Source organism: Stegostoma tigrinum, chromosome 6, assembly GCF_030684315.1.
Source record: "Stegostoma tigrinum isolate sSteTig4 chromosome 6, sSteTig4.hap1, whole genome shotgun sequence".
Lineage (NCBI taxonomy): Eukaryota > Metazoa > Chordata > Chondrichthyes > Orectolobiformes > Stegostomatidae > Stegostoma > Stegostoma tigrinum.
The window spans coordinates 97,850,135-98,426,850 of NC_081359.1; the positions used below are offsets into that span (position 1 = coordinate 97,850,135).

The window sequence follows — 576,716 nt, forward strand, 5'->3', positions numbered from 1 at the left end:
ACCTCCTTGACCTGTCCGTCTTCCCTGGACTGACCTATCCCCTCCCTACCTCCCCACCTACACTCTCTCCACCTATCTTCTTTACTCTCCATCTTCGGTCCGCCTCCCCCTCTCTCCCTATTTATTCCAGTTCCCTCCCCCCATCCCCCTCTCTGATGAAGGGTCTAGGCCCGAAACGTCAGCTTTTGTGCTCCTGAGATGCTGCTTGGCCTGCTGTGTTCATCCAGCCTCACATTTTATTAACATAAAAAGATGCTTTTGTTTTTTTGGAAATCAGATGTATGAGCTCCAGGACATCTTTACAAGTTCCTCAGGGTAGTGTCCTAGGTTCAACAATCTTCAGCTACTTCATCAATGACCTTCTGTTCATTATAAAGTCAAAGGTGGGATGCTCACCAATGAATGTACAATGTTCAGCACCATTTGCGACTCCTTGGATTCCGAAGCAGTCCATGTTCAAATACACCTGGACAATATCTGGGCTGACAAATGGCAAACAACATTTGTACCAGGCAACTGCCAAACAATGACCTTCTCTAATTACAGACAATTTAAATGTTGTACCTTGACATTCAATATCATACCATCACTGAATCTCCCAGTATCAACGTCCTGGGGTTACCATTGACGAGAAACTCAACTGCACTGGCCAGAATAAGTACATAGAAGTAGCTATAACAGCAGGCCAGACAGCAAGTATTCTGCAGCAGGCAACTCAGTTCCTGACTGCCCAAAGCCTGTCCACCAACTACAAAGCTTATGTCAGAAGTGTAATTGAATACTCCCCATTTGCCTAGATGAGTGCAAGTCCAGAACAAAGCAGAGTGCTTAATTGGCACCCACAAAAATCCACTCTTTCCGTTACCAAAATTCAGTAGTGGCTGTATATTATCTAAAAGATGCACTCTGAAAATTCACCAAGGCTCCTGAGACAACACCTTCTAAATCCACAACCAATACCATCTAGAAAGACAGGAGCAGTAGACATATGGGAACACTGCTACCTGCAAGCTCCCCTCCAAGACATTTATCATCCTGATCTGGAAATATATTGTTGTTCCTTCACTGTGACTGGTTCAAAATCCTGGAATTCCATCTGGAACAGCGTTGTGGGTCAACCTATGGTACGTGGACTGCAGCGGTTCAAGAAGCAGCTCATCACTGCCTTCTCAATGGCAACTTGGGACGATCAATAAATGCTGGCCTAGCCAGTGATAGCCATACCCTGTGATTGAATAAAATAAATAATTAAAGCCATATTTGCCAAATAAACTTTTGAATTTGTTATTGAATTGATAAATGTTTCACTAACTTCACTGTTACGTTCCATACTTCAAATTGCAATCATGATACGTATTCTTGGTTTTTTTCTTACTTTCCGCTTTGCATTCTTTAGGTGGGCACAAAAGAAGCATCTCCTGCTGTTAAATTTGTTACCAAGTATGTGGTTCGGAAACTTATGAATTCATGCTCAGAAGACTTAACTACACTCTTCATCCTGGTTTCTCAGCTGCGTGCAAAACACTTTTGTCTGTGCATTTTAGGGATAAAATCTGTTTTGGTGTCTGATAATCAGTCTCTTTTTTTACACAGTGACTTGATTCAGAATTCCCTCCTTAGCTGCTAGTGGCGTGTTACTGTTCTCACTGCTTCTTTAAAGCCTCAATTCCCCTACTAATATTAATGTCTTTTTTGCATCATAGTGATTAACCAGTTTCTCTTGGGGAATTTTCCTTCACAGTAGCTGTTCAACTCCGTGGAATTTCAGGATGCTAGGTGGTCTTGCAGACTGGGAGGAGTGTGCTGCTACTCAACATTACTGCGAAACAAACTTGGACAAGCGTGCAGTAAGTTATCATCATGGTGAAGCAAACTGGGAAAGTGAACATGTGAGAAGGGCAGCAGCAGTGAAAGATAAAAACCAGCAGCAGACAGCCCTCAGGCTGTTTCTACACTGCATCAAGCAGCAAGTTTTCCTTGAGTGTCACCTAGTAATATTGTTGCTGAGGTATTACAGTACTTTGATGATAATTTAAAGTGGACTGATGGATAGTATTTGGCTGGATTTGATTTATCCTGCTTTTTGTGGACATTACTGAAAAGCTGAGGGAAGTGGCAGACAGAGAGACTCCCTTGAGCCACGAGGCCTTTCAATCTTGATCAGATTTAAGATCCACAGTACTGCCAAATCCAGACAAGTGCTGGACAATTCAATAACTAATTTCTGGAGGAAGCTCCACAAATGCCCATATCCTCGAAGATGGAGGAGCATAGAACTTAAGTTAAAAAGCATTTGCATCCTTCTTCAGTCACAAGTGACGAGTGTGTAATCTATCTCAGACTCTACAAATGGTGTCTTCAGCCAATTCAGTTCACTCTACATGATATCAAAAAACAGCTGAGGACATTGGATACTACAGCTGTGGGCCATGACAAAAGGTCTTCTTCATGGAATGAGGGCTGGCTTAGCAGCATTTTTTGCCCATCCAGAGTCAACCACATTGCTGTGGGTCTGGAGTCACAAGTAGGTCAGACCAGTTAAGGATGGCATATTTCATTCCCCAAAGAACATTAGAGAACTGGATTTTTTAAAAAAAATGTAATCAACAACAGCTTTTTCGTTGCCTTTAGGCGAACCATTAATTCCAGAATTTTATTGAATTGAATTTCATCATTTGCCATGGTGGTATTTGAACGCATTTATCCAGAAAATTAGCTGACATGAGATTACTATCCAATGAATGACATTTCACAATCTCCTCTGAAGACATGCACTCCAGAACTAGCTGCGCATCTGGTCAAGATATTCCAGTGTCGTTTCAATATTGGCATCTGTCTGACAAGGTGGAATATCACTCATTGATGTCTAGTCCCCAAATCTAACTGGGCAGTTATCACCCCAATAGTCTATTCTCAATCATCAAACTGATGGAAGAGGTTGCCAACAGTGTTATCAACTGACACTTATTCAACAACAATCAGCTCGAAGATGCCTTGTTTGGGTTCTACAAGGCCTATGCAGCTCCTGACCTTGGTCTTGGTCTAAGCATGGATGACAGAACTGAACTCCAGAGGTGGGAGGTGAGTGTGACTACCCTTGACAAACAAGTCTGCATTTGACCGAGTATGGCAAAAAGAAGCCCTAGAGAAACAAGACTGAATGGGAATCAGCGGGAAAGCTCTCCATTGGTTGGCATCATTCCTAGAACTAAAAAAGATAGTTCCAGTCAATCATCTCAGCTCATGGTCATCACTGCAGGAGTTCCTCAGGATAACCTTTTAAATCTCTTAGACTGTTCCTCAGGCTAGTTCCTGGCCCAAATGTTTTTAGCTGACAATTGCTGTGGCAATGACAATGGCCTGCCTCAATGGAGAGCGTGCCTGATTGTTAAATATTATTGGCTACAAAGTATCCAGAAAAGATAAGAAAGGAAGAGCGGTGGTGTTTTTGGTTCGGGAGAGCATTGCAGTATTTGCTGGAGAGAATGATTCAGAGGATTCCAGGTCAGAATTGATATGGCTATTGGTATGGAGTAAGTATACTATTGCATTTCTTGATGTAATCTGTAGAGGACTAACTAGTGGGGAGGATATGGAGAAACAAAGTCTGCAAAGAAATTACGGAGAGGTGTCAACAGAATAGAGTAGTTATTATTGGGGACATTAATAACCAAACATCAAATGGGATAGTGGTTGTGTATGGGGCAGAAAGGGGTAAGCATTCCTGGATTGTATTTAGGAGGACTTCCCACAGTGTGTCAGTCCCATGTGTCTGTCCAGTGAAAACGCTGCCATACCTTGCTTCTTGGGAATGAGGTGGGTCAAAAATAGCACATGACACCAGAGGAAAATTTAGGACATGGTGATCATTGTATCATAAGAAACTAGAGCTGTGTCAGATAGATTGTAACCAAAGTAGCTGAACAATGAGCAACCTTCAGAGAAAAGATGGTTCCGAAACAGTCAAAGTTTCTTCCCTCAAGAACGATGGGTGGGATAAACACATTTCTAGTTTCCTTGATGACAAGTTGATGTTAAGTTGAAGAAATAGTGTGCTTATAACAGGTGCCGGTTAGTACTTGCAGTTGAGAACCAAGCTGAATAAATAAGGATCAGGAGGGAGGTGATAAGACAAAGAAGAGAAGCAAAGACGGATTCTGATAAAAATTGACCTATATAAAATTATGAGGGGTACAGACAAGTTGGATGGGCAGAAACATTTCCCCTTGGTGGAGGGATAAATGACCAGGGGGCATAGATTTAAGGTAGGGGAGGCAGGAAGTTTAGAAGCGATAGGAGGATTTTTATTTTAACCAGAGGATGTTGGGAATCCAAAACTCACAACCTGTATGGGTGGTAGACGCAGAATTCCTTATAATATTTAAGAAGTATCGAAATGTACACTTGTGATGCCAAGGCATAGAAGACTAAGGGTCAAGAGCTGGAAAATGAGATTAAAATAGTTAGTTAATTGTTTTTGACCTCTTTTCCTGGCTGCTGAGGGAAATCCCAAATCTTCTATCAACACATTGATTGTAACACAGTGGTATAAGGAGTAGGGCCAATTAAGGATCAAAAAGAGGATTTACACATGGAGGCCAAAGGCATGGTAAAGGCATTAAATGAATACTTTGCAGCTCCCTTTCCCTAAAAGGCAGATGATGCACAGGCCATGATGACAAAAGAGAAAATCCAATGATGAGAAAGTCTTAAAATTGATAATTGTTACAATCCATTGGGGTAGCTTATCATAAATCAAGCTTCAAAATTCCAGGAATCATGCCAAATGTTAAATGTTATTCTTTAGAGAGTGTGCTTAGTACCCTGATTTACCAGATTTCCAGACCAAGGTTAATAGAAAGCATAGGAAATTATTTTTGGCATGTACTGCATGGAAGTGTGGTGGAGGCAGATTTTATTAAGACATCCAAGAGGGCATTTTTTCTGTTCATAAAACCATGTAACATATAGGTTAACGGGGAAAAGACAGGAGTTTGATCCGAAGTCAAAATTCTCAGACAGCCAATGGAAACAAGATGGGCCAAATGACCACCATCTACACTGCAACAAGTCTGTCATTTTGTGACTTTCCTGCCATCGCGAGTTCAGAAATGGGGATTCATGGCATGTGAGTGTCATTGGCAAAACCTGCACTTTATTTATTTATTGTTTCAGGAGATGTGTGTTCAGAAAAATTACCTAAAAGGAAAAAATGCAAATGCTGGAAATAAATAATTTAGGTTTTATACTGAAATCTTGATCGAAGGATAACAAAAATTATGAATTAGTTTGAGTGTTTGGATTCTGTGCTTGAATCAGGATAGTACCGTGCAATCTACATGAATAAAATCAGATCACATGCATGAGTATTTTGTAAAAAAATCTTGTGAATAATGTGTATCCATCAATAAAATTCAGATAATAGTACTGAGGAATCAATATTTTAATTTTGTAATCAGAATCCAGGAAACTGGGGAGTATTCAAACACATTCATGACTTGTAGGTAGTGGACAGGCTTTGGGAGTCGAGGGTGAGTTACTTGTTACAAGATTCCAGTTTGGGTTCTGGTCAACAATAATTCCCCAGATGTTGATAGTGAGAAATGCAGTGATGGTAACACCACTGAATGTCAAGGGATGTTGGTTAGATCTTTACTTGTTGGAGATGGTCATTGCCTAGCATTTGTCGGGCACGAATGTTACTTGCCACTTTTTAAATCACATACCTGGGTATTATCCAGGTCTTGCTGCATTTGGTCATGGACTGCTTCAGTATCTGAGGAGGCACAAAAGATACAGAGCATTTTGCAATCCTCAGCGAATATTCCATCTTCTGACTTAATGATGGACAGAAGGTCATTATTGAAGCAGCTGAAAATGTTTGGGCCCAGGACACTATACTAAGGAATTCATGCAGTTCTGGAACTGGAATGACTGACCTTCAACAGCCACAACCATCTTCCTTTGTGCCAGATATGATACCAACCAGCAAAGAGTTTTCAGTGTTTTCCATTGACTCCAGTTTTCCGACGGTTTCTTGCTGTCAGAGTCAAATACGACCTTGATGTCAAGGGCTGTCACACTCACCTCTGGAATTCAGCTCTTTCGTCCATGTTTGAATGAAGGCTGTAATGAGGTCAAGGGCCGAGTGGTCTTGTCAGAACCCATATTGGGCATCAATGAGCAGGTTATTGCTGAGGATGTCCAGCTTTTTTGGGCACAGGATATAACTAGGATAGTCAGCACGGTTTGGTGAAAGGCAGGTCGTGCCTCACAAAACTTATTGAGTTCTTTGAGAAGGTGACCAAACAGGCAGATGAGAGTAAACCGGTTGATGTGGTGTATATGGATTTCAGCAAGGCATTTGATAAGTTTCCCCACGTAGGCCATTGTACAAAATGTGGAGGAATGGGATTGTGGGAGATATAGCAGTTTGGATCAGAAATTGGCTTGCTGAAAGAAGACAGAGGGTGGTGGTTGATGAGAAATGTTCATCCTGGAGACCAGTTACGAGTGGTGTACCGCAAGGGTCGGTGTTGGGTCCACTGCTGTTTGTCATTTTTATAAATGACCTGGATGAGGGCATAGAAGAATGGGTTAGAAAATTTGCAGACGACACTAAGGTCAGTGGAGTTGTGGATAGTGACGAAGGATGCTGTAGGTTACAGAGAGACATAGATAAGCTGCAGAGCTGGGCTGAAAGGTGGCAAATGGAGTTTAATGCGGACAAGTATGAGGTGATGCACTTTGGTGGGAGGAACTGGAATGCAAAGTACCAGGCTAATGGTAAGATTCTTAGTAGTGTAGATGAGCAGAGAGATCTCAGTGTCCATGTACACAGATCCTTGAAAGTTGCCACCCAGGTTGACAGGGCTGTTAAGAAGGCATACAGTGTTTTAGCTTTTATTAATAGAGGGATCGAGTTCCCCAACCAAGAGGTTATGCTGTAGCTGTACAAAACTCTGGTGCGGCTGCACTTGGAGTATTGTGTACGGTTCTGGTCACCGCATTATAAGAAGGATGTGGAAGCTTTGGAAAGGGTGCAGAGGAGATTTACTAGGATGTTGCCTGGTATGGAGGGAAGGTCTTACGAGGAAAGGCTGAGGGACTTGAGGCTGTTTTCATTAGAGAGAAGAAGGTTGAGAGGTGACTTAATTGAAACAGATAAAATAATCAGAGGGTTAGATAGGGTGGATAGGGAGAGCCTTTTTCCTAGGATGGTGACGGCGAGCACGAGGGGGCATAGCTTTAAATTGAGGGGTGAAAGATAGGACAGATGTCAGAAGTGGTTTCTTTACTCAGAGAGTAGTAAGGGAATGGAACGCTTTGCCTGCAATGGTAGTAGATTTGCCAACTTTAGGTACATTTAAGTCATCATTGGATAAGCATATGGGCGTACATGGAATAGTGTAGGTTAGATGGGCTTCAGATTGGAATGACAGGTCGGCACAACATCAAGGGCTGAAGGGTCTGTACTGTGCTGTAATGTTCTATCTTTCACTTGTTTGGTAGAAATTGTTGCTGCACTGGACCAGATGTTCAGAGGTGCAGGAAGTTCTGCAGCACATGTTTTCAGTACGATTGCTGAAATGTTGTCAGGGCCCACAACCTGTGCAATACTCAATGCCTACAACTGTTTCTTTATATTATGTGGAGTGAATTGCAGTGGGTGAAGATTGGCATATGTAATGCTGGGGAATCTGGAGGCGGCCAAGATGGATCATCCATTTGGCACATCTGGCTGAAAACTGTTAAAAACGCCTCAGCCTTAAGACCATAAGATGTTGAAGCAGAAGTAGGCCATTTAGCACATCGCGTCTGCTCCACCATTCATTGAGATCATTGGGAACAAAAATAGTCACATTCTTGTATCTCGTTACAAATCTCTTAGATTATTTAAAGTGTACTTAATTTAAGGTGGCGGGCTGAGGGATATAACAGTATATTTATTCGTTATTCTCTCGGGAGATAACCAGTTCCACTTCCTTTTAGGTTTAAAAAGAAGTTTGTCCTTGTGCAAGTACAAACAACTAAAAAGGCACCTGTGCTAGTGAAGTGCCAAGTTTTGGTCAATTTGTATGTAGCGTCAGGTCATTCAACTTCTTCTGTTCACAAGGTGAAAAATACAAGAGATATAAACTGTTTACTATTATTTTTAACTTTCTGAACTGTGTAATCTGAACACTGAATGCAAAGAGAAATAGCATCTTGTGCCCAAAATATGTAAATAAATTATTGGTTAAGTATTAGCTATGGAGTTAATTATACACTGAATCATTCTCACTGGTTCTGAGAAATAAAGAAGATACACTGCAGAGTTTTGTGCTTGAATCACAACAAAACTTTAGTAATTCAATCAATTCCTGGTAAGACAGTTTTACGATCAACTTTATATATTTTCATTTTTTAGACCCAAATAGCTTTTATCATCAATTAGCTTACAGACGATGAAGGGTTAAAAAAAAGATACCTGTCTCACTGAGACTACAGGATTCTTACTGAAAACAACAGAATGATCAGCATCTTCAGTTTTTAAAATTTACTTCTAAAACAAATAATGTCAGCAATAACAGCCATCCATCCTATTAACTGAAACAAACATTCTGTTCATTGTCTGTTCATTGTAGTTCAATTTTTAAGTTCTGCAACAAAGTAAACACCTTTTGATTTATGAAATTATTTGGACAAACTGTTTTGAATAGTTTTTGGCCAGCGCTAGAGCTGGTGAAGACTTTTGTGTAACCATCTACCACTGAAAATTACAATTTGCTAGTCTTGATGAGTTGAAAAAAGTGGGTTCTATGATGCAAGCTTATTATTTTCAGTCATATATTCCGAATGCAAACGTTCTGATCAAGTGATTTATCCAGGTGTCTTCATGATGTTCAATGTTAGGTCTGTTCCATTCCTGCCATTAAGGATGATGCCAAGGATTCCACTGTGACATTAAAACATACACAGCAATTAAAGTTGCACCTGATTGTTAATATGAATAATTCAGCTACACTTCAAAATGTTTCGATGAAATTTATTAACTAAGTAAATTCATGTACAAAGTCACACATTCTATCACTAACTATTCTTTAAACATCATAGATAACTATCCTTTCCATGTTTTTGGTTGTGTAATGCAAGCCACTAGAATGTTGTCGAGACATTACAGAATTGTATTCTGTATTGTATTCTATTCATTAGAGTTTAGAAGGTTGAGGGGAGATCTAATAGAAACTTACAAGATAATGTATGGCTTAGAAAAGGGTGGACGCTGGGAAGTTGTTTCCGTTAGGCGGGGAGACTAGGACCCGTGGGCACAGCCTTAGAATTAGAGGGGGTAAATTTAAAACGGAAATGAGGAGACATTTCTTCAGCCAGAGAGTGGTTGGCTTGTGGAATTCATTGCCATGGAGTGCAGTGGAGGCCGGGACATTAGATACCTTAAAGGCAGAGACTGTTTCATTCTTGATCTCACAAGGAATCAAGGGCTATGGGGAGAGTGCAGGGAAGTGGAGTTGAAATGCCCATCAGCCATGATTTAAATGGCGGAGTGGACTCAATGGGATGAATGGCCTTACTTACACTCCTATGTCTTACGGTCTTAATTGTACAACATATATTTACAGAGAACATAAGAAATTGGAGATGCAGGCCATTGGGCCCCTAAAGCCTGCCCTTCCATTCATGGCTGATCAACCTTGGTTCTCAATCCTTTTTCATGTCAACTCATCATAGCCCTAAACTTCCCAATACTTCTAAAATCTGCTAACCTCCTCCTCAGATACTTGCTGCAATCTGGCCTCACCACTTTGGGGGTAGACAATTCCAGACATTCATTATCCTCTGGGAGAAGAAATTCCTTTTCATCTCAGTTTTAAATGAATGCCCCCATATTTTGTAACTATGTTGCCTATTTCAAGATTCCCCCATTCAAGGAAACATTTTCTCAATATCTAACCTGTCAGGCCCCTTCAGAATTTTATACCTTTTAACAAGATCACCCCTCATTCTTCTAACATGAATGAATAAAGACCTAACTTGTTGAGCTTTTCTTGGTAAGTCAACTACTTCATCGCAGGAAACAGCCTGGTGAATCATTTTTGAACTGCCTATAATGCCAGTACATCTTTCTGAAATACAAAACAGTAAACCAAAGCTGTGTTCAGTACCCCAGGGTGTAGTGTCATCAACTGCCCCTAAAGCTACAACAAGATTTTGCTATTTTTAAAAACTCAATCTTGAGCAATAAAGGCAGATTCTCCAGCAGTGGCAGTTCCTATTAACACTACAGATTAATTTCTTCACTGGAGTGTTTTAAACCAAAACTAGTTCCTTCAGATTTTCTTTCAAATATGTTGAAGAACTGATGTTCCAATATGGCAATGTAGTGAGTAAATAAATTTCTGTCATACATATTTTGCTTGCTCCCTTTTTTTTGGTCATTCCATATTTCCCTCGTCCTTTTATGAAATCATTAGATCCTTGCCAAATCCTCTCCTTTAACACAAAGCCAAACTATTTAAAAAAAGTAGGTACACTTACAGTGAGGAAATGATCCTCTACAAACAGCTTTGTTTAGTACTGTTACCAAAAACATGTGGCAGTTTTTGAAATCAGATTCCATCTTCTCAATAGTCTCAATTCTGATAAAACAAAAGTCATGAATATGAAATTATCAAGTTTAAAATCTGTCAGTCAGTTTCCAGCTCATCCATTTTAATGAAAATGTTTCTGGAATAACACGATTCTAGGTATATTTATTTCTTTAGACTGGAATGCCATATAATTTCTTACTACTCAGTGCAAAAACTGCAATGCTTTCAGTATGACTTTTCTGTCTTCCAACAAACCTGAAAATACCCAGTTATTTCTGTTGTTCAGCTATGAAATGAGATCTATAACAAATAAGTAACAGATGACTGATAAAATTTTACTGGGATCAAATTAACCCTGACAAAATAACCAAGAAAATGAGAATGTTAAACTCAGACAGCCTCTTAAAAACACGAAAGCCATCACCAAACTTTTTACGATTTGGATCCTAAACATCAATAACTGGATACCAGAATTTTTTTTAGGTAGAGAGAAAAGAAAATATTTCAATGGCCATCAATTCATGTATTTTAAAATTAAGCTGGAAATTTTGATGCAAAAACAGCCAATACAGTCTGAATCTATCACTGCAGCATTCATATTAACCACAAAAAAAATCAAATTAGGAAAAATACATAGGAATTAAATGAAAAAATTAAGTAATGGATTAAAAGACTTTTCATCTGCCTGTGCAACCAACAAAAAAGTCACCCAAGTATTTCAATGCAATTACAGTCAATATTAAAAGACAATAAAAAGGAAAATAGCTTTACGCACTTTGAAACTCCTAAGCCAGTCTGCCAACGATCTGCAAACATAAGCACCAAATTCAAAACTTTCATGATTGCTTCTTTCACAAAGCTTATCTGAAAAAAATTACACAACACAGACATTAACGTTTACACATAGTACTATAGCTGGTTCAGGTTATAGAAGCTAAAATACAACAGCCAGATTTGAAAGAAGCAGTTGTTATTTTGATAAAATAATTACTCATTGTACATGTTTGTGAACAGAGAAGCAACCGGTCGTTAATTCAGTGTGTGAAATTAAAAATGAACGATATTTGCTATATAAGTGGTATCTACATTTAAAACTTGTTAAGCTAAGTTCAAAGCAAACACACCTTTTCCCGAAGTAAACAACGGTCATAGATTGTAGACAGGTACCGATAATGAATTTTTATTAGCTGATCCAAATCCTTAGCTTCCTCAATTTGGTGCTGAAACTCCAGACCTGTGCTATGCAATATCTGAAAAATATTAAATAGCAATTGGTTCCAGCCACAGCTACTTGGTGGCCACATACTTACAAGAAAATATAGAAACACACAACTTCATAGCCACAATTATGAAACAAAAATATCTGGATTTTACTTCAAATGTAGAACCTAAAAGCGTTAAACATAAAGCAAATTATTTTTTGAAGTAAAATCCATTTTCTAATGTACTAATTCTACAAGATGTGTTTCATAAAATTGAAACACTAGCTGACAATATTAATTTGGTCTATTTGCATTTACTATACTACAGAAGGCTTGTTGGATTACTATGAAAAAACAATTAGGAAATTCTATGGGATTTCTCAACTTTGACCACAATTGTCAATATATGATTCCCACCTACTGCACACATTCATCCAAAACCAACATATAGGCAGGGAGCAGGAGAAGGCCATTTTGGCCTGCTTACCATTCAATAAGTCGATCTAGCTGTAATCTCATATACTCATTACCACCTATCCCAAATAATTTATCTCCTTCTTACTGACGAAGAATCTATCTACCTCTGCCTTAAAAAAACACTGAAAAACTCTGAGTACACCTTTTGAGAAAGAGAATTCCAAAAACTAAACACAGGGGGAAAAAAAACTCATTTATGTCTTAACGCTGTGATACCTTGTTTTTAAACAATGATCCTTGGTTCTAGCTTCTCTCACAAGCATTCTTTCCCAATCATCCCATCAAGATCCCTCAGGATTTTATATGCTTCAATAAGGTTATTCTTACTCTTCTAAACTTCAGCAGATACAAGTCTAGACTGTCCAACCTTTTGCCCCATTCCACATATTAGTCTAGTAAACCTTTTAGAACTGATTCCAATGTATTTACATCATTCATTAAATAGGCTGATTTATACTGCAAACTGCCGATGCCGACACATGTCCGCCCAACGCTGACGCAACTCCACCCACCGCCGACAGAACCCTGCCCACAGCCGATGCCGACATCGCTCCGCCCTCAACCTCCACAGCCAGCAACCCCAAAGGAGACAGCCACACTGAGACCTGCCGAATTTTCACCAGACCTCCCGCTGATGGAAGACAAAAGGTCAGTCCTCAGCAAGGGGCTCACCTTTGTCCCCCTCCACTCACACATCAACAAATACCAGTCACGTCTGGACACTGAGCAGTTGTTCCACCGCCTCCACCTCCACGCTTACTTCTCTAACCGTGAGCCTAACCCTCCCTCCACCAACCCCTTCACCCGCCTCCAACACAAGTCCTCCTCCTGGACACCACCCCCAGGCCTCCTACCCTCCCTCGACCTCTTCATCTCCAACTGCCGTCGAGACATCAACCACTTCAACCTCTCCACCCCTCTAACCCACTCCAACCTCTCCCCTGCAGAACGTGCAGCCCTCCATTCCAATCCCAACCTCACCATCAAACCCGCAGACAAGGGAGGCACAATTGGAGTATGGCGCACTGACCTTTACATTGCTGAGGCCAGACGCCAACTTTCCGGCACCTCCTCCTACCTCCCCCTTGATCATGACCCCACCCCCGAGCACCAAACCATCATCTCTCAAACCATCCATGACCTCATCACCTCAGGTGACCTCCCACCCACAGCCTCCAACCTCACTGTTCCCCAAACCTGCACAGCCTGCTTCTATCTCCTTCCCAACATCCACAAACCCGCCTGCCCTGTTCGACCTATTGTCTCCACCTACTCCTGCCCCACCGAACTCATCTCCACCTATCTGGTAATACCACCCTCTCAGATGAAGGGTCTAAGCCCAAAACGTCAGCTTTTGTGCTCCTGAGATGCTGCTTGGCCTGATAGGTTCATCCAGCTTCACACTTTGTTATCCACCTATCTGGACTCCATTTTCTCCCCCTTGGTCCAGGAAATCCCTACCTACGTCCGCAACATCATCCACGCCCTCCACCTCCTTAGGAATTACCAATTCCCCGGTCCCCAACACCTCATTTTCACCATGGACGTCCAGTCCCTATACACCTGCATTCTCCATGCAGATGGCCTAAAGGCCCTCCGCTTCTTCCTGTCCCACAGACCTGACCAGTCTCCCTCCACCAACACCCTCATCTGCCTAGCAGTACTCGTCCTCACCCTCAACAACTTCTCTTTTGATTCCTCCCATTTCCAACAGACAAAGGGGGTGGCCATGGGTACGCGCACGGGCCCAAGCTATGCCTGCCTCTTTGTAGATTATGTGGAACAGTCCCTCTTTCGCACCTACACTGGCCCTAAACCCCACCTCTTCCTCCATCACATTGATGACTGTATCGGCGCCGCCTCATGGTCCCAAGAGGAGCTCGAACAGTTCATCCACTTCACTGACACCTTCCACCCCAACCTTAAGTTCACCTGGACCATCTCCAACACATCCCTCACGTTCCTGGACCTTTCTGTCTCCATCTCAACCACCTACAAACCAATGTCCATTTCAAGCCCACCGACTCACACAGCTACCTGGAATACACCTGCTCGCACCCACCTTCCTGCAAAAATTCCATCCCCTATTCCCAATTCCTTGGCCTCTGCCGCATCTGCTCCCAGGATGAGGCATTCCACTCTCGTACATCCCAGATGTCCTCGTTCTTCAACGACCGCAACTTGCCCCCCAAGTGGTCGAGAACGCCCTCAACCGTGTCTCCCGCATTTCCCATACCTCATCCCTCACACCTCCCCTTGCAATATCCGCCAAAAGAGAAACCTCCTCGTCCCCACATATCACCCCACTAACCTCCGGATACAATGCATCATCCTCCAACACTTCCGCCATCCACAATCCGACACCACCACCCAAGACATTTTTCCAACCCCACCCTTGCCTGCTTTCAGGAAAGACCACTCTCTCCGCAACTTCTTTGTCCACTCCACACTCCTCGCCAACCCCACCACACCCAGCACTTTCCCCTGCAACCGCAGGAAGTGCTACACCTGCCCCCACACCTCCTCCCACACCCCCATCCCAGGCCCCAAGAAGACTTTCCACATCAAGCAGATGTTCACCTGCACATCCGCCAATGTGGTATACTGCATCCACTGTACCCGATGTGGCTTCCTCTACATTGGGGAAACCAAGCAGAGGCTTGGGGACCATTTTGCAGAACACCTAGGCTCAGTTCACAATAAACAACTACACCTCCCAGTCGTGAACCATTTTAACTCCCCTTCCCATTCCTTAGACGACATGTTCATCCTGGGCCTCCTGCAGTGCTGTAATGATGCCACCTGTAGGTTGCAGGAACAGCAACTCATATTCCACTTGGGAACCCTGCAGCCCAACGGTATCAATGTGGATTTCACAAGCTGCAAAATCTCCCCTCCCCCCACTGCATCACAAAACTAGCCCAGCTCGTCCCCGCCTCCCTAACCCTGTTCTTCCTCTCAGCTATCCCCTCCTCCCACCTCAAGCCGCACCTCCACTTACTACTTACTAACCTCATTCCACCCCCTTGACCTGTCCGTCCTCCCCGGACTGACCCGCGATAGGGTTAGGGTTAGGGGTATCCCCTCCCTACCTCCCCACCCATACATTCCGCTCCATCTATCTTCTCCTCTATCCATCTTCGGTCCTTCTCCCCCTCCCTCCATATTTATTTCAGAATCATCTCCCCATCCCCCTTTTCTGATGAAGGGCCTCGGCCTGAAATGTCAGCTTTTGTGGTCCTAAGATGCTGCTTGGCCTGCTGTGTTCATCCAGCTCCACACTTGGTTATCTTGGGTTCTCTAGCAACTGCAGTTCCAATTAGCTCTGATTTATACTGTACACAGTATATCAGATGAGATTTCATCACAATCCTTTATAACTGACATAACCTCTGATTTGGTGTACAATTCCCTTTGCAAAAAATGGTAGCTTTCCTCATTACTTACTGTGTCTACAAACTTAATGTTCTACAATGCATTAACCCGGAGTCTTCAATCTGTCACCATTCTTATTGAAAACAAAGAAAGCCTTGATATAGTGGAGTTTTTTTTGGTTTGCCAAGGTTCCTCAGCCATACATGATTTCAGTGCTACAAGTTGAACATCCCTGTTCCAGCATACCCTACAGAAACGAATGCATGCAAATTGCAAATAGAGTTTGCATATTGTGAGGCACAGTTGAGGGTTGGTGGATGGGTGATCAAAGGTGCAGCCTAAAACCGTTTTTTACAATGCAACTCATCTATATAATACTCGATGCATAATTGCAACAAAATAAGTGGAAATACTCCTTGAACAAAACTGGCAAGCCAGCAGGTAGCATTCTTACCGAGTTAGTACAGGAAGAGATGTACAAAGTGAGAAAAAGTTGAAAGAAACTGTTCAAAGTAATATTTTATGGAAAGGAAATAGTGGAAATACATTTTAGCTACAAGGCAAGTTTCCAAAATACTGCTAAAGCTTTACAGACTATTCCAGTATATACTGTAGAAATCAAAAAATTAAAACAGTTGTTATCAGTTTGACTTTTCACTTGTTACCAAAGGAAGCCTTACCCTAGTCATTATATAGTTATGCAAGCTGTTGACAAAGTGCATGAGTTTAACTCTAAGCAGAAACATCCTATGGATTTGCTGTCTGACGGGTGTCTTCAATGCTTTAAATGACCAACTGGAATTCTCAAATAGAGTTGTTTGTGGTTTTTCATAAGCTTCAATAGGTTCTGTAAGGACACATTTTAAAAAACTGATAAATAATAATTACTACACATTTTACTATAATACAGTACTGCAACTGAATTATAAATGCCTATGGCCCAGAATATGCTGAAGCAATGCCTCTCATGGTGTGTTACCATTAGTCGGAGTGTAGTATGAATTTTTTTGCTGCAAATTGCTAGAAATGAGGGCAAAGCAGCCAATAGTCTATCTCTTCAATAAATTTAAATGAAAGTAAACAGAAAAGAACAAAGTTGGTGAATTAGACTCAAAATACATGCAGAAAGAAACAAAGAGAGTGAGAAGAGGATTGGATTAACAAGTGAAATAACAAGATGGATAGACAACAAAAATATTGCATTTAACAAAAACCTCTAGCAACAATTTACTATCTGCAGGAAATGATTTAATCATTTCAGCTGTTTATTCTGGAACCTCTGATGTTGCAGAAATACAAACCTCATAATTAACAAGATAATTCTGTACTCAAATACCAGCCCTAACCTTCTGTGATGAATTTAATTCATGTTTACACAGTGTAAATACAGCAATTTGTTGAACCTCATGGGGAGATGGATGGTAAGCAACTGGGTGAGGCTAACAAAGCATCCTGCAATTTGTGATAATATGCAACTCACTTGCTTGCCACAACCTCTTGATGTGAAAAAAGGAGTATACTAATAAGGATAAATACTGTGAAACCATGAAATTCTGGACCTATATATAATATATATATATCTGACATTCCTTCTTCCACCCACTTCTGTTTCCTGTGCCTAATAGTGGAACTCATCTTGAGTTTCAATTGTTTAGTCAAGTGTGCCATTAATCATCCAGCAGACAGAGTAGCAGATACTTATTTGAATTTGGGTGGGGTTCACAGGAATGTCGTCAGGAATGGGATTATTGATCAACTTTCTTCTCAGTAATCCACAATTCATATCATACAGTTCTAGCTGAGATCAACTAACTTGATATAGATCAAGCATGCAAGTTTGTATTCTTCTTTGTCTGCATGACTTAGTACTAATCAAATGAAACAATGACCACCGTGCGACTGAAGATACATCCAAATTTGACAAGGGCTTTTTTCATAACTCTTATCAAATCTTTGTCAAATGGGTTAACAGCTGAACAGACAGGACAAGACACTTATCAGAATATTGGCCATTAGAAGGTAGATTAGAGCTCAATGTGGAACAAATTGTCCCTTTCCAGTTGACTACAGCTAAAACAAACTACTGGACTGGTTTTACGATTAGAAATGATTCAAAGGAAATGTAAATCTTCTCCAGGCATGAAACGACACACAGTATAAAGCTGTAAGTGTGCTTAAGGTTCTTCAAAAAATGCAAAATATTTTTGAAGCAGCTTCACTCAATTATAGAATTCAGCTGGGCACCATTACAATGCAGCATGCCACAAAAGAATGAAACTGGGAAAAGTAAAGATGTAGTTACCACAAAGCTGTTGGAAACAGCTGTATCAGTTCAAAAAGAAAGTATTTGCATCGGGAAATGCCAAAACGTTTGAAGCATCCCCACACACACACACGATTGTAGGGAGGACAAATATCATTTTCTCTCCTCAATTAGCACAGGCCACTCCAGTCATGTGTCTTTCTCTTCTCAGCCAGAAATAAATTTATGAATTGCTGCAGTCAAAAATCTATACAAGCAACCACGCCTTTGATGTGTGGATTCCACTTTTAAGTTACTAGATTTCACAGGAGCAACATCATAAGATATTAGCTTCTTCTTGAAGAGAACATTTCAATTAAATCAATGACATTAATAATGCAGTCCTGCGAATCTGCATTTTTATATTAAATCAATTTCCAATGCAAATTCTGCTCATTCAAATATATATTACTGTCAATAATATTTTCAAATGAACACTGAAACCTAATCCTACCATCAAATCGCAGAACATCTAGGCTGTACTTGGCCCATTTAATTTGCAAGAGAAGTATAAACACTTGATTATAAATCTTCTGACACTCAGAGCTGATTACAATATCAACAGGCCACGGAACCTGTTTTAAAAATTCAGAAAATAGGATGAGATAAGAAAATGCAACGTTATGAGCATCGATCAGCAAAACTGTCAAATCTGGGAGAAAGCAGGGTAAAGAAATCTTAAGCATACCTTGTAACACAATGTAAGACCATCGATGGAATGAACCGGAAGTCTCTTTTTCACTATATCTATGTTCTCCAAATACACAGACAACCTATTGTTAAAACCACAAGTCCAAAAAAAATGAAAATAATCAACAGGAATAATGACAACAGTTTTTCCAAGGCAGAAATGTGCAGATTTAATTTTTGGATAAACAAATAATTGACAAAAGCTCAAATGCATGATAGTGGGCAAATGTTACCGTCTGTTCAGAATATTTCACTCTTCTAAGAGACGTGCAAGCACACAACAAAAGCTAAGCCTAATACTGTCTGCAAAATATGATAGCAACCTTTTCAGTTTTCATTCCAAGTTTCTAAACCACTACAAAAAGCACACTCTCACCTCTTGATTTTCAATAGACTTTGGGCAAGGAGAAAATAACATGATAGTTGATAAGGTTTCCCTCTGTAGTCTTCAGTTAAGGAATTTTCACAGGATGTGCACAATGAGTGTCAACTATGGTCCCAACGATTAGAGTTAGAGTCATAGCAACATACAGCATGTCGTACCTGAGGACTGGAGAGAGGCAAATGTAATTCCTCTCTTCAAGAAAGGAAATAGGGAAATCCCTGGAAATTACAGACCAGTAAGTCTCACGTCTGTCGTCTGCAAGGTGTTAGAAAGGATTCTGAGGGATAGGATTTATGACCATCTGGAAGAGCATGGCTTGATTAAATGCAGTCAACACGGCTTTGAGAGGGGCAGGTCATGCCTCACAAACCTTAGAGTTCTTTGAGGATGTGACTAGAAAAGTTGATGAGGGTCGAGCTGTGGATGTGGTGTATATGGACTTCAGTAAGGCATCTGATAAGGTTCCCCATGGTAGGCTCATTCAGAAGGTCAGGAGGAATGGGATACAGGGGAACTTAGCTGTCTGGATACAGAATTGCCTGGCCAACAGAAGACAGCAAGTGGTAGTAGAAGGAAAATATTCTGCCTGGAAGTCACTGGTGAGTGGTGTTCCACAGGGCTCTGTCCTTGGGCCTTTACTGTTTGTAATTTTTATTAATGACTTGGATGAGGGGATTGAAGGATGGGTCAGTAAGTTTGCAGACGACACAAAGGTCGGAGGTGTCGTTGACAGTATAGAGAGCTGTTGTAGGCTGCAGCGGGACATTGACAGGATGCAGAGATAGGCTGAGAGGTGGCAGATGGAGTTCAACCTGGACAAATGCGAGGTGATGCATTTTGGAAGGTCGAATTTGAAAGCTGAGTACAGGATTAAGGATAGGATTCTTGGCAGTGTGGAGGAACAGAGGGATCTTGGTGTGCAGATACATAGATCCCTTAAAATGGCCACCCAAGTGGACAGGGTTGTTAAGAAAGCATATGGTGTTTTGGCTTTCATTAACAGGGGGATTGAGTTTAAGAGTCGTGAGATCTTGTTGCAGCTCTATAAAACTTTGGTTAGACCGCACTTGGAATACTGCGTCCAGTTCTGGTCACCCTATTATAGGAAAGATGTGGATGCTTTGGAGTGGGTTCAGAGGAGGTTTACCAGGATGCTGCCTGGACTGGAGGGCTTATCTTATGAAGAGAGGTTGACCGAGCTCGGACTTTTTTCATTGGAGAAAAGGAGGAGGAGTGGGGACCTAATTGAGGTATACAAGATAATGAGAGGCATAGATAGAGTTGATAACCAGAGACTATTTCCCAGGGCAGAAATGGCTAACACAAGGGGTCATAGTTTTAAGCTGGTTGGAGGAAAGTATAGAGGGGATGTCAGAGGCAGGTTCTTTACACAGAGAGTTGTGAGAGCATGGAATGCGTTGCCAGCAGCAGTTGTGGAAGCAAGGTCATTGGGGTCATTTAAGAAACTACTGGACAAGCATACGGTCACAGAAATTTGAGGGTGCATACATGAAGATCAATGGTCGGCACAACATCGTGGGCTGAAGGGCCTGTTCTGTGCTGTACTGTTCTATGTTCTATGTTCTAAACCCTCCAATGCAACTTGCCCATGCCGACCAGATATCAGATATCCTGAAAAAATCTAGTTCCATTTGCCACCATTTGGCTCATATCCCTCTAAATGCTACCTATTCATATACCCATCCAGATGCCTTTTAAATGTTGTAATTGTACCGGCACTTTCACTGGCAGCTCATTCCATACATGCAACACCCTCTGAGTGAAAAAGTTGCCCCTTCGGTCCATTTTAAATCTTTTCCCCTCTCACCTTAAACCTATGTCTTCTAGGTTCAGAATCCCCCACCCTTGGGAAGAGACCATGTCTATTTACTCTTATATACACCTTACGATTTTTAAAAAAAGATTTTTTCGTAAATGAATGCTTAGAAGCACGGTGGTTAAAGTTTGTGAAGTATTTCTCCAGACTTATAATTTTCATGTATGTGTGTGTGTGTGTGTGTGTGTGTGTGTGTGTGTGTGTGTTGGTCTGTAGGGGGGGGGGGGGGGGGGGTGGAGGGTGGGGTTTAAATCGCCCATTCAAAACCTTACAGGGGAAAGCCAACCCCTGGCTTCCTTCAGTTCCGGAAACCCTGCTTGTCTTAACAGCTTAATCAATTAGAATGCATTGGTATCTCGCAAGTAATTATTTGCAATGAAGCCAGGTCCTAAACCAAGGAGGGTTTTTATTTTAAGCAATATTTGGGTTGCATAAATTTAACCAGGAAAGCGTCATTTATCAAAGTGGATATGGTAGATGAGCAGAACAGCATTTTTGGCAACATTTAAACTGCAGAATAATTTATTCAAATTGGTGCTACAGTGGCTGATGTGTCATTGTTCAGACAAGGAATTAAGCTGGGCTCCATCTGTTCAGATGGGCATATCAGACCCTGTAGAGCTAGTTAAAGAGCATAGAACTCTCTCTGAGGCCCAGTAATTATCCCTCAACTGGTGTTCAGAATAGATTAACGGGCCCTTCATCTCATTTGCAATTTTTGTTTTAAAAGAACTTGGGTAATAACCAGTACAGTATTCACCTCTGCAACATTACTGATTGAGATTGGCAGTGCACTGTTTTAATGAGTTGGAATTTGTCAAAAGTTTTGGATAAATGCAAATTCTATCTTACCATGTGGAACATTTTCCAAAAAAGTAGTAAAAGGGTGGCTGAATGTATGGTTAACAACTGTGTAAAAATAAATCCCAGTGAAAACACAAACAGAAATACTCAAACAGTCCATGGAATCCAAGTATTCCTAAATTCCCGCAACCAAAAAAGTCATTAAAAAAAATGATTAGAATGTTGAAATATTGTAGGTGTTTACTGCTTATCATTCCTTGTCCAGAGGGCAGGTAACAATCAACCACAATGCTGTGGATCTGAAGTCACATGAGGGTGAGGCCAGACAAGTTACAGATGGCAGACCTCCTTCCCTAAAGGGCAGTGAACCATATTTGGTTTTTGTTCCAATCTACAGTGATTACATGGGTTGCAATAAGACTAGGTTTTTTTCTAAAATTCCAGATATTTTATTGAACTCAATTTTCACCATTTGCCATGATGAGCTTTGAACCTATGTGACAGAATATTAACCTTGGGCTCAGGATTTTCTTTTGAAGAAAGTCATACTGGACTATTTCTCCTTCACTGATGCTGCCATACTGCTGAATTTCTCCAGCATTGTGTGTGTTAATTTTGGGTTCTATTTGACTCTAGCCTCAAAGCAATGTAATTGGCTCCTGAAATGGCTTAGCAAACTCTCAGTTCAAGAGAATATTAGGGATGTGCAATACAATAAATAAAAATAGTAGTGAGGTTCAAGTACAATGGAGATTCTCTCAATATCTTTTTGCAGGGATTAGGGTTAGGATCTTAAATTTGAACACTGACATTTGAAAAAGTTGAGTACAGGTTATTGATTGAGTAACTTAGGAAAATATACTTAGAGAAATCTTACTGATTCATGTTTTCCTATATTCTTTATATATATTATGTTTACAGCATAGAAACTGATCCAACAGGTACCTGCCTAGTGTTCATGGTCAACATATGTTTCATTCTACCCTTCTTTATCTCTCTCAATCAGCATGTTTCTTTCCATCTCATGAGCTTTTCTGGCATCTCCATATCTACATTGCTTGTCTCAACCATTCTTCATGATCACAAATTCCACATTCATTCCGGGGGCACAGTGTTGTGGTAATGTCACCAGACTAGAATCCTCACCTGGTCTCGCCTACATGTGAATACAGACCTACAATAATCTTACTGAATTTTAACTGCCCTCCAGACAGTTAGGGCGGGACAATAAATGGAGGCCTAGCCAGCAAAACTCACATCCCATGAACGAATATAAAAACATTCTAATCATACTCTCCAAAAGAGGTTTCTCCTGAATTCTTGATTGGATTTAGTTGTAACTATCTTATACTTATGGACTCTAGTTTTGGTCATATATCTTTGTACAAATACATTCCAGAAACAAAATTAACATCAGCCTACCGAGAACTATCTTCAGGATAGCGCTGTGCCACAGCCTCTTGTAATCGGGCATTTAAAAATGACAAGCGCTGCCATGATTCTTTCTCCTTCATTTTATCAAAGATAGCTACATAAAAATCATACACGGTCTCTCCAGCTTCCAGCAAGAAGAAATTCCTCATAGCTTGAAGATATTCCACCAGTCTAAAGGAAAAAATAGAAATTAATTTATTATATTTAAGTACATAAATCATCTTTCCCATTTGTTCAAAGGATTGATTAGGGCAAAGTGGGTTAATTCTCAATTTAAACCTATTAAGATGACACTCGAAAATGGTGAGAGGGTTAGAGTTTTAACTAGCTGCTTTCTCATATTAGGAGAGAAAAGATTCAAAAGGGCAAAACACTTGTTGTCGAATCTTTCACTAACTTCAAGGACATGGTCAAAAATGTATGAGCTGGTAATCTGCCTTTCACACAGCAAAATAGGGTAGATAAAGTGGAACCAGTATGTATAATATACTCGGATTTCCAAAAGGTATTCAACAAGGTTTGGCACATAAGGAAACTTAATAAGCATGGAAGAAGGATTGGTCAACTAATACAAGACAGAATTTGAATAAAAAGTGATATTTTCAGGACGGTAACCCGTAACTAATGGAAAGCCATAAGGATCAGTGCTTGGATTACAATTATGCACAGTATATACTAATGACTTGGATGACAGAATTGAATGTATAATCACCAGATTTGAAAATAATGTAAAAATAGGTGGGAAGGCAAGTAGTGAGTAAGTTACAAAATTCTACAGAGGGATATGGAGAGGTTACAAAAGTGGACAAAACTGGCAGATGAAACATAATGCAGGAAAATGTGAGGTTCTGCACATTGGCATAAAGAATAGAAGAACAAAATACTATTTACATGTGGAAAGACTGCAGAAAGCTATAGCATAGAGGAATTTGGGGGTCCTAGCCCATGAATCAGCATCCACGTTCAATGGTAATAGAGGGGCAAATAACATTTTGGCTTTATTTCAAGAGAATGGAGTATAAAAAAGGATGGAGACTTCACCAAAACTACACAAGGCAGTAGTAAGATCATAACTAAAACACTGTGAAAGGTTTTAGGCCTTTATGCAAAGAAACATATATACCATGGGAGGCTGTCCAGGGAACATTCACGAGGTTGGTCCCATATTTGAAAGGCTTTTCTTGTGAGGAAAGGTTGAGTAAGATAGGCATGTACTTATTGGCACTTAAAAAGAATGAGAGGCGACTTATTGAAATATGCAGGATTCTCAGGGGACTTGACAGGGGCGATATCAAAAGATTGCTTCCCCATTTAGGACAGTATAGGTCCAGAGTGCATAACGTCAAAACAAAGGGTGGCTCATTTAAAACAGAGAAAGTAGAAAGGGGTACTTCTCTCAGAAGGTAGTAATTCTTCGCAATTCTTTTCTACAGCAGATGTAGAGGTCAGGTCAATATGTATATTCAAGGCTGAGACCGATAAAATTTAATGGTTTGGGGAAAAGGAAGGAAAGTGGAGTTGATAATTATCAGATCAGCCCTGATCTCATTGAATGGCAGAGCAGAATCCATGATCCAAACAGCTATTGCTGCTTTTACGTCTTGATGTCTGCCATATTAGCTGCACAGCACGGAGTACTGACAAAAACTGCCCCTGAAGCAAGCAACTCCAAATGCTAGTGAATTCTGGAGGTGCAACTCAAGTTCTTCGTACAGGAATAATAAACTGGTTGAGTAGCAGAGACCTGATACCGTGAAGGACACCAGCATGGTCAGAACAGAATTCTGATCGATCAAGAACAGACTCTCCCAAAAATTGGATTATAAACATTTGTAAACTTGTGGAAGAATGAAACAAACTGACCTAAGTATAAGAACTCATTTTCAGGTCTACTTTTTTCAAAATCAAAGCCTATGTGGTGAATATTTAAGGATTTATTCAGTAAATACTTCCAAAGTTGTACCTTATTCACCTAACTTCTAGCAAAAAATCCAATTAAACTGCAATTTGCTTAAATCGATATACCAGACTGCTAAAGTTTGCTTTATCTTTATGAGTGAGGCAAATGTGTTCACTTTTCCCTTACTTGTAATCTGTCTTTAGAGTTTGCATTAATTTTCCACAACACTCTAGGTAACGTTTCTCAATGTGAGGATACAAACATGACCGAAGTGTAAGTTCAAACGTCTGGCAGGTCACTGATTCAGAAGACCTATCCATGTTAACATCTCCATTGATGAATCTTTCATAGAAATCACTTTGCTCCATGTATAACCTGAAAGAATTGAATCACCAGTCATTAATCCAACATTCTGTACGTCAATGACTATATTACAATTTTATTTTGAAAAAAAAACTTGCATTTTTACTGTTTGACATTGATGCTCAAGTTCTGGAGTGGAATTTGAACTCACAACCTTCCATCTCAGAGGTTAAAATGCTTCCAACTAAATCATGCTAGCACACTTAAATTAATTATTTTTAAGGGTTCTAAAATCACAAGTAAAGTTTTGTGCATTTTAAAAATTAGAAAAATCAGAGCATTGAAACTAAACATCAGCCAACGTTATTATAAAGATCTCTCAGATGCAGTAATATCAAAGTCAGATGATGGGTGAGAACACCTCATATACTGATGGAACATCATCTCTAGACTGCAACGTCCACTGCACATATTTTCATTTATCACATCCTTGACTACACAAGTATTACCTAAGATATAAAGCACGAAACAGGCTAATCCCAATCAATCTATGTCGTACTGATGCTCTATCTGAGCCACCTATTTACTATCTCATCTAATCTGACCCATGTGACCATCCATTCCTTTCTCCCTCAAATGTATCTATGCTATTTACTTCAATCATTTCCTGTCTTCTTGTGGTAGTGAGATCTACATTCATATGATAATTTTAAGTAAATATGTTTCCTCCAAATTTCCTTTTGCACTTCTTGACAATTATCTTATGTTGATAACCTTTAGTTATGATCATTCTAATAAGAGGAAACACTATCTGCCTCCACTCTTCCAAAACATTTCAAAATTCTAAATACTTCTGTCACGTTGCCTCTAAGCTTTCTTTTTTCAAAGATAGGAGACCCAGCCTGGCAGTCCTTTCCTCTCAAGTATACCTACACATTGCATTTTGCAAAAACACTGTTGCCCACATTACTGGTGTTACTTCCTTGACAACAGAAGTGTCAATATAAGAGCTTGTGCAGAATGAGTTGAAAATTCAATAAATCAATAATTCAATAAGGATTTGAAAGAAACCCTCTAAATTTAACCTCACTAACTATTGGTTCAAAAATCAGGTGTGGATACTAATATTTGTACTCATATCAACTTCATATCAGCATTATCGCAAATGAATTAACACTTACGCACAACTTAGTTGATTCCAAGAACTAGTGTTTTAAAGATATTGTTTTACTGAGTCAGTACTGAGGAGATACCCATTGCCCTTTTTAATGCCTTTAAAGTTCACCCTAACTATAGGTTGCTGATAGCAGTCAAAATACAAACTGAAATGATCTTACTGTCAACAATTCCTCACATTAAATTTTCACCATTAAAACCTATATGTTGCAGAACAGGAGGTGATTTCACTTCTAGGCCACAGACTTAAGTCAGAGCCAGATAAGTGGGTTGAACATCTCTAGTGCCCATGGTTAGAAAGGAAGCTTGATAAAACTAAGACTACAGAACAACGCAGCAGCTAAGCCACATGGCAGCACAGCATCTGGGAAGGTACCATGCACGTCTTGCTCTGGAATAAATAACATGTATTTATAGTTGCACAAAAAAAAGTGTAAAAGTGCGGCATGCTGAAAGGGAAAATTGCTATGCTACTTCAGTTCAGTTATGGGAAGATAGAAACAGTAGACAATTTAGCCCCTTAAGCTTATTCCACCATTTAGTGGGATAATAACTGATCTTATTTACATTTTTAATGAAATATTTTATTGGGACATGAGCATCGCCATCGAGACCAGCATTAATTTCCCTTTGCTAATTGCCCTTGAGCAGGTTAAGAGCTATCTACAAACTGTGGAGCTTGCTAGAGCATTTAAGAACCAGCTACTTTGCCATGGATCTGCAGTCACAAACACATTTCCTTGTCCAAAGACATCAGTAAATTTACATTCCTCTGACTGTCTTAGTGACACTTGAACTTGTGCCTCTGCAACATTAATCTAGGTCCATGGATTATTAGTCCATTATTATTATTATGCTACCAATCCCTTACATTCACACCTCTTCTTTAGATCTTTTTATTCCTTTGGCTAACAAAAATCTATTAGTTTTAATTTTATAACTAACAACGATTTAAAATTGGTTGCCATCTGTGGTAAAGAATTCTAAATTTCTAGCATACTTTGCAGGAGGAATGGAGGGCTGTTAAATGAATATTTTGTGTCAGTTTTTACTGTGGAGAAAAGGAATGGAGTTTACAGAACCTGGGGAAATAAATATTGATGTTTTGAAAACAGTTCCCAATACAGAACAGGGAATGCTGGAGGTTTTAGAAAACATAAAGGTGGACAAATCTCGGGGACCTGATCAAGTGTATACCGGGACATTGTAGGAAGTTAGAGAATAGATTGTGGGGCCCCTAGCAGAGATATCTGTATGATCTATAATCACAAGTGAGGTGACGGAGGACTGAAAGTTGGCTAACGTTGTGCCTTTATTTAAGAAAGGCTGTAAGGAGAAGCCTGGGAACTATAAACCAGTGAGTTTGGCATTGGTGGTGGGTAAGTTGTTGGAGGTGATTCTGTAAGATTGGATTTACATGCATTGAGAGAGGCAAGAACTGAATAAGGATAGTCAGCATGGCTTTGTGAGAGGGAAATCATGTCTCACAAACTTGATTGAGTTTTTTGAAAAAATGTATCCAAAAAGATTGATGAGGGCAGAGTGGTAGAATGTTGATTACATGGATTCCAGTAAAGTATTTGACAAGGTTCCACGGAGTAGACTAATTAGTAATGTTAGATCACACTGGATTCAGGGAGGGCTTGCCAACTGGATACAAAATTGGTTTGACAGTAGGAGACAGAGGCTGGTGGTGGAGGGTTCCAGAGACTACAACCCTACTTGTGTGCTCTCTCCTTGCCATTTAAACTTTGGAGTCGAAGTATCATTCTCTTATGATAATCCATGCTGCTCTCCCTTCAAGGTTAATATATCCAAGATGTGGGGCCCGCAATCACACATGGTACCCCAGGAATGGTCCAAAATCTAGCTTGTGTGTGACTGACACACAACATATTTCAGAGTACAACAGGTCATTGACAAAATGGGCCAATGGTCTGAGGTGTGACAGATAGAGTTTAATTTAGATAAATTTGAGGTTTTATTTTTGTTAAGGCAAACCAGGGCAGGATTAATACAATTAATAGTAGGGCCCTGGGGACTGTTGCCGAACAAAGGGGAGTAGATGTGGGTGTGTAGGTCCATAATTCCTTGAAAGTGCAATCACTAGTAGACAGGGTGGTGAAGGAGGCATTTGGCAGGCTTGCCTTCATTGGTCAGAACACTGAGTACAGGAGTTGCAATATCATGTTGTAGCCCTACAAGACATTGGTGAGGCCATTTCTAGAATACTGCATACAATTCCAGTTGCCCTTGTCTTTAAGGGATATTGTTCAACTTGAGAGAGTGCAGAAAAAATTTCTAAGGATGTTGCTTGGACTGGAGAGTTTGAGTGAGGGAGGGACTGATTAGGCAGGGGCTTTTCTCTGGAGAATTGCAGGCCGAGGGTTTTTTAAAATTCATTCATGGGATGAATTGCTGGCCAAGCAGCATTTATTGCTCATCCCCAATTGCCCAGAGGGCAGTTCAAAGTCAACCACGTTGTTGTGGGTCTGCAGTCACACGTAGGCCAAACCAAAGGATGGCAATTTCCTTCCCTGAAGGACATTAGTGAACCAGATAGGTTTTTCTAACAATCAATAATGGATTCATTGTCATCATTAGCCTCTTAATTCCAGATATCTATTGAATTCAAATTCCATCATCTGCTGTGGCAGGGCGGGGTTTGAACGTGGGTCTCTAGATGAACAGTCCAGTGATAATACCACTAAGTCATCGCCTCGCTAATGGGGACTTTATCGAGGTTTATAAAATCACGAGGGGCACGTATTGGGTAAATCACAAAGGTCTTTTTCCTAGGGTGGGGAAATCCAAAACTACAGGGCACAGATTTAAGGTGAGACAGGAAACATTTAAAAAAGACCTGAGAGGTAACTTTTTCCACACAGAGGGTGGTGTGTATATGGAACAAACTGCCTGGGGAAGTGATAGAGGCAGGTACAACATTTAAATGGAATCTGGATGTGTATACGAGTAGGAAAGGTTTAGAGGGATATGGGCCATATGCTGGGAAATGGGACCAGGTCAGATTGGGATATCTGGTTGCCGCAGAGGAGTTGGGCTGAAGGGTCTGTGAACTGTCAACAATAAAATTCTTAAACATTATAGTGACGGAATAGAAGATGGGCTTTGGAGCACTGCTAAGGCACAGTGGAGGATGTTTTACTCTTGTTCCAATTATGCTACAACAGACTTAGGAGGAGTTGATGCTCACAATGAATGCCCAAACACAATGTGTCCCATTCCTGAATACCATTGTCCATAAACAATAAGTATAACATTTCATTGAAACAAAATCCCAAAAAACATTTGATTAGTCTGTGGTCAGAAATCTACACTAGTACTCAGTAATATTATAAAAACTGAACATATTTTCATTTCATTTCAGTCACCTTGCAAAATTTATAGCTAATAAAGGATCATGAATATCTTCGAGTTCAAGATGCCGAGCCACTATAGACTGCACTTTTATCAGGCTTTCTTTAGTTGCTTGTTGCTCCGGAACAGTATGTTCACAGGACTCAGTCTCCTCTCTGTACCGAAGACAGGACTGAAGTGACTCAAGGAATAGTGCATATAAGCTCTTTCTTTCTGCATCTGTAGTCAAATCCAGAATAATAACAATGTCAAATGATCAGCCTTTATGAAGAAAAACAATTCAGAGTTTTGGTGCAATAGATCTACATCTTAGTGCTGCTAGGAACATAGAGGAAGGCTGGAAAATGCAGAAGAATGGACTTCTCGTGGGTTCTAGAGAATTTAATGGCAGGGGTAGTATTAAATCTTTTTGAACATATTACCTGGCTGACTGCCAGCTAGATTAGAAACAGTCAACAAGAGATGTTAGGCAAGTCAGAAATTATTACTAGGGTTGTATGAGATATTTTATGGATAATTGGAGCCTTATATTGTTAGACGTGGCAAGTGTTTAGTGGAGTAATGTCATTCTGAGTTTGCAGCAGGTAAGTGTGGCATCAAACATGAAGGAAGAATTGGCCTATGGTGTGGGTTCTGTTGTGGTGTGATTGAAAAGATAAGCTTGGTGGGCTGGGGCAGAACTCCTGGTTCATCTATGTGCAAGCAATGCAATAAAATCACTTCTCTCATCAGTCCAATCCTGCTTTTCCTCCTTTTATTGTCCAGGATTCAAAAGAGTTGGGAATTCAAGACAATAATTGATAAAAATAAAACTGAAATTAAAATGAAGACACGCAGCCTTTTAAAAAATATTTCAGTGAGAGACCCCGAAAGTGAGTCAGTCACCAGCCTCCATTAAAAAGTGGGCAAGTTGTTGGAGCATCTCCTGGTTTTTATTTTTAACTCCTACCTGCCCCAACAAGTTAATGTTAATAATTAACTCAGGATGAATTTGCAAGTCCAAAATTAGCCCAAGCACATATGCTAAAAATGTCTACAGTTTCAATATTTTCCATCTTTATAAACTTTATTTGGAAAGTTGGCCACCAATTTAAAAGACAGAGAGGGAGATTTTATAGACAAAAAGGGAACAGGCACATTGGTGGCATCTAGTTCTTTCGCTTGGTCCTTAAATTGCCACTTCAAAGCCTATAAAAAATGAAGTGAATTATTTTTATTTATTCATTTGTGGGGTGTGGTTGTCGCTGGCTGGCCAGCATTTATTGTCCATCCTTAGTTGCCCTTGAGAAGGTGGTGGTGAGCTGCCTTTTTGAACCACTACAGTCCATATGCTGTAGGCTGACCCACAATGCTGTGAAAGAAGGAATTCCAGGATTTTGACCCAGCGACAGTGAAGGGACGACAATATTATTATTTCCAAGTCAGTATGACAAGGGGCTCGAAGGGCAACATGAAGGTGGCGGTATTCCCATGAATCTGCTGCCCTTGTCTTTCTGGATGGAAGTGGTCATGGGTTTGGAAGCTGCTGAGGATCTTCGGTGAATTTCTGCAGTGTATCTTGTAGACAGTACACACTGCTGCTACTGAGCATTAGTGGTGAAGGGTGTGGATGTAGTGCCAATCAAGGGGACTGCTTTCTCCTGGATGGTGTCAAGCCTCTTGAGTGTTGTGGAGCTGCATCATCAAGGCAAGTGGAGAGTATTCCATCACACTTCTGACTTATGCCTTGTATATGGTGACAGGCTTTGGGGGCTCATGAGGTGTACTGGAAGAGCTTGGCTCAAGGCATGGCAAGTTCTGGAGGACAAGTCTTCAGTACTATTGCCAGAATGTTGTCAAGGCCCATAACCTTTGCAGAATCCAATGCGTCCAACTGTTGCTTAATATCACGTAGAGTGAATCGAATTGGCTGACTGGTATCTGTAATGCTGGGGGCTGCTGGAGGAGGCCGAGATGGATCATAAACTTGGCACTTCTGGCTGAAGTTGACTGCAAATGCTGCAGCGTTACCTTTGGCAACGATGTACTGGGCTCTTCCATCATTGTGGATTGAGATATTTGTGGAGACTTCTCCTCCAGTCAGTTGTTTAATCGGGCACCACAATTCACAACTGGATGTAGCAGGTCTGCAGAGTTGTGATCTGATCCGTTAGTTGTGGGATTGCTTAGATCTGTCTATCACTTGCTGTTTCTGCTTTTTGGCTTGCAAGTAGTCCTGTTTGATGGCTTCACCAGGTTGACACCTCATCTTCAGGTATGCTTGGTGTTGCTCCATGTCTTCCTGCACTCTCCATTGAACTAGGGTTAATCCCCTGGCTTGATGGTAATGGTTGTGTGGGGGGTATGCTAGGCCACGATGTTACAGATTTTGCTGGATAAATTCTGCTGCTGTTGATGGCTCACAGCGCCTCATAGACGCCCAGTGTTGATTTTCTAGATCTGTTTGAAGTCTATCTCATTTAACACAGTGATAGGGCCGCACAACACAATGGAGGTTATTCTCAAATGTGAAGGTGGGACTTCGTCTACACAAGGACTGTGTGGTGGTCACTCCTACTGATACTGTCACAAATAGCTGCATCTACAGGTTGCAGGTTGGTAAGGATGAGGTCACAAATGTTTTTTCCTCTTCTAGGTTCTCTCACTACCTTCCACAGATCTAGTCTATCAGCTATGTCCTCTAGGACCCAGCCAGCTCGATTTGTAGTACTAGACATTGAAATCCCCCCAGCCAGAGCATATTTTGTGCTCTTGCCATCTTCAGTGCTTCTTTCAAGTGTTATTTAACATGGAGGAGTACCAATTCATCAACCGAGGGAGGACAGTATGTGGTAATCAGCAGGTGGTTTTGTTGGCCATGTTTAACCTGTAGCCATGAGACTTCATGAGGTCCAGAGTCAATGCTGAGGTCTCTCAGGGCTACTCCGTCCTGACTGTATACTACTCTGCCACCACCTCTGCTGGGTCTGTCCTGCCAGTGGGGCAGGACATTCAGGGATGGTAATGGTGGTGGCTGGGACATTGTCTGCAAGCTATAATTCGGTGAGTATGACTATGTCAGGCTGTTGCTTGACTAGTCCGTGAGACAGCTCTCCCAGTTTTGGAACTAGCTCCCAGATATTAGTGAGGAGGATGTTGCAGGATTGACAGGGCTGTTTTTGAAGTCTTTTCTGGGGATGTCGAGGTCGATGCCAGGTGATTCATCTGGTTTCATTTCTTTGAGACTTTGTAGTGATTGGTACATGGCTTGCGAGGCTATTTTAGAGGACAACCACAATGCTGTGGTTCTGGAGTCACACATAGGACAGACCAGGTGTGAATAGCAGATTTCTTTCCCTGAAGACATAAGTGGACTAGAAGGGTTTTTCTGACAATTGGCAATGATTTTGTGGTCATCAGAAAATTCTTAATTCCACATTTTTAAAACTGAATTCAAATTCCACAATCTGCCATGGCAGGATTTGAACTCGGGTCCCCAGAACATTGCCTGGGATTATCTGGATTAATAGTCTAGCGATGATATCACTAGGCCATCACTTTCACTGAATTGCCTGACCCATTGGTTCAGCATTGAACTGGGCACATTGGGCACTGTGACCATTTTTAACTTTTTATTTGAGGTTACAATGGCTCTTCTGCCTTTGATCACTCAAATGAATGGATCCCAACTGTTTAAACCTTAAGAGTCCATCATCAAGAAGATGAATACAAACCCATTTTTACTTGCTTTTAAGTAGGAATGAAGCTCTTGTTGCATAAAATCTTACTTCAGTCTTCAAAAGTGGCAGACTTTATACTCAGACCTCAACTTTAGATTTATAATGCTAAGTTAATACATGAAACCATGAACAGGGGAATCATTGGATGTTTTCACGTTTTCGTGGTGCAGTTTTTAACAGAAGTATCCAGAATAATAAATCACAAATTAATAACGTCAGCTTTTGTGCTCTTGAGATGCTGCTTGGCCTGCTGTGTTCATCCAGCCTCACATTTTATTATCTTAATAATTTATAAACTGTTTTTAAGCAGAGTAGCAGATTACCAACTTGCCTTCAGGATATAAAGCTAGGACTGAAAATTAGCCACACATCAAATAAATTGCTGATATTAATTATAGATACTAGATTAATTATAGATCTGATCTCCAGTTCTCTGAGACTACAAATGGTGGAGCATTCCATTCCTATCAGACAGAAGTACACTGCTGGAATGGTAACCCAGTAGACAGTGTCTTGCATCCTCTCGCCATGGTTTGAAGTGTTACTTGAACTAAATATCTCCCTAATCAAAGACAAATATTATTTTGCTGCAGTAATGCAGACCCAAGCAATGGTATGTGTGTGATCCAATTAACAGATCACCAAAGTATAAGGCTAATCTCAACTGTGAAGCTTTATGCTAATAATATTTTTAAACATTTCAATTTTTGTCTTGTGCAACAGGGGCAAAAGGCATTTTTTACTGTATACTGTGCAAGGGATGGTACTTAGCAGCTAACAAAGGATTTAAGTGATGCATGATCAGACAATAAGAACAAAACTGCTGATGGCTAGCATTCTAATTAGTACTGCCCTGTGCTGCAACAGACAGCAAAAAAAGCATAAAATTTAGATAGCTCTGTGCACTATTCACAGTAACAACCTCCTACTACAGAATCGTTAGTAAGTGTTATTTGTCATGAGGGAAGCAGCTAAGGAGGAGTGAAAATCAAAACTGAGATGTGAAGGTCTGTTTAAAGAATTGTAACTTATTCTTGAAGTGTTATTAATGGACAACAAGAGAAGAAATTAATGCTTAGGAGTACACAATACATTGTATTTGTGAATAGGATTCTAATTAATCTAATTTGGAAAGAGAAGAACAACTTGTATTATTAAAGAAACAAATTATTAATGACAGGCCACTACAGTAATTTCAATTTCCCCTGATACTCCGTGCAGGAACTGCATCATTTTTAAAAGCAGAAACAGTATCAAATACGTCAAGGCGAGGTTGAGGTTCTGATAATTTTATGCATCAGGCGTGATTCAATGTTAACACACTCAGCTCTGACAGAAGTGACTGCACTTCAAAAGTACCTCGTTGGCTGTAGAATGCTGTCAAACATCCTGTGGAAAACATTTTTAGAAGTTGGTGCATTTTCCTTGATCTTAACCCTAATTTTAAACCACCCAATTTTGGGTCAAGCACAAGATAGATTTTGCTTATTATACAGAGTTTAGAAGGTAAATTGTTTCTGTACATTGATCAATTGCTGCCCAACAGATTATGTCAGAATGCAGAGATTCACAGCCAAAATCTATGCAGTAACCATGTGTGATTTCAATTGCAGTAACATTTTTTAAGAGGCAACATTACAATATTGGTTAATGTAATATGTAGCATTATTTAAAAAGTTGAATTTCATAAGTTCTCCAAATGGTTAACTGAAATTCTGAAATGATTGTAAATGAAACCTAGGCAAAAAATTTATTCACAGGATCACTATTACATCAATACAGTTATTTTCTTTACCTCGGTGAGTGTTTTGCACTGGATGGCCTGGGTTGTCTTTGCTTTCCAAATTCTGAAGCAGCTGCATTGATTTGCCAGCCATAATAATTTGCTTTAGCACTGGTTTCAGAAAGGAGACCATTGTGTGCTGTTTACTGGAATTTTCCTGATCCAAGCTGCAACTGCTGCCTGCACCGTCACCTACATTTTCATCAATTCCAGTTTTTTCAGATATGCTGTATAATGTACATGTAGAATGCCAGAAATCCCGGTGATTCACTGGGACATCCTTGTTCCTAGCACACAAAACAACAACATGAATAAAGTAGAAAATCACTGACTTAGTGTTTTACAGGCATAGCTCCAGTGCTGAACTGGCTCTTTATATTTGTAATTAGTATAAATACTTAAAATCTCCTGCAATATTATTTGAATCCTGTTGCCTACCCAATCTGTCAAATAATAACAGGCAATAATCCTGCCCCCATCTATTTATCGCTCATTATATTGCCATCATCTTTCATTCAACATTCTGTAATTGGCCGTAGCACTACTTAATATGTAATTTCCCAGCAAGAATTGACACACTGGTCAAATGCCAATAACTGCAATTGCATTCTCAATGCTTCAGATGACTTTAATTTAGAACTACAAAAATTACAGAAAACAATAAGCTGTTAAATCCAGCAAATCTGGCTTACCCAAAATTAATGTAATGCTTAGTATTATTTAAATAGAAAATGAACTGCAGAAAGCTACAGAACAGAGATGTTTTGGAGTTCTCATCGATAAATCACAAAATCCTAGCATCCAAATTCAGTGGGTGACAGGCAAGGGAAATGGAATATTAGTCATCATTTCAAAGGGAATGGAGTATAAAAGTAGGGCGGTTTTGCTAAAGCTGTCGAGTCATGTGTCAGCCCACATCTAAAATACTGTGAACAATTTTCGGTCTCTTATCCTAAGCAAGATATTCTAGCATTGGAGGCAGCCAATAGAAATTAATCAGGCTGATACCAGAAATTTGACAATCATGATGCTATTATTCCTTTCAACTTCTTTCCAATCCATTTTCAAATCCTCACTTTTCTTTTCAAAGTACATTACCTTATCCGTCAGTCTACTGTCCAGTCTATGTCTTTTACAATCTTCAATGTCTGCCAATCTCTCTACGTTTATGCCTGCCTATCACAAACCAATTTCAACACAGTGTTTAAATTCAAATCATCTAGATACATTGTGAAACTATCGAATCCTGGCTGAAATGTAATTTGCGAATAGACAGTCACCTTCCAATATCTTGGCCAAATAGATATTATGTAAGTCTCAATCACAATAAGTCGTCAATGAATGATTTGACAACAATTCAGTTGAAGGAGTTATCAAAAACTTGTTTGGACCTGATAAATTAGAGATAAGAAGAGCTGCCGATGCTGGAGTCTGAGATAACTCAATGTAGAGCTGGAGGAACACAGCAAACCAACAAGCATCAGAGGAAGAGGAAAGCTGCATTTCAAGTCAGGACCTTTCTTCAGATATGAGGGAGGGGTAGGGGGCTCTGAAATAAATAGAGAGGAGGGGTGGGGCTGGGGAAAGTAGCTGGGGTGGTGATAGGTGAGTTCAGGGAGGCAATGGTGAGGTGGGAGGAGCGGAAAGGTGGGAGAGAAGACGGACAGGTCAAGGAGGCAGGGATGGCGATAGGTGAGTGCAGGTAGGCAATGGTGGGGGTTGGTCAGTGAGGTGGGAGGAGCGGATAAATGGGAGAGAAGGCGGACGGGTCAAGGAGGCGGGGTTGAGTGGGAGGGTTAGTCATGGGATACTCCTCCAGTATCCAGAAACTGGAGGAGAACCTCATATTCCACCTTGGGAGCCTACAACCTGATGGTCTCAATGTAGACTTTACCAGTTTCAAAATCTCCCCATCCCCAATCTCATACCATAATCCAACCCTCCCTCTCAACCCTGCCTCCTTGACCTGTTCGTCTTCTCTCCCACCTATCCGCACCCCCCGCCTCACTGATCAACCTCCACCATTGCCTACCTGCGCTCACCTATCACCACCCCACCTACCTTCCCCAGCCCCACCCCTCCTCTGTCTATTTATTTCAGAGCCTCCTACCCCTCCCCCATTTCTGAAGAAAGGTCCTGACCTGAAACATCATCTTCCCTGTTCCTCTGATGCTGGTTGGCCTGCAATGGACCGGATAAATTCACTTTTCAGATAAAGGTGTGGCAGAGGAAACAATGTAATGAAAAATGATCAGAGGTGTCAATTCTGATAAAATATGTTTCACCACCCAAATCCTCTTCACTGCCACTACATCAATCAATGGTGGATCCTGGAGTCCAAGAGTAATCCGAGAAAGAGCAGGCTGTCTTGAGGTATGTTGGACAGGCTGGGACTGGATCTTAGAAGAGTGAGGGGTGACATGGCGGAAATGAACAAGATGTTGAATTATCTTGACAAGGTGAACATGTAAAAGATATTTTCTCTTGTGGGTGAGTCCAGAACTAGAGGCAACTGTTGCAAAATTAAGGGCTGTCCAAATATTTTTCTCTCAGAGTTGTGAATTTGAAACACTCTGCCACAGAAGGCAGTGTCATTGAATATCTTGAATGCAGAGGTGGATAAATTCTTATGAGGCAAGGTAATCGAGGATTATTGGAGTAAATGGGAATTAAGAATTGGAAACACAACCAGTACAGCCATGATCTTATTGAATAGTGCGGCAGGCTTGAGGGGCTGAATAGTCTACTTCTGCTCCTATTTTGTATGTTCATGAGAAGGTCTCCTTGATCAATTGATGCAACTACTCACCAAGCTATCAAAAGAAACAGCTATCTGAAAGCTATAAACTGGAGTAGGGGCAATTTACATCAACCTAATACAGAATCAATTTCTTGCTGGAGTCATTACCAAGATGCAAAGGTTCCTAACAGGCTAATTTAAAAGCATGAGTTCTGTCAACTATTCAACTGTGTGATACTCATAGTAAGACCCAACGTTATCTTCAGCTGATATCCGCATATACTTCTAATAAAGTTTACCAGGCAACGACCAGAAGCACAAATTCTGGAAGACTTTTCTGTTCTAAACCATTTTGCGGAGAAAAATGTAGCAATTTCATCATCTACCCGTATTGAGATACACTATTTTACCATTACAGGTCTGCTCGACAATTTTTTTAAAACAGACTTTTCCCTTCCCTTATACAAATATGGATACCGAGATTAGCTATGAGATAAAGTTTGGAGCTGGATGAACACAGCAGGATCATAGGAGCACAAAAGTTGACGTCTTTTCTGATGAAGGGTCTAGGCCTGAAACATCAGCTTTTGTGCTCCTGAGATGCTGCTTGGCCTGCTGTGTTCATCCAGATTCACACTTTGTTATCTTGAATTCTCCAGCATCTGCAGTTCCCCCTAGCACTGAGATTAGCCAGCTCAGCACTGACTGGGAACTAATCAAAATTCCCATTTAATTTAGTAGCACACTTGATAGCATAATTATTAGTCTACAAAGCTAAGCCATTCACCTTCACTAGCAACATATCACAAAGCATCTTAAGAACAGTCAAGTAATCAAAAGCAATTCATACTTTTGACAGTATACCACCTTTGAATAATGAATTCTTTCGCAGGGTCAGATAAATTTCCATGTACTATCCACTCATCCACAATTTCTAGATATGGCCTTACAGTTTCTACCCATAGAGAAAAGAGAAGTGATACCTGTAGAGAGAGGGAAATAAAGATACTTTAATCGGAAAGTACAAACTGTCAGCCTCACAATTAATTATCATGGCCATCACTCTATTCCCATCAAAATGGAATTCAACCTTCTTTTTCCCCCCAGTCACTTGGCCAAGGTATCTTATGAAGATTTTTACCACTCAATGACACCATTTCATATCACCATCTTTTCCAGCATTTCTGTCTAATAAACAACAGAACACATCAGTCTTCCTGCCAAAAATCACTCAACATTAAACCCTTGTAACTGCCCATGAGGCGGCATTACTAATTCAATCTTAAGTTTAAATTTGCTACTGTTCACTAATGCCTCAACTGAAACTGAAATGTACCGATAAACCGGTGTACATCTCACAAGTTACCTGACCACTCTAGAGCATTAAATTTCATCAACGTGTGTTTGTGTAACCTTACGTTAACATTTTTATTTGTAACATTATTAACATTACAAAACAAAATGAAACATGTTAAAAATAGTCACACACAGTGAAATAAATCAGGAACTGCTGCAGGACCTGTGGCAAGAAAAGAGTTCGTGTTGAATCTGATCAGACTTCTTCAGAACTGATAAATTCAGAAGAACGGTCGTGTCAGACACAATGTTAACTGTCTCTTTCAATATAGATGCTTCCAGACATGTTCAGCTTTGCAAGCATTTTCTGTTTTAATTTCAGTTCTCTAACATGCACAATATTTTGCTTTTATCTGACCATAAACAAAGTTTTGAATTAATTTAATAAACTGAACTGTTAAAATACATGTATTGTGTTCTCTTGTGGAATGTGGGGGTTTTCTGGCAAGACCAGCATTTGTTGCCCATCTTTAAACTGACTCGCTTGCGAGGCAATTTCACAGAGTAGTCAATAGCTAGCCATGTTGATATGGGTCTCGAGTCACATCTAAGGCAGACAAGACAAGGATGACAGACTTCCTTCCCTAAAAGGATATTCATTTTACAATAATATTATCATGATCATTATTAAGGAGACTAGCTTTCAAATCCAGGTTTTATTTATTGAATTCAAATTCCCAGGTCATGTTACCAGAACAAAAGGTCAGCCCTCTGCCAGTTTCATAATCACATGCCATGACCCTTACGATTTTTAATGTCATAAGATATCCCAAAGTTCTTCACAGGAGCAGGCACCGAGTCGTATAAAGAGATACTGGAACATGAAACCAAAATGTTAATCAAAGGGCAAGTGTTAAGAAATGTTTTATAGGCAGAGAGGGGTGAAGAGGCAGAAAGGTTTAGGAAGGGAAGCTTAGAAATCATCTCATTGTTATTTTGTTGCAATTTTTCACAAAGACAACATCCTCATTATAAATAAGATGCCACGCAAATTAGCAAAACAAGTTTCCTGATGTTAAGGTGGTACAAAGGATTCCTTATCAGAAGTGAGGGGGCAGGCAGGAAAAAAGAAGTGAGCCAAGTGATGCACTAAATCACCATCTTTTCATCACTTGAAGTCTTTTGGAAATGCAATTCTGTGCATGGGGAAAGGTAATTCAGATAATCTGCTGCATTAGCTCATTAACAGTATAGCAAATACACTTCTTTGTAGTACTGTCCAAGTCATTTAAGTGTGTAGGGCCTTTAAATTCTTTTGTGCAGCCATTCACGTTTTGCAACTTAGATGGGGACTGCACAGAAACTAACCACATAGCAAAGAAAATCAACTTGTAGATGTGCTGTAAAAACCATGCTCTAACCCCAGCTACTTAATGAGTGAAACACTTTTAAAAAAGGACACAAACACAATTATGCAAACATTTAGCCTTTCAATAGAAATAGCAGAAAATAGATTTTCACTCAATACGTCAGTCCTACACACAGAAATTTGATTCTTAGCATTGATATATAAAAGATGTACTCACTGTCTGCTCAGAAGCTTCTCCCACACTGTCATACTCAATAATAGCTTTATACAGAGTATTCAAGAGGTGAGATGCCCTGATTACATTTGGAGTGTCAGGTGGAACCTCTGCTATTCCTGTACTGAATACTTTGTGAAGTATCTTAAGTTGAGACAATCGAGGAGCCAGTTTCTCAAGTACTGCAGCCAGGGTCACTGTCTCATCTTAAAATTTAAAAAAAAGTTGTCAGTAACAAATGTAAGGAAATATTGTAGAAACTTTTAGTTATTGAAGTTAGTAAACCAAACCCAACCAAGCAAGAAATGAATACTTACTTGCAGTATTTACTACAAAACACAAATAATCTGCAGAAAAAGATTTGGACACCCCGATATGTTAATACTCAACACTAAGCGATATTAGTGATGCATTTTTGTACCAGACACAAATGACTGATAGACACATGTATGAAAGCATTATGCACAGCCCAGGCAGTGCATGCATAAGCAACTTGCCACAGAGCACTATTGAATAACCATGCTGAAATCTTCATTGATAAAGCAATCATTTAGTCAGCTCCCTTACACAGGAAAATGTAGAAATGCCACAAGTCCAAAAATTGAACTACAATTTTTCTATTTTCAACCTCCTTAATATTAGCTAGACTGGTAAGATGTGCAGTCCCAGAACACCTAGCATCCTTGTTCTCCCTCATAATACTTGTTTGCCAAATGAAATAACACAGAAGTGTCAAAGCGTTGTGTGGAAAGGAAAAGAAATTGGTTGTTAAATTTTGTAGCTGTGTGTAAAACAGCATCAACAATACTGGAGTCATCAGAAAACCACTGCCAAAATTCACACATAGAATTTGACATTACGGAAATTTAATTTCCTGGATCTGTGCAACTTGCACATTGTAGTGTGAGTGTAAATTGTCACCCACCAAAGCAAGACAGCTGATGCTTACATTAGATTGTGGGAAATCAGTCACGTTTTTATACAATAAAGCACAATTGGTCTAACATTTTTCCTGCTCTTGAGTCTCTACTGAGGAATGTTTGTTGAGCTCCGACATCTCCAGTGTTGTCATCTCCGACAGTCCTTTCAATTCTGATACAAGTGCGTTACAAAACAGAAACAAAATCCCATATACACGATTATTGTGCCTTTCACAAAAATGCTCAGAATATGTTAGGATAATAATGTAACAACATAAATTCGTAAAAAAGAAATTAGACAGAGGAAGTCTTAACAGAATGTCAACACACCAAATACCTTTAGTTATCATACACTTTTCAATGTTGACAAGTTCCTCCTTGAAGCTTAGAAAGTATTTATGCAGGGCCCACACAAAAGACTGGTATGTCCGAAAAGGGGGTTCATTAAACTTTTTAGAAGCAGTTAAGGTTCCAACTGAGATACTTTCAGAGCTGTGTCCAATAACCTCATCCATGAATTTTTGCAGTCTGAACACAACTTGCCCATATGCTGCTATCTGCTCCAATACTGCTCTCAGGCAACTCTACAAAAAAAAAGGAAAATAGTTCAGACCACTGACTGGAGGAAGTACATAACCTCAACCACCATACCTGCCGATCACAGTTTCAATTTGCTAATGCATCAGCAGCAAACTCAAGACAGGAATATCATATTTAAGCAGACTTCCACCACTCCATCTATTTGGCTAAATGAACGCTTAGGCAACTTGAGCTATTGGAACAAATACGTATTCAGAAAAATCTCAAAATTAAGCAATTATCTGTTGTCATAAGTAAACAGAAGATTAATGTAACCAGAGAAAGTACATATTATAGTGAAAACATCCTACCAACACAAAGACACAAAAACATAAAAATTGTTCCGTCAATCTATTAGATGGGGGTAACCAGATACAAACAAATGAATATGGAGTAGTAGGCCATTTTCTCCTTGAACTTGCTCTGCTTTTTGACAAGATCATGCCTGGTCAATTAAAAGTAATTGGAAGGGAGACAAAATCAACACAAAAAGCCTCAGACATCAGCAAAATGCTGGAATATTTCTTTCAATCCCACAAGGTTAAACAAACAATTTCCAGGAGGCTACTACCGACACACAATACATCGTTACACATCATTATACATCGATACCCAGTTATCCAAAATCCGTAGGGTAACAAAATTAAACTACAGCAAATGAGAAATGAAACCAGAAATATGATGGAGTTGATTGGACTTTGTATTTTGGAGTTGACTGTCAACTAAATAAACGAATGTTAGTCCTAATATCTTTAACTCTTTGGTGTTGCTGTGTTAAAATCCTGGAATTTCCTTCCTAACAGTAATTTTGGAGTCCCTATAGTAAAGGGGACTGCAGCGGTTTAAGAATATAGCTCACCACTACTTTCTCAAGGGCACTTAGGGAAAGGCCTTAAATGCTGACCCAACGAAGTTACATCCTATGAATGAATTAATAACATGTTAGAATGCATTTCCACCAAATAATAGCATTTGTTCTTCACTCTTCAATAAATGCAAAAATAATAAGATACTAAGTCTAAATGGTTCACACAGGACATTTACCTTATAATTCACTGCATTTCAAAAGCTTTGGAGATGCATTGACATGATGAGGCATTGAAAATGCAAACATTATAAAATTAGACACTCACTTAATCATATAGACAAATATGACAAAGTTTGAGTTTATTCTTCAATATAGTGGTGGACTCTGATATTTATGACTGGAAGAGCAACAACGATTACAGGAAGTTATATTTGTATCGTGCCTTTACCGTAATAAAAAGCTTGGTCGAGTCAGTAGGTTCTTAAAAGAGAAAAATGAGGTGCAGAGTTGGAGAATTGGCGTCATAGTATTCTAATGCAATGGGCTAGGGTAGCTGAATGTGGAGCTCTCAATGGTGGATTGATTACAATTGGGGATGTTCAAGGGACCAGACTGAACGGAGGTCAGATATCTTTAGGGCTGTGGGCCTGGAGGACAGTACAGCAATGAGGAAGTGCAAGGCCTGGGAGAGATCTGGAAAGTCAGATAAGAATTTTAAAAATCGGGATGCTGTCTGACCAGGAACCATTTAGTCCCTGAGACCAGCAATGACAGGTGAGTGTGTCTTGGGTGGCAATTACAACTTAAGATCGTCCAACTGCTTAAGTTTATGGAAAGTGGTTGATAAAGTTAACTTTTCAAAGCAAATTTTCTTTCTGAGAACTTGAGAACTGTTCTAGATTAGAGCTTTTGTCAGGCTGAATTAAGGCTGGCTTGTTATTTTGTTGCCACAGTCAACATAAAGAGGATTGGAAATGTAGACATAGTGGTTAAATGGCAAAACTGAAAAATCAATTCTCTCATCACTCACTGAAAGATTCCAAAACAAGGAAACAACTATCATGGTTGGCCTATCAGCTGTTGACATGGCGTAAGGAACAATGACATCATGGGGATGAAAACAGGAAGTGGTAAAGAAACAATGCCGGTCTGACAGCATATTTATGGAGAAACAGAGTCACACCAGACCTGAAACATTGACTCTGTTTCTCTGTCCCCAGACCTGTTGACTATCTCCACCACTTTCTGCTTTGATTTCAGATTTCCAGCTTGTACAGAAGTTTGCTTTTATTTGAGCAAAATAATCACATTTGGATATAAAGATGGCTTTGCATTTAGATAATGCCTCACTCATCATTTCAAAGGGCCTTATGGCCAAAGAAATATTTTGAAGTATATTAATTTTTGCACTGTGGAAATGGAACCACCGATTTGCATACAGATAGTTACCACAAAAAGCAATGTGAAAATGACCAAAATTGTTTGTTTAAGTGACTTTGACTCTCACTGAGAGATAAATAATGCCCAAGGCACCACAGAAAACTTCGCTGTTTTTTTTAAGTCCATCTGAGTAAATACAGCCTCAATTTAATATTTTACCTGCCCTTCAAACAGAACAGCTTTCGCTCAGGACATTCCACTCAAGCGTCAGCCTACAACTGAATGAGGGGTCATAGTTTTAAGCTGGTTGGTGGAAAGTATAGAGGGGATGTCAGAGGCAGGTTCTTTACGCAGAGAGTTGTGAGAGCATGGAATGCGTTGCCAGCAGCAGTTGTGGAAGCAAGGTCATTGGGGTCATTTAAGAGACTGCTGGACATGTATATGGTCACAGAAATTTGAGGGTGCATACATGAGGATCAATGGTCGGCACAACATTGTGGGCTGAAGGGCCTGTTCTGTGCTGTACTGTTCTATGTTCTATGAAGGATTTGAAATACAATCTTCTGAATCAATGAATAACCAGCAAGATTCCTTTTAAGGGAATTACATACCTGGGTCAGGTGAGCAACCATGATGTCAGTTCTCACCGATATCTTTCCATCATGCAATGTATACATAAAAAGTTTATTAACTCCAGACAACAACCTACATGCAAAAAAAAACATTCCACATTAAAATTTGCACACTCCAATGATAGTTCATGGTGAAAAGTTCAAATAAATTAGATTCTCTAAACTAGGTACGTGAAAATTCAGCTGTTACAAAGCTGTACACACTTTCTCTTGTGCTTATGCAAATTTACTATATTTTTTGCTCTCCGTGTGCTAAACATAGAAAACAGGAAGGGCCATTGAGCCCAGCAAGCCTGCTGTGCTATGGGAATGATCCTCTATTTCGATGCCATTCTCATGCTCTCTTCCCATGTTCACAGGCATCCTTAGAGCTTAGAAATCTATTTATTTCTTAAAGATATGTTCAGTAATTTCTGCACCACGGCCTTCTGTAGTAAAGAGTTCCACAGTGATCGGCCACCCTCTAAGCGAAGATATGCTTTGTCACCTCAAACCGATACTGCTGACTACATATCCCACCCCCACGCCATGCCCCCAAAGGGGTGTGGGGTGGGAAAGACAGTGTTGATGGTGGAGGGGGCATCAAACCTGCTTTCACTTTGTCTGGACAGAATTCTGTCATCATTTTATATGTTCCAATGAGACACCTTCTCACTTTTCTAAATTCCAATAAACACAAGCCCAAATAACCTAATTTCTCCTAATACAATAAATCTGACATCTCAGGAATCAGCTTGGTGAAAATTCGCTGTACTTTCTCCATGCCAAATAGATCTTTATTTGTTAAGGAGGTCAAAACTGCAAAGCATACTCCAGACGTGGTCTCACTAAGGCACTGTACGGCTGCAGTAAGAATCCATGGTTCCTGCAATCAAACCCTCTTGCAAAGAAAGCCAACATACCATTTGCCTTTCTAACTGCTTTGCAGTAACGACATGCTTGCTTTCAGTGGTTGGCATACAAGGACACCATAGTCCCTTGGTACAACACCTTTCCCGATCTATCACCATTCAAATAATACTCCATTCTGTTCTTTCTACCGAAATGGACAAATTCACTCTTACCGATACCATAATGCAGCTGCTGTGCATTTGCCCACTCACTCAACTTGTGTAAATAGCCTTGAAGGCTTTTACATCTTCTTCACGATTCAAAATCCCATCTAAATTTTGCGTCATCACAACAAAATTGGAAATATTAGATTTCATTTCCTCATCCAAATCATTGATATATACTGTGAATAGCTGAAGCTGAAAGACTGATCATTGCGGTACCCAACTTGTCACGACCTTCCATTCCGAGAACAATCCATTTTTTTTCTCATTAATTCTCAATCCACACCAAAAATCACATTCTTTGCTTCCTGCACATTAACCTCTTATGTAGGACTTCATTGAAAGCAAATAATATAATATATATTCTAAAATTCCAAAATACACCTTATCCACAGGTTCTGCCCCAATAATCTACTAGTTACATCCTTAAAAGCCTCCAATAGGTTTGTAAAATATAATTTCTCTATCATAAATCCATGCTGACTTTGTGCAACCACACTGCTCTTTTCTAACTGTCCCTTTATCACATCTTTTGTAGATTCTAGCATCTACCCTACTACTTATATTAAGCTAACCAATCTGTATTTCCCACATTCCTCCCTCCCTCATTTATTGAAACAGTGAGATTACAATTGCAAAGTTACAACCTGTTGCAAGTCTTTCAGAATCTACAGAATTTTGGGTGATGACAACAATGCATCTTTGGTACCCAAGGATGTAGATTATCAGGGCCAAGGTATTTATTAGCTTCAGCTCCATTAACTTCTCTGGCACTTCTTTCACCAAATAGTGTTAACCTCCTTCACAGTAACCCTGCTTCCCTTCCATTTCTGGGAAGTTATTCAAATCTTCTTCTGTGCAGAGAGAACCAAATTTCTTGTTTCATTGCTCTGCCATTTCCATGTTCCCCATTTTCAGTTCTCCCATTTCAGAGAGTAAAAGGTCTACATTTTTTGTCATTAATCTTTTCCTTTTTACAAACATATAGAAGCTTTTACAGTTTTTAAAAATGTTTTTGAATGTTTACTTTCTTACTCTATTTCTTCCCCATCAAGAAACTCTTGGCCCTTATTTGCTAAATTCTAAACTGTTGCCAGTCCTCAAGCTGCCACTTTTTCTAGCAATTTACATGACTTCTCTTTGGATCAAATACTTTCCTTAATTTCTTAATTGACAGCCATGGTTGAACTATTTTTCCTGCTCTTTCTTTTAATCAGAAGAAATGCATAACTGTTGTAATGCACATAGAGCACAGAACAGAGCAAAGTACAGCACAGTACAGGCCCTTCGACCCACGATGTTGTGCCGTGGAATATTCCTAATCCAAAAATAAATTAATCTAACCTACATTCCCCTCAATTCACTGCTGTCCATGTGTATGTCCAGCAGTTGCTTAAATGTCACTATTGACACCGCTTCCACGATTACCACTGGGAAACTATTCCATGCGCTCACAACTCTCTGGGTGAAGAACCTCCCTCTGACGTCTCCTCTGTACCTTCCTCCTAACACCTTAAAACTATGACCCCTCATGGCAGTCAATCCTGCCCTTGGGGAAAAGTCTCTGGCTATGTTTGGTCCTGAAATATTAATCCTTGTCTGTCCAATACCACGCTTTTTAAACAGTTACCCAGTCTATCACAGACCACTGACCAATAGAGTCATATAGCACAGAAACAGCCCTTCAGTCCAAATCATCCATGCTAACCAGGTTTCCTGGCTCATATCCCTCAAAACCTCTTATCCATGGACTTGTTTAAATGTCTTTTAGACGTTGTAATTGTACTTGCTTCTACCGCTTCCTCTGGCACCTCATTCTACATAATGCACCAAGCTCTGTGTGGAAAAAGTTGCCACACAGGTCCCTTCTAAATCTTTCCCCCTCAGCTTAAACCTATACCCTCTGGTTTTGGATTCCCCTATTCTGGGCATGGCACTTCTGTTGTGTGACTGTCATTTGTTCATTATAAGCCCAAGCCTGAATGTTGTCCAGATCTTGCTGCGCATGGAAATGGATTGCTTCAGTATCTGAGGATTACACAAAACAAAACAAGAACTAGCTCAGCTTTCTTTGCATTAGGTCAATCATTGCTATTTGTGCAACTTTGCAGTACTTCCCTACACTACAGCAATGACTATACTTCAAAAATACTTTGAGTGGAAAATACATTGCGTTATTCTGGGGCTGTTAAAAAAAAGCGAGACAAACATAAGATGTGACAAAGTGTGGAGCTGGAGGAACACTACAGGCCAGGCAGCGTCAGAGAACAGGAATGTTGACGTTTTGGGTTGGGACCGGTCCTGATACAAAACATCAGCTTCCTGCTCCACTGATGCTGCCTGGCCTGCTGTGTTCCTCTAGCTCCACACTTTGTTATCTCTGACTCCAGCATCTGCAGTTCTTGCTAGCCCACATAAATATAAGATTGTTCAAGTTCTTTCCACTAATGAAACTTACTTAACATTTTGTTACGCAGCACTACCTTCTATCTTCATGGCTTAGATTTAGGGCCATGGTTTCAGACTGGAGTATGGAGACGGGTCAGGCCCTTTTTCAAGGAAGAAGCTGACAGGGATGGACATGTGAGGGACTGCTTATCCATGATGAAGAGGAGGCAGCTGGTGCCCACAAACTGGAAATTTTGAAACCAATATAAAGCATAAGATATAAATGGGGAGGAAATACAAAAGTCAAGAGGAGATAGGATTAATCCCTGCTCCCTGTACAAAATCAAACCTGGCCTATTTCCTAACTTAGTTCTTCACCTTCTGAAATTCATTCACAATAGTATCATCATTAATGTGCATTAAATAAAAACAAAAGAACTGCAGATGCTGCAAATCAGGAACAAAAACAAAGTGCTGGAAAAGCTCAGGTCTGGCAGTATTTGTGAAGGAGAAAACACAGTTAACATTTCGGGTCCGGTGATCCTTCCTCAGAACTCATTATTAACCGTTATTAATGTGGTTTGCCCAACCTACATGTAGGTTAAAAATCACCCATGATTACAATAGCACCCTTGTTGCACCAACCCCAGTGTGGAGGTGAGCCACTTCTGGTGCCATGGGCTTGGCACTCACTGCAATGCCCTGAGAAACTAGGGTGTTTTGTTGGTAACCCACTTTCTCCACACTCCATAATTTCTGTTTGTTCTTTTCTGGGTTTTATTATGAGAGTCTTGCATTTGTATACCTCAGTATGTTTAGTTCTTGCTATTTTATTTTCTCCGCTATTCATTCATTCTAAGTGCTCGCAACTTCAATCTCCTTTGCCATAGAGATCAGCTTGAGCTCAGTGATCACACCTGTGGTTCTGAAACAGAAGATTATCCTATTTCCAATAGTCCAGGATGAGCACAGCTACCTAATTACCTGGTTCTACACATAAACAACCTCATTACATTACACAATCACAATTAATTGTACCATGTTGTTACATAACATTTATTTCAATTCAAGTAACAACATTCTTCTAACCCCTGTTGTACCAGCTAGATGGCGATAACATACTGGTCTTAACCAGTTCTAGCAGCTTGTTATTTGAACTGTTCATGAATTTTATTGTATTTTACACCCTTTATTTTCACCTGACCTACAGCAGCATGTTGCCAGTATCAAAATAGTTTTAGAGCTATAAAGTCACTTAGGAAATTTCAACTTTAGAGTGCCTGTGCCAACATCCCTGGAGAGCAATCCAACGAGTCGCACTCCAACACTTGGTGTTTGTAGTCCACAGGTTACTTCCTTCAAGGGCACAATCAAAATCTTTTCAAAATCATTGATTATTTCTGCGTCCAATACCAGCATGGGCAGTGGGTTCCAGGTTTTTAACAAAAGCTGCAGAAAAAAATTCTTCCCCACATTTCCCCTGCATCTCTTGCCCAAAATGTTAAGTCTGATTCTGCTAGTTTATTCAGCATATGGCAAAGTTTTTTTAAAAATCCTTGTCTACATGATCTAAGCCAGAGATCATCATGTATACCTTTATCAAAATTCTGCTCAATCTTCTTTGCTAAAGGAAAACTCCAGCCTTTTCAAGTTAACCTCATAAATAAATCCCCCATACCTTGAGTCTTTCTGATAAATCTCCCGTATACCCCCTCTCAGGATTTCATATTTTTCCTGAAGTGCAGTGAACAATACTCTAGTTGGAGTTTAACTAGAGCTTTGTATAGATTCAGCAAAACCTCCTGCCTTTGTACTCAATTTTTCTACTAATGAAGCCCAAGCTCCCTACATTTTATAATCGCTCATTCAATATGTCCTGCCAACTACACCAGGCTTAGCCATAGATGTGAAACACAGAAGGGCACCATGGGTAGTCACAGTAACCGAGACATTGTGGCTACCTGTTTAACAGCAATAAGGGACTCAATCACAGCTTTTCACTGCAAGAGTTGTATTTGGAGAAAGCATTTGGCTACCCTAAAAATATGAAGAAACCAACCAAATTCTCAATTAATCTGTGTTTATTTACATTGATCTTTCCAAACAAAGATGGAACAGAGCAATCAGGTTGGTCATGTGCTTACAAAATAAACAAAGAAACTAGCAAAAAGTAAAAACATCTAAAATGGGACTGTTACTGAAAAGTTATCTACAAGCTGAACCCAAATTATCTGCATATAGATAAAGTCTTGCATTCAAGATGAATAAACTTATAACCCTTAGCAAGAATTCAAAGTTTAAAACATTTGTAAAATCCTATCAAATGACTGGTACTTACCACAACATTTCTCGTATCACTTGGGTTTCTGTAACAAGCATTCGTTCATCTGAGTAATATAGTGGATCAGTATTGTACAAGTGCTGTTCCCTAGACAGCAAAGTTATGCCACAATCAGACAGGAAAAGTATTTATATTTTCAAAACAAAACCAAAAAGTTGCATATCAAACTACTCCATTTAATAAATGTTATTTCCTTGTTAAATAGAGCAAAACATTTGCTGTTCTGTAGACCTCAGCTAGGATGTTAGCAGTTTAACAATTAACGAGTCAAACTGGCCATTCTTTACATGAACCTGGATAGCAAGTCTCACAGAAAACTATGGAGGCCATGCAGACGTGCAAAGAGCCTGCACATAAGAATCAGTAGTGGGAGATGGCAATTCCCTCTGCCCCAGTGTTCAAGATCATGGTTTATCTGATTATGGCTCCACTTTCCTGTGCATTTTCCATACCCTCAATTCCCCCCATAGATCAAAGATCTAAGCCTTGAACATATTCAATTTTCAATAAATCGACAATAGGAAACATTTTTTAAAACATGTGCCCTATCAAGCCCCTTCAGAATCTTAAATGTTTCATTAAGATCATCTCTTATTTTCCTAAATTTCTAAGACTATAGTCCCAACCTTTCTTCATAAGACGATCCCCATTTGAAAAATCAGTTCAGTGAGCCTTTGCTGAATTGCTTCCAATTCGGGTACATTCTGCCTGAAATAAGATGACCAAAATTGTCCATAGTACTCTAGATGCATTCTTATCAATATTCCATAGAATTACTACAGGAATGTCACTTATGCCTGAAAGGTTAAAATCTCAACTCAAAAAAATAAATATATTCAATGATTGTAGACTCACAGAAATAGAGTTTGAATTGTCTGAAACTCACGCCTAGTCACCAGGCCCATGGCCCACAGCAGAGCACATAACAAGAAGGACTATAAAGATGAACACTTTTGTTTCTAATATTCTATGTTATAAGGTGGCATCGGAGAGTGGCAACACTATACAACACTTGCCATTGTATTTTGTAATAAAATATGAAATACAACACACAAATCAAATCAAAATTACAGGTTCTAATCCACTCAAAGAAATTACGACCCTACGCATCACGTGTGGCTGCAAATCAGCATTCTTTTATGATGTAGGAAATTGCTGCCCAAGGTAATTATTAAAAAACATTGGTAACTATTTTCTTACCAGACAGCAGCTAAGTTGGAGTGCAGGTGAAAGCTGTGATTAAATTTAGACGCTTTTGTTGTCCAATACTGAGTAACCACACGCTGCTCCAGCCACAAACGTGCTTCTGGTTCATCAACTAGATCAAGACAAAAAAAAAACAGTAATACACATTGCTGAGTCACTACTTTGGGTTTCAAGATTTGTGCTAAAATAATTGTTTGAAACAGTCTGCAAATGGAAGACTTCACAAAATAGTTCTGTTTTACAACATTTCCTAGAATCGAAAATGAGACAGAATACCCTGAATAGTGGAATGGAGATTCATATATCCCTGACAGGAGACAGAACCATGTGTTTTGAATGTAATAACGAAAGCGTTGCAGGCCAAAACCTATGGAAAATTAAATGGCAGTTTTACATATTAAAAAAATTACAACTGATTTAATGGTTAGAAACGGACACATTGCATTAGAGATAGAAAGGGACACAGAAGCAGTTGTTGTTGTGAAACAAAGGGAAGGACTATTTACATGCTAGCTACAAGTGGAATACTACTAAGATATGTTGGTGTGGAGCTGGATGAACACGGCAGGCCAAGCAGCATCTTCGAAATTTCTGATGAAGGGCCTAGGCCCGAAACGTCAGCTTTCCTGCTCCTGAGATGCTGCTTGGCCTGCTGTGTTCATCCAGCTCCACACCTTGTTATCTAGGATTCTCCAGCAACTGCAGTTCCTATTATCACAAGTAAGATATGTTCCCTGTTGTAGAGATGAATCTTAAGGAGGTTGAAGTACCAAGGAATCAGCATAGGGAGTTAGGAGACTGAGCAGAGCAAATTGCAAAGGCATATTGGAATCTTCACACTTATGTGGCAAGCCAAAGGAAGAAGGGAGGCTATTGAAAAGCCAGTGGAGCGTGAAACTGAATATGGAAACCTAGGTGTCTGCTGTGTAGGTGGCACAAACAATCTTTCCTTTACTTTGAAGTATTAGTCATTTTATGTTATTTTCAGCCATTGTTGATTTTAGTTTGTTTGTTACTAGGAAAATCTTAAATCCTAAATTCTTGTGTTGCTCTTCTTACCATCGGTCAATGGAAAATTCATTTCCCCTTTTAAAGTTATCAGTTCATGAAGATTGTAATAACATAAATTCCAGTGTTTTTCAATCTCATAACCATTTTTTCTATCTACAGTTTGGATAAGACAAGCAAATGACACACAACTAGAGTATTTGTTGGCTTTCATTCTGAAACAATTAGTTGGATGCTTGAAGAACTCCAACTTATTGACTCTAAACCTCCAACAGTATACAAACATTCAAGTGCTCATATATATTTGCAGCCATATACACAGTTCAAAATTCTCTCTGAATAACCCTTCTTTTCCACACTAATGATGTAAAACTGACTAAAGTAGTTTCCTCTAGGGACAAGGTTTCTAACTACCTGACTCCTTGAAAGGCAAATCAGGATCTTGTGGAGCCCAAGAAAACAGAAAAGATGAGCCAGAAATGGTGCTAGCTTAGTCAAATTGCTTCTAAACCTGGGCTTCTCAAAGTAGGGTTTGGGACCTAAAGCGCAATCATGATCTCTGAGAAAGAAATGCCTGACCACCCCGACACTCCAAACTTCTAGATGTTCTGCTCCACCATCTCCATCAACTGTGAGAATTCTCAAAGTTCAAAATAAAGTCACAACAGAAAAATGTTCTGGAGACTGTTCTAACCACAGGTGAAAAATGAAATGCTCATGTGTCATAAAAGGTTTTACGTTAAATTCATATCTATGTTCAGTAGAATATTATACATTAATATGCAGCATATAAACATGGCTATAACTACAAATACTTGATGAGTCCAGTTAATTTACATCTATGTTACAGATGGCTTTTTATGGTCCCCCCCCCAAGTAATCTCCCCTTCTGTTGTAGAAAGACATCACAAATCTCTGGGGCTCTCTAACGTTTCAGATGTAGCCATTTTTCACATAGACTGAAACAGTGACAACCAGTGAGATCATAGATCATAGAATCCAGTGGTTCTTCACTAGCCGTAACATAAATTTTTAAACTTTTTAATTTTTTCTAACACCCTAGTCTTGGATTCACTGCTCAGATTTAACCAGCACAACACAGATTCGGGATCACACCGAGGTTCTTCTGGATCTATGTGACCCAGTTCTGCACTGGACTGTGCATTTACGTAGTAAGCCACTGCTCAAAATCTAACTTTCTACATGTACTCAGACCAATAGGATTGGCACATGGCCTGAAGACTAGATTTTTATAAAACATACCCTTGGAAGAGGCATGTGTTGCGACTTTCTTAATTTGTGCTTGTTCTTCTGGTGATGTTTTGTCAACCTGAATTCCAGAATCTTCTCTACTGAGGGTCTCTTGGAGCTCCTCTTCACTTTCTTCTTCAGACCACTCCTAAATAATAAAATATTTACATTGCAGTTCAAAGTGTCATTTTACAGAGATAGTGGCTAGGGAGGAAAATGAGAAGAACAATGTTGAATGGGAAAAATATGCAGAAATGACCAGAAGCTTAATTGAAAAGGTGGCTTTCATAAAAGAATGCACAGCGTGTGAAAGAAATAGGTTTAAAGAGTGAGTCTTATAGAGAGTAGAACTGAGATTGTTCAAAATTCTGCAACTAAAGTAGGTGAACACTTAGAGGATTAGAATCGGCAGGTCCAATTGTGACAATGGAAACATATAGCTATAGACTCTTGCAGACATGGAATTGACAAAGACATGAAGAATTTAAAATTGACAAAGGACTTTAAGTTAAATGTGCCAGGGACAAGGAAGGGGTTGTACGGTTATACATGTGTTTTCCTAAGTGTAGGACACAATCCAGCCAGCATACCTTCTGACAAATTGTAATTGAGAACAGGTGGAGGATGATAGAAAAAATGGCTACCTTTGTGACTGAGAAAGCAGTTGTAAGTAACATAATGACAGCATCTTTGGGCATGGACAACAGTAAAGCTGAGCAATGTTGCAGAGAAGGACCTCGATATGGATAGGATGTGATGTTTCAAGGTAGATAGGTTGGTCTTGTACTCACAGGAGCTTAGAAGAATAAAGGAAACCACATATATTTGAGATAGATTTCTAATCTTTAAGGGTGTGACAATGTAAACTTCACAACTTTAATAACTTCACGGGTTGAAAGAATCAGCAATAACTTTTTCTGGAATAAGCTGTTTCTCAAGATGAATGGGACAAAGACGAGCTGATGCACAGAGGCAAAGCAACATCTGAATTAACCATCCCTGGGAAGAATCAACATAAACAAACAACCAAACAAACAAATATTTCCTGGGAGAAAGGAAATAACAATAGCTTTGACACCTGTTTGATAAACAAGATGCTTTATTACCACAAAGGACAACTGACTGCCTTGCTAAAGAATTTAAGGAGATAACTACGGGAAAAGCTGTGTTTTAAACAGACAGTTAACCCCAAGAGTAACATTGAACAAAGGAGCTATTTCTGATAAGGCAACAAACTTGGTCTCCAGGAAATGTAATTAATGTTGGGAGATGAAAGAATCTTTTGAATCATCAATAATGTCACACTACAAACTTGAATCAGAACCCAACACCAGAACAAATTAGTAGCAGAACTTTGAAGAACAACACGGTACATTGTTCAAACCTTGGCAACTTCCAGGGACAGACACTGATGGTGAAATCCTGGTCAGATTCCATCATTAATCAGTTAATAGCCAAGTTGGGTTGTGAGGCTTAACTTGCTTGGTTGAGGGGTCTTATTTTCATTGCTACATGCAATAAAGTTGAAATCACTGTTTCAATACCAAACTGCCTCTGGGATTTCTTAATAAGTAGCCAAATTAAAAGTAGCTTGTGGTAATTTAGCTGCAACTAGGGTATCAATAGTTATGGGGAATAGGCAAGAAGGTGGAGTTGAGGATTATCAGGTCAGGCATGATCTCCTTGAATGGCAGAGCAGATACACTCAGCTGAATACAAGATTACAAAGTGTGAATCTGGATGAACACAGCAGGCCAAGCAGCATCTCAGGAGCATAAAAGCTGACGTTTCAGGCCTAGACCCTTCATCAGAGAGGGGGATGGGGTGAGGGTTCTGGAATAAATAGGGAGAGAGGGGGAGGCGGACCGAAGATGGAGAGAAAGGAAGATAGGTGGAGAGGAGAGTATAGGTGGGGAGGGAGGGAGGGGATAGGTCAGTCCAGGGAAGACAGACAGGTCAAGGAGGTGGGATGAGGTTAGTAGGTAGGAAATAGAGGTGCGGCTTGAGGTGGGAGGAGGGGGCAGGTGAGAGGAAGAACAGGTTAGGGAGGCAGAGACAGGCTGGGCTGGTTTTGGGATGCAGTGGGGGGAGTGGGTAAGCTGGGCTGGTTGTGTGATGCAGTGCGGGGAGGGGACGAACTGGGCTGGTTTTGGGATGCGGTGGGGGAAGGGGAGATTTTGAAGCTGGTGAAGTCCACATTGATACCATTGGGCTGCGGGGTTCCCAAGCTGAATATGAGTTGCTGTTCCTGCAACCTTCCGGTGGCATCATTGTGGCACCGCAGGAGGCCCATGATGGTCATGTTGTCTAAAGAATGGGAGGGGGGGGGGGAAGTTAAAATGGTTCAAGACTGGGAGGTGCAGTTGTTTATTGCGAACTGAGCGGAGGTGTTCTGCAAAGCAGTCCCCAAGCCTCCGCTTGGTTTCCCCAATGTAGAGGATGCCACACCGGGTACAATGGATACAGTTTACCACATTGGCAGATGTGCAGGTGAACCTCTGCTTAATATGGGAAGTCATCTTGGGGCCTGGAATGGTGGTGAGGGAGGAGGTGTGGGGGCAAGTGTAGCACTTCCTGTGGTTGCCGGGGAAGGTGCCGGGTGTGGTGGGGTTGGAGGGGAGTGTGGAATGAACAAGGGAGTCACGGAGAGAGTGGTCTCTCCGGAAGGCAGACAAGGGTGGGGATGGAAAAATGTCTTGGGTGGTGGGGTTGGATTGTACATGACGGAAGTGTCGGAGAATGATGCGTTGTATCTGGAGGTTGGTGGGGTGGTGTGTGAGAACGAGGGGGATCCTCTTTGGGCGGTTGTGGCGGGGGCAGGGTGTGAGGGAGGTGTTGCGGGAAGTGCGGGAGACGCGGTCAAGGGCGTTCTCCGCCACTGCGTGGAGGCGAAGGCGGCGGAAAAACTGCTCTATGTCCAAACGTGACTGGTATTCGTTGATGTGTGGTTGTAGGGGGACAAAGGTGAGCGCCTTGCTTAGGACTGACTGTTCGTCCTCAGTCAGTGGGAGGTCTGGGGTGATGGTGAAGATTCGGCAGGGCTCAGTGTGGCTGTCTCCTCTGGGGTTGCTGGCAGTGGAGGTTGTGGGCGGAGCGATGACCGCCGCCTTCACCTCCACGCTTACTTCTTGAACCGGGAACCTAACCCTCCCTCCACTGACCCCTTCACCCGCTTCCAACACAAGTCCTCCTCCTGGACACCACCCCCAGGCCTCCTACACTCCCTCGACCTCTTCATCTCCAACTGCCGTCGAGACATTAATCGCCTCAACCTCTCCACCCCTCTCACCCACTCCAACCTCTCCCCTGCAGAACGGGCTGCCCTCCGCTCCCTCCCTCAACCTCACCATCAAACCCGCAGACAAGGGTGGCACAGTGGTAGTATGGCGCACTGACCTCTACATTGCTGAGGCCAAACGCCAACTCTCCGACACCTCCTCCTACCGCCCCCTTGATCATGACCCCACCCCCGAGCACCAAACCATCATCTCCAACACCATTCATGACCTCATCACCTCAAGGGACATCCCACCCACAGCCTCCAACCTTATTATTCCCCAAACTCGCACGGCCCGTTCCTATCTCCTTCCCAAAATCCACAAACCTGCCTGCCCTGGTCGACCCATTGTCTCAGCCTGTTTCTGCCCCGCCGAACTCATCTCCACCTATCTGGACTCCATTTTCTCTCCTTTGGTCCAGTCCCTATACACCTGTATTCCACATGCAGATGGCCTCAAAGCCCTCCGCTTCTTCCTGTCCCGCAGGCACGACCAGTCCCCCTCCACCGACACCCTCATCCGCCTATCCGAACTCGTCCTCACCTTCAACAGCTTCTCTTTCGATTCCTCCCACTTCCTACAGACAAAGGGGGTGGCCATGGGCAACCGCATGGGCCCCAGCTATGCCTGCCTCTTTGTAGGTTATGTGGAACAGTCCCTCTTCCGCACCTACAGAGGCCCCAAACCCCACCTCTTCCTCCGTTACATTGATGACTGTATCAGCGCCGCCTCTTGCACCCCAGAGGAGCTCGAACAGTTCATCCACTTCACCAACACCTTCCACCCCAACCTCAAGTTCACCTGGGCCATCTCCAACACATCCCTCACCTTCCTGGACCTCTCAGTCTCCATCTCAGGCAACCAGCTTGTAATTGATGTCCATTTCAAGCCCACTGACTCCCACAGCTACCTAGAATACACCTCCTCCCACCCACCCTCCTGCAAAAATTCCATCCCCTATACCCAATTCCTCCGCCTCCACCGCATCTGCTCCCACAATGCGGCATTCCACTCCCACACATCCCAGATGTCCAAGTTCTTCAAGGACCGCAACTCTCCCCCCACAGTGGTCGAGAATGCCCTTGACCGCGTCTCCCGCATTTCCCGCAACACATCCCTCACACCCCGCCCCCGCCACAACCGCCCAAAGAGGATCCCCCTCGTTCTCACACACCACCCCACCAACCTCCAGATACAACGCATCATCCTCCGACACTTCCGCCATCTACAATCTGAGCCCACCACCCAAGACATTTTTCCATCCCCACTCTTGTCTGCCTTCCAGAGAGACCACTCTCTCCGTGACACGCTTGTTCGCTCCACACTGCCCTCCAACCCCACCACACCCGGCACCTTCCCCTGCAACCACAGGAAGTGCTACACTTGCCCCCACACCTCCTCCCTCACCCCTATCCCAGGCCCCAAGATGATTTTCCATACTAAGCAGAGGTTCACCTGCACATCTGCCAATGAGGTATACTGTATCCATTGTACCCGGTGTGGCTTCCTCTACATTGGGGAAACCAAGCGGAGGCTTGGGGACCGCTTTGCAGAACACCTCCGCTCGGTTCGCAATAAACAACTGCACCTCCCAGTCGCGAACCATTTCAACTCCCCCTCCCATTCTTTAGATGACATGTCCATCATGGGCCTCCTGCAGTGCCACAATGATGCCACCCAAAGGTTGCAGGAACAGCAACTCATATTCAGCTTGGGAACCCTGCAGCCCAATGGTATCAATGTGGACTTCACCAGCTTCAAAATCTCCCCTTCCCCCACCGCATCCCAAAACCAACCCAGTTCGTCCCCTCCCCGCACTGCATCACACAACCAGCCCAGCTCTTCCCCTCCACCCACTGCATCCCAAAACCAGTCCAACCTGTCTCTGCCTCCCTAACCTGTTCTTCCTCTCATCCATCCCTTCCTCCCACCCCAAGCCGCACCTCCATCTCCTACCTACTAACCTCATCCCACCTCCTTGACCTGTCCGTCTTCCCTGGACTGACCTATCCCCTCCCTACCTCCCCACCTATACTCTCCTCTCCACCTATCTTCTTTTCTCTCCATCTTCGGTCCGCCTCCCCCTCTCTCCCTATTTATTCCAGAGCCCTCACCCCATCCCCCTCTCTGAAGAAGGATCTAGGCCCGAAACGTCAGCTTTTGTGCGCCTGAGATGCTGCTTGGCCTGCTGTGTTCATCCAGCTTCACACATTATTATCTTGGATTCCCCAGCATCTGCAGTTCCCATTATCTCTCACATTCAGTTGAATGGCTTACTTCTAAGACTTATTTTCTTTTGAAACAAATGGATGAAAGGTTATCACAGCTAGGCAAGAGTTTAGATTTAGGGTTATAATCATATCAAGCAAAGCAGGCTTTTGTGAGCGAATGGCCGACTCCTATTCCTCATTTGTACGTTTCTAAATTAATAAAACTAAAACTAAAAGCTCTTAATCTGAATGTACAGCATGTTCAGAACAAAGCAGATGAACCAAAAGCACAAAAAGATTGAAATAATTATGATCTAATAGCCATTAACTACAGAAACATGGCTGCAAGGTGACACAGTTTGAGATGTGAATATTGGAGGGTATAGGATATTTCGATTGGACAAGAAACCAGAAAAAGTCGAAGGGGTGACTATGTTAACTGATGGTATTTGCAAAATAGAGGATGACTAAAGTCCGTGAAACCAGGATGTAGAAACAATTTTAGGGGAGAGATGCAGAATAATGAAAGGCAAGAACTCAATTGGAGGAATAGTATACATCTGTTGTATCTGCTCGACTTTAGGAGCGTAAGAGGTGACTTGATTAAAGCATATAAAGATCCTGAAGTGTCGTAATAGTTTGGATATCGACAGAATGCTTCCTTCTGTCTAGAATCCAGAACTGGAGATCACCATCTGAAAATAAGGGGAGAGGTGCTATTTAAGATAGAGATGAGGCAATTTTATTGCTCTAAGGTGCCAAGTGTCATTCTCAAAAGACACCGGAAGTAAAGGGAGATGGATAGAGTACATTGTTAAGAGCTGTTACAGCTTTGAGTCAAGAGGCTCAGGTTCAAGTCCCACCTGCTTCAGAGGTGTGTCTTAACATGTCTGAACAGATGGATTAGAAACTATCTTTAGTCCACAGTTATATATTAACAGAATTTTATGAGAAGACCAAGTATTTCAATGAGAACAGACTCAGCACTCTTCTGATCAGCTCATTATAAATATGAGCATATAGAAGTCATATTGAAAATAACCCCAAATTTAAAATGCAACAAACAATAAAATGTAGTAGGCAGGGTCAGACAGGAAAGTATGTGACTGGTTAAATTCCTCAAATTGTATAGTGGTAAGTTAAGCATGAGCTTGTACATTTAGGCAAGGGGCACAAATATTCAACACATACAAAAAGTGGTCAAAATGTCTGTTTTCAGGTAACACGTTGGACATTAATGCAACATTCTGGAGTAGACCATTTGGCTCTTCAAGATTGCTCCACCATTGAATAAGAAAGTAAAATGCAAGTTGCTGTCAGTAGCTTTAGACAGTGTTGACTTGTTAGATACACAAACAGGTGCAAATTGCCTCCCAGCTTGATTAGCATAGCAAGAGCCAAAGGGCAATGAAAGAACAAAATTCAAGTATATTACTCACTGGACTGTCCGGATATGGGCCAATGTCAATTTCTTCACCTTCCATCAGGTATTTCCCCCAGTCAAAATCATCATGTTGCACTAGAGAAAAACAATACACCTCAGGCAGTGGTTCAATGGGTTACATTTCATCTAGATTTAAAGTTCTTGTTCTTGATTGGATTTCTTAAAGGCTTCATTTTTTGTCACACACAATGCCATACCTTGACTTATTGTCTTCCTAACTGCAGCCTTTTTTTGCAAATTCACCTTTCGCTTACTGATCGCAGCCCTCAATTCAGCAGCTTAGTCTCACTCTTCAATTTTCCCAACACAAACATTCATTAAGACCTGCCTTAAAACCCATCTTTTTGTTCAAGCTTTCTTCTACCAATCATGAAACAAGCATTCCCCTGACACCCTCCAGTGCACCATCTGGTGCAGTCCTTCCAGCTTGAAATTTGTAATTTCCTTCCTTTCCTTGAACCACTGTCTTGCATCACTACCCTTGTCTACTTCCAATATATTTTTAAAAAGCCAACGTTTTGGCTATGTCTGGTTTCATTTTACTCTGTAGCTTGCTTCACCTTGGTGTCTATATACTTCCCCTTGAAATGTATTCAGATGGAAGTTGTATAATTGCAAGTAGCTAAGTTAGTCAGTTTTTAGCTAGTAGCTAAAAAAAACTAAGCAAACTACTTTCCTGCTTTCATAATGGATCCCATTGAAATTTAATTATGCACTTGTGATTTAACATTATCTAACACTTGGCAATTGTCATCAGCAATTATAATGGAAATGTTAATATGAATTATACTCCATTGCCCATGTACGTATTTTTCTGCAAGACTGTAAAAGCTCATCCACAAAGAAAAGAACTACAAAATCTACAAACAAAAACCACAAAATGAAGACAAATAATGAAAACATTTAAAATAATGAACAAGAAAGGAAACACTCCTTCAAAAAACCAAACCAGGAAAAAATGTGATTCTAGAGGCAATGTTTAAGGAATGCATGAATCCATCCCCAAAGCAGGGGATGCCTTGGGGCAGCACAGTGGTTCAGTAGTTAGCACTGCAGCCTCACAGTGCCAGGGACATGGGTTCGATTCCAGCCTCGGGTAACCGTCTGTGCGGAGTTTGCACGTTCTCACTGTGTCTGCGTCGGTTTCCTCCGGGTGCTCCGGTTTCCTCCCACAGTCCAAAGATGTGCAGGCTAGGTGGATCGGCCATGCTAAATTGCCCACATTGTTCAGGGGTGTGTGGGTTATAGGGGGATGAGTCTGGGTGGGTTGCTCCAAGGGACGGTGTGGACTTGTTGGGCTGAAGGGCATGTTTCTACACTGTGGGGAATTTAATCTAATAATTGACACACTAGAGCAAAGTATTTAGCTGTTTAAAAAAAATCAGCTAAAGAATTCAAATTCAACATATAATTTGATTGTGATGTGGTAATACTATGGTTTTAAGAGGTGTATTTTGTCATTTTGTTTTCTGAAAAGCGCCTTTGAGCCACAGGTTCCGAGATGTCTCTTCCAAGCCAATAAAGTATACAGCTTTTGAAGCTTTGGGGTGTTTTTTGTTAAAATAGGAACAATAGAAGCATCAGTAGTGGGTGGAGTCAGGCCCCCTGAATTAAGGTTTTAGTTTGACTTTCATATTTGTTGGTGTTTTTGAAACTGGTTGTGGAAGTTGCCATACAGCTCTCCCTTTCTGTGCTAGAAAATCTCTTGGTGTTCTTTTCTCCTGGACTGGAGAAACACTGCATGTGAGACAATCTATTTTAACGAATTTGCCTTTGCCAATGGCGTGTTTATGAGAAATTATGTTCGGACAGTTGCTATTTAGTAGTTAAATAATTTACTATTGTTAAATTTTGCAGTAATTAAAGTTTCAATTCTTCTTCCTTTTCTTCTATTTTAACTGTCATGTAAGAATAAAATGTGTTTTGCTTAAAGCTGAGTAATGCAACCAACTAAATTACATCTGGAACACTGCACTTTTCTTTTAATACTATAAAAGATATGTTCTAGGCTATCTTCTGCACTTCTACATTTTAAGTATTTCGTTTATAATCAACATTGCCCCAGCCTACTTCAGATCCATCCAAAGGAATAAGGCTGCTTCATAACAGGAGAGAAAAAAAGGGAGATGAAGCTGAATCTCTTCAAGATTACATCATTACTGCAATGTTCTCACACAGGGTGGTTATATAACAACTAACAGTTAGGTGTCAAGGAAATCATCCTTAACTCAATAGAAGCTGGTTGAAGGACTTTTGACCAATTTGAGCATGGCAGGTGGGACCTGAGCCCATAACTACCATTGTGCCACAAGACCCTCAAATCAGAAATATTTACAACTATCGTTGGCAAAAATTCAAAACCAAATGGGGAAACCCCAATGGATTTCAAATCTATCGTTTGGCCACACTACACCACTAGATATTTTTAATCAATCCATTCAGATATGTTATGACACACTTTGCGCATGTGAAATATAAATCCAGTAGTGGCGCAACCGTCACAGGTACCATTGGGGGTCAATTTAGGCTCCTAATTGATTAGGCAAGTTCAGGATTGTGTGACAAAATTGATCACAAAGCTGTGTAATTTTCAGGACCAATTTCTTGCTGCAGTTTTTCCTTCAGATAAAGCAGAAAGTGAAATTCTGTAATAAGTGTTTACATGAAACAAAATAAAGCACAAAGCAAAATTTCACAGATTGCAGGAACATTTGACAGATGCTTTAAATATAATGTCAAGTTGTAAATATTAGAACTTTAACTTTCTGTTCCTTCTTCCAATTCCTTCCTAACATTTAGTAGTTTTATTCCTTTTTTAAAAAAGTGAATTTAAAATTATAAATAATAGCAACATCTGCTCATGCTAAAAACAGAGGCCATATAATAAATGGACAGTTGCGTTTGAGGAACATAAAATTTAACTCTCTGAACAGGTGCACGCTGAATAAAATGAGCCCAAGCTTCTCAAAGACATTTTCAATTGCTTCAATTACAGCCACGATTTTATTAACCAGTACCAATGGGACAAGTAATGTGCCAGTTGATCAAATATTCCAGTTGACCAAGAGATCCACGTAATCAGTGAAAAACCACACACTAAGTATAAAAACATAATGCAGGGCCATCCACATTGTCATACTTCATTTACAGCATAAATCATTTAAATAACAATGCTACTTTCTTTGAAAAAAAGCTTAACAGCAAAGAGCCTTCTCACTGGCACATTCAACTGACTACTCAGACATCATGGGAATCTATTAATACAGTCAACGTCTGGTCTTTCAGAAACATAATCTTTGCGAGTTTATTGAGAGTGCTGGTTCATAAGTATCACTTAAAACAAAGTTTGCTGTATTTTAAGGACTGACATTTGCTGTAAATGCAAAAATCACAAAATGGATAAAAGGAATGACACAATGACTCACCCTCTTCCTTCTGTCTTGCCTTCTCAGTGTACTGACAATTAGATGGTGAATCAGAAAGGGCCAATAAAAAGGACAGTATTGCATAGTGTTCCTTCGTCTGCAACAATTTGAAAGGAAGGCACTTCATTTTAGTGTTACAGGAATATGTCCCATAAAAATAAACTTCTGAGATAAAGATTGCAATTCATCAGTGCATATTGCAAGGGATTAAGAACAAAGAATGTATTCAAGAGGCAACTAGATATAGCACTTGAGGCGAATGGCATCAAAGGTTATGGGGAGAAAGCAGGATTAGGCTATTGAGTTGGACGATCAGCCATGATTGTGAAGAATGGCAGAGCAGGCTCAAAGGGCCAAATGGGCTCCTCCTGCTCCTATCTTCTATGTTGCTATGTAAATGCTGGCACTAAATATAAAATCCTCAACGTTTATTAAAATAAATAACTTCATCCCTAATTCCCTCATCTAAAAACGGCTGAAAACAGTATTACTCTAAGGGAATCAGCTGACTATCAAACCAAGGGCTTTCTTGTTCTGTATTATTCCAAAATTCATTTGCCTTTCCAATGTTTTTCCCTATCTTAAAAGGGACTGACTTCTTTATTAAATATGTTTAACCCAGTGAGCACTGCTCAGGCATGAGCCTCAACAAGTGCATGTTTTCATCCAGTTTCATAGGGACCAGGTACATTATCCATTTACGTCACTGGGCAAAATCCTGTACCCATGTGTGGTGAGTTTGGTGGTAATGTGGCATTTAATAAAGCAAGAGTGGTTGGTGAATTAATGCTGCTGTACCACATTGAGGGATTGGTATCCAAATGAAGGCTCAATAATAAACATCCATTGCCAAACTCATTCATCTCTGGCCTGGGATCCATTAATAGTCCTGGGTCTCAGGTAAGTATCGTGTCAACTGCAGTCACTAATGCCCCATTGGCTTGCCATTCGCTGCAGCTACCAGTCTCCAGAAACATTCTTGACCAGCAGCTCTGGGGGTCCAACACTGGCTTGTCAAGAATCCAAGTGGAACAACGTGCAGGGGGCCCTCCAAGAAAATAGTGAACGCAGGGCTTACACCAGCAGACACCATCGCCTCCACAGGGTTACATCCTATGTGATGTGGTTTATGCCATTGTAATCCCTGCCTTATCCTGGCTGCTAACAGTCAACCTGGAACCTTCTATGCCAGTTTTGAAACCAGCAGCATTAGCATCCCTTACCCTTTTCCACCCTTGATTTAACAAAATCTGTGTGCATACAAGAAAAAAAAAAGCAATGCTCAATTACAGAAGTTATTTAGTGAAGAATTTGAACAAATTATGGTTAGGCTACAGTTTCACAAGCTTGTAAGCACAACTCTTTCAAGCATTAAATACCTCTCTGAATGCAACATTGTAAGGATGATCAAAACTAGAAGGTATAGGTTTAATAAGTGAGGGGAAAGATTTAAAAGGGATCTGAAAGGCAACTTTTTCAAACAGAGAGTGCTGTTTGTATGGAACATGCTGCTAGAGGATGTAGTAAACGTAGGTACAATTACAACATTTAAAAGATGTTTGGAAGGTATACGGATAGAAACAGTTTAGACAGATAGGATCCAAAATGCAGGAAACCAAATCAGCATGGACAAATTGGACCAAAGGGTCCATTTCCTTGCTGTACGTCCCTATGACTCTAAAATGTGCAGAGGAGGAAAGGTGTCACTCCACATAATTCATACTTATCAAGTTCTTTAAGGCAACGGATGTCAGGAACAAAACATTTCATTATTTATGACAATTAAAGACTGCTGATTGACTGCAACTCAAACACAAAAGAACGCTTTGCCGAATCTTCTTCACAGTAAAAAAAAAATCAGGGATAATTGCACTCCCATAGGCTTCAAATTAGTGAGTTACTTAGAACATTGTGTTCCATCTCTACATCGAGTGAAATTAGTTGTTTGCCAGTATTCATGTAGGTGACGGTAAAGAAAAGCTCTCCTGATTGCTAACCAGAAAATCCTGCTGGGCATACATATCAGAGATAATGGGAACTGCAGATGCTGGAGAATCCAAGATAACAAAGCGTGAAGTTGGATGAACACAGCAGGCTAGGAGCACAAAAGCTGACGTTTCAGGCCTAGACCCTTCATCAGAGAGGGGGATGGGGAGAGGGTTCTGAAATAAATAGGGAGAGAGGGGGAGGCGGACCGAAGATGGATAGAGGAGAAGATAGATGGAGAGAAGAGTACAGGTGGGGAGACGGGGAGGGGATTGGTAGGTCCGTGGAGGATGGACAGGTCAAGGAGATGGGATGACGTTAGTAGGTGGGAAATGGAGGTGCGGCTTGAGGTGGGAGGAGGGGATAGGTGAGAGGAAGGGCAGGTTAGGGAGGCACGGACGAGCTGGGCTGTTTTTTGGATGCAGTGGAGGGAGAGGATGAGCTGGGCTGGTTTTGGGATGCAGCGGGGGGAAGGGCAGATTTTGAAGCTTGTGAAGCTTGTATCCACTGTACCCAGTGTGGCTTCCTCTACGTTGGGGGAACCAGGCAGAGGCTTGGGGACCGCTCTGCAGAACACCTACGCTCGGTTCGCAATAAACAACTTCACCTCCCAGTCACGAACCATTTTAACTTCCCCTCCCATTCCTTAGGCGACATGTCCATCATGGGCCTCCTGCAGTGCCACAACGATGCCACCCGAAGGTTGCAGGAACAGCAACTCATATTCCCCCTGGGAAACCTGCAGCCCAATGGTATCAATGTGGACTTCACAAGCTTCAAAATCTCCCCTTCCCCCACTGCATCCCAAAACCAGCCCAGCTCGTCCTCACCTCCCTAACCTGTCCTTCCTGTCACCTAACCCCTCCTCCCACCTCAAGCCGCACCTCCATTTTCCACCTACCAACCTCATCCTGCCTCCTTGACCTGTCCATCCTCCCCAGACTGATCTATCTCCTCCCTACCTCCCCACTTACACTCTCCTCTCCACCTACGTTCTCTATCCATCTTCGGTCCACCTCCCCCTCTCTCCCTATTTATTTCAGAACCCTCTCCCCATCCCCCTCTCTGATGAAGGGTCTAGTCCCGAAACATCAGCTTTTGTGCTCCTAAGGTACTGCTTGGCCTGCTGTGTTCATCCAGCTTCACACTTTGTTATCTGGGCATACATATGCATGGGGACTGGTTGCGATAATGACCAAACGCAGCTATAGCACCACGCTGTCATAAAGATGCACAGCAAGGAAGCAGACCCTTCAGTCTCACTTGTTCATGCCTAACAGACATCCCAATCTGACCTGGTCCCATTTGCCAGCATTTAGCCCACAGCCCTTGAAACCCCTCTTATTCATGTACCCATCCAGAAGTCTTTCAAATGTAGTAATTGTACCAGCCTCCATCACTTCCTCTGGCAGCTGATTCCATACATACACTGCCCTCTGCATGAAAAAGTTGCCTCATAGGTCCCTATTAAATCTTTTCTCTCTCACCTTAAACCTATGCTGTCTACTTCTGGACTCCCCTAACCTGGAAAAAGGACCTTGACTATTCCCCCTATCCATGCCTCTCATGATTTTATAAGCCTCTTTAAGGTCATCCCTCATTTCCAACGCTGCAGGAAAAATAGCCCAACCTATTCGGTCTCTCCTTTTGGCTCAAACCCTCCAACCCCAGCAACATTTTTGTAAATCTTTGCTGAATCCTTTCAAGTTTAAAACAAATTTTCCTACAGCAGGGAGACCAGAATTGAATGCAGTATTCTAAAAGAGACCTGAACAATGTCCTGTACAGCTGCAACATGACATCCCAACCTCTATACTCAATGCACTGACCAATAAAGGCAAGCTTACCAAACGCCTTCTTCACTACGAACCTGCACCACAAGGTCTAAATTAAACTTCATCTGCCAATCCTCAGCCCATTGGCCCATCTGATTAATGTCCCACTTCACTCTAAGTTAACCTGCCTCACCATCCACTACACCAATTTTGGTGTCATCTGCAAACTTACCAACTATACCTCCTATGTTCACTGCCAAATCATTTAGATAAATAACAAAAGCAGTGGACTCAGCACTGATCCTGCAGCACACCACTGATCACAAGCTTCCAGTTTGAAAGATCACCACCCTTTGACTCCTACCTTCATGCAAATCCTGTTTCCAAATAGCTAGCTCTCCCTGGATTCCATGTGATTCCTCACACAATAATAGCTCACATGTTTGTAACATTCTAAATTTTGAAAAGCCCGAGCTGATTTGTTTTTAAATCATTATTTGCTGAGATTTTAGAGGGTATACAGCTTTCATGAAATATCATTTGAGCATGGCGTAAATGAATTCAGAAGAAGTTTGAGAGTGAAAACAATGTGAAAGTACAAGCAACGCCAAGCAGCATCTCAGGAGCACAAAAGCTGACGTTTCGGGCCTAGACCCTTCAACAGAGAGCATCCTCTCTGATGCTGCTTGGCCTGCTGTGTTCATCCAGCTACACACTTTGTTATCTTGGATTCTCCAGCATCTGCAGTTCTCGTTATCTCTGAAAGTACAAACAATTTTTTTTAAAAACAAATATGAATACATTGATCAATTCTTAAGATTACACAAAATTGTAGAAACAGTGAAGTTCAGTTCGATTTAACAAGACTGAGATGAAAACCTTTGTTCCTTCGACAGTCTCAAGGGGCAAATCCAGAAATTCATCCGTTAACCTCCGCCAGCTTACAGCTTTCGGGAGTTCTGAATGAATAATCAGTTTTTCGTGGATTCTGAAAAACAAAAGTTAAGTCAGTTGACAACATTTCATTACTTCTGTACAATAAGGACCACATATAAGTGTATGAAGAACCTCACCCATCAATCACACGTGTTATTTTCTGACTGTCAACGTCAAGAAATCGATGGAATCTGAAAGAATTAAAAAGTCGAAGCCAAATATCATGCAACAGGAAATAGAAATAGAATAAAACAGACAAACCAGTTATACAATATTACTTCTTACAAAGCTAGCAACGATCTATTGGTGGTGGAATATTCACAAATGTTTCTTTCTACTAGCAGAATTAATTATTCTTTTAAAATAAAAGATCATTTTTGTCACATTTACATGGTTCTAACTACTATACTTTAGCCAAGTTGAAGAGTCATGCTGTTCCTAATTTTTCAGAATCTAAATTGACCATCAAAAATATGCAAAAAGCAGAACACAGAATAATTTGATCACAGTTATGTCTGCTTGCAGCCTCCAATGTAGGGAAGGGAAGATGGACAGGTCAAGGAGGCTGGGAGATAGGAGGTGGAGGTTGAGATGGGAGCAGTGAATAGGTGGTAGGGATAGACGGAAGTGGCGGAAAATGATGCGTTGGATCCTCCGCCACTTCCACCAACTGCAATCTGACCCCACTACCAGGGGCATTTCCCCCATCCGACCCGACCCGACCCGACCCCCTTATCCCCCTTTCATCCCTGCCTGCCTGACCTGTCCGTCTTTTCCCTTACCTATCCGGTCCTCCCACCTCAAACCCCACCCGCTATGTACCAGCCTCATCCCCGCCTCCTTGACCTGTCAGTCTTCCCTTGACTGACCAACCCCCATCCTAACTCCCCCTCCCCACCTACAATAACCTTTACTGGCTCCATCCCCGCCTCCTTAACCTGTCCGTCTCCTCTTCACCTAATTGCTCCTTTATCCACCTTCCATCCGCCTGCCCCTCCCTCTCTATTTATTTCAGAAACCCCTTCCCCTCCCCCATTTCTGAAGAAGGGTCCAGGCCCGAAACATCAGCTTTCCTGCTCGGCGTGCTGTGTTCATCCAGCTCTAAACCTTGTTATCTCAGATTGTCCAGCATCGGCAGTTCCTACTATCTCCTAAACGCTATTTACTTTGTTCAAGCTATTGACTGTCTGGCCCCACGTCCCCACACCCCGGCCATATGTGGCTCAAATGGCGTCAAAAGTTGTCCATCCCAAGCATCTGAAACACAAACAGAAAGGTCTGCAGAAACTCAGCAGATCTGGCAGCATCGGGGAAAAAGAGCTAACGTTTCCAGTCCAATAAACTGCGTGGGATGAGGATCACATTATTTATTTAAAGGCACACAAGTTATTGTTATAACATCTACTGAATGCACATTTTCCAAACTAAAACGAACCCTCAATGTTATGAGGGATAATGGGAACCGCAGATGCTGGAGAATCAGAGATAACAAAGTGTGGAGCTGGATGAACACAGCAGCATCTTAGGAGCGACGCCGCTTGGCCTGCTGTGTTCATCCAGCTTCCCACTTTGTTACCTCAATGTTATGAGGCTTCGGTTACCTGACGTTAGACCACGTGAACTGCAGCGCCAACTGGAAATCAGGGTCCTCCTCCGGGACCCCGCTAATGTACTGTATCAACTTCTTCAAATCCTTCTCGAACTTATTCCAATGCGCCATGTCGATAAATTAAAAAGGCGTGAACGGCTCCTTTCCAAACAAATCACCCGCACATTCTGCTTACAGCCACCGCCGGAAGTGACTCTTCCCCCGGAACCACTGTCGGGTCAGCTCGTTGGGACGCTCGCGGACCTGGTGAAGTGGTAGTTTAATTTCGAATTTTAACGTCATTTCAAGTGGATTCGCCGTCTAGATCCTGCGGGGTACCTCTGGGGTGGTAGGTTGTGGGTGTTGAGATCGGTTCCGTGTTGTAGATGCTGCAGTCTCCTCTGTTTAAGAGGCCTGCAGGCGATAACATACTTGCGTGCTTAAATGTTCATTTTTTAAATTTTATTGCACGTCGGTGGTGGTCTGAATGATATTCCGAATTATGGTGACTTGTTTATTTAAAGAACGGGCTGGCGTAGTGACAATGGACCAGAGCACAGGTTAATGATCTGTTGTTATTTTTCTTATTTAACGTATTTTTTTAAAATCAGTCTGTTCAGGGATGTTATTGCATCTCTGTGGAACGGGTGGACCATGAAGAAAGGTCTCCTGCTTCGAAGGTGGGGACATTATAACTATGCCACAAGAGTCCTAGTGGATGTTTTGTTTTTTTTAAACTTATGCAGATGGAACTTGAAGTTGATCCTCTGTGGTGCAGAGTTATGGACACTGCGACAAGAGGGTCCTCTGACTTGCTTTGTTTAAAAAAAAAGTAGCCTATTTTTCCTACTCAACCTGTTCAGACACATTATTACACACCTTTGGAGCAGGTGGGCCTTGAAACTGGGTGTCCTGGACCAGTGGTTAGGACACTACCATTTTGCCACAAGAGGGCTCTCATCTGAAAGCTGAAGTAATTCATTTTAAAAATGAGATTGGTGTTGCATGTCGATTGTTTTAATTTGTAACATGGTGATGTAATGATGGTTTAAAAAAAGACATCAAGGCTCTTGTGACACAGTGCTCGTGTCCCTACTTCTTGGCCAGGAGGCCTCTGTTCAAGTTGAACCAGCTGCAGAGATGTGTAATAGCATTTTTGAACAGGCTGTTTAGGAAGCTTAGGTTAAATCATCTTTAAAAAGCCATGGCAGGGAACCCTCTTGGGGTGCAGAGGTAGAATCCCTATGCCTGGAGCAATAGGCCCAGGTTCAAGTACCAGCTGCTCCAGAGGTGTATAATAATGTCTAAACAGATTGATTAGGGGAAAGAAAAGTTATTTTGAAAAAAATTTTAAAAATAAAGACATCTAGGGCTGTTGTGCCATAGGCATAGGCCCCTACTTCTAAGCCAGGACACTTTGGTTCCAGTCCCGCTTACTGCAGAGGTGTGTAATAGTATCTCTGAACAAGAAGACAAAACCTTGAAAGTGCTAATGGGAACTGCAGATGCTGGAGAATCCAAGATAACAAAGTGTGGAGCTGGATGAACACAGCAGGCTAAGCAACATCTTAGGAGCAGAAAAGCTGATGTTTCAGGCCTTGACCCTTCATCAGAAAAGGGGGATGGGGAGAGGGTTCTGAAATAAATAGGGAGAGTGGGGAGGTGCTTTGGTCCGCCCTGCCTCCCTAACCTGTTCTTCCTCTCACCTATCCCCTCCTCCCACCTCAAGCCGCACCTCCATTTCCTACCTACTAACCTCATCCTGCCCCTTGACCTGTCCATCCTCCCCGGACTGACCTAACGCTTCCTACCTCCCTACCTATATTCTCCTCTCCACCTGTCTTCTCCTCTATTCATCTTCGATCCGCCTGCCCCTCTCTTCCTATTTATTTCAGAACCCTCTCCCCATCCCCCTTTTCTGATGAAGGCTCTAGGCCCGAAACGTCAGCTTTTGTGCTCCTAAGATGCTGCTTGGCCTGCTGTGTTCATCCAGGTCCACACTTTGTTACCTTGAAAGAGCTCTTGTGGTCCAGTGATAGTGTCCCTACCTCTGGGGTTGAATGGCAGTGTTCAAGTCACGCCTGCCTCAGACATTCCCTTGAGCAAGTTGATTTAAAAACAAACTTGGAATTGAAACCTACTTGCATTAATGGAGACCAACGTAGCTATTATCCATTATCAGCATTTGTATTTGCTTTAAGACCTCTTTTCTAGTGTTTCTGCTTTCGTGTTCATATATAATCGACAACTGCTCAAAGTGTATCAAGCTTGAGGTGGCAGGAGGGGATAGGTGAGAGGAGTTAGGCTAGTTAGGGAGGAGCTGCAGCCCAATGGTATCAATGTGGACTTCACAAGCTTCAAAATCTCCCCCTGCCCCACTGCATCCCAAAACCAGCCCAGTTCGTCCCCTCCCCCCACTGCGTCGCAAAACCAGCCCAGCTTGTCCCTGCCTCCCTAACCTGTTCCTCCTCTCACCTATCCCCTCCTGCCACCTCAAGCCACACCTCCATTTCCCACCTACCAACCTCATCCTGCCTCATTGACCTGTCCATCCTCCCCGAACTGACCTATCCCCTCCCCACCTATACTCTCCTCTCCACCTATCTTCTCCTCTATCCATCTTCGGTCCGCCTCCCCCTCTCTCTCTTTATTTCAGAACCTTCTCCCCATCCCCCTCTCTGATGGGTCTCAGTTCAAAATGTCAGTTTTTGTGCTCCTGAGATGCTGCTTTGCCTGCTGTGTTCATCCAGCTTCACACTTTATGATCTATACCGAGTTGCTTTAATACATTTGGATAAGCACATGGATGTACATGGAATAGTGTAGGTTAGATGGGCTTGAGATCAGTATGACAGGTCGGCACAACATCGAGGGTCGAAGGGCCTGAAATGTGCTGTAATGTTCTATGTTCATTTCCAATAGTGTTTGATTTACAACAGACATTCTTTATAAGGGATACGGATTGGAGTGCACAGTTTCTAGACTCTCAATGTAATATAACTGACAAATTGCAGGCAGAGGAGGTCATTACAGCCAGCTGCCTGCCCCTCTGCTGTGGTTACATTTGAGCCTGGGTGAGGAAGAGAGGAAGCATGCCATGTCTACCAACATTCTTGATGCCTCTAGGGAGAGGTGCGTGCCATGGGGTGGAATGCTTTATTTTGTCCTCTAACTAACTCTTTTGATTTTGGTCCTTACCCTCCGCCTCGCTTTTTTTGTCATAAGGATTGCTTGTTCCACGCTTTGCTTGTTATTGGTGCACTGGCTACATGTGTGTTCTTCCTGGTCGTGGAAAATATTGAATAAAATTATCTTCCATGTTGTATTTTTACTGACTCCTGCACTTGCACACATGCATGCAACACAGCTGCTGTGGGGAAATGTAAACACTACTGCTTTAAGGCAGTAGTGTAGGGTATAAAATGTAAAGAGAAAAAAAGACCTGGAGATTAGAATATAACTGATAAGTCCAAGGCAGCAATCGCTCCCATTGCACCTCTGCAGCAATTGCCCCAAACTGTAGTGTGATCCTCACTCTTGTGTTTGCAACATCTAGTTGAGGACAACACCCCACACTGGAAGATTAGCAAGTTTTGGACAGACCAAAGAGTTGATAGAGTTAAATATTGTGTAGGTCCCTGGGAACAGTCCTGTATTAGAGAGCTTCTTAGGGTAAATCTCCAGACATGTAGGCAGGATTTAAGAGGAAGGTGGGTTTTCACTGTCAGCCAAACTACATTTTATGCTTATTTATCATGTCTGATGATGAGGCATTTCACAAAATGATTTGAGCAGCCTGCTCAGGGAACCATCTGACATGATCTGTTATCTACGCATCTTTTGTAATATCTGGGATAATAGAACCTTAGCATGTGTTAACACTTGATGTTTGTGTACTAATGATCTTTGCACAGTTTAGTGCGGATGCACACAAATGTGAGGACAATGTTTGGGGCGCTCAAGGAAATTTTATTAGTCCAATCTCCTGAATACTGAAGCTGCAAGAACAGGAAACAAAATAAATCATTCCACCCCTATGGCCCCCACCTCTCCCTAAAGGCACAAAAATAACAAGGTGTGGAGCTGGACGAACACAGCAGGGCAAGCAGCATCAGAGGAGCAGGAAAGCTGACGTCTCGGGTCTGGACCCATCTTCGGAAATGGGGGAGGGGAAGGTGGCTCTGAAATTAATAGACAGAGGGGGAGACGATGATAGACGGTGGATAAAGGAGCATATAGGTAGAGAGAAGACAGACAGGTCAAGGAGGCGGGATTGGGGCTGGTAGGTAGGAAGTGGGGGTGGGGGTTGGTCAGTGAGATGGGAGGAGCAGATAGGTGGGAGAAAAGATGGAGAGGTCAAGGAGACAGGGATGAGGGGGGCTGGTCTTGGAATGAGGTTGGGGGAGGGGAGATTTTGAGCTTGTAAAGTCCACATCGAGACCATTATGTTGCAGGGTTCCCAGGGGTGCTGTTGCTCCAGCCTTTGGGTGGCATCATTGTGGTATCGGTCAAGGCCCTGGGATGGACATGTCGTCCAGGGAGCGGGAGCAGGGGTTGAAGTGGTTCGCAACTGGGAAGTGTTGTTCATTGTCACAAACCGAGCGTAAGTGGTCCACAAAGCGGTCTCCAAGCCTCTGCTTGGTTTTCCTGATGTAAAGGAGGCCACATCGGGAAGAGCGGATACGAGATACCACATTAACAGATATGCAGGTGAACGTCTGTTTAATGTGTAAGGTTTTCTTGGGGCCTGGGTTGGAGGTGAGGTGGGAGGTGTAGGGGCATGTGTAGCACCTCCTGCGTTTGCAGGGAAAGGTGCCAGGGGTGGTGGGGCTAGTGAGGAGTGTGGAGCAGACAATGGAGTGGTGAAGAGAGTGGTCCTTCCAGAAGGCAGTTAAGGGTGGGGAGGGAAATATATCCTTGGTAGTGGGGTCAGATTGCACGTGGCGGAAAATGACATGTTGAATCCGGAGGTTGATGGGGTGATATGTGAGGACAAGGGGAATTCTGTCTTTGTTGATATTGCGGGGAGGGGATGTGAGGGCTGAGATGCAAGAGATGTGGCCAAGGACATTTTGGAGAAGGAGAAAGGACAAGGAGAAATTGCAGTCCTTGAAAAATGAGGACATGTGGGAGTGTAACACCTCATCTTGGGAGCAGATGTGCTGGAGGCGAAAGAATTGGGAATAGCGGAATGGCATTCTTGCAGGAAGGTGGGTGAGAGGAGGTGTATTCTTGGTAGCTGTGGGAGTCGGCGGGCTTAAAATAGATATCAGTTTCTGGGTGGTTACCAGAGATGGAGACAGAGAGGTCCAGGAAGGAGAAAGAAGTATCAGAGATGGTCCAGGTGAACTTGGGGTTAGGGTGGAAGTTGTTAGTAAAATGGATGAATTGTTCGAGCTCATCGACGTAACGGAGGAAGAGCTGAGGAATAGTGCCAGTGTAGCTGTGGAAGAGGGACTGGTCCATGTATCCTACAAAGAGTCCATGTATCCTACAAAGAGGCAGGCATAGCTTGGGCCCGTTCAAGTACATATGGCGGAGATAATGGGAACTGCAGATGCTGGAGATTCCAAGATAATAAAATGTGAGGCTGGATGAACACAGCAGGCCAAGCAGCATCTCAGGAGCACAAAAGCTGACGTTTCGGGCCTAGACCCTTCATCAGAGAGGGGGATGGGGGGAGGGAACTGGAATAAATAGGGAGAGAGGGGGAGGCGGACCGAAGATGGAGAGTAAAGAAGGTAGGTGGAGAGAGTGTAGGTGGGGAGGTAGGGAGGGGATAGGTCAGTCCAGGGAAGACGGACAGGTCAAGGAGGTGGGATGAGGTTAGTAGGTAGCGGGAGGTGCGGCTTGGGGTGGGAGGAAGGGATGGGTGAGAGGAAGAACCGGTTAGGGAGGCAGAGACAGGTTGGACTGGTTTTGGGATGCAGTGGGTGGGCCACTCCTTTCAGCTATAGGAAGGGGAACAAGAAAGAGGCTGGAATCCTGTTATGAATAACTCCTCTCCCGATTCCATGAGGCCTGGCCACATCCAAAAGGCATATCTAGTGATGAAGAGTGCAGTTGAGTACTCCACAGTTGACTAAATGAGTGCAGCTTCAACAACATTTAAGAAACTTTAACCATCTAAAATAAAACATCCAGCTTGACTGGCACATAATCTAGCACCTTAAACCATCGTTCTGATGCATACCAACATATGTAGAAGTAGTAGAACCATGGCTGATCTGATAGTTTCCTCCGCTCCACATCCTTGCCTATCCCAGATGCCTTCTTAATCAAGAATCTACCTTAAGAGCATTCAATATATCTGTCTCCTCTACTCTCATTGGAAAAGCAGTCAAAAGACCCAAGATTCCCAGAAAGAGAAAAGGTTTACTCACCTCCATCCTAATTGGGAAACCCCTTATTTTTAAACTGTGTTCAAGATGCCCAGAGATTTTACATCCGCTAAAAGTCAAGTCATAAACAACTACGGTCTCCACTCTGTTGAAATCTAACCTCAAGAACTCAGAAGACTTTTATCTGTCTGGCATTTATTCTTCCTATCCGTACAGGACACGGATTCCATTCTTAAATTTTATACCTGTGTGTGTGTTCGGCGTAGTGTTTTATTATTTTTGTCGGGATCAGTAAGTAATAAATTCCTCTTTTACTCAAGGAAACCTTGTAATCAGTTCCCTAATTTCGGTAAGTATGTTTTATTTGAAGTCTAATACCTGGGTGCAAAAAAAAAATAAAAATGTTTATTGCAGTCAACTGAAAAGGGGTTAAAAAGCAGGGAGCCAAATTATCCAACCCCTCTCCTGTCATAATAACGTGAAAGTCAATCATATTGTAATTCGTTCTGTCTCATTGTATATTACCAGAACTGGTGTGGTCTCCTGGTTAGCTCCAGGATGTGCTGCTATAAGAAACTATCCCAAAAACACTAACATGAAGTCATCATCCTGTCTATCTTTGTTGTTCTGCAGTTCTATACATACATTATAATTACTCATGACCCGTGCACTTTCTGGCAACCCCCATTATTCTTGTATAATCCGTCCTACTGTGTAATTATTGTTAGGGGGTCAATAAACCAGTCCCATAAGTAGCTTCTGACCTTTATTATTTTTAATCTGTACACAAACTGACTTTGAATCTTGATCTCCAGAACTAAGGCCACATTTATTGAGCCAATATCATTCTTAGTTAACAGATTTACCTCTCTACCTCTTCTTAACTTTCTGACCTTCCTAAATGTCTCCCTTAAATATGCAGACACAATCTTTATCTTCTTTCAGCCAGGCCACTGTAACGGTAGATCATGTGTATTTATTGTTATCAATAACAATTATTTGTTGATATATTGTTATATATCGTTAATTCATTTATTAGCTATAAATGTTATGTTCATGAGGAGACTGCTGAGAAAACCCTTTTGGAGGACCACTGTGGTAATGAAATATAAAATCACAAAATGATTATAATGCAGAATGTGGCCACATTGCTCATCAATCATGCTATCTTCCTGCAAAGTCCTTACAGAGACCATACTATCAGAATTACTGCCATCTGGGAGTGTCAGGATTTCAGAGCTTGATCAGCTAAGTGCTTGTATTTAAGACTTACAAAAATTATAAAATCTTAATTTTTTTTTAATAGTTCTACAATAGTGAGTGGGGTGAGGTTTTTTTTCAGTTTTACTGACATCTGTCTTTTGATATGTTTTATTTTAAAATCAAAGACATAGGTGTTAAGTTATCCTAGAGCAGTGCTTTTTTAACAGTAAGATTGGACTCCTTTCTGGATCTTCAGATTGTTTAAGGAGCAACGATGGCCTTTAATAGAGTGATGAGCTCTTTGTGTTGGATATGGGAGATTAGGGAGTATTTCATTGTTCGGGGAGATTATGTCTGTAGGAAGTGTGTGTTTGCGAGTACTATTAGATTGCATGGATTGTTTGAAGTGGCAGTTAGAGGCAATGAGAAATTTACAGGAGTCAGGGTTTGTGATGGGTAGTAGTTTCAGGAAGGTAGGAAATGCGTTGATACAGTCAGGCAGATGTGTTACCTCCTAGGAGAGGTAGGCAGGTAGTGCAGGAGTCTCCTGTAGCTATCCCCATCTCAAACATGGATGTAGTTTTGGAAAATGTAGGGGGTGATGGACTGTCAGGAGAATGCAGCAGTCACACCCACATTTCTTGTACCAACACTGGCTCTGCTGTAAGAGGGGTATGCCAGTTGATTGAATGTGATGGGGAACTCTCCAGTCAGGGGCACATACTGACATTTCTGCAGCCGATGCTGAGACATCAGAATGGTGTGTTGCCTCCCTGGCACCAGGGTCAAGGATGTCTTGGAGAAGTGCAGCATATTCTCAAAGGGGAAAATGACCTGCAGGTGGATTTTGTATACCTTGGTACCAATGACATATGAAGAAAAAGAGACAAGGTTCTGAAGAGAGAATAAAGTAAATTGGGTAGGAATTTAGAATGTATGTCCTTGTGAGTACACATATCTGGATTGCTGCTGGTACCATGTGCTATTGAGAGGAGGAATAGGAGAACAGAGAAGCTGAATGCATGACTGAGGAGATAGCGCAGGGGGCAGGGATTCCAATTTTTGGATCATTGGAATCTCTCCTGCGTTAGGAGTGACCTGTATAAGAAGGATGGGTTGCACCTGAATTGGAAGGGAACCAAAGTCCTGGCAGGGAGATTTGCTAGTGCTGCTCAGGTGGCTTTAAATGGATTTGGCGGTGGAGGGTGTTTTTGCAGAGGATACCAAAATTGGAAGTGTAATGGGCAGTGAATAAAGTTATCTCCTGCGTACATTGGGACTTTCCTCATATGGACAGAAGAGTGGTAGATGGAGCTTAAATTAAATAATTGTGAGGTGTTGCGTGTTGGTCATGTAAATCAAGCCAGGACTTAAGCTAAATGCTAGGGTCCTGGGGAGTATAGTCAAACAAAGAGGCATTGGAGTGTAGGTTCATAGCTCCTTGAAAATAGAGCTGCAGGTGTAGTGAGAAAGCATTTGGTATGTTTGTCATTATTGGACAATGCATTGAGTGTAGGAGTTGGGATGTCATGTTGTGGCTATACTGGACAATGATTAGGCCACTTTTGTAATATTGCATTCAATTCTGGCCTCCCTGCTGTAGGAAAGACATTGCTAAACTTGAAAGGGTGCTGGAAAGATTTACAAGGATGTCTGGGGTTGGAGGGTTTGAGCAATGGGAAGAGATTAAATAGGCTGCGGCTGAATCCCTGGAGCGTCAGAGGCTGAGAGGTGACCTTATAGAGGTTTGTAAAATCTGAGGGATATGGATAGGATCTATAGCCAAGGTCTTTTTCCCCAAGATTTAAGAGGGATCTAAGAGGCAACTTTTTATGCAGTGGGTGGTGCATTTATGGAAATGGTCTTCCAGAGGAAATGGAGGAGGCTGGTACAATTACAACATGTAAAAGGCATCTGGATGGTTACATGAATAGGAGGGGTTTAGAGGAATATGGATTAAATGCTGGCAAATGGGACTAGGTCTGACTGAGATGTCTGGTTGACATGCTTAAGACTCTACAACTAATAATTATTACCAAAGTGTGTTTCGTTTCTAACTAATCTCTGCAGATGAGATTATAGATTTTTTTATCTCTTCAATTAGAGTGTTTGTGCATGTGTGTGGTGAGGTTTATCCTGGCTACCAGCATAAGCAGCATCTGTGGAAAGAAAGCAGAATTAATATTTTGAGTCCAGTGACCTCATTCAGAACACATTCAGAACATTGTTGTTAAAGGAAGCTAGTAACATCCTTTTAAGAATCTAGACTGCTTAAAAAATCTGGCATTATCAGCTTTATTAATACAAATTAACTCAATTAATATTAATCTTCCAAGTGAAGAATTCACCAGGAGTCTGCCCTTGTTTCTGCATTGACTTTTCTGTCGACCATTCAAAATATGGTCGAACAATCGGGCTTAGACACTAATGCAACTGGATAATTCTGGCTGCTTTGACTGAGCTCAATTGAGTTTTCTTTCAACATGTACAGGGTTTCTGCTTTCACCTGAGCCTGTTAATCTGGACTTAAAGTGATAAGGTTTCTAATTTATGAGAGAAGATTCTCATAAGTAATTTCTTGGCAGTACAGAACTTAAACATTGCTAAAAGGAGACAAAAAGTCAAAGCATTTGATCTGCAGTTGTTATCTGGATTAGAATGCTTGGAAAAGGGGACACCAATTTCTACAGCAGGAGAAAAGGCTGTTCTTTTGTTGAGTGACTGTTGTCACAGATGCAGCTGAAACAGTTAACACTCATTCTCAGACCAGGCAGGTAGACTCAGATAGGTGAAGTGTTTCCATGGAAATGTAGAAGAAATTGACTGTTTCCATGATCCTTTATTACTACATTTAGAAATGCAATTTATGAATTATTTTTGCCTACACAACTTTGTTAATGAATGTAGCTTCCAGCATGTGCAAATGCATCATACAGTGAATCTCTCACACAATCTTAAATTGATTTCTAGTGTAATTTTGAAGAGCATCTAAATTACTTAAATAATCTGATAGTAGAATCATTAATTGATGGACATAATGTAGTTAGGTTTGGCATGGTGCCCACTGTAATGATCAAAGGGACACATTTGATGTGATTTTCCAGTAATATTCTCCTGCATCTATATTGTGTATGGCTAAAGTCGTACATCATGATCTGTAACTGCAGACTCCTTCAAACTCTGAGTAGCCTTATTTGGTCTCCTTATTGTTTTTCCTCTAACTAAGAGACCATAGTGTCTAAATTTCCCCAAATATTCAGCATTATTTAACTGAAAAGTAAGAGATTCAACTTGGGAATTGTCTCATCCTTACTATTTCTTTTACCCTCCACTCTCTTTACTACCTGACACCTTGTGCTTGCTTATCGTTAAGCTGGCAGTAGTATTGCTTCAGTATATTTACATGACATAGCTGATCCTTTGTCTCGTGTTCTCAGCTGTCAGTTATTTATTTTCCCATTTGTTTTGGCTCCCCTATGTGGACCACTGACCAGCATCCCATCTGAAATGTCCAGGTTTTGGCATACTCGGCCTATTTCTTCATGGTTGTTTATAAAGCTCTATGGTGTTCCTGAACCACTTTGCTTGCTCCCAGAAGATGGATACCTAATTTAGGAAGGAAGACTCAGCCCTCTATTTTAAAAACTTGTATTTCATTAGTTTCAGGGGACTTCTTGTCTCATGTCCATTAAACTAATGCAAAAGGACTAAAATCTTGTAGATTCATTAGATATATCCTGGGAGGTAAACTAAAAAAATTTCAGTCCTTTGTCCTAAACATGGGCATATTCATGACACTATGGCCTGATCATCACTTGGAAGGTGAGTGATACGTTTTCTAAAGCCTCTTGTGTCTGTGGGTAATATGCCAAGGACTTTAACTATATAACATCCAGAGTCTTAGTAATGTCCTGGAACATTATAGACACAAAATTTAATCTCCATCAGTAATCCTTATCAAGTGAAGAACTAGGTTAATATCTCTACCACTACTCTGGCAGAGAATGTTCAAGAGAATGGCCTGTGGGAACCTGGTAGTCACATCTAGATTAGTCAGGATATCCTATTGACCATATTTTTTGGCAAAGGTCCTACACAGTCCATCTGTGCCCTAACAAAATGGTTCCTCACAAACAGATATGGAGAATTAGACATTTATTGCAAGCTGTGGTTTTCCCCACTGCCTGTATATTTGGCAAATTCCAGAAAAACTGTCATATCCTTGTGAAGTCCAGGTCATCAAAAATAGTCAACTGATATGCACTCTGGTCTTTTGGATCCCAATGACAATCCTGAATGTTATTTGGACAGTAGCCCGGTCTGTTGAACCACTTCATTCAAAAGTCTGTGGAGGTCCCTCGTCTCCTATTTTTAGGATAGTAAGATTCTGGACCTCCCTCAGCTTTAACTTCAATTTAAACCAACTGGGCTACTTAATTCTGAGACTCAGCAAGCAGATACAATCAAGGAAGATTTATTGAATTTCTGTCAGATTATCCCAATTCTGGAGGAAAATGTCAGACAATTGATTATCTGTGCTGCCATTATTGCCCAAGTCACTAGACAAGTGAAATGCTGAGCTAGGAGATTTTCTTTTATCACATTGGACTCTTCAAAGTTCTCAGAAGGACAAATAATGAGCTTTTCTTTCAGCATTCTGTATGCTGATGAATTCCAAACAATATCCAAAAGAAAGCCATAAATCCAGGCATATGATTTTCAGTAAATGAGTCCAAGCAATTAGATAAAGCCATATGACCACAAAGAAATGCTTATTAAAAAACATCACAAACAGTACATTGTGCCTTTTAAAAATAAATCCAGATATCTCCTCTTGGTCTTTGCAAATGAACCAGTGTTTGCAGTGCTTTGAACACAATTCCTCAAAAAAAATTATGAACGATGAACTGTCTTCATAACTCTTGCCAGATCAATGGTCCCAGAGTGGTACATGAAGTTTGTCTCAGTGGTATATTTTAGCTTGTATTTTCCCTATCATGGTGCCAGCAATCATTCAATCAAAATACATTTCTCCAACACTAATCTCTAACTAGAGATTTGACGCTGCAGTCTTATTTGCCTTGTACTAATTTTCTGTCACTCAAGTATTAATCTAAACATTTATTCTCTTTGAGCTTCTGCTTTTTAAACTTAGCTCCTAACTCCTCATGCTCCCACTTTCCTAGTTCTACCTGTGTTATTAGTACTGACAGATCATGGGAACTAGACCCTTCCTTCTCACTGCAGGTTGTTCTCCACCCATGTCGCAGCCCGTAGCACTAGACAGTTAAAGTGGATTTCTGAATTCTTGCTCCCAGTACAAAGAATGATACCTTAAAATCCCTCTCTAAGTTCTGCTATAATCACTGCATTCTTAAATACCACCACCCATCTTCACACACACAAACCACTTCTTACACCCTGGTGCCAGAGACAGTTTGCACATCTATCCTGCAGACACAACTGTCGACAATTCAGTTTAGAAGCATCGCAAACTGGTTGGACAGTTGAAAATACCAAGACTCTTCCGCTTCTACTTTTTGGTTTCTGTACCTCCTTCATAGATTTTTATAACTGCCTGACAATTGACCAATTTAGAAGACTCAATTCTAGGGGTTTTGATTGGAACAAAGTGTCCCAGGTGATCTTTCTTCTTAATGAGGGACTGCAGTGTCCTGTGATCCATATTGTGTCTTAATTATTTTCATAATTAATTAAATCAACATCTCTTCTCATTGCTTACCACAGTAAGTTACATCTCAGAAATACAATGGACCCTGCCACTTAAAAATGAAGAAATGGCTGCAGTAATTTGTTACAACCTTGATCGGCTGGACAAATGGGTGAAGGAGTTGCAGAATTTATTTTAGATAAATTTAATTTAGATAAATGTGAGGTGCTGCATTTTTGGAATGGCAAATCAGGCCAGGACTTATGCACTCAATGGTAAGGTTCTGGGGAGTGTTGCTGAACCTTAAGAGTGCAGATTCATAGTTCCTTGAAAGTTGAGTTGCAGTTAGACAGAGCAGTGAAGAAGGCATTTGGTATGCTTGCTTTAATTGGTCAGTGCATTGAGTATAGGAGTCAGGAGGTTCTGTTGCGGCTGTATCGGATGTTGGTTGGCCACTTTTGGAATACCGATTGCAATTCTCGACCCCCTGTTACAGGAAGGATATTGTGAAACTTGAAAAGGATAGGAAAAGATTTACAACCATGTTGCCAGGGATTGAATTATAGGGAGAAACTAAATAGGCTGGGGCTATTTTCCATGGAGTATTGAAGGCTGAGGGGTGACGTCAGAGATGTTTATAGGGACATGGATAGGGTGAATAGCCAAGGTCTTTTCCCAACTTTTTCACATAGGAAGGCGCATGTATTCAATGAGCTGTCAGAGGAAGTGGTTGAGGCTGGTACAATTACAACATTTTAAAAGGCATCTGGGTGAGTATATGAATAGGAAGGGTTTAGTGGGATATGGTCTAAAAATGCTGGCAAATAGGACTAGATGAATTTAGGATACCTGTTTGCCATGGATGAGTTGGATTGAAGGGTCTGTTTCCATGCTGTACGCTCTACGATTCTATGACCTCATTCTGCTGGTGTCCATAATTAATTATGAAAAAAAATTTTTAAAAAGTTACATTTTCAAAATTTCAGCCCTTTACACATGCTCCCTAACAAAAATTGCCAACATTTCATGCACTGTTCCTTACCGTGGTGTCGGTAGATGTACTGCTCCTTCAACAAACTGAACAGACACAACCTCCAGTTTTGAGCCCCCTTCTGCTTTTACTTCCTCTTCGAGACATCTGTTTTGCTCTGTGTCACTAATGCTTATTATCCCTGTTTTGCCTAATCGATGAAGAGTGAATTATACTGAACTTAAGTCTGGTACCAAATGATTTGTTTAGAATCCTGAAGTTATGAAAAAAATATGTACCTTACCTCTTCCTAAACCTAAAAGGAATCCAGAAACTCAAACATTTCTATGAAAGCAGCAACAGCAAAAATAATTAGGAACTAACCTGTAACTTTAGCCTTTTAAATAGTGTTGGTACTGTGTCCTTCCTATAGCTCAACACATGGTTAAGGTACCAACTAGAACAGAGCTTCAAAATGACTGCTGTTTTGTTTTGGTGTTAATCTGCACCCAAACAACATTCAATGCTGTTACACCAGCCGCTAAGTAGACGGATTTTGCTGTAAATGTGTATAGACACGAGGCTTTTGGAGCAACATTTCCAAAAACACTTATACGTTGCCTGAATTCAACTGAGTATGTGACCAGCCATCTCATGTTGTGTATCAGGTCATTTTCATGATATGCCTTTGCAGTGTCAGAATGGACTTAACATTATTGCATGTACTGACTTCATATGGTCACTGGAAGCATAAGTAACATGCTTCTGAAAAGTAGGTCATTTCTAATTTTAGTAAATCCACGACAATCTTTGTAGATCTGTTAATAAGATATAATACTTGTCAGATATAGTAGGAACTGCAGAATCTGAAATAACAAGGTGTAGAGCTGGATGAACACAGCAGGCCAGGCAGCATCAGAGGAGCAGGAAAGTTGACGTTTCGGGTCTAGACCCAAAACGTCAGCTTTCCTGCTCCTGTGATGCTGCTTGGCCTGCTGTGTTCATCCAGCTCTACACCTTGTTATCTCTAATACCTGTCAGTTGGAGTTTGAAAACCACAATTGATCTGCTTAGATTACTGTGTGAAATTATAAGAAAAACATGTAAAATGATACAAAATGTCCATCAGTACTCATCCATGTCGAATTATATTGGAATTATTCTGGGTTTATAGAGAAGTAACAGTAAGATTTTCAAGTTTCTCACCAAGTCTGGCAACATCTGCAGATAAACAGTTCCTTACCAGACTCAATAATATTTCAGTTCTTCGCTCTCTCTCCACAAATGCTGCCAGACCTGTTGGATTTATTCAGCATTTTCTGTTTTTATTTCAGTTTTTTTTCTTATATAAACCAGGTATTGACTGAGTCCTGTGCCGGCTGTGAAGCAATGGGAGGTGAAATTTCCACTTTATGCAGACTCAGCTTTGCTCATTCCGTATGAAAGGGGTTCACACATTCTAACTGCTGCTTTGGTGTGAAACTGAAATATTTCATGCCCTACACCACAGTTGGCGTGCAGCTGCATCCTGAAATGTATGTAATTTCACAAACTTGTCACTGTTTCATCTTACAGTTCCCGAAGGCTGAGTGCTGTGTTAGTTACCTGATTTTAAAGGGGTTGAATACTTTAACTCTTTAATCTCTCAAAATGCAATAGAGAGAGGCGCAAGGGATGACAAATTGCTGCTAGGTTTGAAGACAGCGAGGACACCAGATGCTGGAGTCAGCGAATACATAGCGTAGAATTGGAGGAACACAGCAGGCCAGACAGCATCAGAGGAGCCGGAAAGTTGACCGTTTCAGGGCAGAGGAGATTACCAGTGGGTTGCAGTGGGAGAGAGACCCATTGAGGTCTTCCGGGAGAGGTGAGTACAACTTCTTAAGCTGTGCATCCTTGGAAGAGTATATGGGGTATAAGTCACTTGGAGATAGCAAGAACTGCAGATGCTAGAGTCACAGAAAACACACATGGAGCTGGAGGAACACTGCATGGCAGGCAGCATCAGCGGAGCAGAAAAGTTGACTTTCCTGCTCTTTTGATGCTGCCTGGCCTGCTGTGTTCCTCCAGCTCTAGGCTTGAATCAACTTTACATGGGGTGGGGGGTGCGTGGCATCACTAGTTAAACTTCAAATAACCTTTTACAATTTACTAATGATATTGAAAGTCAGAGCGACTTTCCGGAAGATTTCATTATCAGGTGGCATTCTAATTTCACCACTAAACCACGAATTTTGCAACATTATGACTCAATGACAATGACCCCCTGTTGTTTAGCTACATTGTTGCCCGGGCGACGGTGCTGTTGGCAAGCAGTTTGGTCCAGTCTTTAAAAAACATTTAATTAATAACTTAGTGCAGTGTTTGCACTAAAATGGTCTGCACTTCAAACACAATCTTGTGTGCACGCTCAGTCTCTCTCTCACTCTCACAATTTCCTCACAGTCGCAAACGTTCCTCAATCTCTCCTAAAAGTAAATCCCCGCTCGTGTTGGCAATCTGAAATGAAAACAAAGTGCTGCGGAAACTCAGTGGGTTTGGCTGTTCTGCAGCACTTTACGTTTTTGCCTCAATCATCTTCACTCGTGCAGATCAATTATATATAGACAGACTTGTGTCAATATCCTTTCTCATAAATTCAAATCACTCGTATACAACCCCTCAATGTCTGCCCCTCACTCAACATTAATAAACAGTCCACTCATCTGCAGATTCTAAGGAAGGATCACTCAACCTGAAGCGCTAAAATTCTGATTTCTTTCCACAGAAACTGCCGAACCTGCTAGCCTTTTCATGCAATTTCTGTTTTTGTTACACATCTATGGGGTCCTGTTAATCTCTTTCCCTCAACATTCACCGATACTGTCATTCACTGACACTTCCTTTCACGCAGTAATCTCAATCTGTCTCATGCACAGAGATAATGGGAACTGCAGATGCTGGAGAATCCGAGATAACAAAGTGTAGAACTGGATGAACACAGCAGGTCAAGCAGCATCTTAGGAGCAGAAAAGCTGATGTTTCGGGCCAAGACCCTTCATCAGAAATGGGGGAGGGGGAGAGGGTTCTGAAATAAATAGGGAGATGGGGGAGGCGGATCGAAGATGGACAGAGGAGTAGGTAGATGGAGAGGAGACAGACAAGTTACAAGGGCAGGGATGGAACCAGTAGAGGTGAGTGTAGGTGGGAAGGTCGGGAGGGGTTAGGTCAGTCCAGGGAGGACGGACAGGTCAAGGGGGTGGGATGAGGTTAGTAGAAAGGAAATGGGGGTGCGGCTTGAGGTGGGAAGAGGGGATAGGCAAGAGGAAGAACAGGTTAGGGAGGCGGGGACGAGCTGGGCTTGTTCCCCAACCCCGCACCGCCCGCTTCTATCTCCTTCCCAAAATCCACAAACGTGCCTGCCCTGGTCAACCCATTGCCTCCGCCTGCTTCTGCCTCACGGAATTAATCTTCACCTATCTGGACTCCATTTTCTCCCCACTGGTCCAGAAACTCCCTACCTATGTCTGTGACAGCACCTACACCCTCTACCTCCTCCAGAACGTCTAATTCCCCGGTCCCCAACACCTCATTTTTACTATGGATGTCCAGTCCCTTATACACCTGCATTCCCCATGCAGATGGCCTAAAGGCACTCAGTTTCTTCCTGTCCCGCGGGCCCGACCAGTCCCCTTCCACCGACACCCTCATCTGCCTAGCGGTACTCGTCCTCACCCTCAACAACTTATCTTTAGATTCTTCCCACTTACTACAGATTAAGGGAGTGGCCATGGGCATCTGCATGGGCCCAAGCTGTGCCTGCCTCTTTGTAAGTTACATGGAGCAATCCCTCTTCCATACCTACACTGACCCTAAACCCCACCTCTTCCTCCATTATATTGATGACTGTATTGCTGCCACCTCATGCTCCCAGAGGAGCTCGAACAGTTCATCCACTCCACCAATACCTTCCACCCCAACCTCAATTATCTATCTCTAACACCTCCCTCACCTTACTGGACCACTCTGTGTCCATCTCAGGCAACCAACGAGAATCCGATATGTATTTGAAGCCCACCAACTACCACAGCTACCGAAAATACACCACCTCCCACCCACCTTCCTGCAAAAATGCCATCCCCTATTCCCAATTCCTTCGCCTCCGCCGCATCTGCTCCCAGGATGAGGCATTCCACTCCCGTACAGCTCAGATGTCCTTGTCCTTCAAGGACCCCAACCTCACCCCCCTCCCCCGCAGTGGTTGAGAATGCCCTTAACCGTGTCTCCCACAACTCATCCCTCACACCCCATCCCCACGATAACCACCAAAAGAGAATCCCCCTCATCCTCACATACCATACCACCAACCTCCCAGATCCAACGTATCATTCTATGACACTTCCGCCAACTGCAATCCGACCTCACCACCAAAGGCATTTTTCCCACCTCACGCTTGTCTGCTTTCTGCAGGGACCACTCTCTCCGTGCCTCCCTTGTCCACTCCACACTCCCCTCCAACCCCACCACACCCGGCACTTTCCCCTGCAACCGCAGTAAGTGCTACACCTGCCCCCACACCTCCTCCCTCACCCCCATCCCAGGCCCCAATAAGACTTTCCACATCAAGCAGATGTTCACCTGCACATCTGCCAATGGTTATACTGCGTCTGCTGTACACGGTGTGGCCTCTTCTACATGGGGAAAAGCCAAGTGGAGGCTTGGGGAACACTTTGCAGAACACCTACGCTCGGTTCGCAATAAATAACTTCACCTCCCAGTTGCGCACTATTTCCACTCCCCCTCCCATTCCTTACCCACCATGTCCATCCTGGGCCTCCTGCAGTGCCACAACGATGCCACCCGAAGGCTGTAGGAACTGCACCTCATATTCTGCTTGGCAACCCTGCAGCCCAAGGGTATCAATGTGGATTTCACCAGCTTCAAAATCTCCCCTCCCCCCAGTGCATCCCAAAATCAGCCCAGCTGGTCCCTGCCTCCCTAACCTGCTCTTCTTCTCAACCATTCCCTCCTCCTACCTCAAGCCGCACCCCCATTTCCTACCAACTAACCTCATCCCACCCGCTTGACCTATCCCCTCCCTAACTTCCCACCTACCTCACCTTTACTGGCTCCATCCCCGCCCCTTTAGCTTGTCTGTGTCCTCTCCACCTAGCTTCTCCTCTATCCATCTTCGATCCGCCTCCCCCTTCCCCATTTCGGATGAGGGGTCTCGGCCTGAAACGTCAGCTTGCTGTGTTCATCCAGCTCCACGCTGTTTCATGCACACACTAACGTTTTCCTCACACGCTCACACCATCCTTCTCTCAATTGCCATCGTCCCACCCAGCATACGCTGTTTCTATGGTGAAGCCTCTGGGCGGTTTCTGAGTTGTATTTATTCGAACGACCGACGCCAGAATGAAATGGGCTTTCCTTTGCGCCCTTCTGACAAAAGCAGCTCGCGGCCTTGGAAACTGGGTGTAAAAAACAAGGGCGCCCGCTCACTCACTCATATATAAACAGAGAGAGAGGATAAAAAGCAAGGCAGGGAGGAGAACCAAAAGAAAGGATATATTTGGCAGTGAGAATCGGCGGATGCCATGAAGCTGTTCCGCACCAGATGCCTGACCTTCATCGCCATTTATTCGCTCTTGCTGCTGAGCATTTCGTATCTTTTAGACTGCCGCAACAAGCCGCGGGCTCCGGGCGAGCAGCCGCTCTTTCCCAGGGAGTGCCCGGACGCTTCATCCCCGGAGGTTTGGACGGATTGGGGCAACGCGACCGGGACAGAGGCGGCCAGCGGGAACGGCAAGCAGCACATCTACTTGCACGCCACCTGGAGGACCGGCTCGTCGTTTGCCGGCGAGCTCTTCAACCAGCACCCGGCCGTCTTCTACCTGTACGAGCCTATGTGGCTCATGTGGCAGGCTCTGTACCCGGGCGACGCCGAGAGCCTGCACGGCGCGGTACGGGACATGCTGCGCTCGCTGTTCCGCTGCGACTTCTCGGTGCTGGGGCTGTATGTGGCGGCGGCAGGCCCGCTCACTACCCGCTCCATCTTCGGCTGGAGGAACAACAAAGTGATCTGCTCAGCCCCGCTGTGCGGCGCCTACAGCAAAGAGCGGGTCGAGCTGGTGGACGGCAGCGTGTGCGAGCGGCAGTGCGAGGCCCGCCACATCCAGGAGCTGGAGAGGGAGTGCAGGAGGTACCAGGCGGTGGTCATCAAGGACGTCCGGGTGCTGGACGCCGGGGTCCTGTTCGCCCTCATGCGGGACCCCTCGCTGAACTTCAAGGTGGTGCAGCTGGTGAGGGACCCCAGGGCTGTGCACAATTCCCGCATGAAGTCCAAGCAGTCCCTGGTTAAGGAGAGCATTCAGGTGCTGAGGAGCAAGAGCAAGAGGTCCCAAAGGGACAACAAGGGCTCCTGGCTCGCTAACAGAGCCCAACGGACCGAAGCGTACGTCTCCAAAGCCCTGGAGGTGATCTGTGAGGCTTGGAGCAGGGACCAGGCGCTGGTGAAGCGGTCTCCAGACTGGGTGCGGGCTCGGTACCTCACCGTCCGCTACGAGGACCTGGTGTTGGACCCCCTGAGCAGCCTGAGGACGCTCTACACCTTCGCCAATCTGACGGTCACGCCGGCCACCGAGAGCTACGTGTGGAACATGACGCGTGGCGTGGGCTACTCCTCCGACCGGCCCTTCCTCATCTCGTCCAGGGATGCAAAGGAAGCTGTCAACGCTTGGAAGAAGAGACTGAGCTTGTGGCAGATCCAGCAGGTGGAAGAGAGCTGTCGAACGGCGATGAAAATGCTGGGCTACAGCCCGAGCAGTGTGGACAACAGGTAGAGCCCTGCCCTAGTTGCACTCAAAGAGACTGAGCCAAGGTAAACACTCACAAAGTGGAAATGGGTGCTGTGTAGCGGAGGCTTCATGTGCTGTGGCTTTTAAAATAAAACAAAAAGCCCAGAAAATTAGATTAGAAAATAAATGCCTTTGCTTGATGCAGTGATGGTTATAAGTAATGGACTTTCTGGTTCTCATGTCGTCAGAACACATCCATACTTCACTTGTACTGCATTTATTTGAGTCAAACTCACTTGAGCACATCATCTAAGTTGACAGCTGAGTCAGAGATACTCTTTTTGGAATGAAAGATTTATGCTGGGGCATCGACACCCACCTGTGCAGGTAGATCTGAATATCACATGGCATTTCTTTTCCCAGAAAGACCAGGGTGCCCTCTGGGAAAAACAAAAGAAGCAAAACCCTACCAGCAGTGGAAATCAGAACTGGGAACACCCAGCAGGTCAGCAGTATCTGTGGAAATAGAAACAGAGTTAACGTTTCGGGTTGGTAACCATTTGTCTACTGTCAGATCGGTCAATATTAAGTTCTTGCACAATGGCAAAACAGACATGTTATTGTATATATAACAAATATTCCGTATAAACACAAAACACTAGTCCTCAGATGGTCATAAAGATCGCACAGCGCTGTTTTAAAGAACATGGAGACCGCCAACATTTATCCCTTTAGTTATTTTAATCAACCTATTATTACACAGCTCTGGAGCAGGTAGAACTTGAACCTAGGCTTCCTGGTGCAGAAACATTTATCCCTCCATCAGTTTCACTAAGGCAAACGATCTGGTCTTTTCATAAGGCCTTACTGTGCATAAATTGGTTGTGATTCTCAACGTCAGCTGTGCTTTGGAGTGTCGTGAGAAGTGAAAGATGTTGCATAAAGAGAACTTTTTTTTTCCCAGTGACTGCCCTTGGAAAAACGTATTAACTGCTTGTCTGTTTTGAGGATTATGATTGGTACTTTATGAAACTACTTTGTTCATTTTCAATTGTCAAGATAATCTAGTGGTAGGTGAAGTTTAATGAACTTGATGATCTGCTGATTAATTGGTTTCCTGTGTGAAGAAACTCTGGTTTAGTATGGACATGAACCTGATAATTTAGAGTTCAGCTTTTCGTTACCAGTTTTCTCATATTTTCAATACACTTGTCATCTAAAAACAACTATTTAATTAAAAATGTAAAGAAAAAGATGTTAAAAATTAAAGTATTTACCCACTTGTGTATTATTTTTCTTAAGTTGAGTACACACACACATATTTTGCAATGCTTCTATTTTTGTACAAACACTATATTGATTGTAAATATGTAAAAGCATATCCATGCATTACAATTATCAACTAGCTTGAGTTGTGGAAACATTGTTTGATGTTTGTGATCACATGTTTCTTAAAGAGGCAGCTCCCTCCCCAAATCCCTCACTCTCCGACTGTACTTCAATCATATTTAGTTTCATCTCTGTCATTGTTGACTGGTCAAGGCTTGATGTAACATTTCACTTTTGTAATTCTTATAAAGTCGTATGATACGGAAACAGATCTTTGGTGCAACCAGTCCATGCCGACCATAATTCCAAACTAAACTAGTACCATCTGCCATATAGATAATAGGAACTGCAGATGCTGAAGAATCCGAGATAACGAGGTGTAGAGCTGGATGAAACAGCAGGCCACGCAGCATCCTAGGAGCAGGAAAGCTGATGTTTTGGGGCTGAAGGGTCTAGGCCCGAAACATCAGCTTTCCTGCTCCTAAGATGCTGCTTGGTCTGCTGTGTTCATCCTGCTCTACACCTTGTGGTCCCATCTGCCTACGCTTTGCCTGTATCCCTTCAAATACTTCTTTAAACGTAACTATACCTGCATCCACCACTTCCTCTAGAAGTTCATTCCACTCACGAGCCACTCTCGTGTGAAAAATTTACCTGTCATGTCTTTTTAAAATCTTACTCCTCTCACTTTAAAAATATACCCTTTAACCTTGCAATCTCCCACCCTATGGAAAAGACACCTGCCATTCACCTTATCTATATCCCTTATGATTTTATAAACCGCTGTAAGGTCACCTCTCAACCTCCTACGTTCCAGTGAAAAAAATCCCAGCCTATCCAGCCTCACTGTATAATTCAAACCCTCTTCCTTGCAACATCCTGGTCAATCTTTTCGGAACCCGCTTAATAATATCCTTCCTATAACAGGGTGACCAGAACTGCACATGGTACTCCAGAAGAGGTCTCACCAATGTCATGTGCAACCTCAACATGGTGTACCAAATCCTTTACTCAAAGCTCTGAACAATGAAGCAAGCATGCTAAATGCCTTACCTTGCAGTTTCTGTAAGTTTGGCAATTAATATTGAATTACAGGTAAATTTTTCTGCTCTTGTGCAAGTGAGGATTGGGAATTGATTTGAAATGACCTAAACCCCACCCCTCTACTGTTGTGCACAGGATTGTTGTTGGTACAAAAGTTTAAATCTAAATTGAAATTTATAAAGTTTAAATACCACAGCAGAACAGGCACGGCAGACCAAGTAAGTTCAGCACCAATAAGGTAATTATTCTTGCTTTTTGACATCTAGTATTGGAATGTTTTACAACGTGAATGGGACAAATTTCCACTCTTCATTTCTGCTGTTGCTCGTCACAGTGCCTTTAATAAAGATGTTGCTCCGATATCTACCCATTAATATGGAAAATTGCCTTGACATGCTCTGTCCATACAATTTATGACATATCCAACCTCATTACTGCCCCATCAGCTCCTTTTGATCATCATAAGCAACATTTACACATAATAATCTGTTCACTGACCATCAGCTAGGTATCCACTAGGGCCACTTAGCTCCTGACCCATTACAGCTTTGGTCCAAACATGTAGAAAACAGCTGAATCCCAAAGGTGGAGGTGAGAGTAATTGCCCTTGATATCAAGGCAGCATTTGATCCATTGTGGTATCAAAATTAGTCAATGGCAGTCATGGAGAACACTTCACTGGCTGGAGTCATACTCAACATAAAGAAAGATGTTGGTTGTTGGAGATTTATCATCTCAGTCCTAGGACAGCAATACTCAGCATAGATTCTAAGTTCAACCATCTTCAGCTGCTTCTTCAATGACCTTCGCTCAATCATAAGGTCAGAGGTGGGATGTTTGCTGATTACACAATATTCAGTACCATTCACACTTCATAAGAAACTGAAGCAGTAATGGTATATGTGGCAAGACCTGGATAATATTTAGTCTTGGGCTTATAAGTGGCAAGAGATATTCATGCTCCTCAAGGTCCAGGCCACGACCATCTCCAACTTTGGCCATTTCTACTTTGTATTAATACTATAGGCCAGTTAGCTTAACATCTGTCATTGGGAAAATCCTCGAGAATATTATTAAGGATGTAATAATAGAGCATATATAGATTCATAATACAAATCAAGTAAAGACAACTTGGTATATTGAAGAGGAACTCATGCCTTACAGTGAAACCATTAAATAAAGTTTTGAAAAAGCATTCCTGCTTCACTTCACCCGACACACCATTAGCCAAAGCTAGTCTGCTCTAATGAGTCCAGTCTTTTGCAAGCAGATACTCAGACTGGAACAACCACCAATCCACTTACAGTTTGCTGTGATGCCTCTGCTTTTTGTTTCAAAATCTTGTATATGTTGATTCCTATTCTGTGAGATTGATTCCCCAACTCCTAAGTAAAGGTCCCGGTGTGTAACATCCCCTTCGCAGTGTTTCCAGGCAGCCCTGCCATCATCCCGACTTGCAGGTGAGGAAAATAATATCAAAGATTAATTTTTATTTATTCTTACATGGAATGTGGACATCACTTGATAGGTCTGCATTTATTCCCCTTCCCTAATTACTTTCGAGAAGGTGTTTCTGAGCTGCCATTTTGAACCACTGCAATCCACAGAGGGATTAGGCACATCCGTAATGCTGTTAAGAAATGAGTTCCAAGATTTTAACCCAGCCACAGTGAAGGAACAGTGATATAGTTCCAAATCAAGATCACGTGCGACTTGGAGAGGAATCTGCAGGTGATGGTGTTTTGATGCATCTGCTGCCCTTGTCTTTCTAGATGTGAGAGAGTTGAATGTTTGGAAAATGCTGTTGTAGGAGCTTTAATGATATCCTGGCACAAAATTGTGACTACAGATTTAGAAAACCTTTGGCCGTCTACGCTTTAGCATGGTGGAGAAATAAATTACAAGTGACAGAAAAAATGTTGAGAAGTACATTTTGAAAGTAAAACAGGGAAAGGAAATTCACCTCAATGGTAAGATGTTGAATGGGGTAGAGTAGCACAAGAGTTCATTAAAAGTGACAACACATGCTGATATGGCCATAAAAAGATGCAAACACAATTCTTGGCATTTTGTTGAACTTGTGCATGATCATGGTTAGTTGAAGCTCCATTGTACAGTTTATGACATCCCATTACAAGGAGACTTTGAAAACAATGGAAAAAGTGAGGTATAGAATGACTAGGAACGTAAGGTTATAATTATGAAGAGACTTGGAAGGTATTGCTTTTCCACTGCGCTGAATGCTAAGGGTAATTAAATAGAGGTGAAACATCGGTAATGATAAATGGTTCCTCATGGTTGCCTGGAGGTTAACAAGAGAACCATAATTTAGCAGATCGCATTAAGGATGAAGAAAAAGTAGGAAAGTGGAAATTTATACCATAAACAAATGTGGTAGTGCAAGTCTGTAATAAATTCTTTGATAAAATAATTAGGTAGCTGCTGTAAAAGGTTGATAATTAAAGGGTTTTGGAGATATCAGAAACTGCTGATGCTGGAGAATCTGAGACAACAAGGTGCAGAGCTGGATGAACACAGCATGGCAAGCAGCAACAGAAGAGCAGGAAGGCTGACTTCTGAAGAAGGGTCTAGGCCCGAAACGTCAGCCTGATAATTAAAGGGTAATTGGACCTAAGAAGAGGGGAGGTTGGGCTTAGTGATTAAAGGAGAAAATCCTCAGTGTTTCCTGATGGGGTGAATAACTATTATTCCTGCTATGAAATGTCTTGATTCTATTTCTGCCTTGATTCAATTTTTAATTCTTTCTGAATCAATTAATCCAACTTTCCTATTCTATAGTTTACATGCCTCATAAAGAGAGACTTCACCTCTAAATCGTATGACGGTTGATACTCTAAGTTCATAATGTTGCTTAATATACCTAATGGTATTAATTTATGCCTGGTTACCATTCTGCATTCCTTAAGTATTCAACACAAGTGACCATTTTCCCTTACGTGAGCCAAACATTGACAGGCAGTACAGCAAGATGGTGAGAAGGGCAAGCATATCACCATCAAACTGCTAATAAGTCTCACAAAACAACAACCAAAATCAGGAATATCTACTGATATAACAAAGTGTGAAGCTGGATGAACACAGCAGGCTAAGCAGCATCTTAGGAACACAAAAGCTGACGTTTCGGGCCTAGACACTTCATCAGAAAAAGGGCGATGGGGAGAGGGTTCTGAAATAAATAGGGAGAGTGCGGGAGGCGGATCGAAGATGGACAGAGGAGAAGACAGGTGGAGAGGAGACAGACAAGTTAAAGGGGCGGGGATGGAGCCAGGAGAGGTGAGTGTAGGTGGAGAGGTAGGGAGGGGATAGGTCAGTCCGGGGAGGATGGACAGGTGAAGGGGGCAGGATGACGTTAGTAGGCAGAGAATGGAGGTGCGGCTTGAGGTGGGAGGAGGGGATAGGTGAGAGGAAGAGCAGGTTAAGGAGGCGGGGATGAGTGGGCTGGTTTTCGGGATGCAGTGGTAGGAGGGGAGATGTTGAAGCTTGTGAAATCTACATTGATACCATTGGGCTGCAGCTTTCCCAAGCGGCATATGAGTTGCTGTTCCTGCAACGTTCGGGTGGCATTGTTGTGGCACTGCAGGAGGCCCAGGATGGACATGTCGTCTAAGGGGGGAGGGTCACGATGGGGGATTTCACAAGCTTCAAAATCTCTCCTCCCAGCACTGCATCCCAAAACCAGCCCAGCTCGTCCCCGCCTCCCTAACCTGTTCTTCCTCTCACCTATCCACTCCTCCCATCTCAAGACCCACCCCCATCTCCTACCTACTAGCCTCATCCCACCTCCTTGACCAGTCCATCCTCCCTGGACTGACCTATCCCCTCCCTACCTCCCCACCTACACTCACCTCTACTGGCTCCATCCCTGCCCCTTTAACTTGTCTGTCTCCTCCCCACCTGTCTTCTCCTCTATGCATCTTCGATCCGCCTCCCCCTCTCTCCCTATTTATTTCAGAACCTTCTCCCCATCCCCCTTTTCTGATGAAGGGTCTAGGAAACATCAGCTTTTGTGCTCCTACGATGCTGCTTGGCCTGCTGTGTTCATCCAGCTCCACACTTTGTTATCCCAGATTCTCCAGCATCTGCAGTTCCAATTATCTCTGGGGTGTGGAATTGCTACAATGTGTAACATCTCTGGGAATCCTTTCCATTTTTATGCATTTCAGCATGGTGAACTCCTAATACTGTACAGGTATGGATCAGAAACAGGTATGGTGTATTTAAAGTGACACTGAGGGCACTGTAAATAGTGAGTAATTGGTGCCCACCCAGACAGTTAAGATGGTCTGCTGCACTGCCTTCAGGCTGAGGCTGTACTTTAGCGATTGTAGCCATTCTCTTAGAACAGACAGGCACTGCCTACCTGCAAAATGGGAGTGATTGGCCTCTGTTCACTTTCTAAAATAGAAGGAAGGAGGGGACCAGCAACAGAAACAGCTGATCAGCATTTAGCCTCATCAAGTTCAGGCTCCTTAATGACATACTTGGTCAAACAGTGTCATGATATCAAGGACAGACGATCTCATCTCACCTTGAAATTCAGCTCTTTTATCCTACTTGGAATAAGGCTGTAATGAGATTAGGTGTTAAGTATTTCATGATTCATTGGGGTAGTGCACTGGGAATTAAACTATTCCTGCAGTCACCACATAATTTAAGGTTTTTAAAAGAAGTAATTCAAATCTCCAAAATACTGAGGTGGATAGAAAGCACAAGTTTCTGTACTTGACAAGAATCTTTATTTACAGCAGGTAGTTAGATTATAGCTACAGATAAATGATTAAACTTAATTAAATAAATTCTACAAATTAAAACTATAATCCCCCTATAAACTCTTGCTTACGTACATACAGCCTGACAAACATAAACACAGGGGAAAAGCAGACGGGTGGGGTGAAAACTGATAAAACAGATGCATCGCCTTCGTTCACAAGATATGTTAAGTTGCTTCTCATTGATAAGAAGATTCTTCCTTGACCTTCAGTTTTCCCAAATTGTTACATTGGTTTATAAGAGGCACAGGACGGTTAGTTGGCTGATGGAACGTGTCTTACTTCTCTAGTTCAAAGCCACAATTTGCAGTGACTTGGACACAGTAAGGACTGGAGGTGCTGGAAGCTAGAGTCAATAAATGTTGAGCTGAAAAAGCGCAGCAGGTCAGACAGCATCCGAGGAGCAGAAAAGGAGGAGCCAACTCTGACACCTCCTCCTACCATCCCGTCAGTCATGACCCACCTTTGATCATCAGGCCATCATCTCCCAGATCATCAAAAACCTCAGCACTTTGGGAGATCTCCTGTCCACAGCCTCAAATCTGATTGTTCCCTGGCCCACAACACCCCTCTCTATCTCCTACCCAAGATCCATAAACCCAACCACCCCGGTCAACCCACTGTCTCTGCCTGCTCCTGCCCCACCGAACTCATCTCATCCCACCTCGATTCCCTTCTTCCCCCCCCAGTCCAAGAACTACATTTGGGACACAACCCACACCCTCCATCTTTTCCAATCTTTTACTATCCTGGTTCCCAACACCTTATCTTCACCATGGACATACAGACCCTTTACACCTGCATCCCCCACCAGGATGGCCTTAAAGCCCTTCCCTTCCTCTTCTCCCGTAGACCCACACAGTTCCTCTCCACCAACAATCTCATTTGCAGGTCTCAAACTAGTCCTCATCCTCAACAATTTTTGCTTTGAGTCCTCTCATCCTACAAATCAAAGGGGTGGCTAGGGGCACCCACATGGGCCCTAAGATATGCCTGCCTCTTTGTAGGATTTATGGAACAATCCCTCTTCGACAAGTACAGAGAAACCATTCCCCACCTCTTTCTGTGCTACATTGATGACTACTGGTACTGCCTCATGCTCCCGCAAAGAGCTTGAATAGTTCAACCACTTCAACACCTTCCACCATGTCCTCAAAGCCACCTGGACCATTTCTGACCGCTCCCTCCCCTTCCTGGACCTCTCCGCCTCCATCTCCGGTAATCAACTCACCACTGACATCCAATTCAAACCCACTGACTCCCACACTTACCACAACTACACCTCCCCTTACCCATGCTCCTGCAAAGATTCTATTCCATACTCTTAATTGCTACACCTCTGTCCCCAGGGTGAGGTATTCTACTCTAGGACTTCCCAGATATCTTCCTACTTTAGAGATCATAGTTTCCCCTCCTCTGGTATTAAGCATGCCCTCAACCGCATCTCCCTCATTTCCTGTGCTTCTGCTCTCAAACCCACTCCCCCTAACAACAATGAGGATACAGACCATTTGTTCCTCACATACCACCCCACCAACCTCCAAATACAACACATTAGCCACTGGCGATTCCACCGCCTACAATCAGACCTGACCACCAAAAAGGTATTTCCTTCCCCATTCCTGTCCGATTTCCGCAGGAACCATTGACTCCACCACTCCCTTATCAGCTCCACACTCCCCACCAACCCCTCCACCACACTCAGTACCTTTCCCTGCAACTGCAGGAGGGTGGTACATCTGCCCCTACACCTCCCTTCTTGCCTCCATCGAAGGCCTTAAACAATCTATCCAAATCCAGCAGAGATTCATGTGCACTTCGTCTAACATCATGTATCATATCTGTTGCTCCCGATGTGGTCTCCTCTATATCAGGAAGACCAAACGCAGACTCGGGCCAGTGTATGGAGCATCTGAGCTCTGAACGCAAGAACCAACTTGACCTTTTAGTGGTCATCCACTTTAACTCCCCCTCCCACTCCCTTGGTGACATGTCCATCATTGACAGTGGAGGAGGCCAGACTAAGGCCAAATGTAAACTGGATGAACGACACCTCATATTTCACCTTGGGAGCTTACAGCCCAATGGCCTGAATATTGACTTCACCAGCTTCAAAAATCTCTCCAGCCCTAAAATGAGCATCTTCTGACTCACCTATCTGCTTCACCTTTCTCACTGTCCAACCATAATAACCATCTACCTGCATCCACCTATTTCCATCTCACCCACCCTCCACTAGCTCCATCTCCTTTCCCCTTCTATTTATTTCTGGGCTCCCCTTCCCCTCACTAGAGCTACCGAAGGGTTTCAGCCGAAACATTGACTTTCCAGCTCCTCAGGTGCTGTCTGACTCTGTGCTTTTCCAGCTCACAACTTGCAGCATTTGCTGAAGGAAAGGTAAGCTGATATTCTTCAGACATGAAGGATTTGCTACAGAGAACAAAAGAGTTTTTAGCTGCTGCAGTGCAGCTGGCTTCTCTTCTGATCTGAGCTAGCTTCTCTCCATTTTGTTCACAGTCCAAGTTGTACCTGACAATCAATCATATTGCTGGTTGAGGGCAGAAGACCTTTGTCATTGATCATTGGCTCAAGGGCAAGGGGCCAATTGGCTTCACTCGTAAACAGCCTCTCGGCTCCGGTTCAGCTACCTTTTGTTTGTGTAACTGAGAGTATCAAATTCCTTACTTCCAAAACTCGCTGCCTTCCTTGTAAATCATGGTTTTCAAAACAGTTTCTGTTTGCAATTTTAAACAAGCACAAAAATAAAAAGCTGCCTCTTTACACGTGGCCGTGACAAAATCCAAACTGTCAGCAAACAGGTTGTCACTGAGCAAATGCCACTTGATAACACTTGGCAATACATTCCATCACTTATTGATGATTGACAGTAGATTACTAAGGGGTTAAATTGACAGGGTTGGAATTTCTGCTTTTGTTTCAGATTTCCAGCATCTGCAGTTCTTCGTTTCATGATAGATTTTGCTTGCAGAAAAGCAAACTAATTCTAAGACTGACACAATCTATTTGGCCATGAAGGAAGACTTATAGGAACTATTGGAATTTTTTGTCGAATATTAAGTCCAGTTATCCGTACAGTAAATTTATAATTGAGACTGTCTTCTCCAATCAACCACCCTGCGATCAATCCATTTAGATATGGACAACAATTGCCACAGTAGGAAAGGCAATTTGGCCTATGAACATTGTCCCTGGTTAATAGCTGGTTGGTACTTTTAATTAAGCTGAGAGGACTTGTGAAAAATTGCAGTTTAAAAGGGAAATGCTTTACATCTGAACAACACATGGAAGATGATCTTTTCCATTTGATCATCTTGATTGGTACCATAGAATCCCTACAGTGTGGAAACAGGCCCTTTAGCCCAACAACTCCACACCGACCCTTGGAGCACCCAAACCCGTCTCCCTGTAACCCACCTAAGCTACATATCCTTGAACACTACGGGCAATTTTGCTTGGCCAATCCACCAATCCTGCACATCTTTGGACCATGGGAGAAAACCACAGCCCTCAGAGGAAACCCACACAGACATGGGGAGAATGTGCAAACTCCACAGTCACCCAAGTGTGGAATCAAACCTAGGTCCTTGCCGCTGTGAGGCAGCAGTGCTAACCACTGAGCCACCGTGCCGCCCCACATGAGCAGTAATCAAAATAGATTTGAGTCTGAGCAATAGTAAACAATGCAACTCTGAGCTCTTGTGGTGTAGTGTAGCATCTCTAATTGTCACAGCAGGAACTACTTTTCCAAAATAAATTCACATCTTTTACGTGAATTAAATGATTCGTCAATCAGATTAATACACCTGACCAATTTCATTGCATTTAAAAGTATTCTTTTCTTTACCAAATTCTGTTAAATAAATTAGTTTTGAAAGGTTTTGAGATGAAAGTGCTAAAATTTGCCTTTATCAGATTTTGACTTGCATCAGGAGAATAATTGAATACTCGGAACTATCTCTTCCGATTGCTTGAAAATGGGGTTGAGAAACATATCAGCCATGATCAAATGGTGCAGCAAACCCAATGGATTAAATGGCCTAATTATGCTGCAATATCTTATGGTCTAAGTCTTCATAAAGATATAGTGCAGCTCTGCAAAGCATGCTGCATGTCACATGCTAAGAAAACCTCAACACAAAAATCAAATGATACCCGTACCAGTTTTTGAAGAACCATTTCCCACTGGACTAGATGTTCAGAAATACAGATTAATGCTGTTGTGGCATCATGATCAGAGTTCGAATCCTGATGGTAAAATTTTAATTCATAAAAATCTGGAATTAATAGGTAGACTAACAGCGACCACATGACAGTCAATTGTTGGAAAAACCCATCTTGTTCATTAATGTGCTTTTGGAACAAAATCTCATTCTTACATGGTCTGGCCGACACGTGACTTCAGAGCACAGCTATGTAGCTCAATCATAACTACGCTCTGAAATGGACCTAGCAAGCCGGCCAGTGCAAATGGCAATAAGGGATGAGCAGTCAATGCTGGTGAAGCCACTAACACACATATCCCCTGAATAAATTTTTAAAAATTATATTCGCTCAAGTGTTAGTAGATGGTTTAGGATAATTATTGAAAACAAAAACAGAACATCAGTATATGCTTAGAATTACAGATGTGAAAATCCAATTCCCAGCAACTATTTAAGGCCAACTATAACAAGAGTACAAGCAGAAAAGTTAACTCAATCTTTTTGTTGTTACAGACTACCATTTCAGATACAATCTGATTAGGCTTCCAACTTCATGTTTAAGATTTTCCAGGAGATCATTAGCAATTTGAGTATAAAATAATTGAAGTCAATTGTACATCATTCACAAACATAGGTAGCTTTGAAGCGATACCATCTCTAAAAGTGATGCTTGAGGCATTCTGTCACAAATACCCACAGGACTTGGGCAAAGGATTAGATTTCTTACTAGTCGCTATCATGAATTTCCCAAGTAACCTGATGAAATGCTGAGCGGGTTTGAGGGCCTAAACTGCTCCTAATTCATATGTTTGTATATCTAAGTATAGAGAAGTTTGGATGATTTCCTTCCTCCATCCTAATACATGACACTGATGTCCAGTTGGTCCTACAAGCATAGTTGATACCAACCAACAAAAAAAAATGACAGATTAAATGGGGCCAATCTTGGAATGTATAGCTTAAAATCATCCCATGTCATGTACTTATCTCAAGCATTCAAAAGGAGATACTTCCAACTACTTAGTTAGTTGTTCTCTTGATTCAAGTCAAAATTTGATGACGACACTGTTAGCACTTTTGTCTCAAAAACCTTTCTAAACTATCTCATTTAACAGAGTTTAAGAAGGAAACAACACTTTAAATGCAATGACATTGGTCAGTACTATTAATCTGATTACCTCATCATTTAATTCACATAAAGGATATAATTTTCGAAGAGTAGTTCCGGCTGTGTCAAATAAAAGTTTTGACTTTGCAAGTTTACCTCACTGATTAAATATCAGTTATTAGGTGGTTGTGTGAGTGCAGCTTAATTTCTCGACACAAATGTGGAGAAAGAATTAACTTCAAGCCAGGAGACTTGCTAAAAACTACAGCAACTCTAAGAATTATATGCCATTCTTAGAAATGGTCCAGCTAGCTAAATGAAGCCAATCATTTTCCTCCAAAATCCTGCTAATTGTTCCTTCCGGAAAAGATCCATTCTCATTATTTGGTGAGCTTAATATGAGCAATTAAATTATTTGAGCAACAACTACATTTTAAATCTAATTTTAAGGGATTTCTCAGTCAAATTTGGGCATTGGATAGAGAAAGGGAGACTGTGGAGGAAGGCGAAATGGAAAATAGAGAAAAAAATGTAGTGTTTCCATGAAAAAAATCAGAAATATATTAAAAAATCAAATTTCATTTTGTGACAAGTCATATTAGAGAAATTGGGCTTATTCTTCATGGAGCAGAGAAGATCAAAAGCTGGCCTTATTGAAGTTTTGAAACTTATAAACAGTTTTGACAGGATAAAGTAGGAAATCCTGTTTCCACTAGCTGGTACATCAGTAGTGAAAGGTCACTATTTCAAAATTGTCAGCAAGACACCAAGGAGTAGGATGAGGAGAAACTTCCTTAAGAGCGTTGTTAGGATTTGGAATGCACTATTTGGGAGAGTAGATGGATTCCAGTTGAAATTTGAAAATGATGAATTTGGAGCATTAGAGATAGGGACCAGCTGTAAAACAGGATTCGAATGATTCCGTAAGAAAACATTTGAAGTAGGTTTCATCTCTATATCAGCCAGGCTGATACAAATGACCACAGAATGTGAAGACTTGGTTTATATTCAATTTTATTTTTATGACAACATATACACTTGAATCTTTCTGTACCATGCATGATGAAACATGATTACATCACTACATTAACCTGTACAGTGGTACACTAAATAGGAAAACTACTTAACTCACATTTGTATTAGAAACACAGGGTCAAGTTAGCTACCATTCGACAAATGGATGCTAGTTACTTCAGTGTCATCTCAGGTCCAGATGATCTAGGTAATGAAACTGTTCAAAAGACATCATATGGGACTAAAAGAAAAATCATTATATTTATGGCACAAGCATATGAACAAGCTCCAAAGTCAACAAACAGCAACCATTTCAACAGTGAATGATAATTTGCCAACATGACTGACCTTTGCCATACTGACTACTGTTGACAGATAAATTTTCATTTTCATAGCAAACATGTACTTTTCCCCTCCCTCACTACAATTTACAATTCACATACTAATCAGTGTATTAAATAATATTTTCTCCCCTTTCCTTTCAGGTAAAATCAAAGCAGATCCAAGACATACAGGTGTTTGTATGGAATGAACAATCAAACCTGACGCAAAGGACTGCAAAACACAAAGTCAACAATAGCGTCACCTGGTGTAGATGACTTTCTAAAGAGCTTTACAACTTATAATCATCAAATCTCTTGCACAGTTCTGCATAGCAGAAAAATATATATTAATTTGTCTTCAAAAATCCAAGAACTACACTGCAATAATTACGAAGATGCAATGGGATTAGCTCTGGAGTGCTTGGATTGACTACCACCCGCCTCAAACCCTCATGTTGGGGATGCCATTGGCAGGGGTAGGTGGCTAAGACTTCCTTCAGAATGACTTGGACAGATTCAAATGAAGACAGAAAAAGCAAAAGCATATCTGAACAGATGTATTCAGTATGACCGTAAATGCTTCCAGTTTCCTCGTCCCTGCTCATTTCCCCTCCATGTGCATTGGGGGTTGGGCAAGAGACAAAAATATTGAACACAAAAGTCATTTAGACCGTGCACTGTTGTTGCTGCTTGTGATGAGACACACCCCTTCTCACAGTAATAAACAGGACAGAATAAAAATCATGAATCATTTCAATTGCTCAAGCTCTTCATGAACTTTCAATACTAATAGTCTTGAGAAACCACCACAGGTTCTTGAGGACGGAAGACTGGAAAACATTAGGAGCACTCTTTACTCAGGATTTACTTTCATGCTTATTTTTAAAGTGTCCCCTTTTTCTCAGATCGCTTCCTACTGGCTGCAGAGAGAGGCTTAAAACAGAAGGAAAATGGGTAGCAAAGGTGGAATATTAAACAAGAGTAGAAACCAGAGGAAAAGAATACAGATTGTTATTATTTCCCTCCTCTTCTCCCTCCCCATAGTTTTCAACTCATGGGCTTAAGTACAAAACACATTGGGAACTTGACAAGCCTTTTCTGCATCAACTCTCATACACAAGGGCTATTTGTTTACCACTGGCTTGATCTTCACACAAAGATCATAGATTTCATCGCAATGCACGGCCAACCACAAAGTGCACAAAGAACACACTGAAAACAGTTACCTACTTGTAATTTAAATAGGAGCTTTACACATAGTAAAAGTTCATTTCAGCTTGGACATTTCCTTGCAAAATGTAATAGAGAAACAAATGGACGGTTGGTTGCTAAAGTGCTGATTTTGTTTAAACTCAAAAGAGCTTTAATTATTTGACATCTGAAATCCTTGTACTCAATTTCTCTCAAGACTTAATTAGCACACACCACACTATTGTGCCAAAAGATCATCTGCCACACCCTCAACTGCAAGAGATGCTTCCCAATGAAAAATGGTTGCATCTGTAGGATTTCAGAGAGCTATTACTGCAGAGGGTATGCCATAGGATCTCAGATTATTTCTAACATTTGCATTTAGTTGCTCCACAAAGCATATCAGCAACAGAAATGGTAACAGTATGCAGCTAATGCTTCTTAAAAATGTAAAATGTTCAAAAGAAAGTCAGAATTCTGCCTTTCACAAGATAAACCATCTTGATTTCATGACATATGAACAATGTAACAATGACAACAAGAGCCATAAAGATTTGCAAGAAATTGCCGATAACATTCCTCCCCTCCCCAATCACTTGGTGTTGGCAACAGTACAGCAAATAAGAATGCACTGGAAAGCATCATGTGATTTGCTCATGATTATGTAAAAGGTGACAGAATCTTTCTTATTCAGCATAAAGTAAACTGCAAAGCACGTTTTCATTAAAAAGCATTAACATGACGGAGAGAGGAAGGAGCACAGGAAATAATCTGTTACATTAGCAAAACAAAAATAGCCTGCTAATATGGAGGAAACAAGTCCAGTGCATCCAATGTGGAAGTTAGTTTCTACCTGTTATGTATATTTGGAGATGTGTCAGTTTGTCTTTTTAAAATGCAGGAAAGCCTACTTACTAGATTTACTTGTTATTGATTAATGATGCAGGATAAGCAGCCAAGTGAAATTCTGCATTTAACTCACACAGGCCCAGGTATCTGAGTAAATTGGCACATTCTGGCCACTTCAGAGAAGGTTTCTTAAGAAGAAAAACAGTCCCAAGAAGAACAGGTTCTGTTAGAAGATGAACTAGCAGTTTCTCTCCAAGCACTACAATTAAAGGAGAACTATCAGTATTCATTTCATCCCTATCCCTGGTCAATATCTCAGGTTCAACTAGATAGTTTGCAATCTCAATGACCCCAAACTAAGCTTTTGATGCTATTTTCTCAAAGTCCTTCCAAGGATCCTTCCACTTTCATAATGTCTCTATCACCATCCACTATCACATGTCTCCACTGTTGCCTGTATCCACTGCTGACATCTCAGTCGTGTACTTGTCACTCTGGGCTTCACTGTTTCAATTCTCTCCTTACAAATTTTCCATCCTCCATAAACCAACCAACGAACCTCCCTCCTCACAATACCCGAACTCATACAACTCCCACTCACCCATCACCCCTGTACTCACTGACCTATACTGGTTCATGGTCCTCAGGGGCTTCCATTTTAACATGCGCATCCTCTTGTTCAATTCCCTTTTGATCTAACCATTCTGCCTCTGTACCTCTTCCAGCTCTAAATTTCCAAGAACTTCACTCCACCACTGACAGCAATGTTTTTGCCTGTCGAGGTTTTAAACCTCTTCAATATCCTTCCCATCTTGAAGAGGTTCCCTAAAATGTGCCCCTTGGATCAAAATTTCAGACACTTATTAGTAGTCCTTCTTTGGCCCACTGTGAATCTTTGCCCAATTAAATTCACAGTAAGCACTTTTGGAACTCGTCCTATATTAAAAGGAAGCTAAAAGCAAGCCTTCCTGTCAATACTAATAATGTAGGACATGAAGTTAAAAGATATTGTGTACATTTTTAAAGAAGGCTTTTATGTTCTATTTTGTTCTGTTTTCAAAGCAAGAGTTAAATCATGATTGACTGTGTGCGGATGGCATTTTTGCAGATCAAATTCTAACAATTAGGAACAAAAAAAAAGGCTCTGGAATCATAATTCAATCAGGGAAAGTATGTATAAAAGTTAGAAATCCCAGCAGATACAGTCATTAAGAGAACCTGCTATTGACAAAAAAAATTCAATTTGTTTTGAGTATTCTGCTCAAACACGAGCATCCCTGAAAATTAGTGACCCAGCCAAGTTTCAAGGCATCAGAATGCTTTTTAGAACCTGTGCATCACAGAAGAATAATAACATTGTCTGAAAAAAGAGAAATGACTTTTTTCATTATTGTTATTAGTTACAGAGGCAAGCAAAATTGGAAAAATGATTTCTTTAACAGCTGACACTTGTTCATTTCCACCTTCACCTGTGGTCTTCAAGTACTTGGGGCAGGAAACCAAACAAAAACACTTCCAGTGCCATCTGGTACATTGGCGGAATTCCCTGCAGCTTTCAGGGCATTTTGGCAAAGTTTCCCTTTGCTACTTCAAATCTTTTCAAATCCCCCCCTGCCCTTACCTGAACTGAAGCAAATTGCTCTAAAATATTAAGGTTTTGGTTTTAGCATTCCTGAAAAGGCTGTGTCTTGACCTTCTAAACTGCCATGGTTATTAAGGATCCCAAAAGCAAGGTGTTGCTTTTGGTAACAATTTCTGCACTTGCTTTCTGTGACTCCATGGTTAAATTTCCAACTCAACAATGTTCAAGCACGTCACAGAAGCCTCTAAAACCTCATTTCAGTGAAACTGACTTTCAAAATGAAACGTTCACTGTCACTCAGACGAACAAACTAATTACCCAAACTTACAAGAATGAAGACTTGGCAACACTAATTTTTAGTAATATGGCATCTGTAAGGTTAACTTTTGATTCCCAAAGTCCAGTTTCCTGATAAATTTCTGCTTGAAATGCAATTCTTACGTAAAATTGAAGCTTTTACAAAAAACCCTTTGCATTTTCAAATTACCATGACTTTCATTAAACTGGGCATGAAATTCTTAGGAACGCTTTGCTGGAATGTCCTATGTAGATCAACACAGCAGATTTTTAAGTTAGGAACAATTTAATCAGTGGACTCAGCTGATCTCTGTCTCATTATTCCCTCTGCATAATAAACACTCATCTTGATTAAACAAAATACACAGTGCAAACACAAATTCTTGACAAAACAAAGTGAGCTCAAGTAACAATTAGTTCTGGGTAACTACTCAACATTAAAACAAAATCTGATAATTTCTGGACGTTAGAAAAAGGGTTCTCACATTCTTGCAAACTAACAGTTGTTTTTGTATCATTAAGTGGAATCTCCAACTGCTCATTGTAATATTGCATAAAGATATACAATGATAAATAGAAACATTACGCGGTCTAATTAAATGCTGTCAATGTGTTAGTCACATGAGGAATGGTCAAATCAGGTTGTTATAATGTTAGTAATGAATTGTACAGAGAGGCCTTTACTTTGTGGAACAGTCTGTAACAACTCTGAACCACCTGCTTTTGTAAAGGCAAACTACCTCCTGTGAACAATTGTTACATTTTCTCCGCTAATTGATGAAGTTGGCAGTATAAATGTTTGGGATGCCTACAGTCAAGTAAAACTGCATCTCTCACTCAAATGCCATTCCAACTTGATATAAAATGGTGGTGATCAGGTAATGTGATGTGAAATTCTTTCATTAACTGAATTCAGCAAAAAAACGTTTAATTTGAAAAGCCTTCGTTTTTTGCAGAGGGCTTTTTAGGATAACTTGCCTGAGGGATTCAAGAGAATGCTTTTATTCAAAAAAAAAGGACAACACTTGCAACATAAACGGTAGTGTAACAATTAATATCGGAATGAAAAAAACATGAATCACACAATTTAGTTTTGATAATTTGGAAAGTTCCAAAGAGGAGTCAGACTGGACTCAAAACCTTAAGTACTCCACAAATACTGCCAGACCTGCCAAGTTTATCCAGTATTTTCTCTGTTATTCATTTCAGATCCCCAGCATCTGCAATATATCGCTTTTAAGGGATGACTGCATTTTCAGATCAATGGCTGAACTTTGAAGCAAAAGTGGCTTGAACGCCAGCCAGTCTAGACTTTTGTCTTCTAAATTTCAAAAAAAAAGAGGATGAGAGATTTCAAATGGGTTTACCTCATTCCCCTGTAAAAAACCTGCAGTCTCCTGATGTCAGCTTCCTACTAACTTTTCCATGGATTAACCTCTTCCAAAAGCAAAAAGAAATTTGGAACAGAGTTCCTTCAAATGATATGAATGGAAACAAGGATGTATAAGACAGTATGTCATCTCCATTTAGACATACAAAATATGCAAGGAACAAATGATTTTTACAACTATCTTTCAATTTACTGTGTTCTAATTTACCAGCATCATTAACAGGCGTTAGTGCAATGCTGTTTTGCACTAGTTAGATTTGACCAAGGAAGAGAAGAATCTGACTTAGGAGAACCCTAAGGAGCCCTTAGGAGAGATGGATATTATTTGCCTATCACTCAAACAACATCAAGAAATGTTCGGCTATCACGTGACAAAATCCAAAAATAATCTCTTCAGCCGACTTCTCCAAATGTATTACATGGGGTTTACAGTTTTCTTTATAAAGTACTTGTCCGCTAGTAGATAGCAGTTCAGGACAAAACCGAATGCCTTAAACTGACATAGAAAATGTGTAGAATAAAAGGGATACAACAGCTATACAAAGGATGTGAACACACAGGTAAGTTTTGCAACAGCAAAACGACTCAAAAGAAAATAATGTGCCTTCAGTTTGTGGAGCGAGCTTACTGTCCCTTCTCCATATCATGCAGAGGCCATAATTAAAATTCACAGTTCGCTGAAATTTTTATGGTCATTCTTGTCTCCCCAACCCCATTCATCCCAAACATCCCATCACAAGCCTTTCCTCATCCTATGCCAAGATTTCAGACTGACACAGTCAGTTCTGTTGTACCTGTGTGTTCAGAAGAACTGCTCACATCATTGGAAGGGGGTAGAAGGTCCAAGCGCATTTGTGTTGAAATATGTACATGGAACTCTGCTCACCAATCAACTCCAGTGTCATTCCTAGGAGCAGCAAAGAGATAACTTCCTTTTTGCCACTATCGAAAATGCAATGACAATACAGCAGCTACAGATGTTGCCTGCATTGTGTGGTTTTGAATGTTATAAAGGTAGAAATTAGCTGCACACTCACTGTAGCAAGTGCACAATGCTGATGGCAGCAACTTCCGAGGCTACCAGCATCATACTGCAGATTTGACTTCAGTGCAGCCACTTTGCACCAGGACAGTTCATGCAGTGTAAGTGGGACTTTAGGAGAAGCATCAGTGTTGAGACTAACCAGTCAGTCGACAAGATAATTACAACAGCAATGGCACTAGTAGTACACTAAAGGGTCATGGCAATTTCATACTCAAGTAAAAGTTTAGTGAAATGCCACACGTTTTCACATTCTCACTTTAAACAGCTGAACCAAGAGATTTTTGGGGAGAGCAAGGGGGAAAAAAAAAATCATTACACAAGTAAGCAGTTCAGTCTCACTTCCAAGAACAAAATAGGCTTTGATCCTTCTTGGGCTATTCTGTGGCTCACTCATATCACTGCAGTCATGCATGATCGTCCAAGGGAAAAACTAATCTGGTGCCTCGAGTAATGAGTTCATGATCATCTGTTCCCAAATCACGTTCCAGTACATCTTCGGAGATGCTCTTGGTTCTCTTGCCATCCACACTGTTGGACGCAGTACCTGAGCTGGAAGAGCCATTGGCGGTTAGAGTACTTCCGCCATAGGTCAAATTCAGGTCGCCATCATTAAGGATGAGATCTGAATCATCGTCTCTGAGCTGTTCTTGATTCTGGAAGATGAAAAGTAGCAAGTTAGAATTATTACAGGATATTGTCAATAATCTCAATGCAACAGATATAAATACTGTCCTAGCCCCACCAAGAATAACCCTTTCAGTATTTTCTAGCAATTTGATGCATTTAATCTTCCTGAACAGAAAAAGCTCAAAAGTTGGGCTTTGGCCATCATTTTGATGTGATTTATTGTTGTCCCAAAATACAGTGAAAAGTAACTTTTTCCATGGTAACCAGACAAATCAGTACATCAGGGTAATGGAACAGAATACAGAATATAGTGTAACAGCTACAGAGGTAAGTTGCAAAGCAAAATCAACACCAATATGAGAGGGCCGTTCGTAAGTCTGATAATAGCAGGGAAGTACCTGTTCTTGAATCTGAAACCATCAACTAGATTAGTTAAGATCAGTCCTGTTTATAATGGGCCAGAGTTTGCTATAATAGAGCAACCAAAAGCAACTGGCTGGGTAGACCTGCCCCTTACAAAATTTTGCAGGGCAAGTTGCTGAAAGGGCGAGCTGTTAACAGTGCAGCAAAGGAAGTCAGCACCTGGGATCAGAGAAATAAATTGTTTATTTCCTTAAATAATCACATTGAATAACTGAAATTGATAACACATGGACAGAGAAGGAAGTGTAAGGTAGAATTGGTGAATTCAATGCTTGATCAGGTACAGAACAAAGGAGGGAACGAAAGATTGGATTAAAAGAGTACAGAAGAGTTAAAAAACAAACTCATAAAGCAAATAAATGTGAAGGAATGGTGCTACACACTTGCACACTTTTCAGTACCAGATAGTTTGTTTGGCAGTAATTAGCATTTTTAGAACTGAGTTTTCAAGACTTATAAACTGTTCGCTTCATAGTTATTTTGACAGCAAGATATGGGCGAACATATCATGCAGATCTCTGCCATGAGGCAAAGAAAAGATGAATATGATGCATTTAGCTGCAAGTTACATACAATCTCCAACAAAAATTAGGAAATAAGGAGCAGCTCCATTTAGGCATGTCAAGACAGTAAACAGCCAGCACCTTACTGGATGGAAACCAAGGATACGTGTCACATCAGACATACCGACACTGTCTTCATTCACTCCAATGGTCAATTGCGCCTGCTGGGCAAAACACCCTTGAAACTGTTCTAAGGATGCGTTTTATAAATTCATGTCTGAATTTAATACCAGAGAGATAAAAAAGCCCTCAAATCGCCAGTATCTGCAGTTCATTGCTTTATTTTCTACAATTACCTGAATCGTGTGCAAAGTATTTTCAACAAAAATAGCTGCAGCTAATCAGTGATTTCTATCCCACAGCACTGCAGTGGAATAAATGTTGAAAGATATCCAGCACTTGCAGAAATCAAGTCATAGCCAGCAAGTGTTTGTTTTCCCACCAATTTTGCTAGCACCTCAGGAGACTTGCATTTTGTAGCCACTTTCTAAACGGAAATGAACCTAGCATTTATTTTTGAAGAAGAAACAACATGTACTCCAAAATGAGCTAGTTTAAATCTTAATAGCCAGACTTACTTCATAAGCCAGTGGACTCGTCAAGCACCGTGCTATAGGACCACACCAACCAGGCAATGTGGCAGTGAGCGGGGGGCCACTGTGTGTTAATATTGGCTTCAGATAACTGCGGGTTTCTCCGTTAAGGAAGAGTTCTAAAAGCGCCAAAGAAGAAAAGGAACCTTTTGAAAATTAGTCATCAATAAACCTAAACTTTCTCCAGGTACAAATAAATGCAGTACCTTATCTGGCAAGTTGTGATATTCCCAAATCTAAAATCTAATTTTATCAACGAGTTATATACATATTTTCTTTCTCCTCTTACTCTCCTTTTTGAGTATTTCTGTAACAGGTACCATGTTCTTTACTGAATGAAAGGAAAATATGTAGATCGTGGCTGACTATGTTACAGAAGGGATCTGCCCAAGACTCCCTGCAGAATTCCAGCAATTCACCAAGTCTCTGTACACAGCACTTTCCAAACCCACAACCACTTCCATTCAGAAGAACAAGGGCAGCAGACACACTGGTACACCACCACTAAAGTTCCCCTCAAAGCCACTCACCATCCTGACTTGGAAATATGTCGCTGTTCCTTCACTGTCAAAATCCCTTTGCATCAACATTGTGGGTCTACCTACAGCACATGGATTGCAGCAGTTCAAGAAAGCAGATCACCACCACCTTCTTAGTTCCAAAAAAGAGACACATCATATTGCAGTCATTAACTTGGTTTCTCTCTCTATAGAGACTACCAGAACTGCTGAGTTTCTCCAGCACTTGGTTTTCACTTCAGATTTCCACCACCCACATATTTTGCTTTCAATCTGGCGATAATTGCTGGCCTTGTCAGAGATGCTCATATCTCAAATGAATTTAAAAAAGACAACGACACCAGAAATTAGTCGATTTGATATCTTGTTTAGGTAATGTTAAATCCAACAGTGGCCTAGCTGCCTACCCCCACTGCCACAGCTATTAGACCCACTTAAGTGCCATAGCCAGACACCACTGCATCTAACCAGCAGCAAAGAGGCTCATACCAGCTACATACACATGGCAATGGGTATGCAGCATAGTGCCACCTTAAATGCCCATGAGAGGGTACCCACCCAATGGCAAAGGCAGTGAGAGATACACCAGGCATCATCTGGGGGAGCACAGAGATCTGTGAATGTTGTAGAGGGACAGGAAGTTACAGATTTAGGAAAAATAAAAATTGTAAAATCAAGCCACTGGTGGCCTGGGAGTCAATGTAGCTCAATAAGTCGCAACGATTGAGAAAATTAAACCCAGACAGTCTTTTAACAGATCAACGACAATATTTGATTATGAGCTTTGCGCAAACATGTTTGCCAGCAGAAATGAAACCCTATAGTTTTAACACCAACTACTCTTTTTCAAAAGACACAGGACAACAGTTATCCCATCCAGGCAGCAATAACCACTTTTACACTGCTTTTCTAACTTCAAGTAAAGCTAGAAACAAAATCCTGCATGTAAAACTGCAGCATGTTTAATAATCCAGATGATCATGTTAGTTAACGCTCCAAGAACAAAATGATGCTTCTGTTGAAAATAATCCAAAAAAATTACACCACCCTTCAATTCAACATCTGTCATGCAGCTGTTCTGGTGGGAGACTCCAATATAAACAGCAAAGTAATTGGTTTCAAAAACAGGCCAAGTTTTACCCTCTTTGAAGCTTAGTATGGGGGCAAGCATGTTGGAGGATGACTCAAATTCTGCCTCTTATATATTGAGGCCTCCATAAGAGCCATGCCAGGTTCCCAGATGGGTCCTGAAGGCAGCTAGTTGTGGCCTACTCCTCAACATGATCCAATGGCAAGGAAGCAGATCTCTCTTGCTTTTCATGGTGGGGGCTTTTGGAGACCAGCCTCTTGGTGTCACCGTGCCTTGGACTGGCCCTGGATTACGGCAAATAGAGACTCCCCACCACCCCAAATCAGGAATTCAGCCATCTTTCTCGTCTACTGGGGGTTACAGATAATTAGGGAAGTGAGGTGTCGTGATCCTCAGTTGACCACACAAGAACCTTTACTGCTGGTGTCAAAAAAAAAGTCCTCAATGGATCGTCTTGCTCAGCACTTAATTAGGAGGGGTTGAGAGACTGGAGGGGGAGGGATAGAAAGAATCTCTCTCCAAGGTTATTTCCACTTCTCACCAAATCCAGGTCAAGGAAAATTGCACCCTCAACTTATTTTGTAAATTTCAAACAGTCCAAAGTCAACTATATTGCTGGGGGTCTCAAGTGGCATACAGACCAGACCAGGTAAGGATGGCAGATTTCTTTCGCTGAAGGTCATTAGGTGAACCCCCGTGATTATATGGTGACCAGAACTGCATGGAGTGCCCTAAATGCGGTTCTACTAAGATTCAACGTTGGTTCAGCATAATTTCACCTTCCCCTTTTAAGACACTCTTTATGGCCAACAGCTTGGTAGGTTTTATGATCTAAAATATATGCTTAGTGTCATACTGGGTTTTATAGCACTCCTGTCAAGCAACATGGGGATATCAACAGCATTTAAAAAAAAGGTGTAAATCTTGCATATACAAATTCTGTGAATTAACATGTTTCATTTTGATTGCAAACTATTCTGCCACTACACTATCTTATTATTTGGGTCACTTCTGCAAGTTCTGTAACATACTGATACATAAACAGTACAGAGATAACAAAGTATGGAGCTAGAGGAACACAGCAGGCTAGGGAGCATCAGAGGAGCAGGAAAGCTGACGTTTCGGGTCAGGACCCTTCTTCAGAATGCCCCCCCACCACCCCGAGAAATATTTCTGAAGAAGGGTCCTGACCCGAAGCTTTTCTGCTCCTCTGATACTGCCTGGCCTGTTGTGTTCCTCCAGCTCCACACTGTTATCTCAGACTCAAGCATCGGCAGTTCTTACTTTCTCTGAGTGAAATAAAACAGTACAGAGTAATTTCCAAAGTAAAAGGGAGCAGAAGCAGTCAAGAGGAGACAAGTAACATCTTACTCTATTCCTGAATATTAGCCAAAGGACCAAAACTAATTACACAAATTTCTGTGGAAGTGCAGTTTTCAGAAAGTCAATTTATATTAACAACGTTGCTGCCCTAACCCTGTAAACTAACTTGAGCAGAGATGTTATTTTAATTGGAAATGGTTTGTGCTCAAGTCACACCACATGCAAATATCTATGACTGCAAAATTACAGCCTCAACAAAAACAAGAAAAAAGGAAGGAACTGCTTGTTTTTACGACATTTAAAGTTACAGTCCCTAACACAGCCAAAAAAAATGCAGAAGCAGGCCCTTCACAAAAACAAGAAAATTAAAATCTAAGCAAAGCAATTTTGCATGAGTTCATAGTGAAGTCTTACTCCAACTGTATGGGAGCTTTGTTAGGCCATACTTGGAGTATTGTGAGCAACTTTAGTCTCCTAATCTCAGGAAAGGAATTATTGCCATTGAGGGAATGCAACGAAGGTTTAGCAGACTTCTTTCCAGGAAGACAGGATCGTCCTGTGAAGAGAGATTGGGCAAATTGGGCTTGTATTCTCATTCATGCACAAATCCCTCTGTGCTAGAGGTCTGAAATATTTCTCCTTTTAAATACTATTCAGCTCTCCTATTCTTCCAGCTAAAGTGCATTACCTCATTTCTCCACATTCTATTCCATCTGCAAAGGTGTAAAACTTTGAAGTGGTTTCTGAATGGCTGAGCCCTTAGCCTGATCCCTAGTTCTTCACTAGCTTGCCAGCCTCTTTGTATCTGTCCTGCCATTTTGGGGTTACTACCTCTCCATCTTCTAAACTGCAGAGGATGAAAGGATCAACCCTGGCTATTTCCCACATGGAAGAAGGATGAACATTTCTTAATGAGAGATTTAGGCATGATACGCCACCATAAGGTCCACATTGCTTTTATTTCCTCCTAAGGATATGGGACGAGTGCAGGAGATTAAAAGTTACCTGATTATTTTACTAAAATACTTAAATGGATAGAGATAGGATAGATGCTGCTAAAATGTTTCACCTGGTTGGGGTGTCTAGAATCAGGGGACAGTTTTAAAAATAAGGAGAGTACCATTTTAGGGCAGATGCTGAGAATAGTTTTTACTAAGCAAGTGGTGAATCTTTGAAAGTCTTTATTCCAGGAGGCTGAGGGTTTGAACATTTAAAAAGGTATTTAAGGTAGAGATTGATCATTTCTTTTATTACTGGTGGCAGAAAGGGCTTTGGCAATTCAATATGTAAAAGGCTTTGATGTGTCCAATTAGCCATGATGGTATTAAATGGTAGGACAGGCTCAATGGCCTACACATGTCTCTAAAAGCTGGTTACACATCAGTCATTATACATTCCTTTGGATTACAGCTGTTTTACTTGAGGTTTCAGTTGAGTGTCTTAGACTTGTTACATGTGAGACAGAGAGAAATGACTAAATATTAATGTAAGGAGGAGTATAACTGCACTGAATACTAGAACATATTGCACAGTATGCAATGTTTCTATTAAGATATATGGTCACTCAGCAGCCTTACAGGGACTGTGCTGTGAAACAAACAGGTTCTGCACAGCAAGGAAAAATTAGAGAAAACATCAGTTAAAAGTAGGAAGTGGTTCAGGGATATAGACTCGAACTAAAGCCAGATCTTCACAGTTAAAGTGTACAAGAATGGCAGTGGTTTAGTTTCAATACGGTGGCACACACAAACACATCAGGGATCCAATCCACTCCCACAAAAGTAGTTGATAAAACACAATACTCAGATGGACTGGTCAATGTCACAGAAACTTACTTTCTTCTTGCAATACACAGGTACTTTCAACTGGAAAATAATATTCGGCTGAAAGATTTTACTTCCAAACTAGTCATTCTAAAATTAGACACAAGTTGGCACAAGAGTCAGCCATTGTAATATTGAACACATTCTCAGGCTTGCCTCTTCTAAACTGGCTGTGAAATCTGATAAATGCAATTTCTGGTTTGCAAGCAGCTCTCCGTCCTGCTCAACATAATTTGTAGCAGCATGTCAACTTGAAATGGGTGTAAATAAAAACTATCATTTGGGGTCTAGCTCCGGTAGAAGCTTGAGGTCAAGGAGAGTGACCAGAGATGCTGTTATTACAGAATTCAAGAACAAAATAAACTCATAGGTTCATAGATCCATACAGAGCAGAAAAGACCCTTCAGCTCACCGGGTCTGCAACAACATAATTACCACTAAAAGTGCACTAATCCCAATTTCCTGCACTTGTCCCATATCCTTGAAAACAAAACTGCAATGCAGACCTGCCGATGGGGTTTCATGCCTAAATTGCTCATTAAGAAGTGTTCATCTTCTTTCCCTGGGGGAAATAGCCTAGGTTGATCCTTTCAGCCTTGCAGTTCAGAAGATGGAGAGAAATGATAACCTTGAAATGACAGGACAGATACTAAGAGGTTGGCTACCTAGTTAAGAACTACAGATCAGGGTAAGGACTCAGCCATTCAGAAACCACTTCAGAGTTGTACATCTTTGCAGATAGAATACAACGTGGGGAAATGTGACTTAATGTACTTTGGCAAGAAGAATAGAAGAGCTGAATATTATTTAAATGGAGAAATATTGCAGAAAGCTCAAGCACAGAGGTATTTGGGGGGTCCTCTTGCATGAATCACAAAAATACCAGCATACAAGTTCAAGGTTGATACGGAAGGCAAATGGAACATTTAACTTTATTTCAAAGGAAATTTAGTATATAAATATGGAAGTCTAGCTATAACTACACAAGGCATTAGTCAGACCACCTATTGTGAACACATTAGTCCCCTTATCTAAACGAAGACACACGGCATTGGAGGCAGTCCAGAGAAGGCTGATCCTAGATATAGATGAAATTATTTACGAGAAGAAGTTGAGTAGATTGGGCCTATACTCATTAGAATTTAGAAGATTGAGACACAAACTTATTGAAACATACAAGATTTTTAGGGGACTTCGATGCAGCAAAGTTGCTTCCCTTTGTGGCAGAGTCTAGGACCAGGGGCATTGTCTCCGAGTAAGGGGGTCATCTACTTGAGACAGACTGAAAAGGAACTTTTTCCTCAGAGGGTAGTAAACTTGTGGAACTCTTGACCATTCCCATGGCTGTCGAGTTATGCTGTTGTTAAGTACAATCAAAAAGGGAATCAGAAATCACTCAGGGTTTGGGGTTAAGGCTGCAAAGTGGAATTGAGGATTATCAGATCAGCCACGATCTCACTGAATGGCAGAGCAGACTCTTTCAGTTGTATGGCCTATTTCTGCTCCTATGTCTTACAGTAGAAACATTTCCGATCATTGTGCACAGTATGGCAGAATTTGCAACTCTGCAGATACTGAAAAAGTCTTCATCCATATGCAGCAAGGCCTGGATGACATTCGGATAAGTTGCAAGTAACAATCGTGCCACATAAATGCCAGGCAACGGTCATCTCCAATTGGAGAGAATCTAACCATCGCTGCTTGATGGTTATAAGGCATTAACATTGCAGAATTCCCCACTATTAACATCCTGGGCCTTACCATTGATCAGAAGCTGAACTGAATCAGCCACACAAATTCTGTGGATACAGGAGCAAGTTAGAGGCTGCTCTGATTAACCATTCTCCTGACTCCCAAAGCCGATCAGCATCTACAAGTTGGAAGTGTAATGTAAGCCCAAAACATGATACAGCTTGTCAAAAAGAACAACAGCTTGGACAAGCACAATTGAAACATTATATCTCAACTAAATTTCACTGCTAATAAACTTAAAAAAGTAATGTGTGATGATTGCTAACAGGACTGCAACGCTGAACCTGACAGTCATGATTAAAGGTAGCTACTACTGGATGGACCAACTCTTCAAAAGATTAGCTGTGCAAATTTGGTTGGTAGTGCCTTTAGTAAGGAAGTCAGAAAACCTAAAAAACAAAAACGGCGCTAGCAACAAAGTCAATGTTATCCATGGAGTACTTCAGGGAACACATGGTGTGTCATGGCTGGGAACATTTTCTTTGATCAATTATCTGTAGACATTAGACAGAAATTCGAACGCATACTTTTCAAAACTCTTTGCTGCAATTTATTGGCCATGAGGACAACAGGCAAGCCTAAGGGAAAGAATCTGAAAATGCCTTCTGAAGCTAGAACTTGAGATCAAATACAAACAGGCAGAAATGGGAAAAAAAATTAACATTAATATGTTTGCATAACTGTTTGTTTTAAAAATGTTGCGGAAGATTACAGATAGGGCGTGGCACACAGACTACAGGATGGCGATCAGAGCAAAGTTTAGTGCAGTGTTACTGTTTCTGTAGGTTCTCTTATCACTGACTTCCTTAGTACTCAGTTTCTAACAAGCCCAGATATTTCTGAAGAGGGTGCATCACTCCAGAACACATCTCCAACTGATTATAAAGAACATGCATGGACACATGGAAAATTGACACAGATCTTGCTTTTTCAAGTTAACAATGCTAACTGTGCAAATGGATTTGTCAAAGCAAGGTCGAAAGAATTTAAACTTCTGCATGGAACTCAAGATTTTGCTGTACATAATCAAAAATAAAGAGTTCAATGCTGGAGCTAAAGCAGCAATTGAAATGTCTGACACTTAGTCCAGTAAATCAATGAGCTTACATCTCGTGTGAGAAAAACAGACATTTATAGATCTGAAGTACAGGAAATTACTCATAACCTGGCATGTTCTGAGTCACAATCTGCCTGTGGAAAAATTAATTCCAGACAATTAAAAATGCTTAATCTACTGCAGAAAATAACTGCCTTAGTTCCCTAGTGTCCTTTCCAGGGACAAAAAGCTATCTGCTGGGGACAACAACAACATTCTGCGTTTATATGGCATCTTTAACATAATAAAATGCCCCCAAGGCAATTGAAAGGAACATTACGAAACAAAATCTGATCCAGAGTCAAAGAAAAAGGAGAAAAGGTCAGTTGGTTTAAAAGAAACTGACCAATTGGCAGCGTTTTTGGGAGCACTCTAAAGGAAGAAAGAGAGAGGAAGAGAAGCAGAGTAATGCAGGGACGGAGCTCTGGAACTTTGGGAGAATTGAGGCACTGAAAGTATGGCCACCAATGCTGAGTGAATGGCGAATGGCAAATTAGCCAGAATTAGAGACGTGAACACATCTAGGGATTTGTAGGGCTAAGGGAGATCAGAGAGATAGGTGAGGGGTGAAGCCAGGAAGCGGTTTTGAAAACAGAGATGAGAATTACACAAACAAATGAAAAAAAAGACCAGAAACTAATGAAGACTGAAGAGTGCAGAAGGAGGTGGGTTAACTGGCCTTGGTGCTACCTAAAACAAGGGTAGCAAAACTTTGAAATAACCTTACGTTTACAGAGGTTAGAGGCCAGGAACCGGGAGTGGGTTACTATAATCAAATCCAGATACCAAAGATAAAAGAATGGTAGTTTCAGCAGAGAAGCTGAGGCAAGGTGAGGGTCAGGCAGTGAGATGTGGTGGTTGGGGAGGGGTGGGGGGGTGGAAGTGGAGGAGGTGGGTGTGGTGTTTGGTGGTGGAGAGACAAACACAGATGATGCAGTCAGAAGCTTGTATCAGGGTCAAACACCATGCTCATAACCAATTTGATGGAACCTCAGCAGGTGGAACGGAATCACTCAATAGGGAACATAATTTGTTTGGGGAACTGAAACAATGGCTTCCTGTCTTCCTAATAGTTAGCTGAAGGAACTTTCTGCTCATTTAATATTGGATATTTTAGCATCGAGATACACTGCTCTAGATTTGTTCAAGCACTGATGAATGATTATGACACTGATATTAGTTTGATTGCTTAAAGTTAAATGTCCACAGCGCACTTAATTACATTTCAGGTGTTTCTATAAAAGCGATAAATACTACAGAAGCAGGAAATCTGAAACAAATACAGAGTGCTGTAGAAACACAGCAGGGCAGCATCATTCCGGAACATAGACAACAGCTGAATTCTGAAGAAGTCATATCAGAATCAAAACATGAACTCTGTTTTTCCCTCTGCAGATACTGCCAGACCTGCTAAATTTCTCCTGCATTCTCTGGGTCAGTTTGATTTCATTTCTGTGTGGCTCCATTGTGAAATCTCCAACAGATTCTACAGGGTTGTGGAAAGTATGCAGAGCGCAAGAGAAATTGCACCAAGGCGCAGACAGAAAGAGGTGTGTGTTTATAAACGACTAGCAAGAGCTAGCCTATCCATACATATGGTCAGGATTTGGTTTCACCTTGTGGTTCAGACTTTTGTTTTCTTCATTACTTTTAAAAGGCCTGTGCATTCATACAGTGGTGAGAAATAATAAGATGGTTAGGGTTGTTCATCCCCAAGCTGCTTTGTGCACCAAGGTATAATTTCGCTGACTGCACTGTTCGTTTCTGTTGCGAGTACAGGATGTGGGTTTTGAATCTGCAGACTAACTTTGTCACCTTGTCTAAGGAGTTGCACTAAGTAGTAATTACAGCAACAGACCAAGATGGTCAATATTTTGGCACTTAGTGATTGTACGAAGTCCCTCAGCCCAACATCGTGGGCTGAAGGGCCTGTTCTGGGCTGTACTGTTCTATGTTCTATGTTCTATTTCTGGATATCTTGTTCCCATTAATACTTGCCAAGCCAAAATGAATCCGCAAGGACAACATGTGAGAATTGTAGAATCCCTACAGTGTGGAAGCAGGCTATTTGGCCCATCAAGTCTGCACCAACCCTCTAAAGAGCATCCCATGCTACGCCTGTGACCCTGAAATTAGTGTGGCAAATCCACCCAGCCAGCACATTCTTGGATACTAAAGGCAACTTAGCATGGCCAATCTACCTAACCTGCACATCTTTGGACTGTGGGAGGAAACTAGAGCATCTGGAGGGAACCCACGCAGACAGGGGGAAAAACACGTAAACTCCACACAAACAGTCACTCGAGACTGGAATTGAACTGGGATCCCTGGCACTGTGAGGCAGTAGTGCAAACCACTGAACTGACATGCCGCCCCATAAGTGGAGACCTAGAAAGGCTTTGCTTTCTGATTCTATGACTCAAAGAAACAGACCCTTCAGTCCAACTCGTCCACACTGACCAAGCTTACCAAAACAAACAAGTCCCATTTGCCTGAATTTGGCTCTTGAGTTTTCCTTCACATTATTTAGAGACAGGTGGATTGATCGAAGTTACTTTTATTCTTGAAAGAACTTGGCACTTGTGCTAGTCAGGAGTTGATTCTTCTCTGAAAATCAGAGTAGAGGATAGAAAACAGGATAGTTACATTTATTTCCCTGCAGTTCTAATGTCAAAAGTCATAAGGCTGGATTATGCAGATCTGAAATGAGGCCAAAGAGAACCAAGATGGTCAAAGTAGTGGCTGCTGAGGGGCACAGGCAGAAGTCCTGCAGGTATTAGAGCTCCCTGTCAATTTGCAGTGCATGGAAAAGGGCTTGAGGCAGGAGGTCCACTCAGTCCTAGGTCAGACCTTGCAGGACTCTCACTGGCACAGGTGGGCATCAGAAGTCCTTCATGACTGTAGGTGGAAAGGGCCATGTCAGTAGGACCAAAGACAACAAAACATTTTTAAAGTCAAGTTAAAGGAGTTTATGGGGCTTAAGGGTGCTACTGGAAACAGGTTAATGTTAAGGAACAAAAACAGCGAACACTAGAGAAACTTCAGGTCTGAAGAAGTCATTACCAATCTCAAAACGTTAACTCTCTGTCTTTCTTTCTCCAAAGATGCTGCCAGACATGGCAAATTTCTCCAGAAATCTTTGTTTATTTCAGACTTCCAGCATGCACACCATTTTGCTTTTAGCAATGTTATTTAATTTTGTGGAGGTGAGGTGCGGGTTAGATGGTGAATCCATAATGGATAAATTTTAGGCAAGTGCTGCCTTCTGTCAGCAGTTCCAAAAAGCTCATAGTCACACGGTTAAGAACCTGGCAACGGAGGCTCAGACCTGTTGGTTGAAATCCGTTGATTCATTGAATCATAAGTACAGAAGAGGCTTTTCTGCCCATCAAGTCTGTACTGCCAGTCATGTGCTGCTTCCCAATTATGAGGGATCATCAGAATTCTTTTAAAAAGAGGCAGCTGGTGCTCTTGCTCTCTCTCAGCTTCTGCCATGTGATATGGCAAACATCACTCTTTCACAAATGGCCATCCCATTTCCCAGTAGCCTGGCAACAGACTGGGGATTGCAATGGCCAGTCTAATCATGCCTTGGAAATCCAAGGGCCAAAGCAAAAAATCCAGGCCATTGTGCTTGCCTGGGTCTCGGGTGAATTTACAATCACCTTTGGTTGGGCAGATGTGAATTCTGTTGTGTGTCTTTGACAATAAGCCCATCCAATTCCAATTCCACAAAAAGAAAAACAGAAAACCATGGACACTGGAGATCTGAAATTAACAAGTCAATGTTTCAATCGCTTTCAGCAGAATTTGGAAACGTTAGAAATGGAACAGGTTTTAAGGAGGTCAGCGTGGAAAAAGAACAACAGAGAAAGTCTGTGGATGGAGCAGAAGACAGGAGGCTTTCACGGTTAAAAGAAATACAGAGGCAAAAAAAAGGGACATGGCAATGGAACAAGAGAAGAGAGAGAAGTGCTGTGAATGGCAAAATAATGAACATCCAAAACTAACAATGAGACGAACAAGATTAAGACCAAACAATGAAACAAAAAGGAAACAAAAATGAAAGCAGAGATTGAAATTATCGCGTTCAGAGGCTATTTAGGGTAATAATTAGATGACATGGTGCTGTTCCTTGAATTTGCAATGAGCTTCAGCGGAACACTGAACCGAGAACAGAAAGGTCAGTGTGAGAACATGGTTATGAAACTAAATTAGAGAGTGAGCTAGAAACAAGCATATGTTTAAGTGAAGGAAGGAAGGAGAGTATGCACATGGACAGAAGAGAGAGTGTGCACGTGACGGAATGAGACGCAATGAGAGTTGGAGTAAGCAAGAGCATAGCAACAGGAAGGCAAGACAGATAGAAAAAGAATGCAGGTAAGACAACGACCAAGGTTGGAACAATAGAAGCATGGGAAGACAACGGGGAATGCAAGGAGAAGCGAGGAAAAGGAGCATTAAGAGAGTGGGAGAGGGAGCACGAGAAGAAGAGGAGGAGGAGGAGGAGGACAGAGCACGTGAGAGAGGGGGAGAGTGAAAGGGCAGGCTTCTTAGAGAAATCATAACATACAGAGAGCACGTAAGCCAAAAAGAAAGAGTGATTTTAAGAAAAAAAAAAGAGAGGACCAAAAGAAATTCAAGCCTCAAATAAAGCTGTATCTATATTGTTGACCGTTACCACCAAGCAATTGTGATGTTAATGCTGTGAATTGATTTTCGGCCGATGCTTCAAGATTCTGTTACAGGCAAAACAGGGTGTCCCATCCACAAAGAAAAATATTTATTGAACAGGACAGAGGTAGAACAATATCTAGCCTCAAATTCACCTCCTCCAAAGGGGATAAGAAATCGCTCTCACAGAGGGAAAGTGCTTCATAAATACTCCAAAACATCATGAAATAAATAAACACTCCAGTCTACTGGCTCCTCCCTTCTCCCCAACAAACATTTCCCCAAATCCTTACCAGAAGCAAAAGAAAGTATTCTTCTTTCATTCAGGACACCTTAACCATACTGCATGTGAGCAGACTTTGGCCACAAGGACACTTGGTAATTAGGTCAGCAGTCTCAAATTTTCAAGCTGTTCTACACAACAGATAATAATGAACCATTATTCAAATCTACCTCCCAAACCCACACATCGTGGAGTAGAAGTAGGTCAATATTGTCTTAAACCGTGATGCACTGAGCACTCCAATTGAAACCCAGACAGGGCCTTGAAACTCTGACAAAGGAACCATTTCATTGCCAGTGAAAAGGATACTTGTGGTCAAAGCTGTACCACAGCCTGAACAGCCAGGCACTCTCCTGCTTTGTTCTGCTGGTCCTTTCAGGGTGCGCGCCATCCTAGGCGGACAGAACAGAAACACATTTTCACAGAAGTTAAACACTGATGTAAAAAGCGATACAGTTACACTTGTACAGTATATACAAGATAGAAAAACATCTTCATGAACTCAATAGAGTTGCAATTTAATAATAACTTGGATGGCAAACCAAATGTATTGTGAAGATAATTGAGAGCATGTAAAACTGATGACAGCATGGTTCCAGTGCTTGGGCTAAGCAGTAGCAGGGAGTGGGAAGGTGGGGGCAAAGGAATGCATATAAGACCAGAAGACTTAGAAGCAGAAGTAGGCCATTCAGCCCATTGAATTCACTTTGCATTCCAATGAGATCAAAGCTGATCTAAAATTCCTCAACTCCACTTTTCTGCCTTTTCTTCCTAATTTTTGATTCTTTTACTGATTAAAATTGGTCTTTCTCAGCCTTCAATACACTTAATTACACACCCTTGACAGCCATCTGTGGTAAAGAATTCCACAGATTCACCTCCCTCCAAGAAGAAATTGTTCCTGATCTGTGTCTTAATTGGGTAACCTCTTATTCTGAGGTAGTGTTCTCTGGTCCTAGACTCTCCTGCAAGGAGAAACAACTTTTCCCTTCTACCTGGTCAAATCCCCCAAGAATCTTGTACGTTTCAATGAGGTCTCCTCTCATTCTTACAAAACTCCTTTGGAGTACTGGTCCTATGTATGTAATGTCTCCTCATAAGAAAATGCCTCCATACCTGCAAATCAAACAAGTGAACCTTCTCTGGACTGCATCCTACGCCAGAATGTATTTCCTTAAATAAGGTAACACAAACTGTTCACAGAATCACAGAATTCCTACAATGTGGGAGCAAGCCATTCAGCTTATCGAATCCAACCAACCCTTCAAACAGCATCCCATCCACTTGCAGTGCCCATACTATTCCTGTAACCCTGTATTTCCCACAGCTAAACCACCTAGCCTGCACACCCCTGGACGTTTTGGGCAATTTAGCACGGGCAGCCCACCAAACCTGCACTTCTTTGGACTGTGGGAGGAAACCCACACAAACACAGGGAGTGTGCAATCTTCACACAGACAATTGCCCAAGTGTGGAATCGAAGCAGTGTCACTGGGGCTGCGAGGTGGCAGTACTAGCCATTGAGGCAGCCATTCATAATATTCCAGGTGTGATCTGACGAGTGCCTTATACAGCTTTAGCAAAACCTCCCCAGCTTGGTATTTCATTTTCTTTGAAATAATTGTCATCGGTCCATTTGGCTTCTTTGCTACCCGCTGCACCTGGATGTTAACAACATGTGAAGCTGTGATGGGGTTACTGGTATATGGCCCTGTAGAACCTTTGATAAATCAGACGTTGACCAGTAGGGAACTGGAATAACCAAGGTTGGAGGAGTCAAGGACATGGGTGAGAGTTTCAGAAAATGATGGCTTGAAACAGGTGATGTTACGGAGGTTGCTGTTGGGGTGGGGAGGACATGAATTCAAAAATCCAACTCCACTGCCAAACAGACACTGAGAACACGAGCAACCAGAGGAGGTGGTAATCAGAGGGTGAAACTGGATCAGCGTCAAGGATAGGGAAATTGTGATGGGGGAGAAAAACAATGGTTCTGGCTTTTCAGAAGTTCAGCTGAGGGAGAAAATTGCAGTTGACACAAGATTGGACATTGCACAAGACAATGCACAAGTAACAGGAAGATTCAGGAGGTGCTGAGCTGTGTGTTGTCAGTGTAAATATGGAGCTGACCCCCTCAATTTCCCCCACTCCCACCAACCTAACACATTGTATGCAGTGATTAAGAGATAGCAGATCCTACAATTGTTTTAGAATTTTAATCTTCTGCGAATATCCTGCCATTTTCCCAGTAACACTGTGTTTTCCCTATTTAAATAATTGTCCAATACCTTCCTGAATGCGTCAACTTAAACCGCTTCCATCACATTTCCTTTAGGTCTTTAAGAGTTGGCAGAACAGGTAGAGACAGCGGTTAATAAAACAGTCAGTATTCCAAGCTTAGGTTCTAAGAAGGGTCATGCGACCTGAACCATTAACTCTAATTTCTCTGCATAGATGCTGCTAGATCTGCTGAGCTTCTCCAGCAATTTCTATTTTTGTTTCTGATTTACAGCTTCCGAAGTTCTTTCAGTTTTGATTTAACATTCCAAGCTTCATTAAAAAGGGTCAGAAAGTACACAAGCAGAGGAGGTGACACTGAATGGGATGCTGGTTAGACCTCAGCTGCAGTATTGTGCACAATTCTGGGTGCCACACTGTAGGAAGGATTTAAGTGCATTGGAGGGATTGCAGAAGATATTTACAAGAATGGTCTCAGGGAACAGGCACTACAGTTTTGGAGACTGATTGGTGAAACTGGGGCTGTTTGGTGAAACTGGGACTGTTCTCCTTGCAGGCTAAGATGTGGATGACTAGTTGTGTTACAATCATGGCGGGGTCTCAACTTAGTAGATAGGGAGAAATTGTCCGCACTTGTAAAAGGATTAAGAGACAGATAGCAAAGTTTGAAGTCCTTTGCAAAGATGAATTTAAATTTAATGATTGAAATCTGGAATTGAAAGTCAGCTTTAGTTAACAGGAAGCTACTGTTGATTGTTGTAAAAACCCATTTGGTTTAACCATGTTCTCTAGGGAAGGAAATCTTTGTCTTATGACTCCAAAACCACAACAACGTGATTAAATGTTCTCTGAAATGGCAAAGGAAGCCAAGGACAATGAGGGACTGGAAACAAATACTGATCATGCCTGGTGCACCCACATCCCATGAAAGAATAAAACAAAACATTTTTGAAATTCTCGAGTACAAAGGTTGTCGATGTTCAGTTGACGAGTCTATTCAAGATTGAGATCTGTAAAGTGTGAAGGGAATCTGGAATTGTGGGGATATTACTATACTACTGAAACTGCCAATTTTTAAATTTGTCTTTCTCTCATATCCGAAAGCGTTCTTACAGAAAACTGAATGTTTTCCTTGTTCTTGTTTAAATTTAACTTATTTTTCTAAATCAGCCTGTTCAAAAATGTTATTACATACTTGTGGAGAAGGTAGGACTTGAACCTGGGTTTCCTGGTCCAGAGATAGGTGCAGTACCACTGCATTGTAAGTTTGAGAATCCCAGATTCCCTTAGTGGTTTACAAATCTCAATCTTGAGCTGAGTATTTTTCCTTCATCACTACATCACGCATGGTAATTTTTCCCAACTACTAAGCCCCACTAGCAAATCACCTGTGCTTTTCTATTAAATTACATAAAAAGCCTGTTCAGGACTGAATGGGTCATTGGGCAATTTCACAAATTCAGAAATTGTGGTGGGTCTGGGGTCACCTTTAGGCCAGACCAGAAAAAGATGGAAGATTTCTTTCCTCAAAAATAAAGATAGCGAACCAGATTCCTTTATCTAAAAAAAACGGTTTCATGGCTGCCATTTGGCTTAATTGAATTTTAATTTGATTTGAAACTTCACCTGCTCCTGTGGAGAGATTTGAACATCTGTCCCCCTTACTATATTGCCACCACATCCCTCTCACCCATGATCATAAAAAAATAGCTTAGCATGATTATAGGGTCAACTCCTAAATCATTTCTCTTCATCCTTAAGAATGAAGGTTATGTGCCAAAGTTTTAAGGGGAAATCATTTAAGGTTGTGATTAGAGCCAGTTGAGTGTTGTTGAATGGGAACTACAGAACAAGGGATTAGGTCTGACTATGAGATACTTAGGAGACAGTTCACATCACCAGAAATGACATAATGTCACATGCTCTTGCTCTCTCTTCTGTAGCCAAACGGCAATATGGAGCCACAAGCTATTTCTCCATAAGGTTTGTGTTTTCCTTACCACAGGAAGGTGTTAACATTCAGTATGGGCACAATGAGACAAAGAGTATCTCCTGCAGGTTTCAAAATGCAAAGTCACTGAAAAACTGAGCCTGGATTGGAAGGGGTCAAACTTATCCGTTGGAGAGGAAATAGAAGCTGAAGATGTTACAATAGTCTGCAAGGAGAGAGGTCAAACTTATTTTTCTATTGGGGAGCTGACAATAGTGGCCAATGTAGAAGCAAGGGATAATACCTGAGCAGTACCAGAAACTGTACTCAGGGTAGATTTCAATCTGAGTGAAACAGTTAACCCTCTGCACGTGATGTCATTCCAAATCCCCAAACTTGCACTTAATACTTGATATTACAGAGCTGATTCAAGCGGCACATTGTCCCCCTCCAAATTCTGGGACCATCTTTCCTAAAATAGCCAAGTTTAAACTTGGCTATCAGTTTTCCATCCTAACCAAACACTAAATTGGCTGTAACCAAAGGCTCAAAAGACATCATAGAATCAGGATCCCCACAGTATGGAACCAGGCCATTTGGCCCAAAAAGCTCACACCGCCCCTCCGAAGACCATTCCACCTAGACCCAAATCCCTACCCCTGTATTTCCCATGTCTAGCCCACCTAACCTAAATATCCCTGAACACTGAGCAATTTAGCATGGCCAATCCACCTATGCTGCACATCTTTGGACTGTGGGAGGAGACACAAAGACACAGGGAAAATGTGCAAACTCCACACAGACAGTCACCCAAAGCTGGGACCGACCTGGGTCCCTGGCACTGAGAGGCAACAGTGCTAACCACTGAGTCACTGTACCACCCCATACATTCCTCTACCACATCCTTCTCGGAAACATACTCTTGCATCACACACCATCCTGACTCGGAAACATATTGGCTTTTCCTTCATCATTGGGTCAAAATCTTGGAGCCCCCACATTAATTGCATTATATCTCCACCACATCGGCTCTGCAGTTCAAGGAGCTATCTCACCACTACCAATTCAGGATGGACAATATGGCCTTACTAGCAACACTTACATTCTGTGCATGGAAGAAAAATGCACTGATTGCCTAATAACAGAGTTAGCTTAAAGCTCTAACTTAGCAACACATCCAAATGTATAAAGTAATAAAAACATGTTTCAAATTGTTTATAAAATCAATCAACTGGCAAAGATTCCTCCTCCATTTCCTGACACAGTATATCTTCAAACTGTAACTACAGAATGAAATGACTTCAATTGCTGTCTCCTATTTCGTACTGTCTCAAGGGCATATTTGTAATGCTTGCAGCAAAGAGATTCAGAGCTAGAATTTTAAACTAGCTTCAACCTACGTTATTAAAGTTGATTTCTTTCGAAGTTGCATCTGAGGGCAGAATACAAACAATTCCTGATTCTGACATGGGAATAAGTCATGTAAGTGTCACGAGCCGAACCAAAATCACATCAAAATTTGTTTTCCCACATGATTGGTGGATTTTGAGAGAAAACCAGAGGTAGACTAAAGTGAAATTTGGTTTGAACTATTTGAATTGAACTAACTATGGTTTCTTTCATGGCAGCGGGGGAATGTACTTGGAACAAGAGGATAAAGAACAGCACATTGCTAGGGGGGTGTGCCTGAAGCATTAGTGGCATATTCCTTTAATTTCAACTTGCTATCAAAAAACAAATAGCTTTTCTGTATTTAAATATTCTGAGGGGGCAGCGAGGTGGCAATTGGTTCAAAAGGCTCAGCCATCATTTGGTGATGATCATAAAAGTTCAGAAACAGATATACTCTCACTTAGTCTGTGGAGAGCTATGCATGCATATCACTCAAACATTCTTTCCTACCGATGTAAAAGTATATCTTGTATAAAAAGTTAACATAGTGGCTACCAGCTTTAAAAAAAACTTTTCATGTCTCATGTAAACCTCTAATTCCTCAGGGACCAAACTATGCTGTAGTTATCCATACTTACAAGCAATTAAGATTACGACCCCCACCCCTCCCCATTCATTCCTGAGATACGAATGTCTCTCTATAAGCAAAAATCCTTCCATCCCTTTCTTGAAAATTTTAGTTAACTGACCATTTTGAATCAAACCTTTTCACATTTCATCGAAGAACAGTTATTCCCTGGGAATGAGCTAGGATCTAATTCTGGGATTGTGGTCTCCTTGTCCTGGACACCCCAGCAGAGGAAATAGTTTCTCTGCATCAACTTTACCCAATCCCCTCATAATTTTAATCCTTGGAGTAGACCATTCTTCAATTGTTGAACTTGAATGTTCCAACTTGATAATTATTCTATGTAAATCAGTCACATCCTTCAGGGAAAGAAACTAGCTATTCTTACTGGTCTGGCTAATACTGTTGTGAGTGACTCATTAGCCACCCCAGCAAGCAAGGGAAATGTGGATAGACAAAATAAGTCAACTTGGTCAAGGATATACATATTGTGAGAATGAATGGAGTGAATGAGAAAATAAGAAGCAACTATACCTCCAATGCTTTCCCCACTCACTGCTGATACAATACACACAGGAACAGGCCCACCAAGCCTGCACCGAATCCTAATCCTTATTTAAACCTGCTACTTATTGCCCATGTGCAGTTTCTATCCCTCTGTTCACGTATCTATCAAGATATCCTTTAAATGTTGCTAACTTGCCTGCTTCCACCACCTACAAGCGCAGCCCATTCCAGGCACCCCCCACCTTCTCTGTGAAAAATCTTCCCTGCACTTCTTCCATAAACTTGCCATCTCTTGCCCTGAACCTGTGTCCTCTTGTAGTTGACCTCTCTGTCCTTGCGGGGGGAGGGGAGAAGAGAGACTCTGACTATCCACCCAATCTATGCCTCACATAATTTGTGGATCTCTATCAGGTTCCCGCACCCCCCCCACCCCTTGTCCCCAAGCCTCCACCTTTCCAGTAAAAACAGAGTTTATCCAATCTCGCCTCACAATTAAAACCTTCCAGATTACACAACATCCTGGTAAAACTTCTCCGCACCGTCTCAAATCCTTCTGGCAGGATTGCATGCAATGTTCCAAATGAGCCCTAACTAAAGTTATGTTATAACTACACAAAACTTGCTGACGTCTATATTTGATGCCTCACCTGAGGAAGGCAAGCGTGCTATATGCCTTCTTGACCACCTTATCCACCTGCATTGCCACTTTCGGGGTGAAATGATGTGACACAATGGGCCAATGATCTACTTGCCAGCACACTTTAGTGCACCATTTTGTAACATAGACTGCTGGGTTTCAGGAAAACAGGGCGTGAATTTATGATGTTCGAAAGAACATTCAAGAGCAAATGCTGCTCTACTGGAAAGATCGGACAGGAAACGGAGCTGAATCTTAAGGTTCAAATCCAAGCCAAGCTGAATCATCATTGTGGCAAAGTGGGCCTTGATTCCTTTGTTTCAGATTTCTTACAGAAGTATTCAAATAAAATGAAAGTGCCCACACATTGTACTGTCACATACAGCTGTGACTTGCAACACCAGATGAAAACTGCTTTGAAAGCAGTTTACAAAAAAAAAATCTATTGTTCTACCATCTAGTTCTTTGTAAATCATGGCCAAAATAAAAGTAAATGTTGCCCTTTAGAGCATTCTGTTAGTACAGTGCCGCTGATTGCTGAGTGCTAAAATTAAACGAAGCTCCAGTAAAAACAAAAGGGTCACTGTAAAATATGACTGTCCAAATTTTCAAACCTCAGCAGATATTCTTTTACTTTTGTTTGCATCACAGAAGAAGAAGTGGGCTCCATCACAGGTCAAAATAAATATTCTGCAAATACAACATTAAGCTGACAAGACAGACTTAACATCTATAGCAAGCCATTTTTAAATTGTTCCAACATTACTTACACCTTGCATCACTTGGAAACTGTCAGCGTTGGGAGCTGGATCCTGATCTGGATCAACTCCGACTCTGGAAGAGAAAGAGGGTAGTTAAGTAAGTAAGGAGGTAAACAGTAAATCGAATTAAAAGACTAGGTTAGCAATATCTCCGTCTCGATCATTTTACAAGCGTTGAATAGGTCCAGTCTCTAATAACAGAAAGGTTGCCATTTGCTGACTTTCATAAGGCAGACCCCAAGTTTCTTTTTTGGAAGCTGTGTGAGATTGTGATTGGTAAAAGGGGAGGGAAACTGTGCCAATCACATTCAGTGACATTTTCAGTAAGTATTCAAGATGAATAAAATCATTTTGTACTTGATTTGAATTAAGCATGTGTTACAAAATGGATTTCTGCGGCTTGCAGTATATAGCAAGACTTTTGAAACATCTGGTTCCCAATTATAGGCACTCACACTGACACTACTATATCACTGAAGATTAAGGAAAAATAATTTATCCTTTCTGTAATTAGACCAAAGGCTGCACGTAGTGGCTAGTACGTAAGTGTGTACATGCACATGTCGCACTGTGTGGTCTGAGCTGCAAGTTCACTGCTAAGTATAACAACAAACCTAATGGAGGTAGAGACTGTGGTAAGGTAGATTATCAGGCTCAGACAGACATAAAGCAATATGCAAGTAAAGTTGAGTGACAAAAGCACATGCAGCTTTCTTCCTAATTGCTCCAAATTTCCTGTTGCATGGAATCAGGCAGTCCCTTTAATCTGTTGTGGCTCCTCGAGCAAAGCTGGTTCATTAGCACACCCTACAATTTTCCCGTACCCATGTAATTTGGAATAGCCTGTAGAATGGAAGGAGATAAAGCGTCATCAAGGCCAAGTCTGTGTTTCAATCACAAATAAATCTCACGACAGCGCAAGGCAGCTGCGGGAGGAAACAAGAGCGTCTTCAAGAACCACGCAGACATGGGGAGAATGAGGAAATTCCCCATAACCACCACGCCACCCCTTATCACTGCCATTAGCTTTCATTGCCCAAACTGCTTGTAGTTACTGAAGGTGAAAGAATGTCAGTCCAGATGAATGGATCACTTTCCATTTCAGACACTCATTTTTTAACCTCTCCCACATCAATCGATGATATAGTTGGAAAAAGAGCAGAGCGACCTCCTACTCTGTCCCAATGTCATTTGGACCACAGCAGGTGGTTTATATACCACTTCTCCTGAAGCCTGATCTCTAACACTGCCAAATTAAGGATCATTTACTGACTACCAATAAGCACAATAACAGGAGGCCCAAGATCATTTCCATAGGATTCTTCCAGGCTGAGAAAAATGTTAACCCATCAATCAAGCATGGGTTTGAGAACAGGTTCCCAGAGGGGAAAGCCCTGTATCTACTATCCTGCAACACCATCTGCTGCTGCCATTCCTCAGAAAAGCATTTATATCACGGAGCTTACGATGCCAATTGCAGCTCAGTGCAGTGCTCTAGCCACTGACTCAACAAGGCTGAAGCATAAGAATCCAGGCAGACACTCCATCACTGCAAGGTGAAGTATTGCACTGTTGAAGGTGCTGTCTATTGGATGACACAGCAAACCTTCTGTAAAAGGATCACACCACACTATTTTGAAGAAGAACAGAGTTATCCCTGTTGCCCTGCGCAATATCTGTTTTTCTATCAACATCAGAAAGACAGATTACTTGACTATTGCATCTTATGCTGTATATATTACATTTCTGAAATCTGAATGGTTTTTGAAATAAAGGCAAGTGGTGATGGGTTAGTGCTGCAAGAAGTTTGTCTGTCTTTCTTAAAAATGATCAGGATGTTATTCTGGAACAGTGACGTAAACATATCCATTTCAACAACACGCATGACTATACAAGAGCCCAGCAGACTCCTGTGATGTTAATGAAATGAAATATTTATATTCGGAGTTTATGACAAGCATTGTAAACACATTTAGGCTAAAACTAGTTGTTTTGACTTCAGAAGGAAGTGGAATTTGGTTCAAAAAAAAGGAAAAAAAAGTTCTCTCATAGGAGATTTTTCAGTTCAGTGGAAAGGATCATTGCAACAGCAGTATTTTACTGGTTGATGAAGCTTCCAAACCAGTAGAGTTCAGGATAGACGCTGAGTCAAATCTCTGTAATGGTAGAGTTGGAAAACAGTTTAAAGCTTGGTTTTTGATGTTTGCTTCAAGAACTTTATACTACAGCTTACTTATAAGGATGGTTTGTTTTCTTTTCATAAGAAAACTTAAACTTTTTCCACAAAGAACATCTTTAGCTATGTGATCTATTTCAAAATGTTTTAATGATTAATGCTACAGTTATCAATTAAACAAATTAAAAGTAGGATCAAACAAGCCAGATGCATTCTGGGATCAATCTTGTCTGGTATTAAGATGAATTGGAATCAGAACAAACAAATAAAAATAAATTCTATTTAGATTGAAACAGTATCTGTAATTTTGCCTCATGGGTCTTGACTGTTTAGAATCCACAATATTCCAGCAGTCACCACAACTGGTAAAGAGACAGAAGATGAACGTGCAGTTGCTTGATTGGCTCAATTTTCTGTCTTTTAGAGGCTGGACATTCACTACCAAATGGTTTGGAAAGATTTGCACAGGCCAGACCATCCACCTCTTGGATGGAGGCACCAACGTCACAGGGATTGTGGTGGAACCATCACTCTCTTGCGACCACTCTTCTCCACAGGGAATAGACACAGCATCCACATCACAGAGAAGGATAAGGGGGAACTGGTACACGAGAACACCATCACCTCCAAATCACTGGCCACCCAACTCAAAGACGTATCACCATTCCTTCATGGTCAGTCAATCCACAGTAACTGCACAGCCCTCATCATATGGGAGGACAATGGTGTAAAGCAGTGGTCCAAAACCACCACCACCTTGAGGGATGCACAATTACCAGACTTGCTGCTGACACCTCAGAGTGAACTTTCAAAAGAATAACAATTCAGAATGCTAGCCTGCAAACCTCCTTTTACAATGATTAAACATTTCTTTTTCTTGGAGACATGCTACACCCCAAATGTCAACAGTCTGGCTGGCAAGTGTCAACCTGTCCAAAACAGCATTTACTTTTCCTTCATGAAAAAGGCTTATTTAACTAACCATTCAATAGCCTCTTGTTGCATCTGTCTCCATAACACCTTCGGGTAGTGCATTCCACACCTGAATCTAGCTGTGATTTTTCTCCCATCACATTCTCGTCTTTTGAAAAAACACATTATAGCAGCATCGTTTGGATCTTGTTCCTTTCGTGAGCAGGAACAGTTTTTCTGTTTCTCCATCCAGCCCCACATGATTTTGGAAACCTTTATCAAATCTCCTTCTTCTCTGCAAGGAGAAGAGTCTCAATTTCTTCAAACTATCCTCACAGCTGAAGTTCCTCATCCCTGGAACCACTCCTGTAAATCACTTCTGCACTCCCTCCAATGCATTCAGATTGCTTCTGAAGTGTGGTACAAGTATGATACTCCTCTTCAAGTGTTCAACATCACCTCCTTTGTCTTGTACTCTATGCTGCTATTAATAAAGCCAAGTTGTTGCTTTATTTACCACGATCTCCACCAATGCTGCCACCTTCACTGATGTATGCATGTATACCCCTAGGTCCCTATGCCCCTCTCCCTTCACTCTACATGTGACTGTTGAATATGAACTGAATGAATTGAATGTTGTTTGCTCCTCTCCTATCACCAGTTTCCCAAATGTTGTGTTTCTCAGCCAACAAATGCAGAATGATACCAGAGTGCTTGCATGTGTCTCTATCTGCAGAAGAGAACAAGAAAATTTGGGAGTTCATGGGGGTTGGGCAGAAATACGGGACAAAACAGGACAGCAGAAGGAAAAGTGCACAAGTTTAATAGTTCACAACAAACCAATAGTTATTGCCTACTTCATCGGACAGCAAGGTCTCTCCTCACAGGCTTTTGACCTAGCTTGTTGGATCAAAGAATCCCTGCAGTGTGGAAGCAAGCCACTTGGCCCATTGAGTCCATACCGGCCTTCCAAAGAGCATCCCACCCAGGCCCACCCTCTACCCTATCCCTGCTTTTTCAAACCCTAGACACTATGGGCAATTTAGCACGGCTGATCCACCTAACCTGCACATCTTTGGGCTGTGGGAGGGAAGCAGAGCACCTGGAGGAAACCCACGCAGACACAGGGAGAATATGCAAACTTCACACAGACCGAGCCTGAGCCTGGAATGGAACCCGGGTCCCTGGCACTGCAAGGCAGCAGTGCTAACCACTGAAGCACTGTGCTCCTCCACCATACCACTGAAGCACTGTGCTCCTCCACCATACCACTGAAGCACTGTGCTCCTCCACCATACCACTGAAGCACTGTGCTCCTCCACCATACCACTGAAGCACTGTGCTCCTCCACCATACCACTGAAGCACTGTGCTCCTCCACCATACCACTGAAGCACTGTGCTCCTCCACCATACCACTCCTTTCACATGAACACTTCATGTCAGCTCTTTGGCTTCTTCAATAATGCAGAAAAACACTGATGAAATGATAGCACGTCGCAGGCAGCTACACTCTATATTTCACATTGATCTTCCCTTTTACTGCATTTATCTATCCTGTACTTTTCCCCTGTGGTTGTGGGTGTTGCTATGGAAACACAGTCACCGACTGGAATTTGGGGAGTGGGGTGGGAAGAGGTGAAAGAGATGAAAATCCGAAAGCGCCTAGGGTTCGATTTGTAACATGGATCCCTGCTCCCCCAGGGAGCAGCCTCACTCTTACAGGAAAAAAAAACAGCTAAATACATCAGAAGTCGAAGCTACACGCAAGAAAAGCGAAGACACAAAGAAAGAGTACGTAAGACACACTGCACAATTATTGCCAGGCAGTTGGGAAAGAATTTTTGCACTAGGTCAGAGGAGAATGACACAGAGCCTGCTCCACACAGGCCTAAAAAAGTAGAGATTTGATTATGTTACATGCCTTCTTTTTAAAGAAGCAAACCATTGGCATTCAGGAAAAGCCAGAAATGCGAGAAGCAGGCTGAATCAGATTTCAGGATGTTCAAGGATTAGCTGGCACTCGAGAAAAAAAAAAGTGGTGTTAATTTCACAGCACACTGTAGTCAGCTCTGTGCGTCACCTGAAGTAGCTCCAGTGATCATCAGCCAGATCCTCTGCTGAAGAAACCCGATCACCAACTCTGGGGGCAGCATAGCACAAGAACACAATGTCAGAATTACCTCGGCACTAACTTGATAAGCACCTACCTCGTAGAACCTAGCAACCTGCTCAGAAACAGGCTCAAGTGTCCAATAAACAAATCAACTCTGAAAAACAAACTTGACCTTCCATAATGCCTTTCCAGCAATGCTCACATCCCATGGAAGGCTTTGTTTTAAAAAAGAAACATCGATGAGAATAAATAAAAGGTTGCGTACAGGGTGGTGAAACTGTCTTTGGCTCTATAGCTCGAGGATGGTCCCTGGTTTTTGCTTCTTCACCCATAGTATGACGGCATCTCTGGTTTGGCCATCATTTATTGCCCATCCCTGGTAAGGGCGGAGTCCTTGTGTACATTTAAGGCTAGGATTGACAGACTGTTGATGAGTTGGGGAATCATGGCTTATGGTGAAAACAGAGGAAGGAGGATATGAGAAATGGCAGGTCAATCAGGATCCTATTTAATGGGGGAGCAGACTCGAGGGACTGAACAGTTCCTAGTTCTTATGATCTTCTGATCTAAGTATTTCAGCACAAAGGAAGCCATTTGCCTCATTGTGACAGCATCAGCTCACTAAACAAACATCATTACCTCAAGCCAATCTCATGCTTCTTCATACATCCCTTGAATGTGTCAAGTGTGTGTGGTAATTTCTGCCGTTTCTACTTTTCCATTGCCCCTGTGGTTTTTAAGAAGGATCTCATTTCTTCCCCAAGCATCTGACAATGCCATACCGGTGGTGACTTCCAGGAAGTACACAGCTGAAGACACAACAACATATAATCTTGGAATCACACAATGTTGAAAAGGGCCATTTGAGCTGAATCTGCCTCTCCAAAACAGGTACTTAATTTATCATTCGCTTTAACTCCAGACCTACAAATTTTATTCTATTTTTAATTATTTGGTAATTCCTAAATTGGGGGTGTTTAGCTCAGTTGGTTTAGCTGACTAGCATGTAGTTCAGAATGATGTCAAGAGGAGGAGTTCAATCCTCATTCCAGCTGAAGTAGATGTGGGATCTGCATCTGAACCTTGACAGTGGAAGACACTGGCAAACACCGAGCGTGGGGGAGAAGACCTACGATGGAAATATCTTGTGTGACACATCAGCAGTCAATGAACAGAGCCCTTTAAAAGAAACAAGACGACACACGATGTGCCGTTTTGGGGAATTGGTCATACTAAAACTTCCCCATAGTGTCCAGAGATGTGCAGGCTTGGTGGATTAGCCATGGTAAATGTGGGGGTTATGGGGTTAGGGTGGGGGCCCTCTATGGGCTGAACAGCCTCTATGAAGACTATTTTTGATTGCTCAAGTTAAGAAATGTCAGAATAGGACAATAGAATATCTGGGGCACCCAACATTATCAAATCCTCCCACACCAGACCAGTTAGAACAGAGAGAGTGTGTTAGCCTGTACCTGCTAATCTGTGGGACTTTAGATGACAATTTTTCTGCCGTGGCTCTAGAAATTGGATTGAGAGATTGTCAAATCTCTTTTTAAATGCAAGACTTCAAGTAGCCTCCAGCATAGAGAAACTTGCAGGTGGTCAGGCCAGATAATTTTAGTCCCAGAGGCTGGACTACCATCTTCCGAAGTTCCTCAGCCATTGCACATGTGGCATGACACACTGGATTCCTTCAATGATCAATCACCATTCTCAGTTCCAAAAGGAATTGCCTAAACTCCAAATGCTGGTTTTAGAGAGCAGTTAATAAAACAGTCACAGATAATCATTCAATGTGACTCCTATTAGACTGACTGCCTTTAAGCACAATAAATAGAAAAGTCTCCATTCTCTCAATGTGCCTAGGTCAGTGAAACCTCTTCAGCCAACGACAGTTGCTTTTCTGCAGAGTTCCGAGAGGTTCCAGCACCACAGACCTCCTCTCGCAAACAAGCTAAAGCTGAACAGATTGAACATGAATTCTTCTGAACTTGCAGCTGCTAAACCTGAGACTCTGGAATTTTTGCAGTAAAATGCCAAGCTCTGCTCTACAAAGTGAGATCTTAGCAAACTCATGAGGCTCCGTTGCAAATCTTGTTCAACAAACCTCCTGTGAAGCACTTATGGGACACAGGAAATTAGACTACTCACGTGAAGTCCTTTAGAAATGGTCTGGACATAAAACAGGTTGTTTATCCCACCTTCAACAATGGACTGCCTACTCCATGAATAGGATAGTCCTGTTTCAAAGGCAACGCGTCAACTTATTTGTGATCTCAGGGTGAAGTTACACCTAATTTGTAGATGTTGTCAAAACTATGCTGGATTGTAAGGCAGATTTAGCATGTGAACTAGCAGATGAAGATTGCTCCCCACCGGTCTCCTTCACCCCTCGTGGCTCAGCAACTGAACTCCCTTCATATTGAGAAGCCAAATGCAGACCAAAATGCTCCACAGTAAAATAAAGAGCACACTTAAACGGCCAAAAATGAAAGTTTAATGGTGAAGTGGGAAGGAGACCTATTAAGGGAAGTGAAAAGGACCACACAGGTTACACTTCAATAACCTAGTTTACAGATCATTTGAAGGTTGTTCAACTAAAGAACCATTTAAAATTTGCCACTAGGACAAATACTGGAATTAAGAATCAATTGACAGCTGAATTTTTAATTAACATCCATAAAACAAGGAATTCACCCACAACAAGGGAAGAAGATTATCACAGAGTACAATGGTACTTTGATTAGATGGGCCAATGGGCTGAAGAGTGGCAGATGGGGAGTTTAATTTAGATAACTAGGAAGTGTTGCATATGTCTGTGGGTCATGAAGTGCATCGATAGGGCAAATAGTCAAGGACTTTTTCCCAGGCTTGGGGAGTCCAAAACTGGAAGGGCATAGATTTAAGGTGAGGGGGGGAAAGATTAAAAAGGGCCTATAGGGCAATATCTTTGCGCAGAGGGTAGTGAGTGTATGAAACGAGCTACCACAGCAAATAGTGGAGATGGGTAAAATTACAACATTTAAAAGGCATCAGGATGGGTATGTGAAAGGGAAGGATTTAGAGGGATATGTGCCAAATGCTGGCAAGTGGGACCAGGTCAGATTGGGTTGTCTGGTCAGCACAGATGAGTTGGACCGAAGGGTCTGTTTCAGTGCTGTGAGACTCAATGGCTTTATGATTCATAGAATATAGTTATTCTAAACAAATTCTCAGGTCTGGATGAGATGTATCTCAGGATGTTGTGGGGTTGAGGAAGGAAATTACAGGGGTTCTGACCCAAAACCAAAATTTCTCTCTGCTCATAGGGGAGGGTGCCAGAGGAGCAGAGCGTGATGGTTGTAAAGGTGGTTTCTCAGACTGGAGGCCTATGACCAGTGGTGTGCCACAGCAGTCAATGCTGGGACCTTTGTTAATTATGTAAGTGTCTTGTACATTCACGTCCAGATCATGATTAGTCAGTTTGTGAATGATACAAAATTAGGAGGTATCACAGATAGCAAAGAAGGCTATCAAAAATTAGAGGGATCTTGATCAGATGGGGAAGTGGGCTGAGGATTGGCAAATGCAATTTCAATACAGATAAATGTGAAGTGTTGCACTTTGGAAAATCAAACCAGGACGGGACTAATACAGTGAACGGTCACGTCCAGGGGAATGCTGTGGACCTAGGAGTACAAGTACACAGTTCGTTGAAAGCGGCGTCACAGGTAGACAGGGCGGTGAAGAAAGCATTTAGCATGCTGGCTTTCATTGGTTGAGGCATTGAGTATAGGAGTTTGGGACATTACCTTACAGTTATGCAAGTCATTGGTGAGGCCACACTTGAGTATTGTGTACAGTTTTGGTTACCCTGTTATAGCCAAGACAGTTAAACTGGAAACTGTCAAAGAAGATTTACGAGGATGTTACCAGGACTAGTAGGTCTGAGTGAAAGGGAGAAGTTGGCTAGGATAGGACTTCATTCCTTGGAACATAGGAGAATGATGACCATATTGAAGGTGTAGAAAATCATGCGGGGCTTAGTTAGGATGAATGCATATAGTCTTCCCGGGGATGGGAAATTGAAAACTATAGGGTATAGGTTTAAGGAGAGGGGAAAGATTTGAGGACAACCTGAGGGGGAACTTCTTCACACAGACAGTGATGGGTATATGGAATGGGCTGCTGGGAAAGTGGTTGAGGCAGGCACAATAGCAACATTTTAAAACATCTGGACAGGTACATGGATGAGAAGGTTTTTTTTCCTCCCCTATTCATGTGTGGAATGTGGGCATCGCTGGCTGGGCCAGCATTTATTACCCGTCCCTACATACCCTTGAGAAGGTGGTGGTGAGCTGCCTCCTTGAACCGCTGCAGTCCACCATCTGCAGGTCGACCCACAATGCCATTATCGAGGGAATTCCAGGATTTTGATCCAGCAACAATGAAGGAACAGCGATAAATTTCCAAGTCAGGATGGTGAGTGGCTTGGAGGGGAACTTGTAGGTGGTGGCGTTCCTATATGTCTGTTGCCCTTGACCTTAGACATTGATGTGGTCATGGGTTTGGAAGCTGCTGTTTGAGGATCTTAGGTGAATTTTTGCAGTGCATCTTGTAGATAGCACACACTGCTGCTACAGAGCATGGATGATGGAGGGAGTGGATGCAATGCCAATCAAACGGGCTGCTTTGTCCTGAATGGGGTCGAGCTTCGAGTGTTGTTGGGACTGCACTCATCCAGGCAAGTGGGGAGTATTCATCACACTCTTCACTTGTACTCTTGTAGCCACTGTGTTCATGTGGTGAGTCCAGTTGAGTTTCAAGTCAATGATAACCCCCAGGATGTTGACAGTTGGGTATTCAGTGATGGTAACACTGTTGAACGCCAAAGGGTGGTCATTAAATAGCCTCTTGTTGGTGATGGTCATAGCCTGGCATTTATGTGGCACGAACGTCATTTGCCACTTGTCAGTCCAAGCCTGGATATTGTCCAGACCTTGTTGCATTTGAACATGGGCTGCTTCAGTATCTGAAGAACCGTGAATGCTGCTGAACATGGTGCAATCATGAGCGAACACCCCTACTTCCGACCTTATGATGGAGGGAAGGTCAATGAAGCAATTGAAGATGAGGACACTACCCTGAGGAACTCCTGCAGAGATGTCCTGAAGCTGAGATGATCGACTGTCCTCAAACACAACCATCTTCCAATGTGTCAGGAATGCCTCCAATCACTGGGGAGTTTGCCCCCAATACCTTTTGATTTAAGTTTTGCCAGGGCTCCTTGATGCCACACTCAGTTGAATGCAGTCTTGATGTCAAGGGCTGTCACTCTCACCTCACCTCAGGAAATTCAGGTCCTTTGTCCATGTTTGAACCAAGGCTGTAATGAGGTCTGGAGCTGAGTGGTCCTGGTGGAACCCAGACTGTGTCACTGAGCAGGTTATTGCTGAACAGGTGCTGCTTGATAGCGCTGTTACTGACACCTTCCATCACTTTACTGATGATCGCGAGTAGACTGATGGGGCGGTATTTAGCAGAGTTGGATTTGTCCTGCTTTTACGTACTGGACATAGCTGGGCAATTTCCACATTGCTGGGTCGACACCAGTGTTGTAACTGTACTGGAACAGCTTGGTTCGGGGAGCAGCAAGTTCTGGAGCACAAGTCTTGAGTACCATTACCCGAATATTGTCAGGCCCTTTTAGAGGAATATGGACCAAATGCAGGCAATTGAAACTAGCCGAGTGGGCACCATGGTCAGCATAGATCAGTTTGGGCCAAGGGGCCTGTTTCCATGCTGTATGACTCTACGGCTGGAGGGCAGCTAATGTGGTCCCACTTTACAAGAAGGGTGGTAGCGATAAACTAGGGAATTCCAGACCAGTGATTCATAGCTGGGAAACCACTGGAGAAAATTCTGTGGGGGTGATTTAATTGCCACTAAGAGAGGCAAGGCTTGATGAATGATAGTCCACATGGTTTTATCAGAGGAAGGTCATGCGAAGCAAACTTTACTGAATTGTTTTGAGGTGGTGATCAGGTGTGAGGGAGGAGATTAGTGCAATTGATCTAGTTTAAGCGGATTTCATCAAAATCTTTTCTAAGGTCCCACATGACAGACTGACTAAAAACGGTAAAATCACACAGGATCCAGGGCAAGTTGGATCCAAAATTGTCCTTAATGGTAGGAAACGGCATGGTGGTGGTAGGAGGATTTGACAGACTATAGGTCAGTGTCCAATGATGTACCACAGGGATCAGAGATAGATCCCTTTTTGTTGTGACATGTATGTAAATAATTTAGACAAAAACGTTGAGGCGTTGTTGGCTGCGGGGGGGGGGGGGGGGGGGGTAGTGTAGGATGAAAACTAAGTTTGTGAATGACACAAAGAATGGTCGATTAGTTGACAATGAGGAGGAAGGTCCTGAGTTATGGGAGGATTTAGACACGTTGGTCACATGGATAGATCTGTGGCAGATGGAGTTTAAACCCGATAAAAAGTGTCAGATGATGCTCTCTGGAAGTGGTAACAGGCCAAGGGAGTATCAAATTAATGGCAGAACACTAGGAAGCTCAGGGGAACACAGGGATCTTGGAATGCCTGTCCATAGATCCCTCAAGGTAGCAGGACAGGTTAGAGTAATAAAGGCAACATATGGGACAGTTGACTTTTATCATTTGAAGCATAGATTATAAGAATAGGGAAGTTATGTTGGAACTGTACGAACTTTTGTTAGGCCATGGCTGGAATGCTGTATACCATATGGTGGGAAGGACGTGATTGTATTGGAGATGGTGCAGAGGAGATTCACCAGGATATTGCCTAGGATGGAGTATTTGAAATATGAAGAAAGGCTGGATAAGTTTGTGTTGTTTTCTTGAGAGCTGCAAAGGCTGAGGGGGTACCTGATTGAGGTGTATATGATTACAAAGGGCATGGAGAAAGTGAATAGAAAGCAGCTGTTCCCCTTAGTTGAAGGGTCAATAACAAGGGGGCATGATTTTAAAGGTGAAAGGCAGGAGGCTAATGGGGATATCAGAAATGTTCTTTGCCCAGAGAGTGATTGGGTCTGGAACATGCTGCCTGGGACGGTACTGGAGATACAGCCTTTCAAATGTACTTGGACGAGCCCTTGGAACCAGAACATTCGAAGAGAAAAACAGAAATTGCTGGAAAAGTTCAGCTGGTCTGGCAGCATCTGTGGAGAAAAATCAGAGTTACCGTTTCAGGTCCAATGACTCTTCCTCAGAACTGTCACCGGATCCACACATTAACTTAGATTTCTCTCCGACAGACTTTCCCGACCTGCTGAGCCTTTCCAGCAACTTCTGCTGTTGCTTCTGATTTGCAGCATCCGCAGTTCTTTCGGTTTTTAATAGCGTTCAAGGCAATGGGCCAAGTGCAGCAAAGTAGGAAAAGTGTAGATAGAGTAATTTTGTCAGTGCAGTCTCAATTAGACTCTCCTGTACTGTCTGATTCTTATGAATGTTTGAACATGTTATGACATATGGGACTGGTGAGACTTAAACCCAGTTGTCCAGGTTCAAAAGATAGGGACACCACCACAACGCAGTAACAGTTCTAGAGTGCAGGCAGTCAAAAATTGCTAAATAGTAGTCTAAGCTATTTTGCACTTCAGTGGAACAGGACAACCTGACAGAATGTACTGCAGTTTCCGCTGGAATGGCTTAGGCACTTATCACCATCTACTGTTCAGTTAAGGAACTGCACTGAAGCCTTTCCCTAGTGAGGTTACACCATTGCATCATCCAGTAGCTGATACCTTTAACACATACAATTCACTGCGAGACAGAATTCTTTTAACAACAGTGCGCGTGCTAGTCCCCCAGAACAGGTCCGATGGTTTCTCATGGCAAGAATGCATGTGGAGTCTTTTGACATTGAGGAGATGTTACACTGTAGACACCACATGGATCTGGCTGACCAGGAACCTCTCCCACACTTGCCACCTGCCTCAGGTGCATCGGCAAGATTTACCGGTTGACAATCAACCTTTGAGGCCATTTGTGGCAAGTCCTGAGCTGGAACTCTAACTCAGCGCTTCTGGTCTGTGGGTGGGGATGCCACAAAGCCTTCTTAATAAGATGGTGGGTAACGGGCAACTGAGTGGCACTAAATAACACTTCAAAAGACCCAGCACTGGCATGATGGGCCAAATGGCCTGCTCATGGGCTTGATTAATCAAATTTCCCAGGCTTGCAAGTTATCCCTGGGACTGGACGATGTGGTGTTTGCCTAATAGAGGAAAAAATCTGGAAAGCAAACAGCTTTAATGGCTGTGTTAGATCTAGGAAGGTGAACCCCTGTTCGGATGAACCGTCTGCAGCTCAAAAGGCACAGAGCAGCACACTGGAAAACAAATCATAGAGTGATAAACCATCCAAGGTGGCCATTGACAATGGTGTTCAATACTGACCTAATACGTAACCATGACAATGTTGGCGTGGTGCCTCCACCGAAGACCCAGACAGTGAAAAAGACAATAAGGAGAGTGGTGGTGAACATCATTTGCCTGGCGTAGGTGGCGGTGTCTCGGATGGCGAGGGCAAAGGCCATGGCTCCTCTCAGACCTGCGGGAAGAACAAGGATTGAGCACTGAGGTAGCCAAGTAGCTGGGCCCTTCGGTAATTGTGCGATAGACACAGGACAAATTGAGAAGCTGCTTTGTGATCAGCTCTGGGCCCAACAGGTACCACTTCTGCCCTGTGAATTAGAGCTCCGTGAAATTCAAGACCCACCACAGGGAGTTGACCAGATATGACAGTAACATCACTTGACCTGTAATCCACAAACCTGACAAATGCTTCCAGATTCAAGTCCCACCCTGGCACCTGGGGGGCACTGAAATTCGACAAATGCATAAAATGCTAGTCTCGAGTGTGTCTGGTGTTCTTACCCGGTCTGGCCAACATGGGACTCTACCTGCAATCATCATCATATGTTGGAAGTTCCAGCCAATCTTGTGCTTTCTGGCCAGGTTCAGGAAAACGGATAGTGGGTAAATGTTGGCAGCTCTTCCCAGCAAAATAGCAATCTGATTAGCAATGGTAGTTAAGGAACTTGAATAGCTGATGGTGGCAGAAATCACATGGTAAGTGACGTTGAACAAAAACCAAGAAATTGTTTTTTAAACCAGCACAGAAATACGCTATTCAGCCCAACAGGTCCATGGTGATGCAGACCTGTTCATGAAGAGTCTGGATGGAATAGATAGTTTTGTCCCTATCAGCGTGCCACAACAAAAGACCAGAACAAAGAAAAGAATAGCCCTAAACAACAACTGTCCAAAAATCACCGACAATGACAACACTGTGCACTCAGATTCATGGCTAAAAACACTTTGGACCCAACACCTACAGACACGAAGAAGAACATCCTAGTTCACAGACTGAATTAGAACTACAGAGAAACCTGCGCTGGAATCAACACTAAAGAACAACAGACTCGTGGAAGAGGTACAACAGCCCAAACAGATTATGGTCCCAACACTGAGCAAAAAAGGTAAAATGGAACACATTCAAACACAGAACAGAGGAAAGCCCTGGAAAGACTCAAGAAAGAGCATTAATCTTACCAGCAGACAAAAGACGCATGACAGGAATCCTTAATAGAGCCCAATACATTGAGAAAGCTAACACACTACTAGCAGATACCGACACCCACCAACAGATGGCGATAGACCTGACACCACTGTTAGGGAACCAGATTACAATGATCCTGAAGAAATTACACAACTCAGGCGATATCAGCACAATAGACTACCAAAACACGAAGCTGGAGGGATCCAATATACCGGATTCTACGGACTCCCCCAAAAGGTACACAAATTGGGGGGCCCCCTCACACCCACTGTCTCACTGCCAGGCATGCCAACATATAGACTTGCCAAAGAGCTACAACAGAAACTGAAATACTTAGGTGACAACATTACCCACTCCATCCACTCGTCCCAAGAATTCCTCAACATCATCAAGGGCACCAGGATAGAAGAGGATGAGGTGATGATATCTTTCGACGTAACAGCACTATTTATATCCATAAACATTGACCTAACCAAACAGACAGTTGCCACACCACTACTGGAGCAATCAAATAGGCAGGAAACCCAGGATATCAACATCATCAATAGGGACATCACCATGAAACTATTAGATCCATGCCTCACAACCCACTTCACCTTCAAAGACGGCAGATACAAACAAATCAACGTAACACCAATGGGATCACCAATATCAGGCTGATTGCAGAAGCGGTCATGCAAAAGGTTACACTGGACAGCGCTGCCCTCCCACATAACCTAAACTTTGGGTCCGATGTGTAGACGACACTCTGGTGATCATCAAAAGCACCAAACTAGAAGAAACCCACTGACACAAACATCATCCTCATTGGGACAAAATTTGAAAAAAAAAGAGCAAAAGAACAACCAGCTATCCTTCCTGGACAAAACAGTAGAACGCAAAAACAACAGGGAACTCCAGACGAGCGTATACAGAAAGACCACCCATGCAGACCAGGAACTCAATTGCACTTGCAACCACCCCAAAGCCCACAAAAGGAGCTGCATCAGGACACTGTTTAAATGAGCTGCAACTTATTGCAACAACACAGAACTATGCAAAGCAGAACAGAAACTCTTATTCGGAGTCTTCAAAAAGAATGGATACCCGAAAATCACAATCCGCTATAACCTCCGAAACAGACCACAAACAGGAAGACACAACGAGGCCAGGCTCACTGAACACCCTATCATACATCAGGGACACAGATGACCACAAGACTACTCCGACCCCTCGGTATCTGGGTAGCCCACAAACCGACAGACACCCGACGACAGCTACAGATGAACATAGAGCATCTCATACCCAAAACCAGTGTAATATACAAAATACCATGCAGGGACTGCGAGAAATGCTACATAGGCCAAACTGGAAGGAAACTTACAATATGGATACACGAACACCAAACTAGCCACCAAGAGACTCAGCCAATTCTCACTTGTCTCACTACACATTGACAACGAGGGACACAAATTTGTCTGGGAGAACACATCCATAATCACGCAAGCCAAATGGAGATACACCAAGGAATTCCCGGAGGGCTGGTATTCTAACTGGAACTCCATCAACAAACACATTGAATTAGACCCTGTGTACAAACCACTGAGAAACAGAACTGGAAGTGGTATCAAACATCCCAGCAAACCGAGGCATATAAATAACAAACAGGACAGAACACCAACACTTCACCAGAGGTAACATGGTCAGCACACCTAGCAGGGTGACGAAGCATCTGCCAACAAACCCATCGACTCAGCAAGCAACTCTACAACCTCATCCACAACCAGAGCTACAAGTCTTGTCAAAAAGTATAAACTCTCTCATTGGTGGGAGTGTTGTGAACTGAAGGACATTGATTTATAGTTATTGACAGAGAGTGATATGAGGCAGACATTTTTAAAAAAATATATAGAGAGTTTTTGCGATCTGGATTACATTGAAGCTGCTTCCACGACAGTTAATCTCAGCTTTCCACAGGGAAATTGTTAAGCATCTAAAAAAGGAAAATAAATATTGTAGGGTTACGGGCAAAAGACAATGGACTGGGTCCAGAGACAAGATGCTCCAAGAGAGCTGGCATAATTGGATCAAATGGCTGCACTGTGTGCTGTAACTCTCAAAAGTCAAATGATGCTCTTCATATTCCTTTCTCCCTCAGGCACTTACCCAGGTTTCTGAAATATAACATGCTGTTTGGCTCAGTTACACCTTGAGGTAGTGAGTTCCAATTTCTTGCTACTCTCCGATGAAGAGGTTTCTCCTGAGCTCCCTGAGGTTATTTGTTACAGATATTTATGGCCCTTAGTTTTAGGCTCCCCACAACCAAAGTAAACACCCTCGCCATGTCTACCCTCTTAAATCCTTCCGGAATTTTAATGGCTTCCATCCTTTTGCTCCCAGAAGAACGAGAGATGATCATTGGAGCTCCGTCCCCAAAAAGTACCTACACCCCAATGTTTCAAGAAGGTAACTCACCAGCATTTTCTCCAAAGAATTTAGGCATGGGTAAGAAATGGTGACCGTCACAATGACACCCATATTCCAAGAACAAATTAATAAAAACAAATTCTTGCATAATTAATATGGAGATAATCTTAAATGCATTACAATTATCCTCCATCATAACCGTTGCAGGAATTTTTAAAGGATACAAAGGCCCCCAGAATGAAGATGGGGTTAAAGATGTGATTCTGAAACGTAAATAGTGCCAACCCCATGTAGGAAAATATGAAGTTTTCAGCCAAGAAATTCAGAACTTCGAACAACTGAAAAAGATGACATTAATGTACATGATAACATATTTCAGTGAACTTAGCATTGCATATGATGTACATCTTGTAACTGTCATGAACTCCATTTCATTTATACAATTGTAATATAGAAGCCAGAAATCTCTGAATATTGTAACATTCATGGAACTCTATATTCCAACAGTTGCGAGATGGCTACATTCAAAACATCCTCAGGAATAAAGGTGGGACTGGGGGACAAAACAATTCAAGGATCATTGAAGGACAATTCAAAAGGTTACAGGCAGGTGGAGTCAGAGACAGTAAAAGCATGAAAAACAGACAGAACCAGGCTCAGTCATACACTGCAAGACAACAAAATGTGAGGCTGGATGAACACAGCAGGCCAAGCAGCATCTCAGGAGCACAAAAGCTGACGTTTCGGGCCTAGACCCTTCATCAGAGCTCTGATGAAGGGTCTAGGCGCGAAACGTCAGCTTTTGTGCTCCTGAGATGCTGCTTGGCCTGCTGTGTTCATCCAGCCTCACATTTTGTTGTCTTGGATTCTCCAGCATCTGCAGTTCCCATTATCTCAGTCATACACTGCTGCTATTTAGCTGAACGGTTGAGAATCATATAATCCCTACAGTGCAGAAAGAGGACATTCCACCCACTGAGTTCACAGTGACCCTTGGAAGAGCATCCCACCCAGACCGACACCCCTACCCTCTCCTTATAACCCTGGATGACCCATAGCCAATCCACCTAGCTTGCACATCTCTATACACTACAGATAATTTAGCATCTATCAATCTACCTAACCTGCATATCTTTGGACTGTTGGAACAAAGTAGAGCAATAGGGAGGAAACCCACACAGACACTGAAAGACTGTGCAAAGTCAACACAATTACTCGAGGATGGAATCAAACCTGGGTCCCTGGCACTGAGGCAGCATCGTTAACCAGTGAGCTACCGTGCGGCCAAGGCTAAACAGGGTTAACACTGAGTTCAGTGATCTTTTGCCAGAATGTCAGATGCTGCCAGACACGCTAAGCTTGCCCAGCTCTTTATTTTGTTTCAGATTTCCAGCATCTCCTCTTGTTTGAGGCAACTGAACTACTCTGGTGCTGTTCAATTTGCATTTGGGGAGACGTTCTTGTTCCAGTTGGGCAGCTAAAGAAAATTAGAGCTCAAGAGGGGGGAAAAAAACACTGGGGCAGCACCAGCTTGGTGAAGTTAGCTATCCAAAAGGTGGAGCTGTGCTGCAATAAGTTCTGGAATGCAGTTTCCAGAATCCAGGGTAGCACAGAGCCAGCAACGGAAGGTATACGCTTTGGAGAGGGTGCAAAGGAGGTTTACCAGGATGCTGCCTGGACTGGAGGGCTTGTCTTACGAGGAGAGGTTGACTGAGCTCGGACTTTTCTCTCTGGAAAGGAGGAAGAGAGGTGGCCTGATCGAGGTGTACAAGGTAATGAGAGGATGGATAGAGTCAATAGCCAGAGACTTTTCCCCAGGGCAGGATAGACTGCCACGAGGGGTCATAGTTTTAAAGGTGTTGGGCGGAAGGTATAGAGGAGACGTCACAGGGAGGTTCTTCACCCAGAGAGTTGTGAGCGCATGGAATAGTTTACCAGTGGTAGTCGTGGAAGCGGAGTCATTAGTGACATTTAAGCGACTGCTGGACATGCACATGGACAGCAGTGAATTGAGGGGAATGCAGGTTAGGTTATTTTATTTTTGGATTAGGATTATTCCACGGCACAACATCGTGGGCCGAAGGGCCTGTACTGTGCTGTACTTTTCTACGTTCTGTGTTCTATGTTAACTGACAGAATGGGAGCCATTGCGGAGGCAGTCCATGATGCTGTCTTTTCAGAGAGTCCTGCACTTAGGTTTGGCAGCACTGAAATTATTTCCAAGATTTAATGAGATTGGATGTCATGCCATTAATGTCCAGGGGATTGCTTAAAACTCCATGTGGTCTGTCTTGATTTGATTTGCAACTTGATGTGGTCTATGGATGTTCAACCACTGTTTGTTAGTTACCCAGACTTACCACAGTTAATTCTGGATGTTGGGAGTAAGCCTAGACACACACATACAACATTACTAACAAATTAGATCTGTAATGCATGCTGTAATGTTGATCATTGTTTGTTCAAAACTGTGGAATCTTGGGGATTTATTCTCTTGCGATCTCAAACTTTGACTACTTACCAAAAAAAAACTTTACTGGTCCCTAATCAGATTGTGACAATTTTCAGATTACTGGATCAGTAAGGAAATGGATTTCATTACCCAATGCAAGGGGTACAGGCCAAAAAAGGAGGAGAGAAAACAGAAGGCAATTGCCTGACCTGCAAGAAAGCAAGTCTCCCCACAGTGACTACAGTGTACCACTGTCAGAGTTATGGGAATGGGTATTGTCACTTGCCCTCTCGTGGTAGAGAATTAGCTGCAAGCAGAGGGTTAGGAGGGACATGGGTAACATGAAGTATTTCAGCGGCAGATTAATTCAATAATTTCATATGCATTGTTTTAGCACCATGTCAATAACACTCCTTCTGCACAAACATTGTGCGAACGGTAGCATCGTAGTACTATTACTGGGCGATACGTTGGGAGGATTGGACCTTTTGCCAGGAAGCACGAGTTGAAATTGTAGCTGGCAGAATTCATATTATGTCAATGAATAAACCTGAATGAACTAAATGCTGGTCTGATTGATAATTCTGGAATTAAGAGTTGATCATAGAAATCTAGTTGGTTCTCTGCTGTGAGTCCTTGCAGCAGTGATTCACACATACACATGGCTTATTCAGGTCTCCAGTTCCACAACCACGTGGTTGACTCTTGGTTGCCCAACGAAACACTCAGTCGCATCAAACCACTGGAAAAGCAATGTAGGTTTGTCCCCTGTGGGACTGCCACAGCACCTTTCTTTCAAAAGGCAGTTAGGAAGGGGCAATAAATGCTGGCTCTTCTGCATTACTCACATCCTGAGAATGGACGTAAAATGAGTGGTGAAACAGCAAAAGTCTGCGTCTTCACCACTGTCTCCTGTCCTGCAAGCTCTGGTTCATTCCAGGGGGCAAGAGTCAACCATGTGGTTGTGGAACCAAAGACCCGAATAAGCCATGATGGCTCTCAATAGGAGTGAGAGAGACAGGGTAGTTGTCATGGGGGACTTCAACTTCCCAAATATTGACTGGGAACACTATAGTTCGAGTACTATAGATGGGTCAGTTTTTGTCTAGTGTGTGCAGGAGGGCTTCCTGACACAGTAGGTAGATAGGCCAACAAGGGGCGAAGCCACATTAGATTTGGTACTGGGTAATGAGCCCGGCCAGGTGTTAGATTTGGAAGTAGGTGAGCACTTTGGTGATAGCGATCACAATTCTGTTATGTTTACTTTAGTGATGGAAAGGGATAGGTGTAAAACCACTGGGCAAGAGTTACAGTTGGGGGAAAGGCAATTACGATGAGATTAGGCAAGATTTAGTGAGCATAGGATGGGGAAGGAAATTGCAGGGGATGGGCACATCAGAAATGTGGAGCTTATTCAAGGAAAAGTTCCTCTGTGTCCTAGATAAGTATGTACCTGTCAGGCAGGGAGGAAGCTGTGGTGTACGGGAGCCATGGTTTACGAAGGAGGTGGAATCTCTGGTCAAGAGGAAGAAGGCGGCTTATGTTAGGATAAGATGTGAAGGCTCAGTTAGGGTGCTTGAGGGCTACGAGGTAGCCAGGAAAGACCTAAAGAGAGAGCTCAGAAGAGCCAGGAGGAGACATGAGAAGTTGTTGGCGGATAGGATCAGGGTAAACCCTAAGGCTTTCTATAGGTATTTAAGGAATAAAAGAATGACAAAAGTAAGATTAGGGCCAATCAAGGATAGTAGTGGTAAGTTGTGTGTGGAGTCAGATGAGATAGGGGAAGGACTAAGTGAATATTTTTCGACAGTATTCACTCTAGAAAACAACAATGTTGTCGAGGAGAATACTGAGATACAGGCTACTAGACTAGGTGGGTTTGAGGTTCACAAGGAAGAGGTATTAGAAATCCTACAGAGTGTGAAGGTAGTTAAGTCCCCTGGGCCGGATGGGATTAATCCTAGGATTCTCTAGGAAGCCAGGGAGGAGATTGCCGAGCCTTTGGCATTGATCTTTAACTCGTCATTGTCTACAGGAATAGTGCCAGACGACTGGAGGATAGAAAATGTAGTTCCCCTGTTCAAGAAGGGGAGTAGAGACAACCCTGGTGATTATAGACCAGTGAGCCTTACCTCAGTTGTTGGTAAAGTATTGGAAAAGGTTATAAGAGATAGGTTTTATAATCATCTAGAAAAGAATAAATTGATTAGGGGTAGTCAGCACGGTTTTGTGAAGGGAAGGGCGTGCCTCACAAAACTTATTGAGTTCTTTGAGAAGGTGACCAAACAGGTAGATGAGAGTAAACCGGTTGATGTGGTGTATATGGATTTCAGCAAGGCGTTCGATAAGGTTCCCCACAGTAGGCCATTGTACAAAATGCGGAGGAATGGGATTGTGGGAAATATAGCAGTTTGGATCGGAAATTGGCTTGCTGAAAGAAGACAGACAGTGGTAGTTGATGGGAAATGTTCATCCTGGAGACCAGTTACTAGTGGTGTACCTCAAGGGTCAGTGTTGGGTCCACTGCTGTTTGTCATTTTTATAAATGACCTGGATGAGGGCGTAGAAGGATGGGTTAGCAAATTTGCAGACGACACTAAGGTCGGCGGAGTTGTGGACAGTGACAAAGGATGCTGTAGGTTGCAGACAGACAAAGATAAGCTGCAGAGCTGGGCTGAGAGGTGGCAAATGGAGTTTAATGCAGACAAGTGTGAGGTGATGCACTTCGGTAGGAGTAACCGGGAGGCAAAGTACCGGGCTAATGGTAAGATTCTTAGTAGTGTAAATGAGCAGAGAGATCTTGGTGTCCATGTACACAGATCATTGAAAGTTGTCACCCAGGTTGACAGGGCTGTTAAGAAGGCATGCAGTGTTTTAGCTTTTATTAATAGAGGGATCGAGTTCCGGAACCAAGAGGTTATGGTGAAGCTGTACAAAACTCTGGTGTGGCCGCACTTGGAGTATTGTGTACAGTTCTGGTCACCGCATTATAAGAAGGATGTGGAAGCTTTGGAAAGGGTGCAGAGGAGATTTACTAGCATGTTGCCTGGTATGGAGGGAAGGTCTTACGAGCAAAGGCTGAGGGACTTGAGGCTGTTTTCATTAGAGAGAAGGTGGTTGAAAGGTTACTTAATTGAAACACAAAATAATCAGAGAGTTAGTTAGGGTGGATAGGGAGAGCCTTTTTCCTAGGATGGTGACGGCGAGCATGAGGGGGCATAGCTTTAAATTGAGGGGTGAAAGATATAGGACAGGTGTCAGAGTTAGTTTCTTTACTCAGAGAGTAGTAAGGGAATGGAACGCTTGGCCTGCAACGGTAGTAGATTCGCCAACTTTAGGTACATTTAAGTTGTCATTGGACAAGCATATGGACATACATGGAATTTTGCAGGTTAGATGGGCTTCAGATCGGTATGACAAATCAGCACAACGTTGCAGGCCGAAGGGCCTGTACTGTGCTGTGATGTTCTATGTTCAGGGGGCAGTTTTGAGAGCTTCACGCAACATTTTAAACACATGTATCAAGTGTGCCAGGGCACATTGTTTGGAAAATGTAACCTTAAACATTTTCTACCAGTTATCTCAGTAAACCAGTCTTAACTCCTTCTTCCTTCAAGACATTATTTAAAGCCTACCTCTGACCCAATTTTTGGGTATCTGTCCTAACATTCTGAGGCTTAGTGTCAAAACTTTTTTTTTTAAAATCAAAACAAAAAAAGGTGGCAGAGAAGTGCAAGCTGTTGTCGCAGGACACTAAATATGGGTTAGAATTCTGCCCAAACTGTGTTGTTCATCATTTAAGGGCATTAAGGCTAATTGTTCTTCCTGCCGTCCTGCTGTGACCATCCAAAACAAACAGGAGAACAAAACAGGAATGTTTCTAACACCAACCCGCGTTAGACACAGGCTTTCTGTACCTGCTTTGTTCTGTCTCTTGATTCTGCAGACAGGTTGTTGTATGTATAATGAGCTTGCGTGATTCCACAAAAGAGCACTGCAACCACACCTGCATGGAAAATAAGAAAGTGCATTACAATAGGAAGGCGGGTCAAGCTGTTTATCTTTTTTGCTAAGAGGCAAGTTACATTCCTGGCACCAGAGTGTCAGGCAGTGGGCATTGCCAACAAGACAACTTAAAGATCTCCCCCGGAGGGAGCATTACCATTGCTGAACTCCCCCCGACACCTAACACCAGCATCCTGAAAATTAGCACTGTAAAGGTCTGTTTCTGTGTTGTATGACTGTGACCAGAAACTGAACTGGACCAGCCATAAGTCCAGGCTAGAGGCTGGGAATTCTGTGGGAAAGAACACAAATCTTGACACCCTGGAGTTTGTTTACCATCTGTGAGGCACAAAGCTGGAGTGCGGTAGAATGCTCTACTAAAGACACCATCTGTGACAAAGTGGCTTGCTTTATCAACACCCCATCCATCACCTTTAATATTCACTCCCCCCAGCACCAGGTCACAATGGTAGGAATGTATTTCATACACAAGATGTCCTGCACCACATTGGTTCCTTCAACAACACTTTCCAAATCTACATATGACGACGGAACAGACATATGAAAACACCACCATTTTCACATTTCCCTCCCATCCACATAGCAACCCAACTACAAACTCCCTCACTGTCCCTTCACTGTCATTCAGCCCAAATCCTGGACCTTGCTAACATCACAAAATAAAAATTGAAGGAACTGCGGAGGCTTTAAATCAGAAACAAAAATAGAAATTGCTGGAAAAGCTCAGCAGGCCTGGCAGCACCTCCAGCAAGAAATCAGAGCTAACATTTCAGGTCAAGTGAGCCTTCGTCAGAACAGACCCTTGAGGAAAGGTCACTCAACACAAAACTCTGATTTCTGTCTACAGATGCTGCCAGACCTGCTGAGCTTTTCCAGCAATTTCTATTTTTCTTCTAACACCATTGTGGGTAAACCTTCACCCCAAGGACTGTAGTGGTTCAAGATGGTTCATCACTACTTTCTCAAGAGTTGAGCTATAAATGGCAGCCCAGCCACACGATAGTCATAAGCCATGAAATAATTTTTAAAATCTTGACAGCCAGCGAAAAGTCAGGCTGAACCAAGGAAATACATGAGCTGGCAGTCTCAGTTAATGGAGACAATTCCATACTCATGGGTGGCAGAGTGTTCCTGACACAAAATTGAGGCAAAGGGCATAAATTAAAAGCCCAAAATGCAGTAATAATAAAAAAAAATCACCAAACCTGGTCCATTCTACTGCAGATAATATAAACAGTGGATTTATTACATCCACGAAAGTGAAACACTAAGCAAATTATAGATGAGCAGCATCTGGAGTTAGACACAGAAACCGACATGCATAATAAATTACAGCTTCTCATCATACTGACTGGCCAAGCTTTTTCATGGTTGACACATAGAATCAACCAAAGTTGTAGACAGGGAAGCAACCATCCATTGAAGGATTTCACCATTCATCAAATCACCTTTCCTTGACGTCATGGCAAAATAATGAGAACCTTTGCGAGGAAGAGAAAAACACTAACAATCTTCTCCACCTGTAGGACAGCAGCAACAACCTGATCAAGCATCATCCCAAAAGCCTTGCTATTTCAGACTACACGTAGGTTCCAACTAGACACAAACCATCACAACATTGTGAACCTCAGAATCTAATTGATTGTATACAATTGTGGGATGCAAACATACAGAGCCCTCCTCTTCTACTTCATTGTCCTTTTCATGTTAAAACAAATGGAATTTTAACTACAAACTTGAGTATTGTCAAGTGCCTATCAAGGCTCTGCATCTTCTCCTAATTTGGTTTTAAAATATACAAATTCTTGTACTCCTCGTGGGTCCTCAAAAATGGTATTTAGTGCCTGTGACCTCAGATGAGACATGGGACATTGTGAAGTAAATCTTCCTCTGCTCAACCCCAGCACTGTATCTTAATCTAAAGCTGTTCAATAGCGAATAGCACCCCCATGGCTTCTGTACATCTTCTATACCAGACATCTGTTGTGATAATGGATCGTAACCTCAGATCACATACGCATATACTGAACTTTCAGTTACGATTGTGCTTTTCATTTTAAGCAACAAAAAAAGGACTTACAGCCAAAGAAATGACAAAAAAATTGTAAAAGATGAGAACTGTAATTCAGTGGCCATGTAGAGGACCCATGAAGATTATCTTTATCCACAAGGGAACCTAGGACTATCACACCTAACGGGTGTCAAGGAAACTTCGAAGAGAAGGATTTGAAAGTAGCAATGCACCACAAACTAAACTCTAAATTACCACTAAGTTATCTCAGATTGTGAAAACTAGGATAGAAAAGATAGAAGTCTGAGTGAGTAACATGTTCTGCATTTTTTCCTTTCAAGATACATCAGAACAGGGGTTCAATTGCTGGTCTGTGTGCACTGTATGGGTACAGCTGAGGAAACTAAGCCGTGTCTAAGCTGCAGGCAAGGAGAACAGGAAGTCTTTCTACCTTCTTGCAGCAAAGAAACCACTGCCAGACAAAACGAAAAAAAAAAATCAGGACAGAAGCCTCTTAGCTGACCTGCAAAGGCAGGTATCTTGGAAACCTCACACATGTTTCTGGTATTAGGAAAAGTAACAACCACAACATTCCATCACCTACTCTTCACTGAACTCAGATTGATCCTTCTACATTTTCAAACAAAAAACCTTTATGGGATTCACGTTCATTTCTAGTCTGTCTTATACAGATACAGATTTTATTGTCGCATGCACTCAAATAAAGTAGTACAGGAGTACAGTAAGAAGTGTATAATGTTGCCACACACGACACCATCTTAGGTACAAAGATACCTAGGTGCAAAAAAAGCTTGTTTCTTTTACTACCTCCTATCTACGTTAAAAAAGTTAAATCTTTTAAAAACTTATTTTACGACGAGCAAGAAATAGGTCATACTTAACATTATGAACACCTACCTATGTTCTGCTCACAAAAAAGACCCTGAACTACCTGTTGCCTGCCACTTCAACACACCACCCTGCTCCCTGGCCAACATCTGTGTCTCTGGCTTGTTAGTGTTCCAGTGAAGCCCAGCACAAGCTGGAGGAACAACACCTCATTTTCCACCTGGGGACCCTACAGCCCTCCAGACTCAATATTGAGTTCAACAATTTTAGGGCCTAAGCTCTCCCATGTCCCAGCCCCCCAACCCACACACCAGGCCTCGTTATCACATAGCCTGCCACTACACACCTGCTGTTGTTAGTCACAAACAGTCCCCATTAACAACTACTCATCCTCCCAGTCTGATTGTTAATAACTCCTTTGTCTGTCCAACTGGCGCTCTCTCTCTCTGACTTTAGGCTCTATCATATCGTTTACTCCCTACCCGACCCACCTCCCTGTTTTCTGCATATAAAGTGACGTGTTCACAGCCACCATCAGTTCTGAGGAAGGGTCACTGGACCCGAAACGTTAACTGTTTTCTCCGTCATAGATGCTGCCAGACCTGCTGAGCTTTTCCAGCAACTTTGTTTTTGTTCCTGATTTATAGCATCCGCAGTTCTGTTTTTTCAAAGTTTAACATTACGAGTGTTGTCTTGTTGCAGCTGGTGTTTACTAAGTAATAAATTCACTCGTCAACATGAAAAAGCCTGGTTAAATTGGCTTCTTTTAAAACTTTAATTCATTTGGTCTACAAGAGAACCAAGGGAAGAATCATTTTAAAATTAATGTTGTTCAGACAAATGTAGTTGTGATAAAGCAGAGGAACCATAGTAGGAGCTTTACATTTCAGGTTATTCCTTCTGGAACCGTAACATTCCACAGAACCTTGCCAGGTACTGTTCGGAACAATTTTTAGTGGTAGCTCTGATTGCAATACATGGACAACTTAATGCCACATTAAAAGAAACAGAAGTTGGCTATTCAGTCCTTTGGCCTACTTCAATCATTCCTTACTAAGTGCTAATTTATGTTTCCATTCAGTTTAGCTGCTAATGTTCCATAACTCTCAATACAGCATCCTCATCGAATAACAAAATCGAAGAAAAAGTTTTGAATGAATGAAAAGTAAAATAAATATGTGGCTCAAAGACCAGCGTGCAAGAACTGACTTGCAGTTCTTGACACATTGACATCAAAACTAGGGAAAGTGGGGGCTGTGTATCGCTGAGATGGTGTGCACCTGAACCTTGTCAGGGCTAGTGTTCTAACAATCAAATAACAAGGAAGGTAGAGGGGGCTTTGAACTAAACAATAGGAGTCAGGGGTCGAGCTTAAGTCAGTGCACCAAATCAAGCTGTAGAGAGTCAAAGCAGTAAAGCAAAATGACAATTGCCAAAAATTCTGATCTGCAGTGGGATCTGGGTGTCTTGGTGCACAAAGTTGGTACGTAGGTACAGCAAGTAATTAAGGTGGTTAATGGAATGCATTCCTTTTTACCAGGGGTATTGAATATAAAAGGAAGAATATGATGTTTCTGTTGCACTGAGCATTTTAATTCAAAAGACAAACACAACAGGTTTTATTGAAAAGCAGAGCGGGACTGAGGGGCCAAATGGCCTACATTTGTCCCTAATTTGTATTTAAGAATGCAAATTTTAACCTCAACCCCAATTTCAACAACTGTTGGAAGAGGATTACAAATTTCCAAAACCCTTTGAGAGAAGAAAATTTCACAATGTTACTTAAATAGTCTCGCTCTAACTTTAAGGTTATGTTACCCTTGTTTTGGATTCCACGTTATTTGTGAAAATAGTTTGCTCCAATTCTATCAAATATTTTGATCAAACGCTTTGGATGGACTTGACATCTAAGTCCTGGCTGCATGGAATATGCCTAAATTCTGAGAGTCTGCCTGTGTTAGGAAAACCTCCTGTTCTAAGTTGGAGACAGGGAAGGCCATTAAGAAATTTACCTGCTTACAATGGGATGTCACTTCAGCTTATTAATGAGACAATCGATGCCAATTATCCCTGACCACACCGGAATTTGAATACTTCAGTTAAAATCCTGGAACTCCCTTCTGAGCAGTACTGTGGCTGTGTTAACAGCAAATGGACAGCAGTGGTCCAAGAAGGTAGCTCACCACCACCTTCAAAAAGGTAACCAGGGGTTAACAATGCACACTCCAGCAATGCTGTACACTGTGGACTATTTTTTGTAAAAAAAAATCAGTGGTGTCTCCGGACGAGAACAGGAATCATACAGCTTTTGAGCTTTCAAAAGGGCTCGCAAAAAACCAGTTTACTAGCGTATTGCCTGGTGACGTGGTTAACATTGTTACAAAAACGGAAATTGCTGGAAAAGTTCAACATCAGTTAACGCTTCAAGTCTAGTGACCCTTCCTCAGAACTGATGTAGAGGATAGAGTGGAAGGAGGGGTTAAGGAGTAGACAATAGGTGGAGATAGAACCCAGAGACACAGAAGCCAGTTGGACAGACGAAGGAATGGATAATGATCAGCCTGGGTGAATGAATAGCTGCCAATTGGGACTAATAGTGGCTAACAATGGGTTGTGTGTAACAGCAGAATATATGATAACAAGCCTGGTGTGTGGGGGTTGGGGGGTAAAGACATTGGAGAAGGTGCCACAAGCCCTAACATTGCTGAACTTTATATAGAGTCCAGAAGGCTGCAGAATTCCCAAGCCCTGAGCATTACTGGAGCTCCGGCTTGCTGCAGTGACAGAAATGTTGACCATGGAACAAGGTGGCCATTGCCAGGCTGTCAGCAGATTGAGAAGGAAAATGGAGATGCTGTTAGCCACCTCCCCTTTAAAGCCTTATCTCTGCTCGTGTCTGGAGCATTACTAGAAACCGCTACTACTCCCAGTTTCCAACTGGGCCAACATCACCCAAATTAAATCCCAATCCTCAAAGAGATGACCTCATGATCTCCTATCCTCACAGAGATTATGACCAATTAATTAAACCCATCCTTATGTCGTAGGGAGCTTTGTCTTCAGATTTGTACCAAAAAGGACCAGGTTTGAGGCTTCGTTTCACTTTATTGCTGTGGGTTAGGTTCCAGAGATCAGCACATTGTGGCAATTCTAACACCTAGTGTCAATACAGGACAGTACACTCAAACATTCAATAGCAGCAAGATTTCGTCATACTTTTACTTGTAATGGTTTCCTACCCTCACTTTGTCACTTATTTGCTTGAAGTGTATATCTCACTTGATTAATGGTAATTCTGTTCAGATGGGATGCTGGGGATACACTGAACTTTAGCAGTTGAGGGAGTTAAACTGATATCAGTGATCGCACAGACTAACCTGGGGGTGCTCCACTGATCTCACCTTCAAAACCCTGCACATCAACTCAGTATTTCCTCCTCACCACAGTCAGTTGTCTTCAGTAGTCATTCTAAAGAAATTGAACAGACCTCAAAATGGATGACCAAAACAAGTGTCTGATTGGAAGTTTCTTCCAAATATTGGATGACATACTAACAGGGAAACCTTAAAGTTCATGGTTAGGCTCATTTGGGTTAATCCAGCTCCAAACTGTACGTGAATTGGGATTACAGCAGGAGGATGAAAGACAATTGCCTTGGAAAATTATAAACATTCTTTGTACTCAAATTTACGATATTGCTATAAAACAGACAACAGAGAAAGTCTCGCCTTAGATTCTTGTTTAATCAAAGGAAAGTTTGTTATTAGACCCAAAACATTTCCATGCAATTTAGGTATCCTGCAAGATCATTTTCAGATGTCAGCTAAATGCAGCTATGCAGTGAATAACCCAGGGATTATATATTGCAGTGATATTTATATTGGCTATACCATCATAAAGACTCCCATGATCAGAACTGGCCAGCCACATACAGATTTGGAACAGAAACCACTTGGCTATTTATTTCAATACCAAACCAGCATTAATTTAACTAACAGCCACGTCCAAGCCAATGGAGCCAACAATTGACTAGCATTCCATTTTATCTTTGACACATTTGGTAAACTTACGACATTCCCAAAGCAGAATTTTGCAGAGTAACAGTACTAGGATAGGAACTGGTCAAGTCTGTAGCATCCTTCTAAGGAACGGACTTGAATCTTTGTCTGACTCTTATTCCTAGGTCACTAACTTACCAGTGAAGCCACATGCTTCTGCAAGGAGGAAGGTGCTCCAAGACATCAAGAAAAACAGTGCAGTCTCCAGGAGAGGGAAACAGTGCAGTTTGGTAAATTTGGTGACGTGGGACAGCAGCAGTTAAGGCAATAGCTGAAGATCAGAATCCAAAAAGAGTCTCATTCAAAAGACAAATCAGCTTTTCTAGAGAAAACACCGGTCCTGTTGTTGACTGGGAGCATTGCTCAGTCACGAGTCATTTAGGATCTAGGGATTCTTTTTCACTGATCAGTTAGAACATGTGTTTTACCTTGTCTGTCCTTGAGGGAAGGAATAATTGAGAAAGGCATGTAACATGCTGAGGTCAACTAGAAGCTAATGGATATTACTCAGGGAGCCTTCTGTCTCCTATGTTCTCTTGAGGGTTTCATTATGATTATTTTCTGGTTTCTGCATATATTTAAACCAAGGTCTGGGAGAAGGGGACACATTTATGGTGTTGGGCAAGAAATGTGGGAGGGAGGGTGAAGAAAGAATTTAAAAAAACATAGCCAGTGGTAATGACTTAGAATTTGCTATTTATTAGTGCAGCAGCCTAGACTCACTGCTCCGAATGAGTTGCTGTCGTGATCTTATCTGTCACAATCAAACATAGCCATGACCTACAGTTTTAATATATGACTGTAAAAAAGACAAATCATTTGTATAAAACAAAGTGCCCAGTCAACTAGCAGAATTAAATTTATAAAGATGTGAATTTACAACTATGAAACCTGTGAATGTTCTTCTACAACATCTGCATATCATGATCTCCATTAGGGAGTCACCAATAATGACATGTTCTAAGTTATTCTTCAGCCAACGCTTGATCTGAATTGTATCAGTGATAATGGGAACTGCAGATGCTGGAGAATCCAAGATAATAAAATGTGAGGCTGGATGAACACAGCAGGCCCAGCAGCATCTCAGGAGCACAAATGCTGACATTTCGGGCCTAGACCCTTCTTCAGAGAGGGGGATGGGGTGGGGGTTCTGGAATAAATAGGGAGAGAGGGGGAGGCGGACCGAAGATGGAGAGAAAAGAAGATAAAGTGGAGAGGAGAGTATAGATGAGTAGGTAGGGAGGGGATAGGTCAGTCCAGGGAAGATGGACAGGTCAAGGAGTTGGGATGAGGTTAGTAGGTAGGAGATGGAGGTGCAGCTTGGGGTGGGAGGAAGGGATGGGTGAGAGGAAGAACAGGTTAGGGAGGCAGAGACAGGTTGGACTGGTTTTGGGATGCAGTGGGTGGAGGGGAAGAGCTGGGCTGGTTGTGTGGTGCAGTGCGGGGAGGGGACGAACTGGGGTGGTTTTGGGATGCGGTGGGGGAAGGGGAGATTTTGAAGCTGGTGAAGTCCACGTTGATACCATTGGGCTGCAGTTCATCCACTTCACTAACACCTTCCACCCGAGCCTTCAGTTTACCTGGGCCATCTCCAGCACATCCCTCACCTTCCTGGACCTCTCAGTATCCATCTCAGGCAACCAGCTTGTAACGGATGTCCATTTCAAGCCCACCGACTCACACAGCTACCTACAATACACCGACTCCCACCCACCCTCCTGCAAAATTTCCATCTCCTATTCCCAATTCCTCCGCCTCCGCCGCATCTGCTCCCACGATGAGGCATTCCACTCCCACACATCCCAGATGTCCAAGTTCTTCAAGGACCGCAACTTTCCCCCCACAGTGGTCGAGAACGCCCTTGACCACGTCTCCCACATTTCCCGCAAAACATCCCTCACACCCCACCCCCGCCACAACCGCCCAAAGAGGATCCCCTTTGTTCTCACACACCACCCCGCCCCTGCCACAACCGCCCAAAGAGGATCCCCCTCGTTCTCACACACCACCCCAACCAACCTCCGGATACAACGCTTCATCCTCCGACACTTCCGCCATCTACAATCCGACTGCACCACCCAAGACATTTTTCCATCCCCACCCTTGTCTGCTTTCCGGAGAGACCACTCTCTGTGACTCCCTTGTTCGCTCCACACTGCCCTCCAACCCACCACACCCGGCACTTTCCCCTGCAACCGCAGGAAATGCTACACTTGCCCCCACACCTCCTCCCTCACTCCTATCCAAGGCCCCAAGATGACTTTCCATATTAAGCAGAGGTTCACCTGCACATCTGCCAATGTGGTATACTGTATCCATTGTACCTGGTGTGGCTTCCTCTACATTGGGGAAACCAAGTGGAGGCTTGGGGACCGCTTTGCAGAACACCTCCGCTCAGTTCGCAACAAACAACTGCACCTCCCAGTCGCAAACCATTTCCACTCCCCCTCGCATTCTTTAGATGACATGTCCATCATGGGCCTCCTGCAGTGCCACACAATGATGCCACCCGAAGGTTGCAGGAACAGCAACTCATATTCCGCTTGGGAACCCTGCAGCCCAATGGTATCAATGTGGACTTCACCAGCTTCAAAATCTCCCCTTCCCCCACTGCATCCCAAAACCAGCCCAGTTCGTCCCCTCCACCCACTGCATCCCAAAACCAGTCCAACCTGTCTCTGCCTCCCTAACCTGTTCTTCCTCTCACCCATCCCTTCCTTCCACCCCAAGCCGCACCTCCATCTCCTACCTACTAACTTCATCCCACCTCCTTGACCTGTCTGTCTTCCCTGGACTGACCTATCCCCTCCCTACCTCCCCACCTATACTCTCCTCTCCACCTATCTTCTTTTCTCTCCATCTTCGGTCCGCCTCCCCCTCTCTCCCTATTTATTTCAGAACCCTCTCCCCATCCCCCTCTCTGATGAAGGGTCTAGGCCCAAAACGTCAGCTTTTGTGCTCCCGAGATGCTGCTGGGCCTGTTGTGTTCATCCAGCCTCACATTTTGTTATCCATGATCTGAATTGTAGTCTTCCCTGAAATCAATCATGGGATGTGGGTATCACTTGCTAGACCAGTATTTATTGCCCATCCCTAATCGCCCAAAAGGCAGTTGAGAATCAACCATGTTGCTGTGGGTCTGGAGTCACGGAGGGCAGACCCAGGTAAGGATGGCAGTTTCTTCCCTATAAAGGACATTGGTGAACCAGTTGGGTTTTTATAACAGTGGTTTCACAGTCATATTAGACTCTTAAAATCGGATGTTTATGGCGTTCCAATTCCACCATCTGCCATGGTAGAATTTAAATCCCAGTCCCCAGGACATCTCTAGATTATTAAGCTAATGATAATACCACTAGGCCATCCCCTCCCCTCATTTGCCTTCAGAATATAGCCACCGTTGGCAGGGTTGCATTTACTGTCAACCATTGTTGCTGCCAAAGTGATTGTGGTTGCCTATTGTTCTCGAAGAGCTTGGGGTGGCACAGTGGCTCAGTGGCTAGTGCTGCTGCTTCACAGCACCAGAGACCCAGGTTGGATTCTACCCCTCGGGCGACACTCTCTCCGTGTCTGTGTCGGTTTCCTCCAGTGCAAAGATTTGCAAGCTAGATAGATTGGTCATGCTAAATTGCCTGTAGTGCCCTGGGATGTGTAGACTTGTTGGGTTATTGGGGGGAGTGGGGGGGTGGGGTCTAAGCGGGATGCTCTGGAGGGTCGGTGTGGACTTGTGGGGCAAAAAGGGACTGTTTCCACACTGTAGGGATTCTATGATTCAGCTTACCCTGAGGCCTGCACTGGTCACTGACTGTGTAGTTAACCACACAGGGTGGCACAAACCATAACGGTGACAGTGGATTTTCAACTAGCTCAATACTGACCAGACCGATCAAATTAAATTTCCTACCCTGCTTTGGTGGGATGTGGGCAGTTAGACTCTTGACTAGTTAGAGAATAACTGTGCAATGGGTAATACAGTTTGCACCAAGAACTTGGAATTTTTAAAAAATATAATCCACAAGTTGGTGGTCCAATTAATGCCGTTCGATTGCGATCTTCATACCTGCAGGTACATTAATAAACCTGGACAACTACTGTCCAGTAATTGTCCAGAAAATCTATTTCTGTGAATGAAACTCTGCTGGGCTGGTCTTCATCAATACTTGAAGTAAATCTGTAATATCACTCCTGAACTACTGCTGTGGTTACACACAATGAAACATCAGCCTGGCTAAACTCAACAGTCCAACAAGCTCCCGTTTCAGTGGCATAATGTGATGTTTTGACTGCATTAAAAATGTAGCAAGTTCTCCATTTTTAGCTGCAGGTGAAAGCCACAGATTTGGAAGGAGGAGATTCCTCCAGTGACACTACATTCAGATAGCAGCAGCTCTCCATCCTCAAAGGCGGAACAGGCTTTTTGTTCAAGCTCTAATTCAGATACAAACTACACTATCCAGGTTTCAGTGTGTAACTGTGTTGAACTGTCACAGGCAACGGCCTTGTGGTATTATCACTAAACTATTTATCCAGAAATTGTTCTGGGGACGCAGGTACGAATGATGGATTTTTAAAATTCAATTGCAACAAATTCTGGAATTAAGAATCTACTGATGACTGAGAAACCAGTGCCAATTGTTGGAAAAATCCACCTGGCTCATTAAAGTCCTTCAGGGAAGGGAACCTGCCATCCTCAACCGCTACATTTGACTCCAGTCCCACAGCGATGTGGTTGACTCTCAAATGCTCTCTGAAGTGGCCTAGTAAGCCACTCAGTCCAAGGGCAGCTAGGAACATGCCATAATGCCCATGTCTCACAAATATTTGAGGAAAAGTGCCAACTGGGTGTAGTTGCTGGTGCACATAAAAAGATCCTGGGGCACTACCTGAAGCAGCGCAGGGAAACTATTGCAGCGACTTGGATAGCTTTATTCTCCGAGCCACCATTTAATAAACAAACAAATCATTAGGTTATCCATAGTACTGCTGTTTGGGAGGCCTCCTAGATGTGCAAATTTGTTGAAATTTTAGCAAATTTATAGCTGGTTTCATTAGATGCAAGACACTTTGACTAATCCATATGAGGATGTGAAAGGTGTCACATAAATGCAAGCACTTTAATTATTCCGTTGTCCAAAAAAAAAGAATGCCTTTGCTAACACTACAATGCAAATTTGCTTTAACACAGTCGTCAAGCTCCAAAAAAAAAACAAATGAGACTGTGTTGTAATGGAAAAGCAAATAGGAAGCTGGGTCAGGCTGTGAAGAAAGTCAGGCAGGGGGATGTTGGGGATGAGGCCAAGAATGGGAAAAGGGGTCAGATCAGAAGGGGAGTAGGTGGGGCGGCAATGCTGAATTGGGGTTTGTCTAGTCCAGACGGAGGAGGGAGTCAGAAGACCCTTCGCTGCCCGCAGGATTTTGATCACCATTATAACCAGAATCTGGTGTATTTGGATTAACCACCACAATCACAGTAAAAGGATATCAGAGCAGTGAGCACTCCAGTTACTGCCCCCATGGCAAAGGAGCCACTGAATATTCCGAGGAAGACACCCACACACTTGAAGAAAGCAGCTGCATCAAAGGTGTGGCTGTTCTCACCTGCTGGCTGGTAAGCAACAATTGACCTTCATAGAAACAAAAACAAAAATCTTTTATATACAGACAGGTAGAAAGACACATTCAAACATACTCCAATTCACTTTCCTCATTGTATGAGCATATTATTCAAAAATGGCTTTCCCACCCTCCTCTGTTCGGAGTTCAAGTTATTTATTTTATGACGGACTCCAGCCACTATTCACTGTCACCACAAGTTCCAATGTTCCACTAGTGATGGATGCAATTTACTCTGCTGTGAGTCATCACAGAAAACATGAGAAACAATTGTCTTTTTCAATATCTGAAGTAAAATGTCAACTTACGATGACAGCACAATGGCCACAGCATCATTCAACACACTTTCCCCAAACAGTAGAGCATACAGGTCAACATCCACTTGAAGCTCATTAAATATGGCAAGAACAGTCACTGTCAAAACAAAAAAGAAAAAACAAAATAAGGCTGGGGACATGAAATAAAACCAGAAATTGCTGGAGTCAAAGTAGAAGTAACTCAGCAGGTCTGGCAGCATTTGTTTTTAATCACGAGAACGTGGGCATCACTGGCTAGGCCAGCTCTTATTGTTCAGCCCCAACGGCCCAAAGAGTTAGCCATATTGCTGTGGATCTGGAGTCCCATGTAGGCCAGACCGGCTAGGGACAGCACATTTCCTTTCCTAAAAAAACATTGCCGAGCCAGATAAGTTTTTGCAACAATTGACACGATTGCTATTAGCTTTACTCTTCTCCCACATTTTTGTTGAATTTAAAAATTTTACCATCTGCCAAAGGAATCAAACTATGTGCCCCAGAGCATTAGCTTGGGGTTCTGGGGACATTAGCACCACACTGTTCACTCCCCTTCAGAATTGAACCTCGAAAGAGGAGCCGTATTGGATTTTAAATGCTAACTCTGATTCTCTCTCCACAGGTGATACCAGACCAACCGAGGTCATCCAGAAAGTGAAATGGGACTTGGAAAACATTCACTCAATTCGTGAACATTCAAGGCTTCAAAAGCTAAAGAAAAGAAAGAATCAGCAATGGTTTCAGTGGCCAACTTTGGGGACATGGGTGTAACACTAGATTTGGAAACTAAGTCTCAACTACCCTCTTGAGTGGCCTTTCAAGTTCCAAGCCCCCTTAACTTCAACACATCCAAAACAGTGCTGGTCATACACTAATTCTCTCAGTATTGGTATAATCTTCCAGAGTTGGAAGACATGTTAATTAGCTGAGGGCTCCCACTACCCCCTCCAAATTCAGTGCTGATACCGCATTGATGAGCTTGGGCCACCTGTTTTGTTATCAAGTGAGGCCCTTAGGTGGACAATTAATAACTAATAATTACAGGTCAATTCCTGTCTGTGCGGCAACTATGGGACAAAAACATGAATGGACAGTGAGGGCTGACTCTCTGTTAAGGGAAAGGGGTGAAGTCCCTCAATCTGTGGTAATTAGTAGAAAATTTTAATAAAAAAAGGACCCAATATAGGGCAGGGGTTCGGCCACTGAACAACCCCTAAACATCAGTTCAACCCCATGAAACCCTTCTCTCCCTCCACCGATAAAGGATTTACCTGCCCAACTGGAAGAAAGTGTGGGGTTGATGGTGGGGGTGTGCCTTGCTGTGAGAAGTTGGCTGTCTTGATTAGAATCCCTACAATGAGGGGACAGGCCACTTGGCCCATTGAGTCCACACAAGGGCCTCTGAAGAGTATCCCACCCGCTTCCATAACCCTGTAAACCTGCATTTCCCAGGGCTAACCTGCTCAGCTTGAACATCCCTGGACACTATGAGCAATTTAGCTTGGCCAGTCCTCCTAAACTGCACATCTTTGGGCTGTGGAAGGAATCCTGTGGAAGGAAACCCATGCAGACACACAGAGAATGTGCAAACTCCACACAGAATATCACCCAAGGGTGCAATCGAACCAGGATCCCTGGTGCTATGAGACAGCAGTGCTAACCACTGAGCCACCATGCTATCTAGCCAGTTACTCAGCAAGTGAGCCAGAGCTGTGACAGAAATTGAAGATTCTGACCCATGTCCCAATAATGCAGCACAATTTCCAAATCAGTAGATGAGTTAAAACTTGCAATGGTTATAAACATGGTGGGAAAAGGACCAGGTAAATTTCTGAAGGATAAAGCAGGCTGCTGTAACGGATGAGCCCTAGACATTCTGTACTGAATAAATTAAAACAAAACAGAACATGTGAGACATGCTAAATGATCTGGTTTTGAAGGGGATGAGAAGAGAAGAGAGCGCAAGCATGAGTGAGACTGAAGCTTGGGAACACTAGCACAAAAATTTTCGAAGGCAGCAGCCAGGTTAACAAAGCAGTTAATAAACACACATGAGAAGCTGAAGTATACAAACAGAGAATACAGTAGTGGAAACTTATGCTATTCTGATACAAAACACCAGGTGGCCCCAGTTGATGTACAGTAGTGTATCCCAACGTGGGCACTGCACTTTAGGAAAGGCTTTGAAGATTATATAGAACAGATGAATTAGAGTAATGGTGAAAAATAAGAATAGGGCATAGTGAGTTGAAACAGATTTCTTTTAAGAATTTTGAAGAACTCCTACATTTTCTTCTTTGCACGCTAAAATTTCACCTTCACAAGATCTCAAGACAAAAACAGAGAACAAAAGACATTTCAAAAGATAAAGATTTGATACTATTAAGATGCACAAAAACATGCTTCAATCAGCTTCACAACTTTAAACTCATCTACAACAACACTTTTCCTCATTACCCAGTACCCTTTCAATGAGTGATCAGTCTTGTTGCCTTTTTTTAACATTATTTAAAGCAAATTTCCTTCTGTCGTAGAACCCAAAACTGAAAAGAATATTTGAGGTATTCTCTGATCAGAGCAGTTTATAGTCTTAGCATGGATCAGGGCCTGTCACTAACTCATATTTTACAGTGTGGATTTGATGAGCTTGAGTTAGGCCAAAGCACTGAATTAAATAGCTTGAAGATAGCAAGAACTACCGATGCAGGAGTCTGAGATAACAAGGTGTGGAGCTGGATGAACATAGCAGGCCAGACAGCATCAAAAGGAGCAGGAAAGCTGACATTTCGGTTCTGGCCCCTCCTTCAGAAAAAAGTAATTAAGTAGCTTCCCTTTTCCACCACATCCAAAACCGTTCCTCATCATTTCATGGCACGTCCAAGAACATGGATTTAATTTTTCACCATTAACGCAGTTCTTACGTTTGCGCAGTGATGACACTCAAGAAATAAGTTAATCTGTCCTTCGATCCTATGAGTTTTGCAGAGTCAATCTGTAATGACCAATTCTACACTCAAGGCTGAAATAATAACCGTGAGAACATTGAAAACCTACTGACATGGACATTTCACAATGTGTCACTGGCGAAAGGCAGAGTGGGTCACACCCAGTCAGCTAGAAACGTTACAAAAAGCACACAGGAACTTATGAGGATGTTGGAAGAGGAAAGATTATGGCTGAGTATCAGAAGATGACAGGGAAGCGATTGAACCTTCTAAAATTCTAACATCCCTCTGATCTACACATCTCTGAACACTCTGGGTAATTTAGCATGGCTAATTCACGTAACCTGCATATCTTTGGACTGTGGGAGGAAACCTATGCAGACATGGGGAGAATGTGCAAACTCCACACAGACACAGTTGCCCAAGGGTGGAATCGAACTCAGGTCCCCGGCGCTGTGAGGCAGCAGTGCTAACCACCGAGGCACCGTGCCGCCTAGCAGAAGACGTGGGATTGTGGAAATCACAAACCTAACATCCATTTATCCCTCAACACGTCTGTGTTGATACATACCTGGATCAGTAGCAGATATGATGGCACCAAAAAACAGGCAGTCTGTATAGTAAAATCCATCTTCAAGTTGTCCTACAGCATACATTAGCTTCACAATTCCATACATGAAGTTTCTGGAACAAGCACAAAAACTTAGGTTTTTCTTTCAAAATAATCATTGGGAAAGGCAACAGAATAATACAGGGGAAGTAGTATGATGGAGATTCTCCTAAACTCTTATCGTATCTCAAAAGAAATAGTCTAGACACCAAATCACTGGAGTTTTAACAAATATTCCATCACGTGGAAGACTAGAAAATCTGCCTCCCAAAATACACAGTGTTTCTTCTGGAATACCATTAACTAGTATTCAACTCCAGATGAACTGAACTTGGACAGAGAGAAAGATTGCGATTTCTACAGCATTTTTTTTGAGGTTTACAGTGCATTATATCAAGGAAGCACTTTTGCAGTGTAGCCACTGCTGTAAAATAGGAAACATGATGGCTAATTTGCACATAGCAAGCTCCCAATATCAGATAAATCGGACTTTTGTGAATTCAACGAGGGATACATATTGGTCAGGACACTGGGGAAAAACTACCCAGTTTTTTAAATTCAAAATACAGTCTGTGAGCATCCGTCAGAGTAGGCAGATGGAGCCTCAATTTAACAGCATGTCTGAAAGCTGGTGTCTCTGACAGTGTAACACTCGCCCAGGAGTGCGTCAGCTTTGGTTTATTTTTGTGCCTAAAGCTTGGAAAAAGATTTTGGTGATTTGGGGGGAGGCGGGTGGTGCGGTTTGTGGGAAAGGGTGTAGAACCAACTGAGCCATGGCTATCACAGCTTGGGTCTCTTCCTACGTTTTTTAAAACCACGAGAGAACAAAAAGAAAAAAAACTACATGAATGTCACAGTGATCTTGTAAATAACGTACGAGTAGCAAATAATTCTGTAAGCACCACTGTAATAAGTGAGATTTCAATGCGTTAATGAAATGTTTTGAAGTGCAAATCATATTTGGAATCTCAAATACAGTAGTCGCACTGTCATTTAAAAGGTTCTAATGGACTGGCTTTCCTTATGCTACTTGATCTCATCTGAAGCAAACCCAGGGATCCCCAAATCTCAATGACAGTCCAGATTAAGCAGAGTATCCTTGAACCCCAGTCTGTTTGACTCGTGATGACGTAATCATTTTTCATGAAACACATTGACATTATCGATTAAAATAGAGCTCTTAACATCTTGAAACACTTCTATGAATAGTTTACATTTCAAAGTATTGGGCAATTTTTCCTCACAAACATTAGCCAAACGTTTAAAAATCAGGGTTTGATGCAGTGCAGCTGGTGTTTTGTATTCTAGCCTGGCTTTTGCGGTGATAACGGCATTTAACTGTGCCAGGGCAGTGCTTCCCAAAACCTTTCCTCCCCCACTGCAAACCCAATATGGAGGCTTGAGAGGTGGTATGTGCACACGCACTCATGTATGAATAAGTGCGTGTGTGCACAGCATGCATTTGGGCACATGTACATACATTCAGGCGTGCACACATATATTCATGTCTGTGCACATATTTCCACAAGTGTTTGTGTGCATGCATATAAGCATGTGCACATGTGTATGCATAGATAGACAACAGACAATAGGTGCTGGAGTAGGCCATTCAGCCCTTCGAGCTAGCACCACCATTCATTCTGATCATGGCTGACCATCCACAATCAGTATCCTGTTCCTGCCTTATCCCCATAACCCTTGATTCCACTATCTTTAAGAGCTCTATCTATCTCTTTCTTGAAAGCATCCAGACAGTTGGCCTCCACTGCCTTCTGGGGCAGAGCATTCCATATATCCACCACTCTCTGGGTGAAGAGTTTTTTCCTCAACCCTGTTCTAAATGGCCTACCGCTTATTTTTAAACTGTGTCCTCTGGTCCTGGTCTCACCCATCAGCGGAAACATGCTTCCTGCCTCCACAGTGTCCAATCCCTTAATAATCTGATACATCTCAATCAGATCCCCTCTCATCCTTCTAAACTCAAGTAGTATACAAGCCCAGTCGCTCCAATCTTTCAACATAAGATAGTCCCGCCATTCCGGGAATTGACCTCAAGAACCTATGCTGCACTCCCTCAATAGCAAGAATGTCCTTCCTCAAATTGGGAGACCAAAACTGCACACAGCACTCCAGGTGCAGTCTCACCAGGACCCGGTACAGCTGCAGAAGGACCTCTTTGCTCCTATACTCAATTCCACTTGTGATGAAGGCCAGCATGCCATTAGCTTTCTTCACTACCTGCTGTACCTGCATGCTTGCTTTCATTGACTGATGTACAAGAACACCTAGATCTCATTGTACTTTACCAAACTTGACTCCATTGAGATAGTAATCTGCCTTCCTCTTCTTGCCACCAAAGTGTATAACCACACATTTATCCACATTAAATTGCATCTGCCATGCATCCGTCCACTCACCTAGTCTGTCCAAGACACCCTGTATGCTAATAACATCCTCCTCACATTTCACACTGCCACCCAACTTTGTGTCATCAGCAAATTTGCTAATATTACTTCTAATGCCTTCGTCTATATCATTAATATATATTGTAAACAGCTGCGGTCCCAGCACCGAACTTTGTGGTACCCCACTGGTCATGGCTGGCCATTCCGAAAGGGACCCGTTTATCACTACTCTTTGCTTCCTGTCAGCAGCCAATTTTCAATCCAACTCACTATTTTGCCCCCAATACCATGTGCCCTCATTTTGTTCACCAATCTCCTATGCGGGACTTTATCAAAGGCTTTCTGAAAGTCCAGGTACACTACATCCACTGGCCCTCCCTGTCCATCTTCTTAGAAGGATCCTCAAAATATTCCAGAAGATTAGTCAAGCACAATTTCCCCCTTCGTAAATCCATGCTGACTCTGACCTATCCTGTTACTGCTATCCAAATGAGTCATAATTTCATCTTTTATAATTGACTCCAGCATCTTTCCCACCACTGACGTCAGGCTAACCGGTCTGTGATTTCCTGTTTTCTCTCTCCCTCCTTTCTTGAAAAGTGGTACAACATTTGCCACTCTCCAATCCGCAGGAACTGATCCTGAATCTATAGAAACTTGGAAAATAATTACCAACGCGTCCACAATTTCTAGAGCCACCTCCTTAAGTACCCTGGGATGCAGACCATCAGGTCCCGGGGACCTATCAGCCTTCAGACCTAACAGTCTATCCAACACCATTTCCTGTCTAACATAAATACCCTTCAGTTCGTCCATTGCCCTCGGTCCTTCAGCCACTACTGCATCTGGGAGATTGCTTGTGTCTTCCCTCGTGAGGACAGATCCAAAGTACCTATTCAACTCATCTGTCATTTCCTTGTTCCCCATAATAAATTCACCCGTTTCTGACTTCAAGGGCCCAATTTTAGTCGTAACCATTTTTTTTCTTTTCACATAACTAAAAAAGCTTTCACTATCCTCCTTTATATTTTTGGCCAGTTGTCCTTCACAGCTCATTTTTTCTCTGTATTGCCTTTTTAGTTATCCGCTGTTGCTCTTTAAAAGCTTCCCAGTCCTCCGGCTTCCCGCTCATCTTTGCTATGTTATACTTATTTTTATACAGTCCTAAACTTCCCTCGTCAGCCACGGCTGCCCCGCCTCCCCTTAGGATCTTTCTTCCTCTTTGGTATGAGCTGATCCTGCGCCTTCTGCATTATGTCCAGAAATACCTGCCATTGTTGTTCCACTGCCACCCCTGCCAGGGTATTGTACCACTGAACTGCGGCCAGCTCCTCCCTCATAGCTCCATAGTTCCCTTTGTTCAACTGCAATACTGACACTTCCGATTCTCCCTTCTCCCTCTCAAACTGCAGGTTGAAAAACTTATCATATTATGGTCACTACCTCCTAATGGATCCTTTAACTTTGAGGTCCCGGATCAAATCCGGTTCATTGCACAACACCGCATCCAGAATTGCCTCCTCCCTGGTAGGCTCCAGTACAAGCTGTTCTAAGAATCCATCTCGGAGGCACTCTACAGACTCCCTTTCTTGGGGTCCAGTACCATCCTGATTCTCCCAGTCTACCCGCATGTTGAAATCTCCCATAACAACTGTAGTGATACCTTTGTGACAGGCCAATTTCAACTCTTGATTCAACCTGCACCCTACCTCCTGACTACTGTTTGGGGACCTGCAGATAACTCCCATTAGGGTCTTTCTACCCTTAGAATTTCTCAGGGCTACCCCACCCCCTCTGCCCACCAGTCTATCCTTTCGATTGCCTTGAATATATATGTGGCATGTTGGTCGAGATGGGGTGGGGGTTCAAGAGAGTTGAGAAGGCATGAGGCCATTAGAATAGGAGCAAAGCCTTTATAACTTGGTTGCAGATATGGGTGGGGTATTGTTGATTCGCAGTCAGCCTGTTAAATGAGTATTGCCAAAAAGGGATGATGCGGTGCCTCAATCAGCTCTTCAGTAAGGCACCCACAGTGTGGATTAAATTCTATCCCATGCTTGTAAAGGACTAGTTTAGACTCTTCTAATGCAGCTACAGTATTGCAAGTAAGCTTCCTTTATTTAATAGTTTTGTGAAAAATTTGATAATATCATGGAATAGTTCACCACAAAAGGGGGCTATTCAGCCTATTGAGCCCATTCCGGTCCTTCCAAATAGCAATCCAGTTAACCCACTCTCCCATCACAGAAACAAACTATCTACTCGAGCCTCCTCCCAGCTCCTCTTTATTTCACGTGACCAACAATCCTGTAAATCTTTCCTACCTCTTCTATTTCCCTCAATTTGTTATTAGCCGACATTGACAAAGTGGTCACAGGAAAGGGAACACACAGTTAGACAAACAATGTTGCAAAAGGGATCACTACTACGGTATCCAATCATTTAGCGTTGAGTGATGACACTGAGGAGCAGCAGTGGAGAACTTGGATAACCCTCACCTCACCAAGCAGCAACTAAGTGAAATGGCACTGGCTGAGGAGTCTTTCAGTTATTCACGATGAGCAGATACTCACCCTATGACAAAACACGACACTGCAGTTCCAATAAACGCATATGCTAGGATAGAGCCAAGGTTCCTGAAGAAATGCCTCTGCAATGGAAAAGCAAAATAAAAGTTATCACATGTAATAGTCCAGGGTCACAGGGCAATCGTTCAGTATAGGTGGCAGCAAGTGGGCTCATCTTTGCTGTGCCAAGCCGTTATGTTATCCAGATGGACTCAGTTCACTTTGTCTCCGCCTCTCATCAGAGCAAAGATCATACTGGGAAGGCAGAAAGTATCTAGAGTTGAACTGGGCATTCTACAATCAGAAGAATTATGAGGCTGTTCTTTTTTGCCTCTAGCGTCAATTACAGACTTCTCTCACACCAGCATCCATTAGGGTTGCAGTGCATTTATATGGAAATAAATTACTGGACCAAAAAATACGACATTTGTGAAGGAAGTTGGCTTTTTTCCAGAAAATTTATCAACCTGATCGAAATATTTTATAGCACCACTCAATTCCATTTGAGGAGAGGAGACTATTCCCTGAAAATCACAGTATTTTAGAAACCTTATGTAGTTGATTACAGATTCAACCTTCAGCTTCTAAATTGCTCAAATATGGCCTTGTTGGTAGGATACCATATTGTGGCAAGCGTAATTCGTTTTTTATGCAGCTGGTTAAAAAGATCACCTTCCTTTCTGGCAGCTTTAGAAACAGAAAAGGCTAGAAATAATCAGCAGGTCTGGTAGCATCCATAGAGAGAGTGTAGGGAGTTAATGACATAACTGGGAAAGATACTTGCTTAAAATCTACGACATTTAAATAAGCGAAACTGGCAAAAGGTGGGCAAAAGAACTACAGAGGAAATACAAAAGTGCAGGAGAGTTCAAATGACAAGAGAGTTATCAAGTGTTAACTCATTTTTAGAGTGATTAGGATCTGGAAAGTGCTGATTTGGATGTGGTGAAGACAGAAACAAACTGTAATTCAAAAGAGAACTGGATCATTAACTAAACAAAACCGTACAGGGCGAGAGGGTGCGGCTGGGGTTTGGAGGGCGTTAGGTGCACTGCAGACACAGGCATGATAGGCACATTGTCCTTTTGTCTGCCTGGGTTTCCTCCAAGTACTCTGGTTTCCTCCCACAGTCCAAAAGATGGGCAATTTAGGGGGATTGGCCATGCTAAATTGACCATTGTGTCCAGGGATATGCTAGCTAGGTAGATTAGCTTTGAGAAATGCAAGGTTACAGGGATAGGATAGTGGGATGGGTCTGGGGAGGATGCTGTTCAGAGGGGTCAGTATAGACTCGATGGGCTGAATGGCCTGTTTCCACACCGTAGGAATTCTATGATTCTACTATGTTTCATGTCTGATATTCTCCAGAATATATTATACTATGAGAATCTTAAAAGCAACCACTTTCAAGTGATATTTGCAATACTTCATACAGCAGATTTTTTGCAAAGGATCTCTTCCATGAAACTAACTGCATTACCATTGTATATTTACACTTTATGGAAAATGGACCTGCATGTCATGAGACCAAGGAGCACCACATCACTACACACCAGAAAAGGTGAGCTGACTACACAGGCTGAGAAACTATCATATGGGCCCAGGAATTATATTAAATGTTTTCAAACAATCTGGAGAGGTATGGTGTTGGAGTGGGGTGGACAAATTCAGAACTTACATGACACCAGGTTATAGTCTAATAATCATTCTCCCAGTTCCTCCATCTGTCTTATATGTTCTGACGATGCCAACTTTGACAAGGGAGTCTCTGAAATGTCCACTGTCTTCCTCAACTCAGGATTCCCAACACCGTTGTCGACAGGACCTTCAACCAGGTCCTGAACCCATCTCCTGCACTCCTGCCGTTATCTCCTCTCGTACCTCCTGCTACAGCAATAGGGTTCCCCTTGTTCTTACCTACCGTCTCACCAGTATCCATATCCAGAAGATCATCAGATGCCATTTCCACCACCTCCAGCAAGATGCCACCACCATACACATATTCTCCCTCCCCTCCCTTCACACAGGGACTGTTCCCTCCGGGACACTCTTCCTTCATTCCTAACACACCATCCCACATCCCCACTGCAACTTCTGCATTCGCTGCTCACCATTGGTTTTCTCTACAATGGCGAAACAGAGCGTAGACTGGGTGAATGCCTCACAGAACACATACTTTCTTCCTGCAAAATAGACCCCGAGTTTCCAGTTACCTGCCACTTTAACACAACAGCCTGGCCAACATCGGTCTCAGGCCTGTTGGAGTGCTCCAGTGAATCTCAGCGCAAGCTGGAATGACAACTGAGATAGTAGGAACTGCAGATGCTAAAGAATTGGACATTACAAAGGTGTAGAGCTGGATGAACACAGCAGGCCAAGCGGCATCAGAGGAGCAGGAAAGCTGATGTTTTGGGCCTAGACCCATCATCAGAAATGGGGGAGGGGGTTCTGAAGAAAATAGGGGGGGGGGGAAAGAGGCGGATAGAAGATGCATAGAGGAGAAGATAGGTGGAGAGGGGACAGACAGGTCAAAGAGGCAGGGATGAGGCCAGTAAAGGTGAGTGTAAGTGGGGAGGTAGGGAGGAGATAGGTCAGTCCAGGGAGGATGGACAGGTCAAAGGGGGTGGGATGAAGTTAGTAGGTAGAAGATGGGGGTGGGGCTTGAAGTGGGAGGGGAGGACAGGTGGAAGGACGGATTAGGGAGGCAGGGACGAACTGGGCTGATTTTGGATTGCGGCAGGGGGAGGGGAGGACAACACCTCATTTTCTGGTTGGGAACCCTGCAGCCTTCTGGAGTCAATATGGAATTCAATAATTGTAGGGCTTGAATTCTCTCATGTCCTAGCCCCCAGCCCCACACAGTCTGTTATTATACACAACCCATTGTTAGCCACTAATAGTCTCCATTATCAGCTATTGACCTTCCAAGATCTCCTTTGTCTGTACAACTGCTCTTGTTTCTTTAGGCTCTACCCCACCTATTGCATACTCCTTACCCCCTTTCCTCCACCCTACCTTCCGCATAAAAAAAAACAATTTTCCAACATCAGGAGATGAAGGAGCAATGCTCCAAAAATTTGTGATTTCAAATAAACCTGTCAGATAATACAAAAACAGAAGCTGCTGAAAAAGCAAAGCAGGTTTGGCAGCACCTGTGAGGAGAAGTCAGAATTGACATTTTGTGTCCAGTGACACTTCCTTGGAACTGATGGTATCTAGGAAAAAAAATTTTTATGCACAACAAAGAGTGGGAGAGAGGAGTGAGAGGTAAACAATAGGTGGGGATGGGACAGAGCCCAAAAAGACAGAGAAGCAGTTGGAGAGACAAAAGAACTCTCTGATGAAGGGTCTAGGCCTGAAACGTCAGCTTTTATGCTCCTGAGATGCTGCTTGTCCTGCTGTGTTCATCCAGTTCCACACTTGGTTATCTTGGATTCTCCAGCATCTGCAGTTCCCATTATCACTATTAGTGGCTAACAATGGGTTGTGTGTAATAGCAGGCGGACGTGTAGGGGCTGGGGCTAAGACATAGGAGAGGCCAAGCAGTCTAGGCCCGAAAGTCAGCTTTCCTGCTCCTAAGATGCTGCTTGGCCTGCTGTGTTCATCCAGTTCTACACCTTGTTATCTCAAAATTATTGCACTCGATATGGAGTCTAGAAGGCTACAGATTTCCCAACTGGAAAGTGAGGCATTGTTCTTCCAGCCTGTGCTGAGTTTCGCTGGTACACTTCAGGTGACAAAGGAGTAGCATTCTAAAAGCTTGTGAATAAACCTGTTGGACCATAAACTGGTCCTGTGACTTCTGATGTTTTCATGGATTCAAACAGTGCAGAAAAGGCCAAATCGGCCCATCAGGTCTGCACTACCACAAAGTGCACCTATCCCAATTTACTCTATTTGTCCCATATCCTTGAACGTTATGATATTAATCCAAATTTTTTTTTTTAAAAAAAGGTTGTAAGGTTTCCAGCCTCCACTACCTTCCTAGGTGTTTCATTCCAGATTCCCACCACCTGCACAAAATAGTTTTCCTTTAAATCCTCTCTGAATCTCTGCCCCTTAGCCTAAAAGGCCGTCTAGGGGTTGATCCTTCAACCAAGGGGAACTGCTGCTCTCTACACATCTTGTCCTTACCCCTCAATTATATTCCCACTCAGCCTTCTCAACTCTAAAAATAATCCATGTCTTTCTAATCTCGCCTCATAGCTCAATTTCTCCATTTCAGACAATGTCCGGGTGTATCTCCTCTGTAAACCCTCTATTGCTATCACTTCCTTCCTGTAATGAGGTGACAAAAACTGCACACAGTACTCCAGCTATAGCCTACCGACGATCTGTACAACCCCAACATGTCCTCCTTGCTCTTATACTCTATGCCATGACTGATGCAAGCATGTTCCATATGCCTTCTTAATCATGCTATTCATGTACTCTGCCAACTTCAGGGATCTGTGAATAATTACGCCAAGATCCCTCCATTCCTCTTAGCCCAACGTCCTGCTCATTAAATACTCCCTCATCATCCAAGCTTCAAAATCTCCCCTCCCCCAATTGCATCCCAAAACCAGCCCAGCTCGTCCTTGCCTCCCTAACCTGTCCTTCCTCCCATCTATCCACCCCTACGTCAAGCCCCACCCCCATCTCCTGCCTATTAGCCTTAGCCCACCTTCATGACCGGTCCGTCCTCCCTGGACTGACCTAGCCCCTCCCTAACTCGCCACCTACACTCACCTTTACTGACTCTATCCTGCCTCTTTGACCTGTATGTCTCGTCTCCACCTATCTGCGCCTTTATCCATCTTCTACCCACCTCCCCCTATTTATTTCAGCATCCCTTGAAAAAGACAAACAAAAATTATCACACTTAACATTTTGGGTCCACTGTTCTGACAAAGGGTCACTGGACCCAAAATGTTAACTGATTTTTTTTTTTCTTCACAGATGCTGCCCAAGACCTGCTGAGCTTTTCCAGCAACTTCTGTTTTTGGCCTCTATTTAAATGTTTCATTCAAAACCAGATCAATCTGAAAGCACGGCACTATCCGAGTTCTATTCCCTTCTGAGGGGGAGGGTTTAAACTAATGTGGCAAGGGGATGGGAACCAAATATTGGACAGAAAAGAGATAGAAGCGAAAGCCTGTAGGGAACTAGATAAAAGCAGACTATGAACACAAAGGGACAGGTGGTCTGAGGTGCATTTGTTTTAATGCAACAAGTGTAGTAGACAAGGCAGATGAGCTTCGGGCTTGGATTGGTAGCTGGAGGTATGATGTTATTGCTATTACTGAGACTTGGTTGAGGGAAGGGCATGACTGGCAACTAGTTGTCCCAGGATAGCTATGCTTCAGGCGGGATAGAGAGGGAGGTAAAAGGGGTGGAGGAGTTGCAGTAATGGTCAAAGACGATATCACAGCCACACTGAAGGAGGGGCCCATGGAGGACTCAAGCAGTGAGGCAATAATGGGTAGAACTCAGAAATAGGAAGGATGCAGTAACAATGCTGGGGCTGTACTACAGGCCTCCCAACAGCGAGCGTGAGATAGAGGTACAAATATGTAAACAGATAATGGAAAGGTGTAGGAGAAACAGGGTGGTGGTGATGGGAAATTTTAATTTTCCCAACATTGACTGGGGTTCACTCAGTGTTAGGGGTCAAGATGGAGCAGAATTTAAGGTGTGTCCAGGAGGGTTTTCTAGAGCAATATGTATGTAGTCCAACTCAGGAAGGGGCCATACTGGACCTGGTATTGGGGAATGAACCCGGCCAGGTGGTTGAAATTACAGTAGGGGACTACTTGGCAAATAGCAACCACAATTCCCTAAGTTTTACAATACTCATGGACAAGGATAGGAGTGGTCCTAAAGGAGGAGTACTAAACTGGGGGAAGGCCAACTATACCAAGATTCGGCAGGATCTGAGGAATGTAGATTGGGAGAAACTGTTTGAAGGTAAATCCACATTTGATATGTGGGAGGCTTTTAAAGAGCGGTTGATTAGCGTGTAGGAGAGACATATTCCCGTGAAAATGAGGAATAGAAAAGGCAAGATTAGGGAGCCATGGATGACAAGTGAAATTGAGAGACTAGCCAAGAAAAAAAAGGAAGCATGCATGAGGTCTAGGCGACTGAAGATAGACAAAGCTTTGCAAGAATATCTGGAATGTAGAGCGAATCTGAAAAAAGGGATTAAGAGCGCTAAGAGAGAGGACATGAGATATTGCTGGCAAACATGGTTAAGGAAAATCCCAAAGCCTTTATTCATATATAAAGATCAAGAGGGTAACTAGAGAAAGGATTGGCCCACTTGAGGACAAAAGAAGGAAAGTTAAGCGTTGAGTCAGAGAAAATGGGTGACATTCTTAACGAGTACTTCGCATCGGTATTCACCAAGGAAAGGAACATGACGGATGTTGAGGTTAGGGATAGATGTTTGCTTAGTCTAGGTCAAGTTGACATAAGGAAGGAGGAAGTGTTGGGTATCCTAAAAGACATTAAGGTGGGCAAGTCCTGAGGTCCAGATGGGATCTATCCCAGGTTGCTGAGGGAAGCGAGAGAGGAAATAGCTGGGTCCCTAACAGATATCTTTGCAGTGTCCTTAGACACGGGTGAGGTCCCAAAGGACTGGAGACTTGCTAATGTTGTCCCCTGGTTTAAAAAGGGCAGCAAGGATAATCCAGGTAATTATCAAACAGTGAGCCTGACGTCAGTGGTAGGGAATCTACTGGGGAAGATACTGAGGGATAGGATCTAAGCCCATTTTCTTCCAAATGGGAATATCAGTGATAGGCAACATGGTTTTGTACGGGGAAGGACATGTCTTATCAAGGGAAATGCTGTAGATGTCATATACATTGACTTCAGTAAGGCATTTGATAAGGTTCCCCATGGCAGGCTGATGGAGAAAGTGAAGTCACATGGGGTCCAGAGTATGCTCGCTAGATGGATAAAAAAACTGACTGGGCAACAGGAGGCAGAGGGTAGTAGTAGGAGGGAGTTTCTCAAATTGGAGGCCTGTAACCAGTGGTGTTTCACAGGGATCTGTGCTGGGACCACTGTTGTTTGTTATATATGTAAAAGATCTGGAGGAGGGTGTAGGTGGTCTGATCAGCAAGTTTGCTGAAGATACTAAGATTGGTGGAGTAGCTGATAGTGAAGGGGACTGTCATAAATTACAGCAGAATATAGATAGGCTGGAGAGTTGGGCAGATAAATGGCAGATGGAGTTCAAACCGGGCAAATGCGAGGTGATGCATTTTGGAAGATCTAATTCAAGGGCGAACTATACAGTAAATGGAAAAGTCCCAGAGAAAATTGATGAACAGAGAGATCTGGATGTTCAGGTCCATTGTTCCTGAAGGTGACAACGCAGGTCAATAGGGTGGTCAAAAAGGCATATGGCATGCTTTCCTTCATTGGGCGGGATATTGAGTACAAGAGTTGGCAGGTCATGTTGCAGTTGTATAGGACTTCGGTTTGGCCACATTTGGAATACTGTGTACAGTTCTGGTCACCACATTACAAAAAGGACGTGGATGCTTTGGAGAGAGTGCAGAGGAAGTTCACCAGGATGTTGCCTGGTACGGAGGGTGCTAGCTATGGAGAGAGGTTGAATAGATTAGGATTATTTTCATTCGAAAGACGGAGATTGAGGGGGGACCTGATTGAGGTCTACAAAATCATGAGGGGTATAGACAGGGTGGATAGCAAGAAGCTTTTCCCCAGAGTGGGGGTCTCAATTACTAGGGGTCATGAGTTCAAAGTGAGAGGAGGAAAGTTTAAGGGAGATATGCGTGGAAAGTTCTTTACACAGAGGGTGGTGGGCGCCTGCAACGCGTTGCCAGCGGAGGTGGTAGACGCAGACACGTTAGCACCTTTTAGGATATATCTGGACAGGTACACGGATGGGCAGGGAGCAAATGGACACAGACCGTTAGAAAATAGATGACAGGTCAGACAGAGGATCTTGATCGGCGCAGGTTTGGAGAGCCGAAGGGCCTGTTCCTGTGCTGTATGTTTCTTTGTTTCGATAATATAACATGAAATATCTTTGGAAGACAGGATATGCTTAAAAGAACATGTGGATAACTAAGGGGGGGGGAAAAAAAAGAAAGGCCAGGAACGAGTCAGACTAATCGAGAGACCCAAAACAGTAACTTAGGTGTGAAAGCAGAAGCTGTGGGCAGAATTTTTAATTAATATTCTGTATTTGTTTTCCAACGAGAAGCAAGTATGAAGGAGGAGTGTGAAGTATTGTGTAGGACAAGCAGCGAGGGAGGGAATATTAGATGTTTTGAATTCATTAAAGCGCAAGAACACCCAGAGAGTCAGCTGAAGAGTATGCCATAAATCTAAAGGAAGAGATGAAACATGGGAGGCTCTGGTCAGTTTTCTAATCCTCTCCAGCTACAGATGTGGTTTTACAGGATTGCTAATGTTGTTCCATTGTTTAAAAAGGAAGGAAGGGATAAACTAATCTGATCAATCAGCTTAACCTTGATGGAGGAATAATTACTGAAACATTGAGTGTCAGTATAAATCATCATTTTGGATTAATCAAAGGCAGTCAGCAGGGATTTGCGAAGGGAAGATCATATGTGACCATCAAATTTTTTGAAGGAGGTAACAAAGATGGGCAGAGTGCATTTAATGTGGTCAATATGGATTTTAGAAACATCTATTGAACAGGGGTTGGCAAGGTTTCACATGGCAATCTGGTCAGAACATGAAAATCTCACAGGTACCTGGAGAAACAGTATGATTCATAGCATAATGCAGGAATGGTGGGACCTTGGAGTGCATATCCACCGGCAGAGATAGACAGAGAAAAACGGTGAAGTGGGCACAAGGTATAATTGCTTTGATTAACTAAGGCAAAGAACACAGGATCAGGGAGGCTCTGCTCAAACCTTATAAAACACTTGTTAGATCACAGCTAAGGTACAGTGCCAAGCTCTGGTCACTGCATGGCAGAAGGGTGTTATCACTTTTAATAGAATATAGAGAGGATGCACGTGGATGTTGCCAGGAACGGAGAATTTTAGCTCTGAAGGAAGTCTGAAGAGGCTGCGTTTGTTTTCACTGCAACAACGGAGACTGATTCAATTAGTGTATAAATATTACGAGGGGCCTAATTAAAATGGATAGGAAGTTCCAAATGTCCATTACCAGAGATGTCAACCACTGGCGGACATAGATTTTGAGTAATTAGTGGAAACTGGTGCGTTCTGAAGACGGGTCACTGGACCTCAGATGTTAGCTGATGTTTCTGGACAGATGCTGCCAGGCCTGCTGAGTTTCTCCAGCAATTTCCATTTTGGTTTCACACAAGTTCTATTGAGGAGTAGTGAGGTAACAGCCACAACGAACAAACACTGTCGTCAGTTCAGGATGAGTCAGGGATGTAGACTGGTATTTGAGATCTCCATGAATTTTCAACCTCCATGCAAGGTTGAAACTCACCCTTCTATTGGTTGAGATTAAAAAGTCAAAGATTTTAGCAGCTCAGCAGAAACAAGTCATACCCCAGCCAAAGTTGAGGCTGCTTTTCTCACCCAACCAATAAGACCGGCAAGAGTTTTGTGCAACAGTGTTTCTTCCACACTATTACCTTTTTGAGGCTATATCCTGCGTAGAATATGATGGGAGGTAGCAAAATGTTGAAGAAAACATCAGGGTCAAAGGTTACCTGCAAAGAATACAAAAAGGGTATTTTGGAGTTAAATGTCATACAGATCCAAACAAGATCAACACCCAAGATTATAGAAAGCCTGTTCTGCTATTCGAAAAAGTCAGAACTGATCTGACTCACTTCAAATCCTCCCTCCCACCTTACCCAAAAGTGGTAACTTTTCACCCCAGTACTATTTGTACTGAAACAATGAAAAGTTACAATGAAACGTAATTCAATTAACTGACACTCCATCATCCCCTTCAACATTCGCCTCATCCATCTCCAACACATGCCAGCAGAGAGTGTACCATCTACAAGATGTATCGCAGCAACTCACCTAGGGTCCTGAGGCAGCACCTTCCAAACCCAAGACTTCTTCCAATTGGAAGGAAAAGGCAAACAGATGTATATGGATGTTCCTGCAAGTTCCCCTCCAAGATACTAAAATATCCTGATTGGAGCTAAATCAATGCTTCTTCAAGGACATTGCACTGATTTCATGGAACTCCCTCCCTAAAGGCATTGTGGGTCTACGTACACCACACGGATTGCAGCAGTTCAAAATGGCAGCTCCACACCACCTTTAGCCAGCAATACCCAAATACCACTAATGAATAAATCAATTTAAAGGAGCATACCAAAAGAACCAGAGATGACAACAGAAGACACAGCACTTGGTTAGCATCTGGAATACACTGCATGAAAATGCAGGTGGACACAGACTCAACTGTGGCCTTCATAGAAACACATTAAAAAGGAGAAGTTGGCCATTCAGCCATTTGTGCCAACTCCACTAAATCAATACAGTCACAGCTCAGTACTCTGTTCCTGTTTTTGTCCCAAACCCTTTAATCCCTTTAACCCTAACAAATATATGCATAATACATTATATATTTCATCTTGAAAACAGTCAATGTTCTGACCTCAAGCATTCAATGTCAGAAGAATCTACAGGTTGACTACCGTCTGGGTGAAGAAAATTCTCATCTTATTCTTGAATGGTCTTTTAGAATTCTGTAGGTTTCTATGAGCTCCCCCCACCATTAAAACGAACTCCAGTGAAGACAGCCATAACTGATGCAGTCTTTCTTCATATGTCAATCCTGTCATCCCAGGAATCAGTCTGGTAATCTTTCATTGCACTCCCTCCATAGCCAGAACATCCTTCTTCAGATTAGGGGGCCAATAGGAATCCAGGTGTGCTCTCAATAAAGGCCTTGCACAATTGCAGCAAGACATCCCTGCTCCTGTACGCAAATCAACTCGCCAGGAAAGCCAATGCGGTATTTACCTCTGCACTAGTGTTGCTTACTTCCAAGACAGAATTGGCCAATCAGAGGAGGCAAACAATTGCAGATTTTCAGAAAAGCTGCATGGAACTAGACATGCAGTTTGTACGAGAGAGTGTATGAACACAATAGGCTGATTGGCTCTCTTCTGCACTCAAACTATTCTATGATTCTGGTCCATTATCAAAGTATCACATTGTTGAAGCCTCTTCTGGAGCACTGTGTCCAGTTCTGGTCACCTAGTTAAAGGAAGGATATCATTAATACTAGGAGAGGTTTCAGAACTGACTTACCAGGATGTTGTTGGGTATGGAAGGCTAGAGTTATAACGAAGGCTGGATAAGCTGAGACTTTTTCCTTGGGGCATAGGAGGTTGACAGGTCACCTGACAGCTGTTTATAAAATGATGAGGGGTACAGATAGGAAAAAGACACTGACCACTAACCCTAAGTTGGAAGAGTTCAAGACTAGGGGGCACATTTTTGTTGAAAAAGTGAAGGGAGAGAGATTTAAAACAAAAGACATGGTGGGCAACTTTTTAAAAAAAAAACTTAGAGTGTAGTTTGCATATGAATTGAGTTCCTGAGGAAGTGGTGGGCGTGGGCACAGTTACAATGTTTAAAATACACTTATATCAGTACATGAATAGGAAAGGTTTAGAGGGAAATGGACCAGGAGTCGACATGTGGGACTAGTTAGTTTGGGATTACGTTTGGCTTGGGCCAAAAGGTCTGTTTTCTCGCTCCATAACTCTATCACTAAAATGACATTCCTCAACTTGTCGAGCAAGTAGATTGGGGTATTAACCGTGATAACACAGGAATGTCTAACTAGCTCCCCTAAGGATCATGATCCCACTTGGGTAAATATGCAAGTGATAACCTTGGTTGTGGGGAGGAGAATGGTGTGGGCAGTAGGAAACTTGTTAGCATGTTTTGCTCTTAAACAAGGAACCAGTAGGGGTTGCCTCTCTGGGGCAATGGAAATATCAAAGTCAAATTGCCCAGTCCTCGTCACTCCCTTCCAAATCAAGCTGGGATCCAAGCAAGGGTGGATTTCAAATGAAACTCAGAACTCAGTTCAGCTATGAAACCACTCTTCTGTTATCCATTATCAAAAGCTCCCATTAGTTAGTGTATGTGCTCATTTGGGTCAAGTGCTAGGCAGGGACCAGAATTTATGGAATTGGCGCCACAGTAGGAATCAGCATCTCTGAAAGGAAACATGTTGGGGTGAGGATTGGGTCAAAAAAAAAGGGTCAAATAACAAAAGCTGAAAAAAAACCAAGTTGTACTCAATATTATTGTTCTGATTAAGTAGGAAGTTTTCCAAAAGCACAAAAAAAAGTTAGTTTACTTTGAGAAGCAGCCACCACAATAATGCTTAACAGTGGGGAATTTTCACTGTCCTGTTTGGTAGCTTCATGGTTCAAACTGGACTGCTAGGGGAGATCCACTGCATTGCAGATTTAGCCAGATGATTATTTAGGGGCTTTTCTTAAGACAACATCACTTAAACTTTGTGGCAACAAGAGGAATAATGCAAGCAAAAAGAGAATTCTACCTTCCTAGGTTATTGTTACATTGCTCCACAACAGATTCCGCCTACTGTCCCTTTGCCTCACATATTATTGTATCGCACCAAGATGTGGTTTTCCTTTTGTCTGCTGTCTTCGATGCTGACTCTCAAATGATTGTTCTTCACATGTCAATGTGCTACTCAACCTCAGGAATATCACAGCTGATCTCAAGATGTCACAAGCTCAGATACTGCCCCCTCCCACCATTTCCAAACTCTGAATCGCTGAAGTGAAAACTTGGGCTGACTTTTCCTCCTGCGTATCTCCAGGATTTTGAAGCAAATTGTCTAGATGGTAGAGGCCAAGGGTTTGGAAGGTGCAGTTGAAGGAAGAACCATGGTGAATTTCTACAGTGCATCTACATATGAAACTCATTGCTGCTACTGTGCATCAGTATTGGAGAGAATGAACATGATAGGAGCGGGAGTTTGCAGGGTAAATGAACATTTGCAGCACTGAGAAAGTATAAATCCAGTGGCCATGGGAGCAGCATGGGGATTGTGCATTAATTCAATTTCTGTTACCTCAAAGTCTGTCCATCATCCACAAGTCAGGAGTGTGATGGAAAACTATCCACGTGCCTGGATGAGTGTGGCTCCAACAGCACTCGAGGTTCATCATCCAGGGCAATGCAGGCCTGGATTAGATTGACATCCAATCTATCACACTGAACATTCATTCCCTTCATGCACACAGTGGCAGCAATGAGTACCATCTGCAGATACAGTGCAGAAATTCACCATGGCTCCTTCAATAGCACCTACCAAACACATGATCTCTACCATCTAGACAGTCAAGGGCAGATGCCTGGGGGCGTAACCACCTGCAAGATCCCCTATAAGCCATTGGCCATCCTGGAAAGAACTAGATTATTGCTTCTTCAGTGGTGTTTGGTCCAAATTGAACTCCCTGCCTAAAGTCACTGTGGACTAGATGTTCACAAGCTCACCATCACCTTCTGAAGGACAGTTAGGGATAGACAATTAATGTTGGCCTTGTAGTTAGTGTTCACAACATAGTAACAAAATTTAAAAAAGCACATAAATTAAGCTAACAAAGTGTGGAGCTGGATGAACACAGCAGGCCAAGCAGCGTCTCGGGAGCACAAAAACTGACGTTTTGTGCCTAAGCCCTTCATCAGAGAGGGGGATGGGGAGAGGGAACTGGAATAAATAGGGAGTGAGGGGGAGGCGGACCAAAGATGGAGAAAAAAGAAGATAGGTAGAGAGGAGAGTATAGGTGAGGAGGTAGGGAGGGGATAGGTCAGTCCAGGGAAGACAGACAGGTCAAGGAGGAGGGATTAGGTGGTCGGTAGGAAATGGAGGTGCGAGGAAGGGATAGGTGAGAGGAAGAACAGGTTAGAGAAGCAGAGACAGGCTGGGCTGGTTTTGGGATGCAGTGGGGGAAGGGGTGGAGCTGAGCTGGTTTTGTGATGCAGTGGGGGAGGGGGAAAGAACTGGGCTGGTTGTGGGGCGCAGGGAGGGAAGGGGAGATTTTGAAGCTGGTGACGTCCACATTGATTCCATTGGACTGCAGGTTTCCCAGGCAGAATATGAGTTGCTGTTCTTGCAACCTTTGGGTGGCATCATTGTGGCACTGCAGGAGGCCCATGATGGACAAGTCATCTGAGGAATGGGAGGGGTGAGTTAAAATGGTTCACAACTGGGAGGTGCAACCTTCCCCTGCAACTGCAGGAAGTGCTACACTTAATCTCACACCTCCTCCCCCACCCCTATCCCAGGCCCCAAGATGATTTTCCATATCAAGCAGAGGTTCACCTGCACATCTGCCAATGTGGTATATTGTATCCATTGCACCCGGTGTGGCTTCCTCTGCACTGGGGAAACCAAGCGGAGGCTTGGGGACCGCTTTACAGAACACCTCCGCTCGGTTGGCAACAAACAACTGCACCTCCCAATCGCGAACCATTTTAACTTCCCCTCCCATTCCTCAGACGACATGTCCATCATGGGCCTCCTGCAGTGCCACAATGATGCCACCCAAAGGTTGCAGGAACAGCAACTCATATTCCGCTTCGGAACCCTGCAGCCCAAATGGTATCAATGTGGATTTCACAAGCTTCAAAATCTCCCGTTCCCCCACTGCATCCCAAAACCAGCCCAGCCTGTGTCTGCTTCTCTAACCTGTTCTTCCTCTCACTCATCCCTTCCTCCCACCTCAAGCCGCACCTCCATTTCCTACCTACCACCTCATCCCGCCTCCTTGACCTGTCCGTCTTCCCTGGACTGACCTATCCCCTCCCTACCTCGTCACCTATACTGTCCTCTCTACCTATCATCTTTTCTCTCCATCTTTGGTCCGCCTGCCCCTCTCTCCCTATTTATTCCAGTTCCCTCTCCCCATCCCCCTCTCTGATGAAGGGTCTAGGCCCGAAACATCAGCTTTTGTGCTCCTGAGATGCTGCTTGGCCTGTTGTGTTCATCCTGCTCCACACTTTGTTATCTTAGATTCTACAGTATCTGCAGTTCCCATTATCACTCATAAATTAAGCTGACTAGTTTCAGTATTTCTCACAACATATTTTGGGAGCATGATTAAACATGTTTGTTCATAAGTACAAATTACAAAAATTTGAGGCTCTTTACTTAATGTATTTAATTGGACAGCCATGTAAAAATATATTGGCTGCTGTTCTTTGAAGTTTTACACAAGCTATAATTCTTGTTTGCATATTCAATAGGTGGAAAAGGACAGAAAATACAAGCGAAAGGAAAGCGAAAACAGTGTTGCCTCCGGCTTGGGAAGGGTTTGAAATAGGTTTTGGAAATAGTTGCATGGGAGTGGTGAAGGATGAAGGAGGAGGAATTGAAGCAATTTGTTACAAACTAACTCCAAAACCCCAAAGACAACAAGAATGCAGTCTGAGCTGTGAAGTTCCACTTATCAGATTACAACAATTGAGATGAACTAAACACATTGCTATCACCTGTTTGTGAACGCCTGCTGAGGGACAGTGTGACTGGTGGATTGGTTGCCTAGATCACTGCTACTACAATTAAAGCAATTTATTCTACATGAGCCATCTTGGGATGCTACTGACATTTGTGATAGATTGTGTCAAAAAAAAATGCAGGTTCATCCACTTGAAATGTTGTCCTGGCAAAGTAGAAACTCGACTTACTGCTGCAATTTTTCAGGAGAGAAATAAACAGAAACTAGGGACAGGAATAAGCCATGCAGCCAGTCAAGCCCCTTCCACCATTCAGTAACATATCATGACCACCAGATGTCTTACAGCACCTTAAAGCCAATGAAATGCTTTAGAAGGTATGGTCACTGTTGGACTTTGGATTCAGACTTCACAGTTCTCGGGAGGGAGAGAACTCCAAAAACTAATGATTTTAGTGGCAAACTAAAGACGAAATTCCCCCTCAGTGTTAAATAGGAGGGTACCTAGTTGAAGAATCCTGCAACTAAAAGGGAAATCATCTGTTCAGCTCCTATCCAGTGAAACTTGCTGGAAATTCCACCTGTTCAACATGGTCACATTTTCTTCAAATCTTCAATAAATGTATAATCTAATTTGTCAACCATTCTCACAAGATAATCCAAATTCAAATGACATCTACCAGTTCTCCTCTCAAAGGGTTCCAATAATTTGCCAAGAACACAATTTCCTGTTTCACTAAACTACATTGAGGCTGCCTAATTCTGTTTTCTACATGTCCAGTCACTACCTTCCGAACCTTTTCAAAATGATAGATGCAAGACTAACTGGCCTGGAGTTTCTTATTTTCTGTCTCTCTGCTTTGTTAAATAGGTGCATTATATTTGCAGTCTACAGTTCTGCTGGGACCTTTGAATGTAAATCTTCAAAAACTCCTTATCAATTCATTCACCGTTTCTGCAGCAACTTCGGTTTTAGGACCCTATGGTGCAGGTCAGGAGGGGAACCTGTCAGTTTTAATGTTATTAGTTTTCTCTGTACTAGTTTTTCAGCAATAACAATTACTTTAAGTTTCCAGGATTTCAACTATCCTTGGGAAACAAATGGTTGCTTAACAGTTTCGACCTTATGTACTACTGAACAAAGACACATGGAAATGAGGTTTTTCAGCTTGTATTCATTGGGACAATTAACAAGAAATACCAAACTGAAGTTAAAGCAACATTTATATTGTAGGAGAGGACAGTGTTGATGGGTTGCCAAGTGGACTCTAATTGGCAGAGGCATTGTCATAGAGAATGTGCCAATTGATAGGTGACAGTCAACTGGCATTATTAGAAGTCTATTGAATAAGGCCTGAGCCATTTCTTCACAGTGCAACCTTGCTGCAGAAATGGTGTGCATCAAAGCCAACTTGCAAGATAATAACTACCCTGCTAAGATAATTCCACACTGCACAATGTACAAATTTATGAATAGAATTAACGTTGTCACTCTTGAGACTTAAAAGTTCCCAGACTAACTTAGACCATCCTGGAAGGGTAAGGTATCTCAAAGTTTTGAACATTATATGACACCAGCTGTTTCACATTGCTATGTGGACGTAACACAAATGGTGCTCACCACTGACAAGAAACTGCCAGTAAAGAGGCATTCATACAAATAACTAAGGTGGTTTATGTAGCTCCAGTATGGGTATGATGCTTAGTCTAAAGACTGTGTAAAGGCTGTACATCCCAAAGACTGGCAGATCAAATGAAAGAGAATATCATTCTTCACAGCAAATTACCAACTGAGCCCTACCAGCCTACGCTTACAATACATTCTGTCTGCATATACTGCATTTGTTTCAACTCAACAAAAGCAGGTAATAATTTTTGGCTCAATTTTCAGAGCAATAACTTATCAAAACGGAGTCAATCTGCTTGGATTAAAATTTAACTGAAGCTTGACAATTAACCATCAGTTGTCATCAGCTGGAACATTTTCCACTGCAATGACTCTACCAGAGCCCACTTACCAACTACTCAGCACTCTCCTTGCACTGTAAAAATGTTGCCTTTCCTTTAGCTTAGTACTTCTTATAAATTAGTCTGGTGAGTGCAAAACGAAAAGCTGTGTCAAAATTGTGTCATTTTTCAGTAATATTCTTGTAATGATTATAATGCATTCTAACATAAAAAGGAAACTCTAAAAAATTTAAATTGGGTGCCTATTCCTTGTTCTCCACTACAAGTTCTCTAGTCTCATTCTTTTAAGACGCAAATGTTTCCTTCAGTTATTTCCTTCCTTTTTATTTGCTTGGTAGAAGCTTTTATTATCTGGCTGTACACTCGAACCAATTATTTCTTCACTCTCCACTAATTCTTGTTCATCTTTTACTGGTTCCATCTACTCCAAATTGTGGTGACATTGCATTGCTCTTTGTTTCCTTGTTTGAAACCATTCTTAACATCTTTCATTAAGCACAGATGATTCTTCATTCTTGTGGAGCCTTTTATCCTTAATGGAATACACCTACATTGAGAATTTTTGAATACGTCCTTAAACATCTGCCATTGTTCATCAGCCATTTTACCTTTTCATCTGTTTTCTAGTCCACTTTAACCAGCACTGTCTTTATATCTTAATAATAGCCTTTCATGTTTAAAACTCTAGATTTACACCCAGGTTTCTTACTCTCAAAATGAAAGTGAAATTCCACGTTATGATCACTTTTTTTTCCTACATTTGTTACCATGAGACCATTCATTAAGTCTCATAGTGCATAACCAGATCTGAAACAGCATGTCCAGTGATTCCTGAACGTATTGTTCCAAACAAAAACTGTCCTATATGTACTCTATGAATTTGTCCTGAAATCCATCTTTGCCAATTTGATTTGTCCAATGTATAAAAAGGCAAGTTTGAATTGCCATTATTATAGATACTTTTCTTACAAATTCCAGTATTTCACGATTTATACTCTGCACTATGGCATAGGTAGTGACTTCCTCCTCCTGCTATTTCTCAGCTCCACACAAACTGGTTGTACATCCTGATCCTCTGAGCCAAGATCACTTCTCCTTACTGCACACAGGCCATCTTTCATTAATAGATGCCACCTAATTTTCAACTTTCTACCTACCCTTAATGATTCTCAAACAAAAAGAAAATCAATTAAACAAGTAAGAAAAATGCAAATGCCAGAGATATTAAAAAAAATACATCTGGAAATTCACAGGCCAGTCAATATCTGACAACAGAAGGACAAGGAGGATCACTTGAGGAATGAAGGCTAACCAAGCCAGATTCTGCTGTCAGTTTGGATTTCTGGGATCTTTGCTGCTATCTTTGAGAATCAAAGCCCTCAATGTGGCCATGGAAGTCTATTTTCTTAACAGAAGTCTTGTAGGCAACTCTTTATTCAAACAAACGATGTGAGCAGGTTCATTAAATTTTGCAGTCAAACTGAAGACTGCAGTACAGAAGATTAAGAAGGTCTCTTACCTTTCTCAACATGTCGTCTTGTGCCACATTGTTTATTTCCCTGGAATTGATCTCTCCTTTCAGGGAATATTCATAAAACTTTCCACTGACGTTTACCAGTATTGTGGTCGCTACCCTGTTTTCCAGTGCACAACCAATAGGAACCTTGCCATGACCATTCGTGGATGGGATGCCATACCTGAGGATCACTCCCACCAGGAGTCCTAAAAAAAAAACACACAGTTGGAAAGGAACACACACTCATTACACAACGTATTTATAACAGTTTTTTTTCCAACTCAGGTTAGCTCCAGGGTTGTTAGAACTCGGGAGGTTTATGAATCTGTAGAATTGTTTACTGCAAAGTGCTGAGCCATTGACGATACACAAGACTGAGAAAAACACATGTTTTAATCAGTAAGGGAACCCAGAGGGTGGCAGGAACCTGGAACTCACTGCCTGAAAGGGCAGTAGAAACAGAAACCTTTGAAGGCAGCGTTGGTGACTCTGTTGGGACTGTAGTATAGGCCCCAAATTGCCAGCGGGCACTAGAGGAGCAAGATGTGTTGAGAGATTACAGATGCCTGAAGGAATAACAGAGTAACTGGTTGGAGATTTTACTTTGGCCTGTATTGACTAGGCCACTCAGAGTGTAAAAGGTCCAGACAGGATAGAAATTGTCAAACATGTCCAAGAAAATTTCCTGAATCAATATGTAGCGGACCCTACTCGGGAGGGTGCAACATTGGACCTCCTTTTAGGAAACAAAGTCAGGCAAGTGACTGAAGTGTCTGTCCAAGAGTACTTTGGGTCCAGTAACCATAATTTCCTTAGTTTTAACATAATTATGGGAAAAGCCCACAGGTGAAGGTGCTAAACTGGAGCAGAGCCGATAGGCAGGATCTAGCATAGGTCAAATGGGTGAATCAGCTCAAAGGGAAAGGAATGACTGGCAAGTCGGAGACTTTTAAAAGTGTGATATCAAGAATCTACGAATAGTATGACCCCGTGACAGTGAAGGGAAAAGCTGGCAGGTACAGGGATTGCTGGCTGATGAGGGATATTGAGGCTCTGGTTGGGAAAAAGAAGGCAGCATACGTTGGGTTTAAGCTAAAGCTAAAATCGGGCTCAGGTGAATCCCTAGATGACTATAGAGTGTAGGGGCACACACAAGAGGGGAAAAAAAGGTTGGATGTGCAAAACGAGGATATGAGATGGATCTGGCAGATAAGGTTAAAGCTAAATCCAAGAGGTTCTATAGCTATAAGAGAACAAGGGTGGCTAGGGAGAGAATAGGTCCCATTAAAGTTCAGCATGGCCGTCTATGTGTGCAGCCACAGGAGGTGGAGGAGATTTTTAATGAAGGTGTTTCCTCAGTTCTGAAGAAGGGTCACCGGACGTGAAACGTTAAATCTGTTTTCTCCTCCACAGATGCTGCCAGACCTGCTGAGCTTTTCCAGCAACTTTTTGTTCCCGATTTACAGCGTCTGCAGTTCTTTTCGTTCTTATAGGTTTTTCTGCCTTTAGGATTAAGTTACCAGGACATTAAAAACAGGGGCCTTCAGATTCATGACTGGCATGCAACTGGTGAGCTCATTTTCCTTGTGGATTTGCCAGTGAGTCACAGCTACTTTTCGAATTTGGGAACCTGTTCAATGAGGGGAGAGAAGGCTTAGCTGCTGTGTTGAGTTTAGTTGGTGACTGTCCTGCAAAAGTTGGGGAAGGGAGGTTGGATCATGCACTGACGAAGGCAGCATAAACATAAAACAGGGAATACCGGGGGTAATGGGATCAGGTCAAAAAAGTAAAAATTGGGAGAGAGTCAAGAGGATAACCAAGGACAGGTCAATGGCAGCAGTGGGGAGGGTTGAGCTTGATGTTGGGAGTGAGCTTGACAATGACAGGGTTGAAGATGTTTGGAACACACCACCGCAGGAAGGTTCCACTCATTGTCTGGTCATTTATTTCACCGCTGTTTGTTGGAGCTCATTGTATGCAAATTAGCTGCATTGTTTTCTATGTAACAACAGCGACTATAGTGCAAACAAATAATGTGCTTCACTGGCTGCCAAGCACTTTGGGGCATCATGAGCTCCTGCAAGATACTACAAGACATACAAGCTCTTTCTTTACAGTAGGGTGCAGGTGTGCATTAAGAACCTAAGATGCAGGAGCAAAAGCAGGCCATTCAGCCTATTGATAGAGACAGTAGGAACTGCCGATGCTGGAGAATCTGAGATAACATGGTGTGAAGCTGGATGAACGCAGCAGGCCAAGCAGCAGAGGAACAGGAAAGCTTGACGTTCCGGGCATTCATCCAGCTTCACACCGTGTTATCTCATCCGGCCTAATGACTCTGCTCAGTCATTCAATAAGTGTGGTTGATCTGAAAACGTTCACCTTGACTTTCCAATCTTTTCCTGACAATCCCTGAATCTCTTACCAATTAAGAATCTCAGCATCGTAGACTAAATGACCTTGTCAATTCCCCCAACAATGTTGTACGTTTCAATAGGGGTGCGTTCCATTCTTCTATATTACTATCAGTACATGCCTAATCTACTCAAGCTCTCCTCATATGACTGCTTTTATACCTGACGTTAGCCTAGTGAACCTTCTCTGGATTGTCTCCAATGCCAGTATTTCTTTTCTTAGATGATGAGTCGACAGAATACCAGCTGTGGTCTTGTATAGCTTTAGCAAGACCTTCCATATCTTTATATTCCATTCCCTTCAAACTAAAGGTCAACATTCCACATGCCTTCCTTTATTAACTGCCGAACTGGAGGATTCTAGTTCATTGTGTGATTCATGGATGGGGACTCCCAAATTCCACTGTCCAATGGCTTTCTGCAGCCTTTCTCTATTCTTCCTGCCAAAGTGCATAACCATATCTACCCACTCACATAGCTTGTTCATATTCCTCTTCTTACCGATACAGATCTGAGATTCCCCATTTGAGAGTTTGTGGTATAAGCTTCTCTTACGGAGAAAGGCCACCGAGCAGAAGGATATGTGGGAAGGAGATGGAACTGGAAACTACAACAGCAGGGCTCCCATTCACCACATGCCTCTTTGCTTTCTTGCACTGCCACTTCAAAAAGGCGGCGTTGGTATGAATCGCGCAGTCTGTAGACGACAAAGAGTGCACACATGCAGAGGGAAAGCCAGCGTGATTGGTAAGCAATAGATTGGAGCAGCTGGTCTCAGACATGGAATATGCATTTAGAAAAGTGCTCGAGATTAAGATTTTTGAATAAATCTAATGCATTTAATTCCAAGTCATTATTACCGTGGAGCAAAAATAAGGAGGCTGACTTCTTATTGTTAAGCACACCCCTGCCCACCCCATCAGACCGGGTGATGACACTATCCCATGCCTGTTCCCCATGCCAGCATTCCCTTTCCTGACTCTCGGCACAGGCCTGCTCTGCTCCCACTCTTAGTAACATCCTTTTCTTCCTGGCTTCTGCAGGGGTGGGGGTTGCGTCGGGAAGTTGCATTCGTCAGCTGCTGGCCCCCTCCCACCCCAGTCTCTGTCACTGGTGGAAATGCAGATGTGTCCTCAGCTGATGTCATGAAGAGAGTTAGGGCAGGTGTGGGTTACATTTTGGTATCACGCATAATCCCTCCATTTCAGTGAAGCTAAAATCAGCGTATACGAGGACCGGTTCGTCTGCCCAGCTTAGGTTAATCAAGGAGTGAGCTAATCACAGGGTCGTGAGGGTGGGGATTGTTAATTAAGCAACAAGCCATTTTAGGAGGAGTAGGATTTCTCACAGTCACCAGTGACTTCTTATGGGACCATGTACCAAGCCTTTGACTCGATTCCGATGTTATTTGGCCAGACTTCTGGGCCCAATTCCTTTGGTTGAAAGTACTAAGGGTTATGAAGTATCTTCTATTTAAACAGCCTCAGCAACAAAATGCCCCACAATTAGTAAAAGGAGCAGAGTCTGGGTATCATGAACAGCAATGTCCATCCCCACAACTGTGCTAACTTCATATGGAATAAAAGTTTCATATACCATTTGTACACTACTCATGCTACATTAGCTGCACTGATGTAAACCAGTTAAAATTAGAATGTTGAAAATATTCTACTGTGGTCTAGCTGGCCATTTCCAGTGAGGGGAAGAGGAGGTGACGGTGGAAATTAGGTAGAAGCTGCAATTAACCACATGATGCAGTGCAGAAAGGGAAACTATTTGCAGCTTCAAGCCCACGAGAATGACTCATCCCAGACTGGGAATGGGCAATCAACATCATGGGTATGCTCAGGCTCTCTGCTAACCTTAAAAAGGACCTTTATAACCTCCTGGTCACAGGCATAGTGGTGTGTGGTCCTTACGACTATTAACATGCTTCACGTACAACTGGTTATAAAACAACTCCAAGTCACATTTTCCATCCATATGCTGATTGCAGTTGAGAGCAGTGAGCTGCTGTTTGCTTTAATCAAGGACCAAAACCTAGTTCAATCATGCAAATGCAAATCCTATTACAGGATTACTAAAAATATATGTTCAATGAAAACACTGCAAAAATGTTCACCGTCTTTAGTTGATGACTTGGCTGACTCATGGCCAAAAGATTGAAGTTGGTTGTAAATTTCACGGTTTCGTATCAATGTGGATGGTAACTCTTGAATATGGAAATATAATTCTTATCTTGCCGGACTAGTAATCCAGAGGTTAGCCAAACGAACCAGAAACACAAGTGCAAATCCAACCATAGCATCTGGGAAATTTAAAGTTAATCAATTATGGTGAACATAAAACCACCAGTTTGCCAGGAGGCAATGACCAAGCAGAATTATCGTTAGACTATGAATCCAAAAACTCCACTGATCCTCTGAGGATCTGGGTTCAAATCCCAACATGGCAGATAGTGGAAGCCGTATCCAAATAAAAAGAGGGATTTGAAATTTGGAGTCTAATCATGACCATGAAACTGCTGTCAATTGTCAGAAAAAGCCATCCGGTTCAGTAAGGCCCTTCAGTTAGCTGTGCTTTTCCTAATCTGGCCTACTCGTAACTCCAGAGCCACAGCAACATAGTTGACTCCAAGCTGTCCTCTGTGCACTTCGGGATAGGCAGTAAACGCTGGACTACCCAGTGATACCCACATCCTGTGAACGAATAACCAAAAAAGAGCCAGGTAGTTCATTAAATGTACTTACACATGGTTCTTCAACGCAAATTGGCTTCAACGTGTTTGAAGAATGTCGGCCGATATTTATACAGCGTAAACTTTTCGTACTGGTATTGGCTATAAACGTGATTCCGGCCCCATTCATTTAAATGGCGCAGATATTGCATGGTTTTCTTAGAACGCGAGAATGGAACTATCCCATTATATCAAAACCAACTGTACATTGTGCAGAATAACAGCACAGAAATAAGCTATTAAAATTAAAAGAACTAGTTTTCATACTCCTGCCTGTAAATGATAATTTATTTAGTGTGGATCGTAAAAACATAAGAAATCGACACAGGAAGTAGGCCTCTCAGCCCCGAAAGCCAATGGTCACCATTCTACAAAATCAGGGCTATCTGCCCCACACCAACTCCTCATAGCCATTAACCCCAATATTTCCAAAAATCTCTCCCCTCTAAATACAGTTACAGTGATCTCTGGGGTACAGAATTCCAGACACTCCCTAACCTCGAGGAGAAGAAATTGCTTTGCTGTCTCCTTATTCCCTAAATAGTTGGAGATCCTGCCACGAGAGAAAACGTCTGAATATAGTGTTCTGTCAGAATCTTGTCTGCTTCAATAAGATCACTGCTAATTCTTCTAAACTATCATGAATAAAGGCCAAACTTGTTCAACTATAATTGATAAGTCAATGCCTTCAGCTCAGCGATCAGCAGTCAGAGTCGGTCAATCTCTTTCTAATAGCCTCCAATGCCATTAAATCTTTGTTTAAGCACAGGAACAAAAAAAAAATGGTCTCACCAACACTCTGTACAATTGTAGCAAGATATCCCTATTTTCAAACTCCAATAAACTTCGCAAGCCCAAAAAAAACACTTAATTTGCCTTCTTAATTACTTGCTGCATCTACATGCTCCTTGTCTTTAAATGCATATCATTTTGGAGTCTCTCTCCATTTAAATACTGGTCTGCTACTTCAAAATAATTTAAACCAGGAAGGAATTTGTTTTGCTTTTTCTTTTGTAAAAGGTTGCTAAGTTGAAGTCTCTTGCTCCAAACAACATTAAACAAATCTGTCCTTTCAATTCACTGTCGGTGCCTTGAAGTCAGTTATCCTTACCAGGTCTCCTGATTACAGCCATGTGCGGGATTCTGTTCACTGCTCTGATCTTGCAAGACCTCACATTTATGAGAATGGGCTGAACCAGTTCAAGAGAACAGTCCATCGCCTTCAAGTGGGAAGGGCAACAAATATCAGCTTTGCCACCAACACCCACATTTAGTGAACGAATTCAAAACAATACTCAGGTTTACAATTATTTTGAAAGATTAAATTGTATTATACCTCGGCTTTACAACGTTTGAAATGTTTCACAGCAACCAATTTACACACAAGATAAAATGGAAGTTCTGGATAAATCATATCAGACTTGAAATGTTATCTATTTTTCAGGTTGGGTGAGTTTCTCCAGTATTCTCTGTTGTTGTTTCAGATTTCCAGCATTTTTTCTTTATAAGAGCAACAAGTTCATTGGCTGTAGGACAGACGTTGAGAGAGCTACCAACAGGGATACTGCTGCTCACATTCAAATAGGGCTGTGAACACTTTGCATCCATCTGGTGTGGGTTGCAAACTGGTTTAAAATGCCTTCTCCAGACAATGTCAGCTTGGTATTATCGTCCTCAAGTTTCAAACTAGATTTTACGCCCAAGGTTGGAACCCAAAAGTTTGGCAAGGACTCCAGTTGGCTGAAGGTTTGTTCGATTCTTCACCTGAGAGATTTATTATGGCCTTTCTAACTCATTAAAAAGAGATAGACAACAACTGTGGTGGGAAATAATACAGTATTTTAGATCCTTAGGCACTTCTTCAGTCTTTGTTGGGTGTCAATATCCACAGTTATGAAATTAGACTGATATTTCAAAGGGAATACCTTTTTGATGAAATTGTTGCCATTCAATTTCTCAGTGGAATAAACTCAAATGTATCTTAAGATATACAGAAACATTAAAGTTTTTGGAATTGCCTGGGTCTCCTTGTGCTCTCCCCACCATTGAGTCATCCTGTACTGAAGGCCACATCCATCTTTGGTATATGCCATAATTTATGTGACAGTGATCAGCCAGTCAAACTGGACTTGCTCAGTTCTTCACAGAGATGCACACAATCAGCTTTCGAGACAACATTCGGGAAAACCAGGCTCATGGCTCATCTGAGCTGGCAGTGTCACATCACTTGATGTGACGTAGTATCATGTGCAATGCCTCCATTTTTTCTGCAGGTGAAACCGTAGCAGATCCACATTTGCAGTCATACAGTCATGCAGTATGGAAACAGGCCCTTTGGTCCAACTAGTCCACGCTGACCATGTTCCCAAACTGAACTAGTCCCTGTTGGTTGCATTTGGCTCACGTCACAAGTCGAGCAGAGAATGCTACTGAATCATGGATTTTCAGATGACCCATCAAGCCAAAGCCAAACATTTCAATGCTATGCAGGTGAAAGACTTAAAAAAAAATCACTCAGCATTACAACTAACCATTTCTAACATTGATAGCTGCTACAGATTGCCAGCGAATGCAGAGTTTCGCTGATGTTGCTGACCCAACTATGGGGCAAAATTGAAATTAGAGGTTTTTGAGTGCCTCAAGTAGTGTACTGGAAATTAAGTTGAAGATCAATAGAGCAACAGTGGCATCAAATCTCGGAAAGTCATACAATGCTGATATGTTCAAGGTGCTACAGGGTTGGTGTGATTGGGGCATATCTAGAAAATTTCATGTGTTAACCAAAGAATGTGGACTCAAATTTTCATCTTAGAGGCAAGGAGTCACACTGAGCAACTTCCCAGTATTTGGGCCACATTAAAAATTGCCAATGATGGAAAATGGGGATGGGTAAACTGTAGCTGGGGTCTGCATGCCATACGCACACGCATATGCATTCATTTAACATACATGCAAACTGTGAAATCATGGCTCATGTCAAAATCTTGTTGAGGGTTGGTACAATTCGCATCAACAAACAAATTGTAACTGGGGGTAGACCATTCTATCTCTCTAGCCAGCTCCACTCAGGATGTTCAACAAAGCACAGCTTTGAGTCACATCAACAGAACTGAAAATAGGCAAGTGTCCCTGGATCAAGCACATTGAAGAAAGGGAGGCAAAGACTCAAAGTCTGGAATGCACGGCCACGGGTGGTGGTGGAGGAAGAAGAAACAATAAAGGACACTTAAAAAGGGACTATAAAATGTGAGGCTGGATGAACACAGCAGGACAAGCAGCATCTCAGGAGCACAAAAGCTGACGTTTCGGGCCTAGACCCTTCATCAGAGAGAGCTCTCTGATGAAGGGTCTAGGCCCGAAACGTCAGCTTTTGTGCTCCTGAGATGCTGCTTGGCCTGCTGTGTTCATCCAGCCTCACATTTTATTATCTTGGAATTCTCCAGCATCTGCAGTTCCCATTATCTCTTAAAAAGGGACTAATGGATAAACACATGAACATGCAAGGAACTGAGGGATATGAACCAAGGGCAGGCAAAAGGGATCAGTTTCATTTGGCATCATGTTTGGCACAACATCAAGGGCCAAAGGACCCGTTCTTGTGCTGTACAGTTCTGTGTTCCACGTTTAATGAAAAAAAACCTTGTGACATTTAACGTGCCTGCTAAAACTGGATGAGAAGGATGTTTAAATTGCCATCGCTCACTTTGAAAACACACACCAAAACAGCCTTTATTGTCATGTGCACTCGAATAAGTGCAGTGAAAAGTTTATAATTGCACCACTTTGGTGCCATCTTAAGGACTGGGTACCTATAGACAGGCACTAAGTGTTTGCTACAGAATTGAAGGAATAGGCTAAAAAATAGTTTAGCATAGGATCAAGGTTTTACAAAGTACTCGACTTACTCAAAGCCCAGAAGAATAAAAGTATCTTTAATATGTACTCAAATTATAGTCTATTTCATTAAGTCTGTGCCTGCCAGGCTTCAGAATGTGAGGCCTCACTGTCTCCATGTGCTGGCCTCTGGTCCACTCTCCTCCAGGACTCATCTCTCAGGCTGGCCCAGGCTCAGACTGCCTCCCACTCCAGACTGCAGGAATTTATATTTGAAAAAAACTCAAAAAGCCACGTGAAGACTTCAATGAATAACTGACTGTTCAAGGAGCCCAGCCAGTGATAAGTGAGAAGAGAGAAGAATGGTGATCTGCACATCGGATTCAGTCAGTTGTAAACACCCAGCAGCAACAAAGATTATTTCTGATGACTCAATCATACTTGAAACAAAGGGACAACCACACACAGTGTGAACAGCATAATCTATTTAGCCTCCAGGTCATCCAGAGATTGAAAATAATTCAACTGTCCTCACTGCAAAACTCTTGCACCAGCTGACTCTGGGGTAGCATGGCAGAGGAAGATGGAAAATAGAAAATAGAACAGAAAGGCTTATAGCCATTGATCCTTTGGTTAGTGGTTTTTTAAAAACAGAATGATTTTGTTGCATGTTTGTTGGGGTTTTGATAATGTAATGGCTCAAGTAGCCTTAAAGCACAATCTGCATGTTCTATTTGCACCTCTGCCCAAAATAGAGTTGAGATGAACAAGTAATTGAAATCTGTAAGCTACATTGATGTTAACAACTGAATGTAAAAGATCAATAATGAATATAATGGTAAGTGAATACTATACTGACTGAAGCAGCTGACAAGAATGTCATCTACTGGATGTGGACAATGGTAACCGGGCCAATAAAAATCAGCTAACTTTAAACAATGCATTCTGACTGGATGTCTGGAGTCAAATGGTCAGCGATGACCCGTGATTTGAGACACAAGGGAAAAATGGTGTTTGGTCTGTTGCTGATGTTGAGAAGATGAGGTTGTCTGCCTAGAGTATATTTACCTAAATGCTGATGAGAAGAGACTTGACAGCTGCTTGGTCAAGGTGACTTGCAGCCTAAGCATCTGACATCATATGGGCACTGAAACTCAAAAACGAATCTGTTCATGTTTCTATGAACTGCCCTGCAGCTCGGGAGACAAGAGCTCCCTGTTGCTTTCTCCATGATAACCCCACCAATGAGAGTCAACTGCCAACAAAGTATCCATTTACTCTGTAATCTATTTTGTTGCACATTTGAAATTTGATTTTCTTGCAATTTGTCCTGAAAGAAACTTTAAACTGTATCGCTTTACAACAATGTTCAAGTGCTGTGCTACCAAGTGATTGTAATGATCACTGCTTCTTCACTATCAACGGATCAAAATTCTAAATTCCGACATTCCTCCTTCACAGCATTGTAGGTGTACCTACACAACCTGGACTGCAGCAGTTCACCACTACCTTGGAGAAGAATAGATGCTGGTCTTGCCAATTGCACTCCCACCCCTTTAATAAATTTTTAAAAAGGCATAATTCATTAATTTGTACTTTATCATTGGGACACTGTATACAGTGCGTATGGATTAGTGGTTTCCATGACTCAAACATGGAAGGGCTTCAATGACGGGTCCATAAAGGCATTCAGTCCATCGAGTCTGCTCCATAATTCAATGATATGACGGTAGATCTAATAACCCTTAACTTCACTTTCCTGTTATTTTAAAAATCACAATCCTCGATTCCCAGTCAGATTGAACATTCGTCTATCTCAGCCTTAAATACGAGACCATAAAGTGCAACAACAGAAGTAGGCCTTTCAAAAAGTCCCCTCCCCTGCTATTTCCTTCTTACACACACGTAGATACCTTGTTGTCCCAGCTTACATTAGCCTTCTCTGCTACTAATGTCAGAGATTATGTCTGCACTATTGCGCTGAATGCACCATTATCTCCTTGAGGGCAATTCGCAATAGCAATAAAAGCTGGCTCAACTAGCAAATCCTAAATCTTAAAGAAAAATTAAAAAGACAAGTTCAGCTAAGTTACCCAGCTCATTATAGGCCTCTTCTATTCTTCGTTGCGTTTCACTGTCAAGTCCAACAGATGTTGTCCCACTTTAATTGCCCCGGAACCAAGTGGCTTGCTAGGCCTTTTCAGAGGACAGTTAAGAGACAGCCATATGGCTGTTGGGTCTAGACTCTCATGATGAGACAGCAAGAACCCTTTCCCTAAAGAGGGCATTTAGTGAACCTTCACAAGCTTCAAAATCTCCCCTCCCCCACCGCATCCCAGGACCAGCCCAACTCATCCCCGCCTCCCTAACCTATCCTTCCTCCCACCTCAAACCCCACCCCTATCTCCTACCTACTAACTTCATCCCACGCCCTTTGACCTGTATGTCTTCCCTGGACTGACCTAGCTCCCCACCTACACTCACCTTTACTGGCTCCATCCCTGCCTCTTGGACCTGTCTCCTCTCCACCAATCTTCTCTGCTATCCATCTCCCCCTCTCTCCCTATTTATTTCAGAACCCCCTTCCGCTCTCTCTCCATTTCTGAAGAAGGGTCTAGGCCCCAAACGTCATCCTTCCTGCTCCTCTGAAGGTGCTTGGTCTGCTGTGTTCATCCAGCTCTATACCTTGTTATCTGATTTAATGAACCAGATGGGTTTCTATGACAATCAATGACAGTTTTCTTGCCACCAATTTCAGATTTTATGAACCGAATCTAAATTTCCACCAGCTGCCTTGGCTATTGATGTTTTAGTTCAGCTCACTGTTTCATATTTCACTAATTTCCTTTTACAAAAACTGTGTGTAAGGCCAGGTAGGGAAGACCAGAAATCTGTACTGTTGGGTCTAGGTGACCCTTTAAACAGCAGCATCTTAAACTCAAGGTGGTTCATAGATTTGCACTTTCTATTGTTTTTCTATGGGCCTTCACAATGATTTGTCGCAGTCAGTTCCAACATTCCCTCCTCACTCAACAGTAACAATAAACTTTGGTCCCATGTGGCTAATTTCAACCAATTTGAAATATTATCCAATGCAACGTTTTAGAGCTTCTTCATGAACACAAGCCTTTTTTCAAGTATACCAAGGCAGTGTTTGATTGCTTTGTGGAAGAAGGCCAATTTCTGCCACATTCCACCCTTTTTGATAGACGAGATAAACTGACGGATATTAGGAAATCAACTATAGCAACCAAGCTCAATTGAACTATTCCCAAGACAGCTTTAGTTGTCAAACAATAGCTTGACCAGCAAGATAGAGACTCAGTCATGCCTTTTAAGTACATGTGTTATCTGCATTTACATTCAGACCCTATTATTTTTTAATGCCAAAAATAAAAGCAACTGTTTAGTCCAAAGGGAAGTAGGTGGCCATGCTCACAAATCATGAAAAAAGTTAGCCTGTAAACAATCCAGAAGATGAGTGGCACATTGTCCTGTTAACTCAAGGACATTGAATTAGGAATAGGTCATGTTTCCATTGTATGCCCATGTTATATTCGGTGTGAAAGAAAAACAGAAATTGCAGGCAAGCTGAGCAGGTCTGGCAGCCATCTGTGGACAGAAATCACAGCTAACATTTTGGATTGAGTGACCCTTCCTCAAAATTCACAGCAACTAGGAAAATGTCGGTTTATATGCAGAGGATAGTGTGGGGGCTGGGGTTAATGAGTAAATGATAGGTTAAAAATGTACAGCCCAAAGGAGAGAGAAGAACTGTTGGACAAACAAGAGAGTGGATAATGATCCGACTGGGAGGGTTAATAGCTATTAATGGGGAGCATATCTGCTAACCAGGCCTGGAGTGTGGGCGTTGGAGTAAGGACACAGCCCTAAAGTTGAACTCTCAATGCTGACGCCAGAAGGCTGCAGGACCTCCAAGCAAAGAATGAGGTTACAGCAGGATTTTTTTTTCCTGAAGGAGGGTCTAGGCCTGAAACATCTGCTTTCCTGCTCCTCTAATGCTGCTTGGCCCGCTGTGTTCTTCCAGCTCTACACCTTGTTATCTTACATCACGTGTGTTGTGTTCATTTTAGGACGTTGCTCCTGAGGAAACAGAGGCTGCCCTGGAGGAAATACAGAGTAAAGTCACAAGAACAGCTTGCACAAAGCAGGTTTCAATGCCCACAAGTTTATAAGGCTCAGTGGTACTCTGATCAAGGTCTCTAAAACGACAAAGACATTGTCAAGGAACAGAAACTATTCCCTTTTACACAGACATTCAGGTCATGGAGGATTTATTATTAAATAATGGCCATGCCAGTTAGGAAGTTATATTAGAAAATTGAAATATTTCTTCAATTATTCAAGGATTGTATAATTCATGGCTGGGCCAGCATTTATTGCCCATAGCTAATTGCTCTGGAGAGGTCTGTACTGAGCTGACTTCTTGAACGGCTGCAGTCCATTTAGTGCAGATACAGCAACAAATGCAGTTGAGGGGGGGTGGGGGGGAGAAAGAGTTCCTGGATTGTGATCTAGCAACTGGGAAACAATGGCAATATATTTCAAAGTCAGGATGATGAGTGGCTTGGAATTTGCAGGGGTGGTGTCTCAATGTATTTTTTTACCCCTGAAAAAAGTCCTTTGTGGATGCAGTTTAAATTTTTAGTTTAACCAAACCATTTTTGAGAGCTAAGAATGTGAAGGCATACATATTAGAAAACAGATTTAAATAAGAGACCAAAACTATAAGTAATACTGTAGAAGTGCATACTTTTAGACTCTATTCCCCTTTCTAATCACTTGGCGTACCTGCATACTGAACATTTAAGATTTATGTAGCAGCACACTTGCAGCATAATGAAAAGAGTATAATATGACTCTGACAGAGGCCATTCAGCCCACTGAATCTGCACTGACCCTCTGAACAGCATCCTATTGCCCCCACCCAATCCCTGTAACCACCACTCACCCCCAACTTACCTTGGCCAACCCACCCAGCCTGCACATCCCTGGACACTATGGTCAATTTTTAAAAAAAACTAATCCACCTAACCTGCACACGTTTGGGCTATGCGAGGAAATCTGAACACCTGGGAGGAAACCCTCACAAACACAGGGAGGCTGTGCAAACTCCACACTGAAAGATGGACACCCAAGACAGGAGTTGAACTTGGGTCCCTGATGCCGAGGCAGCAGTGCTAACCACTGTGCTGCCCATGACCAAAACAAGTGTTTAATCAAACTCCTGAGATCGGATGATATTTGCTCTTTAATAAGGGTACAGACAGATGCAGCAAATTCAGAATAGGGGTCTTCTTGCCAAGTAGAACATCCTCAACAGTGGCCATACATTCAGTTCCTTAATCCAACTCATTAGCATTGACTGTAAATAATTGAGGCCCCTGTAGCTCTAGTGGTTTTCTTGGTGCTCTTTCCCTTATGATGGTAGTTGTTTATATTCCTCCCGCATTAACACTTGATTTACAAGTATTTCTGGGATATTATTTGTGCTTTCTACAGTGAAGATAAGCACAAAATATCTATTCTGCTGGAATCCTCATTTGGGAACCATCCAGCCTTCATGACTCAACATTACGTTTAATAATTTTAAGAGTACAAACACCTATTTTCATGTATATTACTCAGCCCCTCATTCCAGGTCATGTCATGAAATTGGCTCTTTTCATCACAGCCAAACAATTTTCAAATATTCATTGTCCCCACTATCACCTATCTAGCTTTTCTTCCCTGACTTACTGTCAACAATCGTCTCGTCTGCCTACCCCTTTTTTCCTGTCTCCGTCTGGGCTCTGTTTCAACTCACTCCTTTCCCTCTACGCCTTGTAATAAAATAAATAGCACCTTTTCCTAGCTGTTATTTGTTCTGAAGGATCATTTGACTAGAATGCTAAAACTCTTTCTGTCTCTACAAATGCTCAAACTACTGAGTTTCTCCAGTAATTTCTATTTTTGTTTGTTAAAAGTAAACATTCCATACTTCTCTCACTTCCTTACTTCCCACCAACATTTCCCCAGATTCACTCTGCAGAACCAATAGTTACTTTTGTTACTGCTCCCTTTGTTAAATACTTGTAGAGACTTGTGATCTGATTTTATATTTTTAGTTAGAGTTTTCTCTTTTAAAAAAGAAACTCTTTGTTTGTGCATCATTCTAGAATTTTTCTCCCATTAGAATCTGTCTTTGCTACGACTTATGAAATATCACTGTTGGCCACCACATCTCCACAGCCCTACACTTCAAATTAATTAAAGTTAATTTTAGCTCGCTGTTTTCATAGCCTTCTAACTGCATTTAATTAAGTTTTAACGCTAGTCTTCGACCTCAATTTCTCAATCTCAGATGTGAAATTCTTTTATGGTATGATCACTGCTGCCCAGAGTCTCTTCTACCAGGAGCTCATTAATTAATTCTGTCTCATTACACGTTACCTGGTCTGCTGAAAAATGTGCTGATCTAAGCAAATATCCCAAAGGCACTCCATAAAACCTACATTAATCTGATTATTAAATCAATATGCAGATTTAAATCATTTCTTTAAAAATGTACTTTAATGGCTGTGGAAATTGCAGCCAAGGCTAGCATTTGTTGCCCAACCATAATTACCCACTGCAGAAGGTAGTTAAGAGTTAAATCTACATTACTCTGGGTTTGAAGTCACACAGATTTCCTTCCAGAAGTGCATTAGTGAATCTCAGATTTTTACAACAACCAGTGCTAGTATCCGTGTCAGTACTATGGAAAAGAGCTTTAAATTACAGATTAATTAATTAAATTAAAATTCTACCTAGAACATATTTATCTCTCAACCAATTATCACTAGAAAAACAAAAAAAAATTACTTACTCATTGCAGAGAAGCTTGAGACAGCCTACAGTGCTTAAATTGCCTATCATATTTCTTACAATTTAACAGGGCGTCATTGGCTGAAATGTGTTCAGAGGTATCTAGTAGTTGACAAAATTATTAATTACAAATGTAAAGTTTTTTTCCATATTAAACTGGTAAAAATGACACCAGATAACTATTTGTTTTCATGTCACAATATACAAGGTCTAAACAAACACAGTAGGGTTTCTTCTGCCAGCATCTCCAAAACTAGCCACTGAAATGGGCAAATGTAGCATATTGCAGGAAACGCCATTTTCAAACTCCTTCATTGTCACTGGGCCAAAATTTGTTGAATTCCCTCCTTAACAGCACTGTGGGAGCACCTTAAACATGTGACTTTGGGAGTTTGATCTAGATGTGTGTGACGTGCTGCATTTTGGAAAAGCAAATAAGGGTAGGGCTTAAACACTTGATGGTAAGATCCTGGGATGTGTTGTCGAACTGAGAGACTTTGGAGTGTAGGTTCATAGTTTCTTGAAAGTGGAGTCGCAGGTAGACAGGATAGTGACGAAGGCATTTGGTATGCTTGCCTTAATTGGTCAATTTTGGAATACCGTGTGCAATTCTGGTCTCCCTGAATTCACAAAAGATTTACAAGGATGTTGTTAGGGTTGGAGGATTTGAACTATAGGGTGAGGCTGAATAGGCGGGGGGTCTTTTCCCTGGAGCATCCATGGCTGAGGATGACCTTATAAAATAATGACGGGCGTGGATAGGGTGAACAGTCAAGGCATTTTCTCCAGGGTAGAGGGTATACTTTAAAAGGTGAGACAGGAAAAACTTAAGGACATGAGGGGCAACTTTTCATGCAGAGGGTGGTGCATGTCTGGAATGAGCTGCCACAGGTGGAGGAGCAGCTGGGTATAAAAACAAACAACATTTAAAAAGGCATTTGGACGGGTTTAAGAATACAAAGGGTTTAGAGGGACATGGGCTAAATGATGGGCGGGACCAGATTAATTTAGGATATCTGGTCGGCATGGACGAGTTGGACTGAAGGGTCAGTTTCCTTACTGTACATCTCTACGATTATATCTTCAAGGAAATGGCTCAGCACCACCTATTCAAGGGTAATTAGAAAGTAAAGAATGGCCTTGACAGTGATGCCAAAGTCCAACCTAAAAATCAAGTTATTTTTTTAAAAAGGTATTGATTCTAAAAGCTGATGGAAATCTGGGAATAGTTTACACACAGAATCTAACTTGAGTTACTAAAGTATTCAATTATTATTGAATGCTATTTTTTTTTCCATAATACTGACATGGATACTAGCACTGGTTGTTATAAAAATCTGAGATTCACAAATGCACTTCTGGAAGGAGATCTACCATTATCTCATCTGAACTGTGTGTGACTTCAAACCCAGAGTAATGTAGATTTAACTCTTAACTGCCTTCTGCAGTGGGCAATTATGGTTGTGCAACAAATGCTAGCCTTGGCAGCAATTTCCACAGCCATTAAAGTACTTTTTTTAAAGAAATGACGTAAATCTGCATATTGATTTAATAAATCACATTAACATTCAGCTTCAGTGGCTGATTTAGTTCTTAGCTTTTGTCAGTGTTATACCAGCTTGTGGAGCTGTCTGGCAGTCTTTGAAAGTTGATCATATAGGGATATAAATAATGACATTTGCCAAAAAACTGAACTAGAAACAGAAGTGCACACAGTCACCAACTTCAAAAGCTCGTGGGGCTAGAGGAATCGAATAGGGAGTGAAATCCACTGGATCATTCTGTGGAGAGCCAGGACTGACTTGACGGGCCAACAAACCTCCTAAGCTATAAGCGATTTTGTAAAATGTTGGAGATTTTCTAAAAATGTTGATGATTTGGTGAAGGTTCTTGTGTTATGCTGCCAGGTAAAAGTTAAATTATTCATTCATGAGTTGTGGGCATCCCTGGCAAGGCCAGAATTTACTGTCCATCCCTAATTGGCTTTGAGAAGAGGGGATTGTGAGTTGCTTTCTTGAACCACCAGAGTCCTTTTAGGTGTAGGGTCATACACAAAGTTCTGTTAGGAAAGGAGTTGCAGGATTTTTGACTTGCAAGTGAACGAATGGTGATATATTTCCAAATCAAGCCAGTGAGATACTTGGAGGGGTCCTTGCAGGTGGCGGTGTGCATCTGCTTCCCTATCTGGGTAGCAGTCGTGCAAATAAAAAGGTTCTGTCGAAAGGGGTTGCCGCAACACATCGAGTAAATGTGACCTCCTGCTCCCCTGTCCATCGGTAGTGGGGGAAATAAATGTTTCAAGTTGATGGGGTATCAATCAAGCAGGCTGCATTGTCCCAGATGGTATCAAGGTTTCAGCCTATTTGAAGGTGCACTCACCCTGGCAAGAAGAGAGTATCCCACCACACTCCTGTCTTGTGCGGGGCCATTGCTGGCCAGACTTGAGTCAGGAGGGGAATTACTGAAAGCAGAATTCCCAACCTCTGACCAGCTGTTGCAGTCAGTCACAGTATTTACGTAACTGGTCCGGTTCAGGTTCTGATCAATGGTAATCCCCAGGTTTTTAATAGCTGGGGATTTAGTGACAGCAATGCCAGTAAATATCGTGGGCAGATGGTTAGATTCTCTTGCTGCTAGTCCCTGCCGGGCACATACTGTAATATTAGGGCTATACATGAGCTTAAGTGTGACGTTATTAAGATGTTGCTGCACATATGGACACAGACTGCTCCAGTATCTACGAGTTGCAAATGGTGCTCAACATTAACTTTGCCATTTCTGACCTTTTGATGCAGGAAAAGCCATTGATTAAGCAACTGAACACAAAGGAACTCCTGCAATGATACCCTGGCACTGGTATGATGTTCAACAGCTACAACCATCTTCCTCTGTTGCCATTGGGGGAGTTTTACCCCCAATTCTCACTGACTCCAGTTTTTACCAGGATTTCTTGATGCCACACTTTGTCAAATGCTACCTAAAGTGAAGGATCCATGGCATTAGGGCTTATAGCTTTTATGGTATCCAATACCTTGACTTTTACAGAGAATTGCTACACCTGGCTATCACTGAGGGTGGGGCCATTTGAAACCTTATTCTTCTTCTGTTATCTGTTTAAAATCAACCACAACCATTCGTGGCAGGACTGCAGAGCTTAGATTGGATCAGTTTGTTAACGGATCACTTAGCAGTGTCATGTCCTGCTTATACTGTTTAGTGTCCCATCCACAAAAACACCTCGGTCAGACAACATTCACTTATCAACTATTCAGTACCCTCTTCTCATCCAGTATAAACTATCGCTTACCATGAGATTTGTTATTCCTGTAATTATGTCTTGATGGCTGCAAGAGGTAAAGTTTCAACCACATGTCCCTCTTTTTTAGCAATATTATAACCTGTGCTGCAAAGCTGCTGCTCACAAGTGAGCATAGGACAACGCCCACCAAAATAACTTTGGCTGTGTTTCAGAAACCCCAGAGGTATAAAAAAACAAAGAAAATGATCAGATAAGCCCACCATCTCAATGACAGTCTAAGAACACACAGACAGCCATTTATGGCTGAGATGAAAAGAACACTTTTCAATGACAAAACATCAATGCTCATCTTTTTCTCATTCCAGAGGTATTCTCCGCTCTTGTACTTGATTTCAGATTTCTCATGTTTGACTCTCCATGTTTAATTTGGCCTGTGGCAAGTAGTCAAATTGAAGGGGTGGTGCAAGTTGAGATCACGAAGAAAGAAAACATGCAGATGTTGTAAACCTCACACTTAATCGTTGCATTAACAATTAAATCTTGGGGAGATTTTGAACTCTTAAATTTTATCCCAGATGTTTTGATTTATTTCAATATTGATGACTGAATGGGAGAGCTACATAGAGATTTAAGAGTTCTGTGCCTTTCAATATATTTTATTGAATTCACAAACAGTGATTTGGGCAAGCTGACTGGGTGGGAAAATCACGGCAATAGCACTAAGTGAATAAATTTGAGGTTATCCATTCAGGAAGACAGGTTATTCTCTGAATGACTATAAATTGAGAGGGGGATGGGCAGTGTGCCTTTGTACACCAGTCACAAATACAAGGATGCAGGTGCAGCAGGCGGTGAAAAAGGCAAATGGTATGTCAGCCTTCACGAGATGACGTAAACACAGGAGCAGGAAGCCTTGCTGCAAATTGGTGGGACCACATGTTGAGTGCTGCATGCAGTTTTGGCCTCCTTATCTGAGAAATGATGTTCTTGCAAGAGAGGATGCAGGGAAGGTCTACCAGACTGATGCCTAGAATGGTGGGACTGAAGGATGGGGCACGGTGGCATCGGTTACAATTAAATTCATTGGAATGCAGAGGAAGTAGGTGGGTAGAATCTGTCTGAAACCTATAAAACTCTAACAGGACTACACAGGGTCAATGCTGGAAGGTTGTTCCAGAAGGACGGAATCCAGGGCTAGTGGTCACAGTCTCAGAACACACAGACAGACATTTATGACCGAGATGAAAAGAACATTTTTCAACCAGTCCGAAATTCCACAGACTCACCACACGAATCACACAAAACAATTGAGGCCAAAATATTGCATGATTTAAAGAAGATGTTAGATACAACACTGAGGGCTAAAGGGATCAAGGTTTATGGGGAAAATAAGCAATTGAATTGGATGATCAGTTCTATCATAACGAATGGCAGAGCTGGTTCGAAGGGCTGAATGGCCTTCTATTTCCTATGGCTCTACATTACCTGACTAATATTAATGCACCTGCTTTTTTGGTTCTGTCACTAATAACAGTGTTGTTTACAGCTCCTTTGGAGAGTATACAGTGTATTCCCACATTTAGTTATTGATTACTGATTTCTTGGGTGGTAAAGATGGGGGCAGGTGAGGTTATTTGGAATTTGAATGAGTTAGCATTCGCCAACCCAGTAGTTGAAGATTAATCTCTTGGATTGCTGGACACTGGGGTGGCGAGGGTTGTGGGGGGGAGGGGGGGGGGGTAGTGCGGGTAGAGAAGGTCAGACAGAGAGAAAAGTGACTTGCTTCATTTACTATTTACCCTTTCCTGTATTAACAATGGTTTTAAAAATTCGAGATGGAAAAATGCATTATTTAACCAGGTGCTCGAAAATCTTAAGTAACATTAAAGTAGACATTAAAGGCTGAAAATTAGTAATAATAAAACACAAAACTCACTAACACCTGTTTTATTGGACACTGCACTTTAGGGAGAAAAAAAAAGTGAAAAAATTTGAAGGTGAAGAAAAGATTCATGTAAATGGTTCTAGAAACTGAGAGCTTCAGGGGGAGAGGTAGCCTAAAAAGTTGTCCACCATCTACAGGGCACAAGTCAGAAGTGTGGTGGAATACTCGCCACTTGCTTAGATGAGTGCAGTTCCAACAACACAAGAAGCTTGACTTTTTCCAGGCCAAAACAGCCCGTCTGATTGGTACCAGATCCACAAACATGCATTCACCCCATCACTTCCATTCAGGAGCAGCAGTGTGTACCATCTACAAGCTACACTGCAGAAATTTACTAAAGTTCCTCAGACAGCACCTTCCAAACCCATAACCACTGCATCTAGATGCATAAAGGTAGCAGATACACAAAAACAGCCCACCACCTACAAGAAACAGAAAAATATCTCCTTTCCTTCAGTATCACTGGATCAAAGTCTTGGAACTTCCTCCCTATTGGGTCGACCTGCAGTTCAGGACAGCAGCTCACCACCATTTTCAAAGCCAATTAAGGATGGGCATTAAATGCTGACCCATGAATAAATTTTTTACAAAGTAGGTCACAGAAGAGTTAGGAATGTTTCCCTTAGCAAGGGAAGCTAAGAGGAGATTAATACAATCATACAGCATGGAAACAGATCTTTCAGTCCAATTAGTCCATGCTAACCATGGTCACCCAACCTTCAACAGCTATCTTGGGTCAAGGAACATTGTACATGAACTTGGTATTCAGCTTCTGCTACACTACCATTTACACTAAATCTAAATACTCTTTTGATAGAGGTTTTCAAAATTTTGTATGGTTAGTGATTGAGTATACAGGGTGAAACTATTCCCACACTTGACAAGGATCAAGACTAAGTGGGCACAAAAGGAGCTGGCATAAGAAACAAAAATGACATTGGAAAATTTCCTTCAGTGAGCTGACAGGGTATGGAATGCACTGTGAACAGGCTTTGTACTGCAAAATTGCCAGGACAGGAGAAGTGCATAAATGGGCTCATGGTGAATCAGTAACCAGTCTTAAAGTGTACATGACGTTCCACAGTCTGCCCCATGGATTGGTTTTTTTGGGACTACTTATTATTTCATTCTACGTATCACAAAAAAATTGTAAAAGATCATGATAAAAGTTGTGTTGCATAGAAGAGATCAGAAATGTAGCAAGTAGTGGCTAATCAGCCGATATGCTGATCTAGGAAACAAGGATACAAATATGAACCAGTCTGTGTCCTCTGGACTCCGAGAAGTTTTATCACACAGAGACAAAGTGCTCAGACAGTGATGACCTAGGTTGATTAAACACATCATTTTGCTGCTCAGGACTTAATTGGTCTTTCAACCGTGTGAGAATATTGATACGAAGGTTTCAGTTTTGAGAAGTCATTACATCTTGGTGCCATGCAGGAAAATTTCTTCAACATCTCATGCAGTTTATCTGGGTTGCAAGCACCAGTGCTAAATTTCCCCCCAATATGAATTTACAGATTACACACATGGTGCATGTTAACAGTGCGTTAATGAGGTGGTCAACAAAAACAAAAACATTTATCCTCAGTGTTAAAAATCAAAGGGGCATTTTTCCTGTCAAATTAATAACATCATGTAATATTGTAAAAAGTAAAATTTGTCCTATGTAGTTTGTTCACTAATTGTAGGTAGGATCATCGACAAAAGTCCACAAACTAATATTGCATTATAGTGCTGCTCTTAATACTGAGGACACATTGCACACATCAGGTTATATTGTTTTCTCAGAATGCTAACAATGGCTGTTATCACTTTATCTTGACCTTCCTGGAACAATTTCATGAATTGTTGGGTAAACCTTGAAAGAGGAAAACGCAATATGCATCTTAAGGGTGAGGGCTTGTGGGCAGTGAATAAGGCAGCCTAGACACAGGAAAAAGGACCATGATTGTTCCCTGGGCCCTGATCAAAACTGCGTAGGAAACAAGGGGAGAGTAGAATCGTGGAAACAAGTTGTCAGTATTAACACGAAGTTCATCACCTTGTTAACTTGCACTCCAGATAATCAGTAAATCGCTGCAGCAATTAATTCCAGCAGTTTATTGTCAAACTGCAATTACTTATGTTAGAGGTAGATTTCTGCTACGGTTTTATTACAGGTCCTCAAACTTAGTACCTGCTCATATCAGAAAAGGCCTTGAAATGATTAACATATGCATACCTTGTTACTCAAATAGCAAATGTACAATTAGCAATGTGAGAAACTCGTAGAAATTAAACCAATATCATTTTGTTTACTTCTTCCCTGTAACCAAAAGTGCAAAATCAAAGGACAATTACAGATTAGAAAAACACATTCATTGTGCCTTTATTTACATACACAGGATAAGTTCTCCTCCAAATCATACACCACACTGGCTCAGAAACAATCATCGTTCCTTCATGGTTACTGGGTCAAAATTCTGGAATTCCCCTCCTAACATTATGAACATCGAAGACTACACCAGTTTAAAGCAGTAGCTCACCAAGACTTTCTCAAGGGCCGTTAGGAACGGACTAGCTTTGTTTCCCCATGATGTGCACATCCCACAATTGAATAAAAAGCCGTATCAGGGGATTCTGTTAATTGAAAGGCACGATTGAAATTCAAGAGATTGTTAATATTAAAGATAATTGACTGCATTTACTCAAACTTAACACGTTCAGGTTTCTGGTAGAATGCATTAAGCTATTTTTGTGAACGAAATTATTTGGTAGGTAGGACTTCTTCTGAAGAGGAAGTGTTACTAACCTACTACTGAAGAGGAACTTTGACGTTTTAAAAAGAACATGGCATTTATCAGAGGTTGTTCACTATTTAAGTGACATTTAAATATGTACATAAATGCGTGTCATGGCAATCATTTTGCATCTATTTGCACCAGTGTATAAGCCATTAACAAAATGATGGGTAGTGCTGCTAAGGTAAAAGTCAGCACAAAAAAGGCAAATAAAAAAGCAGAAGATTCAGAAAAGACAGAAAGAGACACAGGAGGCAGAGACAGAGAGATAAGGGAGGGGAAGGGGTAAATGGGAAAGTGGCCAAAGGGATGGGGAATAAGAGAGGCATAAGAGGTGCTATATGGGCATACCAACTCATGTTTGCCTGCTGCCACTGTCCTCTTTAAAAGTGGAGTGAAACTCCTAAGGTCTGCTTGGTCTAGTAGAGGAAAACCATTTCTTGGTTATTAGACAAGTCCCTTGAAGATAACAAGGTATTCAAAATTTACTGCGTCTTTGCAAATAGTTAGTTACAGGATATATTGATGTGGCAAACATCGTTAGAGCCTTTGAAGAGGGTCTGATGTTAGCTCTCATTCCTTCCATACCTTAAGATGTTCTGTTCACAAGTCCATCTCACATCATACTGTCAATGATGGTGCTATTATTTGAGAAGGAGGAGGGAGGAAGGAGGAAGGAAGGGGGGGGGGGGAGGGAGGAGGGAGGAACGAAGGAAGGAAGAGGGAGGAAGGAGGAGGAGGATTTAGTTTTTGTTTATCCCCTCCCGACAGTCTGAGGTCTGCAGGTTCCTTGGAATTGGGGACTCTTTAAATCACTTCAATTTTCTTTGCACAGAACAATTCAGCAGGGAAGACAGACAATTTCTTCCTTGCAGTGTTTTGTATTGGTGAACTTTAGTCATCCTTTCTCAGTGTTGGCTTCCATGGAGTTGTGTACACCACATCTTCAATTTACACCAGCACATTGCTACTGCAATCCACCCATATATTTGTGCTGTAGAGCATCCACTTTTCACTTCTGCATTTTGATTGACTTGGATGCTCTCATTTCCCCATGACAATTGCATTATTGATGAAACTAACATGTTCACCTCAGCTGCTATTTGGGGATGCACTTGACTTTGCACAAACTGCCACAGTTCATGAGGATTCTTCAGCACCTAACATCAGACTTTTACTCCTAGTTGAGCTGTAACATTAATGTACATATACATGTATAGCAGCTAAAAGTCATTAACATACACAGTTCCTGATTCAATCTACAATTTGGAAAGGATTCTGTATCTTAGAATTAGGAGTAGGCCATATGGCCCTTTGAGCAGGCTCAATCACCTAACTGTTCCTGCTTTCTCCCTATTTTGATCCCTTCAGCCCAAGAACTGTATCCAACTCTTTCCTGAGTGCATTCACGTTTTGGCGCTGATCACTTTCTATGGCAGACAACTCCACAGGCTCACCGAGAGAATGAAGTGTGGAGCTGGATGAACAAAGCAGGCCAAGCAGCATCTCAGGAGCACAAAAGCTGACGTTTCGGGCCTAGACCCTTCATCAGAGAGGGGGATGGGGAGAGGGTTCTGAAATAAATAGGGAGAGAGGGAGAGGTGAACCGAAAACGGATAGGGAAGATAGTTGGATGAGATGAGACGGACAAGTTAAAAGGGGTGGGGATGGAGCCAGCAGAGGTGAGTATAGGTGGGGAGGTAGGGAGGGGATACGTCAGTCTGGGGAGGAAGGACAGGTCAAGGGGGCGGGATGACATTCGTAGGTAGGAAACGGAGGTTTCGGGGGGAGGTCACGGAGAGAGCAGTCTCTTCGGAAAGCAGACGAGGGTGGAGTTGGAAAACTCTGTCTTTAGTGGTGGGGTCGGATGGTAGATAGCAGAAGTGTCGGAGGATGATGCATTGTATCTGGAGGTTGGTGGGGTGGTATGTGAAGACGAGGGGGATTCTCTTTTGTTGGTAATTGCGTGGGCGGGGTGTGACGGATGAGATGCGGGAAATGCGGGAAACATGGAAGGCTTTCTCGACCACGGGGTGGGGGGTGGGGTGGGGGGGGGGGCGGTGTGGTGGTGGTGGTGGTGATGGAGTTACCCTTGGCTCCAATCCCAACCTCACAAATCAAACCCGCAGACAAAGGGAGGCGCAGTCGTAGTACGGCGCACTGACCTTTACATTGCTGAGGCCAGACGCCAACTTTCCAACACCACCTTCTACCGCCGCCTTGATCACGATTCCACCCCCGAGCATCAAACCATCATCTCCCAAACCATCCATGACCTCATCACCTCAGGTGACCTTCCACCCACAGCCTCCAACCTCACTGCTCCCCAATCCCACATCGCCTGTTTCTATCTCCTTCCCGAAATCCACAAACCCGCCTGCCCTGGTCGACCCATTGTTTCTGCCTGTTCCTGCCCCACCGAACTCATCTCCACTATCTGGACTCCATTTTCTCCCCCATGGTCCAGGAACCCCCTCCCTACGTCTGTTACACCATCCATGCCCTCCGCCTCCTCCAGAACTTCCAATTTCCTGGTCCCCAACACCTCATTTTCACCATGGACATCCAGTCCCTATACAGCTGCATTCCCCGTGCAGACGGCCTAAAGGCCCTCCACCTCTTCCTGTCTCGCAGACCCCACTAGTCCCCCTCCACCAACACCCTCATCCGCCTAGCCGGACTCATCCTCACCCTCAAAAATTTATCTTTCAATTCCTCCCACTTCCTACAAAGGGGGTGGCCATGGGCACCCGCATGGACCCAAGCTGTGCCTGCCTCTTTGTAGGTTACGTGGAACAGTCCCTCTTCCATACCTACACTGGCCCCAAACCCCACCTCTTCGTCCGTTACATAGATGACTGAGGCGGCGTCACCTCATGCTCCTAAGAGGAGCTTGAACAGTGCATCCACTTCAACACCTTCCCAACCTCAAGTTCACCTGGACCATCTCCAACACATCCCTCACCTTCCAGGACCTTTGTCTCCATCTCACACTACAACCTACAAACCGATGTCCATTTCAAGCCCACCGACTCCCACAGCTACTTGGAGTACTCCTCCTCCCACCCAGCTTCCTGCAAAAATTCCAACCCCTATTTCCAATTCCTTCGCCTCCGCCCGCATCTGCTCCCAGGATGAGGCATTTCACTCCCATACATCCCAGTTGTCCTTGTTCTTCAAGGACCGCAACATCCCCCCAGCAATGGTTGAGAACACCCTCGACCGTGTCTCCCGCATTTCCCACACCTCATCCCTCACAATAACCACCAAAAGAGAATCCCCCTAGTCCTCACATACCACCCCACCAACCTCCGGATACAACGCATCATCCTCCGACACTTCCGCCATCTACAATCCGCACCCACCACCAAAGACAATTTTCCATCCCCACCCTTGTCTGCCTTCTGGAGAGACCGCTCTCTGTGCAACTCCTTTGTCCGCTCCACACTCCTCTCCAACCCCACCACACCCGCACGTTCCCCTGCAACCGCAGGAAGTGCTACACCAGCCCCCACACCACCTCCCTCACCCTCATCCCAGGCCCCAAGATGACTTTCCACAATCAAGCAGATGTTCACCTGCACATCCACCAATGTGGTATACTGAATCCACTGTACCCGGTGTGGCTTCCTCTACATTCTAGAAACCAAGTGGAGGCCTGGGGCCCACTTTGCAGAACACCTACGCTTGGTTCGCAATAAATAACTGCATGCACCTCCCAGTCCAACCATTTCAGTTCCCCCTCCCATTCCTTAGACAACATGTCCGTCCTGGGCCTCCTGCAGTGCCATAATGATGCCACCCGTAGGTTGCAGGAACAGCAACTCATTCCGCTTGGGAACCCTGCAGACCAATGGCATCAATGTGAATTTCACCAGCTTCAAAATCTCCCCTCCCTTCACTGCATCCCAAAACCAACGCAGCTCGTCCCCGCCTGCCTAACCTGTTCTTCCCCTCACCTATCCCTTCCTCCCACCTCAAGCCGCACCTCCATTTCCTACCTAGTAATGGCATCCCGCCTCCTTGACCTGTCCATCCTCCCTGGACTGACCTATCCCCTCCCTACCATCCCACCCATACCCTCCTCCCCACCTATTTTCTCCTCTATCCATCGTTGGCCCGCCTCCCCCTCTCTCCCTATTTATTTCAGAATCCTCTCCCCATCCCCGTTTTTTGATGAAGGGTCTAGGCCTGAAACGTCAGCTTTTGTGCTCCTAAGATGCTGCTTGGCCGGCTGTGGCAGTTCCCATTATCTCCATCCACACAGGGTCACCACTCTCTTACTGGAGAGATTTCTCCTCATCTATCCTCAATGCCCTGCCTTGTATCATTCGACCGAGACCTCTGGCTCTGCGTTCCCAGTCTTTGGGAACATTCTACCCGCACTTTTCTGTTTTGCAAAAGAGAATTTGACAGGTTTCTGAAACTCCCGGTGATTCTTCTCAACTTCAGTGAATATCATTGAGTAATTCAGTCTCTCTATACATACCAGTTCTGCCATTCCAGGAATCAGGCTGGTAAAACTTTGCTGGATTCCCTCCATTATCAGGTATCCTTCCTCAGATAAGGAGGCCAAAACAACACAGCACTCCAAGTGTATGCTCCCTTAAGGCTGTGTACAACTGCTGCAAGACATCCTTGCTCCCACACACAAATTCTTTTGCTATGAAGACCAACATCATTTGCCTTGTTGTCACATCAGAAAATGTTTTCTCCAAGATGTCTAATTCTATATTCCACTTAAAAGACTTGCAATTACAATTCTGTTGCTCGTGGTCACCAAATCGGAGGGTTTTCATGCTTTGTGGCTAAGCGGATGCTTCAAAATAAAAAAGGCAGGAAGTGTCATTGTATAAATTAGGAAACAAAAACAGAAATTGCTGCAAAAGCTCAGCAGGTCTGGCAGCATCTGTAAAGGAAAAAACTGCAGAGTTACCGTTTCAGGTCCACCGAGTTGAGCAAGGGTCATTGGACCTGAAACATTATCCGTTTTTTCCCTTCACAGATGTTGCCAGACTTGCTAAGCTTTCCCGGCAATTTGTTTTGTTTCTTGATCTATAACATCTGCAGTTCTTTCATTTTTTTAATTGTATAAATCCTGCTGTTTGGAGAATTAATTCAGTTTGATTGAATGATGCCCACTCCTTGCAGTTTAAAGGCATGTTTCTCAGCTTTTTCACAGCATTTATGAAAGATCATCAACATTTTCCAAGGCACAGAGTCTGCTAAATTTACAGTTCCTGTTAGACCAGATCTGCTTAGTCTTTGAATCTGCTGAATGTTGTTATCACTAATTGCTGGCTGCGTAATGTTGCTGGGTGAGCATATTAACCTGAAGTAAAAGGCATGAAAAAAAATCTTCAATCTCTGTGCCCTGTGGTGTCCGCTCACTCTGCCAGTTCAGATCGAGCATCAGTGGAAGCAATTATTTTAAACTTCTTCTCTTACAGCTTGGATTAGTGTGTGGTTTTAAAGTTTCCCTCGCACACCAGGGATTTTGAGCTTCATTTGTGCAGTTTCTGAGTGGAGCTCAGTGAGCTCCAATTTGGGGCCACTCCCACAGATTACTGCCTCAAAACAGAGCCAGAGTCTGCTTTGGAATTACTGATTCATTGTCTCCAGAGAGCAGCTAACTCTGCTGTTGCAGCACATCTCTTTCAAGCTCTGAAGTCATAGAATCAGAAGTGTAGAAGGCATCTATGGAGATTATAATGCCTGCACCAGCTCTAGCAACAGTGCTCGTGAAATGCTTTCACTTCCTTGCTAAGAATTGCCACAAAAAAAAAGTTTCTTCCGTCGGGTTCTTAGATCTTCAGCTCTTCCCTCATGTTGACGAGACTGTATGGATAGGACAGGGGATTTCAAGAATAGGAAGCGCATTTTTACAGTGAGAGGATTAAGTTTTAAAAAGAAAAAGACAGGAGGGGCAATTTTTGGGCGGTTCGCATGTGGAATGAACTTCCTGACGAAGTGGTGGATGTGAGGACAATTACAACATTTAAAAGACATTTGGCTAAGTACATGAGATAACAAGGTGAAGAGTCGGATGAACAGAGCAACAGAATAATAAAGGCCCTTTCGAAATAAGGGTCTCGTCCCAAAACGTCAGCCTTCCTGCTCCTCTGATGTTGCTTGGCCTGCTGAGTTCATCTGGCTCTACACCTTGTTCTATCAGATTCTGCAGTTCCTACTATCTCTGGATAAGTACACGAGTAGGCAAGGACTATAAAACCCTTGTTAAGCCACATTTGGAGTAACTGTATGCAGTTTTGCTCACCACACTACCATAACGATGAGGAAGCTGTGGAGAAAGTACAAGACCAGGATGTTGCCTGGTCTTGGAGGGCATTCGTTATGAGGAGAAAAAGGCTAGCATTTCTTTCACTGGAAAGATGGTGGCTCAGAGGAGACCTGATAGAAGTCTACAAAATTATGAAAGGCATACCATAGGGTGGGTAGTCAGAGGCTTTTTCCCCGTCAGGTTGAATTTCAGTTATGAGGGGGCACAGGTTCAAAGTGAGAGGGGGAAAATTTTAAGGGAGATGTACGAGAGAAGTTTTCCCACACAGAGAGTGGTCGGGGCCTGAAATGCAGTGCTAAAAGAGCTGGTGAAAGCCAGCACACAGGCAACATTTAAGAGGCATCTGATGGACAGATGAATAAGGAGGGAATAGACAGACATAGGCTGAATAAAGGGCAGAAGGTTCTTTTTATGAGGTTAGTTAGGGAATGATGATCAGCACAGGCTTGGAAAGCCGAAGCCTCTGTTCCTGTGCTGTACTCGTCTTTTGTTCTTATTCTCTACAGTTCTCATTGTTCTTTTCTTTGGAGGGATACGGACCAGGAGCAGCCAGGTGGGACTAGTCTAGTTTGTGATTATGTTTGGCGTGGATGTGTTGGTCTGAAGGGTCTGTCTGTGTTGCATGACAGGTTGCTTTGAGTTAGCTTTGACAACCTCACAACACGGCTCATAGCCTGTTATACAAGCGGTCATATTAAATCTTCACAGTCGTCTACCATGTTCTATGAGTGTGTGTCAGCTCACTACACTCCGAGTTGCTGTCACCAACTTCTTTATCTGAAGCAAACTCCAGGGCCTGCTTAGTCTAGGGTAGAAGAAGAAAAATCTAAGATCAGTCAGAGTGTCTAACCAGACATGTCTTTTGCAGCAAACATGATATCGTTCATTGCATTCGAGCAATGACACTCTTATCGACGGATTTGCTGGGAAGACTGCATCATTCCTTCCTCATTGTCCACAGTGAACTAATTGCACAGTCCTTCACTGTACACAGGAGTGGTATCCACGTTCTTTGTTGTTAATTGGTGGAAAGTCTGTGCCATAATCTCTTGTGGCTAATAAAGGACACAGTGTAGTCAGAAGGAAAAGATACTGTTAGAGCCTTGGAGGAGAACCCAATGTCAATTCTCACTCTTTCATGATCAAAGCTGCTTTGTGAACCAATGGGCACAACATCACCATGGGTCATGTTTATGACTCATTCTTGATCTTCACCCTTTCACAGCCATAGACAACAACAGGAAAACAGGTCGTGAGAATGAGATGCAGGGGTGTTGAAGTCTGGTGCTGGAGGGGACAGAGAGCACCACAGCTGGTAATGGAGAGGGTCAAGCGGTTTTGGGAGTGGGTGCACAGGTAGGAAGAGGGCCAAGAGAAGGGGAGATTGAGGGTTAGAGAGAGAAGGTCGAATGTTGGGTGGAGCAAAACAGCTGAGTAGAGAATGCTGGGAAGGGGTGCTGACAGAAAAAGAGTCAGGAGATAAGAGAAAGCATGAAGCCATGTAAAGTGGAGTCAGAGGATGGAGAGAACCCAGATAAGGAGATAGGGAGGGGCTGGAAAAAAGGGCAGTGGATAAGAGACAGAAGGTGGTGGAAGGGCGCATAAAAAAATGCAAGAAAAGAGCTGGAGAGGGGAAACAGTAAGAAAAATCCATTTTTGCGGCCTCCATTAATGGAAGGTGACAGAAATGGTGATAATCATGAGATTTGAAAATGCCTCTCATGACTCAGAAAACTAAAATTGTTTTTGGTGAAAAAGAAAATGAGAAACTAAAAAGTTTAGTAACTGCATCCCCTCCTCCACTCCCACAATACCAGTTTTGTAGCATATTTAGTGACAGGCAAAGAAAGGTTTTTAGAGAGGACGTGCCCATCGTTACCTGGGAGAACAACAGAAGAATAAAGGATTATCTAAGTCACATGATCTGAGCAAAATGATGCAAACTCTTTGTTGTATTAATTGGTAAGGTCATTCAATTTACACAGAACGACTGATGCAGGTAATGCAATCTGGATAATGGGAAACATTGCAGTGTGCAGAAACCAAACGGATATACCAGCATGGTGCTTATATTATTGTACGGTACTGAAAATGCATGCTTTGATAGACATTCTAGTCAATGAGAATATGAAATGCTCCAAGAGTTCAAGAATGTGAACTCGCTACCTTAAGGAGAACACAAGAATTCAAAGAAGATTTTTTTAAAAAGTGATTATGAAAGGACATTTGAATTGGTACACAAACAGGAAAAGGTTCAGAGGGCTATGCAGACAAGTGAGACTAGTTTGTATTGGGAAACTTGGTCAGTATAGACTAATTGGACTGAAGGTCTGTTTCTGTGCTGTATGACTCTAGCCTGTATGTGGCTCCAGTCCCACATGGCAGATTCTCACTTTGCCCTCTGATGTGATTGAACAAGCCAGTGAGTTGCATTACCAGCTTCTCAGGGGAGATGTTGGCCCTACCAGCAACACGCGCATGCCAAGAATGAGTTTTAAACATGCTCAGAACACAGCTGGAAGGCAAGGGATTCACTGGCATTTAATCCAGTGTTTTGCTGAAATTGATAGTTGAGAGATTTCAGAAAGCTAGGAGGTCTCGCATTAGGGTCCAATTACTGGGGCCTGGATCTCCGGTCGAGTCTCTTTACACTCAGGTCAGGGACCGGGACCGGGACCCTGGGCCAGAAACAGCACCTAGGGCCATGATTTCTATCTCAGGGGCCTGGTTTCAACTTTTCTAGCAAAATGTGTTTTCTTCAAGAACTCATTGCACTTCTCCACACCACAGGGAATGCATGAATACAATGCATCACAACTGATAACTAAAAATTACATCAGCACATGAAATTTATTTAACTCCATGATCATGTTATAAAGCAAAAAGTGGACTGCTACACTAACACAAGAGAGTGACATCTGATGTAGAATCAGCCCTTTAATATTCATTTCAAGTAAATAGAAAGACTACAAATCAAGGGATAGAGGTACCATACTTCTATTGGATGCAGTCTCCAAGACACACAGACACATTCCTTCAGTTTCGTCCCAGTGGCCAAGGATGCGCATGTTAGTTGGCCTGGCCACAGGAAATTGCCCATAGTGTCCGGGGATGTGCAGGCTGCATGGATTTATGGCAGATGCAGGATTACAGCAGGTAAGCAGGTCTTCCTGGAATGCTCAGTCAGTCAGTGTGGACTCAATGGGCCAAAGTGCCTGTCTCTATGCTGTATGGGATTCTATGATTCTTAGACACAGGGAGACAGAGAGAGGCCAAGGTGTAGGAATCCTGCAATGAGTAACTCACCTCCTGACTCCCCAAAGCCTATCCACCATCCACTAGGCACAAGTCAGAAGTGTGATGAAATGTTTCCCACTTGCCTGGATGGATGCAGCCCTAACACCACAAGAAACTTGACACAATCCAGGACAAAGCAACCCACTTGATTGGCACCACATCCACAAGCATCCACTCCCTCCACCACCAATATTCCGTACCAGCAGTTAATGTAACATCTTCAAGATAAATTGCAGAACCCCACCAAGGCTCCTGAAACACCTCCCAAACCGACAACCACTAGCACTGAAATAGGGCAAGGACAGTAGGATCTATGGCAACATCACCGACCATAAGTTTCAAGTCATCATCCTGACTTGAAAGAAACCCTAGAGATAATGGGAACTGCAGATGCTGGAGAATCCAAGACAACAAAATGTGAGGCTGGATGAACACAGCAGGCCCAGCAGCATCTCAGGAGCACAAAAGCTGACGTTTCGGGCCTAGACCCTTCATCAGAGAGGGGGATGGGGTGAGGGTTCTGGAATAAATAGGGAGAGAGGGGGAGGCGGACCGAAGATGGAGAGAAAAGAAGATAGGTGGAGAGAGTGTAGGTGGGGAGGTAGGGAGGGGATAGGTCAGTCCAGGGAAGACGGACAGGTCAAGGAGGTGGGATGAGGTTAGTAGGTAGATGGGGGTGTGGCTTGGGGTGGGAGGAAGGGATGGGTGAGAGGAAGAACAGCTTAGGGAGGCGGAGACAGGTTGGACTGGTTTTGGGATGCAGTGGGTGGAGTGGAGGAGCTGGGCTGGTTGTGTGGTGCAGTGGGGGGAGGGGACAAACTGGGCTGGTTTAGGGATGCAGTTGGGGAAGGGGAGATTTTGAAACTGGTGAAGTCCACATTGATACCATTAGGCTGCAGGGTTCCCAGGCGGAATATGAGTTGCTGTTCCTGCAACCTTCGGGTGGCATCATTGTGGCACTGCAGGAGGCCCATGATGGACATGTCATCTAAAGAATGGGAGGGGGAGTGGAAATGGTTTGCGACTGGGAGGTGAAGTAGTTTGTTGCGGACTGAGCGGAGGTGTTCTGCAAAGCGGTCTCCAAGCCTCCGCTTGGTTTCCCCAATGTAGAGGAAGCCACACCGGGTACAGTGGATGCAGTATACCACATTGGCAGATGTGCAGGTGAACCTCTGTTTAATGTGGAATGTCATCTTGGGGCCTGGGATAGGGGTGAGGGGGGAGGTGTGGGGGCAAGTGTAGCATTTCCTGCGGTTGCAGGGGAAGGTGCCGGGTGTGGTGGGGTTGGAGGGCAGTGTGGAGCGACCAAGGGACTCACGGAAAGAGTGGTCCGGAAAGCAGACAGGGGTGGGGATGGAAAAATGTCTTGGGTGGTGGGGTTGGATTGTAAATGGCGGAAGTGTCGGAGGAGGATGCGTTGAAAGAAACCCTGTTCCTTCAGTGTCAGAGTCAAAATCCTCGATCTGTCTCTATGATGGTTTTAATGAGCCCAATTGCACCTAATAGTTCCGTGGTTCAAGAAGGCAGCTCATCACCACCTTCTCAAAGGCAATTATGGGTGGGCCTAAACACCGCTGAATACATTATCACTTAAAATAAATTCAATTTGTCTGAGCCACAGAGGAAGTAAGTGATTCGCTCTCCAAAAGCATGAAGTAATTGCCAAGGAATGTAGTCAGTGCACCAAAACAATGAATTGCTCTGAAGGTCCAGTTAATTATAATAGAACCAGGTTCTAAACTGAAAGTTCAAAAGCAACAGCAAGTGAGTGGGGAGAATTGCGCATGCTGACAGAGTCCTAAATTGTGCCCATTTGCAAGGGAGATCCATGATGCAGCAAGATGGCATTAGAAAGCTTCGAGTTATAAATCTAAGTATTGTTTATCTGATTTTCTTCCACGACACAACCACAGAGATGGTCGAGTGAGGTGAAGTCTGAAATCTTAATGCAAAAATTGCTCACGCATAACTAAAGATCATAAAGGTGGAGCACAATAAAAATTAGAAGGAGTGTGGTACAGTGAGTGGGAAAGGACTTGTGCAAGTTGATAAACTTCCTTCTCCCAATGAATCTCCGTGGACAAGTTTCCAACTTGGCCCAAAGGCAAATCCTGAAAACCCTGGACATTCCAATTCAACATTTTATACTACGAACTCCTTAACATACTGGTTCTTTTAAGCTTGTGGCACGACTAGTGTCAGTGTTCACTCCAGGCTGTGAAGCTGCTCAGAAGATCCGTACATAAGTGGCATGCCAACACTGTTCCCAGCAATAGCTTCCAATTTTGGTAGTGGCTACAGCACACAGACTGGAGGCCACGGCAAAGAAAACAAAATGAATAGGAACATGAATAGAAGCCAACATGGTTCATGCTGTGTTTAAAGAATACTTATCTGTATTAATCGTTCAACTCCAAAACTAATCGGATTTTGAAACAGAAAAACAAACAAAATGCAGACTAATACACGACTTATGGGGGGAATTGGTGCTATAGTGACACAGAGACCCCAGTTCAAACTCTGGGGCATGGGTTCAAAGCCCACCATGGCTGCTGGTGACATCTAAAAATCAAAAATTCATAAAAATCTTGAACCGAAAATAGTGGTGACCAGTAAATCATCGTCAGAGTCATGCAGAGAAAGAGACCCTTCAGTCCTATTCATCCATGCCGACCAGACATCCCAATCTGACCTAGTCCCATTTGCCACCATCTGGCCCATATTCCTCTGAACACTTCCATCCAGATGCCTTTTAAAGTGTTGTATTTGCACCCACCTCCACCACCACCTCTGGCAGCTCATTTGATACACGCACGAACCAACATGAAAAAGTTGCCCCTTCGGTCCCTTTGAAATCTTATCCCTCTCACTTTAAACCTATGCCCTCTAGTTTGAGACTCCCCCACCCTAGGAAAAAGGCCTTGGCTATTCATCCTATCCATGCTACTCATGATTTTATAAACCTCTGAGGTCACTTCTCAACGTCCAATGCTCCACGGAAAAATGCCCCAGCCTATTCAGCGTCTCCCTACAGTTCAAACCCTCCAATTGCATCAACATCCTTTTCTGAACCCTTTCAAGTTTAACAGCCTCCTTCCCATAGAAGGTCAACCAGAATTGTATGCAGTATTGTAAAAGTCACCTCACCAATGTCCTGCACAGCTGCAACATGACATCCCAACTCCTATACGCAATGTTCTGACCAACAAAGGCAAGCATACCGACGCCTTCTTTACCACTGTCTACCAGTGACTCTGCTTTCAAGAAACCATGTGCCTGCATCCCAGGTCTCTGTTTCGCAACTCTTCCTGCGACCCTACCATTAAGTGTATAGGTCCTGCCCTGATTGCCTTACCAAAATGCAACACCTCACATCTATGTCAATTGAGCTCCCACCTGCCACTCCTTGGCTCATCTGATCAAGGTCCCGTGGTACTCTGAGGTAACGTTTTTGGCTGACCACTACACCAATTTTGATGTCGTCTGTGAACTCATGAACCACATCTCCTTTGTTACATCCAAATCATTTATATAAATAGTGAAAAGCAGTGAACCAAGCACTGATCCTCATGGCATGCTGCTGGTCACAGGCCTCCAATCTGAAAAGCAATCCTCTACTACCATCCTCTGTCTCCTATCTTCAAGCTAATATTGTATCCAATTGGGTAACTCTCCTTGGATTCCATGTGATCTAATCTTGCTAACCAGTCTAACACGCAGAGCCTTGTCACTGCAGCTAGAGTACTGCTTGCAATTGTAGTCACCACATTACAGGAAGGATGTGATTCCACTCGAGGGTGTGCAGAGAAGACTCACCAGGATGTTGCCTGGGATGGACCATTTCAGAGAAACTGGATAAACTTATGTTGTTTACTTCACAGCAAAGAAAGTTGAGAGAGGACTTGATCGAGACACTTATGATTATGAGGGTCATTGAAGGGTAGATAGAAAGCAGTTGTTCCCCTAGTTAAAAGGGGTGAATGAGAAAATGGCATAATTTTAACGGTGAAAGGCAGGAGATTTAGGCTGTCTTCAAGGAAGATTTATTTTACCAAGTATGGTGGCAAAGTGGAATGTGCTGCCTGGGAGAATAGTTAAAGGGGAGAAACCTCAAATCTTGAGCAAGTGCTTGAATGAGTACATGAAATGTCATTACTTTCAATGCTATGGGCCTCGTGTAGATTTAGAGTACAGACTTGAAGGGCTGAATTCTATGATAATTTCAAGAGACTACCTCTGAAAGCAGACATTCTCACCTCAGCTGTGCAAGGAAATCAGAGAGCAAATTTCAGAATTTCCCTTCCTCAAACTTTTGTTTTATTCTTTGTCTAATGTTAACTGATGTGTCCCTGAGGTAGGAACACTACCACTTGGGGTTGACTCAACTAAATTAATAAACAAGGGATAATCAATGGGTAACTATCACAAATCTGCTAAAGGACAGCAGGGCTTACAAATTACCAAATCTTGCTCACTCCCTCCTCTCTGACACAATGGATACACTGGATGGGAAGAAGAGGTGAAAGTCTAAAAAGGTGCTATACATGAAGCCTACTCATTGTTTGCTTGGTCAGCAAAAATACCAGTGAAGGGAATCAGAATGTAAATTCCACTTGGATGTTGTAACCCTGGGGTAAAATATGCTGAATGGTGGAGAGCAGAATTTGGGGCTCCTGATAGCAAGGTCAAATAAAGAGGGAGCACCTAAGATCTGGAAGGGGAAACTATAAAGGGAGATGCATCATTACCCTAACCAACCTCTTCCACGTGAAGCTCAAGCAGGTTGTCCTACTGAGCTTCACCCACTCCACTACCCGCCCCCCCCCCCCCCGACCCCACCACACACCCCCCACCCCCCGACCCCACCACACACACCCCCCCCCCCATCTGTGAACTCTTCCAGCCAGCCTCAAAATGCAGGATGGAGTAGGAAGAGGTCCTTCGAGCACCAATCAATTGCCCGCCTAATGGCATTAAGAAGTACAAAGTTGGTTGAGCTTCCCTAAGCTTCAATTGCCCTCAGAACATCTACAGAATTGTCAGATGGGCACTGTTGGAGGGAAATGTGGTTGAAAAACGGGGGCAAAGTTATCTGGACAATTTTAATTGGACAATTTCTCCCCTCCAATCCGCCCAACTTGTGTCTTACCTCTGGCTTCCCAAAACGTAAAATCTCCCTCAGTTTGATGTTCAGACATATTAATCAAAGTAGCCAAATTTGAACTGGTGAGTTCAGCAAAGACACTGGAGGAGAAAAAAAATTTGAACATATTGGACTTAGCAGTGCTGACTTGACCGAAGGAGGACAAATTTGCATTCAGCTGCAATTCAAATGCTGGGGTCGAGACTAACCAGAGGGCTGGCACAAGCAAGTCAGGCTCAGTGGCCTCTTGCTATGTTGTAAATGTCCTTTAACTCTATATACAAAGTATACAGAATTTTTAGACTGTGACTATCACTTAAATTGTCAACATGATGCAACTGGTAGAAAGTCAATTCCTGATAGCTACAAGAATTAGTTCTCTCTGGGTAAATGTCAGTTCTGTACTGCCTTTTCCTTTTACACCAAATAAAGTGTTCCTTTGTCCTCTGTTGTTACTAAAGCTTCTTAAACCCTGGTTTGAAGTCATTCACAGAATCAGAGAACCCCTGCAGTGTGCAAAGAGGCCAGCCATTGAGTTTGCACTGACCTCCAAAGAGCACTCCACTGAAATCCAGTCCTCGGTCCAATTCCCCTAACCTTGCACTTCCCCGTGGCCAATCCACCTAGCCTGCACGTCGGACTGTGGGAGAAAACCAGAGCACCTGGTAGAAACCCACACAGACACAGGGTGAATGTCTGTTTTTGTGGAGTTTGCCCAGTCACCCAAGGCTGGAATCAAACCCGGGTCCCTGGTGCTATGAGGTAGCAGTGCTAACTACTGTGCTACGAAGCTGCCATGGCAGGGAGAAATTAGGTGGTCACCTTAGAATGGCTGTGCTGATCACCAGCCATGATGTGATCTTAAGGTAGACAATATCTCTTCTGAACCTTTATTCAATTGCGGCTGATCTGATTTTAAACTCAAATCTACATTCCTGCTTCATAATAATCATTCATCCCCTTGATAATCAAGAATCGACCTTGGCCTTCAAAGATTCTGCATCCACTGCCTTTTGGAGTAAGGGAATGCCAAAGACTCTCAACCCTCAAAAAGAAAATAAGAAAAGAAGTTCTCAGCTCAGTCTTAAATGGGCACAACAACCTTAAAAGGTATGATGCCTAGTTCTAGATTCTCCATCAAAAAGGAAAACCATCTTTTGTACAGCTGCCAGTCAAAGTCACCTCCGACTTTTCCAAACACAAGAGTACACAAGCCTAGGCCATCAACCATTCCTCATTAGTCCAGCAAACCTTCTGAATAGCTTCCAACACATTAAATATCCTTCCATAAAGGTGACCAGAGCTGTATACATTATGCCAGATGCAGTCTCACCAACGTCCTGTAAAACTGAAGCACTGAATGCAAGGGTAGGGAGGCAATCTGCCTCATACTAAAACATATCCTTTTAGCTTTTCTGATTACTTGCTGTATCTGCTCACTGAACTTCCATGGCTCACGCAACAGCACTCTCTGCATCTCACCATTTAGATAAATGCTTCTTTTTCATTCTTTCTGCCATAATGGACGACTGCACACTTTCCCAAACTATATTCCATCTGTCAGATCTTTACCCAGTCACTTAGACTTATCTGCATCCCTTTGTAGGCTCCTTACATCCTCTGCACAAAGCGCTTTCTTACCTTGGTGTTATCAGCAAATTTACCTATCATAGCTTCAGTTCCCCCTCCCCCATTCAAATGGTACAGGTAGTCCCAGGCATTTACTGCTCATTTTTTTAGTTTATGGTTTGGAAGATGCTGAATGAGAGCTTTGATGAGTTACTGCACTGTGTACGTGGCATACCTTGCTACCAAAATGCATTGGTAGGGATGGGAGTTAGATGGAGCAAATCAGATGGTCTGCTTTACCCTGGATGACAAAGAGCCTCTTGTCTGATTAGACCTGTGCTATGCAGGTATATGGGGAGTATACTATCACATTCCTGACTTTCTGCTTTGTAGACGGTGGATAGGCTTTCAGGGTCAGGAGGTGCATTACTCATTATATACTTTCCAGCCTCTGAACTGCTCTTACAGCTACTATATTTAAACAGCCAGTCCAGTTCGGATTCTGGTCAACACTAACCTCAGGCTGCCAACACTTGTGGTGGCAGCTTTCACATCCTGGCCACTTTCTGAAGAAATTCCTCATGAAACAAGAAAGCCACCTGTATTAGACCTCTCTACTAAATTTGAAGTAGTAATCAAAACTTTATAACATGTATACGTTGAACCATGGAAGAAGCAAAAGATTATAGTGTTTTTTTCTGTACTTTTCAATGTCAGAAGCAATCTACATATTTACTGTGACGTGACCTAGCACTGTTGAAACCACTTAAATAAAATATTTTAACCATCTCCAACTGGCTCAGAGGCCTTCAAAGCAACAAACTGTAAACAAAAATGCAGTCCAACCACATTGGGTCATCTAGCTTATCAGCTTCCATGTCTTGATAAAGTCAGATTTCAAGGCCCACATTTTTTCCTCTATCCTCAATGTGTTATTAGAGGAGGAGGACGACGAGGACGCGGGAGAAAAGCCTGAAAAATTTCCAGAAAGCATACTCATCTCAAAACATGAGCCCTAATCACTCAACACAGAGGCTGCCAGACCTGCTGAGCAATTCCAGTATTTTTTGTGTTTCCATCCCCCACAACTGCAATGAATTATGGCTCAGTGAGCAAAGGCAACCCTCTAATATTTTACCTTGAAGCCATCGGTCACACACACACACACACGTTGCCAGGATAGTCAACCAAGGCCCAACTTCATTCATTCAATATCCACGCATCAAGCTAGTTTTCACTTGCTGAAAGGTATGCGCATTATGGAACAAGGTGGAAAATTGCCCAAGCATGTCCTGTATGGAGGAAGCAGGGCAAATCCAACCCAGACAATTACTGTCCCACTAGTCTACTGCTGATCAAAGTGATGGAAGGGGTCAACAGTGCTATCAAGCAGCACCTGTTCAGCAAAGCAGTTTGGGTTCGCCAGGGCCACTCCGCTCCAGACCTTATTACAGCCTTGGTTCAAACATGGACAAAGGAGCTGAATTCCAGGGGTGAAGGGAGAGTGACAGCCCTTGACATCAAGACTGCATTCAACTGAGTGTGGCATCATGAAGTCCTAGCAAAACTGGAATCAATGGATATAACTATTAGAGTCATACCTGACACAAAAGGAAGATGGTCGTGGTTGCTTTAAGTCAATCATCTCAGGTCCAGGACATCTCTGCAGAAATTCCTCATGGTAGTGTTCTAGACCCAACCATGTTTAGCTGATTCATCAATGATCTTCCAAGCACCATAAGGTCGGAAGTAGGGGTGTTCGCCAAATGATTGCACCATGTTCAGCAGCATTCACGGTTCTTCAGATACTGAAGCAGTCCATGTTCAAATGCAACAAGGTCTGGACAATATCCAGGCTGGGCTGACAAGTGGCAAATGACATTCGTGCCACACAAATGCCAGGCTATGACCATCACCAACAAGAGGATATCTAAGCACCACCCCTTGGCTTTCAACAGTTTTACCATCACAGAATACCCAACTGTCAACATCTTGAGGGTTATCATTGGCTTGAAACTCACCACATGAACACAGTGGCTACAAGAGCAGGTCAGAAACTAGGAACACTAGGAACTCACCTCCTGACTCCCCAAAGCCTGTCCACCATCTACAAGGCGCAAGTCAGGAGTGTGATGGAATACTCCCCATTTGCCGGGATGAGTGCATCACCAACACTCAAGGAGCTTGACACCATTCAGGACAAAGCAGCCCGTTTGATTGGCATTACATGCACAAGCATCCACTCCCTCCATCATCCATGCTCAGTAGCAGCAATGTGTACTATCAACAAGATGCACTGCAGAAATGCAAAGATCCTCAAACAGCAGCTTCCGAACTCATGACCACTACCATCTCGAAGGATAAGGGCAACAGACATATACGAACACCACCACCTACGAGTTCCCCTCCAAGCCACTCACCATCCTGGCTTGGAAATTTATCGCTGTTCCTTCACTGTTGCTGGATCAAAATCCTGGAATTCCCTCGCTAATAGCGGTGTGGATCAACCTACTGCAGGGGGACTGCACTGGTTCAAGAAAGCGGCTCCTAACACTTTCTCAAAAGTTAAGTAGGGACAGGCAAGAAAGGCTGGGTAGTCAGCAATTCCCACATCCCACAAAATTGAATAATTTTTTTTAAGTTCACAAACAGGAGAATGCCTTCTGCAAACAAAAGCAATTTGTACAGGCATTAGTGATAATGGGAACTGCAGATGCTGGAGAATCCAAGATAATGAAGGGTCTAGGCCCGAAATGTCAGCTTTTGTGCTCCAGAGATGCTGCTGGGCCTGCTGTGTTCATCCAGCCTCGCATTTCATCATCTTGAACAGGCATTATGCCTTTTTTGAGTTAAGCCAAAGCAAGGCAGCCACACACTGCCCGGGGCTTCCTTTATAATAATGATCTAACCAGTCAGGACCATTTATTCCTGCAGCATAAAGTGCCAAATTTCCCAGGGAATAACATTCTTGCAGTCCGAATGTATCCAAGTTAAAAAAAATTCAATAGCATGTCTCTGATCAACAATACTCAAGTGTACAAAACAATATGTAAATTATGTTTGTACAGTGCTCAATGCAATTGTCAAGTAAAAAACTTGCAGGTCGAGGAACATAATGGGCCAGGCTGCATAGAGGAGCTAGGTGTCTAATCCTACTGTGCTTCTCAAAACCTTAAGTAGCCTGCAATTTAAGTGTTGAAGATGGATTCTCTTAAAAGATCATGGAAAAGGCCTCAAGAAACAAAGGCCTGACTGAGAATCTCACTCGTCATACAGGAAAATGCAAGTAATACAGCCAGACAACTAAATGGATGAAATAGCATGGAGGGATTTGTGGTTAATGCACTAGTGGTAATTGAATAAAAATATATAGAGTAGAACACAGAGGGTAGTTTTGTCTAAATTGAAATTGAAGTAAAATTTTGGATTTTCAGCAAGGCTTATTCTAAGACATCCTTTACTGCACATTTTGTCCCGTTTCTACAGAACTGAATGACGATAAATAGAACATAAAAATAATTCCCAGAGGTTGAAAGGAAAGCTGCAAAAAGAGAGAGTGTTCCAGGAACAAAATGCTCATGTCATTTTTAACATTTACTTAATCTTATTAGTTCAATACACAATATGTCAATGCTAATTGAGATCATGAAGTTTTAACTGAATTGCATGTAATGCAGCTTTTGCAAAATATCATTTTGAATTCAGATCACATGCTCCTGTTCTGACAAGCTCCCCTATCTGGAAGATGGTAAAGCGCCAGGACTTGACTACAGAAACAGAACCCATGCTTCAATCTATCATTCTGCCATTGACAACATAGATTTATAAATGTAGCTTAACTAGAATAGATGGCACAAAATAAAAAAACTTCAGTGAATAATAGAGTTTTTGTATTCACGGCACTGACAATAGCCTCTGGACAAAAATTCAATGGTCAAGATGGAATTCTCTTGATTGGTTTAGCTAGAAGTACGGCTTATTGTTAAAGCTGAATTACAGATTCAAATTTCACTCAGCTGAGATTGCAACTGAGCAACTGCTATGCATGCTAAAGTTGCCAAGTTGCAGACAAGATAGTAAACAAAGGCCAAATCTTTCATTAGAACTGGACAGCTGCAAGAGATCTCATTTCTTGATCTGAGGAAAAACAGATGATTTCTCCGTGTGTCTGTGTTTACTGGTAAACGGTTTGTGGATCCTTGCTGTATCAGTGTAGATTGTTGCATTTAATCATACTGCCAAAAGTAATTCATTAGCTCCAATACATGTCAAAACTTACATGACAGGAAATACTCTTATTCTACTTGTACACACTCTTAGAAGTGGGACTGTTCTTTGTTCCCTGACAGGGAATGAAGTGAAGTTTTACAGTGGAAATAAAGTAAAGTAAAGTAAGGGCTAAGTCAGGACAAGAAAACCTTTTCCCCAAGCGAGTAGTTAGGGTATGGAATACACTGCCAGGAAATGTGGTGGAGGTAGGTTCAAGGTACAGGCATTCAAGAGAACATTGGACTATTTGGGCCAAATGGCCTCCTTCTGCACCATAAAAAGGAAAATAAAAATAACATCTAGTGTATGCTAAACCGACCTCCCCATGTAACTGCTTGCAAAAACCTAACAATATGCAATGCTGACTGCACATTACGGTTTATCTTTTGTGTTTGATTGCTTTTTGACTTGTTGTTGGTACTTGGGAATCACTGGCTTGACTAGCATTTGTTATCCAATACCAAATGTTAGTGTTGGCTGCCTTCTTGAAGCACTGCACTGTAGAAAAACCCAGGCTAAGGAGATAGTTCAGTTAGTTTACCAGTGGACATTTGTAACCTGTGCAGAACAGCAAGATGTGTGACGGTGCAAGACAGCAAGAAAGATAGAGACACAGAGAAATTATTAGGCGAGGTGCTACAGTGCTTCTACAAGTGACAATTCCATTATAATGTACAGCTTACCATGAAGCAACATGAACATAATGGCATTTTTTTTCTAATAAAGAAATCCCTGCTGCCTTTAAGAAAGTGAAAATTTGGTTCTGTTCATACAAAAGCTGAAAATAGGCTTCACGTAATGAAGTTAGATTAAGTTAAACATTTCCTGACCTCAGCTGACTCATTATTTAATAGCAGCAGTCATGAAACCAATGATAGATCATACCCAGACTACATGGATGCCATTAGCAGAAGAACTACCCCTCAGGCTGGCCAGGCATCGAATGAAAGATGGTTAATGATTTAGAATGACAGATTTGCCCTTTATATTTTCCCTTTCGGTAGGAAAGGATCCTTACAGCAGAGCCCAGACTGGGAAACAGATGGTGAATAACCACAATTTTAAGCCAGGTCACTCCAGCAGCATCACTTGTGGTTTCACAAATTTCAGAGTTGGGAATCCCCCAGGTACCTTATTTAAGGAGGGAGAAATGGAGGTCCAGGAAGCAGGCTGCTACCAAGCCAAACATCAAATCAGCAGAACAAAGGAAACAAACTGAATCAAGTAGCTGTGATTAGATGATAAGAAGCTTACCTCCATGATGTAGATTGAAAAATGTATTTCCTTGCTGGACAGTGAAAAGAATTATCTGCCAACAAAGTAGGTAATCCATTCAATAAAGTTCTGTCTCAGATACTGAGAGGCCTATATGTAAAGATGGTGCCAGGCAATGTCCAATCAGATATGCACCTATCTTCCACTTCTTTTAAAACAAAACTGATTTTAAAATATATATCAGTTAACATGCATGCACTTTTAAAAAGGTTTTATATTAAAATAAAGCAGACATTTCATAAAATTCCACTCTTACTCATTCCATTTGCAGCTCCAGAACAGTACAGTGATCTGCTTGCGAGTAGGATTTAGCTATAGATAATTTTAAAAAAAGGCTATCGTGATTCGTCACCCTTGTCCTTCATCATCTCCCTGGCAAAACTCACCATTATGAAGTTTGATTGAGTACCAGTAATACGATTTTGATTGCATTCCAAAACAATACAGATTTAGAATTCTGGGCAAAATAATCTACTTTGTGCAGAATGCAACACCAGAACATGGGAGTTTTAAAGTTACTTGCAAAGCCTTGGGCAAAGCCTTATTCAATAGCTTGCCATACTATGGATTTTTCCTGTGTGTTTTATTTGTTGATTTCCCAATTTATCTGAAGCGTCACTAACAGGCCCGAGCTCGGATTTCAGTTCATCTGCTGCTGAAGCTGTAATCCAAGCCTTGGATACCTCTGGACCTCATTAATCCAATGAACTTCCAGCCAGCCTCCCACTTACCACCCTACATGAACTTTGAGGTCATCCAAAATCTGTATCCAACTCACGCCAAGTCTCATTCGTGTATCATCCCTGAGCTCACTGACTCCCGGTGAAGCAAAATGATGATTAATTTCATCCTCATCTTCAAAATCATCCTATGACTTTGTAAGAATGGTAGAGTCACAACTTTCAGGTACCTGCACTCCCCCAATTCAGAGTCTTTTAGTAGGTTCGCTTTCAACCACTTCAGCAGCAGCCTTGCCGCAAGCTCTGGCATTCCTTCCCTAAATTTCTGCTCTGCCCACCTCCTTTTTCCTTCTTATAATGCTCTTTAACATAGAGCGCAGAAGAATTTTAGGAAGATAAAATGCAGGATGAAAAAGTACGTCTCATTGCACAGTTGCACCCCTTTGTAAATTCTAGGATGATGTGGAAATTCTGCTTGAGAATAATCTTGTCTCCTCGATGCTTTCAACCAACCACATTCGGCAGTGTGAAATCCATCCACAGCAGTATTACAGAAAAACATCAGTGCTTCAAGTCTCCCCTGAATCAAAGGGCAATTCTGCTGAGGCAACTCTTCAGTTTAATTAGTGACTCAGTGGAATCATGTGGAGGAGCAGCAAAGGCGACGTGAGTCTTGAAGCAACACAACCTGTAGCAGGTATTGAGCCCAAGGCTAAATTCAGCTCAAGACTTGGAAGCAAGTTATTTTCTCCCTTTAACTAGGTTCCAAAGATGTAATCCAAGTGACAAACAAGTACAATTGATTCTATTTTAAAACCTTTCTATCTTATTGCATTTGCTGCTGCATAATATCTGTTTGCCATCGCAAGCTGTTGGCTCATGAGCAGCCAATCACAGCAGTTGGAAGCTTGGAAACCCAAAGTGATAAAGTTGGCCATTGGTAAGGCACAAGTCAGAAGTGTGATGGAGAGCCCTCACTTGCCTGGATAAGTGCAGCTTCAATAAACTTGACCCATCCAGGACACCACATGCACAAACATTCACTCCCTCTACGACAGCGCTCAGTGGCAGTGTATACGGTCTACAAGACGCATTGCAGCAATTCAAAGCTTCTTAGACAGCACGTTCTAAACCCATGATCACTGCCATCTACAAGTGCAAAGTCAGCAGATACAAGGGAACACCAACCTGTGTAAATTTCCCTCCAAGCCACTCACCACCTTCACTGGGAAATATGTTGGTGTTTCTTCATTATTGCTGGTTCAAAATCCTGAAAGCCCCTCTCTAATGAGATTGTGGATCTTCCTGCAAACATGGAACGCAGCAGCTCAATGCTGAAGATCACCACCACCTTCTCAAGAGTAACTAGGGATGGGTAATACATGCTGGCCAGCCAAGGGGACCCAAAGAATTTTTTTTGAAGAGGGGGATGGAGAGCTGCTAAAATAATACTAATGAAAACTGCTGATCCTGATTGGATCTCATTGGCCCAAGAAAAATGTCAGACTGAGAATGAAATCAAATTTACAGAAGAATACACCTGTACCTTCTTTTCAAAACTGCAAGTTCCTGTTTACAATACAAAAGTTAAGGTATTTTTAATTGACTTAACAGAGCTAAACTATCAAGTTGTTTCTTGTTTCTTCAATTAACCCTGTATTAACTTGAATGCCTTCGTTTCTCCCCTAGAAAGCTCTACATGATATTTTTGCTTACTGTTGCAGCTCAGATGAATGAGGGGAAAGTCCTGCAATCAGAACATTTGGTGTTAACAAAATAACTTGCAGGATACACAAATACAATTTCTTACAGCCTAAGATGGAAAGATGGTCTCTCACCAAAAATTTTTTTTAAAAACTTACTTGAAGTAAGGCAAAGTAATCACTTTTTACAAGTTCTATTCAACATTAACATTTGCCTGGAAGATTCTTTTCAAATGAACAGTGGCTTTGAAATTTATCTTCAATGATGATACAAAACAGGTGTTGTTGACATGGTTGCCCACGATGTGCAACGAAGATTTAATTTAATTGACTACAATGCTAGAGTATGTAAGAGAGACTCTCATAAAAACAATTAATTAAAAATGATTGATTACAGAACAGTGGCAGCTTTTACTCATTTAAATTTAGAAGTTATTTCTCCAGGGAACACATAACTGATATTACCCAATGCTTTCATTTGTCTGTACTTGAAATTAATTTGGCTACAAATATATTTACGCAAGTTTCCAGAATCTTTAAAAATAAGAGAAAAATCACAGAATCCTAGAACTCTACAGCATGGAAGTAGGAAATGCAGCCAACGTAGTCCACACCAACCCTCCGAAGAGCATCCTTCCCAGACCCACCCCTGAATCCTATCCCTCTCACTCTGCATTTACCATGACTAATCCACCTAACCTACACTTTCCTGGACATTATGGGCAATTTAGCATGGCCATACCACCTCACATGCACTTTTTTTTGCACAGTGCAGAGGAACTGCAGTACCTGGAGGAAACCAACATCGACATGGTGAGAACATGCCAACTCCACAGACAGACTCAAGTCGTCCATGACTGGAACTGATGCCAGGTCTCTGGTGCTGCGATGCTACAGTGCTAGCCACTGAGCCACCGTCCTGCCAAAAATTCTTTTTTATTAAATATGAAAGTATCTAGAGATATATGTTGACATCGCAGGAACTGCTGATGCTGGAGTCTGAGCTGTAGAGCTGGATGAACACTACAGGCAGCATCAGAGGAGCAGGAAAGCTGATGTTTTGGGTCAGAAATGGGGGAGGGGAAGGGGACTCTGGAATAAATAGAGAGGGGGATACATTGATGGAAGGTGGATAAAAGGAGCAGATAGATAGAGAGAAGATGATCAAGTCAAGGAGGCAGGGTTGGAGCCAGTAAAGGTCAGCGTACGTAGGGAGTTGCGATGGGCGTTGGTCAGTTGGGAGGGAGGGAAGGCAGTCAGGTCAAGGGAGGTGGGGATGAGGCTCCTAAGTAGGAAGTGGGCGTGGGAAATTGGTCAGTGAGGGGGGAGAAAAGACGGACAGCTCAAAAGAGGCGGGGACAAGCTGGGCTAGTCTTAGGAGGCTGTCGAGGGTGGGGAGATTTTGAAGCTTGTGAAGTCCACATTGAGACCATTGGGGCTGCAGGGTTCCCAAGCGGAATAGGAGGTGCTGTTCCTGCAACCTTCGGGTGGCATCATTGTGGCACTGCAGGAGGCCTAGATTGGACATGTCGTCCAAGGAGTAGAAGGGGGAGTTGAAGTGCTTCGCGACGGGGAGGTGTCGTTTGTCATGAATTAAGCGTAGGTGTTCCACAGATATAGAAAGGCCGCCTGATTAGATGACAACTTAAAAAGTTTAGTTTCATATCATTTTGATTATACAGTCACTGTGGATGAGTGAAATTCCAATTATTTATTCTTGACTAGAAAATAATCAGAAGTTGGGTACAATTGCTTGAAGACATGACAAATATTTCAATCTAATATTTTTATCCAGAAATTCAACTATGTCAATGTCCTCAAATCCTCCACTCTTGCAATATTTTCTAAACATACAACTCTGGAGGGATCTCTGCACTCCAATTCTGAATCTCCAAGCACCATTGCCCAGCTGCTTGGGCATTAAATTTTGGAATTGTTCTCATGCCTATTCTCCACCTTGGCCAAACATTTGGTCATCTATCATAATATCCCCTGTGCTAAGTATTAAGCTTAGTCTTAATTGCCCTCTTACGATGTTTCTTGGGTACATTTCATCATACTAAAAGTAGTTTGTCAATACAAGTTGATGTCCCTAATCCAATGTTGTTCAACTAACAGACTGCAATATCTTGGGGAAGTTTATCCCCTCCTCCATCTCTACAATGCCACCCCACCCGAAGTAATTCTGAAACTGATTTTAGTTGACAAAAACTAGCCATTTCCAGGAGATCTAAAAAAAGTTTACTAGGACCACAGCTGGCTTGTGTAATGCAGTCAGATAGACGATCTCTGCTTTTTCATTGCATGCAGAATTAAGAAATTCACAAGTTAAAAAGGAAACCCAAGTATTTCTCCCACCGCCATGCTCAGATTCTCTAAATGCTAGTGTTAGTAAAACATAAGAACATCTTTTGGCATACCCCTCAGCTCCAAGAATCCACATCCTGACCTGACCGAATGACAGAGCTCCTAAGGTCCGGTACCAGGACCCCTCACTAGTTCTAATAAAACCTCACAAAAGCCACTATCCCTTACTACTGTTAAACATCACATTTTCTGTATGTCCTCAGGTTTTCATAAGTGTTAAGAAAAAGGCTAAAAACATGAATACTTCAGAAGGGAGGTATATATGATGCAATGGCTATTAATTTTTGAATAAGCCACCAATTGGTTTTTATGTAAGAAGCATTATCGTTTCCATGTAACTCACTGCCCCCATAATAAAGAAATCCACAGAATATCCCTCAATACAATATGATATGGTTTACTATGACCCAGATCAGGACATCATGTTGTTTACTACCAATTTCAACCTGTAATTAAATAGCACCTTTCATGTCCCAAATTACTTCACAGAAGTACAACCAGACTAAAAACAAGACACAAACCATGTCATACTTTGGACAAAGGTAACAAGGTGTGGAGCTGGATGAACACAGCAAGCCAAGCAGCAGCAGCAGAGGAGCAGGAAAGCCGACATTTTGTGTCTGGACCCTTCTTCAGAAATGGGGGAGGGGAAGGAGTCTCTGAAATAAATAGAGTGGGAGGAGGCAGTGATAGAAGGTGGATAGTGGAGCAGATGTACAGGTCAAGGAGGTGGTGACGAGATGGGTGGGGGTGGGGGGGGGGGGGAAGGGGGGTGATGGTTTTAGGAATGAGGTCCGGGGTGGGGAGATTTTGAATGTGTCAAGTCCACATTGAGGCCATTGGGTTGTAGGGTTCTAAGGCAGAATAGGAGGTGCTGTTCCTCTGGTTTTCAGGTGGCATTGTTGTGACACTGGAGGAGGCCCAGGCTGGACATGTCATCCAGGGAGTGGGAGAGGGGAGTTGAAGTGGTTCATGACTGGAAGAAGGTGTTGTCGTTTGTCGCAAACCGAGCGTAGGTTCTGCGAGCTTGGTCTCCCGATGTAGAAGAGGCCACATCAAGAACTGTAGACACAATAGACCACATTAGACAAAATGTTCACCTGCACATCAGCTAATGTGGAAGGTTTTCATTGGGGGCCTGGGATGGAGGTGACCGGGGGGTGGGGGAAGTTGTAGGGGGGTGGTGGGGCTAGTTGGGGGAGTGAGGAGTGTGGACCGGGGGAGTTGTGAAGAGCGTGGTCCCTCTGGAAGGCAGTTAAAAGGGTCAGGAGGAAAATATATCCTTCATAGTGGGGTCAGATTGCAGGTGGTGGAAGTGGTGGAGAATGATGCATTGAATCCAGAGGTTAGTGGGGTGATATTTGAGGATGAGGGAATTCGGTCTTTGTTTTCATTGCGGGGAGTGGGTGTGAGGGTTGAGGTGTGGGAAACACGAGGGATGCAATTGAGGGCATTTTCGACCACTGTTGGGGAGGGGGAGGGGGCGGAGACGAGGACAGGGGAGAATTGTGGCCCTTGAAAAACAAAGACAGCTGGATGTCCAGAAGGGGCATGCCTCATCTTGGCAGCAGACTCGAAGGAATCAGGAATCGCACCCTTGCGGGAAGGTGGGGGAAGAGGAGGTGTATTCTTGGTAGCTGTGGGTGTCAGTGGACTTGAAATAGATATCAGTTTCCAGGTGGTTACCAGAGATGGAGAGGTCCAGGAAGGAGACAGAGGTCAGAAGTTATTAGTAAAATGGATGAACTGTTAAGAGTTCCTCATGGAAGCACGAGGCAGTGCTTAAACAATCATCATTATAACAGGGGATGCAGTGGGGGGATAGCGTCAGTGTAGCCGCGGAACAGGGACTGTTCCACATATCCTACAAAGAGGGAACATAGCTTGGGACCATGTGGGTGCCCTGGCCACCCCCTTCAACTGGAGGAAGTGGGAGGAGTTGAAGGAGAAGGTGTTAAGGATCAGGGCGAGCTCGGTTAGGTGGATAAAGGTGTTGGTGGAGGGGGGCTGGTCGAACCTGCAGGTGAAGAAAGCAGAGGGCTTTTAGGCCATCACATGGGGAATGCAAGTATACTGGGACTGGATGTTCGTAGTGAAGATTAGGTGTTAAGGGCAAGGGAATCTGAAGTTTGAGATGGAGGGGTGGGTGGTGTCCCAGATCTAAGTGGGGAGTTCCTGGACCGGGGGAAAAAGTGGAATTGAGATAAGTTTGGTGGGGCAGGAGCAGGCAGAGATAGAGACAATGGGTCAACCAGAGCAGTGGGGTTTATGGATTTTGGGAAGGAGATAGAAGTGGGGGGTGTAGAGTTGGGGAACAATGAGGTTGGACGCAGTGAGTGGGAGGTCTCTTTCAAGGGGGCAGTAGGAGGTGGCATCAGATAGTTGGTGCCTGGCCTCGGCGACGTAAAAGGTCAGTGTGCCATACCACAGCTGTGCCTCCCTCGTCCAAGGGTTCTATGCTGAGGGTAGGATTGGAGTGGGGGGAGCAGAAGGCTGCACATTCTGTGGGGAAGAGGTTGGAGTGAGACGGAGGGGTGGAGAGGTTGATGCAATTGATGTTGTGACGACACTTAGAGATGAAGAGGTCCAGGGAGGTCTTTCAAGAGAGCGGTAGGAGGAGATTACTGTGAATGCCACCTGTGACAGTCTGCTCTCAATATATTACAAAGCTCCATTGATCATAATAATTCAAAACTGAAATCTAATGCACAGACAATTTTATCCTACTATGAGCCAATTACCCTCAACAAGCTAGTTTTCCATAGGAAAAAGTGCAAGTCAAGTCAACAGCTGCAACAGACCACGCTACACAATCAAAAGCTACAAGAACTTCACATTGCCAGCTTAAGAATTAAAGACCACACTTTTAAAATTATTTTTACAATTACCTGAACTTCATCTTTCTCACTCCTGGCTTTCCACAAAAATTGGGCAAGCATTTATTTTCTGAAGAAGAGTCTCGACCTTAAAAAAAAAACTTTCTTGCTCGGCCTGCCGTGTTCATCCAGCTTCACAGTGTTATCTCAAGTATGTAAATGCATCATTTTCCCTCCCTCCAAAAACATGATGGTTCCACACATTTTCGTCTTGTTGGCACATCTGTCAAACCATGTTTAAAACGGGTCCATGATTAAACCCAGATTTAATAGCCACAATACATACATTTTCCATCCACAGGAAAGAAAAGGGACATATGCTTCCAATCAGCTTTACATGGTATTGTGTTTAATTACCTAAAAAGGCAATTTGAGTACAAGGCATATTTGACATTAACAAGTAACCTTTTGCTGAGGAAAAAGAAGAAGTTTTTAAAACAAAAAAAAAATCAGAACAGCACCATTCTCCAACTCCCCACGAGCAAGGCCAAGGGAGATCAGAGAATCAGTAAATCATATAGAACTGAAGCAGCCAGCCATTCAGCCCAACAAAAGCCCACACAGCCAAGAGCTGTACTAAATCTACACTGAACCCACCTCCAGCATGAGGCTCATAGCCTTAAAATATTAATACACACAAGTATTTTTGAATACTGAGGTTTTCTGCCTCAACTCCGCTCCCAGGTGTTACGTAGGTCTCCTATTTCTAACTAATCACAGCTAACTCATTGTTCATCAGCTAGAAAACTATTTTCCAGAGAGTTAATGGCACAGTGACAATGCATAACAGGTCAACACATCAAACACTAACTAGTTAAAGCAGTATATATAAAAGTACACCATTTATTTCCAATTCTTGCAACAGGAATTATGCCAAAGGAAAAAAAATGCATTCTCAGGATAACATTAAGAAAATAAAAAAGGTACAAATGGCAGTCAATGAATCACTCTTAATGCAGTAAAATCATTCAAAATCGAGCAGAACAATAAATAGGCATTTTTCCAGCTCAACAGCACTATACTGAGTAATTGTCTGGTTTGTTTGCTGCAGAGGAACATCACATGCACCTGTTATGCCGTTGTACACTGGAGTAGTATATCCTCCGAGATTAAATAGTGTAACTTTTATGAAATACAAAAACTGCTGTATGACACCAGTTCCTCTGTAAGAGAATACGTAGACATCCCAAATTGTGTAGAGTGACAGCCGTTCTCTACGAACAGATTACCACATCTCACTGTATACTTAAAAATAGTGTTATTAGATCCGGGTATAAACCTCAAAGTATGGAAGCCTGGAGCTTTGCAGTACAGAAAGTAGCTTTTCAATCCACCACATCACTTGAGAAATCCCAGAAAAAAAAAGTAGCAATTTACCCATCATTTTCACTTTGTGAAAATGGTCATGGTCTCATTTGTCTGATTCCAAACAAATGTTCATTTATTAAAACAGTTTTAAATAGACATTTGTTTACTTCCTTAAATGCTGCTTACAAAATAAAACAAACAGAATACCGCACATCAGCATTCCTACTATGTACCCAAATCATGCAAATTTGGCACATGAGGCTGGCTGGTGACCTGCTACTTCCCAAATGATGGACTTAAGATACGACTGAACTTCACAACAAAATAAAATAACCTTCCTCAGAGTTTCATCACGTTTAACCATCTCAACACACTTCACAATCATGTTTTTTGGAGTGCAGATGTTGTTCGGTCAGAAAATACTGCAGCTATTCGGTGCCACACATAATATGACGACTGGCTGGTCCATGTGTTTTGTTGGTGGTAGAGATTGAAGGAGGGATGTTGGCCAAGTAACTGTAACAACTCTCGATTTTCTTGCAATCCTCAACATGAAATCTTTCAAGGCTAGAAATGATTTAATACCAACTTAAAAAAAACAGTCCCTCTGATAATGCCTCACTCTGTTTGTGCACTGGAGTAACAGCCAGGATCACGTATGGTTGTAGCTCCCCAGCCTATAACCCTCCCACTCAAATGCCACCAACAGGTCCAAGCTGATCTGCTCTATGAAAGGTCTCCGTCTGATGTTGGTGGCTCTGCTTTTATTCCTAGATTTATTTTGCACTGTCCAGTATTTCACTAAAACAGTAAAGGGGAGGGGGTGGAAGGACACACATTCGAAGAAACTGGAAGAATCGAACTCTTCCTTCACAATTCCATTAATCTTGGTGTTTCTGTTTCAACATGCAGCATCACTAGAAATCCCACACTCATTAAGTCGGGCCTACTTGTCTGATACTCCTCCACTGAGGTCTGGCTCAGCCAGGCAGGAGATGTTTTTGGCTCCACATGAAGTGGCGTTTTCTTGCCAAAGACAATTTGCTAACATTGATACGTATATAGCCCAATACAACAGGAGACATTTTCGTGAAAATAAATAGGTAAAAGGGAAATACGTGGAAACCAAAGACGTGTCAAGTTTCTTAATCCCGTGATGATGTGTGTAATGTTAAGTCTTTTAAAAATAACCCGACAGGACAAGCTTCATCCTTGATGTTGAGTCTGTGGTACAAAACCTACCAAGCGTTTCGTGGTTGAATGTAAAAAAAATGCTCAGTTATCTAGTGAAAAAAAACAACGCGCAGTTACCACACCGTTTATTTTTTGAAACGATCTATGAATAATCAGAAGTAAAGAGGGTTGCAGCAGCTCTGGGCAACACCGCGATGCAGCAACTGAGGCAACCGAACTTGGAACCTGGAACCGGCTAGGCACGCGAAAATGAGTGAGGTTGGATCAGCGGCGAATCAGAGCGGGCGGCTGTGACCCAATACACCAATCGTGAGCCGTAAAGGGAAATAGACGCGGGGTTCGCCACACCTCCTCGGGCTGCTCAGGTTCGGGCTCCCGTCAGTTTCAGTCATACCAGGCAAAAAAAGACAATTGAAATGGCAACATGACATTCCAGCCTGAGTCGAAATCAACACGTTCGAATGTTCAGACAAATACATTGTATGCGCAAGGTTCTAAGTTGTTACCACACGCGTGTTGTAACAATGAACGACTTCACATTCCAAATACAGAAGCATTTCTTTTTATACACAAAAAAGGATCAAATTAATGTGTCCTTACCGTATATCATTGCCAACCCAGTCTCGTGGAGAAACCGAAAGCGCCGATGTTTGAAGAGCCAGATGGTGAGGATGGTGAGGGTCAGGAGCAGGATGAAGAGCAGCAGGTTAGCGCTGTCTTGCCGGTGGCTTTCTTCCGCCTCTTTCTCCGTTGCGATCTCCTCCATGGCGCTATCTGCCCGGCACTGCCGAGCCCACACGCTCAGCAGCCAAACGATGGCGTACAGAGGTCTCTTAACGGAACAGGCCGCAGCCCCCAAGCCCCGGCGGCGGCGGCTGCTGCTACTGCTGGTGCTTGCGATCTCCATTGCCGCCGGAGCTTATCCTGTTTGTGTCTGTATAACCTCTTGTGATTTGATTCGAGGACTTGTCAATACTGCACAGATCGGCGGGAAGAGGCGGGACTTGCCGAGTGCACACTCCGCCTCTTACTTAAAGGCATAATGCTTTTCCTGTTGCACATTTTAATTAAATCTCTTCTGGTTTATTTTTGCCGCACGAATATCATCACCCTGTCCATAACGTTATTTCAAAGAAGTGGAGGGTGTTTTGGCTAATACTTTTCGCTGAATCGACATTGCAAAAAAAATTGCACATTATCACATGATTGCGTGCGGGACCTTGCAGTCCACATACTGGCTGACGCGTTTCCTATATTGCAATAACAGTGAGCAACGTTAATGAAGTTCTCAGAGATAGCTGACCCGAAACGTCAACTTTCATGCTTCTCTGATGCTGCCTCGCCGGCTGTGTTTCTCCAGCTCCACACCTTGTTATCTCAGACTCCAGCATCGGCAGTTCCTACTATGTCTAATTTCTTTTTTAGGTTGCGTTAGACTTAATGACTCCAAATTACAATTCCTTGCGTCGCTTTTTTTTGAAAAAATCTTCATCTAAGGGAACATTTGCAGTACAGCAGACTATAGATAGACTGGAGAGTTGGGCAGATAAATGACAGATGGAGTTCAATCCGGGCAAATGCGAGGTGATGCATTTTGGAAGATCTAATTCAAGGGCAAACTATACAGTAAATAGAAAAGTCCTGGGGAAAATTAATGAACAGAGAGATCTGGGTGTTCAGGTCCATTGTTCCCTGAAGGTGACAACGCAGGTCAATAGGGTGGTCAAAAAGGCATATGGCATGCTTTCCTTCATTGGGCGGGGTATTGAGTACAAGAATTGGCAGGTCATGTTGCAGTTGTATAGGACTTTGGTTTGGCCACATTTGGAGTACTGTGTGCAGTTCTGGTCGCCACATTACAAAAAGGATGTGGATGCTTTGGAGAAGGTGCAGAGGAGGTTCACCAAGATGTTGCCTGGTATGGAGGGTGCTAGCTATGAAGAGAGGTTGAGTAGATTAGGATCATTTTCATTAGAAAGATGGAGATTGATGGGGGGACCTGATTGAGGTCTACAAAATCATGAGGGGTATAGACAGGGTGAATAGCAAAAAGCTTTTTCCCAGAGTGAGGGACTCAATTACTAGGGGTCATGCGTTCAAAGTGAGAGGAGGAAAGTTTAAGGGAGATATGCGTGGAAAGTTCTTTACACAGAGGGTGGTGGGTGCCTGGAACGCGTTGCCAGCGGAGGTGTTAGACGCAGACACATTAGCGTCTTTTAAGATATATTTGGACAGGTACATGGATAGACAGGGAGCAAATGGACACAGACCGTTAGAAAATAGATGACAGGTTAGACAGAGGATCTTGATCGGCACAGGCTTGGAGGGCTGAAGGGCCAGTTCCTGTGCTGTACGTTTCTTTGTTCTCTTTGTTCTTTGTGTCTGACAGGGCCAGTGATCCTCTTGAACAATTGTCATCAATCCAGATTTGAATACTACAGTTTTGTTTTTGCAAAGCAAGAGCAAAGTATTGCAGAAGCTTAAAATCTGAAATAAAGGCACATCATACCCAGCAGGTTGAGCAGTGTGAGGGGAGAGAGAGATCAGTGAAAGTTTCCATTTGACAGCTGTTCATCACAACTTGTTTGTAAACAAGTTGGTAATTCTAGGATGTAAATTAAGTGCCAAACAATCCAGCATCCCAAATTTTCACTTAGATAATTCCTGCATCATTGCTATAGTTTCTGATCCAAGAAAATTTTGCATTATTCACAGGCAGGGACAGGTGAAAAGGTGCCAAAGACAAAGGAAAATAAGGAAGATGACAAAACTGCTCAAAATGATTGATGTTAAGGAGTGTTAAAGGTGGAGATGCAAAAAGGCTTCTATGGGGGACCTGCTCTTGTACTGAGGGAGGAGATGATAATAACACAGGTGTCAATCTAGTCGACATAAATAGATAATGTTTAAAAGGCAGGAATAGGAGATTTCAGAGGGTTGAAAATTGGTGTGGTGGATTACAGGTTAAAGGACAGGACAGGTCTTTCAGGCATTCAAACAGGAAATTGAATTGTTGCTGCTGCTATTGTTGCTTGCCAGTGCCTCTTAATGTTCAATAGTGTCATTGTTGCTGAATCCATCACTATCAGGATTATCAGAAAATGCAGCAAAGTGGATCTGAAGATTATTAGATTAACTACAATCTCATTAAAAATTGGAGCAGACTTATGATCTGTATGGGCCATTTCTGCTCCTGTGTCTTATGGTCTAATTAATATTAGAAATCAAAATAACTCAATATCTGGATGAAGAGAAAGTAGATGGAAGTCACCAATATTGATTTCAGGAAGGAAGATCACGCTGGACTAACCTGAGAAAAATTCTATGAGAAGCGACAGATATGGTAAGTGTGAGAAATCCAGTGGCTATAGTTTATTGAAACTTCAGAAAACCTTTGAAAAGGTGCCATACAGGAGACTATTGCAAAAGTTTAACAGATAGTTGAGTAGCAAGCATTGGAACAGAGAGGGCGACAAATTACCTTCATATCAAATACTGAGTAGGAATTGAAGGCTATATCTTAGACTGGTTATAAATGGGTCTCCAACTAAAGATTCTTGTTCTGGGACCACTTCTATTCACTGCAGTGACCCACAACCCCAACTACATACATTAGGATAGCACCTCTTTAATGTAAGAAGGCATCCCAATACCACATATGACACTGAGCCATGTAAGAAATATTGGGCGGATGGCCAAAAAATTTCTCAAAAACTTAAGTCTAAGGAAATATTTTAAGACAATAAAAAAGTGTTGGGTGTGAATTCCAGAGCGTAGGGGCTGGACCACTTCAAGCACAGCCACCAGTGCTGAAGCAATTAAAATCAGGGTGCTCGAGAAATCAGAATTAAATGAATGCAATTACCTCAGAGGGTTATAGCATGGCGGAGATGACAGAGGTAGAGTAGGATGAGACAATAGAGGAAACAGAAAACAAGATGAAAATTTTAATGTAAGATAACAAGGTGTAGAGCTGGATGAACACAGCAGGCCAAGCAGCATCAGAGAAGCAGGAAAGCTGACGTTTCGGATCTGGGCCCTTCTTCAGGTCAGCTTTTCTGCTCCTCTGCTGCTGATTAGCCTGCTGTGTTCATCTAGCTCTACACCTTGTTACCTCAGATTCTCCAGCATTGTCAGCTCCTATTATCTATGAAAATTTTACTGTCAAGATTGAGCTTGACTGGGAACCAACTTAATTCAGAACACATTTGTATTATAGGTAAATGGAATTCTGTGAAGGATACGTCTTGTTGTGAGGAGCAGATTTTTAAATGACCTCTAATTTGCAGAGGATAGAATGTGGGAGGCCTATTAGAAGTATCTAAGATAGTCAAGTCTAGAGATAACAAAGGCAAGAGTGGATGTTTCAATAGGAGATGAGCTTAGACAAGGGCTAAGTTGAGGATGTTAGACAGCGATGGAAATATACAATAGTAGAGCTGCCATGGATATACAAATGGAAGGTCACCTTGGGGTCAAATGTGACACCAAGGTTACAAGCAGACAGGTTTAGTCTCAGACTGTTGCCAGACAGAAGGGTGGAGTCAATAGCCTTCAATCTTCATAAGAATTGATGGGAATATGCATTTGTGATGGGACTCACAGACTGTCTATGTTAATGCATTGGAATAGTTTTTGAAACATTTTAATCAAAGTTAGACTCTGAGATTTGGTCATTTTCTTTTGAAAATTTTATTATTCATTTACATGCAATTCTTGGACAAACAATCAATGTAAATAATTTCTGTTTGGATAATAAAGTGGAATTTTAAAAATTCCTAATATTTAACAGGAGGAAATCTCACATCCAATACAGGATGTCAGATAAGCAGTCTGATAATTTAGCAATAATACAGGAAGTAAGAGAGATGGCAGTGAACTACGTTTAGAACTAATATTGTGCCTTTGGATACTGTCATGGAGGGCAATCTAGAAGAGAGACTTAGATGAGAAATAACAGAGATCCATGATTGAGTCTTGAGGACTACCAAAGTAACTGTGTGTAAGTGGGAGAGGAGGAATTGCAAGTAATAGGCTACAATTAGATTAATATGAAAGAAAATTAGATGACAGTAGTCCCAACCACCTGGATAATAGGGGACAGGAGTTGGTAAAGGATGGCATGGTCACGTGTGTAAAACATTGCCGGTAGGTTGAGAAGAATGAAAAGGGATAGTTTACCTTTGTCACAGTCTCACAGGATATCATTTGTGACTTTGATTCAACATTGACTCAATCCCTCTCTCTGGATACAGCCTGAGACCAAACCTGTCTGCTTGTAACCATTGCAATTCTGTGACAAAGAGATAATCTGATGGCAGGGATTCAAACATGGAATGCTGACAAAACTGGGAACAGGTTTGAGAGGTGACAGCACATTCAAGGACATTAGACAGGAAAGGGAGATTGGAGATGGGGTGGCAGTTTGTAAATTCAGTGGGATTAAAGGTTTCTCTGTGAGGAGAAAGCTGATGGTGGCAGATTTCAAGGAAGGGCAATAGCTGAAAGAAGAGAACTGTTAACCTTATTGGCCGCCATGATAAAGGGATACAGAGTGGGAGAGTGTATTGGAGCAGCTGCAGTAATGTTCTGTTGAACAGACAGCAGAAGATTCAACGACTAAAATTGTAGATGCAACTGAAATGAATTGGGGGATAGTCTTTTCCACTAGTGGAAATCAATGGAAGTAGGATTTGGACATGGAAGGGTTGTCAGTAGAGAGTGTTGCAAGAAGTGATTGGGGCTGTCCTTACATCTGATTGATAATAATAAAACAAAGAAGACCATATGAGAGAGCAGTGTCAAGGGAGTTGATTGTGAATATGGACTGGAAAGTTTACATGAGGGAGAGATTTAGGAAGGATAGAAGGTAGTGAAAGTGGTGGAAAAAGAGCTTGATTCGTGAGTTGGAGCTTGAAATGATCAAAAATGAGAAATTATTCCACACATACACTGAAGGATGAAGAAAATGAAGATCTTTCAGTAATAGCATTTTTTGCATACTTGGGAAGGGAGTACAAAACTATGATTTTGAAAGAGAGATGAGGGGTTGGACCAAGATGAGATGTTCAAAGGAGGAAAAATTCCCAGAGGAGTAGTAGGTTAGATCAAGGTCTGATCTGTTGATAAGTGCTCCAGTGCCACCCCAAAGTCTTCACTGGGTAAATGGTGGAAGATAAAGCCAGGCATGTAGACATCATTAAGGGGAATGGTATCTTCACTCTCAACCAGGTTTCCATTAAAGAAATGAATGATATTGATGCGATAATCTTGAGTACATGCATGGATAATAAAGACTTTATTTAAATGTGAATGGACATCCTATAGGGAGATACATTGTGGGCTGGTGAGAGCAGAGTCAATAGGCCCAGTAGTGGGAGCTGTGTGTTAGACAGGAAAGAGTTTGGCAAAATTGACTCTCAGCGCTTACATTATACAGGAAGGTAGGCGATCAAGGGTTGCTGCCACCTCTTGCCTTAATGAATACTTTGGAGGATGCACAGAGGACTTTATGTAGCCATAAAGTCATACAGCATAGAAACAAGTCCTTCAGCCCACCATGTCTATGCCAACCTACAAACACCAGACTGCATTCAACCCACTTATCTGCACTTGGTCCATAGCCTTACCTAGGAGGGAAATAAGCCTGGAACAAAAACAACAGAGAAGGTAACGTGAGGAATACTGAAGAACTGTGAAGGGAATTGCAAAGGCAGGGTATTGAGTGTGGGCAAGAGAAAGAGAAAGGCCTTAGAAAAAAAGAAAATAGGAGCGGGAGTAGGCTATTTGCCCCTTCAAGCTTGCTCTTCCATTCAATATGATAGTGGCTGATTATCCAATTCAGTAACATTTCCCCGTTCTCCTTCTTTCCTTAATTCCTTTAGTTCTAAGGAGGATGTCTAATTACTTCATGTAAACATTTAATGTTTTAGTCTCAATTGCTTTCTGTGACAGAGAATTGTACAGGCTCACCATCCAATGTTTATCTGTCTTGGAGGGGTAAAGGGGAAAGAAGTAATGCAAAATAAAAACAAAAGTATGACTCAAGAGAAGAGGGTTCCCAAAATTTCAGACAAATCCTGGACTTAAAAAAAAATGATTCTTCACATCAAGGATGGGATGTTGTGGAGAAGAAAGAATGCTCCATCATTGAGCGCAAGATGGACATTCTGTTAAAAGTTATGGAACTCTGCCATAAATAGAGATACGTTCAGTGATGTGAAACAGCACACAACATTTTAGGATTCACCTTTACAACATGTGAACAGTGCACTTCAATTAGATGAAGCTATGAGTAAATTATCGAGTTTTGGAAGAATTGATACTGAAGTTAAAAGTCAAAATATAATCTTAGTAAGGGCGCAGTTGGAGTAATGTGTGCGGCTTTTTGGGTCGACAATAGAAAGGATATTGAAACATTAGAGTGGGTTGACAGTACAACTTCATAGTGGTACAATTGCACAGAAAGACTGCAAAAATTGTGGGGTTTTTTCGTTCAAGCATCACTTAAGGATGTCTAATAGGATAGGGTACCTGGTAAATGAGGGGCTTCAATGAGGAAGTTAAAGTTTAATGTAAGAGATTTAGGTAGAGGGCAGGAGACATTTCAAATACACCAGTGTTAGAATCTACACTTCCCAGCAGGTATGGGCTAACTCTTAAATTCCAGTGGGTGTCAGCCCATCATCTATCAGGATCTGTCCAAAATATAACAGAGGGATGGCAGAAGTGAAGGATACTTCACCTGTCCTTGGGCCTATTGAGTTCCTCGAATCGTGAATTAATGGTCAGTTAAGGGTCTCATTCCATGTCTACCACTATTTCACTCTCTCACCCAAGCAGGTAGCCCCTTAGATTTAGTTGTGTAGGTTGTCAGGGAAGAGAAAAGAGGGGAACAGATTTGCAGCCCTTCTGGGAGGATTGGAGGCATTTCCCCGCAGGTTCACTCTCATTACCCCCCACACCCTTTCTCTTTATCCTCTTTGTTCAGCCTGTCATTTGACACCCAACACCCCCTTGCTGGTTCCTGGCTCCTCTTTGTTGGGACTCCATGTAGACCATCATTCTCTCTTGGTGTTGCTAGGACTATACGACCGCTGGCTAATCTGTACAGAATCACAGAATTGTTACTGCGCTGAAGGAAGTCATTCAGTTCATCATATCTGCACCAGCTGTCTGATTGATAAATTTACTTAGAATGTGATTCTCTAGCCTTCTGTCCACAATACTTCACATGTTTCCTTTCCAGATAACAGTCAAATTATTTTTTTAAATATTTCATTTGAAGTCTCAGGCACTGCATTCCAGACCTCGCTGCATGATAAGGTTTATTGGCGTATCACTTTGCTTCTTCTTGTCAATAACTTTAAAACTGTGTCCCCGATTTACAGGCGAAAATAGTTTCTCTTTAGTTGCTCTGTCCAGACCCGTCATAAGTTTGAATACTTAAATCAGAACTCCTCTGAGCCTTCTTTTCTCCAAGGAAAACTGCCCTAATTTTTTTCAATTTGTCTTCCTAGCTGAAGTTCCTCACCCTGGATATCTTCATGTGATTCCATCCTGCACTCTCTCAGTGCCTTCATATCCATCCTAAAAGGTGGTGCTCAGAACTGGATGAATTATTCCAACTGGGGCTGACCAAGTGTCCGATATAAAGTTCAACATTATTTCATTGCTCTTGTGCCTTGCGCACCTATTAATAAAATTGAATAATTAAGACTTGAAACTTTAAGTCTTTCTCTCTCCACAGATGCTGCCAGACCTGCTGATTTCCTCCATCAGTTTATGTTTTTAGACCATAAGAACTAGGAGCAGAAGTAGGCCATCTGGCCTCTCGAGCCTGCCCCGCCATTTAATAAGATCATTGCTGATCTTTTTGGGACTCAGCTCCACTTACCCGCCCGCTCACCGTAACCCTTAACCATAACACTTTTGTCCCAGAATATTGAATGCTTTATCAGCTGCACTCTCAATTTGTATTACACACATATCCCTCTACTCCTGGGACCCTTCATGAGTGTTAAAATGTACCTGATATAGGGGAAGAACTCCTGTGATAGGGGAATTAACACAGTTCCCACTGTTGAATTACTGATGCAGTCGTCAGTACGGTGGGCAGGCTTACTAGTGACTTTCACTAGTTCATTGGGAACCATGGTATCCTGTAAAATTCAGCTCATTGTGTTTGGGGCTAGTGAATGGACAACCACAGCTAATGAGAGAAGAAGACCACATTACCTTTTAATGGCTCTTATGACACAGTACAGAGTGTCTACATCTGGCCAGAAGATCTGGGTTCAGATCTCACCTGCCAATGAAAATGGGTCATAACATGTCTGAAAAGGTTGATTAAAAATAACTTTTAAAATAGCGTGGACAAGAAATAGAACAAAAACAAGAAAAAATACTGATATGGAAATGTGAATAGTTTTGGTCTCCTTCTGTAATGAACGACATACTAATATTGCTGGCAATCCAGAGAAGATTCATAAGTGGGTCATGATACGGATGGATTTTCTGATGACAAGAGATTAAGTAAGTTGGCCTGTATTCATTAAATGTAGAAGAATTTGAGGTGACCTGTTGAAATACATATGATTGTTTGGGGTCTTGGCAGTGTAGGTGAGCAATGGATGCTTCCCTTGTTTTCCCTTGTGGGAAAGTTTAGAGCCAGAGGGCATCATCCCAGAGTGAGGGGTTGTCCATTAAAGATAGACGTGATGAGGAATTTCTTTCCAAGGAGTAATGAATTTGTGGAATTCTTCACTGCAGAGAGCTGTTGAGGCTGGATCATTAAGATAGCAAAGGCTGAAATAGGCCAGTAAGGAAATCAAGAGACATGGGGAGAGGGCAGGATAGTGGACTCGTGGGTTTTTCGGTCAGCCATGATCTCATTAAAAGATCTACTTATACTCTTATGTTCTATGGTCTGTTATCGAGATTAAGATATATTATGTATGGGATAATCCCACATTGTTAATTACATTCTCAAATTTGCCTTACAGCTCACAAGAATAGCAAGTGTCATTTTCATTACAGTTACTGATTAAATGAGAGTCAAAAGCAAACATAAATATTTCTAAAGAGCAAAAAGATTAAATAAAAATAAAAGAAATTTATGAGATTAAGTTATGATATGCAATTTTATTATACAGTATGGCATGTTGTATTAAAATTTAAGTTTTGTAAAGCTTAATTTGGGGAAAGAGCTGATGGGTTGTTGGTGATGTTAGGTGCCTCTTTTCTATTCTGTGATTGGCGAATATTAATATTTTGTCTCTCATTGGTTCCCCAATTTCTGTACCTTGATTGGAGAATATTGATATCTTGTCTCTGATTGGTCCTTATGTCTTTATTGTGATTGGTGATTATTGACAACTTGCTTCTGATTGGTTCCTGTTTTCAGTACTGCAATTGGGGAATATTGATACCTTGCCTGTGACTGGTCTTTGCCTTCTGTACCATGATTGGAGATTATTGATTTCTTATCTCTGATTGGTTCATATTCTCAGTTGAAGAATATTGATAACTTGTCACGAGTTTCAACCGTCTGTATAATGATTGGAGAATTTTGACATCATGCTTCTGATTGGTTCCTATCCTCTATACAATGAGTGGAGAGGTATTGGCACCGTGTCTCCTGTACCATGATTTGGTGAATATTGATTTCTAATCTTGATTGGTCCCTTCCCTCTATACTGCGATTGGTGGTTCTTCTGGGGTTAGTTTTTACCTGATTGGCCAAATGCTGTTGGATCCTCGCCAGCGATTGGTTAAATCGGCGGGAAGGATGTTAAACTACGTTTTTTCACCGATCAGCCTGGAGATTGATGCCTTTGTTTGAAGGCTGTTGCTATTGGTTTGGATAGGAACTGAGGAGAACTACACTTGGTGTTGGTTATCCCTAGAATTAAATCTACCTTTGAGATGGGCACGGTCCGCAGCTGGAGTTCGTGACAGTCACCACTCTCAAATACCTACGAGGATTGATTGAACGTCAAGGTCATGGTGATTTGCGGAGACCAGAACCTCTGCGATCTGATTGATCAGTAATAGGATTCCTGCAAGTGATTGGAGTAACAAAAAGTCAACTCGGGTCTGTGATAGGCGGAGGCCAAGTTACTCCAGGGTGTAATTCTCCAACCTTACCTGAGATCCGATTGGTAGAGATGGAGCAGGTCCTCGTTCTGATTGGTGGAGACTGCGCAGTTCCCCCCGCGTTCTAATTGGTGGAAATGGAGTATCGCCACGCTCTGATTGGTGGAGCCATTGGCAAACACGCAGCGGCCCCGCGTTCCGATTGGTGATTTGGTCGGCAGGGCGAGGGGAAGCGGTTGTCAGGGGTCGGGACCGAGGAACAGGGAGTGTTAGAGGGAGAGGGCGAAATGGGTTGCCTGTTTTCCCGGAAATGTAAGGAGAAAGACCAAGAGACGAAGAAGAAAAAGAAGGAACCTGATGCTGAGGAGGAGCCCAAGCAATACAGCTGGGATCAGCGGGAGAAGGTGAGTCCCTGGGAGGAGCGAGGGTTAAGGTTAGGGCCGGGGCCGATGGATGCAGCCGTACCGAAGCTGACTGGTCACCGTAGGCTCCAAACCCATCTGAACATCCTCCGTTCCTGCCCCCCGAATAGTCCCTTGTTTTTCCCCCTCAACTCCAACCCCCGACAACCCGAACTCTGCCCCGCATCCGCCGCGATTAACTCCTAGTCTCCTGTCTGCTGCCCCCACTCCCTTTACCCTGCCCCGACTCCGTTACCCTGCCCCCCGACTCCTTTTTCCTTAGCCCCGCCTCTCTTTCCCCTTCCCCGTTGATGTTGAGCGATGAAGCCACTGTTAACAAACTGCAGGAGGAATGCCTACTCAATTTAGATTAAAGCAGGAGACTAATTAAATGTTATGCTTGTGTACATGTAACCACGCAGATATGAGGTGTATTAGAACAACCCTAAATAATGTGTATTTAAGCCATGTCTTTAATATTTTTGGGGAAATATACTTCCGTTGATATTTGCTTCATAATTATCCATTCCAGCTCAGTCTCCTCAGTTTACTGAGTACTTCTCACGCCAGTTTTTTTAATGAAAGACTTAGGATTCCACTTGTGAAAATGATGGCATTGCTTTTTTTAAATATTTGTGGCTGAAGTGGTTGTTTTCTGTGGCAATAGGTCATATTTGTAGACTTCCATAATGTAGAGCAAGGTTTCCGGTACGAGTGTTGTATTTCCCTCCTGCCATATAACCTTTTTAATTTTTTTTTTCCCAATTACGTTGTATACTCTGGCTGACATTAGGGAAACTTATGGCATTAACAAGATCTGAACTTGTGTTGTTTTAAGTATTTTTTGTCCTGCCGTCCTGCGATATTCTGTGCTGAAGGTGGTTTCAGGTCTCATTGCTAAATCTCTCCATTCAAAATTATGTGGAAGGGCAACATGCAACTTTGATAATTGTACTCTTCGTCGTTATAACTTGACTGGAGACACTTGGAGTTACAGTGGTCTTTTACTATGAGACAAGTAGCTAAGAACTAGTCAAACCACAGGATGGGATGACCTTTTTTATTTCTGCGATTCTGTTGAGATGTGGTGTGTGGTGAATTGTAGTTTGTGCAGTATAGCAATACAACTCAATCTGTGTAGATCAGAATGTGTGCTCACTCCTTGAGACTTTCCATTAGGGCAGATGACCAAAAGCTTTGTCAAAGAGGTAGAGGTTGGCCTGCTGAGTATTTTGAGCAACTTTTTGTTTCTGTTTCAGATTTCCACCATCAACAATTTTGCTTGCGTTGGCTATATAGTTTCAGTGAAGTAGAATCTGGCATCTTTGCTGTCAGAAGTCAGAAGAATCTACTCCCCATTTTAAGGGCACTGCACTCATTGGGGCACTAGTTTGACATTTGATTAGAAACTATTGATATTTATGTTCATAATGATTTTTTGTGGTTTCCTTCACTTCAGATGCAGTAACTCAAGACAGTTTTCTAACATCCACACCTGTAAACACTGATTACTGTGAGCTGGCCTCTCATCAGCTCATCGTGTTTAAGCTGGGTGGCAGTGTGAAATGTGTGGAGGATGTTGTGAGAATACAGGGTGACGTGGACGGATGCATGGCAGATGCAGTTTCATGTGGATAAATGTGTGGTTATACACTTTGGCAAGAACAAGAAGGCAGATTATTATCTAAATGGAGTAAGTTAGGTAAAGGGGGAAGTGCAATGAGATCTAGGTGTTCTTGTACATCAGTCAATGGAAGCCAGCATGCAGGTACAGCAGCTAGTGAAGAAAGCTAATGGCATGCTGGCTTTCATAACCAAAGGAATTGAGTATAGGAGCAAAGAGGTCCTTCTGCAGCTGTACAGTGCCCTGGTGAGACCGCACCTGGAGTGCTGTGTGCAGTTTTGGTCTCCAAATTTGAAGAAGGACATTCTGGCTATTGAGCGAATGCAGCGTAGATTCACAAGGTCAATTCCCGGAATGGCGGGACTCTCATATGTTGAAAGATTGGAGCGACTGGGCTTGTATACAGTTGAGTTTAGAAGGATGAGAGGGGAACTGATTGAGATGTACAAGATTGTTAAGGGATTGGACACTGTGGAGGCAGGAAGCATGTTTCTGCTGATGGGTGAGTCCAGAAACAGAGGACACAGTTTAAAAATAAGGGGTAGGCCATTTAGAACAGAGTTGAGGAAAAACTTCTTCAACCCAGTGAGTGGGGGATATATGGAATGCTGTGCCCCTGAAGGCAGTGGAGGCCAAGTCTTTGGATACTTGCAAGAAAGAGATGGATCGGGCTCTTAAAGATAGTGGAATCAAGGATTATGGGGATAAGGCAGGAACAGGATACTGATTGTGGAGGATCAGCCGTGATCATAATGAATGGTGGTGCTGGCTCGAAGGGCGGCATGGCCTACTCCTGCACCTATTTAACTGTGCAGACTATTTTTTGAGTCTGGGTGATAGAGTGACAGCCGTTTGTAAGTGGAGATCTTCACAGAAATCGGAACCCTATTCTCATCTGAAATCTTACTATTTGTGATTACTCACCAATAACCTCACTTTGGTTCAATTTGAATTCCATCAGGTCCACTTAACTCCAAGCCTCATTGTGCCTTGGAGTAAATGTGGTCAAGAGACAACAATTTCTAAATTGAGAGTAACTGCCTGGAAATCAATGCGGCATTTGACAGTTTGACATGGAGCCCGAGCATGGGAATCAAGGGGAGGGAAGAGTTTCTCCAAAAGTTGATTTCATATGAACACAAAGAGATGGCTGTGGTTGACAGAGGCCCATTTTCTAAGTGCCAGGACATTGTTGCAAGACATCCTCAGAATATTTCTGTAGGTCAAATCATTTTCAGTTGCATCATTAATGACATTCCCTCCATCGTATGGTCATTATAATGTAATTAGATAGTGTAATGACATTAAGTAGTGGTTGAATTTCCCATGCTGGTGGGGGCTTACCAGGAACTGAATTGTACCAGCCATATAAAGACTGTGGTTACAAGAACAGGCTTTGTGACTCACCATCTGACTTCCCAAAACCCCTGCCTGTGTTTATAACAAAACAATTTGTGGTGTTTTGTTTGTATGTAATTTAATAGTTTGAATATTAGATTCCAGTCATGTTTTACTTCCAAAGCAGGTGTTAACCAATGAATGAAGTGAAACATGTTTGATGGAATTGTTCATCATGTACATTTTTCTTATAGAAAACTTCTTTACTTCAAGCTCCAGTATTTAGTTTTGGGCTGTGCTCAGATATTTGCCTCAACTAAATTAGTTAATTGCCGTACAAGCTTGTTAAATATTTCTTGCTCGATTTCTTATTCTGGTTCCTGTAATCTGCAACCAAGGCTGAACTGTTAATCTACTTTACGTCAGAATATAAAGCCTTTGGAATGAGCTATTGATTGTTTGTTTTCCACAAAAATAAATGCCTTGCTAACTGTTAAAATTTGAAGTCTTCAACTGACGGTTCTTGTATCTGTTTCCTCTTGCTTCTAAATGGCAAACGGACTTAAATGTATTCAACTTGATACAAATGACACAGCTGATGTTACTGAAGGATGTGTTAGCTCAGTGATGATTTTGTTGGTCTCCAGTAAATCTTAGTTGTTGTGCCCCTTCTGTAGAATTAATTGGGAAGGCAATTTAATAGATGGAGCATGTGCAAATAGTTAATTGAAGAGCTTGTGTATTTCACAATCTTGGCTACTGTGCCCCACTCAAGACCTTTTTTTTTGACAACCATAACTGAACCAGGTTATGTATTGCTGGAAACTTAAATATACTTCTGTACAACTTAGTGTGATGTGTTATCCACAGGTTGTTTTGAAAATCATGTCATGTCCAAGACTGATGTGTTGTAGCCTTGCCTAGACTCTTCTTTAATGGTGCACTTCACATTCTTTCAATCATCTCTTTGGTCTGCAGTTTAACAATCTTGATGTCAACCCGTGATTAATGTTTTCCCCATTCTTGCATTTTCTACAATGATCTTGGTCTTTTACTTCAAACAAGTATTGAAGTGAATTAAATTTCAAAGACCCTAACCACAAATGTCCCCGAAACTTGCAAAATGATTATCCCTTTAGAGTTTTGCTTTATAGCAATATACTTGATTTGAGTTTTCTGAAATCAATTCTGATTAATCCCCTAGGTTCATATGATAGATTAGCTTTGCCCACAAAGTTACTGCAATGTTTAAAAATTAGTCTTGGGCTCACTGTTTTTCTCTTTATCAAATTTGATGTAAAAATTCAGTCATATTTTGGTTACTGCTACAGAGGGGTATGTAAATCTGAGGTCATTAATTCACCACAGCCTATTACACAATGTTACAGGTAATAAACATTGCTCATTGGTTAATTTCTTAGATCATGAGAATTTTGGAACTATCTCCAAGACTTTTAACAAAATCCTCATCTAAACTAATGCTAATTCTATTCTTCTAGTTTATATAGATTGAAACCATCCATGAGTATAACCCTGTGTTACACATAGCTTGTATATCTTATTGAATAGCCAGTGTGGGCACTGTTGGTACTGTTTAGGGGGCCTGTAGACCACTAACCCCAATCCTTCTGTTCTTCATCTCTAATCAAACTGATTCTACATCCCAATCTCCTGAATGAAGTCGTCTTTAACTGTTGCACAAATGGAATAATTATCCTTGATTAACAGCAATACCCCTGCACCTTTACTTAGCTTCCTATTTTTCTTTAGTGTCATATGCCCCTCAACATTCAGGACCCAATCTAAGTCATCCTAAAGCCAGAGCTGTCAGATTGAAGTAAATAAACACAATGTGTGCTATCGGTTTTTTTCATTATAAATGCTACATACATTCAAATACAGAACCTTAAGTTTTGTATTGTTTGTCACCTTTTTGTAACATGAAGTTTTTTTTTGGTGTCTTCTTAAGATTTTTCTCTGCTCTCTCCTGTTTTTGAACCATTGTTATTTCAGATCCTTGATTTTAAAAAAACTTTATTCCTAATTTGTAAAATTGGGAAGAAAAATTATGGAAAGCTTAGTATTTATTAAAATGCAGGAAGATTGATTTTCACTGTGAAATCGTTGTTCAGCATGTAGTTCCAAGGGTGAGATTTTAAATATGTTCTGATTTATCCTAGGTGGAATACAGTATTGCGTGAAAGTTCTATTTCTAGGCTGTTACTTTGATGTTTGACCATTATTGTCGTATGATTAAAGTAAGCTGCTCCCAGTAGTAAAGGATTGATCAGAGATAATGGGAACTGCAGATGCTGGAGAACCCAAGATAAAGTGTGGAGCTGGATGAACACAGCAGGCCAAGCAGCATCTTAGGAGCACAAAAGCTGACGTTTCGGGCGTAGATCCTTCATCAGAGGTCGAGGCCCAAAACGTCAGCTTTTGTGCTCTTAAGATGCTGCTTGGCCTGCTGTGTTCGTCCAGCTCCACACTTTGTTATCTTACTCCAGTAGTAAAGGTGCCTGTGTGATAGTTACAGATTCACAGTTGGTCTCTGGAGGCTTGCTTCTGGTATTCAATAGCAAGGATGTTAACATAATTCCTTTTTTGGGCATTCATTGTATGCATCAGATATACAGGAATCATGTTTAGCACAACCCGTTTCTTGTACTCTGCCCCAGTCAAGTATTTTAGCACAAACTGTCTGAACTCCCAAGCCCAATTAGTGCAACGTTTCTATTTATCTTGTGATACCTGCTTTGATTCCTCTGTTTGAGATTCCTGTGTATCTTTATTTTTTAACATATAAATTGGTTACGGTGGTGTATAGTCAGTTAGCACAGTTTCTCCTCTAGTCCTAGTCATGGATTTGAAGTGCAATTCAAAGGAAAAAAGATACATTTCTCCTTATGATTTAAGTTTGCCCCCCAAAAATAAGTAGCCAGTTTGAAATCATCTGCAGTGGATGATGTGCAGGTTTGAAAAAAAACTTAAGTCTGTAATGGAAAATTATTTTGCTTGTGATTTGCGTTTACTCTGTCATTGCTACAAGTTTCAATGGAACTGATCTAGGAAGAATATTGTGTGGGCATCGGTGGCCTCGTTTATGCTGTGTAATGAATTCATAATCTTTTTTAGTTTTAATGAGGAAAATTGAATCTACACAATACCTCTCCAGTTCAGAGATAATGGGAACTGCAGATGCTGGAGAATCCAAGACAACAAAATGTGAGGCTGGATGAACACAGCAGGCCAAGCAGCATCTCGGGAGCACAAAAGCTGATGTTTCGGGCCTAGACCCTTCTTTTTCATGGTTTCACCTGTGAATGCAAAGGGTTATGGGGGTAAGGCAGGAACAGGATACTGATTGTGGAGGATCAGCCATGATCATAATGAATGGTGGTGCTGGCTTGAAGGGCCGAATGGCCTACTCCTGCACCTATTTAACTGTGCGGACTATTTTTTTTGAGTCTCCTCCTCGCTCATTCTCTGGTGAGCCTCTGTGTTCTTCTTTCTCCTCCTTTCTCTCTGGTATCCCTGAAGAAATATGTACAACATGGCAGCCATTACAGAAAATGACTGCACGATGACATAGATAACGAGGTCATTGGGGCAGGAATGCTGCTTTGCTGTGTTCATTCAGCTCTACACATTGTTATCTTGGATGCTCCAGCATCTGCAGTTCCTATTAACTCTGCACGATGACATAGTTTAGGATCTGCCAGTAAATCCACGTGACATTTGGGAATGACAGGATGCTATAAAAATGTGGAAGGTTGGCTGTTCTCATGAATGATGCTATATATTAGCACAATAGATTGGCATAATCTCAGTTCTAAAAACCATTGTGTTCAAATGGTTTAGGTAGAGATGAGAAATGATAAAGGCAAGAAATGACTTGTGGGAATGATTTCATAGGTAGCAAAGTGCTGGAATGGAGTATGAAGAATAATATGAGCTTAACAGAAAGGTAAGGTTATAACGATAGGATATTTTAATCTGTATGTAGACTGGAAGACTCAGATGGACAAAGGTAGCTTCGAAGAGGTCAGATTGAATGAATGTTTTTGTCGTCTTTAAAAAAAACTGTTCACGAGCCAGTCAGAGAAGAGGCTATACTTGATGTTGTTTTCTACAATGAGCCAGGATTAATTAATTTGAACAATTACAGTGCCTTAAGTTTAAAATACTAGTCATGTACCTCAATTGATTGTAAAGTTCAACCACATTAATGACCTCAGTGAAGGCATCCCTAGGTGGTTGATTACAAAGTGTTGGGCTGGATGAACACAGCAGGCCAAGCAGCATCAGAGGAGCAGGAAGGCTGATGTTTCAGGCCTAGACCCTTCATCAGAAAATGGGGGGTGGGGGGGGGGGGGCGGGGGAAGCGCAGAGGGTTCTGAAATAAATAGGGAGCGAAGGGGAGGCGGATTGAAGATGGATAGAGGGGAAGATTGGTGGAGAGGAGGCAGACGGGTCAAAGAGGGAGGGGATAGGTCAGTCCAGGGAGGACGGACAGGTCAAGGGGGCGGGATGACATTAATAGGTAGGAAATGGTGGTGCGGCTTGAGGTGGGAGCAGGGGACAGGTGAGAGGAAGAACAGGCCAGGGAGGCGGGGAGGGGAGATTTTGAAGCTTGTGAACTCACTCCCTCACCCCACTGCATCCCAAAACAGCCCAGCTCTCCCCGCCTCCCTAACCTGTTATTCCTCTCACCTACCTCCCCACCTACACTCACCGCTACTGGCTCCATCCCCGCCTCTCTGACCTGTCTGTCTCTTCACCTATCTTCTTCTCTATCCATCTTTGATCTGCCTCTGCCCCTCCCCCCTTTCTGATGCAGGGTCTCGGACCGAAACGTCAGCTTTTCTGCTCCTCTGCTGCTTGGATGGCTGTGTTCATCCAGCTCTACACTTTGTAATCTTCATTTACATCTACTGGCTCTGTTTAACTACTCTACATGTTTTCTCCTCAAGCAATTCTAATAAATCTTTCAGGCATGATTTTTCACACACACTCAAACAGAGCTAGCCAATGTGAGGCAGCAAATCAATTTGAGAGAGGTCAATAGAGATGCAGTGGCAGACATTTTAAGTGGAGAATTCAGAATCAATCATTACAATGAGGAAGAAAAAAATTCCAATCTATAACTCAAGATTTAAAGAAAAAGTATATGATTGCCTGGCAGACTAGACAGAGTATAGCAAATATCTGAACAATGAAACAATTACTAAGGGGGGAATCTTTAATATGAGAAAGCTAGCCATAAATTCAAAAACATGAAAGTTTCTGTAGCTATTTTCAAGAGTTAATATAGTGTTGATTATGTGGAAAATAAGAAGATTGCAGGTGAATTGAAAAAGTATTTTGCATCAGCCTTTATTGTAGAGGATATGACTGACACTGGAAATGGCAGTGAAACAGGAAATGGAATGGAGGAACTTGAGAATATTGTAATCATCAAGAAGTATTTTCGTCCAAATTGTTGAAGCTGTGGACTGTGAACTTTCAAGTCCAAGTTCCTCATGAACTTTATCCAGTTTAACCTAGGATGTTAACCTGTCTAGCTAGGTGGTTGTTGTATTTGTTTTAATTTCCCAAAATTCCCCAGATTCAAGGAAGAATTTTAGAGTGGAAATTGAGAATCTATCTTCTTTATTCATAAAGCAGGAGGCTACATTCTGCTTAGCTGAATGTCTGTCAAAAGAAAGGCATGGAAGCTACTATTAAAAACATGGCTCTTAGAAAAATTCACAATCATCAAACAGATTAAAAATATGGGGTCACCCATTTAAGACAGATGTGGGGGCAACATTTTCTTGGGTCATGAGTCTCTTGCACTCTCCACCTCAATAAGCACCTCAGTCAAGCAGAATCTTTGAAAAGAATTCTCTTGCCTTTTTAAGGCAGAGATACATAGGTTCTTGATAACTTTTCATCCATACGTTTATCAGGAATAACTAGGAATGTGGAGTTGATGCCGTAGCCTGATTAGCTGTGATCTTATTAAATGACAGAACTGGTTTGTGCAGCTGAGTGGTCGACTCCTTTTCGTCTTTTGTATGTTTTTAAAGTTTTCCATGTCTGATTGCCATGCTGTCTTCCATCTTCTTTCCTTCTCTAAGTCACCAATGTTACCAACACATTCTGCATTTTACCACTTAGGTCAGTTCCTCCACCTTTTTAAATTTCATGGGTGTTAGCTATTCAGCTATTTATTAAAATCCAATTTAAGAATGTGTTCAGATTATGAAACTAAAATTAGTATGTAAACTGTAAATTTTTAAACTGCAATAATTAGCATGTAAATGATATGTTCTGTGTCAAGAGCAATCTGTCATAGGGAAAATGTTTATCACCGCTTAACATATGTAATAGAGCATTAAGAAGTGCAAAATCTAATCCAACAGAGTCAGCATAATTTCATGAAGGAGAAAATCATGCCTGAAAAATTTTAGAATTGCTTGAGGAGAAAACATGTAGGGTAGTTAAACAGAGCCAATAGATGTAAATTAAGATTAAAAAGTGTAGAGCTGGATGAACACAGCCATCCGAGCAGAAAAGCTGACGTTTCAGTCCGAGACCCTGCATCAGAAATGGGGGAGGGGCAGAGGGGTCTGAAATAAATAGGGGGAGGCGGATCAAAGATGGATAGAGGAGAAGATAGGTGGAGAGGAGACAGACGGGTCAGCGAGGCGGGGATGGAGCCAATTGAGGTGAGTGTAGGTGGGGAGGTAGGTGAGAGGAATAACAGGTTAGGGAGGTGGGGAGAGCTGGGCTGTTTTGGGATGCAGTGGGGTGAGGGAGTGAGTTCACAAGCTTCAAAATCTCCCCTCCCCGCCTCCCTGGCCTGTTCTTCCTCTCACCTGTCCCCTGCTCCCACCTCAAGCCGCACCACCATTTCCTATCTACTAATGTCATCCCGCCCCCTTGACCTGTCCGTCCTCCCTGGACTGACCTATCCCCTCCCTCTGCCTCTTTGACCCGTCTGCTTCCTCTCCACCAATCTTCCCCTCTAACTATCTTCAATCCGCCTTCCCCCTCACCCCCTATTTATTTCAGAACCCTTTGCCCCTCCCCCATTTTCTGATGAAGGGTCTAGGCCTGAAACATCAGCCTTCCTGCTCCTCTGATGCTGCTTGGCCTGCTGTGTTCATCCAGCTCCACACTTTTTGTAATCTTGGTTTCTCCAGCATCTGCAGTTCCTTTTATCTCAGTAGATCTAAACTGTCTAGATTTCCAAAAGGTGCATGACAAGGCGCCATATATATGGCTACTTAATAAATAAAAGCTAATGAAGTTGAGGTTAGTATATTAACATGGATAGAAGACAGAGGTTTGGGATAAGGGGGACATTTTTTTAGGATGGCACCATGCAACAAATTGAGTGCCACAGGGATCAGTGTTGGGGCCACAATTAGTTACAATATATATTAGTGTCTTGGATGAGGGAAGTGAATGTACTATTTCCAAGTTTATGAATGGCACACAATTAAATGGTATGGCAAAATGAATATCTTAGGGTGACAGAGTCAGCAGAGGGATGTAGAATGGTTAGGTGAGTGGAAGACAAGTTTGTAGCTGGAATAAAGTATGGGTAAATGTGTTACGCATTATGGCAGGAGGCATAACATAACTGAATGTTATTTAAGTGGAAGTAGACTGTAGAAAGCCACAATTATTTGGGAGTCCCAATGCGCACGTTGCAAAAAGCTAGCTTCCAAGTGCAGCAGATCTTGGGAAGATGAATGGAATGTTGGCCTTCTTCTTTCAAAGGGAATGGAGTATAAAAGTCTGGGAAGCCTTGCTAAAACTATGCAAGGCACTTTTCAGACCACAGCTGGGGTATTGTCAACAGTTTTGGCCCTCTGTATTGAAGGAATGGTATACTTGCATTTGAGACTGTCAGAAGGTTCACAAGATTGAGTTCTGGTATGGAGGGATTTTCTTATGAAGATGGTTGAGCTACTTTGGCTTGTACTTTAGAATTTCGTAATTTAAGAATCTAGATGTTTGACTTGTGGCAGCGTGAGGGGGGTGGTGGCGCTTGACAAAGCGAAGGTTGAGCTGTTGATTCCCTTCTTAGTAGATCAAGGACCACAGCCCATAATCTCAGAGTAAGGGGTTACCCATTTTAAGACTAATCAGGAGGAATTTGTTTTGAGGGTAGTGAATCTTTGGAGTTCTTTACCTTTTTAGAGGGCTGCAGAAACTGGGTCATTTAGGTATATTGAAGGCTGACATTTGGTTGCTTAATCAATAAGAGATCACAATGCATGGGAAATGATAGGAAAGTGGAGTTAAGAATGACCAGATCTGCCATGATCTCTTTGAATGGCAGAACAGACTCAATGGGTCAAATGACTTAAATCTTAGGGAAAGTAATCTTTCTAGGACTTCTGCAGTCTGTCTTTAACCTGGTTCTCAAGCTAATGGATTGCAGGATGAAATCTTATTGTTCTTTGGGATTGTGTTACCTGAGAACTACAATTCCTTAAAGTTTTCAAGTCCCTGTCCTCAGCAAAATATTTAATTCTTTGTTGATGTACAGTAGAATGGGGAATGTGTTTGCCTTCAGTATCTGACCCAAAAGTATTCATTAATGAGCTGTGATGCTCAATACCTGTTAGACCAGTAAGACATTGGTAACTTGACAAATGCTTTTGTACTTCCGTTCATTGTCATCATTTTATGGCTGATTGACATTAGGCAATAAGTGCTGATCTTCCTGTCCTCGCCTTTTTATTGTGAGAACTTTAAAAAAAACTTGTCTGCTCAAGTTGGAAGGCAACTGGTGTGAACAGAACCTTTACTATGTCTGCAGCCTCAATAGTTTTTAATTAGATTATATTTGTATATGAGAACTACCAAGGTAAAATATGCCTTAATTGTAAAGGTAACAGACTTTTTGATTGTGCCTATGCAAATCTAATTGCTTTTTATACATGAATTGTGCAGGAAGAGTGATGTGGAGCATGTATCCTTTGGGAAAATTGTAGTTGATTTTCAGATAACAAAGAAATGCACGTGAATCATGGGATCATATAGTACACATGAGACCTTTTGGCCTATCAAGTCTGTACCACCAAAAAATGTAAATTGCTGTTATTTTAACAAAAACTTCTGTTTGCTAAATTTCACTTTTTTTTCAAATACTTTGCTTTATGGTCAGTCATACAGTGCAGAAACAGAGCCTTCAGTCTGACTAGTCCATGCCAAACATGATCCCAAAACTAATTAGTCCCACCTGTCTGCTCCTGGCCAATACCCCTCCAAACTTTCCTATTCGTTTACTTATCCAAATGTCTTTTAAACATTTGTAATAGTTCTTGTTTGTGCATCCAGTAGACCACACTGGGAGGGATGAAGGCAAGGTCAAACCTGATGTTAGAGGCTCATAGTCCAATACTGTTTTTTTAATACTTGCATTGTATTTCAGTTCCTAATTGTCCTTCAAGTTGAATGGCTGGCTAGGCAATTTCAGAGAGATTTATGAGGCAACCACATTGCTGTGGATCTGGTGGTACATTTCCTTACTGAGGACACTGTAAAAACTCAGATTGGAGTTTATTAATGAGCAATGATAATTTCACAGTCAAACTAGCTTTCAATTTTGGATTTTATATAACTAATTTAAATTCTGGCAGAATTTGAGAGTTTCTTCTATAAGGAACCTTGAATCTCTATGTCCAGGACGAATATCTCTGACTACTTCATTTATTATGATGTCTGTAGGGAGCCATAACCAAACTAATTGAATTTACTGAATTGCACCAAATCAAATAAGTATCAATGCAATTTCACAAGTAGTTTTTCACAAATCATAATTCATAGATAATTTGCATTGCCTAACACGTAAATGATGCTGCAAATTTAAAAAAAATTCACTTGAATAATTGATACAATAGAAGTACATCTTGTGGAACCACAAGCATTTGCATCACTCTCTCCACAAATGTGGAATTGTGCCATTGCACAGTTCTATGACATGTTCCTAATTCATAAAGGACAGATCAGAAGTCCAATCTGACAATAGCTCGCACCTTTTGAGTTTAATAAATGTGATCATCATCAATAACAAGATACATTTCTATAAAGCCTGTTTGTCTTCAGTGCTAATGTTGTGGATTTTCTTTTTAAACGACTATTTTTAAACAATATTGTGGTTCACTATTTCGTCCACTCTCTCAAGACCTCCAGAAGCTAACATTTCATTTTTTTGATGTCACATAGAAGAACAGAACTCTTCCTGACAATGATATCATAATCATGACAGGAGTTTGGTTTCTTCCTCTTTCCATCTCCGTGTGCTTTCCATTTGGGGCTTAAGCCTTCAAATTCTCCACTTGCAGCACTTAACTGTATCTGCCAGTCACATGGCATTTTTTCTTTAATTACTACTGTTTCTGGGTTAAAGACTCAGGTTACATGGACCAGTTTGTCTTTTCCAAGTAAATTTCAATTGCTCCCTTTACAATTAATGCAAGCTCTTGAAAATCCAGTGATAGATTCCACAGATGTTTTGAAGAAATTACATGTTTTTTCTAGCCAGAACCAAGATAGGATGTTACCATGCCAAACACTAAAGAATCCCTATCAAGACCTACAGAGTTTGAATTGGGGAATGTAAATTAAAATATATCATTCAGTGCAAGATCATGTAGGTAACAATTTTGAAGTTATCATTTTCTAATTTTTAAATGTTCACTAATTTAAAATATGGGGGAATCAGAGCCCACGTAGAAGTAAGGTTTCAGTGCTGGCAAGGCAGTTTGGTAGGCATTTAAACTTATCACTCCATTTAAAAATCCACTTATACGACAATGCCCAAGTCCTAACTTGTGGCATGTTCACTGGTAGTTATCAGAATTTTGTTCTCTGTTCCAATACCATATCTTGGAGCAAAAGCAAGCTATGCTGTTGATTTTACTATAAATTCCTGATCTCTGTTAAGCTGACGCACTGAATGTTCAGCAACTTGTTGGTTTAAAAAAAGTTGTGTCGCACCTAAACTTTGCACCCATTGGGGCTATTCACACTTTTCTGAACTGCTGAATTTCTCGCAGTTGATGAGGTTTACAGTGGGGCTTTTCTTGTGCCTTTGAACTTTAATTACAGCATGTATTTGTTTTGGTTCCCCAAAACTTAAATTGTCGTTCTAGCCAATTTATTGGCATTGAAATAAATGCTGTAATCTAAATATCAATTCTGCCTCTCAGGTTTTAGAGTGGATTTGGAGCTTGGGTTGTGGATGTTGTGGTTGGTTGGCTTGCTGAGCTGGTTCATTCTGTGGCAGACATTTTGTTACCCTGCTGGGTAACGTCACTGTAGCCTGTGATGAAGGGTTGTGGTGTTTTCCTGCCTGTTGTTATACTCTGGTGTCCATTGAGCTGATTACCTCCTTTTTTGGTTTTCCTTTGCAATGGAGTGATTCTGGGGTCTAGCTGTGTTTATTGATGGCTTAGTGGCGAGCCAGTCCTGTCAGAATTCCCATGCTTGTCTCTGTTTCTCCTGTCCCAGGATTCTGGTGTTGGCCCAACTGAATTGGTGGTTTTCCTTTATCCATGTGGATGGAGGTGAATGAGTATTGGACATGTCTTTTTGTTGCCACATGATGTTCGTGTACTCTTGTGGTTACTTTCCTTCCTGTTTGTCCATCTAAAGACCCACTACCCACTATGGACAGGACCAATGTCATATACGAGATTCCCAGCAAAGACTATGAAAAACATTACATTGGACAAACAGGAAGGAAATTAACCATAAGGGGGACACTAACATCAACTGGCAACAAAAAGACATGACCAATACTCATTCATCTTAATCCAAATGGACAAGGAAAACCACCAATTCGATTGGATGAACACCAGGATCATGGGACAGATGAAGCAGAAACAAGCATGGCAATTACTACAGTGATAATGGGAACTGGAGAATCTGAGATAACGAAGTGTGGAGCTGGATGAACACAGCAGGCCAAGCAGCATTTCGGGCCGAGACCCTTCACCAGAAAAGGGGGGATGGGGACAGCGTTCTGAAATAAATAGGCAAAGAGGGGAAGGCGGACCGAAGATGGATAGAGGAAAAGATAGGTGTGGAGGTAGGGAGGGGATAGGTCAGTCTGGGGAGGATGGACAGGTCAAGGGGGCGAGATGAGGTTAGAGGTAGGAAATGGAGGTGCAGCTTGAGGTGGGAGGAGGGGATAGGTGAGAGGAAGAACAGGTTAGGGTGGAGGGGATGAGCTGGGCTGGTTTTGGGATGCAGTGGGGGAGGGGAGATTTTGAAGCTTGTGAAATCCACATTGATACCCTTGGGCTGCAGGATTCCCAAGTGGAATGTGAGTTGCTGTTCCTGCAACCTTTTGGGTGGCATTGTTGTGGTGCTGCAGGAGGCCCAGGATGGTCATGTCGTCTAAGGAATGGGAGCGGGAGTTGAAGTGGTTCGTGACGGGAAGTGCAGTTGCTTATTGCGAACAGTGTAGGTGTTCTGCAAAGCAGTCCCCGAGCCTCCACTTGGTTTCCCCAATGTAGAGGAAGCCACAACAACTACAGCGGATGTAGTATACCACATTGGCGGATGTGCAGGTGACCATCTGCTTGATGTGAAAAGTCATCTAGGGGCCTGGGATGTGGGTGAAGGAGGTGGTCTGGGGGCAAGTGTAGCACTTCCTGCGGTTGCAGGGGAAAGTACTGGTGTGGTGGGGTTGAAGGGGAATGTGGAGCCAACAAGGGAGTCCCAGAGAGAGAGAGAGAGAGGTCTCTCTGGAAGGCAGACAAGGGTTGGGATGGAAAAATGTCTTTAGCAGTGGGGTTGGATTGTTGATGGCGCAAGTGTCGGAGGATGATACGTTGTATCCGGAGGTTGATGGGGTGGTATGTGAGGATGAGGGGATTCTCTTTTTTTTTTTGGCGGTTATCGCAGGTGCGGGATGTGAGGGATGAGGTGTGGAAATTGCCGGAGACATGGTCGAGGGTGTTCTTGACCACTGCAGGGTGGCGGGAGGGAGGGGAGAGACAGAGTTGTAGTCCTTGAAGAACGTGGACATCTGGGATGTGCGGGAGTGGAATGCCTCATCCTGGGAGCAGATGCGGAGGCAAAGGAACTGGGAATGGGGGATGGAATTTTGGCAGGAAGGTGGGTGGGAGGAGGTGTATTCTAGGTAGCTGTGGGAGTCAGTGAGCTTGAAATGGTAATCAGTTTCTAGGTGGTTGCCTGAGTTGGAGACAGGTCCAGGAAGATGAGGGATGTGTTGGAGATGGTCCAGGTGAACTTGAGGTTGGGGTGGAAAGTGTTGGTGAAGTGGATGAACTGTTCAAGCTCCTCTTAGGAGCATGGGGTGGCGCTGATACAGTCATCAATGTAATGGAGGAAGAGGTGGGGGTTTAGGGCCAGTGTAGGTGCAGAAGAGGGACTGTTCTACGTAAACTACAAAGAGGCAGGCATAGCTTGGGCCCATACGGGTACCCATAGCCACCCCCTTTGTCTGTAGGAAGTGGGAGGAATTGAAAGTGGAAGTTGTTGAGGGTGAGGACGAGTTCGGCTAGGCGGATGAGGGTGTCGGTGGAGGAGGACTGGTTGGTTCTGCAGGACAGGAAGAAGCGGAGGGCCTTTAGGCCATCTGCATGGGGAATGCAGCTGTCTAGGGACTGGATGTCCATGGTGACAATGAGGTGTTGGGGGCCGGGGAATTGGGAGTTCTGAAGGAGGTGGAGGGTGTGGGTGGTGTCACGGACGTAGGTGGGGAGCTCCTGGACCACGGGGGAGAAAATGGAGTCCAGATAGGTGGAGATGAGTTTGGTGGGGCAGGAGCAGGCGCAGACAATGGGTCGACCAGGGCAGGCGGGTTTGTGGATTTTGGGAAGGAGATAGAAGTGGGCGGTGCGGGGCTGGGGAACAGTGAGGTTGGAGGCTGTGGGTGGGAGATCACCTGAGGTGATGAGGTTGTGAAGGGTTTGGGAAATGATGGTTTGGTGCTCGGGGTTGGGGGCGGTGGGGGGGGGGGGGGGGGGGGGGGGGTGTGGTCATGATCCCGGGAGTGGTAGGTGGAGGTGTCAGAGTTGGCATCTGGCTTCAGCAATGTAGAGGCCAGTGTGCCGTTTTACAACTGCACCTCCCTTGCCTGTGGGTTTAATAATGAGGATGGGATGGGAGCGGAGAGCTGCACGTTCTGCAGGGGAGAGGTTGGAGTGGTGGAGAGGTTGAGGCGATTGATATCTCAACGGCACTTGGAGATGAAGAGGTTGAGGGCGGGTAGAAGGCCTAGGGGTGGTGTCCGGGAGGAGGACTTGTGTTGGTGGCGGGTGATGGGGTCCTGGTTCTCCACTAAGAATGCCATCAATAAACACAGCGAGACTCTATTGTGAAGGAAAACCGGAAGTGAGGTAATCCAACTCAATGGACACTAGAGATTTTAAATGACACTTGGGAAAACACAATTGCACTTCATTGGAGGCTGCACTGATGTTCCCCAGCAAGGTAATGAAACGTCTGCCAAACAACCAGCCCAGCGAGCCAACTAACGACCACATCAATTCTAGCTACGCATCGAAACAGGCCATTTTGCTTCTTGATTATCACAGCTGATTTGTATTTTAACAGCATTTATCTTTCTTTGCTCAATATTCCTTTTGTTATTCTTGCTTAACAAACATCTGTGCATTTTCTCTCTTGAAAATTGACTGGCCTTTTCAGCAAACATGTTTCAGATTTTTACAATCCTTGGGTGAAGAATAGCTTCTACAAATCACAAGGGCTTTGTTGTAATCTTAAAGTTATGCCATACCCAGCCCCAGTTGATACCGTCGGACCAATGGAAATTGTTTCTCTGTCTATCCTACTAAGTTCTTTAATCATATGCCTCAATTAGATCATACCTTAATTTTCTGCACCCTGTGGAGTACAAGCTCTATTTCTGCAACCTGTTCTTAAAATTCAATTTTTATTTTCAAGTCCTGGTATCTTTTTCTGGCAAATCTGTATGACAATACTGCCTGTAGTGCAGCACCTAGAACTGAATGTAGTAATCCAGGTTCCTAACTCCACTAACAAAAATAAATCGCAAAAGAAAGCTGCTTGACTACTACTAGCAATATGTTGAAATGTATGTACAAGCTACTGTTTATTCAAAATGTCATTGTGATAACCCACAAGTTTTGATATTAGCTTATCTGGTACTGGTCTAACTGTTGTGCTCAACTTAGCAACTCTTGTGGTAAAACCACTTTCATTTGAGAAGTGGAAATGGAGGAGAACATGAATTTGAAGGCATAGAGAGGAGGACAGGAATGCTGGCTGTTTCCTGCCACACATCCTCTTTTAAGGTGGGATTTTGTTTCCATGATTGCTCCTTAACCGGGTATTGTAAATCATGAGGCTTTCAACATCAATCTATTTTTAAACAATGCCAATAATGTAAGAAAATGTTATGTGGAACTTTGCAGAAGTATTGTAGAAGAATAGATGATATCAAGCTGCAAGTGGAGATACAAAGGAGATGACCAAATGCTTGGTCAACAAGCTAGGTTTTAAGGAGTTATTTAAAGGATAAAAGTGAGCTCAAGAAGCAGAGCCATTTCAGCAAGAAATTGCTTAGCTTGGGGTCTCTTGAGGTAGTCATCAATACCAGAGTGGTTAAAATCAGTGATATTTTGAGTAGAGTAACATCATTGTTTTAGGTAGAACTTTTCTGCTAATGGTTGTAATCATACAGCTAACATTCTTCTCTTTGCAGATTTTTTTTTTTTCTCTATTTTATTTGCTCACAACATGTGGGCACCTCTGGTGAGAACCAGCAATTAATGCCCAATCCACGTTGCCCAATCAGCCTTGTGGAAGGCAACAGTGACTGCTGCCTTGCACTGTTGAAGTCCTTGAGCTACAAGGGCACCAGCAGCCCTGTTATGAAGGGGATTGCAGGATGGTGATTCTGCATGGTCTATTAAGTGTTTATTATGTGAGCTTTGTTTAAACTGTGAAGAAAATATTACAAAGATGGCTAATACCAAAGAGCTAAAAGATAATGCAAAGTGTTGAAAGGTAAATTTACATATTTAGAGGGAAAAACCCCATGCTCTCTTCTGAGCAGTGCAGTAGAATTTTTTGTTTCAGCAATCTGTACAGGCAGTTAGTGTCTTTGTTTAATATCTCTTCCAAAAGGTGATCGCTGTCGGAATTCAGCACTTTCTTTCTTTGAATAATAGAACCCCTACAGTATCAAAGGAGGCCATTTAGCCTATCAAGTCTGCATCCCACCCTCTCTCTCCCCATAACCTTAGATTTACCATGGCGAGTGCACTTAACCTGCAGGTCACTGGATTGTGGCAGGAAACTGGACCACCCAGAAGAGACCCGCACATATACTGGACGAATGCACAAACTCCACACAGGCAGTCACCCAAGGCTGGAGTCAAACCTGACACCCTGGTGCTGTGAGGCAGCAGTGCTAATCACTGTCCCACTGTCTGCCTGGATTGTAACTTTTTTTATTACTGATCTTAAGTTGCGTAGTTTGAAATTTCAGCCTTCTGGCTCAACAGAGCCAAACTGGTATTTGAAACAAATCTATTTATGTATTTACTCAAGGCTTATTGAATGACTTGTGAATGAAAAATTCATCATTTTCGTCGTGTTTAGTAATAACAATAAAGTAATGTGCTGATATATTATTGAACTTGCACTGAGAGATCATCTGAACTACATGCGTGGTCCTCACTCCAACCACATAGAATGACTATAAACTACAGCATATAACCTTTGAAGCCTTAAAATCGCCCAAAAATCAGGATCAACTTTTATGTTGCTCATAAGTTAACAGCTGGTGTGGATGTCACCATTTTGCAATGTCATCCTCTTCTGCAAAGAGTAAGCATCTCCCAAATTCCTGTGCACCTTCACATCACAGCCTGTATTGTTTGCTTGATCCCTTCTGCCTAGTTACAAGTTAGTGCAAAGTAAAACACAATTGAAATTTACAACTAATGTGAGTATAGCATGTTGTGTCCAAAAGGAAGGATTGAATAATTTGCAGAGTGTTCTGCTACAAAAATTGTACATGCATTTTTCTATATTGTTATAGACAACTGTTATTTATAATTATGCATTTGCAATAAGATTTGCTTCTGTTCAGTAGATTGGAACAGATTTTTGTGTATGTTTGATTAAATTTGTTTTGCTTTTTATTCCTTTAGATTGATGTTAAAGACTATATGCTGGCTCAATTAAAGGATGAAACAGTGGGCCGATTGCCTGGTAAAGTTGCGGGTGAGCAATTTGTGATCCAAGAATGTGAAAACTGCAACATTTATGTTTTTGACCACTCTGCCACCATCACCATCGACGACTGTTCCAACTGCAGGTTATTTCTGGGACCCATCAAGGGCAGTGTCTTTTTCCGTGACTGTACAGACTGCAAATGTGTTGTTGCTTGTCAGCAATTCCGCACTCGTGATTGCAAAAAAATGGACATCTTCTTATGTTGTGCCACACAGCCTATCATCGAATCATCCACGGGCATGAAATTTGGTTGTTTCCAGTATTATTATCCTGAGTTGGGCTACCAGTTCAAAGATGCAGGTTTGAGCATCTTCAACAACAACTGGAGCAACATCCATGACTTCACCCCTGTTGCAGATGAAAACAACTGGACGTTATTGCCTGAAGATGCAATACCCTGGGATTTCGTTCCTCTTCCTGATTTGGAAGAGTTCAAATCAGTTCGGATCTCCACCGAGCTGAATAGGAGCATTGTTCCAGTCACGCGGGGGCACAGGCAGAAGAACAGCGATGAATTGTGCTTGGTAGTGTTCTTTGCTGGAGATTACACAACAGCCAATGCAAGGAAGCTAATTGATGAGGTGAGGAAAATTGTATAACTGCACTCAGTGTTTTAGTAATTTTGCAGTTTGTGAGTTGCTTGAAGCTGCTTTGTGATTCTGCAGTGTTCCTGAAGAGCCTGTCATGCTTTCACTTGCTTCCAGGAATCAAGCTATGGAATACATTGTCAATGTACTGAGTCTGTCCTGCATTTGGCCCCGTTAGCTAAAATAAGAAGGCTAGATAAACTTGCCAAAGCGAAAGAAATGGAACAAGCAGATGTTTTTCAAACTAAAACATTAAATGCACAGGAAGATGTTTCTCTAGTGTCTCAATGTAATAAGATCAGTATTTGAACAGTTTAATGAACTAACGTAGGTATGATTGGTTGATTTGTTTCCTGTGTGGGGAACTTGGTGTAACATTCGGTTCTTGAAGGTACACCTTAAGATGTCACCCAGCTCCATTTTAGTCTGATCTCTGTTTGAACCTCCAAATGAACCACAAAAACCATGATGGTATAAGTGTTGCCATTGATTTGATGTCCTTGAATTACTGCATGGGGTGTGTTGGTAAGCTGGGCTAGTTTTCTTGTTCCTGGTTACAAGTGAACAACCTCTGTATGATAGATAATGGGAACTGCAGATGCTGGAGATTCCAAGATAATAAAATGTGAGGCTGGATGAACACAGCAGGCCAAGCAGCATCTCAGGAGCACAAAAGCTGACGTTTCGGGCCTAGACCCTTCATCAGAGAGGGGGATGGGGGGAGGGAACTGGAATAAATAGGGAGAGGGGGAGGCGGACCGAAGATGGAGAGTAAAGAAGATAGGTAGGGAGGGGATAGGTCAGTCCAGGGAAGACGGACAGGTCAAGGAGGTGGGATGAGGTTAGTAGGTAGCTGGGGGTGCGGCTTGGGGTGGGAGGAAGGGATGGGTGAGAGGAAGAACCGGTTAGGGAGGCAGAGACAGGTTGGACTGGTTTTGGGATGCAGTGGCTGTGGGGGGGAAGAGCTGGGCTGGTTGTGTGGTGCAGTGGGGGGAGGGGATGCACTGGGCTGGTTTAGGGATGCAGTAGGGGAAGGGGAGGTTTTGAAACTGGTGAAGTCCGCCTAGCTGAACTCGTCCTCACACTCAACAACTTCTCTTTTGACTCCTCCCACTTCCTACAGACTAAGGGGGTGGCCATGGGCACCCGCATGGGCCCCAGCTATGCCTGCCTCTTTGTAGGTTATGTGGAACAGTCCCTCTTCCGCACCTACACAGGCCCCAAACCCCACCTCTTCCTCCGGTACATTGATGACTGTATCGGCGCCACCTCTTGCTCCCCAGAGGAGCTCGAACAGTTCATCCACTTCACCAACACCCAACCTTCAGTTCACCTGGGCCATCTCCAGCATATCCCTCACCTTCCTGGACCCCTCAGTCTCCATCTCAGGCAACCAGCTTGTAACTGATGTCCATTTCAAGCCCACCGACTCCCACAGCTACCTAGAATACACCTCCTCCCACCCACCCTCCTGCAAAAATTCCATCCCCTATTCCCAATTCCTCCGCCTCCGCCGCATCTGCTCCCACGATAAGACATTCCACTCCCGCACACCAGATGTCCAAGTTCTTTAAGGACCGCAACTTTCCCCCCACGGTGATTGAGAACACCATTGACCGCGTCTCCCGCATTTCCCGCGACACATCCCTCACACCCCGCCCCCGCCACAACCGCCCCAAGAGGATCCCCCTCGTTCTCACACACCACCCTACCAACCTCCGGATACAACGCATTATCCTCCGACACTTCCGCCATTTACAATCCGACCCCACCACCCAAGACATTTTTCCATCCCCTCCCCTGTCTGCTTTCCGGAGAGACCACTCTCTCCGTGACTCCCTTGTTCGCTCCACACTGCCCTGCAACCGCAGGAAATGCTACACTTGTCCCCACACCTCCTCCCTCACCCCCATCCCAGGCCCCAAGATGACATTCCACATTAAGCAGAGGTTCACCTGCACATCTGCCAATGTGGTATACTGCATCCACTGTACCCGGTGCGGCTTCCTCTACATTGGGGAAACCAAGCGGAGGCTTGGGGACCGCTTTGCAGAACACCTCCGCTCAGTTCGCAACAAACAACTGCACCTCCCAGTCGCAAACCATTTCCACTCCCCCTCCCATTCTCTTGATGACATGTCCATCATGGGCCTCCTGCACTGCCACAATGATGCCACCCGAAGGTTGCAGGAACAGCAACTCATATTCCACCTGGGAACCCTGCAGCCATATGGTATCAATGTGGACTTCACCAGTTTCAAAATCTCCCCTTCCCCTACTGCATCCCTAAACCAGCCCAGTGCATCCCCCTCCCCCCACTGCACCACACAACCAGCCCAGCTCTTCTCCCCCCCCCCCCCCCCCCCCCCCCCCCCCCCACCACTGCATCCCAAAACCAGTCCAACCTGTCTCTGCCTCCCTAACCGGTTCTTCCTCTCACCCATCCCTTCCTCCCACCCCAAGCCGCACCCCCAGCTACCTACTAACCTCATCCCACCTCCTTGACCTGTCCGTCTTCCCTGGACTGACCTATCCCCTCCCTACCTCCCCACCTACACCCTCTCCACCTATCTTCTTTACTCTCCATCTTCGGTCCGCCTCCCCCTCTCTCCCTATTTATTCCAGTTCCCTCCCCCCATCCCCCTCTCTGATGAAGGGTCTAGGCCCGAAACGTCAGCTTTTGTGCTCCTGAGATGCTGCTTGGCCTGCTGTGTTCATCCAGCCTCACATTTTATTATCTTGGAACCTCTGTATGATTCTCATTTGTGTGAATAGGAAGTCATTGTCAAAGCCTGCATGTGAGAATTAGTCACCGGAGTCAAATACTGCGTAGATTGACATCCTCGTGAAAAACCTTCTGGTGCAAAGCTATTTGGCAAGAAATGTGAACAGGAAAAATACGTCTCAACCAAGTAGTTATACAATTATCAATTGGGTACTTTGAGTTCTTGTTACCATTTGAGTCAGTATACATGACATAATAAATATGTAGTCAGAGACTTTACTGGTGATCTTACAGGCCATGATTGAAGACCAGCTGCTTTCCCCTAAAAGGGGAAGAGTTGCTTTCCTCTACTCCTGCAAATGTTTGTTAATTCTCCAGCAACATACCTTTCTGCTGGAACTGATGTCTCCGCACCCTTGAAACAAATTGATCTGGAGCTTTTAACAAGCTATGTATCTGTCAACAATGCAATGTACTGTTGTCAGTATATTGCAAAATAGAGTTCCTTCAGTTCACTATCTCCATGTGAGTAATCAAGAGCCTGTCTATTCTGAGATAACAAGGCGTAGAGCTGGATGAACACAGCAGGTCAGGCAGCATCAGAGGAGCAGAAAGGCTGACGTCTTGGGCGTAGAACCTTTTCTAGAAATCTATTCTGATCAAGTTTTCCAGCACTTAGCTCGTAATCTTGTATGCTAATGGTGTTTCAAGTGTTTGTCTAAATACTACTAAAATGTTGTGATGGTTCCCACCTCTAGCAGCCTTTTGGCAGTGTTTTTCCAGATAACCAAGGTATTTCCTTGAACCTCTCTAAAGTGCCTAATCCTTACCTTTACATCTATGCCCTTGGTAATTGATCCTTAAGGGGGAAAAGCTTATTCCTATTGACCCTATCTCGGCCCCCATCATTTTGTAGACCTCCAATCAGCCACATCCACCCTCCACCCTGACCCCCACAATCCCCAGCCTTCTCTGCTGTAAGGAAAACTTCAGTAGCTTATGTAGTCTGTCTTAGTAGCTGATATGCTCCAGACATTGGGCAACACCATAGTCAATATCCTCTGTACCCTCTCCAGTGCAGTCACTTGCTTCCTGTAGCATGGCAACCAGAACTGCACACAGTCCTCTACTTGTAACCTAATCAGATGTCCAAGACAGGAACTTATGAAGAAACTAACTGTTATAGAAAGTTTCTAACTAACGTATTCAGAAATAGTATTATACACGTCTGGAGCAGTAGGGAACTACCACTGCACTATAAATGCTGTAATCCTAACTCTTTGTTTTGTGTGTTTCAACTAATAAAGGCCAGCCAACTTGTATGCCATTTTAACTGCCCTATATCACAGGTCCTGTTACTTTCAAGGATCTATGTACATTAAGGTCCTGCTGATCTTGCCATTTAGCATGTACTCCCATGCCTTGATAGAAGACTGTGCATCAAGTTACACTTTTCAAGACTGAACTCTGTTAGCCCTTACATTGTTTTTAAAAAAAAGTCCTTCCACGTTTTACTATCTAGCAGTATTGAAATAGTTTGTTTTAGCCCCAACATAATGTGCTGCGTGGAAAGGTATCACAATGTTTACTCATTAACAGATAGTGAAAAACGAAAAAAAAATCTAGTATTTTTGTACTTCCTTCTCTTGCTGTGTCAGCTGCAGAGGTTTCCGTGTAGCCACAAAAGAATTTAAGATTAATTTGCATTTCATACCTCTCATGACCTCCCAACAATCCATGTGCTTTATAGCCAATGAAGTTCTTGTGCAGTGTAAGAGCTGCACCAACCAGTTTATGCACAACACAATGCCATGAACAGCAATGAGTATTAATTTGACAATTCTATTTGTGTTATAGATTGGGGAATAAATATTGCCCAACACCCTGGGGATTATTTCCCCTAAGGTTCAAAATTGTGCTAAGCGATTTTGTTTTTAAATATCCACCTTAAGGCAGATCCTATTTCAATTTCATGTCTCATCTGATAGCGCTTGCCCTGACAGAGCACTGCTCTCTCGAGACCCCCTCAAAATCTTCAATATTACACTTGAAGCTGGAACAATGTTTGAATGGAAGAAAATGGATGTTTCAAAGTTGGATGATTTCCCCCCCCCCCCCCCCCACAGAGATAGTATGGTCAAAATTAGAGATCTTTGATAGGTCACAATGCAAGTTAGGGAAATTAAGGTAGATTTAGAAGATTATTCAATTCCTTCATGCCTAGAGTTGATGCTTTTAGCAGGAACTGGATAAAATGGATTTATTTTTCCTGTTGCTCAATTAAAGAGTCTTGTCTCATTTGTAACTTGATATCCTGGAAGCAGTATGGCAAAACAGATCATGAAATTTAAAATAACTTGGAGTTACAGCTGCACCTTGTTAGCTGCTGTGAGGTTAGTTTTTCCTCTGATATTCTCTGGGGTACCAATTTTTGTCATACCCCAAAATAGGTGGGAATTTGCAGTGAGATACAAAGGCTAAGTGATTTTGGAAAATTGAAATCCTATGACTAACTTTTTAAAAATTCACTCATACAATATGGGCAATGCTATCCCCTATCCCTGGTTGCCCTTGGGTATGAGAGATTGGCTTCTAGGTAATTTCAATAGTAACCAAGTTTGAGAGTTTGGAGTCACAGGCCAGAACAAGTAAAGATGGCTGTTTCCTAAAAGGAGAACATTAAAGTAGATGGGTTTTATGACAATCTACAACGGTCATCAGACTTTTTAAAATTACAAATGTTTTATTGAATTTCAATTCCTGCATCCACTGTGATAGGAATTGAACCTGAGTCAGTGGATTTACTAGTATAGGCTTTTGCCTATGGCACTAACTAAACATAAATTCAGATTTGCAGTGCAAATATCCTGATGATTAACTCTGCATGTTAGTAGAGAATATGCTTAACTGTGCTAAGTCCTCTCATGATGAAAGAAGCAGCATAGAGACCTGCATTCAGCATGATGAAGATAAGACAGGTGCAGATATTCTTGACAAGGGCATGGATAATGGTTTGGGCAAATGCAGCTGTGGAAAAATTGACAAAGTAGAAAGTCTTTGAGATGGGGAATTTTTTTGTGGTATTGTAGCAGACTTATCCTAACATTCCAGATTTTCAGGCAGATTTAAATAAAACTTGTATTGTCTCTAATTTTGGTATTGAGTGCTTCTGACATTAAATCTTAATATCTTGATTTTACTTTTCAAAAGATGACTGCAAAGGATATTGCTCTTGTTCAAACAAAAGAAATTTCAATGCGGCCAGATGATGCCAACAGAGTATTTAAGGAGAAAGCAGCAGATTTTATTCCACTGCTTCAACAAGGTAAAGTTTTTATATGTTTGGGGAGAGGACATGAATTTTATTCAAAATGAATCAATCCATTTCCTAAATCTATGCAATTTTCTACCTCTTCCTGATCTTGCACACATCCTGGCTTCAGTTCTGTGTCTCGGTCTGTTGGACAGTCAGATGTCATGTTTGCAACCATCAATGTGTCACAAAGTAAATTCAGAATTCGCCCTATGCTGTGTAATACATGTTTCGGAGATGGTATGAACTGCAGATGCTGGAGAATCTGAGATAACAAGGTGTAGAGCTGGATGAACACAGCAGGCCAAGCAGTGTCAGAGGGGCAGGAAGGCTGACGTTTCGGGCCTAGACCCTTCTTCAGAAAAATGCTGCTTGGACTGCTGTGTTCATCCAGCTCTACATCTTGTTAAGTCTGTGCAATACGTACTTGCCGTATTGCTGTACTGGCACCATTCCTTTAATGGGTCATTGATTTCCACCTCAACTGTTGGGAAGACTAAAGTCATTGTCTTTTGTTTGTTTGTCCCAACCCCACTCCCCGCAACAACATGCCTGTACGTGCACAGACGCTCCCTTGTCAAGTGTTTCTATTCATGTCAGTTTTTGTAGCTGAGTAAGATTGTGTTTTACATGAGTTGAATTGCAATCCACTATTGCATTGCCACTAAAATTGTCTGCACCCTCCCGTACGCTGCACAACTCCTGACTTGCACTTGGTTCATCTGCCGCAAGTCTGGTTTATGTCTGTGTTACCTTTCCTGCATAATTCTCTGCTCTCCAGGTTGGTCATCTGTCTTCCATCTTAGACAAACTTGGAATCATCCAAAACTCTATAACTTTTTACTACTTTGTAAATCCCATCCATATATCATCCTTAGGCAACCACTGCAGGTCAGCAAGCACATGTGATAGATTTTAAGATTTTTTTTTCAATACCTCTGCAGCTTTATTGATCCCAATCTGTGTTTTCTCTTGCAGCACTATGAGTGAGATCTTTGCACTCCTCTAATTTCTGACCTCCTGCACATCATTATTTTAATGGCTCCACCACTGGAGACCATGCTTTCAACTGCCCTAGCCCTAAATATTTTCACCCTCCTCTGAGGAAAAGCAATCTGTTTGGTAAAGTCATCTTTTTCCAGATTTCTCCTTGTGGCTTTGTGTCAAAGTCTTTTTTTTTGTGCTTTGGGATGTTTTACTTGCATTAAAATGCTTGATAAATGTAAGTTACTGTAAATTCAGCATTTCGACAATTTTTTTTTGCTCCAACTTGGAACATTGTCAATGTAAAAGTACAGTCATCTAAGGTTTTTGCAACCAGTTAGAAGGCTCCTAATAGATCAGATATTGAGACTATAGACAACATAGTTCAGTGTCCAACACTCTTAATTTGAACTTACAGAACACTCTCCATGTTTCACAGTGCCCATCACAAGATACAACGTGCAACCTCATGAGATGCTGTAGAAGGGTCGGTGACCAAAAGCTTAGTCAAAGATATGGTAGATTTCAAGACCGTCTTAAAGGAGGGCAGTAATATAGGAGAGTTTAGGAAGGTTATTCAAGAGATGAGTGTATGGAAAGCTAAAGGGAAGATGGTCTAATTAAAATAAGGGATGCTCAAGAGGTGACAATTCAGCGCAAGTCAAAGTTTAATGTGCTGGACAGGGGGGTTAGTACTGCTGATGAATAAAGACAATGAGGAGAGAGCCCATGGATGGAATCTGAAAATGGCAAGGAGCAATTTAAAATTAGAGGATTATTGAGTCAAGAGTCAGTGTAAGTTAGAACATGGGCAGCAGAGTACAAGCAAACAGGCTGATAATCAGAATTCAAGGTTGCTTTTTTTTGTACAGTGTATCGTGTAGACACTAGTGTGAAGTGGACTTGCACTTTGCATAAGATGTAGATTGAAATGGGAAGAATGCAATTGCCACTTAGTACTTCACTATATTAACTGGAAAGAACAAATTACCAGGAGGATAACGCAATCTTCAGAAATAAAGGCTCTGGATTTAGTATCATCTTTCACTTAAGACATCCCAACTAAATGAAGCATATTTCACATTTTCTTCCATCTGTTGAGGACAAACTGGGTCTGTAAGGTCTGAATACTTTAGGGAGAACTTGTGTGCTCTTCTTCATGAGGTAAATGTATTACTGATTTATCCCTTCAGTACGAGATTTTTCTGCCGTCTTCTGAAACTTACTTCTGTTTTATGGTTATGCTATTTTTAGTATTTAAAAATTGAGATTATGTAGACTGGGCAGGGAGACATTCAAAATAGGAAGGTTTTTCTGAGGCGTGGCACTGGAGAGGGAGTGAGCATGGCTGCATTCCTGACACACTCTAATGTTTTATTTATGGAGTATTGAATAGAGAAATAACATTTTAGGGAATGAAATGACTGCATGAGAAATGGGCACATCTGAGTTTTATGCTTGTAATGTTTGCAGCTATAATATGAACCTTTCTAATTCTGTCTTGTCTCAGGCCCAGTTGTTGCTTTGGAATTTAATGGTGATGGTGCAGTGGAGGCGTGTCAGAATACAGTCAGTTCTGTGTTCATTGCTTCAAAGGTAAAGTAATAAAGGACATATTGCCGCATTGCACTGTGGATTGTACCATTTGATGACTATGCGATGCTCTTTGTTAGAAGTTGGGATGAAATTGACAACAAAATAAGTTTAAAATGTGCCAACGCTTCTGAAAATCTAGCTTTTATTCAAAATATGATACTTGTACTAAAAGCTGTTTTGAACATAAGGTCATGATTTGAACTGAGCGTATCAAAGATCTAGTGGCTGACAACGTGTAGCGTTGTTTAAACTTGCGCTGCACTGTTAAAAGGAACAGAATAGAGGAGCAAAATTCACCTTTTTAGATCAAATCAATTCACCTGTAACTCATAATGTTAATTCATATTTCTAGAATGCATTTGTTTGGCTCTTAATTCCATTTATCTTCGTTACAGTGTATTGGCCTCCTGTCAAGACTGTTGGTTAAGTAGAGCTGCACAGTGAGTTCAGCTTATTACCATGAAAGAGCTCTGCATCATTTTTCTTATTCTCAGCTTCTTCATTTCACTTTGCATCCTTACATTACTGTCTGCTCATCAGACAACTATGAGCTGTGGGTTTGAATACTCTCTACAGATGAATAACAAGTCAACAAGCAGTTCATGTCAGACAGCTCAACTTGCTGTAACTGATGAGGATACATGCAATGATGAAGATTAATTTCTACACGCAAAGGATGGAGGAAGGTTATAACACTCCTCTGCAAATGACAGTCTATGTTTAGTCAGTTGATAATTTGCATTCTGAGATTGGTCTAGAAAGTAAAGGTATTAAGAGATAATGGGACAAGGATGTTCAATTTATGGAGTTAGTCACAGTTCAGTTGTGATTGCCTTGTATGGCAGAATGATGTGCAGCTGTTCCTGTATTGTAGAATCCTAGCAGCAACTGCGTGTGATGTCTGTTTTAACCACCAGCTACTGTCCTAAGCCTTGAGTTTGCTCAACAGTTGATAACTGGAGTCAGAGATGTACAGCACAGAAACAGACCCTTTGGTCCAACTCATCCATGCCAACCAGTTATCCTAAATAAATTTAGTTCCGTTTCAGTGTTTGGACCATATTCCCCCTATTCCTAGATCCTTCCAGATGCCTCTTAAATGTTGTAATTGTACCAAGCTCCACCACTTCCTCTGGCAGATGATTCCATACATGTGCCACCCTCTGCACAAAAAAGTTGCCCCTTGCGTCCCTCTTTAGATCTTTCCTCTCTCTCACCTTAAACCTATTACATCTAGTTTTTGGCTTGCCTATCCCGAAGACCTTTGCTTATTCACCCTATACATTGCCCTCATGATTTTATAAACCTTATTAAGGTCACCCCTCAGCCTTCAATGCTCCAAGAAAAATAGCCTTAGCCTATTCAGCCTCTCCCTAGATCTTAAGCCTTCCAATCTTGGCAACATCCTTGTTAATCTTTTCTGAACCCTTTCAAGTTTGATTACATCCCTTCTAAAGCAGGGAGACCAAAATTGAAAACACTATTCCAAAAGTGGCCTAACCAGTGTCCTGTACAGCCTCAACCTGATCTCCCAACTCCTATACTCAATGCACTGTGATTAAAGGCAAGCACAGCATATGCCGCCATCACTATCCTATCTACCTGCAATTCTACTTTTTTGAGGAACTATGAACCTGCACTCCAAGGTCTCCTTATTCAAAAACACTCCACAGGACCTTACCGTTAAGTGTATAAATCCTGCCCTGATTTACTTTTCCGAAATGCATCAGCTCACAAATGTGCTCCGCCTAATGAAAAGGTGTGCATTTCCACGGACATGGAAGACAGTCAGTACCAGTCCTGTGACCTGAGTCACCGAGTGTTGACTTCGGTATTCCCTGCAGTTGTTTTTCCTCTTGAGGTGTAGGTGTCCATGGCTGACCAGCATTTATTGCCTATCCCTAGTACCTGTAGGTGTTGGTAAGCTACCTGCTTTAACTGCTGCAATTCATTTGCTATAGATAGACCCACAATGCCCTTTGAGAAAGAATTTCAGGATTGTGACTCTTAAGGAATGGTAATGTATTTTGAAGTCAGCACGGTGAGTGGCTTGGAGGGGATCTTGAAGGTGGTGTACCCATAAATCTGCTGCCCTTGTTTTTCCATTTGGGAGCGGTTCTCGATTTGGAAGGTGCTAGGTAAGGATCTTTGGTGAATTTCTGCAGTGTGTTAATGTTGCCGATCGTCATTTAACAGAGGGAATGGATGTCGTGCTAATCAAGTGGGCAGCTTTGTCCTGGATGGCCTCAAGTTTCTTAAATATTGTTGGAGCTTCACCCATCTGAGGGAGACAGGATTCCATCACACTACTAATGTGTGGCTTGACAATGATGGACAGAATTACACGAGTCAGGAGTTGAATTACTTGAAGTATTTCCAGCCTCTAACCTGCTCCTGTAGCCACTGTATTTATATGTTGAGTTGAGTTTCTGGCCAGTAGTAACCTCCCTGGATGTTGAAAGTGGGAATCCGGTGATGTCATGCCATTGAATGTCAAGGGCTGGTATTTGGATCATCTCTTACAGATGGTCATTATCTGGCATTTGTGTAAGTGTGAATATAGTTTACCATTTGTCAGTCCAAACCGGGATATTGTCCAGGTCATGTTGTATTTGAGCATGGACTGCTTTAGTATCTGAGGAATCGTAAATTGTGCCGAACTTTGTGCAATCTTCGGTGCATATCCCCACTATGACCAGGGGAATAGATTTAAGGCAAGTGGCAGAAGAATTAGAGGGGATGTGAGACAACCCTTTCATTCATTCGAGGGTGGTGGGAATCTGAAAGTCACTGCCTTTGAGGGTGGTTGAGACAAAGAAATCTCAACATGGCTTACAAGACAAATATTTCCACTTCTGACCTTAGATGCATCGTCCTAAAGCATGGAAACTGGCCCTTCAGTCCAATCAATCCATGCTGAACACAGTCCCAAACTAAATTAGTTCCCATCTGCCTGCTCCTGGCCCATATCCCTCCAAACCTTTCCTATTCATGTACTTATCCAAATGTCTTGTAATTGTTGTAATTGTACCCACATCTACCACCACCTCAGGAAGCTCATTCCGCACGTGAACCATCGCTTGCTTTCAAAAAAAGTTGCCCTTCAGGTCTTTTTTGTTAAATCTCCGTCTTCTCTTTTCTTTAAAAATGTGCTCCCTAGTATTGAATTTCCCCATCCTTGGGAAAAGACAACTACCATGAACCCTACCTATACCCCTCATGATTTTCTAAAATTCTCCAAGGTCACCTCTCAACGTCTTGCATTCCAGGGAAAGCAGTCCCAACCTATCCAGCCTTTCTTTATCACTCAAAGCTTCCATACCGAGCAACGTTCTAGTAAATCTCTTCTGAATCCTCTCCGGCTTAGTAATATCCTTCCTGCAACCAGAACTGGACACAGTATTCCAGCAGAGGCATCACCAAAGTCCTGTGCAACCTCAACATGACTTCCTGACTCGTATACTCAAAAAGGACTAAGCAACAAAGGCAAGTGTGCCAAATGCCTTTTGAACCACGCTGTCTGTGTGTTGCAAACTTCAAGAATTATGTATCTGAATCTCTAAGTCCCCTCTGTTCTACAAAACTACCTAAAGCGCTACCATTAATTGTATAAGTCCTACCCCTGTTTTTGTACCAAAATGGAATACCTTGCATTTATCCAGATTGAACTTCATTTGCCATATTTCAGCCATTGACTCATTTCATCAAGATCCGTTTGTAATCTGAGAAAACCTTCTTCACTGTTTACTATGCCACCAACTTTTATGATGGCGGGAATGTCATTAATGAAGCAGCTGAAGATGGTTGAACCTCGGACACTATTCTGGGGAACTCCTGCAGAGATGTCCTAGAGATGAGAACTGAGCTCCAACAGCCACAACCATCTTTCTATGTGCCAAGTATGACTCGGGCCAGCAGAGAGTTGCCTCCCAATTCCCACTGATTACAGTTTTTCTGAGGAAGGGTCTAGGCCCAAAACGTCAGCTTTCCTCTACCTCTGTTGCTTGGCCTGCTGTGTTCATCCAGCTTTACACCTTGTTATCACAGTTTTGCTAGGGCTTGTTTACTTGCCATCATTCCGCCTCCGGTTCTGTGCAATGTAGAAGTCGCCTTTAACTGACATAAAATATAGTGTGCCATGAGTTTCGTTCACTTTAGGCTTTCATCAATAAATGTGAAGATTAAACGTTCCCTTTCTTCCATCGTCCTGGAGCTGCCATCAGAATGATATTGGCCATTGATGTAAATCAATTTCCAGTTAACATGTTTTCAGATGCCCTGTTGAGTATGTGTGTTGCTGTGTCATAGTCATGGAGATTTACAGCACAGAAAAAGGCCTGTTGGTCTATCATGTCCCCACTAGATAAAACAACCACCTAACTATTTTAATCCCAATCTTCAGCATTTGGCCCATAGCCTTGCAGGTCCTTGTACTGCAAGTGTACATCTAAATACTACTTAAATGTTATGAAGTTTTCTGTCTTTACTACTCTCAGGCAGTGAGTTCCAAATTCCCACCACCCCTGGGTGAAAAACTTTTTCCTCACATCTTCTATAAATTTGCTGTTGCTTTAAATCTATGCCCCTCGCCCCTGCCCCAAGTCATTGATCCCTTGGTCAAGGGGAAAAGCTTCTGCCTGTCAACCCATCTATACTCCTCAATTTTATACATCTCAATTATGTCCCTTCTCAATCTGCTGTGTTCTAAGGAAAACAACTCCATCTGTAGAATCTCTCCTCATGACTGAGTATCCAGCCCAGGCAATATCCTTATCAATCTCCTCTGCAACCTCTATAGTGCTATCATATCTTTTCCATAATGAGGAGGAATCCAGAACTGCATACAGTACTGTCACTAGCCTAAAGTTTCGTCTTTTTTTGCCTTAAAAGTCATACTCTATTTTTATCAATGTGAGGGATAGGAGCATCTATCACTGTATTTCACCAGTTAGCCCTTTGTGTATCCTGGTAGACCTGGGATTTCACATTAAATCCCAATAGAGTAATAAAACTGTCTCGTCGGGGAATAACCTTCTTGGCAAAAAGGACAATCACTAAGTTGAAAGCCAAAAGAACAAGGTTTATTGGGCCAAAATTAATTGTCTAATCGTGGAACAACACGACTCCAGTTCAGTGTTTTGGCCTTTCTTTCCCATGGATCCCAGTACTTGGATCCTTTTTGCCTGGTCTCTTGAGTCACCATGTCTTTCAATATTTTATCTTAAATATGACTTTAGTGTGTGTACAAGGTTTTTTTACATATTTAAGACTTCCAACTTTCATTTCCCATTAACCATTAAGACGTCTAAGATGGTTTCCTAACAAATACTTTTCACTTTATCCTAAGGCCCAGTACGGAATTCAAATACTGATTTGGATTTCTTTTGGGAAACACCAGCATGCAACAATTTCTTACAAATTACCTGTAACTAGCAACATCCTCCTTGTGCAAATGCTTACTCATTTAGTAAGTGTTTTACTCCTAACTAATTCTTCTTTGGCCAAAATGATCACCTTTGGCAAATGTGAAAATCTAAGTAACATATGTGTAGAGCTGAATGAACACAGCAGGCCAGGCAGCATCAGAGGAGCAGGAAAGCTAACGTTTTGGGCCTAGACACTCTTCAGAAATGAGCGAGGTGGGTAGGGGGTGGAGGTGGTGATAGAAGGTGGATAGAGGAGCATTTATGTGGTGAGAAGACTGACATCCCTGCCTCCATAACCTGGCCATCTTCTCTCCACCTATCTGCTCCTCTATCCACCTTCTATTACCACCCCTCCCTCTCTCCCTATTTATTTCGGAATCCCCTTCCCCCTCCCCCATTGCTAAAGAAGGATCCAGACCCAAAACATCAGCTTTCCTGCGCTGATGCTGCCTGGCCTGGTGTGTTCATCCACCTCCACACCTTGTTATATCAGACTCCAGCACTGGCAGTTCCGACTATCTCTTAGTAACATATGGCTGTTTTCATCTGTAATGAAGGAAACTTCGTAACAGCACTCAATAGTCACCAGTTGTGCTAGTGCAATTAAGAATCTCAAATCAGTGTCAATTACACTTAACCAATGGGGGAAATATTGTTCACTTTTCAGGAATACAATACTCTAACAATCAGCTTGTCTACCTCCTGAATACTAACAGTAATTTTGTATCTAAAATGGGTATCCTGGAACATCTGGTACTCTGTCCCCTTACTAACCGTAACTTCAGCTTTTACTTCATAAAGTCACGTATCGAAGCTGGTACCCAAACATTGCGAAAAGGAGACAAGAAGTCAAAACACTTCATCTTACAGGGCTAAATGTAAGCAACAGTCTTGGAAAAAAAATAACTATTTTTATATATCCTGAGAAGAGGGTGCTGATTAGTTGAGTTGTCGTTAATCTGTAGATGTAGCAAGTACAATTAACTTTCAATCTTGGTTCTCACACCAGTCGGTAAACTCTGATTTTGTCAGGGTAGTTGTTGAGAATGTGGCAGAGATTCACAGTCTTCCTGACTCTCTCCATATTTCCCCCATTGCAAAAGTTGCAATCTATGTAAAAATTCCTTTGTGCTACATAAAACAGAGTCCTGTGTCTTAAAATATTCAGCTTCTAATATGCAAATATGCCAATATGCAAATCTTAAACTGGTTTTCACTAATTCTTGGCACAGTCCTGATTACTTAATAAATGTTGTCAAACAGCAGAATAACATCTAATAGTGGACACAATGTTCTGAACCTTGCAACACTGACAAGTTTAGCATGATTTATGTTGTCCAATGCAAATTGTCAATAGGATGTGTTGTTTGACAGACCTTCAAATTACAACTTTGCACCCCTAAAATAACACACAACTTGATAATCTTAAACCACCTTAATTACACTAACAGAAGTGATATCTAACAGACCTGTCAACATAATTTTTTGAACTTCCGGTGTTAATTCAGTTTAATCCAACTAAAACTTCCAGTAGAACGAATAATAGTGGACAGCTTCGCTTCTCAAGAAAGTTCGTCTCATTGATCCAATTTATGACTTAGGATTGTATACCTGCCCAGAAAAATCATATATGCAGACTTGCTTCCATACCTGGCTCCTCCTTCACAAATGTAAGGTCAAAATTATTACAGAAATCAATGAAAGCTGAATATATAGTGCATTTTGGAAAATATCAATGTGCTCTCTGCGTAGATGCACGACCTGGTGAGGAGCCAAAAGGGATAAGCTATTGAGCTTGATCTTAGACAAATGCTCAGTCATCGTACCTTGTTCAGCAGTGAATACATTATATTTAGCACTGGTCTCTAGATGAAGGAGGTAACATGTTAACCAGTATATGTCCTCCTGCTTGCTATCCCTGCTGGAAATTATGGCACGAGTATGTGACAAATTGAAACTTAAACCATGCACAATATTTGAATATCTTGCCAATTCTCAATCCTCTTCATTTGTGAAAGGAAATTGTTCAATTTTGAAAGTAGCTATTCTTCAGTTTGTTGCTGATCGTGTTCTACCATTGCACCTTAAGCATGTAAACTTACTTTTTCTTTTGTTTCTGTTTGTTAAATAGGTCTTTGTTTCTGAAAGCAAGTCTTCAGCATCTCAAGATGTGGACAATTTCTATAACTATGCTGATATGCAGATGGGAATGTGAAAATGAATAATGGCAATATGTGAATATCTAATCTACTATGGTTATGTTTCCAAATGAGTAGAACTTTTGAGATTGGACTATTGGAAATGGGCAGTATTTTGAAGCATGATTTGGTTCTAGTTAAGCTTAAACATCTTGAATGTAACATTGTTCCAACTGTCTTTTTGAAGTAATGTTAGTCTAATATATAACCAAAGCATTTTCAGCAGTTTTGTACAACTTTTTAAAAATCTTTGTTTATTCTTTTGGTCTGTTCCACTGAAAATAATTTTAAAAAGCAAAGAATCCTTTGAAAGGAAGCAACAAGTTCCTGCCGAACTTTTTATTTGACATTAATCACAGAATACTACAACCGAGAACTTGGCCAAATTATTGGTTTAATGATTCTGACCTTCATAACGCTACCTATTAACTCCTGCTTTTTGTTTTCTCATTTTGGCTATCTTTTCCATGCAACCAAAAACCTGAGTTTCCTGCACCACTGCCAGCCCCCCCTCGCACCCCAAAAAAAAGTATAGATGTCAATTGAATGAGTCATGTTAGTCTCTCCCTTTTTTATAGGTCACTACAGTTTTAGCAACAGTTTGCACATATCTAGGGTTTTAAAATAAATGAAAACACTGATAAGTGTTTTCCCCTAGGTCAGCATGTATGAAGTCATCTTTGAGTCAGAAAGGAATGATCAGGCCAGGTGACCAAATATTTGATTAAACTGGAAACCTGAGGCACTTTGAAATGGCCCAATTGCTGGGAAATTTATTAACTGGTTAAATAAATGTCATTGCTTGCAGAACCAATTAAAAGATTCATACAGTTTAGGAAATGGATTATTTTTAAAACTAAAATTCCCCAGTTTCCATCAAAGTGTACTCCATGTGAACATGGCTTTCTCCCTGAAGTATGTTTTAAATATTTTTCATCTTTTACTGGGTTAATAATATTTGTGGAACTATCACATTGAGACCAACTTAACAGATTTTTTATGGTAATCAACAGTTATAATAGATTAAAAGCCAATTTAGGCATTTTTTGTATTTGATGTAAATCTTTTAATGGTATGCTAGATTTTAATTTCTTTTTAATGCTGTATGTTGCTTTGAGAACGGGGTAGTAAATGAGAAAACGAGATTGATTTACTTCAGATCTATCTGCACATAGGCTCTTTAACTTGCATACATGACAATGGGTTGATAAATATGAAGACATTTGAGAGATCAGAGGATGGAGTGAGGTGAGCTTGAGGCAGAAAATCAACTAGAATTATTTGTATCACAGAACAGGCTTAAAATGCCAAATGGCTTAGATCTTCTCTTTCTTGTGTTATTATGTATTAAATATTTTTGTGATAAATGGTGGTTTTGGAATTTTCTCACTGCTGGAACCTCCTGAAGGTTTTACATGTAATCAATATCGTAGCAATTGTATATAAAATTGCTTTTAGTAAACCTTTTTAAATGTTTATTATCAGTAAATGCTCATTCTGTCAGTGTGAAATTCTGAAATGTTTTAGGGATTGATTCAAGGAATCAAAGGTTAGAAAACAAAGAAAAATTGTTTACAATTTAACTGAACAAAATTGAACATACAAACCAGGTTTGAATCTCATGTTAGAGGTAGTGGAATTGTAATGAAGGGCTGGACAAACACATTGTAATTGTGGTTATTGTTGCTTCCCCTTCACCTACTTGGAAGTAAGCGTATGACAGAAAGGTTTCTCCCTTGTTTTGATGCACTTGAGTTGAACTTGTTGGTCATACTGATGATAATGCGGCTGAAATTGGCAACTTGCAGTCTCAAACTAGGTTAGCTGCCCGAAACAATATATTGAGACCAAAAGATTTGGCCTTGCTGATTTCTTTTTAGTTAAATTGATATGTGTTAATGCTCTGGGTAAAATAATCCCCTGCACATTTTTTTTTGGTGTATTGGCATTGCTTTGAATACAGCATAGAATCTTGAATGTGGTTACAGCACAAAAGGAGACCCTTTAATCCATCATGTCTGAGCTGTGGTCTTCTGCAATTGCAACCCACTTAACACTGCTGTCCTGCCTTTTATTTTTTTTAAAAAATGTAGTCCTGTCAATATTTTCTTTTTGAATAATTAGCTTTCACTTTAGAGAATACAATTTAAAATATACCTACACTACAGTCTCAGGAAGTGTCCGACCCCCTCATTTTTTTTTATATAAGCCACTTCTGGGATGTGGGCATTGCTTTCTGGCCAGCATTTATTGCCCATCCCTTGTGCCCTAGAGAAGGTAGTAGCAAGGTGTCTTTTTGAATTTCTGCAGTCCATGTTCTGTATGTTGACCCATGATGCCCTTAGGATTTTAACCTAGTAATGCTGACATATTTCCAAGTCAGGATTGTGAGTGGCTTGATGGGAAACATGCAAGTAGTGGTGTTTCCATGTATTTGCTGCCCTTCCTCTTCTATATGGGGGTGGTCATGGATTTGGAAGGTGAAATATAGGTTTTGAAAATAATTCATTTCTCCCATTCATCCCTACTTTCGGCAGTCACAATAGTGTTTTCTGATTGTATAGTCTTCTACTGGTGGGAATAGTTTCTGTCTATCTGTCCGGATCCCTATTGATGTCTTGTTTGCTCAATACATTATTCAATAGGTCTTTCTTCATGCTGTTTTAAACAAAACCAGTGCATTACCAACAATTGAGGTGTGCTAGCCACCTGATTTTATAACGTTGTCTTTCATTCTGTGACTGTGAAAATTGTGTTTTCCTGTTACTATCTCATAATAGACTGGCAGCAGTCTTCATAATGTTAAATAACCATCTGTATTGGGTCTCCCTTCAGTTTTCTGTGCTCTAGCAGTAAAACAAACAGCCACGCTAATGGAATGTGGGCAAATACTTGAACATTTTGGAATTTTCTGGGTTTGGATAATGCAAGAAGGCCAAGAATGGAAACAGGCTGTTTACCATAACTTCGCCTGCAATCCTTATCTTCAGAAGCTACCTTTCCCAGTTAGTCTCCTGAAGAATATGTTCAAGTTTTTTTTATCAATCCCAAATGTAACTGTGTTACGGAAACAATATATTTATCTTCCATCGCTCTCTCTCCATTATTCAACTATAATACTTGTGGTTCTGGATAAACTGAAGTCCTTTCAATCTGCTGAGATTTGAATACCTCTGATTTTACTCCATTATCTGACAGAATGTGATCATTAATTTGCTCCTGGAATGCATAGATAACAATATACTAGTGTCGTTTGAATTTGGTTCCCAACCTTCTTGAATCAGCTATTAGGAAAAACCAGAATGTAGGAGGTTCAAACCCCACTAATCCAGAGAAATGGACATATTTTGTCTAATTACTTAGACAGCTTCACCAAACATTATGAAATGTACATTTTTATTACATTTTTTGAGTTTTGATTTTTCTCCATCCTTTCCTAAACGGTCACTACATGCAAGAATTTAATTCCGCAGATTCTAACAGGTCTTAGTAACTTGCCCTTTGGTCATTCTTCATCTCTGAGCAGAGATTATTCAATCATCAGTGATGAGCTAGAACCTGTCCTCTTGTATGCAACCATTTGTTGAGCTAATTGGTTGGAAATTGGGAGAGGGCTTTCTGGAAATATTTTCTCTATTCTACTGAACTACGAAATCAACAGCAATAGTGATTCTTCTGAAGTTGAAATGCTTGAAATCAGTGCTCCTTACGAATTTAACCGATTTGGTTTATTCATGTGACACTTAAATGTCTAGTTTGCCTCCAATGTTGCTATTGATTACATAATTAAATTGTTTAATAAGAAACATTAGATGGGCTTTCCAATGCAAAGAAGTTTAAAATTAAATTTCTGTTTTGAAAAACAATTTGAATTGCAAAGATGGGTTGGCTTTTGAAAAGGGAACTCGTTTCAACATTGGCTGTGACTTCCTCAAAAATAAAAAATTAGAATTAAAACCTAGCAAAGCCTTCTTATTCAAATGGCAGGAAAATTCAGATATTCCATGATGATCTAAATTACATGAACCTCTTTCCATTCAGAAACAAGACATAGTACTCTCTAGCATAATAAAACAATAGTCATAAGAGGAGACCTCTTCTGTTCATTTGAATCTTCTCTTTTTAAGAACCATTTATTTATTTCCATACCACCAGTCACTCTTAATGTTGCATGTTGGCTGTAAAAATACAAAATTTACATAAAACACGCATTCTGTAAGAGTCATTTTGGTTTATGGCCTAAAGAACCTACCGTTTCAAGAATTTAAGTGGAGGCCCGATCACGAAAACTGTATTAATTTTAGTTGGAACATGTACCCTCCAGGCAGTAGAGATATTTTATTGAAAAAAAATTTTTCCAGTATTTAGCCTACATTTTTGTCAGCAATTAATTGTGTTGCTTGTAATTAATTTTGTAAATGAGATTATATGTATGCTAACTATTTTTGCTGGTATTTGTTGTAAACTTTTTATTAAACACTACTATATAATTTATGGTGGCTTTGGAAAGTTTGCTTTTAATTTAATTGAATGTGTCTTTAAAACCTCTCTGTCTTGCCCTTCCCTGCCCTCAACCTTTGCGTATTTCCATACAGATCTAAGAGCCTACCATCAATGGTCCACAAATTCTATGCCCCTTTATCTGCCCTTAAACTCCATTCCAACCTATGTCTCCATATCCCATGGCCCATTAGTCCCTGTGCCAGCTCATACTCCACCTTTTGCCCTTGTCTCCATGCGAACTTCCCCAGTATACACCACAGGCTGACCTCAGGAGCTATTTTATTTTAAATGTCTACTACTAACTTGGTCTATAAAATTAAAACACTAAAGCAAAATACAGAAAATGCTGGTTAAGCTCAGGATGTCTGGCAGCATCATTTGGAGTTAGAGTCTGAGATTATTTCTTCAAAACCATCTCACGGAGAGAAGTCCATTAAACACATTAATTTTGAAAATCAAGATCAAATGGGCTTTTGCTCTTCTGTGCCGCAGGAGGTTCTTCAATCATCCCTGAGCTCACCTTAGGATACCTGTGTTATGGTGTGACAGGTGTACCTCCTCAGGCAGACTCTCCACCTGCCACTGGGCCCAGGGCAGGTTCTGCCTCAGGACTGTGCTTCTTCATGAAGATGATGGTTTCTCAATGTTGTAAAATTTAAAAAAAAAACACTTTTTAAGCAAAATTGTTGCAGGTATCTCTTACGTTTCTAGTCCGGTTTTCTTAGACTGCCTGGGAATCACCCACTTCTCTGCCTGGGAGTTGGAGAAAAAAATGAGAAATGTTGGCCTCATGGGATTATCGTTAGACTATTGATCCCCACACTTAGGTAATATCCTAGTTTGATTCCACCATGGCAGATGAAGTCTTAATTCAATTAAAATTCTGGAATTAAGAGTCTAATGATCACCATGAAACCATTGTCTGTCCATTGTGTGGAAAACCCCATCTGGTTCGCCAATGTTCTTTAGGAAAGAAAACTACCGTCCTTATTTGGTCTGGTTTGGTTTTGCCCTTAGCAATGTGATTGACTTTTAACTACTCTCTGGACAAAAAATGCTGGACAGAGATGCCCACTAACCATGAACAAATATGTATTTTAAAGCATTTCTTCAGGTCCCTAATCCACTCAAAACCCAAGTTTGTGTTCATAGACCCACATCAAAAATAGCCAATCCTTTTATAGTCTCTTCAGATTGTTACTCAAACTGTGGACCAGTTCCCTCCCACTCCGTATGTTGTGGATGCACTAAGCAGTGATACAATTAGTGTTTTTGGTAATATCAGTAAATTGGTACCAAAATTGCATGCACTGAGTATTTTGAAATGCTGACACAGCAGATTTTAGATTCCACTTTTCCCCTATGTGCTGAATCCCAGCTTGCTCCCCAGAAGCGAAAATAAGATCTACAGGTATGGTAGGAAGCTTCTAGATCCACAATGCCGGTGCTGTTGTTGTGAGGAATGGAATCTCAAAACCTCTGTGAAAATCCCAATTTATGGACTATAAAGCAGTGATAACAAAGTGTGGGGCTGGATGAACACAGCAGGTCAAACAGCATCTTAAGAGCACAAAAGTTGACATTTTTGGCCTAGACCCTTCATCAGAAAAGGGGGGATGGGGAGAGGATTTTGAAATAAATAGGGAAAGGGGGGGAGGTGGACTGAAGATTGATAGAGGAGAAGATAGACGCAGAGTATGGGTGGGGAGGTAGGTAAGGGATAAGTCAGTCTGGGGAGGATGGACAGGTCAAGGGGGCGGGATCAGGTTAGTAGGTAGAAGATGGAGATGCGAGATAATGAAATGTGAGGCTGGATGAACACAGCAGGGCCAGCAGCTTCTCAGGAGCACAAAAGCTGATGTTTTGGGCCTAGACCTTTCATCTCTAGGCCCGAAACGTCAGCTTTTGTGCTCCTGAGATGCTGCTGGGCCTGCTGTGTTCATCCAGCCTCACATTTCATTATCTTGGATTCTCCAGTATCTGCAGTTCCCATTATCACAGATGGAGATGCGGCTTGAGGTGGGAGGAGGGGATAGGTGAGAGGAAGAACAGGTTAGGCAGGCTGGGACGGGCTGGGCTGGGCTGGTTTTGGGATGCAGTGGGGGGAGGGGAGATTTTGAAGCAAGTGAAATCCACATTGATACCATGGGGCTGCAGGGTTTCCAAGCAGAATATGAGTTGCTGTTCCTGCAACCTACGGGTGGCTTCATTATGGCACGGCGGGAGACCCAGGATGGACATGTCGTATAAGGAATGCAAGGGGGAGTTGAAATGGTTCGCGACTGGGAGGCGCAATTGTTTATTGCGAACCGAGCGTAGGTGTTCTGCAAAGTGGTCCCCAAGCTTCCACTTAGTTTCCCCAATGTGGAGGTAGGCACGCTGGGTACAGCGGATGCAGTATACCACATTGGGGGATGTGCAGGTGAACATCTGCTTGATGTAGAAAGTCATCTTGGGGTTTGGGATTTCTAAGGAATGGGTGGGGGAGTTGAAATGGTTCGCGACTGGGAGGTGCAGTTGTTTATTGTGAACCAAGTGTAGATGTTCTGCAAAGCAGTCCCCAAACCTCTGCTGCAGTTGTTTATTGCGAACCAAGCATAGGTGTTCTGCAAAGCCCATCCTGGGCCTCCCACAGTGCCATAATGATGCCACCCGTAGGTCGCAGGAACAGCAACTCATATTCCGCTTGGGAACCCTGCAGCCCAATGGTATCAATGTGGATTTCACCAGCTTCAAAATCTCCCCTCCCCCACTGCATCCCAAAACCAGCCCAGCTCGTCCCAGCCTGCCTTACCTGTTCTTCCTCTCACCTATCCCCTCCCACCTCAAGCCGCATCTCTATTTCCCACCTACTAACCTCATCCCGCCCCCTTGACTTGTTCCTTCCTTACCTCCCCACCCATACTCTCCTCGCCACCTATCTTCTCCTCTATCTTTGGTCCCCCACTCCCTATTTGTTTCAGAATCCTATTCCCATCCCCCTTTTCTGATGAAGGGTCTCATCCCAAAACGTCAGCTTTTGTGCTCCTAAGATGCTGCTTGGCCTGCTGTGTTCATTCAGCCGCAGAGTTTGTTATCTTGAATTCTCCAGCATCTGCAGTTCCCATTATCAATGACTATAAAGCAGTGCTTTTATTTAGTAATAAACTGCTTGTACTGCTTGGGGCTATGTCTCCTGATTTCAATACAAACCAAGTATAATGGCAGAACAGCTGAACTCCAGAGGTGAGGTGAGAATGATTGCTGCCTTGATGTCAGAGGCACTTTAACAATAATAGTATAAAGTAGCCTTGCAAAACTACTCAATGGGTATCAAAGGATAATTCTGCTGGTTGTATTGAGAGCTAGAACAAAGGTAGATGGTTGGGTATCAGTCAGCTTAGGTCCAAAAATCTCTGCAAAAGTTCTTCAGGGTAGTGTCTTAGGCCCAGCCATCTTCAGTTGCTCCTTCATGTTTCTCCCCCAGCTCCTCAAAAGAAATCTTCCGCAATGACTTCAGAGTTGGAGATGTTTGCTGATGAATATACATCTTCAGTATTGTTTGCAACTTAGACATTGAAGTAACTTGTGTCCACAGGCGAATTACCAGCCTGGAACCAAGGACGCCAATCACAGCCACAGAAATGCTTGTCTCTTCCCCTTATTTTCAAATCCAATATCATGGTTGCCTTCCTATTGCTATCACTCCCCTCCTGTGCAGGTGAGCCACTCATGGTGCCACAGACCTGGCTTTGGCTGCATTTCTCTGAGAGCCATCAGCCTCACTATCAAAAAATAAAATTTGTTTGTCAGTGAGATTGACTTAGGTGTCTCGTACATTACCAGCTTTGTTCTCTTAGACTGGCTGGCAGCCACCCACCCAATCCCCCTCTGTCTGTGTGCTCCTAACTTGCAGGTTGATCACCCCTCTAAATGTGCTATCCACATATTTCTTTGACTCATGGGTGCAACACACTGATTCCAGATATCATTCTGAGTTTTGAAACCTCGGGCTAAGACTCTAAAAATATTGTTTATGGTGTCCAGGGAGTCCAGAACTATGGATCATAGTCTCGGGATATAAGGTAGGCCATTTAGGACTGAGACAAGGAAAATTTTATTCACTCAGACAGTGGCAAATCTCAAGAATTTTCTGCCAGAGAAAGTGATTGAGGCCAAACATTGAATTGTTTTCAGTATCAAGATATAGTTCTGAGGGCTAAAGGGATCAAAGGGTATGAGAAGAAAGTGGCAACAAGGTATGGTATTTGATTATCAGCCATGATTATACTGAAAATGGATTAGGCTTGAAGGGCAAAATGGCCTAACTCTGCTCCTATTTTGTATGTTTCTATATTTATAATGTATAAGACAGGAAAACATAGGCCAAATAATCTTTCCTGAGCTGTGGTTAAGTTTAGTATCCACATAAGGGAAATGTGATAGATTATATGTGAATTTACAGAATTTGTTTTCTGCCTTGTTAATATTTCTCTATTTTCTTTTCCCATTCAAGGATTTCTATAATCTGGCGATTTTCATTTGTAATTTTGAAAATACACTGTATTTTCCTGACTTTTTTTGCTTTAACACATCAGATATCTGATTTAATCTTTCTTGCTCACATCTGATTGCTTCCACCATTTTTGAAAATGGAATAACATAGACAGAATCCTTTCTCTCCATAGTGGAGTATCATGGTTTTCTGTGATTTTATTTTGCTGATCTGCTTACACCATTTGCAGCATAAGTCAATACTCAAGGCTGCAAACCTTAATTCTTGAATCCATCGAGATCAGATTCCTACTTTAGGTTATCTATGGTGGAGGTTTTGTTTTTGTACTGATTTGCCATTCAGATCATTTTAAGTTCTACACTTGAATATCTTTGTATTATTTCTACAGCATGTGAACATTATTTTCATGTCATCAAACATCATTGGCACAAGGATGAATACTCAAGAGTTGCAAATGGGTTGTTGATGTGAAATCCCACATGACCAAAAATTTCTAGCCATTTGGGAGAACAGCTGAGAGATACATGTTGACATCAGCCATTTGCTGTAATTTTATGGATGATGTATTTGGTAGCAGAAAAAGAAAGAGACAATGGCAGCTGGAAGTAATTTTGAGAACAAAGAAAATAGAAGGATTTTTTTAAGGGATGGGATGTTGTCAGATGGGCTGTTACTGGGTAGGATGTGTGCACAAGCAGGCACATGAGGTGTGGAAGTCAGTGTGCTGTGGTTGGTCTGGTTAGGCATGGAAATTAAAAACATGATCTTTCAATGCAAAGTTTACTACCAATTATAAATATAAACAAAATGCAGCTCTCAAGTTCTTACTGAAGGTTAGTACTACACAGAATGCAGACGAAGATACATTCTTCAGAAAAGTAGCTTTCTTGTAGAATCAATTGGTCCGTTTTCGACTGAAAAGTTGGAAATGTCATGCCAGATTTGACCACAGGATGAGGTTGACTGAAAGACAGTGTTTGTGAATCTGATGTTTGTACAAAAACTTGAGGAAATTTAGGACATAATTATCTTGCTTCTCCTAAAAGACTGGTTATGGAGCAAATTTAAAAAATGACCAGGATTTTATAAATTTTCCTTGTGCAATTGGGGTAGAGGAAAGTAGGATCTTTGGGGAATTTGCCAACTTTTCAAAAGCATCAGTCATTTTATATTTTGTTCCAGTGAGACTCCATTAGCAGTCTACAGATTAATTTTTGCATTATCAACGTATTGTGTTTTCTCCTCAGACAAACAATTTTTCCTGTATTGTGTGGTACGATCAATCCAATTACAATACCATTGTAACTTCTGAATTACAGATATTAAAAACGGTTTAATATGTCTGCGATGGAAGTCAATAGGTCAAATTTTCATTTGCTGTCTAATAATTTTGTATTTGTGAAATCGACTATAACATGTAGGAGCAGAAATAGGCTATTTAACTCATTACATCTGCTCTGCCATTCAGTAAAATTGTGGCTGATCTGATAATCCTCAACTCCACTTTCCTGGACAACGTGACCAACTTAGCTCAAGCCAACTACAGACATGCACAGGAATTGCTAGAGGAATGGTTTTTAACCCGTAATGCACCCAAAAAAACTGTGGAATTAGATTCCACATATAAACCCATGCAGAATGGAACCGGAAATGACACACCCAACTTAACGGACTGGATGAAATAAATACCAAGCGGAGTAGAACAACATCACTTCATCAGAGGCCACACTGATGATGTTACCTAACATGGTGACAAAACATCTGTACGATAACCAGCCAGCTCAGCAAGCAAGCCAACAACCTCATCCAGTTTCTAGCCTTATCCACATAAACCATGATTCTCTTACTGATTAAAAATGTCTAACTCAACCTTGAATAAACTTATTGACAAAACCTTGAAAGTTATCTGTGGTAAAGAATTCCACAGAGTGACTACACTTCGACAGAAAATCTTCTTCATCCGAGTTTAATGAGCAACCCCTTATTCTGAGATTATGCCCGCTGGTCCCAGTCTCTTCTATAATGGGAAACAATTTCTCCACAAGTACCCTGCCAAGCCCCCTAATAATTTTATGTTTCAATAAGGTCTCATCTCATTCTCCTAAACTTTAATGAGTACAGGGCCAACTGACTCAACTCCTCCTCATAAGAGAAATCCCTCCATACCCACAGTCAACCTAGTGAACCTTCACTGGATTACCTCCTATTTGCTTTCTTTAGTGTACCTTTCCTTCGATAAGAGGTCTAAAACTGCATTTTCTTTGTTTCTACTTGATTCAGTATTCCACATGTGGTCTGACTAATGCCTTATACTTTTTAACTGGGGGGTCAGTTAGCTGGATAGATGGGTTCCATTCACACATGAGCTGAGGCTACCAAGGATTCGCCTTCTTGACCTCTCCCTTTTCCTTAGGCGTGGTCACCCTCAGGTTAAACCACAACCAGACATCTATCTCTCTAATAAGAGTACAGCCCTATGGTCCAGTAGGACCATGAGTGTACCTACAGTTTTAACTAGGCCTTCCTATTTCTCTACTTTGCTCCTTGATATGTGACTTGTAGGAAAATTTAAGTCAAAAGCCCAAGATTGGTGCACAGATAGGATGCAGACAGCAGAGTTTTATATGACCTCTGATTTTGAATTGTCAAAGATTGGAGGCTATAAATGCATGATTATTAAAACTCCCTATTTCCACCACTATTACATAACCTGACTCCTTCCCACTTCAGCTCACCACTGTTCAAACCCTCATTTATACCTGTGTTACCTTTAGACCTGATAACCTAAGTACTCCTGATCAGCCTGTCACATTATATCTTCTGTAAACTTGAGACCATCCAAAACCCCAGATGATAAAATGTGAGGCTGGATGAACACAGCAGGCCCAGCAGCATCTCAGGAGCACAAAAGCTGACGTCAGGGGCCTGCTGTGTACATCCAGCCTCACATTTTATTACTTGGATTCTCCAGCATCTGCAGTTCCCATTATCACCATCCAAAACCCTGCTGCCTTTGTCATTGTTTAGACGCCGTGCTCACAGACTGACATGGTCTCCTGTGAAGCAATGCCATGATTTCAAATTTTTATCCTTGTTTTTAAATTACTACATGCTCAAAATCCTCCATACTTAACATCCTCTAGGCCAAAACCTTCCAATTCTGACCTGTTGAGAGTTTCCAACTTTAATTGCTCCTCCTTTAACGTCATTCGGTGAAGGAAAACTGCCGTCCTTACCTGGACTGGCCTACATGTTGGCTCCAGAACCACAGCAATGTGGCTGACTCAACTGGGATTAAGTACGGGCAACAAATGCTGACCCAGCCATTGATGCCCACATCCTGCGAAGAAATTTAAGAATAGACTCTTTAATGTTCCTGTAATTCTACTGGCATAAACTTTCAGCTCCGTCGGGGAGATTAGTCCTTAATTTATGCAAGAGGTTCTAGAATAATCCAGGAGGGTTGGCAATCCTAAATTCTGAACGTTGCGTGAAAGGATAAGAAATAAGCCCGCAAGGAAAATTAAACCTAGTTAACAAACATTTTTTTAAAATAAATGAAAGCTTTTAGGTGAATGCAAATCACTCAGACTGTTCTAAGCTTCCTCTTTGCTGCCTTCGCTTGAATAACTAGACCAGTTGACAGTTGGCCGCTCACCCATCCCACAATGCCTCGCGGAGCAGTGCCGGGGTCGGCGCATGCTCAGTGGCGTCTGTCAACAGCAGGCGGCGAGAGAAAAGCGGCGACGTCGCCCGAGCCGCATAATAGGCGAGTCTTCCCCTTTTCCCATTCACCGCTTCAAGGCCTAGGAGCTGGGGGCCCCCTGATGGAGCGGCGGATCACCGCGTCTGGTGGCCTGGTTGGTTTCAAGCCGGAGCAATTGGTGAGAGAGAGGCCTGGGCTTTGACCCTGTTTCTCTTTGTGTGTGTTGTTGTCGGGGGGGAGGGGGGTAAGGTCTTTGACTCGAGGCCGTGGTCGGTCCATCGGCCTTTCCGTCCTGGTGCTGTATCTGCCCTCTGTTTTGAATGCAAAGCGGTGGACCAATCTCCTCTCTCGTTTTATTTCCCATCACGAGGTATTTTTTCATTTTAAAAAACAAAACTATTTAAAGAAACTATTAAAAGTCGTGAAAATAGGTGTGTGCATCTATACATTATTTGCGGTGCCACACGGCGGCGGTGCGTGCTGGACGGATTGGCGTGTCTGTGCCGTACCCTTTCAGTATTTTGCTATTATGAGGGAGGACTGCTTCACTGTGAGCTTTGGCGCCAAGGCCGGCCGACCTTCTTTACCTTCCAACTAACCAACCCCCGCAAAAGTCACCCTTGAATCTCGACCAGTCTTAGCTACATCGTCCCCTGTTGCAAGATTGGAGATCATTTTCAGTAGAAGTCCCAAAGCCTTTATTTTAATTGTTTTGCATTGCATTTCAACGTGATTTATTGAGCTATGGTTCACATAGCGGTTCGAATTTTAACTTGCAGTTTATCGGCTATTTCAACGCACCATTCCTTGTGTTGAATATTTCCTCAACTTTTTTTTTTCAAAGCAGGACTTTAAAATAGTGGAAGTAATTCATTATAACTTTTATTAAGATCCAATTTTATTTTGAAAGAAAACTTAATTGCCCTCCTTTTGGTTGAAAAGAAATTATTTCCACGAACCATAATGAAAGAAAGAATGGGCATTCGTAACAGTGATAATGGGAACTGCAGATGCTGGAGAATCCAGGATAAAGTGGGAAGCTGCATTAACACAGCAGGCCAAGCAGCATCTCAGGAGCACAATGTTGGCTTCTGGATGACTCGATGTTTCACAGTCGGTCAAGCATTTTTGAAGTGCAGTCATATTTAAGATATAAAACAGAACAAGAGAAGTGATTGTAATGGCCAGATAACATGATTTAATGATGTTGAATAAGAAATTTAATATTGACTAAATCTCTTCCAAGTACGGTAGTTGCATGGTTTGTTTTCCATCATTCATGTATTGGTGAGGCCAACATTTATTGCCTATGTATAACTGTCCTGCAACAAGTGGTGGCAAGGTGTTTATTTGAACAGTTGCAGTTTGTGGTGAAGATACTCCCACAATTAGTTAGGAAATTCCAGGCTTTCCCTGTAATGAAAGAGTGACAGTATATTTCCAAACCAGGATAGAACACTACAGTACAGCACAGCACAGTACTGGCCCTTCGGCCCACGATGTTGTACTGAACTTTTACCTTAAACCTAAGGTCTATCTAAACTCCACCCCAACCTTATACTGGCATCCATATGCAAGTCTAATTGCTGCTTAAGTGCCCCTAATGAGGCCAACTTCACTACCCTCTCCGGCAATGCATTCCACACCCCGATCACTGTCTGAGTAAAGAACCTACTTCTGACATATCTGTGCCTACCTCCACTCACCTTAAAACTGTGCCCCCTCGTAATAGCTGCCTCCACCTTAGGAAAAAGTCTCTGGCTGTCCATTGTATATAACTCGGATCATTTTGTACACGTCTATCAAGTCACCTCTCATCCTCCTTCATTCTGAAGAGAAAAACCCTAGCTCTCTCAACCTTTCCTCATAAGACCTTCCCTCCATTCCAGGCAACATCCTGGTAAATCTCCTCTGCACCTTTTCCACTGCTTCCACATCTTCCCTGTAGTGAGGCGACCAGAACTGGACACATACTCCGGATGTGACCGAACCAGGCTTTTGTATAGCTGGAACATAACTTCACAGCTCTCGAACTCAGACTCTCTATTAATGAAAGCTAACACACCACACCCTTTCTTAACATCTCTATCCACCTGGTGGCAGATTGTGGACATGAACCCTGAGATCCCTCTGCTCCTTCATACCACCAAGAATCTTTCCATTAACCCTGTGTTCTGCTTTCAAGTTTGTCCTTGCAAAATGAATCAGCTCACACTTTTCGGGGTTAAATGTCATCTGTCACTTATCAGCTCTGCATCCTGTCAATGACCCTTTGTAACCTAGCACAGCCCTCCGTACTATCCACAACTTGACTCACCTTCATATCGTGCACAAACTTACTAATCCGCCCTTCCCCTCCTATATCCAAATCATTTACAAAAATCACAAATAGAAGAGCACCCAGAACAGATTGTTGTGGTACACCATTTGTAACTGAGTACCATGTTGACTATTTTCTGTCTGCTTCCACCCTTTGTTTTCTGAAGGTCAGCCAATTCTGAATCCAGACTGACATGCCACTGTGGGAGTGGAGCGAAATGTGGGTCTGGTAGTACCCTCGTGCACTTGCTTTCTGCATTCATTTTGGTGGTAAAGGTTGAGAGTTTGGATGGTCATGTGGAATAACTTGATTTGCTATAGGACAGCTTGTGAAAGGTGCACACTGCAGCAAATGTGCTAGTGCGAGATGGAGTCAATGTTTAGTAGGTAGGGAAGTTTTACCATAGCTCAATAGACCACACTTGGAGTACTGTGTGTAGTTTTGGTCTCCCTTGTTTGAAAAAGCATGTAATTTGTTTGAACTGCTTTGAAAATTGCTCCTGGCCAAAAAGGCTTATTTTATGTTAGGAGCACGATATGATGTTATTGTAATATATAAAATCTTGAGACTGGTTGGGACAAATTTCAAACTCACCTCAATTAAGGGAGGTAGGTTAAGAAGCAGAAATCTTTCCTTTTTTAAATTTTTTTTTGTTTTTAGTAAGTTGAATTTTCTACCCTGGGAAGCAGTGAAAGCTGGGTCACTAAATTTATTCCAAATATAGTCAGGTGTATGAAGGATTATAGCGGCACATAGGAAAGTAGACTTGAGATCACAGATGGAGCAGTCATATTCTTATAGAATGTTGGGGCGGCAGCCTCCGTGCTGAATAACCTATGGCTTTTCCTATAAATGTTGTTGGGTTTCAGTACCACCAAACCAAAGCTAGGAATTATCAGCCACATTTTAGTTAAGATGAGTCTCTTGCCAGACATCCCAATTTGACCTTGTCCCATTTTGGCTCCTAACCCTTTTCAACTCTTGATATTCGTATATCTATCCAGGTGCCTTTTAAATGTTGTAATTGTACCCACCTGCACCACTCCCTCTGGTAGCTCATTCCATACATGCATCACCCACTGTTTGGAAAATGTTGTCTGAGGTTCTTTACTTAAAATCATTCCCCTCTGACTTTAAACCTGTGCCCTCTAATTTTGGACTCCCCTACATTAGGAAAAATGCCTTTTCACGCAATCCATGCCCCTCATGATTTTATACACTTCCGTAAGGTCATTCCTCAGGCTCTGATACTTGGGGGTGGGAGGGTGGAAAGTACCAGCCTCTCCAGCTTCTCCACATCGCTCAAACCCTCCAACCTGCCAACATCATTGAACATCTCTTCTGCATCCTCAAATTTCACAACCTCCTTCCTTTTGAAGGCGGTCTAGAATTGTACACAGTATTCTAACTCACCAATGTCCTATATAGCCACATGACGTTCCAGCTCCTATACTCTGTGCAATGACCAAAGGGTCTGTTTCTGTGCTGTATGGCTGAATGTATCCTGTTGGAAAATAGGCATGTGGGGATTTTGGGCACATGGGAGATTTTTGTTCCAACATGTCAAGTTAATATATTCATTATCTTGGGCGTTTATGTACAGCTTGATTTTACTTCTGCTAAAAATTGTACAGCAAAACCACCTTTTGACTGAGTACTGCGCCACAAAATTTTCGTAAAACTCTTCTTGGCAGGAGGTGGGTAAGCACAAACACAAAGGAAGAGATAGTGAGATAACAGTGTGGGGCTGGATGAACACAGCAGGCCAAGCAGCATCTCAGAAGCACAAAAGCTGACGCTTCGGGCCTAGACCGTTCATCAGAGAGATAGTAAGAACTGCCGATGCTGGAGTCTGAGATAACAGTGTGGAGCTGGAGGAACACAGCAGGCCAGGCAGCATCAGAGGAGCAGGAAAGCTGGCATTTTGGGTGGGGACTCTTCTTCAGAAGTCTGCTCCACATTGTGTTAACACAAAGGAAAACTATGCTTTTCATTAGAGGCCAATCATCGCTGCCTCAAAGCTTCAGTAGAACAGCCCCGAGGGCCCAATTAGCTTAACTTTTGACATCAATGTCTTTCTTCTAATTTCAAATCATAAATGAGGATGTTGATTACACAATGTTCAACTCTCATGCTTCCTTGGTAATAATGTAATGTAGTTTATGTGCTGTAAGCCTTAAATAACACTCAGACCTGGTCTGATATGTTTCAAGGAACATTTTGTACCCTCTGAATGAATGTGAAGCATTGGTGCTCTCCACCAAGAGAACAAAATTATTGTGTCTCTGTCAATGCTCGGTAACGTTCACCACCCGAGTCTCTAACCATCAATATTGGTTGACCAAGGACAGAACCGAACCAGCCACACAAATGTTGTGGTTACTGTTGCCACTGGCTCACACCCTGATTCTCCAAAGCGCACCTCTATTACTTGCATGGCACAAATTAGGAGTGTAATGGAGCACGTTCCCCATGGATGGGTGCTGTCTCTGACAACGAGCAAGAAACCTGACACCATCTAAGAATTATATGGAAATTATGACCTCTGTTAGCTTTTCTAAAAAAAACATAGGTTATCCTTGCTCTGCTTGGCACCAGCCTCAATCACTTTGGACAATAGAATGCGCAGCTGCATTTTGTTGGGTAGCAAGTTAGTACACGAATGCATTATTAACTGAGTTTCCTCGACACCCTTGCCTGTTTTAGGAAGTTGAGCAAATGTTTTACTAGCAACAGAGAAGATGTCACTAATGAGGTGGGAAATACATCCTCTTAGCTGTTACAAAAGCCCATTTACATCAGAGTTGTGAGGAACACAAATCAGTGTGACATTAGATCGTGAAGGGAATTGACAGTGTTTTCCTTTTTGGGAACAACTGGCACTAAGGGTGGGGTGCAGTCGAAAAATAACCCATTTAAGATGGAGATGAGAAATATTTTTCAATTGACTGTTCTGTAGGGTGTAGCTAAGGAAGTCATTAAGTACCTTCAAGGCAAAGATAGCTGCTTACTAACAAAAAATTATTATGTACAGGTGAGAATGCATGAATAACTGTTCTACTCCAGTTCTTTCTTTACTGTGTTCAGATATTCACAGTACAAATTAAATATATTTAATTCTGTCTGGCCAACTCTTCCCTTCACCACCCAAAATTGACAATTGTGGGTTCAGGAACCCTGGCCACTGAAATTTCTTCTGATCATCTCTCCATTTCCCTCTCCTCCCTTCGGGAACAAATTTGATAAACCCTTCTTCTTTGACGAATGCAGTGCATGTCGTAATGTGTTTGTACATTGGTGTTGTGTAAGTGAGTTTTTGTCAAGTGTTGCCATGGTCCTTTCCATGCTGAGAAAGCTGCTGCGTACTATTTGTTAACCATTACATGTGATAAAATGAGTACTGTGTTGATGTTAGACAAAAATCAGGAATTCCTTACGTAAGTGACAGTGGTCAGTGACTTGGTGGCTTTTGCACCAGTGTCCCTATCCACCTGATGCTTTTTCGTTCCAGATTGGAGGGTGTTTCCAAAGAAGATTTGGCAAAGAAGAAATTGAGCAATTTCCAAATTGCTGAAATGCATTCTGTAGGTAGTTTCCCTCAAGGTACATTCTGTCTGTCGGTACTTTTTCTAAACAGATCCACGCTTTGCCAAATCGTTTGTGCATGCATTCATTTGTATTAATTTTCATGTCTGCTTTTTGGTCTTGGAATTTTCAATTTTTCAGTGCCTATTTTTTAAATCTTCTGAATAATTAAAATTTTTTTGCATTATTAAGACCAAATCTAATAGGGGAACAGGAATAAGGCATTTGGCTAGGTTTCATGTAGAGGAAATCCCAGGTTTGATCAGTTTTATTAGAATTCTCCTGAGTTAACAGGCAGAGGAGATAAGAGAGTTAGTACGTCTAAAATAACTTGATTTTCAGAAGGCACCACATGACATTAATTAAATGTAAGACCTCATTGTGTTAGAAATAATGTATTAGCGTGGGTCAAGAATTAACTAGCCAAAGACGGAGTTGGGATAAGGGGGCATTTTTGGATTGGCAACCTATAATTCATGGTGTGCACCAAGGATTTGTGCTGGAGCCATAATCCTTTACAATATTAATTAATAAGGAAAGTAAATGTCCTGTAGCCAAGTTCGTAGATAACATAACATAAAAATAGAAAGACAAGTGTTTAGGACAACAAACTGAGGAGGGATATGGACATGTTAAGCAAGTATGCAGGGGAATATAATGTGGGAGTAATGTGAGGTTCTGCAATTTGATAGGAAGAATAGAGAAGCTGAATATTGTTTGGGTGGAGGAAGACTGCAGAAGGCCGTGGCACAGAGCCTTTTGGGACTGTGCCTCGTCCATTCGCCGCGAACAGTCTAGCACCCAAATTCAGTGGTTAGTAGGGGAGGCAAATAGATTATTTATCCTTATTTTGAAGTCAAAGGAATATAAAGTATGGAGTAATTGCTAGAACTACGCAATGCACTAAATAAACCACAGCTCCAATACAATGAATGGTTTTGGGCTCCTTTTTATGTGATGGAAGATTTACTGGCATTGGAGGCAGTCCAGTTCAAGTTCACTAGGCTGATTCCAGGTGTGGAGGGACTGTCCCGTGGAGAGTGATTGTGCACAGGCCAACTTACTCAATGGAATGTAGAGAATGATCGGTGATCTTATCGGAGCATAGAAGATTCTTCGGTATTTGACAGGGTAGATGCAGAAAAATTGTTTATCCTTGTGGGAGAATGTAGGCTGTAATGTCACAATAAACAGTCATACGTTTAAAACAGAGATTAGGATGAACCTTTTCAGACAGTGGTGAGTTGGTGGTGAGTATGTGGAATTCTTGACCATAGAGAACTGACACTGGCTCATTTTACAGTATAGCTTCTAACCTGCTTGGCTGAGTATGCTTTGTGCCTGGATTCAGGTGTCAGTATGCTGATCTTAGCATTGACTTCCAATTCTGTATTTTGCTGCTGGGCACAAGCCTTGGAGGCACATGCAGCTGGTAAGAAAATTAGAGGGAATGCTGGTCAGTAAGACTACTCCTGGCTAAGATCTTTAAATAATTAAGGGTGTTGGGGTTTAGGATGGTGTGGGGTTGGGGGTTGGGGGGGTGGTGCGGCATGTAGGGTGGAGCTGGTGTAAAGAGTACAGAGTAGAAGGTAGGAAAGGAGGTTTGAACATGATCAGATTAGCTTTGATATCATTAAATGATGGAGCAGAATTGATTGGCTGAAGCCACCTTCAACTACATCTTGGGGTCTTTTGGCCATTCAAGCTTTTTATGCCATTGAGTGAGGTCACAGCAAATCTCGCTGTAAAGCAGGTGGCTCTTTTCCATATCCTTTTAATACCTTTGCTTTGGAAAAATGCATTGAATTCAATTTTGGGTAAATGTTGGCAGGAGAGGCAATTGCTGGGAAGGGGAACGGGACTGGGACTGGGACTGATTTGGATAGCTCTTTCAAAGACCTGACAGGCAGGATGGACGCAATCACCTCCTTAAGATTCTATGATCCTAATTGTTGACAGTTGTTAAGCATGTAGGCAGTCAAATTAGCCTTTTTTTTTAGTTTTTTTACACACATGAGCCCTCTTAAATTTTTACTTGAGCTTTTGGAATCAGATCTGATGGCAGTGGACTTTGATTTTTTTTATTAGAATCAGAACTTCTATAGTACCTTTATGTTCCAAGGTGCTTTGTAGGAATGTCATAAAAGAACATGTTATGAATAAGCTGAATCCAAGAGGAGCCTGTTTTATCCAGATTCTTCTTGCAGCAGTGTGTTGTGCTGGGGAAGCAATGTTATCGAGCTTTCATTAAAACGGGGGGGAAAAAAAATGCATCCGTTTTGATATATCCACTTGAACTGTGAAAAGTGGTCAAGAATGCAATCATGGATTTTCTCCAAAAATCAGGACCCACTTTCGATTCCAGCCTCGGGTAACTGTCTGTGCAAACTCTGCACGTTCTCCCTCTGTCTGTGTGGGCTTCTTCCTGGTGCTCCGGTTTCCTCCCACAGTCCAAAGATGTGCAGGCTAGGTGGATCGGCCGTGCTAAATTTCCCATAGTGTTCAAGGGTGTGTGGGTTATAGGGGGATGGGTCTGGGTGGGATGCTTCAAGGGCAGTGTGGACTAGTTGGACCAAAGGGCCTGTTTCCACACTGTAGGGAAACTAAGCTAATCTGATCTAATCATTGGGCTGCCTGAGGAGAGCATTTTTAGCTGTTTTTGTACTACGGTGAAAAATTGATTTTGAGTTAGTTACTTGGATATCACTTGTCAGTGGAATTTGAAGTAATCCAGTTTTGTAATGTTATGCTTAAATGCTATTGCACTGCTAAATGTGTTACTGTTAACTGCTAAATAATTAACTTTGATTTGGAAGAAGGCATAAGCATGTTTGAAAAATCATTTCTGTAGTCAGTTCTGGAATGTAGATGCAAAGGAGGTACTTCAGGGATAGTTTTTCCAAAAAATACATCAACCTGGTGAGGTAATAACAAGGGTTAAGTGTGAGTGACGTGGTGGAATTAGCATACTATTGACAGAACTAAGCAATCCTGCAACCAACAGATCAGATCAGAACTGTACAGACACCACCTCCTGGGCTTGAATAGTGGATAATTCAATAACTAAGGGGAGGATGCTGCGCAACATCCTCATCATTAATGATGGTGGAGCTCAGCAAAAGATTAGGCTGATGTATTTTGACTTCTCTTTAGCCAAACTGCTGAACGGTTGCTCTCTCTTGCCTTCCCGAGACCCCAGCGTGAAATCAAGAAACGGTGAAGTGTGCTGATGCAGCAAAAACGTTGCTAGCCAGAGTGCCAAAAATACATTCTCGCTCCAGCAATGCTATGCCGTACTATGTCAATTCAGCTACTATGCCATCTTCTACCTGCAGTAGAAATTACCCAGGTATATCCTCTTCACAAAAGAACAGGATAGTTAAAGCCAGGTACTGAAGCTAAATTCAGTATCCAGTCAGACTCATGAGGCTTCAAATCTTATAGATCAGCACACAAAAAAACTGAATTCCAGAGTTAATGTGATAGTGATACCACACGTGCTGAAAGAAATGATTGACAATCATAAAAGCAGTTGAAAGTCAATACGAATCTTGACCCCTCTCCAGTACCTGGTGTCCTGCCCCATACAAAGTCATGTACTTGGAGATAGCAAGACCTGCAGATGCTGGAGTCAGAGACAACATGGTTTGGAGCTGGAGGAACACAGCAGGTCAGGCAGCACTGGAGGAACAGGAATGTCGAAGTTTCAGGTCAGGACCCATTTCTGAAGAAGGCTCCCAACTCTATGTCAACTTTCCTGTTCCCCCGATGCTGCCTGACCTGCTGTGCTCCTCCAGCTCCATACTTGTTGTCAATGTTAACGTGCTTGTGTGAGACCAATTGTCTTGGCCCTAGAGTATTGCTGCAGGAATTATTCAGTGTTTCCCTAGGCCCAACCGACTGCTTCATCGATAACTTGCCAGTTCCAACATCTCCTTGTGGTATGTCTAGGACCCAAAGCTCAAACTCTCAACGGGTCACCCTAATTTAAGAAAGCTAAGGGATTTCTTCTGCCAGAGGGTCATGAATCTGTGAAATTCTTTACTGCAGGGAATTGTAGGAATTGGGCCACTTAGTATATTCAAGGCTGACAGATTTTGAATCTCTGAAGGAATTGTGGGCTATGGTAAAAAAGCATGAAAATGAGTTGAAGATATTCAGGTTTACCACTATTTTATTAAAGGCAGAGCAGATTTGATGGGCTAAATTGGCTGACTTCTCCTATGTTTTATGATCTTATCAGATCTTTGCATATGCTTAGTATTCACTGTGCCCTTAGCTGCATACAGCATGAAATGCTATCACCCAAATCAGCAAAATAATCAAAGTAGAAAGTCGACTCTGACCCTCTGATCAAATAGACGTGCTTGGGTGAGTAGTGATTCCCGAGTTGCTATATGCTGCAGAGATTTGAGACCTGCCACAAGCACGAGAAAGTGCTTGAGAAGTGTGATCAACAGTCCCTTCAGTAGATCTTCCAATTTGGTCAGAAGAAAAGCAGCCTGATTGTAGTATCTTCTTGTAGGCCTCCTTTCCCAGCTTTGAGATACTAGTTACTTAAAACCAACTTAACCAGGTGGGACATGTGCATAAACCTGATACCAGACTTCCAAAGCAGAGAGTAAGAACTGCCAATGTGTTCTTACTATCTGAGTTATAACCCCACTGTAAAGGCACTTCTAGGGATGCCCACCATGAAGTTATCCTCCTCCCTCCAGACTCCCAAAGTGGTTGCTTTGATCTAAACTCATTTGTGGCAGGACTCTTCCCAGGAATACAATATAAATGCCTCACCACTTGCTCCTGATAATGGAAGAACCTGTCATGATCAACCTAAACATGAAAACGCATTTAACAAGGAACCAAGCATTGCAAGAGAATTGATTAAAAAGAGGCATGGTATCAAAATTGAGGGATCAGAGCGAGCACACAAATTTGCAAACACATGTTTGAAACTCTTGAAGTTCGAGGGCTGTGAAGAGTTGGACTAGCTGGGTAGGTCTTTTAGGAGCGGATACAGACAAGAAGGGGTGAAGGTCTCCTTCTGTACTGTAAAATTCTGTGATTCTATAATCTGGCTTGGGGTACTATGCTGCAAGTGTTTGTGTCCGGGGTGTGCTAGAAATAACCATTTTGAATATGAGGGAATCTGGTTACCTTCCTTTTTGCTCACTGACTTTAACATCCTGGTGGCAACTATAAGCATGGCTGTATCACAAATCTAAATACCGTGGCTATGAGAACTTCTTAGAGGCTGGGAATGCTTTCTTTTAACTTTCAAAGACTATCCACCATCTACAACGTGCGAATTGTGTGGTGGAAGACAGTCTGGATGAATGCAACTCCAAGATATAATGCAAACCTTGACACCATCCAGAAACAAAGCGTTTTGTTTGGCACCCCAATTGCCACCTTTTTAAACTTTTACTCCCTTGCATTACAGTATTTACTATCTGCAAGGCGTACTGCAGCAAACTGCCAAAGTGTTTTAAAGCACCCTCCAAATCTGTGACCTCTACTGCCTACATCACACCAGCAGGTACCACCACAAGCATGTCACCATATTAACTTGGGCAATCTATCACTGTTTCTTTGTCACTGTGTCAAATCCTGAATTTCTGTACCTAACAACATTGCGTGGATCTGTCACGTGGACTGAAGTGGTGAAAGTCATCACCAACTTGGGTAATTAGAGACGAACATTAAATACTCTCATTGTCAGGAAGAGACCATATTTCTGTTAACTGTGTGTGCAAGCATAAAATGTTTTATTTGCCGTTCTCCTCAGAAAAATTGCTAGCTTGGTGCCCACTTTGATTTATGCCTACCTAATCAAAACACATGCATGCAGGATTATATTTCTAGATAAACATATGAATGTTAGTGGTTAGTTTGTACTATGCCTGCAAGGTTCAAAATAACTAACCACTCTGGTGTACTTCATTGTAAAATACTTCCATCTGTGTAATTTGAGTTTGAATTGCTGTTTCTGATTTTGCATCAAACTGATTGTGACATTGTTGTGGAATCGATCCATTGTACTTAGTCGTTGATGTCGGTTGCTTGTGATATGCTTCAAATTCATGTTCTGTAAATTACCTCGATGGAGTGGTTGGAAGGAGGTAGGATGGATCTTCTGTACATTCACATTTGAAATGTTGTTTTGTGTAGAACCAATCTTAACCAAATTTATATATACTGGAAAATTTTCAAACTAGTAAAGAAAATATTACCTGGATAAGTGCACTTTTTTGCATTGGATCAGATGCAACACTTAAGCACATGGAATGAAACTGAGATTATTCGGCAAGGAGGAAAGTATCTTAGTGTTGTCATTCATAATTCTTTAAAGGTTTACAACTGATGCCCAGAAATTGTGGCCAAAGTAAATAAGATGTTGGGTTATGTTAATAAGACCATTGAATATAAAACGGTGCTTCATTTTGTTCTGTGCAGTCTTGATTAGACTGCATTTAGAATACTGTGACTAGTTTTGGTGGTCTCCAAGTGGGTGATACACACAGGCTATGCAAAAGGTTTGGCAGGGATGACAGACCAAAATACTGCTTCTCCATTTTAAAAACGCAGTTTTTAGTGTTTTTTTTAAAAAGGTCTACTTTCGAAGATGTATTAGATGTTTTAGAGTTTTTGATTTTGAGGTACATAAAATAAAAGGCTAGGTATTTTCAATGAACCTGGTCGGATGTGTTGTGACCTACTTGTGGAGTAGGTGGGACTTGAACCCAGACGTTTTCTGACCCAAATGTCAAGATACTGCCACAAAACTACAAGATTCCCAAAAGGTTAGATTGTTCTTGTGGAGTTCACTAAATGGCTAACTGCTGGTGCAGATTGACCTTGAAAGTATATAATTAGATTGCTGTACCAGCTGTGAATAGTTCATAAAGGCCTCCCCTCCTTGTCCTGTCCCATGTTCCCTGTGTGCTGGTGCCTCTCAAGCTACACAGGAGCAAGTCTTCAGAGTTGAAACACCTATCAACATACTTATTTCTAAGTAACTTTCAACTATCTAAGGGAGTGAGATGTATACTCCTTAATAAAACCCCAATTTTTGATGTTTGTTTGTTTGCACATGATTTATAGTTTGGATGTAGCATTTTTGTATTTTGTTGTTTGGCAATGTTTGTGTTTTAGTTTACTGGGAAAGCCAGCTCCACATGCTTGCACTACGTAGCTGTGTTATTGATTTACGCAGCCCATTATTAGGGTGGCTTTCCTGTTTTTTTTCGTACATTCTTTCGTCTGTTTCTTTTGATTTACTCAAATTGAGGTGAAGTTTACATGTTATGTTACTGGAGGCATACTTTCAGCAGACCTGAAGCCTTATAAATGGTTGCAGTGAAATTCCTTGTACATTGATTTTTAAAATCAGAGTTAGTAACTGGATCATCTTGTACCATTCAGGAATACAGATTCCAAACTAAAGACAAAATTTTCACCGTATGAGAGAAAAACATAGCTCGGTTGGCAAGAAATATATACTCATGAGTGTGCCATACATTGAGGTCTGTGGTATTCCTAAAGTTGTCTGTACCAGAAGCTGTATTTATTAGCATATAGGACCATTTTTGTTTTTGCCTTGACGCATAGACTATGTTCTTGCACAGTACCTGTTTCAACTTAAAATTGATGACAGTCATTTGGTTCATTTCTCAGGGCAATGTCTTGACCCAACAGAGTTGACCTCCCTGCCTTAAAACTTAAACCCCTTCTATTTACTGTTGTTCGAGATTAATCGAAGCATTTTCTATGGCAAAATGTCTACCAAGCCCCACTTGCCAACCAAATTGCACTCTCCTCTCACGTTCCAGAAATGTTGGTTTTCCCCTTCAATTGATGTTCTGAGTGCAAGATGAAAAGCTTTTGCTAGATTTTCTTTAACAGTACTCCAAGCTTTTGTACTGCCTACTGATTATTAGTAATGTTTTGGTTTAATCCTGTTTTGAGCAAAAACGGATCATGACCAGAAAATGTACCTTGTTTTGAGGTGTTAATTGAGACACACCAGAGAATTACACCTCTGCTCTTCTCAAATAAAACGATGGATTGTCATACATGCAAGATGGCAGATGGAGTGCATTTCTTCTGAAGAAATTTATCTTATGCCAACGTACAAATCAGAGTTTCAACTTGTCTTTTCAACGAGAAAGCGAAGTGATGAACTGGCCTCATTTTAATTGAGCATTTCAGCCCAGTAAAATGTTTCTCTCAACTTCTACAGATCTGTGAAGAATTTTTTCTTCATTGTTGGAATGTGGATGTTAGTGGCTGACCCACATTCATTGCTCAACTCTAATTACCCTTGAGAATGTGGTGGTAAGCTGTTGCCTTGAACGACTGCAGCTCACCTGCTGCAAGATGACCCACAATGCCCTGAGGTAGGTTATTCTATGATTCTGACTCAGCAACACTGAAGGAATGGCAATTTTATATTTCCTTGTCAGGATGTTGAGTAGCTTGAAGGGAAACTTGCAGGTGGTGGTGTTATCTGTGTCTGCTGTCCTTGTCCTTCTAGATGGAAGTGGCCATGGGTTTGAAAGGTGCCCTCTGAGGATCTCTGAAGAATCTCTGCAGTATACGTGGTTGCCTCATGAGCCTCGCAGGTAGAGGGAGTAGATGCTTATTGATTTAGTGCAAGTGAAATGGGCTACTTTGTCCTGGATGGTGTCAAGCTTTCTGATTGTACCTGAGCGGCGCCTATCCAGGAAAGTGGGGAGTATTCCATCACGTTTCTGACTTGTGCCTTGTAGATGGACAAGGGAGAGATGGGAAGACAGATGTGGAGTTACTTGCCACAGTCTTCCTTGCCTCTGATCTGTTCTTGGAGCCACTGTTTATTTGGCAAGTCCAGTGGAATGCCTTAAAAAGAGAAATTCAAGATACCAGACAGAAGCTGTGAAAGCCCACAGAGTAGATGGAGTATTTTTCCCCTTTATATTAACTAAGACTCATAGTTTTAAGCTGGTTGGTGGAAAGTATAGAGGGGATGTCAGAGGCAGGTTCTTTACGCAGAGAGTTGTGAGAGCGTGGAATGCGTTGCCAGCAGCAGTTGTGGAAGCAAGGTCATTTAAGAGACTGCTGGACATGTATATGGTCACAGAAATTTGAGGGTGCATACATGAGGATCAATGGTCGGCACAACATTGTGGGCTGAAGGGCCTGTTCTGTGCTGTACCGTTCTATGTCCTATGTTCTATAACTTGTAATAGTCAAGATGCCAGTGGAGATTCAATGAAAAACAAGCATCTTCAAGGCAGGATTTATACAGTTCACAAAATGGTCCATGAGAAATGTGCTTCCCTGCATTTTATGTAAAGAAAACACTTAAAAGCAGTTTTTTGAAAGCGCAGGTAAGAAAGTCTTTACAGAGCTGACTCATGTACCAGAAATGTTCCCAGTTCAAATTGGTCAATATCAAGCCAATTTTATCTCTAGAGTAGCATTTGCAATCAGTCAGTTGGCCCCCACATTTCTATACAAAAAAACCGTTTCCCGCAACACATCCCTCACACCCTGCTCCCGCACCAACCGCCCCCAGAGGATCCCCCTCGTTCTCACATACCACCCCACCAACCTCTGGATACAATGTATTATCTTCCGACACTTCTGCCATCTACAATCCGATCCCACCACCTAGGGCAATTGTCCATCTCCATCCTTGCTTGCCATCCGGAGAGACCACTCTCTCCGTGATTCCCTTGTCTGCTCCACAGTCCCCTCCAACCCCACCACACCCGACACCTTCCCCTGCAACCGCAGGAAGCACTACACTTGCCCCCACACTTCCTCCCTCACTCCTATCCCAGGCCCCAGGATGACCTTCCCTATCAAGCAGATGTTCACCTGCACATGTGCTAATTTCATATATTGTATCCATTGTACCTGGTGTGGCTTCCTCGACATCGGGGAAACCAAGCGGAGGCTTGGGGACCGCTTTGCAGAACACCTCTGCTCGGTTCGCAACAGACAACTGCACCTCCCAGTCGTGAACCATTTCAGCTCCCCCTCCCATTCCTCAGACGACTTGTCCATCATGGGCCTCCTGCGGTGCCACAATGATGCCACCCGATGGTTGCAGGAACAGCAACTCATATTCCGCTTGGGAACCCTGCAGCCCAATGGTATCAATGTGGACTTCACAAGCTTCAAAATCTCCCCTTTCCCCCACTGCATCCCAAAACCAGCCCAGCTCCTCCCCTCCCCCCTACTTGCATCCCAAAACCAGCCCAGCCTGTCTCCACTTTCCTAACCTGTTCTTCCTCTCACCCATCCCTTCCTCCCACCTCAAGCCGCACCTCCATTTCCTACCTACCACCTCATCCCGCCTCCTTGACCTGTCCGTCTTCCCTGGACTGACCTATCCCCTCCCTACCTCCTGACCTATACTCTCCTCTCTACCTATCTTCTTTTCTTTCCATCTTCGGTCCGCCTCCCCCCCTCTCCCTATTTATTCCAGTTCCCTCTCCCCATCCCCCTCTCTGATGAAGGGTCTAGGCCTAAAACGTCAGCTTTTGTGCTCCTGAGATGCTGCTTGGCCTGCTGTGTTCATCCAGCTCCACACTTTGTCATCTGCCAATGTGGTATACTGCATCCACTGTACCCAGTGTGGCTACCTCTACATTGGGAAAACCAAGCGCAGGCTAGGGGACTGCTTTGCAGAACACCTACACTCAGTTCACAATAAACAACTGCACCTCCCAGTCATGAACCATTTTAACTCCCCCTCCCATTCCTTAGACGACATGTCCATCATGGGCCTCCTGCAGTGCCACAATGATGCCACCCCAGGTTGCAGGAACAGCAACTCACTTTCCGCTTGGGAACCCTGCACCCCAATGGCATCAATGTGGACTTCACAAGCTTCAAAATCTCTTTCCCCCCCCCCCCCCCCCACTGCATCCCAAAACCAGCTTGCCCCCGCCTCCCTAACCAGTTCTTCCTCTCACCTACCCCCTCCTCCCACCTCTAGCCGCACTTCCATATACCACCTCCTCACCTTCTAACCTCCTCCCGCCTCCTTGAGCTGTCCGTCCTCCCTGGACTGACCTATCCCTTCCCTACCTTCCCACCTATACTCTCCTCTCCAGCTATCTTCTATCCATCTTTGGCCCGCCTTCTCCCCCACCCCCCCTATTTATTTCAGAACCCTCTCCCCATCCCCCTCTCTGATGAAGGGTCAAGGCCTGAAACGTCATCTTTTGTGCTCTTGAGATGCTGCTTGGCCTGCTGTGTCCATCCAGCTTCACCATTTGTTATCCCAGTAGATTTTCTGTCTTTCAGTGACTCCCTGCTGTAAAATTGTCAAGTGAGTATCGTCAACGCAGTCAGTAACCACACTTGAAAAGAATATGGAAATGCGTGTGGGTGAAGCAGGGAAAATGGAGTTTCCTTTTCTCTCAATTTAAATGAAAATTGTATAGTAGCCAAGGCTCCTTGAATACCCTACGTCGGGGCATTATAGGTCAACTTGGAGCAAGTGGACTGCAGCTGTTCAAGGCAGCAGCTCACCACCACATTCTCAAGGGTAATTGAGGATGAGCAATGAATGTGGGTCAGCCAATGACACCCACGTCCCATCAATGAAGAGAAAATTCTTCATAGCTCTGTAGAAGTTGAGAGAAAACACTTTACTGGGTTGAAATGCTCAATCAGAATGAGGCCAGTTCATCACTTCACGTTTTCGTTGAAAAGACAAGACAAGTTGATACTCCGATTTGCACTTTGGCATGAAATAATTTCTTCAGAAGAAATGCACTCCTGCCATCTTGTGTGTATGGCAGTCTATCTTATTTGAGAAGAGCAGGGGTATAACTCTCTGGTATGTCTCAATTAACATCTCAAAACAAAATACACATTCTGCTCATGATCCCAGCATTTTTTTTGGAGATTGTGTGCAAGTTAAGTGTTATTTTCCCTGTATTCTAACAGTGCTTACACTGCAAAATTAATTCATGTATTAAACTGAGACATTCTGTGGGGTTCTTTTGTTTGCAACTCATTATCCTGCCATTGCAATGTAACTTCAGATTTCTTTTGATTTTTGTTTGCCTGTCCTAGGTTTCTGTCACTGCAATGCATCATTTGAATGCTTAGGCCTTTTTCTCCTTTTTATCTTGAGGATCAACCACATACACTTCATTGAACAACAAACAGCTCTAGCACTTGACTACACGGCATGTTGAAATATTACAGTATGAGTATATTTTGCTTTCTTTGGGTGAGATCATTTCAATCAGAATCATGTTTCTTTCCTGTTCCATGCCTTTCTTCACTTGAGAAGTGGTGTAGAAATTCTGTTGTGAAGGCAGGCATCCTAATAAATTTTCCGCAATATTTCTTCTAAATCAGTCTTTTTATCACATTGAGTGATCTGTATGTATTTCTGGCTACATCTATCTTAAGACCAGTGATAATGCTTTAACAAATAAGATTAATGATTTTAATCTTGATTGGAGCATCTAGACAGACCTCTGTCTCATTTTATTAAGTCAAGTTTAATTACTGCTTTAAATGTCAGGTTTTTTTCTGTACAATACCTGAAAGTCCATTTCATTACGTGCGGCAATGACTCTTTATCGCTGCTTTTGAGCCTGTGGTTTGTACTGTTGAATCCCTAATAATTATGTAATTTGTATTTATCTTGGCCATACCCTTTAAACTGTCTTTTGTACACATGACACAGGTCATTTGAGACACCATTTTTTAAAAATTGCTGTAAATGGCAAATGATGCTCATCTCCAATCATCTGTTCTTAATTTAAAGATGTATGTACAAGATCAGTTGTGTGGTTGTTATTTGTATTTCCTTCAGTGCGAGATTTTTGATTGGCATGATCTATCTTCTGTTTGTTTACTTGATGTGTATGTAGTGGATGCTGTTGTGCATTGGATGTACATGTTGAGGCTGAAGTTTTACTAAGATTTAAGGAGCCCTGTCAGTTTCTTCTCTAAGAATTTTAAACACAGTTTTATGGAGCAATTTGTTTTTTTTCTAAAGTGGCATTGTTCTATCAAGTACTACTGAATTTTCTGCTGTACTAATCATAAATATTTATCCCAATGCTAAAATTTATAACAAAATCTTTTGGTTCCGCATGTTAGTTTGCATTAAGTTTCTGAATTCCAGTCATCAATATAAAATTAGAAACTGTAATGGCCCCAAAATTTAACTCACGGGCATGTCGCACACCACTCCAACAGTAGTAACAGTTATTTGGTGAGCATTTCGTTTTCGTCCCATTGCCTTCACAATAGTTTTATGCCATTTTGAGGCAAATGACTTCTTAAATTTGTGCGCTGGCAGGAAAAGAAATTGGAATCATTCCAGCTAAGGTGAGCTAGCCATAGGAAAAGGGGAACACTGTGACAAATTAACAAGTTTTCTTTTCAGGGTTCTGTGTAAATTCTGTTCTGGTAGAAAAATAAAATATTTAAGAACAACTGTTGATTGCTAACCTGAAACAAAATTGAAAATGTGGCTGAAGAAAATCTCGTGAAAATTGCCTCTCTTGTTCTTGACCAGTCAGATTTTAAACATGACTAGTGTCTTCTCTTGATTTTCACATTTGTGTAAATTGGACAGCGTAGTTCAAGTCTGCATGATTGTGCATCCTGCAACTGTCAAGTGAAATATGCAGTTTAATAATGTGGTTGAGTTAGTTCTGTGGAACATGGTATCCTGTAAGCACATTCTTCATGATTTTCCATTTTTCTGTATTTGAAGTATCAGTATTTTTTCCCTGGACATCTAACTTTTTTTACTAGTTTTTGTTTTGAAGTAGTTATTCTCATGAGAGCCAGCGCAGTTAGTGTATCCATGTTAGCATTTAAGTGTACTGTAATCCATAAAATGCAGATGGTGCAGGAAACCTTTTATGACGTGAATCTAGTTTAAAATAGCACCGTTGCCTTTCTATACGTGACCTATTTAAAAATATTAGGTTTCAGAGGGGATGAACATAAAATTTGGACAGAAACCACATCGTGTTACACCTGATTGTCGCTCCGTTATAGCTAATAGTGTGTAGCAAACCAAACCAAATTAAAAATTGTTCTGGTGAAATAAAGGCTGTCATGTAAAGTAGAATCATGCGACTACTGTTCAGCTCTGGCATCACTTAAGTGGTTTACCTCTCTCAGAGAAAGCAGGAACTGCAGATGCTGGAGAATCTTGGGATAACCAGCTGTAGAAAACTTTCTGAAGAAGGGTCCAGACCTGAAACGTAGGCCTCTGCTGCTTGGCCTGCTGTGTTCATTCAGCTCTACACCTTGTTATCTCTTACACACACTCGAACAGAGTCTGTGGGAGGTAAGGCATGCTCAATACAGAGCCAAGACCCAATGAAGCACAAAGTGAAACAGAGGGGCAGGCCCTTATGGAACTATAATTTTATGGCTTTATTTAACTTTTCAGCCTTTGCTGCCAACTTAGTTATGCTGAACAGAAATATTTAATAAAATGGTGCATGATTTACCATCTTTTTAAATAGTTTTGTTGAGTTTTTTTCTTTTGGAGCATCATTTAAGTGTTAAGAAAAACTAACTTCCATGTGTGCAGTAACCTATTTTTTATGAATTTTGACACTTTCCCAGAATGGCACCTTGACACATAAATTACAGTTTGCTATTTATAGGCCCAAAATACCAAAAAAGGATTTGATGCGATTGTATGCTGTTAAATTGATTTTTAAAAATAAACGAAATCAGACTTTTATGGACTTTGCAGCACAGAGAGGCTATTCAGTCTGTCATTCCTGTACTGACTCTTCCTTTTAGCGAAAGCTTTCAGGCTTTGCATTTTTTTCCCCATTTTTCAATCTGAGATTGTGTTGAAGTTGCTTCTCCAGCTGTACGTTTTCAGATTACGCCAACTCTGTAAAACCATTCTTCTTCATGTGAAGAGTTTTGGTCGCCTTATTTAGGAAAATATAACTTGGAGACAGCTGTAAGAAGGTTTACTCGGATGATCCCTGGCACGGAGAAATTGCTTTATAGGAGCAAAGGCCGAACAGGTTGGGACTGTACTTTTAGGAAAATGAGATGATCTCATTGAAACATTATAGGATTCATCAGGGGCTTGACAGGATAGATATTCTCCCTTCATGGGCAGGACTTGGACTAGAAGGCATAGTCTCAGGATAAAGATTGAGGTGAGGAGGAATTTCTTCTGAGGGTTAAGTATCTTTGGAACTCCTTGTCACAGAGAAATGTGGGGCATAATGCTTGTCTATATTTCAGGCTGATCTGTTGGGAAATCAAGGGTTCTAGGGGAAAAAGTCAGAAAAGTAGATATGAGGAGTGTGGGTTCAGCCGTGATCCTATTAAATGGTGGGGCAAGCTTGAGGAGCTGAATGGCCTCCATTCCATGTGGTCTTTGCTCTGGTTCTTCTACATCTTTCTTGTGCCATTGCCCTCAAATGAACAGAAATTGAGGGATCTGGTAAGCGTTTTGCTGGATTTTTGTAGAGTCTATCTAACTTGTACAGTGATTCAAAATTTTATGCATTTTTAAAATTAAATAATCCCCGTTGTTTAACTTATTTTGGAGTTCATAACATGGAATATCAAGGTTCAAATATAATTGGGCAGTTTGACGTTTAGTTGTCTTCGCCATGGGTAAATCAATAGTGAGAATATTGACCTTTCCTGTTTCCAACTTGACAATGCATTCCTTGCCTCTTTCACTGCAAAATGAGCGGTCTCCAATTCACTAATGATGCATGTTTGTGTAAATTTGCCAATAAATGGATAAACTCTGTTCCGTTTGCAGGAAGTCTTGCCTTTGGTTGGTTAAGCCCTACTTTATTGCCTACTGCGAAGAAATGTCGCCTTTTGTCTTGTACTCATCAGGGCAATGCACAAGTATACCTTTTTTAAGAGGAAAGCTAATCTTTTCACTGAAAGAAGTGAGGGTACTTGTGGCACGGTAGTGGTGAGCCTACCTCTAGGCCAAGAGGCCTGGATTCAAATCCCACCTGATCTAGAGACATGTCATAACATCTCCTGAACAAGTTGATTTTAGCTAGAACTCGCATCTCATGCAGTGTAAGTACTAATTGGTTAGCAAATGAACTGTCTGTAAGTGTGTTTCCATGGAGAATGCGCCCACTAATTCTGGCAGTTAACAGCAAGATTTTGTTAAAATTTTTAAACCAGAGAAATAGAATCTGATTTGACTGGAAAAATGAACCAGCTAATGGCTGTTGTCTACTTTTATTGTGTTGAAAAAGGCACAGTATGCGCACATATTTTGTCTGCAAAGGATGGGATCCTGTCTAATTAATACTGTAATTTCCAGTGCGCACAAATGTATTGCAATACAAGTCAGAATGTCAGTTCTAAATTTGGTTGTTAGTATAATGCTTTGCACACTCAGGATTTATTCAAAAATTGTCGTTCAATTGCAGAATTGAATCTAATGTTGGTTACTTGTAAGTTTTTTTTTTTCCCCTCAAGTGTGGGTTGGCTGGGTACAGCCAGTAACTTGCTTTCTGTGACGGCCAAAGGGTTATGCTGTTTGGTATGCCCCAGAAACTTGCCTATGGTATCACCTACGTAACATAGCATCACTCTGGCACTGAGATTTGAATGTCTCACACACACATTTTATGTGACAGGTGGAATGTCATTTTATACTTTCATGCATTAGCAGTACAACAGCTAGCTTCACCCATTGCTCAAACCTTTAACATATCTTCTCTGTCATCTGAGGAAGACGGGACAGTTTTCAGGACCAACTGACTGCCTGTCTGTAGACCCTTCACATGTTTGCATGATATATAGTCAGCAATGATATGATTAGAATAGCTGTCATTGTACATGATGACACTACCCTGTTTCATTACCGCATTTATTTATATCCTCAACAAAATAGACAACAGGCATTCACTGGTTCATTTCTTGGGACAAAACCCAGACGAGTCTAAGTCAAACTACCTAGTTTAAAATTTAAGCAAAATTGGCTGTTAATTGCCAATTAGCATTAATGGCTGCGTTCTCCACAATATCCCTGCACTTGCTAACTAACACACTTTTTATGCACTGTAAGTGTTGGTTTTCCCCTTTTTTTGAATTGATACTGAAGATTTTCCTGATAAATGAGAAGTTGCTTCAACAAAACTCCCTCCTTTTTCCCTCAGCAATATTGAAATTAGTACACAAACAAATGACTGCTTGTATGTCTGTTGTATTGTTGAGACAGTTCAGATGTGCGAGATTTATCTTGTATATTTCATGAATATCTGGTGGCAAAATCATTTGTGTACCAATTTCCAGTAATTATTTTAAATCTGGACGTTCACAGTTGTTTAGAGATCACGACATTAGAGTTCCCAGATAAACTTTCCTCTTATTAATTCTCTTAACATCCTAATAGTGATGTAGTGGTAGAGTTGTTTACGTAGCCTTCAACAGACCTGCGCATGTCGGAAAAACCTCCAATGGTAGAAAACTTCAGAGACTGTCTATTGTCTGCGTCTAACGTTCATTTGAATTGCACAGTTTTTGTGGAGTTAATTGGAAAACTTTTGTCATGATTTGCGTTACCTAATCCCTTTAGAATTCTAAAAGCAGCAACCTTTGTGAATAAGTTGCTGATTTAAGATCTGATCCCTCCACCCCTCAAGCACTTTGGTCACCAGTTCTGCACTATTTTTATACTGTGGTTACATGAATTACATCCAGTATTCCAAATGTGGTCATACCAATGATTTTACCAAATGACATCTGTCCTAGTTTATCAGCTAAATATTTACCTCGTATCCCAATTATTTGAATTTTGCTTTACTCAATATGATCTGAGCTTTGTTTCAGTAGCTTCAATTTATTTTTTATTTTTCACTAATCCTGACTCTCTTTTTTAATGTCATGAACATTATCTTTCTTGTCTTCTAACTCAACATGAAGCACTTCGCATTTTTATTTGTAATTATCCCACTGACCTGTTTGCCCACTTCCCACATATATTCAAATACTCCAGTAAGTTTAGCCTTTTCAGCTTTGGGATTTGCCACCTTCATTAACTTTCATTGTTATACTTAATCACTGTTTTGTCTCACTTTCATATGTCCTTTATGAAGCTCCTAAACAAAAGAGGTCCTGATGCAGCCTGTGTGACTCTGCCTATTGAGGTTGACATACCAATCTCCTCAAACTCTTGATCATAGTGCATCTGTGTGGTATTTCAGCTGTTTCCAACTTTTTTCCGAAAGCAATTATATCAGTCATTACTTTAAATCTAATTACTGCCCACCTACTCTGTTCCTTTTCGAGGTCCTTTTTTTGTCCTGCATTTAAAGGAACTTGAAAGTTGGGGTGGCAAGAAACAAAAACAAAAATTGCTGGAAAAGCTTAGCAGTTCTGCCAGCACCTGTGGAGAGAAATCAGAGTTCGTGTTACGGGTCCAGTGACCCTTCTTCAGAACCCTTCTGAGGACTGGCCATCTGACCCAAAACATTAACTCTGATTCCTCTCCCCAGGTTCTGGCAGACCTGCTAAGCTTTTCCAGCAATTTTTGTTTTTGTTTGATTTACAGCATCTGCAGTTCTCCTTTCTTTTATTTTAAATTGGCAAGATCTTGTTTACATGACTGAATCAAAATAAAAGATAGCAAATGCTCCAACTTTGTTTCCATAATGTCCTTGTACTCCTTATTAACTCTCTCCATCCATACGGATGCTGCCAGATCTGAGTTTTCTTTTCAGTGCTTTGGTTTTTGTACTATGCTCATGTAGCAGCATTACTGCTATGGCTCCTACTTCAGATTTGACTCTTTTTAGAATAGTGCAAATAAAATTGAGTGCCACAATAAAATGGGGTTGTCTTAAAATATTCAACCACCATTTGAAAGTGTTCAGCTAGCACAGTTGGCTGGATGGCTGGTATGTGATGCAGGCTGACGCCAACAGCATGAGTTCAATCTTTGCATCAGCTAAGGTCACTGTGAATGACTCTGACTCTGCTTCTCAACCTCTTCCCTTTCCTTTTTGGTGAGGTGATGCTCAGATTAAACTACAACCACTTGTGTATCTCTGAGAGACAGCCCAGAGTCTGGTAAATCTGACCACTTTACTTTTTAATGTTAGAAAAGTGGAACCTGAGTGAATCAAGCTGTTCGTCTAATGTGAATAATTTTTGCTGCACCTTCCTTTTAAAAGTAATATCTGCTACTTGCAAGCCCTCCAACCTCTTCAATGGCTGGTGATTCTTGGGCGTTTTATTTGAACTAACCAGTTAAAATATAACTACTGAGATATAAACAGTATTATCTTTGAAACAAAAGCATTGTGCTGGGGAAAGTCATCAGGTCTGGTAGCGCTTCTGGAGAGAAACAGTTAACATTTCAAGTCTTGCACAAGCTTCCCCAATTCAGTCAACTGGACTTGAAACATTAACTTTGGCAGCACTCAAACAGTAGTCAGGAGGTAGGGTGCAGGTTGAATCAAGAGTTGAAATTGGCCTGTCACAAAGGTATCACTACAGTTGTTATGGGAGATTTCAACATGCGGGTAGACTGGGAGAATCAAGATGGTACTGGACCCCAAGAAAGGGAGTTTGTGGAGTGCCTCCGAGATGGATTCTTAGAACAGCTTGTACTGGAGCCTACCAGGGAGGAGACAATTCTGGATGTGGTGTTGTGCAATGAGCCGGATTTGATCAGGGACTTCAAAGTAAAGGAGCCATTAGGAGGTAGTGACCATAACATAAGTTTTTTTTTAGTTTGCAGTTTGAGAGGGAGAAGGGAGAATCGGAAGTGTCAGTATTGCAGTTGAACAAAGGGAACTATGGAGCTATGAGGGAGGAGCTGGCCACAGTTCAGTGGTACAATACCCTGGCAGGGGTGGCAGTGGAACAACAATGGCAGGTATTTCTGGACATAATGCAGAAGGCGCAGGATCAGTTCATACCAAAGAGGAAGAAAGATCCTAAGGGGAGGCGGGGGCAGCCGTGGCTGACGAGGGAAGTTAAGGACTGTATAAAAATAAAAGAGAAGTATAACATAGCAAAGATGAGCAGGAAGCCGGAGGACTGGGAAGCTTTTAAAGAGCAACAGCGGATAACTAAAAAGGCAATACAGAGAGAAAAAATGAGCTGTGAAGGAAAACTGGCCAAAAATGTGAAAGAGGATAGTAAAAGCTTTTTTAGGTATGTCAAAAGAAAATAAATGGTTACGACTAAAATTGGGCCCTTGAAGTCAGAAACGGGTGAATTTATTATGGGGAACAAGGAAATGACAGATGAGTTGAATAGGTACTTGGGATCTGCCCTCACGAGGGAAGACACAAGCAATCTCCCAGATGCAGTAGTGGCTGAAGGACCGAGCATAATGGACGAACTGGAGGGTATTTATGTTAGGCAGGAAATGGCTTTGGATAGACTGTTAGGTCTGAAGGCTGATAGGCCCCCGGGACCTGATGGTCTGCATCCCAGGGTACTTAAGGAGGTGGCTCTAGAAATTGTGGACGCGTTGGTAATTATTTTCCAAGTTTCTATAGATTCAGGATCAGTTCCTGCGGATTGGAGAGTGGCAAATGTTGTACCACTTTTCAAGAAAGGAGGGAGAGAGAAAACAGGAAATCACAGACCGGTTAGCCTGACGTCAGTGGTGGGAAAGATGCTGGAGTCAATTATAAAAGATGAAATTATGACTCATTTGGATAGCAGTAACAGAATAGGTCAGAGTCAGCATGGATTTACGAAGGGGGAAATCGTGCTTGACTAATCTTCTGGAATTTTTTGAGGATGCATCTATGAAGATGGATAAGGGAGAGCCAGTGGATGTAGTGTACCTGGACTTTGAGAAAGCCTTTGATAAAGTCCCGCATAGGAGATTGGTGAACAAAATGAGGGCACATGGTATTGGGGGCAAAATAGTGAGTTGGATTGAAAATTGGCTGCTGACAGGAAGCAAAGAGCAGTGATAAACGGGTCCCTTTCGGAATGGCCAGCCATGACCAGTGGGGTACCACAATGTTCGGTGCTGGGACCGCAGCTGTTTACGATTTATATTAATGACATAGACGAAGGCATTAGAAGTAATATTAGCGAATTTGCTGATGACACAAAGTTGGGTGGCAGTGTGAAATGTGAGGAGGATGTTAGTAGAATACAGGGTGACTTGGACAGGCTAGGTGAGTGGACGGATGCATGGCAGATGCAATTTAATGTGGATAAATGTGTGGTTATACACTTTGGCAAGAAGAGGAAGGCAGATTACTATCTCAATGGAGTCTTTTTAGGTAAAGGGGAAGCACAAAGAGATCTAGGTGTTCTTGTACATCAGTCAATGAAAGCAAGCATGCAGGTACAGCAGGTAGTGAAGAAAGCTAATGGCATGCTGGCCTTCATCACAAGTGGAATTGAGTATAGGAGCAAAGAGGTCCTTCTGCAGCTGTACCGGGTCCTGGTGAGACTGCACCTGGAGTGCTGTGTGCAGTTTTGGTCTCCCAATTTGAGGAAGGACATTCTTGCTATTGAGGGAGTGCAGCGTAGGTTCTTGAGGTCAATTCCCGGAATGGCGGGACTATCATATGTTGAAAAATTGGAGCGACTGGGCTTGTATACTGTTGAGTTTAGAAGGATGAGAGGGGAACGGATTGAGAAGAATAAGATTATTAAGGGATTGGACACTGTGTGGAGGCAGGAAGCATGTTTCTGCTGATGGGTGAGTCCAAGACCAGAGGACACAGTTTTAAAAATAAGCGGTAGGCCATTTAGAACAGGGTTGAGGACAAACCTCTTCACCCAGAGAGTGGTGGATATATGGAATGCTCTGCCCCAGAAGCAGTGGAGGCCAACTGTCTGGATGCTTTCAAGAAAGAGATAGAGCTCTTAAAGATAGTGGAATCAAGGGTTATGGGGATAAGGCAGGAACAGGATACTGATTGTGGATGATCAGCCATGATCATAACGAATGGTGGTGCTGGCTCGACGGGCTGAATGGCCTCCTCGAGCACCTATTGTCTATTTTACACCCAACTGTTTGTCCAGCTGAGTGTCAACTAAGTGCAGACTTAGATGTTGAACCAGAGATATTGTGATAAGTGCTGGGTGATAAATTTTTTTCCTGTAGCCTATCAAATGAGTTAAGGCACTGTCTCTCTATATTGTGTGGTATAAAATATTTTGGCGATGTTGACCTGAGTTGAAACAATCCATGAAGTACATGTGTTAATCTTGAAACCTTGAGGATGTAAAATGGTTACTGCATTTAATTGGTGGAACGTTTTTCTCTTTTTTTTGTAGAGCTAACTTGCATCGGTGATGGATTCAGCATTTGATTGAATTGGTATGTACAAATACTTAAAATTTATGGTAAGTCAAATTTGTACATTTGAAGACGAGAGATAATGGGAACTGCAGATGCTAGAGAATCCGCGGTAACAAATTGTGGAGCTGGATGAAGACAGCAGGCCAAGCACCATCTTGACGCACAAAAGCTGATGTTTTGGGCCTCGACCCTTCATCAGAAAAGGGGGATGGGGAGAGGGTTCTGAAATAAAAAGGGGGAGGCGGACTGAAGATGGATGGAGGAGAAGATAGGTAGAGAGGAGAGTAAGGGTGGGCAGGTAGGGAGGGAATAGGTCAGTCCGGGGAGGACAGACAGGTCAAGGGAGTGGGAGGGGATCTCTTCCTCCCACCTCAAGCCACACTCCATTTCCCACCTACTAACCACCTCCTGCCCCCTTGACCTGTCCATCCTCCCCAGACTGACCTATCCCCTCCCTACCTCCCCACCCATACTCTTCTCTCCACCTATTTTCTCCACTATCCATCTTCAGTTCGCCTCTTCTCTCCCCTGCGCCTGCGCCCCCCCCCCCCCCCAACCACTTATTTCAGAACGTTCTCTCCCTCCCCCATTTCTGATGAAGGGTCTTGGCCCCAAAATGTCAGCTTTTCTGCTCCTAAGATGCTGCTTGGCCTGCAGTATTCATCCAGCTCCACACTTTGATATCTTTGCACGTTTCAAGATCTAATTATGGGATTAATTTAACACTGATTGGATGCATGTACTTGAAAAGCTGAACTTCTTCCTTTCCTTCAGGGCATGACAGGATGAAACGCAACAGACATTTGAGCAGCAGTGACAGTTCAGACAATGAGAGTAAGTAGTAGGATAACAATTTTCATTATTGTCCAAATATTTATCCTTGTGTTGGGTTTTTTGCCAAAGACCATCTAGGTGTTTAAATCTGTTTTTTGCTGTGCTGAAGGCCGAATAGGGAGAGTTGAGGGATAGGGTTTTCACTTTGATTCATCTTGCAAATGACTCCTCTAGTGACGCACTTGAAGGGGAGGAAAGCATCCTGTCAGCACTTTTCCTGCAGATGGTATGTATATGTTAGTGTTGCTCCTGTGCTGAATGTTTAGATTACTGTATTCATAGGTTCACTTAGACGTTTTTATGCAGTTGTAATTAGTTGCATGAAACTGCTATAATATTGTTTATGTAATGTGTTTCACTCAGACATTGGATTGTCTGATCTCTGGAGTCATCACCTTGCTTTGATACCTTTTATTTTCCTGTACCTTCCTGCGCAGGCCCTTCAACATCATTGTCCTCTCATTCAAAGTACACGAGTGACCGGCATGCCTTGTCGCGTGGGAAGAAGAAGCCTGCTGAGGTTAGTGCGTTGCAAACAAAAAGACATCAACTCAAATTTAGGTTTTAAAGTCTGGTTTTTTTACCCACGTGGAAAGTACTGCGTATTTTTTTTTTTAATTCTGTGCGCTAGCCTGAGTTTGTAGGCTTTCTCTTTAGAAGTAACTGCATGTGCTATTCTTGTATTCCTAGGACACTAGCTTTTCAAGAACAACTCCAGTAAACCTAAAATAATTATTCTGTCACGGAAGTCTTCTACAACTTGCCAAATATTTTACTATCTCTCAAAATGCCAAAAACCAGAGATTAAACTGCTGTAAATATAAGCATCTGATTCTAATGATTCTTGTTTGGACTAGAACTTGTCAGCACTTTCACGAGAATGTTACCATGATATAGTGGGCTGCATTGTGACCTTTTTCATAAACTTGACTTGAATTCAATTGAATTCATGAGTGCTTAAAAATGATCAAAGGATTTCCAAGTGGAGATGCAGGAATAACCTTTTCCTTGATGGGAGTCAAAACGAGGGAACGTTATTTTTCAAATTAAAACCAGACAATTTAGCCATGAAGGATTTTCTCATGCACAGTGCGTAGTAATTTGGAGAATTATTTGGTGAAAGATAAGACCTCTTGGACTGTATATTGACTTCACATCTTTCTCCACAGATCCGTCTCTCCTGCACGTTATTTAATTTCAGATTTCCAGCAACTGCAGTATTTTGCTTTCTTTTGACAGATTTTGCTAGCTAAGGACATACGAGGTTATAGAGAAAATAACATTTCAATTGTGTATCAGTGTTCTAATTCCATGGCAGTGCAGCCAATGGGAATCTCTGGCCTTCCCCTTTGCCAACAGTATGACTTTGTGAGCAGAATGGGCTCAATTGCACCTAAACCTTAACTTTTTTTGTTGTTGTGCATGTTAACAATATTGGATTCTAATTCTGATCTTAGTATTTGTCACACTGACTTTATCTTGTCATTCTCAATACAAGATTAAGTTAGGACAAGCCAAAATTTTCAGTAAATGAAATTCTGTCCGGCTTCTGCATCTGGATTTTTGATATTGGCAAAGTTGATGTTAAACACGTTGGGGGGAACAAAGAATACTGCTGAAAAATTTTTGACAAGCTGTGTCTTGCACTCGTTGGAACATTGTGCAAGAATACAAATTCAAGGAGTAAATCGACATTTACGTGGGATTAGGGGGGAGTGCAGTTTGGTTGGCAAGTGGACTTGGACAGAGGTGTTATGATGGAAAATTGCCTATGTACAGTTTCTGTACATGTTCTTTCAGTCTAGAAAGAACATGGTCCTGTGTATTAATAGGTAGCTTTCAGAACTTGCAGGTGTGCCACACTGAGGCTGACTGCGTTAAATTGGTTGTCAGCATAATTCCTCTCATAGAACATAGAACATTACAGCACAGTACAGACGCTTCAGCCCTCGATGTTGTGCCGACCCGTCATACCGATCTCAAGCCCATCTAACCTACACTATTCCATGTATGTTCATATGCTTGTCCAATGACGACTTAAATGTACCTAAAGTTGGCGAATCAACTACCGTTACAGGCAAAGCGTTCCATTCCCAATAAACTACCTCTGACACCTGTCCTATATCTTTCACCCCTCAATTTAAAGCTATGCCCCCTCGTGCTCGCTGTCACCATCCTAGGAAAAAGGCCCTCCCCATCCACCCTATCCTAACCCTCTGATTATTTTATATGTCTCAATTAAGTCACCTCTCAACCACCTTCTCTCTAACGAAAACAGCCTCGAGTCCCTCAGCCTTTCCTCGTAAGACCTTCCCTCCATACCAGGCAACATCCTAGTAAATCTCCTCTGCACCCTTTCCAAAGCTTCCACATCCTTCTTATAATGTGGTGACCAGAACTGTACACAATACTCCAAGTGCGGCTGCACCAGAGTTTTGTACAGCTGCAGCATAACCTCTTGGTTCGGGAACTCGATCCCTCTATTAATAAAAGCTAAAACACTGTATGCCTTCTTAACAGCCCTGTCAACCTGGGTGACAACTTTCAAGGATCTGTGTACATGGACACCGAGATCTCTCTGCTCATTTACACTATTAAGAATCTTACCATTAGCCCTGTACTTTGCATTCCAGTTACTCCTACCAAAGTGCATCACCTCACACTTGTCGGCATTAAACTCCATTTGCCACCTCTCAGCCCATCTCTGCAGCTTATCTATGTCTCTCTGCAACCTACAGCGTCCTTTGTCGCTATCCACAACTCCACCGACCTTTGTGTCATCTGCAAATTTACTAACTCATCCTTCTACGCCCTCATCCAGGTCATTTATAAAAATGACAAACAGCAGTGGACCCAACACCGACCCTTGCGGTACACCACTAGTAACTGGTCTCCAGGATGAACATTTCCCATCAACTATCACCCTCTGTCTTCTTTCAGCAAGCCAATTTCTGATCCAAACTGCTATGTCTCCCACAATTCCATTCCTCCACATTTTGTACAATAGCCTATTGTGGGGAACCTGATCGAACGCCTTGCTGATATCCATATACATCACATCAACCGGTTTACTCTTATCTACCTGTTTGGTCACCTTCTCAAAGAACTTAAGGTTTGTGAGGCACGATCTCCCTTCACAAAACCGTGCTGACTATCCCTAATCAATTTATTCTTTTCTAGGTGATTATAAATCCTATCCCTTATAACCTTTTCCAACACTTTACCAACAACTGAGGTAAGGCTCGCAGGTCTATAATTACCCGGGTTGTCTCTACTCCCCTTCTTGAACAGGGGAACTACATTTTCTATCCTCCAGTCATCTGGCACTGTTCCTGTAGACAATGACGAGTTAAAGATCAATGCGAAAGACTCGGCAGTCTCCTCCCTGGCTTCCCAGAGGATCCTAGGATAAATCCCATCCGACCCAGGGGACTTATCTATCTTCACCCTCTGTAGGATTTGTAATACCTCTTCCTTGTGAACCTCAATCCCACCTAATCTAGTAGCCTGTATCTCAGTATTCTCCTTGACAACATTGTTGTTTGCTAGAGTGAATACTGTTGAAAAATATTCATTTAGCGCTTCCCCTATCTCATCTGACTCCCCACACAACCTCCCACTACTATCCTTGATTGGGCCTCATCTTATTTTTCATTCTAATTCAGAAAACTTTGAGCTGAGCATTTGAGTTCAATCATTGAGCTTTAAAATGTATTTGCAGAGGGTTTCCATTTATTCTGGGTTTTGTTTTCAGGGCAAGCGTGCACATTTGTCTTTCCTTTCATTCTTGTGTTCTTCTCCTGGCTGAGATCATGAGTGATCTATTACAATAAACCTCGGTTTATCCTGCTGTATTTAATCACTAGATTGTTTGTCCCGCTCTCTCTCTTGTCTGTGTGAAAATCTATGACTTTGAACCAGATTATTAAACATGGTACAGCAAATTACAACCCTAACGATTTTTGTGACAACCTGTTTTAATTTTTGTTTGAATTATATATTTTTGCTTCAATTATATATTTTTGCTTTGGCTAGGTATTTAGGAAGGACCTCATCAGTGCCATGAAGATTCCAGACTCCCACCATGTGAACCAGGATGAATATTATCTCTTGGCTGATCAGTGGAAGCAGGAATGGGAGAAAGGAGTTCAGGTTCCAGCTAGTCCAGAAACCATTCCAAATCCATCTGTTAGGTATCAGCTGGCTTTTTTTTCTTTGCCCAATAAGAATATGTTCTTCTTTCCATTCAATTGTAACGTGTCTGGCAACTAATCTAATCTATCAAAATTACAAACCATTTCATGCTTAAAGTTGAATCGGCATTTTGCAGTGTTGAATTCCCTTTTTAGTTTCTATATTTTATTCCCTCAAGTTTTAGGGTATTTTTTTGTTTGCTTGTTGCAAGGCACCAGCTCAGCAATAGGTGTGTATATCAGCTATTGGTCAGGAAATATATGTAGCACATGAATATCTGAAGTGCAAAAAGAAAATGTGTTTTTGTAATATTAACCACAACATTTGAAGTTTAGACCTATAGCAGTAGTTGTTACTTGTTCAAGGCGTTACTTTTATGATAGAACATAGAACATTACAGTGCAGCACAGGCCTTTCAGCCCTTGATGTTGCATCAACCTGTGAAACCATTCTGAAGCCCATCTAACCTACACTGTTCCGTTCTCATCCATATGTTTATCCAACGACCATTTAAATGTCCTTAAAGTTTTCGCGTTTACTACTGTTGCAGGCAGGGCATCCCATGCCCTTGCTACTCTGAGTAAAGAACCTACCTCGGACAACTGTCCTATATCTATCACCCCTCAATTTAAAGCTATGCCCCCCATGCTAGCCGTCACCATCCGAGGGGAAAAAGGCTCTCATTTTCCACCCTATCTAATCCGCTGATCATCTTGTATGTCTCTATTAAGTCACCTCTCAACCTCCTTCTCTCTAACAAAGACAGCCTCAAGTCCCTCAGCCATTCCTCCATAAGACCTTCCCTCCACCCCAGGCAACATTCTGGTAAATCTCCTCTGCAGCCTTTCCGATGCTTCCACATCCTTCCCGTAATGCGGCGACCAGAACTGTACACAATACTCCAAGTGTGGCCGCACCAGAGTTTTGTACGGCTGCAACATGAGCTCATGGCTCTGAAACTCAATCCCTCTCCCAATAAAAGCTACCACACCATAAGCCTTCTGAACAACCCTGGGTGGCACCTTGCAGAGATCTGCGCACATGGACAATGAGATCTCTGCTCATCCACACTGCTAAGAATCTTACCATTAGCCCAGTACTTTGCCTTCCGGTTACTCCTACCAAAGTGCATCACCTCACACTTGTCTGCATTAAACTCCAATTGCCACCTCTCATCCCATCTCTGCAGCTTATCTATGTCCCTCTGTGTAACCTGCAACATCCTTCCGCACTATCCACAGCTCCACCGACCTTAGTGCTATCTGCAAATTTACTAACCCCTCCTTCTACGCCCTCATCCAAGTCATTTATGAAAATGACAAACAGCAGTGGGCCCCAAAACAGATCCCTGCAGTACAGCACTCGTAACTGAACTCCAGGATGACCACTTCCCATGAACTACCACAGTCTGTCGTCTTACAGCTAGCTGATTTCTGATCTAAACTGCTAAATCACCCTCAGTCCCATGCTTCCATATTTTTTGCAATAGCTTACCGTGTGGAACCTTATCAAACGCTTTTCTGAAGTTCATATACACCACCTCAACCGCTTTACCCTCATCTACTTGTTTGGTCACCTTCTCAAAGAACTCAATCAGGTTTGTGAGGCATGACTTTCCCTTCACAAAACCATGCTGACTATCCCGAATCAAATTATTCCTTTCTAGATGATAGGATTTATAATCTCTTATAATCCTTTTCAACACTTGACCCACAACCAAAGTAAAGGAGGAAGGTGATGGAAGGAAATACTAGGTGGTGTGCCAGTATTTGGCTGATTTTTTTTTTCTAAATTTTAAGTCAGTAGGTCTAATTCAAACCCAATGTAATTATAATGATTCCTAGTTTAAAGCAAAATGGTATGAATACAGAAATTATACAGGTGAGGAATTACTGAATGACCTGAAGTTGTAAAATATCCTAGTTAATGCTTGTCTTCTCCTCTTCTGTCTTCTAATTTTGCTTGCTGCTGTTTTCTGTTCCCAGATTTCTCTTCAATTTGAGCTTCCTTTCTGGTTCTTGTCGCCCTGCCAATCTAGTTTAAACCCATCCCAACAGCATGTTCAAGTCTCTCTGTGAGACCTAGTCCTGCTATGGTGCAACTTGTCTGGCTTGTACAGTTCCACATACCCAGAATAAGTCTGAAATGCTTTAAACCTGATGCTCTCTTTACCACAACAGTGCTCCCACCATGTGTTCAATTGCTCACTCCCTCTGTACTTATTAGCATGTGGAACAGTGATTTAATCCTGAGATTCCAGATCTCAGGTCCTGCTATTTAATCTGTTCCCTGGGTGCCCAAAATTTGCTTTCAGCACCTCCTATCCCTTTCGTTTGTCATTGATACCAATGTCGAACGTGATCTCTCATTATTCACACTCCTTCAAAAGAAAGCCCTGCAGCTGCTCAGTGACATGCTAGATCCTGGTGCCGGGGAGGCAACATGCAATCCAGGGCTAGCATCTATCGCTACAAAGACTCTCTTGCTTGTTCCCCTGTTGCTATTCTTCTTCATTGTTCTTCCTGTCCTTGTGTGCAGCTGAGCCTTGGCTTTGTCTCCAAGAAGCCATTGCCTATACTAGCATCATCAATTGAAAGCCAGTTAGTGACTGAGGTCTTTTCAGGATACCCATGCACTCAGCCCTGTTCTCTTAGGCTGACATGCAGTTTTCTGACGGTGTGCCCCTAACCACTGGTGTGGCAGTGTCTCTAAACATTATTCAAGTAGTCCTCTGCTTTGTGGATGTGAGTTCTGAAACTTGGAACTCCAGTTTCTGCACTGATGACACTCTTTGCAGGGATGTTTGTCAAGGTGCATGGTTTATCCACAATACCTTGTGCCATGGGGTGCACATACCGCTTAGCACTGCCAAATCTTAACTTTTCAAACTGTTTATTCGAAGTTGTGTTGGGTGAAAAAGTATCACATTTTCCTCCTGTACTGCCGATTCACGCATTCTGCATGATCCATACGAAGGAAGCTAAATCAATATGCTGTCTACAGTACTTTGTAAGGCTTTAACCCAAGGCCAAAGTAGGTTTCCTTGTATCGTGGACTTAGTCAACAGTAGCAAATGTTGTTATCTTGAAGTCTTTCAGCCCCCTTTTGTGCTTTTCATATAGAGCTGTTTCCATGGAAGCTGGGGTGTCAGCCTCCTTGAGAGGGAGAGAGAGTTTCCTTTCAGTAATCTCCCAAGAGCGTTCAGAACTGCAGTTGTTCTTGTGTTTTTAACAGCTTTCTTTTTTTCTTTGAGTCCCTCTAACCATGGCTATCATAATTTCCAGTACTTTGCACTTGTTAATATCCTCCAGAGACCGTCACATTCAGCATCTGGATTTGTACGTGCTGTCTGTCTGTTGTGTTCTTCTGATGCATTTGTAATTATTTTAGTTTGACAGTGTTCCAGTATAAAGGTTCAAATAGATTTCTATACTCTTCAGACTATCTTGGGGAATGTGCTTCTGAAGAGGGAAGATACAAATTAAAATTCTTATTTGGAATGCAATCCTCTGCTTTTCCACTTCTACATAAATCCCATCGTTCCATCTCTGTTGCCATAAATATCCCTTCTGTAACAAATTTTGGCTAATACTGCTTTCCTCTAGCAAAAGGAAAACTGATTCAAAAATTTGTTTTCATGAAAGTGTATTTGAAAACTCCCTAAATGTAAGTTTGATATCAAGTAACCATATGTGCAATTTGTTCGTGCCAGGTTTTGTATTGGAATGGTTACATCTCAGAGTGAACTGAAATAGTGTAAATATTCTGGTGGGACAAATCCATTGGAGGTTAAATTCCTGGCCTATGTTTAATTAGGAGCTTGCACCTGAATTTTAACTGAGTGCTATATTAAATTTTTTTTAATTCATGGTATCGAAAGGGAAAACTGCTCCTAGTTCTTGGTTAGAGGAATTCGGTTACACTTGAGCTTTTTGTCTTTGCTTTCTGTGAAGTTTAAACATTCATTCTTTTGGCTATTTTTAGGGTCATTGTGGACAAGGTTAAAGAGACTTTGTTCACTAAACCACGGAAATATATCCGCTGCTCCATCACTGAACCCTCAGACCCTGGATACTTCAACATCCTGGAACTGGCAGACACTGTGTGCCGTTATGACTTGGATGACGTGGACATTTATTGGTTACATGCTGCGAATGAAGAACTGAAAGAAATGGGTGAGCCCGGGTTTGTTCAGTAATGTGTGTATTTGTTTACCCCCGTGTCTGTGTTTCTGCCCACGCCACACAGGTGTGCAGATTAGGTGGACTGGCCATGCTAACTTGTCCATTGTGTCCTGGTATGTGCAGGCTAGGTGGGTTAACCATGGTAAATGTGGGGCTAGGGTGTAGTGCTGTGTCTAGTTGGGATGTACTTTGCAGAGTTGGTGCAGATCTGATAGGCCAAATGGTCTGTTCTGCAATGTAGGGAATCTATGGAAGATTTCTGGCAAATCCACTCTGAACTGAAGTGTTTGACAACTCAGGATATTTATTTGTTCCAAATTACAGGCTATTGTGGATTTTTTTTATATAAAAGAGAAAATGTCTTGCATCTTAGTTTCTAAACTTTGTATTTATCATTGAGTGTCATTTATCATAAAAGCCTACTGTCCATGGTAAAGATTAGAGTACAAATTATTTAAATAGTGTTGTTAACGGTATCTGGATGTGAGTTTGCTCGCTGAACTGGAAGGTTAGTTTTCAGACATTTCGTCACCATTCTAGGTAACATCATAAGTGAGCCTCCGGTGAAGCGCCGGTGTTATGTCCTGCTTACTATTTATCTATTTAGGTTTCCTTCGGTTGGTGATGTCATTTCCTGTTCTTTTTCTCAGAGGATGGTAGATTGACTTGGAGCCAATCTACCATCCTCCGAGAAAAAGAACAGGAAATGACATCACCAATGCAGGAAATGACACCAACCCAAGGAAACATAAATAGAAAGCGGGACATAATACCAGCACTTCACCGGAGGCTCAATGATGATGTTGCCTAGAATGGTGATGAAACGTCTGAAAACTAACCTTCCACCTCAGCGAGCAAACTCACGTCCGGAAACACAACCTGAGCTACAAATCTTCTCTCAACTCGCTTGTTAATGGTATTTTTTTGAGACATGTAATGACTTTCTACTAATTTTAATTTGTGGTATTTTGGATTGGAAAATTAGATGGTAACATTAGGTGGAGGAACTTGTTGGAAGAATGGGTATTTTGTTTTTCCTGGATTAAATTATGAACTTTGTGTTGGCTCACAGAGCCAAATTAAAAGTTAGAGTTGTAATTTTCTGCTGCAAATATTGCTAGTACTGTCATGCTCATTTTGCTTTTGTGGAATTATTTTACTGATCAATGGGTTACTGCAAACTACAATATCGAATTACTAACTTTTTTAAATCGAACAGGCTTGCTCACTATTTGCATACACTGTGCTAAAACTAAGCATGCCTATTTCCACCACCATAACATTAGCAGATTTCTTTTTTGTCTCTGACTTGGCTCATCCCTTCATTACTTCCAGACTTGATTATTTCAACTCCTGCTTAGTTTCCCCACACAATCCATTCTTTTAATGTCATCCTGCGCTCTGCTGTCCAAGTCTTAACTTGCAGCCAGTCCTTTCTTTCTTCCTCATGACTCGTGTTTACTGACTGACTTTGACTTTGACTTTGACTTTGACTTTGACTTTGACTTTGGCTCTCTATCAAGCAATGCTTTTGATTTTTAAAAAATTTCTTCCTTATTTCAAAATCCATTGAAGAATTTGTCCTCTCTCTGCCTCCAGCCCCATAAGCCTCCAAGACGGGTATACTCCTTTTAATTCTGTCTTCTGTTAAACCATAATTGCCTAGAGTCTAAGCTTTGAAATCTTTGTCGCACGCGCTTGCTCACTCTCATTGTTCACCTATTGTAAAATGCTATAACTTGACACTGAAAGCTCAGTTAAAGAGTTGTTTTATAATACTGCTGTCGAGCACTTTGAGACATTAAAGGTATTATATAAAATTTCCTTAAACTTTTTTAAACAGAAAATCAAATATAATAATGGAACACCTCCTGGGGTACTGTAAATTTATAGTACTATAAAACACAAATTAACATTTGAACAGAACCTTATTTAACAGCACAAACTTGCTAAAATAAAATGTCCGGACTAATGATGCATCCTAGTCCCTGCAATGCCCACTGGTCTCTGAAAGGCCGTTAATGTGCTGGCGCGCACTGCACGCTCCCTCTTTTGGGACACCAGAGTGCAGATGTAACTGCAAGAGGGGCAGACAGTGTGGAATGAGCAACTCTCTGCATCCCGGTCCTGAAGCTGTTAATGATCACGCCTATGAGCAGATCTGTGAGAAGACCCTCAAACATGTCTGCTCCCTCTCTGCACTGGGTGTTGTAGGTCAGGAGCCTGCAGCTGAAATCAACCAGAATTAAAGGGACAGCCCCTTTAAAACACTAAAAAGGGGCAGCAAATGGAAGCTTTCTGTATGAAAAACAGTTTCTTCCAGGTCCCGCAAATGTGCCCTGTTAATTTATTCATTCTGTGATTGCATGGGATTGTTGCATGCAGCACTTCCATTCCAGATCTTCAATGGAAAAGGGGTGGGACCCTTTGTATGGGACCCTCCAATGGGGGTCTCTGCTACCAAGGACAGAACATCACATCAAGTCATATCTGAACAGCAGGTAAAAGTATTGTGTGTGCAAGAGTAGCCTGTACAGGAAATTTGTCTGTGCTACTCAAACGAGTCGAGAGAGGATTTCCCTGATGTGGCTCACGTTGTCGGGTGCCATGTCCTGGGGAGGATCTGCTTTGCAGGGCCAATGTCCAATTTGGGACGGACACAGGACAGTTCATGTAAAATCCTACCTCATGCCTGAGCCACCTCGATTTCACGTGAGGTGTAAGGGGCAGAGTACCTCATCATCCATTGGACTCTGCATGCTTTGTTTTGTGAATCGGATTTTGACTGCCCTCTTGGCCAGCTTTGCTGGCACCATCTAATGCATCCACTGCTCTGGTCAGTCCAGCATCCCAAGCCCTCCCCTTTGTAAACCAGCAGAAACCATGCGAATCAGCTCCTGACCAGCAGCTCCCCTACGACAGCTGTAACTCCTGTAGACAGTGCTCGTAGTGAGCCAACTGTATTCCAGCCTGTGATTTAGGCCCAGGTAAAAGGCAGGAAATTCCCAGATGATCGGAGGGCAGGACCCACTGCATGTGTTATTGAGGCAGCATGCCTGACAGAAGAAAAGTGTCTACAGGGTGCACCATGTTGGAGGAGGCTTAATATAAAGGTATTGCTGTATGGTCTGAAGGTGGAAAGTTGCTATCCAGGTGCAGAGGCACACCAATGCCTGACCTGCCACCACTCAAGCAGGAGACTCCAATCCTTAGCAGCAACCTTTTTTTGTTCCAGCTGGCTGAGTTTTTGTGATACCACTAGCAGCTGGAGCAGGGACCATATTCGCACAAACGGTTGCACTGCAACATCATTGACCACTAACTGAGCAGTACTGTTCCAAGACATTTTGTTAATATGTCAAGCATGAGTGTGTAAATTAATTTGATTATTTACAAACTTCATTTTCACAAACTAACAACTATTAAATGAAGATGAAATGGTCTCTGTGTGTGCACTAGCACTGATGTCACTGCACATGGATGCGTTGACATTAACCACACATTTACAGACTAATTCTGAAGCCAGTCATGATTAGCTGATACCACCAGCCCCTTCTACGATGTGCTCTGGCTATTTTGGCATTTAGAATAATGACAGTTTTTAATTTATGCTATATGGGATTGTAGGGCTTCAAAAAATTTTAAAACTTTAATTGGAGTAATATCTTAGTGGCTTCCTGTTGCTTGATGAATGGTACACAAAGATTTAAATGACATTAAAATCAATGTTTTCTTTTAAATTGCCTTCATTTAGGATGTGGTTTGATCCATGAATGTACTATGGAGAAAACTATAGAAGCACTGGAGCGTCACTGCTATGAAAACATGAACCATGCCATAGAAACTGAGGAAGGGCTAGGAATTGAGTATGATGAAGATGTTATCTGTGATGTATGTCGCTCCCCTGATAGTGAAGAAGGCAATGAGATGGTCTTCTGTGATAGGTGTAATATCTGTGTCCATCAAGTGAGTTAAAATGTTAATTACATAGAAAAATATATAAATAACTCAATATTTATAATATTTTGCATTTTGGTTATCTTTATTGCTGAATTACCAAGTTGTTACCATCTGCATTGTTTAGGACTTTGCAATGTATATGTTACAGTGAAACACATCTAAGATTTCTCACTTGCATAGGTTCTATTTGGTCAATGGATTCCTGATTTGTTGTGAACACTGTTAGCTAAGTGGCATTAGTTAAGTGGTTCATGGGAGTTAGAGATTGTTTTCATGTGGAATACGGGGAAGCTGGTTCACTTTCAATAGCTAAATTACATATAATTGTTTTCAAGTTAAGGCTTTTTATTTGGAATCCAAGAAGTGGATTTATAAACCCTTTTTTTTTCTATAATTTTAATTATTGGGTTGTAAGCATTGTTGAAAAGGTCAACTTATAAATTATTCATTAGTTACCTGAGGCAGTTTTAAGTGGTATAGAATTACCAACGTTCGACTGAGCTTAAACGCTAGTGAAAGGTCTGACCGTGTAAGTTGCTGTGTTACAGCATCCCAAAGGCGTTTACTGAAATTTTAATGCTTATCTTTTTTTTTCCTAAGTGGTAAAGTGATTTCTTTTTTCAACTGAGGTAATAGTTCTGTCCTTTTGCTGGATGATGAAACAATAGAAAATAGGATATGTAAGAAGCAGAATTTGGAGGTGCATAGAATTGTGGAATTATGTAGGGCTGGTGGAAAAAGGAAGTCATAGGAGCATTTGAACATGTGAATAAAAACTATTAAAATTGTGGCTAATTGGTGCCATTGCAGGTTAGAATTATTTAGTGATCTTTTATTTGGGGTTCACCTGTTTGGCATGTTTGCTCATCGTGGTCCCATGAGAAGAAACCATACACAGGTGTGTTTTCACTCATTCATGGGAAATTTGGTAGCAAGTCTAATTGTATTTGCTCTTCAAAGTGCTGGTTTCAATTTGTTTATGGCATTTGAGTGTTGCTGGCTAAGCCAGCATATGTTGCACATACCTCGTTGCCCAGAGAAGACAGTAGTGGGATGCCACCTTGAACTATTGCAGTGCTTGGGTGTAGGGGTACCCACAGAGCAATTAAGAAGCAGCTGCCAAGATTTTGATCCAGTAACAATGAAGAAATTGGGATAAATCTCCCATTCATGCTGTACATCTTAAAGGGGAATGTAGTGGTGTTTCCATTGGTGCATTTTTTGAAGTATGGAGTTACACAGCTCAAACATATCCTTGTGTACAATTTGTCCACACTGACCAGATATCCTAAACTGATCTAGTCCATTTGGCTAATTTCCCTCTTAAACCCCTCCTATTTATATACCAACCCAGATGCTTTTTACGTGTTGGAGTTGTACCAGCCTCCTCCACTTTCTCTGGCAGCTTGATCCATACATGCACAGCCCTCTGTTTGGAAAAGTTACCTCTTGGGTCCCTTCCTTTTTCCCTCTCATCTTAAAGCCTTTGGTTTTGGACATCCCTACCCTAGGAAGAAGACAGTGAAGCTTCATGCTATCCATGCCCCTCATGATTCTATAAATCTCTATATAGTCAGCCTTCAGCCTCTAATGCTCCAGAGGGGGAGAAAACAACTCAGCCTATTCAGCCTCTCTCCACACATCAAATCCCCTAATCTCAGCAACATCTTTGTAAATCTTTTCTGCACCCTTTCAAGATTAACAACTAACCTACAGCAGGGAGACGAAAAGTGAACACACTTGTCTAAAAGTGGCTGAATTACTAGTTTGATATCTCACCCACATGTGGTTCCACACGCAGATGACTATGCTGGCCTTTTAAGGGACCCTAATCTCTCCCTAGCTACTCTTTTTGTCATTTTTAATATATTCGTAGAATCTCTCTGGATTCTTCTTAACCCTATTTGGTCAAGATATCTCGTGTCCTGTTTTTTTGCCCACATGATTTCCCTCCAGTATACTTCTACTGCCCTTTACTCACCTGGGCACTTGTTCAATGCCAGTTGCCTAAATTTGACATTTGTCTCCTTTTTCTTGACCAGGCCCCTAATTTCATGTCATCCTTTATTTCCTATACCTACCAGCCTTGCTCTTCACACCAACAGAAATATACTATCTCTAAACCCATTATCTCATTCTTAAAAACCTCCCACTTCCCAACTATTCCTTCACCTGAAAAAGCCTTTCCCAATCAACTTTTGAAAGTTTTTGCCTAATATCATCAAAATTGGCCTCAGTCTGATTTGAACTTTAACTTTTAGATCAGCCTATAACTCTTCTGAAAACAATTTTGTATATTACATTATATATTAAATCTATTATTGATGTGGTTCTAGCTTGAGTCCCAAATATAAACATTACTGCTTACTTGTTCATTGAATTTTATTTGAAGAAAATATATTGATCAATTTTCTTTCGCATTCAGGCATGTTACGGGATTTTGAAAGTACCTGAAGGTAGCTGGTTGTGTCGCACTTGTGTGCTTGGAATTTATCCTCAGTGTCTTCTATGTCCAAAGCAAGGTGGAGCAATGAAAGCTACACGTGCTGGGACCAACTGGGCACATGTAAGCTGTGCCTTGTGGATACCTGAGGTAAACAGTGCATTTATGGATTTGTTTTTTTTCCCCCATCAATCCATGTCCTTGATTCCTCCGTTTTATCTATTGCTTGCGCATCTGAATTTAGGTTAGGCTAAAATGTATTATTTAAAAATTCTTTTTCAATTAAATAGACTTTGTGTGAAAATAAAGCCCTATTTTATGTTTTTTAAAAATTCAGCATGTTAGTTAGTTTGGGATCCGATTCAACTAATTTTGTCCTGAGATGAGAAATAACTTTCTTCATTTTTAATGTAAGAACTATGTCTCCACCTTCAATTAGGAAGTTGCACTGGCATGAGTAGCCTGTTTGACGCTTGAGTTTTAACATGTTCGTGATTCAAATTCTATTCTGGGACACGTGCTCAAAATTCAAGGCTGCACCAATATTTTCAGATGAGATGTTTCACCAAGGCACCAGCTGTCTGTGTTTGTAAAAGATCGCATGCACTTTGAGAAAGAATCTGGGGAGTTACAAGATCATAAGTTGGTCACTCCTAAGGCTCAGGACAAGGATAGATGGGGTACAGTTAGGGGGAGGAAAGGGGACAGACAGACAGTGCAGAGATCCCCTGTGGGCATTCCCCTCAGCAATAAGTATACCGTTTTGGATACTGCTGTGGGGGGATGACCTACCAGAGGAAAGCCATAGTAGTCAGTTCTCTGGCACTGAGCCTGACACTGTGACAAAGAAGGGAAGGGGGCAGAATAGAAAAGTACTCGTGGTAGGGGACTCGATAGTTAGGGGAATCGACAGGAGATTTTGTGGTCAGGATCGGGATCCCCGGAAGGTATGTTGCCTCCCTGGTGCCAGGGTCCGGGACGTCTCCGATCGGGTGTATAAGGTTCTAAAAGGGGAGGGCGAACAGCCAGAAATCGTGTTACATATTGGCACTAATGATATAGCCAGAAAAAAGATTGAGGATATAAAAAGTGATTTCAGGGAGTTACGATGGAAGCTGCAAAGCAGGACGAACAGAGTAGTGTTCTCTAGTTTACTACCAGTGCCACGAGATAGCGAGGCGAGGAACAGGGAGCGGGCGCAGCTTAACACGTGGCTGCGCAGCTGGTGTAGGAGGGAGGGCTTCAAATATGTAGACAATTGGGATGCCTTCTGGGGAAGGTGGGACCTGTACAAGAAGGACGGGTTGCATCTGAACTGGAAGGGCACCAATGTCCTGGGTGGAAGGTTTGCTCGAGTAGTTGGAGAGGGTTTAAACTAGTATGGCAGGGGGGTGGGAACCTGAGCTGTATACCGGAGGCGAGAGTTGATGCAGGTGAGGCAATAGCAAGAGGTAGACCAGCCAGTGGGAAAGATTTTCCTGGGAAGGAACCAAGGGATCAGTTAAAGTGTGTTTGCTTTAACGCAAGGAGTATCAGGAATAAAAGTGATGAACTTAGAGCAAGGATCAGTACCTGGTGCTATGATGTTGTGGCCATAACAGAGACATGGGTTTCTCAGGGGCAGGAATGGTTGCTGGATGTTCCAGGGTTTAGAGCATTTAAAAAGAATAGGGAGGGGGGGAAAAGAGGAGGGGGTGTAGCACTACTAATCAGAGAGGGTATCACAGCAACAGAAGGTTCTGTTGTCGAGGAAGATCTGCCTACCGAGTCAGTGTGGGTGGAAAGTAGGAACAGCAAGGGAGTAGTCACCTCGTTAGGGGTTTACTACAGGCCCCCCCAATAGCAGCTGGGAGATTGACGAAAGCATAGGTCGGCAGATTTTGGAAAAGTGCGGATGTAGTAGGGTTGTTGTAATGGGTGACTTTAACTTTCCCAATATTGATTGGAACCTCCTTCGAGCAGAAGATTTGAATGGAGCTGTTTTTGTAAGGTGTGTCCAGGAGGGTTTCCTAACTCAGTACGTTGACAGGCCGAGGAGGGGAGAGGCCATTCTAGACTTGGTGCTCGGAAACAAGCCGGGGCAGGTATCAGATCTTCTGGTGGGAGAGCATTTTGGTGATAGTGACCATAACTGCCTCACATTCTACGTAGCTATGGAGAAGGAGAGGATTAGGCAAAGATGGAGGATATTTAATTGGGGAAGAGGAAACTATGATGCGATTAGACATGAATTAGGAAGCATGGACTGGGAGCAATTGTTCCATGGTAAAGGCACTATAGCCATGTGGAGACTGTTTGTTTAAGGAACAGTTGTTGCGAGTGATGAATAAATATGTCCCTCTGAGACAAGAAAGAAAGGGTAGATAAAGGAACCTTGGATGACGAGAGCGGTGGAGCTTCTCGTCAAAAGGAAGAAGGTAGCTTACATAAGGTGGAGGAAGATAGGGTCAAGCTCAGCTCTAGAGGATTACAGGCAGGTAAGGAAGGAGCTCAAAAATGGTCCGAGGAGAGCCAGGAGGGGGCACGAGAACGGCTTGGCAGAACAGATTAGGGAGAACACAAAGGCATTTTACACTTATGTGAGGAATAAGAGAATGGTCAAAGAAAGAGTAGGGCCGATCAGGTATAGCATAGGGAACTTGTGTGTGGAGTCTGAGGAGGTAAGGGAAGCCCAAAATGAGTTTTTTGCTTCTGTCTTTATGAAAGAAATGAACTTTTTAGTGAATGAAACCTTTGAAGTGCAGGTGCGCATACTGGAATGGATAGAGATAGAGGAAGCTGATGTGCTGAAAATTTTGTCGAACATTAAGATTGACAAGTCGCCAGGCCCGGACCATATTTGTCCTCGGCTGCTTTGGGAAATGGGAAATGAGAAATGAGAAATGCAATTGCTTTGCCACTTGCGAAGATCTTTGCATCCTCGCTCTCCACTGGAGTCGTACCTGAGGACTGGAGAGAGGCAAATGTAATTCCTCTCCAAGAAAGGAAATAGGGAAATCCCCGGCAATTACAGACCAGTAAGTCTCACGTCTGTCGTCTGCAAGGTGTTAGAAAGGATTCTGAGGGATAGGATTTATGACCATCTGGAAGAGCATGACTAGATTAAATGCAGTTAGCACAGCTTTGTGAGCGGCAGGTCATGCCTCACAAACCTTATCGAGTTCTTTGAGGATGTGATTAGAAAAGTTGATGAGGGTCAAGCTGTGGATGTGGTGTATGTGGACTTCAGCAAGGCATTTGATAACGCTCCCCATGGTAGGCTCATTCAGAAGGTCAGGAGGAATGGGATACAGGGGAACGTTGCTGTCTGGATACAGAATTGGCTGGTCAACAGAAGACAGCAAGTGGTAGTAGAAGGAAAATATTCTGCCTGGAAGTCAGTGGTGAGTGGTGTTCCACAGGGCTCTGTCCTTGGGCCTCTACTGTTTGTAAGTTGGGCTTGGATGAGGGGATTGAAGGATGGGTCAGCAAGTTTGCAGACGACACGAAGGTCGGGGGTGTCGTTGACAGTATAGAGGGCTGTTGTAGACTGCAGTGGGACATTGACAGGATGCAGAGATGGGCTGAGAGGTGGCAGATGGAGTTCAACCTGGATAAATGCGAGGTGATGCATTTTGGAAGGTCGAATTTGAAACCTGAGTACAGGATTAAGTATAGGATTCTCGGCAGTGTGGAGGAACAGAGGGATCTTGGTGTGCAGATACATAGATCCCTTAAAATGGCCACCCAAGTGGACAGCGTTGTTAATGAAAGCCAAAACACCATATGCTTTCTTAACAGGGAGATTGAGTTTAAGAATTGTGAGATCTTGTTGCAGCTGTATAAAACTTTGGTTAGACCGCCCTTGGAATACTGCGTCCAGTATTCCAAGAGGAGGAGGTTTACCAGGATACTGCCTGGACTGGAGGGCTTATCTTATGAAGAGAGGTTGACTGAGCTCAGACTATTTTCATTGGCGAAAAGGAGGAGGAGAGGGGACCTAATTGAGGTATACAAGATAATGAGAGGCATAGATAGAGTTGATAGCCAGAGACTATTTCCCAGGGCAGAAAAGGCTAACACGAGGGGTCATAGTTTTAAGCTGGTTGGAGGAAAGTATAGAGGGGATGTCAGAGGTGGGTTCTTTACACAGTTGAGAGCATGGAATGCGTTGCCAGCAGTAGTTGTGGAAGCAAGGTCATTGGGGACATATAAGAGACTGCTGGACATGCATGTGGTCGCAGAGAAATTTGAGGGTGCATACATGAGGATCAATGGTCGGCACAACATCGCGGGCTGAAGGGCCTGTTCTGTGCTGTACTGTTGTATGTTCTAAGATGCAGGCTGCGTGGCCCATTGACTCTGCTGGGTCATTTAATGAGATCGTGGCAGATTTGATAATCTTGGAATTCCATTTTCTTGCATTTTTCATTTGTCCTTTGACTTCCGAACATAATTTTAATGTGGCTATCTCTGTTTTGAATACAGTCTGTTCTCGTATAATGTGTGTTTCTTCAATGTGAATCAGCTTTAAAGTAATTTAGAGAAGGTCATAGATCATAGATCATAGAATCCCTACAGTGTGGAAACAAACAGGCCCTTCAGCGCAACAAATCCATACTGCCCCTCAGAACATCCCACTCATAACCCACCTAATCTACACATCACTGTGCAGTGGGCAATTTAGCATGGCCAATCCACCTAGCCTGCACATCTTTGGACTGTGGGAAGAAACCTGAGCACCCGGAGGAAACTCCCCAGACTATTATTTGTAGAGTGTGACCTTTCCGTAACCTGTATTGGCTGTAATGTGTTTCTGGCCCCATTTTCTTAGAACGTGAAATCGCATGAGAATGGAACTATCATGTTATATCAGAACCAACTGTACTCTTAATAACCCAGCCCCACTAACTCTCTGCAGTAATGAATGAGCAAAACTTGAGATGGGCAGTAAATACTGGCCTAGCCAGCAATACCCTCATCCCATGAATTTTTTTAACAATCTCACAGATTTAGCACCCTGTCTGGGAGAAGTAATGCCTCCAACACCACTATCTTAAATGGGCAACTCCTCACTCTGAAATTTATGCCCTCTGACCCTACACTTCACGACAAGGGGAAACAATCTTTCAGCACCCCCCCCCCCACCCCCTGCATACCTTGCATGTTTTAATGAGATTACCTCTCATTCTTCTAAACCTCAAACGAGTATAGACCCAAAGTACTTAACTTTTCATTTTTAAAAAACCCTTCATGTCCAGGACCGTCCTAGTGAACCTTCTCTGGATTGCCTCCAATGTCACTTTATCTTCCCTCAAATCAAAACTGTTCATGGTATTTAAGGCATGGTGCAGTGCATTGTATAGTTTATTAAGACCTTCCTATTTTTATGTTGAATTCCCTTTCCATATAAAGGCCTTTCATAATAGTTGTAGGCGTGTTGGGTTGTAGCCCAGAAGAATTTTGACTAAGCTGAAAACACGCAGTGGTGTGCTGACCAGGAGGGAATTCAAATAACTAGTCTGGAAGAATAAAGGACATGTTGTTCGTGATGTCTCACCCAAAATATATGTCCTAATCACATCTTAAAAAACATTTATTATGTAGCTGCTTGCAGAAGTTTGCTATGTGCAAATTGGCTCTGTGACACTTCTGATGTTACAACAATGATTACTGTTATGGACCTTCCATGACAATATATTAAGATGACGGGGTCCAGACCCTAACTTTTTTTTCTTACTTTAAAATTAAGTGTAAGGTGTTCCAGGTGCAACTTAATTGGTCAAACTATTTGACGTCAAGCAAAACGCTTTTTTTTATTTTAACGGTAGTACAGAATGACTGACAAAATAAAACAAAAGAATTAGCTTAACTGTACTCTGTTGAAATGCTTAACAAAATAATCTAGTTATTAACTGCTAATTAACTGTTCCAATTTAATAATATCCTATGAACACCCCCTTGGCAAAGACAAATCCTGTAAAGTAGATTGTCTCATGAAATTCAAGCAGCAGGAAGAGATTCTCAGGCTTTAGTTGTAACAGAGGAATAATTGCTTCTGCATCCAGGTTCGAGAGCCAGCAACTGCTGCTAAAGGCTTAAACTAATAATCCTGGTTGTGTGGGAGCTTGGCCCTACTAAGACTGCTTCTATTGTTCCAACTTTTAAAAAAGAACCCAAGGCCCCTCAATCTGTTTACTTCATTGGCTTTGAGCAGACTGCTCGGCATCTGTCTTAACGTTCCTTCGTTTGTTTTGACAAAATGCCCCACTTAAATCCATAGTAATGTTACTGCATTTCAGAAAGCATTTTGTTGCCTGCAAAGTGCTTTGACTGTCTGGTAGTAAAAAGCTCTGTCTAACTGCAGGTCAAACAATTTTTTTTCTACTGAGTTCGCTGTCTTGGGCTAGAGTCACTCATTATTTCTTTGGAAATTCTGTAATTTTGGGACTTGATGCCTCTAAATGCTGTCTGTTTTGATCTGATGAGATACTTCATGAATTTTATTTTACTGATGATCTAATTTGCTAATATTGTGGAGAGGAATAGATTGAACAGGCTGCCATTGTGAGGCTTAGAATTGAGATGTGTAATAGTGAGACTTGGTTGTATTTTGATGGATGAGATTAATTGAGTTTAATTTCTACAGTAATAATTCAGCTGTGGAAATGAAAACATTATAGGCCAACAAGTTTTTGTTTTTTTTACAACTTTGATAAAATACTTGGTAGCATGTTTCCACTCAATAAAACTTAATGTTAGAATTTCCTTTTCACAGCAGAATTATTATAATAGAAGTTTAGTTTCTTGAAAGTTTTTCTAGTAATTGACCCCAAATTCTATTTTGTAGATTCCAGTTCAAAAGTAGCAGTTAGAAAAATCTAATAGTTAGAACCCTGCTGATGGTTGATACAATTGGTTGGTCTGAATGCATACCTCTTCCTGGAAAAAGATCAAATTGTTGTGCTTTGAAAAAAGCCAACATCCTAGAACTACCCATAAATCAAGTCTAATCAGAGTTAAACTTTTGACTCTGGTCTTTTTTGCTCGTTGGGAAATGTTTGACTATATATTTATATGTAATCGCAGGTCAGCATTGCCTGCCCTGAAAGAATGGAGCCAATTACAAAAGTGTCTCACATTCCACCAAGCCGATGGTCATTAGTCTGCAGCCTCTGCAAATTGAAGACTGGTGCCTGCATTCAGGTATGTCTCTCCTGCAAGACTCTGGTTAAGGGCTTGATAAATGGTTGAGTTGTATTCCTTCTCTACAGGAAGTCGTTAATGGTCCTCTCTACACTTTTCATATGTATGTATTCAACTGCTGTGCCACTGACTCTGGCAACGAATGATGTGTTGTCTAAGCTGAATTTTCAGAAATGAACCAGGTACTTGTCAGGGACCTGATCATTGTTATTGCCGAAGTGTGATCAAATATGCTTTCAGTTGAAAAGTGATTTCAGGTAAGGAACCTATTTACAAAAGGCTACTGGCATTGAAAGTGCTTACAAGCAGGAGCCTGGATTCTTTATAGTTAGCTGCTATTTGCAACTGGAATTTAATTCCCTCTTTCCAAATCATTCATTAATTGGCTTTCATTGCAACCCTGTATTATACTTTTTTTTACAAGTTGGTGTCACAAATTGGAAGTTATTTTTCATTCATCTTTGAGCTTTGGACTTGGCTGGCAAGGCGAGCATTTGATGCCTATCCCTAATTGCTCTTGAACTCAGCAACTTGCTAGACCATATTGTTGTGGGTCTAGAGTGAGTCTAAGCCAGACCAGGTAACAACAGCAGTCTTCCTTTCCCAAAAGGCATAAATGAACCAAATGGTTTTTAACAACTATCGTTTACTAATACGATGAAGTTGGGTTTCAGTTATAGATTTTATTAATCAAATGTCAGTTAGACCACAGCAGTGAGTAGAATTTAACTCCCATCCCAGATCATTAGTCTGGGCCTCCAGATTACAAGGCCAGTGACGCTACCACTGGACCATTATCTTTCTGTACTATGTACTCAGTTGACAAACCTTTTTTGTTTTGCATCCAAGATCTCTCACAGTTAAATTAATGAATCCATTTACCATTTCTATTGTTGACAGTTGTCATAGTCATTGAGCTTTGTATTCCAGATTCATTCCTGAGTTTAGATTCCACCGACTGTTATGGTGGGATTTGAACCTATGCTTCCCACGATGTTGACCTGTGTCTTTAGGATTTCTAGATTTGTGATGTTATCACTTTGTCTCCCTATAAAAGCTGTGTCCTGCAACAAAATTAGGTATGAACTTCTCGGGACCTTTTTGGTGTAGAGAGGAGAATGTAACACATTTTATTTTCACCATGGCAGTTCTGTTTCATTCGTAAAGCATGGCTGTTGCAGTAATAATGATTCTGCAAGGTAGATTTGTTTGGTCTAACTCTTCCCCACTGGGATTTGAAGATGAGGGAGATCAAGTCTGTACTGACACATGGTAACCTTTTTAAATATGAGCATTTTGAACCTTTCTTTGTTAGCAGATTCCTTTCAAATTTAGGACCGTTCCTGGATCCCCTCTTCATAATTCAAGATTTTTCCAATTGTGCAATTGGTGTGTTTGTATTCTTAAATTAAAGAGCCTTGTCATGATAAAAGTGCTTAGAATTAAAACACCCAAACTCACTTTTATATACTAGTGTCTGTCTGTGTATGTTTATTGGTGAACGTTATGACAACTGGCTGAATAATGGCCTCCTGTGCTGTAACCATTCATTCTAACTAGCTGTTGAATGGTGTTATTTTCATTAATTTGTTTGTGTTTCTTATTAATCCTCCAGTGCTCAGTCAAGAGCTGCATCACAGCCTTTCATGTAACTTGTGCTTTTGAGCATAGTCTGGAGATGAAGACTATTTTGGATGATGGTGATGAGGTAAAATTCAAGTCGTACTGCCTCAAGCACAGCAAAGGTAGACAGAACCAAGATGGTGACTCTGAACAAAATGCAAAACTCAATGAGCAAAAACAGAAACAGACTGAAACAGAGAAGAAAGGTTTGCGTGCACAGAAACTTCAGGAGCTGGAGGAAGAATTTTACACTTTGGTAAAGGTTGCTGATGTGGCTAGTGAACTGCATCTCTCTGAGCAGGTGGTAGAATATATTTTTGAGTACTGGAAGCTAAAGCGAAAAAGCAATTTCTGTAAACCGCTGTTGCCACCAAAGGAAGGAGAAGAAAATTGTTTGAATCAGCACAAGGAGGACCGGATTCATTCCAGAATGAAGATGTTCATGCATCTGCGCCAAGACTTGGAAAGGGTTTGTTTTGTTTAGTTTTTATTTGTTTCCTAACTCAGTTATAATAAAGCAGTAACGTGCGGGTTACAGGTAACTTGGAAGGAATGCTTAAAAATTGAAATGCTGCTCATTCTTTTTAGGTGAGGAACCTTTGCTACATGGTGAGCAGAAGAGAGAAATTGAAGTTGTCACAGAGCAAAGTGCAAGAGCAACTTTTTAATTTGCATATCCAACTGATGAATCAGCAAATTGTTGCTGGTAAGTTTTATACATCGATTTTAGTTCCCTTTTCTCCTGACCCTGCAATATTAAGCGGCATTCTTGTCTATTGGATGCTTTTTATTCATTGGATGAAGGCACCACGAGCTAGGACAACATTTATTGCCCATCCCTAATTGTCCACAGGACAGTTAAGAGTCAGCCACATTAATGTGGATCTGAAATCACATGTAAACCAGACTAGGTAAGAATATTAGAGATAATGAAATGTGAGGCTGGATGAACACAGCAGGCCCAGCAGCATCTCAGGAGCACAAAAGCTGACGTTTCGAGCCTGGACCCTTCATCAGAGAGGGGGATGGGGTGAGGGTTCTGGAATAAATAGGGAGAGAGGGGGAGGCGGACCGAAGATGGAGAGAAAAGAAGATGGGTGGAGAGGAGAGTATAGGTGGGGAGGGGTTAGGTCAGTCCAGGGAAGACGGACAGGTCAAGGAGGTGGGATGAGGTTAGTAGGTCGGAGATGGAGGTGCGGCTTGGGGTGGGAGGAAGGGATGGGTGAGAGGAAGAACAGGTTAGGGAGGCAGAGACAGGTTGGACTGGTTTTGCTATGCGGTGGGTGGAGGGGAAGAGCTGGGCTGGTTGTGTGGTGTAGTGGGGGGAGGGGACGAACTGGGCTGGTTTTGGGATGCGGTGCGTGAAGGGGAGATTTTGAAGCTGGTGAAGTCCACATTGATACCATTGGGCCTCAGGGTTCCCAAGCAGAATATGAGTTGCTGTTCCTGCAAACTTTGGGTGGCATCATTGTGGCACTGCAGGAGGCCCATGATGGACATGTCATTTAAAGAATGGGAGGGCGAGTGAAAATGGTTTGCGACTGGGAGGTGCAGTTGTTTATTGCGAACCGAGCGGAGGTGTTCTGCAACGTGGTCCCCAAGCCTCCGCTTGGTTTCCCCAATGTAGAAGAAGCCACACCGGGTACATTGGATGCAGTGTACCACATTGGCAGATGTGCAGGTGAACCTCTGCTTAATGTGCAAAGTCATCTTGGGGCCTGGGATAGGGGTGAGGGAGGAGGTGTGGGTGCAAATGTAGCATTTCCTGCAGTTGCAGGGGAAGGTGCCAGGTGTGGTGGGGTTGGAGGGCAGTGTGGAGCGAACAAGGGAGTCACGGAGAGCGTGGTCTTTCCGGAAAGCAGACAAGGGTGGGGATGGAAAAACGTCTTGGGTGTGGGGTCGGATTGTAGGTGGCGGAAGTGTCGGAGGATGATGCGTTGTATCCGGAGGTTGGTGGGGTGGTGTGTGAGAACGAGGGGATCCTCTTTGGGCGGTTGTGGCGGGGGCGGGGTGTGAGGGATGTGTTGCGGGAAATGCGGGAGACGCGGTCAAGGGCGTTCTCGACCACTGTAGGGGGGGAAAGTTGCGGTCCTCGAAGAACTTGGACATCTGGGATGTGAGGGAGTGGAATGCCTCATCGTGGGAGCAGATGAGGTGGAGGAATTGGGAATAGGGGATGGAATTTTTGCAGGAGGGTGGGTGGGAGGAGGTGTATTCTCGGTAAGGATATTAGTTTCCCTCTCTTGAGGGTATTAGTGAACCAAATAAGGTTTTTTTTTCTGTCAATCAATTACCAGTTCCACGGTCGTCATTCGACTGTTTTAATTCCAGATTTTTAATTGAATCCACATTTCACCATCTGCTGTAGTGGATTCATACCTGAGTCCCCAGATCATTACCAAGGTCTCTGGATTAACAGTCCAGCAATCATATCAGTGAGCCATTGCCTCCACTTAACTTACACTTGTGGGCCGGGGAATCTTTTTAAAACCTTTTATTTTGTACATTGTAAGCACATGGAACAGTGTCAGAAAAGATAGCAGATACATTTCAAAGGGGGGATTGGATCAATAGCCCTTGAAGGATTGAAGCGTATTGAAATAGAAGTCACACTGCTTGATGAGGAAGAAAGTCCTTAAGTTAGGGACGACTTATATTCTCAAATCAGTATAGTGGAGTCTGACATCTTTTCATTGATCCTGGGTTAAAATCCTGATTCCTGTCTAGCAGCATCTAACAATAAGCAATGTTCAAGTGCTCACTGCCATCTTTTCTCTTAGTGAAAATCAGAAATGTTGCCATTGTCAGCAATGCCCAAATCCATTGTTTTTTTTTAAATTGTGGCGATGAAAGTTGTAGTTCATGACAGCAATATTAAGACCCTGGGTTGCTCATTATTGTGATAGACAAAGTACTGTTTTCTCTCTCTTCAGAATTTTGTATTCTGTAATCATAGATTCATACAGAACAGAGGCAGACCCTTTCGGTCCAACTTATCCATGCCAACCAGCGATCCCAGCCTGATCTGGGCCCATTTGCCGGCATGTGGCCATTTTTCCTGTAAACACTTCCTATTCGTGTACCCATCCAGAGCCTTTTTTAAATGTTGGACTTGTACTTGCCTCCACCACTTCCTCTGGCAGCTCATTCTGTGTACACCAGAATCTATATGAAACAGGTACCCCCTCGGGTCCTTTTTTAAACGTTTCTCATCTTGCCTATAACCTGTGCCCTATATGGTTTAGGACTTCCTCCCCTAGAAAAAAGACCCTGGCTATTCACCCTGTCCTTGCGCCTCGTGATTTTATAAACCTCTGTAAGGTCACCCCTCAGCCTCTGCTCCAGGGACAATAGCTCCAGCCTATTCAGCCCCTCACTATAACGTAAAGCCTCCAGTCCAAGCAATATCCTTGTAAATCTTTACTGCACCCTCTGTTTAACAACATTTTCTTTTGATTCACTGACAGTGCCCTCAAATTTCCTTTATCTACATTATAACTTGCATCTTCATTTATTTTCAACTTGCGTTTAAATTTCCTCCTCCTTCCTTCCTTCAAATTTCTTTTCAGTATTTGAATTCCTGAGTTTCCTCCATATTGGTTACCCTTGTGTATCTATTGTGCTTACCATCCCTTGTTCTTGCACATGTTAAGAATTTTCTTTTCATAATTTTGACGGCCTATACACAGTATGCTACTTTTCCCCAAATACTTAAGCCTTCTCTGTTCTGAAGTTGCTTAATCTTGCACACATCTACTGTCAGTAACAGATTGGGGAAAAATATTGATGTGATGTTTTGAATCCAATTCCAAATTTTTATCTACGTATGAACAAGTAGTAGTAGTAACCATTCTGCCCCTCAACCCTGCTCCACAGTAAGCTCCAATCATTGTTAGCACAACTGATCTGACCTGGTCTGACTTGAAATTCACATCTGCATTTCATCTGCCTTGAACCTTTCGACTCCTTGCTCCTTATGTGCAGCATTTTGGCAAGGAGTTTTGCAACAAGGCTGATTTTCCTTCTGTGGGTTGGTGTGGTGTAGACTAGAGCCATCCCTCATGCAATCAATCATCTGACCCTCCCTACTTGTTCCAGAATTCTTGTTGCATTAGGAAGTGTTACCTCATTGTCTTTGGCTCTTTCACCATTTGCCTTTTTTGACCTGTATCCTCTAGTTCTCATCTCTTCTGCCAATTTAAATCATTTTCCCTTTGTACTCAGGTCAAACCCCTCATGATGAAGCTGTTCATAATCTCCCTTTTACTTCCGTCAATGTTCCGATGCACTTGATCTGGCCCAAGTGACTTATTGACATGTAAATACAGCTGGACTTTTCTAATCCTCCTTTTATGAATTTGTAGCTCATTTAGTTAAACTTCCATCTCTCTGTGCCATGACTTTCAAACAGCTTGTTTGACAATGATGTGAGGAAAAGTACTCATTCAATACCTCGGCTATGCCCTCTGCTTTCATTGGTATCTAACTGTTTTGATTCCTAATTAGTCACACTTTTTTTTTCCTTTTTTCCTGTCTTTCTTCGCTGTGTGTATGTACCTAGAGAAGACTTGGGTTCCTTCTTCCATAAGTTGCCTACTCTAATAGTTGGAACCTACAGAACACACTCCTTACTGTAATATTTCTTAGCTCTACCCAAGTAAGATTCTACCTTGATCCCTCTGATATCCTTGTTTCAATCACTGTTCTGTTATCAGTATGGTGCTGTTTCTCTGTTTTTCCTTATCATTCCTGAACACCTTGGTCTGGTCCTCTTTTTAGATTTTGTGAACTAAGTCTCTCTCTCTCTTTCCTCCATGTTTCCACTTGACTATCTGCAATTGCAGCTCACCAACCTTATTTATCACATTACATGTGCATATATATCCAGCAAAACCAACTTTTGCCTTTTCTGAGTTCACACTTATTGTATAGCTTTAATGCCCAACTATTTCTTACTCGCACTACTTCTCTTGCAATTCGTTGTAACAGGAGAGAGAGAGGGAAAAATATACAAACAGGCTTCCATCTCCCTTTGTTAAGTAACTTTAAATTTGGAGGGGGATGTTGAGGGACAAAGGGGAACATATTTGTGATTTCAGTTTACACACTTTCTCCTCATTTTAAGGGCTTCCTTTGACATTACCACGAGAAGGATTGATGTTCCAGGACCCTCCAAGAATCACAATAAAACTAAAAACAGCCTCAAAACCCTCGCAAAACATCAACAGTGGTACGACCGCTACTGCCAATGGTCCACTTTCCCTCAACGTTGATGGTAGTTTGTACAGTAAAAACAATTTGGCAATACCACAAGGCTCAAGAACTAGTGAAAAGAAGTTACAGTCCAATCACTGGCTTAAACCTGATGACAGAAGCAACGGACTGTTGCTAACTGGTAGTCGCCATAAGCAGAATGTTCAAGCGGGTAGTTCACTGCTATCCCCCGAATGTCACGTGCAGCAGACATCTGGCAAGCCTGCAACGCTTCACATAACACTACGTGGACAATCAGCTGATGCCAATGGAAAGATGCGAGACAACAATAAACCAGGGTTACATAAATCAAATGGCTTAAGAGGAAGATCAAGCATTATTATTCAGAGAGACTGTTCCAGTCAAACGACCTATGACAAAGTGGCAACTCTTACAAACCATTTTGCCAACCAGGGCACTTTCAGAAAATCAAAGTTGGGGGAATTTAGCCAGCCTTGCAAAGACCGATTGGATGGTTTAGTGAGGACTTCAGAAGACTTGCAAAACTGTGAAAAGCCTCTAAAAAGGGGATCGGCCAAAGATCACCTGTGGAGTAAGCAGCTTTCTGAGCACAAGACAATGGCAGCATACCAAGATAACGATGGTTACTGTCCTGATGTTGAATTGAGCGACTCCGAGACTGAAACTGACATTAGGCAGGAAAGGAGCAGGCTACGGAAAAGAAACTCTGAAGAAAATCCTAGCCAAGACTATGGGAGAGATTCTCGGTCACGGCAACACAACAAGGACAGCAGACCTAGGTTAAACATGCTTTGTCACATCAATTCAGTACAGAGGTGATCAATACTTGAATGACTGAGGACATTGTGCTAAATGTAATTGAGCCAATATTTAGTCCCTTTTTTTTTATAGCTCTGTATGGGCAGCAATATTTGAATTTGCCGTGGATTACACTCCAGAATGTTCTGCCCTGTGAACAGAGATGAATGACAAGTGTATTTCTATCAATGTTTTTACAGATGCAAGTTTTACTTTAAAATTAAATGCCTTAAGGTGATCTTGGGGCATTACAACAACTGAACTTATTAAGGAACTTTTTAATTGTTTTCCTGGTGAATGGCATTGTTTTATTATTTGCAGCATGTTCTTGGATACAACCAGCTGCACTGAAAGTTTCTTTTTATTAATCTTGGGGGAGGGGGGATATAAATTAACTACTAATTGCTTCCAAGAAATAGAAGTTTTCCCAGACTGTAATCACTTGGCGTTTTACAATTATGAAACTCATAGTATATGCACTCCACGCAAAGTTCTGCATTGCTGAAAACTGTTGTGCTGTATAGATCTATTGTTGACCATCATCTAAGCCAGTCTGATTCATGGATTTTGCTGTGCGTGCTTCCGCCACCGCCCCCGCCCCCCGGCCCAATCACTCCTGTCTTTCCTATCATCACTCCTCCCCAACCCCGTTCCCTGGAACAAACCACCTTGTGTCACTCTGCAGTGGCCTTAGTTTTGTCCAGTTGCAGGTAATTACAAATTTCATTTTCTTGATGTCAAGTAGAACCTTGTGTTCTACTTAAACTACGCAGTTAAATTTTCATAGCCCGATTGTTCTCGACTCATGTGGTTGCAGTGAGCTGCTGCCTAGCCCAGGAAACCAGGGAGGAAAAATGAGAAGAAAATGAAAGCTTAATTTATTTTACTATGGAGAGGAAGCACTTGAGGTTTTTGCCAAGTACGAGGACGCTCTAAACATGTTATGTTGGAGAAGATTATGGGAATGCATTAATGTTATGTCTGACCTAATATCCAAATGGTCAATCCACACAAATTCCTGCTGCCATACTTCTTGAATTAACTAAATGGAAAATGACCTCACATTTACAACTTTCCATGTTTTTATTTCAATGTGAGCCCTACTAGTCATTGATGTTATGTATTTTGTTGATGTTTGCAGCTTTTTGTTTAATGTCATTGTATTTTGTTTCTAGTTTTCCTAATGTTGCAACAAAAATATTTAGCTTGCCTCAGTTACTCACTCATTCAAGGGCAAGCAGGGAAGACCAAGATTTACCACTGTCCATTTCTTTTCCTATCAGTATTTGTATTTGACTCACACAACCAAAAGTTCAAAGTTTTTTTTACCAAAAAAGTACTAGAGAAAACATGATAGTAAATATGTGTAATGCTCTTTTATTATGAAGCTAGAAAATACTAACTTAGTTCTACTGTTTTAAGCACTAAAATACAGTCAATTTGCACAAGGCATTATATAATCCAAACTAGATTAAATGTACCATTTTCTTCTTCCCCCGCCCCCCCGCCCCCAACTGCAATGTATTGTAAAATATGTTTCTAGTTTGGGAAAGTAAATTCAAGCCACAAGTTCCATCCCATTCATGTTCTGTTCAAACACACAGCATTTGCATAGCTGTTTGTCTCTTCCAGGCATCTCTCTTTGGGTGCATGAAACTTTGTAAAGTGGGGTATAGGGTTACTAATGTCTCTCCAGATGCCCTTCCTCCATCTTGACCTTGGGATTTCTGACAAACATCACCCCAGCACCACCTCCCCCTCCCCTTCTTTGCCATTGACCTCTGCCTCCCTGTCCTTATTCCTGTTCAATGCACCATTCTATTTGTTCTGTTTAATGTTCTGTAATTTTTTTCGAAGTTTAAAGTTGTACTTTCATTATTGGCATTTCATGGGACAAAGGGAAATATTAGTTCCCTTTTTATAAATAGCGGGTTTTAGGTGCTCGAGCAGCAGAAGCCATTGTGTAACTTTTGCTCCCTCTGCCTTTGGTGAAAAATATGCATGAAGTGTTTTGTGGTGCTACCATAATAGATTCTGCTGCAAATTAACACCATAAAGCTCTTGGTGTTGTTTCTTGCCTTGAGTTGAGGCTTTTTTTTATTTTCGAGGAAAACTTTGCATCCTTCTCTAGAAATGAAGGATAGCCTAAAATGTTACTGTGTTTTAAAACACAAAATCATTCTAAGTAATGGGAGAAAGGACTGAAAACAAGCTTGTCCTTAAGACATGTATGATAGTTGATGTGTTCAGGTACACTGATAATTGTCTTTAAATATGAATCTTTGTTTCTTAAATTGTGTTTGTATTTCAGTTGTTTTATATATTGAAATTTCTGGAGTTTTCTCGCTGACCTTTTCCAGAGCATCCTCTTTTACAGGTAGTTTTCTGATTAAAAAAAATTAGATAAAATATTCTTGTAATTATTTATTAGAGGTATTTGTTCTAACTGCATTATAATTCTTGTATCCAAGTCCAAAAAGAGCAGTTCAATAAAATCTGTCACTAAGCTTATAGTCTACAGGGCAGCAGTATTATCTGCCCTTTAACATGTATACGAGATGTAGGCAATGCACAGAAGACATCTTGAGCGCCTAGAAAATATCACCAGCAGCACCTCTGCAAACTTTAACAGCAGGATAGGTGCTCCACTTTCTCCATGTCTCGGACTGATAAGCCCAAGCCTTGAGGCGCTAGTTACTGACCGCTCACTGCAATGGGTGGGCCACATAATTTATCTGACATTAAACTTCCAAAACAAGCTTTCTGCTTCAGAGTCTGTGTGTCACAGCAGTTGGTTACCAGTAGGGCAGAGAAAAATGCTACCTCATACCCTCTTGGTCCCCTAGAAAAGGAAGTAATATCCCATCAACTAAGGGAATCACTTGCCCAAGACCACCCAAAATAAAGAACAAACATCTGGAACAGGCCCAGGTGGAGACCATGCGCAAACAGCCAAAAGAGCATTGTAAAATCTGAGCACCATCTTCTTGTCTCTTACAACACCACATGTTCCACCTGTGCCAGAGTATGCAGATCAAGCATTTGACCATGTAGTTAGCTTAGGGTCCACAAATCTGAGTTCAAAGAAAATCATCTTTGGTCCCAAGGGGTTGCTGAAGAAGGTGGTAATTTTTTAGTATTAAGAGAATCTGTCTCTACTCTGCAAGAGTTTTAAATTTTTCTGTCGTACCCACTTGGTTTGACAAATGGCCTGTGATCAAATAAATAAGTAGCAAAGATTTTAAAGTGTCATTAACAGATACAGAAAATAATCAAGGAAGCTAATGGGATGTTGCTCTTTATATCTAGAGGACTGAAGGACAAGGATGCAAAAATTATGCAAAATCCTGGTTAGACCCCACTTGGAGTACTATAAGCAGACCTACGCACCACATCCTCAAAAGAATATATTAGCTTTGGAGGGAGTACAACATAGGTTTACAATAATGATGCCTGAACTTCAGATGTTAAATTATAAAAAGAGATGATACAAATTAAGACTGTGTTTTCTCTAGAGTTTAGAAGGTGAAGGATGATCTGATCGAAGTCTTCAAGATATTAACAAGGACTGACAAGGTAGATAAAGATCCAACCAGTAAAATTGGTTCTAAATTATAAAGCTGAGGGGCATAGTCTGAGAATTGGGGGCCAGACCAGTGAGGAAAGATGTTTTGAAGTACATTAATACATGAGGGTTGTAGATGTAAGGAACTCTTCCATACACAGCAGTTAATGCTACATCAGTTGTTAATTTGAAGTCTGAGGTAGATAAATGTTAAGCAAAAATGTACAGGGATATGGGCCAAAGGCAGGTATATGGAGTTTGGCCACACGTCAGCAATGATCACATTGGTGGAAAAGGCTTGAAGGGCTGAAAGAAACAGGAATAGGCCAATGTTCCTGTACATTCTGCAGCAAAATCACTTGCATCTAACACCACGGTTAACATTGTGGAGCTGTCGCTGGTTTGAAGGTTATTTCGATCAGCCATCGTGTCACTTGTTCGCAACAGAAATGGGCAAACTTTTTCCCCCATGGTATAAATTGTGCTTATTGAAAATTGGCATTTCTTGCATTTGTTCTGATGTCTACAAGACACAGTTGTTGACAACATATATTTTCAGCTATATTTAATAAATTGAGGACAATTTAGTTTCGCTGTCAGTCATGTTAAACTTCCAGGAAGACTTGTGAAGAAGAGTCTTAACTCTTTATCTTCACAGATGCTGCCAGACCTGCTGAATTTCTTCAGCACCTCGTTTCTGTTTCAGATCTCCAGTATCTGCAATATTTTGATTCTATTCAAACATGAAGCCTGGCCAAGTGAACTATGAATCAGCCTGAAGTATTAATGTTCATAAATCATTGTACAAGAATGCAATGTCATCTGATACTTTCAGATTGGCAAGTGCTTGTTTAACTTATTAATAACAGTAGACCAGGGAACCTTTTGACAAACAAAACATGTTCTGCCCAGAATGTACTTGGTCTCATTTTGAAGACCTCTACGAGAGGTGGAAAATTCATTTCTGTTTTCCTTAGGATTGTTGTCTCTCTACTGAATGGATGAATTAGCATTGAGACAGTGCCAGAAGAAAGTGTTGATTTATTGGAAAATAGATTGCTATGTTGAGCATGGTAGAGCAAGGTCTAAACCTTGACTCCCAAGTCTATACATCAGAAGCAAGGATAATGAGAGGCATTCCCTTTTTGTTTTGATCATTTCAGCTAAGCTGCCTTTGACTCTTTCTTTTCTTCCTTGATCAGACTCTTCATAAAGTGCACCAGTTAGTCTCTTGACCCTGACTGAGCCAGATCATTTAGTAGCAATGTTCTCATGGACTTTGAAATTCAGTCATGATCCAATAACAATCATGAGCCTGCAATGTTCAGCCACCTGTGTGTGACTTGCCCTGAATGACCAGATGTGGGTTTGCTGTGTAAGATGAACAGTCAGTAAGTGACCTACCTGCCCTCTGCGCACCTCTATCACGGCTAAAACCTCATCTTGCATCCAGGTAATCCTGGCCTAATGCTCACCACAATTGATTGTTGCTTTCAACTTACAATTCCAGAAAAAGTTGTTCTCATTCAATTTAAATGAAACAACTGTTAAAGGTCAAAACCCATGTAACACACAGATCTTCTGATAAGAATGCATGTTTTAAGATGTTGACCATGTCCCTTGTGGTTGCAAAATGCAATGTAAACTTACTAGCTTTATCTTTTATAGCACCTATGGAAATGTGAAAGCAGTAATGAAATGGAAAATACAGACCCATTATTACGCTGGCAATTGGTTTTACTTCACTTTGGATAGACATGTACAGTTGATCATATGCATCTGAAATGATTGGATGGATGTTTAATGGGGAGAACACATTAGAGGTATGGTTAGAGACCAAAGCAATACGGTTAATTGGCTTTACTAAAATACAGGTAAAGGCACAATGGCCACTTGTTTTTATTATTCTTTTTTCAGCTGTATTTCCCAGCTACCATTCTCCCTCCTGTGTTGACCTGTGTTATTCTTACTGTGTAAAAAGAATATAAAAGACTTTAATGACCTCAATGCTCCAAAATACTTTACAGCCATTGAAGTGCTTTTGAAATTGTAGTTACTGTAGGAAATCCCCTTTAGGGAAGGAAACTGCCATCCTTACTTGTTCTGGAGTACATGTGATTGACTATTAACTGCCCCAGGATGGGCAATAAATGTGGCGATGCCCTCATCCTGTAAATGAATTTTTTTTAATGTAGCGTTTGGTTTGTGAAGAGCAAGGTCTTACAGCCAGTGATGTGACCAAATAATTTGTTTTTCTAATGTTGGTTAAGGAATGAATATTGGCTAACATACCTTGGATAATTCTTTCTTTCGAAATAGTTTAATAGGATTTTTTATGTCCAGGATAAGAGAAATGTGTCTCTGTTTATCGGATGATGCCTCTGACAGTGTTGTGTGCCCCTAGAATTGCATTAGATTGTTATCAACTGATTTAGTTGCTAGTGTCTGGAGTAGGAAACTTGTGACTTGGATAAATCTGCCACTAACTCAGCCACACATCACACTCCTTTTAACCACTTCCTATGTGAGTCCCTCTGGCTCGATTTCATGTTGACCACGACATTACAAACCATTTATCACCAGCCACATCCTATTCCAGTGGTTTTATTGCAGTCTATTCTGTTCAAACTTCAGCCTACACTTGTGGAATAATTGATCAGTAACCTTTATTATCTTTTCTTGGCCTTTTTCAGTTCCATTTGCGCATGACAGTTACTTCTCTGAACTCTCTCCAAGTTAGCAACAGAGAGCTTCAGTGTTCCATGTTTGGCTCAATCATATTAGTTGCACAGTCTTATAGCATTCTAGCATGAGCTATGACTTAATACATATGCTGAGAGAACACAGCTAGCTTATCATCTCTGCAATACTTGATCTATTTGGCAATTGCATAAAAGCAGCGCTGGATGCCTAGACTGAAGGACCAGTACTAGAACTGTGCAGAAAGCCGATAAACTGAGCAAAAAGTACAGACTGAAATGAGTCAGATTTGATAAATGCTAGTGTGCTATGCTGACATCTTGAGTCTGATTTTTAAATTACTAAAGCTTTTACTGTACTGCAATGAAAGCAATGCATTGATTCATTCTTTGTGGCAGACTTAAATCAGTTTCCCAGGACCTCACCACTAAGTGTATAAATCCTGTCCTGATTTGGACAAATTGATTTGCTTTACTTGTGAATGGTGGCCTTCTGCAAGAATTACTTGCTAAGTTATAGGAAGCATTTAACACTGCAGTGTGTCATCTTCAACGTGTATAGGAGATGAAATATTTGAGGTGGTTAGGGTGGGATGCAGTTTTGTGGGTCAGTGTAGACTCTGAGCTGAATGGCCTGCTTCCATACTGTAGGGATTCTGTAATTCTGGTTTCCCACTGAGGCCCTTATCAAAGCTTTGCCAAGTAGACCAAGTCACATGCATTGTATTCGTCTATATACCTCGTGGCCTCTTCAAACAATTTTAATCAAGTTGGTCAGACATGAACATGTGCCCCCCCCCCCCAAAAAAAAACAGGCTGAATATTCTCAATTAATCCCTGCCTCTCTAAGTGCAGGTTTAATTCTGCCCCTTAGAATTGCTTCTCATATTTTTGTCCTCACTTTGGCATGCAGTTTCCTGGTTTATCCCTTTGCTTCCTTATTAGGAGAAAGAAGTGCTACTCTGGCTGTCTTCCAGTCCTTTGGCACTTATAGCCAGAGAGGATTTGAAAATTGCTAGAAAACTATTGTAACTTGTCCTCTTCACAATAGACGTTCCTATCTCTGTCATCTGTAAATTTAGCCATCATGCCTTTATTCTGCTTGTTGTAAATCATTGATGTAAATTTGGAAGGCAAAGGACCAAAGAAGACCCTTAAACTCTACTCTCACTAATAATCAGGAAAAATACCACTTTACGTATGCTGATTTCTACCAAGCAGCAATTTTTTATCGACGCGAGCGTGCTACCTCCTACATCATGAACTTTGCACAAAAGCCTTTTAGAAATCCAAGTACAGTACAACTACAGACTGCCCTTTATTGATTTAATGCACGTGACTCCTTGCTTAAGTACATGCCTATTACTCAAAATCATGCTGACTCTTCCCAATTATCTTGAGTCTTTCTAAGTATACAGCTATAATCTCTTTAATTATTCATTCTAACACCATCCCTGAGCCAACTGTCAAAAAAACTGGCTTACACTTTGCAGCCTCTCTCCCTTGAAATTGCTACTTTCCAGTCTGAGAACTTGTTTGGAGCTGAGGAAATTTTGGAAGATTAACACTTATGCATCTATTAACTCAGTAACTAGCTCTTTTAAGATCCTAGGATGGAGTCCATCTGAAGCTGAAGACTTGTCTGCAGCTAGCTGCGTTTACCTGGTACTATGTTCTGGCCTTGGACGGTTTACCAGTTTGATTACTGGGATGTATGGAGAGAAACTGGATTGGATATACTATCCTGTTTGGAGTTTAGAAGAATGAGGGAGCTTGGCTTTTGCGCCCACGTGGTTGCCCTTATTTAATGTTAAAATACTTGTCTTAGATTCACTCTTCCTTTCGAACCAAATGTAAATTACAATCACGTTGTGATCAGTGACCCAAGGAGCTTGAACTCCAGTCACATTTATGAAATACAAAGTTGAATTTAACTTACTGTCTGGTTGGTTCCAGATGTGCTGCGCCGAGAAGTTATCTCAAAAGCAACCTATGAACTCTTTACTATTTACAGTTAATGTTTTGAGTCTAGTATGACTGAAGCAGTTATACTGGACTCAAAACACTGATCTGTTTCACTCCACAGATACTGTCAGACCTGTTGTTTTTCTCCAGAACTTTGTCTTTGTTTTAGATATACATTGTCCATACAACTTTGCTTTTGCACTGTTAATTTGATGACTTTGTAGTGAAAGCACTGCATCTTCATTTTTTTGTTATTCACCTCATCTTTACTGTCTGTGTATTCAGTTTATTCCCTTCTCGCCACTCTCTGATCTTCGTTTCTTTTGAATGTTTTGCTTGCTTATCTTGATTCTATCCTTTTGATTACATTTTGCCCAAGTTTGAATACTGACCATATTGTCTGCTTTAAAGGCCTCTCTACTTCCCTAGTTATTCAGTTTGCTAGAGCACTGGTCCTAGCACAGTCCAAACGCGTACAGCCAACATTAAGCCACACAATGGTTCAGTGGTTAGCATCGCTGCTTCACCATGCCAGGAACCAGATTTGATGCTGTCTGTGTGGTGTTTGCACATTCTCCCCGTGTCTGTGTGGGGTTCCTGTGGGTGCTCCAGTTTCCTCCAACAGTCCAAAGATGTGCTGGTTAGGTGGACTGGCCGTGCTGAATTACCCATAGTGTCCACGGCTGTGCAGGATGGGTGGGTTAGCCATGGCGAAATGCAGGTTTACAGAGAGAAGACAGGGAGGTGGGTCTGGGTGGGATGCCCTTTGGAGGGGTGATGTAGACTTGATGGGCCAAGAGGTCTACTGCTCTAAGAATTCCGATTTTCCCCAGCAAGGATTCTAGTATCCCACAAACCAGACTGGCTGCTTCCATACCAGTCTTGCTGGCGTGTATTCATTTAACTAATGTAATATGACCTTGCAAATTGGCACAAGGCTCAGGTAATAATCCAGGTATTATTATCCGTGATGTTGTGCTGCTAAGTTTTTGGTGGCCAGTTTTTCCGTACTGTCCAAGTGGAACCTCTCATTGTCATGGTCCATGCAGGTACCAATGACCTAGACAGGACAATTACAGCTCTCAAAATCTGAGCAGAAATTGCTTGAGGAATAAGTGCTTGCCTCTGTCACACTAGCATCCAGGGGCTTTCAAATGATGCAGCAATGAAATGACCTGTCCTGTTATGTATAAAGTTCTTTCTAAATTCATGAGGCTAAATTTTATTCAACACTTTTTTTAAAATTTCACTTTTTTATGTTTTCTTAACCCCAACATCTGTTCCTGTAGAATTTTAAACCTTAAATAGAATTGACTTTTGGTGACCTTATTGAGGAATTCAAAATTTATGAACAGTTTTGACTGGTAAGGACTGTTGACTGTTTCCTTTACTTGGTATGTCAGTAACTAGGGATCACAATTTCAAGATCATCAGCAAGAGAACCAGAAGTGAGATGAGGAGAAACTTCTTTACTCAACTGTTAGGATTTGGAATACGCAGCCTGGGAGTGTGGTGGAGGTGGATTCCATAGGAGGCTTCAAAAGAGAGCTGGGATAATATTTGAAAGTGATGAATTTAGAGGGCATTGGAGATGGGATTGCTGGGTAGCTCTTTCAGGAGCTTCTACCGGTTCGTTTAATTCAAATGGCTTCCTTGCCAAACTGCTAGCATTTCCTCTGGTTGAATAAGAACCAATACTAAACTGCCAGCTCTCTGCTTCTATGTTGTCCTTGCTCTTTGAAGTGATGCTGACAACCTCCAGTTTTTTTTTTTGTTTTTTTGCCCACAGTTCTGACTGATGCTAACTGCATCCTGTTCTTTTCCCTTGTTCTTTCAGTTGTCTTTTCCGATAAGTTGTCTGAGACAATTGAGCTGATATGAAATATTCTAATTTTCCAATGAAAGGTTTGAATCATGGTTGAGGTTACTTTTTGAGCTGAACAGCCAAACCTTTCCAGAATGCCTTTCACATGGTGTCAACTGCTTTTGAAATTACTTTATTGAAGCCTGCAGCTTTTGTTAATACTGGACAAGCCAGATTCCAGAATGAAACCTGGTTTGATTGCTAAGTTTTATATTTTTTCAAATCGTTCACTGTAGTGATCAGCTGCTAAGCACATTCATAAGGAGCCGCCAATGTTCTTGTAAAAAGCATCAAAGTTTATCACATGAAAGACAAAAAACCTATAAATGATGGTAGGATCCTTCCAAATCATAAATAGTAAGAAATGTTTTCAATTCCTTTTCCTCTATCTTTTACAAAACACGACTCCCGTGAAGTATTTCAGAGATTGTAGAAAGTGCAGATGCTGGAGAATCTGAGATAACAAGGTGTAGAGCTGGATGAACACAGCAGGCAAAGCAGCATCAGAGCAGCAGGAAGGCTAAAGTTTTTTGGGCCTAGACCCTCCTTCAGAAATGGGGGAGGGGAAGGGGGTTCTGAAAAAAATATATAGGGAGAAGGGGCGAGGCGGGTAGAAGATGGTTAGAGGAGAAGGTAGGTGGAGAGGAGACAGACAAGTCAAAAGAGGTGGGGGTGCAGCCAGTAAAGGTGAGTGTAGGTAGGGAGGGAATAGGTCAGTCCAGGGAGGACGGACAGGTCAAGGGGGTGGGATGAGGCTAGTAGGTAGGAAATGAGGGTGCGGTTTGAGGTGGGAGAAGGGGATAGGTGGGAGGAAGGACAGTTTAGGGAGGCGGGGACAAGCTGGGCTGGTTTTGGAATGTGTTAGGGGAGGGGAGATTTTGAAGCTTGTGAAGTCCATTTGATACCATGGGTCCGCAGGGTTTCCAAGCAGAATATGAGTTGCTGTTCCTGCAACCTTTGGGTGGCATTGTTGTAGCACTGCAGGAGGTCCAGGATGAACATGTTATCTGAGAATTGGGAGGGGGAGTTGAAATGGTTTGCAACTGGTAGGTGCAGTTGTTTAGTGCAAACTGAGTGTAGGTGTTCTGAAAGCAATCTCCAAGCCTCCGCTTGGTTTCCCCAATGTGGAGGAGGCCACAATGGGTACAGTGGATGCAACATGCCACATTAGCAGATGTGCAGGTGAATGTCTGCTTGATGTGGAAAGTCATCTTGGGACTTGGGATGGGCGTGGGAGAGGGCTAGGGGCAGGTGTAGCACTTCCTGCAGTTGCAGGCAAAAGTGCTGGGTGTGGTGGGGCTGGAGGGAAGCGAACAGTGGGGTCATGGAGAGTGTGGTTCCTCCGGAAAGCAGACAAGGACTGGGGGTGGGGGGGCAAGAACCTCTTTGGTGGGGTCGGATTGCAGATGGCACAAGTGTCGGAGGATGATGTGTTGGATCCAGAAGTTGGTGGGATGGTACATGAGGACGAGGGGGATTCTGTTTTGGTTATTATTGTGGGGAGGGGGTGTAAGGGGTGAATTGCAGGAGACATGGTCGAGGGCATTCTTGACCATTGAGTTGGAGGGGAGGTTGTGGTCCTTGAAAAGTTAGGAAATCTGAGATGTGTGGGAGTGGAATGCCTCATCCTGGGAGTAGATGCGACGAAGGCGAAGGAATTGGGAATAGGGGATGGCATTTTTGTTTTTGCAGGAAGGTGGGTGGGAGGAGGTGTATTCTAGGTAGCTGTGGGAGTCGGTGGGCTTGAAATGGATATTTGTTTCGGCCTTAAGGTCCTCCACTTCTTCCTGTCCCGCAGGCCTAACCAGTTCCCTAGCCGAACTCGTTCTCGCCCTCAACAACTTCTCTTTGGATTCCTCCCACTTCCTACAGACAAAGGGGGTGGCCATGGGTACCCGCGTGGGCCCAAGCTATGCCTGCCTCTTTGTAGGTTATGTGGAACAGTCTGTCTTCCGTACCTACACTGGCCATAAACCCCACCTTTTCCTCCATTACATTGACGGTATCGGCACCGCCTTGTGCTCCCAAGAGGAGCTCGAACAGTTAGTCCACTTCACCAACGCCCTCCACCCCAACCTCAGGTTCACCTGGACCATCTCCAACACATCCCTCACCTCTGTCTCCATCTCAGGCAACCACCTAGAAACCGATACCCATTTCAAGCTCACCGACTCCCACAGCTACCTAGAATGCACCACCTCCCACCCACCTTCCTGAAAAAATTCCATCCCCTATTCCCAATTCCTTCGCCTCTGCCACATCTGCTCCTGGGATGAGACATTCCACTCGCGCACATCCCAGATGTCCTCGTTCTTCAAGGACCGCAACTACCACACCCCCCACCCCAACCCCGCAGTGGTCGACAGCACCCTCAACCGTATTTCCCGCAACTCATCCCTCTCACCCCCCCGCCCCATAACTGCCAAAAGAGAATCCCCCTTGTCCTCACATACCACCCCACCAACCTCCAGATCCAACACATCATTCTCCGATGCTTCCACCATCAAAGACATTTTTCCATCCCCACCCTTGTCTGCTTTCTGGAGAGACCACACTCTCTGTGACTCCCTTGTCCGCTCCACACACCCCTCCAACCCCACCACACCTGGCACCTTCCCCTGCAACCGCAGGAAGTGCTATACTTGCCCCCACACCACCTCTCTCACCCACATCCCAGGCCCCAAGATGACTTTCCACATCAAGCAAATGTTCACCTGCAAATTTGCCAATGTGGTATACTGCATCCGCTGTACACGGTGTGCCCTCCTCTACGTCGGGTAAACCAAGCAGGGGCTTCGGGACCGCTATGCCGAACATCTACGCTTGGTTCGCAATAAACGACTGCACCTTACTGTCACGAACCACTTCAACTCCCCCTCCCACTGCTTAGATGACATGTCCATCCTTGGCCTCCTGCAGTGCCACAACGATGCCACCTGAAGATTGCGGGAACAGCAACTCATATTCCGCTTGGGAACCCTGCAGCCCGATGGTATCAATGTGGATTTCACAAACTTCAAAATCTCCCTTCCCTCCACTGCATCCCAAAACCAGCCCAGCTCGTTCCTGCCTCCCTAACCTGTTCTTCCTCTCACCTATCCCCTCCTCCCACTTCCAAGCTGCACCTCCATTTCTTACTTACTAACCTCATCCCGCCCCTTTGACCTGTCCGTCCTTCCCGGACTGATCCATTCCCTCCCTACCTCCCCACCTACACTCTCCTCTACTGGCTCCATCCTAGCCCCTTTTAACTTGTCTGTCTCCTCTCCACCTATCTTCTCCTCTATCCATCTTCTGTCTGCCTCCCCCTCTCTCCCTACTTTATTTCAGAACCCCCTTCCCCTCCCCCATTTCTGAAGAATGGTCTAGGCCCAAAACGTCAGCCTTCCTGCTCCTCTGATGCTGCTTCGCCTGCTGTGTTCATCCAGCTCTACACCATGTTTTCTCTGTTGAAGTATCACTCCCATTCTACACTTTAAAAAAAATTTGTACTCTACCATTGAAGTCGCAAGTGTTTACTTTTGGCAATTTTCCACACAGTCGCCAGATATGATTCTCTATGTTACTGCCTTTCAAAATTGCTCAAACCAGCTCATTGCCTTTTCTCACTGAAACTGGAAGAAAATAAAAACTCCTCCCAGTTACCTAGACTACTTTTGGGCTGTAAACCAGTGCTTCTGACTTATGGATTTGAACTGCACCTGTTCTGGCCTCCCGCTTTCTGTTTGGGTCTCAATTGCTTAGTATTTAGTTAAAGTATTGTTTGCTTTAAGTCACATGATTTCTTGGAAATGCTGCTTTGATCCACTATTTTTAAGAAGTTTCTGCCCCTTAAATAAGAGATCATCACAACTGAAAGCCAAGAACCCAATTGCCATTACTTTCGTATAAAGTTGCCAAATATTATTTGGAAACTTTGTTGTATTGTAACATACTTTGGGGTAAAAGTATATTGGATAAACTTGGCCTGAACATGTGCAAACAGGAGGCTGGCATCTGTCAATGAATTTCCTGAATATCTTGGTAAAATATGTGACCCATATTTAAAAGACTGGCATTCATATGTTTCACCTTTTACTGTCACTAGTAGATGTTTTGCAGCGCTATGCTGACTTTGAGTTCAGTACAATCCCAGGATCTGAATGATTAAGGAAGGAATCTTGAACCAGTTTCTGTATTCCAAGTGCCTCATCTGTGCTGCACTGAACTGAAGTCCAGATTTACAGCCTCGTGACTGAGATGAGATCACTATGAACTGACTAGTTTGAGCAGAGGGCACTTTTTTTTTCCCTGGGTTACTGTTAGCCTGTTGTGTTTCTCATTGTAAATTGTGAGACGTTTTCTCAAAGTAATTGTATTATGTCCATATCATGGCTGAATGATCGTCCATGCAATGATTAATGTAATATTTTGTTGGTAAAGTGTTAAAGCAAGTCCTTGCCTACCTTCCTAAATGAATGTAAATGATATCTTTTCCTGGTTTTCCAGACAACAAGACAGTACTCTCATTGCACTTTGAGAGACCTCGCTGTACCCTCATTTGATTGCTGTCTTTTCCTATGTTGCGAGAATGGCTATATTTCAAAGGTATTTCATTGACTATAAGTTTATGGCAATTTCGGATGTGAAGAGCATCCTGTGCATGCAAGTTTTTTTTCCACACTGGCAATACGTAATGGTGACCAGTCTAAGTCTAACACTGTGGCCATGCTGGAAGTAATCTAAGAGGTATCATACAAGTCAGTTGTGCATTAGTTACAAGCACTAGTTTTAACTCTTATTTATGTTGTATCAATGATAATAAACTATATAGATCTAATGACACCACCAGTTGTATATTTATATGTACATATTTCAGATTAAAAGCCTAAAGATTGAACTAAGTTGAAAGGGAATGTAATTCTGTCACTTAAGCCGATGCATTTTGTAACCCACCCAAACACCTTGACCGCAAACTGCAAATCCTTCAAACGAATGCTAATGACAAATGGTAAGATTCCTGGTCAGGTGTGCAAGAAGAAATTGGAGCATTTACCAACACTAGCCACAGCTCCAGGTGGCAATACTTACGGATACTGCCACATTAGCTCAGACTAATTCAGTTGAGGATATGTATTTGGCATGGATTGGTATCTGTGATGTATCACTCTGACTTTACGTGGAGCAGTTCCAGCTGATTAGCTTATCTGCTTTGAATGGGAATCTAGAAAATTGCATGAGGAAGAAATGAGTAGAAGGATTTCTTTTATAAGAGATGTATGGGGATGAGGCTTATAAAATCATGAGGGGCATAGAGTGAGTAGCCAATTCTTTTCTTTTCCAGGGTAGTGGAGTCCATAACTAGAGGACATGGGTTTAAGGTGAGATGGGAAAGATTTAAAAGGGGTAACATTTTCACGCAGAGTCTGGTGCGTGCGTGGAATGAGCTGCCAGAGGCAGTGGTGAACGCTGGTACAATTACAACACTTAAAAGGCATCTGGATGGGCATATAAATTAGGAAGGGTTTAGAAGGATATGGGCCAAATGCTGCCAAATCGGCCTGGAATAATTTAGGATGTCTGATTGGCATGCATGAGTTGAAGCGAAGGATGTGTTTTTGTCCTCTGACTCAGTTTGTTTAGAGTGTAAATGCAATATCAGTTGTACTATTTCTGTGCTGCAAGCCCTCATGTTATACAGTCTACCGTAATCCACTTCTTGCAGTTAATGAGTTATACAAAACAAGTGCTCATGTGGACTGGAAAGCGAAAACAGTCATCTTTATCAGTGGTAGTAGGAACTGCAGGTGCTGGAAAATCTGAGATAAGGTGTCGAGCTGGATGAACACAACAGGCCAAGCAGCATCAGAGAAGCAGGAAGGCTGACTTTTCGGGCTACCCTTCAGAAAATCTGAAGTGTGTAGGCCCAAAATGTCAGCTATCCTGCTCCTCTGATGCTGCTTGGCCTGCTGTGTTCATCCAGCTCTACACCTTGTTATCTTTGTCAGTGGAGCTACTGGATTGCCTCCGACCAATAATCCAATGACTTATAAACAAGTCTGCCCATGGGCTGCTTAGGTTAGCATTTATTCTCAATCACTCCTGAATGTGGAGGTAAGCCATTTTCTTGATTCACTGCAGTCCCCCTGGATGAGGAACACGCACTGGGCTGCTAGGAAGGGAGCTCCTTAGCCACATCAGGCTGGAGATTCATGCCAAGTCCCACTGAGTTCATGTTGGTTGAATAGTTATGTAAAATTGTATTGTCTGAAAAATACTATGTAAGTATCAATATGGTCAAAACATTCCTGATAGAAGTTGGCATATTAATGACATTCCCAGCATCATGTTCAAGCCACAAAACAGATAATGAATTGGTCAAGGAAAATGACAAAGATTAAAAGTTTAAGTGCAGAGCAACTGCTAACAAGAAATAAGTCGATAGGACTGTAGATTACAGATAAATAAAGAATCAATGTTGAAGTACCTGACCAAATTCAAATTGTTCTTCTTCACATGAGCCAATGATTATCTGTTTATCTCCTGCCCTCATTCTGAAGTGTTGGATGATGGACATCCATTGGACTGGTCTGTGCTTGCAGGCAAAGAACCGCAGAGATCTTCCATTCCAGTCTTCGTGATAACTGACCATTGAGCACATTGGAAGGATCTACAGAAGAATAATGAAACGGTTTGGCCAAATTGTGAATGCATTCTTCCATGCTTTGCAAGTCCTGGCAAGTAACTTGAGCTTCGTAGCTCTGGACCGGGGCTCGGGATACTAACACTCACTCTCCCAACATTAGTTGCTTGAGATTGCCTTATAAATTCTGAATGTCCTTAGTGCCTATGTTAAGTTGGAGGAGTTCAAATCCAAGTCGGTCAACTGAGCTTTAAACTGACCAAACCACTACTTCAGTAAAGGAAGTGATCTGGTATTAAATGTGTTCAAATAACATATTCCACCAACCGTAGTGAAATAGCTACGGATGAAGCTGAAAGGTTGGAGAAATATTAGCCAACTCATTGTCAACATGTTTGATCAAGGCATGTAACAATCGGCCAAGCCAATGGATCATTGAACAATTTACTCAAATACCAGAATACATGTCAGAGAAAATGAGGGTCAATCTGTAATGATGGTCAACCTTTAATCCCATGATATTCCTGCCATCTTCATACATGGTCATCAAGAGGAATCTGGTTGTTTGCTACATTCCTGGAGTTAGATCCTGAGCAAACTAGCATTGGCTCCTGTGTAACACTGGTATGTTAAATCGGAGATCTGGCACAAGCTGCCCTAAGAGGCAGCAGCTTCAGATTACTTAAGCGTTCTTTTTGTAATCAACCTGTTCAGAAGTTATTACACATCTCTGGAATAGGTAGGACTTGAACCCAGCCTCGTTTTCCAGGGTAAGGGTGTGATCACTGTGCTGTAAGATTTCAGGCTGCTTAATCCCAGCAGCATTCCACATTCCATTGGGTTCTGGATGTGTGTACCTTACTTACTGAAGGTTGACTGATCTGATGACATCTTTCTGAACATCCACGGTAGAGAAACTATTGGAAAAAATTATGAGGAATAGAATTAATCATTTGGAGAGGCAAAAATTAATCAAGAATTGTCAACATGGCTTTGCCACGGGACATGATGTCTGACGGGTGTTGATGTAGTCTACATGGATTATTGACCAAGGTTTTGAATGGCAGACTGTTTAAGAAGTTAAGAGCCTGTCGGATCCAAGATGATGTGACAAATTGGATCTATAATAGGCTTAGTGGCAGGAGGCAGAGGGTAATGGTCATTTTGTGACTGGAAGCCTATGCTATACGGCAAGGTTCAGTGCTTTTGTTTGTGGTGTACATTAGTGACGTCTAGACGTGAATGTAGGAACAATATCAGTTAACTTTGGAGATGACCCAATAATTGGTAGTGTGGTAAATAGCAAGGAGGAAAAGCCTTAGCCTACAGAATGATATAGACCAGCAGGTCAAATGGGCTGAACAATGGCAAATGAAATTTAATCCTGTAGTATAAGATGATGCGTTGTAGATGTTGGTGTGTTTTGGCCCCTTATTATCCTCTGTGCTGTGGACCCTGTTGGGACGGGGTGTCATCTTGTGCCAGTGATGCATTTTGGGGTGGCAAACAGTCAAGGGAGTAACATTGACTGGAAGTACCAATAATCAGAAGGACCTTGGTATGCATATCCATAGATTTCTTGAAAGCAGTAAGACAGGTTGATATGTTGGTTAAAAAGGCGTTTAGAGCACTTGCCTTTTATTAGTCAAGATATTGATTACAAGAATAAGGAGGTTGTGATGGAGCTGTATAACATTAGATTAGCCCTATTGGAGTACCGTGTGCAATCTGGCCACTGCACTATAGAAAAGATGTGATTGAACTAGTCGGGGTGCAGAGGAGATTCACCAGGATGCTGTCTGGAATGGAGCGTTTTGGCAATGAAGAGAGACTACGCAGGCTGAGTTGTTTTCCCCAGATCAGAGAAAGCTGACGGGTGACCTGATTGAGGTGTACAAAATTATGAGGAGCATGGACAGGGTAGATAGGAGGAAACATTTCTCCTCCAAAGAGAAATCTATAACTCATGGGATAGGTTTAACTTAAAAGATGCAGAAATTCAAAGGGAATTTTAGTAAGAATGTAGGTAGTATCTGGGGCTCATTACCTAAAAGAATAATAGAGGCAGGAACTTTTACAAAGTATTTAATTGATTGCTTGAAGTCCATAGCAATTAAGGCTATAGGCTAAGTGCTGGAAAATGTAATTAGTGTAGAGAGATGCTTGATGACATATTAGGGCAAAGGAGCTGTAAAACTCTAACTCTATAATACTCTTGAAAGCACAAAGAAAAAAGCCTTCATCGATTGTACCAGGATATTATCCATTCTGACTCAACTACAACTAGGATGTCCCTGTAGATATTTGGTCTTCAAAAAATGTTTGTTTATTTTGATAGATTTAGACATTACCTGTGGCTCAGTTGTATTTTCATCTCTGCGTGAGAAAGCTGTAGATTCAAATCTGAGACTTGATTGTGTAAATTGTTGGCTGACATCCTAATTCAGTACTGAAGGAATGTTGCGCCATCAGAAATTCCATCTTTCAGATCAGATGTTAACTGAGATCCTGTCAGTCCTTCCTGATATCAAAGATCTATTGATAATATTCAAAGAAAAGTTGTCAAGCTCTCCCTAGTGCCCCTTAAAAAAACCTCACTAAAATAGACTCCGAGATAGTGGGAACTGGAGAATCTGAGATAACAAGGTGTAGAGCTGGATGAACACAGAAGGCCAAGCAGCATCAGAGGACAAGGAAAGCTGACGTTTTGGGTCTGGACCTGAATTTTTCTGAAGAAGGGCCCAGACCCGAAACGTTAGCTTCCCTGCTCCTCTGCAGGTCGGCCTGCTGTGTTCATCCAGCTCTACACCTTGTTATCTCACTAAAATGGACCATCCGTTTGTTATCACGTTGTTTATTGGATCTAAATTCCATTTTCTAGTTTTTGACACTCCCTTTCCCTGACAAAAGTCTGGGATAAGCCAGACTCTTAGCAACCAGTGTCACACATGACCCTAATACGTGTCAAATTCACACCCATCACCAAGACTGCTTACTTCCATGTGCATAACATTGTCCAACACTGGCCCCAGTTTCCCACTTATGAAGTTGACATTAATGCCCCCAAACTAGTAATCCAGAGAGGCAGGCTAGAATTTTGAGAATATGGGTTTGAATTCCACTGTGGCAGATGGTAAAATTTGGGAAGAAAAGATCTACTTACCATGTAATCAATCATTGTTAGTTATGATTTAAAAACCCATCAGGTTCACTAATGTCCTTTTTAGGCATTGAAATGTCCTGTATTTACCTGGTCTGGTCTACATGTGATTCCAGACCCAAGGCACGGTGCAGTACTCTTAACTGTCTTGTGCATTGGCTGTAGCAGATCATTTAGTTCAAGAGGCAGTTAGAGATGAACAATAAATCTTGATCTACCTAGTAATGCTGACATCCCATGAATGAATTCTAAATAACTTGCTGCTGGAACCTTCAGTTATGCTTCTGGTCATGACTGTTCCAATGCACCCCTGGTTGGCTCTCCTCCATTTCATTCTCCATAAATTTGAGGTCATTCAAACTCTGCTGCCTGTGTCTTAACTCCGAGCAAGCCCCACTCCCTATCACTTCAGCACTCACTGACTTAGCGTGGCTCCCAGTAAAACAGCACTTCAATTATAAGTTTCTCATCCACGTTTCCAAATTCCCTAAAGACCACATCCTGTGTCTTAGAGTAATCACCTCAAACTCCACAACTTTCTGAGATATCTACACTCCTCTAACTAGTCTCTTGCATATTCCCAATTTTAATTGTCTCACTGACTGAGGTGAAAATGCATGACTCAGCTGCTAGTGCTACACAGGAAGGCAAAAGGTACTGAGATGTTCTGAAGTTGTCTAAAAGGCAGTCCAGAGGCCATGGAAGGTAAGTGGTGTCAAAGGGATGAGAGTGTAGGAGGGAATATGTTGCTGAGAGGCAGAGCAAAGATAAAGTGAGTGTGAGGTATCAGAGAGGAATGTCATTGACCTTCCTTTGAATTCATTCATGGGATGTGGGGGTCTCTAGCATTCACTACCCAGACAGCAGTTAAAAGTCAAACATATTACTGCGGGTGTGGAGTCACATGTAAATAAGGGTGACAGACTTCCTCTCCTGAAGTGAACCAGATGAGTTTTTCCTGACAATCAGTAATGTTTTTGTGGTCATCAGTAGACCATTAATTCCAGATTCTTTATTGAACTCAAATTCCACCATCTGCCATTGCGGGATTTGAACCTGGGTCCCCAGCCTCAACCTCTCCACCCCTCTCACCCACTCCAACCTCTTCCCCCACAGAATGGGCAGCCCTCCACTCCAACCCCAACCTCACCATTAAACCCGCAGACAAGGGTGGCGCAATGGTAGTATGGCGCACTGACCTCTACGTCGCCGAGGCCAAACACCAACTCTCTGACACCACCTCCTACCGCCCCCTCGATCATGACCCCACCCCCGAGCACCAAACCATCATCTCCAACACCATTCATGACCTCATCACCTCAGGAGACCTCGCACCCACAGCCTCCAACCTCATTGTTCCCCAACCCCGTACGCCCCGTTTCTATCTCCTTCCCAAAATCCACAAACCCGCCTGCCCTGGTCGACCCATTGTCTCAGCCTGTTCCTGCCCCACCGAACTCATCTCCACCTATCTGGACTCCATTTTCTCCCCTTTGGCCCAGGAACTCCCCATCTACGTCCATGACACCACCCATGTGCTCCACCTCCTCCAGAACTTCCAATTCCCTGGCCCCTGACACCTCATTTTCACCATGGACGTCCAGTCCCTATACACCTGTATTCCACATGCAGATGGCCTCAAGGCCCTCCACTTCTTGCTGTCCCGCAGGCCCGACCAGTCCCCCTCCTCCGACACCCTCATCCGCCTAGCCAAACTCGTCCTCACCCTCAACAACTTCTCTTTAGATTCCTCCCACTCCCTTCAGACAAAGGGGGTGGCCATGGGCCCCAGCTATGCCTGCTTCTTTTGTAGGTTACGTAGAACAGTCCCTCTTCCGCACCTACACAGGCCCCAAACCCCACCTCTTCCTCCGTTACATTTGATGACTGTATCGGTGCCGCCTCTTGCTCCCCAGAGGAGCTTGAACAGTTCATCCACTTCACCACCACCTTCCACCCCAACCTTCAGTTCACCTGGGCCATCTTCAACAGATCCCTCACCTTCCTGGACCCCTCAGTCTCCATCTCAGGCAACCAGTTTGTAACTGATGTCCATTTCAAGCCCACCAACTCCCATAGCTACCTACAATACACCGCCTCCCACCCACCCTCCTGCAAAAATTCCATCCCCTATTCCCAATTCCTCCGCCTCCGCCGCATCTGCTCCCACGATGAGGCATTCCACTCCCGCACATCCCAGATGTCCAAGTTCTTCAAGGACCGCAACTTTCCCCCCACAGTGGTCGAGAACGCCCTTGACCGCATCTCCCCCATTTCCCGCAACACATCCCTCACACCCCGCCCCCGCCACAACCACCCAAAGAGGATCCCCCTCGTTCTCACACACCACCCCACCAACCTCCGGATACAACGCATCATCCTCCGACACTTGCGCCATCTACAATCCAACCCCACCACCCAAGACATTTTTCCATCCCCACCCTTGTCTGCTTTCCGGAGAGACCACTCTCTCCGTGACTCCCTTGTTCGCTCCACACTGCCCTCCAACCCCACCACACCCAGCACCTTCCCCTGCAACCGCAGGAAATGCTACACTTGCCCTCACACCTCCTCCATCACCCCTATCCCAGGCCCCAAGGTGACTTTCCATATTAAGCAGAGGTTCACCTGCACATCTGCCAATGTGGTATACTGTATCTATTGTACCTGGTGTGGCTTCCTCTACATTGGGGAAACCAAGCGGAGGCTTGGGGACCACATTGCAGAACACCTCCGCTCAGTTCGCAATAAACAACTGCACCTCCCAGTCGTGAACCATTTCCACTCCCCCTCCCATTCTTTAGATGACATGTCCATCATGGGCCTCCTGCAGTGCCACAATGATGCCACCCGAAGGTTGCAGGAACAGCAACTCCTATTCCGCTTGAGAACCCTGCAGCCCAATGGTATCAATGTGGACTTCACCAGCTTCAAAATCTCCCCTTCCCCCACCGCATCCCAAAACCAGCCCAGCTCTTCCCTTCCACCCACTGCATCCCAAAACCAGTCCAACCTGTCTCTGCCTCCCTAACCTGTTCTTCCTCTCACCCATCCCTTCCTCCCACCCCAAGCCGCACCTCCATCTCCTACCTACTAACCTCATCCCACCACCTTGATCTGTCCGTCTTCCCTGGACTGACCTATCCCCTCCCTACCTCCCCACCTATACTCTCCTCTCCACCTATCTTTTCTCTCCATCTTCGGTCCGCCTCCCCCCTCTCCCTATTTTTTCCAGAACCCTCACCCCATGCCCCTCCCTGATGAAGGGTCTAGGCCCGAAATGTCAGCTTTTGTGCCCCTGAGATGCTGCTGGGCCTGCTGTGTTCATCCAGCCTCACATTTTATTATCCCCAGAACATTAGCTGAGTTTTTGGATAAATAGGTCTTGAGATAATACTACTAGGCCATTGCCTCTTCACCTTCTTATACAACTGCTGGCTGTTTCTCTGCATTGTTGAGATGCTACTGACTCCGGTGGCAATTTGGGACCAGGCTGCCACAGCCTGATGGCATAGACTCCTGTGCCGGTCCTCTGCTCAGACCGAATTTGGAATATTGTGAGCAATTTTTAGGCCTGCTATCTCGAAGGATGTGCTGGCCTTGGAGAGGGCTCCAGAGGAGATTTAGAAGAAAGATCCTGCAGATGGAGAGCTTGTCACAAGCAGTGGCTGAAGACTCTGGTTCTGTAATCGAAGGAGTTTTGAAAGAAGAGGGAGCACCTCGTTGCAACTTACAGAATCTTGAGTGGCCTGGATAGAGTGGATGTGAAGATGATGTTTCAACTAGTAGGAGAGACTAGGACTCGGTGGCACATCCTCAGATTGAAGGAACGGCCCTTTTAGAGCTGAGATGAGGAGGAATTTCTTCCGCCGAAAGAGTCTTCCTCCTATAAGACCAGACGTTAGGGAGCAGAATAATGCCGTACAGCCCATCCAGTCTGATGAATCTGTAGAACCCATTGCCACAGAAGGCTGTGGGGCCAGGTCATTGAGTATATTAAGACAGAGAGAGATTCTTGATTAGTAAGGGGAGACCAAGGGTTATGGGGAGACAGCAAGAAAATGAGGTTGAGAAATATATCAGCCATGATCGAATGGCGGAGCAGACTTGATGTGCTGAATAGCCTAACTCTGCTCCATTATCTTCTAATCTTATGGCCTTAAGGTCTACTGGGAGGAGGACTCCTCTCCTTTATACCACCCATCTCAAGTAGGACCTTCAGGTCCCTGTTGGAGAATTCTATCGCTATCTTCCCCTTGTCTGACTTATTTAGAAAATATCCTTGATGCAGCAGAACAGTTTCAGAATGCCAGTGCTTGCCCAGGTGCTCAGCAGCCTTTTAATGATGGCAGGAGTGCAGAGGATCCTGTTTGTTTTTTTTTGACGCACGTCCGCTAAATGACAAATTGTTCCAGGAACAGGCGTGTGGTAAGACGGGGATTAGAATCCCAACTGAAGAATAGGAATGAGGATAGATAGTGAATAAGATGTGTTTGTTAAAATGCACTGAGAAATCTCTAAATCTTGCAGCATGAAACCCTCCAAAAATTGCGAGACAATTCACACTTAGGACTCAATCTTACATTTTTCTCTCTACGTTAAAAGAAAGCCTGAATTCAATGGGATAAAACACATGGAGTAATTAATTAATTATTTGCATTTAAAACTACAAATTTGTTTTCTATAAACATTGGGTTTATTTTATTGCCTTTTTTAAAAGAAAAGTTTCAAGGTTGGCACCTCAAATTTTAAAGGATTTTCTTGTTAATGAATATTTGAAGGAAGATTAAATGGAACTTGTTGGTTTTAAAATGTTTTAAAATTCATTGAATAATTAACCACTTTTGCCTTTTTTAATTAATGTGTTTATAGATCAGAGATTACTTCAGTAAACAGAACAAAATTACTATGCAGGAGTTAATGAATTGTTCTAAATTTGTTAATATTTGAGGATATTAGTTGAGTTATTTTGTAGCCACAAAAGGACTTTGTTCTCTGCAACATTAAACTTTGTCATAGTTTCCAAAAGAGAATTTATCGATGCTTACATTTTTTTTCCATCCCTTAACTAGATTTAGACAGGTGTGTCAGCACGTTTAGTCTTTGAATCTTCTAAGCTACAAATGATGGGAGCCAATATGTTAAAGCATGCAAGCACAGTATAGTTCCAGTCAGAAAGTTCTCTTCGGCTTGCCAGTGTGTGCCTTTCACCAGACGTCTAGCTGGTTGAGACTGGTTCACCTGGTTCTATGCTTACCTGTCTAATCATAGTCAAACAGACAATTGCAATAGTTTCTCTTCCTGTTCACTTTGGTGCTCCTAACAATCTGTCCTCAGACCCCTTTTAATTTTTTGTCTATGTGTTACCTCTTGCTGATATCATCTGAAGACAAGCCATTAGTGTTCACGTGCAGCTGACAACAGCCATCTCTACCTCACTACAGTCTCTCTCAACTGTTGATCTGATTACCCCTCTGTTTTGTTCTCTTCCACGTGATTTCTTATTGCCAGGCAGTTCATCCTGACTGCAAACAGAGACAAATATAATGTTTAAAAACATGGGCAGGATTTTAAGCCTACTGTAACCCAGTCCCCAAAATAGGAAAGGTGCTATTTCATTCAAAGAAATTAACCAGCAATTGAACTTGTGAACAAAGCAATTGATTTGAATTATAGTCTGCCCAAACCCAAAGGAGTTTTGGAAGTAATTATTAAAATAATTTTGTAGGACTGGTGGTGTGCAGAGATGCATCTTTTGGTGGAGTCATGGGGGTTGAGGAATACATAGTGTGTATTGGGGAATTTCCCACTCCAACCACCATGTTATTTCTCCATTAGCACCCCCAACCCCCACTTTATTTCTCACTATGTGGCCTTCTGGGAGAAGGTGGGAAACATACATAGCAAGTATTGTGACATTCAACTCGTCAGATTTACAACTGAAAGAACGGGAGAGGACATGGCCGAACACTAGAGAATAGAGGCAGGGGCATAGTGGTATTGTCACTGGACTAAAAATCCAGAGCTAGTCTAATGTGACCATGTAACCATTGTGTAATACTGTAAAATAAAATCTGGTTCATTAATGTTCTTAAGGAAAGGATATCCGTCATCCTTACCCAGGCCCACAACAATATGGTTGACTCAATTCTCCTCCAAAAGGATTTAGCAAGCCCTTGCATTCATGGGAATCTAAGGATGGGTAAGAAATGCTGACTTTGCTAGTGACGCCACATTCATAAAATCAATAAAGAAAAGAAAACATTACAACCAAGCATCAGCTTTGGCTCCGTTCATCGCTCTTTTTGCTGTTGTCTGAAGATTTTGAATTCCTCTTCAGAGACGAGAACAGGAAATCCAGATGGATCTCCTAATGTTGCATTGTTGGAGGTGTGCTGCCTTTCAGATGTTATAAATACATCTTGCCTGCCCTTGCAGGTAGACATAAAAGATTTAATTTTGAAGAATGTTGGAGTTCTTCACATTCCCCTCCCATTGTTGCCCCATTACACATTTTTCTCATACTCCTTAAAAACTAAAGAGCCCTCAAAGTATGACATTGAATTCATTGAACTATCTGGTGCTGTGATTTGAGGGCATTCGGTATTATCAGTTTGGGAAATAATGTAAATAAAATATACAAGAGATTTGTTATCATTAACTTGGTGTTTAGATAACTCTGTTTATGCAGATACTTGTGCCATATTTATCAATTGTAAACAAACAGACTGGCCCTCACCAACCTGAAGAATGAAAGAATTCTTAGACATGTAATTAATTATTACAACTTCTCAGATGAAGTTAATGAGAGTTAAACTGGACAGCCTCTGAAAGCTGGTGGAGGAAACTCTGTTTCAGTTGTTTAAAATAATCTATCAAAAGGAATTCACCAATATTTCAAACAGGAAGATGTGTCTCTTTCTTTATTATAATTGTGAAATCAAAATTACTCTATTAAATTCAACTATCATCTCCTCAAGGGCTATTGAGGATGGTTAAATAGATTTGGCAATCAAAGCAAACCTTTTCATGTGAAATCATAGCAGCAGAATCAATAATGAGGGGGTACAACTTCATTTATATGTAGATAGTGCCTTGAAGCATCTTTTTGTCTGCTTCTGCCTGCTCAATTCTGTTCCGAAAACCTTTTTATTGAAAGCAGAAATCATGTCAGTCTCAGTAAAAAAGCAAAACAGTTTCTCTATGCCTAGACTAATATTGTAGCCATGCTGCTATTGATTCCATGGAGTATTTAAAGCGTACAATACTCAGATAGATCATTTTGTGTTGAGAGACAAAAGGAGTAAGTGGAATAAGAAACAGGAACAGGAGTAGGCCATACAGCCCCTTGAGACTCCTCCACCATTCAATTTGTTCACGTGATCTGAGATTCCTTACATTCACTTTGTTGTGTTTTCCCTAAAACCCTTGATTCTGTCTTACCTCAGCCTTAAGTATACACAAGACCCTCACAGCTCTCTGTGCTAAGGAGTTCCAAAGACCCACAACCCTCTGAGGGAAGAAATTCCTCCTCATTTCAATCATAAATTGGCACTTCTTTATTCTGAGGCCACGCCCTCCAGTCCAGATTCTCCCATGAGGAGAAACATCTCTCAGCATTTACCCTGTAAAGCTCCTGAAGAATACTGTACATTTCAATGAGATTACCTCTCTTTCTTGTAAAGTCTGCCACTGGACTCCAAATCTGAACTCAATTTTTGTCTCCAGAGATGCTGCCAGCCCTGCTGAGCTTCTCCAGCAATTTCCAGTCTTGATTCGAGTAAGAGGGAAGAGAGAAGCTGACTGGCCTCCTCCTGTTACAATGACCATTGCTGATAAACATTTGCATCACATTCTTCACCCTGCTACTTTAGCAGAGCTGGCAATCAATTTAAATTAAACAATTGCTATTAAAGTTTAGGGTCAAGGAATGTTGCATTCAACATTCTGCTCCTAATACTAACAATACACTTTCTCGGCTCAGTCACAGAATGAGAAGGATAGAATTCTTTAATAAGAATCTTTCTATGTTGGTTTTATTGATTCAGACAAAAAATGAACGTGAAGCTATGGAATTTCTCACAAAGTACTCCACTGTAGTAACTATTTTGTAGCAATCCCATGTGGTTTTTAATCAGTGATTGTTTCATTCCCGGCTGGATAAGGTAGACAAATTTACGGTCGGCAGGGCATTTAAGATTTTATCTATGCCAACAGACAAGGAGATATCTGCTGACAATACAACCTTGCCATTTTAGAGTTGAGTTAAATATTCACTCGCTATTTCTTTTAAAACTACTGAGCTGTTTCAGCTTCATACTTAACTGCACTGTGGTGATTGCGTTAATTCCATCAGCTCGCCAGGTACTGTATTTCTCAGGTTACCTATTCTGTTTATTTCTCTCAATTCTTGTCGTAGTGTTGTATCATTTCCGTTATTAGGAAGAAGGCAATTTCCAAATGTTCAAATTTCCCATAACTTTCTTCTCGACTTTTGAAAATTTCAAAAACTGAATCTGAAAAGTTTCAGCTGAATCCTCTCTAAAGAACTAAGGTAATCGTAAAAACTGAAAGAACTGTTTACACGGTAAATCAGGATCAAAAATAAAGTCGCTGGACCTGCTAAGCTTTTACAACAACTTTGTTTTTGTAAGATAATTGTGGATTTTAACGGCCTGTGTAATTTCCCTGAGGTGTGGCTCCCATCATCCTCAATTAAAATTACAGTAAAATTGCAGGAGGAAACTCGGGGAAATCCCAGGTAATGACAAATTACTATGGGCCCTGGATTGAGATTTGTTTATTTTGCAGTTGATGGTTAGTCATTTTTACTTACAATTTACAAATAATCTTTTACGTTAATCCACAGTTTTGCTGAAAAGATTCTATTTTTTTCCAGTTAACGTTTAGGAACAGTTGCGAAGAAGAGTCATTGGACTTGAAATGTTGACTCTTTCTCTATCCACGGATGCTGTCAGACCTGCTGAGTTTCTCCAGCGTTCTGTGTTTGATTTATCAAACAGCTACGAGGACTAAATTTTGGGGTGCTTTGTGCTAGGGTACAGTTACATGACTTCAGCGGCCGTCCCATGTTGAAAGTTCCAAGATGAGCTTTTAGCTGTGATTATTGTACAAAGTTAATAGTTGAATGACTGACTTCTGCATTGTTAACAATTATGTCAAACCTCTCCTGTATCCATCACTGTTGAGCGTGGCCCAGAACATCCACTTTCTAGTCTGGAGTCCCTGGAACGCGAGTTGTTTGTTTTATTTCCCAGCCTGGGACAATGAAGCAAATGCAGTTCCCTCCCTGTTGTTGCAACTAAGATACATTCACTCTGGAAACAAAATATCACGAATTAAACAGATTCAGGTCAGTATGAAAGTAACAGTGCATTTTCATGTTTGTTATACCTAGGGTTAGATATTTTGTTACGTAGATTTTCTCTTGACAATTAGAAAGAAGCCCAGAAAAAAGTAAATCTCTTAATTATCACAATTCTGAGTACATTTTAAAAGTATATCATTGGCATTACATAAGCAAGAACTCACTATTTAGCAACTACCTAGTTGTAATTTTAAACAGTACATGCAATTTTCTACAAACCAAAATATTTCATCTGTGCAGTTTCAAATTGCCAAATGTAAGAAACAAATGATTTTAGTATTTGTTTTCACTCATACATAGAATGTGGACCGAACCAGCATTTATTGCCCATTACTAGCTGCCCTTGAGAAGGTGGTGATGAGCTGCTCTCTGGAACTGCTGCAGCCCATGTTCTTATGTAAACCCACAATGCTGTTTGGGGCGGAATTCCAGGATTTTGTCTCAGTGTTGCTGAAAGAATGGTGACATATTCCAAGACAGGATGGTAAGTGGCTTGGAGGGGAACCTGCCACGTGGACCTGAATCATTACTGATAGGCAGTAGCAGTCACCAGCCTTTGGTTCCTTCCAGGAATCTCCAAGAGACATTTGCAAGACCTTGCAGTTCGCCATAAGAAAGGTAACTGATGGTTTGTTTGCCAGCACAGGCAATTATGTCAACTTTGCCACTAAGAATGAATGGGCACTTGGTTCTGTAGCTCCAGGTGGCTTCTGATAAGATGGCACCGACCATTATAGCCTGCATGCACAAGACATCTGGAGAATATCCTGAGTAAACTGCAAGAGTTTCCACACCATCAATATGCAACAGATCTGTTGCCACAGTACGTAGTTCTTTGAGATGCAAGATTCCGAGGCAGCTGTGGTATTTCTGAGGCATTCCATCCCTGTCTGGACACCTCTGGTCACACATGAACAAATCAACCATGGCACAATTTAAGCTAAATAGCAACAAGATGCATCACTGAGCACATCACTGGCCTATGGAATGTATGTTTCAAGTGCCTGGCGAAATCTGTAGGTGCCCTTTTAATACACACCGGTCAGAGTTTCCAGAGTAGTCCTGGTGTGATGCACCCTTCACCACATTGCACTTAAGTTTGAACAGCATTTTTTCAAATGCTTCTAAGGAGCCAAAAGCAAGCAGCAGCTCCTGGAATTCCCAATACATTCTCTTTATTACTCGGTTTCTGGGCAGCATGGTGACTCAGTGGTTAGCACTGCTGCCTCACAGTGCCAGGGACCTGGGTTCAATTCCACTGTCAGTGACTGTGTGGAGTTTGCGCATTCTCCCCAAGTCTGCATGGGTTTTGTCCTTCAGTCCAAAGATGTGCAGGTGAATTGGCCATGTTAAATTGGCCATAGAGTTCCAGGATGTTTGGGTTAGACACAGGGAAATGTGTGGGTAGGTGAATGAGGCAGGGTGGGATGCTCCTCAGAGGGGTAGTGCGTACTTGTTGGGCCAAGTGGCCTGTTTTCATATTGTAGGGATTCTATGAGTTGTTTGTCCACAAGGTAAAGGAAAGTCTTTCTCTGTTGAGTGATAGTGTATTTGAGCAGGGTATGCTGGGCTGAGCCGGCATCCAAACTAATTTGCACTACTTAAAGTTAGCCTGAAGGGGGAGACCAAGTTGAAAACATTATAGTTGTGAGTTTGACCTGAGAACATTGAAAGAATGGGATATAATGGACACCAAGCAGTACAACTGCATTTGTGGTCATAGTTAAGAAAATGGAAAAGAAGGGAGATATCAACTAGTTACAGAGAGGCATTTAACCCTTCAGATAAACTTTCAGCAGCCTTTGAGAAATCTTTGGCATTTGTACAATTTTGGTACAATTTCACTCATGGACCTGAATTCAGTGCTTCAAGTTCAATGATCCCACACAAGTGGTTAAGATAAGTGAACATATAGGTCTTCAAATATCATATCCCATAGTTCCATACTGCATTCACACACTGCCCAACTCACCCAAAAGCTTGAACACACATTCCCCAGAACACTAGAGCCTGGATTTCTGAATTACTCATCGGATGAAATTACAACAATGCCACCACCAGTGCCACAACTTCCCAAATATCCCTGCAGCGCCTCTGGTGGGCTTGTCCAAGCAGTGAGAAAATATCTCCAGGATGATGATTGAGAAGCCTGCGATGCTGATTTGGTGAGTATGATCAGAGCAGGCGGTTGATTTACTGGTCTGTGGGCCAGCTCTCCCAATTTTGGTACCAGTACCCGGGTGGTTAGGCTGAATTTTTAGGGCTTTGTCTTGTCTGAATCTGTGCTTGGGAAAGTACTAAGTAGCCCATTTTGTTTTAATCTTGCTGTGCCTTTTTGAAGAAGTTGATACAATTGAATGCCCTTAATAGACCATTTCCGAGGGTCAGCTGTATCACTGTGTTTTGTGAATTTCAAACAATAAGCTTCTGAATCAAAGTCAAGAATTCCACCCAGTGAGCCCTCTCCAATATTTGGGCTTTTGTATCTTTTCCATCTCTGTATATCTTTATTATCTAAAATGATTTTTAATGTTATGATTGCCAAAATTGATTTCACATTTTTTTTTGCCTGTGTAAAAGTAGGCATTCTATATTTCCAAAATATTTCACATTGATAAAGTAGGAAGTAGAAGCTACTTTCAGAAGTTGACTTGAAATGAATGCTTTGATTTTGTGATAGTAAGAACTGTAGATGCTGGAGTCAGAGATAGCACAGTTGGGAGCTGGGAAAGAACAGCAGGCCAGGCAGCATCAGAGGAGCAGGAAAGTCGATGTTTTGGGTCGGGACCCTTCAATTCATACTATCTCCGAATAGGTGGAACAGTGATAGGTGAGTGCAAGTGGGGAGTGGTGGGGATTAGTCAGTGAGGTCGAGGAGCAGATAGGTGGGAGAGAAGATGGACAGGTTGTGTCAGGTCAAGGAGGCAGGGATGAAAGGGAGGGTCATTCATGGGATGAGGCCGGGGGTGGGGACATCTTGAAACTGGTAAAATCCGTATTTAGGCCATTGGGCTGTTGGCTCCCAAGGCGGAATGTGAGGTGCTGTTCCTCCAGTATCCAGGTGGAGTCATTGTGACACTGGAGGAGGCCCAGGATGGACATGATGTCCAGGGAGTGGGAGGGAGAGTTGAAGTGGTTCGCGACTGGGAGGTGTTGTCATTTGTTGTGAACCGAATGTAAATGCTCCACAAAGCGGTCTCCAAGCCTCCGCTTGGTCTCCCCGATGTAGATTAGGCCACATCAGGAGCAACGGGCGCAATAGACCACATTGACAGATGTGCAGGTGAACCTCTGCTGATGTGAAAGGTTTGTTTGATACCAGTTTCACAGTCTCCCCACTCCTGGCCACATCTCACGACCAACCCTACCTTTCAACCCCGCCTCCTTGACCTGACACAACCTGTTCATCTTCTCCAACTAGCCCCACCCCACCCTACCTGCATTCACCTATCACCATCCTACCTACCTCCCCAGGCCCCACCCCTCCTCCCTATTTATTTCTGAGCTCCCTTCCACCTTCTCCATTCTCCTGACTTGAAATGTAAACTTCCCTGCTCCTCTGATGTTGCCTGACCTGCTGTGTTCCTCCAGCTCCACACTGTGTTACAGCTGCTTTGATCTGTAGCATCTCAAGGTACCAGAAGTCCCCAGCTTAGTAAGTATATGTCACCTATAGGTGCCAATGTTTGAAGAACATTTGTAGGGACAAAGTTTGGAGCTATCGTCTCAGTGCCATGAGTTGTGGCTCTATATTCTGTATCCGCATTGTACAGATTATACCTACTGGAAGCACTGGATCCACCACATAGGATCGATGACCTAAAGCTAGATGTGTAGGGCAGGGAAGAAGACCCTTCAAACTTTCTCAGTTCTACACTCTGGCCTTGCTTTTTAACCTCAACTCATGATGCACAATGCTAATGCTGCATTAGGTATTGTCAGTTTTAAAGTAATAAAGGATCACATTTTGATGGTAGCAGGAGATTGAAAGGTTATGTATCACAATCTTGTGACAATTGTGATCCATTTTTCAGGTTTGGCTTCAGAACGTTGTTGATAGCTCTCCTGGGAAGAATCTTGAATGTTTTTTATGTCACAGGAGCTTCTCAAATACAAGATTGATTATACTCTTCTGAACAGCAAAGAATGCCCATGAAGACATAATCAAATATTTGCTGAAAGGACATAGTTGAAAGATTCACCACAGGATCAGCATAATGAATCCCTGGACTGAATATTCCTTTATTTCTCGTCTGACCATTAAGAGAGAAGTAATTCAGACATTTTAATATTTTCTGCAGGAAATGGCTTGCGTTAAGGTCGAGTGTGTCGTGAGGGATAAGTACAGAATTGGAGAGGCCCCAGTTTGGGAAGAAAAACACAGTTCTCTTCTCTATGTGGATATCACTGGTCAGAAGGTGTGCAGATGGAATGCAGTCACAAAACAAGTGAAGGAAGTACATGTTGGTAAGCAAAAGTTAGGTCTTCATTAGGCTAGTTCTATTCCAAGCCTTACATAGGAACTGCTTCCTCCCTTTGTTAAAATATGCAAAATCTTTCCATCATCAGAAGACAACTATCTGTTACTCCCAATATTTGCACTGCAAATTTCCCTGTAGCATTTCTGTATAAAATCACCATAATGGTGAACAAATGCTGAATTAAGAACCACTTTATGCCTTCGAACTATCCAAGTTACATAGAATATAGAAAAGTACAGCACAGTACAGGCCCTTTGGCCACGAGGTTGTGCCGTGGAATAATCCTAATCCAAAAATAAAGTAACCTAACCTACATTCCCCTCAATTCACTGCTGTCCATGTGCATGTCCAGCAGTCGCTTAAATGTCACTAATGACTCCGCTTCCACGACTCCCACTGGTAAATTATTCCATGCGCTCACAACTCTCTGGGTGAAGAACCTCCCTCTGACGTCTCCTCTATACCTTCCTCCTAACACCTTAAAACTATGACCCTTGTGGCAGTCTATCCTGCCCTGGGGAAAAGTCTCTGGCTATCGACTCTATCCATGCCTCTCATTACCTTGTACACCTCGATCAGGTCACCTTTCTTCCTCCTTCTCTCCAGAGAGAAAAGTCTGAGCTCAGTCAACCTCTCCTTGTAAAACAAGCCCTCCAGTCCAGGCAGCATCCTGGTAAACCTCCTTTGCACCGTCTCCAATGCCTTCACATCTTTCCTATAATAGGGCGGCCAGAACTGGACACAATATTCCAAGTGTGGTCTCACCAGGGTTTTGTAGAGCTGCAGCATAACCTCGTGGCTCTTAAACTCGATCCCCCTGTTAATGAAAGCCAAAACACCATATGCTTTCTTAACAACCTTATCCACCTGGGTGGCAACTTTGAGGGAGCTATGCACTTGAACACCAAGATCCCGCTTTTCCTCCACACTGCCGAGAATCCTGCCTTTAATCCTATATTCAGCATTTAAGTTCGACCTTCCAAAATGCATCACTTCGCATTTATCCAGGTTGAACTCCGTCTGCCATTTCTCAGCCCAGCTCTGCATTCTGTCAATGTCTCGCTGAAGCCTGCAATAGCCCTCGATACAATCAATGGCACCTCCAACCTTTGTGTCATCTGCAAACATACTAACCCACCCCTCAATCTCCTCATCCAAGTCATTTATAAAAACTACAAAGAGCAGAGGCCCAAGAACAGAGCCCTGCGGGACACCACTCAGCACTGACCTCCAGGCAGAATACTTACCATCTACAACTGCTCCCTGCCTTCTGTCAGCCAACCAATTCTGAATCCAGACAGTCAAATCACCCTGTATCCCAAACCTCCTGACTTTATGAATGAGCCTGCCGTGGGGAACCTTATCAAATGCCTTGCTGAAGTCCATGTACACCACATCCACTGCTCAACCCTCATCAACCTGTCTCGTGACTTCCTCAAAGAACTCGATAAGATTTGTAAGTTCTTACAATTTGTTTCGCATCCTGTCAGGATTGGAAGAAAGCCTTGCATGTCTCAGAAATGTCCCATAGCACGTCACATAAATGCTTTTGGCCTGTAGTCCCCTATCGGTATGTAATTAAATGTTGCAGTCCTTTTGTGCACAGAGCAAGATCCTACAAACAGCAATGAGATGAATGCTAAATAGTAGGGGAGTGGGGGCATTTGGAAATGTTGACTTGGCCAACATTTCTTCTTCAAAATAGTGGAATAACTTCTTATTATCCACATAAACAAGCGAGGGGGATTTAGAATCAGGTCAATTGCCAAAAAAGTACAGCAATTTCTCTGTGAGTACTGCACTTGGATGTGCTATAGGAGTTCAGCCATTACCTTGCTGAGAATAGAGATTATTATTTCTAGCCAAGTCTAGCCAAACTGCTTGGTATGTTTTCATCTCAGAAGGAGACCGTTCCTCCCACTGTGTCTGCACCGGAATGAGCAATTCACTGTGCCATTCCACCACCTTCTCCTTAGAACCCTGCACGTTCTTCCTTTTCACGTAACACTCTAAAAGGTATAGTCACTGTAGTTCCACATCTCATTAAAGAGAGAGAGGACCAGTGGTGGTTTAAGCTGTGGGCCATCACGTCTCAGGCAAGGGGGCGAGGCTGTGAAAGTGGGACCTTCATCATAACCTCAGCCAATGTGGGTGTTGAATCTCTACTGTTGTTACTGTACATTACACACCAGCTGAGCAGCCCACTGACCTAACAAACCGGTCTAATTCTCCCTGGAAGGCCTGAATTAGCCTACTTCCACAACAGCCTCAGGCAACACATTCCAGATCCTTTACCGTCATGATGTGAGAAAGTCACTCTTCTTGTCTTTTTTTATCAAATACCTCAAATTTGTGTCTCTCATTCTTGACCTTTCCATTGGTATGAACATTTTCTCCCTATGTACTTAGTCTGGACCCTTCATGATTTTGAATAGGTCTATCAAATCTCTTCTCAAACTTTTACTTTCTAAGGTAAACAATCCCATCTTCTCCAATCTATCTTCATAACTAAACTAACTCAATTTATATAATTCAATACAATCCTCTTCTCACCACTAACTGCTGGTATATATAAGTACTTAATCTCAAACACATTCTTCTAATCAAACATGCGTCAAATGAAAAATTATCCTGGTTAAAGAACAAAAAAATGTCAAATAGGGAAGTTACCAAGGGAAAACTGGTGACAGTTGAGTTCAATTAAGTTTTCAAATTATTTTTGGTCATCATCTTTTTCCTTAATGATGAAATTGGGGCATGAAAAGTTGCAGTTGTTACAATAGAGTCCGAGAGTCATACAGCACGGAGACAGGCCCTTTGGCCCAAACTAGTCCATGCCAACCAAAATGCCCATCCATGCTAATCCCATTTCCCTGCACTTTGCCCATATCCTTCTCAACCTTTCCTATCCATGTATTTGCCCAAATGCCTTTTAAATGTTGGTAATGTATCTGCCTCAACTACTTCTGCTGCCAGCTCATTCCATATGCGTACCACTCTCTGAGTTTAAAAAAAAATTGCCCCTCAGGCTCCCATGTATTCTTTCCCCTCTTCCCTAAACTGATGCCCTCTGGTCCTCAATTCCCCAGCCCTGGGAAAAAGACTGAGTGCATTCACCCTATCCATTCCTCTCATGATCTTATATACTTCTGTAAGATCTCCCCTCAACCTCCTATGCTCTAAGGAAAATAGTCCTAGCTTGTTCAATATCTTCCTTTAAATCAGTCCCTTGCATCCTGGCAGCATCCTTGTAAATTTCTTCTGCATTCTTTCGAGTTTAACAACACCCTTCCTATTGCAAGGTGATCAAACCTGAACACAATGCCCCAAGTGCGGCCTCACCAACATCCCGTACAACTGGAGCATAACTTCCCAACTTCTATACTAAATGCCCTGACTGAGGAAGGTCAGTGTGCCAAAAGCCGCCTTCACTGCCCTGACTACTTGGCACTCCACTTTCAGAGAACCATGCCCCTGAACTCCAAGGTTCCTCTGTTCCACTACACTCCTTAAGGCCCTACCATTCACCATAAAACTCCTAGCTCTCTGATGAAGGGTCTAGCCCTGAAACGTCAGCTTTTGTGCTCCTGGGATGCTGCTGGGCCTGCTATTTTCATCCAGCCTCACATTTTATTATCTTGGATTCTCCAGCATCTGCAGTTCCCATTATCACCTCACACATTTGCCATTTCTCGGTCTACTTTCCCCACTGATCAAGATCCTGCTGCAATTTCTGAACGCCTATTTTAGTGTAATCTGCAAATTTACTAATCATGCCTAGTACATTCTCATCTAAGTCATTGATATAGATAACAAACAACAATGGACCCAGCATTGACCCCTGAAGCACACTACTAATCCAGTCCAAAAAGCATCCTTCCACTATTGCTTCCTACCATCAAGCCAACTGTGTATCTAGTTTGCCCGTTCTCCCTGTGTTCCATGCAATCTAACATTCCAGAGCAGCCTATCATGTGGAACATTACCAAAGGCCTTACTGAAATCTATATAGACTATGTCCACGGCTCTGCCCTCATCAACTTTCCTGGTCACTTCATCAAAGAATTTTAACAAATTTGTGGGGCATGATCTCCCACACAATAAGCCAAGCTGACTATTCCTAATCAACCCTGTCTTTACAAATGCATGTATATTTTATCCCTCAGAATCTTGTCAAATAACTTACCTACCACATTTTTTAAGCTTACTGGTCTATAATTCCCAAGATTTTCTTTGCAGCCCCTCTTGAATAAGGGCACAACATTCGCTACCCTCTGGCCTTCCAGGACCTCACCCATGGCTAACAATGATGCAAATATATCAGCCAGGGCCCCTGCAATTTCTTCCTTCACATCTTGTAGGGTTCTTGGACATATCTGGTCGGGATCTGGACATCTATCTAACTTCATACATTCTAATATGCACAACAACTCTTCTACTGCGATATGGACAGTACTCAAGATATTGCCACTAAATTTCCCAAATTTTGAAATCTTCATGCCTTTCTCCATGGTAAAAACAAGAAATATTCATTGAGGACCTTGCATATCTCCTATGGTTCCACACATACATTTTCTCTTTGGTCCTTGAGGCATCCTATTCTCTCTCTAGTTATTCTTTTACACTTAATATACTTAAAAAATCTCTTTGAATTCACCCTAATCTTCTCAGCCAAAGCTATCTTGAGCCCCCTTTTCGCCCTCCTGATGTCCTTCTTCAGTAAACTCCTGTATCCCCTATTTACCTCCAGGCATTCCCTTGATCGCAGCTCCTGCGCCTGAGCCATACCTCTTTCTTTTTCTGGTCAAAGCCTCAATGTTTCTTGTCATCCAGAGTTCCCTACTCCTTCCAGCCTTGCCCTTCACCCGTAGGAACATTTCGACCTTGAATTCTAGCTATCACACTTTTAAAGACCTTTCCTTTGCTAGCAGTCCCTTTGCCTGCAAACAAACTACTCCAATTAATCCACGCAAGTTCCTGTCTAATTCCATCAAAATTTGCCTACAAGAAAGTGAATTTCTTACTTGTATTTTGACACTTGTGCGTTTGAGTCTGTCTCTGTGTTTTCCAATGGAGGTCTGCCAAAGAAGCTGGTGTATATGTATGTGAATCATGATAATGAAGCCAATTATAGCTTCTTCTCAAAAACATCAAAGTTTTAGCCTCGACCATTTTATGTGGCAGAAAATTTCACAGGCTTACCACATTCTGGGTGAAAAAAATTCTCCTCCTCTCAGTCCTAAGTGGTCTGTCCCATATCCTTAGACAGTGACCCATGGACTACCACAAAAACATAGAATCTCTACAGTGTGGAAGCATGATATCCAGTCCATTGAGTCTGCACTGACCCTCCTGAAGAGCATCCGACCAGCCCCTACCCTGAGCCTGTAACCCTGCATCTCCCGTGGCCAATCCACCCAGCCTTATATTTAGACTGTGGGAGGAAACTGGAACACCCAAAGGAAACCCAGGCAGTCAGTGGGAGAATGTGCAAACTCCAAACAGACTCCTGAGTAATCAAACACATGCTGTGAGGCAGCAGTGCTAACTGCTGAGCTAATGTGCTGCCAACTGTGCCAGTCATTGAAACATTCTTACCCCATCCAGACCTGTTAAGATTTTATAGATATTCCCTCATTCTTATAAACCAGTGAATATGAACCTAATGGATCCATTCTGTTTTCAAACATCAGTCCTGGCTTCCCAGGAAACTAGTCTGGTAAATCTTTCTGGCACTCCATATTTAGAACATACTTCCTCGGCTAAAGAGAGTAAAATTGCACACAGAACTCCAAGTGTGATCTCACCAAGGCTTTGTACAATTGCAGCTGAACATCTCTGCTCCTGTACTTGAACACTTTTGCTACGAAGGCCAAAATATCATCTATCTTCTTCATCTCCTGCTGGACCTATATACTGACTTTCAGCTGCTAGTATTCAAGAGGTCCCAGATCTCATTACAATTCTCTCTTTCCCAATCTATTGCTATTCAAATAAACATCTGCCTTCCTCTATTTGCTACCTCACCTTTATCTACTTTATGCTTTTAACTGCTGTGCATGGAAGAATGTTTCCTCTTGTGGGAGAATCCAGAACTGTGGTCATAGTTTAAAAATAAGGGGGCACCATTTAAAGCAGAATTCCATGCTGTTTATCTCTATGACTCTATGAAAATGTTGCTTTCTCTCGGAGGATTGAGAGTCTTTGGAATTCCCTTCCTCAAAAGATGCAGGATCTTTAAATATTTTCAAGGTGATGGTAGATAGTTTTTTGATTATCAAGCGTTGAACCCCAGTTACTGGGGAGTTGCAGGAATGTAGAATTGAAGTTAAAATCAGGTCAGCTGTGATCTTATTGAATGGTTGAACAGGCTTGAAAGGCCAAGTACCTACTGTTATTCTTGTTTGTATAATCACAGAATGAGGCTGTTTGACTCTTTGAGTGCATGTTATACATTTTGACAGTGTGAATGTTGTTACGTTAATTATATAGAGGTAATACTTTTACACAGGTGACTTTCTCAACGATTAACAAAAAAAACCAAAGGATAAGTATTCATGTTTTAAGAATTTTATTGTGACAAGCTAAAACCATCACAGACCAAACATTACTCAATCAGAAATTAATACACTGAACTTAAAAAAATGCTTCTGCATTAACTAACTAATGCAACTGAGTTATGTGATATTTCTCTTTCACCGTATTTTTGGAAGAAGTCAAGCATTACAAGAACCAGTCCAAAGTTACTCCAAACTCTCTCAAAGGCTCACTTTCAGTGCCTTTTGAAAATTGTTCCATTCAACCCAAATCATTTAGATCTGACTTTCACCAGCAAGGCTCACCTCAATGACACTTCTTCCTCAAATCTCCAAAAGTCTCATTGATTCTATCCCTTTCCTTTAAAACAGGAAATGAATTCTCATGAAACATCTTACTTGTTTGTAAAGGTAGAACAGCCCTTTTCTGTTTCTCTCCACAGCAATAGCTGATTTGTCTGTCTATTTTTCCTTTTTTCTCAAAAAGATGCCCCTTTTTTCCTGAGTTACCTTGAAAAGGTGTGAAACTGGTCATGTGATTTCAAGAAGCTTTTATGTGAGTCTGTCCCTTCATGGCAGGCAGATCACATGGGCTGGTCTGTGAGTAGTGTTATTTAGTAAAATGTCACCACCCACATTTTCAGTATATTCTGTTTCACCTTAACTTAAAGAAGAATTAAAAATGTAAGCATTTTGTAAAGCGCAGCTACATAGCACTGGAACTCAATCTGTGTAGAGAACTGTCAACCTGCTGCAAGGGTTCTTCAATCAAAATGTAATGGAGTTAAACAAATTTATCTTACAACTGGCAGTCACCTGGTCAGTCACAGAGTCTATGATGACTTACTGTTTCCATCATTGATAATACTCCATCCAGTATTGACTGATCTTATTGAGAGTACCAACAAAGCTCTGAACACTGGCTGAATGCCCCCATTCCTCAGGGAAGGGGAATACTCAGTTAGGCTTTGTATTCCTGGTACTATTCATCTGAGACCTCCTAGCAGGTTTGTGATATTTTCCTTACCAAATAGTTAAACGAGCAACTGCAATTCACAAAGTAAATAGCATGTAATGAATGGCTGCTGGTCCACAGATTGGTGGGCAGCTGACCCACGGAAGAGGAAGCAGATGAAATGTTTCAGGTTAATGAATTATACACATCTGTCACCCTACAGATGCCCCTGTTGGATCTGCAGTCCCTCGAAGGTCAGGGGGTTATGTTCTGGCCATTGGAAAAAGCTTTGCCTTCCTAGACTGGGAAAAGCAAACAATTACTGAAATTGCTTCAGTTGACCCAGATAAAGTAAATAACCGATTTAATGATGGCAAAGTGGACCCTGCTGGACGTTTCTTTGCAGGTTTGTCACAATTTCTTTTGCACTTTTAGATTCTCGTCCACTTGTAGAGCTGAGCAGAAAGTGGACTGAAGCATTTTTCCATTGTGTTGATCTGTCTACTTAAAGTCTATCTTAAATGAAGTATTTTCAACCTAAAAAGGCATTAGGTTGAGGGAGGGGTGCAGAAGGAAGCTTCTTTTTGAAGAACAAGCTAGAGGGGCTGAAGTCACACTCCTTATATTTGTACATTAGAACAAAAGAAGCATTGAAGGATTCAAAACATTGGACACCTGAACACCTGGAAGAGATTTATTTAAAAAACCAGCCTTGTTGACAATGCTGAAAATGATTGCACATTGCAAATTACCTTTGGGAACTCTTGAACAGTTGCAATGTGTGTGGTGTAGGTACTGTCATAATGCCATGATGTAGGGAGTTCTACGATATTGACTCACTGTTAATAAAGAAACACTGATATACTTGCAAATCAGAATAATACGTGGCTTGGAGGGGAGCTCTGCTGAAGGGCCTAGGCCCGAAGTGTCAGCTTTTGTGCTCCTGAGATGCTGCTTGGCCTGCTGTATTCATCCAGCCCTACACTTTGTTATGTTACATTACATAAAAGGTTTTGCCTTGCACTCGCAGGTTATTTATAAGGAATCCGGTGTAAAGGAGAAGAAAATCTCATACTGTATGAGATGAAAGTTCATATTGGTTGACGAGTGGACTCTGTTTGGACAATGTAGACAAAAGCCATTCCCTAGGTCATTCCTCAGGGCAATGCCTTGACTGATCAGTCTCAACCTTCTGGATTTCAATTTAAATAAAGCTTGGCAGTTAACTGTTTGTCATTATCTAACTGGTGCATTCTCTAAGATAATGTCTCTACTAATCAAAGTTTACTTGCCAGACAATCAGCACTGTCTTCTCATATATTGCAATATGTTAATGTATCTTAAGTTTTAAATCTATTTTTGAGCTGGCAGTTACTTTCTTGCTACATTATGATAGTTAGACAAGAGAGGATTAATGAATGTGACAGACAATATAGTGGCTTTTCAATAATCCTAACTTACATTATTCTTAGTTCACACTCCTGATGAATGTGACTTTCCAATTGGAAGTATGTGCTTGTGGAATCAATTCTATAGTGTCAATAAAATCTTTGGATACTGTTGACACTTCCATATGGGTTAAAAACCGGGTTTTAGTGCATTTGGAAATCTGCAATGGTGAATGTTTACACCGCTAATGCTGATTTCTGTTACAGGGACCATGGCAATGGAGACTCGGCCAGCTGAGGTAGAAAGGCACCAGGGATCAGTGTACTCTCTGCAAGCAGATCACTCTGTGGTTAAGCATTTTGATCAAGTGGACATTTCAAATGGTCTGGATTGGTCCCCAGATCACACAGTTTTCTATTATATTGACAGTTTATCATTCGCTATTGATGCATTTGACTATGACCTGCAGTCAGGAAAGATCTGTGAGTATATCTTAAAATGAACACACTCACATGTTGGATTGGGCCATTCTATGTTGATGAGTTTTTTTTTCTTTAGAAAAACATTTTTTCCTTCTCCATGATAGGCTGTAAATGATACTTGGTTGAAAGGAGAAAAGGGATAAAACAGAATCTTTTCTGTGAGATAGTATGCATGTGAGAAAGATACAAAGTTAACTTTTCCTTTGGGCTGTCCCTCCAAGTCTAAAGGTGCTAATATCCGATTGTCTCTTGGTGCCTCATTGGCAGAAACTGAATAGGAAACTCAACAAGGTAGGAAGTTGAAGCCTGTCAAACTCAGGCCGCATGTTAGGACTCCAAGACCCTGCCTATGTTAAGCTTTTTTGTCTACATTAATTGTTTTAGTCCTCACTTTCTGCTCACCGTAAGGAGGTTTTAAATAAATAACAGGTCAACAATTTTATACTTAACTATACTACTATTCTGCCGTGTTACTTTCCATTGCATCAGACAATGTATGACAGATACTTTAATGCCTAGCAAAACATAATAGTGATGCCTGTACAAAATCCTGCATATCCACTGGCAGGAGAGATGTTTCAATATCGGTGTTCTCTGAGATCAATGCCCCCCAGCACCAAGACACATTCAGTTGCCTGGACCACACCATTCACATATTTCACACGAGGCAAGCTCTCCATTCCCGTCATTGTCACAGCAGCCAGTTACCGGGAGGGCTGAGCAAAGACTTCAAGGATATCTTCAAAGCCTGCATGAAAAATGCAACTTCCTCCACTGACTAGTGGGAATGTCGTGCCCAGGGTCGCTCACACGGGAGAAAAAGCAGCTGCCAAGGTATTTGAGCATCTCGGGGAGGCCCAGGTGGAGGTCAAGTGCAAATAGCAGACGTACATGAAAAGCTGAGCATCCCACCCCACTCATTCACCTGTGGCAGGAGGTGTGGATCTCCTCTTTGACCATTCAGTTACTTCCGGACCCACATCCCCGGAGCAGAACAAAGTCATCCTCAATCCTGTGGGACTTCCTCAGAAAATGAGGAATCGTTTCAGCTGGGATTTATTGCAGTATGGAGGGTGAGCTGTGTTTTTAGTGGTACTCTCCCTTGATCAAACATGAAAGCAAAATTCTGTTACTTTCTTCTCCAGTATTTCTTAGAGATGTTAAGCATTCTTTGACAGTAATTGCAGAAAGAACAAGCTCTTCTACCACACTGTCCCTCAACTCACATCAACTAAAATGAATGCTATGTTTAGATTAGATTAGATTCCTTACAGTGTGGAAACAGGCCCTTTGGCCCAACAAGTCCACACCGCTCCTTGGAGCATCCCACCCAGACCCAACCCCATCTCCCTATAACCCACACACCCCTGAACATTACAGGCAATTTAGCATGGCCGATCCACCTAACCTGCACATCTTTGGACTGTGGGAGGAAACCAGAGCACCTGGAGGAAACCCACACAGACACGGGGAGAATGAGCAAACTCCACACAGGCTGTTACCCGAGGCTGGAATCGAACCCGGGTCCCTGGAGCTGTGAGAGGCTGCAGTGCTAACCACTGAGCAACTGTGTATTGATATGAAAATTGTGATTGAGGCATTCTCATGCAAATAGAATGCAAATTAGTTGATACAGTTACATCAAGTCGATACCACAAATATTTTAATCTTATTAAGTCGTAGCATCATTATGACCAATTTTCAGGCAAAGTTCTCTAAAAGGTCTTCCCTTCTTTATTCACCCACTGCCCCAGTTAGTCAAAAGGATTCCTTGTAGATATCTTTGTCCCAGATAAAACAAATTTAGGTTTTAATGGGAGCTAATTTAACCAGATATTGTTGAGTGAGTTTATTAGTTACGAAAAGTGAAAAAAAAATAATATTGCAACACACGTGAACACAAAAAAAGTCAGAAGTTAAAAGGAAAATTGTCTGAGTTATACATGATGAATGGATACCAGAAGCATTGAAATTGGTAGTTAAACAGTCCATTTCGAGAATCTTGACTTTGAAGATTGACTGAAATTCTTTTGCCCAAGTTCTTTTCAACAGTGGCTTCCTCGCAAAAGTCAGGGAGAGAGACAATATATTTTTCCTTCTTTGCAATGTATGGGTGTTTAATGCTTTTTCTTAAAGCTGTGATCTTCACAGCACACACTAGGACGCCAGGCCATTAGCACACACATGTCAGTGTTAAAGTTTGGTTTTTTTGTACTTCCCTGGAATGGTAAAACATGAAGAAATGACTGCAAGAGACGGCTGCATCCTGCAAAGGGTTTAGGTATCAGCCTATCATTACCTCCTTTTTAGTTTTGTTTGTTTGAAGTTTCCCAGACTTTGTACACATGTGATATTCCAGAATTTTCTTCAGACCAACTACGAAATTTCATTCGTAGTCAGCTTTTGGCTGTACCTCCTTTTTCCACAAAATACGTTGCAGTGTATGATCCAGAGTTATGATCCATGATAAAGACAACATGCATAAGTATTTGACATAAATACTCAAAATATTCGCAACCTTGGAACCCCTACAGCAAAGAGGTAACTTTGTCATATGGAATGTTTTATTTCAGATTCCAATTACCAAAAGGAAGAAGTATGCTTTTCCAATTTGTATATTTTTAACATGTGTCTTAATTGACTGTGTAGCAAATCGAAGACTTGTGTACAGGCTTGAAAAGGAGGAGGCTATTCCTGATGGGCAGTGCATAGATGCAGAGGGAAAACTTTGGGTTGCCTGCTACAATGGTGGAAGAGTCCTTCGTATTGATCCTGAAACTGGTAAATCAATCAAAATGTAAACAGTGGTATTTGATATTGTGTTTGTCATTACTTTCTCACCTCCATTACTAGTACCAAATTTAGTTTAGATCTACTTCAAAACTGGTTTATTGCTACCTTTGTATCCCTTAATCTTCCACATGACATCTTTTAGCCTGATGCAGACCATTATTAACATTGAAACTGATTCACTTCTAAACCATCTTTAAACCACAAGTTGACATCCAGTATTTCTGTTCCATCTTCCCACAAGGGAGCACATGCTGGAAGCATGACAGAGATCAGTACTCACCACATGGGTTATCATGTGTTCTAACCCAAGATCTCTGACTCTGTGGCACTCTTTCATATTCCTGCTGGACAAAGCAAATCCATAATTACGACAATAGCATTTTGCAGCTCATCAAACATTCTGAAGCAACAATGGTCACAATGTAACAACAGAGAACGAGGCCATTCAGTCCATCAAGGCAATGTTGATTTTCTGTAGCTCAATCAGATAGACCCACTTCCTGATTTACAGTTACGGCCCAACAAGTTTATTTCTGAAAATAGTTGCATTTTGTCAAAGTTTTTTGCTTTGCACTCTTCAGGACATTTCACAAGAATATCAATTCTCAATGAATACCAACATTCTTGCTGTATGAGGGCACAGTCCTAATTAGTTTGCAAGCAGACTTTGATTGGAGAATTCAACCATTAATGCAGATTGACAGTTAACAGCCAGGTATTGTTTAAATGTTAAACCAGGCAGGTAGGCTCAAACTTGTCAGGGCATTGCATTGAGAAATGAACTTTTGAATGGCTGTCACCCATGTTGTTGATTTGAAACATGTGCAGTGTTATATGTTCTTTCTGTTGGCAAAGATTAGAGCCCTGTGTAGTAATATCGGGTATGCCATACTGTGAGCTTAACTGACAACACTAAATTGGTAGTCAGCATAATTTTTCAAACAATGGAATGTTGGATTGTTAACCAACCAGTACTTTCTTCTCATGCAGTATAAATGTTCGTTTACCCTTTGAATTGGTATTCTTGCAAAATGTCCTGATGTTTAAAAAAAAGTAAAGGCCTGCTCTCTCGTTAGACTAAGACAACTGGTGGTTGTTTAAAAGCTGAGGGTTATCACATCTCAGGTGAAGGGAGAGGTTGAGAAACAGTCTTTCATGAGAATGAGATAACAAGGTGTAGAGCTGGATGAACACAGCAGCATCAAAGGAGCAGGAAGGCTGACATTTCAGGCCTAGACCCTTCTTTGGAAGCCTTTCATGATAACCTGAGTGTGGTATGTGAATTGAACCCATGCTGTTGGCATCACACTGCTTTACAAGCCAGCCATCTCAGTTAACCCTAGCAGCACCCATCATCTTCCCTCATAGCTCTTCATCAAAACCTGAAAGCTGTATTGCTTAAGCCTTCTAACATAGCTAATGGGAATAGCTTTTTGTTTTCTACTTTATGTAAACCTGTCATAATCCTGTTATCATCTTTGGCAGCCACTTGCTAATGAGTCTGATTGTTCACCTTGGGAATTCCATGTCACTGATCATGGGTTCTGTGTGGCTGATGATCCTAATCCTACTGCTGCATCCCCAACCACACATTTGGCAGGAAGTGGGATGGTTCCTTGGCCTTAGATCATTGACATTCCTTTCTTGGGTTCCTTTTCTGTACTTTTTGTTTTATTCATTCACAGGATGCTAGGCCAGCATTTACTGCCCATCCCTAATTGCCCAGAGGGCAGTTAAGAGTCAACAACATTGCTGTGGGTCTGGAGTCACATGTAGGCCAGACCAGGTAAGGATGGCAGTTTCCTTCCCTGAAGGGCATTAATGAACCAGATGGGTTTTTCCTGAAAATTGGCAATGGATTCATGGTCATCATTAGATTCTTAACTCCAGATATGTTATTGAATTCAAATTCCACCATTTGCCCTGGCAGGATTCAAATGATGTCGGGTTCTTTGGATTAACAGTCCAGTGATAATACCACTAGGTGATTGCCTCCCCATTCCTCTTCATTGGGTGTACTTGAAGAATTGTGTCCTTTCATAAAGGAGTTTCCTTCAAGTTGGTTTCTTCTGAATGAGGGTCTCCACTGTATATACAGCTATGTTGCATTTCTTGAGGGAAACCTTCAGGTATTCTTTGAAACTTCCTTTGTCCTCCTCTTGTTCGAGTGCCTTCCTTGAGCTGGGTGAAGAAGACCTTCATAATCTTGTAGACCTTTATCAGATCTCCCTTTAACCCTATTTACTCCAAGGACAGCAGCCACTCTGACTTAATTTTGCAGCTAAATGCCCTCATTCCTGCAATAATTTTAGTTGATAATGGTCAAAAAAATTAATTCCTTGTTTGAGCTTGCTTTTGGAAGTTTGCACTTAGAATGTCTGTTCTTCTGATCTCCCAACATACATTTGAGATGGCATAAAATTCTAAAAATGACTCTTTATACCACTTCTCCAGTGGATATATGGAAAATCCAATGGGAATCCCCATCTCCGTCCTGACTAGATTTAAAATCAGTAAATCCAATGCCAACAGACCCTAAGCCTGCAGACTGAATCAATATGAATTCTTATTTTAGTCACTTGAAGTCTGAAGTTAAGTAAAATAATCACAGATCAGACTGATTCTTTCAGGTAAACGAATCCAGGCAGTGAAGCTGCCTGTTGACAAGACTACATCGTGTTGCTTTGGGGGAAAAGATTACTCTGAACTTTATGTAACGTCAGCTGCAGATGCAATGGACGAGGAGTGGATTAGAAGACAGCCAGAAGCAGGTAGCATTTTTAAGGTAGGTAGATAGAATGGTACAGTTGCTGACAATAAAGTATTTCAGATGTGTTTTTCAGTTTGCTAACTTTTTCACCTTGGCATTTCCTGATGGGGCACATGAAATAAGCAGACTACTGGTCATGATCCTAAACTGAGACCACAGTCAATTAACTTAGAATGTTGTGTCAGAACCAACAGTGCAAATGGAATGTATAATAAATAAATTGATAGATATTTATTAAATATGGTGTGGGGTTCCCCCAGGTGCTACGGTTTCCATGCACAGTCCAACGATGTGCTGGCTAGATGGATTGTCCATGTTAAATTGACCATAGTGTCTGGGGATGTGCAGGCTAGGTGGTTTAGTCATGGGAGATGCAGAGTTACAGTGATAGGCTGGGAGGGTGAGTCTGTGCAGGAAGCTTTTCAGAGGATCGGCGTGGACCTGATAGGCCGAATGACCTGCTTCTATACTGTCAGGATTTTATGATTCAATGCTGTCCATTTCCATTATTCTAATGTTTTCTGATCAAGGTTGCTTGACTGAATTATTCTGAGGAAGGGCCACCTGACCCGAAATGTTGACTCTGTTCTTTTCCCTTCACAGATGCTGCCAGAGCTGCTGAGCTTTTCCAACAACTTTGCTTTTGTTCCCAATTCACAGCATCTGCAGTTCTTTCAGTTTTTACATTGTCTCTCTAGTTTATTACCAGTCTGCAATATCAGGAATGTTGCTATCTAACTGATTTTTTTTGATGTCCAAGAGTTTGCTGGTCTGTAATAAGATGGCAACAGTGCAATCACATCAGTGATAAATCATCATTACACCCAACCCTCTGGGAAATTTACTCCAAACTGATTGGTAGAACCGAGTCAAGTAACCATTTAAACAAGTAAAATTATAGGGAAACATCCAAAAGATTTAGGCTTAGGAGTTCTTTTAGGGCACTGATGCATAACATGCAGTATTAGATTTGTCCCCATGTACACAAAGTTTAATATTTTATTTTATCAGCTGTGTTGAAACAAAATATTACATCATTCAAATATTCGTGACAGTCATCTTAATATGCAAACCGTTCTTTGAAGAAATTGATTATTTTTTAAATCAAGGTTCCACAGAGTCACTTTATTTTAATGGTTGGTCAGGTTAAAACTGTACAATGGCATCTGGGTAAGTCAGGGTGCTGGTGAGGTCGCAACCGGTAACTTTGAGATTGTGAACTCTGACCAAGTTGGACTCCACTTCTAACAAGTCTATCAACGAGGATCGCAACAATTTTCAATTCTCAAAATGGGTCACGGGGTAATGTATTTGGGAAACGCTGTAATGTTACGTAATGTCAATTTTAAGCTCGTGTCTGCCGCAATACACTCACTGTAGATTCCAGGTCTTGCCATGGAATTTGAGTACATCTGTGTTCTTTCAGAAATAATACTGAGCTTGCATTCTTTCCTGTTTCAGATTACTGGGCTTGGAGTGAAAGGAATTCCACCATATTCATATGCTGGATAAAACACACCCAAAGATCTAAAGCCTGTAATCCTTGCAATTATGATGATCATCCACCTTAGAAATCTTCAAAAACAAGCTTTACTAATTTGCAATGTAGCATTCTATAGATGTGCTGATGATTTTCAAATTTCTTTTGCTCCATATGAAGCTTTTATTGAAACTTTTTCCACATTCCAGCCATGGTTTATAATTTACTGAGAATATAGTGAAAACATTAAGGATGGTCACCTTGATATATAGTAATAAATCTTCTATTAAAATTTTTAAATGATTCCTTTAAGACTCTGCTGTTCCTTTTCTTTTTGTCATGTTTGTGCGAATATAATGTTAAGTGTCAGTTTGCCTCAATAGTAGCACAGCTCACCATGGGGTCATGCCCCACAGTTAGATTTGTCTACCTCATCGAGACTAATGCTCCAATTCAGCATCGATGAGGGGTTAATCTGAAGCCTTGTCTGCCAACTCAGGATGTCTCATGTTTAAAAAAAAGGAAGGATTTTTCCCTGTCCTGGGCGACATACATTCCTCAACCAGCATCTAGACTGATTGTCCTCCTGAGATGCTGCTTGGCCTGCTGTGTTCATCCAGCTTCACACTTCATTATCTAGACTGAATAAAGCTGAGTTATCTCAATTGATTACCATCTTGCCTACAAGAACAATTAGGGATGGTAATAAACACTGGTCTAGCCAACAACACACACATCCTGTGAACCAATTAAAAAAAGATGTGAAAGTCATTCAAGAATTTTATTTTGGGGTCTTTGCGGCAATTGAGACATCCATTCATATCGGGGATGATGATTTGTGGTTGGGGTGTTGGTCATTTCTGGATTCCACATCACAAATCCAGGTATGTTGGTCAAGTATCAGAACCCTCCTCTCCGCATTTCTGATCTTGTCCAAAGAAAGGATAAAACCAGTACTGTTTGAACCAACTCTACTGCTGGAGTTACCAGAAGGCTGTCCTTTTTTTCTCATTAACTCATTGGTCATTGGTGTCGCTCGCTTGTCGGCATTTATTATCCATTCCTATTTGCCTTTGAGAAGGTGGTGGTGAGCTGTCTTCTTGAACTGCTGCAGTCCTCGTGCTGTAGGTAGACCCAGAATGCCCTTAGGGAGGGAATTCCAGGATTTTGACCCAGCGATACCGAAAGAACAGTGATATATTTCCAAGTCAGGATGATAAGTGGCTTGGAGAGGAACTTGCAGGTGGCGGTGTTCCCATGTATCTGCTGCCCTCGTCCTTCTAGATAGTAGTGATTGTGGGTTTGGAAGGTGCTGTCTAAGGAACCTAATTACATTCTGTTAATGGTCAGTTAATTTTGGGTTTTTTCGTCCAGGTTTATTCCCTTAGTCTTCTTCCCTCCTGAGACACACTCAAGGCATTGGGGCCACTTACCAATAGCTATGGTCTTGTTCCTTGGCACCAAGCCTCATCTGAGTCCCCAGTAGTTTACTCTGGAACTGCAAAGTACCCAGTTAATGTTTGCCACCAGAGGAAAGGATTAAAAGGGTTTGGACTTGAAGAGGCTTTGCATTAGCAGGAGGGGCTTATCCACTTAGCTGTCTTTCCCACCAACACTTATTCTAAAGCCAGCCATGAGAACTGAAAGTGAGAGGTAACAACATAGCTAATCACTAAGCATCATGCACTATGCTAACGCTCATGTTCATCACATCGAGTGAAATATAACAATGTTGCAGCATAAAAGCCAGGTTCTGATCAGTTTTTAATTCATAACAGTCTGCGCAGAGAATTGGGCAGAAGTCAGAGGTTATTGTGCCTGGTTTAATCAAGAATGGTTTAAATTGGGCAAGTTTATCACCATGTTTTGACCTTCTGACCAGTTATTGCTGTTAACATTGATTCTGAATTGGAATTGAGCATCTCCATTTCAATACAAGCAACTGATATCACAATTATCAGCTCAGATTAGAGGAAGCTGTTGTGAGGTGCTCATTATTGGTAGAGTGCTCTCAGTTGCAGGGGATTTGTACGCTAAGGTTATATAGTCAACAACGACAGCTTGAATTTAATGTCATGAATATAGCAAAATATCTCACAGAAGAAGGTTGTCTTGACTATTTCCTGGGATGAAGGGGTTATTTCATTTTAAGGAAATGTTGGGCCTGTATCCTTTGGAGTTCAGAACAATAAGCAGTGATCTTACTGAAATGCATGAACTCTTGAGGGGAATTGTTAGGCGTCATATTAGAACTAGGAGATTCATTTTAAGAATAACTTTAGACAGATATGGAAAATTCTTCTTCTGACAGTCACATGTTTATAAACTTCTCTTCCGCAGAGATTTATGAGTACACCGTCTGCCCGATGATATGGAAAATTGCCCAGGAATGTTGTGTCGACAGGAAAAAAAAGCAGAACAAATTCAGTCTTCCCCACTCTCAGTCATCAGCACAGTGATAGAAGGGGTCATGACTGTGCTATCGGCAGTGCTTGCCAATGAATAAACTGCTTAGTAAGACTCAGTTTGGGTTTTGCCAGGGCCGCTCAGCTTCTGATTTCATGTGCAGCCTTGGTTCAAATTTGAACGAATGAGCTGAATTCCAGAAATGAAGTGATAGTGACTGCCCTTGACATCAAAGCCACATATTGTGGGAGGAAAGGCCTATTCTACACAAACAGACATACATCAAACAAGAAATGCTGACAAGGACCATTTTTATTCATGAATGATTAACTCAAGCAAGAGTGTGGTTTAAGCTGAAATCAGTGACATTGAAAACAGTGGGATAAACCTTCAGCCATCAGGTATTTACTGCTTCTTTTCGACTTTCTTTCCTTCTTCCCTTTTGTAACTTCCCAGGAGCATGTATCTGTTGAACATCGTCGCTGCCCTGACACTGTTACTATGTGGAGCTGTTCGATGAGGCCAGTGTCTGGCTTCCCGTTGGGGACTTGCTTTGCAAGGGCAGAGGAAGAGGAGCTCAAGTCTTTCTAACAGGCCCAGCTGAAGGTTGGAGCAAGGATAAAGGCCGCACTGGAGGGTGGAATTCCATACTGGCGATCTCTTTGTAACTGCACTGTGCATGAGTCAGGCACTGAGCCGGATTGAATGATAACAGTTTTATTATGTTCTCAGATTCCTCTGAGCTCAGTTCCTGTGGGAAATTAACCAGAGAATGAAAGAACGGGCTTGACTGACTAATAGTACTTTCATCTTTCACCACAGCAGGAGAGTCAAGCACTCTAGAATCATTGATGAATGTCTTATGATTAGTTACAAAATGCTCTTTTGGAGAACGATTTGCAGAATTCCAAGTTACACAGGGATTGAGGTGTTCCAGTGAATCGGCTATAAAAATTTAGTTTGCAGCTACAGCAGTAAATCAGGAAGGGCTAATGGGATGCCAGCCTTTATTGCAGGAGGAATTGTGCATCGAAGCAAGGATGTTCTGCTACAGTTACAGTGGGCATTGGTCAGCCTGCATTTCGAATACTGTGGGCAGTTTTGGTTGCCTCGTTTAAAAAAAGTTGTAAATACATCAGAGGCAGCTTGGAGAAGGTTTGGTAGATTAATGCCTGGAGTGCATCATCTTATCAGGGTGGGCTGGACTTTTTTTTCACTAGAGGCCAGAAGTGTGAATTTTATTGAAGTGATCTTGACAAGGTGGATGTGGAAAGGATGCTTCCTCAGGTGGGTTAGCCTGGAACTTCATGGAATCATACAATACAGAAGATGCCCTTCTGACCATCAAGACTCCATTTCAAGAAGTATACTCTTAACCACTCAGGTTCCACTGTCCCACACTACGCCTCGAATGTTATGACACTTCAAGTGCTTAACTGTGATTTCCCACCTCAATTACCCTCCCAGGCAGTGCATTCCAGATCCCCATTACTGTCTGGGTGACAAAAGCTTTTTTCTCAAATCACCTCTAAACTTTCAAGCCTTTCATTTTAAAACAGTATTAGACCTTTCAATCAAGAGAAACAGCTGCTTTTTGTTCGCTCTGCCCATGCCTCTCATACAGGCCCTTTGGCCCACGATGTTGTGCCGACCTATTATGCTACTAAGATCAATCTACCCTGCATACCCTATATTTTACTATCCTCATGTGCCTATCCAAGAGTCGTTTAAACGTCTCTGACTCCACTACAATTGCCGGCAGCGCATTCCACATGCCCACCACTCTCTGCGTGAAGAAATTCACCTCTATCAGGGCTTCCCTCAACCTTCTCTGCTCCAAAGAAAACAACCCGAGCTTATTCAGCTTCTCTTCATGGCTGAAATGCTTCATCCCTGGCAATATCCTGGTGTATCTACTCAGCACCCCCTCTAGTGCAATCACATCTTTCCCATAGTGTGGTGACCAGAAATGTACTTGGTACTCCAACTGTGGTCTAACCAAAGTTCTATGCAGCTCCAGAACAACCTCCCTGCTCTTATAATCTATGCTTTGATTGATAAAGGCAAACATCCAGTATGCTTTCTCCAATTACTCTATTAAACTGTCAAGCACTCCAAGATCCCTCTGTTCCTTCGGTTTCCTAGCGTCTTGCTATTCATTGGGTGATCCTCTGTCTTGTTCCTTCTTCCAAAGTGTGTCACCTGACATTTATTAGGGTTAAATTTCATCTTGATCCGACCCTCTGACCACTCTGTCTATATTCCCCTGAAACCTATCATCTTCCTCCTCAATGTCCACCATCGAGCCAATCTTTGTGTCACCTGCATAATTATGAATCATCCTTTTCACATTCTCATCTACCTCATTTATAAATATCACAAACAATAATGGACCTAGCACTGATCCCTATGGTACGCCACTGCGCACAGGCCCCAGTCACACATACAGCTTTCGAACATTACCCTCTGTCCCCTGTTACAAAATCAATTTTGGATTCACCTTGCCAAGTTTCCCTGTTCTGAAATTAGAAGTCTTCTGTTTAGGACAGAAATGAGAGAAATTTATTTTCTCAGAGGGTTTTTAGATTAGATTAGATTCCCTACAGTGTGGAAACAAGACCCACAAGTCCACACCGCCCCCTGAAGCATCTCACCCAGCCCATCCTCCTCTAACCCACACATCCCTGAACACTATGGGCAATTTAGCATGGCCAATTCACGTAGCCTGCTCATCTTTGGACTGTGAGGAAACCGGAGCACCCGGAGGAAACCCACGCAGACACGGGGAGAATGTGCAAACTCCACACAGACAGTTAGCCGAGGCTGGAATTGAACCTGGGTCTATGGTGCTGTGACGCTGAAGTGCTAACCACTGAGCCACCATACGGTTGTACGACTTTGGAGCTGCCTGACTCAGAAAAGGGTGGAGGTGAAGTCACTGAATATCTTTAAGGCAGAGATAGATTCCTGTTAGGCAGGTTTGGTCAGGACTGTGAAATTCTGAACACATTAACCATGATCTGGTTGAATAGTGGAGCATGTGTGAAGGGTTAATGGCCTACTTTTCCCTATCATTTGTACATTTATCTATTTTAATCCCAAAAGATCCCACAGACACCTCTCATTCCTCTATAGGATCTCAACAGGTTCTAAGATTTTTGCCTCCATATTCTGTCTGCGCACTTACTCCACAGGTAGATCATTCTTTAGCCCATGTGGAGTTACTAACCATAAATCTCCATCTCCCATTGCCGTTCTTACAAACTATCAACAACCTGAATTGTGAAACCAAAGAAAATAGTCTACTGCAATGGTGAATAGTTGCATCTTTGAAGTATGCTGCTGTACCGATGTAAAGACTGGTCTCCAAATCCAAGCTACAATTCCAGGGTTGTGAATCTCTGTGATATAGACGGGAAATTGGGTTCCACTACTTGACACACTTGTAACTGCAAGATTATAAAGTAACCCAAGGAATCCTGTGCCTGAGCTGGGTTAGTTTAGTGAAAATTAAGGACATAAATGGCAAGATAGACATTTTGCAGAGAGTTTGTAGTCATTGACTTCAGTGTCAATGTTGATAACAATAGTTTAAGAGAGTGGGTCAACAGTACATGAGTTATTCATTAATTAGACATAAGAACAGGAGAATACCATTCAGTCCATCTTGCCATTCAGTACCATCACAGCTCATTGAATGCATCCATGTCTTTTACCTACTCCATCCATACAACCCTGTATGCCATTGGTAATCAGAAATCTCTACCTTAGGCATATTCCAAGATTGATCTGTGGTAGAGAAGTCCAATGGTTCATAACCCTCTGAGTGAAAAAAAAACCATCTCAGACCTAAATGACATCCCCCTATTATCAAATTTTGTCTCTTGTTGTAGACTCCCCAACCAGGGGAAAGAGTTTACTTACCTGCATCCTGTCTGTCTATCCCTTTGAATATTTTGTAAGTTTTAATCACATTACCTCCCATTCTACAAAATGAGGTCCACAGAATACAGACCCAGTATGCTCAATGTCTCTTCACAGGACAGTCACACCATCTCAGAATGAGTCTGGTTAATCTGGTGTTATGACTTTATTTTCTCTAAATAAATATTTAAAGAAGCTTACAGTTAGAAACCAAAAATCTGTTAACATGCTGTGCACTTAGGACCCATTCAATCTTCAATTTGAATCCCATTAATTAAAATGAATTGGATTAGAATGCTAACTCTGTTGTTCACTTAGTCAGATGGATTTGGGGTCTCAGTAGTGAGTTTTTTTTGTAGATGAGCAATTACATCTCATTTGAAAATTTTGTGCATTCTGCTAGATGGTAATTTGTCAGTTTTTTTAAAAAATCATTCTTATGATGTGTATGCCCATCCCAATTGTTGTGGATCCGCAGTCATAAGTAGACCAGACAGGATAAAGATGATAGTTTTCTTCCCTAAAGTAGATTTACAGTGAGAGGTGAAAGATTTAAAAGGGATCTGAGGGATAACTTTTTCAGGCACACAGTGGTGTGTGTATGAAATGAGCTGCCAGAGGATGTGATAGAGGTGGGTACAATTACAACAGTTAAAAGACATCTGGATGGGTACATAAATAAGGAGTGATAGAGGGATATGGACCAAATGTTAGCAAATGGGACTAGATCAGTCTAGGATATCTGGTTGGTATGGACATGTTGGACTGAACACTCTGTTTCTGTGCTGTATAACTATGACACGTTCACACTTCTTGACCATTCATCTTGGGCATAGAAAACATCTGGAGTAGGGCTGTGCCAAGCCCTGGCTGATATCAGGGATTTGGCTCCTGTTGACTTGCTTAAGCACAAACCTGAAAACTTGCAAAAGCAGATTAATAGTTTTGAACATTTGGCAACTCAACAAATGACCTGAGGAAAAGACTTTGGAGAACAAAACAGTTCTGAGCCCACCTGTTTTGCATCCTCTGCAGAATCCACAGACTGAATACCTAGTTCTACTCAGCTTTACTGGACACCAAAAATCGTAAGTACAACAAACTCAGTGTCTCCTGCCACCTTAAACAGGATTCCTACAGCTCCCAAATCCCGAGCCTGTCCCTGCACCTCCCCCACCATTGACCATGAGGCCACGGCCGGTGAACACACCGATGACGTCACATCCGCCACTACCGGGCACACCACTTCCGGGACCACGGCTGCTGCTGCAGTCACCGCCTCCACTTCCAGAACTAACACTACAAACATCACCCTCACTGCTGCCGCCCACAACACTCCTCCCACCGCCGACACCGCACCACCCGCTGCCGATGCAACCCCGCCCATTGTCGATGGAACTCCGCCCACAACCGACACCGGAACCCTGCCCACACCCTCCTCAGCCAGCAACACCAGAGTAGACCGCCACACCGAGCACTGCCGCATCTTCACCATCCCCCCAAGTCCTACCCCTGACTGAGGACGAATGGTCAGTCCTAAGCAAGGGGCTCACCTTTGTCCCCCTACACCCACACTTCAATGAATACCAGTCACATTTGGACATAGAGCAGTTTTTCTGCCGTCTTCGCCTCCACGCTTACTTCTTTAACCGGGAGCCTAACCCTCCCTCCACTGGCCCCTTCACCTGCCTCCAACAAAAGTCCTCCTCCTGGACACCACCACCAGGCCTCCAACACTCCCTCGACCTCTTCATCTCCAACTGCCGTCGAGACATTAACCACCTCAACCTCTCTCACCGACTCCAACCTCTCCCCCGCAGAACGGGCAGCCCTCCGCTCCAACCCCAACCTCACCATCAAACCCGCAGACAAGGGAGGCGCAGCGGTAGTATGGCGCACTGACCTCTACATCGCCGAGGCCAAACGCCAACTCTCCAACACCTCCTGCTACCGCCCCCTTGATCATGACCCCACCTCTGAGCACCAAACCATCATCTCCAATACCATCCATGACCTTATCACCTCAGGTGACCTCCCACCCACAGCCTCCAACCTCATTGTTCCCACATCGCCCGTTTCTATCTTGGTCCCAAAATCCACAAACCCGCCTGCCCCGGCCAACCCATTGTTTCCACCTGCTCCTGCCCCACCGAACTCATCTCCACCTATCGGGACTCCATTTTCTCCCCCTTGGTCCAGGAACTCCCCACCTACGTCCGTGACACCACCCATGCCCTCCACCTCCTCCAATTCCCTGGCCCCCAACACCTCATTTTCACCATGGATGTCCAGTTCCCATACACCTGCATTCCCCATGCAGATGGCCTAAAGGCCCTCCGCTTCTTCCTGTCCCGCAAGACCAACCAGTCCCCCTCCACCGACACCCTCATCCGCCTAGCCGAACTCGTCCTCACCCTCAACAATTTCTCTTTCGATTCCTCCCACTTCCTACAAAGGGGGTGGCCATGGGTACCCGCATGGGCCCAAGCTATGCCTGCCTCTTTGTAGGTTACATGGAACAGTCCCTCTTCCGCACCTACACTGGCCCCAAACCCCACATCTTCCTCCGTTACATTGATGACTTTTTTGGCACTGCCTCTTGCTCCCAAGAGGAGCTCGAATAGTTCATCCACTTCACCAACACCTTCCACCCCAGCCTCAAGTTCACTTGGGCCATCTCCAACACATCCCTCACCTTCCTGGACCTCTCTGTCTCCATCTCAGGAAACCAGCTAGAAACTGATGTCCACGTCAAGCCCACCGACTCCCACAGCTACCTAGAATACACCTCCTCCCACCCACCCTCCTGCAAAAATTCCATCCTCTATTCCCAATTCCTTCGCCTCCGCCGCATTTGCTCCCAGGATGAGGCATTCCACTCCTGCACATCCCAGATGGCTGCGTTCTTCAAGGACCGCTACATCCCCCCTGCAGTCATTGAGAACGCCCTTGACTGTGTCTCCCACAACACATCCCTCACACCCCGCCATAAGAAGATCCCCTTGTCCTCACATACCACCCCACCAACCTCCTGATACAACGCATCATCCTCCAACACTTCTGCCATCTACAATCCAACCCCACCACCCAAGACATTTTTCCATCCCCACCCTTGTCTGCCTTCCAGAGAGACCACTCTCTCCATGACTCCCTTGTCTGCTCCACACTCCTCTCCAACCCCACCACACCCGGCACCTTCCACTGCAACCACAGGCAGTGCTACACTTGCCCCCACACCTCCTCCCTCAGCCCCATCCCAGGCCCCAAGATGACTTTCCATATTAAGCAGATGTTCACCTGCACATCTGCCAATGTAGAATACTGTATCTACCGTACCTGGTGTGGCTTTCTTTACATTGGGGAAAACAAGCGGAGGCTTTGCAGAATACCTCCGCTCGATTCGCAATAAACAACTGCACCTTCCAGTTGCGAACCATTTTAACTCTCTCCCATTCCTTAGACAACATGTCCATCATTGGCCTCCTGCAGTGCCACAATGATGCCACCCGAAGGTTGCAGGAACAGCAACTCATATTTCGCTTGGGAACTCTGCAGCCCAATGGTATCAATGTGGACTTCACCAGCTTCAAAATCTCCCCTTCCCCCACTGCATCACAAAACCAGCCCAGCTCGTCCCCGCCTCCCAAACCTGTTCTTCCTCTCACCTATCCCTTCCTCCCACCTCAAGCTGCACCTCCGATTCCCACCTACCAACCTCATCCTGCCTCCTTGACCTGTCCGTCCTCCCTGGACTGATCTATCCCCTCCCTACCTCCCCACCTATACTCTCCTCTCCACTCATCTTCTCCTCTATCCATCTTCAGTCTGCCTCCCCGTCTCTCCATATTTATTTCAGAACCCTCTCCCCATCCCCCTCTCTGATGAAGGGTCTAGGCCCGAAACGTCACGTTTTGTGCTCCTGAGATGCTGCTTGACCTGCTGTGTTCATCCAACTTCACACTTTGTTATTTTGGATTGTCCAGCATCTGCAGTTCACATTATCTCTGAAAACTGTAAGTCTGGTGTCCTTACATTTAAGTGGTTGGCCCCAGAATTGGAGTGTACTTTAACAGCAGCAATTCAGGAGAAGTCGCAGTACCTTTGTGTTTCAGCTTTATGGCTATTTGGCAAATATTGGCACAGTTTAGGAAACAAACCAGATTTCATGCTGTTATTACAGTGAATTATAAAATCTGAAAGTCAGCCAGATTCACGAAGAGAAAACCATGGCTACCTTTCTTGTTTCAGGCAATGGGATCGATTAAAATTGAATGTGTTTTGAAGGAGAAGTACTCGGTTGGAGAAAGTCCTACATGGGAAGAAAAACATGGCACATTGCTCTATGCTGACATTACTGAACAGCATGTGTACAGATGGCATCCTGACAGTAATCAAGTGGAGAAAATCCATGTTGGTAAGATAATTACACCTTAATTTACTTAGGAATTGCGAAAGAGTTGCATGGACCCAACTATTGATTAAACTAATTGTCTGTCACTGAAATGCAAAAATGTCCCATTGTCAACTTTGCATTTTGAGTGGAAGCATCAAAGGACATATTCTTCAATTGTTCTTAATTTGTCTTTTTTAATTCAATGACTGCTATTTCTTCATGGCCTGTATTGGTATTCTGCTGGAAAGTACATGTATGGGAGAGTGTGTGAAACACAAACAAAATTTGCTGGAAAAGTCAGGAGGAGAAATCAGCAGAGAAACAATGTTGTCATTTCAGGTCAACTTTCTGCCAAACATAAACTCCATCCTCTGCTGCTGATCTATGTTCACTTCCCAGCAATGTCTCAAATTTAACATTTTCAACCTGGTGCTCAAATCCTCTTATGGCCTAGCTTTTCCTTACCTGTCATTTTTGTCAGTCCTCCATTCCATCAGCACCTCTGTTCCCCACCAATTTGTGGCCTCTACACAACACGTTCCTAATCCCACTTTTAGTTGCCTTGTAAGCTCTGGAATTCCCCTTTAAATCTGCTCAAGCTTCCAGATCTCCTCCTTTAATATACACCTTAAAATTTACAACTTTACCAAGCTTTAAGTCAGCATCTTAACATCTCTCTCTTATGTTTCACTCCCACAACATTTTGCTACATGCAAACTGTTACACTGAGCTTCCTGTGAGTTGGGTACACAGTATAAAATTAGGCTGCAGTTTATTTCATTGCTATGACTAATGGAAAGCTGTAATTCAGTGTTACAATATCCCTCAGATGTGATTGTTCCTAGCTCATTCCTGCATTTTTCAGATGCTCCAGTTGGATCTGTTGTTCCCCGGAGTTCTGGCGGATATGTCCTGGCCATCGGAAAAAGGTTTGCCTTTCTGGACTGGGAGAAAAAGAAGGTTACAGATATTGCACAGATCGATAACATGAAAACAAACATCAGATTCAATGATGGCAAAGTGGATCCTGCTGGGCGCTTTCTAGCAGGTTTGTCAGTTTGCAGTGTATCGTGGCTGGTCACTTCCCTGGTTTCAACTCATCTGCTGCTGAAACACTCGTACCATTCTGATCTAAAGACCTAGCTGCTCCAAATCATTGGAACTCTTTACATATAAAGTTCTGCTGCCAATATCATTATCCAAACTGAATCCTGTCCACATCTCAGCCATCTGCCTCCTGATCCACCTTGGCTCTGGGTCCCAAAAAACTCCACAGATGCCTCTCATTCCACTATAGCATCTCAACAAGTCTCATTATTTTAATCAAATCCCCCCATAGGCCTGCCTCTTCAGACCTGCTATGCTTCCTGGACCTGATGTGTTGCATCCTAGGATTTTAAAGGAAGTGCCTATAGAGACAATGGATGCACTGGTAATAATCTTGTAAGAATCCTTAGATTTGAGAAATGTCCCAGTGGTTTGGAAAACTGCCAATTTAACAACCTTATTCAAAAAAGGCTACTTAGCTCGACATCTGCCATTTGGAAAATGCTGGAGTATGTAGGAAAAATGTAGCAGGAGAGCCTTTATAAATAGATAATAAAATCAAGCAGAGTCAGCATAGCTTCTTGGAGGGGGAATTTGCTCGGATTTTTTGAGGAAATAACAAGTAGGATAGATAAAGGAGGCTGGGTAGATGTAACACATTTGGATTTCGAACGGGTGTTCAGTAGTGTACTGCTTATGAAGCTGCTTGAAAAGATAGTATCAAAAAAATGAAAAAGAGAAAAAGTACTGGGGTAGTATATTGGCATAGACAGAGGATTAGCTAACTAATTTAAGGCAGAGATTAGGTTAAGAGGGGTAATTTCAAGAGTGCCATAGGAATCAATACTGGGGCCACAGTTATCTACAGTATAGTAATTATTTTGATGAAGAATTGGAATTTTCTGTCATCAGATTGGTGGATGGCACAAAAATGAAAGGAAAGCAAGTAGTGCTTTTGTGCTCCTGAAATGCTGCTGGGCCTGCTGTGTTCATCCAGCTCCACACTTTGTTATCTCGGATTCTCCAGCATCTGCAGTTCCCATTATCTCTGAACTCCCAATGACTTCCTTCTCGACTCAGAGAGTCTGACCAAACAGAGCTCATACACCCACAGCAGTGATACTGAGCAGTGCAAGCCCAGAAGGCTGCTAGTTCACCCTCCCTTCTGCATGATGAGTAGCTTGAGTTCAGATAAGGTTTCTGCGAGTGTTTTTAATCTCTTCAGACTTCGGGCGGCATGGTGGCTCAGTGGTTAGCACTGCAGCCTCACAGCGCCAGGGGCCCGGGTTCGATCCCAGCCTCAGTATGACAGGTTGGCACAACATCGAGGGCTGAAGGGCCTGTACTGTGCTGTAATGTTCTATGTTCTTGGGCGACTGTCTGTGTGGAGTTTGCACATTCTCCCCATGTCTGCGTGGGTTTCCTCTAGGTGCTCTGGTTTCCTCCCACAGTCCAAAGATGTGCAGGCTAGGTGGATTGGCCATGCTAAATTGCCCATAGTGTTCAGGGGGGTGTGGGTTATAGGGGGGTGGGTCTGGGTGGGATGCTTCAAGGGCGGTGTGGACTTGTTGGGCCAAAGGGCCTGTTTCCACACTGTAGGGAATCTAATTTAATCTAACCTAAACTTGCAGGAACTGGAGGAGAATAATAAGCCATGGCTTCTACCTGTGGTTTGCAGTCAATCTGCTGAACGACTTATCTTTACTTGAGAGGCTGAAGGCGTGTCTGGGGATATTCATAGAATCAGAGAATCCCTAATGCGGAGTCAGGCCCTTTGGCCCAACAAGCCCACGCCGCCCCTCATAGTATCCCACTCAGATCCATCCCTCACAACTCATCTAATCTACTCATCCTTGAACACTAGGGGCATGGCCAATCCACCCAGTCTGCACGTCTTTGGACTGTGGGAGGAAACCAGAGCACCTGGAGGAAACCCATGCAGACACGGGGAGAATGTGCAAACTCCAAACAGACAGTCACCCGAGAGTGGAATTGAGCCCGGGTCTCTGGCGCTGTGAGGCAGCAGCGCTAACTGCTGAGCTAATATGCCATGTCTGCTGAAAATTATTGTGGCCACTCAGAAAAGAAATAAAGCTATATCTGCCTTCAAACATTAGAGAAGTAATATTTGTATGTGTTGGGTGGATAAGAATGAAATATCTTAATAAACAATCCCAATCTGATGCCTTTCACTGTGCTATTTTGATTTTTGAGTGTTGGATTGTCCAGGGAAAGTACAGTAATCTTTGCACTGTTTCAAGTTTGTTCTTAACAAGGTTCTGTGTTTCAGGCACCATGGCAATGGAAACCCAGCCTGGTGAATTTGAAAGGCACCAGGGAGCCCTTTACACCTTGCAGACTAATCGCTCTGTCGTCAAACAATTTGATCAGGTGGACATTTCCAATGGTCTAGATTGGTCACTAGATCACAAGATCTTCTATTACATAGACAGTTTGTCTTTTACTGTGGATGCATTTGACTACGACCTGCAGACGGGAAAGATCTGTAAGTCTGGCAGCTGACAAGCAAATTTATTTTTCATTTGTTTAATGGCCTGAGATCACTGCTGCGAAGGCTGCATTTTTGACCTGGCCTTAGTTGTTGTAAGATGGTGATGCGCCTGCTCCTGGACAATCTACTGTCATGTAATGCAGTTAAGAGCTCTCTACGGTAGAGGTTCCACTGCTCCACCTCTGGAGGGTGATTCGTAATGTGTAAACTTTGCACTAATTTATTTTGACAGCTAATCGGAGGGTTGTGTACAAACTTGAAAAAGAAGAAGCTATTCCTGATGGACAGTGTATCGATAATGAGGGAAAACTCTGGGTTGCCTGCTATAATGGTGGAAGAATCCTTCATATTGACCCAGAGACAGGTGAGAAAACCATGAGAGCCTTATCCACTGTCAATATATCGTAGTGGGGTTTTTGAAAATCAATCAACGTGGTGACAGTGTTGTGGAGATGAAGGCGAGTGATCTGGGTAATGAAAAGGACCCCCAGCTTCATACTCTGGTCTGGTAGGATGCCGACGGTTCACACAGTTTGGTTTAGCCTGTGCCAGTTGGCAGAACAGGAGATCGACTCAGCAGTAAAGGAGCAGAATTTCTGGCATGCGGCTGGAATGGATGCTTTAAAGGAAATTTGAATTCAAACATAAATTCTTGCCACAGTTTAGGAAGGTTGTGAGAACTCTTGAGGGGGTGCAGCGGAGATTTTCCAGGGAGGAAAATATTACCTATAGGGTTATGTTGGAGACAGTTTGTCACCTCGGGGAAAGGAAGATTGAAGGGTGCTTTGATAGTGACAAACAAGGGTTTAGATAAAGTAGACAAAGAAACGCTGATTCCATTCACTGATAATTAGGACTGGGCAGGAGATGCAAGGGGAATGTGAGAAGTAATTTTTTTTCGGGATTCTAATGACCTAGAACTCTCTGCCCACAGAGTGATGAAAAGGGAAGTGGAGAATTATTCCAAAGGGGAATTGAATTGGCATTTGGAGGAAATAAATTTGTAGGGCTAATGGGATTGGGCCAGGGTATGGGACAATTGAGAGGAGGTAGAAATGTAAATGTGAATGTCATCGACATTTGGAACTTATTCTGCACATACAGATGGTGACAGTGAAGATAAGGAAGCTCATGGAGCAACTACCAATAACTGGGAACTCTAGAGGTTTAAGCATGGGCTGGGAGAAGGAAGTATTGCCGAACTACTTTATTTGGACAAATAGGGCAGGGCAATTGGACTTCTTTTAGAAGCTTAACCTTTAAATCCAATATCAACACCATTTGAAAGTCAGCTCTGGTCAATGGGTATCTGGGTGGTGGTTAGAAGTTCTGCCCATGGAAATATGCCTTATTCAAGTAACTCTAACCTTAACCCTATACCAGCGATGAAAATGTTGGATCTCTTTACTCACCTGACCCTTCAGTTTACCCAAACTCTCTTCTGATTCACCTGTTTCCATTTCCTCCACAACTGTTGACATTCTCTCTCCCCAGTTCAAGCTCTACTCTCAGCTTCTTTATCCTACCACTGCCACTGCTTGGAGCTATTCCTGTGGAAGATCAGCTGGCATCAGGTCTGCCTCAATCACCATCCTCTCACAGCCACTGCAACTTATCTACAACCGCTCTCTAACATCCATCATCCAACTACACTGAAATCCACCTCTCTTTTTGCTGTCCTCCACTTTGTCCTCCAGTTTTTTTTTCCAGCAACACTTTCTAAGAGTTCCTTTGGCTTTTTAAAAAAATTTCAGGCAACTCTTTATCTGCCTTACAGTTTGTACATGGAATGTCAAGCATATGGATCTTAACATCTGCATTTCAAGGGCCTCCACTTCTTCCACAGCTGTCCAGGTTTCTGAGGCACTGTAGGAAATTGGATTGAGTGTAGCAACTTATGAGATTTCTTTGTTGTTACAAGCTTGAGCCTTCCTGTTTTAACACATCCCTCCCAAGCCTCTTGACTATCATCAGTTTCCTTTCCTTTCATTGTTCCCATTGCCTCCTATCCATCATTGACATTTGTTTTTCCTCTTTCATTACTCTACATTTTCCCTAATCATTGTCATTCATTCTCCCTTTCCATTGACATCTAGTCTCACTCCTCATTCTGCCTTGCTTCTTCCCGAATCGGGCCTCTAATCTCTGCAATTGGCTCTTGATCGCCGTGCTACATTCATAACAAAGCATTAATAGAATTTAGTTTACTATTGTTTTCAGTCAAACAAGTGGCCTAGGAGGATTTTTTTTCTTGTAGGTAAAAGGATCCAGACAGTGAAGTTGCCTGTTAGTAAAACCACATCCTGCTGCTTTGGAGGAAAAGATTATTCTGACCTATATGTAACCACAGCTACCAAGAGAATGGATGAAGAGTCACTTCAGAAAGAGCCACTGGCTGGGGGCATTTTTAAGGTATACGGAATTGTTTTACCACCTACTGAACATACAAGTAGTACACGCAGCTCATCTAAAGGGTCATTTACCTGCTTGTCTTCCCTACCTTTGTAAAGCAACAATGAGATAATGGAAAACAGCCTCTACCTCTCTCACAGGGCCATAGTCCAAGGTTAAAGCTGGATGCCAAACACTTTGCCACCTTCACAGCAATGATTTCTCAGCTACAACTCACTGCTTTCCAGCAGAGATGACTAAATGGCAATCTCCAGTGAAGGTCCTGGCCTTTCAGCAGGGTGGTACAGTCCTGATGAAGGGTCTAGGCCCGAAACGCCGACTCTTCCGCTCCTCTGATGCTGCCTGACCTGTTGCGTTCTTCCAACTCCATGTTGTATCAACTCTGATTCTAGCATCTGCGGTTCTTGCTTTCTCCTTGGCACAGTTGGTCAGTAGGTAGCACTGCTATCTCACAGCGCCAGGGGCGTGGGTTCACTTCCAGCCTTTGGTGACTGTCTGTGCGGAGTTTGCACATTCTCTTATATCTGCATCGGTTTCTTTTGGGTGCTCTGGTTTCCTCTCACATGCCAAAGATGGGCAGGTTAGGAGGACTGGCCACGCTAAATTGCCTGTAGTGTTGGATTAGGTGGTTGGGGGGTGGTGTAGAGGTTGGGGAGGAGAGAGGTGGGTGGGTCTGTGTCAGATGCTCTTTGGAAGATCAGTGTGGATTTCACCTGGTTCAGCAGTATTGCCATCCTAGATGGGTTTTTAACTGTGCAAACCAAGGATTAAAATGCTGACAGTTCTGGTCAGTAGGCTTCGGATCTATGCTGATTCTAATGATAACAGCAACAGTGGAAGAAACACTCACAAACAAAGGAATAAAAGTCTGTGATTTAAACAGAACCTTTTGCAACTTCTAGTTATCCTAAAGTATCTCACGGATGATGGCGTTGACTGATGCAGAGGAAAAATGGTTCACATTTTGTGCACAGAAAGCTCCCCAAAGAGCTGTATGCAAATGTCTAACCTTGCAAATATTTTTCTTAAAGAATAAGTATTGTCTGGTACACCTGCTTCTCTTTGAAATAGTGCAACAGGATTTTTCAAGGCACCTCAGAAGACAGACAGTGCTTTCGTTTAATGCCTCATCCGAAAGATGGAATCTCTGCCCAAACATCCAGCTCTGGATCAGTTTCTGATTTAGAGACAAAAGTGTTAAACATTGAGTTATATCTCAGAAAGAGCATAAACTTGATGTATCAGAGGCAGGTGCAACAGATTGGATGCAGAAAATACAAAAAGACAGTCTCGTGAGGATGGAAAGTAAAGGCATCTTTGTTGAATGACTCATCAATTGTAATGATTATTTTCTTCCAGTCTTATAATCTTTCCTAATTTTGTATGATATTTCTCCTGCCACTGCCCCTCCTGAAGTGATTAATTCCATGATCTATGACTTCTATTTCTGAGTGTGAGAGGGAGAGAGAATGTGTGTGTGGGAGAGAGAGAGAGAGTGGTGTGTATGTCAGTGTGCGCATGTTTGAGTGTGGGAGAGAGAGAGACACTGTGTCTATATATGTAGCGTATGTGTGAGTGGTGTCTGTGTGTGTGGGTGTGTGTGTGCGCGTGGTGTTTGTGTGTGTGTGTGTGAGCGGTGTTTGTGTGTGTGTGTGAGTGGTGTTTGTGTGTGTATGTGTGTGTGTGAGTGGTGTTTGTGTGTGTGTGTGAGCGGTGTTTGTGTGTCTGTGTGTGAGTGGTGTTTGTGTGTGTGTGTGAGCGGTGTTTGTGTGTCTGTGTGTGTGTGAGTGGTGTGTGTGTGTGTGAGTGGTGTTTGTGTGTGTGTGGTGTCTGTGTCTGTGTGTGTGTGAGCGGTGTTAGTGTGTCTGTGTGTGTGTGAGCGGTGTTTGTGTGTGTGTGTGAGTGGTGTTTGTGTGTGTGAGCGGTGTCTGTGTCTGTGTGAGCGGTGTTTGTGTGTGTGTGTGTGCGTGGTGTTTGTGTGTCTGTGTGTGTGTGAGCGGTGTTTGTGTGTGTGTGTAAGTGGTGTTTGTGTGTGTGTGTGAGTGGTGTTTGTGTGTGTGTGTGTGAGCGGTGTCTGTGTGTGTGTGTGAGTGGTGTTTGTGTGTATGTGTGTGTGAGCGGTGTGTGTGTGTGTGTGAGTGGTGTGTATGTGTGTGCGTGTGTGAGTGGTGTTTGTGTGTGTGTGTATGTATGTGTGAGCGGTGTCTGTGTGTGTGTGGAGGTGGCGGGAAATACATCAGACTTCATTGAGCCATCATACGTCCCAGCCAAGTCCAATCACAGACTGAACGACCTTTTTCCATTCATCTTTCTCCACTTCCTATTCAGGGGTCACTGGGTAGTGAGCGTGTGAACAGGAGAAAGAATGCCAGCCAATTTTCCTCCTCTGGACGTATGTAAAGCTATGAAGTGTAGATGCAGAAATTTTGCTGGGGAGGTGATGGAGTGTAGGTTTTATCACTGGACTGTTAATCCAGTGACCCAGCTAATGTTCTGGGGACTCTGGTTTGATTCCTGCCACAACAGATGACGGAATTTGATTTCAATAATGAAGAAAGAGTCTGGAGTTAAGGGTCTAAATGATGACTATGAATCTGTTGCTGATTGTTTGGAAAAATCTATTTGGTTCATTGGAAGGAAACTGCCACCATGACCTGGTCTGGCTCACATGTAACTCCAGACCCACAGCAATATGGTTGACTTTTAACTGCCCTCTTTGCAATTAGGGGTGGTCAATTAATACTGGCTCAAACAGTGATGCCCTTATCCCATGAATAATAAAAATAAATTGCTAGTGTGTGCAACTCAAGTACTTGCTGCGTTAATCATTATGAAGCATCAGGCAGGTCTAGATAAACTCGATGTAACTTTCCAACATTATACTTCATTCAGTGAGAGATATTTGTGATCTGAGTAATATAAAAGAAGTTTTGAAATGAAAATTACCATTTAACTTTTTTTCTCCAGGTTACTGGACTGGGTGTGAAGGGGATTCCACCGTATTCATATGCAGGATAGAATATTTCCACAAGCAGATTCAGCGCCAACAGAAAAGGCATGCAAAAAATTGCAGCAGTGTTTGCAAACCTGGAAAAAATGTACACAAAATATTACACTATCTACTGAAAACTGTATCTTTGTTTCCATTTCTCATATAAACTGCACAAATCTAAAAGTGGTCACCATGGTGTCAATTATCAGACTAAAAGTGTTCGCACCCGTTCTATGTCACTTCAAATGGCTGCTGCGCCTTTTTCCGGTTCTCACTTTCTCACCCTAATCTCGCAGCGATCTATGATGACTCAGTTGGTGGTCATCTTATATCTGATTTCAAAGGTTGTGGGTTCAAGTGCCACTCCAGGATTTTAGTGTAGAACTGAAGATATACAGCAATGTACATGTATATGCAGCTATAGAAACTCCTGGTCAGACCCTATTTGGAGTACAGTGATCGTATTTGGGCTCCACACCTCAGGAAGAATATACTAGCCTTGGACAAAGTACAATGTACGTTCACAAGAATGATACCTGGACATCAGGCGTGAAGTTATAGAAGAGATTAAACAAATTAGGCCTGTTTTGTCTAAAATTTAGGAGGTTAAAGGCTGATCTGGTCAAATTTTTCATGCTAATATCAGGAAAAGAGGGGGTAAATAAAGATATAGTCTTTCTACTGATTGGCGATTCTAGAACTAGGGGCCATAGCCTGAGAATTAGGGCCAGGCCGTTCAGGAGAGATGTTAGGAAGCATTTCTACACACAAAGGTTAGTAGATGTTTGGAACTCTCTTCCACAAACAGCAGTGAATGCTGGATTGGTTGTAAATTTTAAATCTGAGTTAGGTACATCTTTGCTAAGCAAATGTATAGAGTTAGGCCACAGATCAACTATGATCTCATTGAATGGCAGAACAGGGTGAAGGACTTGAATGACCTCCTCCTGTTCTTTTGTTCCTATAAGACTGCAAGCTCTAATGCCATGCTGAGCTAATACCGTACTGTTAGAGGGGTGCAATGTTAGCTTTTATGTTGAACATAGCCCCTATCTGGGCTTGCAATTGGAGGCAGAATATCCAATACTGCAATTTTATTGAGGAATAGATAGGTAAGTTATCTCTGTTCTTCTGGCTAATACTTATATTATCATGGTTGGGTAGATATTGAAAGGCTGTAATCCGTGGCTGGGGAATCTAGAACATGGTAGTAGATTCGCCAACTTTAAGTACATTTAAGTCGTCATTGGACAAGCATATGGACGTACATGGAATTGTGTAGGTAAGATGGGCTTCAGATTGATATGGCAGGTCGGCACAAAATTGAGGGCTGAATGGCCTGTATTGTGCTGTAATGTTCTATGTTCTATGATGGCTTGTTTTTTTTTTCTTCTTCGACAGGGTGTGGACATCAGTTTGTAGGTCAGTATTTGTTACACATTGTATATGGCTCTTGAGAAGGTAATGGTGAGCCACCTCCCTGATTTACCACAGACCAAGTGGTGTAGGTACACCTGCTGTGCTGTTCTGGAAGGATTTTAACCTACTGAGTGAAGGAACAACATTTGTTCAGCCCTCTATTTGTGCACTGTTATTATTGGACAGACCAGCATGTATGTATTTATTTACCAGTCAGCATGGTCAGTAGCTTGGAGGGGAACATGTAAGTGGTAGCCTTCCCATATAAGTGCTGTCTATTTCCTTCTAAATTTTAGAGGTCACCAGTTTGGAAGGTGCTGTGCAAGGACCGTTTGTGAATTTTTGCAGTGCACCTTGTAATGGTACACACTGAACGCTGGTGGTGATGGGAGGAAACATTGAAGGTGGTGGACAGGGTGTCAGTCAAATCAGGCTGCTTGTCCTGGCTGCTTCTTGGTCAAGATTCTTGAGTCTACTTTGGAGTTGTACTCATCCAGGCAAGTGGGAATATTCCATCGCACTCCTGATTTGTGTCTTGTAACTGGCAGATAGACTTTGGGAATTAGGAGGTGAATTGCTACTGAATTCTCAGGTTCTTGTAGGCATAGTTGCACGGTGAGTCCAGTTCAGTGTCTGGACAATGGTAAGTCCTGCACCACCCCCACTAACCAAGACATTTCAATGCAGTTACTTGCCTCCTATCAGCCCAAGGCTAAATTGATATGGCATGCTGCAGTTCGACATAGAGTCATAGAATCCCTACAGTGTGGAAGCAGGCCCTTCGGCCCAACAAGTCCACACCGACCCACTGAAGAGCATCCCACCCAGACCCAATCCCCTAATTTCCCACGTCTAACCCACCTAACCTAAACATTCCTGAACACTGTGGGCAATTTAGCATGACGAATCCACCTACCCTGCACATCTTTGGATTGTGGGAGGAAACCGGAGCACCCGGAGGAAGCCCACACAGACACGGGGAGAATGTGCAAACTCCACACAGACAGTCGCCCGAGGCTGGAATCGAATCCGGGTCCCTGGCGCTGTGAGGCTGCAGTGCTAACCACTGAGCCACCGTGTTGCCCAATTGGGCAGTTCCAGAGTCTAAGACACTGTGATTGGTGCTGAACATAGTGCAATCATTAGTGAACATCCCGATTTTCAAACTCATGATGGAGGGAAAGTCATTGGTGAAAGGCTAATGATTGTTGGGGCTACAACGCTACCCTGAGGAACTGCTGCAGAGATCTCCTGGAATAAGTGCCTGACAGTTTACAAATCAGAAGAATCTTAATGAAAGGGTTTGAATATTTGGGATCCGCTATCACAGTGGGTTGTGGTACTCCATCATTGAATATATTTCACACTGAGATTGCCAAAGAACACAGAAAACATGGTGTTGATGTGAAAGGTCAGCCATGATCGAATTGAATAACAGGGCAGGCTTGTGTGCCATGTGGTCTAATCCTTATCCGACATCTTATGTTTTTATTGCTCAATCAAGACCATCCACACAAAAAAAAGTGTGGGTCCTTATCTCATTGTAGAAAGTTTCAGCCTGCACATTGGCTCCTATATTTCCCATCATTACAACAGTGACAGCACTTCAAAAATATTTACGGCTGTAAAGCTCTTTGTGACATCAAAAGTTCAAAATAAGTGCTACAATAATGCAATCCTTTCTTTCTGTGAAAGCAATGACGTTTGCACTGTGGTGTCCCATGGAGTCGGTGTCCCTCCACTGAAGGCAGCTAATAATTCACTATCTCAAAACTACAATCGACTCTTTGGTACAGTGCCACAAATTAATCTGCGCGTTTAATGTAGCAAAACAATAAAAGTAAAAGATGTGAGAGTCCTCACAATGGGATGGTCTCACCTAAAGCAGGTTTGGTACTGGGAAACAGTAAGGACTGCAGATGCTGGAAGCCAGAGTCAATAAACATGGATAGACAAACAGGAGGCTGGAAGAACAGAGCAAGCCAGGCAGCATCTGGAAGAAAGGAGAGGTCAACGTTTCGGGTATTACCCTTTTTCAGGACTGGTACTGGTGGAGCTGGACAAACACAGCAGGTCAGGCAGCATCAGAGGACAGGAAAGTCAACATTTTGGGCCGAAACCCTTTGTCAGAACTGGTAATAAGTAGTGTTTCGAAAAAATGCCTTATAGTGGCCTATTGGATCTCATGAACATATTCCAAAATCACTACAGAATCTTTCTAATTTTATTAGAAAACAGTACATCCACAAATTCATTAACGTTAGAAAATGTTTACCAAGGAAACACAATGTTACAGGGTTCAAATTCTGCATGGATGAACTATATTCCTAAGAGAATAAACTGTAACACAGAGTGATGGCATTCATGCTGTTTGAGACTGCAAGGGTCTTGTAGCTGCAGCCTAAATCTTTTTGAGAGAGCTTCAAACTATGGTGCTAGTTACATCTCTTTACTTTGACAAGCTAGAGCAGGCCTTCTCAAAGTTGGGAGGAGGATCTGGTCTTCAAATGGGAAATATTAGGGTCATAAGTCAGAAGCAGTCCTATCTGCCGTGAGACCCATTCCTTTCTCCCCTCCCCCTCCCAATCTTGGGTCCTCTCCTGCCCCCATTCATCCGCTGCTCTCAATGTTCTTGCTGAGGGGTTGTGTCAAAATAGAGTTCAATAGGAAAATATTTAGGAAGCACTGATACAAACCTTCAGCAATAGCAAACCATTATCACTGATCTTGACTTGCTTCTTCTCTACCCATCTTTTAACCATTGGTGGTGTTTGATACCACAGGTAGTAATAATGAATAAATAATTTGTTCAGCTCTGTATTTGTGCGCTGTTATTGTTAGACAGACCAGCACATGTGCATTTATTTACCAGTCATACTGTTGCAGAAAAACTCAGTAAGTTCTGATGGAAAAGATGGTGTGAAACCTGAAAGGGTTCAGACAAGATTTACGAGGATGCTGCCAGAATTGGGTCTGAGCTATAGGGAGAGGCTGAATAGGCTGGGGCTATTTTCCCCGGAGTGTCCTGCCTTTTCTCTCGCTAAAAGCCTGCATTTTGTTTCCATTTTAAATGCCTCATTTGAAACTGCCTCCAGCACACTTCCAGGGATTCCAAACCTGAACTACTTACTTCGTAGAACATAGAACAGTGCAGCACAGTACAGGCCCTTCGGCCCACAATGTTGAGCCGATCTTTTACCTAAACCTAAGGTCTATCTAACCTCCACCCCTACCTTATACTGTCATCCACATGCATGTCTAATTGCCATTTAAATGCCCCTAATGAGGCTGACTCCACTACCCTTTCTGGCAATGCATTCCACACCCTGACCACTCTCCGAGTAAAGAACCTACATCTGATGTCTCTCCTGTATCTACCTCCACTTCCTTTAAAACTATGCCACCTCGTAACAGCTACCTCCACCAGGAAAAAAGTCTCTGGCTGTCCATGGCATCTATACCTCTGATTATTTTGTACACCTATATCAAGTCACCTCTCATCCTTTGTCATTCTAAAAAGCCCTAGCTCTCACAACTTTTCCTCGTAAGACTTTCCCTCCATTCCAGGCAACATCCTGGTAAATGTCCTCTACACCTTTTCCAATGCTTTCACATCTTTCCTGTAATGAGGCGAACAGAACTGGGCACAATACTCCAGATGTGGCCAAACCAGGCATTTGTACAGCTGGAGCATAACTTCATGGCTCTTGAACTCAATCCTTCTATTTATGAAAGCTAACACACCTGGATGGCAGCTCTCAGGGAACTGTGAACATGAACACCAAGATCCCTCTGTTCCTGCACACTGTCAAGAATATTTCCGTTAACCCTGTATTCTGCTTTCAAATTTGTCCTTCCAAAATGAATCACCTCAGACTTTTCAGGGTTAAACTCCATCTGCCACTTGCCAGCCCAGCTCTGCACCAATCAATGTCCCTTTGTAACCTAGCACAGCCCTCCGCACTGTCCAAAACTCAACTCACGTTTGTATCGAACTTACTATTCCACCCTTCCAATCCTTCATCCAAATCATTTACCAAAATCACAAATAGAATAGGACCCAGGACAGATCCCTGTGGTACATCACTTGTAACTGAGCACCATGCTGAATACTTTCCATCCACTACCACCCTTTGTCTTCTAAGGGTCAGACAATTCTCAATCCAATCGGCCACATTTCCCCCTATTCCATGCCTCTTTGCTTTCTGCTTGAGCCTACCATGGAGTACCTTATCAAATGCCTTACTTAAATCCATGTATACCACATCCACTGCTCTACCTTCATCCACATGTTTGGTCACCTTTCCAAAGAATTCAATAAGGTTTTTGAGGAATGATCTACCCCTCACAAATCCATGCTGACTCTCATGAATCAAACTGTGCCTATATAAGTGATCATAAATCCTATCTCTCAGAGCCCTTTCCAATAATTTGCTTACCACTGAAATTAGACTAACTGGCTTGTAATTTCCAGGATTATCCCTATTTCCAATTTTGAACAAGGGAATGACATTTGCCTCTCTCCATTCTTCTGGCACTACACCCGTGGACAGTGAAGATGAAAAGATCATCACCAGAGGCCCTGTGATCTCTTCCCCTACTTGCAATAGAATCCTTGGAAAAATCCCATCAACCCTGGGGGACTTACCTATCTTCAAGTTCCTCAAAATTCCTAGTACATCTTCCTTACTAACATCGACCCCCTCTAGCCTACTGGCCTGTTTCACACTGTACTCCTATACAACTAGGTCCCTCTCAGTTATGAATATTGAAGAAAAGTATTTGTTAAGGACCTCTCCCATCTCTTTAGACTCCGTGCACAAATTCCCTTTACAATCCTTAACTGGCCCTACTCTTTCTCTGGTCATTCTCATATTCCTAACGTGAATGGAGTATTTTCTCACCTCGCGTTTGCTTCTTTTGTAAAACACTTAAAAACTCTGCCTTCTGGTTCCCAGTCCATTTAAGAGTAGGAACAGTTTTTCCCTGATGGCATTGTGGCCCAACATGGACAGAATGAGTAGTGAGAGAGGTCCCCAGTATCTATGGCAACAGCATCGAGAAGAGGTGGCTGAGGTCTCCCATTTGAGTGAGCTAAGCAGAGGACTCAACAAAGGCTTGAACTTTTAACTCTATTCCTGTACTTTTCTAGTTCATATTAAGAAGGACTTTATTGTTAACTGTTAATGTTTCTTTACTTTTCTGATTATTCTATTAAGGTAATGCTTAACTTTTTAAACCTTGTTTCTTTTATTACTTTGTACCTAAGTGTTTTTTTGTACCTAGGTACCTTTGTACCCAAGATGATGCTGTGTGTGATGTTTGACACTTTTCACTGTACTCCTGTACTTGAGTACATGTGACAACAAAATCTAAATCTAAATCAAAAACCCAAATCTATCCATTTTGCGCATCCCTCAAGGTATTGAAAATTTCTGTCAACTTCCTCTCCAAGGAAAACAGTTCCAACTTCATTTCTTCATGACTGAAGTGTATTATCCCTCGATTATTGCAATTTTTAAAAAAATCAACCTGTTTGGATATGTTATCGTGCACTGCTAAGGCAAGTGAGACTTGAACATGGACCCTTAGGCCCAGTGACAGCATTTATTGTCCAACCCTAACTACCTTTGGCAGTTGATGATCATAAGTTGCAGACTTGGAGTGCATTGACAGCCACAGTGCGCTTGGAAGTGAGTTAGACTATAAGAAATAGGAACAGTACTAGGCCATTTGGCCCCTCAAGCCTGCCCTACCCTTTAACAGGATCATGGCTACTGTTGGGGGGGAAGACTTACCAGGGGAAAGCAGTGGGGCACAAGTCTCTGGCACAGAGTCTGTCCCTGCTGCTCAGAAGGGAAGGGGGAAGAGGAGCAGAGCAGTAGTCATTGGGGACTCCATAGTTAGGGGGACAGATAGGAGGTTCTGTGGGGACCAGAGAGACTCACGGTTGGTGTGTTGCCTCCCAAGTGTCAGGGTGCGTGATGTCTCTGATCGTGTTTTTAGGATCCTTAAAGGGGAGGGGGAGCAGCCCAAAGTCGTGGTCCACATTGGCACCAATGACATAGGTAGGAAGTGAGATGGGGATTTAAGGCAGAAATTCAGGGAGCTAGGATGGAAGCTTAGAGCTAGGACGAACAGAGTTGTTGTCTCCGGTTTGTTGCTCGTGCCATGTGCTAGTGAGGCGAGGAATAGGGAGAGAGAGGAGTTGAACACCTGGCTACAGGGATGGTGCAGGAGGGAGGGTTTTGGATTCTTGGATAATTGGGGCTCTTTCTGGGGTAGGTGGGTCCTCTACAAGCAGGATGGTCTTCACCTGAACCAGAGGGGTACCGATATCCTGGGGGGGGAAATTTGCTAAGGCTATTCTGGTGGGTTTAAACTGTGCTCTTATGTTCTATGGGATGGGAACCAAAATTGTAGTTCGACTATAGAAAAGGTTGAGAGTAGGGTGGTCCGAAATAAAGTTTCAGGGACACAAGATGGCACCGGCAAGCAAGAAGTTGGTTTGAAGTGCGTCTACTTCAATGCCAGGAGCGTCCGGAATAAGGTGGGTGAACTTGCAGCATGGGTTAGTACCTGGGACTTTGATGTTGTGGCCATTTCAGAGACATGGATAAAGCAGGGACAGGAATGGTTGTTGCAGGTTCCGGGGTTTAGATGTTTCAGTAAGAACAGAGAAGATGGTAAAAGGGGGGGAGGTGTGGCATTGTTGGTCAAGGACAGTATTACAGTTGCAGAAAGGATGTTTGGGGACTCGTCAACTGAGGTAGTATGGGCTGCGGTTAGAAACAGGAAAGGAGAGGTCACCCTGTTGGGAGTTTTCTATAGGCCTCCGAAAAGTTCCAGAGATGATTCTCGATAGGAGTGAGAGAGGCAGGGTAGTTGTCATGGGGGACTTCAACTTTCCAAATATTGACTGGGGACACTACAGTTCGAGTACTATAGATGGGTCAGTTTTTGTCTAGTGTGTGCAGGAGGGCTTCCTGACACAGTATGTAGATAGGCCAACAAGGGGCGAAGCCACATTAGACTTAGTACTGGGTAATGAGCCTGGCTAGGTGTTAGACTCGGAAGTAGGTGAGCACTTTGGTGATAGCGATCACAGTTCTGTTATGTTTACTTTAGTGATGGAAATGGATAGATGTATACCACTGGGCAAGAGTTATAGCTGGGGGAAAGGCAATTAGGCAAGATTTAGGGAGCATAGGATGGGGAAGGAAACTGCAGGGGATGGGCACATTAGAAATGTGGAGCTTATTCAAGGAAAAGCTCCTCTGTGTCCTAGATAAGTATGTACCTGTCAGGCAGGGAGGAAGCTGTAGAGCGCGGGAGCCGTGGTTTACGAAGGAGGTGGAATCTCTGGTCAAGAGGAAGAAGGCGGCTTATGTTAGGATGAGATGTGAAGGCTCAGTTAGGGTGCTTGAGGGCTACGAGGTAGCCAGGAAAGACCTAAAGAGAGAGCTCAGAAGAGCCAGGAGGAGACATGAGAAGTTGTTGGCGGATAGGATCAGGGTAAACCCTAAGCCTTTCTATAGGTATTTAAGGAATAAAAGAATGACGAAAGTAAGATTAGGGCCAATCAAGGATAGTAGTGGTAAGTTGTGTGTCGAGTCAGAGGAGATAGGGGAAGCACTAAATGAATATTTTCCAACAGTATTCACTCTAGAAAACGACAATGTTGTCCAGGAGAATACTGAGATACAGGCTACTAGACTAGGTGGGATTGAGGTTCACATGGAAGAGGTATTAGAAATCCTACAGAGGGTGAAGTTAGATAAGTCCCCTGGGCCAGATGGGATTTATCCTCAGATCCTCTGGGAAGCCAGGGAGGAGATTGCCGAGCCTTTGGCATTGATCTTTAACTCGTCATTGTCTACAGGAATAGTGCCAGATGACTGGAAGATAGCAAATGTGGTTCCCCTGTTCAAGAAGGGGAGTAGAGACAACCAGTGAGCCTTACCTCAGTTGTTGGTAAAGTGTTGGAAAAGGGTATAAGGGATAGAATTTATAATAATCTAGAAAAGAATAAATTGATTAGGGATAGTCAGCACGGTTTTGTGAAGGGAAGGTCGTGCCTCACAAACCTTATTGAGTTCTTTGAGAAGGTAGATAGAGTAAATCAGTTGATGTGGTGTATATGGATTTCAGCAAGGTGTTCGATAAGGTTCCCCACAATAGGCTATTGTACAAAATATGGAGGAATGGAATTATGGGAGATATAGCAGTTTGGATCGGAAATTGGCTTGCTGAAAGACAGAGGGTGGTAGTTGATGGGAAATATTCATCCTGGAGACCAGTTACTAGCAGTGTACCGCAGGGGTCGGTGTTGGGGCCACTGCAGTTATCATTTTTATAAATGACCTGGATGAGGGCGTAGAAGGTTGGGTTAGTAAATTTGCAGACGACACTAAGGTCGGTGGAGTTGTGGACAGTGACGAAGGATGCTGTAGGTTGCAGACAGACATAGATAAGCTGCGGAGCTGGGCTGAGAGGTGGCAAATGGAGTTTAATGCAGACAAGTGTGAGGTGATGCACTTTGGTAGGAGTAACCGGAAGTCAAAGTACAGGGCTAATGGTAAGATTCTTAGTAGTGTAGATGAGCAGAGAGATCTCGGTGTCCATATATACAGATCATTGAAAGTTGCCATCGAGGTTGACAGGGCTGTTAAGAAAGCATACAGTGTTTTAGCTTTTATTAATAGAGGGATCGAGTTCTGGAACCGTGAGGTTATGCTGCAGCTGTACAAAACTCTGGTGCAGCCGCACTTGGAGTATTGCGTACAGTTCTGGTCACCGCATTATAAGAAGGATGTGGAAGCTTTGGAAAGGATGCAGAGGAGATTTACTAGGATGTTGCCTGGTATGGAAGGAAGGTGTTATGAGGAAAGGCTGAGGGACTTGAGGCTGTTTTCATTAGAGATAAGAAGGTTGAGAGGTGACTTAATTGAAACAGATAAAATAATCACAGGGTTAGATTGGGTGGATAGGGAGAGCCTTTTTCCTAAGATGGCGATGGCAAGCACGAGGGGGCATAGCTTTAAATTGAGGGGTGAAAGATATAAGACAGATGTCAGAGGTGGTTTCTTTACTCAGAGAGTAGTAAGGGCATGGAACGCTTTGCCTGCAACGGTTGTAGACTCGCCAACTTTAGGTACATTTAAGTCGTCATTGGACAAGCATATGGACGTACATGGAATAGTGTAGGTTAGATGGGCTTCAGATCGGTATGACAGATCAGCACAACATCGAGGGCCGAAGGGCCTGTACTGTGCTGTAATGTTCTATGGCTGACTTGCTGTTCCTCACTTTCTTGCCTTTCCCTATAACCCTTGACTCCCCCACTCATCAAGAATCTCTCTATCACAGCATTAAATATACACAAGGACTCTTCCCTTACTGCTCTCTGTGACAAGGAGGAATTCCTCCTCATCTTAATATTAAATTGGCCTCCCTTTATTCTGTGACTATGCACTCTGGCTCTAGACTCTTCCATGGGGGGAAACATCTTATCAGCGTTTACCCTGCTAAGGCACTTAAGAATCCTACATGTAGAAAGCAAGTACTGCAGATGCTGGAGTCAGAGACATCTTGGTGTGGAGCTGGAAGAACACAGCAGATCAGGCAGCATCACAGGAATAGGAAAGTCCATGTTTTGGTCTGGATCCTTCTTCTGAGGGTTCCAACCCAACACGTTGACTTTCCTACCTCTCTGATGCTGCCTGATCTGCAGTATTCCTCCAGCTCCACACTGTGCTTTCTCTAAGAATCCTATATGTTTTCCTAAGATCACACCTCATTCTTCTAAATTCCGATGGATAGTGTCCCAACCAGAATTCCAGGACTTAGTCCCTGTGGAAGAACAGCAATATATTTTCAAGTCAGGATGGTGTGTGGCTTAAGGGTAAACTTGCAGGTGGTATTATTGCCATGCATCTGCTGCCCTTTTCCTTTCAGGTAGAAGAGATTTTGGGTCCCAGCAAAGGAAGCTTCGTGACTCCTTGCAATGCATCTTGTAAATTGTACATGTGGCTGCCGTAATCTGTTTAGGGTGAAGAGGTGAATATTGAGGGTTTTGGTGGATGTGGTGTTAATCAAGCCAGTTGCTTTATCCTGGATGGTGTCAAGCATCTTGAGAGTTGGAGCTATCCTTATCCAGGTAAGTACAGGATACCCAACATATTCCTGACTTGTCCCTTGTAGAAAGTGGACAGGAGACAGGTGGCACCTTAACCACTGCAGAATTCCCAGCCTCTGACCTGCTCACAGTTTGATATGATTCAGCAAATATAGATTGTTGTTTGACTAGTCTGTGGACAGCTCTCACAGTTTTGGCACAAGAAACAGAGGGACTTTGCAGGGTACGTGTTATGCTCTGTATTATTTTTGACCAACATCGACTCAAGTTCAATAGTGTTCATTACAAAGACTGCAGCATGGTACTCACTTCTTTGTGACTTCTTGAGCCATAATTGAATTCCTCTTTCTGGCCTCTCCCAGGAAACCCTTGACTCCTTTGTCAATCAAAAGCCTGACAAATGAATTGGCCTTGAATATATTCAATGAGCCTGCATCCATGGAAATGAATTCCAGTGATTGATCATCCTATGATTGACAAACCCTCCTTATCTCCACCTTAAAATGAGAGATTCCTTATTTTACAAACTGTGCCCCCCTGTTTTTAGACTCCCCTATGAAAGAAAGCACTTCTCAGCATCTACTCTGTCTAGCCCCCTCCCGTCCTTAAGAAAGTGAGTTCTGGAGGGTTCTGATTAATGAAACTGGACTCAGTGCCTGGAAGCAGAGTGTTGGTTAATCCAGGACTTGAGTTGCTTTCTGACATTAGCAAGGCATTTGGAAGACAACGTCATTCACTAGAATGGTGTTTGTTATAAACAAAAACATAACCCATAAGTAAGGTTATTGCCAAAGGGGCCAACACCTGATGTTGAGTTCTGAGGAAAAGTCACCGGACCTGAAACGTTAACTCTGTTTTCTCCTTTACCGATGCTGCCAGACCTGCTGAGCTTTTCCAGCAGCTTTGTTTTTGACCCTACGTTGAGATTGGAATCAATCAGAAATCAACCAAAGGTTCGCCATTCATTGAGTGCTTTTATAGCCAGCGAAAAATTGTTTTACAGCTAATTTTGCAATCTTGAAGTGTAATGGCTGTTGTTGGAAAGGTCTCAGCCAATTGCGAACGAGGTTCTACAAGAAGCAACATGGCAATGACTAGGTAATCTGTTTTAGTGACGATCATCAAAAGATAAATTTGGACTCTGGGAGAAATTCCCTCCTCTTTTCTGAATAGCAGTGTCAGTCTTTTACATCCACCTTGGAGGGCAAACAGAACCTCAGTTTAGTCTATCATAGATGCAGCATCTTCAACTTTAATTCATTACATGGCAGAGTAGATTCAAGGGGATGAGTGGCCTGCTCTGATTCTAACTCAAACATTCACACATTCATAACAATGCAACTTTCTGTGGAGTAAAGGGTTTACTGTAGGAATAGCCACTGTTCAAGAATCTACATCATAGTTACATCTGATCACGAGGTACTGGGACCTGAGACTACAGGGTGTCAGAGATGTCCTCTGTCATCGTCCCTCTTACCTGGTTATTTGGAGTAATGCCTGGTTAAGTTCACTGACCTGAATGTAGAGCTAATCTTACTATATATTCTTTCAGAGGGGTACTGCAAATGGCAACATAGCTTTTGTGTTCCAGTCTTTGGAATAGGCCTTGAATACATAGCCATCTGACATAGATGCAGGTACAGTGCAAACTGAAAGACAATGACACTTGTCCTTGAGCAGGCCTTTTAATATTTAATTACAATCAATGAAAACCAGCTGCTGTGGTAACCAAAAGTATTTCATGTTTCAAGCGTTCAAGACATGTAATTTTATGTAATTATATACAGTTATAGAGATGTACAGCTTGGAAACAGATTCTCAGTTCAACTCATCCATGCCAACCAGATATTCTATATTAATCAAGTCCCATCTACCAGCATTTGGCTGAAGACTTCCTATTTATGTATCCATCCTGATGCCTTTTACAGGTACCATCTGTGTGAGGAAATTGCCTGTCAGGTCCTTTTTAAAGCTTTCTCCGCACCTTAAACCTATGCCCTCCAGCTTTTGGACTCCCTTACCCTGGTCCAAGCCCAGAGGCCAGGAAACCAAACTTCCTGTTGGTAGCACAAGCTCAGCAAATTCATGGAATCCCTGCAGTGTGGGGGCAGGCCAATCAGCCCATAGTGACCCTCCAAACAGCATCCCAACCCAGACCCCTATACCTGCATTTCCCACGGTCAGTCCACCTAAGGGCACATAGCTTTAGACTTTGGGAGGAAGGCCAGAGCAAACCATGCAGATATCGGGTGAATGTGCTCGCTCCACACAGACAGTTGCCGGGGGGTGGAATCGAACCCAAATCCCTACCACCGTGAGGCAGCTGTGCTAAACACTGAATCAACGTATGTGCGTGCGAGAGAGAGATTTCTAAACCCCACCCCACAGCCACCAAACCCGCTGTAAATTGCTGTAAACGGTGGATGTATAAAATGGGCGAATGTGGGCTCCTTACAGATGTGTTAGAGACAGCACTCTCGGTGTTTTAGGGAAGCAGTTAGTGAAATGGAGGAATATTAGAGTCATAGAGAACCACTGGCCTTCGCGATGGACTCGGTCAAAAACAACTCTTCCAAATGTTGTTACATTTCAACCCGCCAGATACAGATGCAGCCTCACACGGCAGTAATACTGTCTCTGGCTGACTCGGCTTACGGTCACAATGTTTTGATCCGTATTCTGTGCACGGCGGGGAGGTGCTAACAGGCCGCAGGGGGACGGAGCGCGGGTGCATGCACATTTCAGCTGCTGAAACACAGTATGGAGATGTAGGAGAATTTACAACCAGGCCCAGCCCGGAGAACAGGCCTTTCCGCGAGCTGGCGAGCATAGGCTTTCCTTCTCTCGGAACATCGTCTATCCACGATTTTACTCTGCCCCGAATCTAAAGTGTGGTTTTATAGTTAACGCGCACAGGACTGAGATTGGGGCATCGTGCAGTCTCTGGAATCCCAACGAACACGAAGGTGCATTTACATAGCGCCTGCAATGAAACTTGATGGCGCTTCACGGGAGCTTTACACAGCACATTCTAATAGACAGGGATCTGGAAGCAGTTGGCCAAAGAGGTGGGATTTCAGAATCCCCTTAAAGAGTCATACTCATCGTGCAGACCAGACATCCCAGTCTGACCTAGTCCCATTTGGCACATTCCCCCAGAAGCCCTCCTTATTCACATACCCCTCCAGATGCCTTCTAAATTTTGTAATTTTACCCACCTATACTACTTCATTTGGCAGTTCATTCCCATACACATACTACCCTGTGTGAAAAAGTTACCCCTCATGTTCTTTTTAAATCTTTCCCCTCTTATCTTAAACCTATACCCTCTGGTTTTGAACTCCCTATCCTGGGGGGGGGGGGGAAACCTTGGCTATTCAGCCTGTCTGTGCCCCTCATGATTTTAAGAGTTTCCATAAAGGTCTTCCCCCAGTCTCTGACGTTCCAGGGAAAACAGCCCCAGGATATTAAGATGGGAGGTGGAGATGCCGATGATGGACTGATATGGACAAGGTCAAAAGTCTCAGAACACCAGGTTAGAGTCCAACAGAAACAGACGTTGCTGGAAAAGCTCAGCAGGTTCGTCGGCAGCTGTGAAGAAAACAAAATATCAGAGTAACAAGATAATAAAATGTGAGGCTGGATGAACACAGCAGGCCAAGCAGCATCTCAGGAGCACAAAAGCTGCCCAAAACGTCAGCTTTTGTGCTCCTGAGATGCTGCTTGGCCTGCTGTGTTCATCCAGCCTCACATTTTATTATCTTGGAATTCTCCAGCATCTGCAGTTCCCATTATCTCATCAGAGTTAACATTTCAGGTCCGGTGCTCCTGCCTCTGAACATGGTTATTTGAAAATGCAAGCTTTTGGAGCTCAGCTCCTTCTTCAGGTGTAGTGACAGAGGGGGTATAAGACACAGAAAGAATTTATAAGCAGGAAGTAACAACCCCAAAACTGACCGCCACTTGTTCAAACTTTAAATCAGTTAGGAAGGAGACTACTCATACCCATGAGGATGGCCTCAATCGTGATCTTGGGTTCAGGTGCAATACAGGTGACCCCACCACACTACATACTCCCACTCTCATACGAACACACTCACACAAATATACGCATACTTACACAGACGCTCTCTCTCTCACACACACACTTTCTAATGCACACACATGAATGATTTCATCCAAAATAATTGTATAGTTGCAGATACATTCTGTTTCGCTCAAAAATGTGACTCCAATTTGAAACATAGATTCTAGGGAAGACCTCACACATTGTATGACCTGAGATGTCACCTCTTATAGATTGATGGTGGCAGGTTAAGTTGCTCCATTCGGAGCTCACTCTGCTCGCCAGTTCTCTTATTCCTCCCTGCCCTTCTGTAGTAATTCTATCCCCACTCCTTTCAACTACCTACCTAAGGAAAAGCAACCGTGTCGTGACTGCGAATCACGTGGCGAGAGCTGAATGCGCAGGGTGTGTCCTGCAGTGACGGTGGAACGTGGGCTGGCGCGGCAGCCGAGAGCCGGACGATGGGATCGGCATGGTGTGCGCTGGAAAGCCTGAGTGGGACTCTGGCAGAGGAATGGTGAGGGCTGGAAAACCCGGAGCAGGATTCTAGCGGAGGCATAGCGAAGGTTGAAAAACTCAGATCGGGACAGCGGAAGTGAAAAGGCAGGTTGGACTCTCTCACATTATCTTTTATTTCTCTCGTCTTATTCTAAGTTAATGTGAATGGCACCATGTATCTACGATGAAGGTGCACGCTTTACACTGTATTTTTTACATTGAATACACGTGACAATAAACGATTCAATGATAAAGCCTTTAATTATGTCGGGACAATAGTTGAAAGGAATCTGGATTTTGCATTTCAATCAGTAGTCTTCCTCCTAACTGAGTAAAGATTCAACAAGAGACAGTTGGTTTTGGGGTTGTTACCTTTCTGCGTATAAATTCTGTGCCTTATACCCCCTGTCTCACACTACACCTGAGGAAGGAGCTGAGCTCCAGAAGCTTGCGTTCTCAAATAAACCTGTAGGACTATAACCTCGTGGCATGTGATTTTTGACCTTATTAAGATGTGAGAGTGGAGAGTAGTTTAAACATGAAAGGAGCCACTGAAGGGGCTGAATGGAGTGGGGAAGAGGTCTGTGTTAAAATCAACTGAAATTTACAAATCTTAAGTGGCCAATTCACTCATTTGGAGTTCCTCTTGCATCACTCATTTGTCCTGAAGACTCCTTGGTCTTCCCTAGGAACATGGGATTAAGGGCAGCAGTTAAGGGATATTGAAAGTAAAGGCAGTTTGCTTGTGGTGGATGAGACAGCCAAGAACTAAGATCAAGTAGAGCAGTAGGACGAAGGCCGAGAGCAGCACAGTGCAGAGGCAGAAGAGATACATCTAGCTGATTTTATACTTTCAGCTGCCAGCTCAGACTGAAGGCAGGGTAGCATAGAGGGAGGATTGACACAAATAGCCTACACCAGGGCAGGGAGAAAGGAGTTACATGTGGTGCTGGCTGAAATGTTGGGTCAGCAGTCAGGAACTGAGATCTCAGTCCAAACCCCTTGCTCTGGTGAAGAGAGAACAAATCCTATGCATGACTATGAGGAGTATCCTCCATACAATCTAAGTGACAGATTGATTGCCTCAAACTCAGCAAATGAAGAGGCTATCATGACTTTTGAGAATTTGTACATATGAAGTAATAATTGAAACATATAAAATAATCAGAGGGTTAGATAGGGTGGATAGGGAGAGCCTTTTTCCTAGGATGGTGACGGTGAGCACGAGGGGGCATAGCTTTAAATTGAGAGGTGAAAGATATAGGACAGATGTCAGAGGTAGTTGCTTTACTCAGAGAGTAGTAAGGGAATGGAACGCTTTGCCTGTAACGGTAGTAGATTCGCCAACTTTAGGTACATTTAAGTCACCATTGGACAAGCATATGGATGTACATGGAATAGTGTAGGTTAGATGGGCTTGAGATCGGTATGACAGGTCGGCACAACATCGAGGGCCGAAGGGCCTGTACTGTGCTGTAATGTTTTATAATGATAATAATAGCTATTCAGTGGGTATGAAGTTTAACAAGCGGAATGTGTTCGAATTGCCTGTAATGGTGATAGGTGAGTGCAAGTGGAGAGTGGTGGCGATTGGTCAATGAGGTAGAGGAGCAGATAGATAGTAGAGAAGGTGGACAGGTTGTGTCAGGTCAGGGAGGTGGTGATGGGAGGGAAGGTTGGTCATGGATGAGCCTGGGGGTGAGGAGATTTTGAAACTGCTAAAATCAACATTTAGGCCATTGAGCTGTAGGCTCCTGAGGTGGAATGTGAGGTACTGCTCCTCCAGTTTCTGGGCGGTGTCATTGTGACACTGGAGGAGGCCCAGGATGGACATAATGTTCAGGGAATGGGAGTGGGAGTTGAAATGGTTCGCAGTTGGAAGGTGTTGTTGTTTGTTGTGAACAGAGCAGAAGTACTCCACAAAACGGTCTCTGAGCCTCCACTTGGTCACACCAATGTAGAGAAGGCCACGTCAGGAGCAGCAGATGTGATAGACCACATTGATGGATGTGTAGGTGAACTTCTCCCTGAAGTGGAAGGTTTTTTTGGTTCCTTGGATGGAGATTGGGGGGAGGCACGGGGCAGGTGTAGCACTTCCTGTAGTTACAAGGAAGGTGTGGGCGTGGTGGGGTTAGTGGGGAGTGTGGAGCAGATGAGGAAGTGGTGGAGAGAGCAGTTCCTACAAAAGGCAGATGCGGCTAGGGAGTGAAATATCTTTTTGGTTGTGGGGTTAGATTGTAGGTCGCGGAAGTGGTGGAGAATGACACGTTGGAAATGGAGGTTAGTGGAGTGATATGTGAAGGCAAGGGGGATTCTGTCGTTATTTTTGTTGGGGGGAGGAGATGTGAGAGCAGAGGTGCAGGAAACACAACATTTGCAGTTCAGGACATTTTCGATCACCAGAGCGGGGATGTTACAGTCCTTTGAAGTAAGAGAATATCTGGGATGTTCAGCTATGGACCGCCCCATCTTGGGAGCAGAAGCAGTGGAGGCAGAGGAAAGGGAGTAGGGGATCACGTTCTTGCAGGAAGGTGAGTGAGAGGAGGTGTAGTCTACGGAGCTGTGGGAGTCAGTGGGCTTGAAATAGATTTCGGTTTTGAGACAGTCACCAGGGATGGAGACAGAGGTGTCCAGGAAGGAGAAAGAGGTATCAGAGATGGTCCCAGGTTGAGGTTGTGGTGAAAGGTGTTAATAAAGTTGATGAACTGTTCAAGTTCCTCGTGGGAGCAAGTCATTCATGTAGCGGAGGAAGAGGTGGGGGATAGTGCCAGTGTAGCAGCAGAAGAGAGACTATTCCATGTATCCTTCAAAGACGCAGGCCTCGCTTGGACCCATGTGGGTTCCCATGGCCACCCCCCTTTGTCTGTAGGATGTGGGAGTTCCATATGGTTTATTGTTTTTTACTGCTGTTCTGTACTTTACTGCAATCGCCGTAATAGTGGAATGCACAGCCCTGTAGACCGCTGTAGGAACAACAATATATGTAACATGCAAATATTTAGAATTTCCAATTCTGCTAATTTGTGACACTGGAATTTCCTCAAATGTTGACAAAAACCTATTTAGGACAACAATGTGAATTTGCATATATTGATAGACTGACTGCTGACTCATCCCCTATTTGGAAAAACTGAAAACGCTTGATGTGACTGTACACCCCTTACAACTCACTGTCACTTGTACAAGGTAATTTTTAGGACATTGAAATGAGCTGTTTTCTCACTGTCCCCTATGTTGCTTCATTATTGTAAGATTGTTCATCTTATATACTATTATACTCATTCCAGAAACCACCAATTTCTTTCCAATTAAGATTCAAAGTTCAGAATGTAAGCCTTTCTGTGTGTAATGAGGAGACAGGTGGATTGTCAATAGCAAGCATTCATGGAATTAAATTGTAAAGAAAGAGAAAATCAATGACTCTCATACAAATCTCAAATCTCAGAGTAAGCACCATCTAAATAAAGGTACTATGGCCCTCTTAGCTAATATTCCTATCACACGAATACGACAGAAGAAGGTGTTCCTGACTGGAGGGCAGAAGAGAAGGCAGAAAGAACATTCCAGAAGGTTTACCCTGGCTGTAATTTCGTGAGATTAAGCTTTAATTTTTTACAATTTATTTGGTTTATTTAAGTGGGACTTGTATCTTTGGGAGCAGTGTATCATTAGAACTTTGTTTTATTCAGGAATAGTCAGTAGTTAAGAGAAATTGTTCAGTTAGTTAGTAGTTCTGTTAATTTGTTAACTGTTAGAGTTAAATCGATAAATTGTAAATTGTTATTTGTTGATTATAAAGTGAGTATCAGGGATTTCTTTCATTTAACCACTCCTGGTTTACTACTATAATTACCATTAGTGTAGAGCCAGTCTTCTTCTGACTCACTTTTTATACTGAGAAGGTCTTACAGGCTTAGAAATTATGTTTACTGAGCTATGAGCTCAGACCAGAGTTGTATGTGGGAAACCCAAAATTAAGGGGGTATTAAGTTTTCTCCCTTCCTACAGTCAGCCTGCTGGAGTCAAAAAGTCTGTCATAGAGCAGAGAAACAGACCCTTTGGTTCAACTCGTCCATGCTGAACATTCATTCCAATCTGACATAGTTCCATTTGCTAGCATTTGGCCCATTTCTTCCTAAACCCTTCCTATTCAAGTATCCATCCAGATGCTCTTAAATGTTGTAATTATACCCCCCAGCCTCCACCACTTCCTTTGGCAGCTCATTCCATACACGCGCCATCCTCTGTGTGAAAAAGTTGCCCTCAGGCCCCTTTTAAATCTTTCCCATTACCTGTGAGCCATTTGGCCGGCATGGTGGCTCAATGGTTAGCACTGTGGCCTCACAGCGCCAGGGACCTGGGTTCGATTCCTGCTGCGGGCGACTGTCTGTGTGGAGTTTGCACATTCTCTCCGTGTCTGCATGGGTTTCCTCCGGGTGCTCCGGTTTCCTCCCACAGGCCAAAGATGTGCAGGTTAGGTGGATTGGCCATGCTAAATTGCCCATAGTGTTCAGGGGTATGTGGGTTATAGGGGGATGGGTCCGGGTGGGATGCTTCAAGGGGCGGTGTGGACTTGTTGGGCCGAAAGGCCTGTTTCCACACTGTAGGGAATCTAGTCTAATTACCAATGCTTAGTGCCCCTCCTGCAGTTACCCTGTTAAAAGGCTTTATGTAAGCTGGTGAAAAATTAATCATAGTTCTTTCTAGCTAAAATTCTCATGAAAGAGCTCTCTTCAACGAAAACATTTTTGCTTAAGCCATGGCTCAACATGTACAATGTCCCACCCAGAGATTGTACCGCACAGAAGCCAGATATAGACTGGCTGCCTGTCAAGTAAGAAAGACAAATCTTTGAAAGGACTAGTTGGAACTAGTTTGGTCTGGGGTGGTGGGAGGAGTAACAGACAGGCTTGAGGGATAGTTGAGTAGGCAAAACACTTCTGGAGGATGAGAATATGGTCACAAGTGGTAGGAGATATTGTAGGATTGGAAATTGAACAGATTGACAGGGGATATTGGGGTGTAGCTTCATGTATCTACTAGCCTGCAAGCAGTGCTGTAAGAACATTGGATGCAATGGATCCATCCTGTCTCGTGTTCTTCGATCTCCTGGGATTTCCAAGGGCAGGGAACCCCAGAAAGCTTTTGTTAAAATTGGAAAGCATGTTAAAATGGAGCCATGCAGCCTCCTTAAAGGAATTTTCACTTCCGGACAGTGGATTGGCCACTTACCTCCTTCCTGCTTCCATTCAACAAGAAGTGTTGGCTGCAAGCTGAATTGGATTTGGGTTTGAAATGTTAACTTTGCACTTGACTCAAACCTATTCATTATTGGGGAGTTAAAATTACTACTCAAATTACAAAGTGTGATAGCTTGATTTGCATAATTCTGCTGTTGAATCATAATGACCTCTTTACATTACATCTTATGTATTCAGGTGTAGTTTGACCCATTGCAGGTGGGGACACTTGAGTGAAATCTCTGATTGGACAATGCATTGTACCCAGCCTAGCGAACAAGTCAATGACCAAGGTACTTGCCAACTCTGCTTCTTTAAAAATGGGCTAGACTGTGTCATTACTGGGCGGTACTGTAGGTTTCAGGGTGTACAGGTGCCTTCTGGTTTTCATGGGTTTAAATCCAGTTCTTCCTGCTTTTGGGTTTGAATGTCCTGTTCAGACTAAATTTGCTGAGTCACTTTTAATGAACATGGACCCAGAGCAAAGGAAAAATGCTGTTCCCAGTCTGGGATTTAGCTTCATTCAGAGGCCCCAGCATATGTGGGAAGTACAGGAGAGTGAATGTATTTTGGATCTGATGGTCCCAAGGCACATTGTTCAGCAAGATAGTGGGAACTTTACTCTGCATCTGTGTTTAGTGTTTCTGACCACGTATGCTGGAATTTTGAATGATTCTGTTTCTGTTCACTGCCGTCCCCCATAAGTTTTCCTTTCAATTTGATGAATGCAAAGATTTCCTACAGTCCAAAATGAACTCGGCATTAAGTGGACATAAAGATCTGTAACAAGTTGAGAAGTAAAGCCATTGTGTCTCCTGTGCTATCCACCAGGATATCTGAGGGTGGTGTTACAGAGCGGGGAGGCAATGATTTGGTGGAAATGTCGCTGGACGAAGTAATCTATAGACATAGACTAGTATTCTGAGGACAGAGGTTCAAATCCTACCATGGCAGATTGTGAGACTTGAACTCCATGAAAGAAGTTCTGGAATTAAAAGCTAGTGTAATGGTGACCGTGTAACTATTGTCTATCTTTGTCTGGCTCACCAACGTCCTTTCGGGAAGGAGATCTGCTGTCCTTACATGGTCTGACTCGAAACCCACTACAATGTGGTTGATACTTAATAGTTTAAAACAAGGGCATCTTGGGATCGTCAGTAGTTGCTGGCCTTGCCAGTGATGCCCGTATCCTAGAGAAGAATAGGGCGGCACGGTGGCTCAGTGGTTAGCACTGCAGCCTCACAGCACCAGGGACCTGGGTTCAATTCCACCCTTGGGCGACTGTCTGTGTGGAGTTTGCATGTTGTCTGTGTGGGTTTCTCCGGGTGCTCCAGTTTCCTCCCACAGTCCAAAGATGTGCAGGTTAGGTGAATTGGCCATGCTAAATTGCCTGTAGTGTTCAGGGATGTGTAGATTAGGTGGGTTAGAGGGGAATGGGTCTGGGTGGGATGCTCTGAGAGTCGGTGTGGACTTGTTGGGCTGAATGGCTGTCTCCACACTGTAGGGATTCGATGATCAATGAAGATTGAGGAATTATTCTTGCATAGTGACCAGACTCTGATATGGCATCTAGATCCCTACCAATGATAGAGTTGATATTGTGAACTGCCAGGTTAGGGACTACTGCCCATGTGACCCGTACTTTGGAACAAAAGTGATGCCTCAGTCTCAGAGGTGAGAACGTCCTGTATAACTGGTGTCTCCTTTACAACATTCTGTAGAAAATGGCAGATTCGAGGAGAAAGCAACAAATATCATTTTCAAGTGTTCTTCAGAACCAGTTTGCCCACTGGATGTCAGATTTACCAGAAAAGCTATGGGACAAGTCGCTCTGCAATCTGGCGATTCCAGGTAATGATGAGTGGTTGATCCCAATGTTGCCTTTTGCAGTCAACAAGAATAGGATAGAACAGAAAACGGGCATTCAGCCCATTGAACCTGTTCAGACATTCAACAATAATCATGGCTGACTAAACACATTCTTTTACCCACCTCAATGAAAACTGTTTGCCACCAGTAAGCAGAAATCCATCCATCGCTACCTAAAATATTACTCAAGGATTGAACTTGCACAGGAATTCCAAAGGTCCATAGCCCTCTGAGTGAAAAACAATTCTCCTCAGCTCAGACCCTAAGTTGCATTCCCTTTATTTTTAAATTGTGTTCCCTAACAAGGCAAGGTTCTAGTCAACATCTTACCTGCATCTGCCCTCTCTGTTCTTTTGAATATTTCGTTGGTTTCAGGAAAATCACCTTACTGAAACTCTGACTTGAAACTGTCAAGAATACAGAACGAGATAATAAAATGGGAGGCTGGATGAACACACCAGGCCCAGCTGCATCTCAGGAGCACAAAAGCTGACGTTTCGGTCCTAGACCCTTCATCAGAGAGGGGGATGGGGTGAGGGTTCTGGAATAAATAGGGAGAGAGGGGGAGGCGGACCGAAGATGGAGAGAAAAGAAGATAGGTGGGGAGGTAGGGAGGGGATAGGTCAGTCCAGGGAAGACGGACAGGTCAAGGAGGTGGGATGAGGTTAGTAGGTAGGAGATGGAGGTGCGGCTTGGGGTGGGAGGAAGGGATGGGTGAGAGGAAGAACAGGTTAGGGAGGCAGAGACAGGCTGGACTGGTTTTGGGATGCAGTGGGGGAAGGGGAGATTTTGAAGCTGGTGAAGTCCACATTGATACCATTGGGCTGCAGGGTTCCCAAGCGGAATATGAGTTGCTGTTCCTGCAACCTTCGGGTGGCATCATTGTGGCACTGCAGGAGGCCCATGATGGACATGTCATGTAAAGAATGGGAGGGGGAGTGGAAATGGTTCGCGACTGGGAGGTGCAGTTGTTTACTGCGAACTGAGCAGAGGTGTTCTGCAAAGCGGTCCCCAAGCCTCCGCTTGGTTTCCCCAATGTAGAGGAAGCCACACCGGGAACAATGGATACAGTATACCACATTGGCAGATGTGTAGGTGAACCTCTGCTTGATATGGAAAGTCATCTTGGGGCCTGGGGTGGGGGTAAGTGTAGCATTTCCTGCAGTTGCAGGGGAATGTGCCGGGTGTGGTGGGGTTGGAGGGGAGTGTGGATCGAACAAGGGAGTCACGGAGAGAGTGGTCTCTCCGGAAAGCAGACAAGGGTGGGGATGGAAAAATGTCTTGAGTGGTGGGTTCGGATTGTAGATGGTGGAAGTGTCGGAGGATGATGCGTTGTATCCGGAGGTTGGTGGGGTGGTGTGTGAGAACGAGGGGGATCCTCTTTGGGTGGTTGTGGCGGGGGCGGGGTGTGAGGGATGTGTGGTGGGAAATGCGGGAGACGCGGTCAATGGCGTTCTCGACCACTGTCGGGGGAAAGTTGCGGTCCTTGAAGAACTTGAACATCTGGGATGTGTGGGAGTGGAATGCCTCATTGTGGGAGCAGATGAGGCGGAGGCGGAGGAATTGGGAATAGGGGATGGAATTTTTGCAGGATGGTGGGTGGGAGAAGGTGTATTCTAGGTAGCTGTGGGAGTTGGTGGGTTTGAAATGGACATCAGTTACAAGCTGGTTGCCTGAGATGGAGACAAAATGGACTGCTGCTTAGCAACAAGGTGTCCTTTGACACAAGGAGAGACATAGGCAGAGGCAATTTATTTTAGAAAGGCAAAGGCATCTAACTTCTATGGTAACTAAAGTAAAATGTATGATCTGTCAAGCCAGATTTCACTCTAGGATCTGATTTGACCATCAGCTGGGATCACAACAGTGATATGAATGATTTTGTGTCGAATCAAGAGAGTCCAGTGTTCAAGTCCCACTTTAGTAATAATACTCCAGTGGAACACTGCAAGTCTAAAGGTCCGTCAGTTTCCTTAGATGTTCAGTGGAAGGCCTGTCTGCCCACATATGTACACTTAAAATGTCATGTAGCTATATTTGAAAAAGGAACTAGTGTGGAGGAAGTGAAAGTAGTAGTTTGGGTTGACAGTTCCAAAGAGCTTGGAGTACTGATTGAGAGTGAAAGGCTGTGACTGGGGCACACAGCTGATGGAAAACCATTCAGATCAGATGTACTGAGGAATCCTGGTGGATGTTATACATTGCTTTGCATTTATCATGTATGGAATATAAATATTGTAAACAGGAGTGTGGTTGATTCACTTGAAGTAATTGTACAAAGTTTTAACAGTGGACCTTCTTTTGACCCTTCTAGGAAGCCATGACTCGATGACCTATTGTTTAGATTTAAACTCTCCGATCAAACCTTCAGATAAGATTTTAAACTATTTGGATCATGTAATTCCCTGTATCATTCGACCAGAGATATATAAATGGTGTAGGACACAGGTAAACTACAACTTTGCAAACTGCTTTATCAGTCCACTTTGCACCCCGATTTACAATGTTTTTGCTCTTCTGCTTGTATTTCTCGTCAAGGCCTGCTGCAGTGCTCCAACAAAACTCAAAACAAACTTGAGGAACAGTTGCTCATTTTCTACTTGAGCACTTTTACAGCTTTCAGAACTGAACTCCGAGTTCAACAACTTCAGCACTTGAACACTGTCTTCCACCCCATGCACGCGCATTCAAACACAGACACACAAACACATACATTCAAAAACAGACATACACAGACACACACACAGATATGCCACAGTCACACTGTATCTTAATTGCATGGGTTTGTTCTGAGAAAAGTCAATCTATTTTCCACTGCTCACATCTATTATGAGCACACATTTTGCATCCACGTCTCTCCTCTACTTCTATTAACTTTCCACTCGTCGTTTGCTTTGGACATTCTTACAGCTGTTCCACTTACCACTCTTCCCTTTTGTTAGCAGCATAAAACTATCATTCTCCAGCCATTTTTGGTTCTGATGAAGGGCCATACAGGATTTGAAATGTCAACTTTGTTTCTCTCTCCATAGATGCTGCCAGGCCTGCTGAGTTTTCCAGCACTTTGTTATTTCAGCTGTTTGGCATCCACAGTATTTTGCTTTTGAATAAGCATTCTGAAGACCATAAGACTATAAGATGTGGGAGCAGAATTAGGCCATTTTGGACCAGTGAGTCTGCTCTGTCATTCAATAATGGCTGATATGTTTCTCAACCCCTTTCCCCTGCCATGTTCTTGTAACCCTTGATCTCCTTACTAATCAAGAACCTATCTATCTCTGTCTTAAATACACTCAATGACTTGATCTGCTGTGACAGAGTTCCACAAATGGATCACCATCTGGTTGAAGAAATTCTCCATCTCAAGTCTAAACCATAATTCCTTCACGCTGAGGGTGTGCCCTCGGTTCCTAGTCTCTCCTACTAATGGTAACATCATCTCCATACCATTCTATGCAGGCCTCTCAGAATTCTGTAAGTTTTAGTGAGATTCCCCCCTCAACCTTCTAAACAGGGCTTCATTCCACTCATCTGAACTAGATTCCTATGCACTTTCTGGTTCATCCAGCTCTACACCTTGTTGTCTCAGTTTCTGGAGGTGTTTGGCCAATGTCTATATCACTGTACAACCTTGTTTAGTAAAAATTACAGCTGTGATACAAACCAGTCCCCTGTAGACAATATAGTTGTGAATTACTATTTTAGACTTTCATGTGTACACACATTCTTAATGCAACATTTCACATCAAAGATCAATATCTGGTCTCATTACACGGGGGGGCGGGGGGGGGGGGGGGGGGGGTCCGGATTGAGTTCCAAAGGTACAGTTAGAGTATGAAGATAATTGAACCAGGCTGCACTAACATTTATCATTCTAATAAATGTCTGCTGCACTGTCCAAAATCTTGATATCCTTCTTTGATTGCAGTACCAAGAATAAGACAGTGAACTAGCTGAGGCCCTACCTTTGATTACTAAGGTCACCTGAATTCCAAGTTGTTACATTTCATGCATAAGTCAATGTGCATTGTTTGTGGTGTTTTCAAATACAAGTAAGCTCCTGTTTGTGCTTTTTCAATTAGCAGGAGGCACAATAGTAGGTAATCTGCTATGATGTCTTAATGCATGTGCTAGGTCTCATGTTTGTAATGTTGTGGCTGTAAACTTTTTGTATGTCTGAATTTGTCATCCCAACTTTGTGATGTTATCTAAGGGTCAGTCTGTCAGATTCTTTATACAATTTTTATTTGCTCTCTCTCCTGGCTGTCTTATCATATCAAGGATTGGTGTAAAGTCAAGAAGAGTATCCTAGTTCATCATTTGTACTTTGGTAAATCATGACCATACACACTTCATGTTGAACTAAATGTTAATATACAGTGGTTTGATTTGAGCACCCCAACTCAGACCCTCACAGCACCAGGGACCCGGGTTTGATTCCACCCTCTGGTGACTGTGTGGAGTTTGCACATTCTCCCTGTGTCTACATGGGTTTGCTCTGGTTTCCTCCCACAGTCCATAGATGTGCAGGCTAGGTGAATTGGCCATGCTAAATTTCCCGTAGTGTTCAGGGATGTGTAGATTAGGTGGGTTATGTGGGATGGGCCTGGGTGGGATGCTCTGACGGCTGTTGTGGTCTTATCGGCTGAAAAGCCTGTTTCCACACTTTTTAGGGATTCTATGATCTATGAAAATGCTCTTCTGGTTTTATGTGATGTGTTGCTAAGCTATATAAACCACAAAATCCTTTGAGAAATTAGTTGATCGTAGCAGTTGGAGTGCTAAAGATTATGTTCACCTCCTTGAGATAGGGAGAAGAAAATAAGCAGACTTGTTTCACTCTTATTGGGTATCTAGCCAGATCTGTTAGATTATGCTCTGGTTCCCTCCTACAGTTCAAAGATGTGCGGGTTGGGTGGATTGGCCATGCTAAATTGCTCGTAGTGTCCAGGGCTGTGTAGCATTGGTGGATTAGCTTTGGGGAAATGCAGGGTCACAGGGATAGGGTAGGGGATAGATCTGGGAGCAATGGTCTTTGTCGAGTTGGTGTAAACTCGATGGGTCAAATAGCCTGATTCCACACTGTAGGGATTTTATGATTATTCGGTTTGTCTCATCTTCAATTCTGTTTTGGGAGATGGTATAGTATGTGGCAAAGGCCATTAACGTGTTTCCAGTCCTGGACTGCAGAAAGAGGGATCTGTCCAGAGTTACTGACTGCTGTTGGCGTGAGAAGTAGCTTAGAGCAATAGGAATATCTGGGATAGAAACTGTGCTTCAAGTGCACTACCTCATACCTGTCTACTCATCTTTTCACCATTCCCTACCCTCCTTCCTCGTTTCCTTTAGCTGTAATGACTCACTGCATTTCCTCATCTGCCTCAGCGTTCTGTTACATTCCTGTAAGCTATGCATTAAGTACATGTTTAAAGTAAAAGCTACTTGTACTGTACATGTATGAAGCCTTTGATAATGCTTTATGGCTAAGGAAGTACATATTGTTGTCATTGCTATAATGTAGCAACATATCTAAGGTTTTAAGTTTATGTTTCATAGTGAAAAAGAAGGAATAACCAAAATCCTGTTCTTCTTACAATAGGAATCCAGTATAACTGAACAACTGGAAGCAGGTATTCGGTTCTTTGACTTAAGGATCGCTCATAAACCAAATGATACTTCAGATAATTTATACTTTGTACATGGGATCTTCACAACTGTAACTGTCCTGGTAAGTCTGTTTTAAAAAGTAAAGTATTACCAGGAAATCTGATTTGAAATATAAATGGTTTGTTGGATTATATGCTGCCATTTGATGTTTGCAGTTTGTCTTTATTTTTTCTCAGTTATATTGGAAGCAATGATTCAAAGTGCTCATAATGCCAAACACCACCATGTTAATGGGGACTGGGAGGATAAGTCAGCATTTACGTTAAATGGATTTTAACTGTGATAACTGCATTCCTCTTTTCAGTGTAACAGACATTTTGAACAATTTGTATTTTAAAGGATACTTTGAAGGAATTTGTACTTTGGCTGGAAGCTCATCCTAAGGAAGTGGTAATATTGGCCTGCAGGTCCTTTGACGGGATGAATGAGCAACAACATCAGGAGTTAATTCAGGAAATAAAGAACGTATTTGAGTCCAAAGTGTATCCAAAAACCTCTGTTGTAAGTAAAATTGAACAACAATAGATGAGTTGCAGGTGTCTTTTCCCTAGGGTGGGGGATTTTGAGACTCAGAGCATATTTTTAGGGTGAGAGGAGAATGATTTTAAAAAAGACTTGAGACGCATTTTTTTTTTGCACAGTGGTTTGTGTGTGCAATGAAGTTCCACAGGAAGTGGTGGATGTAGTAACAGTCACAGTGTTCAAAAGACATATAGATAAGTGCATGAATAGGAAGAGTTTAGAGGGATATGGGCCAAGCGCAGGCAAGTGGGACTAGTTTAGTTTGAGATTATAATCAGCATGGACTGGTTGGATTGAAGGGACTGTTTCTGTGCTGTATGACTCTATGAAACTATAACTGCTATAATTAGCAAAACCATAGTTAAAATTAATGTTTATGTTTTTTTACAAAACTTTGATGTAAAGAAAATATGGGAAAGGGATACGGGAAGATTTATACATACCAACTAAGACCAAATACACATCAAGGCAGGTGTATTCCAGATACGGACTTGAATCGTGTTGGCTGGAAATCAGTTAAGTTTCTGGATCAATGAGTAGATGCATCTCTAATGCACTTTTTTCTTACAGGAACTGGCAACACTAAGAAGGCTTTGGGAGTTGGGTTGCCAAGTCATCATCTCCTATGATGACGATATTGCAAAACAATATCCGGAACTTTGGCCTGGAATCCCTTATTGGTGGGCAGACACATATGATCCTAAATTGCTTGTCCAGTTTCTAGAAAACCAGAAACAGGCTGGACGACCAGGTGTGGAAAATATGATCCTTTTAATAAACATTTGTGTTCCAAATGTGGTCACCTCAGTGCACATTTACGAAAATGACCATGTGACTAGAAATGGTTTTCAGAAATTTTGCCCATTAGTTGAAAAGAAGGGAACCTTTCTAAATCTCTGGTTAGGCCACAACTGAAGTAGCGTATCCAGCTTTGGTCAATACATTTTAGCAAGATGTGAGAATTCTGGAAAGTGTGCAGAGTAGATTAATCACAATGCCAGGGATGGGGATTTTACCTACCATTGTTGAGAAGCTAGGCTTGCTCCCCTTGGAGCATAAGGGTTTGAGGGTAAATTTGATAGAAGTGTACAAGAGAATAACAGATTTGCAATAAGGTGGACAAAGAAAAACTTCCCATTTCGAGAGCAAGTAACAGTGGTTTAATGTTTTAGGCAACAGATGAAAGAGGCTGTGAGAAAGGATATTTTAATGCAGCAAGTGGTAATGACTTGGAACTGGCTCTTTGAGTGGTGAAGTAGAGATGGTCAATGATTTCATAATGAAATTGAAACAAAAGGCCTCCTGAAATTTGCAAGGTTACGGTGGCAGAATGCGAAGATGGGACTGACTGGATTGCTCAATGGAGCGCTGGCATGGACTTGATGTTCTTTTTATTTCTTCGTGGGATGTAGCTGTTGCTGGCCAGGTCAGCGTTTATTGCTCATCCCTAACTTTCAAGATAAGAGTCAACCACATTGTGAACTCCAGATCTGCAACAGGTAGGCCAGAGGAATGGCAGACTTCTTTGTTAAAGGGCACTAGTGAACCAGATGTGTTTTTACTACAACTGGCAATGATCACATGATTACTATTAGACTAACTTTTTTATTTCAGATATTGGTGAATTCAAATTTCACCATTTACCATTGGTAGGATTCACACCCAGGCTTGCAGCAGCTTTGCTAGTCCACTGCCAATACTATGACACCACTACCTCTCTACTGAATGGCCTCTTTTTGGTGCCATAAATAACTGCATGAATACTTGAGATGTTTGGTTTTTCAATCTCTCCCAATGCAGAATGTGTGACTGATGGGATGAAATTCTCAGCCACCAACCAGCCTTGTTTGCTGCATCAGCAAAACAAATTGAGGGTTGACATTCATAGACCTCTGGAAATTCCAGGCATGCTGTCCAAGATTTCCTATGATGTAGCGATGTAGCCTAGAAAAGCACTAGGTTTGATTCCTAGTGTGTGCTGACCTCTAGCAAAGCAGCATTTATCTAATTGAAAATGCAGAAAATTTCTGACAGGGTTTCATCAGAACCAGAAAAACACATTCAAACACAAGTGCATTGAGGGGGAATGAGCTAGGTAGGAAGAACTTGAGGGAAGGTGTATAATCAGCTGGGATACAAAAAAGATTAAGACAAAAAGATAACTTTGTGAGGCTTTGACAACAAAAGAAATAAAGTAATCATCAGTTGCATCTGGTAAACAAGAAGGGAGCAGTGTTTATGATCTGAAATGTTAAAGTTAGTATTGAATCTGCATGGCTGCAAAGTGCTCAGTTGGAACGTGAGACACTGTTCCTTAAAAAAAATTATTGTTACAGTGTAACGGTTTAGGAAGCTGAGGATGGCTAGGTGAGAATGGGAGATTTAATGTGTCAAGCACCCAAAACATCAAGGTGATGTTTAATAAAGGTCAGTGTTATAATACTTGCTACAAAGAGAATATCTTGTAATATCTTCAAAGTTATATTTTGTTAAATATTTTGTCTTTTTTAACATATAGATGGATTTTTCGTTGCTGGTATAAACCTGACTGAAGATTGGTGGTACATCCTTACTCATCTTCACAGCTCTTTGAAGAGACTGACTTTTCCTAACTATCCATATTTGAGTGACTGGATTAAGAAGCAGGTCGCAGGACCAGGAGAGCACTGTTTTAATATAATTGCTGGAGACTTCATAGGAGCTGGCTACCTAGTACCTGCTGTACTTTCGCTCAACAACATACTGATTTAAAAATTGGCAAATTTTACTGAAAAAAAACTGGAAGGTATTTTTGTGAGTGACCGTAAAATGTCATCTTGGCTTGGTGAACTCCTGGGATGAGAATTCAGGCATTTTGCATTGCTTGGCTGTATCAACCTGTAGGCAAGTAATGGCTCAAGGTGAGAGCTGCCTGCTAATCAGGTGGTGGCAGTGCTGAGACTACTGACAACTGGCACACCCACCCTCCCCTCCAGAAAGATGGGCTTACCTTCAAAGCTGACAAACCCTGGTGAAGGACATATGAAGTGGGGCCAGATTTGAGAGAGTGGGAGAACTGTTTTTGCTGGTGTGGGCTTCCTTTGGGAAAAATGTTAGAATCATAGAATCCCTACAATGTGAAAGCAGGCCATACTGTCCATCAAGTTCACACAGACCCTCTGAAAGCATCCTACGCAACCCTAACCCCGTCCCCATAACCTATCCCTGTAAGCCTGCACATTTTTGGGCTGAGGGAGGAAATTGGAACACCAGGAGGCAGACACGGGGAGATTGTGCAAACTCCATACAGTCGCTCAAGGGTGAAATTACCTGAACCAGAGGCACTCGCTCACCCCAGCCTGGCAGTTAAGGCCTCCAGGATGATTGGTTCTGTAACTTTCTGCCAAATTCTTAATGGCTGCTGGAGAAGGAACGTATGTAGGCATTAATCGGCCAGTGAAGTGGCTTTAACCATTGGAAGGCAGGTCACACTGACACCTCTCCACTGTGGGTAAAGTCCCAGCAGTGGTATAAGCTACTGACATGATGTCCTACTTTACGTCCAGTCTCCCACTCCCTTCAACCTGTCCAACGAAGTGCAAATTTCCAGCCTAAGTCTGTAATTTGCAGTTAAACTTCAATTCCAGGAATAGACTTCATAACCTAAGACTGACCAAGTGCTCTATTGTTGGATTTTCTGTATGGTGGATGAGATGTTTGTTATGGCCAGTTTAAGCTTATTCGGATACACCTAAAAAATCCCATGGCACTGCCTGGGCATGTGCAGAGGCTTCCGGGCCACCATCAGTTTCGTCAAGTCATAGAATCATGCAGTCCAGTAGGAAGCCATTTGGTTCCATTGTGTTGCATTAGCTTTGTGAAAGAGCTATCCAACCAATTACTCCAAAGAGGATTCTTTAGCCACAAAGCATTAACTCTCTTTCTCTCTCTTAACACGATTGGTGCCAGAACAGCTGGGTTTGTCCAGCATTTTCTATTTTCTGGACAATTAATGCCATCCCTACTCTTTCCCAATAATCCTGCAATTTCTTTCTCATTTTATACATTAGATCCAATTCTCTTTTGAAGGTTACTGTTGAAACTGATTCTACCATTCTCGATGACAGCGCATTCTGGAATGCCCTAACTCACTGCGGAAAGAAAGTTCTCCATTTTCATAAAAATAGCTGAAATGGTGATTGCTGCATTTCAGACTTTACTATATGCAGAAAGACCACATTCCTTTGGTTGAAAACTTAAAATATAGGCAGCCCATGTTTTGACTTAGGGGTTTAAAAACCAATGAATGGCAAGAGGTTAGTGCTGTTGTTGTCCTAATACAACAAAATGCATCAGAGATAATGGGAACTGCAGATGCTGGAGAATTCCAAGATAATAAAATGTGAGGCTGGATGAACACAGCAGGCCAAGCAGCATCTCAGGAGCACAAAAGCTGACGTTTCGGGCCTAGACCCTTCATCAGAGAGAGCTCTCTGATGAAGGGTCTAGGCCCGAAACGTCAGCTTTTGTGCTCCTGAGATGCTGCTTGGCCTGGTGTGTTCATCCAGCCTCACATTTTATTATCTAACAACAAAATGCATGACTGCTATACCAATATTGTGGTTATTTCCTTTGCAGATGCTGCCAGACCTGCTGAGCTTTTGTTATATTTCAGATTGTTAAATGTTATATTATTGCACCATAGTCTCTTGAAAAATAAAACGCATGCAATATCTCTTGTCCATGTTGTTACACAGGAGTTCAGTGTTTTCTCTCCATTATACTGAATATCAGCAGCCCCACAGTATGTGATATTCTTCACATATCAATAGAGACAGTTACTGATGAGAGATTAATTGACTGTGGGGTCATTGAGTCATTCAGCAGAGAAACAGACCTTTCAGTCCAACCAGTCCATGCCGAACATAATCCAAAACTCAACTAGTCCCAACTGTCTGCTCCTAACCGGTATCGCTCCAAACCTCTTCTATTCATGTACTTATCCAAATGTGGAGAAATGGAATTGTGGGAAATATAGCAGTTTGGATCGGGAATTGGCTTGCTGAAAGAAGACAGAGGGTGGTAGTTGATGGGAAATGTTCATCCTGGAGACCAGTTACGAGTGGTGTACCGCAAGAGTCGGTGTTGGGTCCACTGCTGTTTGTCATTTTTATAAATGACCTGGATGAGGGCATAGAAGGATGGGTTAGTAAATTTTCAGACGACACTAAGGTCGGTGGATTTGTGGATAGTGACGAAGGATGCTGTAGGTTGCAGAGAGACATAGATAAGCTACAGAGCTGGGCTGAGAGGTGGCAAATGGAGTTTAATGCAGACAAGTGTGAGGTGATGCACTTTGGTAGGAGTAACCGGAAGTCAAAGTACAGGGCTAATGGTAAGATTCTTAGTAGTGTAGATGAGCAGAGAGATCTCGGTGTCCATATATACAGATCATTGAAAGTTGCCATCGAGGTTGACAGGGCTGTTAAGAAAGCATACAGTGTTTTAGCTTTTATTAATAGAGGGATCAAGTTCTGGAACCAAGAAGTTATGCTGCAGCTGTTCAAAACGCTGGTGCGGCCGCACTTGGAGTATTGCGTACAGTTCTGGTCACCGTATTAAAAGAAGCATGTGGAAGCTTTGGAAGGGGTGCAGAAAAGATTTACTAGGATGCTGCCTGGTATGGAAGGAAGGGCGTACGAGGAAAGGCTGAGGGACTTGAGGCTGTTTTCATTAGAGAGAAGAAGGTTGAGAGGTGACTTAATTGAAACATATAAAATAATCAGAGGGTTGGATAGGGAGAGCCTTTTTCCTAGGATGGTGATGGCGAGCATGAGGGGGCACAGCTTTAAATTGAGGGGTGAAAGATATAGGACAGATGTCAGAGGTAGTTTCTTTACTCAGAGTAGTAAGGGAATGGAACGCTTTGCCTGCAACGGTTGTAGATTCGCCAACTTTAGGTACATTTAAGTCGTCATTGGATAAGCATATGGACGTACATGGAATAGTGTAGGTTAGGTGGGCTTGAGATCAGTATGACAGGTCGGCACAACATCGAGGGCTGAAGGGCCTGTACTGTGTTGTAATGTTCTATGTTCTTTTAAATGTTGTAACTATACCCATATCCACCTGTTCCTTAGGAAGTTTGTTCCATACGCGAACAACCCTCTTGCGTAAAAAAAAATGTGCCTCGTGTCTTTTTTAAAATCTCTCTCCTCTCACCTTCAAAATGTGCCCCCTAGTCTTGAAATTTCCCATCTTGGGCAAAAGACAACTACCATCAACTCTATCTACACGTCTCATTGTTTTATGAACATCTAACAGGTCACCTCTCAACCTCCAACATGCCAGTGGAAGAGTCCCGGCATTCCTTTATAACTCAAAACTTCTATACCTGGCAACATCCTGGTAAATCTCTTCAGAACCCTCTCCAGCTTAATAATATTTATCTTGTAACTGGGCAACCAGAACTGGACACCGTATTCTAGAAGAGGCCTCACCAAAGTCCTGTACAGCCTCAATATGACTTCCTAACTCCTATACTGAAAGGACCGAGAAATGAAGGCAAGCATGCTAAATGCCTTTTTAACCATCCTGTGTATATGTGGCACAAATTTTAAAGAATTATGTACCTACACCCCTGGGTCCTTCTGTTCTAGAACACTATCGAGGCCCCACCATTAATTTTATAAGCCCTACCCTTGTTGTTGTACTGAAATGCAATACCTTGCATTTATCCAGTTTGGATTCTGTCTGCTATTTGTCAGCCCACTGACTTATTTGATCAAGATTCTTTGTAATCTTAGAAAACAAAAGTCCACCGTTTTTCAGCAATCATTTCTGGGTGGTGGTCAGTGGCTGGAACCTTGGCTCACTATAATGTAATACAGTTGTGACTTTACCACTTTCATAAAGATATCATTTTATTAAGTTTTTACTTTATTTAAATACTTAAACTTTAGGCAGTTATATCAGGACTGTTGTCCAACGCCATCACAATCTCTTTGACTTCACCATAATGCTACTCCATTCTGAATTTATTTTAAAAACATGCTTCATCCTTGGAACGAGACAAACCGAGTTCCTATTTGTTTGTCCCATTGATGGAAGATTCCATGGAAAAAAAGTGGGGAATTCTTCCAGTATCATAGTCAATAATCTTCCTGGAAGGGAAACCACTGAAAGAACTGGCTCATTGTTTATCTCATTCCTGTTGCAGGGGCTTTGTTTGTGTGCAAACCACTGAAGTTTGCCTACAGAATGATGATTTCTGCACTTCAACGTAATTTATTGGCAGCGAGTCCGTTTGGAGATGCACATCAGAGATGCTATTCACATATAACTTCTTTCGTGGAGAGAAATGGTAAAATTCTCTACACTGGAAATTCATTTCTTTTCCCTCATAGTTGGAACAGCTTCTTGTATTTCCCATAAGCGGAGCTGCTGATGATCACTCTCACATTAGCCAAACCATCTTCTGGCAAAACATCCACTCCCTGCACAGTGGCTTCCTTATACAACCAGCTGAAACGATCAAAAGAAGTAGTGTTGTCTGTCAGCATCTTTCCATTAGCCTCCCCATGAATTAACCCATCAGAGACCATTTCTCCATATCCTCCTGAATAAACAACCTTCACTAACTGTTTAAAAATGGTCTTGCAAATGCACTAATTTTCATCAGATATATTTTAAAACCATGCACTTGTACTGAGATTTCTTTCTTACCTCAGCTGAGGCCCAGCCAATTCTACTTGAATAGTGCGGATCAGTTTTCCTGTTGCTTGTAGAACCGCCTCTTCGATTTTCTTTTTCAGTTCTTCTAGGCCAAGCCCATGTAGTGCTGAAACTGCAACAGTGTTTGGGTCTGAGGGTAGATATCTTTAATAAATGGGAGGGGAAAAAAAAAAATCAGCTTTACATAGAGTCTGATCACAGGTTAATGGGAAAGACAGTTAACAGAATAACTTTGAACTGATTGAATAAACACCAAGAGACAGTGGTGAGAAGACAGCAGGCTTGATATTCTTGAAGGATGACTCAGAATAAAGGCAAAAAGAGATTTACCAGGATGTTGCCAGGTAAGGAAGGTTTGATTTATAAGGAAAGGCTGGATAGGCTGGGACTTCTTACACGGGAGTGTAGGAGGTTGAGAGGTGACCTTATAGAGATTTATAAAATCGTGAGGGTTAATGGTAGATGTCTTTTCCTGAACAGGGGGTATTTCAGGACCAAGGGACACATTTTTAAGGTGAGAGGAGAGAGACTTAAGAAAGACATGGGGGTAATTTCTTTTAACACTGTGGGTCGTTCACATGTGGAATGAACTTCTTGAGGAAGCGGTGGATGTGGATGCTTACAATGTTTAAAGGACGTTTAGATAAATGCATGAATAGGAAAGGTTTGTAGGGATATTGGCCAGGAGCAGACAGGTGGGACTAGTTTTGTTTGGGATTATGTTCAGCATGAACTGGTTGGACCCAAAGGCCTGTTTCCAGGCTGAATGACTTTATGATGCTATGAAAGACTTTTCTTTTAAAACCTGAATCCATTGAATTGCCCCAATGGCTAAATAATCCACCTTTTCTGGATCCACTGCAGCCAGATTCTTGTACTCACAAAATTGAGGAGTTGATAAAAATGGAGAAGAGATATTTCGAATTACCTGCAGGAGGAGAAGAAATTTGGGAAAGGTATCATTTTTAAAAAATCTTTCAACTAATATTTTATTTTTCACTGATTCCAACTAATAAACACTTGTTCATTCTTGGAATCCTGGCAGTAGTTATTTACTTGAGTTCATTAAGAGTTAACCATGCAAAGCCGACTGCAGCAACTTGCAGGCTTGGCCAGAACAGGAACAGCAGGTCCCCAATAACTATCCTGCAGAAATCAAGGCTATTTTTATTGCTGCAAAATCATTAATGATCAGATTTATTGAATCTAATTCTCAATTTTCCATAATGGGGTTTCAATTTATGTACTCCAGATTGCTATACTAATACAATTAGGTTACCATACCTAGCAACAGAATATTTCAGTTTACCTGACTTTTTGAAATATAGCTTTGGGTTCTTGTTAATTTGTAAACCATCATCAAAACATTGTTGTTGTCTCAAGATCATTTTACCTCTAGTTTCTATTATCAGAAACAAGGGGAGCAATTCCCCATGTGGGACCAATGGTACTTCAACCAATATTTTCACAGGACCTGAGTTGGAGATCTATTGAATGATTGATTGTCATGCGTGCTGAAGTACAGTGAAAAGTTGTGTTTACAAGCAGTACAGGCAGATCATTGTAAGCATAGTTGTACAGATCAAAAAGACAGACAGAGACATACAAGTTACATTGCACAAGGTGGCACTAGGCGAAAATTAACGTTAGCAAGATCAGCATTATTTGAGGCTAGAGAGTCCATTCATCAGTCTAATAAAGGCTGGGAAGAAGCTGTTCCTGAACATGCATCTGCTTGTGTTCAGGCTTTTGTATCTTCTCCCCGTCGGAAGAGATTGTAGGAGACCATTACTGGGGTGGGATGGGTCTTTGATAATTTTAGCAGTCTTTCCATGGCATCAAGTCATGTAAATGGAGACTGTGGATGGAAGTTTGGCTTCCGTGATGATCTGGGCTATGCAGACAACCTTCTGTACTCTGTTATGATCCTGGGCAGAGCAGTTATCATACCAGGCTGTTATGCACCTGGACAGTATGCTTTCAATGGTGTGTCTGTAGGAGTTGGTGAGGGACCTTACACACATGGCAAATTTCCTGAGCCGCCTAAGGAACAGGAGGTGTTGCTGCGGCTTCTTGTCTGTCACATCTACGTGGGAAGTCAGGACAGATTGTCCGTTATTGTCACTCTCCACCCTCTCAGCCTCAGTTCCATTGATGTAAATGAGGGTGTGTTCTCCTTCTTTCTTTCTGAAGTCAATGATCAGTTCTTTAGTTTATCCGATGTTGAAAGACAGATTGTTTTCATTGCACCACGTCACCAAACCCTCTATCTCCGATATCCGTCCCACTATAGTAGTGTCATCAGTGAACTCGTAGATGATGTTCATTTGGAATTTGGCAACATAGTCTTTGGTGTACAGGGAGTACAGTAGGGGGCTGAGGACACATCCTTGGTGGCCCCAGCGTTGAGCATTATTGTGGAGAAGGTGTAGGAACCTATCTTCACTGGTAGCTTTCTGATCCAGTTGCAGAGGGTGGAGCTGAGACCAATGCCATGGAGTTTTGAAATCAGTCTGGAGGGGATAATGGTGTTGAAGGCAGAGCTGCAGTCAGTGAGCAAAAGTCTGATGTAGGTATTTTTGTCGTCCAGATGTTTCAGGGATGAGTGCAGCACCAGGGATATGGCATCTGCTATGGACCTGTTACATCGGTAGGCAAATTGTGGGGGATCGAGGCAGGCTTGGTGACTGGAGTTGATATGGGCCATGACCAGCCTCTCAAAGCATTTCACAATTATTGAGGTCAAAGCCACCGGGCGGTAGTCATTAAGGCACACTGCATGTGCTTTCTTAGATTGGGGTTGATGGTGGTCTCCTGGAAGCAGGTGGGAACATTGGCTTGTCGCAGGGAGAGGTTGAAGATGTCAGTGAATACCTCTGCCAGTTGGTTTGCACAGGATCTGAGTGCTTGGCTGGGGACACCATTGGGCCTGTCGCTTTCCTCGGGTTGACTTCCAGTAAGACCAATCTGACTTCTGCAGTGATGACAGAGGGAACTGGTGTATCTGGGGCTGTCAGAGCAGGCGTCACCACACCATGGGTATTCTGCTCAAACCGAACATGGAGAGCATTCAGCGTGTCAGGCAGTGTGTTGCCTCTGTGCATTATTTTACTTTGCTTCATTCTACTTCACAGCAAGAGTTATTGCTACCAAGCTCAGTTATTGCTGCCAAGCGTTAACTGTTTGCTCCCTGCCAAGTGAGGATCAGGATTCAGCTAGCTTTTCCTTTCCTTCGAGAGATCAGAGCGGAGGCCAATATTTCCTTTGCTGAGATGAGCTACATTAGGGTTTCTTCCTACTCCTTCTACGCTATATGACCATATGAAGGCCAGTGACCAACAATACAGGCAAACTATCGAAATATAAAATCTGACAACCTTATATAAACAAATGCATAATTTGATATTACAATTTAGGATTAAAAACCATGTGGACTCTAAATAGAAATCTTAATGGAAAAAAGGAAGTAATAGAGGTCACAGGCATATGCATATTACATAGAACATAAAACATTACAGCACGGTACAGGCCCTTCAGCCCTCAATGTTGTGCCGACCTGTCATACCAATCTGAAGCCCATCTAACCTACACTATTCCATGTACGTTCATATGCTTGTCCAATGATGACTTAAATGTACCTAAAGTTGGTGAATCTACTACCGTTGCAGGCAAAGCGTTCCATTCCCTTACTACTCTCTGAGTAAAGAAACTACCTCTGACACCTGTCCTATATCTTTCACCCCTCAATTTAAAGCTGTGCCCCCTCATGCTCGCCGTCACCATCCTAGGAAAAAGGCTCTCCCTATCCACCCTATCTAACCCTCTGATTATTTTATATGTCTCAATTAAGTCACCTCTCAACCTTCTTCTCTCTAACGAAAACAGCCTCAAGTCCCTCAGCCTTTCCTTGTAACACCTTCCCTTCATACCAGGCAACATCCTAGTAAATCTCCTCTGCACCCTTTTCAAAGCTTCCACATGCTTCTTATAATGCAGTGACCAGAACTGTACGCAATACTCCAAGTGCGGCCGCACCAGAGTTTTGTACAGCTGCAGCATAACCTCACGGTTCCAGAACCCGATCCCTCTATTAATAAAAGCTAAAACACTGTATGCTTTCTTAACAGCCCTGTCAACCTGGGTGGCAACTTTCAAGGATCTGTGTAAATGGACACCAAGATCTTTCTGCTCGTCTACACTATCAAGAATCTTACCATTAGCCCAGTACTTTGCCTTCCGGTTACTCCTACCAAAGTGCATCACCTCACACTTGTCTGCATTCAACTCCATTTGCCACATCTCAGCCCATCTCTGCAGCTTATCTATGTCTCTCTGTGACCTACAACATCCTTTGCCACTGCCCACAACTCCACCGACCTTAGTGTCGTCTGAAAATTTACTAACCCATCCTTCTACGCCTTCATCCAGGTCATTTATAAAAATGACAAACAGCAGCGACCCAACACCGACCCTTGCGGTACACCACTAGTAACTGGTCTCCAGGATGAGCATTTCCCATCAACCACCATTTTCTGTCTTCTTTCAGCAAGCCAATTCCCGATCCAAACTGCTACATTTCCCACAATCCCATTCCTCCGCATTTGGTACAGTAGCCTACTGTGGGGAACCTTATCGAACACCTTGCTGAAATCCATATACACCGCATCAACCAGTTTACTCTCATCTACCTGTTTGGTCAAAATTATATCAGCTGTTTGTTATGTGCGAACATTATAAAGTTCTTACCCTACTACAAGATCAATTTTATTGTGGACTTCAATAATGGAATCCAAGAGTTGGTTTGGGAGTTGGAGATTCTGGAGAACACTCAAAACGTTGACTTTTTGGTTCGTGCTTTCAGGATGACTGATGTCTCTGACATGAACGATTACATCCTGGATGCAGATAAAAAGGAGGGGGGGGGGGTTCGTATAAACCATGCAATTCATGTAACTGCTGTTTTCTTGTCTGTTATCTGTAACAATCACAGTCAAGCTTATTGCCATGAGGTCTAGAGTCACAAAATATTACAACATAAGTGGCCATTTAGCATTGTCACTGATTCAGTTGACAATGGAAATAGCTTTTCCTTTTCAAGTTTTATAATTTTGAATACATCTATTATTTCACTTTTAACTTTCTCTGCTATAGTGAGATTCTCAGCTTCTCTAATCTTGCATCTCATCACTAATGACTTGCTGAATCTTTTGTGTATCTTTTCCATGGCACTGACGTCCATCCTAAAGTTGTCTTCCAAAATTCAATGTAATATTCTAACCAACCAAATACAACAGGCTGGATTTTCTGAGGAATGGCAATCGCATTTAGATTCCCACTCTGCTTCTTTTTTATGCTTAGAGCGAGCTCTGTATTCTTGACATGAGATTCTGATCAAGGCTTCTTCAGAAATGCAGTGCCTTACTTTAAATCCGACCGGTACCTCAGTGCAGGACAGTCACCTGAGGACCAATCACGTGCATCGTTTCCACAGGAGTCAGTCATTATTCTATAACTGAAATATCCAACTTTTCGGACAGACTATGACAGTTCATATGTAAAACCAAGTAAATAAGGCAAATATGAAGTTCCGGTGCCAGGTGAGTAGAAGACAGGGAGCAAGGTGGGACAGGGGCCAGCTTAGTCATGGAGAGATTAAGGTAGGTTAGGACAGGCAAGGTTGGGTTGTTGGGTTCCAGAGGAGGAAAACGAAGTGGAGCTTGGTTCCAGTGGAGGTGGGGGTGGAAGTGGTGTGTGTGTGTGCGAGCATGTGTGCCCGTGTGGGTATATGCGCGCACGTCTGGTTAAATGATGGGTCCTGGATGGGGTGGTCCTGGTATTTTGGAAAGTCAGTTTAATATTACTCAGGTGTTAGATGAGGCACTTAACTGCATTAGTACCTTCAGAAATTTTAGTTTTAATGGATACTTTCAGAGGGTTCCATGCGAAGGGAAATTGCTCAGCAGAATCTTCGATTTCTTAGACAATTTCGTGGTTGGTTTGCACTGATGATGTTACCCAACAGGGTACTGAAACATCTGCAGAACAATGAATCAGCTCGGTGAGCCAACCAACCATAATCCGAGCTACAAATGTACTCTAAAAATCTTCCTAACAGACTGCAACGTTGGGAGTTCTGCACTATCCTGACGTGGAACTTACATCTGCACTGCAGAAATGGCTATCTGACTATATTAAGAATGTCTGTCAGATCATCTTAACACTGCTTTTCCATACTATTGTAATAAATATCAAACTATGGCTATGAAATCATGGTTATCGTAAAATAGAATTTCATCCAAATTAAAAAAGGGAAGTGAAAATTTATCTTAAGTAGGTTTCAAATGAACACACATTTTTACATTCATCCAGGAGGGTGTACAAACCCTCTGTTCAACATCCTTAGGGTAAGATATGAAACAAAGGCCCCTTCTGCCCCCCTGTGTTTCTATAAAAGATTGCACGGCACTATTGCTTTGGAAAGTAGGAGAATTATCCCCAGTGTCCGAGTTAATATTTATCCCTAAATGAATAAGCCAAAAGTGGAAGTTTAATAACCATTAACCATTGTTGTTTGTGGGGCCTGGAACTGTCTGCAATAAAACAGTGACAGCACTTCATAGAGAAAAAGTGCTTAATTCACTTTATAGTGCCTCAGGGCAACCCAAAGTCGTGGAAGGTGCTACATAAATGAAGCTTTTTAAAGAAACGTGTTGCCAAATATATTCACTATGGACAACATCAGGTGCTACACAAGAAAAAAATTTCTCCCACCTTCTCTGGGCTGAATTTACGCTAAAGTTTTAATGAAATTCAATCCTTGTAAGAATATGAATGAGCCTCATTTATCTCCATATGAAACAAGCTGATAAAGGACAGCTGATAAGGGAGCTGTGAAACATTAATGACCTGTTCCTCATCCTGCTAATAAAAACGAAATATGGGCTCAGTTGTTGGTCATTCAAAGGGTGTGTTTTGAATATATCAGACATCCAAACACGGGTTCCTATTTTACTGAGTCCTGTCCAGGGACTTTCCTTCTCTACTAGTTTCAGTTCCTAAATAACATGATCTACTGAGTTAAAACAGAAGACGTGGTAAAGAGTTCAGGGTTTGGTAGCTTTTAAATAAAAAGCCACGCATGCAGGGGAAAAAAAATTAAAATAAGACTTACTGAATAGGCCACATCCTCTAGAGTTGCTGAGAAGGATTCAATTAGGTTGTGGGGTAGCTGTGAAAGAAATCCAATTGTATCAACATAAAGGACAGTCAGGCGGCTTGGCATCAAGCCGGCATGGGTAGTAACATCAAGAGTAGCAAACAACTGATCTCTCGGGTGAAGGCCTGAGTCTCCAGTCAGAGCTTTGATTAGGGTCGTTTTGCCTGAATGGAAAGATACGAAATGCAGCAGATTTCAGTGTTCCATTACGCTGTGGTAGGAAGATACATTTTTGCGAATTAAACAAACCTAAGAAATAGCGTAAGTTCCTCACACCTACTCTGCTATTTATACTTGATCCTGAGTATCAACTCCACTTTCTCACCACCTTTCCATAATCCTTTGATTTTCTTAGCGATGAATATATTGAAAGCTGAAATAGTTTTCAATGATGCTGTATCTAAAACCTTCTGGGGTACAGAATTCCAAAGATTTACAAACTTCTGAGTGAAGAAACGTTTCCTCCTCTCACTCTCAAATGATCGAATCCTTACCTTGAGGCTATAACCCCTTGTTCTAAATTCCCTTTCGTCAAATCCCCTCATAATGTTAAACGTTTCAATGAGCTCACCTCTCATTCTTCTGAACTCCGTAGAACATAGATCCAATTTACTCAGACAATGCCCCACTGCATTTAACAATGTGTTTACTCCAACAATGGTGCTCGAGGAGAAACCAAACCATTTTTGCATAGACACTGCACGATTAAAATGTGCTATAGTCTACAGGGGGTTGTTAATGAAGAGAATGATCACTATTTTCAGATTAACAGTAACAACTAAGGAGAAGCATGCACTCATTTCCATTCATTGATTTGAATTAGCGGAAACAATATTTTCCCATTTTATCAGGGATAATGGGAACTGTAGATGCTGGAGAATTCCAGATAACAAAGTGTGGAGCTGGATGAGCACAGCAGGTCAATCCCATTTTATACTGGTTGTTTTCTTGCTAAGAAAATTCAAGAGGCGGAAGGAACTATATTGCCTGGTTTTTTGCACTTTTTAAGCAATTCTCATGAGCAGTGAATAACCTTTTAGCAAAGAACAACAATAATAATTGCAGTTTTTTCCTGACAAATGCAGAATGGAAACTCACCACAATTTGTGTAACCCATGACAGAAATAACTGGGAACTCTCTGCGCTTGCGCTTAGTCCTCAGCAACTGTCGTTTCTTCCTTAGTTTTTCTAGCACCCCTCTAATCTTCAATTCCCTTTCTTTAAGAAGGCGTTGTTGAACTTCCATGAAGGTCTCACCTGAAATTAATAATTTGATTAAGACAAGTGAATGCATCGTCAGTGTTTAAAAATCTATTCTTTCAGCAATGCCAACATTACTATGGTTCTAAAGTCACACCTAGTCTACAGCAGGAAAGGGTGGCACATGTTCTTCGGGGAAGAAAATCAGTCAGCCAAGTCAGTGTTTACAACAATTGAATCTATATTCTACAACAAAATCACCACTGAACAATTTTTGGTCCAAACCAACTTATAAAACGCACTAAATTGAAAGGAATGTTTAAATGTATGAAGATATTTGACCCCAATTTATTGTCTAATCTACACTACAGTACTGCAACAAGTCTGATTAATAAGAACAAGCTACCAAAATTTGAGCCAGGCCTGATAGACTATTGACAGTGTATTAGGTCAGGGGAGGGAGACATGGAGAACTTATTCATCCAACTTCTCAGAACCCTGGGAAATCCCTACATCCCTTGCTTATTACCAAAATCTGTACAAACACTATTACAGACTGATTGTAAATTAATGTATTCAATTATTGTGATAAATTTTATGCTAAACCATATTTTTGATATTTAGTAGACTACACCTTAATTATCAGCAGCTGAGAGGTGACATGATAGAAAACTACAGTTGTATTTCATTGCCCCAAAAGTTTTGAAAGAAAATAACTGGGTAAAAAGGTAATTTTCTGCAGAATTCTAAAAGAGCATAGGCTGTTGCGTGAGAAATAAAAGATGAATATCTTAACAGAATATGAGGCCCAGAATAGTTAGAGACAAAATAACAGAGTCGGAATCTATTATGTTTTTTTTACTATGGTTGAGTTTGGTATGGTATTGGGATATTTACAAGCCAGTAAGAGTATGTTTGAGAAGTCAAAGAACCCGAACTCTGAATTGGCTATGGGGAGTAGATAATCACGTTGTAAGTGAAGTAGAGATTGGCTAACTTGAGCTCCAAAGGATTTTCTGTGCAACAAGAATATAAGAAAAGGTATTCTGAACAGAAATTGTGAAGGTATTATGTGTCACAATTATTGACGCAACAGTACCAAGGGCAAGGGAAATCGTACAGAGGCCAGAGTTTAATGGAATACTGTTATCCTTTGATACCACTGCTCATCATCAGCTGTGTCAAGTCTTACTAAACTGAATTGAACCTGACTTCTTTCACTTTCATTTCAGGACCTGTACATAAAGAAGATTAAAGAGTTAGTTTCCTCGGATGCATTCTAACTTAAATACTGACCAATGGCATCATTTTTTTTGTCTTTTATAATCCTAGGGTGGTATAGTGGCTCAGTGATTAGCACTGCTGCCTCTGAGTGCCAGGGATCCAGGTTTGATTGCAGCCTTGGGTGATTGTCTGTGTGGGGTTTGCATGTTCTCCTTGTGTCTACATGGATTACTGCTGGGTGCTCTGGTTTCATTCCACAATCCAAAAGGTGTGCAGGTTAGGTAGACTGGCCATGCTAAATTGCCCATAGTGTCCAGGGATGTGCGATCTAGGTGAGTTAGCCATGGTAAATGTGGGGTTAAGGGGATAGGGTGGAATGCTCTTTGGAGGGTTGATGCACACTTGATGGGCTGAATGACCTCTTTCTGCACTGTAGGAATTCTGTTTCACATCTGGGCAATGTTGGAATTAGCATTCAGCTAATGCCCTTGTGTAAGGTAGCAATGTTTAAAGTATTTAATTTGTTCCTCCACAATTGTTCTGACATTTAAACCAGAAGTTTCCATTGCAAGTATTGATTTTAGCTGAAGGAGTCATTCTCTTCTGTTTGAATTAAATCCGTTTCTCGACGCAAATCCAGAATTTTATTGTTTATTTGTCATGAGACCCAAGTGTCACTGGCAAAGCCAGCATTTGATGCCATCCTGGTTTTCCCTGAACAAAAACGGTGATGAGCTGCTTTCTTGAATTGTCATAGTCCATCTGGTAGATAGTCCCATGGTGTTGTTAGGAAGGGAGTTGCAGGATTTTGACCTAGTGACAGTGAAGGAAATGATGACATTATATATGGGTAGTTCGATTAATAATATGGTTTCACCATAACGTGGTTTTCACTTTACAACTTAGCATTCCAATAACATGCACCTGATTTGTGATAATGCAATTCTTACCCTCTCCCAGCAGTGCACAGGAATAAATATGTGCCAAAGCTCAGCACTCCTGGGTCGGTTGCTATTTGTTCAGCCTGTTTTGGCCTTGCCTGCTTCAATTTAGGCTGAATAAAATCCACGAGAATAGTCAACTCCCCACCTCTGAAGCAGTAGAGGAGCAGTCTGATGATCCTCAACTTCCAGCTTCCAGAGCTGCAGATGAGTCAGATAGCATTCCACTTCCAGATAAACAAACAATCTTATACATGAACATTATAACCATTAAAATAATTTTTTTGCATCTTTTCTTGTCTATTCTGGTGTTTTATATTAACTTTATTTGTAGTCTGTGCTTGTTTGATGTTCCAGGACTGTTTCAAAATTTGCATGAGTTTTGATGAGAATACGTTTCAAACAATACAGTCTTGCTTAAATGTGATAATTTGTAGTGACGTAACTACTGCAGTATCCGAGGATTCGGCAGTTGCAAGTTTAGAATATGGTTATTGGATGGGAACCTGCAGTTGGTGACGTATCCATCTGTCTACTGTTCTTGTGTCCTGAGACCACAGGTTTGGAAGATGCTGCCAAAGAAGCCTTGGTGAACTGCTGCAGTGCAACTCAAAGACAGTAAATACTGCCATCACTAAGCATTAACGGTATGTGAGGGTTAATGTGCTTTGTCCTGGATGGTGTTGAGCATCTTCAGTGTTGTTGGAGCAGCATCCATCCAGGAAAGTGACAGCATTCCATTAGATCCACAACTTGAGCCTTGAGGCTGTAGAAAAACCTTGAAGCAAGCTATATAATTCACAGGCATGGAAGGAAGGTTGGAACTGCAGGCCTTTTTGAAGTGAGAACATTGGATGTGGAGTTTGAATTAAGTGATAGATGAGCAACTATCAATACCAACAACCACCTATAAACAATTTTAGCAAAGCAACCTACTCCAAGGCATTTCAAAACATTGGAATTCAACCAATAGTAATGAGATTGGTAATTTTTATTGAGACCTTTGAATACAGGATGTAATATAATGAGGCAGAAGGGGGAATACAGAGGTGGATCAGAATGGAACTAAATACTGGAAATAAGGATTAAAATAAAAATGCTGGAATTTCTCAGAAGGACAGTCAGTATATGTGAGAGAAACAGAAGTCAAGCACATTTGAATTACAGATTATTGACCAGCCCTTTAACCCTTTCGCTTCCAAGTTTCAAAATAATAAAACTTTTTCTTTTTATGGCTCCCTTTCAGAGGGTGATGAGCTATCCTACAACACTGTTTACTTCATCAGAAGGCAACACAGACCAAAATGAGCATCTTCCGGCTGTGTATTGACTAATCTTTAAAATATTATGTGAAGCAAAATCTTCACATCCACATTCCAATAACACATAATGCAGCATCAGAAGACTGTAGGAGATTGGATCAATGATAATGGTCAATAATCCTGTATGGCAAACTTATGATGATGTAGGAATATTACCTGATCCCATTATGTACCTGGATCCACCACCTTGTTGGTCTAAGTGAGCCAATTCATTTTTCAGCTGTGACCTGCCAAATGAGGGCAAAATATTATTCAAATTAAATGACACTATAGCCTTTCCAGGAGTAGATACATTTTTGCAAGTCCGGTGTGGAACATACTGCTGCAAGACTCAGCTAAAATAGGACATTTATAAGAACAAAAATGGTGATTTAAAAGGATAAATTAAAATTTTAAAAATAATCAGTGTATTTCACTACACTCAATGTAATATCATGTTGCAGAGTATGCCCTTTTCTTAAAAAAGGGGTTGCCATGCTACTTCACGTTACTCTATTTTGGCACAGAATTTCTTACATGAAATTGCTTCAGTAAAGCATAATCAGGCAACTGAGCCACTCAAATAAATTAGTTAATATTATGAGGGCATTGGGTTTGGGAATGGAGTTCGGGATCATGGCGGAGAGACACAGCAGCAGTTATGAAGCATACTTCCACACTGAACTGGTCTTACCATAATTCTATGATTTTTAATTGTAAGCAAAAGATTACTTCATCAGCTCTTTCCATAATTGAAATTATATAATAGGACTTTCAATCTACAACGATACATTGAACACGTTGTTATTGAGATGAACAGACATGTCTGTGCTGGAGGTAAGTAAGGACTTTTCAACTTAAGTCCTGTTCTCAGATCCAATGGGAAGCAAAGCAAATAGTTGACAACATGCCCAAACGTTTTCCAAAATAGAAAATTAGAAACACACCCTTGTGATAGCTGAGTAAGAGCCAAAATCTGAATGCAAATTTTCAGACTGTGCTGTGCACTGGTATGCAAATTCAGAAGTGATTCGACAGGCTGAAGGGCCTCTTCCATACTGTATGGTTCTAAAGCTATTGAGCTACGTAAATTCAACTTTCTTCTAATTCTTCAAATGGAAGTAGTGAGCCGGCAAATCTTTCTAATATTAATGTCTCTAAGTCAGGAGGACAGTTTGTTATAATTAATTTTATCAGCAATCTCTCCCATGATATTAACAATGCAATACTGTTAAAGTTTTTGAGGTGTTGTAGAAAATTGAGCCCTTACCTCAAATATGGAATCTCAGCCAATGCTATCTGCAGTTTAGCTTCTTTAGTTCGGGCATTGAAACGGAAGATGTGAAGGACGACAGAGTATCTATCGAACACTTTAACACCCCAGGCAGATTCCAATACTTTCTAAAAGAATTAAAGGGAAATATTTTACTTGTTTGCCCTTTATACAGATTAAAATCAACACAATGAAATGCCAAACAGGCACAACAGGCTATCCGTCCTCTATTAGTACTGTCTGATTCTACAACACTAGAACAATATTTATGGAGTGTAGGCCTGCAGTTGTTTCTCCTCCCCACTTGTTTTCAAGAAAGTGGCAGCGAGTTGCCTTGTTTAACTGCTGTGGTCTACGCAGAGTAGGTACACTCGCTGTTAGGAAGGAATTCAATTGCAGAATTTTGAACCAGGGAAGGAAGGACAATATATCTGACTTGGAAAAGAACTTGCAGCTGGTGGTGTCCTTCTTCTGGGTTGTGGAGGTTATGAATTTAGAGGGTGCTATCAAAGAGCCTCAGTAAGTTGCTGCGTTGCACCTTGTATACGGTAACACGGCTGCCATGATACATTAATGGGAGGGTTTGAATGCTTAGGTTGCTGGATGGGTATTAATCTAGTGGGCTGCTTCCTCCTGATTGGGTTTGAGCTTCTGGATTATTGATGGATGAATGTGACTCCAATCAAATGGAGAGTATTTCATCACACTCCCAACGTGTGCTTTATACATGGTAGCAGGCTTTCAACTATCAGTGGCCAAGGATTGCTGGATAATGTTTGGAAACAGGGACAATATCTGAATTTAAGGCCAGCTATGTCATCCCAATTATTTCAGGGCAGTGATAAGTTAAGTCAGCACAAATGTCAATTTAGGTCAGTCTAATGATTTAGTATTGCACCCAGAACATGCTGTTCATTTTCCCCTGGATTTGGAGGAGCAATATATTAATACTTTTGTCTCAGCATAATGTATTTGAAACATGTTGTTGATTGATTCTTGATTGATATACTTACAGTCATAGCTCTGTATATCATGGAAACAGACTCTCTCATCCAACTTGTCCATGTCAACTAGATATCCTAAATAAATTTAGTCCCATTTTCCAGCATTTGGCCCATATTCCTCGACACCCTTCCTATTCAAAGACCCATTCAGATGCCTTTTAAATAATGGAATTGTAGCCCCCACCACTTCCTCTGGCAGCTCATTCCATATACACACCACCCTCTGTATGAAAAAGTTGACCCTTAGGTTCCTTTTAAATCTTTCCCCTCTCACTTTAAACCTGCCCTCTAGTTTTCGACTCCCCCACCCCAGGGGAGAAATTTTGTCTAATCACTTTATCTACGCTCCTCATGATTTTATAAACCTCTATAAGGTCACCGACACTCCAGGGAAAATAGTGTTGAAGGGATGCTGCTATTTTGGAATAGTTGATGAGTAGTAGTTAAATAACATTATTTTGTTAAGTATCTTGATCAACTTAAAGTTATGCCTTTTTTTTGTTTGACTTAACCCATCCTGGTATAACAACTCTAAAACTATGCAGGAAATGACAAATTAAGAGGCAACATGGAGTAGCTTAAAGCATTTTCAAATCTCTGCCACTTGAGGATACTATGCGAATGATATAAACATCAGTTCTGAGGTTTGCAATGTAATCACGATGAAATTACTGTCAATTACATATAATTGAACACATTATGATTAGTTATTATATCATATTCTGCTTGGCTGAAAGTTCTTTACCTCTGATGATGCAGACAGTCGCTCAACATTCATAAACACTGCAGTAACTTGTGGCAGCCCTTTTAATTTTTCTGTAAAAAGTAGCATTACAATAATTACTACATGTTAACACTTAAGTTTCTGCAACCATTTGGAACGTAATGAAGCTATTGTTGTGAAGTTGGGCACAGTATTTGATATTTGTAAAATGATCGAGGGGCGGTAAAGAGTATGTTCCTTTAAAAGATAATGTTTTTTTTAGCTTGGAGATTGAACAAATGTCTGCAGGCAGCTGATGTACAGACAGTTCTTGAAATTGAAACATTGTATGTAAAGGCTATACTATTAGTGGGCAAAACAGCATTTTTACCAAGACAACAGGCTTTTGAATTTAGCCAATTAATTTAGACCAGGCTATAATTATCAAAACCCAATTAAACTTAAATCTAATGATTTTGACAACTTAGGGCCAGTCCTATTGTAAGAAATTAGTAGGTCATCAAGGATATAATATCACCTTTGTAACATAATGAAAATCATTGAGAGTCAACTATCATTTGCCAACAGAACAGCTCTCAGCTATAAAAGAAAGAATCTCTGGCTCTCATAGAATTCTCTAAGCTCTCAGAAAACCATCATCTAAAGGGACAGTGGCACTCTTTGTTAATATTCCTGACAAGTATTCAGGGGAGAAATATGTTTCTAACTGAGGATCAGTGGAGAGGGCGCGGAGTATTCTGGAAGACTTAATGTCTCAAAATTACAGCCAGGATAAGTTTTAATTTTTCTTATTACTTTGGTTTACATAAGTGGGACTTGTATTTATTTTGGAACAGCAGATCATTAGAATTTTGTTTATTCAGGAATAGTTAGTCTTTAAGAGGGAATTGTTTGGTTTGGTAGTAGCTCTGCTAATTTGTTTACTGTTAGACCTGTATGAATAAATTGTTACTTGTTGAATATAAAGTGAGCATAAGGGATTTCTTTCAGTTCACCACTCGTTTATATCAGATGTGGGTGTGACAGGCAGGTTATACCACTTTTCACACTTCCTTAAACAGATTATGAGGTGAGGCGAATTTCTCTGGGTGTTTCAGTTTTAGTTATCAGAGTGGAGGCGGGGCTGTCAACATCACCTTTGTAACATAATGAAAGATGTCACTTACATTTCTTTTACTGTAACAAAGTATCACAAAAATAGTTTTATCAAATAATTGTACATTCTTTTCAATGTATTTAACTAATTCCACAGCCTATATTGTACATAAGATGTATTCGAACATTATTTATGACAAAATCAGAGACATCATAAAACATTATCAGAGATAATGGGAACTGCAGATGCTGGAGAATTCCAAGATAATAAAATGTGAGGCTGGATGAACACAGCAGGCCAAGCAGCATCTCAGGAGCACATTACATCATAAAACATATTTTTTCCTAATTCAATGTGTCTAAATATTTTTTCTATTCAACTTGTGGAACTTTGGCATTGCTGGCAGGCCAACATTTGTTGCCTGTCCATAATTGCCCTTGAGAAGGTGGTGATGAGCTACCTTCTTGAATCACTGCAACCCACGTGCTGTAGATTAACCCACAATACCATGAGAGAGAGACTTCTAGGATTTTGACCCAACAATAGTGGAGGAACGGCAGTATATTTTTAAGTCAGGAGGGGGAGTTGCTTGGAGGGTGTTCCCATGTATCTGCTGCCCTTATCCTCCTAGAAACTCCTTGATGCAAGTGGTTGTGGGTTTGGAAGGTTTTATCTAAGGATCTTTGGTGAATTTCTGCAGTGCATGTTGTAGATAGTACAAGCTGCTGCAAGTGAGCATCAACAGTGGAGGGAGTGGATGATTATGGATGTTGTGCCAATCAAGTTGGCTGTATTGTCCTGGATGGTGTCCCGCTTCTTCAGTGCTGTTGGAGCTACACCCATCTAGCCATCACATTCCTGACTTCTGCGTTGTAGTTAATGGATGGGCTTTGAGGAGTCAGGAGGTGAGTTACTCACTGAACTATTCCTAGCCTCTGACCTTCTCTTGTAGCTAATGTGCTTATGTGGCCGGTCCAGTTGAGTTTCTGGTCAATGATAGCCTGCAGGATGTTGATAGTGGGGGATTCAGTGATACTAATAACTTTGAACGTCAAGGGACAACGGTTAGATTGTCTCTTATTGTAGATGGTCATCGCCCATGCGACTGTTACTTGCTATTTCTCAGTCCAAGCTTGGATATTGTCCAGGTCTTCTCGTATTCAAACAGGGACTGCTTCTGTATCAGAGGAGTCACGAAAGGTGCTGAACATTATGTATTCATCAACGAACATTTCCACTTCAGACCTTTGATGGACAAAAGGTCACTGATTCAGCAGCTGATCATGGTTAGGCCTAGGACACTTCCTTCAGGAATTCCTGGAGCTGAAAGGACTGACCTCCAACAACCACAACCATCTATCCATGTGCCAGGCATGGCTCCAATCAGCAGAGAGTTTGGCTAGGGGAGCAGTGAGCTCTGCAGCACAAATCTTCAGTACTATTGCAAAAATGCTGTCAGAGACCATAGACTTTGCAGTATCCAGTGCCTAGAAATATTTATTGATATCATATGGAGTTAATCGGATTGGCTGAAATGAACTTTTTTATTGTGGAATAAGACACAATGGATGAAGGGAAGGCGATGGCCTAGTGGTATGATCGCCAGACTATTAATCCAGAAACTTAGCTAATGTTCTGGGGAGCCAGGTTCGAATGCCGCCACAGCAGATGGTGGAATTTGAATTCAGTAAAATACCTAGAATTAAGAATCAAATGATGACCATGAAATCATTGCCAATTTCCAGGAAAAACCTATCTGGCTGACTAATGCCCTTCACCTGCCATTCTCACCTGGTCTGGCCTGCACTCGATTCCAGGCCCATTGCAATGTGGTTCATTCTCAACTGCCCTCTGAAATGGCCTAGCAAGCTATTCAATTTTACCAATCACTGTAAAGTCTCAAAGAAATGGAACTGGACAGATCACCTGGCATGGACAAAAGCACGGGAAAAGACAATGGCAGAAATAGCCGTGTCGACTCTTCTCTTGTACTCTTCTCTTGTAGCCACGGTACTTATGTGGCAAGTCCAGATGAGTTTCTGGTCAATGATAGCCTGCAGGATGTTGATAGCGGGGGATTCAGTGATGTCGACCCTGCAAGATCCTCCTTACTAATATCTGGGGACTACTGCCAAAATTGGGAGAGCTGTCTCACAGACTAGTCAAGCAACAGCCTGACACTGTCATACTCACAGAATCATACCTAACAGGCAATGTCCCAGACTCCACCATCACAGGATACACCTGGCAGAAGTGGTGGCACAGTGGTATACAGTTGAGAGGGAGTTGCCCTGGTAGTCCTCAACACGGACTCCAGACTCCATGAAGTTTTGTGGCTTCAGGTCAAACATGGGCAAGGAAACCTCCTGATGAGACACACTGTCATCCCTCAACTGATGAATTGATAATCCTCCATTTTGAATAACAGTTAGAGCAAGCAATGAAGATGGCAAGGGCACAAAATATACTCTGCGTGGGGAACTTCAAGATCAAGCTGGTCATGTCCTAAATGACACAGCTGTTAGACTGGGTCTGTGGCACGTGGTGAGGGAACCAACATGAGGGGAAAAACATACTTGACCTCATCCTTACCAACTGGACAGATGCATCTGCAGCTGGCAATGACAGTATTGGTAACAGTAACCACTGCACAGTCTTTGTGGAGATGAAGTCCTGCCTTCACATTGAGAAAATCATCATGTTGTGTGGCACTATCACGATGCTAAATGGGATAGACTTTGAACAGATTCAGCAACTCAAGACTGAACATCCATAAAGTGCTGGAGACCATCAACAGTGGACTTGTACTCCAGCAAAGTCTGTAATTTCATGGCCGGCATATCCCCCACTCAGCCATTACCAAACCAGGGGATTAACCCTGGTTCAATGGAGAGTGCATGCCTAAAGATGAGGTTTCAACCTGGTGAAGCCACCAAACAGGACTACTTGAATGCTAAACGGCATAAAGCAGTAAATGATAGACAGCACTAAGTGATCCCACAACCAACTGATCAGATCTAAGCTCTGTAGTCCTGCCACATCCAGTCGTAAATGATGGTGGTTGATTAAACAACCCATTGGAAAAGGAAATTCCACAAATATCCCCATCCTCAATGATAAATTTGCATCAGTACAAAAGATAAAGCTGAAGTGGCCAGAAGTACCAAGTGGATGATCCATCTTGGCCTCCTCCAGTGGTCCCCAGCATTTCAGATATCAGTTTTCAGCCAATTCAATTCAGTCCATGTGATACCAACAAACAGTTGGAGACACAGGATACTGCAAAAGCTATGGGCCCTGACAACATTCCGGCAATATTACTGAAGACTTGTGCTCCAGAACTCGCCGCTCCCCTAGCCAAGCTGTTCCAGGACAGTTACAAAATTGGCATCTACCCAGCAATGTGAAAAATTGCCCAGATACGTCCTATACATGAAAAGCAGGGCAAATCCAACCCAGCCAATTACTGCTCTATCAGTCTACTCTTGATCATTGGTAAAGTGATGGAGAGTGTTATCAACAGTGCAAGCAAGTAGCACCTGCTCAGCAATAACTGGCTCAGTGACACCCAGTTGGGTTCTGCCAGGACCACTCAGCTCCTGACCTCATTACAGCCTTGGTTCAAACATGGACCAAAGAGCTGAATTCCAGAGGTGAGGTGAGAATGATATCAAGGAGCCCTAGCAAAACTGGAATCAATGAGTATTGGGGGCAAACTCTGCAGTGGTTAGAGTCATTTCTAACACAGAGGAAGATAGTTGTATTTGGTAGAGGTCAATCATCTCAGATCCAATCATCTCTGCAGAAATTCCTCAGGGTAGTGTTCTAGGGCCAACCATCTTCAGCTGATTCATCAATGATCTTCCCTCCATCATAAGGCCATAAGTGAAGATGTTCGCCAATGATTGCAAGATGTTCAGCACCATTTGTGATTGTTCAGATACTGAAGCAGTCCATGTTCAAATGCAACAAGATCTGGACAATATCCAGGCTTGAGCTGACAAGTGGCAAGTAACATTTACACCATACAGATGCCAAGCAATGACCATCAACAGTAAGAGACAATCCAACCATTGTCCCTTGACATTCAGTGGTGTTACCATCACTGAATGCCCACTATCAAAGTCCTGCAGGTTATTGTTGACCAGAAACTCAACTGGACTTACAACATAAACACAGTGGCTACAACAGCAGGTCAGAGGTTAGGAACACCGCAGTGAGTAACTCACCTCTTGACTCCTAAAAGCCTGTCCACCAGCTACAAGGCACAAGTCAGGAGCATGATGAAATACTCCTTGCTTGCCTGAATGAGTGCAGCCCTAAATACACTCAAGAAGCTTGACCCCCATCCAGAACGGAGCCACCCACTTGATTGGGACTACATCCACAAGCATCCACTCCCTCCATCACCAATGTTGAACAGCAGCAATGTGTAACGTCTACAAGATGTACTGGAGAAATTCACCAAAGATCTTCAGGCAGCACCTTCCAAACGTCCAGAAGGACATGGGCAGTAGATATATAGGAACACCACCACCTTCCTGACTTGGAAATATATCACCATTCCTTCACTGGTGCTGCATCAGAATCCTGAAATTCCCTCCCTAATGGTATTGTGGATCAACACTCAGCAGCAAGACTGCAGCGGTTCAAGAGGCAGATCATCACCATCTTTTCAAACAGGGACAGGTAATAAATACTGGCTGGTCAGCGAAACCCACATTTCACAAAACGAATTTTTAAAAAATTTCTCAGCTACTGCAAACTGTAAATAAAACTACATTAGATTGCAGTTTTAAATGGATACTTTTCAAGATGTCATTTAGAATCTTGTGTATATAAGTTCAACATTTTATTATTAAGGAAGTCAATTGAGTCACCTGTAAGCAACTGAAAATTGCCTTTGCCAAAAATGAATTTGCTGTCTGGAGTTTTTGTAGAAAGAATAACCTTATCAACAACATGCCAGTTGGGCAGGGTGTTCACAAGAGCAACTGCTTCATCCATCTGAAGTTCACCTTGTGAAGAAAGAAAGCGCAGAATTAAGACAGCAGTGAATATACAGTGAACAATGCTGTAGCAATTGGCCTGCTGTATTAAAGCACTGCCAGGAGATACCAGTGGGCAAATGCTGAATCACAATCCCTTTTTATTAAAACATGAGTAAACAATGAAAATGTCAATCAATAAAAAAAACACGGTAGATGTTGGAATTCAGAAATAAAAAAAACAGATGATGTTTGGAATGCTCAGCGGAAAAGGCAGCATCTGGGGAGGAAGGAGCCGTTAACATTTTAATGAGAGGTCACAGACTTGAAATGCTAACTTTGTTTTCCATTTAGACACTGTTGAGTACTGCTACCATTTTCTGTTTTAATTCCATATTTCAAATGCCAATCTTGCACATGACCCACAATATTAAAAAGATTTTCAAAAGTATAATTAATGGAGAGTATATTTGACAACATCAAGAGGAAAGAAAGTCTACGGTTTTGAAGAAAGAAGGAATTTCAGCAGGCAATTACATGATAAGTCAGTGTTGAATGATGCAAGCGTGCAAATAACACAAACACTATTAGACACTAATTCTGTATTTTGTGCACAAACTCATTGAATGTTACAGTCTATTTGGTCTGACATGTTTCTGCCAATTTTTATCTCTGTTTGAGCTACACAGTTGAGATCATACCCTTGCTCATTGCCTGTACTTCTTCATTATTTCTTTATTTAAAACGAGTACCAATTTCTTCTCAAAAAATGAATGAACAATGTACTCTGCTCCAAAGCCAGTTTGTTGTCATATGAAAATTCCATATTTTAACCTTTTTCTGTGCACAGAATTTTCTAATATTCTCTTCAATTCTTTTGTGATTTTCTTTAAACTTATGCCCAGTCATTATCCTGTCACCATTAAAAACAATCTAGCATGATTTATCTGTTGAAATTGCGAAGTCCTATAACATTCTTTAACTTTGCAACTCTTGTGAAAATAGTCTTTCTTTGTTACCAACTCTCACTTCCTTCCACTTTTCCTCACACTAGATGGTACATGAATTATATTTCATTCCACCATCAATTGTAATTGTATGGGTAAAGTTTCTACTTGATAAGAATTTGTTATCATTTTCTTAATTTATTTTAGTTAGTTTCCTTAAAATTCAGTAGCTAGTTTAAACATAGAAATAAATATGATAAATTATAATTTGAACCACTGAAGATGTCTGATGGTGAAATAAAAATGTGGAATGAAAAGATAGCCTAAAGACAGCCTGTAACTACCGTTGACAGCGAATAAGAAAGATTTTTTGCACAGATGTCCTCTAAAATGAGAATCTGTCATCTTTACTTACCTGGTCTGGCCTACAAATGACTTCAGCCCCACAGAAACATCGTTGACTCTTAAGTGTCATCTGGGCAATAAATGCTTGCCTAGCACACGCTCCACAAACATTTTTTAAAAATCTGCAAATTAGACTGGGATATTTAATTTTTGTAAAAAGATTAATAAGGCTAAGTACTGTTTGGAAAATAGGTGTTTAGGAATATGGAGGCAGATAGATGTGGAGGTATAAATATGCAAATCAATTAAAGGAGGTACACAGTTTAATAAGGCAATTGAAAAAGCAAAGCACAGCACGAATTTCCATAGGCATAGAATTTATGGGATGAGATGTTATGTTAAACCTGGATAGAAACTTAGTTATCTGGAGTACTGTGAATCATTCTAGTCTGTATATTACAGAGCAGATACAGAAAGACTGGAGAAGGTGCAGAAAAATCATTTACTAGAATGATACTAGGCTGAAATGTTATAACAGTCAAGTAGGAGTGAATAGCCCGAGCCACCTTTTCCTCACAAAGGCTGACAGCTGCCCTAAATATGTCTTAAATACTGTATACGGAGAAGTGGATTCCAGTTCAGGGATCACTGGCATCAGCACTGAGGATAGCAGGGGCTGTACTATTGGGGCATCACCTGAACTGTGTTTTTGCCAACTAAATTATGGGGTAAGGGATCAGATGTGGAAAGAGGAGATACATCAAAGAGATGGGACAAAGTTAGAGAGGAAAAATAGTAATATAAGAAATGAAGGTCAGAGAATGATTTGAAGGGGCAGGGTGGAGAAAACTTAGGAATACATCAACAACCAAGACTAGATGTTATGCAAGTGACAAAAAGACAAAACTAAATGCTCTACATCTGATTGCACGCAGTACTCATAACAAAGTAAACAAATTGATAGTACACATTGAAGTAAATAAATACAATTCTTACAGCCATTATAGAGGCAAGGCTTTAGGATGATATTAATTGAATCCTGAATATTAAGGGGTATATGACAGTCAATAAAAATCAGTAGCTAGGAACAGATACAGCAATAATACTGTCAATCAAGGACTGCAATAGTAGAAATGACATTGGTTTAGGAGTTCAGGAGGTAGAATCAAATTAGGTGGAGAGAAGAAATAGCAGAGGAAAGAAGTCACTAGTGGGAGTGATCAACATTCCCTAATAGTAATCACAGTTTGAAAAGGAAAATATTGAAACCAAGATTAATATCATAAATATAAATAAGAACAACATGGGCACAAATGCTGAGCTTGTGAAGTGGACTGACACACTATACTTGGGGATAAATCAATACAGTTAAGGGGAATTTTGAAAATATTAAGAATTAAGTATATTCCTACTAGAAAGAAAAATTCTAAAAGCAAGGGCCTACCATCTATGGCTAACTAAAGAAATTAAGGAAGGCTTCAAAATTAAGGAAAAGCCATATAAAAATGTACAAAGATGAGTTGCAGATCAGAAGATTGGTCAGAATATAAAGAATTGCAGAGGTTGGCTAAAAGGTTAATCAGGTGAATGAAATCGGATGTGAGAAGAAGGTAGACAGAAACGTAAAAACAGATAGCAAGACTTTCTACAGGTATTTAAAAGAGGAAAGGAATAAGTAAGGTTGGTCCTCTACAGAGAATGGTGCGCAAATAGTGGATGAAATGAACAAACTTTTTGTTTCTGTCTTCCCTTAGAGGACATAAAAATTATTTAAGCAAGTGTTATTAAAAAAAGGAGGTGGAAGGGAGGTTGGAATTTAGCAATATTACAAGCACTAAGCAAACTGATGGAGCTGAGACAACAAGGTGTAGACAGCTGGATGAGCACAGCATCAGAGGAGCAGGAAAGTTGACGTTTTGGGTCTAGAACCTTTTTCCGAAATGGGGGAGGGGAAGGGGATTCTGAAATAAATAGGGAGAAAGGGAGAGGCACATAGAAGGTGGGTAGTGCTGGGGGTGGTAGGAAGATAGGTAGAGAGGAGACAGACAGGTCAAGGAGGCAGGGCTGGAGCCAGTAAAGGTGAGTGTAGGTGGGGAGTTAGGGAGGGGATAGGTTGGTTCAAGAAGGACGGACAGGTCAAGGAGACTGGATGAGGATAGTAGGTAGGAGATGGGGGGTGAGGCTTGAGGTGGGAGGAGGGGATAGGTGGGAGGACAGGTTCGGGAGGCAGGTACGAGCTGGGCTAGTTTTGGGATGCAGTGGAGGGGGGAGGGGAGATTTTGAAGCTTGTGAAATCCACATTGATACCGTTGGGCTGCAGGTTTCCCAGGCGGAATATGAGGTGCTGTTCCTGCAACCTTCAGGTGACATCGCTGTAGCACTGCGGGAGGCCCAGGATGGACGTCGTCCAAGGAGTCGGAGGGGGAGTTGAAATGGTGCGTGACTCGGAGGTGCAGTTGTTTGATGCAAACCAAGTGTAGGTGTTCCGCAAAGTGGTCCCCAAGCCTCCACTTGGTTTCCCCATTGTAGAGAAGGCCACAACTGGAACAGCAGATACAGTATACCACATTAGTAGATGTGCAGCTTTGATTAGATGATTAGATCCCCTACAGTGTGGAAACAGGCCCTTTGGCCCAATAAGTCCACACTGCCCCTTGAAGCATCCCACCCAGACCTATTCCCCTATAACCCTCACACCCCTGAACACTACAGGCAATTTAGCATGGCCAATCCAACTAGCCTGCACATCTTTGGACTGTGGGAGGAAACCCACGCAGACACGGGGAGAATGTGCAAACTCTGCACAGACAGTTACCTGAGGCTGGAATCGCACCAGAGTCCCTGGTGCTGTGAGACTGCAGTGCTAACCACTGAGTCACTGTGCCGCCCTAAAGGTGAACATCTGTTTGATGTGGTAAGCCTTCTTAGGGCCTGGGATGGGGTGAGGGGGGAGATGTAGTACTTCCTGCAGTTGCAGGGAAAAATGCCAGGGGTGGTGGGAAGTGTAGAGCAGACAATGCAGTCACGGAGAGAGTGGTCCCTCCGGAAAGCAGATAAGGGTGGGGAGGGAAGAATGTCTTTGATAGTGGGGTCAGATTGCAGATGGCAGAAGTTTCGGAGGATGATGCTTTGGATCTGGATGTTGGTGGGATGGTTCTGAGGACGAGGGGGATTCTGTTTTGGTTATTATTGTGGGGAGGGGTTGTGAGAGATGAGTTGTGGGAAATGCGAGAGACTTGCAGATGGCGGAACTGATAGAGTGTTGACTGACAAGCTGTTGTTCCAGATGGACTTCACCTAATGAGGTAGTAGATGTGCCAATGTTAATTTTACAAAATTCCTGAGATTCAGGAAAGGCTGGAAAGTAGCAAATATAATTCTTCTATTCAAGATGGGGAGAGATAGAAAACAGGAAACTATATGTAAATAAATGTCTGTCATGGGAAAGGTGATAGAATTAATCATTAAAAGAGTTTATAGCTCCGCATTTAGAAAAATGCAAGTTAATCAGGTAGAATCAGCACTGTTTCAAACAGAAATCATGTTTAACCATTTACTGGAGTTCTTTGGAGGAATAATACATGATTTAGATAAAGGGGAACAGGATGTGACAAACAACATTGCCTCTGAACTGTGCGGCCATACAGCTGCTGTGAAGCTCTGTGCATCCAATAGGTGTGCTGATGAATGGCTTATGCATTGACAAGACACTGCTTACAATTTACGTCAATGACTTTGATGTCAGATCTGACCTAAAATGCTAACTCTGTTTCTCTCTCCACAGATACTGACAGGCCTACTGATTTTTTTTGTCTTAATTTCAGACTTCCAACATCTACATTATTTTGCTTTTATTTGAGTGGATAGGTTTTTGTTATCAGAGGAATGAAGGGTTGTGGAGATACGTGCGTAGGTGTAATCTGAAATACAAACAGAACAGACATGGCCTTATTGAGTAGTGAACCAAGTCTGAGGGGCGAATAGTCTACTTTGGCTCTTATTTCATTTGAGTCTATTGTAAATTAAGTCAGATTAGTAAAGATAGCAGAACCATATGGATATTTATGTCATAAGTAACCTGCTGGTTACATGGTCATCATCATTGCTACTGTTTATTTAATTAAAATAATCTAAATTCTCCAGTTATATTTGTGATTTGAACTCGTCACTACGTCATCATTCAAGATTCTGCATTACTTAAACACTAACATGCCATTACGATACAGTTCCGACATAAAATACTGGAAATGTAGTTTACATTAGTCACTAATAAATTTACCTGTTGTGAGATGCTGTTTCTTTTCTCCCCATTTTACATTTGGATGCACAATAAATACCCTATGACCTCCTTCAGGAACAGGATATATTCGTTCTTTAAATAACTCTTCTAATTCTGGATCTGCTAATTCGTACTCATGTTCATCGTCTGATGTGATCTCATCATCCTCCACACTTTGTTTTCCATTTCTTGAAGGTTTTCTGCCGTTGATATTTTTTCTGTTGTTCGAATAACATGTGCTTGTGGTAAAACACCGAAAGTCATGGCTTGATATACTTCCATCAAAATTATTATTCTCGAAATTATTAGAAACGTTTCTACTCTTCAGAGGCAGCTTTGGACGAAAACACACTAATTTTGGTATCCGTGTACCTGCTACTGAGAAGCAGCTTTTCCGAGTCGGTGATCTTTTCAGGGTATGCAGTAAAAACATTTTCGAGATATTCCTCAATAACTCCATAGCCGTAACCCCCAAAGCACGCAAGTCAGATGCTGGAGTTGTATCACTTCCAGACAAACCGTTAATGGGAAAGTTAGGGAACACATTCAGGTGACACTTTCCATAGGCGTGCACATCTCCTTACACAGTTTGTTGCCCCATCTTGCATTAACAACAATAAATATTGTACTAACCGTGACTAAAATAGATCTTGGATACCCAGAAAATGTGGCTGCAGGGTCTTGATCCTTATAAAGCTTCTCATAGGGACACTTTCAATATTTAAGCACTTAATTATACCCCTTTCGGTTAGGTATAACTCCAACTCCGATTGAAGACTTCAACAAAGCAACTTGTCGCTCCTCATCATTTCAAAAACCAAAAGCCGTGCATTAAGTTCTCCGCATTTTGGTTTCCTCGACGGAATGGTAAGGCTGTAACACGCCATATTTCTAAAAGAAAATTGAATTTTCTTTTTTAAAGTTATGGCTCAATCCATGAAGTGAATCGTAAACATATGCATTTTTATTTAAAAATAATAAAATGTGATTTTGATTTGCGTTTAAGGAGCTGGTTTCCGGTATGACCCGATGTGTCACCGATTCGGGTCCGGGTTGCTGTTGTCCTGGTAACAATGGCAGCCGTGGGGCGGACGGAGCCGCTGCGGAAGCCGTGCACTTATCAGGGGCGCTTCAGAGGTAGGGACGCCTAGGTAGACATCTGTAGTCGTTAACACTGTTATTTCAGACCTAAAACCCGCCAATTATAGCCATGCACCGGTCCAAGGCAACTCAGAGGTGGGAGATGCCCTGTGTAATAATTAGTCGTGTCAACAAATGGGCCAGCGTATTGAATTATAATCATTATTGTTGAGTTATAACGGTGCTGCAACCACAAATTTTATGCGAGAGCGAGACACCCATGTGCTGTGTCAATGAACGTGGAGCTGGACACACGCAGCAGGTCAGCCAGCATCAGACTTTCGTTAACTTTCCTGCTCCTCTGCTGTTTGATCTGCTGTGGGTGTCCAGCTCCACGTCTATTGGCTCCTCCTTCCAGCATCTGCAGTCCTTACTGTCCCCTACCCATATGCTGTGTGTCTGATGATTTCCGTTTATATGGACTTCAGTTCACTTTCTCAATTTAGAATGGACTCCTTCTTAGGATGCCAGTGTTTCATAGAGAATTCACCCGAGATTTATCCTGAAAAAAAAAATAACCAAAACAATGTTTCTGTTATCTCTTCCTTTTTCCCTAAACCAATAACTTCCCTTTACCCTTGTATCAGACCCATCAATCATGGCCACGCAATTTCCCTCACCTTCCACCCCACCAGACTTTTTCTTGCAATACTATGGGAGTGTCACACTGTCAGAGGTTCTGTCTGTGATGCACTGCTTGCCCTTCCTGGTAAATGCAAAACAATCTTACAGGATTACAACTAGAGCTTGTACCAACCAACCTCACTATCTCATTCTGCTCCATCAGAAATGCCATCTTTCAAGTGAAAAGCTAACCAAACCCTATCATCCCACTCCAGTGGTGTAAAGGACCTCATGATATTATGTTGCAGCTGATTGTATCCCGCTTCATTGCAATAGATTTACATCCACATGCAACCTGAAGTATCTGGGAGAGCTGGTGGACAGCCTAAATCCAGAGATAGGTATGTTAGAATATTATTAAAAAGTACGTAAGGAAAGGATGTGTTAAACCTTAGTCAAATGGTGAAGTAATAAATCAGAAACCAATCTTTTACTTAATGCAACATTATAAGTGTCTGCCTGCTCCCTATTCAATACCCCATTTCCCAAAGCCCCCTTTTGCACTTTCAATAAATCAAGAAATCTAATAACCAAAATAATGGTTTGGGCTCAACTGACTAGTATAACCACCTTAAAGAGTAAGTTGCACTTTATATTTGCTCAAGGTATTTAATTAATCATTGCCCATCAACATATCCTTATCTTTTGATAATATAATTAACATACAATTAACTGGATGTGCTTTTTCAACATAATTTCATAATTTATATTGCGTGCTGTCTGGGTTAACTTTTTATTTGAAAGATGATATCTTTCATAGAGCAGCATCCTCTCAGTACTTCACTGAAGTGCAAGGACTGTGTTTTTTGACTTGTCCTTTTAAAAATTGTGGACCAAAATGAGGAAGTGTTTTTAAGCCTGTGTTTTGAAAGTATGGCTGCATAGTTTGAAAGCAAGTAACCTGATTCCTGACAAGTGTCATAAATAGCTGTTTGAACATGTCGTTGAACATGTTGCAGATGAACATCAACCGAAATGTAACTGGGTGGTAAGAGAGGTTGACTGGTAAATGGACTAGAGACCAGATGTTGACCACAGATACCTTTGCCTGTCAACAGCTGTCTGATTGGTTGTCAGGTAACTGAGCAGCTTGGAGCTGGTAACAAGTTACAGGGAAGGAATTTAATCTTAGATAACAAAGTGTGGAGCTGGATGAACACAGCAGGCCAAGCAGCATCTCAGGAGCAGTTCATCCAGCTCCACACTTTGTTATCTTGGATTCTCCAGCATCTGCAGTTCCCATTATCTCAGGAATTTAATCTTTACCAGTTCTCTCTTCTCTGCAGTCAAAACTCACTTTAAGTCGGGAGAAAACCAGTTAATCCTTCAACCAACTGTTGCTGTAAGCTGTGATTGTTAATTGATAAATCAGAGTCATTTTGCATGCGAGCCAGTCATCTGTGCCTCTTGCAAATCAGTGGAAGCATTTTGAAAAAGGAAATCAGGAAGAAACTTTTGAAGTTTTCAAACTTAAAAAAACAACTTTGAAGAAACAAATTGCCAGAATTCGTTGGCAACGACTATTGAATTGTCTCTTCCGTATTTTGCCACTATCCATATTTATTTCTCTATCTGTACATCTGTGTATGTAAGAGCTAGTATATAAGGAGATTAATTTTTAATTAGTAGTGTTAAATGCTGATGACTTTTAAATGTTTATTTGTAGCTAGAGTCTAATTACTTGTACAACATTGTAGTTCTTGCTCAGTACAAAAACGTGGTCTATGCATTCTATCAACTTACATCTGAAAATCAGGTAAATTGGGGAATATCATGTATGTACTTTAAAATCTAACTTTTGTGGTGAGCCCACGAATAATGGGGCTTTATTTCCATTACATTATCCAGTGGTGACTGATATTTTGTCTAATTTTTGTGCTCAAGTTTTTGTAATGAGGATTGAGCCCAGATATTAAAACCAAAACTTGGAAAGTCTACAATCGAAATAAAACTAAATTTGGAAGCAATTAGTGTGTTGCTATCATCTTTAAAAAATTAAATTTTTATTTCTAGCACTGGTTACTAAGTAATTTGTAAAATGAATTAAAAGATTTGGTGAAGGAATAAAATTATGTATATTAAAATTTAGTTGTCAAGTTTGATTTATATGTGTCTTGCAGATTAACTTGACAAAACTCTGAAGTACCATGTGATTTGTTGTCTTCCTTTGTCTAGTGGATGTTAACATTAAGAAACCACTGCAACCCATCCAAATGAGCAGCGAGCAAGTGGCTGTGGAGATCTGGTCTCTCTGTTTTCAGCTTGACCTTCTCATCCGAGCCGAGGTGCATCATGTATGTAACCTGTCAGTTAAACGTGCTATGATGTGGGAACAAATAACTGTCCATAATTATATTAGCTATAAAACAAGTTTGTTTTGTTTTAATTTGTGGCCTGATTCAACACATTATAGAAGAATTATGATATATTTTTATCGCAGTGTGATTGTAGGGATTCTGTCGTTGGTGTTTTTCTTTTTTGGAATATTGTAAAAAATGATAGTAACCAATTCCAATTCAGTCTGTGTCTTTTACTATCTCTTGATATAGACAAGAAGTTGTTTGATTTAATGAGGGATCATTGCCTGATAAAAATGTTTCTATAAAGTAGATTTGAATGTAATATCAGTTTACAAGCTAATTTTGGTGAAATTCATAGGTAGATTAGTCAAAATTACATTTATTTCGCAACTGGTGTCACCTATTAGGAGGAGCAATTCTGTGAAATATGATGTGAAACATATCCCAGTGTTCAATATAAGGGTTAGATTGCTCCAGATTCAGTTCCCAGTATTAGGTGACTTTACTGTTAACTGGGACCACGTTTGCAATACTGTTTTTGTCTTTTTTTCCATCCAAGAGTGCGTTGTTTGAATATTTGAGTAAGGCATGATCAAGTTTGGAATTTGTTCCCTTCCTGTTTCGATATCCTGCAGACACATACTGACATTGAATTTCTTTGAGTGTGAGTAAAGATGAGTAGGCTGATTTTTTTTTTAAATTCTCAAAGGTTTGTGAGGCTCCTATAGTTGGGACTGCCATGACTTTGTTGAACGTGGTGCGATCATGGCAGGGCAGGTGGCCTAGACTGTGCCATATTTTTTATACATCCATGTTCTTATCCTCACAGAGTTCAAGAGGTATATAGCATGGAAACAGACCTATTGGTCCAACTCGTCCATGTCAACCAGAAATCCCAGATAAATCTAGCCCCGTTTGCCAGCATTTGGCCCATATCCCTCTAAACCCTTTCCATTCATATACCCATCCAGATGCCTTCTAAATGTCGTGATTGTACTAGCCTCCACTACATCAATTGGCAGCTCATTCCGTAGATGCATCACCCTCTCCATGAAAATTTTGTCCCTTAGGTCCCTTTTAAATCTTTCCCCTCTCACTTTAAACCTATGCCCTCTAGCCTTGGAAACCCCAACCCAGGGAAAAGACTTTGTCTTTTGCTCTATCCGTGCTTGTCATGATTTTATAAACCTCCCATAAGGTCACCCCTCAGCCTCCAACGCTCCAAAGAAAATAGCCCCAGTCTACTCAGCCTCTCACTATAGCTCAAACAATCCAACCCTGGCAACATCCCTGTAAATCTTTTCTGCGTCCTTTCAAATTTCACAACATCCTTCCTGTAGCAGGGAGACCAAAACTGCACAGTCTTCCAAAAGTGGCCTAACCAATGTCCTGTACAGTCGCAACCTGACCTCCCAACTCCTGTAATCGATGCACAGACCAGTACAGGTGAGCATACCAGTCGCCTTCACTATCCTATCTACCTGTGACTCCACTTTTTCAAGGAACTGTGAACCTGTACCCAAGGTCTCTTTGATCAGCAACACTCCCCAGGACCCTACCATTAAGTGTTTAAGTCCTGGCCTGATTTGTCTTTCCAAAACGCAGCACCTCAAATTTATCTAAATTAAACTCCATCTGCCACTCCTTGGCCATTTAAAAAGTCTTGTAGATTGGGTCTTTTGTATATTCACTACTACCCACCCTCTCCCAAAACCAAAGCCACTGCAGACATTTTAGCAACGAGACTTCTCTGGAATAGAAGTCTTCCTAAACCCACTAGCCTTGGTTTTTTAAAAAAAATTAAATAATGATGTTGCTAGAAAGACAGCACATTTCATTGCTCAGGGCTAGTTGTCCTTGAGAAATGATGATATTTTCATAATGCTGTTAGGTTCAGAACCTCAAGATAGTCAGCCACCACAGAGATGGAATGGCATATGTCTAAGACAGAATGGTGTGTGTCTTTGAGTGGGACTTCTCTCTCACTTTAATCCTTGATATCTTGTCCCCATTTATTTAAGTTTTAGTTTGCTAGTTTTGTACAAAGTTATTGAGGAGCTTGTACTAATCTTTTGATAAATAGAAACTTATTTTTAGTTACAGGAACAGCTTAGAGAAGATAAAAGTCCTGTGGAATCAGATTCTTTTCACACAAGAGGTAGGTACATCTTTAATTCTTTAGATTGATTTTTAAGAAATGAAATATTGTGGTAAATGCTTATTTCTGTTGTCAATGGTTTCCAAATTGAGATGTCTTTAATCTATCCTAGCAGAAGTTTTCTGGAGCAGACGTTCTAGAGGATAGTCACCCACAAGCTACTAGGAGTAGAGAAACTGGTAAGGAAGATTAGGTGATATTTTACAGTCAGTGAGAGGTAAGGTAGTTGGAGGAGCACCTGTGAAAGTACAGGGGGAAACTGAAAGGGAAAAGTCTAAAGATGGTGCTCTTTAGTTCCATTGTTGCCGTTCTTTTCTGTGTCCCACATTACATTTTTTTAATTCCTATCTGCTTCCCCCAGTTTCCATTGGATCCATGGACAGCCTGTTTAACCTGAAAGGCAAGAAACATCCAACCTATAAGTCTCTTGTGATTTACTGATTTGTGCTACTTCATTGGATATAGAGTTTCCTCTATTTGATGCTTTGAAAATTGAGAGGACTTTAACTTGTTTTGTAGTTTAGGCAAAGGTTTTATAGTAGTGCTAATTGCCCTTTAAAGAAGTCTCACAAGATAAATTCTTCATAAAATCTCACTGAACTGCGGTGAGATTTTGCTGAGCTTGCTTTACTCAGAATTGACTGATTGCATGTTGCAATGCTGAATTACAAGTATAGTACCAACTGCGCAGAGTGATTGCGTATAGACCTATATCTTTCATTTTACATTGTTAACTCAGGATGTGAGTTTCCTCGCTGAGCTGGAAGGTTCGTTTTCAGACGTTTCGTCACCATACTAGGTAACATCTAAAACACTACATTGGACAAACTGGCAGAAAGCTAGCCACCAGGATACATGAACATCAACTAGTCACAAAACGACATGACCCACTATCACTCGTATCCTTACGTACAGATGAGGAAGGACACCACTTTGATTGGGACAACACATCCATCCTAGGACAAGCTAAACAGAGACACGCACCTAGAAGCATGGCATTCCAACCGGAACTCCATCAACAAACACATTGATTTGGAGCCAATCTACCATCCCCAGAGAAAAGGAACAGGAAATGACATCACCAACCCAAGGAAACCTAACCAGATAAATAGAAAGCGGGACATAACACCAGCGTTTCGTCGGAGGCTCACGGATGATGTTACCTAGTATGGTGACGAAACATCTGAAAACGAACCTTCCAGCTCAGCGAGCAAACTCACATCCAGAACCTCAACCTGAGCTACAAATCTTCTCCAAAATTGTTAACTCAGTTAAGACGGACAGTGAGGAAGTGTTGACTGGGCCTTCTACACGTATACTCCACATTTGCATTGAACCCTTGTTGTTTTTTTGGCCATTGTTATCAGTTTAAGAGGGGAGAAGTTGGGCGAGCACAGGAGTGGAACATCTTGCTCAGTTCAGAAGTGAATCGTATTCCAGAAAGAATAAAGGAAAGCAAGCAATAATTTGTGTTAACCTGCAGTGCTTTTCTGTAGAGGTCTCAGGTTGTATTTTGGGCAATCATTACAGAACAACTGAAAGAAAACAATATTTTTAAAAAACTTTGAAATTAAAGGAGGAGCTCTCGGTTAACTGATCTCACCTGGTGGTCAGTGCATTTTCGTTGATCTTGGAGTCAATGTTGGTAGGAGAAAAAAAGTGACAGAGGTTTCTACTCCTCATCCTTGTCAAGTGAATCTACTGTGGAAGATACCAAGAGTGTGGGTTCAATTCCCACATTAGCTCAGGTTTCTATGAAGGATACTCTTTCTCAACCTCTCCCCTCATCTGAGGTGAAGTGACCCTCAGGTTAAACCACCACTATATTCGCTCTGTAATGAGAGAGCAACAGAACGCTCCTCAGGGACTATGGTGACTTCATGTTTACCAGTATTTAAAGTATATCTATTTTGTTTTATGCCAGGTTTTATTAACTTGCTTATCACTTGGATGACAACGTAACAACATCCAGCTAAACAATCCTTTGGTCCAAACAATCCATTTTCTTGAATAGTAGAAAATAAAAATATTGTATCAGGAAAAGAAAACTCAACAAGGATGCATATAAAACATTTTATTTAGTTTAGGAATGCATTTGATTTGAAGTAAGTAAAGCTACTGTCTCAAAGAACCAGTCTGTGATAACATTCGGCAATGGCCTTGCATTTAAACATTTGATTTTAAAAAAAAACTATCATTGTAAAATAAATTTATGAAGTGAAAGTTGAAACTCCAAGAAAAGCACACTTCATATTTATGTGATGTAGAGGTGTAGAGCTGGATGAACACAGCTGGCCGAGCAGGAAAATTGACGTTTTTGGCTTTAGACCCTTGTTCAGAAAAAAATAATTATGTATTGTCAGGAACCTGATTACAGTAAGATGAGGTGGTGGGGGAATGTGGTTTTTTTTTAAAAAATGGTCTTGGGCTGTTGTAAAAGATGGACAACAGGAAATGAGTAGCTTGTTTTACACACTGACTTTTTATTAGACAGGATATATATTGGAATTATTCTTCAACTTGTATTGACATATCATTTAATACGGATTTTATCCTTCTGCTATGTCAGTAACTAGCATGGGTCTCAATAGCCTTTTGGTGTATTAATGCTTTGTTGCTGCCTTCATAACAATTAACATTTTTATTGCTGAGAAATGTATGTTAAAATGCGATATTTATTTTCTTGAGAATTGGTGGAGTTGGAAGCTGAACAAAATTTTAAAAAGAAGGAAAATAATTTTCTGTCAATACTCCCCATTTCAGATAGCTATTTTTCAGCATTTACAACTCCAGGACTGGGTGAAATCCGGTATCACACCTCTTGAAGTCTGCATAAATATATCTCTGTCTGAGTTGCAGGCAGGTACCTCCATAAGTCATCAATGCAGCAGTTTCCAGCCCACCCTGTGGTCTTCACATTTCTCTGCTGTGGCTGCATGTCCCTTGAAAATGGATTGCTTACATCCAAATCTTTCTCTTGTAGAATCCTTACAGTGATCAGTTGGAGGCTGAACTTCAGTCCAGAGCCCAAAAGGAAAACATTTACTTTGAAGAGTTATGTTCCTACTACTAGCTCCTTAAAAATAATGATATATTGAAATGCTTGATGAAGGGTCTAGGCCCGAAACGTCAGCTTTTGTGCTCCTGAGATGCTGCTTGGCCTGCTGTGTTCATCCAGCCTCACATTGTATTCTCTTTGAAATGCTTGGGTTGTTTTTCACCTTATTCTTTCATTCTCATTCAGGTATAGGTTATGTTGAAAGAATTAAACAGTATCTGGAACATTTGCCGGACCCTGTTCCACAGCTGGAGGTAATGTGCTTTTTCATGTTTTAAACATTTTTGTTTAATTGTAGAGTGGTATGCAATTTTAAAAAATAGATTATAGAATCCCTACAGTGTGGATTCAGGCCCTTCGGCCCAGCAAGTCCACACCAATCCTTGGATCATCCCGCCTAGATCCATTCCCCCTAATCTACACACCCCTGAACACTATGGGCAATTTAGCATGCTCAATCCACCTAACCTGCACATCTATGGACGGTGGGAAGAAACTGGAGCACCCGGAGAAAACCCACGCAGACACAGGGAGAATTGTGCAAACTCCACACAGACATCCGCTTGAGGGTGGTATGGAACGCAGGTCCCTGGCACTGTGAGGCTGCAGTGCTAACAACTGAGCCACTGTGATGCCCGAATATTGTTCCTGTCCAGACATCTGTTTGGCAGAATATAATACATTTGCATTGAAGTACTTCAAGCTGCAGCTCTGGTGCGCTGGTGATGATAATGGGAAGGTACGTGCAGCATTTAAGAACTTTTCCTTAAGATGCTACTTGTATGTAAATAAAACTGCTAACAGAAAGAATTTAATAGATGTTTTTGTATCATAAAATAGTTTCTAAAAGGATGCTGTTGCTGTATTATTGTTATGTAGTTTCCTTTCATAAGTCTATGAAGTACAGTATTAACTCTGTTTTACAGGACTATCTGGATTCTCAAGGATTGTCAACATTGTTTCCCCGTGTTGAAATATTTGTAATACACGGTAGACCTGTTGACATGCTAGAACAGCCTCCTGTAGATGGTGAGAATGCTTTCCCCTATCCTGATACATATATATGTATGTTCAGCAAATAAATTTTATATCTGTACCAATGTACTTCTCTTAACAATTCTGTTCTGACTCTTTTCCTTAGTTCTACAGAGGGACTGTATTGTTACATCAACTTGATTAAAATTAACTGTATTAGTGAATAAAGGATATTGCATACTCGTGTGGCTTAGCAGCTAAAATGCAACAATGAGACATGATGATTTTGAAAGAAGGTTCCTAAAATAAAATACATTTTGGTAGAAAAAAATGAGATTAATTATGAATTTAAAAAGAAGAATTATAAAATTCGTGGGGTAACCTGGATGTACATATGTACATGATTTGCCAAAACTTTTGTGGAAAAATTCAAAAGAAATTCTTCTTACCTCTTAGAAAGGAATACAAGGATGTTATTTGCTCTCTGTCTTTTTGTTAACTTTTGAATATTTACTTAACGTATCAAATGTGGTATTGTATTTTCTCCGTGCTTAAAAATGCTAATGTGGCTATATCCATGTTTCATGACAACTGAACACAAAGATTCTCAATTCACTCTTTCCATGATGAAGCTGTCTATTTCAAAATGTTATATCTCAGGCACATGTTGAGAAATATACCTGTTCTTGCCTTTGAAAGAAGGGTGGTGAATCACTTAGTTGTGCTTCCCGGCCCCAAACAATGTGAAGCTTTTTCACATCTGCTGTACAGCAAAATATGCTAACTTTTCTTTGGTTTTAATTTCCTAGTTTTAAAAAAAATACTAATTAGTTAAATTCATTTAAGGTTTTGTTTGGTTTTATTGAATTAAAGATTTTAAATTTTATTTTGATTTTTGTTTAGTGTTGAAACTGAACCCTATGGTTTTCTGTAACTTTTACATCAAAAATGGCTTTTTATTCAGTGTATGAAGAACTGTGAGGGTTTTACATTCAGGTGAGTTAATAATGGTAACTTTTTATTTTTCTACTTTTTTATTGGAACTTTGCCGTATTTTAGTCTTGTCTATTTCTTCTTGTTTTAATAAAAAGTAATTGTTTACGTTAATTTTATAACATGGGACCAGACATGAATTTGCACTCTGCATGCGCAATACATTTTTACACTCTGTGTGCTGTATTGTACCTCTCACAACAACCTAAAGGAAAGCAACAGATATTACTTGGATTATTGTCAAATTCATTTTAACATCTGATTACAAAGACTTTTATCTGAAAGCTGTACCAATGGCAAAAATCACTAACGGCTTCAGCTATTGATAACCTTCTTTATTTTAAAGGAACTGGCATTCAGACAATTAATGGTTTTGGAGGCTGCTGAATTTTCATTAGGTCTTTACGAATAGCTAGATGTATGGAGCAGGATTCCTTCCTGAGTTCCAGAATCATGACTTTACACACACAAGCTATTTAATTTAGCGTGGTGACAGGGAAATACGCAAAATATACAGTGGCAAAAAGAAATCTCCTGTGTGTAGTTGAGCCGTTTAAAAAAAATGTAAAAGTGTTTCATACAACACTGGGGACCTAGACCTGCTTCTCACACATTGCATCCAGGGATTAATGCATAGCATGCAGGATTTTAAAGAGCATGGAAAGTATATTTTGAGTATTGCTGAACAAAGTAACACAAAGTGAACGTGCCTTTGTGCACAATGTTATTTATGAACTGCTAGAAACCAGATTAAAGCATCCTTCCCATTTACATGTGAAGGATTCCTTCGCATTTGTGAAAACCATACAAGACTGTCATATTTTTCGTTCGGGCAAATTCCGTTAAGGAGGAGCCAGAGGGAGGAGCCTATACAAGGGAAAATTAACAATCGAGTGTGGGGTTTCTCGGGCCTAGTTTTGGTTCAGTCATGTTCTTTTAGGAGGAGCCAGCAGCCATCCATTTCCAGGGAAGCTCTGAATTCCTAACTGAAAAGTTTTTTTGCGTTGTTCATTTTATACTAATATCCTATTTTGTATGACATTACAAAATGAATAATTTTGTGTTAGTACATCTGTTATAAAATGTAACTTTCTGGACACATTAATTAACATGAATTAATTGCTTTTTGGATTTGTTACAGTTACGTTTGTAGATCAGTAATGCATTGACTGTCTTTACTATTGTCCTTTTTTTTATGAATAGTGATATATTTCTAATGATCCTTAGCCTTTATTTCTTGATTAAATTCTTAGAAATATTACATGTTTTTGCAAGAAATGTTTTGTTGGGTGCTGATTATACTTTGTTTAATTATTCAAGCTTTTTATGTGTCTTCACCTGCTCTGCTTGATTTTCTCTCCTCATCTTATAGCTGTCTTTCCCCTTAAGAGAGCCACACTGAATTGCACCAGTTAGACTACAGAAGACTAAAGATGTTTTGTCTGTGCTTTCAATGCAGGCTATTTTTCCCATATTGGGAAACTAAATCAACTCCTGGTTTTAAGTCAGCAACTGGAGGATGATTTGCAGCACCTGGGAAGCCACAAATATATAGCACATCAGCTTTCAGTCTTGTATGTGAGTGTTATCATGACTAACCTCGGACATTTTGCAAAAATTGTGATTTTGATACCTTGTCCACTATCTGACCTACCACCACACATTATTGTTATACAGGCTGTATGTCCTCTCTTTTTCAATTACCTTCCCATGTGAAGTAAAAATGACCAACAAGAGTCCAGTGATGTTTCGGGTATGTGTGCTCCTTCAAACAGTTAAGATATTGTTGGAAGGATTAAGCGCAGACTTGGGCATTCAACATTTATCACCCAAACGTGCACAGAGCTGGGCTGTGACTTAGTCAAACAGTGCTGCACTAGTGGTGAGATAACAAAGTGTGGAGCTGGATGAACACAGCAGGCTAAGCAGCATCATAGGAGCACAAAAACTGTCGTTTCGGGCCTAGACCCTTCATCAGTCAAGGGGGACGGGGGATCGAAGATGGATAGAGGAGAAGATAGGTGGAGAGGGGACAGACAATTTAAAGGGGCGGGGATGGAGCCAGTAGAGGCAAGTGTAGGTGGGGAGATAGGGAGGAGATAGGTCAGTCCGGGAAGGACGGACAGGTCAAGGGGGCGAGATGAGGTTGGTAGGTAGGAAATGGAGGTGCGGCTTGAGGTAGGAGGAGGGGATAGGCGAGAGGAAGAACAGGTTAGGGAGGCGGGCATGAACTGGGCTAGTTTTGGGATGCAGTGGTGGGAGGGGAGATTTTGAAGCTTGTGAAATCCACATTGATACCATTGAGTTGCAGGGTTCCCAAGCGGAATATGAGTTGCTGTTCGTGCAACCTTCGGGTAGCATCATTGTGGCACTGCAGGAGGCCCAGGATGGACATGTTGTCGAAGGAATGGGAGGGACAGTTGAAATGGTTTGCAACTGGGAGGTGCAGTTGTTTATTGCAAACCGAGCGTAGGTGTTCTGCAAAGCTATCCCCAAGCCTCCACTTGGTTTCCCCGATGTAGAGGCGGGCGCAACGGGTACAGCGGATGCAGTATACCACATTGGCAGATGTGCAGGTGAACATCTGCTTGATGTGGAAAGCCTTCTTGGGGCCTGACATGGGGGTGAGGGAGGAGGTGTGGGGGCAAGTGTAGCACTTCCTGCGGTTGCAGGGGAGAGTGCTGGGTCTGGTGGGATTGGAGGGGAGTGTGGAGCGGACAAGGGAGTCACGGAGAGAGTGGTCGTTCTGGAAAGCAGACAAGGGTGGGGATGGAAAAATGTCTTTGGTGGTGGGGTCAGTTTGCAGATGGCAGAAGTGTCGGAGGATGATGCATTGGATCGTTGGATGGTATATGAGGACGAGGGGGATTCTCTTTTGGCGGTTATTGCGGGGATGGGGTGTGAGGGATGTGTTGTGGGAAATGCGGGAGATACGGTTGAGGGCATTCTTGACCGGTGGGGGGGGGGCGGGATGTTGCAGCCCTTGAAAGGTGTAGAAATCTGAGATGTATGGGAGTGGAATGCCTCATCCTGGGAGCAGATGTGGTGGAGGCGAAGGAATTTGGAATAGGGCATGGAATTTTTGCAGGAAGGTGGGTGGGAGGAGGTGTATTCTAGGTAGCTGTGGGAGGCGGTGGGCTTGAAATGGATAGCGGTTTTGTCCAGGTGAAACCACCTAGAAACCGCTATCCATTTCAAGCCCACCGACTTCCACAGCTACCTAGAATATACCTCCTCCCACCCACCTTCCTGCAAAAATTCCATGCCCTATTCCAAATTCCTTCGCCTATGTCGCATCTGCTCCCAGGAGAGGCATTCCACTCCCAAACATCTCAGATTTCCGCGTCCTTCATGGACCGCAACTTCCACAGTGGTCGAGAACACCCTTGACTGTGTCTCCCGCATTTCCTGCAACTCATCCCTCACACCCTAACCCCGCAATAACTGCCAAAAGAGAATCCCCCTCATCCTCATGTACCACTCCACCAACCTCCGGATCCAATGCCTCATCCTCCGACACTTCTGCCATCTGCAATCCGACCCCACCACCAAAGACATTTTTCCATCCCCAACCTTGTCTGCTTTCCAGAGGGTCCACTCTCTCTGTGACTCCCTTGTCTGCTCCACACTTCCCTCCAACCCCACCACACCCAGCACTTTCCCCTGCAACTGCAGGAAGTGCAACACTTGCCCCCATACCTCCTCTCTCATTCCCATTCCCAGGCCCCAAGAAGACTTGCCACATTAAGCAGATGTTCACCTGCACATCTGCCAATGTGGTATACTGCATCCGCTGTACCCGTTGCAGCCTCCTCTACATCGGGGAAACCAAGTGGAGGCTTGGGGATAGCTTTGCAGAACACCTACGCTCGGTTTGCAATAAACCACTGCACCTCCCAGTTGCAAACCATTTCAACTGCCCCTCCCATTCCTTCGACAACATGTCCATCCTGGGCCTCCTGCAGTGCCACAACGATGCCACCCGAAGGTTGTATGAACAGCACCTCATATTCCGCCTGGGAACCCTGCAGCCCAATGGTATCAATGTGGATTTCACCAGCTTCAAAATCTCTCCTCACCACCCCCCCCCCCCCCCCCCACCACTGCATCCCAAAACCAGCGCAGTTCATTCCCGCCTCCCTAACCTGTTCTTCCTCCCACGTATCCCTTCCTCCCACCTCAAGCCGCACCTCCATTTTCCTACCTACTAACCTCATCTCACCCCCCCCCCCCCCCCCCCCACCCCCAACCTTGACCTGTCCATCCTCCCAGGACTGACCTATCTCCTCCCTACCTCACCACCTACACTTGCCTCTTCTGGCTCCATCCCCGCCCCTTTAACTTGTCAGTCTCCTCTCCACCTATCTTCTCTATCCATCTTTGATCCGCCTCCTCCTCTCTCCCTATTTATTTCAGAACCCTCTCCCCATCCCCTTTTTCTGATGAAGGGTCTAGGCCTGAAACATCAGCTTTTGTGCTCCTAAGATGCTGCTTGGCCTGCTGTGTTCATCCAGCTCCACACTTTGTTATCTTAGATCCTCCAGCAACTGCAGTTCCCAATATCTCTGCACTAGTGGTGATTTGTGTTTCTCTCATTGTTCTCAAATTAGTTTATCTCACCTTTTTCTTAGTGACTGTTAAAGCTCTTTGACACAACTAAGAAAGGCATGCCTTCGCATAATAAAAGCTTACCAATGTCCGTTTTCAAATATTCCCAGTCTTGTGCAACCAGTGGCAACCTAAGTTTAAATCTACAGATCTTACCGAACATTAGAAACGAGTCAGTAGATTTAGTTCGGAATTGCTATTTATTTGGAAGTCTAGACCTTGGAAACCAGCAATGCTTGAAACCCTTTCATAACACCATTAAAGCAGGGAACTGAAATCAAATTCAGAATTCTCCATTCTGCACGGCCAATGGCACGTCCCACCACCAGAGAATTGAGCAAGATCTGTTTTACACTAAAATATCTTTATTTTCTCATTGCAGAAAGTTCTGAATTATTTCAGTGGGTCTATTAGTTTGGGCATCTTGAAAAAAGATATTGAAGCCAATTTCAAAGCTTTAAAATCTGGACTGGCTGTTGGCAAGGGGACTAAACAAGAGCCTCTGCTACCGTACCATTATGTAAGCTGGTGAGTATGACTAGTAGAAATGGAATGTTCAGAGAATGTTTGTTTGTTTGTTTGTTTATAATGCATTTTGGAATATATTTAGTGGAAATCATTTGAACTGTTTAGTTAAACTGAATCCTCACATATTCTTTAAAATCTCACTTATTCTCAAACCAAACATCCTTTATAACGATTTGTTATGAGCAATTTACATTAACATTTTGTGAACGCAACTATTTAAGTATTAAACATTCCTCGTCTCACTAATTTAAACTAGTTTCATAATTACACATGGAAAATCATGCGAACCACTACAGTGAGGAAGGAGGCTTTTCGGCCCATCAATTCTGCACCATCCTCCTAACAGCATCCAACAGAACTACCTGCAGCCATCTATCATAACCCCGTAATCCACCTTGCCTACCAACCTCTGACCACTATCGGCAATTTTAGCATAGCCAATCCACCTAACCCACAGGCCATAGATGTGCAGGCGGAAACTCACACAGACATGGGGAGAATGCCAGTGTGGAATTTGCACAGTCACCCAAGACTGGAATTGAACCTGGGTCCTTGACACTGAGAGGAAGCAGTGCTAGCTACTGAGTCATTTTACTCTGGTTTGAATACTTGGCATAGAATTTAGTACATCAGGGATGACTGGCAGCCAGCTGAAAATTAAACCATGAAATATGTCAACCAAAGTATATGCCAAATCTGCTCAAGTAACTTCAGACCAATTGGAAAAGTCATCCTGGGTAAGAGATTTTTACATTTATATTATGTGAAAGTCTTCATAACATCTAACAATCTTACCTAACAGCGGTTCTTAAGTTCAGATTTGAAATTAAAATTGCGTTAGTGGTGTGTATGATTTTGTAGTTACTGTCAGCCAACCCATTTCAGTGTGAAGAAGACAGATACATTTTGAGTCCTGGGTTCTTGTTTAAGTGACATTCGTAAGCAGTGGGTACCAAGTAGACATCCAGTAATTGGTCAAAAGTGGTTACTCATTCTTGAGCCTGGTCAGTGGGTACTGACTGCTTTTTTACCTTTTATGGGTGTCACAACCATTATATTTGTCAAGTGCCAGTTTGAGACAGAAAAATATGCTTTGGCTAAGCTGAGACACATTGGTAGGGGTACAACATGAACCTGAGATTTTTCCAGCTGAAGCCCATATTACAACATTTGTTTACCCACTAAGATATCAGGGAAATGCAATAACACTCGATGCCCTTAAGGTGAAAGTTACAGTCCATGGATAATGTTCCGTCCAGTTGTCTTTCTGTGAGAGCCTCGGGTCCATGCATGGCAGCGACTTCTTGAATCAGAAGTCAATGTTGCAATCGAGCGCTGAACTTGATTGCCCTGTGTAGAACCTTGAAACAGGGGTGCCCGTTTGCAACAACACAACTTAGAGGGAATGTTCCTCACAGGAGAATTATTATGAAAAATTATTCATGATTATCTTCAGATGTTATATTTAATTTTAATGTAATCTTTCTTTAATGTTTTTGTCTTTTTAGGATACTCTGTCTTACTCGCAGTATCATTACAACTGTGACTACCCTTCCTGATGAACTTACAGAAGAATTATCTTTGACCATGTCTTTTGTTATGAATCTGCGATAATGCACAAGCGTACTGTAGGATGCTAGCAAACTGAACTTCAGTCTGAAACAAATTGACAATTGTGCACATTTTAAAAACAAAACATAATGTCACTCTTCGTCTTCTGAATGTGCTGGCTTATACCAGTTTAGGTACCTCTGTTATCTTTATTGAAATGTGTCTTTGTGAGCGAGGATAGATATTGTGTGTTGCCAGTCTTTATGACAGAGGGATGGGGTGGGCAGTCATGGCAGCTGAATTTGATTCAGCTCCCTCCTTAACAGCATTGTGTGTCTCCCTGCACCAAATGGAATGCACTGGTTGAATGCAGTAACTCACCACCACCATTTCAATGGTAATCAGGGATGGGCAAATAGTGCTGACCTAACCAGCGAAGCCCAAATCCTCTGAATGAATTTTAAAAAATCCACCCCACACACGAGTGGCCATACTCAAGTGTCTTACTCTGCTGTAGGTGCTACATTAGTGCAAATTATTTTATATTGTTTCTGTTTACAGGAGTCCCTGGGTGGCAATCAGAAGTAGAGGTACTTATAGTATCAGAGATAATGGGAACTGCAGATGCTGGAGAATTCCAAGATAATAAAATGTGAGGCTGGATGAACACAGCAGGCCAAGCAGCATCTCAGGAGCACAAAAGCTGACGTTTCGGGCCTAGACCCTTCATCAGAGAGGGGGATGGGGAGAGGGAACTGGAATAAATAGGGAGAGAGGGGGAGGCGGACCGAAGATGGAGAGTAAAGAAGATAGGTGGAGAGAGTGTAGGTGGGGAGGTAGGGAGGGGATAGGTCAGTCCAGGGAAGACGGACAGGTCAAGGAGGTGGGATGACGTTAGTAGGTAGCTGGGGGTGCGGCTTGGGGTGGGAGGAAGGGATGGGTGAGAGGAAGAACTGGTTAGGGAGGCAGAGACAGGTTGGACTGGTTTTGGGATGCAGTGGGTGGGGGGGAAGAGCTGGGCTGGTTGTGTGGTGCAGTGGGGGGAGGGGACGAACTGGGCTGGTTTAGGGATGCAGTAGGGGAAGGGGAGATTTTGAAACTGGTGAAGTCCACATTGATACCATATGGCTGCAGGGTTCCCAGGCGGAATATGAGTTGCTGTTCCTGCAACCTTCGGGTGGCATCATTGTGGCACTGCAGGAGGCCCATGATGGACATGTCATCTAGAGAATGGGAGGGGGAGTGGAAATGGTTTGCGACTGGGAGGTGCAGTTGTTTGTTGCGAACTGAGCGGAGGTGTTCTGCAAAGCGGTCCCCAAGCCTCCGCTTGGTTTCCCCAATGTAGAGGAAGCCGCACCGGGTACAGTGGATACAGTATACCACATTGGCAGATGTGCAGGTGAACCTCTGCTTAATGTGGAATGTCATCTTGGGGCCTGGGATGGGGGTGAGGGAGGAGGTGTGGGGACAGGTGTGGTGAGGGAGGAGGTGTGGGGACTGTAGTAGAGGTACTGTTTGCTTTCCCTCCTATCACCTCAATAACACTCGCATCACCCTTAGCACCCATTTTGGTGCTTCAGCTGAGATAAACTAATTCAGACATCAAACCTGGGATTTATCTGTACTGTTCCACAGTACACTTGACCAGCTAAATCATTGGAGGGAAGTTGATACAAATATTGTTTTGTTCCACCACGTAATTAGTCTTAAATGGGATAATTGTAGACCAAATAAACATACCAGGAACTGACTTTAAAGTAACTGAATTAATATTATATGTTTTTAGTGTTGAGGCTTTGAAATGTTTTCTTGGTTCTCCTGCTCTGCTTTCCTTTATTAGTCCAGTTCTGGTGGCTTCATGGGATGATAGTTAAACTTGCTGCTTGTTCTTCTACAGTTTTCTAGGTCAAACTAAGATGGTTGGAGGCATGTTCTCTGCAAGACCAGAAGGAGAAAAAACACGTTATTTTTAACTAGATTTTACCTCTTCAATGTGACACTGAGCTTTGGAGTATACAGACAGAACCTGATAAAAGTTAACATATGTTTTGGTAGGATTCTAACATTGATCAGTGCCATTACTTGAGCTCTTGAACAGAGTAGTACGAAACACTAGGAAGAGAACAAACCTTTTCTGTTTATAGTTACTGCAACTCATGTAGAAAAAATGAGTTGGAGCGTTTTGGCCCCTCGAGTCTGTTCCACCATTCATTATAATCTTGGCTGATCATCCAACTCAATAGCTGCATTTTCCCCATATCCTTTGATACCTTTCGCCCCAAGTGTTTTATCCAACTACTTTTTGAAATCTTTATATGGAAGGAAAGCAATTAATTGCTTTACTTATGGCAGCTGTGCACATTTCCCTACTCTCAATCTCTAATGAAAACAGGATTTGTTGTTTAATAAGAACTTCATTTTTTAATTATGGAAGACTACATAGAACACAAAGATGATAGCCAAATTTTCATTGCCACATGTAGCTAAAATTCTTCTGGACTTCATTTGTAAGTAATTAGCCGGCTAAGATAGTCCCTTCCTCTCCCTAATATCTTTTATTTCAGTTTAAGCACAGCATTGGTTTGGATGAAGAAATGCCTACAGCCAAATTGATGTAATCTTTCCAGAGTACTTATTTACTATTATGCCATCTTGTAGTTCCTTAAATGATTCCAGTTTCTTGGTTCCAACCTGTTGCAGCTGTAAGCAACCCTCTGTGTGTAAAAGAAGCAAAGCCTCAGATGTCTGGCATAAATATTCCTTTCACATCCAGAGCCTGTACTACGTAGTTCTGTTGTGCTATGATAGCTGGGGGTATAGTTTCTTATTCCTCTCCTCTATGTCATTAAGTATCTCCCCTGCCTCTCATTGATGCCAGGTTTCAATTTTGGCTCAGTGGGAGCCCTGCTGACACTGAGTCAGGAGCTGTGGGTTCAGGCTCCACTCCAGGGACATGAATGCTAATCTAGGCTAGCCTTTCAAGGAAATGGTGGAGGGGCACTACACTGTCCCAGGTACTAGTTTAAGAATAAAATGGTAAACTATAGTGGACTACTAGATGGTGCTATTCAATGAAGAGCAGTGGCAAATATAAAACAATGCAACCTACATTTATCCTTCAGCCAGTATCAGTAAAGTTGATTATCCAATAATTTATTTTATTGTTCTTTGTGCAGTCTTGACCATGCGCAGTCTGACTAATAGGTCATCCTACACCACAACATTGTCTAAACTTCAAAAATACCTCACTGCCTCAGGCCTTAATGGGTGCTCTCTGTCTGAGGCATCTCTTTCTTAACTTTGAAGAGCCTCAGCATGTTACGGCTTATATTATTGCTTAGAGAGAAGGAAGTACTGTTTGTGTTTGTTTCAGGAACAATGATAAAAATACTAAATAGGCTAGTGAGAATACGAAAGGCAAATAACTTGGCATCTAGGTGAGATCCCTGATCCAACTCATGCTCTCGAGTAATTTAGAGGTTTACACTGATGAACTTTAGATCAACTTGGATCCTGAGTAATTTGCTAACAATTAAATATCAAATCAACTTAAATCGAAACTTTCTTTTCTTTCTCAGTTTCATTGCTGGTATCAAAAGATAAACCAATAGGGTCACATTTATTCATTCTTCCTTTTATCTTTGAGTTGGTGTACAGATTTTTATTCAAAGGATTAGGAAAGTCTATCAGAATTTGCACATGCACCCCCGACATTTTAGAAAGACAAACCTGTAGAAACAAATACTGCTGTCAAGTTATACAACTTTGTTACTTTATAATAATTGAGAAAAATCAGTCCAAATGACCATATTTCCTTTAGTGTAATTTGTATTTAAATTCAAATAGAAAGGAATGTAAAATTAGCAGAAACGTTAAGTAACATTCTTTTTTCACATAATGTTCTGAGGATTCAAACACTTCCAAAATTAGGAAAATACAAATTTAACAAAATGCTGTTGATCCTGTTGATTAGTGAACAAAGTTGAACTCATCCAGCCTTCTCCAGCTTCAGGGTTGAGTTATTTATCGTAAATTATAAATTAAGGCTGGGATTGCACCTGAGAGGGCATGAGCAGTTTCACTAGGATGTACCCTGGGCTGGAGCAACTCAGATATGAGGAGAGATTAAATAGGTTGGGGCTATTTTTCTTAGAGCAGAGATGGCTGAGGAGAATCTGGTTGAGACATATGAAGCTGTAATGGGCCTAGACAGGTTAGATAGTCTTTCCTGTTAGCAGATGGGTCTGTAACCAGGGTGCACAGCTTTTAAGGTAGATGCAGGTGGTATAGAGGGGATTTGAAGGAATTTTTTTAATCCAGAGGATTGTGGGTAGTTGGAGCTCACTGTTTAACGGGTTGGAGAGGTGGGGAATCCTCAAATATTTAGGAACGATTTAGATGAACACTCAACACTACAGCAGACAAGGCTACAGGCCAAGTTTTGGAAAATGGGATGGGATTAGATTAAATGGATTTTTGGCTAGTGTGGGAATGATGGGTTGAAGGGCCTCCTTTTGTGCTGTAAAAGCTCTGACTCTGAATCTAAATACACAAAATCATTTCAAAGTAATGGTGGGGCAGTGACAAGTGCAAGTACACAGGAGTTCTGCAAAACATGAGAGTCACAGGAATTGGTAACAAGAGGAGAAAGAGACCCAGAGTTGTAGAGGCCATAGAAGATTACCACCTTGCAGCTGCATTAGATTAGATTCCCTACAGTGTGGAAACAGGCCCTTCGGCCCAACAAGTCCACACCGCCCTTTGAAGCATCCCACCCAGACCTATCCCCCTATAACCGACACACCCCTGAACACTACAGGCAATTTAGCATGGCCAATCCACCTAGCCTGCACATCTTTGGACTGTGGGAGGAAACTCACGCAGACATGGGGAGAGTGTGCAAACTCCACACAGACAGTTGCCCGAGGGTGGAATTGAACCTGGGCCCCTGGCGCTGTGAGGCTGCAGTGCTAACCACTGAGCCACCATGCCGTCCACCTTGTAGCTGCATTACCACAGACACTGGGTGTTAGTGTGCAAAGTAGACAATTGGGTAAATTGTGTTGCATAGTGTAGCATCAAAAACAAGCATAGTTCAATGCAAATGTTAGGAGCTAGAAAAACTATGATACTTGTGTGTTATTGCACTTGTACTTTAGTTATGTAGTACATCATTTGGAGGTGGTAATTCCTATATAAAATATAGAAAAGTGCACAACTTCAGCAAGTATGTTTTAATTTTTGTGTGAATTGTTTACAGTATAATTGCTATTTTTACAGAACTGTGAATAAAGGTGTTGTTTGTAAATACTGCAGTGTGTTTTTATTCGCTAGCCACTATTTCAGAAGAACATATAGTAAGCAAATAGAATAAGAATGTATCTTTCTACCTGGTTTGTTCACAGTGATTAAGGGCAATACTTATTGGGAAGATAGCAATTGAGGCAAGGCAAAATGGATCCAAAGATTAACCATGCAAAACTCTTAACAGAACAATCTTTGGGGAGGTGATCTTTCAAGTATGTGCTGTGTACCCCTCAACAGGGAAAAGGCTAGGAGTTAAAAAAACAAAGTTTTTTTTGACTAATTGGGAAGATAGAGAATATTATGAAACAATGATTGTGTAAGCTGTGTGTCCTGTGAATTCTTAAATGAGGACCATTGTTGATTGTCATTTAAAAAAAACACTAGTTCAGTAATGTCATTTCAGGAAAGAAATCTGGCCTTGCCTGGTCTGGCCTGCATGTGACTCCAGAACCACAGCAACGTGGCTGACTCTTAAAAGGCCACTGAAATGACGTAGCAAGCCATTCAGTTGCACCAAACAACTAAGAAAGCTTAAGACCGGACATCCACTGAGCACCATCAGCATTATTGTACGCCAACAAGTCCTCCAAACTCCTGGTCTACCTGCAGATGCATGTTACGGGAAAAAATTAACCCTTTGATCCCTTAAAGACCAAGTGAGACTTAGGCTTATTTGTCTAAGTATGTACTCATGTATGCATGGGGGGTGTATTTATCAAACATGCAGCACAACACCCTGATTTGCTACAAAACGTTTATGCTATTTTTACAGATGACAGTTTTTCAATAAAAAAGATTATGCATTTACACACATCCATCCAATAGTATTCACTCTACCTTACATTCCAGGTTAGTACACATGACTATATTATCTAATCATATTTAAACTTGTACATATAATATTCAATCAAATTGTTACATGTTAAAAGCTATCTCCAGTATATAATTGGTGATAATCAAAACTCCTTACTCTCTTTACCCACGTGCTCAGGAGAACGTCACATCTGGAAGTTCCTCTCCAAGCCACTCAGCATCCTGGCTTGGAAATATATCACTGATTTTCTCAGAGTTGCTGGGTCAAAATCCTAGAAACCTCCCTATTGGCAGCGTGGATTCACCTACACTAAATGGACTGCACTCTAGAAGGGCAACTGGGAATGGATGAGAATTGTTGGCCAAGTCAGCGTTGCCCACATCTCACGAATAAATAAAGGAAACTTCGAAAAGCAGAGGAGTCCTCTCTAATAGCCTATCTAATTTTTAACCCTCTGTTGATAACACCAAAACAAATGACCATAATGTTTATATTGTTTGAGAGAACTTATTGCGCACAAAGCAGCAGCTAGCTTCTATATCAGAAGAGTACTTGCACTCTAAAAGTGCTGAATTACCTCTAAAACATTCTGAGCTGACTGGAGACTTTGAAAGGCACTATTAAAACGTAAACGGAAATTAACAGTTTTGATGAAAGACTTGAAACGTTAACTCTCGTTTTCTCCTCACACATGCTGTCCAGATCTGCCGAGTTTCACCAGCAATTTCTACTATTGTTTCCCTACTCCAACGTCTGCAGTTCTCCTGGCCTCGAAACTTTAGCTCTGTTTTTTCCTTCACAGATGCTGCCAGACCTGCTGAGCTTTTCCAGCAACTCTGTTTTTTGTCCACAGTTCTTCGTCTTCTTTTCCTATACAAACGTGAACGGGGCTCTTGTGATGCAGATGTGGTATCCCTATCTCTGGGATAGAAGGCCCAGCACCACCAGCTTTAGAGGTGTGTCATAACACGTGAACAGGTTGATTAAACATATCTATAAATGCAAGTACAAACTGAAATCAGAGATAATGGGAACTGCAGATGCTGGAGAATTCCAAGATAATAAAATGTGAGGCTGGATGAACACAGCAGGCCCAGCAGCATCTCAGGAGCACAAAAGCTGACGTTTCGGGCCTAGACCCTTCATCAGAGAGCATCTGATGAAGGGTCTAGGCCCGAAACGTCAGCTTTTGTGCTCCTGAGATGCTGTTGGGCCTGCTGTGTTCATCCAGCCTCACATTTTATTATCTACAAACTGAAATGCTGCTTTGCGCCAGCAAACTCTAACATTTTTAAAAATAAAACTGCTGCAGCATGGAATTTTGGTAGTTTTTAAAAATGCACGAAATCGCTTGATAATGATAAACCTTTACAACAGAGGGCGACACAATCACGGAAAGTGTGTTTTGAAAAAGCTATTCTTTGCTGAATGCAAGACCAGCAGATGGCAGTGACAGTCCATTCGTCGGCAGGAGCAGGAAGAGAGAAGGAACTGGGCATTGGAAAATCGGCGAGGCATTGCTAAACGGTAGAAGTTCGTCTTATTTTGTGTTACGTTGACTCGATTGCAGTAAGGCCAACCCTTAGACAACATTGCATTTATTATTATGGCACAGCCTGCCTTCCTAATGTTCCCTTTGTCTGTGAGTGCGGCCCTCCCTACATGTAGGGCCGCACTCCTGCTCCTTCGTCAGATAGATCGATCCGGACACAGCGCGGTGAGGCGGGAGTGGGTGGTAAACCAAACGTGCTACTGTGATTGACATGGGAATGGAGCAATCAGCAGGCGGCCTGCCACTACACAACAATGAGTAGCCAATGCCTTTCAGCCAACGAGAGCAGGCGCTAGAAGGGAGGTTGGTGAAGTTTGGTTGAGTGGAAGGATCAGGGAAGTTGCAAATTTCGGTTCCGAGCTGTAACCCACTGCTACAGTATCGTTACTTTGTGTTGGGGCTGGGAGTTGTAAACTTCCCTCATGAAGAGTTCTGGCCAATGCATTATAGAAAGGATGTGGTTGCACTGGAAGGGGCGATTCACTAGAACGTGGGGGATGGAGTACTTTCGCTGTGAAAAGAGGCTGGATAAGGTTGGATACTAAGGTGTAGAGCTGGATGAACGCAGCAAGCCAAGCAGCATCAGAGGAAAACTTCTAAAGAAAGGTCTAGACCCGAAACAAGATAATAAAATGTGAGGCTGGAACAACACAGCAGGCCAAGCAGCATCTCAGGAGCACAAAAGCTGACGTTTCGGGCCTAGACCCTTCATCAGAGGTGGCCTGCTGTGTTCATCCAGCCTCACATTTTATTATCTTGGAATTCTCCAGCATCTGCAGTTCCCATTATCTCTAGACCTGAAACGTCAGTTTTCCTGCTCCTCTGATGCTGCCTGGCCTGCTGTGTTCATTAGCTCTACACCTTGTTATCCCAGATTCTCTAGCATTGGCAGTTCCCACTAGCTCTGGATAAGCTTGGGTTGTTTTCTTTGGAGCAGAGAAGTTGTGGGGTTGGGGGGGGGGACCTGACAGGGTGAATAGAAAGCAGCTGTTCCCATTTGTTGATGGAAAAGGGGTATTATTTTAAGATGAAAGGCAGGTGGTTTAGTGGAGACTTACAGACATAGAGATGTACAGCGTGGAAACAGACCTTTCTGTCCAACATGTCAATGCTGAACGGATAGCCTAAATAAGTGTAGAGGTAGCAAGAACTGCCCATGCTGGAGTCAGAAGTAACACAGCATGGAGTTGGAAGAACAGAGGACACCAGGCAGCATCAGAGGACCAGATTTCTGAAGAAGGGTCCTGACCTGAAATGTCAACTTTTCTGATCCTCTGATGCTGCCTGGCCTGTTGTGCTCTTCCAGCTCCGTACTAAATAAATCTAGTCCCATTTGCTAGCCTTTGGCCCATATCTATTTAAACCTTTCTATTCATATGCCTATCCAGATGCCTTTTAAATGTTATCAGCTTCCACCACACCAACTGGCCTCTCAATCCTTACAGAGACCACCCTCTGTGTGAGAATATTGCCCCTTTGTCCCTTTTAAATCTTTCCCCCTCTCCTTAAAGCTATTCCCTCCAGTTTTGGACTCCTCCACCCCTTATCTATTTATCCTATCCATGTCCTCATAACTTTATAAACTTCTATAAGGTCACCCCTCAGCCTCTGATGCTCCAGGGAAAAAAGCCCCAGCCAATTCAGCCTCTCCCTATAGCTCAAACCCTCCAACCCTGGCAACATCTTTGTAAATCTTTTCTGAACCCTTTCAACTTTGACAACATCTTACCAATAGCAGGGAGACTAGAACTGCTCATTCTATTCCAAAAGTGGTGTAACCAATGATCTGTACATCTACAGCATGACCTCCCAACTCCTATACTCAATACACTGATCAATAAAGGTCAGAAATCACATGACACCAGGTTAACAGTCTGTTCAACATTCTAATATGTTGCAGGAAGTGTTCAGACATCCCAAAAGTCAGATTATCTCTTTTTTTGAAATACAAGATATTGCTGCCAGGCCAACGTCCTCATCTCTTTTTTGAGTTGAGGAGTTTGGTTCGGCCAATCCTTGCACCACTTCAGAGATTTGCATGCAAAGTCCAGTCTGTACTGTAGGAAAGCAGGTTTGTTGCAGATGGCACCTTTTTGATGAGACACATACGCCATTCTGGCCTCTTGGGTGCACATGAGAGATTGCAAGATATCGTTCCAAGGAAGATCAGGGATGCCCTTCAAAGTGCGTTGGCATGGTCAGACATTGTGAAAGGTACTGTAGAAATCCAAATAGAAAAGCTGGAGAAACTGAGCAAGTGTGGCAGCATCCAAGGAGGGAGAAACAAACATTATGTTTCAAGTCTGGTATGGCTTCTTCTGAAGGTTCAAGCAGCACTCAAAAAACATTGACCCCGTTTCTTTCTCCACAGATGCTGCCAGACCCAATGAGTTTCTCTAGCATTTTTCTGTTTTTATTTCAGATTTCCAGCATCTGGAGTATTTAATTTTTACTACATGAATGCAGTCATATCAGACTACAAAATTATTGGATCAATTCAATAATTTGAATTCAGTGGTTTTGAAGAACTGTAGTCGTATTGCTGAATGTTGAATTGTGCACACTTTCTCACAGCACCTTGAGATGTACTTACACCACAACACTGTAGTGGTTCAAAAAGCGAGCTCACCACTGCCTTCGCAAGGGCAATTAGGCTTCGTTAGCGACACCCACATCCTACAAATGGATGAAATAAATGATGCAGCCTGCTGGGAAACAGCGAATCAAGAAAAAAGTAATTGTTGAGCATGGAGGACAATGCGTGATGACTGAGAAAACAAGCAAAATATCAAAACTGCACCCCTGCTTTCTTCTACACAAAACCTGACATTATAAAACACAAATTCGACAACCAGATCCGTAGCTTGACTGAACAAGTGAAATTTTGTTTAATAATATGGACTTCCAGACATTTTACCAACATGTGGAGGATGATTTGTAATTTGATCTGTTTTTCTATTTGGTCAAATCTTTTGTTACACAGATGGGTCAGAAGTTATGGGGATGTGTTTATAATTGTCTTAATGTTAGCTGCAGGTAGACAAGTATTCTTAAACCTAAAGTGAAGATAAAAAGTGTTGGAAATTCTCGGCAGATGTGGCAGCATCTGTAGAGAGGAATACAGCAAGAACATTTCAGATCAAAGTGACTAGATAAATATTTATGGCCTCTTGTTTCAAACGTGGTCAAACAGGCTGGCAAGAGGTGAAATAGAACTGATACTATTTTGAAAAATAAATGATAGATTTCGAAGAGACAAAAGAAATTTACAAATGCTGTAACCATGAAATAAAAGGAGAAAAGTCTGAAACATACAGCAGGCTAGTGAAAAACGTAAGAAGAATGGGAGATTGACTCACCATCAGAGCATCTCAAAGAAAATCACGTACCAACCAGTATTTTTTTCTTTGAAGATGCACTGCCTTTCAGTGAATTCTAAAAATTAATCCAGAAAGTTCACTAATCAGTGTTGGGACCGCAATTGTTTACAGTTTACATAGATGATATGGAGTTGGGGACTAAGTGTGGTGTGTCAAAATTTGCACATGACACATAGGTGATTGGTAGAGCAAAGTGTGCAGAAGACACTGAAAGGCTGCAGAGGAATATAGACAGTCAAAGTGAGTGGGCAAAGGTCTGGCAGATGGAGTACAATGTTGATAAGTGTGAGATCATCCTTTTTTGTAGGAATAACAGCAAAATGGACTATGTTCTAAATGGTAAAAAATTGCAGCACACTGCTGTACAGAGGGCCTTGGGTGTCCTTGTGCATGAATCGCTAAAAGTGGGATTGCAGGTACAGCAGGTAATTAAAAAGATAAATGGAATTTTGTCTGCCATTGCTAGAGGGATGCACTTTAAAAACAGGGAGACTATGCTGCAGCTGTATAGGGTCCTGGTGAGGCCACACCTCGAGTACTGTGTGCAGTTTTGATCTCCTTACTTGAGAAGAGATAAACTACACTGATGGGGTGCAGAGGAGATTCACTCGGTTGATTCCAGAGTTGAGAGGCTTGGATTATGAGGAGAGGCTGAGTAGGCTGGAATTCAGAAGAACAAGGGGAGATCTTATTGAAACATATAAGGTTATGAAGGGAATAGATAAGGTGGAGGCAGGGAGATTGTTTCCGCTAGTAGGTGAAACTAGGACTAGAGGGCATCACCTGAAAATAAAGGGAAGCAGATGTAGGACTGAGGTCAGGAAGAACTTCTTCACCTGAAGGGTTGTGAATCTGTGGAATTCCCAGCCCAGTGAAGTGGTTGAAGCTACCTCGCTGAATGTTTTTAAGGCAAGGCTAGATAAATTTTTGAACAGTAAAGGAATTAAGAGTTATGGTGAGTGGGCGGGTAGGTGGAGCTGAGTCTCAAAAAGATCAGCCATGATCTTATTAAATGGTGGGGCAGGCTTGAGGGGCCAGAAGGCCTACTCCTGCTCCTAGTTCTTATATTCTTATGTAGACAAAAACATTGTTTCAGTTAATTCAGATACTTTTATGAGCAAACTGTGACAACTTTTATTTTTGGTGAAACAGTATCATTGTACCTTAGCGCTGGATTGTCATTCTGGCAAATATATTCTCAGAGTGGCCCTTTTTGTATTTTGGGGTGAAATCCCTATGTCTGCTTTTCCCAATTTAATTTTGGAAATTTAATTTAGTTTAATTTAATTGAAATAGAAGATAAGGAGAAAGGTGGAATGGGGCTCTTTTCCATAGAGGATCAACGAAAGCATTGAGGGTGAAATAGCTTCTTCATTCACATCATTCCCTGTGATAGCAATTTTGACATTATAATCTGTCACTGGCCAAATTCCCTGCAAGGTCTATAAGTGACATATTTCACTTATGGCTGCTGATTTTGGGAGTAGCTGATTATGATATCAGTGAATTAGAGAAATAAAAAATGAAAGCATCTTGACTATAATCAAGTCACAAGGATTATAAAAGAGACGTGAAGGAACTGGAATAGAATGAATCATTACACATTTGTATGCACAGGGCGGCACCTGTTTGGATGTTCAATAGCCTCCACTTTGTGTAGAAATACTTAGCCCCACATTATTAGGACAACAAATTAAATTGTTGTATTTGACCATGCCCTTTGTCCTTCAAATTTGGTTTTCCCTGCCATATGCATTCAAGAATACCATGCCCTGGGATTTCTGCTACCCAACAAGGCCTGTGTTTTTAATGCACTATTCCTGGACACTCCTCCTGGCCCTGCAGTTAAAGAATCTATCTCCCTCATCTTCAACATCCTGCCCCCACTCCCAGGATTGCTCCCTGCTGGTAGTTTTTTGTGTTTTCTGGGCACCTATATTGGGACCTCAGATTTTCACCATAGTCTTATCAGACCACAGGACTACACTCTCGTCAGAGAGAGAGAGAGAGACAAGTGATGGTGGCTTAACCCAAGGGTCACTGTGTCTCAGATGAAGGAAGAGGTCAAGAACGAGAGTCCTCCTTGGTAACCTCAACCAGTGCATTGAACCCACACTGTTGGCATCACAAACTTATCATCCAACCAGGAAAGCGAACCAACTCCTTTTCACTGTATATAAATTGGATATAAAGGGAGACAAGTGTTTGCAGGCACTACTTCAACAGGGACCATGTTGTGTAGGTGGCAGTGGGAAGTTGACAAGTTTGATGTGGAAGGGATGTTTCTCTTTTGTGGGTGAATCTGGAACTAGAGGTCATAGATTAAAAGTGAAGTGTCACCCATGTAAGTTAGGAAGGAGGAAAAAATATTCTGTCAGAGGGTTGTGAGTCTTTGGAATTCCCTTCCTGAAACAGCAGTGGATGCAGAATCTTTACTTATTTTAAAGTAAGGGGAGAGAGATTCTTGGTTTCCAAGGGGATGAAAGATTATCAGGGACAATAAAATCTTGAGGTGAATGGATAGGGTACATAGATAAGGTCTTCTCCCCAGGATAGGGGAGTCCAAAACTATAGGGCATAGGTTTAAGGTGAGAGGGGGAAAGATTTAAAAGGGACCTAAGGGACAACTTTTCCATGCAGAGGGTGGTGTGATCTCCCAGAGGAAGTGGTGGATGCTGGTAGAAATACAATATTTAAAAGGCACCTGGATGGATACACAATTAGGAAGGGTTTAGAGGGGTATGAACCAAATGCTGGCAAATGAGTCTAGATTAATTTAGAATATATGGTTGGCATGGACGAATTGGACCGAAGGATCTGCTTCTGTGCTGTACATATCTGTGACTCTATCAGCGTATTGTGCAGTAAAGTAGAGTTGAGGATAAAATCAGATCAGCTATGACCTTCATGAATGGCGAAGTTGGCTTAAGAGGTCTAATGGCCCTTGTTGATATGTTCATAAAATATTACAAAGACAGTAAATGAATGGGCAAAGCCATGGAATATGGGTTTTCAACTTTAGTTTTGGCATAGATAGATTGCAATATTTTCTTAACAGTGAGAAATCAGGAAGTCTTTCAGAAATGGCCACATTCTCCTTTCCCTACTTATAACTATATGGTCTTTTTGTACGTGTTGAAAACACAGAGAAGATATATTACAATTATTTAGATAAGGCAACTTTGCTAAACAGAATGAGGTCAGTTCCTTGCTCCAGTAACATCCTTCAATCTTGGGGTCAATTTCCCTACGATCAGCAGTTGGCCTTCTTATATACTTTATAACTCAAAGGTGGATGATATATTTAAAGATTCTCTTACTTCAATAGATTTTAACAGTTTCTATATTTATTTTTGTTGTGTTGTTAATGTCAATAAAAGCTTATATTAAAGTGTAGGTTCCAAACTCAAAATGAGAACAATAAATCATAATGATGCATTCTGCTGGGCGATTTAGCGGAAGACAATGTTTCCATTTGTAAGATACATAGCTTAATAGTTACCATTTAGCACAAAGTGAGCGGATTTGATATGTGCAGAATTTGCCATTAATAAGTGCCACTGGCCAAAAATTTATTGCTCTGCAATCTTTTGGGGTATTTAATTATTTTTGTTTGGGTCCATTCTTAATATCTTCTGTCCTAGAAGATGATCCTGCGTCCAGAATCCATATCACTTAAGTTTTAAATAACACGGAGGTGTAACTCTGACTTTCCCTGTTTGTCCTAAGGCATAAGAGAATTGTTATGGTGCAAAAGAAGGCCATTCAGCCCACCATGTCTGCACCGGCTCTTTGAGCATTTTGACATGATGCCAATCTTCTGCCATTTTCCTAAAACCCTATGCATTATTTATATTTAAATAATCATCTGTTGCCTTCTTGAATGGCTCAACTGAACCTGCCTCCAGCACACTTCCAAATAGGGCATTCCAGACCCTAACTGTGTGAAGAATTTCCTCAATTGATTATGACAAGTTGATGGATAGGTGGCAGATGAGATTTAATGCAGAGAAGTGTGAGGTGATGCGCTTTGGTCTGAAAAACATTGAAAAACAATATAAAATGGGAAGCTCAATTCTAAAGGAGGTGCAGGAGCAGGGGGACCTGGGTGTATATGTGCACAGATCATTGAAGATGGCAGGACAGATGAAGAGAGCAGTAAATAAAGCAAACAGTGTCATTGGCTTTATTAATGGGGGTGTAGGATACAGCCATTTTCACTTGGCGGATGGCATGGTGATTGAAGAAACTGCTTACCGCGTTCACATTATTCAGTACTTGTGGTGCATTGTACGTGGGAAGTGCTGCTGTGTTGCAGTTGCTCAGAATGGATGGGTTTAAATTGTAAATAGCCCGGAAGCTGGAGCTCAGTGACCATATGATGGAACAACTGAATTTCCAGCCCCCACTTTGCAACATCCTGTGGTAAGGATGTTGTGGTTAGCCTCCTCCATCGTGCTCACCACACACCTTCCAAGGAGTGGTGTGTCTTGGAGCAAATGAAAATCACACGCAACACTATTTAAAATTACAGAAATTGCTGGAGAAACTCAGCGGGTCTGGCAGCATCTGTGGAGAGGAAACAAAGTTAATGCTTTGTGTCAGGTGATCCTTCTTCAGAACTGCTGCTGTTCAGAACTAGCTTTGTTTTCCCCTAGATTTCCAGCATCTGTAGTTCTTTGGTTCTTTTAAATAGTAAAATAAAACAATCTGGGGGAAATCCATTTGGATGAGTATTTGTAGCCATGAGTGGCATGAAGCCAGCAGTTCCAGGGCTAAAGCCAATAGTCGGAGAAAGGAGAACTAGGATGTTTTTCACATATTATTAGCTTAGAAAGTTAAAGACTTGGACTGTGTGTCTTTGATTGGTAAAATCTTATATATTTGTCATCAACCTTTCTGATAGCAGTAAGAGTGCCTGTAGAACTGACCTTCATTAAGCTGTCTCAGCTCTCACTTAGCTTCCAATGAGCAGTTCCGATCAAGTTAACCAGCTTGCAAAACCCCATGGGAGCGATAGTGAAGAGACTGAAGTGTGAAATATATTAAGGTGCACCAATAATCTGCGCCAGATTTCAGATTTAAACTTCACAAATTGCATTGAGTTGTCCGATCTCGGATCTAACTTCATACATAGGTGAGTATGCCTGGTGAACACTTTGGGACATAATACCTTATGTTGGGTGAGCATTTGGCGCCATTGATTATTGAATATACCGAATATCGGATGGGATTTATCCTCGATCCTCTGGGAAGCCAGGGAGGAGATTGCCGAGTCTTTGGCATTGATCTTTAACTCGTCATTGTCTACGGGAATAGTGCCAGATGACTGGAGGATAGCAAATGTGATTCTCCTGTTCAAGAAAGGGAGTAGAGACAACCCTGGTAATTATAGACCAGTGAGCCTTACCTCAGTTGTTGGTAAAGTGTTGGAAAAGGTTATAAAGAAAATCTAGAAAAGAATAAATTGATTAGGGATAGTCAGCACGGTTTTGTGAAGGGAAGGCCATGCCTCACAAACCTTATTGAGTTTCTTGAGAAGGTGACCAAACACGTAGATGAGAGTAAACCGGTTGATGTGGTGTATATGGATTTCAGCAAGGCGTTCGATAAGGTTCCCCACAATAGGCTATTGTACAAAATGCGGAGGAATGGAATTGTGGGAGATATAGCAGTTTGGATCAGAAATTGGCTTGCTGAAAGAAGACAGAGGGTGGAGACCAGTTACTAGCGGTGTACCGCAAGGGTCGGTGTTGGGTCCACTGCTGTTTGTCATTTTTATAAATGACCTGGATGAGGGCGTAGAAGGATGGGTTGGTAAATTTTCAGACGACACTAAGGTCGGTGGAGTTGTGGATAGTGACAAAGGATGCTGTAGGTTGCAGAGAGACATAGATAAGCTGCAGAGCTGGGCTGAGAGGTGGCAAATGGAGTTTAATGCAGACAAGTGTGAGGTGATGCACTTTGGTAGGAGTAACCAGAAGGCAAAGTACAGGGCTAATGGTAAGATTCTTAGTAGTGTAGATGAGCAGAGAGATCTCGGTGTCCATGTACACAGATCTTTGAAAGTTTCCACCCAGGTTGACAGGGCTATTAAGAAGGCATACAGTGTTTTAGCTTTTATTAATAGAGGGATCGAGTTCCGGAACCAAGAGGTTATGGTGAAGCTGTACAAAACTCTGGTGCGGCCACACTTGGAATATTGCGTACAGTTCTGGTCACCGTATTATAAGAAGGATGTGGAAGCTTTGGAAAGGGTGCAGAGGAGATTTCCTAGGATGTTGCCTGGTATAGAGGGAAGGTCTTATGAGGAAAGGCTGAGGGACTTGAGGCTGTTTTCATTAGAGAGAAGAAGGTTGAGAGGTGACTTAATAGAAACATATAAAATAATCAGAGGGTTAGGATAGGGTGGATAGGGAGAACCTTTTTCCTAGGATGGTGACGGCGAGCACGAGGGGGCATAGCTTTAAATTGAGGGGTGAAAGACATAGGACAGATGTCAGAGGTAGTTTCTTTACTCAGAGAGTAGTAAGGGAATGGAAAGCTTTGCCTGCAACGGTAGTAGATTCGTCAACTTTAGGTACATTTAAGTCATCATTGGATAAGCATATGGACGTACTTAGAATAGTGTAGGTTAGATGGGCTTGAGATAGGTATGACAGGTCGGCACAACATCGAGGGCCGAAGGGCCTGTACTGTGCTGCAATGTTCTATGTTCTATTTGTTCATATATGCTCACTGTCTGTGAAGCTTTCTTATGGACTATGGATCGAGCATGGCTGTTTTTGTTTCTGTCTCTGATTACATTTGACAGGATTTGGGGCATTGTATAGATCCACTTCATGATTATGTTAGAATCTTCTTTTAAGAAGAATTTAAGTCCATCCATTTTGGACTCAGTAGTTTGCCATTCAAAGGGCCTATTTTACTGGCATTTTAGTAGCCATCATCTGCTGATGATCTCATTTGCCCCTTTTGTAGGTAAGTGAGAATGGGATTTTTGGCATAGTTAACATCCTATCCTACTTGAGATAGTTCAGTTGATATCATATGATTCTAGTACAGGCTACTTCCTTGATTTGTCTGAGAACACACCCATGTTCACTGCGGAATCCAATACAACGCTGCATTTTCCTGATGCCTTGCAAATAAAGTTGAGCTCAAGGTTCCGTTACACGACAAAACAACTTGGAAAAGTCTTGAATAGGAAGGAACTGGGTATCCCAAGTACAAAGGAAGACTGGAAAAAAGAGACCTTCCATTTGTCACTCATCAGCCTAGTATGCTTGTGGACAGCCAGGCAATGATGGCTCAACCATTTGAGTGCAAGAGGTGGAAAAAATATGAAATGGACAATCCTGTTAAGATCTTCCCAAAGCAATCACCTTCACAAAGGTATTGCCCAACCAACTCAGTTCACTCCATATAACATTAGAGTGAGTGTTTGGATGCAACAGAGGCTTTAAAAATGGGCAATGTCTTGACTACAGTGTTCAAGATTGGTTTACTAAATCTACAGCTGCTTCCTCAGCCAAATAATAACACAGTTAATTACCACCCTAATAAACACAAAATATTGTGATGCTGAAGCTCTGAAATAAAACTGGAAAATGCTGGAGAAACACAACAGGTTTGGCAGCATCTGTGAGAAACAGAATTAGCGTTTTGAGTTTGATGTGATCTCTCCACAGATGCTACCAGACTAGTTTCTCAGCATTATCCATTTTTATTTTTCATTACTACTCTACCACCCCTCCTAATCAACAGATAAGGGAAAAAAGGAGCTACCAATGGTGCCATCCAGCAACATCTACTCATAAATTACCAACTCACTTCTACAGTTCTGGTGTCTGCCTGTGTGGAGTTTGTGTATTCTCCACGTATCTGTGTGGGTTTCCTCCAGGTGCTCCGGTTTCTTCCCACAGTCCAAAGATGTGAGGGTTAGGTGGATTAGCCGTGCTAAATTGCCCCAGATGTCCAGGGATGTGTGGGGTAGGTGGATTAGCTATGGGAAATGCATTGTTACAGGGATAGGTGGGGACAAGATCTGGGTGGGATGCTGTTCAGAGTGTCAGTGTGGACTCGATTGGCTGAATGGCATGTTTCCACACTGTAGGAATTCTATGATTCTATGATCTGAATATGAAATTACAGTAAGTGGAAATTGGTCAACTCGGGTGCAGAATCTATTCCCATTTGGGGACCTTGTGGCACAGTGATAGCATCCCTACCTTTTGAGCCAGGAAGCCTGGATTCAAGTGCCACCTGTCCCAGACGTGTGTAATAACATCACTGAGCAGGTTGATTAGAAAATAGGTTACAAAAATAATAAATTTATTCCCACTTGTACAGTTCCTGAGCTGCAGCAGGATTAGCTGATTGGCCAAACAATCCAGGTCTATACACGTTGATGGAGACAGTAACATGTGTCCAGACCCCATAGACAGCCGACACGCTAACTTCCATGGGAATTACCCAGGAAGTTGGAACATTTAACTGTCAGATCCTCTACTCCCTGTGATCTTCCCAAACATCTGATGGGATGCATCCTTGTATTTTTGAATTACGTAGATACAGAGAGAGTGGATGCACTGACCTTATAGAGAATCCCACTACTTTATTCGAAGTAGTGTCATGGGATCCTTTACAACTCCCTATGAGAGCACACTTTGTTTTCTCCAACAGACGGCAGCTCTGACAGTGCAAAACCCCTTCAGAGTTGCATTGAAGTATCAGCTGAGATTTTTCTCATTGGGCTGGGACTTGACCCGCATCTTTCAGGTTCAGAGGCATGTATGCTACCAACTGAGCCGAGGATTCATTTTTAACTAGCTCTTTTCACTCATATGGCACCAACAAAAGAACAGCCACTTAATAATATGCAGCCTTCCTGAAGCTCACAAACTGAAGGAATGAAAGAATTGCACTTATATTGCACATTTCTTGATGACTTGCCATCATCAAGTGCCTAATAGCCAATGCAGCATTTTTAAAGGATTGTCACTGTTGCAGCATAGAGCAGAACTGGCACAAGCAGGGTCAGTTGGAGGCCAATGCTGGTACAGTGAGAGCCTGCTGTTTCATTCCTGAGGCCCAGTGTTAAATTCAAACTGTATTGATCATTGATTTCTTGTTGCACTATGTGAAGAATCAATCAGTTTGCTAAGAACTCTTTGGAACAATTGTTGTCGTTCATATTTGAGAATATTGGAGGTTCAAGATCCCATTTTTAGGAAATATCTCCTGTATATATTTTAATTTGGCCCTTTAGTACAATGCTGAGGGAATGCTGCATTATCACAAGCGCCTGGGGGTGAATTTGGTCTGGCAGTCGTGATCAATGGTGAACCAAGCGACCTTTTTTTTCGCACTCTTTCCCCTTCTGACAATGCCACAAAATGAAAACCCCCAAACTACGCTATCTAAGGATTTCAGAGTTAATTTCCCTGCAATCTGACCCAGAAATGGAAGTGAAATTCGTACTATCGATTTAACAATAAAAATTAGTGTCACTAGGAATCTGCACTTGTGTCTCATCACCTTCAGTATCAGAGGTTGTCTATGCCAGTGGAATACAGACCTTTCATTTGCTACACAGCAAAGTTGTCAATTTGGGCCATTTCATGAACTGTTTTGTGCAGTTCTTATGCAAGGAAAGCATCTGGACACCTTCCTAAGAAATGCATTGTGGGCTGATCAGCCTAGAATCATACAGCACAGAAGCAGACCCTTCGGTCCAACCAGTCCATGTTCTCAAACTAAACTAGTCCCAGAGATAATGGGAACTGCAGATGCTGGAGAATTCCAAGATAATAAAATGTGAGGCTGGATGAACACAGCAGGCCAAGCAGCATCTCAGGAGCACAAAAGCTGACGTTTCGGGCCTAGACCCTTCATCAGAGAGCTCTCTGATGAAGGGTCTAGGCCCGAAACGTCAGCTTTTGTGCTCCTGAGATGCTGCTTGGCCTGCTGTGTTCATCCAGCCTCACATTTTATTAAACTAGTCCCACCTGTGTTTGGTCCATATCCCTCCAAACCTTTCCTACGATATACTTATTGAACTATCTTTTGAATGCTGTAACTGTATCTGCATCCACCACTTCCTCTGGCAGTACATTGCACACACAAATGACTCACTGTGTGAAAAATGTTGCCTGTTGTTTCAAATGGGCTCTTACACAGCTGACAGGGACCAAGGCTATTATTACCATTCTAATCAATTTGAACAAGATGAAACCCCACACTCAGCTGGGAAAGTGATCATGCCAGCTAATACCTCCCCCAAGCAGGGTTTGCCTTCCTAGCTGTATCACATGCAAATAATAGCCACTATCAAAGAAAAGAAAACAAAACAATTTGATTCATAATAATTAATAGCCGAAATAATTATGTGAAAAAATTGCCAGGCGTTTCTCTCAATTTGCAAAATGGTACCTGACCATTTGCAGATGTAGTCCTTTTGCAGAGAACCATGTCTCATTCTCTTGACACTAAACTGACAATAGGCATGCTTTTGTGGTGCAGTAAATTAATTTTAAATCTTACAACCAGGCACATTGTGGAAACCATTCCTGATACACTTCCCGAGATACTTTCTTTCTGTTTCTCTTGAAAATAAAGAACATCTTCGCCATCACCTCGCCTCGTTTTCTGGAAGCTTCCATAAACAACAACAATCATGATGTTAATATGGCTTTTAGATGTTAGACTATCCATGAAGGTGTACTGTAAGATTTTGTTAGCCTGGTTGCACGCCACACTCCATCTGTTAAACTGTTTAGAAACATATTTTGACCATTTAAAAGAATGATAGTTTACTCACAGATCTCCAGCGGGTTTTGCTGTGTTTCTTTTCAGTTTATACCACAGGTTAAAAAATCCTGAGTTACAGCAGCAGCCATTTTGACACACCCAAACAACCGCAGGTGAATCTTACAATGGGGAGATTTTCAAAGCAGTATCCTGATCCACGCAGTTTTCAAGCTGCTTCTTGGCTACCTGTTGGATGTACTTAATGCAGAAGATAGCTTAGCAAAGAAAGTTAATGTTTTGTAGTTGAAACCTTATTAGTTTTCCACACAGCGTAGACATTTGTACCATGCTCTGAAAATCAAAATTGTTAAAACTCCCAGTGGAAACACCCTCCTCTAAACAATGACAATGGCATGATGGGGCTGTCTCAGCTGTGTGTGCATCATCAGTAAGTTATCCCCTGGGCACACTCATAATATACCTAACTTCATTTACAGTTAGTAAGGCAGCAGCTTATTTAAAGCTGTACAAAATTGTTTAAGATAGAGTCACAGAGCCATAGAGGTATACAGCATGGAAACAGACATTTCAGTCCAAATTGTCAATGCCGACCAGATATCCTAAAGAAATCTAGGCCCATTTGCCAGCATTTGCCTCATATTCCTCTAAATCCTTCCTATTCATGTCCCCATCCAGATGCCTTTAAAATGTTGTACTTGTACCAACCACCACCACCACTTCCTCTGACAGCTCATTCCATACACGCACCTCTCCCTGCGTGAAAAAAATCTTTGTAGGTATAAAATTTTTAACACCTCCAACTACCTCAGCACAAACATTTCCCGATAATGTATTTCATTGTCAGCAGTCATTAATTTGCACAAACCAGCCACAAGTAGTTAATTCCTGTGATTCCCAAAAGTTTGAAGTAGTTACATATTCAGACACAATGTATGGGTGTCTTCTTCCAAACTAGTTCACTGATCTGAGCATGAGCTGTACATTTTTTCTCAAGACCTGACTGTAATGCAACAGTGATAGCCTGGTTATACATTCTTATAACAGTTAGTTCCTAACTCTTTATAAATGAGATAACAATATAGCACTCAATTTGGAATAAAAAAGGACTGAAACTGTGCTGTTCAGTTTACGGGGTACAGAATAGTGAATATGCAACCAATTCCATGGTAGGAAGGTCATATTTGGATGAACCATTTGAAACATTCCCATTGTCACACGCAATGGTTTCGATGAATGGCAATTACATCTTGATTTCTTCTTTGTTTCTGTTTCAAATACTTTGCGATTATCTTCAGTGAACAATTGATGGTTGTGATTTGTTAGGGGAGGCAATGGCCTAATGGAGCTATTACTGGACTGTTAAATCCAGAGAGGCAGACAATGTTTGGCAGACCCAAGTTCAAATCCTGCCACAGTAGATGGTGGAATCTGAATTCAATAAGCATCTAGAATTAGGAGTCTAATGATGACTGTGAATCCATTGCTGATTGTTGGAAAAACACATCTGGTTCACTAATGTCCTTTAGGGATGGAAACTTGCCCTCTGGGCAATTAGAGATGGGCGATAAATGCTGCCTAGCCAGCAATGCCTTCATCCCATGAATGAATAAAAAAAAATTAGAAGTTTTGAAAAATGATACTCTGTAATTGATCATACAAACCTAGGACTTAGGAGCAGGAGGAGGACTAGGCCACTTGGCCCATCGAGCCTACTCTATGATTCAGTAAGATCAAGGCTGGTCATGCTCTCATTTCCATTTTCCTATTCTCCCCAACACCCGGCCCCCCATAGTCCCTGACTGCATGAATCCTTGATCAGCAAAACACAGCACAGCCTTCAATCATTGTAATATGTGGCTGCATAGCAGTTTTGCTATAGGTCTGGTAATATGAACATGTGAGTTCACATCTTACCATAGAAAGTGGGATTTTAAAATGCAACTAAATACATTGGCAGTCATAAAGCTAGTAATTGCAATGGTGACCATTAAAAACTAAGAGACTGTTGTAAAACTCCAGCTTGTACTAGCTTGACCCTTGGAATGGAGCAATTGTTTTAAGAACAAAGGACAATTAGGTTGAGACTGTACCCAGTGGAGTTTAGAAGAATGAGGGGTGATCTCATTGAAAATATTGTTGATGAGCTCGTCAGAATAAATGCTGAGAGGTTTTTCCCCTGATGGGAGAGGGTAGGACAGCGGATATAGTCTCAGAAGAAAGGAGCATGAATTTAAGACTGAGATAAGGAGGAATTTCTTATCTCTGAGGGTTGTGAGTCTTTGGAACTCCTTGCCACAAAGAGATATGGGGTCGGAATTCTTGTACATATTTAAGGCCAAGATAGGTAGATTCTTGCTCAGTCGGGGAATCAAAAGTTGCAGGGAGTGGGCAGGAATGTGTGGAATGTCAGATCAGCCATCATCCTATTGAATAGCAGTGGGACCAAGCAGCCTATTTCTGTGACGACAAGGTGTAGAGCTGGATGAACACAGCAGGCCAAGCAGCAGCGGAGGAGCAGGAAAGCTTGACATTTCGGGCCTAGACCCTTCTTCAGAAATGGGGGAGGGGAAGGGAATTCTGAAATAAGTAGGGAGAAAGGGGGAGGTGGATTGAAGATGGATAAAGGAGAAGATAGGTGGAGAGGAGGCAGACAAGTCAAAGAGGTGGGGATGGAGCCAATAGAGGTGAGTGTAGGGGAGGGAAGGTAGGGAGGGGATAGGTCGGTCCGGGAAGGACGGACTGGTTAAGGAGGCGGGATGAGGCTAGTAGGTAGGAGATGGGGGTGGGGCTTGAGGTGGGAGGAGTGGATAGGTGGGAGGAAGGACAGGTTAGGGAGGTGGGTACGAGCTGGGCTGGTTTTAGAACATAGAACATAGAAAAGTACAGCACCGTACAGGTCTTTCGGCCCACGATGTTGTGCCGTGGAATATTCCTAATCCAAAAATAAAATAACCTGACCTACATACCCCTCAATTCACTGCTGTCCATGTGGATGTCCAGCAGTCGCTTAAATGTCACAAATGACTCTGTTTCCACGATTTATTTTTTTTAATGGAATACTTTGCCAGTGGTAGTCGTCACCTCTATTGGCTCCATCCCCGCCTCTTTAACTTGTCTGTCGCCTCTTTGGGGTTGCGTTCGGGGGAGGGAAAATTTTGAAGCTTGTGAAATCCACATTGATACCATTGGGCTGCAGGGTTCCCAGGTGGAATATGAGATGCTGTTCCTGCAACCTTCGGGTGGCATCATTGTGGCAGTGCAGGAGGCCCATGATGGACATGTCATCCAAGGAGTGGGAGGGGGAGTTGAAATGGTTCGCGACTGGGAGGTGCAGTTGTTTATTTTCCTCCCTGCCTCCCCACCTACACTCACCTCTACTGACTCCATCCCTGCCTGTTTAACTTGTCTGTCTCCTCTCCACCTATCTGCTCCCTTATCCACCTTCAATCTGCCTCCCCCTTTCTCCCTACTTATTTCAGAATTCCCTTCCCCTCCCCCATTTCTGAAGAAGGGTCCAGACCCAAAACGTCAGCTTTCCTGCTCCTCTGATGCTGCTTGGCCTGCTGTGTTCATCCAGCTCTACACCTTGTTGTCTCAGATTCTCCAGCATCGGCAGTTCTGACTATCTCTGACTGCTTTGTCAGTTTGTGGAGATGAGTTTATTTGAAGGAGTCAAGCTTCTTGAGTGTTGTTGGGGCTGCACTCATCCAGGCAAATGGGGAGTATTCCATCACATTCCTGACTTGTGCCTTGGTCGTGGGTAAGCTTGGGGGAGTCAGAAACTGAGTTACCCGCTGCAGCTTTCCTAGCCTCTGACCTGCTGTTGTGGTCACTGGATTTGCAAAACTCGTCCATGGTGAATCCCAGGATGTTGATGGTGAGAGCAATTCTCAAGGGCAATTAAAGGCGGACTGATGGACTTTACAATGATGCCCACATCTCAAGATAATTCCAGTGCTTAAATCAGCACCTTTGGAAGTGGAAGAAAGAAAACATGCAAAAGCAAATTGCAGAGATGAGAATTATAGATCATGAACAATGGAAGTTGGAAATAAAGAGCAAAAGAACACCACAAGTCATTTAGTCTGTTGTGAGACACTTCTTCAGAACTGGGGAAAAATGAATGAGTTCTGAAGAAGGGACACGAGACACGAAAAGTAAACTCTGATTCTTCTAACAGATGCTGCCCAACCCGCTGAGTTTTTCCACCAATTTCTGTTCTTGTTTTTCAAAAAAATAGGTAGCTCCTCATAATCAGGAATGGCATCTGCAGTGATGTTATAACACAAGTTGCTCCAATGGATACTGTTCCTATGTCTGGGTCTTGTGGCTGAAATGATTTTTCATGTTCAGCGTCAATAATGGGCCAAGTGTGCAACAGTCACAGTGACCACTTTGCTTTGCTGACTCGAGTCTGAGGAGCGGATAATTGGCTTCTTCACCTCTCAAAGTTCAGAAATAAATGATGCTTTCCTTAGGATTTAGGATTCTGCAGCTTAGAAATGATGTTGCCATTGACCTGGGTAATTTTCAAGTAGTACGTTACAATTTTCTTTTTACTTTCCTTCTAGAATGTGCCTTTTGCAGGATTCTCCTTTTGCATCTTAAAGCAATAAACTTCAGTAGAGATTCTGCACCAATAGATATGAACATTGGCATGCAAATCCGTGTTAGTTAATTGGAGAAGTTGCTATCTTTTGATTCTGGAATGAAACAGTTTTGGTTCCTGAATTTAATATTATTTATTCATAGAGAAATCTCAGAAGAATATTTATCTTCCAGCTTCGCTCCACAGTTTTATCAGTGAACTTTATAACAAGAGAGCCTGGGCCTTAGAATCTAATCTTTGATTTGTCATTCTGTTGATGATGGTTGAAGCTGTTAGGCAATTAATTTTTTCATTCATTCGCAGGATGAGGGTATCACTGGCTAGGCAGCATTTATTGCCCATCCCTAATTGCCCAGAGTGCAGTTAAGAGTCAACCACATTGCTGTAGGTCTGGAGTCACATGTAGGCCAGACCAGGTAAGGATGGCAGTTTCCTTCCCTAAAGGACATTAGGGCCATGATGTCTCAGGAAGGGAAATGGGAAATGAAACTACACCTCAGAAATACTGTATTGACTATAAAGCACTTTGGAATGCCCTTTGGTTATGATTCTGGAACCACTGTGCTCTGAACATTACAGCTACTTACTAGATTAATCCAGGTCAATTCAGCTATGCTTGTTAAAACTGCTTCCACTAGCAGGTCAGCCAGTATCCAGTGGACACAGTTTTAAGACATGTCAAGGCCTCTTGGTAGTAGTAGAAGCATTTCAAGCATGCTGTGTTTACTTAATGTTGTTGGAACTGAGGCTTTTCACTGCCTGATTAATGTTCTATATCTATGAGAATGAAAAAAAATCTTTTCACTGGGGATGCTTTGGATGAATTATTATCCAACAACCTGCTCTGAAAACTCTGTACACATTTTGATAGCTGTAACAAATTGTACTACAAATTGAATCCACAGCGTTCAAAAGCATTCAATACAATTGTGACTAGAACATTCTAAAGAAAAGTTAACTCATTCACGCTCCCAATGCTAACAGATCTATTAAAAAAGGATCCAGGCTCTGAATTTTGATCTGGAATTTCATCAAAAATTAATCCTTTCCTTTCTGGTCCTTACCTCATTTGTGTTCCATTTTTGCTTTAACTCCGTTAGCTTTTGGTGTCTATTAGTACAGGCAGACAGACTAACAAACAGGGGCTGTAACATGGCATTTACCAATTTTCAGTGCAGTTGTAATATTTGACAGAAGAACCAGCGAGGAGATGAGGAGAAATATTTCTATATTGTAAGTTTTTACAACCTGAAATGCACTGCCTGAAAGGATGAAGGAAGCAGATTCAATAGTAACTTTGAAGAGGGAATTTGATCATACACTAATAAATATAAAAGGAGAGCATTCATCCTCATCAGTCCTGTCTGTCAGTCTGTTTAAGGCTGTTTTTTGTACCTCAAATCCGTTTATCCACCATAGCTGTATAAACTTGAAAAAGAACAATTTGCAGATCAATGGGGAAAGAGTGGGGACTACTTGAATAACTGTTTAAAGGAGCCCACCCATGAACATTGAACAAATGGCCTCTGTTGTTGCATGTTTCAATGAAGATTATTTTCTTCCCGGATACATACTTATGTTAATGACCTATTGATTTCATATATTCGAAGAAACAGATCTTTCGGTGATCAGGTCGTGTTTTTGTGAATTTGAGGAACATTATTTTCAGCTAAATTTAGTCTTAATAAACTGGAAGGTGCTGATGACTCCATTAAGAGAATAATATTCAAGGATTTGCAGAGCCTGGCAGTGGAAAGGAATTCAATTAATATTAGGGGAAGCTGTAAATTTGATGCAATTCAGCAGACTAGTTATTTGAACTCAGCATGTTAATTTAGCTCAACACTGAATCTGCCTGGGTAATAATCATCAATATCTGCTCATTAGTCCTTTTGCTATTTTATATATTGATACATTGTAACAAAAAAGCAATTAAGTCCATTCCCCTATAGATGTGAAAAATCGTCACAAACCAGAATGTAAAGTGATCTTAATATACATGAAAAGGCAGAAAACCCATTATGTCCTTTGGATTTTATGGCCCTGAGATAGTGCAGTGTCTTCCCAGATTTGCAACCGATCACTTTGGCTATTTGCCTGTAGGGAGTATTTGAGAAATGATCATTGAAGAACAATGACCAAGTTTAATTTTGACTGACAATGTACGGATCAGAGTGTAGACAAAGCCTCTGATGTGCATCTTTCCTTGATTTTTATTTTGACAGTCTGTGACTATCAGCAGACCTTAAAGTTTGCCCCCAACAAATGTCTGAAATGCTAACTGTGCACGACACAGTGGCTCAGTGATTAGAACTGCCTCCTTACACCATCAGAGACCCAGATTCAGTTCCACCCTCGGGCGACTGCCTGTGTGGAGTTTGCACATTCTTCCCGTGTCTGTGTGGATTTCCTCCGGGTGCTCCGGTTTCCTCCCACGGTCCAAAGATGCGCAGATTAGGTGGATTGGTCCTGCTAAATTGCCCCGTAGTGACCAGGGATGTGCAGGCTGGTGGGTTGGCCATGGGAGGTGCAGGGTTACAGGGATAGGGTAGGGGATGAGTCTGGGTGGGATGCTGTTTGGTGTGGAGTTGGTGTGGACTTGATGGGCCAAATGGCCTGTTTCCACAGGGTACAGATTCTATGATAAATCATGGGAGATCATCAAGTTTCATTTTAAAACAGATTGCAGTCGTGACAACAAGGCTGTCTCTCTCTGTACAGATTAGCCCATGATCAAATAGAATGTTGGAACAGTGCTGAATGGCCTTCTTATTTTCCTATAATGCCAAAGTTAAAATAGCGTGCTAAATGCTAACACACTCTTCCAAATGCTGCTTCTGTTTTTGATGTTGTGAAAGTTGATCCTGGTGGGCATTTCCTGAACAAGATTGAGCTAAGTACCCCCCTTTACTTGCAGTTAGAAGTAATGTTAAAAATTGCTGAGCTACAAATCACTAAGATCATGGTTTGAGATTACATCTCTGAGAAAGGCTCCATTTCTTTCCATTCATTTATCAACATAACATTTCATATGCACAATACCTCTCCCAATATTGTAGCATTTTTCACTCTCTAATTCCTGTGATTGTAACCTCATTGCCTGAATTTTTAAGAGAAAATGTTCTGCACTCCTCTGTTGACAGCTGTCTGTGTGTAACTGATGTATGTATAGCTCCTTTCACGAAGATACATATGCATTAGCTGCCTATGAATCTCTCTCGCTCTTTGTGAAAAGCAGTGAGAATCTGGCCTTTGGAAATCTTCAATTGGGAGAAATTATCAGGTGAAAAAATGCTACAATAAACTGTGGGCCTGCAGTCTTGTGAAAATATTAAACTTGACTCATTCGGGTAATAAGCAGGAAGTTGGCCACCTACCACATAAATCTCTTTGAGATACTGTGCTAAATAGTGCTGAGGATAATGTAGTTTGGTTGTTTATCATGTGCTTTTTCTCCTTCACATTATGTACCTTTATGTGCTGCGGTAAGATACTGTACCAGAGATAATTCTTCCCTCACACAGCCCTCTTACATGTCATAGAGGCACAGACAGGGACCATTTGGCCCATTAGTTTCATGACAGGTCTCTGGAACAACCCAGTCAGTGCAATTTCCCCGTTATATCTTTGAAACTATGCACGTTTATTGAAATCTTTGCTCTTGCTTCCACTACCATTCCGGTCGGTGAGTTTCAGGTCATTAGCACTCACAGTGTTAAAGAAAGATTTTCTTTATGTTCCTCAGAGTCTCTTACAACTAAAGCCTGAAATGTTTGTCTTCTTATCCTTTGGCCATCAGCTAATAGGAACAGAGATAGTAGGAACAGTTTTTCTTTGCCTACTTTATTTTGTATTGTCACTTTTATTCTTGTGCAAAGCTACAAGATGGTCTTACTACCCCGATGCCATTTTCCTTTAATTAACCAGTGTGCTTCCTGAACTGCTCACCTCTTCCCTCAAGGACATGCGTCAGTGCATTGACTGAGGGATGACCTGGTGAGAAGCAGTTCTCACTGTCACCCTGATTATAGAGATGTTTTTCATTCTGCTGCTCTCATACTAGGAATGTTTCTGCTCATCTCTTACCTTGTCATTATTTTGTAAAAGAGAGATCAACACAATAAAAACAAATTACATGATCACTATGGCATTTGTGATACAGGCTTCTAATCTATTATTATTTGAGTAAGTACTTTGATTCTAAAGTAGTGGTAAATGGAATTTTAGTTTTAGTTCTTGAAGGTAGCCTTTTTTGATAAAAAGGTCAGAAAGTCTTTTTTGAACTGTGAGTTCAAATATAATTTCCAAGGAAGCATGGATCCTAAACTAATTGACTGCATCAGCTACCTGGGCAGCTAACTCTGATTGTCTAGAGTGTTGAGTTTTGTGATCTACAGAAATAGAAGGACTGTGGCCACTAGCAGTTTGAGCTCAGAAGAAGATAATCTTACCTGGAGAACAACAGTTTTTAACTTTGTAGAAGCCTTCAGGTTGTGAGAGTTGTAAGGAAATCTTCAGGCCAACGTGAGCTGAAAATAAGTCTTAAGCCATTTTAGCAAACCAGGAGGAGAACTGAAAAGAGCCACTCATCTGCATTTGTGTGTTCCTGGGAGAGACAGAGTGGATTAAATCTGGCAAATGGGCAAAAAGTCAGCTGTGTAAGAAATTTTAGAGTGAAGATACTTTGCTGGAGTAGAGTTATGCTTGTAAAGAATGTAGCTGGGAAAAAGTGTTAAGAATTTTTGAATTATTTTGTAGTTTAGGCTAAAATCTTACTAAATTGTGTTATGTATAGCTTTTTTGTCTAATAAAGTTATGTTCTTTTGGTAAAGTTGTTCAGTAGCTTTGTGCGAATACATGCAGTGACTGATCAACCAGATTATGGAAATAGAATTCATAATCAAACTCAATTTTACTCTGGGATTTGAGTTGTTTAGAATTACCACCAGCTGGGATCATCACACATTGTTTGTAGGTGCTTGTTGAATGCAAATTAGGTGCTGTGTTTTCTACATTTAGCAGTGACCATACTTCACAAAACATTCAATTGGCCATAAATTTCTTTGCGATGTCTTGTGGTCATGTAGGATACTATGTAAATGTAAGACATTTCTTCTTTTCTGTTTTCATACAGAACAGCACTGTATCCACGTTTCATTAACACATTGTAGGTGCTTTCTTTTCATTTTTGCAGCTCTGGAACAAAATGTGACCCAAGACGATGGAGTTCCTGAGGCAGGGACTAAGAACATGAAACAGATCGACACCACACGATGGCTTCCAATCTAAGAAGGCCACTTTGTTAGACCTTTCAAGTGCGTTTCTGAACACGAAGCAGTGATGATAGCAGAGCCAGAATTATCCAGCAAAGCCTCCCCCCAAAAGTAAGGAGCCATTTAACTGATGAATGATTCTTTCTGGGTGGATGTGAGTCATAATGCCCAAGGAGGGGCGGGTGGAGGTTGGGGAAAGCGAAGTCAATGCTGAACAAATGCCGTTTAGAAGTTGCTGGGTTAGTTATCTTTCCAAATTTGCATGCTAGCTCAGTTCCTGGTGGGGGGATTGGTGGGGCGGTGGTGAATTAAAAATAGAATTGAATAGATTATAATTATCTTTATTGTCATATGTACTCAAATGAGTATAGTGAAAAATTTATAAGTTGCCATTTACAGTGCCGTCTTTGGGACAAAGTTATTTTATCAGTTACAAGATCTTAAAAAATAGAGAAATAAAATGTCTAGCATTTCGGAAATAAAAGTTCAGAACAACCGACTTCCAACCTGACCACACTGACACCGAGCCTCCAGTCTGCACTGGGCCACGGCTCTCCAGACTGTGCCGGGCTTCACCTTGAGGTTTATGAGGCTGGGAGATCTCTTTGGAATCGCCTTGAGACCAGGTGGCCGAACCGAAACCATGCCAGACTGAGAGACTGCCACGTATTGCTACACTGGGCTAAGATGCTGGGCGGCTGCCAGGGAAGGCTCCTACGGCAGGCCGAGAGGATCCACGGTGGTATCTGTGCTGAGACCAGGAGTCAAGCAGCAGCCGGGAGTTGACTGGAGGCTTTTAAAAATTGCATCATTTCTTCATGAAATACGTGACGGAGGTCCATTATTATTGTTTGGAAACTTGAGTTCTAAAGTTGTAGTGAACCTGTGGAATTCCCTACCACGGAAGGCTGCGGATGCCAAACCACCAAATGTATTCAGGAGAGAGATCAGTGTATCAAGGGGTATGGGGAGAAAATAGGAATATGGTGTTGAGATATGGAGCCCAGATCGTATTGAATCATGGAGCAGGTTCAAAGGTCCCACTGGTCTATTTTGGCACCTAATTTCTATGTTTCTATGAGAGAAAAGCATGCATAGATCAGAACCATGGTCAACAGTTCTCATGGAAGAGACCCACTCTTGTTCCAATTGCTGTGAAGTTATTACCTGACAAATCAGATACCAGATTGAAACCTGGCTAGATAGGTCATATTTCATTTGTACTGGTTTCAGCAAAGTAGTTTCTTGCTCAGACAGTAAGCATATAATGCTGCAGATTTTCCTTTAACAATAAAACAGAAGTTTATTAACAATAGTAATGAAGGTAAAATGGAGTAAGCCTGTTTAAACATGAATTCAAGGATTTCCATAAAGACAGTAAAAGTATAATGCTATTAATCCAAAAACATTCCTTTATAAATTGAAAAGAAAAACAACAGCTTTTACATAGTACCCAAAGCCCATCCCCAGTACAGTCCCTCAAAACACACCTTATACAGTAACCAAAAACACCTCTCATCCAGTACTCACACCAGAGTGACTGTCTCTAAAGGCTGAATTTGTTTAAGTTTTGTTATAAGTTTTTAAAGAGTAAAACTGCAGTAGCCTTCCCTGGATCTATTATTTGCCGGAGCTTAAATTTACTTTACTTGAAGTAACCTCTTTGGGGTTTTACCTCTACACTACATTGTTGAGACGACCACTAACTCTGTAAGGTAATCTAACTTCATTATATCCCTCCTTTCTCGGGAACACTGTCTATACAGCCAACTTCATCGAATTACATCAAAACACTGCTCAAACTCAAAGTGAAATTTAAAAACAAAACTGTCTCTCCAATATGTGGGTATTTCGATTAAATTTTAAAAGAACTTCTTCTCATTTTCTGAACTGGAACCTATTTATATTGTTCAGTCGTTAAAATCTTACCAATGTACACAAAAGCCCGTTACTTCCGATGCTCGACCTCAAAAACTGTAATAAAAGAAATCACCGCTTACAAGCTAATTATTAACTTCAGCATACAGAAAATTGACATTTTACTAACTCTAAAACTAAAAACACAAATTTACAATAAGTAATATATTGCACAATCTATAGCATGCTAGACACATGTGAGTGCATTCTGAATAAACTGTGCAAAGTGCAGAATGTCTGCATTTGTGCAGATAGGTATTTGGATAACTGTGAATGTACATAATTGTATAATGGATTGACTATGGAGAGAAAAGTTTGAGGGAAGAGATTGGTACATAGACTTTACCCGTTCTACTGAAGTCACATGCCATCTGTGGGTGAAGACAAACAGTTAAACTCTTGCTTTTGTAGGAAGTAAATACATCTTTAGCAGTTCACTATAGTCCTAGGAATTTTGCCTGCCCAATTGTGGTTGTACTTACTGCTATTGTGCAATAAATCTTATGGTTAATAAAGAACTGTGACTATTCTGTACATATATGTCATGGAGATGCATAGTCCTCGAATTTTTTATTTCAAAAATATACTTTAGTTTTAAAAAATCACTTTGTACATATTGTCACAAATTCAGGAGGCAAACAACATTTGAGTTTGACTCTATCCCAACAAACCAAAGGCACTAGGGGGTCTGATAACTGAATGGACACTCATTTACCCTCAGCAGGAAGACCTCAGACAGGCTGAGACATAGCAAAGACAAAGGAGGTGGAAGACAGCAAACTCCGTCCACATCCTTTCCCAGTCCACATTCTCATGGAGGTAGAAAATACCACAAGATATCACGATTGGTCATGTGAGAAAATGCTGAGTTTTGCTAGACTTCAGGCCTCTGTTTCTGCAACTATCCTGACTAATCCCACCCAAAATGTCAGAAAAAAGTACAAACCCCTTTGCTATGATGCTAATGCCCCTTCTCAAGAGTAATATTTCTAAGATCTATTGTCTCAAAATGATAGCATAAATCTTAAAATCCCCACAGCGTGGAAGCAGGCCATTTTGCCCATCGAGTCCATAATACTGACCCTCTGAAGAGCATCCCTCCCCTGTCCTATCCCTGTAACCCTGTAATTCCCATGGCGAATTTACTTAGCTTTCACATTCCCACACACTATGGGCAGTTAAGAATGGCCAAATTCACCTAAGCAGTTTTTTTCTTTATTCATCCTTAGGAATAGAGTATGACCTGGCTAGGCAGCATTCATTGCCCATTTCAGAGGGTAGTTAAGAGTCAACCACATTTCTGTGGGTCTAGAGCCACATGTAGGCCAGACCAGGAAAGGATGCCTGTTTCTTTCCCTAAAGCACACTGGTGAACCACATGGCACATCTTTGGACTGTGGAAGGGAACCCGTGCAGAAATGGGCAGAATGTGCAAACTCCGCACAGACAGTTGCCTGCGGGTGGAATTAAACCTAGGTCCCTGAAACTGTGAGACAACTAACCACTGAACCACCATGCTGCCCCAAATCCTGTATTATGGAAACCGAATTTGGTTATTTCAACTACTAAGGGGACAGATGAAAGAATTCATCCAGGGCTGTATCATATTGGTTGGATTTCTGGTTCTCCACTACCTCACCCAGATTTAGATGGACCATGGAAAACAATCTGCAGAATAATTCCAGTGCCCTTTCTATAGCACAATAGAATTGGGTCAATGTCGTCCAGAGTCTCGAGATGTTCAAGTGTTGTATGTATGTTGCAGAGAGAATGAGAGCCACTTGGACCCTGACAATGATCTAGAAAATCAGAGGAGAGGAAGCGGAGGTTCCATATCAGTGAGTACACAGAAATTTCCTCTTCTCGCAACATGGGTGCACGATTCGATGGTAGGGGTCTCTTGATCTCAAGATTTCGTGTTGATTTGATTTGATTTGATTGATTTATTGTATGTGTGCCTGAGAACAGTGAAAAGTTTTGTTTACGAGACAGATTGTAGGGTGAAAAAGAACCAGATAGAGCAATACAAGTTATATTGCACAGGACATACGCTATGTTAGATCAACATTAGCAAGATCAGCATTATTTGAGGTTAGGGAGTCCATACAACAGTCTAATTACGGCAGAGAAGAAGTGTTTTTGAACCTGCTGGTTTTAATTCTCTAATACTGCTATAAGACTGAGAATGTATTATGACTTGTTTTAAATTTAGGATTCAATAATCCAATGTGGCCAAAACTTATAGAAGGCACAAATATTTAGAATCTATTATTTATATTGCTCACACTGCAAATCAAGCCATTATTTAACCCTATGTGTGTTTTAAAAATTCTCCCTCCATCACCGAAGCATAGTGGAACAGAATATACCATCTGCAAGGTTCACTGCAGAAATTCACCCAGGCTCCTGTGACAGCAACTTCTATGCCAGCAACCTCTGCTATCTGGAAGCAGATGGACAGCAGATACTTGGGAGCAATACCATTTACAATTTCCCCTCCAAGGCACACACCATCTTGACTTGGAACTATATTGCCCTTCACTGTTGCTGGGTCAAAGTCCTCGAATTCCCTCTGTAACAGCATTGTGGGGGTCACTGCATTGCAAGGGCTGCAGCAGTTCAAGGAGGCAGCTCTACCTTCTCAAGAGCAATGTGGGATGGACAATTAATACTGTCCTAGCCAGAGATGCCCATATCCCATAAGCAAAATATTAAGTATAGATTTCTTTGATGTGGCCTAATTAGACTTCAAATATACAAATAAAAGAAGAACCAATGAAATAAAAATGCATTAAAGCAATAGAACAAGATTGAGGGTGATCTAATTGATGTATTTAAGATGGTTAAAGGATTTAACAGCATTAATAGAGAGAAACCACTTTCCTTTGTAGAACAGCCTAAAACGAGAGGATTTCACGTTGAAATTGGAGTGAGCTTGTTCATAGGTGAGACCAAGAAGCACTTCTTCACAAAAAGGCAATGGAAATTTGAGACTTCTTTCCTCAGAAAGCTGTTGAGGCTGGGGTCCATTTGAACATTTGAAATCTGTGCTAGGTAGATTTTTGTTGGGTGAGGGTATAAAAGAATAGGAAAAACGTGGTAAATAAGATATAAGTCACGATCTATTCAATCTACATGTTCTCATGTTTACAATGGCAGGGTCACATAATTTGATTTCAGGTTGCTAGAGGCAGGAACAGTGATATTCAGTGGAAAGTAGTGAGCTGACCAACTGAAGTGTTATGAATGGCAACAGTTGAAATTTTAGGCACAACCAGAATGTGCTGGAGAAACTCAGCAGGTCTGGCAGTATCTGTGGAGACAGAAACAAGAGTTAACGTTTCAAGTCCCAGTTTTGGAAATCAACTGTAAAACATTCTTTCCCTTTTTTTTAAAGTCTTGGAAAAGGAGAAGGAGGAGCCAGTCTGAGAAAAGCAGAAGGAGAGTGTCAGTGTGTTCCCGCCAGGACCGCAGGAATGGACACAGGCAGAGGAGTGATGACATTGAGGCTGTCACACTGTTTGAGGTGGTCAGGATGGGAAAGAGCGCAATGCAGGTAATTTTGTATGACACTGAGAACATCCTTCAAGACTGCTTGGCAAAATCTAACATTCCAGCAAGACTGATAGACTGTAATTCATGTTATTTGTGGCCTTTATTGCCAAACAGTGACCTTTGACTAGTTGGCACTTCTCCAGCTCAGGGACGCTAGTCCCAATTGTACCCTGAGTTGCTAGCTGAAACCAGTCAATTCAGGAAAGACTTGATCTTTTAAGTTATATGTTCAGAAAAAACATATGAATTAGGAGCAGGAAAAACCCACTCAGCTCCGGGAGCATGCTCAACCATTCAGTACCACCATGGCTGAACCACATTCCCACTCAACCCCGAAAACCTTTCATCCCTCGAAAACAAGAATCTATCCAATTCTGCCTTAAAATTATTCAAGGACTCTGCTTCCAACACCCTGTCAGCAAAAGAGCTCCAAAGACGTATAAACCCCTGTCAGATAAGAATTCTCTTCAGCTCCATCTTAAGTGAGCTGCCATACCTTTGGTCCCTTCAGTAGTTATAGAGGAGCATTTTACCTGATTTTCCTGCCTGCTGCGGGAAACCTTTCAGTCTTTGATCCTGTTTCCAGGAAAATGGGCCAGAGGCAGAACGAAGTCGATAAATGTGACGTCAGTTGGTGGCAGGAATATTTTGACTCCTGCTCCCGGGCGTTAGACAAATATTAATGGTACTAAAGACATAAGAGAAAGGAAAACAAACTGTCTTTAAATTGCACAATTTGCTGACCCTACAGCTTGAAGGCTTGGGCTGTTGTGGTTCAAGGCTTGCCTGGTCTGGAGGCTGTCACACAGGTCTGAACAGGTTGCCTCAAAGTATTTTATATAGTTGCCATTGTTTTGGACAAAGACATTCTATATTGTAACATTAGTAAAAATCTGGGTATAGCATTGGAGGATCAATTGACTAGTATTGGAAAATTGTGGGTTTCTATTAAACCAGCATTTTGTTTTTTTTCTGCCTAATAAAATCCCAATCCGTCCATTTGGTTAGTCTTCAACAAGGTCCTGTCAATAGTACCTCCACATACAGTACTAAAACCATATCTGCAAGTATTTAGAAAGAGAATAATGATTTTTCAACAATTTTAAGGAATTCTATCTGCTTATTTTAAGAAAATTTCTTTATTGGAATCGTGCATTAGATTGTGTGACTGTTCTTTTCTTGCTTTGTAGTCTGTTGTTAATGACTGGATTGAAGAGTATAAACAAGACAGAGGTACCGCACTCCTGGATCTCATCATCTTTTTCATTCAGTGTTCAGGATGCAAAGGTACCCTGCTCGGATTTATCATTAATGTGCGCTGTCTTATCCATGATACATTACCCTGCCTTTCACTAAATGCTCTGAATACATGGGGATGATTTAATATTTTCCAGATATTCCATTCCTCAGCATTGTGATTGAAACCTAGGCTTAAATTGCATTGGGAATGATTGCTGTATTCACATTTCGATAAAGAAATTATTTACAGTGATAATCCCCTCATGCACCCAATTTCCATGCCTTTCTGCCTCGTCGTTTACATAACCAAAATGATTGAACCTCAACTCTAATCTTTAGGTTGTAAAATGTTTTGAAGATGTGATAAAGGTATTTAACTGGTTAAGAGGATTGGTCAGGGCAGATCCAAAAATAATCTCCAATTTCTTTCAAAACTAGACCACGGCCATTCAGACGGGAAATCAGGGAGCTTCCATTCACTAGTAGATATGGAGCAATTACGTCTAAGACTAGGAGGGCTTGGTTGGGTAAGAATACTAAAGTGATATGGGCAGGTAAAATGGTAGAATGGGGATGAGATACAGATCATCCATGATTTAATTCAGTGCTTTCCAAATTTTCTCCCATTCTGACTTCATTTCATGACTTGAACATTCTCACCACCCTTCAGTGAGTGGGAGGGAGCACTGTTACTGTGAGTGCGGGAGCCTGTGTAGAGATGGAACACAATGGTTATAACTCAGTCAGAGCTCCATAGCGGTTACTGCTGTTCATAGATCATGACACTAAAACCTTAGCTCACAACCATGCTTGGGAAATACTGATCTAATTGAATGAACAACAGGCCCAAGGGCCTGAATGGCCTCTTCCTGTTCTTGTGCTCCTATGAAAATGATGTAACATAAAATCTTTCCTTTCCTTCGCTCTGGAGCTAGTGTTTGCAAGCAGATGGCTAAGTTTCTGTAAAACTCTCTACATAAAAATCTCTAGCTGTAAAATGTGGCTTGACAGCAAGTGAAAAAGAAGCTTATTTTCTTTGGTTATAAAATGTGAGGCTGGATGAACACAGCAGGCCAAGCAGCATCTCAGGTGCTCCTGAGATGCTGCTTGGCCTGCTGTGTTCATCCAGCCTCACATTTTATTATCTTGGAATTCTCCAGCATCTGCAGTTCCCATTATCTCTGATACTTATTTTCTTTGGAAATTACACACATCAAAGGTTATAACTCGGATTCCATTAGATGGAGAAAAGAGGGGTTTAATTTACTCTCTGCTTACAAGCATCTTAGTAAGTTCTTAATTTAATCACTTATTTGCACACTGGCCTGGAAATTGAATGCAAGGGGCTGGGAGGGGTGGAGTGTGTGGTTTTGCAGACACTGGTAAAGGGAAGGTCCAGTATGATCTAAGTACTTGTGCCAGCAATCATGCCTGCTGTGTAACACGGTCACCTTACCAAATGATTCAATTGCAAAGACGCAGGGAATAACAGTAGTAGTTACTTGTTTCTTGAAGGATGTTGATCGATCATTCCAGATTGCTTAAGTGTTGAGCTTTTATGGTCCTTAACCGAGGTTCCAAGCTGACATATGGAATGCAGGAATGTAGGGAGTCCTCATACCCAGCCCAGCTTGATCTTGTAAAAGTCATTTAATCATAATGGTCACCAGTTTTGTCCATTGAGCCTATCCAATTCTCTTCAGAGCATCCAGTAAATGCTATACTCCCATTCTATCCCTTTGATCCAATGGAACATCTTTAGGAAGTCATAGCCATACAGAACGGAAATAGACCTTCGGTCCAATCAGTCCATGCTGAACATAATCCCAAACTAAACTAGTCCACCTTCCTGGTTGTGGCCCATATGCCTCCAAACCTTTCCTATTCGTGAACTTATTCAAACGTCTTTTAAACATCGTGACTGCACCCGCATCCACCACTTCCTCAAGAAATTCATTCCACATGTGATCCACCCTCTATGTAAAACATTTACCCCATATCCTTTTTTTGAATCTCTCTCCTCTCGCCTTAAAAATGTACCCCTTTCTCTTGAAATCTCTCACCCCAGGGAAAAGACAACTATCATTAACACTATCTGTACCCCCTCATTATTTTATAAAGTTCTATAAGGCCACCTCTCAACCTCCTACGCTCCAGTGAAAACAGTCCCAGCCTATCCAGCCTTTCTTTATAACTCAAACTTTCCATACCTGGCAACATCCTGATAAATCTCTTCTGAACCCTCTGCAGCTTGGCATTTAGGTCTGCCATTCAATGAAATCACAGCTGATCTTCCACTTTAACATCATTACATTGCAGTATCCTCATATTCTGTGATGCTTTTAAGATGTGGAAACGTATTATTCACTCTAGACCATATTCAATGACTGAGCCTCCATGGCCCACTGGGGTAGAGAAAACCAAACCACACCATCCTTTGCTCATTTGAGTACAAGATGGCCTCCCCTTATTCTAGTCATGTGCCCTGTGGTCCTAAAGCAAACCTACTTCCCTAAGCCAGGAGAAACAACTTACCTGTCAAACCCTGTGAGAATTTTCTATAAAAGGATGGAGTCACTTCTTGTTGCTAATTTCTCAGTGTTGGAATCTCTGCAGGAGTTCCTTGGCATGCCCTTTGTTTGATCAACCTGTCCTGATATGTTACAGCACACCTCTGGAGCAGATAGGACTTGAATCCAGGCCTTGTGGCCAAAACACTACCATTGTGCCACAAGACCCCTCCACATTCCTCAGTGTGGTATCCGAGACTCAACCATCTTCGCTAATAACCTACCCTTCATCATAAGGTCTGATGTAGGGATGTTCGCCAATGATTGTATGATGTTCAGCATCATTAGTGACTCCTCAGATTCTGAAGCAATGCGTGCCTAAATGTAGCAATACCTGTACAATATAGGTTTGAGCTGATGTCTGGCATGAATTTTACTTGCCATGTAAATACAAATACCTCGATCAGGACAGAATCTAACCATTGTCCTTTGACACAATGATTTTATCACGACTGAACCAGACTAACTATTTAGACACAGTGGCTACGAAAGCAGCTCAGAGGCTAGGAATCCTGCATTGAATAACTCACCTCCTGACTCCCCAAAGCCTATCCAGCAATTACAAGGCACAAAGTCAGGAGTGTGATGGAATACTTGCCTGGGTAAGTGCAGCTTCAACAACAGGCAAGAAGCTTGGCCATGCAGGACAAAAGCAGCCCACTTGATTGGCACCACATCGACAAACATGTACTCCCTCAACCAAGGACACTCAGTAACAGTAGTGTGTAATGTCTACAGACTACACTGCATTTCCTCAAGGCCCCTCAGACAGCACCTTCCAAATCCAGCCCTACTATCTCGAAGTACTTGGAAACTTCACCCCCTGCAAATTCCTCTTCAAGCAATTCACCACCCTGACCTGGAAATATATCGCTGTTCCTTCAGGGACATTGGGTCAAAATTTTCTTTTAGGGCATTATGTGGGTCTATCTACAGCACATGGACCACTGCAGCCCAAGGCAGGTGTCCACCACCAGCCTCTCGAGGGCAACTAGGGATGGGCAACAAATGGGAGGACCTGCTAGCAATGCCCATGTCCCCATAATTAATTATTTTTTTTTGAAGAGGGAGAACACACAGGCTGGATTGTGAGAAACCATTCTTGGGGATTGAGATCCTCACTTTTCCTAATATATAAAAATGTTCTAGAACTTTCTGCGCTAGGAACAATTTTCAAATTTGCAAAGGACATTGCTGCCAATCTAAGTAATTCACGTTCAACCCATATTTCAACCCCACAGTAAGTTTCAATTTCTGAAACATTGCTTGCATCGGCTTACGGCTCCTGGTGCCCTTTTGTACGTCATCATGGAATGGCAGCTCAGTTATTTGACTACACTCCTGGATCTTTCAAATTCAATTGCCTGCAAATGACTATTTCTCCATCTGCATCCCATCCTGCCTGAAATCCTTTTCGACCTTCAGCCCTGTCTTTCCCCACTGAAGCCAGTGGGAGCCAAGCGTCAGTGATTCTCCTTTTGCTAATATATCAATATAAAAATCCTGTAGCTCATCCAGGAGCCCTTGTGTTGCCTCAGGGTTATCCAAGCCTGTCATTGCCCCAGGGCTATGTGACAGGGTTTTCCTGCAAATAATTCAATCTTTTTCACTCTGCGGATTTTCATGACATCGTCATACAATCATAAGCACAGAAGAGGCACTTTGTTCCATCGAGTTTGTACTGCCAAAATATACCAGTCCCATTTTCCTGCATTAGGCCCATAGCCTTGAATGTTATGACTTGAAGTGCTCATGCAAGAGCTTTTAAGGGTTGTGTGGCTTCCCGTGTCCAAAGTATTGGCACTACACATTGCAACATACTTCCTGAATACTGATGTCTTACATGTTTCCCATCCTTCAAAGAGTTCCTGAAGACAACCTCAAATAGAAACAAAATACTGTGGATGCTGAAAAAAACACAGAAAATGCTGGAGAAACTCTGGGGTGTGTGGAGAGAAAAAAAGAATCCAAACAAAAAAAGAGCCATAGCAGACAAAAAACATGAACTTTGTTTTTCCAAGATAATGAAATGTGAGGCTGGATGAACACAGCAGGCCCAGCGGCATCTCAGGAGCAGTGTTCATCCAGCCTCACATTTTATTATCTTGGATTCTCCAGCATCTGCAGTTCCCATTTTCACTGATACAACTTTGTTTTTCCAGCGTGTTCTGTGTTAGTCTGAGAAGGGAATTTATTTGATCCTTTCTTTGGCTGTATCCTGTCAACCTTCACTACTTGTAGAATCCCTACAGTGCACAGAGTGGCCAGTTGGAACATCAAGTCCACATCAACCATTTGAAGAACATCCCACTCTTGCTGTATCCCAGTGTTTACCATGGCTAACACACCAAGCCTGCACGTCCTGGACACTGTGGAACAATTTAGTGTGGCCATCCTGCCGGACCTGCACAGCTGTGGAGTATGGGAAGAAACCTATACAGATACAGGGACAGCGTGCAAACTCCATACAGACAGTCACCTGAGGCAGGCATTGAACCCACGTCCCTGGCACTGTGAGGCAGCAGTGCAAACCATGGAGCCACTGTGCTGCCTTGGGTGGTTGATTTTGTCCTTTTGACGTATCCTGGGACAATTTGTAATGTTAAAGGCACTTAATCAATCCAAGTTGTCACTGCAGTTAGTCTAAACCTGGGCTGTTCTGTCTGTAGACTGCCCCAAACCAGAATGTGCAGTTGAAAACCTGGCATTGTGGTTCAAAACTGAATATTCCCATCCAAAAGAGGACTGTGTGAGCACAGCATTGAGTTTCTTGTCCAAAGCCATACTGTCCTGCCTTAAACTTGATTGTAGCAACTCCAATTGCCTGAAGCACATGGTGCTCATCTCAGGACCTGGGATTTCGGACCAGCAGAATTTTGGCGCAGTGATGCATTTATTATTTATACATTCTGCTTTATGAAGACATTCCTTTTGTCAAAATGCAATATATTTTATACTCAGGCGTGAATATTTTTAAGTAATGTGTTTCATCCTAAGTGTCTTTTTCTCTCTTGTTGTTGCAGGGATGGTTACAGCTGAGGTCTTTCAAAATATGCACAGCCCTGACATTAGGAGAAAAATGACTGAGGAATTTGATGAGGTGAAATAAGGTTTTTGAGATTGATTTGAAAACACGGTTTTCATCCTGTGCTGTATATTCAATCTTCTTCCACACATAAATTGTGGGATTTGAATGCTGTATAAGCATCAATTTCACACCAGGCAGGATGCATGCACAGAGTCAACAAATACGACAGCTTGTCGAGAGAGTTTTACAGGCTGACACAGCCAAAAGGTGTAGACGTGGTTTCCCCAGAACCTTTAACTGACTGTGTGTACAAAGTAGCAACAAAGCATAGAGCATACAGTCCCTTAAGTCTGATTTGCCAATCCATAAGATCAATGCCTGCTTCAACTCAACTTTCACGCCTGCTCCTCTTAATTCCCGACCAAAAACCTATCACCCGCAACTTTAACTGCTGAGCGGTGCAGAACTTAAAGATTGCTGAAAAGAGACACTATGTTGAAGGTTTTCACTGTGCATGCTTCAGGACTGATGAAGAAGAAAAGTTAAGACCAATATACAGAAGAGAATGCTGCTTGGTTGGACGACACTTGGCATGGTGATGCTGTAGGAATGGTTACTTGTCAATCTTAATCAGCTGAAACAAACGCAGATCAGGCAGGTAGACTCTGATTGGTGAGGGTGTTGCTATGGGGAGTACTACTCTTTTCTCATTGAAAAAGATGCAGTATATGGACAATATCATTTTGCCTAAAAGTACAGGGCCCTGTGTGTTCTTGTAGCATGCAGAAATGAATCATAATGCAAACCTGACTGGTGATATTGAATTGGTTTCTGGTGCAATTCTTAGCACAGCCAGGATCATTTAGTAAATGTTGTGCAATAGCAGAGCCATGTCGAATGTTGAACGAGGTATTCTGAGTTTTACAGGAACGGTCAGCGTGCTGCCCACTGCGCACTTTCAAATGGATGTCTTGTTTGATGTGGTCCACCAGTCATTGAGACATATGACCCACAAATATGGCATCACACTGGCACCAAAACTCACATACCACATTACTCATTTGTGTGGCATGTATCCTGTTAGTGTAGGAAATCATTTGCACCACTTTACTACAAAGTAGCAGTGCAATCTCAACTTTGAATACAAAAAAAAGAGAAAGAATGCACTTCTGCCTGGGAGAGGACATTCTCTGTATTTTCACAAATTGAGTTTGTTTAATATCAGAAGTGTCTGAATTAGGCCAGGCCCTCAAACCATAATGGAGAAAATTTATGAAGGTGGCTACGGTCAGGTGTAATTATTTCTGTCAATGCTTGTGAGAACAGGAAAAAGTATCACAAACAGCTGAACAAAGCCAGATAATACTTTGGTGCAAACCAGAAGCTTCTCCATTTTGATCCCTGGACTGTGATCACTCGAAATCAGAGGTCTAACATAAGCTTTGATGTTTCTGGGATCAGCATGAGGAAAGTGATAAAACATAGACAGTGCCCACATTCCTACGTGCTATTCAATGATGGGTGCAGTCTGTGTGACTGTCAGTTGCAGTGTACCTTCTATCCTTAAATAGTCACTTTGCATTCCATGTGGGTTTGTTTAGGAAGTGTGGCTGTATCGGCAAGCTGCCAGGAAATATAGAGCCAACCCCATGAGGAACAAAAGAATAAGAACAAAGGAGAACAACAGCACAGGACTAGGCCCTTTGGCCCTCCAAGCCTTTGGTGATCACCTTGCCTAACTAAACTAAAAAACAAACCCTCTGCCCTTTATTTGGTCTGTATCCCTCTATTCCCTCCCTATTCATGTGACCTTCTTAAATGTTCCTAATGTGCCTGCTTCTACCTCCTCCTCTGGCAGTACCTTCCAGGCCCCTACCACTCTCTGTGTGAAAAACTTTCCTCGCACATCTCCCTTAAACTTTCCACCTCTCACCTTGAACCTGTGTCCCCTTGTAGTTGAAACCTCAACCTCGGGAAAAAGCCTCTGACTATCCACCCTATCTATGCCTCTCATAATTTTGTAGACCTCTATCAGGTTTCCGCTCAGCTGCTGTCTTTCCAGTGAAAACAATCCTAGTTTTTTTAACCTTTCCTCATAGCCCGTGCCCTCAAGACTGGGCAACATCCTAGTGGACCTTCTCTGCACTGTCTCCAAATCGTCCACATCCTTCTGGTAATGTGGTGACCAAAACTGCACACAGTACTCCAAATGCAGCAAAACAAGGGTTTTATATACATGCAATATGCTTTGCCAACTCTTGTGCTCCATGCCCAGGCTGATAAAGGGCAGCATGCCATATGTCTTCTTAATCACCTTGGCTACCTGTGTTGTCACTTTTAGGGAACTGTGGACCTGCACGTCCAGATCCGTCTGTATGTTAATGTTCCTAAAGGTTCTGCCATTCACACTATGATTCATACCTAAATTTGATCCTCCAAAATGCATCACCTCACATTTGTCGGGATTAAACTCCATCTGCCATTTCTATGCCCAGGTCACCAATCTATCCATATCCTGTTGCATCCTTTCATAATCATCGGCCCTATCAATCTTTATGTCATCTGCAAACGTACTAATCAGGCCACCCACATTTTCCTCCAGTTCATTTATATATACTACAAACAACAGAGGACCTAAGACTGATCCCTGTAGAACACCACCATTTCTCAGTCTCCATTCTGAAGATCACCCTCCTACCGCTATCCTCTGTCTTCTATGACCAAACTAGTTTTGTATCCATCTAGCCAGCCCACCCAGAATCCCATGTGATTTTAGTTTTTGGACCAACCTGCCATGTGGGAATTTATCAAATGCCTTACGATAGTCCAGATAAACTACATCTACAGCTCTTCCCTCATCAATTACCTTTGTCTTCTCTTCAAAACTTCGATCAGGTTGATGAGACATGATCTTCTCCATACAAAACCATGCTGCCTGTCTCTAACTAGTCCATTTTTTTCCTAATGTCCATATATCTGTTCCTCAGTATCTTCTCCAAGAACTTCCCCAGCACAGATGCCAGGCTCACCCGGCTCACCCGGCTAAAATTTCCTGGATTATCCCTGCTTCCTTTCGTAAATGGGACCAACATTGGCTAATCTGCAGTCCTCTGGAACCTTGCCTGTGGTCAAAGAGGATGTGAAGATATCTGCTAATGCCCCAGCTATTTCTTCAGTTACCTCTCACAGTAACCTGGGATAGAACCCATCTGGCCCTGGGGTTTTGTCTACCTTAACGCAATTGAGGGTACCCAAAACTTCCTCATTCAATATATTGATATTCTCTAGAGCATGCACTCACTCAGCCCTGTTCTCAACATCAGTTATATCCTGCTTGGTGAATACTGATATCTAGTTACTGATAAAAGCTATCTGCTTTTTTCGAACATATGCATAAAAAGCCTTGGGATTCTCATTGACCCTGTTTACTAAAGACATTTCATGGCCCCTTTTCACCTTCCTAATTCTGTGTTTATGTTCCTTCCTAATTTCTCTACACACCTCAAGGGCTTTGTCACTTTGTAGCTGCCTAGACCTATTGTATGCTTCCTTTATCGTTTTGACTAGTCTTACAATTTCCCTTGTCACCCATGGTTCCTGAAACCCGCCATTCCAATCCTTCAGTTTTGCAGGGGCATGCATGCCCTGCACTTTAATCAAATGGGTCTTTGAAAGCCTTCTACATGCCAGATGTAGATTTGCCCTCAAATAACTGTCCCTAATTCCTATTCCAACATGAGAAAGCTGAGATAACAAGGTGTGAATTGGGAGGAACACAGCAGGTCGGGCAGCATCAGAGGAGCAGAAAAGCTGACGTTTTGGGCTGGGTCAGGTCCCTTTTACAGCTCCACACCTTTCTCATATTGTTAGCTGCTCTGCTGAAGGAGCTGATCAGCCTCTTTTCTTGAATCACTGCAGATGGGTGTGGTAGCTGTCCGGTCAGGTAGCCAATGAATTAGGGCTGCGGTGTCAACCTGCCCAGTGATTCATGCAAAATTCACTGCATTAATGTGGTGCAAAATTAGTGCAAATTTCAAAGCACTGCATTAAGGGTCCAGGCTTTTCCCAGTCCCAATCCCAGGTGGAGCTGGTAGTTATGGAGAAAGCGTGGAGCCAGCGGCCTGCCTGTGGATATTTTTTTCATTTGTGGTATGTGGGTGTTGCTGACCGTGCCAGCATTTCTTGCCCATCCCTGAAGAAGGGTCTGGGCCTGAAACGTCAGCCTTCCTGCTCCTCTGATGCTGCTTGGCCTGCTGTGTTCACCCAGCTCTACACCTTGTTATCCAGCATACTGCTGTAATCTGGAATTACGCGTGGGCCAGCAGATTTCCTTCCCCAAAGAACAGGTGGGTATTTTACAACGTTATGATCACAACTCCCAAGACTAACTTTGAATTCCAGACTTATTAATTCGTTGAATTTTAAACTCCACCTGTTGCCAAGGTGGGAGTTGAAGATGTATCCCCCCGAATGTACTTCTGTAGAGGACAAGACCAGCGTCGTTGCCGTATGCCACCATTCTCCCCTAACGAGTGGTCAGAGTTCACTGTAGGTGGAACACTTGGAGGTGTTCCGCAGATCTAATTTGGCACTATATTCTGTTGTTGCTTTAGTCATAGATTACAATATTGAATTGAGAAACTTGTACATTTTTGAAGACTGTTTGCAAGGATAACAGCGTTGGTCTTTTACAGAGTTCTTGAAATTGAGTTTTACCATTGTACCTTTTGCAGGCGACAGGCTTACAATACAAGAAGTTCATGGTCTACCCCTGGATCTTGAATGTTACCTGGCCGTTGGACCTGGTATTATTCAGTTTTCTTTACTTTAACAGTGATTGTGTATTCCCAATCCTGCGTAGTGTTCTTTTTCTAGTCTTGCCTATTCTTTGTGGAGAGAGGTGAACTCAACTGCAAATTCTTCCATAGCTGTGATTTCCCTCTCACTGTGTTTGACAGTGACCTCAACTGCATCTGACCTATCACCCGTGCTTCCCCCCCATCACTCACAGCAGCGTTATTGGGTCGTCCTTGTCCTCACTTTTCATTCCACCAACCCCCACATCTAAAGGATCATTCTCTGCCCGTTCAGACAACTCCAGAAGAATGCCACCACCAAACATATATCTTTCCCTCACTCCCCCATCTGCATTTCACAGGTACCATTCCTTCAGGGACACCCTGGTCCATTCCGCAATCACCAACATCACACCTCCTCCCCACAACACGTTCTCATGTAATTGCAGAACATGTAAAACTTACTCCTTCATCTCCTTCCTGCTCGCCACGTAAGGACCTAAACAGTCTTTCCAGGTGAAGGAGCATTTCATCAGTAGCTCCTCCAATTTGTGTTCGCTGCACCCGATGTGGTCAACTCTACATTGGAGCGACCAAACATGGAATACCTCCGCTCCGTGTGCAAGCATGACCCCAAACTTCCCGTAGCCAGTCATTTTAACACAGCGCCATCTTGTCTGTCCTCAGCATGCTGCAGTATTCCAGTGAGTCACAGCGCAAGTAGGCAGTTTACAACCTTCTGGGCTGAGTATTGAGTTCAGTGCCTTCAAATTGTGAACAGATTCCTTCCCTGACTTTTAGCTTGGCTTGTTACATTCTCTGTCACCATGTCATCTCTCCCCCCACCCTACTCCAGTCTGTCCTTTCCAGTCTGGCAGTTAGGCCCATCATTGTTCTGCCATTTGCACATTCTGATCACTTAATCTGAACTATCAATATCCTTTCTCCCCCAGCACCCTACACCCACTAACCCCACACCCCATCCCCAAACTATAAGCATAAATTCTGCCCCCCCCACACTTCACTTCAGCTCTGATGAGTCACCTAGACTCGAAATATTAGCTTGCTTTCTCTCCATGGATGCTGCCTCACCCGCTATGATCTTTCGTTTTCCGTCTTAAATTGAAGAAACAGGAAACGCTAGAAATGGTCAGGCAGCATTTGTGGAGACAGAGTTAACATTGTCAAGGTTGATGATGTCTCATCAGAACTGGAAACTATTCAGGGATTTTAAGCACACAGGTAGTGAAAAGGGGAGGGCTGGGAAAGGAAAGGATGGAAAGATGGGTCTAGAGAGGCTGTCAACGTCAACAGCAGAATCATCACCAGTAGCTGCTGTCTGAAGAATTGGGGCAAAATTTGAAGTCAATGTTAAGACCAGAAAGCTGCAAAGTGCCCTTGTGCTGAGCTCTGTTTCAGGATTGGCAGGAAATGAAATGCTGTTTTGGGGAGCTAGTACAGACACTAAGGGGTGAATGGCCTCCTTCTGACAGAGAACAGCATCTGGGATTCTGAATGTCAGAGGCTGACAGAGGAGAGGTCAGAGTGAGAGTGGGTGGTGGATTAAAAAGATGCTTCCAGA

The 576,716-nt window shown here is 42.2% G+C and overlaps 11 protein-coding genes across 29 annotated transcripts in view; 8 read left to right on the forward strand and 3 right to left on the reverse strand.

Moving 5' to 3' along the window:
• Positions 1-8,367: 8,367 nt before the first annotated feature.
• On the reverse strand, positions 8,368-71,415 carry tubgcp5 (tubulin gamma complex component 5). 2 transcript variants are annotated; one of them, XM_048532392.1, is made up of 23 exons: positions 71,197-71,415; positions 69,733-69,786; positions 69,539-69,647; positions 64,899-64,995; positions 61,469-61,548; positions 54,554-54,689; positions 52,277-52,394; positions 51,074-51,163; positions 45,272-45,365; positions 42,231-42,477; positions 40,977-41,179; positions 38,962-39,077; positions 35,367-35,641; positions 29,867-30,071; positions 25,182-25,370; positions 23,084-23,266; positions 18,634-18,718; positions 18,400-18,520; positions 16,324-16,490; positions 11,714-11,839; positions 11,365-11,453; positions 10,537-10,637; positions 8,368-8,938 (listed from the first exon to the last, which is right to left on the reverse strand). In XM_048532392.1, the coding sequence occupies exons 1-23, from the start codon at positions 71,313-71,315 to the stop codon at positions 8,892-8,894; spliced, it is 3,051 nt and encodes a 1,016-aa protein (XP_048388349.1). In that variant the 5' UTR covers positions 71,316-71,415; the 3' UTR covers positions 8,368-8,891. The 2 variants fall into 2 exon arrangements, with proteins under 2 accessions (XP_048388349.1, XP_048388350.1); XM_048532393.2 differs by lacking the exons at positions 64,899-64,995; positions 69,539-69,647; positions 69,733-69,786; positions 71,197-71,415 and adding an exon at positions 61,671-61,798.
• Positions 71,416-90,506: 19,091 nt separating this feature from the next.
• chst7 (carbohydrate (N-acetylglucosamine 6-O) sulfotransferase 7) lies at positions 90,507-93,733 on the forward strand. The gene has a single exon (XM_048532394.2). The coding sequence runs from the start codon at positions 90,948-90,950 to the stop codon at positions 92,190-92,192; it is 1,245 nt and encodes a 414-aa protein (XP_048388351.1). The 5' UTR covers positions 90,507-90,947; the 3' UTR covers positions 92,193-93,733.
• Positions 93,734-105,638: 11,905 nt separating this feature from the next.
• Positions 105,639-255,957, reverse strand: slc9a7 (solute carrier family 9 member 7). 2 transcript variants are annotated; one of them, XM_048532732.2, is made up of 17 exons: positions 255,572-255,957; positions 199,151-199,353; positions 189,823-189,900; positions 180,222-180,298; positions 175,205-175,317; positions 171,704-171,809; positions 171,265-171,406; positions 165,921-166,026; positions 158,756-158,844; positions 152,611-152,724; positions 149,322-149,433; positions 148,816-148,969; positions 140,360-140,419; positions 135,200-135,263; positions 127,407-127,489; positions 114,524-114,629; positions 105,639-112,985 (listed from the first exon to the last, which is right to left on the reverse strand). In XM_048532732.2, the coding sequence occupies exons 1-17, from the start codon at positions 255,876-255,878 to the stop codon at positions 112,737-112,739; spliced, it is 2,163 nt and encodes a 720-aa protein (XP_048388689.1). In that variant the 5' UTR covers positions 255,879-255,957; the 3' UTR covers positions 105,639-112,736. The 2 variants fall into 2 exon arrangements, with proteins under 2 accessions (XP_048388689.1, XP_048388690.1); XM_048532733.2 differs by lacking the exon at positions 140,360-140,419.
• A 9,671-nt stretch (positions 255,958-265,628) lies between these two features.
• rp2 (RP2 activator of ARL3 GTPase) lies at positions 265,629-308,005 on the forward strand. Its single transcript, XM_048532734.2, has 5 exons — positions 265,629-266,472; positions 286,615-287,280; positions 293,222-293,336; positions 295,819-295,904; positions 303,462-308,005. The coding sequence occupies exons 1-5, from the start codon at positions 266,356-266,358 to the stop codon at positions 303,543-303,545; spliced, it is 1,068 nt and encodes a 355-aa protein (XP_048388691.1). The 5' UTR covers positions 265,629-266,355; the 3' UTR covers positions 303,546-308,005.
• Positions 308,006-316,242: 8,237 nt separating this feature from the next.
• On the forward strand, positions 316,243-375,138 carry jade3 (jade family PHD finger 3). Of its 5 annotated transcripts, none has more exons than XM_059646788.1 (13): positions 316,243-316,410; positions 322,064-322,136; positions 344,401-344,469; positions 345,200-345,259; positions 345,697-345,779; positions 349,295-349,452; positions 353,438-353,628; positions 357,392-357,603; positions 360,023-360,190; positions 367,109-367,225; positions 368,841-369,317; positions 369,437-369,554; positions 373,974-375,138. In XM_059646788.1, the coding sequence occupies exons 4-13, from the start codon at positions 345,211-345,213 to the stop codon at positions 374,900-374,902; spliced, it is 2,502 nt and encodes an 833-aa protein (XP_059502771.1). In that variant the 5' UTR covers positions 316,243-316,410; positions 322,064-322,136; positions 344,401-344,469; positions 345,200-345,210; the 3' UTR covers positions 374,903-375,138. The 5 variants fall into 5 exon arrangements, with proteins under 5 accessions (XP_059502771.1, XP_059502770.1, XP_048389330.2 ...); XM_059646787.1 differs by having other exon boundaries at positions 344,401-344,443; XM_048533373.2 differs by lacking the exon at positions 322,064-322,136.
• Positions 375,139-402,987: 27,849 nt separating this feature from the next.
• On the forward strand, positions 402,988-425,336 carry LOC125453566 (regucalcin-like). 5 transcript variants are annotated; one of them, XM_048533331.1, is made up of 7 exons: positions 402,988-403,120; positions 408,446-408,611; positions 416,340-416,522; positions 417,772-417,987; positions 420,637-420,768; positions 423,411-423,565; positions 425,012-425,336. In XM_048533331.1, exons 2-7 carry the CDS (start codon positions 408,449-408,451, stop codon positions 425,060-425,062), a joined length of 900 nt encoding a protein of 299 aa, XP_048389288.1. In that variant the 5' UTR covers positions 402,988-403,120; positions 408,446-408,448; the 3' UTR covers positions 425,063-425,336. The 5 variants fall into 5 exon arrangements, with proteins under 5 accessions (XP_048389288.1, XP_048389287.1, XP_048389286.1 ...); XM_048533330.2 differs by lacking the exon at positions 402,988-403,120 and adding an exon at positions 403,130-403,310; XM_048533328.2 differs by lacking the exon at positions 402,988-403,120 and adding an exon at positions 403,869-404,129.
• A 2,292-nt stretch (positions 425,337-427,628) lies between these two features.
• LOC125453411 (regucalcin-like) lies at positions 427,629-444,856 on the forward strand. Its single transcript, XM_048532965.2, has 8 exons — positions 427,629-427,837; positions 432,396-432,448; positions 435,609-435,774; positions 436,619-436,801; positions 439,091-439,306; positions 439,545-439,676; positions 441,570-441,724; positions 444,692-444,856. The coding sequence occupies exons 3-8, from the start codon at positions 435,612-435,614 to the stop codon at positions 444,740-444,742; spliced, it is 900 nt and encodes a 299-aa protein (XP_048388922.1). The 5' UTR covers positions 427,629-427,837; positions 432,396-432,448; positions 435,609-435,611; the 3' UTR covers positions 444,743-444,856.
• Positions 444,857-458,641: 13,785 nt separating this feature from the next.
• LOC125453389 (PI-PLC X domain-containing protein 1-like) lies at positions 458,642-478,524 on the forward strand. Of its 6 annotated transcripts, XM_059646940.1 has the most exons (9): positions 458,642-459,239; positions 460,691-460,942; positions 466,276-466,370; positions 467,799-467,928; positions 470,261-470,394; positions 473,546-473,674; positions 473,953-474,114; positions 474,706-474,886; positions 476,654-478,524. In XM_059646940.1, the coding sequence occupies exons 3-9, from the start codon at positions 466,362-466,364 to the stop codon at positions 476,884-476,886; spliced, it is 978 nt and encodes a 325-aa protein (XP_059502923.1). In that variant the 5' UTR covers positions 458,642-459,239; positions 460,691-460,942; positions 466,276-466,361; the 3' UTR covers positions 476,887-478,524. The 6 variants fall into 6 exon arrangements, with proteins under 6 accessions (XP_059502923.1, XP_048388859.1, XP_059502925.1 ...); XM_048532902.2 differs by lacking the exon at positions 466,276-466,370 and having other exon boundaries at positions 460,691-460,946; XM_059646941.1 differs by lacking the exon at positions 458,642-459,239 and having other exon boundaries at positions 460,585-460,942.
• Positions 478,525-481,063: 2,539 nt separating this feature from the next.
• gtpbp6 (GTP binding protein 6 (putative)) lies at positions 481,064-509,351 on the reverse strand. 3 transcript variants are annotated; one of them, XM_048533565.2, is made up of 10 exons: positions 508,387-509,344; positions 502,708-502,845; positions 496,753-496,823; positions 495,001-495,131; positions 493,908-493,978; positions 490,163-490,321; positions 489,020-489,228; positions 486,595-486,743; positions 481,840-481,992; positions 481,065-481,638 (listed from the first exon to the last, which is right to left on the reverse strand). In XM_048533565.2, the coding sequence occupies exons 1-10, from the start codon at positions 508,844-508,846 to the stop codon at positions 481,515-481,517; spliced, it is 1,665 nt and encodes a 554-aa protein (XP_048389522.2). In that variant the 5' UTR covers positions 508,847-509,344; the 3' UTR covers positions 481,065-481,514. The 3 variants fall into 3 exon arrangements, with proteins under 3 accessions (XP_048389523.2, XP_048389522.2, XP_048389524.2); XM_048533566.2 differs by lacking the exon at positions 502,708-502,845 and having other exon boundaries at positions 481,064-481,638; positions 508,387-509,345; XM_048533567.2 differs by lacking the exons at positions 481,065-481,638; positions 481,840-481,992 and adding an exon at positions 481,999-482,776 and having other exon boundaries at positions 508,387-509,351.
• A 56-nt stretch (positions 509,352-509,407) lies between these two features.
• si:ch211-218d20.15 (uncharacterized) lies at positions 509,408-527,068 on the forward strand. The gene is made up of 9 exons (XM_059646971.1): positions 509,408-509,523; positions 510,427-510,491; positions 512,326-512,444; positions 514,548-514,608; positions 517,853-517,920; positions 518,593-518,695; positions 521,094-521,212; positions 524,625-524,770; positions 526,279-527,068. The coding sequence occupies exons 1-9, from the start codon at positions 509,408-509,410 to the stop codon at positions 526,382-526,384; spliced, it is 903 nt and encodes a 300-aa protein (XP_059502954.1). The 3' UTR covers positions 526,385-527,068.
• A 6,812-nt stretch (positions 527,069-533,880) lies between these two features.
• si:ch211-269e2.1 (cohesin subunit SA-2) overlaps positions 533,881-576,716 on the forward strand; it is a 153,469-nt gene continuing 110,633 nt past the window's right edge. For both annotated transcript variants that reach the window (XM_059646791.1, XM_059646790.1), the window contains exons 1-7: positions 533,881-533,969; positions 557,951-558,140; positions 561,712-561,784; positions 563,344-563,502; positions 564,692-564,788; positions 570,334-570,410; positions 575,072-575,143. In XM_059646791.1, the coding sequence (XP_059502774.1) occupies positions 558,097-558,140; positions 561,712-561,784; positions 563,344-563,502; positions 564,692-564,788; positions 570,334-570,410; positions 575,072-575,143 (522 nt within the window). In that variant the 5' untranslated portion in view covers positions 533,881-533,969; positions 557,951-558,096. The remainder of the gene's footprint in view (positions 533,970-557,950; positions 558,141-561,711; positions 561,785-563,343; positions 563,503-564,691; positions 564,789-570,333; positions 570,411-575,071; positions 575,144-576,716) is intronic.

Bases quoted from the DNA above. Each gene is read 5' to 3' on its own strand.
- gtpbp6 (XM_048533565.2), bottom strand. From the start codon at position 508,846: ATGGAGTTATTGAGGAATATCTCGAAAATGTTTTTACTGCATACCCTG. The intron at 496,824-502,707 runs GTGACTCAATTG...TACTTTTTACAG, and splicing joins CAATTTTCAGTTGCTTACAG to AAAAATTAAAAGGGCTGCCA. The intron at 481,993-486,594 runs GTAAGAACTTTA...CATTTATTAAAG, and splicing joins AAAATTGATCTTGTAGTAGG to ATATCTACCCTCAGACCCAA.
- LOC125453389 (XM_059646940.1), top strand. The intron at 470,395-473,545 runs GTAAACTACAAC...TTCTTACAATAG, and splicing joins ATAAATGGTGTAGGACACAG to GAATCCAGTATAACTGAACA. The intron at 474,887-476,653 runs GTGTGGAAAATA...TTTAACATATAG, and splicing joins GAAACAGGCTGGACGACCAG to ATGGATTTTTCGTTGCTGGT.
- chst7 (XM_048532394.2), top strand. From the start codon at position 90,948: ATGAAGCTGTTCCGCACCAGATGCCTGACCTTCATCGCCATTTATTCG.
- jade3 (XM_059646788.1), top strand. From the start codon at position 345,211: ATGAAACGCAACAGACATTTGAGCAGCAGTGACAGTTCAGACAATGAG. The intron at 349,453-353,437 runs GTATCAGCTGGC...GGCTATTTTTAG, and splicing joins ATTCCAAATCCATCTGTTAG to GGTCATTGTGGACAAGGTTA. The intron at 353,629-357,391 runs GTGAGCCCGGGT...GCCTTCATTTAG, and splicing joins TGAAGAACTGAAAGAAATGG to GATGTGGTTTGATCCATGAA.
- rp2 (XM_048532734.2), top strand. From the start codon at position 266,356: ATGGGTTGCCTGTTTTCCCGGAAATGTAAGGAGAAAGACCAAGAGACG. The intron at 266,473-286,614 runs GTGAGTCCCTGG...TTATTCCTTTAG, and splicing joins GCTGGGATCAGCGGGAGAAG to ATTGATGTTAAAGACTATAT. The intron at 287,281-293,221 runs GTGAGGAAAATT...ACTTTTCAAAAG, and splicing joins CAAGGAAGCTAATTGATGAG to ATGACTGCAAAGGATATTGC.
- si:ch211-218d20.15 (XM_059646971.1), top strand. From the start codon at position 509,408: ATGACCCGATGTGTCACCGATTCGGGTCCGGGTTGCTGTTGTCCTGGT. The intron at 509,524-510,426 runs GTAGGGACGCCT...TCATTGCAATAG, and splicing joins TTATCAGGGGCGCTTCAGAG to ATTTACATCCACATGCAACC. The intron at 517,921-518,592 runs GTAATGTGCTTT...TCTGTTTTACAG, and splicing joins ACCCTGTTCCACAGCTGGAG to GACTATCTGGATTCTCAAGG.
- LOC125453566 (XM_048533328.2), top strand. From the start codon at position 403,905: ATGACTGACTTCTGCATTGTTAACAATTATGTCAAACCTCTCCTGTAT. The intron at 416,523-417,771 runs GTTTGTCACAAT...TTTCTGTTACAG, and splicing joins TGCTGGACGTTTCTTTGCAG to GGACCATGGCAATGGAGACT. The intron at 423,566-425,011 runs GTAGGTAGATAG...TTCCTGTTTCAG, and splicing joins AAGCAGGTAGCATTTTTAAG to ATTACTGGGCTTGGAGTGAA.
- LOC125453411 (XM_048532965.2), top strand. From the start codon at position 435,612: ATGGGATCGATTAAAATTGAATGTGTTTTGAAGGAGAAGTACTCGGTT. The intron at 436,802-439,090 runs GTTTGTCAGTTT...TCTGTGTTTCAG, and splicing joins TGCTGGGCGCTTTCTAGCAG to GCACCATGGCAATGGAAACC. The intron at 441,725-444,691 runs GTATACGGAATT...TTTTTTCTCCAG, and splicing joins TGGCTGGGGGCATTTTTAAG to GTTACTGGACTGGGTGTGAA.
- slc9a7 (XM_048532732.2), bottom strand. From the start codon at position 255,878: ATGGAGATCGCAAGCACCAGCAGTAGCAGCAGCCGCCGCCGCCGGGGC. The intron at 175,318-180,221 runs GTGAGTATCTGC...TGCTTGTTCCAG, and splicing joins GTGTCGTGTTTTGTCATAGG to AAACTTCATGTATGGAATTG. The intron at 152,725-158,755 runs GTACAGAAAGCC...CATCTTTTTCAG, and splicing joins CAAGAGACAGAACAAAGCAG to TTGTTCGAAGTTCTGAATTT.
- tubgcp5 (XM_048532392.1), bottom strand. From the start codon at position 71,315: ATGGCGCATTGGAATAAGTTCGAGAAGGATTTGAAGAAGTTGATACAG. The intron at 52,395-54,553 runs GTATGTTTTATA...GTCTTGATCTAG, and splicing joins AACACATGCCTCTTCCAAGG to TTGATGAACCAGAAGCACGT. The intron at 30,072-35,366 runs GTAAAGAAAATA...ATTTGACTACAG, and splicing joins AGTGCAAAACACTCACCGAG to ATGCAGAAAGAAAGAGCTTA.